At 39.9% G+C, this 490024-nt stretch overlaps 1 protein-coding gene, 3 long non-coding RNA genes, 1 other non-coding gene and 1 pseudogene across 13 annotated transcripts; 5 read left to right on the top strand and 1 right to left on the bottom strand.

Moving 5' to 3' along the window:
- Positions 1-8340: 8340 nt before the first annotated feature.
- On the bottom strand, positions 8341-405520 carry SIL1 (SIL1 nucleotide exchange factor). Of its 7 annotated transcripts, XM_077138604.1 has the most exons (11): positions 405389-405504; positions 357569-357685; positions 299613-299722; positions 293396-293534; positions 175360-175480; positions 161737-161836; positions 112034-112225; positions 99258-99379; positions 13259-13355; positions 12636-12800; positions 8341-8867 (listed from the first exon to the last, which is right to left on the bottom strand). In XM_077138604.1, the coding sequence occupies exons 3-11, from the start codon at positions 299685-299687 to the stop codon at positions 8511-8513; spliced, it is 1368 nt and encodes a 455-aa protein (XP_076994719.1). In that variant the 5' UTR covers positions 299688-299722; positions 357569-357685; positions 405389-405504; the 3' UTR covers positions 8341-8510. The 7 variants fall into 7 exon arrangements, with proteins under 7 accessions (XP_076994719.1, XP_076994722.1, XP_076994717.1 ...); XM_077138607.1 differs by lacking the exon at positions 357569-357685 and having other exon boundaries at positions 293396-293531; positions 405389-405520; XM_077138602.1 differs by lacking the exon at positions 357569-357685 and having other exon boundaries at positions 405389-405520.
- On the top strand, positions 93895-176849 carry LOC143665031 (uncharacterized). Its single transcript, XR_013166714.1, has 3 exons — positions 93895-94025; positions 98579-98714; positions 176648-176849. It is a non-coding gene; the product is annotated as an uncharacterized LOC143665031 (long non-coding RNA).
- On the top strand, positions 306459-309558 carry LOC143665032 (uncharacterized). The gene is made up of 3 exons (XR_013166715.1): positions 306459-306677; positions 308547-308625; positions 309418-309558. It is a non-coding gene; the product is annotated as an uncharacterized LOC143665032 (long non-coding RNA).
- A 36923-nt stretch (positions 405521-442443) lies between the features above and the next one.
- LOC143664464 (low molecular weight phosphotyrosine protein phosphatase pseudogene) lies at positions 442444-442914 on the top strand (annotated as a pseudogene).
- Positions 442915-469593: 26679 nt separating this feature from the next.
- On the top strand, positions 469594-488563 carry LOC143665033 (uncharacterized). 3 transcript variants are annotated; one of them, XR_013166717.1, is made up of 6 exons: positions 469594-469699; positions 470901-470937; positions 472228-472309; positions 473136-473216; positions 483005-483128; positions 488423-488563. It is a non-coding gene; the product is annotated as an uncharacterized LOC143665033 (long non-coding RNA). The 3 variants fall into 3 exon arrangements; XR_013166718.1 differs by lacking the exons at positions 483005-483128; positions 488423-488563 and adding an exon at positions 475714-476377 and having other exon boundaries at positions 469598-469699; XR_013166716.1 differs by lacking the exon at positions 483005-483128 and having other exon boundaries at positions 469599-469699; positions 488423-488562.
- On the top strand, positions 472863-473064 carry LOC143665057 (small nucleolar RNA SNORA74). The gene has a single exon (XR_013166732.1). It is a non-coding gene; the product is annotated as a small nucleolar RNA SNORA74 (small nucleolar RNA).
- Positions 488564-490024: the final 1461 nt, after the last annotated feature.

A 490024-nucleotide genomic window follows, 5' to 3' on the forward strand; every position in this document is an offset into this window, starting at 1 on the left:
CCCTCCTTCCTGAAACTCTGCACTTCAGATGCAGGACACCCATTGTGGCTTTCTTCCTTTTTTGGATGCTCTGTCTTGTCTCCTAAATGTTAAGCTGTGTTGCTCCAGGACATGGACGACCACTTGTGTTTTCTGTCTATACTCACTCCTGTCCTGATCTCAATCAGACTGCTGGTTTTAAGTACTGTCCAAATGCTGACTTCTTTTCTGAACTGAACTTGTGTTTCTGCCTGCCTCCTGGATTCTCCACTTGGATATCTAATAAACCTCTCAAACTTGACTTTCCAAACTATTCATCCTTTCTACCTTCCACCCCACAAAGCCTCCTCCCTTCTGTCTTCCTCACCTCCCTAGCTGGCATCATCAGTCACCTCATTTCTCAGACCAAATGCCTAAATATCAAACTCTCCCTTTAAAGTGTACCCAGCACCCAACTCCTTCTCACCACTTTTGTTTACTACCACCTGGTCTAAGCCATCATCTTTGTATTGGTTATCTGTTACAGTGTAACAAATTGCCCCAAAACTTACTCTAGCTAAAGCAACAAATATTATACAGTTTCTGAAGGTTAATCCAGGGGCGACTTAGTGAGTGGTTCTGATCTGGGGTCTCGTGTAGCTGCAGTCAAGATGTCAGGCACATCTGCAGTCCCTGAAGTCTCCCCTGATATTTGGATCTACTTCCGTGCTCCCTTACATGGAAGTTCCTTGCCACATGGGCTGTTCATAGAGCAGCTCACAACCTGGTAGGTGGCTTTCCCAGTGTGAATGATCCAAGAGAAAGCAGCAACTGAGAAGGAAGCTATGGTGTTGCTTTAAATCTTGTCTTGGAAATGAGAACCATCATTTCCGCCATATTCTCTTGGTCACACAGACCAACCCTGGTACAGGGTGGGAAGAGACAATACAAGGGTGCAAGTGCCAGGAGGTGTACCATCATAGGCCTCAACCACTGTGGGAACCTCTCCCCTAGTCTCCTTGTATCTTTGCTCCCTGACCTCTGTCTACACTCTACACAGCAGTCAGAATAATCTCTATAAAACGAAAGTCTGATCATATCATTCCCTTAGCTCAAAACTGCCATGGCTTCCATTTCCACTGGTAAAAGCCAAAATGATGAGAGTGGCCTCTTGTCCCCCTGTGGCCTCTTTTCTCACCTTCTCTTGTCATTGTGTCCCTAGTCTCCCTGAAATTTCTTGAATTCATGACTAAGCTTGCACCTGCACTGGCCTTTGCACTGTGGTTGTCACTGCCTGGGGTGCATATTCCCCAGAAATAGCCCTTTGCCTTCTAGAGGATTTCCTTAAAAGGTGTTTCATCAAACTCACCTTATCTCGTGGGTGAGTCTACCAAGTGATGGCATAAGACATTGATTCCAGGGTGCCATTCCCTCAAAGAATCTTTGAACAACTAGCAAAAACTGACAGAGCCAGCTTCATCCAAACTCAAAAAAAACAGTTTAAGGACTGCCATTCTGGGAAAGCAGTGAATTGAGAAAAATCACCCTGAAAAATGGTAGGTGATGCTTGTGGTGCCCTTGATGCCCCTCCCCAGATGAGTGTGGGGTCAGCCTGTGCTCTCATTATGGGTCACGGGCCCTATTCCAGAGGGAGCCGAGTGACCTCTGGGTGCGTATAGGGGCACCTGTACGTCAGTGCCAGTCTATCCAGTGGAAGCCTAAAGGCTGAACCAAGAAATTTGTCTCAGGCTCACCCTCCTAGAACTTGTTCTGAAGGCAGAGAAGCAGCTTGCAAACAGCTAAAGCAGTATAAGAAACAATTAAGTAGAAGTGGCCTGGGGCAATCAATTCATAAAACAAAACACCCAGGAGGGGTGAAAGTTTATTTCAAAGGGAGTATAGGGGCATCAGAACTCCTGTAAATGGGGGGGATTCTTAAGGCTACCTTAAGCACAAGCCCAGGAAAATAACCAGTCTCCATGAATCCACAAGGCTCAGACTGAGAACACCCTACAGGTCACATTCACTTCCAGCTGTTCTTATTGATGGGAGGGCTATTGAAGGAAACCACTAACCAAAATAGAGTCAATTTGCAAAGTCTGAAAGGTGCTTTATGCTTTGGTTTAACTGTTTTTGTTAGCTCCTGACACTCAAGGAAATCTCTGTCATATCATTATCTAGATACTCAAGGACCAGACAGCTCAGGGACTAAATCTCAGAGTTAATACTTTAAAATATACAGTGTGTAATGAAATATTGCAGGACAAACAACAAAACAAGGAAACTATAGCCATGCAAAGGAACAAAATAAAAATCCATAAACCATCAATGAAGAGGCCCACACTCAGGACATGCTAGGCAAAGACTTTAAAAATGTGATCCTATAAGCTAAGCCTTCTTAAAATTAGACTTAAGAATTCCCCAGAGAACTTCTTTTGTTGCTCAGATGTGGCCTCTCTCTCTCTCTCTCTAAGCCAACTCAGCAGGTGAATTCACTGCCCTCCCCACTACGTGGGACATGACTCCCAGAGGCGTAAATCTCCTTGGCAACATGGGACAGAGAGCCTGGGTAAAGTTGGGGCCTGGCATCAAAAGATTGAGAAAGCCTTCTTGACCAAAAGGGGGAAAAGAAATGAAACAAAATAACGTTTCAGTGGCTGAGAGATTTCAAAAGTTGAGAGGTTATCCTGGAGGTTATTCTTATGCACTATATAGATATCCCTTTTTAGTTTATGGTGTATTGGAATGGCTGGAGGGAAATACCTGAAACTGTTGAGTTGCGTTTCAGTAGCCTAGATTCTTGAAGACGATTATATAAATATATAATGTCTAGTGTGGCCATGTGATTGTGAAAACCTTATGTCTGATGCTCCTTATATCCAAAGAGTATGGACAGATGAGTAAAAACTATGGATAAAAAAAATGAGTAATAGGGGAGACAAAGGGTAAAATAACTTGGAAACACCAGTGGAAAATGAAAGGAAGGGGTAAGGTATATGGTATGTGAGTTTTTTCTTTTTCTGGAGTGATGCCTATGTTCTAAAAAATGATCATGGTGATGACTGCACAGGTATGTGATGATATGGTGAGCCATCAATTGTGCACCATGCATAGAATGTATGCGTGTGAAGATTTCTCAGTTAAAAAAATATGATCCTAATAGGCTCAAGGAAATAAAGGAAAACACAAACAACAACTAAAGGATACAAGGAAAACAATGACCGAACAATATGAGTCATTCATTCACAATGACTGACATGAAAAATTCCTTAGAGCAAAATGGAACTGGCAGAAGAATGAATCAGTAATCTTGACAAGAAAACTGAAATGATTCAGACTGAGGAGCAGAAAGAAAAAAAGAATTTTAAAATAAGTGAACACAGCTTAAAAGACCTGTGGGAGACCATTAATATACCAATATACAGGAAAAAGAAGGGAGCATAAGGAATATTTCAAGAAACAATGACAGAAAACTTCCCAATTTAATAAAATACATTAATGTGCATATTCAAGAAGCCAAATAAACCCCACAGAGGATAAAATCAAAGAAAACCATGCCTGACACAGTAATCAAACTGTCCAATGATAAGGAGAGAGTTCTGAAAGCTGTGAGAGAAAAGCAATGAATTAAGTACAAGGGAATTCCAATAAGTTCCAGTTTCTCATCAGAAACCATGGAAGCAAAAAGGCAGCAGGATGAAATGCTTACACTGCTGAAGGAAAACTGCCAACTACGGAGATGACAATAGTGGTGGGAAACTTGGATTCCCTTATGCAGAAGAATAAAGGTGGACCCCCTATGCACAATGTGAACAAAAGTCAACTCAAAATGGATCAAAGACCTAAATATAAAAACCAGAACCATAAACTTCATAGATCAAAACAAGGAAACATCTTTAGGGCCTTGTATTAGGCAATGGTTTCTAAGACATTACTCTAAAAGCTTAAGAAACAAGAAAAATTAGATAAATGAGGGACTTTAACCTAATGAAAAACTGTTGTACATCAATGTACTGCATTATGAAAGTAAAAAGACATCCTAAAGAATGGGAGTAACTAATTGGATGCACATATCCTATGAGGGTCTAACATCCAGAATTTATAAAGAAATGCTACAACTCAACAACAAAAAGATGAATATCTAATAAAAAATGGACAAAAGTCTTGAACAGACATTTCTCCAAAGAGGATATATGAATGCCCAGAAAAGCATTCTGAAAATGAATGTTCAACAAAAAGATGCTCAACATCATTCAGCCATTTTAGGAAGTATGTAAATCAAAACCAAAATGAGATACCACTTCACACCCACTACAATGGCTATTAAGAAATGAACATTTCCAAGTGCTAGAGAGGATGTGGAGAAATAGGAACACTCATTCATTGTTGGTGGAATATAAAATTATACAGCCTCATGAAAGATAACTCAGTGGTTCCTTAGAAAGTTTAAGTATAGAATTACTCTATGACCTGGCAATCCTGCTTCTAGATATACATCAAAATGTATTGAAAGCAGGCATTTAAACAGATATTTCCACACCTAAGAACACTGATGTTCTTAGGTGGCATTATTCACAATTGCAAAAGATGGAAGCAACCCCAGCGTCCATCACCTGACTAATGGATAGACAAAAGATGCTATATACATACAATAGTATATTATTTAACTATAAAAAGAAATGAGGTATTTGCTCATGCTATAACATGGATAAACCTTAAAGATATCATATTGAGTGGAAAATGCCAGAAACAAAAGGACAAATACTATAGGATCCCACTGCTATGAAATAATTAGAATAAGCATTTTCATAGGTATACTAGGGGCTGGGGTGGGGGTAGGGAATGTGGAGTTAACGCTTAAATCGTAGAGTTTCTATTCGGGTTGATGGAAAAGTTTTGCTCGTGGATGGTTGTGATGATAGCAAAACATTGTGACCATGATTAACAGCACTGATTTATATTTCTGAATATATGTTACTAGAATACAATTAAAAAAAAAAACCCACAGGACTGTACAACACAAACAGGAAACCCTGATAAAAACCATGGACTATATTTAATAGTATAATTATAATAATATTCTTTCATCAATTTTAACAAATGCATCACACTAATGCATGGTGTTAATAGGGATGGTATGTGGGAACTTTGTATTTCTGCATGATTTTTTGCATACTTACAACTTCTCAAATAACAATAAAAAGTCACCTTACCAGTGAATGTCAGCAAGATTTCAAAGGAAGATGGCTTTGGCTAATGGCTCCTTTAGAAAAGTGAAAAACAGGCAGAACCTGTCAGGATCAACTTTCCCCAAACTCTGGAAGGTTATCAAGGTTCGACCAAAAATCAGCATACCATGCTTTAGAAAAATAAAAACCTAAAAATGGCAAAGAGCCCAGGACAAGTTCACTTGTCCATATCCCTCCCTCAGGTGCACATGGCAGTTTGCTGGCCCTGTGCATTCAAGTGTAGGCCTCTGGTGCCTGCTACAGGGCACCTGCTACAGTGCACAGTCGTTGTACAATGACCTCAGCAGGCTTCATGATGTGCTGTCTGGGGATCTGTGTCTGGGTCCCCGACTGCAGAACATCCAGAAGTGGTGGTGTGCAGAAACGGGGAATGGAGCATGGACTGAACCGGTGGAAGGGAGATGAGTCTATTGCAGCTGCTGGGGTGAAAGACTGTGACTGGGACAGACAACAGAGCCCAGGACCCTGAGGGGAGAAGCTGGGGAGAGTCACACATGATGGGAATTTTTAAAATTCTTGCATGTGTCCAGGCTAAGAGGGATAGTCGGAGAGACCTGACAGGAACCAAACATTTCACCACAGGATGTTCTATAAGTTTAGTATAAACTGGGCTTAGCATTGACGAAGAGCCACAAAACAGATGCACTCTACACCAAAACCCTAGGTAAAAGGGAGAATCTGACTTCAAGAGTTAGTACATCATAATACTCAAATGACTAGACTTCAACAAAAGACTAAGACATACAAAGAAACAGGAGATAAGGCCCATTCAAAGGAACAAAAAAAAAACAGAACCACAGACATTGAAACAAAGATGTTAAGACAACTCTCTTAAGTTCAATGAGCTAAAGGAAAAAATATGGAACTTGAGTAAATCTGGAAGTCAAACATGAGCAGAAGGAGGAATAAAAAAATTTTTAAAGGAACCAAACAACTTTGGTAGATGAAGAACTCAATAGCAGAAGTAGAAAATACACAAGAGGTGTTCAAAAGCAGATTTGAACAGGCAGAAATCAGCAAACTAGAAGAGTGGATAGTTGAAATTATCCTCCACTAGAGGCCCCCACCCTGCCACACAAACACTTTCTTTGACTCCAGGGACTTCCCTAGAGCTTGTGGCCCAAAGACCAGCCTTCCTTCTGTTCTGACCACTTTCTGCAACATACATGGGGGCAGAGGAGACAATGAGGCCTCAATTAGGACTCTGCTAATGTCTCTCCTCTCATGGGGAGACTTACCCATACCCCAGTTTGGACCCTGGTGGTTAGAGACCTAAAGGTCCCTGGGGTTCCTCAGCCCCATTAGGATGGGGTTCCTCATCCTAATGCTACTCCAAAGCCCTCTCTTGGCCTCCATCTGCAACAAATCTCTCAAGGACTGCACCTGCTCCCACAATCTCAGTGTTCAACTCTGCAAGGACAAGGCCCAGACCAGACTTGTCCCCAAGGCCCAACCTCAAGCATCATCTCTCCCAGTGTGTGCCAGGTACAGCCCCACTCCCCCAAGCCTCACTTTCCCCCTTTCCCAATCCACCTGCATGGGCCACTGACACCACCTCAAAAAGTAAGTGTCTTCTTGACCTTGGCCTTAGCCAGGCCCCGGCACCTCCTTTCTGAACTCCTTCCACGTTCCACCATGGCCACAGCTGCGGTGACATCTCTCTCGGCCTGGCAGGTCTAGGACTCCCACCACACTGCCTGTCAGATTAAACTTCCTTCTCAGCCACACACTCAAGGCCTTCCACAGCATGGTCCAAATCCAGCTCTGCTGTCCACAAGCAGTGCAACCTCAGGGAGCCTTGATTTCCTCACCTGTAAAATGTCTACTTCAAAGGTTATTGAGTTAAAAATAAAAGGCAGCAGGTACCCCAACATGTCTGATCCCCACTGTGCCCTAGCCTTTGAGGCTTCCTAACCTGGAGAAACAGTTACTGCAAAGTGTCAGCCTGGGGGTCCTGCTCCCCTCCTCCCTTCTCTTTCTGGGAGGGGCTCTGTGCTGCCAAAAGGTCTTCTCCCACACCTGCTGAGTGCTGGGGTGTGAGTGGGCAGGAGAGAGACTGAGGCTAAGAAGGTGACTGTACAAAAGGGTTGGAGGGAAGGAGGCCACCAGTTCCCCGCATGTTTCTCTGGGCCTCAGTCTCCCCTCAGTTCAGTGAAGCTGGAATTTCTACATTCTAGGCCAGAGCCATGGAGAGGAAGGGACTCCACCAGCACTGGCCTTCCTGATTTTACCTCCTGGCAGCTGGGAGGGGCTGCCTATGCCAGCAGGAGCAAGCCTCTGATACACAGGGCAAGGCTAAAAAACAAATGCACCATAATCCAAATCAGGAAAGCCCAGAGCCGGGGTTGCTGTGGCAACCTGCAGCAGGTCCCCAGCCTGGTACTTGGCCTCTCTGGGGTGGGGGCCGAGACTTGGCAGGCTTGGCTGTCCCTACCCTCCACAGCGTCCTCCTCTAGCCTGGCCTAGCTCCAGCACCAGCATGGGGCAGGGCAAGGGTGCAGAGAGGCCAGTCACAGGGGCCAGTAGGCCTGAATTTGTTGTCTCTCCAGCTTCAGCAAGATCACTCCTTTCCCAGGGTGAGGCCCTCATTCAAAGACCTACAGGGGCCAGCAAACTGCCCAGTCCCAGCTCCAGTCACTCCATGGCTTAGCCTGTCCACTGCCTGGGCTGGCACAGCAGCCCTTGTGTAGAAATGCCCTCAAGCTTCCACTGGTACTGGTGGCCTCAAAGCCATTACTTGGGCACAGGGTAGAGGGGCAGTGACATGATCTCCCCGCCCTCCCCTCACAGCCAGGTGGGCAAGGCACCAGCCCGGTGCCTGAGGTGGGCACCGTGTTTTATGCACTCCCCTTTGACAGATAAGGAAACAGTTAGTGACTTCCCAAGGTCATGCTGCTACCGGGTGACGAAGAACTGGGCCTGAGTCAGGCGTTTCCAACGCCTAAGCCCAGACCCTTCCACGCGGCCTGTTACTGGGAGCCCTGGGCTGGACATCCAGAGTGTCACTGGGGGCTCTCAGGGTCTCATCACCCAATCGCTCACCCAACTACCCCCCAGGGACCTCCACCCACATCCCCCAGCCACAGTGTGGTGCCCAGTATGCCCTAAGGAACAGGCACAGAGCAGACAGAAATGACCTTCATGCCTCCATTTAATGACCCATCCAGCTCTTCCCAGAGGATCCCATGCCCTAGGAGACAGTCTTCCCTTCTGCCTGGTGGCCCCTGTAGAGTCGCACTCAAGCGGGCGCCCCTCCGCCTCGCCAGCAGCACCCCAGTGCAGTCTGGTGTTGGCGGGGCAGCCTCATCTCAGCTCCTGCAGCAAGCTGTTGATGGAGCCCAGCAGCTCCCGGAAATAGCCCTCGTCCTCGCCATCTTGGAGTTCCAGGGCCGCAAGCGCCTGGTACTCGGCCTGCAGACTGGCCAGTGTCCCGCTGAGCTGGAGGTTCTGACGGTAGTGGTCCCTGCAGGTGACCAGGAAGGCACCCAGCGTCTGTAGCACCTTCTCGCGGGCGTCGTGCTCAGGCAGGGCCAGGAGGCGGGCCGTGATCTCGCACCAGCCCTGTTCCCGTAGGCCTGGCAGGAGATGCACTTGACGATACTGCTGCAGCTTCTCAGGGGATGTCTCCTGAGTCAGCACAGCCTCTTCCTCAGCAAACATCTGCCATCCACAGAGTGGACCCCAGACAGGGAGGGTGGTTGGGGGGGAGAACAGAGAGAGAGCCATCAGCTCGCCCAAAGTTTTCTGCTCTACAGATAGAAAGGCATGTGACTGACCAGCACGTTGCCACCCACTCTTTCCATCCCCTTGGGCCTCAAAGGATCTACATGGCAGAAGCTAACGGGGTTCATGGCTCCACACATGCTCACCCACCCATCTGTATGTCCATCCATTTGTCTGTCCATCCATCCATTCATCAAAAACAACTGAGCACTGTGCCAGGTGATGGAGAAACCAAGATGAAGACATGATTGCTGCCTTCTAGGCGCTCAGCTTCTAGCAGGACCACACAAATGGTCTGAGTGATTATCCGACAGCATGGGAACTTTACTCCAACTGTGTGGTATAAGGACGGACAGTCTTGGTCCAATTCCTGCTTTCACCACTGACTAGCTGAGTGAGCCTGGACTGGTCACTTAACCTTCCTAAGAGCCAAAGTCATCATCTCTTAGCTGGGGATAACAGAACCCCTCCAGGAATGCCGGGAGGACTTGATGAGATAAGACTATGCATCCAGTGGGCCCATCTTCTCCATAAATGCCACCACAAGAGCAAGAACGATTACATTATACACCCTCGACAAACGCTGGCTGCAGCATCGCCATCGTCATCGTCACTGTCACGGTCATCACTGTGACCTCTGCAAACGCCTCCCTCAGAGGAGGGCATGACTGTTGCTCCTAGGTGGTGGGGACTGGAGGGAGGGTTTTAATTCCCCGAGTCTTAAGGGGTAAATGGGGAGGTGCCCAAAGGCGCAAGGGTGGAGGCTCAGTCCATACACAAGGAGAACCACAATGATAGGCCTGGCCCGCCTCATGCTGAAGGATCAGCGGGTTGTTGTGGCCAGTGGAACAAGGCACCTAAGGGCCAGGCTGGAGCCAGACACACAGGGCCCTGGGTGCCCCTCCAAGGAGGGTGGTCTTTGTGCCAAGGGCCTGGGGAGGTGAGGAAGGTTTGGACAGGGGAGTTGCGTGCTTGACCTCTATCTGTAAAGGGCCAGCTCCAAACAGCATGCTGTGGTGGGAACCAATTCTTCCTGGCTGCCGTGGGCAGGAAAGGAAAGACCTCAAGCTTGACAAGTAATCAGCTTCTTTCAAATATCAAAGAGGCTATACAGACATTAGGCATGGGAGGTGCCCCCCACCAGCTGTACTAAATGCACCTGTGGGAAGAAAGGAGGCAGAATTCCTGCCTTAATCCCAGGAGAGAATGAGATCTGCAGAACACCAAGAGGCAAGAGGAGAGCCCAGTAAGAGATCAAGGCCCACCTGAGCTTAGGGCCTTAGGGCTGACTGCAGCTGGCAGATGAAGCAGGAGAGAGGCAGGGTCCACATCCTGGGACAGGAAAGGCTGAAGGGGACCCCGTGTTCCCTTCCCTACCTTACCTCCAAGTTCTGCTAGCTCCACCCCAAAATCCTGATCTTCCCAGCCCTGTCTGTGTACCCTTTGTCCCTCCCTTACAGGACAATTGCAGCCCATGGCCTCCTGGACCCACCCTGCCTACCCCTGCACACCACGACTTAGCCTTTCTGATGATGAAGATGAAATCATTTCCAAGTGACTTCAAGGTTCACCAGGATCCAACCACATCCCTCAGACACCACACACACAGCTCCTGCCACATTCTCTCTCTCCCAAGGCCTCAGCACATGCCGTTCCCACTTCTAGGTGTGCCCCATACCCCACCCTCAGTCCACAGTTAACTCCTACTCCTCAAGTCTCAGGGACATGGGACCCACTTTCCTGGCCCCGTAGAAGTCAGGGCCCTTGGCACAGGCCTGGCCTTCCTGCTCAGGAGTAAGCTTCTGATGAGGGTCTGCCAGACAGTGCCAGGAAGGTAGGGGCCACAACAGCCTCCCCAGTGTCGAGCACAGCAGCTGGCAGGGCAGATGCCCAGGGAAGCTTGTAGGTGGCAGGCCAGCAGGTGGGGTCTCCCGGGTGGCCTGCCAGATCCACAGAGCCACAGGGGGGCAGGTGCCTACCCACAGCTCAGCAGCCTACCTCACAGGGCCCACAGGTGGTGGGGGTGCAGTCTCCCAGTGGAGGCCCTGCTGTAGACCAAGGGCCTGGCAGCCCACAGGAGGGGTGAGCAGGACCCAGCAACCTGAGAGGTGGGTGCACACTCTCCTCATGGAATTCTTCAGTTCAGCTGCCATGTCCCCATGCCAACAACAGCCTTACATGTGTACTACCCCAGAGGGCACCCCAACTTGCCTCTATGTGCAAACAGCTCTGATCTTGCCCCAACTGTAGCTTGTTCTTTGTTCTTTCTTAGGAAAACTGCAAGAACAGAGAAATCTCAGCTGCCTCGGCCATGGAACATGGTCTGACATCTGCCCTTAGCCTCCGGCTGAAACTCATCCACTGCCCCCCACCTGAAGTAGCGTGGCCGTCTCTGTACTGTCAGGAGCAGCAGGCTCCTAAGGCAGCTGGTGGGCAGCCTTGCTGAGCTTGGCAGTAGTGGTGGCACATGGCAGTAGACCAAGGCCACTGTGCCTGTGATGCCAGGGCTGGGGATAGCAAACCCAAGAAGCCACAAGAAAGAAATGAATTTCTCTTGGGAAATGCCAAGCCAACATACATGTCCTTCTCCAGGCTCAATGGCCCACTCCCAGGATGTCAAGTGTGTTCAAGCTTTATTAATTGGATCTGAGCACTACATGGCTGCCTGCTGTTCTAAAAAAGCAAGTTCCTGCAGCTTGGATTTGGGGTGTGGGGGCAGAGAAACACAGAAACAGAGAAGGGTAGAGAGAAAGAGGGAGTAAGTGACAGAGACAACCCTGGCCCTTGGCTCCAGGACAGAAAGGCATGGGGAGGGGAGCACAGAGCAGGGTGGGCAGACCCTCAGCGCCCACTTCACCAGCAGTGGCAGTGCTGCCCAGCCCTGCTCCACCACTCACAGCCTACTGTTCTGTCGAGTATGTGGCCCGAGAGAGGCAATTGAGAGCCCTGCCAAAGCACTCCGCAGCAGCTGAATTAAGAACCCAGGCCTGGCTGGTTTTACTCTTTTCTCCTTAATTAAGATACTTCTCAGTCTTACAAAAACCAATATGGGCTGGGCACCAAGTCTCCTGCCAGGCATCAAGCAATTGAGGGCCCTAGGGTTTGAAGAGCAGCTGAACTGAGCCTCTGCTCAGAGCCAAAGCTCCCAGGAGGCACCTCCAGGCTCTAGAATGGTACACTTAGCACCCTTCCAGCCTGGGTCTCCTTGGGCTCCTGGCTGCTGATGACCTAAAGCCCCTAAGTGACTCCCAGGCTCAGCTGATCCATCCCACCTGCTCCTCACCAGCCCACACTATGCTTCAACCAAGTGGCCATTCATTTCCACAAAGGGTCTGGCCCTGGCTATTACTGGCTTTCAGATCTGCTGCCCCTCCTGCCTGAACACTGTCCTGACTACTGTCCTCTGCCGTCTGGCCTGTCCTCTTCTCCTCACCAGCTACCAGGTTTCAGTTTAGCAATTACTTCCACAGGACATCCTGGGTTAGGAGACCCAAGGAGGACTTTCCACAGCAGCCAGCTGCCCAGCCCAGCGCTGGCCCATTCACTCAGGAACACTCAGAAGGAATACCTTCTGAAGGATGGACGGGTGGATGGACAGACGGGTGGACAGACAGACAGAAAAGACTTGGGAAGGGGCCAGGGTCAAATGGCCAGAAGCAAACAGAAAGCAAAATGAAGTGAGGAAGGGCAAGCCTGGGCACTCACCTTCTCAGTGACCAGGTCATAGAGCAGGGTGACCACACGCACAGCCAGCACCTCCGTGCCCTTCTCCTGCACCAGGCTTCTCAGAACCTGGAGCCCCCCCAGCTTTAGGAACTGCTGCTGGGCATAGGGGAAGTGCCGAAGCAGGGAGCACAGTGCAAACAGGACCTGGGGAGGTGCAGACAGGTGAGGCCCACACAGAGCTAGACACACCCCAAGGCCCTGAAAAGGCGGCTAGAGGTACCCCAACTTCCCCAGTCTCTATGCTTCTTGACCCCAACCAACACCCTCAGGTACAGCTATACCCAGGAACCCAGGAATGTTAGGGCCAGAAGGGACCTCAGACACTTTTAACCTCACCCACTGGTCAAAGAGTGGGTAGAAAGGCCAGGGCAGGAAGCAGGATGTGGGAGCTAAGGCTGCCCAGGGGAGTGACCCCAAGCCCCCAGGACCTCCTGCCCATGCCGCCATGTGGCCTTGGTTGAGCCTGCCTTCTCCCCTTCAGCACCCAACAGAGCACACTCAGGCCCCAGGGGACCACGCGCAGCTCTGAAAAGGGACCCCTCCCTTTTCATGCTCCACAGGCTTGCTGAGAGCTGGGCAGGAGGAAGTGGGGAGAAACACACCTTCTTCTTTGCAGCAAGAGGCTGCTCGGTGGCCAGGATGACCAGCAACTTCTGCAGGGCTCCCCCCTCAATGGCCTCCACCTGGACCTTCGGATTGCTGGAGGAGGAAGCACAGGAAAGTGTGATCTTGCATCTGTTCACAGACCTGGGGGCACTCCACTCCGGCCAGCCAGGGGCCCAGGTGCTTAGGGCAATGACACTATTCCAGCCGTCCCTGGGCCAACAACAAAGGGCAGGAGGGCACTGTCCTACTCCAGAAAAGCTAGAATTACGCTGGGGAACGAAGAAACAAAGACTAACTGATGTGCGCCAGAGCCAGCAGGGTGCCACAGCACAAGGCGCGCAGAGGTCAGAGCCGAGGGTGCCAGGCCAGAACCCCGCCTCCAGCAGCCAGTGCACAGGGCTGCTGCAGGCAGGCAAGTCACCGCTACTGCTCTAAGAGCTTCTGAGGCCAAAGGCCTCTGCAGTGACCCTCCTGTGAGAAGCCTGCCCCGATGCTTCCCAAGCCAGTGTCGGATGCTCCCTCTTTCAGGACTAGGCACATCACACCTGGGGGGCTCTTTCTCCATCCACCACCCTCCTGGATCGAGCACCCAGACAGTACTTAGTAAACATTTGTGGGAGGAGGGGAGGAAGACAGGTTCAGGGCGCCTCTGAATATCCCAGCAGATCTTACAGCAGGATCAAACCATCTGTCTCCCACTAGGCCATCCATTCAGGAGAGCAGCCTCTGCGACACTCCCTGACCTTGTATTCTCAGCGCCTGGCACAGAGCCAGCCTTGTGCGAGGGCTTGCACAATAGGGGATGAGTGGAGAAACACATGCAGACAACCACGAATGTGCCAACAAACAAAGGGGCAACACTGAAGCATTCGAAACACAGAGCTGCTTCCTAAACTCCTTCCCCATTCTCGCTGGAGAAATAGTGATGTGATTAAAACAAACATTTCAGTCCCAGCCTTCAAAATGACAAGGACCTGGAAAGTGAGACCTGCATTGGGGCAGGGTGTCAGGCAGGGGACATGGCTGGGAATCCAAGCAGGGGACCCCTTTTGCTGGTTTCTTGCTTCCAAAGATCGAATTAGCAATCAATTAAGGAGCAAGCGCTGCACACAGACCTGGGGGCCCTCGGCAAGGTCACTTTCCGCACTCTGCTGCCCACTAAAGAGGCCCTAGAGAAGAGCAGACCTGCAAAGGCGGCGGCCACTAGTCAGGGGGCCAGCCCAGGCCAGGGCACAGAAGGCAGTGGCTGCCACACACCCCCAGACATCCCCAGGGCACAGAAGGCAGTGGCTGCCACACACCCCCAGACATCCCCAAGGCACCCAGGTGTCTACCAGCTCTGGCTGCATTTCCTGAGCATGGCCACAAGTTCCTTGGAGACCAAAAAAACCCTACCTGTTCCTCCTGACCCCCAACCTGGGCAGGATGCCCTCACAGCACCCTGGAGAGTAAGGCAAAGACAAATTAGAGGGAATGGGCTCCTGGTCAGAAACCCAGGAAAACGGAGGTAAACAGAGAGATGGCCACTGCTCTGCTGCCCGCAGGCGAGGGCCTGACACACAGCAGGCATTCCACAGATGCTGGCCACATGGAAGAGAGAAGTAACTCATAGCAGTCCTACAAGATGGCCCACATCTTCTATCCCTACCAGGGACCAGCTTCCAGGTTCAGAGCTGACTCAGCTCCCTGAGCCCATTTCCTGCTGTCAGACGGGAGGCTCCCTCATCCCTCTGCATCCTCCTCTCAGCCCGGAAGGAAGTGCAGGGCTGGGGCCTGTCCCACCACAGCCCCATTCCATGCTCAGGAGCAACATGGAGATGCCGACAGCTCCTTTCCAGACAGCCAGGCAGGACGGTACCGACACAGGGGCCACAGAGCTGAGCCTCTCCTCTGCCACCCCGCTTTCAGCATGAGGAAAGCAGCTGCTTCATCCAAGTCTGGGCTAATTAGGGCCATCTTCACCATTGTGTGCCCGAGGAACGCTCACCCAAGACAGACAGGGTCTAGGAAAAGACGACAACCATGCTGGGAACTTCACACAAGCGTCAAGTGCTGCCTCTCAAAAGAAGGTGGGAGGAGAGGCCCGAAGTTGCATCCACCTCGGCAAGCACCACTCAAGGGCCCATAGAATGGAGAAGGCCCTCCAGAGACAGCACACAAGCACTATCCTTGTCTACAGAGCTGCAGAGAATAAGATCCAGAGAGGAGAAAATCACCAGCCAACCCTAGAAGACAAGATCAGAGCACAGGAATGGAGGGTGTGTCCCAGGAGACACTCGTCCCGAGCAGGCCGGGCCTTCAGGCCTCCCGGGGCCACTTGCTAGGGCACCAGACCTGTCACCAACATGAGGATGAGGTGGGCAGGGACAACACAGAGAAGATTTGGACTCTGCCCATCAAAATCTCCCCTGGTAGAAGGGGAGAGAAGACTCAAACTCCTGAGAGAAGCAAAGCACAAGCAACAAGAAATTAATGGGGATAGAAGAAGAGGGTATGCATTAGGGAGGCAAATCCCTGGGATTCTCCAGAGGAAGAATGAGTTGCTGGGGAATAAAGATGCCAAAAGCCTTCTAGAGATGTGGTGAATGGCTTCCTGATACTTCTTAGCCCATGTGAGGTCGCTAAGGAGGTAGAAAAGGTCAGACAGCACTATGCTCCAGGAAAGATCCAGAGGCCAGCTGCCCAGGTAGCTGCTCAGAGAAGCCCCACAAGGCAGGACAGATCCTTGGGGAAGCTCAGCACCTGACCTCTGCCACCCAACACTAAACAAGATGTGATCCATATGTGTGCAACCAACCACATCACAAGATTCTAATTACAGGTTTCAGAGTGAATGAATAGATGGATGGATGAACGAATGAATAAATGTCAATATAACTATAGGTCAGACCAGGTGGCTCTGAACTTAATGTCAGGGGGGTTCAAAGAAAGAAGAGCAAAGACTGGGCTGGATCAGCTGGAGGGCTGTGTGGGAAGGGGAGACAGCAGCAGCCTTGGAAGGCAGGCAGGGACAGCCTGGGGAAAAGCAGGGAGGGCAAGGGCTCAAGGAACAGCATGAGCACATGCACAGAGACAAGGAAACCGCTTTGCAGGAAGCTGCCCTGGGAAGTTGTGCTCGTTTGAAAGGATGTATGTCCCTAGAAAAGACATGTTTAATCCTAATCCCATTTTGAAAGGCAGCCGTTTTTTCTAATCCCTGTTCAGTACCATATGTTGGAAATTTAAATTAGATTATCTCCATGGAGATAATCAAGAGTGGGTATTAAATTGGATTCCAGGTGGGTCTTGATTACTTTACTGGAATCCTATAGAAGAGGAAAAATATTGGATAAAGCCGGAGATTTAGAGAGAGTAGAGAACAACAGAACCATGAAGCAGAGTCCGCCAGCCAGTGACTTTTGGAGATGAAGAAGGAAAACACCTCCCAGGGAACTGGAGAGGAAACCAGCAGATGACGCCGTGTTCGCTATGTGCCCTTCCAGCCGAATGAGAAACCCTGACGGTGTTCACCATATACCTTTCCACTTCAGAGAGAAACCCTGAACTTCCTTGGCCTTCTTGAATCAAGGTATCTTTCCCTGGATGCCTTAGATTGGACATTTCTACAGACTTGCTTTAACTGGGACATTTCTATGGCCTAAAAACTGTTAACTTGCAACTTATTAAACTCCTATTTTTAAAAGTCGTTCTGTTTCTGGTATAATCCACTCCAGCAGCAAGCAAACTAGAACAGGAGTCATGGCAATGAGGCCAAGAGGTACAGTTCTGGGCCAGACACCAGGACAGGTCAGGAGGCCAGGCTGGGCACGGTGCCAAGGAGGTCTGCTGGTTGGGACTGAGGAGGGGCAACACAGGACCAGTCCTTTTCCCCAGCAGACAGGCTGCTCCCTCTTCTCCTTCCTTAGCCCATACCCAGGCAAAGTGGGGAATGAAAACAAGAGCCCCCAAGGTACACAGACACCAGAGAGGGCTGAGTAGAGGGCCATGCCTCAGAACAGCAACCCCTAGGGCAGGAGATGAGCTGGGGGTGGGGTCAACATTCGGTATCAGGCAGAGTCCCCCACCCAGGTCAGCCCAGTATCCCTTCTTCCCTGCCTCCCGGTACTGACACCTCTTTTCTCCCTGCTTTTGAGAAATGACTTTCTCCATTCCTTGGGGTCCCAACCCCAGGCCACAGGAGAGGGTACAAGGCTGGCCCATCAGAGCCTGTCATCACGATGGCCATAGTGAATGGCCCAGGGCTGGCCTACTGGAGCCCTTCCATTATCTACACAAGGAACAGGACAGAGCAGTTCTATTCTGCAGAAAGAAGGAGCTAGCCAGGAGCTATAGCCATGCCAACAGCAGTCGGTCCCATCCTTCCTCAGGCGCATTCCCACCGTATTCCCAAGTAAAGCCCACAAGAGCAGGAGAGTACAGAGCTCACACACAGAGGTAAGCCAGAGGGAGAGTCTGATGACCTTTTTAAGTTGCTGAGGTCACTTTTCTAAGGCAATAGATCCACTTTTTCACCTGCAACAGAGAGTCCTGAAGGAGCTGGCTGCATAGAGCAGGATCATGGGCCACATGTGGGTCTGTGGGAGAGCGTGGCCTCGGCGGCCCTGGACCTGCCCCTGGGCTGGCCCATCTCAGCACCAGCTAAAAGGAGGGCACCAGCCTCCAGGGTCTCCTGGCTTCAGGGCTCCTCAGACATGCTGTCCTAAGACACGCTCCTGCACTCTGGACTGTTAGTGCTGCCCAGCAGGAACTGAAGAAACACGGAGGGGGAAGGGTGGGGAAATCAGGCGGAGGCCATGGAACCAGGAGCTTCCTGAGGCCTGCTTGGCACCCCTGCAGGGCAGACACCAACCTGCTCGGAAAAACCAGACCCTCTTGCTAAGCAAGCTCAGCTGTGGGCTCTCGATGTTCATCACTGTGTGCATTTGGGGGAAATGACCAAAACGGCTCAGAGTTTTGGTCATTTCCCCCAAATGCACACAGTGATGAGCCAAGGGAGGGTGGGAGGCTGCATGGTGGGAAGCCTGTGAACAATGGCTGCTGACCTTGAGCCAGTCCCTTCATGGTAGTCCCTGTACTTGTGGGGCAGGCAGGGCTAAAAACACCTGGTGATAAGGTTAGAATGCTGATGAATGCCCAAATGCTGGCTAATGGGTTACGGCTGAAAGATTATAATTATAGTGGGTTTGCTATAGAAAGAGGCCAGACCATATCCTTCAGAACACAAGTTTATTCGGCCAGCTGCCTAGAGCACACGTATGCTGGCCCCATTCCTTCCTGACTGATAGACTCCAGGCCAGGGCTGCAGCCCACACCCAGAGAGGCCAGTCATGCTGGCTGGTAGATGGGGGTCCTGACAGTTTGGGGATTAGAGTAGGCTAAAAGGGCAGGGGCTTGGTTTGCCTCTTAGTGACCTCAGGGGACTGGTGTGCTCAAAGTCAACAGAAGGATATTATGGGTGTAGCTCGTCTCCGAGGTGATAGATGAGGATAAACCTTGCTCAGGGCTGAGCCGGCTGGACTGAATAAATACCATTAGCACTTGGATTACTGGGATATTCACAATCAGCAGGCAAGTCAGCTGTCTGGGTGGAGAGGGACAGCAGCAGCTGCTACTCTGTAAATGTTGTGGGGTAGGGGAGAGATTGCAGAAATGGAAGTGATTGCATTTGCAAAAACCAAACAGTTTGGGTCAGGGTGACAGCGATGTGGGCAATCTGCCAAAGGTTAAAGGGCAGACTTTAGCTAACTGAGGCTGAGCAAGTGTCTGGGGTGGGGCTGGGGGATAGAAAGTGGGTAGGATATGGTGCAGCTGATCTCAGGGTGAACAGTCAAGCCTGACCAGAGACCTCACAAGAATGCTGCCTGCTACAGACCCAGGAGCTGCCCTTCTTCATCCCTGGCACCCAGGATCGGCTATATAATTTGTGAGGTCCACTGCAAAATGAAAGTGTGGGTCCCCTTGTTCAAAAATTATTAGGAATTTCAAGACAGCAAGAGCAGAGCATTAGACCAAGCATGGGGCTCTTGTGAGTATGGGTTGTGTGGCCATAAGGCCAGCCTTGCTGGCACTAAGGATGTGTGCAAGGCATCTGGGGGTGCACAGAGGCCCTGCTCAGGGGTGAATCAGAACAACAAGGGCTGAGGAGGGAACCTGAATCAATAGAAAAGGAGAGAAACTGGAAAAGTCAGAAGATTGAGATGGAAAATAAGGATTAGGTTGACCAGTTAGATGGGGACAAGGAAACACTAATGTGAACCCCCAGAAGCAGAGTCTGGGTCATCCAGATGTCCACTCCAGACCGAGACTGAGGCTTGTTCATGGGACAATCAAGACTCTCACGTGAGTCTTCACAGTATTTCTAAATAGGACAATTTCTTTTATCATTCTCTTAACAGAGAAAGGAGAAAACTCTGCCATAGTTATTCTGAAATGCCCCAAAAAGATGCTGTGCAAGTGGGGGAGAGATCTCGAGGCATCTGGGGTCAGGCCACATATTCACGATCCTGTCTGAATACAGGTGTGAGTGCATGCTGACCCAACCTTGCCCAGAGAGAGAGTTCTTCCCTGGAGGCCCCTTTTTGTCTGTGCCTGGTGTGTGGCCTTTCTTACAAGTGATCCTAAAACAGGAAGTTTCACTAGGGACCTACATTAGCCGGCTATCTCAGGATTAATGGGGTTAGGTAATCAATCAATCACTGAAGATATGGACAATTACCAATCTGAATAAATAGGAAATAGGTTCACCAGAAAATACATGCTACATGCAACTCACCTGATGAAGGTGAAGACCCCAAGAGAAACAAAACATCCAGCCTATACCATGGCCACAACTACATGCCTATGATGGGAATCACACAGGGCCCCTCAGAAATTCCATCTGGATACCCAGCGAGAGGTGAGTCTCACCTGACCCACTCATGTACAGTCCCCAAGCAGAAGCCAATGAAGTCAGCAAATGTGGGAAGCCCACAATTTACCGCGATGACAGTGCTCACAAGCAGGTCTCTGGGACCACTTTCAGCCACCCAGGGTGACAATCCACCTACTTATGGGGAGAGGAGAGGAGTCTCAGAGAGAGGGGCAGCAAGGATTTTCCTGGATGACATCTGGTGGCTCTCTAACAGCTCTGCATCACAATCACCCAGGTGACAGTTCATCACAATCACCCAGGTGACTTTTTTTTTTTAATCATTTCAGACTGGGCACTTAAAAAAAATTACAGAAAAATACTTAGACAGAAAAATAACACAGAAAAGTTGCAAGGATATTAAAAGAACTCCCATTGTGATTCATCAATTGTTATCATTTTACCCCCTTTGCCTTTTCATTTTCTCTCTCTCTCTCTCTCTCTATATATATATATATAAGCACACATTCTCTTCTCTGAAACATTTGAGAGTAAGTTACAAATGTGACATTCCTTTACCACAATATATTTCATAAGAACATAGCCAGAGCACAACCATCAAAATCAGGAAACTAACACTGATGCAATTATCTATAGATATTCAGATTTTGTCAACTGTCCCAATAATATCCTTTTCAGAAAATAGTTCTTAATGAAATTATTCAGAAATAATACATGGACCTTGGGCACACCTAGTAGCCTGTCTCTTGAGTCTCCTTTAATCTGAAATACTTCCGTTCTTAGTCTGTCTTTGTCTTTCATGACTGACATTTTTGAGGAGTGCAGGTCAGTTGCATAGTAGAATGCCCCTCAGTTTGGATTCTTGTTTGCCCATGAAAAGACTGAGGTTATTTATTTTAGCAGGAATACTGCAAAAGTGATATTGTGATATTGTGAGCCTCTCAGGGTGCCTCTGAGGAGGCACACATGTTGCTTAGTTCCACAACTAATCACGTTCACTTGATTACCGGGTGATGGTGTTATCTGCCAGATTTCTCCACTGTAAAGATACTATCTGTCCCTTTGAAATTAATAAACATTTTGCAAAGGGATACTCTGGCACTATAAAGACAGTCTATTTCTCATCAAACTTTCACCTGCTGGTTCCAGATTCACTGACTATTCTTGCTTAAATTATTACTATGATGTTTGTAAAATGATGCTGTTCTAACTCCATCATTGCATCTATATTTATTTGTTGGCACTCTACACGAAAAGAGATTTTTTTCCTTCTTTCTTGGATTCATTCATTCATTCACTTATATCAGTATAGATTCTTGGATTCTTTCTGAATCTATGGCCATCTCTAGCATAATTTATTTTGATGCTCAAATTATCCCTGATTAACTGCCAGAGAATTTTCATGCTGGCTCCTGTGTATTTGTGATGTTTTCATCATTCTCTGAGTACCTCCTTACTTTCTGGTACAAGATGTTCAAGTACAAGAGCTTGTACTTTTCCCACCTCAGCCTTGGAATCAGCTATTTTTCCAAGGAGCACCTGGAACACTTTATAAGAATAGTGATTCTAAGTCTAACTCTACACATACAGAATCAGAATCTCAGAGGATGGGGTTCAAAAATCTAATTTTTCATACATTTCCACATGATTCTTATCAGGAGTATGGAACTCTTCTGAGGATGAGAATTCGAGATGACCCAACCCAATGCCCAACTTTTTATCCACTACAACATTCCTGACCACCAACTGCCCAATAATTGAAACTAGAACAGTAAGGAGCTTACTATCAAACAAAGAGCTTTATGCTAATTTTAAACTACTCCAACTATCAAAAAAAAAAAAAATCTTCTGACACGATGAAACTTAAACTCACTGGTCCCTAGTCAAAGTAGTAAGGATCAGCCTGATTCTGCTATGACAGGTCAGCTCTTCTGAAGCTTAGGAGCAGCCACATGGAACCCATACAGAGCTCTCCTCTCGTCTGGTATTATGGGATCCTGCACTTATTCATATGACTCTTTTAACTTGTACTTTCCTGACAACTGTCTATGGGACATAGATCCATGTACTTTCCCTACAGAGGTATTACCTAAACCTATCCCCTAGGGCTCCAGTTTGGACAACCCCATCAAAGTCCACAGGCCTAGCCACCTCTGTCCAGGCTGCTGTGCTCTACATGCCATTGGTCACTTTTAGGCTTTGGGTGGTAGCATCACAAAATTCATTCACACTGGGCCTGCTGATGTCAAACCCCTGGAAGTCGTTCACATGTTCCTCTGATGAACCCTGAGTTCCCAAGCATGGTTCTGAACTCTAGCACAGGACTTCATATAAAAATGTCAACTTGCTACCTGGGTTCTTCACCCTAGCTTGTCACTATTTTTTTGGATTCTTCTTTCTGTCATGTATCTAACATGTTGGTTTTCCCTTCTAGATCTGTGTCACCTGTCCCCCATGTCTTTAGATAAGAACTAGAATGCAGATTGAACAGGACAGTGAATGACATGGAGCACTTCGGCACATCATGACAGTGAGGCCTCTGTTAACAACAAACCTTCCAAAATGAGGGAAAGTTTAAAATATTCACAGATAAACAGAAACTGAGGAAGTTAATCAACAAAAGTCCTTCTTTACAAGGATTACTAAAGAGAGTACTGCAAGTTGAAAGGAAAAGAAAGGAGAGTGGCTCTGAATAGAGTGAAGAAATTAACACCTTCGGTAAAGGTAACTAAAAGGGTAAATGCAAAACCCAATAGCACTGTATCTTCAGCATACAACTCTGCTCCTTAATTGCTAGAAGAGTCAGAACACAATTGAAAAAGAAAAAGGCACATTTCCTGATAATGGACATGCAAAACTAAAAGAGGTTAAGTAGGACAAAAACAACATGAAGAGGGGAAACAGAGGAATACTGGAGCAGAGAATGTGTATCTTACCAAAGTTGGCATCTTTTCAACTTAGTAGGTTAAAGATGTAGGTTGTATAATAAAAACCCTAGAATAGCCACAAAGAAAGCATTAAAAAAAAATACAGAAACAGAAATGAGAAAGGGATCAGTCAGACACATCATAATAGATCAACTATATGGAAAAGGGGGTTGCAATAAAGAAAAAGGCAGGAAAAAAAGGATATGACATATAAAAACCATAGGACAAAATGGCCAAAGTAAGAACTGCCTTTTCAGTAATAACACTGAATGTTAATGGATTAAATTTCCCAATCAAAATACAGATTGGCAAAATGGATTAAAAAAAATCGTGATCCATTATAGGTTGTTTACAAGAGACTCACCTTAGACCCAAAGATACAAATAGGTTGAAAGTAAAGAATAGAAAAAGATATCTATGCAAATAGTAACCCAAAATGAGCTGGGATACCATACTAATATGAGCCAAAATAGACTTTAAGTCAAAAACTGTTATAATAGACAAAGAAGAACACAATATAGCCACCAAGCCACCAAGAAGAAACAACAATCATGAACATTTACACATTTAACCACAGTGCCCCAAAAAACATGAGACAAACACTGGCAAAATCAAAGGGAGAGATGATGCCTCTAAATAATAGCTGGATACTTCAATACACCACACTCATTAATAGACAGGACATCTAGATCAATAATAGAACAGAGAACTTAAATCCTACAAGGCAACAATAAAAAGACAAACAACCCAATTAAAAAATAGACAACAGATGTGAATGGATATGTCTCAAAAAATATATATATACAAGTGGCTAAAAAGCACATGAAAAGGTGCTCAACATCATTAGCTATTAGGGAAATCCAAATCAAAACCACGAGGTACCATTTCACACTCAGAATGGCGGTTATTATGAAAAAGAAAGAAAATAACATATTAATCAGCCATAAAAAGGAATAAAGCCTTGATACATGCAACAATATAAACGAGCCTTGAAGATATCATACTCAGTGAAAATAAGTCAGACACAAAAGGACAAATATTGTGAGGTCTGTATGATCTCACGGACTTGAAACAATTAGAATAAATGAGCTCAGAGAGTTAGAATCTCGAATACAGCTAATGAGGGGATGGAGTGGGGACAGAAAATTGGAGGTTAAGGTTTATAATGTACAGGTTCCTTATTTGGAAGAATGGAAATGTTTTGATAATGAATAATGGTGATGTAGCACAATATTGTGAATGTAATTAACAGCACTGAATTATATATGAGAATGTGGTTAAAAGGGGAAATTTTAAGTCATATATGTTACTAGAATAAAAATTTAAAACATAGGATTTTATAACACAGTGAACCCTATTGTAAATGATGGACTATGGTTAATAGTACAAGTATAAAAACATTTTTTTCATGAATTATAACAAATGCACCAAAGTAATACAAGGTGTTAATAATAGGGTGGTATGGGAAAAATACATCTAATGTAAGCTATGGACTATGGTTAATAGTACAATTTTAATATTCTTTCATCATTTGTAACAAAGGTACTACACTAATGCAAAGTGCAAAGAATGAGGACATATGGGAACACTGTTTTTAATATGATTTTTCTGTAAACCTACAACTTCTTTAATTTAAAATAATGTTTTTTGTATGCTGTGTGGCAGGATCACATTTCATTATTTTTCTATGTGAGTATCCCATTATTGCAGTACCATTTGTTGAATTTTTGTTTGTTTTTCATTTGTTTGTTTTTGGGGGAAGTGCATGAACCGGTAAAAGAACCCAAGTCTCCCACACGGCAAAATAAATTTTTAAAAAGAGAAATCAGAAAAAAAATATTGGAGGAAAGAAAGGAGGGAAGGGAAAAAGAGAAGGAAGGGAAAATTAGGCTAGTTTGGAAAGATGTGTTCTGAGGGGACCTAGGCTAACTCTAAGAGATCCCCTCTTCTTTTTTGAAATGCTCACAAATCATGCGATTCAAAAACTTGCCAGGTCATTTTGAAAACTCATCATGTCTTCATATCCCTTTCTTAACCCCCACAATGCCACAAAGGTTCACACACTCACAGGGTCACGATGATGCCCCTAAGTTTCATTTGACATTTGATTCTGCAGACCCTAACTAATTAGGAGAAGCCAGCTGCTCTTTTACTTCCTCCTCACACTCTTGGGCTCAAATTCCTCTTACCTACTTTTGTTTCATTCTCTCCAGCAGGAAAGCCATTCTCCTTGAAAGAAAAGGTAGAGGAAAAATAGAAATAGTAGAGAGGCAGGCATGCCCTCTCTATTATCGGCTACACTGAATCTTCTGACTGAAGTTAGGCCTAAAGGCTTCCCTCTCTCTGCACATTAGTGGCTTCTCTACTCATTCTTAGTTATAGGCCCCTTTTCATCCCTTAGATAAAATCACAACTCTTACTGCTCCCCATGCCGCCATGTCGGTCTCTTTAGGCATCTGCTTTCTCATTCCTTGCAACAATCACTGGTGACTCTGTTAAGCACATTTCAGTTCTCAGATTGTAAGCCATACTTCCTTTAAAACTTCCTGCCCAGAGGTCACATCTACTTTTTCCTGGACCTTCTGAAATCTTCTATCTCAGCAATTCAGTCAGAGAGTTTTGCAAACGCAGTCACTTTCTGCTAAGTTTCCAACATTTCACTTCACCAAACAAACCCTTCTCTCAGTGAGCCCCTTTTCTTTATGGCCTCCTTAACTTTCTTGGTGAGGAAACTGTCAGAAAAGTAAGTTAGGAACTAAAGCAAGTCAAGAATTTATGAGATTCCTGTTTGTTGCAGGAGATTTCTAGCTGCCCAGATACATAAAGACCATACAGTGCCAAACCTGCTTGCTTCCGCACCAGTTTCACAATCTCAGAAAGGCTCTTCCACAATGAGAGTGAACAGATGACTTCTTTTTTTTTTTGTAGGCCAATGATCTGGACTTTTTTTTCACCAACAAATCCCGAACTTAGTAAGCAAACTAGTGAGTAAGAGCAGTCTTGGGTTCAAGTCCTAGTTCTAGTGTTTTCCAGCTGTGTGACTCGGATACATTACTAAACCTCTTTGGACCTCAGTGTATTCATCTGTAAAATGGGGATAAATAAAATTTTTCTCATGGGATTATTGTGGGGATGAAATGCAATAATACATATAAAGAGATTAGCATGGTTCCTGGCAAATACCTAAGCATTTTAAACAATAGTTGCTTTATTATATTACACTATTTAACAAACATTATTTTTTCTTTTTGGCTAAAAAAGACAGAATGCCTGGGTTTTCAGGGTGCTCAGAAGGTGGTTCCTTCTCTCCACCTCTAGCAGGTCCATCCCATGCAGCCAGAATCTAGCCCAGAGGGAGGAATGGTCCTATCCTTTGTTCTAGAAGAGTGGGGGGCATGGCTCAGCCCAGGCCAGCCAGGTGGGGAGTTCAGAAAGGGGGGTGAGGAGTCCTCAGGCCACCCCACAACACAGGGGAAAGCAACTCTCAGACAATCACAGTAGAAACAATAATATGCCCACTCGCAGCAACCTAACAGAACTTGTTTTACCAAAGGCCTCTGCTGTAGATTCTCTTACAACCATCTGTCCTGTGGTGGGGGACAAAGAAGAACTGACCACCTCCCACTGAGTAGCCCTACATTTTCACTCTCAGCTCCTCTGGCTGGATAGACAAAGATAGTACAGAAAGAATTCACGGGGGAGAAATGTAATTAACAAGGTAGAGGGAGAGACTGGGAGGAAGGATCAAAGAAGCTAATTAGAACTGGCTAAAGGGAGATCATAGGGTAGGAACATGGAAGAGAGAGGGCTAAGGAGAAGCTATCCGTGACCTATAATTATCCAAAGAATGTCTCCAAGTAATTGTCTCAGCCAATCTGAGGAAGGTTAAAATTTAAGCTAAAACATACAGGAAATTTATCACACAAGTGAGATTTATCAAGTCTATCAGAGAACACAGAGAGGGTGTTGTTTTAGGTTACGCATACCAGCTGGTGGTATAACTAGCCCACAGGGGCCAGTGGCTGGAGAGCACAGTAGGCTGGAGGGACCACCAGCCAATCCTTTGCTCCAAGTGACACACCTTCAAACAGGAACATTGTGGCTCAGGAAGGAGCTTCCTTACTCACACTTACCTTGCCTTCAAGAGTTCTAAGGCGGCGCTGGGAAATCAATTGTCTCCTCACATCATCCTCCTTATTCCCTCAGTCAAAGCCAATGGAATTCAGCAGGGCCTATTTTGCTTTTGCCACACAACTGTCAGAATGTTTTTGAGTGAGCCATCTCTCAATAGCCAAAGAAAAGGCAATGATCGTGGGATGGTCTACAGCTGAAAATGACAACACTGAAATGCCTCATTTGCAGGATTTGGAAGTCATATAGACTACAGATCTCTGCTGTGTAACATACATAACAAATCCCCCCAAATATCCTTTGTTTGCTGAGGTTTTTGCTCAGATATTTAAGCTTTGTTTTGCTCAGATATTTAAGGTTTCTGACAGTTTAAATATGGTGAACAATATGGTGAACCATCCAAATATTTTGCATTATTGGTATTTGGAACGATCTTTGTGAACAATTAGTTCTAGTTCTGAGAGGCATGTGTGACACCACGGCAGCCTGGTTTCCATGGGGGCAGGTTAACATGGCCTTCTTGGACAACTCCATTTCCTGTGGATGGGCTCACAACTCCAGCTAGCACAGTGTTCCTGCCCCTAGCCACTAGTGTAACAGAAGAGAAAACTGGGTGGAGTGGCTTTGCTGACTCCCCAGCCAGGCTCAGTATTTGCTCAGACAGGATTTTCTTCCAGGTTGAGATGGAGACAGAGCTTCCCCTGATGCAGGGACAAAAGTAGGAGGCCCAACCTTGCCCATGGCCCTTTGGCCTAACCAGATACTGGAATGGGGCCTAAAAGCAAAGCAAAGGCCTCTTAAGTATCTTTTAAAAATGGAGAAAGGCCCCAATTACTTATAGCTTCTGGAGGCAGAATGATGGATAGTTTTATTGGTGAACATGCTATTTGTCTGAGGCTCTTTGTCCAGTCAACTGGTCGACAAATTCTGATTGGGCCCAAAGTTCATGGGTCCTGAGTTAAGCATCTTGAGGCCAGAGAAAAGAATGAAAATAGCTCCTGCCCCTATTAGATGAAACTAAAAGCCAACAGATATATTCAGAGAGGTACTCTATTAGACAAGCCACTGTGTGAGAGGAGAGAGTTCAATATTAAGTACAGCGTGGAAATTGGGTGGTGAGACCAGGAGGGCTTCCTGAAAGAACGACTTTGGCAAGATCAAAAGTCATTACAATGGGAAGAGAAAGGCTAAAATTCTCTATATATTACCTAACCGAAGCCACATAAAAATCCACAGAATCACCTTCAATAGACTCATTTTAACTCTTTTTCTGATTAATCATAAAGGCCTTCTGTTGGAATCATTCTAATGCCAAAGAAAAAGTTACACTCATAGAATAGTTAATGTCAAAATTTAAATGGTTTGTTTAAGATTCAGCAATTGTTGCTGAATCAAATACAAAATCTCTATGGCTTTGAACAGCAAGGGAAACAAAAGGCTTGACGATTTAGTGCTCATTAAAGCCTGTCTGGCTGAATTTTAGATTGCAACTTAAAAGGAAAACATTAAAACAATTCAAGTGTGAACTGACATATGCACAGCAGTTCCCAGCTGCCTGCAAATGGGGCAAGGACACAGCCTGGACTGCAGTCTGCTCCTGCCATGGCTGAGGGTGGCACCTGGGTGCAGACCTCAACTCAGACCCCAGCCTAGGGAATCGGGGCAGGGTCTGAGGTGAGCAGAACTAGGGGCAAAGCAGAACTGGTACCCCCAGGGGTTGAGGGTGGACTTCAGAACTGTGTAGAGAGCTCATCTTTCCTGCTGGAAGGGTGGTGGTGGTAGGGGCTGGAGGATGGTCACTCCTGCCAGCTGGGAGGTGAGGAAGCTTCTTTCACCCCCTCCGCTTTTCTGGCCTTGCTTGCCAGAAACTTCTGGGAGGCCACATGGAACTCCTGCCTCAGTGAATCTGAATACAGGTCTGGTGATCCCCAAAGCCCTCAAGTCTGGTCTTAGAAATAGTTCTTGGCAACAAGTTGTGGGGTGCTGAGCAAAACATTTGCCTCAATTCTCTTATCTATTAAAGTGCTTAAAACGTTACCATTTGGGATTTATCTTTTCGATTATCTGTTGGGAGTTTCAGGCATGTGTACATACGGCCCAACTTGGGATACTTTTTTGTCCAAACTGGGACACTTTCAAAGGTGAAAGGCACAGTATTAATTATTGCACTGGGACAAGAAGCATGAATGGAACATATGGTCACCCTCTGTATAAGGATTTGTGTTAGGGTCTGTGGAAGATACAAAGATGAATAAGGTATTTTAATCATCGTGTAGACCCTGAATGCTGAGCTGAGGGGCAGGGGATCTTAGGATGGGAGCAAGGCTAGGAATCCATGGAAAGAAGAGGTATCAAAGAGGGAAATATCATGATTGAGTCCAAAGACAGCCAAGTAGTGGTAAAGACCAGGGGCTCTGGAGCCAGACAGGTCTGAGTCTGAATCCTGGGCTTCTTTTTTTCAAGACCTGAAGAAAGCTCATTGACTTGTCTACACCCAAGCTCCTTGTCTGTAAAATAAGAGTTAACTCATCATGTCATTGTGAGGATTAAAAAAAGGTATCAGATGCAACAGTGCCTGGCATGCTGCCAGTATTTGATGAATTCGATATTATTAGCATTATCAAGACTGGCCTAGAACTCAAAATCCCATTTATTTCTACAAAGGCCAAGGAGTCAGTAAGTGTTTCAAAGACAGGAAGAGAGAAAAACACCAACAGGGTAGACTTAGTCTCTCCTCCCTCCAAACTATCTCCTGAAGGCCACTCCAGGGCTGAGCCACAGAAGAATTTTGATGGCAGGAGATCTTAGGTGAGTAGACCAGATGACTCTGGGGACTTGCTTTTCTAGAGGCTCTTCTCTAAGACTTCACAGCTTGAGCCAGCCTGCAGGCTATAGCTCTAATTCTTAGAGACACCTATCTGCCTTCCTCTGCCCCATTTCCTACACCGCTCTGGGTGGACCATGAACAGAAGCATCTTGCCAGAGTGACTGAGCCCCATCCTGCTGAGTTCCAGATCACGCTGTCTGGTGAAAGGCGATATACTCTTCCGGGCCAATTTCACACAGAAATACAAAAATAAGGTAAGCCCCCCCATGGAGGCTAAGAGCATAGACTCAAAAATGCTACCACTTAAGAGCTCTTAAATACTTTGGAAATATTAATTCATGTACTCCTCAGGACATCTCTATGAGGTAGATACAATTATTAACTCCATTTTACTAATCAAGAAACTGAGTCACAGACAGCTAGGCAATTCTGACGAAAGTTAACAAAGCTAATAAGTGGCAGAGTCACGAAAGCTTTACAATGGGAGTTAGGAGACTTGGATTCCACTAGGGATACCACAAATTACCAGTTAAGTGGCCAGGAAGGCAGGAAGGAGCCTGTTTTAGTTTGCCAATGCTGCCGGAATGCAATATACCAGAAATGGGCTGGCTTTTATAAAGGGTATTTATAAACTTACAAGTTTATAGTTCCGAGGCCATAAAAATGTCCAAACTAAGGCCATCCAGAGAAAGATACCTTTTCTCTGAAGAAAGGCTGAATGGTGACCAAGATTCCCTGTCAGCTGGGAAGGCACATGGCTGGCGTCTGAGGTTCTTGTTCCCAGTTCATTGCTTTGTGCTTCTTATTCCAGTGGTTCTTGCTCCCAGTTCATTGCTTTGTGCTTCTTATTCCAGTGGCTTACACTCCAAGTTCTGGGGCCCTCACTTATCTTCTCTATATTGGCTCTATCCAGGTTCAGGCTTGCTTAGCATCTCATGGGAAGGCACATGGTAACCTGTGCTGGCACTCCAAGCATCTCTAAATGTCTGTGTCTGAGCTTTCTCCCAAATGTTTCCCCTTTTAAAGAACTCTAGTAAATGAAGTAAAAGCTACCTTGAATGGCCAGGGTCACATCTCCACGTATCAAAAGGTCACATTTCTATGGAAGCAACCTAATCAAGCGGTCCCACCCTATAATATTGGGTCAGAATCAAAAGAACATGGCTGCCCCCACAAGATTGGATTAGGATTAAAAGAACATGACTTTTCTGGGGCATGTAACAGTTTCAAACCAGTACAGAACTGTTCTAGTTTGCTAGCTGCCAGAATGCAATATACCAGAAATGGAATGGCTTTTTAAAAGGGGAATTTAGTAAGTTGCTAGTTTATAGTTTTAAGGCCGAGAAAATGTCCCAATTAAAACAAGTCTATAGAAATGTCCAGTCAAAGGCATCCAGATAAAGATGCCTTGGTTCAAGAAGGCCGATGAAGTTCAGGCTTTTTCTCTCAAGTGAGAAGGCACATGGCGAACATAGTCAGGGTTTGTCTCTCGGCTAGAAGGGCATATGGCGAGCACAGTGTCATCTGCTAGCTTTCTCTACTGGCTTCCTATTTCATGAAGCTTCCCTGGGAGGCGTTTTCCTTCTTCATCTCCAAAGCGTTGGCTAGTGGACTCTCTGCTTTGTGGTGCTGCAGCATCCTCTGCTCTCTCTGAATCTCTAGCTTTCTCTAAAATGTTTCCTCTTTTATAAGATTCCCGTAAACTAATCAAGACCCACCTGAGTGGGTGGAGACACATCTCCACCTAATCCAGTTTAACAACCACTTTTGATTGAGTCACATCTGTAAGGAGATGATCTAATTACAGATTCAAACATACAGTACTGAATAGGGATTAGAAGAAATAGCTGCCTTTACAAATGGGATTAGGATTAAAACGTGGCTTTTCTAGGGTACATACATCCTTTCAAACCAGCACAAGAACTCCTAAAGTATTTGAATTTTACTATGATTATTTTTCAACAAGCTACACCAATGGATCTGCTGCTCTGACGATCAAATGAGATAGGTCAAATGAAATCACAATGTCACTACCAAAGCCTCCATCACAGACTTTCAGTGAGCTGGGAAGTGGTCTTGGATCCAGTATAGATAAAAAAGAGCCTGGTTCCCTTCTATTCTCTCCTCCTTAGGCCCCTAGACACTTTGGTCAAGGTGAAGGAAGAATTGCAGTAGAGCAGTAGTTTTCAAAGTGTGGTCCCAGAACTAAGCAGCACTAGCATCTCCCAGGAGATAGTTAGAAATGCAAATTCTTGAGTTTACCAAACCAGGCTTACTGAATCAGAAACTCTAGGGGTGGGGCCTGGTGATCTATAGTTTAACAAGTCTTCTGATGCTTGTTCAAATAGGAGAACCACTGAGCTGGAATATCCCTGGGCAGATAACAAACTGGGCTCTCTCTTGCCCTGGCCTGCAAAGCCCTGCTCCAGGGGACTGAATCAGAGTCTAGCTTTTGCAAGAAGACCCAGACCCTAACCAATGCCAAGAAGATGAAACGCTCCCAATAAAACCCAAACGCACAAGGTTGCACTGATCAAAATACAATAAAGAAGAAAGTGAGAAATCTGGCAAAAGGAAAATGCAGTTTAGGTGGGGCACAAAATACAACAATCTTCTGTGGGAGATGAGAAGCATAAAAGGGATGTTAGATGTTCAAAGAACCAAATGTTGAAATGACATAAAAATACAAGAATAAAGACAAAGTGTAGACATCAGTGCCATAAGAGCCTCAGCCTAATGATGGCGATAGCAGGGAACAGCAGCCCCCCCCATGATTAAAATCCACTCCCCCCACCCCCAGCATGACAAACTATATAAATAGAGTCTTGAGGGAAAAATACCAGCAATTAGTCACTGAATCCTGCTTGTTGGAATGAGAGGAAACTTGTGGAAAGTCACCAGTCACCATGGGGGGAAAGCTTGGCTAAGGAGGCTGTGCAGACTGAAGGTGGGAGCGAGATCATTAAGGAAGAAGGCCTGTAGGTGTTCCTGGGAGTCTTTGATGCTTGTCAAGTCTTAACCTGGAAGGGAAAATGGAGGGCCTGGCCACAGGGTTAGAGTGAGCTCTAGGCTGGGCCCACAGTCAAGGCAGGGGTGGCGAGGAGAGAAGGGGGAGGGATGGAGGGGGGGAGGAGCAGCAGCGATAGAGGTAACAGAACACAGACCCACTGACCAAAACACCTCCACCACTCAAATCCTGCTGGCTACACACGGTCCTTCCTGGGCCTCTGTCATGCACACACTGGAAGATGTCCTGGCAGCAGCCTCAGCGCTTCCAGTCAGAAATTAGGGCTGAAAGTGACAACAAAAGAGAAACTTCCACTCTCCTACCTCATACCACCCCTGCAATTTTTCAAATATGCAGTGCTCTCTACCACCTCAGCACCTCACCCAACTCTGCCCTTCATTAGTTCTGCCTCCTTCCAGCTTCACCCCTCACCTTAAACGTCACTCCCCTAGACAAACATTTGCTGACCACCTGGCCAGCAAAGGGGTCCTGCCATGCCCTCCTAGGGCCTTCTTTCTCTTCATGACTCTCAACAGAGAGTCATTAATTAAACAATCAATTTCCAACAGCATTAGAATATCAGGAAGCAGGAGAAGAAAGAGACTTGGGGGTCAAGTACCTACATGTGTTCCCTGACATCATCCCCACCAGATAACTCTGTTTCCCTCAGTAAACCATAAACTCCTTCAAGGAAACAGACTGTGCCTTATAATCTCACTCTCCACAAGGTCTAACCCAGTGCCCAGCACCTACCTGGTGGGCACTCAATTCACAGGAGCTGCCTGAAGAAACAAGGCTAGCTCAGAGCCCCTTCCTTAGCTCGGCTCACATTTCCCTGCTGGGATCCCAAGGGCTGGACTGCCTCAGTCCATAACTACGTATGTGGGGGACTGAACACATGAACTCTACTTCCTAAGCATCTCACCCACTCCAAAAGCTCACACAGGGTAGGCCCCAGGCAATGCCCTGAAGTTTGTCTTCTCTTTCCCTCTCCCTCTAGTTTGATTCCCTTGTCCAACTCCCTCACGTGTCCCTATTTTCACCCATCCTCTGCCTCCTTGAGAAAAGGGATACAGCAGAGGTATTCAATGATCCTGTGGAGTACCCTTTCTGGGACTAGCTGCATTTGCCAACAAAGCAGGTGCCAGATGCATAAAACCAAGCAATTAATTTCCAACAGCATTAGAATATCAGGAAGCAGGAGAAGAAAGAGACTTGGGGGTCAAGTACCTGTGTTCCCTGACATCACCCCCACCAGATAACTCCAGCTTCTACCCGAAGTCTAAGATCAGTCCTGACTCATTCCTAAGGTGGGACATCACTTCCTGGCTATGGGGGGATAGACCAAAGACATGTCCACAGGAGGCCACTGTCATTTCCTTTCAATCTGACCTTATCTGGCTGGCCTCCTTGAAAAAGCCCTCAGGCTGATAGCCAGGAACTCCCAGCTAAAACATCAGCTTTCTTTCCTGGCTCTCTAATATGAACCCAAAATTTCAGACCCATGTCAGGTAGGCATCACATCAGGGATGGCTCCTTGGTCACTCTCCTCCTGCTACAATATCCCCAGCTCCACCAACCTTTACTCCATCTCAGAGTCACCTAGAGAGGCCCTGACAACCCCGAATGAGTGGTGCTGGGGATTCTTGAGGAGGTGGCACACAGACATGCAGAGACGCAAGAACTCTGAAGAGGGCAAGGTCAAGTTGACGAATGTCATACAGTGAGAAAGATTGCATGAACTGTAGTGGCATAGTATAGTATAACAGATGGATAATTAGATTTATTCCAAGAGCTGTAAAAGTAAGTAATTAAATAAAAATATGGAACAATGAATCTGCCAGAGAGAGACACCTAACAGCCTCACAAGGGCCCTGCAGCTGTCACAAGCAGCCTGGAAAAGAAGGAGTGAACCTCTAACACTGCCCTGATGTTTTAGGCACAATAAATTCAATACCAGCTCAAGTCAGGCACCAGGAGAAAGCCTGATTTCAGAGGGGGACAATCTGACCTGTGGCTGCAAATAGTGTCAAGCCATGGGGGGAAGGATTCCCATCTGTATCTTGAAGATGGCAGCCTGAGGTAGATTCGATAAATTCCCCACCACTAGCTGGCTGGCAAGGCCCCTGCAAAGCAAGACTGGCAGACTGTATTTATCTCTGTGCAAGAAAGCATATACCGACACCAGCAGAGGCAGGCTGGAGAGATCGAGATCACCTCCACTCTTCTCCCAAAGGTGTTGGCAGATGGTGAGGGTGCTGCTACTCACATAGGAAACATGAAGCAAGCACCCAACATGTATGAAACACAAAATTAGGCACAAAGTTTCACCAAGGAAGCAGCTTCCCTAATAGGACATTAGCTATCTGGAAGTCAATCAAAGCTAACAACAGACCAGCTGGGTATTAGGACTCTGGTTTTTAAGAGACTAAATCTGAATTCAGACTCATCACAAAATTTGTTAGGTTTTGAAGAAGAATGAGAAAGGTAAAAGCACAGCTGGGTCCAAAGGCTCAAGCAGTATGAGGCTCTGCTCCCCTCTCTGGCTGAGGCTGCTTTCTCCAGGGAGGCATGGGTCTGAAGGCCACTGGGAGCCTCTCTGAACACACCAACTCAGCAATCCCACCCTGCAGAGAGCTTCTTACTCCCAACGAGCATAACATCCCAGGGAAGGGCTCCCGTTGGCCCTGCTTGGCCACATGACTAACCCTGGACCAAAGCACTGTAAAGGTGGAAGAGGTATTTTGAGTGGTCTTCTAGGTCACATGACCAAGCCCAATCAGGAAAGGAACAGGCAGGATAAAAAAAGATTAAAACCTCACCTAATCTACAAAATTTATATTTTGACTAGGACATTTCCTAATATAACTTATGTGGACAGCTTAATTGAATACCATAAGTACATGGAACCTTGAGTAGGGCATGAGATTTTGTAGGTTTGTTCAGAGTGATGCCCCAATAAACCACAGAGTGATTTGAACAGTGAATAAAAAAGTATTTACAAAGTGCCCTTGAGGGAATGGTGAGAAAGGGGGAAAATTCAGCTTCCCCAAGTGGAGAATTTCTGATATTCTCACAAGCAGTAAGTTGTCTTGGCCACTGAGGCCACAAGGCTTTTGGCCTTGGCCAAAGCAATCGGCCAAGCCCTCAATCTTGGGGTTTGTTCATATGAAACTTAACCCCACAAAGGATAGGCTACACCTACTTAAAATTAGTCAACCCCAGAGAATCTCTTTTGTTGCTCAGATGTGGCCTCTCTCTGAGAGATGACAAGCAAACTCACTGCCTTCTCCTTCTCTACATGGGACACGCTCCCAGGGGTGTGGACCTTCCTGGCAACGTAGGGCAGAAATCCTAGAAGGAGCTGGGACTCAGCATCAACAGGTTGAGAAAACCTTCTTGACCAAAAGGGGGAAGAGCAAAACTTTAATTTTTTAAAATAAAGTGTCAATGGCTGAGAGATTCCAAACAGAGTCGAGAAGTTATCCTGGAAGTTATTCTTACGCATTATATAGATGTCACCTTTTTAGTTAAGGTGTAATGGAGAGGCTGGAGGGAACTGCCTGAAAATGCAGAGCTGTGTTCCAGTAGCCATGTTCCTTGAAGATGATTATATAATGATACAGCTTTCGCAATCTGACTGTGGCTTGTAAAAACCTCGTGTCTGATGCTCCTTTTTATCTGTCTACCTTATCGACAGATGAATAAAACATATAGGTTAAAAATAAATAAATAATAGGGGGAACAAATGTTAAAATAAATTTAATAGATCGAAATGCTGGTGATTGGTGAGGGGGAGGGGGTATTGCATGTATGAGTTTTTTTCTTTTTATTTCTTTTTCTGGATTGATGCAAATGTTCTGAGAGGTGATAGTGGTGATGAATATACAACTATGTGATGATACTGTGAGTTACTGCTTATATACCAAGAATGGAATGATCATATGGGAAGAATGTTCGTGTTTGTATGCTGTTAAGCTTTAAAAAAAAAATTAAAAAACAACAACAAAACACCTCACTTGATCAAGTGGTACTGGTGAAGAAATTCCTAAAGGAAAGGAAGTTTGTTTTCAAAAAGATGAGGATAGAATACACACAAAAAAAGAGAGAAAGATAGAAGAAAATGTTAGGAAACCAAAAACAATAACACCAAACAAGAGCCTTTACAACCCACTAAATTGTTTTATCACCTCAAGCCAAGGTATTGAATGATAATTGGCTGTTTGGGACTAAATTGAGTCCCAAAATTGAGGGACTCAATTGAGTATTTGACAGGCTGGCTGGGGCTTTGTGTGCAGAGATTCAGTTTGATCTTATCAATTTTAAATGCCCCAAAGATCCTGCTACTTGTCACTTTAACAGCAGCCCACCCTTTTAGACCTGTCCTGAGGGTCCAAGCTCGGCTGGACACCAAACAGCACATACTTAGGAAGCCTCTAAATTCTAAAGCCCAGGGAGGAGTGCTCCAGGCAGCCAACTCCTAGGCATCAGTAGGATTCAGCTCCTGAGTATGGCATACTCTTAAGTGATTCCAGCAACTTCATCACTGATATGGGGCCTGCCCTAAGCAGTGGCTCTGGCCAACAGGGGGGTTCCAAGTTCTTTCTGCCAACATTAACTGCCTACTAAGGCCTTCCCTAAAAATGCAGGAAAATGAAGCTCTCCTTCCATGTGGAGCAACTAAATGCTTTGGCTATGCCTGGTACTCTGGAGCCATGTTTGAAGGTCTGGTTCAGTGCAGCCATGCTGAGCCCAGATGTAAGAACATTGAGCCAGGTTGAAAAGCAGCTTGCTCGTGAATGGGCCCTCTGGCCCAGAGCTCTTTGAGTTGGCTCTGCTCCTGCTCCACACACACAATTTATTGCTACTGTCAAGCTCCAGAGACAAGAAAGCTCCCACCTCACACATTTCCCTGCCCTTCCTGAGCACAGGCCAGAACCAATCAACAGCCAAAATCTGGAATAAGCCTCAGTAACTGTGAACCCCAAACTGAGCTCAAACACTTTTCTTGAGCCACAAACTAAATGAAAGTAGAAGATTTTTTGCATGTTTTTGTGTTTTTTAATCCAGAAATTCAATTAAACAGCAACTAACCTTTCCCCACCTTTTGAACTATTGAACTTGACTTAAATTGCATACAACAAATAGTACCTGAGTCAAGAGTTTAATCCTTCTCCCCAGAGACAAAAAGGATCATGCTGATAACTTCAGGGTCACCTTGGGCCTACCAGCCCCAGGACAGATGGTTCCTGCTTCTCAGGGAAGAAGTGGGAAGGGTAATAAGAGCAGGAGGAATGACAGGAACCTCAGAGACTGGTGACTCAGGATAGGGAAGTGCTAGAGAAGCCCCAAGAAGGAGAACATGACTCTGAGATGAGCCGAGTAATGGTGTTCATGAGGAACACCTAATTGACCACCAGATTCTAAAGGAATCTGGGTAAACCTCAAGCCAATTAAAGGTTGTGTAAAGTTAGAGGAGCCCAGAGAGTGGTCAGAAGAGCTGAAAAACACAGTCCAAAGGGCTGAGGCCAGAAAATCCAACAGCAACTTCTCTATCTTAAGTTATTACTTTTGTTTCTTTTAACTAGAAAATAGTAAAAGCTTATGGTAAAAAAAATTTAAGCAGCATACATAGAAGGGTGCAAAATGTTTTCATACCCCCATTCCTCATATTCTTAGAGATAAGAACTGGTGTGTGTGTGTGTGTATCTAATACATGTATAATATAAATATATATATATATATGAATCTCTGCCTATTTAGTTTTTATATGAGTAGATCACTACAACACGTGTTTTTCAAAGTAAAGGCCCTAATGTACGCAAAAGGAGAATAAGGTCTCCTGGGGCAGTCCCCTGAAGCCAAAAGAAGCAGCATGTATGCAGGATGAGGGATGGTCAGACATATTTTTAAAGACACCACAAAGGTCTAACATTCCAGGATAAAATTCAGATCCAAAGAGCTTCTCACAGGCAGCGTGGCCCTTGGCTCTGACAGGGTCTCTCCTGCTGCCCAGAGGGAAGGGAAGGTAGACTTTGTAGACTGTCTCTCCCTGGCCCTCCTGCTCTGCAGTTGGCAGCTTTGCCTTTCTCTGCTCATCAATGCATAAGCTCTCATCATTTAACCTCATGCCTGTCACCACCTCTCTCTTGAGAGAGAAAGAACCTGGCTCTACAGCCTCCATGTTGCTCCGAAGCATCACCACTGGCAGGGCTGAGCAACTGAGAACAACAGGAAATGGTCTTGCAACCTCCACATTCTAATGCCAGCTCCTAATTACTCATACTGTTGAATAATTGAAAGAGGAGAATAATCCACTCAGCTGATTTGGGAAGCAAGCCAGGCGCACAGATTATCTCAGAGTGAATTATTCACACTAGGGATAATTGAGAGTTGCCCAAACTTCTATTTGTGGTTCTGGCATCACATGGAAGAAAATTCAAGATGGAAAGTATGAATGCTAGAAGAGGGAAGGAAACCTCATTCCTGGACCCAGATTTATTTTGGGTTGCTTGGCAAGTCACTGCCTCTTGCTCAGTTTGTTTGGAGCCATAAAGATGACGATGATGTGATGATGATGATGATGACGATGATATTGACATTAATAATACTATTAGTGACAGCCCTCATTATATTCCTTACCACATGCTGTGCTCTGTGCTAGAAGCTCTGTAATTACTATACCAACCAAATATCAATACATTTAATCCTCACAATGAATGTGTGAAGCACTACTGTCCTCTCCATTTCATAGCTAAGGAAGATGAGGCTTAGGGAGGTTACATAACTTAAGGATGCACAGTTGTAAGTGGAAGAGTCAAAAGTCAAACTTTTTTTGTCTAGAGATCAGTCTCTTTTCCCAAGAAGCTCTCTGACACTCTTACCTCTTCCACTTTGAAAGAAAGGGTCTTCCTTACAGAACAGATGACACTGTGAGCAATAAAAATAACTTTGTTTTTAGGATAATACCATCCACCCTCATCTTGAAAGGATGGGATTTCAAGGTACCAAAAATGACACCCTCCCCTGAAAAGTTAGCAAGAAGCCTGTAGGAAGAAGTTGGTCATCTGACAAGTACACTACAGGAAATCTAGAATCTAGATGAATATGTCAGTGGCCAACTTACAAGAAGTATACAGTCTTCTATCACTCACTTCATCTATCATCTTGGCCAAGACTCAAAAGAGAAATGACTGTCCTCCCCATGACATGCCAACCTTTCAACCCAGAGGCAGTTACTGAGCAGGGCAGCTCATTATTAGGTGGTCAGAACATGCGGGAGGCTCTGCAAGTCACAAGGACTAGTATCTTTGGGGTGACTGGACCCCTGTGTGTGGTTCCTTCCTACAGTACCTAGGACAAAGTTTGTAGACTCCTCCAAAATGCTCCCCAATCATCTTCACCTTCTGGTATTATGCCTTTGCATAGCTCCCTCCCATACTGAATCACAGCTGGCCTGTGATGGTATTGTCTTCTGAGATTAGGTCATAAAAGGCTCTAAAGTGCTTGTTTGCTTCTTACATCATTCACTCTAGAGGAAGTTAACCACCATGCCATGGGGATACATGAGCAGCCTTATGGAAAACCCTTTGTGGAGAGGAACTGAGGCCTGTCCGTAACAACCAGCTCAAACTGCCAGTCATGTGAGCTGGAATGAAATCTTCCACCCCAGCCTCAGTCAGCATCTTGACTGCAACCTCATGAGAGACTCCAAGCTAGAACCACCCACACAAGCCGCTTCCAAATTCCTGACCCACCAAATATAAACGATTAATGTTGCTTTAACCGACTAAATTTGAGAGTAACTTCTTATGCAGCAATAGATAGCAAATAAAACTGGCCTTATTCTTAGGCCAGATAAGTCTGGAAACCCAGAGAGGCCAGCCTTTCTAGAACATCGACTAGTTCCATCCCTCTATCCCATATTATTGTCAGCCCTTTCCAATATGAAAAAGTTAGAATGGGCATAGCGCAAATACCCCTAAAGATTGGGAGAAAGATCAAAGGAAAAGGTGGAGTTACAACAAAGAAAACAGGATTTAGCAAATGAGTATGACTGCTGAAGCATTATATTGATATTTCTTTTAGTCTCTAGTATCTTAGAGCAGCTAGAAGGAAAAACCTAAAACTGTGAAACTATAACCCATACCAAACTCTGAAATCTGTTTTATAACTAATTGTTGTGGTATACTTGGGAATTTATTGGGGTTTTTTTTTGTATATATGCTATTTTTCACATTAAAAAAAAAAAAAAAAAACCGAACAGGAAGGAAAGGAGACAGATGTTTTACGACATTCTGTTTCCAGTAAGTGACACATCAATGGGGTCTGGCAGCAGGTCCCCAAAAGCCCTCACTGAGCCCTTCAGGTCCAGAACATTATACAAGAGAGGACATGACCTTCCTGATTCTCCAGTCAAGAAAAAGCTTGCAGAAAATACACTGCCCACACTTCTGCCTCCAGTCAGGATGAAGATAACCACAATAATATAAGTTACCATTACTGAGCACTTACTTTGGGTCTGGCTTGGTCTCTTCTGACATTATTTCTCTTACTCTTCACAATCACCCTGTGAGGTAGCACACAATAAGCACTCAATAAATATTTTCTGCATAACTGAATAAATTACCATAGGCAGTTATTCCTACAACTGATTATATCCTTTTGAATTATTTTAACTTTCCATGTTACACATTACTTCAATGTTTGAAAAGCTTACCCTGAGCATGTATTAGTTTTATAGTCAGAGGAAACAATACATGTAAAATTTTAAAATAATGTTTGCAGAGCAAGCAAAGCTCTAATGACTATACCATCCAAAGGCTTCCCCAAATTACATCTCAGTCCTGAGTTTACTCTATGAGAAAACAAGAAGATAATAATAGCTAGTGGTAACAATCTACAGGCCCTACAACACCAGGCATTCTTCTATTAAATGTGTTTTAATACACTTAATACTCCACAACAACCAGCCTTGGGTAGGTGCTGTATCATCCTCACTTCACAGATAAGGAAAGTGCTAGAGAGATTAAATAATTTGTCCAAGGTTACACGTGAATGAGTAGTAAAGCGAGGGTTCAAAACCAGGCAATCAAGTCCCTGCTTTATGTTCTAATTCATAGTATCACCCAGCCTCTAAAGACCTACCTGGAGCCATAAAAGATCATTTCAAACTTGCACTGGGTCATGACACTTCTACATAGCACCCTGTGCTCCTACCCTGCAGATTGGCTTCACTCTCAGGAAAAGAAGGCAGCTTCCTGCCAGCTGGTAGGAGAAGCAGTATCTCCCTACTCACCCTAGGACCAGGGTACCATGGTCAGAGCCCTGGCATCGGAATACCAGTCAGATGCCATCGTCCTAACAAGCTCAATAATAGGTTCCCTTTTAAAAAGCTGTTCCATTAGCCATCCACAGAGAAACATGGAAGATTTTGACTCTGTTTATTCATCTGGAGAACAGTAATCTTCCCAGATATGAAGGACTGTGTTATGGCCATTAGCTCTACCACCCAGAATCTTAAAAAGTGGCAGGTGAATTGTACTAGAACTTTCTAACCTCAAAGCTGTAAGATAACAATATAGGAGGCTCTGTATTCATCACGAAGTTCCTTTCCATAAAGCAACCAGGGGAATCATTTTTAAAATGTAAACCAGATCTTGTACTCCCCTGATTAAAACCTGCCAAGGGCTTCTCACTGCCCTTTGAATAAAATCCAAGTATATCATACCTTGGCCTCCAAGCCTTTCACACTGTCAAATTTCCCAGTCTTTTCTCTTCTTTGTCTCCTTCTGGATCAACCAACTCTGACCACAGCGGTCTTCTGGCTATTTTGCCAACTGGCCAAGCCAGTCTGAATCTGTGGTGTACCCCAGAAAAGCCATGTCCTTTAATCCTCACTCAATATTGCTGGGTGGGAGCTTTTTGATTATTCACGAAGATGTGATTCACCCAATTGTCAGTAGTAATTTCTGATTAGATGGTGTCTATGGAGAGGCATCTCTGCCCATTCAAGGTGGGGTTGCTTATCGGAGCCCTTTAAGAGAGACCCATTTTGGAAAAAGCTTTAGAGCCCATGCAGCCAGAGACCACTGGACATAAAAAAGGAATATGCCCCCATGGGAGCTTCATGAAACAAGAAGCCTGGAGAGAAAGCTAGTAGACATCGCCATGTTCACCATGTGCCTTTCTGGTGAACTTCGGCCTTTCTTGAGTGAAGGTAACTACTTGAAGGCACCTTAATTTGGATGTTTTTATTGACTTGCTTTAATTTGGACATTTCAGAGCCTTAAAACATGTGACTTGGAACTTAATAAATTCTCCCTTTCAAAAGCCATTCTGTTTCTGGTATATCACATTTTGGCAACAAGCAAACTAGAACACTCAGCATAAATTTTTGTTTTACTCTTTAAAACATTTTATTGTGAACTATAACATGTATACAAAAAAGCAATAAATTGCAAAGTACACTGTAACAAGTGATTATAGAAAAGATTTCAGAGTTTTTGTTATGGGTTACAGTTCCTCACTTTTCCTTCTAGCTGCTCCAGGACACTGGAGACTAAAACAAACATCAATATGATTCAGCAGTCATACTCAATTGTTAAATCCTTTCATCTCTTTTATAACTTCTCTTCCTCTCTTTTTTTTCTTTTTTATGAAGAAATAACATATATACAAAAAAGCAATAAATTTCAAAGCACAGCGCAAACAATTAGCTGTAGAATAGAGTTAAGAGAGTTTGGTTATGAGCCACAATTCCACAATTTTAGGTTTTTCCTTCTAGCTGCTCTAAGATACTGGAGACTAAAAGAAATACCACTGTAATGATTCAGCAATCATACTCATCTGCTAAACTCTACCTTTTCTGTATAACTCCATTATCAACTCTGATCGTTCTCCCACTGTTTAGGGGTATTTGCGCTATGCCCATTCTAACTTTTGCATGTTGGGACTGTTGATAATAATATGGGATGGGGGATGGAACTAGTTGATGTTCTGAGAGGCTGGCCCTCTGCATCTCAGCACTCATCTGGTCCAGAGACCCATCTGGAGTTTGTAAGTTTCTGGAAAGTTACCCTAGTGCATGGAAACTTACAGGATCTTATATAACACCCTAGGCATCAGCATAAAGTTTTAAGGTTCATCTACACTGTAGTGTGTATCAATCTTTCATTCCTTACTGATGAATGATATTCCATTGTATCTTGTAGTAGTTTGTTAAAGCTGCTGGAATGCAATATACCAGAAATCGAACAGTTTCTTAAAAGGGAACTTATTATATAATAAGTTTATAGTTCTAAGCCCTTAAAAATGTCCAAACTACGGCATGTAGGGAAAAATACTTTGATTCAGGAAAGGCTGATGAGTTCAGAATACCTCTGTCAGCTGGGAAGGCACGTAGCTGGCATCTGCTAGGGTGTTTGGCTTCTTGTTCCAAACATCTTCCCCAGAGGCATTTTCTTTCTTCATCTCCAAAGGTCTCTGGCTGTGTGGGCTCTGAAGCTTTTTCCAAAATGGTTCACTCTTAAAGAACTCCAGTAAGCAACCCCACCTTGAATGGGTAGAGACATATCTCCATGGAAACTACCTAATCAAAATGTCCCATCCACAATTAGGTGTGTCACATCTCCATGGAAACAACTTAATCAAAAAGATCTCACCAACAATACTGAATGAGGTTGAAAGAACATGGCTTTTTGGGGTACACAACAGTTTCAAACCAGCACATATGTATATACCGCATATTGTTCATCAATTCACCAGTTGATGGACATGTGGTCTGTCTCCACTTTGGCTATTATGAATAATGCTGCTATGAACATCTGCGTGCAGATTTTCTTGTGGACATATATTTTCAATCCTCTTGGGTATATAACTACAAGTGGAATTGCTGGATCAAATGGTAACTCTATATTTAATCATTTGAGGAACTACCAGGTTGTTTTCCAAAGTGGAGGTAAAACTTTACAAGCACAATCCAACTTCTCCATATCCTTTCAACATTTATTATCTTTCTCTTTAAAAAGTCAACCAGTAACTAGTATTATGAAAAAAATAAAATGCAATCTTAGATGGCATGTGAAGTGGTATCTCATGGTTTTGGTTTGCATTTTCCTGATGGCTAATGATTGGCCATCTTTTCACATGCTCATTTGCCATTTGCATACCTTCTTTAGAGAACTGTCTAGTAGATTGTATGTTCATTTTTTAAATTGGGTAACTTGTGCTTTATTATTGATTTATAATAGCTCTTTATATTCTAGATACAAGTCCCTTATCAGATATATGATATGCAAATATTTTCTCCTATTCCCCAAACCGTCTTTTCACTTTTTTGATGGTGTCATTTGAAGCACAAAAGTTTTCTATTTTGATGAGGCACTGATTTTTTTCTTTTATTATGACTATGTAGTTCAACTGGTGTCTATTCATGCCTAGGTACATGTTCTACATGTTGCTCTTCTGTGAGACTTAAACTCAAATACACAGCTTGCTTACAGTTTTTTCATCACATAGTTGTGTATTCATTATCATGATCACTTTTAGAACATCTGCATCATTCCAGAAAACTAAATAAAAAGAAAAATCCCATACATCCCATACCCCTTACCCTTCATTGACCACTAGTACTACATCACCTAAATTTTTTTATTCCTTATCCCCCCTGCTATTACTCACTTTTTTTGTCCTTATTTTTTTTACTTATCTGTCCACACCCTGGATAAAGGGGGTGTCAACCACAAGGTTTTCACAATCACACGGTCACACTGTAAAAGTTATATAGTTATACAATTATCTTCAAGAATCAAGGCTGTTGGAATACAGTTCAACAGTTTCAGGTATTTCCTTCTAACTATTTGAATACACTAAAATCTAAAATAATATGATCGATATAATATGCCTGAGAATAACCTCCACAATAACCTCTCGACTCTATTTGAAATCTCTCAGTCACTGAAACTTCTTTTGTTACATTTCTCTCTTCCCCCTTTTGGTCAAGAAAGTTTTCTCAGTTCCATGATGCCGGGTCCCAGCTCATCCCTGGCAGTCACATCCCACATTGCCAGGGAGATTTACACCCCTGGGAGTCGTGTCCCATGTAGCGGGGAGGGCAGTGAGTTCAGCTAATTTGGTTTACAGAGCAAGGCCACATCTGAGCAACAAAAGAAGTTCTCAGAGGATGACTCTTGGGCATAATTATACATAGGCTTAGTTTCTCCTCTGTAGGAATAAGTTTCATAGGGGTGAGCCCCAAGATCGAGGGCTTGGCCTGCTAAATTAGCTGTCCCCAGTGCTTGTGAGAATGTCAGGAATTCCCCAGATGGGGAAGTTGAGTATTTCCTCCTTTCTCCCCAGTCCCCAAGGGGACTTTGCAAATAATTTTTTATTCTCTGCCCAAATTACTCTGGGATATATCATAGCATCACACTAACCTGGATAAACTAACAAGATCTCACACCCTAGTCAAGATTACATGTAATTATAGTGTTCAAATAAACTGCTCATACAAGTTAAATTAGTGCACTACCCAAAATATCAATTTTACACCAAATAAACATTTCTCCCTTTGGTCTCACACAGAAGTTGAAGTTTTAAAATATGGACCATATCATCCTTTACCCTGTATTCTGATTTAAATTAGTCCTATCCAAATGAGCTTCATTCATATCTCTAGTCAAAGTCTGATCGCTTTTTCAACTTTTTAAATGGTTGCTGTATAGGGTAATGCTCACTTTCATAGCTTCAATGCTCTAACAGAGTCTCAGGTGTCATGCCGAAGTTTCAGGGAACAACCAGCTCAGTATCTCAGAACTTAGAAATAACAACTACAACTCCTGAATATATGTGATTGCTGTAAGAGCTTACAACCTAGGACTCCTTACAATAGTCCTCAACCTGATAACCCATGCTTTCAACTTCAATTCTCCAAGTTTGCATATTATAGTTGGTCCATATATAGTTTGCTGATAATATTTGTCTTTCTGTTTCTGCTGTTGCATTCAACATACTGTCCTTAAGGTTCATTCACCTAGCTACATGTCTCACAACTTCATTTCTTCTTACTGCTGCTCAGTAGTCCCTTGTATGTATACACCATAGTTTCCACTTCCATCCTGGAGTCCTTGTACCTTTAGGCAACCTCCATCCATTGTGGGTCATGAACACTGCTGCCATGAACACCAGTGTACAAATGTCCATTCATGTCTCCATGCTCATTTCCTCCAGGTATACATCTATCAATGGGGTTGTAGGATCATATGGCAACTCCACCCTTAGCCTCCTGTGGAACCATCACGTTGCCCTCTGGCACCTCTCAGCTTCCATACCAACAGTGAACAAGTACATCTCCTTCTCCACATTTCCTCTAGCATTTGTTTCTCTCTGTTCAATTTCTTTCTTTCTTTTTTTTTTTTTTTTGCATGGGCAGGCACCAGGAATTGAACCCAGGTCTCTGGCATGGCAGGCAAAAACTCTGCCTGCTGAGCCACCGTGGCCTGCCCTCTCTGTTTATTTTTAAACAGTTTTACTGGAACTTCATCCAATCCAACCTAAGTAAACAGATGCCTTCGCCACCATAATCTATATGGAGACATTTCCTTTTCTTCTGCAAAGAATCCATACCCCTCTCCCATACCCACTCGCTTGCTGACATTTAGTTTTGACATAGGCCTTTGTTACACTCAGTGGAAACATGTTACGGTATTATTGTTGACTACAGACCCTAGCTTACATTGATTGTGCTTTTTCCTGTATACCATCCCATTTTCAATACCTTGCAATGCTAAAATTAATTTGTTCTCCCTCATGCAAAAATGTTTTTATATTTGTACATTTAATCACCCTCACTGTCCACTCTAGGCATTCCTAAGTTATACTGTCTCAGTCTTTATCCTCGGTCTTTCCTTCTGGTTTCATACATGCCCTCAGCCCTTCTACCTCAACCATACTCACATACCACAAGGTTTGTACTTATATTATTGTGCTACCATCAGATAGTACTTTGCTATCCATTTCTGAATTTTTATAATCAATCCTGTTGCACATTCTTTCTTTAGCACTAAATGCCCAATTTCTATCCTCTTTCCATCTCCTGACAATCTGTGTTCTTAACTTTAACTCTCAAAGTTCACTCGTTAATGTTAGTTCGTATTAGTGAAACCATACAGCATTTGTCCTTTCGTTTCTGGCTAATTTCAATCAGCATAATGTCCTCAAGGTCCACCCATGTTGTTACACGCTTCATGACTTCATTCTGTCTTATAGTTGCATAATATTCCATCGGATGTATATACCACAGCTTGTTTAGCCACTCACACACTGATGGATATTTAGGCTGTTTCCATCTATTGGCAATCGTGAATAATGCTGCTATAAACATCAGTGTAAAAATGTGTCCTTGCCCTCAGTTCCTCTGAATATATACCTAGTAATGGGAAACTTCTGGGTCCTATGGCAATTCTACACTTAGCTTCCTGAGGAACCACCAAACTGCCTTTCAGTGCAGTTGCACTATTGTACATCCCCACCAACAGTGAATAAGTGTGCCTCTTTCTCCAGCACTCGCTGTTTTGTTTTTTTGATAACAGCCATTCTGGTGGGTGTATAAGATGATATCTCATTGTAGTTTTGATTTGCATTGCCCTAATAGTCAGTGAAGTTGAGCATCTTTTCAAATGCCTTTTAGCCATTTGTATTTCCTCTTCTGAAAAGTATCTGTTCATGACTGACTCACTTCTAAATTTAATTTGTTTATTGTCTGTCTCCCCCAACTAAAAGGAAAGCTATGTAAGAAGAGAGGCCTGTCTTGTTCATCACTGTATCCCCAGTCTAGCAGAGTACCTGACACATAGTATATACTTGTTTTTTATTTGAAGGAACTTCTAAGGCCAGAAAAATTAAGTTTTGGCCTAAGCCATGAGAGAGGGCTTCCCTCCAGGAGGCTGCTTGTACAAGGTGCTTCCTGGAATCATTCTGGTCTAGAGGATTTATTAAGAGGGGAGGGAATGATCTTCCATAGCAGTGTAGGAAAAAGCACAAGGGGTGATAGATGTGTCATGCCTGAGAAGTGTATATCATCATCAATAATAAACTTCCTAATTTAAATGCTCAGTACATCAGCCTGTCTTTTCAGCTACCTTGGAGAGCAAAAGACAGAACAAGAGGTCAGGGATGGGGATGTTCCAGGCAGAGGGGCCCAGCTAGGAGCGGGAGGTCCTCAGCTCAGTACAACATCCCTGAGGCAAGCTCCAGGTTTCTCTATTTTTCAAAACTGCTAGGACTCATGTGCCAGTGTGGCTGACAAGCAGAGGCTTTACTGGGAAAACAGGAGGTGAAAGCTGGCTCCCCATTTTCCCCACCTAGGCTTCACCATGAACAAAAATAAAATCTTAAGAGTTGAATATCCAAACCAGGTGCCTTATCAAAGCTCCTCAAGGATCCTGGACTTGACTGCTTATGACAGCCGTCATTTTTTTTTTCTCGTTATTCTTATTTAAAAAAAAATTTTTTTAATTAATTTTTAAAAATTTTAAAAATATAACAACACAAGCATTCTTAACATATGATCACTCCATTCTACATATATAATCAGTAATTCAAAATATCATCAGACAGTTACATATTCATCATGATCATTTCTTAGAACATTTGCAACAATTTAGAAAAAGAAATTAAAAAAACAAAAAAATTCATACATACCTTACCCCTTACCCCTCCCTTTCATTGATCATTAATTAGCATTTCAATCTACTAAGTTTATTTTAACATTTCTCTCCCTATTATTTATTTTTATTCCGTATGTTTTAGTCGTCTGTTGATAATTTATCAAGGAGCATCAGACACAAGGTTTTCACAATCACACACTCACATTGTGAAAGCTATATCATTATATAATCATCTTCAAGAAACATGGCTACTGGAACACAGCTCTACATTTTCAGGCAGTTCCCTCCAGCCTCTCCACTACATCTTGACTAACAAGGTGATATCTATTTAACGCATAAGAGTAACCTCCAGGATAACCTCTGGACTCTGTTTGGAATCTCTCAGCCATTGATACTTTATTTTGTCTCATTTCGCTCTTCCCCCTTTTGGGCAAGAAGGTTTTCTCAATCCCTTGATGCTAAGTCCCAGTTCATTTTATTTCTGTTCCACGTTGCCAGGAAGGTCTACACCCCTGGGAGTCATGTCCCACATAGACTGGAGGAGGACGGTGAGTTTGCTTGTTGTGTTGGCTAGAGAGAGAGAGGCCACATCTGAGCAACAAAAGAGGTTCTCTTGGGAGTGACTCTTAGGCCTAATTTTAAGTAGGCTTGACCTATCCTTTGTGGGGTTAAGTTTCATATGAACAAACCCCAAGATTGAGGGCTCAGCATATCACTTTGGCTGTCCCTACTGCTTGTGAGAATATCAAGAATTCTCCACTTGGGGGAGTTGAATTTTCCCCCTTTCTCACCATTCCTCCAAGGGGACTTTGCAAATACTTTTTTACTCACTGTTCAAATCACTCTGGGCTTTGCTGGGGCATCACTGTGGACAAACCCACAAAATCTTATGTGACAGGCATCATTTCACTAGCCAGACAAAAAGGTTGGAGCAATGGTATGAGGGCTCAAGTTTGGCTGAGGTCCAAAAGAGGTAGTCAGTTTGCACAAGCAATCTACTATGAGTTCTAAGGCAGGGAGGAGAGGGAATCTTACCAACAAGCAGGGGTCTAGAATAGAAGTGTGAGAATTCATCAGTTTCAACATCAAAGAAGGGAGTTAAAAGACAAAGACCCCTGACTTTCCATTCCCTGCCTTCCACTGGGTCACCTTTTATGATAGGAAAGGAAGGAGGGGCAAAGTGAGTTTGAGAGACACACACACACTTATATATGCATGCACAGAGACACACACACTTATATATGCATGCACAGAGACACACACACACACACACACACACACACACATGGAGTTGCCTCTGGGAAGGCAAATAAATATTCATGAACAGTTCAATGTGTGAAAAGCAAGGACACAGGATGATAAATGGTGCCAATTAGAAAGAAAGGGTGGTATCTATTTTTAAAGGAGCTGAATAAACGATAAAGGATTGCTTGCTTAAAATAATGTACTTGACCCTCTCCCCAGTGGCAGGGACCCTCTCCTGTGCTTGGTGACAACAAACTGTGCCCACTGTGGTGGATCTAATACTGCCATGTTAGCCTCATGTTTACATCAGAGGCTCACCCTGGGTACCTGTCTCTGGTAATAACATAGTTTTGAGAAGCCCAGGACCACAAGCTGAAATGAGCCTTGCTCAAAGGGTACTCATGTTCTCTCAATGATCCCTAAAATTGCCCTCAGTGAGGAAGGGGCAAGTGAATGGAGGATCCCATTGAAGAATTCAACCTCAGAGGCACCACAACCCAATCTATCAAGAAATGAAGGAAGAAGCCCATGCAACCATTCCAGGACACAATCACAGGAGTGTTTGACAAGAGTCATTTCACGGGATTGATAAGCAGCAGAAATCAAGTTTCATAACCTCTGCCACTCCTGATGTGCATACCCTGGGACTGGAGCTGACCTATGACACATGGAAACAAAGACAAGAAATAGAGGCTGATAATCATTCACAGGCAGACCAGACTGCATGTAGGCCAGTGGTCAGCTGGGGCTGTGGTTCCCATCCTGTCTCAAACACCCAAATTCTCTTCTAAGTAGGTTTCTTCCTCACAGCATGTATCACATCTCAGCATGGTGTCAGGTTTCCTTGGTTCTTAACTTGGCTCTATCGCAGCCTAGTTGTGTGACCCTGGGCAAGTACTTGACCCTCCTAAGCCTTGCTTTCCTCATGGAAAATAATAATGTATTCACTTGGCCAGATTCAATGAGAAAATGTAAGTAAACCTTTTAGCTCAGCACCTGGCATACTGTAGGTACTCTTTGGTTATTTCTAAACAGTCTTCATGTCTTGGTCTAGACTCAACATTTTGAGAGTGGTAGCTCTGTCAACTTAATACATAGGTGAAACTGAGTGAACATTTGTCAAATGAACTGGCCTCTCTGAGCCTCCCGACCATTGGCAACAAGCTTGGCCGCCAAATACATCTGCCTGGTTCACAGGTCCCGTCTGTTACTCACTGCGCTGTGGTTAATCCTCGCAGCCATGAGGAAGGTGTGCAGGGTGCACAATGTCTGCCCCCTTCATTAGGAAAAGGTGAGATGAATTGAAAAAAAGCAGGCATGGGCAGTATTTGCAGCTCCTCAGAGCAAAGCCCTATTGATTTTCAAGTGTCACTATTAATAACAACAACTGGCAGAGAGAGATACAACATTTTTCTTCCAAGACAATCAGAGCATTGTATAGCGACAATTTCATCTATCTCTCCATGGTCCCAAGAGGTTTAGGAAAATATTCTATTCTTCCAGGTAAGGGCAATGAAAGGCTGAGGTCACTGTGGGGCCTCTGGGTTCTTCTGCATTTCTACATGGCACTGACATCTCTGCTTCCTATAGGGCTTCTTCAGGGTTCTCTGGCAATATTTAACAAAGCCACCTCTTTTTTTTTGGCATGGGCAGGCGAGAATTCTACCACCGAGCCACCACTGCACCACCCCAAAGCTAACACAAACTTAACACAAATTCATTGGGAATGGGGGTGGTGGTGGAAGCTGGCATCAGGCACTATTCCAAAAAGTGTCTCTCTTGGTGGGGGAAGTCCTTAGCTGACTGCTACCTGCCCTGGTCCTCTCCTTCTTGTTTGTCATCAAGTGTTACACTTGCCTAGTAGTCCAGAGGCTGGGCTGCTATTCAGGGGGAGCAGGGCAAGGACAGGACCTTCTTATGAGACCAAAAGGAAATATGTATCCAAGTAGATTCCTGTCCTGCCACCACTCTCTCTACCCTAATGGGTCTCCCACATTCCAGCCCTCCCCAACAGAGCTTGTCCATCTGCCAGTCACAACAGAGAATCCTCAAGAGGAGAAGAAACAGGAAGGCCTGGCAGAAATAGTGAATGTGCATGATTATGATAATCAGGCAGAGAAGGCTTCTGTGACACACAAGACTGGTTGGCATCCCTCCACCTAGAGACCAGAGATAGATACAAACCATCCCTGGATTAGAGCTTCCACCTCTGGGAACAGCTCCTCCAGCTGTCTCCCTGATATATACTATCCCCACAGCTCTGGCATTGGAGAGAGAGGTAGGACAGGCAGAGTCCAAAATAAAAGCTTCCCATCACATTGGGCTGTGTCAGGAGATTAGCTAAGGTGGCTAAAATGCTCCTGTGGCTCAGAGGACGAGTTCCATGAGCACAGCTGTCTTTTAACCAACCAAGCCTGGAGAACAGAAGGCTGAGAAAGATACTGCCAAGTTCCTCCTCCACCTTATATAACCAGCAGCATTAAACATCTAGTCTGTCCTCTTGTCACTGAATAGAGCAGCTGTATTTCTAGGACTCCAGGAGAAACAGCACTTTAGGCAGATGGGAGCTAAGATCCAGGCTCAAGCACAAAAAAGGAATGAGTTCCTTAGCCCATGGATGCCAAGGACTACTTAGTCTCAGGGAAGAAAGACATTGCCCAGCAGCTCCCTCCCTTCCCATGCATGCTCAAGGCCTTTCAGCTCCAGAGGATCAGGAATGACCCAAACTGGACAGTCACCCTGTACCCCATCTGTGCATGTTCACGCAAAAGCAGAAATGCAAATCTGCTGAGCACTACCCTTGGGGACTGAGCTAGGGTGAGGGCAAAGGGTCTACTGAGGCTAAGGTGGAAAGGGAGGAGATGCCTATGACCAGAACAAAGGCTGCACCAGACACAGGAGGATTAGTGCTTCTGGGCTCTCTTCTTCAGAAAGGGGACATCAACAAAACAGTCAAAGTAAACTCCTTTGTGCCTGACACAATGGCCACAGTGGAAGCCACAATGGAGCAGCGAGCAGGGTCAAGGCAATGGCAGGGTGGGCAGTCAGGAAAGGGGAGAAGAAGGGCAGGGTCAGTTCTTATCTCTACAGAGGCCTGAGGTTGTGTCTGGGGCCTTAGTTTCCCCATCCCTGATATGGAGCCAAGAGGCCTCATCACCTTCCCTTGGGGATACTGCCTTTTAAATATGTTCAATTTGCAGAGTGCCAAAGTTGAGAAATGGCATCAAGGTAGGACTTTTTTTTAACCTCCTCCTGAGACACTCTGTCATACTTGTTTCCATCTAGGGGTTAATGAGATCCCTTATGATTCCCTCTGACCTGTCTGGTTAGCAATTTAACAGGAAAACACCTCCCACAGCAAAATGAAGTAGACTTCAAGCCACTTTTCTTCTGGCTGACTCCCATGTAAATGAGCTGCCTGCAGTCTGACTCACAAGAGCTCAAAACGGAAAAAAGAAAAGAAAAAAGCATAGTTCAAAGGGTGAGGTCTGTCTACAGATGGGGTTTCTATTAGCCTGTCATCCTAAACCCACGTACAGCATGCTGCAGGGATCTGGCACAGGCACCAGCACTTGGAGGACCACTCAGGAAGAAAAGGGACAGTATCACACTTCTCAAGCCATAAAGAACCCCAGATATCTAGCCCTCTTGTTTCTAGAAGGAGGGACCTAAAGTTCCATAAAACAGTTAGCTGGCTATAGACCTGAGATTGTGACCCAAGTGTCCAGACTCTTGAGTTCAGGATTAGACCAGTCATCTTCAGGATCAGGGCTGCCTGGTCCACATCACACCCCAAGACCATGGCAAGAGTTTGTGGTGGTGGAGGGCTGGGGGTTGGACAAGGAGGGACTTTGGCTTTCTCTTGTGGCTCTAGGCCCCTGATGACTAGACCTTCCACAAAGGCAAATCTCGAATTCTCTTGCTCCATGGATGATGTTCTGTATAAACAGTCACCCTGGCAAGACACCAAGACACCCATCATCCTAAAGGACTTGGTCAATGTGACCGCAAGCCCTGCAACGCCAGGCTATCTCCCTCCCCTCTCCCTGGATTGCAGGATCACCACAAGCAGCAGTCGCCTGAGGTGACCGTTTGATCCAAACATTAAAAAAACACATGCATCTATTCACTGTGGAGAACAGGCAGTCATTTCAAACCTATACATTATGCATTCCTGCTGGAAAGAAAAAAGAGCGAAATTAAATTAAAATTCTCCCTGTTAGATATCTGCCTAAAAAATGAGAAAAGCACTCAAATACTCTGGAATTGGAGTTATAGCTAGTTACCAACCTTAAGCAGCTTGCTGTGTAACCCCTTCCCTGCTCTTCCCCTCCTGCTGGACAGCTCCAGGTGTGCCTCTGAGTTTCAATGATTCACCTTAATGACAATGCACCCTTACAACAAATCATGGACTCTGATTGATTCAGGAGGCAACTTGCATAAATACCTGTAATCTAGTTCTAATCTTGTTTGTTTCCATTCCAATTACCCTGCATCAATGGTTTAAAAATGGGAACCGTCTGGTGTGTACAACCAATTCATTTTAATAGAGGATAAATCTGGGTTATTGTGACCCTTTCTTCTCCCAGGCTTGGGACAGCACCAGCCATCTCGAGGCGCTGATTGGGCTGAATCACTCTAACATTATTCAAGTCTTCAAGGATTCAATTAATCATAAAGCCAATTCCATTCTGGGCTCCATCTGTCTTGCCTCCTTCGGGGACTAATAATCACTCACTGTGTGTTTTTACACACTAGTTGAACTGAAATTAAGACTGATTTCATCATGGAGCACTCAGGAAGAAAATGCATTTCTCAGAAGAAAATTTCAGAGCTATTCTAATGTTCAGTTTGCACAAAGATGCTATTAAACAAAAGAACATTTATTTAAAAACCTCAAAATTCTTAAGATTGTAAAATAATTCCTGCCACACAAATTCTAAGAACAGTGTGGCTTTTCAAGGGAACCAAAAACTGCCAATGTTGGATCACCTAATAGAAAGACTCAACTTGTCCCTGGATGCCAGCAAAGCAGGGGTACATTTAAAAAAACACGAGAAAAAATGGAATCAATTTGACATTTGATAAATTATTATTTTTTTTAAATCTAAGAAGTCATCACTGGACAAGTGAACTTAACTTAAAAATTCAAATTCTTTGTATTTTGAATTACCTATCTGTTTAGGGAGGGAGGGGGCAGACACCATATTCTTTTCAGTCTCTCCAGGACTGCTGGAGACCTTAAGCTAGACCTAAGGATTCTAAGTCCTCACACACTTCTCTAAAGGGTAGGAAATGTGGCTTCTGTCTCCTGTAGATAGCCTTGCTGTCCCAAGAAAGTGGCTGCCCCAGAAAACACTCAAGATGAGGCCCTCTACCACCCCCAACTCAGTATTCTCCCCATTCCTTCAAGGACAGCCTCTTTACTGGAAGCAGGACCATGAAAGGGGCATGGTCTTGTTCGTCAACCACCTGAGTCTAACTCGTCAGCAGGTCTTGGTGGAGAAACTGCAAATACCCAAGCTTTTTATTTTTACTTTTCTCAGTTGCAAAGACAAAGCATCTGGGTCTCTCCAGAGAGTCGAAAGCTCCTTGAGGCCATGGTACATCTATCAGAGCCTCTCTACAACTGATTGTTCAAAGCGGTCCCAACTCCGTGGAGGAGAAACACTGGAGCCAAGGAGACCCAATATGTGGCTTCTTTATTGCCTCAACTGTTTTTAAACTAAAAGTGCAAATTACATGAAATTTTCCAACAGAACTAATGACATATTCATTCCAAACTTAACATGAAAGATGTTTTGTGAGTCATGCTGGCTCTAAAAAACCATCAGTAATCACTTCTTAGGCACAACAATCAAATACCTCCTTCATTTAAATAATACAATTTTGTCCTAGTAATAAGTCTAATTAATTGGAGCACTCTGCCATTTTTAAATGAGTCCATGCACATGTTTTTCCAAAAGCTTCCACCCGAGTCATTCTACATTTATTTAAAAACAAACACTACCTCCTAAGAAACTCTTTATGCACTGATAAAGAATGATACCCAAGATATATTGTTAAATGGAAAAGGCAAATTGTAGAACCATGTATTTATAGTAAACGCTTATGTAAAAATGGGGAAAAAACTATGTATTTGCTTGAATATAACTAACTAGAAGAAACCAGGGCAGGAAGGAAGTGTCTTCTATCACGACCTTTTGTGTCCTTTGAACTTTGAACCATGTGAATATATTACCAAATCAAAAAAGAAGACAAATTTAAATTTAAATTCATCACTTCACAGATATTAATATGGACATTTACCAAAATACTTCAGAAGTCTTACCATGTTTTATGAGGAAAACAACTCTTGACCATACAGTTTAATGAACCCCCACGCTCAGATTTCAAGAACACCAGGCTAAGATTATTCATAGCAAGAAAGATGTGAGAATCCAAAGGTCACTATGCATACCTGAAGATAGGCTGTAGCATAAAAGGAAGGAGAAAATCGAGGCGGATAGAAAAGAAAGAGAGAGAGGGGGAGGGAGGGAGGAAGGACAGATGGTCAGTATGGGAATGAAGGCTGGACTCCTTTGCATAAGATATCCATTGCCCCATGTGGCACCATCTGGCTTGATAAGCCCCCAACAGTTTCTCATCTGCAAGACAGGAACACTGCCACTCATTTAAGGTAAAGTTAATAGAGAGTTACAGAGCTGGTGAGGGAGGGCTTTGTCTGAACATTGCAGGTGCACATCATTTCAGATCCCTGGGCAGGAAATGCCACCTAAAGGCTATATCTTTGCCGGAAAAGCCAGAATCCCCACATCTTCTCATCTTGGCTTCCAGCTGACTGTGTGGTCACGAACAGATCACTTCAAAAGAGGCGCTGAGTAGGCTTTGAGGCCTCTACAGGCAATCACTAATCACTGTCCACAGCTCCATGGCCAGGGCTTCTGTGCAGCAGGGATTTCCTGTGAAGTGCCACCGCTATGTACCAGACTTACCTGATTATATCTTTACTTTCTGGCTGAGAACCAAACAGCAAGTTTACTGCAGACTCATTTTCTGCTTGACTTTGGCTTCTCTTTGAATCTTAGCACTGATCTCAATGTGGCACTCCAAGAAAATGAAGGTTGTAGAAAAACAATTGCTCAGGATGAAGGCCCCAGTGTCATCACTGTTAAGGAAAATCCCTTCAGGATAGACCATTTGCCCCCAAAGGGGCAACCTTCAACCTCAACTCCTTGCTATTAGAACGTAATTGACAAGTAACCCTCACAAAAAGTAACTTGGGGAGTGTGCTAGTTTGAAACTTTTATGTACGCTAAAAAAGCCACATTTTAAATCCCATCTGTGGGGGCAGACCTATTGCTGGGTGAGATCTTCTGATTGGGTTGTTTTCATGGAGATGTAACCCCACCCATTCAAGTTGGGTCTTAATTAGCATACAGAAGTCCTTTAAAAGGAGAACATTTTGGAGGGAGCTCAGATACAAATGCTTGGAGATGCTTAGAGGGCTGACACAGAAAGCACTGGAATCAGAAGCTGAAAGTAATGCAACCCAGGAGCAAAAGAACCAGGAGATGCCAGCCATTTGCCTTTGCAGCCGGCAGAGAAACCCAGACATGATCAGCCTTTCTTGAGTGAAGGTATTCTCTTGTTGATGCCTTGGTTTGGAAATTTTTATGGCCTTAGAACTGTAAACTTGTAACTTAATAAATCCCCATTGTAAAAGTCAATCCATTTCTGGTAAAAGTCAATCCATTCCAGCAGCTTTAGCTAAAGGAAAAAGGGAGGACTCCAGGGATTGAGCAGGTGGCTTGCATTTTATTTTTCACACACTTTCCAATTAGATTATTTATTTATTTATTTATTTTTGCATGGGCAGGCACCAGGAATTGAACTCAGGTCTCTGACATGGCAGGCAAGAACTCTGTCTGCTGAGCCACCATGGCCTGCCCTCCAAATGGATTTTGAAAATAGTTTTTATTCCCCATTATTCTTTCCATTTGCTGGGTGCTGTGCAAAGGGAGGTTTCCATGTCAGGAGATTCTATACCCTAACCCATCCTGTGCTTGCCAGTCAGAGACAGTAGGAAGGCCTCAGAGACATTCTACATCTGACACTGGCCAGATGCAATGGATGGAGGCTGGGCACCAGTCCCAGCTATAATCCATTCCTGGCTGAAGTGGCAATGGGATCAAGGCAACTGATTAAATGCAGTATAAAACTTAAAGAAAATGAGATAGAAATAAATTAGCTTTAAACCTCAAGGTTGTGTGTACAAGTGAAATGCAATGGGGGCTGGGAGGCAGCCTGAGAAGCTAGTCTTAGAGATTTCCTTGAAACAAAGAGATTACGGATTGCCTGATACAAGGAAATCCTTCTGTTTCACAGCCACATGGCAGTCTCTTTTACTCAGTGCTGCTCATTAAACACTCTGCACCACTCTGAACTAATGGGATGCAGCCAACTTCCTGAAAAAGCCTGGAGACTGCCTGCCAGGTCTTCGACCCAGGCAGCACAGAGTTGCAAAGCATGACTGTTGTCATCAGGGACAGAGTCAAATATTTCCTGCCATCTTTCAATTATTGCCCTCTCCTCCCCTTTATGGATTCTCCTCTTTAAATAATGGACTACTGTTACCAGCATGAGAGAGACTGGGAGAGAAAACTTCTAACTGATTAGAATTCAATAAACAAAACACTCAGATGTGCTTGATAGGAGGGAGAAAAGAAAGGAAGTAAGATGGGAGAAGATTCCCCATCTATGACTTGTGATTTAAATTTCATATAGAAACCACTTAGAAAGGGCTTGATTGTCCAGGAAAATGAATTAGAGCAACAAAGTTTAGAAAGATGCTTGCCACAGTTTGACCAGGTGTTGTAGTTTGTAAGCTGTCACAATGTGATATACCAGAACTGGAATGACTTTTAAAAAGGGGAATTTTACTAAGTTTACCATTCTAAGCCTATAAAAATGTCCAAACTAGGGCATCCAGGGAAAGATACCTTAAGTCAAGGAAGGTCGATGGGTCAGGAAGACCTCTGGTAGTTGGGAAGTCACGTGGCTGGCATCTGCTAGTCTCCTGCTCCTGGGATCTGTTGCTTTCAGCCTCTGTTCCTTTGGGGATTCCTCACTTTGCTTCTCCAGGGCTGGCTTTCATCTCTTGGCTTCCCTTGGCTCTCTCCAGGTTCTGGCTTAACATCTAATGGTGACCTTTTGAGCTCTAATCATCTGTGTCAGCTCTCTCTCTCTGTTGGCCAGAATACTATTAGCCACCCCAGCAACTGTTACAAAGATTAAATGAGATGGCATATGTAAAGCCCATGTCCCTAGCTGGCTTCTATCCCATAACTTACCCTTCTCATATCCACACCATACCTGGGCCATATTAATCCAATCCTCTCTTGGGTACAGTGCTTTTCAAGTCGTGCCTATTCTATAGATAAGAAACTGGGTCATTTCTCATGTTATCTTCTAAAATCTCCAAGAAGTAGATGATGTTGTGGTAAAATATCCCAGAGCTAAAAGAAAAGAGAAACTTTTTCTTTTAAATTAAAAAAGCAAGGTGTGTCAGAAACTTCAAGTGGTTCTTTACCGTCTATTCTCCACTCTTCCACAGCTGCAGAATTTTTGCTGGGAAATAAAGACTACTCTTTTCAGCCTCCATTGCAGCTAGCCATGGTTATGGGACTAAGTTTTGGTCAATGCGATATAAGCAGAAGCAGTATTTGACAGCTTCTAGGATCTTCCTTAAAAGACTTCTGAGTGCCCTCTGCCTCTTCCTCTATGTCCCTTTTTTTCACCCTGCTCTCCGGAATGCAGATCTCCATCTGAGATGAGGAAGGCGTTATTCATTTGGGATGGCATGAGAACGTGATTGGAAGAACCAGAGACCCCGGGTCAATGTGGAGCAGAGTGGTCACACCAGCCCTAGGCTGCTGACCTGAAGACATTGTTTACATGAGAGAGAAATAAATATCTATGTTATTTATGTCATTTTCTGCCACAAGCAAACTCGTAATGTTTAGACCAAAACCTGATAAAAATATTCCACACAGATGATATAACCCATGAATAATATTACAAGCACAGTAAACAAATTATCAGCAAATAACAATTCATCAATACTTTAAAATAATAATACACTATAACTGCAGTGGGAAGACTCTAAGGTGACCCCATAACATCTGCTTCTTGGTATTCACATCCTTGTGTAATCTCCTCACACTGGACATAGGAGCATGGCATGCTTCTAGCCAACAAAATAAGGCAAAGATGGCAGGACATATGTTGTTATGTGTATGTAATAATAGTATAAAAGACTATAATATCTGTTCCACTGAGAAACTCTCTCTCTTGCTTGTTTTGAAGAGGCAAGTTGCCATGTTGTGAGCTGCCTATGAAGACCACCATGTGCTTCCAGTCAACAGCCAGCTAGAAACTGAGATCCTCAGCTGGACAGTCTGCAAGCAACTGAATTCTACCAACAACCATGTGCGCTTGGAAGGAGATCTTTCCTGAGTTGCCTCTAAGATTAGACCTCAGTCCTGCTGACACCCTGAATGCAACCTTGCAGAGGACCCAGTGAAGCCCTGCCTGCACTCCTGACACACAGAAACTGTCATATAATAAATCTGTGTTGTTTTAAGCTGCTAAGTTTGTGGTAACTTGTTACGCAGCCATAGATAACTAATACAATGACCAAGAGTGTTCATTCCAGAAAGGTAAAGATGATTCACTATTAAATAATATATAAATATAATTCACCAAAAAAGAAGTCACAGAAATATATCATACGGTCATCTTGGTAGATGGCAAAAAGGCATAAAATTGACCAGTATATGGATACATACTTAATCAAACAAATGCATATATAAAAATAAATAAAACACATAAACACACACAAACATCCACCAAATATAGCCAGCATCATGCAAAATCATAAAATACCAAAAGCACTCCTATTAAAAACACATACAAGAGAAGTTTTAGTAATGGATGGTGGTGATGGTAGTATAATATTGTGAGTATAATTAACACCACTGAATTGTATCCTTGACACTGTTTAAAATGATTAATTTTAGGTTGCATATATGTTACTAGAATTTAGAAAAAAAACAACCACAGAATCGTGCATCACAAAAGTGACCTTTAATGTGAACTATAAACTATAATTAATAATATATTTATAGTAATATTGCTTAATCAATTGTAACAATGGTACCAAACTAAAGCAAAGTATTAATAATAGGAAAACTGTATGTGTGGAGGGGGGTATATGGGAACTCTATACTTTCTGCAGAATTTCTCTGTAAAACTACAATTGCTCTAATAAAAAAAAAAAAACAACAAAACAGACACACAAAAAAGTACCTGTTACTACAACTATTATGAAAAGAGATAAAATTATCATTCCTTACAGGTATTATAATTGTAAAAATAAAAGAATCCACTGAAAAACCATTAGGAACAATAAGATGGTTCAATAAGATAGCAATATTTTAAAAAATCAATAGCCACTTCCATCTGCAATGATGGTGAGTTAGGTTATTGAGATGAACTCGTCCTCTGAAAATAACCAAAATAGTTGGATAAAATATTTAAAATATCTTCTTAAAAGCTTCAAAATGAACTACTAAGGCCAAAAGCTACAGAAGAGGGGGAACCCAAAGAAGTAACCAAAGCACTGAAGCCGCTCATGCTGAGGGCACTTGTTGATCAAGACAAACTTGGGTTTTGGTTGAGGCAGCCTTTCAGGAAAAGGGGACATAAGCCAAAGCCAAGAGTCACCCAAAGGGTCCTAGCTTAAATAGTCGCAATAAATGGAAAAAGACAAGGAAAAGAAAAAGAAAATACAGACCTGAAAAGTCGATGCCACAATACAGTTTTGCAAATGAGGTTTACATTCCTTGGTCCCTGCTGGTTAATTACCTGGAACATGGTAGAAGCAAAAACAAATCCTTTCCCAGAGAAAGCATCTTTATTCTAGGACCCAAATAACTTTTCTTTCTTTTTTTTTTTTTTTCACATGGGTAGGCACCGGGAATCGAACCCAGGTCTCTAGATTGGCAGGCAAGAACTCTGCCTGCTAAGTCACCGTCACACTACTCAGCTCAGAATAACTTTTAAAGGACAAAGAGTAGTACACAGTAAAAAATAACACAGCCTATAAGGAAATTAGACACCAATGTATGGGCTAGCAGAAAGAGACCTGGAATTATGGAACATAGATTATAAAATAACTACACGTAACAATGCTTGAAAAAATAAAGGACATTCTTAAAAATGCCTGCAGTGAACAGGAAACTATAAAAAGGAACATAACAGAGTTTGACAAAGAACCAAATACAACTTCTAAAAATTAGAAATGCAAAACCTGAAATTAAACATTTAATGAACAGATTCAATAGCAGATTAGATACAGCAGAAAGGAATGTACATTAACTGGAAGCTAGGTCACAAAAAATTATCCAGACCTTGGAAAAGAAGAGACATTCAGAGGAAAGATATGGAAAATATGTTAAGAAACATGAAATATCAAATAAAAAGATTTAATTTGTGTTTAATTGGAATCCCAAAATGTAAGAAACAGAAAAGCGGTAGAGGCAATATTTTAAGAGATAATGGCCGAAAATATTCTAAAATGGATGAAAGACACAAATCCAGATTGAATAAATTCAACCAACTCCAAGCAGAGTTACATGACAGACATATCATTATGAAAAAGTACAGAAAATTTCATAAAAGCAGAGAGAAGGGGAAAAAATGCAGGTTATTTTCAAAGGCGCAACAGACAACTAATTTCTCAACAGAATGGAATGATGTATTTAATGCACTGAAAGAAAACAACTGCCATCATAGAATTCTATGTCTAGAAATCTCTTTCAACAGTAAGAACAAAAATTAGACAGTTTTAGACACAATAACGAGAAAATCTGACACCAGTAGACACTCACTAAAGGAAATTCTGAAGTATATTACTTCTGACAGAAAATATTTGAAAAGCTAGAAAGAAAGTGGTAATTATTTTGTGGTAATTTAGAGTGTCTAAATGAATGTTTATAGTGTAAGATATTAAAAATATTATCTTTAGCATATTTTTTTAAATAACATATTTTTATGAAAAATAACTGTTTCCAAAAATGTGAAAAATTTAAGGAGAAAAGAGGCACACAAATATCCTTAATAATTTGGCTTAATAAAAGAGAGCTGGCTTCTCCTATATTTCTGCATTCAATCTGTTGCAGTATCATACACCACATAGTCTCTGGAAAACTCCTCTATACTATTTGGGAAAAACTGAGAGGAAAAAAGACAAACAGCATCTTAGTATTATGAAAATGATTTTGACCTCACTAACCCTTTGAAAGGATTGCTGGAACCACCCCCAGGGGGGTCCCTGGACCACAGTTTGAGAGCTGCTGCCTTAGAACATTGGTTTCTTGATGGTGAGGTCATTCCCTGATCATTCTGAAACCCAGGTTTTAAGCAGACTGTAGTCAGGATTTGGTCAGACTTGTGTGAATTACTTGAAAACATCTGATCAAACAGTCCTTTCCCAACCAGAGCAGTCACCCGGGAAATGCTCCATTTAGTACAGCGATGCTACTGCCACTGAAGATGTTTGTATTTTTCATGGAGGACAGCCTTTAGAGCCCTTGGAAGTTTTGTCAAATGACCTCAGTGGTCTCAAGTCTTTTCTCTTTGAAGAGCATTATGATTTTTGGAAATAGCTAGAGGCCATTCAGAGGGAAATCTGGTTAGTAATCTGGGTAGTCAAATTAGGTAACAGTGCATTTTGGATTTTTTAAAAGTAAGATGTCTTAAAATTTGGACTGCAAATCTACTTTAATGACCATCCCCTTTAGTCTACACATATATTCACACGCGTTCAAAATTATGTTTATGCAAGTTTAATAATTGTAACATAATTTGAAGCAAAAATTGGAAAAAACGTCCATTTCTAGGAGACCAGTTAAACTGTGGGCATCCATAAATAAATCCACACTCTCAGTTGACAAAAAGAATAAGAACATTCTCTATATAAGTTTATTCCAAGATATATCAAGTGAAAAAGCAAGAGACAGAATGATATATATATATCATTCCTATATATATATATATATATATATATAGGACGCTGCCAGCTATGGAAAAAAGAAAACTATATAACGTGTGCTTGTGTGCTTGCATCAGGTCTTTAGCATATTTTTAAAAAGTAGAATTAAGATATAAAATTTCATGTAAATCAGAAGATGGATAAATGAAGTTAGTGTTCTCAGTTCCTTGTCCTGTTGGATACTGATTAATGTTAAATATTGATAAGTTAAGAATGCATGTTATTATTTTCAGTTTAACTGTTAAAAGAATAAATGCAGAATTTATAACTTTCAAACTATTAGAAAGGAAAAGTGAAATAATGAAAAGTGAATTAATTCAAAAGAAGGAGTGAAAATGTAAAATATATAGGTAGAAAAATAAAGAACAAATAAGATTTAAGTCTAAATATATCAGTCATTAATTTAACTCTAAATGAACTAAATGTTTCCATTAAAAGAGAAAATTAGTTAGACAAGATTTTTTTAAAAAAATCTACCAATACCTAAAGAACACCTAGGGCAATATATAAGATTTCACAAGGGTTCCATGCACTAAAGTAACTTTCCAGAAACCTGTAACCTCCAGATGGTTCCTGGTCCACATAAGTCCTGAAACCTAGTCCCGCCTCTCCAGAACATCAGATAGTTCCATCTCCCTACTCCATATTAGTGACAGACCCTTCTGTTCTAGTTTGCTAGCTGCCAGAATGCAACACACCAGAGACGGATTGGCTTTTAATAAAAGGGGATTTATTTTGTTAGTTCTTCAGAGGAAAGGCAGCTAATTTTCCACTGAGGTTCTTTCTTCAGAGGAAAGGCAGCTAACTTTCCACAGAGAACTGTGACAGGATGGTCTCTGCTGGCCTTCTCTCCAGGTCTCTGGGTTCCAACAACTTTCCCTGGGGTGATTTCTTTCTGCACCTCCAAAGGCCTGGGCTGAGCTGCGAGTGCCAAGATGAGATATGCTGAGCTGCTTGGACTGTGCTACGTTGCGGTCTCTCATTTAAGAACCAGCCAATTAAGTCAAACGTCCTTCATTGCAGCAGGCACACCTCCTAGCCGACTGCAGATATAAATCAGCAACAGATGAGGTTCACATACCATTGGCTCATGTCCACAGCAACAGAACCAGGCACCTTCACCTGGCCAAGTTGACAACTGAATCTAACTACCACACCTTCCAATATGAAAAATTCAGAATTGCCATAGCCTAAACACCCCTAAAGAAAGGGATGGAAAGATCAAAGGTGATGGTGGAGTAACATAGAGAAGATAGGATTTAACAAACGAATATGAACGCTAAATCATTAAACTGATATCTCTTTTAGTCTCCAGTATTTTAGAGCAGCTAGAAGTAAAAAATCTAAAATTGTGGAATTGTAACTTATGTCAAACTCTGAAATATGTCCTACAACTAAATGTGGTGCTGTGCTTTGAAATTTATAGCTTTTTGTATATGTGTTATTTCCACAAAAAAAGAAGAAAAAGAGTTGATTGTGATAATAAAAAAGTATTTAAGCCTTCTAGCCTCCTATATTCTGGAGTAGCTAGAAGGAAAAATATCAGAGGACTGTATGGTAGCCCATGACATACTCTGGGATCTGTCCTGTAACTACTCGTTGAAAAGTGCTCTGAAAACTATTGCTTTTTTATTTCTTTGTTTTATATATATGTTATACTATACAATAAAAAGTTAAAAAAATCTACCAATATGCTCCACAAAAAGGTCATCTAAAACATAATGGCATAGAAAGACTGCAAGTGCATGGATGGAAAAAGATTCACCACATAAAACTAACCAAAAGAAAGCTAGTATAATTATTGTTAACATTAGACAAAATAGATAATACAATGAAAACCTTTTAAAGAAAAATACTCTATACCGATAAAAGATTCAACTCACCAGACATAAGGATTTACAATTTGTGTATGCTTTATAACTTAGCTTAAAACCACATACATGAAAAACAGATACCACTATACAGAGAAAAAGACAATCCATATTTAAAGTGTGAAATTTTAATATACTTTTCTCAGTAAGTATTAAACAAAGTGACAAAAAAAATCAGTAAGGATACAGAAGATTTGAACCAAATTACAGAATACACATTCTTTTCAAGCACATATGAAACATTTTTTTTTAAAAAAGGGAGAGGAACCATTCATATACTAGCCAAGCAGAAAGTCGCTACTAATTTCATTGCTTCAAACAATAATTAAGAACACTTCTCTGACCACAAGCAAGATATCAATAACAAAAAGATAACTAGAAATTTTCCATTTTATTTGGAAACTTTAAAACAGATTTATAAATAACAGATAAATCAAAGAAATCACAGCTGAAATTTTAAAATAGTTTGAACTGAGCAATAATGAACATTCTACATATCAAAACTATTAGGTTCAGCAAAAGTTAGAAAGAAACTCCTAATGAAATGAAAAATAAAGTAATTAAAATGGAAACCTCTATGGATGTGAAAAACAGATTAGACACAACTGAAAAATAATGAGTTAATTGGAAAATAAATTGGAGGAAATCATCCAGAAAGAAGGCACAGGAGATTAAGAAATGAATACCACGGAAGAACAGTTAAGTTAGGAGATGTTAGAAAGAAATAATTGATCTAATACACTACTGATAAAAGTTTAAAAGGAAAGGGCAGGCCACGGTGGCTCAGCAGGCAACAATGCTTGCCTGCCATGCCAGAGGACCCGGGTTTGATTCCTGGTGACTGCCCATGTAAAAAAAAAAAAAGAGTTTAAAAGGAAAGAATAGGGAATATGGGGGAAAGCCAATATTTGAAAAGGTAATAGCCAGGAAATTTCAATCAATAGCACACTGAGAGCCAAGTAGGATAAATAAAAATAAATCCTACTTAGACACATCACAGCAAAACTTGCTGATCACTAAATACAAATGAAAAGTAAAAAACAATTAAAGAAAAATGATTATCTCCAGAAGGAAAAGCAATTAGACTGGCAATATATTTCTCATCAATAATAACCAATACCAAAAGGATAATTAGATATGCTATCATTCAAAAGGAGAAATGATGACATTATGAGGAAAGACTAAAAAGCTTACCACTTCCAGATATGTGCTGAAAGAATTACTGTAGGAAATTAAACCCCAGAAGGAAAAAATGGGCCAAGAAATAAGTAAACATGTTGGTAAATACAAACAAGCATGAAATGTAAAATATTTATAATTATATTAATAATAATGATAATGACTAATTTAGGAAGGTGGTCAGAAACAAGACAAACAAAATATTAGTCAACAATATCATGGAAAATGGGGACTAGAGAAATAAGTGTTGAAGCATTTTTAGAGTTTTTGTACTGTTTGAGAGGAGACAGAAAACTTTATTCTAAACTCCATCAGGCCAATCAAACATGTTAAAACTTAAAACACAATCACTAAAACAGATGGTAAAAACTAGTCCAAAATATGTTAGTAAGTCACAATAAAAGGAAGTGGATTAAATTCACCCAATAAAAAAATCCATTTGAAGCTAGTATAATTATATTAACATTAGACAAAATAGATAATACAATGAAAGCCTTTTAAAGAAAGACACTCTATGCCAATAAAAGATTCAGCTCACCAGATATAAGGACTTACAATTTGTGTATGTTTTATACACATATCCATAATACTCCTGTGGTGGTATGAACATGAAAGTCTTATTCCCAGGAGGATACCATATCTCCTGGCTCCCCAAGATGTACTGGGAGGGGGGGGGTTGTGGTACCCCAACCTAGGAAGCGCAACTGTACAACGTCATACATCAGAAACTGACATTCCACTCAGGGTTGATTATCCACAGCAAGTGAGCAATTGAGATCCACCTGTATACTTATTTAGACTTTTGTCTTATTCTACAGAGGATTAGAGGTGACTGAAATTGGTAATTAAAAAATTAATCTGCACTTATGAGACAAAAGAAAAATGGATAAACCTGCATCTGCCAATGTTGACAATATTCATTAAAACATTTTCACTCTCCCCCCCCGCAAAAAAAAATTCACCCAATGAAAAGAAAAACACTCAATTGGGTTAATAAACCAAAATCTAGCTATATGCTGTTTTAAAAAGTTATAGCCAAAATATAATGAGAAAGGTTCAAAGGGGTGCAAGAAGAGATACCAAAAAAAACAAAAACAAAAACAAAAAAAAACTAACAGAAAGAAAGCTCTTAGCTATATTACTATCAAACAAAACAAACTTTAAGGCAAAAAAGCCGTATTCAGGGTAAAGAAGTTCAAAATGATATAAGGTACAATTCACCAGGAGGTTATAAGAACCTCACATTTGTATACATTTAACAACCTTAGCTCAAAATAAATAAAACAAAATACAATTGATTACGGGAAGAAATAGAAATGCATAATCATAGTAGGAGATTTTATTACTAATTTCTCAGACAACAAAGTATGAGGCTGGACATAAGTAAAAAAAATATAGAAGAAATTAGTATCTTATACACACATGTACAAAATTTATATATCTACATGTATCCAACAAATTAAAAAATACTCGTTCTTTAGAAACAACCACAGGACTATATCACAAAAGCAAACTAGTTTTCTGAAAGCCTCCACAAATACTAAGGAATCTATCATGCTTGTAATAAACACCACATTAAAAGAATGAAGGAGAAACACTACGTGATCATCTCAACTGATGCAGAAAAGGTATCTGACCAAATCCAGCACCATTTCTTGATAAAAATACTTAGAACACGGAATAGAAGGATACTACCTCAATATGATAAAGGGCAAATATAAAAACCCACAGCTAACATCCTAAATAATGATAAAGATTAAAAAAAGCTTTCCCTCCAAGATAAGGAACAAGAAAAGGGTGTCTACTGTTACCACTTTATTCAACATTGGACTGGAAGATCTAGCCAGAACAATTAGGCCAGAAAAAGAAATTAAAAGCCTCTACATTGGAAAGGAGGAAGTAAATCTTTCCCTACTTACAGATGACATGATCCTATATACAGAAAATCCTGAAAAATCCATGACAAAGCTCCTAGAGCTAATAAATCAATTAAGCAAAGCATAAGGATACAAAATTAATACCCAAAACTCAGTAGTGTTTCTATACACAGCAGTGAAGAATAAGAAGAAATCAGTGAAAATTTTCCATTAACAATAGCAACTAAATAAACAAATATCCAGGAACAAATTTAAACAAGTATGTAAAAGACTTACGCACAGAAAACTACAAAATATTGCTAAAAGAAATCAAAGAAGACCTAAATAAATGGAAGGACATCCCATGTTCATTGATTAGAAAACTAAATATCATTAATATCTATTCTACCCAAAGCAACTTACAAATTCAATGCAATCCCAATCAAGATTCCAACAACCTTCTTTGTGGAAATGGCAGAATAAATTATCAAATTTATATAGCAGGATTAAGAGGCCCCAAATAGCCAAAGCCACCTTGAAAGAGAAGAACAAAGGTGGAAGACACACGTTCCAATTTTGAAACTAATTACAAAGCCACAGTAATCAACACAGCATGGTACTGGTACAAAGATTGAATATATAGAGCACTGGATTCAAATTGACAGTTCAGCTATCAATCCTCACATTAATAGCCAACTGATTTTTCACAATGGGGCAGAGACCACTCAATTGGGGAGAACAAACTCTTCAATAACTGGTGCTGGGAAAACTAGATCTCTATATGCCCAAATAAATAAATAAATAAATAAGGGAAGAGGACCCCTACCTCACATCTTACACAAAATCAACTCAAAATGGATAAAAGAACTAAATATAAGAGCCAGAACTATCAACTTACTAGAAGAAAATAGAGAGAAGCATCTTCAGGATCTTGTGTTAGGCAATGATTCCTTAAACCTTACACCCAAAGCACAAGCAACAAAAAATTAAATTATAAATAAATAGGACCTCGTCAAAATTAAAAACTTTGGGTATCAAAGAATTTTATCATGAAAGTAAAATGACAACCTATACAATGAGAAAAAATATTTGGAAATCAAATATCTTATAAGGATTTAATATCCAGAATATATAAAGAAATCCTACAACATATTAAAAAGACAAAAACACAATATAAAAATAGGCAAAAGATTTGAATAAACATTTCTTTTCAAAGAAGATACACAAATGACCAGAGAGCACATGAAAAACTGTTCAACATCATTAGCTATTAGGGAAATGCAAATCAAAACCACAAGAAGATACCATTTCACACCCATTAGCATGGCAGCTATTTAAAAAAATGGAGAATTACAAGTGTCAGAGAAAAGGTGGAGAAATAGGGACACTCATTCATTCCTGGTAGCAATGCAAAATGCTGCAGCTACTGTAAAAGAAAATTTGGTGGTTCCTCAGAAAGTTAAGCTTGGAATTACAATCTGACTTGCCTGGCAATCCCACTACTAGATAAACACCAAAAAATTGAAAGCAGGAACTCAAACAGGTATTTGCATATTGCTGTTCATAGTGGCATTATTCACAATTTCAAAAGATGGACACAACTCAAGGGTCTGCCAATCAATGAACAGATTTTTAAAAATGTGGTCATATATATGATAGAATATTATGCAGCCATAAAAAGGAACGAAGTCCTGATATAGGTGATAACATGGATGAACTTTGAAGACAGGTTGAGTGAAACAGCCAGACACAAAAGGACAAATATTGTTCTCACTAATTTGAAACAGTCAGAATAAGCAAACTCAAAGAGTTAGGCTCTAGAATGTAGATTTACTAGGGGACAGGATAGGGATAAGAAATAGGAAGTTAAAGCTTAAAATGTATACAGGGTTCCTATTGGGATGATGAAAAAGTTCTGGTAAAGGACGATGGTGATGGAAGCACAACATTGTGAACATGAACAATAATGGCACTGAAATATGTATCTGAATGTGGCTAAAAGGGGAATGTTAAGCTGTACATAAAACAAAATAACAATTTTTAAAGATCAACGGAACTATACTACACAGACAGTGAACCCTAAGTTAAACCACGGACCACAGTTAATAATACAATTATAAAAATGTGCATTCATCAACTGTAAGAAATGTCCACACCAATACAAGGTAGGGTTTATGGGCATCCTGTATTTTATGTATGATTATTCTGTAAACCCACATAAAAAATTATATTTATTTCTCACCGCATACAGAAAATAAAATTTAGAATCAAAACTTAAGTGTCAAAATTTTATACTCTGAAAATACAGAATATCTTTATTCTCTCAAGGAAGGGGAGGATTTCTTAAAATACAAAGTACAAACTATGGCAACAAGGGACTTGGAACCCAGGGATGAGCCTGGCCTTGGCACTGTAGGATCTATAATGCCTTCCTGATCAAAAAGGGGAAAAGAAATGGCACAAAATAAAGTATCAGTGGCTAAGAGAGTTCAAATAGATTCAAGAGGCTACTCTGGAGGATACTCTTAGGCAAGTTTGAGCTAGATATTGCTAACTGCCAAAGTTCGTCAAACTCCAACCAACATCATTTGTGTTAACCCTAAAGAACACCTAGGGTCTATCTGAAATTTTACAACAGTTTCACACACTAAGTTTACTACCCAAAAACCTACAACCTTCAGATGGTTCCTAGGCCAGATAAGTCCTGAAACCCAGCCTCTCTAGAACATCAACTAGTTTCATCCCCCTATCCTACACTGTTGCCACCCGTTTTCAACATAAAAAAGTTAGAATGGTCATAGTCCAAGTATCCTAAAGACTGGGAGAAGGATCAAAGAAGGAGGCGTTATAATAGAGAAGATAGGATTTAACAAATGAGTATGACTGAGGAATCATTATATTGAGATTTCTTTCAGTCTCCAGTATCTTGGAGCAGCTAGAAGGAAAACCCTGAAATTGTGGAACTGTAATGCATACCAAACTTTTAAATCTGTCCTATAACTACTTGTTAAAATGTATTGTTTTTTGTATATATGTTATATTTCACAATAAAAAAATATTTAAAAAAAAGAAATAAAGGCAGTATGAACAATATTAAACGACCAGCCACACACTAGAAGATATTTGCTGTATATATTATTGACAAAAATTAGCATCCAGAATATATAATATACTTAAGATATATTATATAATATATAATAGTATCCAAAATATGTATGATTAAGCAAATTTATATAAAGAATACCTACCAAATAATTAAAACTCAATTGAAAAATGGGTACAATATATGAATCAGCAATTCAAAAAAAGGAGTTGAGCTCACAAAAACCTATAGAAAGTGACTTAGCCTTTACAATAATGAGGGAAGAACAAATTTAAAAAAACAAGACACCATATGATACCAGTCAGATTAGCAAAAACTAAAAAAGTCTGACATATCAAGGGTTGGTAAGGACATGGGATAAAAGGAATTTTCAAACACTATAAAAGTTATTTCTATCAGCAACCACTTTGGAAAACAATATGGTATTGTCTAATTGTGTGGAAGATATGCACAGCATATGACTGAGCAATTTTACTTGTAGTTCTGTGCCCTAGAGAAACACTTGCACACATACCTAGGGAATCATTACCTAAGATACTCACTGCAAAACTGTCTGTAACAGCAAAAAAAAAGTAAATGTTCACTAACAAGGGAATGGATATGTAAATTAAGCATATTTAAATAATGAGATGGTACACAATAACTGTACACAGAGCTACATGTAATAAAGTGGAAAACCATGCAAAAATTTTTTTGAGTAAAATCAACCAAGCTGTGGACCATGAAGACAGACACATATGATAAACTATGAAAATACAGACATGATACACAACAACTTCAGAACAGTGGTTACCTTGGGGAGAGAAGGAAGGAATATGGAATTAGAAAGGGTTATAAAAGGTTCTCCAACTCTATCTACCATTTTATTTCTTTAAAAAATCTGAAGCAATTACAGCAACTTTTAGTTCATGAAATCTGAGTAGTAGGTACAAGATTTTCAGAATTCCCCTTTAAGTTTGAAATATTTCATAATGCTGAAATAATATGAAAAACATTCATACAGTGTAGAAAATGCTTTACTAAACATGTTTAAAAGAACAGAAAACCTAAAATATTAATAATTCTGTCTGCACATTTTATACTTATATATAAAGAAAAGAACGATAAATAAAGTTGAAGGAAAAATGACAAACTTGAAAAAAAATTTGCAATATAAAAGGTTAATCCCTAAAATATAAAGAACAATTACAATCCATTTTGTAAAAACTGAACACTAAAAAATTGACAAAGAACTGAAACAGAAAAATTCATGCACAAATACAAATGGCCAATTAAGAGAGGAAAAAGATATTTACCTTGACAAATAATGAAAGTAAAATTAAAGGAATATGATTTTTCACGTTTCTGATTGGCAAAAATAAAAAAAGTTGAGCAAAAAGCCTGTGGTGGTGATGGTATGGGAACACTCCATTTCCACTATTGTATGGAAAAAAAATTTTTCTGGGGGGGTGCATGGTCCAGGAATTAAACCCGGGTCTCCCGCATGAAAGGTGGGCATTCTAACCACTGAACTTCCACTACAGGTGACAGGCTAAACTGGTGGGCAGGGGGATTGGCGGCACGACCCAAAATGAAAATACATAACAAGAAAAAGGAATGAATTATTAATAAACAAAACGAGTGATTCTTGGAAACACCATATCATTCCATTTATATGAGTTCTAGAATGGGAAAAAAATCAGAAAAAAGGTTGCCCTTTGGAGTATGGGGGAAATAATCAACTGAGAAGGGTATGAGAGAAATTTCTGGGGAAATGGTAATTAATATTCTTGATAGAGGTTTGGTTACACAGGAGTGTGCCTTTGTCAACACCCAGTGAATGTACACTTAAGATTTGTGAATTTCACTGTATGTAAATTTCATATCTGAAGAAAAAACTATAAACATTGAATTTTAGTTAATGATTCACTGCCTAAGTATTTTTTAACTTTTTATTAATAAAAAAAAATTAACAAGCAAAACATTAAGAAATCATTCCATTCTACATATACAATCAGTATTTCTTAATATCATCACATAGTTGCATATTCATCATTTCTTAATACATTTGCATCGATTTAGAAAAAGAAATAAAAGGACAACAGAAAAAGAAATAAAAGGATAATAGAGGAAAAAAAAGATTATACATACCATACCCCTTACCCCTCGCTTTCATTTACCACTACCATTTCAAACTTAATTTCTTTTAACATTTGTTTCCCCTATTATTTATTTTTATTCCATATGTTCTACTCTTCTGTTGATATAGTAGCTAAAAGGAGTATCGGACATAAGGTTTTCACATTCACAGAGTCTCATTGTGAAAGCTATATCATGGTTCAGTCATCATCAAGAAACATGGCTAGACTTTCGGAGAAGATGGCGGCTTAGTAAGACGTGCGGATCTTAGTTTCTCCTCCAGGACAGCTACTAGGGGAGTAGAAACGATACAAAACAGCTCGCAAAGGCACGACAGAGATAAAAAAGACAGCATACCCCATTCTGGAACGGCTGGCTGGCTGAGAGAACCCGCTCTGGTGAGATCGCCGAGGGGCGCGGGCTTCACCGGGCGGGGCGGCAAGCGGCCGGAGTCACTCCCTTTCCCTTTCCCGGGCCGGCTGGGAGAATTGGACAGGCGGTCCCCTAAAACCGCGGCAGCTGGCGCCCACACCACGCGCGGCCCCCCGGACCAACTGAGAGAATTGGATCGGAAATCCCCAGGCCACGGAGAACGGTGACGGGGTGGGGGGGCCCTTCCAAACTCGTGACTCCCCGGGAACGGTGAACTCTCCCGGGCGGGCCGCTGCGGTTGGCGCCCTCCCGCCACGCTTGGCGCCCCGGGCCGACTAGGAAATTCGGACGGGCGCTTTCCCGGGCTGCGGCGGCCAGTGACCCTCACCGCGTTCGGACCCCGGGCCGGCTGGCACTCTTCCAAGCCGCTTCGGCTAGCGAACCTCCCGGACGGCGAGAGTTTTCCAAAGTTAAAGGACCCACAGCACCTTTTACTGGTGGGACCCGCAGACAAAGGTGTGCCACGAGCGCCACCTACTGGGAAGGATAAGAAAAACAGAACCCAGAGATTTCACAGAAAAATCTTCCAAACTTTTGGATCCAATACCCAGGGAAATCTGTCTAAATGCGCACACACCAGCAGAAGATAACGGATCACGCTCAAAAAGTTGAAAATATGGCCCAGTCAAAGGAACAAACCAATAGTTCAAATGAGATACAGGAGCTGAGACAACCAATGCTGAATATACGAACAGAAATGGAAAACCTCTTCAAAAACGAAATCGATAAATTGAGAGAGGACATGAAGAAGACATGGGCTGAACATAAAGAAGAAATAGAAAAACTGAAAAAACAAATCACAGAACTTATGGAAGTGAAGGATAAAGTAGAAAAGATGGAAAAAACAATGGATACCTACAATGATAGATTCAAAGAGACAGAAGATAGAATTAGTGATTTGGAGGATGGAACATCTGAATTCCAAAAACAAACAGAAACTATTGGGAAAAGAATGGAAAAATCTGAACAGGGTATCAGGGAACTCAAGGACAATATGAAGAGCACAAATATACGTGTTGTGGGTGTCCCAGAAGGAGAAGAGAAGAGAAAAGGAGGAGAAAAACTAATGGAAGAAATTATCACTGAAAATTTCCCAACTCTTATGAAAGACCTAAAATTACAGATCCAAGAAGTGCAGCGCACCCCAAAGAGATTAGACCCAAATAGGCGTTCTCCAAGACACTTACTAGTTAGAATGTCAGAGGTCAAAGAGAAAGAGAGGATCTTGAAAGCAGCAAGAGAAAAACAATCCATCACATACAAGGGAAACCCAATAAGACTATGTGTAGATTTCTCAGCAGAAACCATGGAGGCTAGAAGACAGTGGGATGATATATTTAAATTACTAAAAGAGAAAAACTGCCAACCAAGATTTCTATATCCAGCAAAATTGTCCTTCAAAAATGAGGGAGAAATTAAAACATTCTCAGACAAAAAGTCACTGAGAGAATTTGTGACCAAGAGACCAGCTCTGCAAGAAATACTAAAGGAAGCACTAGAGTCAGAAACAAAAAGACAGAAGAGAGAGGTATGGAGAAGAGTGTAGAAAGAAGGAAAGTCAGATATGATATATATAATACAAAAGGCAAAATGTTAGAGGAAAATATTATCCAAACAGTAATAACTCTAAATGTTAATGGACTGAATTCCCCAATCAAAAGACATAGATTGGCAGAATGGATTAAAAAAACAGGATCCTTCTATATGCTGTCTACAGGAAACACATCTTAGACCCAAAGATAAACATAGGTTGAAAGTGAAAGGTTGGGAAAAGATATTTCATGCAAATAACAACCAGAAAAGAGCAGGAGTGGCTATACTAATATCCAACAAGTTAGACTTCAAATGTAAAACAGTTAAAAGAGACAAAGAAGGACACTATATACTAATAAAAGGAACAATTAAACAAGAAGACATAACAATCATAAATATTTACGCACCAAACCAGAATGCCCCAAAATACGTGAGGAATACACTGCAAACACTGAAAAGGGAAATAGACACAAATACCATAATAGTTGGAGACTTCAATTCCCCACTCTCATCAATGGACAGAACATCTAGACAGAGGATCAATAAAGAAATAGAGAACCTGAATATTACTATAAATGAGCTAGACTTAACAGACATTTATAGGACATTATATCCCACAACAGCAGGATACACCTTTTTCTCAAGTGCTCATGGATCATTCTCAAAGATAGACCATATGCTGGGTCACAAAGCAAGTCTTAACAAATTTAAAAAGACTGAAATCATACACAACACTTTCATGGATCATAAAGGAATGAAGTTGGAAATAATAATAGACAGACTGCCAGAAAATTCACAAATATGTGGAGGCTCAACAACACACTCTTAAACAACGAGTGGGTCAAAGAAGAAATTGCAAGAGAAATTAGTAAATACCTCGAGGCGAATGAAAATGAAAACACAACATATCAAAACTTATGGGATGCAGCAAAGGCAGTGCTAAGAGGGAAATTTATTGCCCTAAATGCCTATATCAGAAAAGAAGAAAAGGCAAAAATGCAGGAATTAACTGTTCACTTGGAAGAACTGGAGAAAGAACAGCAAACTAATCCCAAAGCAAGCAAAGGGAAGAAATAACAAAGATCAGAGCAGAAATAAATGAAATTGAAAACATGAAAACAATAGAGAAAATCAATAAGACCAGAAGTTGGTTCTATGAGAAAATCAATAAGATTGATGGGCCCTTATCAAGATTGACAAAAAGAAGAAGAGAGAGGATGCAAATAAATAAGGTCAGAAATGGAAGAGGAGACATAACTACTGACCTCACAGAAATAAAGGAGGTAATAACAGGATACTATGAACAACTTTACGCTAATAAATACAAAAATTTAGATGAAATGGACGGGTTCCTGGAAAGACATGAACAACAACTTTGACTCAAGAAGAAATAGATGACCTCAACAAACCAATCACAAGTAAAGAAATTGAATTAGTCATTCAAAAGCTTCCTAAAAAGAAAAGTCCAGGACCAGATGGCTTCACATGTGAATTCTACCAAACATTCCAGAAAGAAATAGTACCAACTCTCCTCAAACTCTTCAAAAAAATCGAAGTGGAGGGAAAACTACCTAATTCATTCTATGAAGCCAACATCACCCTCATACCAAAACCAGGCAAAGATATTACAAAAAAAGAAAACTACAGACCAATCTCTCTAATGAATATAGATGCAAAAATCCTCAATAAAATTCTAGCAAATCGTATCCAACAACACATTAAAAGAATTATACATCATGACCAAGTAGGATTCATCCCAGGTATGCAAGGATGGTTCAACATAAGAAAATCAATTAATGTAATACACCACATCAACGAATCAAAGCAGAAAAATCACATGATCATCTCAATTGATGCAGAGAAGGCATTTGACAAGATTCAACATTCTTTCCTGTTGAAAACACTTCAAAAGATAGGAATACAAGGGAACTTCCTCAAAATGATAGAGGGAATATATGAAGAACCCACAGCTAATATCATCCTCAATGGGGAAAAATTGAAAACTTTCCCCCTAAGATCAGGAACAAGACAAGGATGTCCACTATCACCACTATTATTCAACATTGTGTTGGAGGTTCTAGCCAGAGCAATTAGACAAGAAAAAGAAATACAAGGCATCAAAATTGGAAAGGAAGAAGTAAAACTATCACTGTTTGCAGACGATATGATACTATATGTCGAAAACCTGGAAAAATCCACAACAAAACTACTACAACTAATAAATGAGTACAGCAAAGTAGCAGGTTACAAGATCAACATTCAAAAATCTGTAGCATTTCTATACACTAGCAATGAACAAGCGGACGGGGAAATCAAGAAACAAATCCCATTTACAATTGCAACTAAAAGAATAAAATACCTAGGAATAAATTTAACTAAAGAGACAAAACACCTATATAAAGAAAACTACAAAAAACTGCTAAAAGAAATCACAGAAGACCTAAATAGATGGAAGGGCATACCGTGTTCATGGATTGGAAGACTAAATATAGTTAAGATGTCAATCCTACCTAAATTGATTTACAGATTCAATGCAATACCAATCAAAATCCCAACAACCTATTTTTCAGAAATAGAAAAACCAATAAGCAAATTTATCTGGAAGGGCAGGGTGCCCCGAATTGCTAAAAACATCTTGAGGAAAAAAAATGAAGCTGGAGGTCTCGCGCTACCTGACTTTAAGGCATATTATGAAGCCACAGTGGTCAAAACAGCATGGTATTGGAATAAAGATAGATATATCGATCAATGGAATCGAATAGAGTGCTCAGATATAGACCCTCTCATCTATGGACATTTGATCTTTGATAAGGCAGTCAAGCCAACTCACCTGGGACAGAACAGTCTCTTCAATAAATGCTGCCTAGAAAACTGGATATCCATATGCAAAAGAATGAAAGAAGACCCATCTCTCACACCCTATACAAAAATTAACTCAAAATGGATCAAAGATCTAAACATTAGGTCTAAGACCATAAAACAGTCAGAGGAAAATGTTGGGAGATATCTTATGAATCTTACAACTGGAGGCAGTTTTATGGACCTTAAACCTAAAGCAAGAACACTGAAGAAGGAAATAAATAAATGGGAGCTCCTCAAAATTAAACACTTTTGTGCATCAAAGAACTTCATCAAGAAAGTAGAAAGACAGCCTACACAATGGGAGACAATATTTGGAAATGACATATCAGATAAAGGTCTAGTATCCAGAATTTATAAAGAGATTGTTCAACTCAGCAACAAAAAGACAGCCAACCCAATTACAAAATGGGAAAAAGACTTGAACAGACACCTATCAGAAGAGGAAATACAAATGGCCAAAAGGCACATGAAGAGATGCTCAATGTCCCTGGCCATTAGAGAAATGCAAATCAAAACCACAATGAGATATCATCTCACACCCACCAGAATGGCCATTATCAACAAAACAGAAAATGACAAGTGCTGGAGAGGATGCAGAGAAAGAGGCACACTTATCCACTGTTGGTGGGAATGTCAAATGGTGCAACCACTGTGAAAGGCAGTTTGGCCATTCCTCAAAAAGCTGAATATAGAATTGCCATACGACCCAGTAATACCATTGCTGGGAATCTACTCAAAGGACTTAAGGGCAAAGACACAAACGGACATTTGCACACCAATGTTTATAGCAGCGTTATTTACAATTGCAAACAGATGGAAACAGCCAAAATCTCCATCAACAGAAGAGTGGCTAAACAAACTCTGGTATATACATACGATGGAATATTATGCAGCTTTAAGACAGGATAAACTTATGAAGCATGTAATAACATGGATGGACCTAGAGAACATTATGCTGAGTGAGTCTAGCCAAAAACTAAAGGACAAATACTGTATGGTCCCACTGATGTGAACCGACATTCGAGAATAAATGTGGAATATGTCATTGGTAACAGAGTCCAGCAGGAGGTAGAAACAGGGTAAGATAATGGGCAATTGGAGCTGAAGGGATACAGACTGTGCAACAGGACTAGATACAAAAACTCAAAAATAGACAGCACAATAATACCTAATTGTAAAGTAATCATGTTAAAACACTGAATGAAGCTGCATCTGAGCTACAGGTTTTTGTTTTGTTTTGTTTTGTTTTTACTATTATGACTTTTATTTTTTTCTCTATATTAACATTCTATATCTTTTTCGGTTGTGTTGCTAGTTCTTCTAAACCGATGCAAATGTACTAAGAAACGATGATCATGCATCTATGTGATGATGTTAAGAATTACCTATTGCATATGTAGAATGGTATGATTTCTAAATGTTGGGTTAATTTCTTTTTTTCCGTTAATTAAAAAAAAAAGAGAGAAGGGGTAATTGGAGCTGAAGGGATACAAACTGTGCAACAGGACTGGATATAAAAACTCAGAAATGGACAGCAGAATACTACCTAATTGTAATGCAATTATGTTAAAACATTGAATGAAGCTGCATGTGAGGTATAGGTTTTTTTTTTTCTCTCTATTATCGTTTTAATTCTTATTCTGTTGTCTTTTTATTTCTTTTTCTAAATTGATGCAAATGTACTAAGAAATGATGAATATGCAACTATGTGATGATATTAAGAATTACTGATTGTACATGTAGAATGGAATGATTTCTAAATGTTTTGTTAATTTTTTTTTAATTAATAAAAAAAAAAAAAAAAGAAAGAAACATGGCTACTGGAACACAGCTCTACATTTTCAGGCAGTTCCCTCCAGTCTCTCCGCTACATCTTGAACAACAAGGTGATATCTACTTAATATATAAGAATAAGCTCCAGGATAACCTCTCGATTCTGTTTGGAGTCTCTCAGCCATTGACACTTAGTCTCATTTCACTCTTTCCCCTTTGGTCAAGAAGGTTCTCTCAATCCCTTGATGTTAATTCTAGGCTCATTCTAGGGTTTTTCTCAGTCCTTTGATGCTGAGTCTCAGCTCATTCCAGGATCTCTGTCTCACGTTGCCAGGAAGGTCCACACCCCTGGTAGTCATGTCCCACGCAGAGAGGGGGAGGGTGGTGAGACTGCTCGCCATGTTAGCTGGAGAGAGAGGCCACATCTGAGCAACAAAAGAGGCTCTCTTGGGGGTTACTCTTAGGCCTAAATTTTAAGTAGACTTGACCTATCTTTTGTGGGGTTAAGTTTCATATGAACAAACCCCAAGACTTGGGGCTCAGCCTATAGCTTTGGTTGTCCACACTGCTTGTGAGAATATCAAGAATTCAACTCGGGGAAGTTGAATTTCTTCCCGCTCTCACCACTCCCCAAAGGGGGCTTGCAAATACTTTTCCAGTCACTGATCAAATCATTCTGGGATTCATCGGGGCATCACTCTGGACAAATCAACAAAATCTCATGTGCTACCTGAGATTCCAAGTACTTATGACATTCAATCAAACTATCTACATGAGTTATATTAGGAAATGCTCTAGTCAAAATATAAATTTTGGGCTGGAGGGAACTGCCTGAAAGTGTAGAGCTGTGTTCCAGTAGCCATGTTTCTTGATGATGATTGTATAACGATATAGCTTTCACAATGTAACTGTGTGATTTTTATCTACCTTGATGCTCCTTTTATCTACCTTGTCAACAGATGAGTAGAACATATGGAATAAAAATAAATAATAGTGGGAACAAATTTAAAATAAATTTAGTTTGAAATGCTAGTGATCAATGAAAGGGAGGGGTAAGGGGTATTGTATGTGTAATTTTTTTTCTGTTTTCATTTTATTTTTCTGTTGTCTTTCTATTTCTTTTTCTGAATTGATGCAAATGTTCTAAGAAATGATCATGATGATGAATATGCAACTATGTGATGATATTGTGAATTACTGATTATATATGTAGAACAGAAAAAAATATATATATAAATTTTGTAACAAATAAACATTTTTTGCTTTAGTCTCACACATAAGGTGACATTTTAAAGTATTAATTATCATCTATTTTTAGCACCCTGCAATGACATTCCTTTGTTCTTCCTCATGCAAAAACATTTTTAAATTTTGTACATTGTACATTTCACTATTATTATACACTCTAGGCATTCCTAGATTATACCATCTCGATCTTTAACATCTATCTTTCTTTCTGATTTCATTTATGTCCCCAGCCCTCCTCCCTCTATCATTCTCAGATGTAGCTTCATTCAGTGTTTTAACATAATTATATTACAGTTAGGTAGTTTGTGCTGTCCATTTCTGAGTTTTTGTATCCAGTCCTGTTGCACAGTCTGTATCCCTTCAGCTCCAATTACCCACTATCTTACCCTATTTCTATCTCCTGATGGTCTCTGTTACCAACGACATATTCCAAGTTTATTCACTAATGTCAGTTCATATCAATGAGACCATACAGTATTTGTCCTTTAGTTTTTGGCTATCTCACTCAGCATAATGTTCTCAAGGTCCATCCATGTTGTTACATACTTCATAAGTTTATTCTGTTTTAAAGCTGCATAATATTCCATCATATGTATGTACCATAGTTTGTTTAGCCACTCTTCTGTTGATGGACATTTTGGCTGTTTCCATCTCCTTGCAATTGTAAATAATGCTGCTATAAACATTGGTGTGCAAATGTCCGTTTGTGTCTTTGCCCTTATGTCCTTTGAGTAGATACCTAGCAATGGTATTGCTGGGTCATATGGCAATTCTATATTCAGCTCTATGAGGAAACGCCAAACTGCCTTCCACAGTGGTTGTACCATTTGACATTCCCACCAACAGTGAATAAGTGTGCCTCTTTCTCCGCATCCTCTCCAGCACTTGTCATTTTCTGTTTTGTTGATAATGGCCATTCTGGTGGGTGTGAGGTGATATCTCATTGTGGTTTTGATTTGCATTTCTCTAATGGCCAGGGACATTGAGCATCTCTTCATGTGCCTTTTGGCCATTTGTATTTCCTCTTCTGAGAAGTGTCTGTTCAGGTCTTTTTCCCATTTTGTAATTGGATTGGTTGTCTTTTTGTTGTTGAGTTGAACAATCTCTTTATAAATTCTGGATACTAGACCTTTATCTGATATGTCGTTTCCAAATATTGTCTCCCATTGTGTAGGCTGTCTTTCTACTTTCTTTGATGCACAAAAGTGTTTAATTTTGAGGAGCTCCCATTTATTTATTTATTTCTTCAGTGCTCTTGCTTTAGGTGTAAGGTCCATAAAACCGCCTCCAATTATAAGTTTTATAAGATATCTCCCTACAGTTTCCTCTAACTGTTTTATGGTCTTTGACCTAATGTTTAGATCTTTGATCCATTTTGAGTTAACTTTTGTATAGGGTGTGAGATATGGGTCCTCTTTCATTCTTTTGCATATGGATATCCAGTTCTCTAGGCACCATTTATTGAAGAGACTGTTCTGTCCCAAATGAGTTGGCTTGACTGCCTTATCAAAGATCAAATGTCCATAGATGAGATGGTCTATATTGGAGCACTCTATTCGATTCTACTGGTCAATATATCTATCTTTATGCCAGTATCATGCTGTTTTGACCACTGTGGCTTTATAATATGCCTTAAAGTCAGGCAGCGTGAGACCTCCAGCTTCACTTTTTTTCCTCAAGATACTTTTAGTAATTCGGGGCACCCTGCCCTTCCAGATAAATTTGCTTATTGGTTTTTCTATTTCTGAAAAGTAAGTTGTTGGGATTTTGATTGGTATTGCGTTGAATCTGTAAATCAATTTAGGTAGAATTGACATCTTAACTATATTTAGTCTTCCAATCCATGAACATGGTCTGCCCTTCCATCTATTTAGGTCTTCTGTGATTTCTTTGAACAGTTTCTTGCAGTTTTCTTTGTATAGGTCTTTTGTCTCTTTAGTTAAATTTATTCCTAAGTATCTTATTCTTTTAGTTGCAATTGTAAATAGAATTCGTTTCTTGATTTCCCCCTCAGCTTGTTCATTACTAGTGTATAGAAACACTACAGATTTTTGAATGTTGATCTTGTAACCTGCCACTTTGCTGCCTAAGTATCTAAAGGGAAGTTTCTGATATCTACATTTTACTTTGAGATGCATCTAAAGAAAAATTAAGATGGATTTGATAAAGCATGTATAGTAGAACATCTATGGTAGAATCTAGGTGATGGGTATATGAGTGATATTGTGAAATTCTTTCACATTGTTGTATGTTAGAAATTCTTCATAACAAATTATTGGGAAAATGTAAATGTATATAACCTTTGCTACAGCACTTCTACTTCTAGAAATTTATCCTAAGAACATAATCACCCAAGTGAGAAAAAAAGTGTGCAAAAGATACATGAATAAGTGCTTGTAATAAGGAAAAAATTGGAATGACCTAATATTTATCAATAGGCAAATGACAAAGTGTGGTGCACCCAACCAAGAGGACCATTACATAACATTAATAACGGAAATGGCAATCTATATTTATTGATATATGAAGACATCACTGACATAGTATTAGGTGACAAACAGTTTATGTACAGCAGGTGTAGTATGCAAAACTAATATATTCTCTGCAAAACTAATAAAATTAAAAAAAAAAAAACAGAGAGAAGGAGAAACTGGGGCCTAGTGGAAAGAATAAAAAAGTAGAAATGAAACAGTAAAGCCATGCTGCCTGCCTCCCTATCAGATTCAATAGTTTACTTTCTCTTTGCAAAAGAGATGAATTATTCTCTTTCCAATAACCCAGCCCATGAACAGGCATTTAACGAGAAACTGAAGACCTGAAGTGCCTTCAAGTTTGCAGAACTTGGTGGCTTCTTTCTTAAAGTCTTAACAGTGTACACATGGAATTAGGAGAAAAATGGCAGGCAAGGGAACCACAATGGGAAACTACTGCTTAGAACTAATGAAGAGGAACACCAGAGCCTACTCCCCATGTCAAACAACTGGCAAAAAAAATACCAATGGTAAAACTGCTTTCCTTCTTTTAGCCAAGTACCAAACCTGGTACTTTGTAGCTAATCCGGCTTTTCTCTGGCTGTTTTTATGATCCTATCTTGGGAATCAAGGGGCTTCCTGAATCAGAATTTATGTCCTTCATCAATTTTGGAAAATTTTCAACCAAATCTCTGTAAATATAGCCTCTTCGACATTCTCTTTGCTTTATCAACCCCCTGGAACTCTGGTTAGAATGTTAGACCTTCTCATTCTATCCTTCCATGCCTCAATCTCTTTATTTGCTTTTCATTCTTCCATTTCTGTCTCTGTTGAACTCTGGATAATTTCTTCAATTCTATATCCCAGTGTGCTAAATCACTCATCAACTGTGCCTGACCAGCTGCTTACATTGTTTACTGCATTTCTACTTGCAACTATTATATTTTCCTTTTTCACAAGTTCTATTTTGACTTTAAAAATCTTTCTGGTCATTGTCATTTTCATAGGATTTTGTTCTTTGCTTTTTCTTTTGATAAAAACTTTTATTTAAAAAAATATATTAAATTAATTACTTTATATTCTGCACCCTCAGAATTTTACTGCCTGCAGTTTTTGCAGGTCTGATTATCATGTTTCTGCTGACTTTCATTCATGGTACCTTATTTCTTGGTGTGTTTGTGAACTCATGATCAAGTGAAATTTTTGGGGGGTGGGGAAATGTTTTGAGTCATGGCTCTAAGATATGTTCCTACAAAGAGGGTTTATATACACTTCTGCTAGTAACCTGAAAACACTACCAACTTAGACTTGCATTACAAAGCCAATTTATTATGGACATTTCAGTAAATATACAAGTAGAGAATTGTACAATAATCCTCTACAGACTCTCACTCAGCTTTAAAATTTACAAAGTTATGGTCATCTTATTTCACCTATAACCCCACTTACTCACACAACCCCCTCCAGAGAAGTAAAAAGAAAAACTCAGATATGCTATCATTTTCTTCATAAAATTTAAAAAACATAACCACCATACCATTATCACATTAAAAATTGTTAATACAAATTCTCTAACATTATTAAATATTTAATATGTACTTAAATGTTTAAAGTTCTCCTATTATCTCATATATGTCCTATTATCTCATATATGTGTGTATGTATACATATTATACACAGGTTGCTGTTTTGATCAGAATTCAAATACATTGTAATTGGTAGATATTTAACCTACATATCTTTTTTCTTTTTTAACCTAAATATCTCTTAATGTATGGGCTTCATTCCCTCTATTTTTTCTTGAAACTTATTTGTCGCAAAAATCAAACACTTTGTCCTACAGTTTCCCACAGTTGGGATTTCACTGATTGCATGTCTGCTATGTTTAACATATCCCCTGTTCCAAATACTTCCTTCTAATTGCTAGTCAGATCTAGAAGCTTGGTCACATTCACATTTGATTTTCTATCTATCAAGACTACTTCATGGATGGTAGAGTGTTGTATATCTTTATCAACAAGCCTGTCAGAGTCTGGTTCTCCAGAAAACAGACTTTGAGAAATGCAGGCAGGAGGTTTACTGGGAAGTGCTCTTGAGAACAATATCTATGAGGGATAAGGGAAGCAGAATCAGGCAGTTGTAACACAGGTCTCAAATGATCCCACAGGGAGCTCTAGAGTGGGGATGGTTCTTCAGAATTATCTTTGAGGCTAGGATGGATGTCCTTTGAACCCCCGCACTGCATCACTTTGTACAGCAGCCCCCAGGAAGGGGGCATAACTTTGGCAAGGCAGCTTCCTTCTGGATTAATTCTTGGAGGAATTCAGCCATGAGCCCTAAGTAGTGAGAACTAAGGGAATAAATGCCTTGGTCCTAAATGGGTATCTCGAAACGCACCACATCATCCACTACAGGTACATAATGTTTCATTGCCTTTCTTTTTGTAATATTAGCAGCACCGATGATGAACGTCTGGATTCACTAACTCATTAGGGAAATGGTTATATTTTAATAAATTCACTCTTTTTTAGAAGCAATATATCTGTAAAGATAAGCTTCTCTTCATCAACTATTTGGTTGTTCTGAAGTTCATTATATATTGGAAAGGTAAGATAAATGCTAGATTGTTTTCATTTATTTATTCCTTTTGATTATAATGAGTTGCTTCCGTAATATCCTCCAAAGCTGACCAATGAGATTTTTTCCCCCTCTTTTTAAAGTATCATGATGAATCAGGGATGTATTTTGATTCATTGCAGTTAGTATCCTTGAAGCACAAACTGTTCCATATTGGGTCAATGGGTACCTCTTCAAGTTGATTCCCAAGTTCTTTTCACAAGACCCTAGTATTCTTTGATAGCTTCCTTGATTTCTATTATGGCAAGATATTCCAGGATCACCTTGTACATTTCTAACTCCAAACTTGTAATCAGCCATTTCTCTTAGAAATCACAATTCCTTTTAGTGGAAAATGCTATTTTAGAAGGAAATGTTATTTAGAAAATATAATCTGGATTGCTTATTGTTATTGGCTTGGTCTTTTTTCCTAGAACTTTTCGATGGACAGAGTTCAAAACTATACTTTTTAAAAGATAAAATTCATCATGAATTTATACTAATACTTGTAACTTAAATTCGGGACTATGAGAGATTTTTCAAAATCTCTGATTTTACATCAGTATCTCCCTTCTCTCATGCTGAAAATCCTCGTTCTCAGAGACACCAGAATAATTACTCATTTGTGTTACCCACAATATCCCAACAATACCCAATATTCTGGGAAATAGTCTCAGAATAACAATACCAACACATGACCAACAGTAAAACTCCTAAAAAGTTAGGTTTTTGTCCTTAGGATATATCCAACTAGGGATGTATAGTCAAATTACTAGATTTTATAATCACTTGAAATAGTTTCTCTCTTTATGATTATACCACCAATTCTATAGACCATTAGATTCAATTGTATCACTTTGCTTTTGATTTTTATGGATATTTTAAATGGATTTTTAATTTTTAATTTTGTTCTTAAATTATGTAAAATATTTGCATGGTTTCTAAGTCACATCACAATAGTAACCTTTTCCTTTCAATTTTTTAAAAAAATAGAAACACATACACATGATTTTATCCATACTTTTCCCCACCTTCCATTTCATTTACCAATATGTCCTGCAACATATCACTTTGGAAATATACAATTAGCATATAGAAATCACTATTTAATCCTTTCTATAGCCATACAGAAGTCCATGGAATAGATTACATACTTTATATAATCAGTTCTCTACTGATGGATATTTGGATGGTTTCTTGACTTTTTTTTTTTTTTAAGGAAAGACAGAGAGAAGGAAGGAAGGATAGAAGGAAGGAAGGAAGGAAGAAAGGGAAACATCTTTTAAACATTTTCTTGTTTTATTGTATTTTGTTTTTCCGTTTTTTGTTACATGGGCTGGGGCCGGGAATCGAACCGAGGTCCTCCGGCATAGCAGGCAAGCACTTTGCCCGCTGAGCCACCGCGGCCCGCCGGTTTCTTGACTTTTGCTACTATAAATAGTGGTATACCAAATAACTTTGGGCATACATATGTCTTCTCATATTTTTGCCAATGTATTTTATAGGTAGAATTCTTGATATGGGAATATTATTTCAAAGGGTTAAATATATAGCTAATTTTACCAAATTTCCTCCCATAAGGGCTATACCATTTTATAGTACTATCAGCAATGTATGACAGCCTGTTTTTCCACAGCTTGACCAACAGGATATGCTGTCAACTTTTGGACTTCTGCCAACCTGATAGGTGAGAAACAGTATCTCAGTGTAGTTTTAATTGGACTTTCTCTTCTTATAAGGGGAGCTGAGCATCTTTTCATATAGTTAAGCCACCTGCATTTCTTTTATTCTGTGAACTGTGTGTGTCCAAACCCATTTTTCTATAGGGCTGTTTGTGTTTAGTCTCTATTTTTAGATACTCTTTCTACATATTAGGAATATCAATGCTCCATGATATAAGTTGCAAATTTTCTTTTCCTATTTAGTATTTGTTCAGACCATTTTAAACTAAATTTTCAGCTTGGAGAGTTTCAATTCACAAAAGGAATGTGATTTCTAGCCCAAACATACTCGAGGGCTAGCCTAGGTGAGGAATTTTCTGGGGAATTTCTCTCCCTTTAACTTAAAGCCATGTTATCTTTTCTTTTACAATTCTACAATTTTAGGTTTTTATTTCTAGCTGCTCTAAGGTACCAAGGCTAAAAGAAATATCAGCATAATGATTCAGCACTCATACTCATTAGTTAAACCTGACCTTCTCTGTATAACTCCACCATCACCTTTGATCTTTCTCCCACTCTTTATGGGTATTTGGGCTATGGTCATTCTAACTTTTTCATGTTGGAAGGGGCTGTCAATAATATAGGATAGGGGGATGTAACTAGTTTATGTTCTAGAGAAGCTGCCCCCTCTGCATTTCAGGATTTATCTGGTACAGGGACTTATCTGGAGGTAGTAGGTTTTGGAAAGTTACCCTTATGCATGAAACTTTTATAGAATCTCATATAATGCCCTAGGTGTTCTTTAGGATTGGCAGGAATGGCCCTGGTTGGGGTCCAGCAAGTTATGATAGGCAGCAATGCCTAACTGAAGCGTGTATAAGAGTGACCTCCAGTGCAGCCTCTCTACTCTATTTGAAATCTCTCAGTGACTGACACTTTATCTGTCACACTTCTTTTCCCCCTTATTGTCAGGATGGCATTGTTGATCCAGTGCCAGGTCAGAATCATCCCTGGGAGTTATCTTCCACATCTCCAGGGAGAGTTTCATACCGGGATGTCATGTCCCATATAGTGAGGAGGGCAATGGTTTTACTTGCAGAGTTGGACTTAGACAGAGACAGGCCACATCTGAGCAACAAAAGAGGTCCTCCGGAGGTGACTCTTAGACATACCTATAGGTAGGCTAAACTTCTCCACTACATACATACGCCTCACAAGAGCAAGCCTCAGGATCAAGGGCTTGGCCTATTGGTTTGGGTGTCCCTAATGTTTGGTACAGTACCAGCATATCCCCCATGGTAAAAGTTTAATAGTTCTGTAATTTTTCTCCCATCCCTCAAGGGACTTTGCCAATACTTTTTGATTTTCTGCTTAATATACTCTGGGACATACCCAGGCATTACATTAAACTATTCAGGATTAAAGGCTATCATTCTTATTCTGGGCTCCCTGTGTTTGGATTGTTCAAATGATCTATCCAGATAGGTTGAGTTAGAATATGTACGACAGAAAATTTGGGTTCTGGACAAAATAAAACTTTCTTCCTTTGGTCTCAAAGAGTAGGTGAAATTCTAAAACACAGGCAAAGTCTTCCTTAACCCTGTATTCTGAATTACCTTAATCCCGACCTGATTGGTAAAGCCATGTTTTCTTAGCATCTCCTTTTTAGGGGCAGATTTTCATTTTTCTAAATCCCCCTAGGCTTTGCCTTCTGGTTCCCAAATTATGAAGCCTGTTGAAATCAAAAGCTCTTAGTCACTAGGGAATGACAAATAGCCCTAGGACAGCTGTCAGTTTCAGTATTCTGTATCTCTTAGGATTTGTGCTTTCCATTGTATTTGGCTTCAGGATTTCCCTCACTTTCTTGCAGGACCACTACATTAAGAATCTCACTTGGAGTTATGCAAAGCAGTGAGCTACTAGCTTCCTGCCAACTGAACTGAGTATTTAAGGAGATGTTTAAATATTTAATTCAGCATCTTCAGGTATTCTGAACCAAGAGAGTTTCTTGGGAAATGTAAACCACAATATGCTAGATACAGAAGTCTCTGCTCTGTTTTTAATTTGTTGTTACCTATTGCTTAAATTTTAAAATCACAAAAACTATACAAACTCACCGGAAGAAAAAAATCAAACAAAATTGAAGTATAAAAAATAAAAAAACTCCCTTGTTCTGTGTGGGTTCCTTCCTCCCAAATATTTTTGGTGATTTCAGCTTTTGTGTTAGACCATTATGTTTGTACTGTGAAATGCTCAAAGCAGTCCCATGAAATCTACCCTCTATAAAGCGCTGGGAGTACCACCGACTTGTACACAAACTTACACTCTCAAGAAGCTTCCAATTTTGTTGGGGACACAGAGGAAAGAATTGAAGTACAGCAGAAACATAGATGTAATAAACAGTCAGTTCAGGAGTCCAGATAACAGATGCTAATGAAGTTGAAGATAAAGGAACAACTTTGTAAGCTGGGGTTACGCAGGAAAGAAATTAAGAAGGGGGAGTCAAAAAGAAAAATCCAAAGGCAGCCAACACAGAAGATGTGGAAGAGGAAGGTTAATGTCACAGAGAAAGATTCAAATAAATGATGAAGGGAAAAATTCCTTAAGCAAAGTGGTCTCTCCCTCCCCAGAATGAAGTCTTGGTTCCTGCAGTACTCAGGGTAGCTAGTCATGCTTAGAGCTCATTTTCCCCTTGTTGTTAATTGCCATTTGAAAAAGTAATCAGACTTTGAATGCAGTTTAAGAGCTATGGCCTATCCAATCGCCTGGGCCAGTTTTGGTTAATATGCTAATCAATTTATCAGCTACAAAATGGTTTGAGCACCTCCCCTGTTACCATGGGAGTACAGGAGAAAAATCAGCTACTGCAGTCAGGAGAGCAGAACTAGTCCTAAGGGTCACATTTGAACTTTTATTCAAATGCTGGCATCTCCAACATCTAACCTTATCCTAATCTCTAATCTACTTTCGGGGCCAACAGTCAATGGGGCTACACACTCATTTCCATCACCTCAAATTTATAGGGTCAAGGTACAGTATCTGAATCATCCACTATTGCAACATTAATAATAAAGACAGAATTCTCCATGCAGCCACCACATGCTATCAGAAAAACATTTTATTTCCTCGCTACAAGTTTATTCCTTTGTTTCTTCATTTATTTATTCAACAGTTATTTCCTAAACAGCCTCTCACTATTAGCTTCTATGCTATATACTAGGGAGACAGCAAGACTAACAGAGAGAAAGTATCCTGTCCTCTTAGCACTAATAGGGGACAGAACAATAAGCAAGTCATCAACCAAATACATAATCACACATTAAGATGAATCCTACAAAGAAAGGGAAATATCAAAGGAGATTAAAAGATCCCAGAGAGATTTTGGAAATGTTATCAATATGGATGTTTATAGTAGCAAGTAACAGAATAATGACTAACACTGGTTTAGAAAAAACAAGTACATATCATTATCTCTCACAACAAGAAGTCTGGAAATAGTTTGAGAATCAGTACAATGGTGAAACTACACCACAAAGAGCCAAGCATCCTATCTTTCCCCTCTATTATCCTTGTCAGTTGGTTGGCTCTTTCTTCTCAGGTTTCTTACCTCACTGGTCCAAGACTGCTGCTGCAGTTCCAAAACAAGTGCAGCCAAGGCAGGAAGAAGTGAGTATGGTATCCTTGCTATCTCTCTTTTTAAAAGGAGAAAAAATATTTCCCAGAAACTCCTTCAGCAAACATCTCTATGTCTCATTGGTCAGAACTGGATCACATGCCTATCTCTAAACCAATCTTTAGCTACGGAGAATGGGATTATCATGCTTGACTTAGACAAATCATGGCTCATCTCCTAGAACTGGCAGAGGGAACTCTCCCTGAACATGCTGTTGCCCTCAAACTATTCAGGTTCATTAAAGTGGAGAATAAAGGAGAATGATCGTTTAGTAGACAACAATAGTGGGGGGAAAAATCCACAAGACTCATTCACCAACTGAACAAGAAAGTGAAGGGAGAAAGAAGACTTGAATATCACAAGAGTTTTAAGCTTGGATGACTATTACAATCACAGAGCCAAGAATAGATAAAAATAGAATGTGGAGAGAGGGGATCTAATTGTGAGACAGACAAAAATGAGTTCCTTTTTCTTTCTCTTGAGTTTGAGGTACAATTGGAAAGTCTGGTAGAAATGGAAGACAGGACTTTCAGAAAAAAGCTGAACTTAAATGTAGATACTGGAGTCAACCACAATGAGGTAGGATTTGAAGCCATAGGAATAGATAGGACCATTGGGGGAAAACTGAAAAGAGAGATGAGGTAAAAGGCCAGAAGAATCTTGCTGAATAGTTACAACTAGAAAATAGTAAGAAAATGATGTTGTCATAAAAGGAAAAAGAGAGAGAATAATCACTTAGAGATAGCTGAGAACCAAGAGACAATAATGACATGGCAACTGAGAGGCAGTTTCCAAAGGAAAGGAGTGGTAAACACTGTTGATTGCTACAGAGATGTCAGTGATGCCAAAGAACTCTTGAAAAATTTCAGGAATGGCAGGACAAAAACCAGATTAGAGGGATAATGGTTTTGAGAAGATTAAAATAATGCTCATGTGCCATCATTGTACTCACCACTCACTCCATTTTTTGTTTTTTGTCTTTTCTTTAATACTCTTCCAAGAAGTATGGAAGTAAAGGGAAGGCAAAATACAAGTGGATGGCGTGACTGGGTTCAGTGACTGGGCAACCTGAGTATATCTGTGAGCTCAGAGGAAGGAATCTAGAGAAAGGAAAGAGTGAGAAGCACTGAGGTGATGGGGAAAATGGGAAGGTATACACAGACTGAAGGGCACCATAAGGTCAAACAGCACATTTAAGAGGAAAGATGAATATGTGAAGACATAATGGAAGTGGTCAGAAAATACGAGATCTTGGAAAAAATGGAGAATAGTTTTGAGGTATAAAGTGTATAACAGAAGTAAAGACAAAGGTGAATGTAGTTGAGAATATTGGTCCCCAGCAAGCTCACAAAAGCCAACAGGAAAACAGAGAGGAGAAGATGCAGATGAACACTATAATTCACTGAGGACAGCTATAATACATTATGAAAGTATCCTGGAAATTGGAGGCAACATCAGAGATGGGACATAGTGATGTGACACTGGTCAAATGGTTAAAAGTAAATTGGTAAGACCCCAGTAGGGAGAGCACATAGAGGAAACTAGAGAACCAAGAAACATGGGGTATGGGGATAATAGGAATGGAACATTCATTTTAAAAAGGGATGTGTGCAACTCAAAATTTTCTAAGGAGATACAGGAAGATGCCAAGGAGAGAGAGAGGATAGAACAGAACCTCGTCCCAAGGATCCATCATAATGGAAAATAATTTCACCATGATTGATGACATATGACATGTGTACATCCCTTGTTGTACAGGACTTAGCCCCTGCAAACTGTGTTACAAATGTACTGCATACAATGAATAAGTCAAGTCCAGGCAACTGCAGAATAAGTTGTACATATATAGATGAAAATATGAGTTATCTAAGATGGGTGTAGGAGACCAAAAGTTACTGAAGCAGAGGCACAATAATAGCAAAAGCCAGTGCTACTTAGGGTGGGTACACTGGTTTCTTGATTGTGAAAAGGTAAAGTCTATGGACAAAGAGATGAAAGGGGAAAAGAAAAACAGACAGTCAGGTAAACCTGTGACAGATAAAACCAAACCAGATTACAGTAGGCTGCATGGCCTCTGAAATTCACATGGCCTTGCTAAGACTGCCCTTATAAAAAAAAACAAAAGTGACTTGTCTGGGACTCCATAGACTCCTGGTAGATCAGACTGCAGACAGACATACACAGGTACTACTGTGAGATGAAATCAGGTCATAGAAAGGCCAACAAAAATAACCTACTTGAAAAAGGAGAAAGAAGGTTTAAAAAAACTAAGTGATACCATGAGACAATGAAGTTGCTAAAAACATTAGCGCCCACCCCCAAATCTCCTTAAGCAAGGGCTTGGTCTGCCTTGTACACGGGCAAAAAACTGCAGAAACTGTGTATGAGAGACCCATCAATAAGTGTGAATAATATTTAAATAAGAGAACAAACTTTGTATCAGTGGCCATGTAACATGCAGTGGCCATGTCAGTTACAGTTATGTCAACACATTCTTCTTAAACTTAGAATAACTGCTTCATATTTGATGCCAGGGAAGAAATTCACCCTTAGAAATATGTGTAGAGGCCTTATTAAACAATTAACCCAGGAAGGCAAATAAACGCCCACATGAAGTGGCAAGATTAGCACCAAAAAACATGTGTTAGAACAAAAGTACCTTAGCAGGAGAGAAAATGAGGATAAAAATTTACAGTGTAGAAAAGATTAAGGTTCAACTTCAGAAAGAAGTTCCCTGCAGTGAAAAGTCTCAGTAAAAAGGAGACACCATGATGATGCTGTACCATTTTATAGTTGGCAGGTGCTTTATAACCTTTTTCACAGTACTTGTATATTATGTTACTTGATGCCCACTCAATCTTATGAAATGCACAGGATACCTATTATTAGAAAGGTGAAAGCACTTGCCCATGTGTACATGGCCAGGAAAAGATAGGATGTGATTCAGATTTTCTGACTCCAGGTTCAGTGGTCTGCCTAGTCCTCTCAAATACTCAAACATCTGGATGGACTGGGCAGCATTCTTGTTCAGAAGCATAAAGCTAGAAGGAAGGACCTCTAGATAACACCACAGCACTGGGACTCCATGGTTCCAAGGTGCTCACTATCCCTTGAATGTCCTCTTGACAAAGAGGCAGCTCATTCAACCACTATGTATGTGTGCAAGTATGTGTGTGTGTGTGTGTGTGTGTGTGTGTGTGTGTGTGTGTTTACACATGCATTTGTTGGGGGAGGGTAGAGAGGTAAAGAGCAAATATGTAAGGAATCAAGGGTGAATAACAAATATAAGACTAGAGCACTCAAATCTGTCACTCTGCATAGAAATATTCTTACCTTGAATCAAGTTCCTCTTTGCATAAAATCTTGACATTTTCATGATGTTCAGGAGCCTGCTGTTGGCTTCTAAAAGCTCTGGCACCATACCATGCTGTCGCTGTAACAGCCCTCCAGTGAGCCATCAAAAGCCCAGCTAGAACATTTTGAATATAGCAGTTTGCCTGCTACCAAAATACTAAATTGCAATATTTTATATTTATCTCTATTTAAATTTAAGTGATGCTACATAAATGTTAACATGGTCTTACACTAATACAATCACAGAAAAGTCTTTATAATGCCATGTATTGGCACAGCCCCTGGGTGAGTCATGGCTTAATAAGCAGGCCCAATATGTGCACATCAAATCATCTAGTTTGGCCCCCTTAACTAGGATGTGAGATCAAGATGCTAAACCATTTCCTCTAAGAAATGTATTTCCAGAAGCAATGGCAAGGGATAAGTAGGATAATTTGTTCAGAATGAAGGCAGAAAGAAGATACTTGTAATTATGGAAAAAATTTCCAGAAGAGTCTGAAGAGAGATGATAATGTTTGATTCAGTTCTTTTCTGGCTTGAGAAACAAAAAGCAAGCCTCAGTACGTTCTCAAGCCTCTAAAGCCTCATGAGGATAAGACCCTGGACTTCCCCAGGGCTGGAACTGCAGCCACCAACAACAAATTCTCAGATCTATCTTTTAAATAGCAGCAGAGGAGGAGATTTCTCTGGACTTCCTGAGCAATGCTCTGGCACTGGAAGGTGATACCAAGGAAGGTGGAGACACCCTAGAGGCTCCAACCTTTTCTGTCAATAATACAACCACAGGACAGCCAAGGCTTGATGATCAAGGCAGGTTAGTGTTCACGGAAAGAAGCAAAGAAGAGAAAGGTCTGCAGTGTTCTTAGCCTCTCCTCATGGAACAATTCTTCTAGGCTCCCCAGCTCTGTCTCTCAATTTGCTAAGAAAAGCTGGAGACCCAGGTTTGATTCCTGGTGCCTGCCTATGCAAATAATAATAATAATAATAATTTGCTAAGAAAAGTTGCTGGAGTGTTTCAGAAAAAGAGGGCACTGGAGCTTCTGATTAAGTAAAGATAAACATGGATGAAAGGCAAAGAGATCTTTTCAAGCAAAGCCTCCATCAGTGAACACATTCAGAATAGCCCTTCTCTGCAACATTATGGTCACTGCAGCCAAACAAGGCAAACCCTAATAGCTATCACCCATGTTCTAGAAGCAGGAATCAAAATACTGGTTCCCATTTTAGAGGCACAAATGATCCAAGGAGCAAATTTGTTTTTTAACTGGATGTATCAGAGCTCCAATAAACCAACTGTGGCATGAAGACATCCTGACCTTTTCAGTCTGAGTGTAATGATATGGGGCCCACATATCTTTCTGCATTTATTCTTTGGAGATACTATCTCCCCACTCCCCTTGCCTGATCAGTCTTCTAGTACAACCATGCTAACTGAAATTCTAAAGAACTTTCAACACCGATAGCACGATAACCAGACTGCATGTCAATTGGTTCCAGACAACCAGGGTGTGGTAACATGGAGCTGTTATGTATCCCAGAAAAGGCCATGTTCTTTTTTTTCACATGGGCAGGCACCAGGAATCGAACCCAGGTCTCCAGCATGGCAGGTAGAACTTTGCCACTGAGCTACCGTGGCCTGCCCAAGGCCATGTTCTTTTAATCCTATCCTGTGGGTACAGACCTATTGCGGGTAGAACCTTTTAGTTAGGCTGTTTTTCAACTGAGATGTGACCAACCCAATTCACGGTAGGTCTTAATCTTTTACTGTACTCTTTTAGGAGAGCATAAAAAACAGAAACACAGAGAAAGAACCATTGCAACCAGAACCCAGGAGAGAAGGATCAACAGCCATCACTACAGGTCTTGCCATGTGACAGAGGAACCCTGGATGCTGGCAGCCTTTCCTCAGAGAAGGTATCTTCCTCTCAATGCCTTAATTTGGACATTTTCATGACTTTGGAACTGTAAATATGTAAACTAATAAATCCCCTTGAAAAAGCCAACCCACTTCTGGTATATTGCATTCTGGCAGCTTTAGCAAACCAAAACAGGGGAAGACACAGTCACCCCAATGGGCCCTATTTGGTCAGATTTATCATTTATTCATCAACAGATGCAGATTCACTGTCACAAGGATCAACTCCTAGAGTTTATTCCCCTCCTTCCCCACTATCTATTTGGTCTATTTTATTAGTTTTGAATAAAACAGACTGTAACTTAAAATGTATTATTAAGTGCCCATATAGAACGTGAGTAAAAAGGTCATATACACTTTGAATAAGGGAAGAATAAAATTCTTACTCTAGTTCTCTTGGGATTACCCTGAAATGTGGGGAGAGATATGCAGGAGTTCAACTGTAATCTGATTCCCAGCCAATCAGGCCAAAGATAGAGGCTAGATTTCACCAGAACGACCCAAACTGTCCTGGTCAATGGGACATCCACTATGCTGCTCACCTGGAAAAAGCAGCCCCCAGCACAAATGCAGCATACTCCTTCACCAGGGGTTCTGTGCTGTTCAGCCCATTGATCACCACTTGAAGGCCACCAAAGGAAAGCAGGTCCTGTGCATTATCCATCTGCAACAAAGTTAGTATAATACAATCATCAAGGAAAGGAGAGGTCTTCCTACATACTTTCTTTTGGTGATTGTCCAAAAATAAATTAAAAATCAAAGCTAAAAGCAGTGGTGGACTTTCTGAATAACCAGAAAAGAGCCTACAAAAACAAACTAAATTTTTAAATAAGCTTAAATTTTAGAGCTTCTAATTCCTCTAACCCGATATGAGCACCTGCGTGGGAATCAATGGGAATGGCACCTAGCTATTGCTGATGCTAAACATGTTTTGGAAAATTCCAATACTATAATGAGTCACAAAGCATAAAAAGTACAAGCTGTTAATACAAAGACTCTGACATCATCAGCATCACTAAACGGTGCCATGCTTCCTGTCAACATCCAGTTCTGATGGGGGCAGAAGAGGTAGCAGAAACTTAAAAAGGAAAAAAAAGCTGATTTTTAAATGAAAGCCAGGAACTATAAAAGGGGCCCTGTTATAGGGGGCTGGAACAGTGCTGTGAAGAATAACAAAAGTACTCTTTATTCCCTTATCCTCACCTCATTCATTTTCAGGTTAGCTGAATCTGAGAACGTTCGTGACAAGATCTTCAGAAAAGCCTCTTTCTCGAAGGCTTTTGACAAGTAGATAGTGGCTACTGTGATGGACAGTGCCATCATCACAGAAAGTTCTACTGAATAGCACTGGTCTAAGGTATCATTTAAGGTCCAAAGTCTTCAGTCTAGACTCTCTCGCTCTTTTATTCTCTAGAAGATGGCATTCCCCAAGCTTCATGAGTATCCTAGAATGAAAAGAGCCTAACTTCCTCAAAAAGGACACTGGATTCCGTTTTACCCACATGGTGAACACAGGCTCCCTCAAAAATACCCTTGTTGCTACAAAGGTGCCTCTTACCAGCATGTTGATCCACTCTACAAATACCAGGATATCTCAAGAAGTTAGAGCTCAGTAACAGTGTGACTTCTACCTACCTTTTCCCTCCAAATTCCACAGAGAAGTTTCCTATCTAACTGTATCCCTGCCTCTGCCTCCAAACTGAAAGGGGACTCTCACAGAATAAATGAGTTTGAGATGACACCATTGTATATGACAACTAATATATTTGGGTGGATTTAGCCTGTTTTTACTATTTGGAAAATCATTTTTATACATTTTGATATAAACTGCACAAAGCAGGGGTTTAGGTCTGCTGCCAGCTGCTGAAGCCCAGCAACTAGAACAGTGCTGAGCACATAGTTAAGTGCTCAATAATTAATCACTGAATGAATGAATGAATCTGATCAGAAAGAGTACTCCTGAAATAAATTCCACTGTGAGTCAAAAAGGCAATGTGAGATGTCTTTGCCAACAAAATGGAAGGACCCTGGCACCACAGACCCATTGAGATGACCAGTCCAGGTTTGTAAAGGCAGTATGGAGTCTGCTATGCCATGGGGCCTTAGCCCAAGGTTGTGAATTTTCTGTCCTAATCAGTCCTTATGAAGAAGATTGAAAATTGGGCCACAACCTAGCTAACTAGGAGATTTCGAATTGGGTACTTTGCTGACTATAATCACAGGCAATACTTATGGAGCCTTCCTTACTCATATGCTCCAATTTTAAAAATCTAAGAATTCACTGCCTTTCCTTTAATAGCCTTTCCTCTAGGTTTTCCAGATACAAAACCATAGCTGAGAATGCTGTCAATCCATACCTGAGACAGCCACTAATCAAAGCTGGTATGAATTCCAAGCAGAGCAATTGCCATTATGTCAGCCCCAAAACAACACAACCCAGAGCCACAGAGATTCTATTCTAGACTTGGTTTATTACTACAACAATAATTCAGTGTAATATAAATGCTGGCATTTATATAAGCACTTCAGCCCTTTCAACATGTTTACTCGTTTTTTATCTGACTGGAGGTGAGAAAGAAAAGAATTCTTCTGTTCACTGCACAAACTTAGCTTAGCTCCAAAAGTTGGGCCCTGCCCAGTATCACATGGGAGAAAGTGTGACCAGAGCCAGGTCCACAGCAACCCATCTAAGACTGGGTCTAAAACTTTTTCTAGGCTGCTTTCACAATGGGGTGGGGAAGGCACAGAGGAATTCAAGGCAGAGAGAGCATATTAAGAAGGGGACAGAAAGGGACCTGTGCCAATTAATGCACAGGAAGAAAAGAAAGGACCAGCACACCACAAGACAGTGAAAGAATGGGAACCAGAAAGGATAAATGGTTGTAAATAATTGAAGAGTCATGTGAAGGAAGGCAAATACACTGCTCCAGGGTAGATCAGGCAGACTGAGGCAGCTCCTCATAAATAACTCACAAACTGTTTTCCATACGCAAGGTTTTGCTTTTCACAAATCCTGTTTAATAATTCAAACGTGGCTGTTAGGAATCTTAGGGCAGACCTAGTTCTGGTCCTTGAAACCCAACGCTCCTCAAAATCTCCATCCAGTCTGGAATGGGAAAGACAAAGCTACTAGCTAAAAATGTCCTATCTTTCTTAAAACCAGCACATCATCATCCCAATTCCTTATCATAACTGGAACTCAAGGTTGAGCTGCGTCCTCTTCAATCCCCCTATGAAGTCACAATTTAACACTGCTGCATGACAGCCTGACAGACCAGCCAAAGTCAAGGGACTTGCAATTCCAAACAAAAGGCTAATGACACAGAACACTTATGACCCGTCTGCCAACAGAGCAAGCTTGGTCTCTACCAGGGGACTGGCTCCTGGGCTGATCTCAGGCTGAGCCTGGTGCTGTTCAAGAAACTGTTTACCCCACCCAGTATCTATGAAAGCAGAATGGGACATCATCTTAGAGATGACCCTGCTAGGTGACTAGAGAGCATGTAGAGGAAAAAACGTATTTTGTTGGAGGCACTTTCAGTCTAAGCCTCCTGTGTACTCACTCCCTTATGGGTATGACAGGCTTTTGGGTTATATTCACCTTTCATGTTGCAACTAAAGCAAGATCCTACAGAAACCTGATAACTGAAGATCCATTCCAAGTATGTTAAGATGGGAAAAAATTAAAATAAAAGCTAAGATCAGAGCAGACTGAGTTGGCCAATAACCACTGTGCTCCTTAATTCTTTAAATACCTAGAATGGAAAAGCTGTTTTCCTTTTCACCCTGGAAAGAAAGACTGGAAAGGGAATAAGAACCTAGATCCATTTTTTCCCTTAAAGGATCACAGTCCTGCTATTTGAGTCTGAGCAAGAGTAATAAGCAGAGAGAGAAGATGAAGAGGTTGCCCCATAATTCCTGCAGATACAGTACATACTCAACCTCCATCACAACAAAAACTGGCAAAATCCTAAAGAAAGAAAGCTGTCTTCTAGCCTCATTTATAGAGAACAAGGACGCTGTTGTGCATGAGAGGATGCTGAGGATATACATGTCCTGATAAGGATCTCAAACAAGCCTTTGATTATGGTTACATAGCCTTCCTGGGCTGCCATCGTCTCTAGTCTGTATTACTGTAATAGCCTCCTATCTGGTTTCCCTGCTGCTATCCATGCTCACCACCCCCCACTCTAATTCTCAGCACAGTAGCCAGAAGGATCCTTTTAAAGTAAGTCAGATCATATCATTTTTCTCAACATACTCCAATAATATCCAATTTCACTCTTTGCCATGTCATATAAGGCCCTCCATGATTTTCTCTTATTATCTCTCTGAGCTGCATTCTATTTCTCCTCTAAGCTCCAACATGGACCAACTTAGAATTTTTCAAATACACTACAGATGAAGTCCCATCTTCAGGCTTTTGTACTCGCTGTTCCTTCTCCTCCCCAAGACAGCCAATCTTTAACCGGCTCAAACCCTACCTTGTTTTTCCATAGGAATTATCACCTTCAAATATATTCATAATTTACTTATTTGTTATGTTGTCCGTCTATCTCTGCTCCAAAGTAAGCTCTAATTCTGTTCAGAGATGTATTTCAAGAGTCTGGAACACTGTATAAGACTCAGCAAGCACTCAAATTTATTCACTGAATAAATGGCTTATCTTGGTAATTTCTACTTGGCTCCACCTATTCCCTTTAGACCTTCATTTGAAAGGCATCAGGGTTCTGACCAAATGTTTAAGAGCACAGGATTTATGGCCAGACAGATTGTGCTGCATATCATAGCTCTACCACTCACTAGCTGCGTGACATTAGGCAGTCATATAATCTATCTGTGCCTCATTTTCCTCAGTTATAAAATGGGATTAATAGACATCAGCCCCCAATCCATGAAGACATAACACCAACTTGCTGCCACAGCTCTACGCATGTGCACAAAGGACCCCATGCCTGAGACCAGCGCACACCAGAGTTACGCCCCCCCCAGACCCGTGCACCCGCTCAGCTACATCCTCTCTGGCCACTGGGAACCCACATTCACAAGCATCAGCGTAACATTTCCAACCTGTACTTATATCTGCCACAAAACAAATCAACGCACTGAGTGCTGCACCTCGTACCCTACTCGCTGCTGTATAACCATCTGCAGATACAAGGCCTTAGATTACTGAAAGAAATCAACTGCCAAAGTAAATCAATCAAGATATTTACATGCCACTGAAGAAAGCAGAAGATCACTAAGCATATCAAAATGCAGACAGATATAGCCCTGCCTAATGACCAAATTAAAACACCAGAGGAGACACAGACGTTGGAACAACTAATCAAAGATGCTCATACAACTCTACTTAATAAAATAAGTGGAACAGCAAATGACATAAAAGAGATCAAGAAGGCAATAGAAGAGCATAAAGAGGAACTTGAAAGAATAAATTTTAAAATAGCAGATATCACAGAGATTAAAGACTCTGTTGACCAAATAAAAAACATACTAGAGGGACACCACACCAGATTTGAAGAGACAGAAGAAAGAATAAGTGATGTTAGGGGACAGGATTACTGACTTCGAAGACTCAAAACAGCAAATGGCAAAAGATGAAAAAATCTGAATTGGATCTCAAGGAAATGATAGACAAAACAAAGCATACAAAATAAGAATCACTGGTGTCTCAGAAGGAGAAGAGAGTCCAAGAAGAAGAGAGGAGTAAAGGGCTAGAAAGAGTAGTTGAGGATATAATGGGGGAAAACTTCCCAATCCTCATAAAGGTCATAAATATACAAGTCAAGAAGCCCAATGAATTCCAAACAGAATAAATCCAAATAGGCTTTCCCCAAGACACATACTAATCAGTCTGTCAAATGTTGAACAAAAGTAGAAAATCCTGAAAGCAGCAAGAAAAAAACAATCTACTACATACAACGGAAACCAAATAAGACTGAGTTCAGACTACTCAACTAGCATCCTGGAGGTGAGAAGGCAGTGGTATGATATATTCAAGATCCTGAAAGAGACTTCCAGCCAAGAATTTTGTATCCCACCAAATTGTCCTTCAAAACTGAGGGAGAGATTAAAGTTTTCACAGACAAAGAAGTCCTGAAAGAATCTGTCAACAAGAGACCGGCCCTACAAGAAATACAAAAAGGATTTCTGCTGACTGAAAAAGAAAAAGACACGAGAAGGAAGTCTGAGAAAAAGACACGAGAAGGAAGTCTGGAGGAGGGCACAGAATTGAAGAGTACCACTAAGGGTAATTTAATGTTCTTTGGGGGGGGGGGGGCGTGCATGGTCCAGGAATCACTAACGGTAATTCAAAGAATACAAAAAGAAAGAGGGAAAAGAATGTAGGATATGACAAGTAAAATAAAAAGATAAGATGGTGGATTCAAGAAACCCCTTTTCAGTAATAATTTTTAATGTCAACAGACTAAATATATAAATTAAAAGATACAGATTAGCAGAATGGATTAAGAAACATAATCCAACTATATGCTGCTCATTTTAGACAAAAGGATACAAATAGATTGAAAATGAAAGGATGGAAAACAATTTTCCATGCAAGTTTGTAACCAAAGGAAGCAGGAATAGCTATACTACTATTGGATAAAATAGAATTTAAGTGTAAAGACATCATAAGAGACAAAGAAGGACACTATATCCTAATTAAAGGGTCAATTCACCAAGAAGATATAACAATCATAAATCTTTATGCTCCCAATCAAGGCGCTCCAAAGTACATGAAACAGACATTGGCAAAACTGAAGGGAACGATAGATGCTTCAACAACAATAGTAAGAGACTTCAATACACCACTCTCTTCTATAGATAGAACACACAGAAGATCAACAAGGAAATAGAGAAGTTAAATAACTTGATAAATGAATTAGACCTAACAGACATATTCACAAGGACATTCTTCTCTAGTGCTTTTGGAACATTCTCCAAGATAGAACACATCTGGAACACAAAACAGGTCTTTATGAATTTAAAAACACTGAAATTATTCAAAGCACTTTCTCTCATCACCATGGGATGAAGCTGGATCTCAATAACCACCAAAGAAGAACATTCACAAATATATGGAGATTAAATAACACAATCGTAAACAACCAGTGGGTTAAAGAACAAATTGTTAGAGACAGGGCTATCTGGAGACGAATGAAAATGAGGATACAACTTATAAGAACTTATGAGATGTGGCAAAGGCTGTGCTGAGGGGGAAATTTAATGCCTTAAATGCCTATATTAAAAAACAAGAAAGAGAAAAACTTGAGGACTTAACAGCACACCTGGAGGAAATTGAAAAGAACAGCAAACTAACCCCAAAGCAAATAGAAGAAGAGAAATGAAAAAGATCGAAGCAGAGATAAACGAATGGGAGAACAAAAGAAAAATCGAAAGCATCAATAAAACCAAAAGTTGGTCCTTTGAGAAAATCAATAAAATTGATTGGACACTAGCAAGGCTGACAAAGAAAAAGAGAGAGAGGATGCAAATAAATAAAATCAGAAATGAGAAGTGGTGCATTACCACAGACCCTGAAGAAATAAAAGAAATCAGAAGAGGATACTACGAATAACTATATGCCAACAAACCAGACAACTTAGACGAAATGGACAAATTCCTGGAAACACACAAACAAGCCACACTGATTCAGAAAGAAATAGAAGATCTCAACAAACCAATCACATGTAAAGACATTCAATCAGTCATCAAAAATCTTTCTACAAAGAAAAAAAAAGCCAGGGCCACACGGCTTCACAGGTGAATTTTATCAAACATTCCAAAAAGAACTAACACAAATCCTGCTCAAACTTTTCCAAAATATTAAGGAAAAAGGAAGTCTACCTAACTCATTTTATGAAGCTAATATCATTTTAACACCAAAACTAGGTACAGATGCTATACGAAGGGAAAACTACAGGTCAATTACCCTAAAGAACATAGATGCAAAAATTTTCAATAAAATATTAGCAAATCAAATCCAACAACACATTAAAAGAATTATATACCACGACCAAGTGGAGTTTATACCAGGGATGCAAGGATGGTTCAACACAAGAAAATCAATTAATGTAATATAGCACATAAACAAACCAAAAGGGAAAAATCATATGATCATCTCAATTGATGCTGAAAAAGCATTTGGCAAAATTCAGCATCCTTTTCTGATTAAAAAAAAAACACTCCAAAAGATAGGAATCAAAGATAGCTACCTCAATATGATAAAGGGAATATATGAAAAACTGATAGCCAGCATCGTACTCAATGGAGAGAGACTGAAAGCTTTCCCTCTAAGATCAGGAACAAGACAAGGATGCCCACTGTCACCACTACTATTCGATGTTGTACTAGAAGTTCTAGCTAGAGCAGTCAGGCAGGACAAAGAAATAAAAGGTATCCAAATTGCAAAGGCAGAAGTAAAACTCTCATTATTTGCAGATGATATGATATTATACTTGGAAGATACTGAGAGATCTACAGCAAAGTTACTTGAGCTAATAAACAAATTCAGCAAAGGACATAAAATTAATGTGCAAAAATCAGTAACATTTCTATACACATGGTCAAAACAGGATGGTACTGGCACAAAAATAGAAGCACTGACCAATGGAATCGAATCAAGAGTGCAGAAATGGACTACCAAATCTATAGTCAACTGATTCTTGACAAGGCCCCCATATCCTCTGAACTGGGACAAAATAGTCTTTTCAATAACTGGGCATGGAAGAACTGGATATTGATAGCCAAAAGAATGAAAGAGGACTCCTATCTTACACCCTACCCAAAAACTAAGTCAAAGTGGATCAAACACTTAAATATAAGAACTAGCACCATAAAGCTTCTAGAAGAAAATGTAGGGAAACATCTTCAACACCTAGTAATAGGAGGCAGCTTTCTAAAGTTTACACTCAAAGCACAAGCAACAAAAGAAAAAAATAGATAAACGGAAACTCCACAAAATCAAATGCTTCTGCACCTCAAAAGACTTTGTCAAAAAGGTGAAGAGACAGCCAACTAAATAGGAGAAAATATTTGGAAATCACATATCAGACAAAGGTTTGATTTCCGTATATACAAAGAAATCACAAAACTCAACAACAAAAGAACAAACACCCCAATTATAAAAAGGGCTAAAGATATGAATAGGCATTTTTCTGAAAAGCAAATACAGATGGCTCAAAAGCACATGAAGAGATGCTCATTTTCACTGGCTATAAGGGAAATACAGATAAAGACTACAATGAGATACCACTTCACACCTATAAGAATGGCTGCTATTAAACAAACAGGAAACTATACATGGTGGAGAGGGTGTGGAGAAACTGGGACACTTATGCACTGCTGGTAGAAATGCATAATGGTGCAGCCATTATGGAAGACTGTTTGGCAGTTCCTTAGGAAACTAAATATCAAGTTGCCCTATGATCCAGCAATAGCACTACTTGGTATATACCCAGAAGAGCTGAAAGCAATGACAGAAACAAACATTTGCATACTGATGTTCATAGCAGCATTATTCACAATCGTCAAAAGATGGAAACAAACCAAATGCCCATATAACAGAGGAGTGAATCAACAAAATGTGGGATACACATGCGATGAAATATCATGCAGCAGTAAGACAAAACGACGTCCTGAAGCACATGACAAGATGGATGAGTCTTGAGGACATAATGCTGAGTGAAATTAGCCAGACACAAAAGGATAGATACTGTATGATTCCATTTTTATGACCAGCACAAAGGCATCAGCAGAGGCTTTTATTACAAAATATAGGGGACTTAGAGATATATAAAAGCTAGAGATGGGGGGACCATTAGCTAATGAGGTTGAACTCCAATGTAAGGGAGTAGATAGAAGTGAAGGTGGTTCTTTAGTGGGTCTATAAGTAATATTACCATATCAAAGATGAACAAGATTGAATGGGATTGTATAGACCTACGTGCCTCACTGATTAACACTGGAAATATGAATTAGTTCTCACAAGAATTACTTCAAAGACATGATTCTTGTACAAAAAGTGTTTAAGTCCAGGGTACAGGGGGAAAACTGCTATTGCATACTATGAGCGAACATAGCTCATGACGTTAAAAGGAAACCATCAGCACTAACACAGGAACAGCAGAGGTAAATAATGGGGTGAGGGACAATAGTTAAGAGGTTGTTTAGATTTTCTATTTGGCGAGGGTGTGTTTATTGGTTTTCTTTCTCTTGGGAACAAAGAAATTATCTAAAATTGAGAATGTTGATTGACTGTGGACTTTGGGCCCTCTACATGATGCCCAATGAATGCAGGTGGCTGAAAATGCACTGACAAGAGAAGTAGGTTTGCAAACGATGGTGTATACTCATGAATGAAGATTGTGCTACTACAAAAAGGAACAAAGCCATGAGGCATGCAAAGATGTGAATGAACATGTGGGACATTTGGTGAGACAAAATAAACCAGAAACAAAAGAACAAGAATGGGGCAAGCCATGGTGGCTCAGCAGGCAGATTTCTCACCGGCCACGCCAGAGAACTGGGTTCAATTTTGGGTGCTTGCCCATGAGAAAAAAAAAATCGAATAGAATGGTATGGTCACCTTCAGAAAATGTGTATAACAAAACAGGGGCGTAGATTATAAACTTTTAGAGCAGACCCTTTAAGTCCAGAGTGGTGATTATTATTTCTGGATTTTGAGAGGCTGTTTTATATATATAACCTGGTATTTAGCGATAAAAACGAAGCTGAACAGGTTGGGGTTAAAGTAATTCAGAACACTGAGGTAAGGAAGACAGTGTCTGTATTTTAGAACCACACATACTCTTTGAGTCCAATGGAAGACAGGTTTATTTGGTCTGGAATTGAAATTTTCTGTAGTGCATAATCTAATTCAACCTATCTGTATAGATCATTTGAACAACTGAAATACAGGGAGCACAAAATAAGAAAGAAATCCTTTAATCCTGCATAGATTATCATAGTGCCTGGTTATATCCTTGAGTATATTAAGCAGATAATCAAAAACTATTGGCAAAGTCCTCTGAGGGATGTGAGAAAGAATATGGAACTATTAAACCTTACCATCAGGGAATCCCCAGATACCATGTCAAACTTTAGGGACACCCAAATCAATAGGCCATGCCCTTAATCATGAGGCTTACTCTTATGAAGCTTACGTAGGTAACTGAGAAGCTCAGACTACCTATAGGTATGCCTAAAAGTTACTTCTGGGGGACCTCTGTTGTTGCTCAGAAGTGGCCTTAGTCTCTCTAAGCCCAACTCTGCAAGTGAAATCATTGCCCTCCCCTCTACGTGGGACATAATGTTCAGGGGTGAAAGTAGCCCTGGTGACATGGGAGAGGACTCCCAGGGATGAATACAGACCTGGTACTGTGGAATCAACAATTCCATCCTGACCAAAAAGGGGAAAAGAAGTATAATTCATAAAGTACCAGTGGCAGAGAAGAGTTCAAATAGAGTCGAGAGGCTACTTGGGAGGTTACTCGCAAGCTTCAATTAGACCTTCCTACCTATCATAACCTGCCAACCCCCAACCAGGACCACTCTAGCCAATCCTAAAGAACACCTAGGGCAATATATAAGATTACACAAGGGTTCTGTGCACTAGAGTAACTTTCCAGAAACCTACAAACTCCAGATGAGTCCCTGGTCCAGATAAGTCCTGAAACCTAGCCTAGCCTCTCCAGAACATCAGATAGTTCCATCTCCCTACCCCATATTAGTGACAGACCCTTTCAATATCAAAAATTTCAAATTGCCATAGTCCAAACATCCCTAAAGAAAGGGATGGAAAGATCAAAGCTGATAGTGGAGTTATACAAAGAAGATAAGATTTAACACATGAACATGAATGCTGAATCATTAAATTGCTATTTCTTTTAGTCTCCAGTATTTTAGAACAGCGGAAGCAAACACCTAAAATTGTGGAATTGTAACCAATGTCAAACTCCGAAATACATTCTATAACCAATTGTGGTGCTGTGCTTTGAAATTTATAGCTTTTTTGTATATATGCTATTTTTTCACAAAAAGGGAAGGAAAAAAGTCAATTGTGATGATGGAAAAAATATTTAAGCCCTCTATCCTCCTATATTATGGAGCAGATAGAAGGAAAAATATGAGAGGATCATATGGTAGCCCATGACAAACTCTGAGATCTGTTCTGTAACTACTTGTTGAAGTGTGCTTTGAAAACTATTGCCTTCTTATTTTTTTGCTTTGTATATATGTTATACTATACAATAAAAAAAGTTAAAATTAAAAAAAAAATGGAATTAATAGTGTAGTGTCTATTCATAGGACCGTTGTAGGAGTCAATGAAATAATGTTACAAAGCACTTGCACTGATAGCCAACAGTGCTCAATAAATATGAGCTATAAAGATTATATCATAAATCTGATCAGTCACCTCGCTACTACACACTCTCCAACGGTTCTTAGGATCAAAACTAAAATCACAAACAGCATGATCTCTACAATCCCAAATCTCTGACTCTAATTTTTTCTCTTTATCCATGCTACCCCACCCACTGTCACTGTGCTCCAGTTACTCAAATCTATTCCAGGTCTTCAATCTCATGCAATTCTTCTCTGGCTCAGAATTTTTACACATGTTATTTCCTCTGTCTAAAATGTTCTAATCTAAGGGTTGGAAAAGTTTTTCTAAAGGGCCTGATTAATTTTTTTTTCTTTTTGCCTTTTTGCTGTATGGTCTCTGTCTCAACTACTTAACTGCCAGTGTAGCAGGAAAACAGCCATTAAATATATGTAAACAAATGGGCATGGCTGTGTTCTAAAAAAACTTTACTTATGAAGGCAGGTAGTAGTAGGCTACACCTAGCTCATAGACCACAGCTTGCCATCCCCTGCCACAAACCTCCTTCTTCACCTAGTGAATACCAAATCTTCCTTTAATGCTCAGCCTAAGCGTCACATTCTCAGAGAAGCCTTCCTTAATGCCCCTGACCAGCATAATTTCCCCTCTTATATATTCCTACTTCACCCTCTGAAACCCTTACCACCACCTTAAATTATCTCATAATATAGTTATTCACGTGTCTGTTTCTCCATGCAGAATATTAGCTCTGTTCAAAAAATAAAGCAGGTAACACAACAGAAAGGGGATGGCTCTGGGCTCTAAGAATGTATCTGACTACAATAGATATTTACCTAGACTATCAATACCCTATGCTCTGAAAAGTTAAGTAAAGATGCTAATTCATTTTCTTAGGGCTTGGGGTGGGGCAGATATATTTTGGGAACTGTTATTAAAAGTCAGAGTGATGGACAAAAAGAAATACAGTACCTGATGGACATAATATTCAAGATCAAAGAGTGCAGCAATCTTTTCTTCCAGGCTAGAACTGGAACTATTGAACTTGTTGATCAGCCGTACCATAATCTGCATGTCAGTCTCAATGACGACATTCAGCTCATCAAAGTCCTTCTTCAGCTCCTCAATGGGGCGGAAAAGGCGCTTTACCTCCGCCTGCCTTGCCTAAGGAGAGTAATACAGATCATTAAACAAATCAACTGGACACATCTTGCGAGACTTCTGTGGTCTACCATGGTTGCCTATACTCAAAGAACTGCTGCTCTCCAGCCAACACAATAAGCAAACTCACTGCCCTCCCTCTGTCTATGTGGGACATGACACCAAGGGGTGTGGACCTTCCTGGCAACGCAGGACAGAAATCATAGAATGAACTGAGATTCAACATTAAGGGGTTGAGAAAAGCTTCTCCACCAAAAGGGGGAAGAGCGAAATGAGACAAAATAAAGTGTCAATGGCTGAGAGATTCTAAACAGAGCCGAGAGGTTATCCTGGAGGTTATTCTTACGCATTAAAAAGATATCACCAGACTGTGCAACAGGACTAGATACAAAAACTCAAAAATGGACAGCACAATACTACCTAATTGCAATGTAATTATGTTAAAACACTGAATGAAGCTGCATCTGAGCTATAGTTTTTTTTTGTTTGTGTGTTCTGTTTTTTATATATATTTTTTTTATTTTTTATTTTTATTTTTTTCTCTATATTATCATTTTATTTCTTTTTCTGTTGTCTTGCTATTTCTTTTTTTAAATCGATGCAAATGTACTAAGAAATGATGATCATACATCTATGTGATGATATTAAGAATTACTGATTGCATATGTAGAATGGAATGATTTCTAAATGTTGTGTTAGTTAATTTTTTTTTAATTAAAAAAAAAAAAGATATCACCTTGCTAGTCAAGATGTAATGGAGAGGCTGGAAGGAACTGCCTGAAAATGTAGAGCTGTGTTCTAGTAGGCACGTTTCTTGAAGATGATTGTATAATGATATAGCTTTTACAATGTGACTGTGTGATTGCAAAAACCTTATGTCTGATGCTCCTTTTATCTACCTTATCAACAGATGAGTAAAACATATGGAATAAAAATAAATAATAAGAAGATGGCGGCTTAGTAAGACGCGTGGATCTTAGTTTCTTCTCCAGGACACCTACTAGGGGAGTAGAAACGATACAGAAAGCGCCCAAAGCCACAACAGAGATAAAAAAGACAGCGTACCCCATCCTGGAACGGCTGGCTGGCTGAGAGAAGCAGCTCGGGTGAGATCGCCGAGGCGCGCGGGCCTTACCGGGCGGGGCGGGAAGCGGCCGGAGTTACTCCCTTCCCCCTTCCCGGGCCGGCTGGGAGAATTGGAGAGGCGGTCCCCTGAAACCAAGGCGACTGGCGCCCACACCACGCGCAGCCCCCGGACCAACTGAGAGAATTGGATAGGAAATCCCCAGCCCGCGGAGAACGGTGACGGGTGGGGGAGGCCCCTTCCAAACCCGTGACTCCCGGGGAACGTGCACTCTTTCGGGCGGGCCGCTGCCGCTGGCGCCCTCCCGCCACGCTTGTTGCCCAGGGCCGACTAGGAAATTCGGACGGGCTCTTTCCCTGGCTGCAGCGACCAGCAACCCTCCCTGCGTTCAGACCGCGGGCCGGCTCAAGCCGCTTTGGCTAGCGAACCCCCAGGACGGCAAGAGTTTTCCAAAGTTTAAGGTCCCACAGCACCGTTTACTGGTGGGACCCGCAGACAAACGTGTGCCACGAGCGCCACCTACTGGGCAGGATAAGAAAAACAGAACCCAGAGATTTCACAGAAAAATATTACAACCTTGCTGGGTCCAACACCAAGAGAAATCTGAATAAATGCCCAGACGCCAGCAGCAGAAGATAACTGTCCACGCTCAAAAGATTGAGAATATGGCTCAGTCAAAGGAACAAACCAATAGCTCAAATGAGACACAAGAGCTGAGACAACTAATGCTGAATATACGAACAGAAATGGAAAACCTCTTCAAAAATGAAATCGTAAATTGAGGGAGGACATGAAGAGGACATGGGCTGAACATAAAGAAGAAATAGAAAAACTGAAAAAACAAATCGCAGAACTTATGGAAGTGAAGGATAAAGTAGCAAACATAGAAAAAATAATGGATAGCTACAATGATAGATTTAAAGAGACAGAAGATAGAATTAGTGATTTGGAGGATGGAACATCTGAATTCCAAAAAGAAACAGAAACTATAGGGAAAAGAATGGAAAAATTTGAACAGGGTATCAGGGAACTCAAGGACAATATGAACCGCACAAATATACGTGTTGTGGATGTCCCAGAAGGAGAAGAGAAGGGAAAAGGAGGAGAAAAACTAATGGAAGAAATTTTCACTGAAAATTTCCCAACTCTTATGAAAGACCTAAAATTACAGATCCAAGAAGTGCAGTGCACCCCAAAGAGATTAGACCCAAATAGGCGTTCTCCAAGACACTTACTAGTTAGAATGTCAGAGGTCAAAGAGAAAGAGAAGATCTTGAAAGCAGCAAGAGAAAAACAATCCATTACATACAAGGGAAACCCAATAAGACTATGTGTAGATTTCTCAGCAGAAACCATGGAGGCTAGAAGACAGTGGGATGATATATTTAAAATACTAAAAGAGAAAAACTGCCAACCAAGACTCCTATATCCAGCAAAATTATCCTTCAAAAATGAGGGAGAAATTAAAACATTCTCAGACAAAAAGTCACTGAAAGAATTTGTGACCAAGAGACCAGCTCTGCAAGAAATACTAAAGGGAGCACTAGAGTGAGATACAAAAAGACAGAAGAGAGAGATATGGAAAAGAGTGTAGAAAGAAGGAAAATCAGATATGATATATATAATACAAAAGGCAAAATGGCAGAGGAAAATATTATCCAAACAGTAATAACACTAAATGTCAATGGACTGAATTCCCCAATCAAAAGACATAGATTGGCAGAATGGATTAAAAAACAGGATCCTTCTATATGCTGTCTACAGGAAACACATCTTAGACCCAAAGATAAACATAGGTTGAAAGTGAAAGGTTGGGAAAAGATATTTCATGCAAATAACAACCAGAAAAGAGCAGGAGTGGCTATACTAATATCCAACAAGTTAGACTTCAAATGTAAAACAGTTAAAAGAGACAAAGAAGGACACTATATACTAATAAAAGGAACAATTAAACAAGAAGACATAACAATCATAAATATTTACGCACCGAATCAGAATGCCCCAAAATACGTGAGGAATATACTGCAAACACTGAAAAGGGAAATAGACTCATATACCATAATAGTTGGAGACTTCAACTCACCACTCTCATCAAGGGACAGAACATCTAGACAGAGGATCAACAAAGAAATAGAGAATCTGAATATTACTATAAATGAACTAGACTTAATAGACATTTATAGGACATTACATCCCACAACAGCAGGATACACCTTTTTCTCAAGTGCTCATGGATCATTCTCAAAGATAGACCATATGCTGGGTCACAAAGCAAGTCTTAACAAATTTAAAAAGATTGAAATCTTACACAACACTTTCTCGGACCATAAAGGAATGATGTTGGAAATCAATAATAGGCAGAGTGCCAGAAAATTCACAAATACGTGGAGGCTCAACAACACACTCCTAAACAACGACTGGGTCAAAGAAGAAATTGCAAGAGAAATTAGCAAATACCTCGAGGCGAATGAAAATGAAAACACAACATATCAAAACTTATGGGACGCAGCAAAGGCAGTGCTAAGAGGGAAATTTATTGCTCTAAATGCCTATATCAGAAAAGAAGAAAAGGCAAAATTCAGGAATTAACTATCCATTTGGAAGAACTGGAGAAAGAACAGCAAGCTAACCCCAAAGCAAGCAAAAGGAAAGAAATAACAAAGATTAGAGCACAAATAAATGAAATTGAAAACATGAAAACAATAGAGAAAATCAATAAGGCCAGAAGTTGGTTCTATGAGAAAATCAATAAGATTGATGGGCCCTTAGCAAGATTGACAAAAAGAAGAAGAGAGAGGATGCAAATAAATAAGATCAGAAATGGAAGAGGAGACATAACTACTGACCTCACAGAAATAAAGGAGGTAATAACAGGATACTATGAACAACTTTACACTAATAAATACAACAATTTAGAGGAAATGGACGGGTTCCTGGAAAGACATGAACAACCAACTTTGACTCAAGAAGACATAGATGACCTCAACAAACCAATCACGAGTAAAGAAATTGAATTAGTCATTCAAAAGCTTCCTAAAAAGAAAAGTCCAGGACCAGATGGCTTCACATGTGAATTCTACCACACGTTCCAGAAAGAATTAGTACCAATTCTCCTCAAACTCTTCAAAAAAATCGAAATGGAGGGAAAACTACCTAATTCATTCTATGAAGCCAACATCACCCTCATACCAAAACCAGGCAAAGATATTACAAAAAAAGAAAACTACAGACCAATCTCTCTAATGAATACAGATGCAAAAATCCTCAATAAAATTCTAGCAAATCGTATCCAACAACACATTAAAAGAATTATACATCATGACCAAGTAGGATTCATCCCAGGTATGCAAGGATGGTTCAACATAAGAAAATCAATTAATGTAATACACCATATCAACAAATCAAAGCAGAAAAATCACATGATCATCTCAATTGATGCAGAGAAGGCATTCGACAAGATTCAACATCCTTTCCTGTTGAAAACACTTCAAAAGATAGGAATACAAGGGAACTTCCTTAAAATGATAGAGGGAATATATGAAAAACCCACAGCTAATATCATCCTCAATGGGGAAAAATTGAAAACTTTCCCCCTAAGATCAGGAACAAGACAAGGATGTCCACTATCACCACTATTATTCAACATTGTGTTGGAGGTTCTAGCCAGAGCAATTAGACAAGAAAAAGAAATACAAGGCATCAAAATTGGAAAGGAAGAAGTAAAACTATCACTGTTTGCAGACGATATGATACTATACGTCGAAAACCCGGAAAAATCCACAACAAAACTACTAGAGCTAATAAATGAGTACAGCAAAGTAGCAGGTTACAAGATCAACATTCAAAAATCTGTAGCATTTCTATACACTAGTAAGGAACAAGCTGAGGGGGAAATCAAGAAACGAATCTCATTTACAATTGCAACTAAAAGAATAAAATACCTAGGAATAAATTTAACTAAAGAGACAAAAAACCTATATAAAGAAAACTACAAAAAACTGCTAAAAGAAATCACAGAAGACCTAAATAGATGGAAGGGCATACCGTGTTCATGGATTGGAAGACTAAATATAGTTAAGATGTCAATCCTACCTAAATTGATTTACAGATTCAATGCAATACCAATCAAAATCCCAACAACTTATTTTTCAGAAATAGAAAAACCAATAAGCAAATTTATCTGGAAGGGCAGGGTGCCCCGAATTGCTAAAAACATCTTGAGGAAAAAAAACGAAGCTGGAGGCCTCGCGCTGCCTGACTTTAAGGCATATTATGAAGCCACAGTGGTCAAAACAGCATGGTATTGGCATAAAGATAGATATATCGACCAATGGAATAGAATAGAGTGCTCAGATATAGACCCTCTCATCTATGGACATTTGATCTTTGATAAGGCAGTCAAGCCAACTCTCCTGGGACAGAGCAGTCTCTTCAATAAATGGTGCCTAGAGAACTGGATATCCATATGCAAAAGAATGAAAGAAGACCCATCTCTCACACCCTATACAAAAGTTAACTCAAAATGGATCAAAGATCTAAACATTAGGTCTAAGACCATAAAACAGTTAGAGGAAAATGTTGGGAGATATCTTATGGATCTTACAACTGGAGGCGGTTTTATGGACCTTAAACCTAAAGCAAGAGCACTGAAGAAGGAAATAAATAAATGGGAACTCCTCAAAATTAAACACTTTTGTGCATCAAAGAACTTCATCAAGAAAGTAGAAAGACAGCCTTCACAATGGGAGACAATATTTGGAAATGATATATCAGATAAAAGTCTAGTATCCAGAATTTATAAAGAGATTGTTCATCTCAACAACAAAAAGACAGCCAACCCAATTACAAAATGGGAAAAAGACTTGAACAGACACCTCTCAGAAGAGGAAATACGGATGGCCAAGAGGCACATGAAGAGATGCTCAATGTCCCTGGCCATTAGAGAAATGCAAATCAAAACCACAATGAGATATCATCTCACACCCACCAGAATGGCCATTATCAACAAAACAGAAAATGACAAGTGCTGGAGAGGATGCGGAGAAAGAGGCACACTTATCCACTGTTGGTGGGAATGTCAAAGGGTGCAACCACTGTGGAAGGCAGTTTGGCGGTTCCTCAAAAAGCTGAATATAGAATTGCCATACGACCCAGCAATACCATTGCTAGGTATCTACTCAAAGGACTTAAGGGCAAAGACACAAACGGACATTTGCACACCAATGTTTATAGCAGCATTATTTACAATTGCAAAGAGATGGAAACAGCCAAAATCTCCATCAACAGAAGAGTGGCTAAACAAACTGTGGTATATACATACGATGGAATATTATGCAGCTTTAAGACAAGATAAACTTATGAACCATGTAATAACATGGATGGACCTAGAGAATATTATGCTGAGTGAATCCAGCCAAAAACTAAAGGACAAATACTGTATGGTCCCACTGATGTGAACGGACATTCGAGAATAAACTTGAAATATGTCATTGGTAACAGAGTTCAGCAGGAGTTAGAAACAGGGTAAGACAATGGGTAATTGAAGCTGAAGGGATACAGACTGTGCAACAGGACTAGATACAAAAACTCAAAAATAGACAGCACAATAATACCTAATTGTAAAGTAATCATGTTAAAACACTGAATGAAGCTGCATCTGAGCTATAGGTTTTTGTTTTGTTTTGTGTTGTTTTGTTTTGATTTTACTATTATTACTTTTATTTTTTTCTCTATATTAACATTCTATATCTTTTTCGGTTATGTTGCTAGTTCTTCTAAACCAATGCAAATGTACTAAGAAATGATGATCATGCAGCTATGTGATGATCTTAAGAATTAATGATTGCATGTGTAGAATGGTATGATCTCTAAATGTTGGGTTAATTTCTTTTTTTCCGTTAATTAAAAAAAAAAAAAAGAGAAGGGATAATTGGAGATGAAGGGATACAGACTGTGCAACGGGACTGGATGTGGAGACTCAGAAATGGACAGCACAATACTACCCAATTGTAATGCAATTATGTTGGAACACTGAATGAAGCTGCATGTGAGGTATAGGTTTTTTGTCTTTGTTTTTTTTGTTTTTTTTTCTTTCTATTATTGTTTTAATTCTTATTCTGTTGTCTTTTTGTTTCTTTTTCTGAATCGATGCAAATGTACTAAGAAATGATGAATATGCAACTATGTGATGTTATTAAGAATTACTGATTGTACATGTAGATTGGAATGATTTCTAATTGTTTTGTTAATTCTTTTTTTAATTAATAAAAAAAAAATAAATAAATAAATAATAAGGGGAACAAATGTTAAAATAAACTTAGATTGAAATGCTAGTGATCAATGAAAGGGAGGGGTAAGGGTATGGTATGTATGAATTTTTTCTGTTGTCTTTTTATTTCTTTTTCTGAATTGATGCAAATGTTCTAAGAAAAGATCATGATGATGAATATGCAACTATGCGATGATATTGGGAATTACTGATTATATATGTATAACAGAATGATCATATGTTAAGAATGTTTGTGCTTCTTTCTTGTCGTATTTTTTTTAATTTTTTAATTAATAGTAAAAAAAATTAAAAAAAAGAACTGCTGCTCCCAGACTTATAGCCTTGTTTAGTATGTACTATCAAAATCCTGACACCTTCTAAAATGTCCAGAGAAGACAGCCATCACAGTCTACCTAAATAATCCTGTTCTCCAAAAACACACTCAAATTTTCCAAACTTTACTTATTCAAGTATGACTTCTGATATTCAGGAAGAATGAAAAGTCTTCCTGTTACAATCACTGAAGACAGGGAAAGAAACACAAATCCACCTTCAATCTCTAATCTCACATGGGACAGTAGTAGAGGTCTGAGACGCAATAAGCCACATCCTGGTTTCCTACCTTTCACAATCATAGAATATCTTAACCTTGCCCTGTCCAACCCAGCATATTCTACAGAAACCAAGACATAGAAAACTAAAAGTAAAGAGCTACAGATAGGGAGCAAAAATTGCTGATAAAAATTAATTCGCTATTATCACTGTCAATCTAACCACAGGTGTATAATTTGTACAACTGTATGAAATGGGTAAAACTTAGGTAATTTCCTCTGAATCCCTCCTCACTCCATAAAAACAGACTTGTGTTGGAGGTGATTAAAGGTCTTTAATTGGATATATCATGCATGTGACATTCCCTTTTTTCCCAACTTTAGAAGATAGTGCTTAAAATAAGTGTGAAAGGTCACAGTGGTTTGTGCCTCTATCATCTAAGAAAAATTAAAAGACACAAATATTTATAAAAAGCAAAATTCTATCCAACGTTCCAACCACTCCACAAAAATACCAACCAAAGATAAATCCCAGAGTGATTTGATCAGTGAATGAAAAAGTCCCCTTGAGGGTATGATGAAAAGGGAAAAATTCAACTTACCCATTTAGGGAAAGGCTGATATTCTCACAAGAAGTGAGGACAACCAAATCAACAGGCCAACCCCTCAATCTTGGGGTTTGCTCATATGAAAGTTACCCCCACAAAAAGCAGGCTAAGCCTACTTAAAATTAGGCCTAAGGAGCAGGCAATGGTGGCTCAGTGGCAGAGCTCTGCCTGCCAGGTCAGAGACTCGGGTTCAATTCCGGGAGCCTGTCTGTGCCAAAAAAAAAATCAGGAGTCATCCCCAGAAAATGTCTTTTGTTGCTCAGATGTGGCCTATTTCTTAGCGAACATGGCAAGCAAATTCAGTGCCCTCCCCCTCTCTAGATGTGTAACTCCCCCTGGCAATGTGGGATAGAAATCCTAGAATGAGCTGGGATTCAGCATCAAAGGATTGAGAACACCTTCTCAACTGAAAGGGGGGAAGAGAGAAATGTGACAAAATAAAGTATCAGTGGCTGAGAGATTTCAAACAGAGCCAAGAGGTTACTCTGGAGGTTATTTTTATGGATTATATAAATATCCCCTATTTAGTTTAAGCAGTATTAGAGAGGCTAGAAGGAAGTGCCTGAAACTTTAGAGCTGTGTTCCAGTAGCCATGTTTCTTGAAGATGATTGTATAATGATATACCTTTCGTAGTGTGACTGTGTGATTGTGAAAACCTTGTTCTGATGCTCCTTTTATCTACAGTATGGACAGATGAGTAAAAATATGGATTAAAAATAAACAAATATTAGGGAGAACAAATGTTTAAATAAATTGGGTAAAGGGAAATAATAGTGGTCAATGAGAGGGAAGAGTAAGGGGTATGGTACATATGAGTTTTTTCCTTTTTCTTTTTATTTCCTTTTTTGGAGTGGAGTGATGCAAATGTTCTAAAAAATGATCATGGTGATGAATATATACAACTATGTGATGATATTGTGAGCCATTGATTGCACACCAAGTATGGAATGTTCATATGTTAAGAATGTTCAAATTTGTATGTTGTTTGGTTTTATCAACAAAAATTTAAAAAAAAGAAAGAAAGAAATGAATCAGCCTCTTTTAAAAAAGACTAAGCTCCATATTAGAGTGGACATAAGTAAAATAGAGAATAAAAAAACATTAGACGAAGGTGGGGCAAGATGGCAGCGTACTGAGGTATGGAATTTAGTTCATCCTCTAGGGCAGCTTACTAGCTAGGAACTGCATGGAACAACTATTGAGGGAACTTCAGAGATTGGTACACAAAGTACACCAGTCTGGAGCAGTGGAACAGTTAAGATCCCACAAAGAACTGTTACTCTCCAAAGTCACTGAGGCTGGGGCTCCTCCCCACTGGCATGGCAGGCAAGTTCTCTGAGGGAACGAAAAGACCCCCTCAACCCTCCGGGACCAGCCACCTTGCCGGCACCCCCACTCTTCTCTCTGCCCCACACCATCTTGTTCAGCCAGCCACCACAGCTGGGGAAAGGCGGGACTGAGGGGGAAGAGGCGGCTCAAGAGCATCATCTGTCAGGAAGCCTCAAGTAGACTATCATTCCCTCCATGAGATCAGGGCCTTGGTTTCCTGAGCAATTATTGATAAACCAAGAACAAAAGAGGACCTTCAGTGCAAACTCAAGCAAATACAAAACCTTCGACAAGTCAAGGAAATCACCTTGCAAAACAAACTCATCGAGATAAACAAATTCCCCAAATGCAATAGGAACTCACAAAGTATCTGAACATTCAGACTGATATGGCCCAGACAAATAATCAAATTAAAACAGTGGACACAGAATTTGAAACTAATCAAGAATGTACATAATGACATAAAGGATATCAAGGAAACACTGGAGACACATAAAGAAGAATTTCTTAAAATAAATTAAAATAGCAAATTTCAAAGAAATGAAAAATACTGTAGACCAAATATACGAGAGACACACAACAACAAATTTGAAGAGAAAGAAGAAAGAGTAAGTGAGCTAGAAGATAGGATGACTGAACTAGAATGTACAAAAAACAAATGGCGAGAAAGATGGGAAAAATGGATTTTGGGGAAAATGATAGACAACACGAAGAACACAAATTTAAGAATCACTGATTTCCTAGAAGGTGAAAAGAAAGTCCTGAAAGCAGCAAGAAAAAAGCGATTTACTACATACAAAGGAAACCATATAAGACTGAGTTCACACTATTCAGCAGGCACCATGGAGGCAAGAAGGCAAGGGGATGATATATTTAAGATCCTAAAAGAGAAAGACTTCCAGCCAAGAACTTTTTATTTAACCAAACTGTCCTTCAAAATTGAGAGAGATATTGAAATATTCTGAGACAAACAAAGGCTGAGAGAATTTGTTAACAAGAGACTTGCCCTATAAGAAATTCTAAAGGGAGTTCTATCAGCTGAAAAAAAGAAAAAAAAGGCAGGGGAGAGATATGGATGAAGGCACAGAATTGAAGAGTATCAATAAGGGTAAATTAAAGAATAAAAAGATAGAGGGAAAAGAATATATAGATCTAACAAACAAAAACTTAGAGAATGAGATGTTAGATTCAAGAACTGCCTTTACATTAATAACCGAATGTTAATGGACTAAACTCACCAGTTAAAAGATATCAATTGGGATTTATGGGCCAAGATGGTGGTTTAGCAATGTGCGCATTTTAGTTCGTCCTTCAGAACAACTACTAAATAACCAGAAACAGTACAGAACAGCTCCTGGGGCCACATCAGTGACTGGACACACAGCGTACCCCAGTCTGGATCAGCTGCAAGCCTCCCCAGAACTGTGAGTACCCCAAGCCACAGTGGCGGGCGCCCCTCCCCCACAAGCTGCTTCCAAGAGGGGAAAGGAAAGAGACTTTAACAGCAGCAGGGGCTGAACTCAACTGAACACCAATTGTGGCATTAATTAACAAATCTGACTACTAAAAATAGGACCCCAGCTCAGGTGAACCTGGTCAAAGCAGAGGTCGCTCATTGGGCTGACCGAAAAAGAAAGAAGGAAAAGAAACAGAGGTTTTTGTGGCTGTGTTTCTATAAAGGCTAGACTGCCTTTAGATACAGCAGTAGGACTTATCAGGCTGCAACTGCCCCAGATAGGCAGAAGCAAGCTCGTTTGAGGGATTGTCTGGAGCCTGTGCCTTCTCCAGGGGAGGGATGAAGACGAACTAAGGTGGAATCCCTCCCTCAAGGAATTCAAACACCAGAGCTTAGTAATTTGAAGCCATTAAAACCAGCCTATAATCTTCCCTCTGTCTTCACGACGCCCCCAGCAGGGAGAGTCTGCCAAAGTTAAATGTACCACATCATCTTACACTGATGGGACCCGCAGGCAGACAAGCACCACATACTGGGCAGGATAAGAAAAACAGACCCCAGAGACTTCATAGGAAACTTTTTCAACCTGCTGGGTCTCACCCTCAGGGAAAACAGACGCAGGAGACTCTTTCCACCGATAGGAGGCCAGTTTGGTCTGAGAAAATCCAACTGGGGTATATAATACCTATGTAGACCCTCCAAAGGGTGGGGGGCGGGGAAAGGCACCATACAAGCAGGCAAGAAACAAGAAAACAAGAACTGAAAAATTCTCCTCTGTTAAACAAAACCTAAGCTAGAGGTCCAGAAAAAGCTGAATTGAATGTCAAAGAACAGATACACAACAAATTCATCCAACAAGAAAATCCTACGTAAAAGAAGTGAAAGCAATCTCCAGAATAAATTAGTTAAGGTAATTAAATGTCTAACGCCAGCAAAAAATAAAAAATCACACTAGGAAAATTGAAGATATGGCCCAGTCAAAGAAATAAACCAACAATTCAAATGAAATACAGGAGCTGAAATAATTAACTCAGAATATACGAACAGAAATGGAAAATCTCATTAAAAACCAAATCAATGAATTAAGGGAGGATATAAAGAAGGCAAGGAATGAACAAAAAGAAGAAATGGAAAGTCTGAAAAAACAAATTACAGAACTTATGGGAATGAAAGGCACAGTAGAAGAGATGAAAAAAACAACGGAAACCTACAATGGTAGACTTCGAGAGGCAGAAGATAGCATTAATGAACTGGAGGACGGATCATCTGAAATCCAACAAAAAATAGAAACTATAGGGAAAAAAATGGAAAAATATGAGCAGGGACTCAGGGAACTGAATGATAATATGAAGCGCATGAATATACGTACTGTGGGTGTCCCAGAAGGAGAAGAGAAGGGAAAAGGAGGAGAAAAACTAAAGGAGGAAATTATCACTGAAAATTTCCAACTCTTATGAAAGACTTAAAATTACAGATCCAAGAAGTGCAGCATATCCCAAAGAGAATAGATCCAAACAGATGTACTCCAAGACACTTACTAATGTCAGAGGTCAAAGACAAAGAGAGAATTTTGAAAGCAGCAAGAGAAAAGCAATTCATCACATACAAGGGAAACCCAGTAAGATTATGCATATATTTCTAAGCAGAAACCATGGAGGCAAGAAGACAGTGGGATGATATATTTAAATTACTAACAGAGAAACACTGCCAACCAAGAATTCTATACCCAGCAAAACTGTCCTTCAAAAATGAGGGAGAAATTAAAACATTTTTCAGACAAAAAATCACTGAGAGAATTTGTGACCAAGAGATCAACTCTACAAGAAATACTAAAGGGAGCACTAGAGACAGATATGAAAAGACAAAAAAAAAAAGACAAAAGGAAGACTCGTAGTCTTCCTTTCTACATTTAGAAAGGAAGACTACGAGTAAAGGTAAAAAGAAGGAAAATTAGATATGGCATGTAAAATTCAAAAGACAAAATGGTAGAAGAAAGTACTACCCATACAATAATAACACTGAATGTTAATGGATTAAACACCCTAATCAAAAGACACAGACTGGCGGAATGGATTAAAAAACAGGACCCATTATATGCTGTCTACAGGAAACACATCTTAGACCCAAAGATAAACATAGGTTGAAAGCGAAAGCTTGGGAAAAGATAGTTCATGCAAATAACAATCAGAAAAGAGCAGCAGTAGCTATACTAATATCCAACAAATTAGACTTCAAATGTAAAACAGTTAAAAGAGACAAAGAAGGATACTACGTACTAATAAAAGGAACAATTCAGCACGAAGACATAATAATCATAAATATTTATGCACTGAACCAGAATGCTCCAAAATACATGTGGCAAACACTGAAAAGAGAAATAAACACATCTAACATAATAGTTGGAGACTTCAATTCCCCACTCTCATCAATGGACAGAACATCTAGACAGAGGATCAATAAAGAAACAGAGAATTTAAATAATACAATAAATGAGCTAGACTTAACAGACATTTATAGAACATTACACCTCACAACAGCAAGATACACTTTTTTCTCAAGTACTCATGGATCATTCTCAAGGTAGACCATATGCTGGGTCACAAAGCAAGTCTCAATGGATTAAAAAAGACTGAAATCATACAAAACACTTTCTCAGATTATAAAGGAATGAAGTTGGAAATCAATAATGGGCAGAGTGCCAGAAAATTCACAAATAAGTGAAAGCTCAACAACATACTCTTAAACAACCAGTGGGTCAAGGAAGAAATTACAACAGATTGAGTAAATATCTCGAAGCAAATGAAAATGAAGATACAACATATCAAAACTTATGGGACGCAGTAAAGGCAGTGCTAAGAGGGAAATTTATTGACCTAAATGCCTATATCAAAAAAGAAGAAAGGGCAAAAATCGAGGAATTAACTGTCTACTTGGAAGAACAACAGAAAGAACAGCAAACTAACCCCAAAACAAGCAAAAGGAAAGAAATATCAAAGATTAGAGCAGAAATAAATGAAACTGAGAACATGAAAACAATCAAGAAAATCAATAAAACCAGAAGCTGGTCCTATGAGAAAATCAATAAGAATAAGATTGATAGACCCTTAGCAAAACTGACAAAAAGAAGAAGAGAGAGGATGCAAATAAATAAGATCAGAAATGGGAGAGAAGAGATAACCACTGACCCCACAGAAATAAAGGAAGTAATGACAGGATATTGTGAACAACTTTATGCTAATAATACAACAATGTAGATGAAATGGACAACTTCCTAGAAAGGCATGAACAACCAACTTTGACTTGAGAAGAAATAGACAACCTCAACAAACCACTCACAAGTAAATAAATTCAATCAGTCATTAAAAAGCTCCCCAAAAAGAAAAGTCTAGGACCAGATGACTTCACATGTGAATTTACCAAACATTCCTGAAAGAATTAGTACCAATCCTGCTCAAACCCTTCCAAAAAATTGAAGAGGAGGGAAAGCTACCTAATTCATTCTACAAAACCAACATTACGCTTATACCAAAGCCAGAAAAAGATATTACAAAAAAAGAAAACTACAGACCAATCTCTCTAATGAATATAGATGCAAAACTCCTCAACAAAATTATAGCAAATAGAATCCAGCAACACATTAAAAGAATTATACATCATGACCAAGTAGGATTCATCCCAGTTATGCAAGGATGGTTCAACATAAGAAAATCAATTAATGTAATACACCATATCAACAAATCAAAGCAGAAAAATCACATGATCATCTTGATTGATGCAGAAAAGCCATTTGACAAAATTCAACATCCTTTCCTGTTGAAAACACTTCAAAGGATAGGGATAGAAAGGAACTTCCTTAAAATGATAAAGGGAATATATGAACATATAAAGGGAATATAATATCATCCTAAATGGGGAAAAACTGAAAACTTTCCCCCTAAGATCAGGAACAAGACAAGGATGTCCACCATCACCACTGTTATTCAACATTGTGTTGGAAGTTCTAGCCAGAGCAATTAGACAAGAAAAAGAAATACAAGGCATCAAAATTGGAAAGGAAGAAGTAAAACTCTCACTGTTTGCAGATGATATGATACTATTCGTCGAAAACCCTGAAAAATCCACAACAAAACTACTGGAGCTAATAAATGAGTACAGCAAAGTGGCAGGTTACAAGATCAACACTCAAAAATCTGTAGTGTTTCTATACACTAGTAATGAATAATCTGAGGGGGAATCAAGAAATGAATTTCATTTACAATTGCAACCAAAAGAATGAAATATTTAGGAATAAATTTAACTAAAGAGACAAAAGACCTATACAAAGAGAACTACAAGAAATTGTTCAAAGAAATCACAGAAGACCTAAATAGATGGAAGGGCATACCGTGTTCATGGATTAGAAGACTAAATATAGTTAAGATGTCAATTCTACCTAAATTGATTTACAGATTCAATGTAATTCCAATCAAAATCCCAACAACTTACTTTTCAGAAACAGAAAAACCAATAAGCAAATTTATCTGGAAGGGCAGGGTGCCCCAAATAGCTAAAAGTATTCTGAGGAAAAAAAATGAAGTTGGATTCATGCTGTCTGACTTGAAGGCATATTATGAAGCTACACTGGTCAAAACAGCATGGTACAGGCATAAAGATAGATATATTGACCAATGGAATTGAATAGAGTGTTCGTATATAAACCCTCTCATCTATGGACAATCTATCTTTGATAAGGCAGTGAAGCCAACTCAACTGGGACAGAACAGTCTCTTCAATAAATGGTGCCTAGAGAACTTGATATCCATATGCAAAAGAATGAAAGAGGACCCATATTTCACACCCTATACAAAAGTTAACTCAAAATGGATCAAAGACCTAAACATTAGGTCTAAGACCATAAAACTATTAGAAGAAAACATAGGGAAATATCTTATAAATCTTATACTTGGAGGCAGTTTTATAGACCTTACACCCAAAGCAAGAGCACTGAAGAAAGAAAGAAAAAGAAATGGGAACTCCAAAAATTAAACACTTTTGCGTATCAAAGAACTTTATCAAGAAAGTAAAAAGAAAGCCTACACAATGGGAGACAATATTTGGAAACAACATATCAGATAAAGGTCTAGTATTCAGAATTTATAAAGAGATTGTTCAACTCAACAACAAAAAGACAGCCAATCCAATTACAAAATGGGAAAAAGTTGAACAGACACTTCTCGGAAGAGGAAATACAAATGGCCAAAAGGCACACGAAGAGATGCTCAAATTCTATGACCATTACAGAAGTGCAAATCAAAACCACAATGAGGTTTCATCTCACACCCACCAGAAGGGCCATTTTCAACAAAACAGAAAATGACAAGTGCTGGAGAGGATGTGGAGAAAGAGGCACACTTATTCACTGTTGGTAGGAACGTCAAATGATGCAACCGCTGTGGAAGGCAGTTTGGCGGTTCCTCAAAAAGCTGAATATAAAATTGTCATATGACCTGGCAATACCTTTGCTAGGTATCTACTCAAAGGACATAAAGGCAAGGACACAAACGGACATTTGCACACCAATGTTTATAGCAGCATTATTTACAATTGCAAAGAGATGGAAACAGCCAAAATGTCCATCAACAGAGAGTTGGCTAAACAAACTGTGGTATATACATACAATGGAATATTATGCAGCTGTAAGGCAGAATAAAATTATGAAGTATGTAACAACATGAATGGACCTTTAGGACATTATGCTGAGTGAGATTAGCCAAAAACAAAAGGACAAATACTGTATGGTCTCACTGATATGAACTGACATTAGTGAATAAACTTGGAATATTTCACTGGTAATGGAGACCATCAGGAGATAGAAATAGGGTAAGATATTGGGTAACTGGAGCTGAAGGGATACAGATTGTGCAACAGGACTGACTATAAAAACTCAGAAATGGACAGCACAATACTACCTAACTCTAATCCAATTATGTTAAAACACTGAATGAAGGTGCATGTGAGAATGATAGAGAGAGGAGAGCTGGGGGGCATAAATGAAATCAGAAAGAAAGACAATAAAGATTGAGATGGTATATTCTAGGAATGCCTAGAGTGTATAATAATAGTGATTAAGTGCACAATTTTTTTTGTTTTTGTTTTTGTCCCAATATTTTATTATGAACAATTTCAAGCATTCAGCCAAGTTGAAATAATTTTACAGTGAACATACCTATATCCACGCCCTCATCTCTACCCTTAGTATTTCACCATATCTGGTTTATCAGCCATCCAGTCATCTAGCCAGCATTCATTAATTCATCTTACTTTTTATACGGTGCAAAGAAAATTGCAGCTATCAGTACACGTCAGCACATACATTATTAACTAGAGTTCAATATTTATTTATAATTTTTACTTCTGAGGTAAAATTTGCATATAATGAAATTTGCAAATCTTAACTGTACCTGCACTGAGTTTTGGCAAATGCACACACTTGTGTAAACCCAAGCCTCTTATGATTTAGAACATTCCTATCAGTCCAGAAAATTACCTCATGCCCCTTTCTGGTTGATCCTTGTTCTCACCCCCCAGCAATCACTGTTGGGTTTCTTTCCACTGCAAATTAATTTTTCTGCCCCAGAATTTCATATATATGGAATTGTACCACATGAAATTTATTATGCAAGGCTCCTTTCCCTCGGCCTGATGTTTTTGTGAATCTTATACCTTGTTGCATGTATCAGTAGGTCCTTCTTTGTATGGCTGAGAAGTATTCCATAGTATTACTATAACACAAGTTTTTATCCATCCTTCTGTAGATGGACACCTGGGCTATTTTCAGCATTTGAAAATTATGAATAAAGCTGCTACAAATATTCTTGTTCAAGTCTTTTTGTGCACTTTAATATCATTTTGCTGCTTTAATCCATATGTGGTGTTATGTTTAATTGTTCTAATTTCCATATCTTTAATTGCCAGTAATACCATGCATTTTTCTCCTCCGATGGTAATAATAACTCCCTAAGTGTACAAATTTTTTAAATGTTTGTGCATGAGGAAGAACAAGGGAATGTAATTATTGCAGGGTGCTGAAAATAGACGGTAATTAATATTTTAAAATTTCACCTTATGTGTGAGACTAAAGCAAAAAAATGTTTATTTGGTACAAAATTTATATTTTGACTAGTACATTTCCTAATATAACTTATGTAGATAGCTTGATTGAACACCATAAGAACCTGGAATCTTGGGTAGGACAGGAGATTTTGTTGGTTTGTCCAGAGTGATGCCCCGATGAATCCCTGAGTGATTCAATCAGTCACTGGAAAAGTATTTGCAAAATCCCCTTCAGGGAATGGTGAGAATGGGGAGAAATTCAACTTCCCCAAGTTGAATTCTTGATATTCTCACAAGCAGTATGGACAACCAAAGCTACAGGCTGAGCCCCCAGTCTTGGGGTTTGTTCATCTGAACCTTAACTCCACAAAGGATAGGTACGTCTACTTAAAATTTAGGCCTAAGAGTCACCCCCAAGAGAAACTCTTTTGTTGCTCAGATGTGGCCTCTCTGTCCAGCCAATACAACAAACAAACTCACCACCCTCCCCCTGTCTACATGGGACATGACTCCCAGGGGTGTGGACCTTTCTGGCATCGTGGGACAAAAACCCTAGAATGAGCTGAGACTCAGCATCAAGGGATTGAGAAAACCTTCTCAATCAAAAGGGGGAAGAGTGAAATGAGACAAACTGTCAATGGCTGAGAGATTCCAAACAGAGTCCAGAGGTTATCCTGGAGGTTATTCTTACGCATTAAGTAGACATCACCTTGTTATTCAAGAAGTAATGGAGAGGCTGGAGGGAACTGCCTGAAAATGTAGAGCTGTGTTCCAGTAGCCATGTTTCTTGATGATGATTGAATAATGATATAGCTTTCACAATGTGCCTGTGTGATTGTGAAAACCTTGTGTCTGATGCTCCTTTTATCTACCATGTCAACAGATGAATAGAACATATGGAATAAAAATAAATAATAGGGGGAATAAATGTTAAAATAAATCTAGTTTGAAATGCTAGTGATCAATGAACGTGAGGGTAAGGGGTATGGTATGTATAATCCTTTTTTTTCTGTTTTTGTTTTATTTCTTTTTCTGTTGTCTTTTTATTTCTTTTTCTGAATCGATGCAAATGTTCTAAGAAATGATAAATATGCAACTAAGTGATGATATTGTGAACTACCAATTATATATGTAGAACGGAATGATCACATGTTAATGTTTTAGTTCGTTTGTGTTAAATTTTTTTAAATTAATAAATAAATTTTAAAAAGATACTAATTGGAAGAATGAATTAAGAAATATGATCCATCTATAAGCTGCTTACAAGAGACATATCTTGGATCCAATGATACAAATAGACTGAAACTGAAAGGAAAGAAAAAAGTCTTCTATGCAAGCTGAAACCAAAAGTAAACAGGAGTACCTACATTAATATCAGATAAAAAAGACTTTAAATGTAAAGATGTCATCAGAGACACAAAGGATACTACATATTAATAAAAGGGACAATTCATCGAGAAGAAATAACAACCATAAATGTTTAGGCTCCCAATCAAGGAGCTCCGAAGCACATGAGTCAAATGGTGACAAAATTGAAGGAAGCAATAGATGTTTCAACAATAATAGTGGGAGACTTGAATAAACCACTCTCCTCTACGGATAGAATAACCAGAGAGAGGATCAACAAGAAAATAGAGAACTTAAACGATGTGGTAAAAGAATTATATCCAACAAACATATAGCTCGCTACACATCAAAACACCAAGATATACATTCTCTAGTGTTCATGGAACATTCTCCAGGATAGATCATATGCTGAGACACAAAACAGGTCTTTATAAATTTAATAAGACAGAAATTTTCCAAAGCACTTCCTCTGACCACAATGGAGTTAAGCTGAAAATCAGTAAGCACTAAAGAGCCAGAACTTTCACAAATGCATAGATTAAAGACCATACTATTAAACAATCTGTAGATCAAAAAAGAAATTGCTAGAGAAATAAGTAAACATCTGGAGAGGAAAGAAAATGAAAATACAACATAATAACTTATAGGATGCAGGAAAGACAGTGCTGAGGGCAAAATTTATTACCCTAAATGCCCATGTTAAAGAAGAATGAGCAGAAATCAAGGACTTAAATACTCACCTGAAGAAACTAGAGAAAGGACAGCAAACTAACCTCAAAGTAAATAGAAGAAGAGAAATAACAAAGATTAAAGCAGAAATAAATGAACTAGAGAACAAAACAATAGAAAGAATCAAGAAAACCAAAGTTGGATCTCTGAGAAAATAAATAAATAAGCTAGCTAGGCTGACAAAGAAAAAAAGACAGAGGATGCAAATAAAATCAGAAACGAGAGAGGAACTTTACCACGCACCCTAATGAAATTTTTAAAATTGTAAGAGGATTCTATTAACAACTATACACCAAAAACTAGACAACTTATGGACACATTCCTAGAAATGGACAAATTCCTAGAAATGGACAAATTTCTAGAAACATACTAACTACACAGACTAGAGAGGAAATAGAAGATCTCAACAAACCACTTACAGTACAGAGATTCAATTAGTCATCAAAAATCTTCATACAAAGAAAAGCCGAGAACCAGATGGCTTCACAGTGGCATTTTAACAAACATTCCAGCAAGAACTAACATCAATCCTGCTCAAACTCTTAAAAAATACTGGGGAAAAAGGAACACTATCTGAGATAGCTAGGTTCAGGTGTCAACTTGGCCAGGTGATGATGTCCCATTGTTCCGTTGTTGTGGACTTAAATCATCAGCTTATGAAATTCATCTATGGATGATTACGTCTACAGTCAGCTCAGGGGAGTAACTTCAGCAATGAGTGATGTTTAATTTAATTAGCTGCAGACTTAAAAGAGAGGTCAAAAGAGAGTTCAGCAGCTCAGCATACCTCATCTCAGCACTGGTAGCTCAAACCCAGATATTTGGAGATGCAGAAAGGAATTGCCCTGCGGAAAGCCATTTGAACCCACAAGGTGGGAGAAAATCCCAGCAGATGGCCACCCTGTGGCTTCCCAGGAGACAGAGAGAGACAGAGAAAGCCAGAGGAAAGCCAGCTGTCTTTCCTCTGAAGAACTATAAAATTGTAACTAAATAAATCCCCTTATCTCTGGTGTGTTACATTCTGGCAGCTTTAACAAATAAAACACTACCTGACTCATTTTATGGAGCTAACATTACTGTAATACCAAAACTGGATAAAGATGCCACAATATAGGAAAACTACAGCTCAATCTCCCTAAGGAACATAGATGTAAAAATTCTCAAAAAAATATTACAACTGAATCCAGTGACATGGATTCAGAATAATACATCATGACCAAGTGGGGTTTATACCAGGCACGCAAGGGTGGTTCAACTAAAGAAAATCAATGTAACACATCAAAAGAACAAAGGAAAAAAGCACAGATCATCTCAACTGACACAGAAAAGACATTCGACAAAATCAAGAATCCCTTCTTGATAAAAACACCTTGAAACCTAGGAATAGAAGGAACTTCCTCAACATAATAAAGAGAACATATGAAAAATGCACAGCTAACATCCTAGTAAATGGTGAAAAGACTGAAAGTTCTCCTTCTAAGATCAGGAAGAAGACAAGGATGCCCACTATGATCACTGTTATTCAACTTCTATTGGGAAGTTCTAGCTAGAGGAAATTAGGAAAAAGAAAGTAATAAAAGGCATTTTAGTTGGAAAGGAAGAAGTAAAACTTTTCCTAATTTTAGATGACATGATACTATATACAGAAAATCTTGAAAAATCCACAAAAAAGTTCCTAGAGCTAATTAAAAAATTCAGCAAAGTGGCAGCATACAAGATGAACACCCCCAAATCAGTAGTGTTTCTAAATACTAGTAATGAACAATAAGGAGAAGAAATCAATGAAAAAATTTTCATTTACAATAGCAGATTAAAGACACAAATATCTAGGAATAAACCTAGCCAAGGAGGTAAAGGACTTATACACAGAAAACTACAAAACATTGCTAAAACACATCAAAGAAGATCTAAATAAATTGAAGTATATTCCATGTTCATGAATTGTAAGAATAAATATCATTATGATGTCAATTCTATCCCGAGCAATTTACAGATTCAGCCCAACCCCAATCAAATAATGCTGCTGGAATGCAATATACCACAAATTGATTGGCTTTATTAAAGGGGATTTATTAAGTTATAAGTAACAATTCTAAGACCATGAAAATGTCCAAATTAAGGCATCACCAAGAGGATACCATTGCTTGGGTTGGTCGCGTCTGGAGGAAGGCACATGGCAATGTCTGCCGGCCCTTTGCTTCCAAGGTTTCATTGCTTTCAGCATCTGGTTCCAGTGGCTTTTGTTTGTGTCCAAACAAAACATGAGAACTCTCTGCTCTTTGTATCGGCTCTCCAAGCATCTGCATGTTTTCTATCTTTTATTTTCTTTATAGAGGACCCCACAAAAAGGGTTAAGACCCACTGTTTCAGTTTGTTAAAGCTGCCAGAGAGAAATATTACAGAAATGGAACAGCTTTTAAAAGAGAATTCATTAAGTTGTAAGTTCACAGTTCTAAGGCTGTGAAAATGTCCAAATTAAGGCACCAACAAGAGGCTACCTTCACTCAGAAAAGGCTAATGCCATCTAAAAAGAATACTTCTGTCAGTTGGGAAAGTATGTAGCTGTCAAATGCTAGGGTCTCTGGCTTCTACACATCTTCTCTCAGCTGGGAAAGCACATTGGTGACATCTGTTTGCTTTTTCTCTTCATTTCACAAGGCTTCCCCAGGCGGCATTTTCCTTCTTTATCTCCAAAGGTCTATGGCTGTGTGGGCCCTACTGGCCCTGAAGCATTTTTCAAAATGGTTCTCCTCTTTAAGGACTTCAGTAAGCAACCCCACCTTGAATGGAAACCACTTAATAAAAAGTTTCCAACCACAATTGGGTGGGTCACACCTCCATGGAAAGAATTTAATCAAAAGGATCCTACCCAGCAATAATGAATGTGGATTAAAGAACACAGCATTTCTGGGGTACACAACAGTTTCAAACCAGCATGCCCACCTTCAATAGGCAGGGTCACATCTCAGTGGAAACAATCTAATCAAAAGGTCCCAATCATAATTAACTCTGGACACCCACCAGACCTGTACACCTATACAGCTACATCCTTTCCTGGCCACTGGGCACCTATGTTCACAAGCACCAGCATAACATCCCCAACCTGCGCCTATACCTATATTCAAATGCATCGCCACACTGTTGTGCCCCACCCTGTGCCCTGCAGCCTGCAGAACACAAGGCTTTAGACTGTGAACACAAGGCTTCACACTACTGAAGAAAATAAACTCCCAAAGTAAATCAATCAAGATATTTACACGTGATGAAGGCAACATGAAGATCACTAAGCGTATCACAATGCAGACACATAAAGCCTAGCCTTACAATCAAAATGAAACACCAGAGGAGACATATGTGCTAGAACAATTATTCAGAAATGTTCATATAACTCTACTAAATAAAATAAGTGGGATGGTTAATGACATAAAGGAGATCAAGAAAACAGAAGAGCATACAGAGGAATTTGAAAGAATAAACAGAAAAATAGCAGATATCACAGAGATTAAAGATTCTGCTGACCAAATAAAAAACACACTACAGGCACACAACACCAGATGTGAAGAGAGAGAAGAAAGAATAAGTGATATAGAGGAAAGGATAACTGATTTCGAAGACTCAAAACAGCAAATGGCCAAAAATAAAAGATGGAAAAGTTTGAATTGGATCTCAGGGAAATGACACACAAAACAAAGCATGCAAATATAAGAATCATTGGTGTCCCAGAAGGAGAATAGAGGAGTAAAGGGCAAGGAAGAGTAGTTGAGGATACAATGGGGGAAAACTTCCCAAACCTCATAGAGGACATAAACATACAAGCCAAAGAAACCAAACGAACTCCAAACAGAATAAATCCAAATAGGCCTTACCCAAGACACATACTAATCACTCCGTCAAATATTAAAGAGAAGAAAATTCTGAAAGTAGCAAGAAAAATCTACTACATACAAGGAAAACCACATAAAACTGAGTTCAGACTACTCAACTGGCACCATGGAGGCAAGAAGGCAATGGTATGATATATTTAGATAGACTTAGCCTATCATTATCAAAGAACTTTACAGCTATATTCCTCCTTCCAGTATCCCTTCTGTCCCTATCTCCTGACAACCATTAATTTGTTCTCTATTGCTATAATTCTGACATGTTATATAAATGGAATCACACAAAATGTTATCTTCTGAGATTCGCTGCTCAGAGATTCACTTTTCCTCTGAGATTTATTTCTTTCACTGTGCATAATGCCCTTGAGAGCCATCCGAGTTACTGCACATATCAATAGTTCATTTCTTATCATTGCTGAGTAGAATTCCATCATGTAGATGTACCACAGTTTGTTTAACCATTCATCTTCTGAAGAACGTCTCTGTTGTTTCCTGGTTTTGACTATGTTTTAGTCTACCAAAGCTACCCAAGTCCAATATACTATAAATGGACTGTTTTTTATTGAATGGGATTTATTTAGTTATACATTTACAGTTCTTCAGAGGAGAGGAAGCTGGCTTTCCACTGCCTTTCTCTGTCACACGGGAAGGAACACGGAGATGTCCTTCCCTCCTGACTTCTGGGTTCAAACTGCTTTCCCCAGAGTGATTTCTTTCTGCATCTCCAAATATCTGGGTCTGTGTCAGCTCTGAGCTCTGAGCTGAGTTGTGCTGTGCTATACTGAGCTCTCTTCTGACTTCTCTTTTAAGTCTCCAGGTAATTAAATTAAGCGTCACTCAGTCCGGAAGACACTCCTCCCAGCCAACTGCAGATGTAATGAACTGTAGATGAATTTCACATGCTGATGATTTAAGTCTACTGCAAATGAACAACTGGAAATTATTTACGTGGCCAAGCTGGCACCTGGACTTACTACAGGGTATTAAAAATAAAGCTACCAAAGTATTTGCAAAGTCCCCTTTGGGGAATAATGAGAAAGGGGAAAATTCAACTTTCCCAAGTTGAATTCTTGATATTCTCACAAGCAGTGCAGACAATCAAAGCTATAGGCTAAGCCCCCAACCTTGGGGTTTCTTCATATGAAACTTAACCCCACAAAGGATAGGTCAAGCCTACTTAAAATTAGGCCTAAGAGTCACCCGAAGAGAACCTTTTTTGTTGCTTAGATGTGGCCTCTCTCTTCAGCCAACACAACAAGCAAACTCACCACCCACCCCCTGTCTATGTGGGACATGACTCCCAGGGGTGTGTGCCTTTCTGGCAACGTGGGACAGAAATCCTAGAATGAGCCGAGACTCAGCATCATGGGATTGAGAAAAGCTTCTCCACCAAAAGGGGGAAGAGTGAAATGAGACAAAATAAAGTATCAATAGCTGAGTGATTCCAAACAGAGTCCAGAGGTTATCCTGGAGGTTATTCTTATGCATTACATAGATATCACCTTGTTAGTCAAGATGTAGTGGAGAGGCTGGAGGAAAATGCCTGAAAATGTAGAGCTGTATTCCAGTAGCCATGTTTCTTGAAGATGATTGCAAAATGATATAGCTTTCACAATGTGACTGTGTGATTGTGAAAACCTTGTGTCTGGAGTCACTTCCTGGAAGATGGCGGCTTAGTAATACGCGCGGATCTTAGTTTCTTCCCCAGGACAGCTACTAGGGGAGTAGAAACGATACAGAAAGCACCCAAAGCCACAACAGAGATAAAAAAGACAGCGTACCCCATCCTGGAACGGCTGGCTGGCTGAGAGAAGCAGCTCAGGTGAGATCGCCGAGGCACGCGGGCCTCACCGGGCGGGGCGGCAAGCGGCCGGAGTTACTCCTTTCCCCCTTCCCGGGCCGGCTGGTGAATTGGAGAGGCGGTCCCCTGAAACCAAGGCGGCTGGCGCCCACACCACGCGCAGCCCCCCGGACTAACTGAGAGAATTGGATCGGAAATCCCCAGGCCGCGGAGAACGGTGACGGGTGGGGGAGGCCCCTTCCAAACCCGTGACTCCCGGGGAACGGGCACTCTCTCGGGCGGGCCGCTGCCGCTGGTGCCCTCCCACCACGCTTGTCGCCCAGGGCCGACTAGGAAATTCGGACGGGCTCTTTCCCGGGCTGCGGCGACCAGCAACCCTCCCTGCGTTCAGACCCCGGGCCGGCTCAAGCCGCTTCGGCTAGCGAACCCCCCGGACGGCGAGAGTTTTCCAAAGTTTAAGGTCCCACAGCACCTTTTACTGGTGGGACCCGCTGACAAACGTGTGCCACGAGCGCCACCTACTGGGCAGGATAAGAAAAACAGAACCCAGAGATTTCACAGAAAAATCTTCCAAACTTTTGGATCCAATACCCAGGGAAATCTGTATGAATTCGCAGACGCCAACAGAAGATAACGGATCACGCTCAAATAATTGAAAATATGGCCCAGTCAAAGGAACAAACCAATAGTTCAAATGAGATACAGGAGCTGAGACAACTAATGCTGAATATACGAACAGAAATGTAAAACCTCTTCAAAAACGAAATCGATAAATTGAGGGAGGACATGAAGAAGACATGGCCTGAACAAAAAGAAGAAATAGAAAAACTGAAAAAACAAATCACAGAACTTATGGAAGTGAAGGACAAAGTAGAAAGGATAGAAAAAACAATGGATACCTACAATGATAGATTCAAAGAGACAGAAAATAGAATTAGTGATTTGGAGGATGGAACATCTGAATTCCAAAAACAAACAGAAACTATTGGGAAAAGAATGGAAAAATTTGAACAGGGTATCAGGGAACTCAAGGACAATATGAACCGCACAAATATACGTGTTGTGGGTGTCCCAGAAGGAGAAGAGAAGGGAAAAGGAGGAGAAAAACTAATGGAAGAAATTTTCACTGAAAATTTCCCAACTCTTATGAAAGACCTAAAATTACAGATCCAAGAAGTGCAGCGCACCCCAAAGAGATTAGACCCAAATAGGCGTTCTCCAAGACACTTACTAGTTAGAATGTCAGAGGTCAAGGAGAAAGAGAGGATCTTGAAAGCAGCAAGAGAAAAACAATCCATCACATACAAGGGAAACCCAATAAGACTATGTGTAGATTTCTCAGCAGAAACCATGGAGGCTAGAAGACAGTGGGATGATATATTTAAATTACTAAAAGAGAAAAACTGCCAACCAAGACTCCTATATCCAGCAAAATTGCCCTTCAAAAATGAGGGAGAAATTAAAACATTCTCAGACAAAAAGTCACTGAGAGAATTTGTGACCAAGAGACCAGCTCTGCAAGAAATACTAAAGGAAGCACTAGAGTCAGAAACGAAAAGACAGAAGAGAGAGGTATGGAGAAGAGTGTAGAAAGAAGGAAAATCAGATATGATATATATAATACAAAAGGCAAAATGGCAGAGGAAAATATTATCCAAACAGTAATAACACTAAAAGTTAATGGACTGAATTCCCCAATCAAAAGACATAGATTGGCAGAATGGATTAAAAAACAGGATCCTTCTATATGCTGTCTACAGGAAACACATCTTAGACCCAAAGATAAACATAGGTTGAAAGTGAAAGGTTGGGAAAAGATATTTCATGCAAATAACAACCAGAAAAGAGCAGGAGTGGCTATACTAATATCCAACAAGTTAGACTTCAAATGTAAAACAGTTAAAAGAGACAAAGAAGGACACTATATACTAATAAAAGGAACAATTAAACAAGAAGACATAACAATCATAAATATTTACGCACCAAACCAGAATGCCCCAAAATACGTGAGGAATACACTGCAAACACTGAAAAGGGAAATAGACACAAATACCATAATAGTTGGAGACTTCAATTCCCCACTCTCATCAATGGACAGAACATCTAGACAGAGGATCAATAAAGAAATAGAGAATCTGAATATTACTATAAAGGAGCTAGACTTAACAGACATTTATAGGACATTACATCCCACAACAGCAGGATACACCTTTTTCTCAAGTGCTCATGGATCATTCTCAAAGATAGACCATATGCTGGGTCACAAAGCAAGTCTTAACAAATTTAAAAAGATTGAAATCATACACAACACTTTCTCGGATCATAAAGGAATGAAGTTGGAAATCAATAATAGGCAGAATGCCAGAAAATTCACAAATATGTGGAGGCTCAACAACACACTCTTAAACAACAAGTGGGTCAAAGAAGAAATTGCAAGAGAAATTAGTAAATACCTCGAGGCAAATGAAAATGAAAACACAACATATCAAAACTTATGGGACGCAGCAAAGGCAGTGCTAAGAGGGAAATTTATTGCCCTAAATGCCTATATCAGAAAAGAAGAAAAGGCAAAAATGCAGGAATTAACTGTTCAATTGGAAGAACTGGAGAAAGAACAGCAAACTAATCCCAAAGCAAGCAAAAGGAAAGAAATAACAAAGATCAGAGCAGAAATAAATGAAATTGAAAATATGAAAACAGTAGAGAAAATCAATAAGACCAGAAGTTGGTTCTATGAGAAAATCAATAAGATTGATGGGCCCCTATCAAGATTGACAAAAAGAAGAAGAGAGAGGATGCAAATAAATAAGATCAGAAATGGAAGAGGAGACATAACTACTGACCTCACAGAAATAAAGGAGGTAATAACAGGATACTATGAACAACTTTACGCTAATAAATACAACAATTTAGATGAAATGGACGGGTTCCTGGAAAGACATGAACAACCAACTTTGACTCAAGAAGACAAAGATGACCTCAACAAACCAATCATAAGTAAAGAAATTGAATCAGTCATTCAAAAGCTTCCTAAAAAGAAAAGTCCAGGACCAGATGGCTTCACATGTGAATTCTACCACACGTTCCAGAAAGAATTAGTACCAATTCTCCTCAAACTCTTCAAAAAAATCGAAGTGGAGGGAAAACTGCCTAATTCATTCTATGAAGCCAACATCACCCTCATACTAAAACCAGGCAAAGATATTACAAAAAAAGAAAACTACAGACCAATCTCTCTAATGAATATAGATACAAAAATCCTCAATAAAATTCTAGCAAATCGTATCCAACAACACATTAAAAGAATTATACATCATGACCAAGTAGGATTCATCCCAGGTATGCAAGGATGGTTCAACATAAGAAAATCAATTAATGTAATACACCATATCAACAAATCAAAGCAGAAAAATCACATGATCATCTCAATTGATGCAGAGAAGGCATTCGACAAGATTCAACATCCTTTCCTGTTGAAAACACTTCAAAAGATAGGAATACAAGGGAACTTCCTTAAAATGATAGAGGGAATATATGAAAAACCCACAGCTAATATCATCCTCAATGGGGAAAAATTGAAAACTTTCCCCCTAAGATCAGGAACAAGACAAGGATGTCCACTATCACCACTATTATTCAACATTGTGTTGGAGGTTCTAGCCAGAGCAATTAGACAAGAAAAAGAAATACAAGGCATCAAAATTGGAAAGGAAGAAGTAAAACTATCACTGTTTGCAGACGATATGATACTATACGTCGAAAACCCGGAAAAATCCACAACAAAACTACTAGAGCTAATAAATGAGTACAGCAAAGTAGCAGGTTACAAGATCAACATTCAAAAATCTGTAGCATTTCTATACACTAGTAATGAACAAGCTGAGGGGGAAATCAAGAAACGAATCCCATTTACAATTGCAACTAAAAGAATAAAATACCTAGGAATAAATTTAACTAAAGAGACAAAAAACCTATACAAAGAAAACTACAAAAAACCGTTAAAAGAAATCACAGAAGACCTAAATAGATGGAAGGGCATACCGTGTTCATGGATTGGAAGACTAAATATAGTTAAGATGTCAATCCTACCTAAATTGATTTACAGATTCAATGCAATACCAATCAAAATCCCAACAACTTATTTTTCAGAAATAGAAAAACCAATAAGCAAATTTATCTGGAAGGGCAGGGTGCCCCGAATTGCTAAAAACATCTTGAGGAAAAAAAACGAAGCTGGAGGTCTCGCGCTGCCTGACTTTAAGGCATATTATGAAGCCACAGTGGTCAAAACAGCATGGTATTGGCATAAAGATAGATATATCGACCAATGGAATCGAATAGAGTGCTCAGATATAGACCCTCTCATCTATGGACATTTGATCTTTGATAAGGCAGTCAAGCCAACTCACCTGGGACAGAACAGTCTCTTCAATAAATGGTGCCTAGAGAACTGGATATCCATATGCAAAAGAATGAAAGAAGACCCCTCTCTCACATCCTATACAAAAGTTAACTCAAAATGGATCAAAGATCTAAACATTAGGTCTAAGACCATAAAACAGTTAGAGGAAAATGTAGGGAGATATCTTATGGATCTTACAATTGGAGGCGGTTTTATGGACTTTAAACCTAAAGCAAGAGCACTGAAGAAGGAAATAAATAAATGGGAACTCATCAAAATTAAACACTTTTGTGCATCAAAGAACTTCATCAAGATAGTAGAAAGACAGCCTTCACAATGGGAGACAATATTTGGAAATGATATATCAGATAAAGGTCTAGTATCCAGAATTTATAAAGAGATTGTTCAACTCAGCAACAAAAAGACAGCCAACCCAATTACAAAATGGGAAAAAGACTTGAACAGACACCTATCAGAAGAGGAAATACAAATGGCCAAAAGGCACATGAAGAGATGCTCAATGTCCCTGGCCATTAGAGAAATGCAAATCAAAACCACAATGAGATATCATCTCACACCCACCAGAATGGCCATTATCAACAAAACAGAAAATGACAAGTGCTGGAGAGGATGCGGAGAAAGAGGCACACTTATCCACTGTTGGTGGGAATGTCAAATGGTGCAACCACTGTGGAAGGCAGTTTGGCGGTTCCTCAAAAAGCTGAATATAGAATTGCCATACGACCCAGCAATACCATTGCTGGGAATCTACTCAAAGGACTTAAGGGCAAAGACACAAACGGACATTTGCACACCAATGTTTATAGCAGCGTTATTTACAATTGCAAAGAGATGGAAACAGCCGAAATCTCCATCAACAGAAGAGTGGCTAAACAAACTGTGGTATATACATACGATGGAATACTATGCAGCTTTAAGACAGGATAAACTTATGAAGCATGTAATAACATGGATGGACCTAGAGAACATTATGCTGAGTGAGTCTAGCCAAAAACTAAAGGACAAATACTGTATGGTCCCACTGATGTGAACAGATATTCGAGAATAAATTTGGAATATGTTCTTGATAACAGAGTCCAGCAGGATGTAGAAACAGGGTAAGATAATGGCCAATTGGAGTTGAAGGGATACAGACGGTGTAACAGGACTAGATACAAAAACTCAAAAATGGACAGCACAATAATACCTAATTGTAAAGTAATCATGTTAAAACACTGAATGAAGCTGTATCTGAGCTATAGGTTTTTGTTTTGTTTTGTTTTGTTTTGTTTTGATTTTACTATTATTACTTTTATTTTTTCTCTATATTAACATTCTATATCTTTTTCAGTTATGTTGCTAGTTCTTCTAAACCAATGCATATGTACTAAGAAATGATGATCATGCATCTATGTGATGATGTTAAGAATTAATGATTGCATATGTAGAATGGTATGATCTCTAAATGTTGGGTTAATTTCTTTTTTTCCGTTAATTAAAAAAAAAAAAAAGAGAAGGGATAATTGGAGCTGAAGGGATACAGACTGTACAACGGGACTGGATATAAAAACTCAGAAATGGACAGCACAATACTACCCAATTGTAATGCAATTATGTTAAAACACTGAATGAAGCTGCATGTGAGGTATAGGTTTTTTGTTTTTGTTTTTGTTTTGTTTGTTTGTTTTTTCTTTCTATTATTGTTTTAATTCTTATTCTGTTGTCTTTTTATTTCTTTTTCTAAATCGATGCAAATGTACTAAGAAATGATGAATATGCAACTATGTGATGTTATTAAGAATTACTGATTGTACATGTAGATTGGAATGATTTCTAATTGTTTTGTTAATTCTTTTTTTTAATTAATAAAAAAAAAAAACCTTGTGTCTGATGCTCCTTTTATCTACCTTATCAACATATGAGTAAAACATATGGAATACAGATGAATAATAGGGGGAACAAATGTTAAAATAAATTTAGAGTAAAATGCTGGTGATCAGTGAGGGGGAGGAGTGGGGGTATGGTGTATATGAATTTTTTTGGTTTCTTTTTATTTCTTTTTCTGAATAGATGCAAATGTTCCAAGAAATGATCATGATAATGAATATGCAAAAAAATAATAATAAAGCTACCACAAAGTTCACATATAAGTTTTGTATGATAAGATATATTTCTCTGGAATAAATGCCACAGAGTTCAACTTTTGGGCTATATCATATGTGTATGTTTAATTTTAAAAGAAATTGCTTAACTATTTTCCAGAGAAGCTGTACAATTTTACATTTCCACCAGCAATGTATGAAAAATTCATTTTCTCCACATCCTCACCAGCACTTAAAATTACCACCATTTTTAAACTATTCTAATGGATAAGACAAGAGATGAACAAAGAGAAGAAATCAAAAAGTCTGACAAAGCAAATCAGAGAACTTATGGGAATGAAAAGTACAGTAGAAGAGATGAAAAAATGGAAACCTACAATGTTAGATTTCAAGAGGCAGAAGAAAGGATTAGTGAACTGGCGGACAGGACATCTGAAATGTGACAAGCAAAAGAAAATACAGGGAAAAGAATGGAAAAACATGATCAGGGACTCAGGGAATTGAATGACAACATGAAGCACACAAATATACATGTTGTGGGTGTCCCAGAAAAAGAAGAGACGGGAAAAGGAGTAGAAAGACTAATCGAGGAAATTATCACTGAAAATTTCCAAACTCTTATGAAAGACTTAAAATTACAGATCCAAGAAGTGCCACATACCCCAAACAGAATAGATAAAGATAGATGTACTCCAAGATACTCACTAATCAGAATGTCAGATGTCAAAGAGAAAGAGAGAATTCTGAAAGCAGCAAGAGAAAAAGCAATCCATCATATATAAAGGAAGCCCAAAAAGACTATGCATAGATTTCTCAGCAAAAACCATGGAGGTGAGAAGAGAGTGGGATGATATAGTTAAGGTACTAAAAGACAAAAACTGCCAACCAAGAATTCTATATCCAGGAAAATTGTCCTTCAAAAATGAGGGGGAAATTAAAACATTTTCAGACAAAAAAAAAAAACTGAATTTGTGACTAAGAGACCGGCTCTGTAAGAAATGCTAAAGGGAGCACTAGGGACAGAAAGGAAAAGACAGCACAGAGAGGTGTGGAGAAGAGTGTAGATACAAAGACTATCTGTAAAAGTAAAAAGAGGAAACATAAGATATGACATATAAAATCCAAAAGGCAAAATGGTAGAAGAAAGTACTGTCCTTACAGTAATAACACTAAATGTTAATGAATTAAACTCCCCAATCAAAAGACATACACTGGCAGAATGGATTAAAAAACAGGACCCATCTATATGCTGTCTACAGTAAACACATTTTAGACCCAAGGACAAACACAGATTGAAAGTGAAAAGATATTTCATGCAAATAACAATCAGAAAAAGCAGGAGTAGCCAAACTAATATCCAACAAATTAGACTTCAAATGTAAAACAATTAAGAGACAAAGAAGGACACTATGTATTAATAAAAGGAACAATTCAAAAAGAAGACATAACAATCATAATTATTATGCACTGAGCCAGAATGCTCCAAAACACTGAGCATGAGGCAAACACTGAAAAGAGAAATAGACACACTATCATAAGAGTTGGGGACATCAATTCCCCACATTCATCAATGGACAGAACACCTAGACAGAGGATCCATAAAGACACAGAGAATTTGAATAATACAATAAACAAACTAGATTTAACAGACATTTATAGAACATTATAGAACATTTATAGAACATTATATCCCACAACAGCAGGATACACCTTTTTCTCAAGTGCTCATGGATCATATAGACCATATGCTGGGTCACAAAGCAAATCTCAATGAATTTTAAAAGACTGAAATCATACAAAACACTTTCTCAGAGCATAAAGGAATGAAGTTGGAAATCAATAATAGGCAGAGGGCCAGGAAGTTCAGAAATATATGGAGGCTCAACAACATACTCTTAAACAACCAGTGGGTCAAAGAAGAAGTTACAAGAGAGATCAGTAAAAATCTAGAGGGAAATGAAAATGGAAATACAACATATCAAAACTTATGGGATGCAGCAAAGGCAGTGCCCTAAGTGCCTATATCAAAAAAGAAAAAAGAGCAAAAATGGAGGAATTAACTGTTCACTTGAAAGAACTAGAGAAAGGACAGCAAACTAACCCCAAACCAAGCAAAAGGAAAGAAATAAAGATTAGAGCAGAAATAAATGAAATTGAGAACATGAAAGCAATCAAGAAAATCAACAAAACCAGAAGTTGGTTCTATGAGAAAATCAGTAAGACTGATGGACCCTTAGCAAGGTTGGCAAAAAGAAGAAGAGAGAGGATGCAAATAAATAAAATCAGAAATGGAAGAGGAGACATAACCTAATCCTGCAGAAATAAAGGAGGTAATGAGAGGATACTGAATACTTTATGCTACTAAACTAGACAATGTAGATGAAATGGACAACTTCAGAGAAAGGCATGAACAACCAACATTGACTCAAGAAGAAATAGACGACCTCAACAAACCAATCACAAGTAAAGAAACTGAATTGTCATTAAGAAGCTCCCAAAAAAGAAAAGTCCAGGACCAGATAGCTTCACATGTGAATTCTACCAAACATTCAAGAAAGAATTAGTACCAGTTCTGCCAAAACTCTTCAAAAAAACGGAAGAGGAGGGAAGGCTACCTAACTCATTCTATGAAAAAAACATCACCCTCATACCAAAGCCAGACAAAGATATTACAAGAAAATAAAATTACAGACCAATCTCTCTAATGAATATAGATGCAAAATCCTCAACAAAATTCTTGCAAATCAAATCCAGCAGCACAGTAGGATTCATCCTAGGTATGCAAGGATGGTTCAACATAAGAAAATCAGTTAATGTAATACACCATATCAACAAATCAAAGCAGAAAAAACACATGATCATCTCAATTGATGCAGAAAAGGCATTTGACAAAATTCAACATCCTTTCTTGTTGAAAACACTTCAAAGGATAGAAATAAAAGGGAATTTCCTCAACATGATAAAGGGAATGTATGAAAAACCCACGGCTAACATCATCCTCAATGGGGGAAAAATAAAAACTTTCTTCCTAAGATCAGGAACAAGACAAGGATGTCCACTATCACCACTGTTATTCAATACTGTGTTCGAAGTTCTAGCCAGAACAATTAGACAAGACAAAGAAATACAAGGCAGAGAATCAAAACTCTCACTGTTTGCAGATGATAAGATACTATATGTTGAAAACCCTGAAAAATTCACGGCAAAACTACTAGAGCTAATAAATGAGTAGAGCAAAGGAGCAGGTTACAAGATCAACACTCAAAAATCTCTAGTGTTTCTATACACTAGCAATGACAATCTGAGGGGGAAATCAAGAAAAAAAAATCCATTTACAATTGCAACTAAACGTATAAAATATTTAGGAATAAATTTAACTAAGGATGCTAAAGACCTATACAAAGAAAACTACAAGAAATTGCTAAAAGAAATCACAGAAGACCTAAATAAATGGAAGGGCATACCATGTTCATGGATTGGAAGACTAAATATAGTTAAGATGTCAATTCTACCTAAATTAATTTATAGATTCAATGCAATACCAATTAAAATCCTAAAAACTTACTTTGCAGAAATAGAAAAACCAATAACCAAATTCATCTGGAAGGACAGTTTGCTCTGAATAGCTAAATATATCCTGAGAAAGAAAAATGAAGTCAGAGGTCTCGCACTACCTGACTTTAAGACATATTATGAAGCTACAGTGGTCAAAACAACATGGTACTGGCATAAAGATAGATATACTGACCAATGGAATCAAATAGAGTGTTCATATATAGACCCTCTCATCCACGGATAGTTGATCTTTGATAAGGCAGTCAGGCCAACTCACCTGGGACAGAACAGTCTCTTCCATATATGGTGCCTAGAGAGCTGGATAGCCACATGCAAAAGAATGAAAGAGGATCCATATCTCACACCCTATACAAAAACTAACTCAAAATAGATCAAAGACCTAAACATTAGATCTAAGACCATAAAACTTTTAGAAGAAAATGGAGGTAAATATCTTATAAATCTTATAATAGGAGGCAGTTTCCTAGATCTTACCCCTATAGCACCAGCATTGAAGAAAGAATGAAATGGGAACTCCTCAAAATTAAACACTTTTGTACATCAAAGAACTTTGTCAAGAAAGTAAAAGGACAGCCTACACAATGGGAGACAATATTTGGAAAGGATATATCAGATAAAGGTCTAGGTATCCAGAATATATGAAGAGACTCTTCAACTCAACAACAAAAAGACGAACAACCAAATTACAAAATGGGAAAAAGACTTGAACAAACACTTCTCAGAAGAGGAAATACAAATGGCCTAAAGGCACATGAAAAGATGCTCAACTTCCCTGGCTATTAGGGAAATGCAAATCAAAACCACAATAGATATCATCTCACACCCACCAGAATGGCCATTATCAATAAAACAGAAAATGACAAGTACTAGAGAGGATGTGGAGAAAGAGGCACACTTATCCACTGTTGGTGGGAATGTAAAATGATATAACCACTGTGGAAGGTAGTTTGGCAGGTCCTCAGGAAGCTAAGTATAGATCTACTGTCACATGATTCAGCTATACCATAGCTAGGTATCTACTCAGAGGACATGAGGGCAAGGACACAAACTGACATTTGCACACCAGTGTTTATAGCAGCATTATTTACAATTGCCAAGAGATGGAAACAGCCCAAATACCCATCAAGAGATGAGTAGCTAAACAAGCTGTGGTATATACATAGGATGGAGTATCATGCAGCTGTAAGACAGAATAAAGTGATGAAGTATGTAACAACATGGATGGACCTTTAGGACATTATGCTCAGCAAGATTAGCCAGAAACAAAAGGACAAATACTGTATGGTCTCATTGATATGAACTGACATTAGTGAATGAACTTGGAGAATTTCAGTTAAGAACAGACTATCAGGAGATAGAAACGGGGTAGATTTTGGGTAATTGGAGCTGACGGGATATAGATTGTGCAACACGACTGATAGTAAAAATTCAGAAATGGATGGCACAGTACTATCTAACTGTAATACAATAATGTTAGTACACTGAATGAAACTGAATGTGAGATTGATAGAGGGAGGAGGGCGGGGGACACAGACAATAACGACTGCGATGGTATAATCTAGGAATGCCCAGAGAGTACAAGGATAGTGAGTAAATGTACAAATTAAAAAATGTTTTTGCATGAAGAAGAACAAAGGAATGTCAATATTGCAGGGTGTTGAAAATAGATGGCCATTCATATTTTAAAACTTCAACTTCTGTGTGAGACTATAGCAAAAAATGTTTATTTGGTACAAAAATTTTAAAAGAAAAAGAAATACATATATGCAGGGAGAAATAGAAAAAATTGAACATGAACGGAGTTATAGATAAAAGGGCTGACCATGAAAATGCTGGCACAATTGCCATTTGATATATTCTAGATATGCAGGCAAAAGAATTTAGTGGAGGCAGATTTATCAATATAAAGTAGGAAGGTAATGAAAAGGATGAAGTGAAACCAGTAAAAATCTTCACTTTAAAAGAAATCTCAGCATATGTTCATTCCATATCCTAAAGCACATGATAAGAAGGTACACGCTGTTCAGACCTCTCAGTAATTTTTTACAAAAAATAAACACTTTAATTCTCAAGACTTTTAATGGTTTAAATTAGACCTAATAAATATTAGCATTACAATTTTTCATTTCCCTATACATTTGCAGCTGACATTAATGTTTTGATGAAAATTTTAAAGATCATGGAACAATTATATCTTTTCCCAGTGATTACTGTCTTTTTTTTTTGTTTTAGTCTTTTAAAAAAAAATTTTGTGCATCTAGTTTCTTGTTTATTTATTTATTTCCCTATTGATTAAGATTGCTTTGCACAGTTGAGCCTGCACAGTCATTTTTATAGTCCCACGTATCTTGTAAAGGGAACACTGCAGATATGTAATAGCAAATACTTTATCCCAGTTTTCAGTTTTTCTTGACATTTTCTTCACAGGTCATTCACAGAGAAAAGGTTTTAATTTTGATGAAATCCTATTAATAATTTTTTTTTATGGACTGTGCATTTGATGTGATATCTTACGAACTCTCTACCTAGCCCTAGTTCCTTACGTTTTCTTCTACAAGTTTTTTTTGTTTGTTTGTTTATATTTTACATTTCACTCCATGATCCTTTTATAAAAAATATTTTTATTGAGAAATATCCACACACGTACAGTCCAACTGTATTACAGAATCAATGGCTCAGAATACTATCACATAGTTGTGTATTCTTCACCATGATCATTTTTAGAACATTTGCATTACTCCAGAAAAAGAAAGAAAAAGAAAAAAAAAGAACTCAAATATCCGATATCCCCCCAGTGACCTACAGTATTTCAATCTACCCAGTTTTTACCCTTATCTCCTCCTATTATTTATTTTTTATCTTTTTTTTTTTTTACTTATCTGTCCATACTCTGGATAAAAGGAGCATCAGACATAAAGTTTTCACAATCACACAGTCACACTGCAAAAGCTATATAGTCGTACAGTCTTCTTCAAGAATCAGTGCCAGTGGAACCCAGTACAACAATTCCAGGTACTTCCCTCTAGCTACTCCAATATACCATCAACTCATATCTGTATAATGTAATGCATAAGAATAACCTCCAGAATAACCTCCCAACTCTGCTTGAAATCTCTCAGCCACTGAGACTTTTTTGGTCTCATTTCTCTCCTTCCCCCTTTTGGTCAAGAAGGCTTTCTCATTCCCATGATGTCAGGTCCCACATTGCCAGGGAAGTTTACACCCCTGGGAGTCACGTCCCATGTAGGCAGGAGGGTAGTGAGTTCACCTACCAAGCTGGCTTAGTGAGAAAGGCCACATCTGAGAAACAAAAGAGGTTCTCCAGGGGTGACCCTTAGGCATAATTTTCACTAGGCTTAGCCTCTCCTTTGCAGGAATACACTTCATTGGGGGGGGGGGGGGGCAAGCCCCAAGATTGAGGGCTCAGCCTATTGAATTGTTTGTCCCCACTTCCTGCAAGAATACTAGGAGCTCCCCATATGGGCAAGTTGAGAATTTCCTTCTTTCTCCCCAGTCCCCCAAGGGGACTTTGCAAATACCATTGTATTGTCTGCCCAAATTACTCTGGGATATACTGGGGCATTACTAACCTGTACATACCAACAGGATCTCATGCCCTATTCAAGATTCCATGTAATTATGGTGTTTAAGTAAACTGACCATACAAGTTAAATTAGATAATGTGCTACCCAAAATATAAATTTTGCACCAAATAAACATCTCTACCTTTGATCTCGCACAGAGGCTGAAGTTTGAAAATATGAGCCATATCATCCTTTATGCAGTATTCTGATTTACCTTACTCCTATCCAGATCAGCTTCATTCATATCTCTAGATGAAGTCAGATCACTTTTTCAGCTTTTTAAACAGTTGTTAAATGGAGTAATGCTGACTTTCATAGCTTCAGAGCTCTAATTTTGAGTTTCAGGTGTCACATAAATACCTGAAGTTTTTAGGAAAGACCAGGTAATATACAAATAGCTCAGAACCTCAGAATTTAGAAAAGCAGTTGCAAATCCTAAATATATGTGACTGCTATAAAAGCTTACAATCTAGGAACCTTTATAATAGGTCCCAACCTGATAGTCAGTTGTATGTAAACACCACAGCTCCGCCTTCCATTCCTTAGTCATTGTGCCCTTAGGCCACCTCCATCCATTGCGAATCACAAGCACTGCTGTCAGAAACACCAGTGTGCAAATGTCCATTTGTGTCCCCACTCTCAGTTTCTCCAGGTATATACCAAGCAATGGGGTTGCAGGATCATATGGCAACCCCACCCCTAGCCTCCTGTGAAACCACCACACTGCCCTCCAGAGGGGCTGCACCTCTCAGTTTTCCTACCAACAGTGAATAGGTACATCTCTTTCTCCATATTTTCTCTAGCACGTGTTTCTTTCTATTCATTTTAAAACAATTTTATTTGCACATCTTACAATCCATCCTAAGTAAACAGAATGACTTTGCCACCATAATCTACATGAAGACATTTTCTTTTCTTCTGCAAAGAATCCATTCCCCTATCCCATGCCTCCCACTTGTTGACATTTAGCTTTTCCCTTTTGAATTAGTTTTGAATAAGGAGTGAAGTTTAGATCAGGTTCATTTCCTTGTCTATAGGTTTAGCACTATTTGTTGATAAGACTCTTCATTAAATTATTTTTGAACCTATGTCAAAAATTAATTGGTTGTATTGATGTACATCTGTTCTAGTTTGCTAGCTACCGGAATGCAACACACCAGAGACGGATTGGCTTTTAATAAAAGGGGATTTATTTTGTTGGTTCTTCAGAGGAAAGGCAGCTAACTTTCCACTGAGGTTCTTTCTTACATGGAAGGCACAGGATGGTCTCTGCTGGTCTTCTCTCCAGGCCCCTGGGTTCCAACAACTTTCCCCGGGGTGATTTCTTTCTCCATCTCCAAGGGCCCGGGCTGAGCTGCAAGTGCTGAGATGAGGAATGCCAAGCTGCTAGGCTGTGCTACGTTGCGATCTCTCATTTAAGCACCAGCCAATTAAGTCAAACGTCACTCATTGCAGCAGACACACCTCCTAGCCGACTGCAGATGTAATTGGCAACAGATGAGGTTCACATACCGTTGGCTTATGTCCGCAGCAACAAGATTAGGTATGCTCACCTGGCCAAGTTGACAACTGAATCTAACTAACACAACATCTATTTCAGCTATTTCTATTCTGTTCCACTGATCTGTGTGTCTACTAGTACTATACAGTCTTGATTATTGTAGTTACAAAGTAAGTCTTAAGAGCAGTTTGAATGATTTTTCCCACTTTATTATACCTTTTCAAAAATATTCTAGTTGTCTTTTCATATAAATATTAAAATATGTTTATGATAGCTACAAAAATTTTGATGGGATTTTGATAGGAATTGCATTAAACCTATAGATCAATTTGGGAAGCACTGATTTTTACCATGGTGATTTCTTCTAGTTAAATTTTCCTTGACTTCTTTTATCCACATGTTGTCACTTTCAGCATACAGGTCCTGTACATATTATTAGATTTATTCCTAAGTATTTCACTATTTGAGAAGCAACTATAAATGGCGTTTTGTTTTTAATTTCAATTGCCATATGTCTGTTGCTAGGACACAGAGATACAACTGACATGTGTTGGTGTTGTACCATGTACTCTTGCTAAACTCACTTATGAATTATAGGAGTTTCTTGGCAGGTTCTTTGGGATTTCTACATAGATAATCATAGCATCTGAAAATAATGATAGATTTATTTCTTCCTTTCCAGTGTGCCTTTTATTTCCTTTTCTTGCTTACTGAATTGGATAAGATTATTTTAAAGACGAGAGATGAGAATGGACATCTGTGTCTTACTTCTGATCTTTGTCAAAATTTTTTCTCAACTGATATGATCATGTGATTCTTCAGTCTGCTGTTATGGTGGGTTACACTGACTGATTTTTGTACAGTGAACCAATCTTGGTTGCAGTGTATAATTCTTTTTTTTTTTTTTAATTCTTTTTATATGTTACTGGACTCAATATGCTAATTTTTGTTGGGGATTTTTGCACCTATGTTCATGAAGGATATTGAATATGGAGATTTCTTTTGGGAGAGATTTTTCACTACAAGTTAAATTTCTTTAGTAGTTATAGGACTATTCAGATTATCTACTTCATACTGGGTATGATTGGGTAGTGCAGGTTTTTAAAAGAACTGATCTATCTGTGTAAAAATGATCATAGTATTCTCTTTTTAACTTTCTAGTGTCTGCAGGATTTGTAATGCACAATTTTCCATTGTCTGACAATATTTTGATTCATCTTTTACTCCTTGAGGATATTTCCATTGGTTATAAAATTCTGAGTGTACACTTTAGTTCTTCAGCACTTAAAAGATGTTGTGCCACATACTTCTGGCCTCCACAGTTTCAGATGAGAAAATCACTGAAAGTCAATCTCATTGTTCCCATATAATGTGTTGTTTCTTTTTAGTTACTTTCAAGATTTTTTTCCTCTCTGTAGCATTCAGAAGTTAGATTCTGATGTGTTTTGGTGTTGATTTCTTTGGGTTTACCTTATTTGTTAGACTCAACTTCTTGAATCTGTACACCTTCACCAAATTCAGAAATTTTTGCCCATTATTTCTTTGAATATTTTTTCAGCCCCATATATTTTTTTAATCCTCTCCTCCTGGGATGCCAATGAAAAATGATATTTCCTTATAATTTCACAAGTCTCTGAGGCTCTGTTCATCTTTTTTTCAGTTTTCTCTCTGTTATTCAGGTCGTGCAATTTTTATTTACCTGTCTTCAAGTTCACTAATTCTCATCTCTGCCATCTTTATTATGCTATTAAGCCTATTGTGGTGGTTTGAAGCTGTGTCTACCCTAGAAAAACATATTCTTGGTTTTAATTCATTCCTGTGGTTGTGGACCCATTGTGGGTGGAAACTTTCTTTTAAATGCAATTTTATTGAGATATATTCACACAGCATAGAAACCATGCAAAGTATATATAAACACGAGTTCACAGTGATTTTTTTCATTCAGACAGTCTTTTAATCAGCTGTGTACAGCCAAAGAAAACTGTATACAAGAATTCCTTAACCACTTCAAATATAACATCAATGGAATATGTTAGGTGGGACCTTTTAATGAGGCTATTTCAATTAAGGTGTGACCCACCTCAATCTGAATGGGTCTCAATACTCTTACTGGAGAGTCCTTTATAAGAGAATGAGATTCAGACAGAGGGAGAGAGAGAAAGCCACAGGTAGTAAGAAGCTGAATTCAACAAAATCCAGAAAAGAAAGGAGACTAGAAGACCTTGCCATGTGCCTGTCCATGTAGTAGAGGAGCCAAGGATCACAAGTAGCCAGGCTTCAGAAAGAAAACATTGCTTTGATATACCTTAATTTGGTTATTTTCATGGCTTGAAACTGTACGCTAATAAATTCCCATTATTAAATCCAACCCATTTAATGGTATTTGCTTTGTGCAGCCTAGGAAACTTAAACACCTATCCAGTGAGTTTATTTTTCAATCCTATAATTTCTATTTGGTCATTTCTTACATCTTTTTCTTTGCTGAGGTTTTCATTTGTTTCAAGAGTGTTCATAATTGCTTGTTGAAGTATTTTATGATGGCTGCTTTAAAATCCTTGTTAGATAATTCTAATTTCTGAGTCATTTCAGTGTTTGCTCTGCTGCGTATCTTTTCTAATTGAAGTGGTTTTCTTGAGTTTTGGTATAATGAGTAATTTTCTATTATATCTTGGACATTTGGGATATTAAGTTTTGAGACTCTGGGGATATTAAGTTTTGAGACTCTGGGTCCTATTTAACCCTCTTTTTAAAATATACAGTCATTCTTTCTGGGGTTTAGCACACTGGTTCTGACGTACTTTTGTGGCCTATATATAACACCAATAACAATTTCGTTTTCAGAGACTTTGCAGTGCTATTATGGTCTGCTTCCTTTGTATGCTATTCAGAGGTCAATCTGAAAACCTAGGCACTATTCCACATTGTGGCTCAGTTGTTGGTTATTGTGTTAATTCTGGTCAGTTTCTTATGTGGGTCACTAGGGATTCTACCCAGGACTTCATATTCAACATCTGTTTCTCCATTTCCCTCCTCTTAAAAATCCTCCTCCCATTCTGTAGTAGGGAGGGGAAAGAGCATTGCTGGCACCGTGGGTAATGGGAGTGGAAATCTAGGCTCCTTTCTTAGACTCTACTAATACCACTTTGGTGGCAGAAGTGAAGCACTGCCTCACTGCCACTAGTATGGAGGTAGAAGTTCAGAATCCTCACTCACCCCTGCTGACATTATGCCAGTGAGGAGACAGAGTGTTGCCTCACACCACCTTGTTGCACTAGATAGGGGTAAGAGTACAGGCTTCCTATTCGTGTTCACTGACACCATCTCATCAGGGGAAAGCAAAACACTACCTTGGTGCTTTCAAGGCAGGGTATAAAATTTTAAGTTCCCTGCTTCACCTCTGCTCAAACCACCCCAGTGGGTAAGGCAGGCTGCTACCCACATATTGGGGGTGGAAGTTCAGGCTCCACCCTCAGTCTCTGCTGGCACCAGTGGGGGAAGCCTAAAGTAGGCTCTTACCACTAGGCAGGGGCTGGAAGTCTAGGCTCTCCCACTTGTAACCTGCAACCACTAGGCAAGAGGTGGAAATTGAGGCCTCCTACTTGTCCTTCACTGACACCACCTTGGGTGAGAAAGCAGAACACTGCCAAACACCACTAAGTTGCAAGTGGGAGATGGTACAAGTCCAGACTCACAACCTGGCTTCTGCTGACACTACCCTGATGGAAGAACAGGCTTTTTACCACAAGGAGAGAGATGGAAGTCCAGACTCCCCACTCAACTTCTACTGGCACCATGGGTAGAGGGGGTAGTCTCTGACTCCAGCAGGGGGTTTTATCAAAAAAGTTTTTGCGTGTTAGGTCATACTTTTCCTGGTCTTTTGTCTAGAAAGACCAAGCTTTTGTTAGTTTTATTTTTGTTTTTTATTGTACCTGTTGGCAAGCCAGTTTATAGGCTTCTCCACTGCCTAGTCTAGAAACACAGAGAGCAGAAAGAAAGCTCAGGAAACTAAGTGTCATATCATTCCTCAAGCCTCAAGGTTCCAAGCCAATCTGTCTTCTTCTTTCCACCTTTCAAGTATTCCTAGGTTTGCTTTTGGTATTACACCTAGGGAAAATTACATCCATAAGGAAAAATGAGTCTATTCCATCTTGTCCAGAATTAAAAGCTCAGGATGGCCATATTTTTAAAGGTTGGCTTCTTTTTTTTTTTCCCATGGGCAGGCACCAGGAATCAAACCCAAGTCTCTGGCATGGCAGGCAAGAATTCTGCCACTGAGCCACTGTCGCACTACCCCCTATTTTTAAATGGAGCAATCTGTAAGATAGGGGTGAACAACAGCTGACACAATAAAAGATAAAGCACCTAGCAATTTGTATGGCAACAGAGGATAAATGGATCAGACTCAACAATGAAATCCCAAATCCTTTGGGGGACACAAATCTTTGCCTAAGAAGCAAGGAGCTCTGGGGAGGTACTCAGGTGCCATTGGATTCAAGAGAATTGAAGCTCTTCCTCAAAAAGACAAATCCAAAAAGCCCCACAATTGATAGGATGTGGCCCAATATCTAACAGTATTGTCTTTATAAATAGCAAAAGCACCATCCTGTACTTGCAAGCCACTACACAGGCTGGGTTTAAATATTGATAACCAAAAAATATGATGGCGTCTGCAGCCAGGAGCTCCAGACATGTAAGAAACTACCACACTTGCTTCAAGTCCATGGATTTGCCATTCCCAGAGCTAATTCTGAAAGCAAACTGGCATTGAGCTGAGTCAGTCCGGATGAACTCCAAATGAAGATAGAAGTATCCCAAGACCCAGCACTCAATAAAGGAACAAACAATCTAAGCTCTATGAAAGAGGGTACAAAGCCATACCTCAGAATTAGGAAGCTAACTCAAGTCAGCTGGTGCTGGCATCTTGCATTTGCATACTGGTACTGAGATCTCTCCTTGCAAGGGGAGGGACTTATCTATCTACATAATCTATCTTTATTTATCTATCTATCCATCTATCTATCCTATATTTATTTTGGCCTAAACAATAAGAATTTAATGGCTTATTGTTTTGAGGTTAGGAAAACTACAAAATTGAGGCATCATCAAGGCAATATTTTCTCCCTGAAGACTGGCGTTCTGGGGATGCCTGTGAACAATCCTTGGTCCTTGGCTGGCAATGCACATGGTGACCTCTCCTGACTTTTTCTAGGTTTCTTTCTAGGTTCTTTCTTTTCTAGGTTCTGTTGACTTCCAGCTTCTAGCTACTTCCCTCCCTTCTCTTTCTGTGGTCTTCTCTAAGATCTCCAGTAATAGGATTAAGAACCATCTTGATTCAGGTGGGCCAATAGGGTTATTTTAATTGCAAAAAAAAAAAAAGCAACTGAAAGCTTTAAAATAATCTCGTGTTTTTTCACTTTTTTCTTATCTTTTCATAAATATTCATTCTTTTATATGCTTACTAAATAATGGGGGAAAATAAATAAAAATATCATTTCTAAACATTTCCAAACAATAGAAACACAGGGAGCCCAGAATAAAAATGAGGACCTTTAATCCCATATAGCTTAATGTAATGTCTGGATATATACCAGAATATATTAAACAGAAAATCAAAAATATTGGTAAAGCTCCTTGAGGGATGGGAGAAAAAATATGGAACTATTAAACTTTACCACCAGGGAAACCCCTGATACTGTGTCAAACATTAGGGACACCCAAATCAATAGGTCAAGTCCTTGAAATTGAGGCTTACTCTTGTGAAGCTTATGTATGTAGTGGAGAAACTTAACCTACTTATAGATGTGCCTAAAAGTCACCTCCAGAGGACCTCTTTTGTTGCTCTTATGTGGCCTCTCTCTCTCTAAGCCCAACTCTGCAAGTGAAATCATTGCCCTCTCCCCTACATGGGACATGACATCCAGGGGTGAAAGTCTCCCTGGCAATGTGGGAGATGACTCCCAGGGATGAGTTTGGCCCTGGCACTGTGGGATCAACAATACCATCCTGAAAAAAAAGGTGGAAAAGAAGTGTAACAAATGAGGTATCAGTGGCTGAGAGTTCAAATAGAATAGAGAGGCTACTCTGGAGGCTGCTCTTACACAAACATCAGTTAGACATTGCTATCTATCATAACTTGCCAAACCCCAACCAAAACGATTCCAGCCAATCCTAAAGAACACCTAGGGCAATACATAAGGTTCTACAAAGGTTCCATGCACTAGGGTAACTTTCCAGAAACCTACAACCTCCAGATGTGTCCCTGGACCAGATAAGTCCTGAAACCCAGAGAGAGGGGCCAGCCTTTCCAGGACAACAGCTAGTTCCATTTCCCAACACTTTATTACTGAAAGCCCTTCCAACATGAAAAAGGTAGAATAGGCATAGCCCAAATAGCCCTAAAGAGTGGGAGAAAGATCAAAGGTGACGGTGGAGTTATATGGAGAAGGTAGGGTTTAGCAAACAAGTACAACTGCTGAATCATGATATTGATATTTCCTTTACTCTCCAGTATCTTAGAGCAGCTAGAAGTAAAAGCCTAAAATTGTGGAACTGTAACCATCCAAACTCTGAAATATGTTCTACAACTAATTGTCATGTTATGTTTTGAAATTTATTGTTTTTTTGTATATACGTTATTTTCCTAAAAAAGAAAAAAAGTGATGATAAAAAAATATATATTCTGGCACCTTTCCTATAACTACTTGTTGAGGGGTCCTTTGGGAACTATTGCTTTTTTATTTCTTTGCTTTGTATATATGATATATTATGCAATAAAAAAGCTATTTTTCTTTTTTGGTTTACCAAACCCCTGGCCACAGGAATACCTATCTCTGCCCCAGGCACCTGGCATTTTGTGCTCTCCTCTTCTTCGTAAAGTAGGGGATTTGCTTTTCTTCAGCTGCCTCAGCTAATGCACCATTGGAAGAATGGAACTTCCAGCATCACCTTCCTTTATCCATTGCTATCTCCCTTCCCACACCACATATACTCTCCTTGCCAAAACGAATGAATTTGGCAAGATGAGTAAAGATATGGAGATAACGTTTGCTAATTAACACATCTCAATTAGGTCAACAGTAGCCCCCGTCCAAGAAAAAAAAAGGTTCATTTGTTTCAGAAATACTTAGCTCTGTAGGATCTGAAGGACCTAAGGCTTTCTCCCCCAACACACAAACTGTAAAGACTTGACACTGCCCCTCCAAGATAGTGCTAGAATTGTGGGGAAAGGGTAGAGAGGCAGACAAAGGCCAAGGGCACTATGAAGAGGAAAAGGGGAAGGAAGAACTCAGAGAAAGTTCTCCAAGGTGGCTATTGGAAAAGCCACCTTTCAAAGACTGACAGGACTCAATTGAAACATTAAGGAATTATTTGTGACATTTCTGCTCATTACATGAACTAATGATCCATCTAAGAGTAACATTTCTTTCTGGTATGGGTCTGTACCTACAAGCATGCCCAGATTATAAGAGCATAGCCGAGGGTTATATATTGCTGTGATGCTACAGCTTTTCCCTTTCAATTCCCTAGGCTTATAGAGAACTTTAAAGCTAGAACAAACCTCAGCCAACCTTTCGTCTCAGCCCCATGTTCTACATTTCAGTAACCAGAGGCCCAGAGAAAGAAATTAATTTGCTTCAGGTACAAAGAACTAGGATGAGAACCAAGGCCTCTTCATCCTGGCCAAGCAACTCTGTACTTTTGGAACAAGCAGTTCTGTTCTTATCTAATCTAAGATAAATAAGGAGATACGAGTTTTAATCTCTATTCTTCTCCTCATCTCTATAATAGAAAGTATGGGCATCTCTGCTCTGTATCTCAATTACAGCAAACATATAATGGAAAGTTGGATCCTACCTTAACTATGACAGAAATTCTCTCAGCATTTTTTTGTTTTTCACATGGGCAGGCACCGGGAACCGAACCTGGGTCTACCACATGGCAGGTGAGAACTCTGACACTGAGCCACCGTTGCCCAGAATTAGTTTTTTGATGCTGTGTTTTTTTTTTTACTAGCAGTTTTTAAAATAGTCTATAAAGGGCTTATTCGGTATTAACTGTTCTTTAAATTATCTTATATTAGTCTTGTTATTATTATTCTATGTTTACTGCAAAAGCTTCAGGAAAAAGTGATTACCTTATCTGCCAAAACACCACAACCATCCTACAGGTTTATATTAACTCTCTGAAAGGAACATCACACACCTGGTCTTCCTTTGAACTGTCCATCTCTGCTCCCTCCTTGAATTTTGCCAGCGCACTTTTGAGGTCCTGAGATGTGTAGGTGTTGCTCTTGATGTCCAGCCTGTCCAAAAAGAAGCTGAGAGTCAGGAAGGAGGCACTACTTTCCCCAAGGAAGAAAAGACCTCTAGTTTGCTGCCATCCCAAGACAAGTGTGCTGGTTTGAAAGTGTTGCATACCACTGAAAAGTCACATCAATTAATCCTGATTTAAAACTGTAGGGTGGAAACCTTTGATTAGATTGTTTCCATGGAGACTGACCCACTCAATTGTGGATGTGATCTTCTGATTTTATTACTTCCATGGAGATGTGACATACTCAACTGTGGGTATGGCCTTTTGATTAGATGGAGATGTATGCTGCCCATTCAAGGTGGGTCTTATTAGTTTACTAGACACCTTTAAAAGGGGGGTAGACATTTTGGAGAAAACACAGTTGCTTTGGAGCCAACAAAGATGCAGACATTTGGAGATGCCTGGCATGTTGACAGAGAGAGCAGATGCCTAGACATGGATGTTTGGAGATGCAGAGCCCAGAAGACATTGCCATGTGTCTTCCCATGAGATTCTAAGCAAGCGAGAACCCAGAGTTGTGTCCCAGAAAAGCTAAGTGAAGGCCCACAAATGCTGAGAGAGGAAACTACCAACATCAGAAAGCAACCGAAGCAGGAACAAGGATCAGCAGATCCCAGCCTCAAGCCTCCACATGTCATGTATATCAGCCTTTCTTGAGTTGAGGAATCTATCTCTGAATGCCTTAGTTTGGATATTTTTATGGCCTTAGAACTGCAAACTTTTAACTTAATAAATCCCTTTTTTAAAAGCTGTTTCATCTCTGGTATATTGCATTCTGGCAGCATTTAGCAAACCAAAACAAGGAACTAGGCCAGCCAGCTCTAACCCTGAGTGCACTCTCCTGTCTTAGCCTTTGATTAGACAGAAGTCCAAAAGGAAGACCTTAACTTGAAGCTGGGATGAGGGGAGGAGACACAGTTGAAGATGGGGTCATTTCATGAGAGAGGAAGAAAAGGCATGGGACAAACAGAAGCTCACACTGTCAGAGCCAGCTGCTCAGGCAGAAACAAGCTTGGAACGTCTATGCTATGCTGCTGCCTCAGCACAGACCAGGGCAGGACTTTCAGGAGGACAGTGGATACAGAAACAGGGAGTAACAAGCACCCTATTTAACTATTCTTCTAGGAAAGGGAACAACAGGGTCCTGAAGTTCCCCAGCATGGGCCTGATCTGGTTTGACAAGATAGCTTGTCTTCACAAAACTGCAATGGACTAAATTCGCACTTTAAGGCCAACCCCTGGACACAGAGCAAATACAGGAGGTTTGTGTTAACCTGCCATGGGAATGGGTTTGAGAAACTGAGGACTAGACTCAAGTTCAGTCACTTCTCACAGTCAACTTCCAAGGGGCGAATCGATAGGAAAGGAAGCAACATGGCTGTAATCTCAGACACGTGCCAAAGGCTAAAAAATGGTATCCCCACAAGACCTGTGGAACTGATCCAAGCCCCAGCTATTCATCTTGACAGGAGAGAAAGCAGCATTGGTGGCAAGGTTTTGCCACAAATACTCATTTCAGTTCGGTTATACAGATAAGAATGAAGGTGATACAAAGGAAAGTGCTGAGTATGTACTGTGTATGTTTGGTAGGACTTTTTACCTATGGGTGAGCTAAAAATAACCCAAGAGATTTTAGAGGTATAGAAGAGGATGCTGAGGCCTGCTCTTGAAGCAAGATGAACATAACAGATTCATAGTCCAAGACTCCAGCAGGCTTCAACACTCAAAAGTGACAAACTCTCCAGGCATTTCTCATTTAGTCATTAACTCATTGTAGAGACCCTTTAGAACCCTGGGGAAAACAGTGTCTTCTCTAAAACTGAGTCCTTCTAAATCTAATTATTAACAGAAAAATATTCACACTGATTACACACTTAGCCATATGTTGGGCTCTGTGTTAATCCTCTAAAAATAATATTTCATTAAAATCATCACCACAATCCTATAAGGCAAGAGAAGTCTTCCTCTCCCCAAAGAGCATCAACCACTGCAAGCTGCATAAAGACACCACTGCCTGGCCCCCACTCCTAACAGGGAGATAAGTAATCAGAGCCATACCCTAAATAGATTATCTTCTCCCACATCAAAAAAGAAGAAAAATCTCAAACCAAAGACCTCACCTCACCTCAAAACTGGAAAATTGGAAAAAAAGGATGAACTAAATCCAAAGTGTACAGAAGAAAGGAAATAACAAAGATTAGAGCAGAGAAAAACAAAATAGAGATTAAAAAAAAGTAATAACAAAAAACAAGATGGGCTGCAAGGGTAGTTCAGTGGTAGAATTCTCGACTGCCATGTCGGAGACCCGGGTTTCATTCCTGGTCCATGCACTTCCCCCCAAACAAACAAACAAACAAACAAACAAAACAAACAACAACAACAACAAAATACCCTGAGGGTGCAAGGGGAGTTCAGTGGTAGAATTCTTGCCTGCCATGCGGGAGACCCAGGTTTGCTAACTAGCCCACGTACTTCCCAAACAAAGAACCAACAAAAATAAATAAACAAAAAATTTAACAAACAGTGCTGCAATAACGGGATACTCACATGGAAAACGAATGAAATGTGACCCACCATACAGCACACACACACACACACACACACACACAAAAGACAGAACCAACAAAACCGAAAGTTGGGTCTTTGAAAAGATCAGTAAAACTGACAAACCCTTAGCTAGACTGACAAAGAAAAAATGAAAGAAGACATAAATAACTAAAATCGGACATGAAAGGGGGCATTACTACCAATCCCATTGAAATACAAAGGAAAATAAGAGGATAATATAATCAACTGTATGTCAACAAATTAGATAACTTAGATGAAATAAGCAAATTCATAGACATATACAACTTATATATACCAACTCAAGAAGATATAGAAGGTCTCAACAAACTAATAACTAGTAAAGAGATTGAATCAGAATTCCAAAACCTCCCATCAAAGAAAAGTCAGGACCAGATAAGTTAAGGCAATTTTACCAAATATTTCAAAAAGAATTAACACCTATCCTGCTCAAAGTTTTCAAAAAAAACTTAAAAGGAGGAAACACTCCCTGGATCATTCTATAAGGTAAACATCACCCTCACAGCAAAGCCAGATAAAGATATCACAAGAAAATAAAACTACAATATTCCTTATGAATACAGATTTAAGAATCCCCAACAAAATACAACCAAATCAAACCCAACAACACATCAAAAGATCATACACCATGATCAATTGGAATTTATTCTAAGTATGCAGGTGGCTAAACACAAGAAAATCAGTTAATGCAATATACCATATTAACAGCAGATAGGAGAAAAAAACAACATGATGATCAACCACACTGATCATTTCAATTAACATAGAAAAGACATTTGACAAAATCCAGCACCCTTCTTGATAAAAATACTTAGAACACTAAGAATAGGAGGAAATTGCCTCAACATGATAAAGGGCACATATGAAAAACCCACAGGAACATCATAATAAATAGTGGAAGCTTACCCTCTATGATTAGGATCAAGACAAGGATGCCCACTATAACCACTGTAATTCAACATTGTACTGAAAGATCTAATCAGAGAAATTAGAAAGAAAAAGAAATAAAGGGCATCCTAATTGGAAAGGAAAATGTAAAACGTTGCTTACTTGCAGATGACATGATCCTATATACAGAAAATCCAGAAAAAACACAAAAAGGCTCCTAGAGCTAATAAATGAATTCAGCAAAGGGTTGAAGTACAAGATCAACATGCAAAAAACCAGCAGTGTTTCTAAAAACTAGTAATGAATACAGAGAAGAAATCAATGGAAAAAATTCTATTTACAACAACCAAAGGATAGACATTCTAGGAATAAATCTACCAAGGAGGAAAAGGACTTGTACATGGAAAACCATAAAACACTGCTAAAAGAAATCAAAGAAGACCTAAATAAATGGAAGGATATCCTATGTTCATGGATTGGAAGAAAAATATCGTTATGATGTCAATTCTATCTAAAGCGATTTACAGATTTAAACAATCCCAATCAAATTCCAACAGCCTTCTTTGCAGAAATGGAAAAGTCAACCATCAGATTTACATGGAAGGGTAAAAGACCAAGAAGAGCCAAAACCATCTTGAAAAAGAACAAAGTTGTAGTGCTCATGCTTCTCGATCTTAAAGCTTATTACAAAGCCACAGTAATCAAAACTGCATGGTACTGGCACACAAACAGGCATGTAGACCAGTGGAACAGAAGTGAGAGCTCAGAAATCAATCCTCACATTTATGGTCAACTGATTTTTGACAATCTGGCAAAGACCACTCAACTGGGAAAGAACAATTCATCAACAAATGGTAGTAGGTAAACTGGATCTCCATTTACAAAAGAATGAAGGTGGATCCCTGACTCACACCTTATACAAAAGTCAACTCAAAATGGATCAAAACCCTATGAGCCTGGCCCTGGCATTGTAGGATTAAGAAAGCCTTCTTGACCAAAAGGGGGAAAAGAAATGAAACAAAATAAAGTTTCAGTAACTAAGAGACTTCAAATAGAGTCAGGAGATCATTCTGGAGGCTATTCTGATGCATTATTGTCATGGTCAGCTTCATGTGTCAACTTGGCCAAGTGGTGGTACCTGTTTGTGTGGTTTGGCAAGTGCTGGCCTGTCTGTTGCAATGAGGACATTTCATAGAATTAGATCATGATCATGTCAGCTGTATCCACAGCTGATTCCATTTGTAATCAGCCAAGGGGAGTTTCTGCAACCAGTGATGCTCAATCTAATCACTGGGAGCCTTTTAAGGAGGATTCAGAAGAGACAGGCTCTCTTCCTGCTTCGGCCAGCAAGCCTCTCCTGTGGAGTTCGTCCAGACCCTCCATTGGAATCGTCAGCTTCACAGCCTGACCTGCGGATTTTGGACTCTGCGTTCCCACAGTCACATGAGACACTTTTATAAATTTTATATTTGCAAGTGTTCCATGTTGATTCTGTTTCTCTAGAGAACCCTAACTAACACAATTATATATATTACTTTTTAGTTTCTACTGTATTAGAATAGGTAGAAGAAAATAACTGAAACTGCTGAACTCTAATACAGTAGCCTTGATTCTCTTTTTAAAATATTTTTATTGAGAAATCTTCAAACACAGGCAGTCCATACATCGTGTACATCAATGGCTCACAATATAAGCAAATAGTTGTGTATTTATTACCTTGGTCTTTTTTTCAAACATTTGTATCACTCCAGAAAAAAAAAAGAAAAAATTCATACATACCATACATCTAACCCCCTACTAACCACCAGTATTTCCAGCTACCTAATTTATTTTAAATATTATGTATTTATTTATTTTACCATGTTTTTTACTCATCTGTCCATACCCTGGATAAAAGGAGCATCAGACGCAAGGTTTTCACAATCACACAATCACATTGTAAAAGCTATATAGTTACAAAGTCATCTTCAAGAATCAAGGCTACTGGAACACAGTTCAACAATTTAGGTACTTCCCTCCAATCACTTCAATACACCATAAATTGAAAAGGTATATCAATATAGTGCATAAGAATGCCCTCCAAGATAAAAGATAACCTCTCTACTCTGTTTGAACTCTCTCAGCCACTGAAACTTTATTTTGTCTCATTTCTCTCTTCCCCCATTTGGTCAAGAAGCCCTTCTCAATTCCTTGTGTAGCCTTGATTCTTGATGATGATTGTATAACTATATAACCTTTATGGTGTGACAGTGTGACTGTGAAAATCTTGTGACTGACACTCTCTTTATCCTGTATATGGGTAGATGAGTAAACAAATAAAGACTAAATAAATAAATAAACAAATACTGGGGGTGATAAGGGCTATGGAATGTTTTGGGTATTCTTTTAAGTTATTTTAATTTTTTATTTTTGAGTAACAAAAATGTTCTAAAATTGACTGTGGCGATGAATGCACAACTATATGATGATACTATGAGCCATTGATTATATACTTTGGATGATTACATGGTATGTGAATATATCTCAATAAAACTGTATTAAAAATTGCTCCTTTTAGATTAAAAAAAAAAGGATCAAAGACCTAAATACAAAAGCCAGCACCATCAAACTCCTAGAAGAAAACAGAGAAATATCTTCAAAACCTTGTGTTAGGCAATGGTTTCATAGATTTTACACCCAAAGCACAAGCAAGAAAAGATAAAACAGATAAATAGGACTTCACCAAAATTTAAAACTTCTGTGCATTAAAGAACTTTAACATGAAAGTAAAAAACAACCTATTCAATGGGAGAAAATATTTGGAAACCACATATTTACTGAAGGCTTAGTATCTAGAATACATAAAGAAATCTTACAACTCAACAATTAAAAAAAACAAACAAAGCAATTTAAAAATGGGCAAAAATCTTGAAGAGACACTTCTCCAAAGAGCATATAAAAAATGACTAGAAAGCACATGAAAAGAAGCTCAACATCATTAGCTATTAGGGAAATGTAAATCAAAGCCACAACCAGATACCATTTCACACCCATTAGAATGGGGACTAATAAAAAACAAAAACAGAAAATTACAAAGTGTTGGAAAGGATATGGAGAAATAGGAAAACTCATTTATTGCTGGTGGCAATGTAGAATGGCAAAGCCACTATGGAAGACAATTTGGCAGTTCCTCAGAAAGTTAAGCATAGAATTACCTAATAATCTAGCAATCCCATTTCTAATTATACACCCCAGAGAACTGAAAGCAAGGACTCAGAGGTTATTTACACACTGATTTTTCATAGCACCACTAGTCACAATTGCCAAAAAACAGAAGCAACCCAAGTTTCCATCAATTGATCAATATTATTCAGCCATAAAAAGGAATGAAGTTCTGACATGGCTGGACCTGGAAGACATCATGCTGAGTGAAATATACCAGATACAATAGGACAAATATTGTATTATCTCACTGATAGGAAGTAATTACAATAAGCAAATAGAGTCAGAATCTAGAATACAGCTTACCAAGGATGGTGTGAGGGTAGGGAGCAGGGAAGATAAGGCTTAATATATAAAGAGTTTCTCTTTGGGACAATGGAAAAGTTTTGGTAATGGATGATGGTTATGGTAGCACAACGTTGTAAACCAAATTAACAGCACTGAATTACATATTGGCATGTAGGTAAAAGGAGAGGTTTTAGGTTGTATATAGGTTCTAGATTAAAAACATTTTTAAATTCATGGAACTACACAACACAGTGAAACTTAAGTTAAACCATGCACTAAAGTTAATAATACAATTATAAAAATGTGCTTTCATCAATTTAACAAATGCACCACATCAACAGAAATTGTTAATAATAGGGGGTTATACAGGAATCCTGTATTTTATTTATGGTTGTTCTATAAAATCACAATATCTCTTGTAAAAAAAAATGAAATAAAAAATATTAAATCAATACTCAACACATTCCTCAAAACCCTATTAGAGTGAAAAAAAAATCCCTTTACAATAACCAAAGGAATCAAATATTTAAGGATAAATTAACTAAGGACACAAAATACCTGTACACAGAAAACTGAAAGAAATTGCTAAAAAACATCAAAGAAGACCTAAATAAATGGAAGGGCATGCTGAATTTATGGACTGGAAGACTAAATATAGTTAAGATGTCAATTCTGCCCAAATTGATCTAAAGATTCAATGCAATACCTATTAAAACCCCAACAAATTACTTTGCAGAAATAGAAAAACCAATAACCAAAATTATTTAGAAGGGTGGGGTGCCCCAATTAGCTAAAAATATCTTAAAGAAAAGTGAAGTGGGAGGTCTCATATTACCTAACTATAAAGCATAATACAAGGCTATGGTGGTCAAAACAGCATGGTACTGGCATGAAGATAGATATACTGACCAGTGGAATCTAATTGAGTGTTCAGAAATAGACCTCTCATATACAGACAATTGATCTTTGATAAAGTGGTCAAGCCAACACAACTGGGACAGAGCAGCCTCTTCAATAAACGTGTTTGGAGAACTGATATCTTTATGCAAAAGAAAGAACGAGGATCCTATCTCATACCCTATACAAAAACTAACTCAAAATGGACCAAAGACCTAAACATGAGAGTTAATACCATAAATCTTTTAGAAGAAAATGTAAGGAAATATAAATCTTGTAATAGGAGATGATTTCCTAGACCTTATAACCAAAACATGAACAATGAAAAAGAGATAAATGGGATCTCCTCAAAATTAAACCTTTTTGTGTATCAAAGAACTCTGTCAGGAAAGTAAAAAAGCAGCTTACACAAAATGAGAGACAATATTTGGAAATGACCTATCACATAAGGGTTTAATATCCAAATATATAAAGAGATTCTACAACTCAACAACAAAAAGACAAACAATCCAGTTTAAAAAATGGGCAAAAGACATTTCTCAGACACTTCTCAGAAGAGGAAATACAAATGGCTAAAAGGCAACTGAAAAGATGCTCAACTTCCTGGCTATCAGGGAAATGCAAATCAAAACTAAAATGAAGTATCATCTGACACCCACTAGAATAACCATTATCATAAAAACAGAAAATGACAAGCACTAAAGAGGATGTGGAGAAAGAGGCACACTTATCCACTGTTGGTGGGAATGTAAAATGGTGCAACTGCATTGGAAGGCAGTTTGGTGGTTTCTCAGGAAGCTAAGTATAGAATTGCCATATGATCCAACAATACCATTATTAGGTATATATTCAGAGGAACTAAAGGCAAGTACACAGATGGACATCTGCACACCAATGTTTATAACAGCATCATTTACAATTGCCAAGAGATGGAAACAGTACAAGTGTCCATCAACAGATGGGTGGCTAAACAAGCTAAGGTATATACATATGATGGAATATTATGCAGCTGTAAGATAAAATAAATTCATGAAACATGTAACAACGTGGATGAAACTTGACAATATTATGCTGAGTGAAATTAGCCAGAAACAAAAGGACAAAAATACTCTATGGTCTCACTAACATGAACACTAACATTAGTAAGTGAACTCTGAGAGTTAAAGTTCAGAACACAGGTTATCAGGAGATAGAAAGAAGGTAGAGATTGGGCATTTGGTGCTGAAGGAGTATAGAATGTACAACAAGACTGGCTGTAAAAATGCAGAAATGGATAGCACAATACTATTTGATGGTAGCACAATAATATAAATACACTGGATGAAGCTAAACATGAACATGCATGGGAGAAAAGCTAGGGGCATGTGTGACACCAGAAGGAAAGATAGGGGATATAGACTGAGACAGTATAACTTAGGAATGCCTAGAGTGGACCATGATGGTGACCAAATGTACAAATATAAGAAAGTTTTTGCATGAGGGAGAACAAATGAATATCAACATTGCAAGGTGTTGAAAATGCGATAATATACATGAAAAATCACCATCAATGCAAGCGAGGGTCTATACTCAACAGTAACATTGTAATATGTGTATACTATATGTAACAAAGCCATATGCCAAAACTAAACTTCAATAAGCAGAGGATATGGGGAAGGGGTATGGGATTCTTTACAGAAGAAAAGGAAATGTCTACATTTAGAATGTGGTGGCAAAGGCATGGCTAGGTGATTATACCAGGAACCACTGATTTTTTACTGAGATTGGATTGTATGAATTGCATATAAAACTGGTTAAAAATGAACAGAGATACAAGTGTTGGAGAAAATGTGGAGAAAGAGATTAACTGTTTACTGTTGGAAGGGAAACTAAGAGTGCAGCTCCTCTGGAGGGCAGTGTGGTGGTTCCTCAGTAGGCTAGGGGTGGGGTTGCCATATGATCCTGCAACTCCACTGCTAGGTACATACCTGAAAGAGCTGATAAATAGCCTTGATTCTTGAAGACAATTATATAACTAACTAGCTTTTAGAAAGTGACCGTGTAATTGTGAAAATCTTGTGTCTGATGCTCCTTTCATCCAAGATATGAACAGATGAGTAAAAAAAAAAAAAAAGGACAAAAAAATAAATAGGGGGGCATAAGGGGTAAAAAAGAAAATTGGATACATTGTAATACTAGTGCTGAATGAGAGGGAGGAATAAGGGGTATGGGATACATGGGTTTTTTCTTGTCTCTTTTTTCTGGAGTCAGGCAAATGTTCTAAAAATGACCATGGTGATGGATACACATCTATGGTTTGGTATTGTGAGCCAGTGATTGTATGCTTTGGATGGACTGTATGTGTGTGAAGGTAGCTCAATAAAAATGTTTTTTAGTTTAAATTCTATTAGGTGTGGCCACTGCCTACCTCTCCACACTCATTTTCTATCAGTCTCATTCCTTTGCCCTACTCTCCATTCACCCTGATCATTTTTCTGTTTCTCAAACTTGACAACAGCTTTTCCTTGACAAAGTCAGGGACTCTTCTTACTATTCCCTCTGCTTGAAATGCTCTAACTCTAAACCTATAAGCCCATCTCTTTGCATGGTTATAGCCTTCTCATTCCTCATGTCTCGGCTCAAGTATCAGCTTTATGAAGCCTTCCAAAACCATCCTATCTAAAATGGCCTCCCCCAGGAATTCATCACCTTGTTTATTTCTTCCCTAGCAGTTATCACAATCTGTAATTAACTTATTTGTGTATTTATTAACCTGTTTCTGCCTGCCAGCTTCCATGAGACTGTTATCTTGTCTATTTTTTACTACAATATCCCCAGTATCTGGAACAAGAGCCTCTTATGAAGTGAAATGGACAAATGAAGCAAGTCAGTGGTCCTGTCCTTGGCCCACCCCTTTAACCATTATACCATACTGTACTCTGGTAAGCGTTCAACCCAAGATGGGACACCTTGGACAGAGTTCATTCCTCAGATCCCTAAGCACAGGGGGATGATTCCAAGAAGTTGGCTGTTCAAGGGCAGAAAGAGATGTGCTGGGGAGATGATGACAAGGATATTTAAATGTATAATGTGGGTTTATATGTACTAAAACCCACATTATACTGCAAAGCATAAATAGCAAGTAGGAAGCCTGCTGCTAGGAGGCAATCATGCACTGACTTCAGGCAGTGCCAGAAGGACTCTCTAGGACAAGCCAGAGTCAAGGATCCCATTTCAGGTCTTAGAGACCATAAGCGTTATAGTCCTAGGCACACAGCCAGAAACACATCTGGCAGGACTAGTAGAGAGACTGAAATAGGTTAGGCTTAACAGACCTATTTAGGCTTAACAGAGCTCATTTCGCTCTAGGATAGTGGTTCTTCTTACAGAAAGATCATCAGCTTCTTTGACAATCTGATGGAATCTTTGAGTCTTTTTCCCCCAAGCAAAATAAACAGGTAAACAAAATACTTTAACAATGGTTGCCTCGCCCTTACGCTGCTGTTTTCATTCTAGTGCTAAAGAGTTAGGAAGGTGCTATTGAATCAAATTGGGGGAGTACAAGATGAGGTCCACCCCAGGAGAAGGAAGTCACTGCCAGAAGCAGCCAAACACTCACTGAGCCCACAGCACCCAAATCACTTTGTCAACGTCATTGGGATTCTGTTCAGACAGGTCTGCTACTAGCTAAAAAACATTGAGAAAGCAGAGGACCTGTCCAGCACATTCCAGAGGTCCTTCCAGTGCCCTGGCCTCAGAAAATTTCCAAAGGAGAAAAGAGGCAGGAATAGGGACAAATATTTCTTCCTTATGCTGTGTCTACCACATATCAAATAGATGGCTCGGCTTTCTAATCTAAAAAAGATATGAGCAACAGAGAAAACAATAAGAGCTCCTACTGATGCTCTATAGTCAGGTATTAGAGAAGTAACTTCACATGGAATAGAAACCAACAAATAAAAAAACTCTAACTCAATCAAGTTTATAACCCACCCCCCCACCCCACCCCACCCCCCACACACAAATAGGCTTTTTTCTTTAGAAAGGACGATGTGGCTTAGATATGAGAAAAGACTACCTGAAAGTAGTTTGAGGCACTGAAATACATCTATATGTATGTGCTAGGGATCAGGGAAAGTTAGCAGAGGCTACAACAATGACATCTGATTATTTCTTAGACAGTATGAGAAAGAAATAATCCTGTATCCTGGGCCACTCCAAATAGTGCCTTTGTATAATAGAAAAGGTGCTTTTTCCTCCTGGCAATCCCCCCAGGATGGCACAAGGTGGGGCAAGTGGAATTGGTTTCAATCTCCTGTTCACTCCCTCAGTTGCTCAGGGCACAGTCTGCATAACCATAGGACATGGTCCTGCCAAAGACAAACTTCCCTTTCTCTTTCTCTTGTTTGCCTCATTGGTGTCAGAAAGGCAGGCCAGATTGAGCAACAATATCTCTCATTCTACATGTTCTTCCGGAAACTTGTCACTGCAAGGTCCCTTTCTAATTTTAGGATGCCTCATAAATAGCTGCAAAGTGTTGTTAAAATAATAAAAATCAAAGGGTTGAGTAACACTAAACAACTCAATCCATGGCTGATTCCCAATACTTGCTTCTATTAGAATAGGAAATGGCAAACTATCAGTTAAAAGCCAGATAATAATTTAGGCTTTTTTTGGATTTGTGGTCTCAATCCTGACTACTCAGCTCTGATGCTGTAGCAAGAAAGCAGCCACAAACAATACATAATTGAATGAACGTGGCTGTGCTCCAATAAAACTTTATTTATGGGCTTCGATATCTGAAATTTCATATAGTTTTCATAAAAGTCATGAAATACTATTCTTATTTTGATTTTTTCCAATTATTAAAAACTGAAAAAACAACTTAGTTTGCAGGCCATACAAAAACAAGCAGCACAGACCCAATGTGGCCCACAGGCCATAGTTTGCTGGACCCAGTGTTAGAAACTTCATGGCTGGTATACCAACCTTTCCAATTGCACAAGTCCAGCAGCCCCTACAACCCCATACCTCAAACTCCTTTCCCCTCATGCAGGAAATACAAAGCAGAAAAGATGCTTTAATTCAAGGCGAAGAACAGGAAAATAGAGAATTCTCCAAAATCAAATACTCCAAAGTTGTTATTACAAATTAAGGGAACCTCTAACCATTGGAGTACTGCAGTTGCTTCCACTTTTACATTATAAGAAAGCCTGTTTTAATATGGACTAACAAGAGGAAAAGTTAGTCTGAATTAAAGACTTTAAAATGCAATTTTATTGTTCACCAAGGAAGTATTACTGCAAAGCAGAAGGCCTAACAGGCCTGTTTTAATGAATAGATGACTCATCTGTAATCAGCACATTTATTGTTGGGATTCAAATGGGTGCTCTTAAAGTACTGGGAAAACAGCTTCATTTTTAAAGCAGGTTAAACATTCCCCATACAGTCTTCTTTAAAGTATCAATTTGCTTTGCAAACTGTTTCTTTCCAAGGACTGTAGAAGTAAACTTTCATAAAACCCTGACAGATTTATCACAAATTCTAGGGGATTAAATTTCAAAATAAAATAAAGTTGCATTAATTTGGGTAAGAAACATCACATCATTACTTTCAGTATTACAAAATCAATGCCTTCACTTAGTCTCCCAGTTCTTAGGGTTGACCATATACCTTTTGCCTTTTTTCAACTCTTTCAAATTATTTCGGAATTTATCCTCATTTTGAAGTTTCACTTCTCTTGCACCAGTCTGGAGATGCAGCCTCACATGGGATCCGGCAGGGACTGCCTGACCTAAAAGCCAAGAAGAGAGAAGGATCATGAGGTGTGGGGTCCTCAGAGGGTTACGGGATTGGAATGTTGGAATGGTTGGCTAACGAGCCAACAGAATTTATTAGTTTATGAATAAATCACACACACACACACACACACCATTCACATATATTCCTTTTCTAATACATATCTAGTAAGATGGGCAATTGGATCATAAGCTGACTCCAGAAACCAACACCCTCCCTGTCAGAACTTGACTATTTAAAGCCATTTTATGTTTTCTTTAAATTGAGTTAATAAGCTTTTTTGTTACGTACCTACTGCACTAGGTGAATACCTACTTATCCCTTAGTACACAGCTACATTACTGCCTCCCCCATGACCCTCTTTCACTCCTCGCCTGGGTCCCACAGAACACCAGATAGCTTGCCATTCCAGCACGCTAATGCCTCACCACCCCCATCTGTTTAATGAGGTTCCTTCTGTAAGGCTTCCTCCTCCCAGGGACTGTGTCTTCTTCCTTTCTATTTCCCCAGGCACTAGGGCAGAGCTTCGCACATAAAATTTGTGGCACTTAACATTTATGAGAAGGAAAAAGGAAGAGACTGGAAAGCAGGAGGACATAGCAAGCTAAGGAGGCAGGGAATGGATCCAAGAGTAACTGAAAACCCACACCCACCTCTGTCAGAGGAGCTAATCCACCAGCTGGGAAAGCAAGTGTTGTGAATGGATGGGATATTCATACACATTGCACAAAGTTACCCAAGGATAGTTAAAAAGCAAAATCACATACTACAAATGGAATGTTATACTCATTCATTCATTCATGCAACTGATATTTGCAGAGCAACTGTGAAATACCAGTCACTGTGGCAGGCACTAGGAATACAAAGAAGAATTTTAGTAGCCTCTGGGATACAGAATTTCAGGGGAAAAGGATTTTCAGATTAGAAATCTAGAAGCAGAGATTTGGCTCTGATTCCTGGGCACTGACTCTGCTTTCTCCCTCCAGAGGATGACAGAACCTTGCTGAGTTTGATTTAAGAATCAAAAAAAGCTGACAATCAGAAAAAAAAAAATTGCTTCCAGGGAAGCACATAGCATAAGTTCTCAGAATAATCAGGTAAATCCTACATATATAAGGGCTTTGGTACAGTAAGAATGCAACACTTTTCTCAATTCTGACAGGACTCTGCTGAATTCTGAGTTTTACCAGTGACTATGCCCCCCATCAGAGAACCAAGGAGTCAGGGAAGCATCACGCCAAAATATGCTGCTTTTGTTCCTGCTGCCTGCTTCAACTGCAGTCTCTGTCATCTTTGACTACATAAAATTGGAGCTTACAGTGCAAATGGAATCTTCCTTCCAACTCAAAACCCATCCAAAATGCTGCAAGAATAAAATATACATTCAGAGTAGAGTGCAGAAATTCTTCTCTGGGGAGGATTCCTAAATAAGGTGAGCTAGGGGTTAAATGAGGCAGAAAGTGAGACCTAGTCTAAGAAAAAAGGGAATCCCAAATAGAGGGAGCCCATGCGCAAAGGCTCAGAAACTGACAAGCTGCATCCCAGAGGCAATGAGCAGAAGAGGCTGATGGAACAGGAAGCGCTGGGGGGAAGCTGTTAGGGTAGTAGGCCATCAGGAGTGCCAGGTTGGGGTTTCAAAATAATGCTATTAGTTGCTAATGACTGAGGGAGGTGGTCCTGGGAGGAGAGGAGACTGAAAACTAACCAGTAAGGACAACAAAGAGTTAGCAACTCCTATCCTATTCCTATGATCTAGGGGGTGAGGGAACTACTACAGCATTACCCTCATCTCTGAACTTGTGAAGAGGAGAGATTGCCTCACCTGGAAGGACCCAAAACCTAATAAACAACAAGTCCCTTCCTGGTTGGATACTAAGCAGGTTATCCTTGGTTTTTCTTCTTTTCTTCTCCTCCCCTCATACCCAATTTATCTTCAAAAACTGTTGATGCTCTATATCTCTTGAATTCCTACCCTTTTCTCCATGTTTCTCACCTTTGCTATTGCTCAGGCCATCACCACCTCTATTCCCGATACTGCAATAGCCTCCTGGCTAGCCTTCCCTATTCACTCTTACCTCCCAGTCCAACTATTCTTTACAATTAATGAACTGTTTTCTCCAAAACACAAACCTCACCATGTCATTCTCCTGCTTCAAATGGTTTCCTACTATTCTAAGGTTAAAGAACACCCTGCTCAGTGTGGGTCTGCGGTATTCTCCAGCCTTGTGTGCCTTTCATTCCCCACACTCCCTCCTACTATGGGGCCATTTTTACCTGCTGTTCTCTTTGTCTGGAACACTTTTTGCAACCCCAGACTCCATCTCCTCAAATTCTACTCCCAGCTAAGAGTCACCTCCTCTGAGAGGAATCCTCCGTTCTCCCAGAGCAGATCCAGTTGCCCTCTAAAGGCTTTTCACAAAACTTTTCCTCATAGCCTTTACCACAAACGGTAGTTATATTTTAGTTATTGTATTTATGTGGTTAATGTAAATGCTCACCATTTTATCCCTAGGGCCTAGCAAATACTAAACCCTAAATAATCATTTATTGAGTGAAAAACTGAAAATGAGAAAAAAGTCCAGCTAATCCAGGGGTACATGGAAAGGACAACAAAGATTTTCACTAGGGCACGTAGATTCATAATAATTAGCAGTTATGGTAATACTTACATTTTTAGTAGTAATAATGCTAATATATTAGTAATAATAATAATAATAGTTTCTTGACTTTTAGGACTTTTTAACAAAGAAAGAAATTGAAAAGAAGAAAGCACGTGAATTTATAAGCTTCAGAACCTAACAGGTTAGACTGCGCTAAGTCGGCCAAGAAAGAGTCTAGGATATTATGGGAATCGATTCATTTCATTTGAAGAAAATTCTAAAATTACCCTCTTCACATAAGACACCACAGGGGGCAAGAGCAACCACAATAGCATTAACTTAAAATACAGGTTACACTCACTTAAAATATACAAACCAGCCACCATGGAAGCAGCAGTGGCAGAGGCAGCAGAAAATACAGTGTCAAATGTCTCCACCCCGTTGGGAAAAGGGCCAAGTTAAAGAGAGCATATGATCTGACCTGTATCCTTCTAGGGCCTCTGTGAACACAGGGGAAGAAGAGTGGCAAAGAGGAATCACAAGATACATGTAGCTAAAGGTAAAGAGTTAAGGATTGGAGGATAGAAGACAAGGAGAAAGCCAGGAAATGAGATAGGGACACAGAAAGGCACATAGACCTGCAAGGCCTGTAATGTCAGTCTCCCTCCCTACCCCTGGATTCCTGGAGGCAGATCCCAAGGCTGAGAGTACCCCAGCATAAGGTGGCCTGTCTGACTGACTAAGACCTATTAGGAAATTGCATTATTGACTTCAATCACTACCAAAGATCCAGGTAACAACCTCCTGTTCTTCCCAAGAAAAAGAAAATCTGTAGTAGATCTCATCCTTCTTACCCATTTTCTTCCCCCCTCCTTAAGGCTTTGCAGTTCCTTCCACTAGAGGTGGTCTTTACTTTGCCATCTTCTGACTTTAGATGAGGCTTGTGACATGCTTTAGCCAATGGGGATGTTTGCATATGTGACACAACCAGAGGTTTAAAATCTGTTTGCGTGACTGGCTTGTGTCTTGTGTTTCTGTGATCTCATGAGAAGAACATGCTAATGTTAGCCTTCTGAACCAAGATGGATGAGTGATTCATGGGGCAGACCTGGACCCAAACCATAGACTGGAGCCAAGCCCAGCTGAACCCATCCATCTTCATCCAAGTCCAACTGATCTGCAAACATGTGAATGAAAACAAATAACTATTGCCGTTGTTTAACGTTTTACTTTGAACTACCTTTAAACTAACACAAAACATATACACACATGACTTCCGGAGAAGATGGCGGCTTAGTAAGACGCGCAGATCTTAGTTTCTTCCCCAGGACAGCTACTAGGGGAGTAGAAACGATACAGAACAGCGCCCAAAGCCACAACAGAGATAAAAAAGACAGCGTACCCCATCCTGGAAAGGCGGGCTGGCTGAGAGAAGTCGCTCAGGTGAGATCGCCAAGGCGCACGGGCTTCACCGGGCGGGGCGGCAAGCGGCCGGAGTCACTCCCTTCCCCCTTCCCGGGCCAGCTGGGAGAATTGGACAGGCGGTTCCCTGAAACCGCGGCGGCTGGCGCCCACACCACACGCGGCCCCCCGGACCAACTGAGAGAATTGGATCGGAAATCCCCAGGCAGCGGAGAACGGTGACGGGTGGGGGAGGCCCCTTCCAAACCCGTGACTCCCCGAAACGTGCACTCACCCGGGCGGGCGGCTGCTGCTGGCACCCTCCCGCCACGCTTGTCGCCCGGGCAACTAGGAAATTCAGACGGGCGCTTTCCTGGGCTGTGGCGGCCAGCAACCCTCCCCGCATTTGGACCCCGGGCCGGCTCGAACCCTTCCAAGCCGCTTCGGCTAGCGAACCTCCCGGACGGCGAGAGTTTTCCAAAGTTAAAGGTCCCACAGCACCTTTTACTGGTGGGACCCACAGACAAACGTGTGCCACGAGCGCCACCTACTGGGCAGGATAAGAAAAACAGAACCCAGAGATTTCACAGAAAAATCTTCCAAACTTTTGGATCCAATACCCAGGGAAATCTGTCTAAATGCGCAGACGCCAACAGAAGATATCGGATCACGCTCAAATAATTGAAAATATGGCCCAGTCAAAGGAACAAACCAATAGTTCAAATGAGATACAGGAGCTGAGACAACTAATGCTGAATATACGAACAGAAATGGAAAACCTCTTCAAAAACCAAATCGATAAATTGAGGGAGGACATGAAGAAGACATGGGCTGAACATAAAGAAGAAATAGAAAAACTGAAAAAACAAATCACAGAACTTATGGAAGTGAAGGACAAAGTAGAAAAGATAGAAAAAACAATGGATACCTACAATGATAGATTCAAAGAGACAGAAGATAGAATTACTGATTTGGAGGATGGAACATCTGAATTCCAAAAACAAACAGAAACTATTGGGAAAAGAATGGAAAATTTTGAACAGGGTATCAGGGAACTCAAGGACAATATGAACCGCACAAATATACATGCGGAGAAGAGAAGGGAAAAGGAGGAGAAAAACTAATGGAAGAAATTTTCACTGAAAATTTCCCAACTCTTATGAAAGACCTAAAATTACAGATCCAAGAAGTGCAGCGCACCCCAAAGAGAATAGACCCAAATAGGCGTTCTCCAAGACACTTACTACTTAGAATGTCAGAGGTCAAGGAGAAAGAGAGGATCTTGAAAGCAGCAAGAGAAAAACAATCCATCACATACAAGGGAAACCCAATAAGACTATGTGTAGATTTCTCAGCAGAAACCATGGAGGCTAGAAGACAGTGGGATGATATATTTAAATTACTAAAAGAGAAAAACTGCCAACCAAGACTCCTATATCCAGCAAAATTGTCCTTCAAAAATGAGGGAGAAATTAAAACATTCTCAGACAAAAAGTCACTGAGAGAATTTGTGACCAAGAGACCAGCTCTGCAAGAAATACTAAAGGGAGCACTAGAGTCAGAACCGAAAAGACAGAAGAGAGAGGTATGGAGAAGAGTGTAGAAAGAAGGAAAGTCAGATATGATATATATAATACAAAAGGCAAAATGGTAGAGGAAAATATTATCCAAACAATAATAACACTAAATGTTAATGGACTGAATTCCCCAATCAAAAGACATAGACTGGCAGAATGGATTAAAAAACAGGATCCTTCTATATGCTGTCTACAGGAAACACATCTTAGACCCAAAGATAAACATAGGTTGAAAGTGAAAGGTTGGGAAAAGATATTTCATGCAAATAACAACCAGAAAAGAGCAGGAGTGGCTATACTAATATCCAGCAAGTTAGACTTCAAATGTAAAAAAGTTAAAAGAGACAAAGAAGGACACTATATACTAATAAAAGGAACAATTAAACAAGAAGACATAACAATCATAAATATTTACGCACCGAACCAGAATGCCCCAAAATACATGAGGAATACACTGCAAACACTGAAAAGGGAAATAGACACAAATACCATAATAGTTGGAGACTTCAATTCCCCACTCTCATCAATGGACAGAACATCTAGACAGAGGATCAATAAAGAAATGAGAATCTGAATATTACTATAAAGGAGCTAGACTTAACAGACATTTATAGGACATTAAATCTCACAACAGCAGGATACACCTTTTTCTCAAGTGCTCATGGATCATTCTCAAAGATAGACCATATGCTGGGTCACAAAGCAAGTCTTAACAAATTTAAAAAGATTGAAATCATACACAACACTTTCTCGGATCATAAAGGATGAAGTTGGAAATCAATAATAGGCGGAATGCCAGAAAGTTCACAAATACGTGCAGGCTCAACAACACACTCTTAAACAACGAGTGGGTCAAAGAAGAAATTGCAAGAGAAATTAGTAAATACCTCGAGGCAAATGAAAACGAAAACACAACATATCAAAACTTATGGGATGCAGCAAAGGCAGTGCTAAGAGGGAAATTTATTGCCCTAAATGCCTATATCAGAAAAGAAGAAAAGGCAAAAATGCAGGAATTAACTGTTCAATTGGAAGAACTGGAGAAAGAACAGCAAACTAATTCCAAAGCAAGCAAAAGGAAAGAAATAACAAAGATCAGAGCAGAAATAAATGAAATTGAAAACATGAAAACAATAGAGAAAATCAATAAGACCAGAAGTTGGTTCTATGAGAAAATCAATAAGATTGATGGGCCCTTATCAAGATTGACAAAAAGAAGAAGAGAGAGGATGCAAATAAATATCAGAAATGGAAGAGGAGACATAACTACTGACCTCACAGAAATAAAGGAGGTAATAACAGGATACTATGAACAACTTTATGCTAATAAATACAACAATTTAGATGAAATGGACGGGTTCCTGGAAAGACATGAACAAACAACTTTGACTCAAGAAGAAATAGATGACCTCAACAAATCAATCACAAGTAAAGAAATTGAATTAGTCATTCAAAAGCTTCCTAAAAAGAAAAGTCCAGGACCAGATGGCTTCACATGTGAATTCTACCTAACGTTCCAGAAAGAATTAGTACCAATTCTCCTCAAACTCTTCAAAAAAATCGAAGTGGAGGGAAAACTACCTAATTCATTCTATGAAGCCAACATCACCCTCATACCAAAACCAGACAAAGATATTACAAAAAAAGAAAACCACAGACCAATCTCTCTAATGAATATAGATGCAAAAATCCTCAATAAAATTCTAGCAAATCGTATCCAACAACACATTAAAAGAATTATACATCATGACCAAGTAGGATTCATCCCAGGTATGCAAGGATGGTTCAACATAAGAAAATCAATTAATGTAATACGCCATATCAACAAATCAAAGCACAAAAATCACATGATCATCTCAATTGATGCAGAGAAGGCATTTGACAAGATTCAACATCCTTTCCTGTTGAAAACACTTCAAAAGATAGGAATACAAGGGAACTTCCTTAAAATGATAGAGGGAATATATGAAAAACCCACAGCTAATATCATCCTCAATGGGGAAAAATTGAAAACTTTCCCCCTAAGATCAGGAACAAGACAAGGATGTCCACTATCACCACTATTATTCAACATCGTGTTGGAGGTTCTAGCCAGAGCAATTAGACAAGAAAAAGAAATACAAGGCATCAAAATTGGAAAGGAAGAAGTAAAACTATCACTGTTTGCAGACGATATGATACTATATGTCGAAAACCTGGAAAAATCCACAACAAAACTACTACAACTAATAAATGAGTACAGCAAAGTAGCAGGTTACAAGATCAACATTCAAAAATCTGTAGCATTTCTATACACTAGCAATGAACAAGCGGACGGGGAAATCAAGAAACAAATCCCATTTACAATTGCAACTAAAAGAATAAAATACCTAGGAATAAATTTAACTAAAGAGACAAAAAACCTATATAAAGAAAACTACAAAAAACTGTTAAAAGAAATAACAGAAGACCTAAATAGATGGAAGGGCATACCGTGTTCATGGATTGGAAGACTAAATATAGTTAAGATGTCAATCCTACCTAAATTGATTTACAGATTCAATGCAATACCAATCAAAATCCCAACAACTTATTTTTCAGAAATAGAAAAACCAATAAGCAAATTTATCTGGAAGGGCAGGGTGCCCCGAATTGCTAAAAACATCTTGAGGAAAAAAAACGAAGCTGGAGGTCTCGCGCTGCCTGACTTTAAGGCATATTATGAAGCCACAGTGGTCAAAACAGCATGGTATTGGCATAAAGATAGATATATCGACCAATGGAATCGAATAGAGTGCTCAGATATAGACCCTCTCATCTATGGACATTTGATCTTTGGTAAGGCAGTCAAGCCAACTCACCTGGGACAGAACAGTCTCTTCAATAAATGGTGCCTAGAGAACTGGATATCCATATGCAAAAGAATGAAAGAAGACCCATCTCTCACACCCTATACAAAAGTTAACTCAAAATGGATCAAAGATCTAAACATTAGGTCTAAGACCATAAAACAGTTAGAGGAAAATGTTGGGAGATATCTTATGGATCTTACAATTGGAGGCGGTTTTATGGACCTTAAACCTAAAGCAAGAACACTGAAGAAGGAAATAAATAAATGGGAGCTCCTCAAAATTAAACACTTTTGTGCATCAAAGAACTTCATCAAGAAAGTAGAAAGACAGCCTACACAATGGGAGACAATATTTGGAAATGATATATCAGATAAAGGTCTAGTATCCAGAATTTATAAAGAGATTGTTCATCTCAACAACAAAAAGACAGCCAACCCAATTACAAAATGGGAAAAAGACTTGAACAGACACCTATCAGAAGAGGAAATACAAATGGCCAAAAGGCACATGAAGAGATGCTCAATGTCCCTGGCCATTAGAGAAATGCAAATCAAAACCACAATGAGATATCATCTCACACCCACCAGAATGGCCATTATCAACAAAACAGAAAATGACAAGTGCTGGAGAGGATGCGGAGAAAGAGGCACACTTATCCACTGTTGGTGGGAATGTCAAATGGTGCAACCACTGTGGAAGGCAGTTTGGCGGTTCCTCAAAAAGCTGAATATAGAATTGCCATACGACCCAGCAATACCATTGCTGGGAATCTACTCAAAGGACTTAAGGGCAAAGACACAAACGGACATTTGCACACCAATGTTTATAGCAGCGTTATTTACAATTGCAAAGAGATGGAAACAGCCAAAATCTCCATCAACAGAAGAGTGGCTAAACAAACTGTGGTATATACATACGATGGAATACTATGCAGCTTTAAGACAGGATAAACTTATGAAGCATGTAATAACATGGATGGACCTAGAGAACATTATGCTGAGTGAGTCTAGCCAAAAACTAAAGGACAAATACTGTATGGTCCCATTGATGTGAACAGACATTCGAGAATAAATTTGGAATATGTCATTGGTAACAGAGTCCAGCAGGAGGTAGAAACAGGGTAAGATAATGGACAATTGCAGTTGAAGGGATACAGACTGTGCAACAGGACTAGATACAAAAACTCAAAAATGGACAACACAATAATACCTAATTGTAAAGTAATCTTGTTAAAACACTGAATGAAGCTGCATCTGAGCTATAGGTTTTTGTTTTGTTTTGTTTTGTTTTGACTTTACTATTATGACTTTTATTTTTGTCTCTATATTAACATTCTATATCTTTTTCGGTTATGTTGCCAGTTTTTCTAAACCGATGCAAATGTACTAAGAAATGATGATCATGCATCTATGTGATGATGTTAAGAATTACTGATTGCATATGTAGAATGGTATGATTTCTAAATGTTGGGTTAATTTCTTTTTTTGCGTTAATTAAAAAAAAAAAAAGAGAAGGGGTAATTGGAGCTGAAGGGATACAGACTGTACAACGGGACTGGATATAAAAACTCAGAAATGGACAGCACAATACTACCCAATTGTAATGCAATTATGTTAAAACACTGAATGAAGCTGCATGTGAGGTATAGGTTTTTTGTTTTTGTTTTTTTTCTTTCTATTAATGTTTTAATTCTTATTCTGTTGTCTTTTTATTTCTTTTTCTAAATCGATGCAAATGTACTAAGAAATGATGAATATGCAACTATGTGATGTTATTAAGAATTACTGATTGTACATGTAGAATGGAATGATTTCTAATTGTTTTGTTAATTCTTTTTTTAATTAATAAAAAAAGGTAAAAAAAAAGACATATACACACATAAAAAAAAAAAAACTTACACAAAAGTTGCAAAAATAGCAGTTTCCATATATCCCTCATATAGCCTTCCCCGATGTTAACATCTTACACAACCATAGCACCATCATCAAAACAGAGAAACTAACAATACTATTAACCAAACTAAAGATCCTTTTCAAACCTTACCATTGTCCACTATTGTCCTTTTTTTGTCCCAGGATCCCACACGGCCTTTGGATATTATTTCTCCCTAGTCTCCTGAGTATGCAACAAGTTCTCAGTCTTTCCTTATCTTTCACAGCCATGAAAGATTAAAAATATTGATCAGTTATTTGAGCCTTTTTGATATACTCTCATGATGAGATGAGGTCATGCATCCCTGTCAGAAACATTGTACCACAGAAGTACCACAGAAACAATACCATGTCCCACTTACTGAATCATATGACATGGTACATGATGTCAACATGTCGCAACCAGTGATACTGACCTTGATCAATCAATAAAGGTAACTTCCACTAAGTTTTCTCACTTTAGTAAAGAAAAATCATGGAAGAAACTACCACAAAAACAAGTTTGGCAGTTTCTCAAAAGTTAAAAATAATTACCATATGATCCAACAATTCCACTACCATGTACACACCCAAGAGAAATAAAAATACATGTTCACAACAAAACTTGTACATGAATATTCACAGAAACATTATTTATAATAGTCAAAATATAGAAACAATTCAAAGGCCCATCATCTCACAAATGAATAAATAAAATGAGGCATATCCATACCATGGAATATTATTCCATCATAAAAAGGAAGGATGTTCTCACACTTGTGACAACATGGATGAACCTTGAAAACAGTATGAATGCACCGGACACAAAGAACCATATATTATATGATACTGTTTATACGAAATGCTCAGAATAGGCAAATCCATAGAGACAGAAAACAGATTGTTACCAGGGGAGGTACGGAGGAAGAGAATTAGGACTGACTGCTAAGGAGTACGAGATTTCCTTTTGGGTGGTGAAATATTTTGGATATTTCCAAAATCCAGAGTGGTGATAGCTGCACAACCCTGTGAATATACTATATATCACTATGAATTGTAAATGAAAAAAAATTATAGGAAAAATACTTCAGTATTATGCAAATTCCTTTTTACCTCAAAGTTTTGCTCACCATCAGAGGAATCCATCTGCAACATCACTGTGATGTTTGCTCAACACTGATTTATATCAATATGGACTTAATAATTAAACCTATTTAATTATCCATTTATATCAATACAGACTTAGGGATATTTATTTTACTCTATGGCTTATAATCCAACACAATAACTATTTATTTTGTTGCTCAAATTGTTTGGCCATTAGGAGCAATATATATATATATATATATTTGAAATTTGTATTTAGAAACTAAGATGTGGGTGCTCAGTGTGCTCATTACTGCTGGAATAGCATTGTTTCTGGGCTATCTTAGTGGCAGAGCTAGAAAGTTTATGTATGCATACTGTTTCACCCACATATAAACATCTATATGTCTATATCTATTTATCTGTTAAATGTTAAAAACTTCAAGTTTATACATATAGCTTGATTCAAATCCAACAGTACAGGGTTCATTTCAGTCATCTCTCATCCCTTATTTGTACCTTCTTTCAACAGTGAAAAACAGGGCTTTCATTATCTAAAATATATTTACTTATTGGCCAATCTAGTATAAAAATGAAGTAATTTCAGAATTGCTAACTCATACCCTTGTGAAAATTACCTTTACCAACTAGATTACAGCACTGATGTACAGTTCTTTCATCTTTAGCCTTAGCTAAAGACGCGGTTTTTCGGATTAGTTCTTTCCTTCCCTACCCTCTTTAGCATGATTATATTATTTATTTGTAATAAAGTCAGACTCATTTGTGTCTGTATTCTATTTTGTGGTCTCCTCCCCATCCCCATCCTGCTTGATTTAATTGTTTATCGAGGAGCATATGAAAGGTACGTAAACTATTACTATGGTTCTACAAATCAGAGCTATACAAAAAGAAACTACTATTTTTTTAAGCCATTAGGTTTTGAGTTGGTTTGTTTATTGTGGCTATCTATTCTAACGGTCCTGAAACAAGGACTTTAATAGTAACAAATATAAATAAGTAATTTTTTTTCTGATTACATAGTTTCTATCTTTTTAGTGATAAAATGTCCTTTTATAAAGTGAGATAATTAAGATGATAAATGGTAGTGGGTTGTTTCTATGATAAGGTCCTTAAATCACCAAACTAAAAACTTGGCCTTTGGTCTCCCAACTTTTCTTCTAAAGTTTTTCTGGTCCATGAAACACCATATTCTAGAAACCACTTATCTATTCTACTAATCTTCCCTAAGATGCTTGATACTTTTTCCTATTGTATATACTTAAAATAAGTGAATTTTATGACATGTAAATTATATCTCAAGAAAGTGATTTTTAAAAATGTCCATCCTTTGGATATAAAGCAGTACCCTCCCCCCTTCTGAATTACTGAAAAACAATTAATTTATCAGATGCAGTTTGATGTAGCCCCAAGTCTTGCTAGGGGCCAGGACAGAGAGCTGAGCTCAGAGCTGGGACACAGTCCTAAGAGGGCAGATCTGGGTATGGTAGGAACAGGAAAAGAGACCCAGGAAGCTTCAGGCCTTGAAGCACCTGGGCAAAAGGAGCTTTGAAAGGAGAGCAGGTGAGAAATAGAGACCCAAGAGGAAGGAGCCCACTCAAACGCCCATGGGAGACAGGTAGATAAGAGAGGTAAGGAGGACCATCTGTAAGACAAGGGGAACTTGTGAGGGCTATGAACAATGCCCCTTCTAAAAGCATTCAAATGAAAAAATTTAAAAGTCAAACAAAACCTATCTATAAATGGAATGAACCTCATCACAGCTAATTCGTGACTGCTAGAAAAGCAATCACCTATTAATAAGCTCAGTCTTTGTTCCAATCCATTCCAGTACCCAACAGTGAATAGAAACTTGCCCCTGTTGGACCCGAGGTGACAGGGCCCTCCTTGGGTAGTACCTGCAGCAAGGTTCAGCTCACCCTGCTTCGGTGGAAAAAGGACAAACTGAGATGCCTCAGTGCTCTTCCTATCTGCATCAGAAGTTTCAGTAGTGGCTTTGACAGGGGTGAAGGGTATGGAGTGTCATCTACAGACTCCTGCCTGGAAACTGCCCACTCCAGAGATTTCTAAGATCCTTCAAGTCATTCCTGGATGCAATGGCAGAAAATCAAGGGCTGCCTTGGCATTGTCTTCTCAGAACAGAGCTGGCCATGCCACTATGATCCTGGGACTCTGCTATCCACTAGCTCTGTCTTTAATGGGTGCATTTAGCCAAATCCCTTTTTCTCCCTGAATCGTAATGCCCTTAAGTGTCAAATGAGAAGAATCTGTTATATATGTTCTCCCTTATGTGCTAGGTTGTTATAAGAACATGTGAGAAAACAACTGTGTCTGTGCTCAAAAGTTAAAAGTGCTTCTGGAAATACAGCCCCAAAGAGACAAATGTCAACAGGCTAAAATAAAGACATTTTATTTATCAAGTCCTGTAGGTATGTGTTAACAAGAGTAAAAACATCTGATTATGCTAAGTCTCTGAAGGGCAGGGACCACAGTTCTGGCTCAGTTCCAGGCACAGAGTAGGCCTCCAGAAAGGTCAGGCTGAATGCCAATCCCCCACCAGCCTCCTGCCATCCCAGGCCAGAAGGAACAGGAGGAATATGAAATACGAAGGAAAGCCACTCACCTCACTGGGGCCTCCAAGCTGCTAACCAGGGCTGTTCAGAGCCAAGGCTTTATAAGCCTGGTTGTCATGACTACAACAGCCCTCTCCTCCTGCTTTTTTAATTCAAAACCCCCAATCAAGTCCTGGCAAAATCCTCGCCTCTAAAATGATATCTATCCTGTCTCTAAGGCAGGGACTTGAACTGAACCAGTAACAAGAAAATGTGCACAAACCTCTCCAGCATGCTGAATCTTGAACTAATGTTTCATGTTATTTTTAAGGTAACCACAAATGGACTCCTTTTTTAAAACAGCAAGACATACAGTGGTCCAGTCTAAACTGTAACTATATTTATGCATTCTTTAAAAGGACAAAACAATGACAAAATAAGAAAAATAAAAATATTCTCTGAATTGATTTTTAACTCTGCATCATAGAATCCTGAATTTGGGCAGGGCCTTAGAAGAGTTGTCTGGTATAAGGTCTCATCACAGGCAGAACTACCTTCCCTGCATTAAAGACCCTGAGAATAGCAGACACCACAGTTTTTCTTAGGGAATAGCTACTCTGACAGCAAACACCACTCCACAATACCACCCTCAAATCTCATCTGGTTCACCCTAACCAATTTCTCTTTCCCAACTGTCAAGGAGGAAAGACAACAGGTAGTCACTTGTCTCTATGCACAGAATTCACAAAAGCAATGCTTTCTAAGGACACCAACTATCAATGCATCTTAGAAGATTTCCTGTGTACCCTCCACAGCCATTAGGACAAGGGCTCAAAGTAACCACATCTTTGACACAGTGAGCCTCTTTCAAAGGGCATTTACTGAGAATTGGGCAACAGTCTGATTTTTACTAGGCATTCCTTATATCAATAGAGAATGGTACAACTGAGACAATAAGGGATGATAGCATTTTGACCAGAAAAACTAAGAATCCCATCATTGATCTGTCAGCCCTCCTTTACCAGACTTTAAACATGTACAGTGATTCTTCTCATCAGCCCAGAGAGCCCCCCAATATAATAAACTCAGAGGTGGAATAAAGGAGAGCAGAGGAGAAAGGGAGTAAAGCTGTTTTCACATAGACACTCCTGATGCCTACTTCCAGAACCAATAATTTCTTTGCTTCCCTTTTATCTCTACCCACAAAGTGTCCCATGCTCCTCTTTAGCAGAGACCACCCAGTGAGACTAACAAGTGTAGCACAGCCTCTTAAGCAGAGCATTTGGGCTTTTACAACTATGTTCAATAACCCTGAAAACTATGTTTCACTAGCGCCATTTCTCTTTTGGTAATTTTCCCTATAAAATTTTAAACATAAACAAACAAAAAAAATCTTAAATATGTTCAGATTTCACTCTATTTTCAATTGTATATGCATGCATGTGTGTGTTGGGGGGTGGAGAGATGGAGAAAAGGCTCAAGAAAACAAAAAGAAGACTCTTTTGAGGGTTCTAGAGTGCCTCCATTTCCCACCCAGGCACAATTTCATTAGCAGCTCATTAGCAGGAGTGGTGCAACCATTTCTGATTCTTATTTTTCATGATATTTATTGGTTAATTGACACTGGGAATACAGGTTGACTGAGAACCAAATGAAAGTGCTAAAACCACTCATTAGCTAAATTTAAAACACAAAGACAGTATTCTAAACACACCCTTTGTTCTTATGTATTTTCTTCAAACAGAAGTCATAATTTAATATGAGGGTTAAAAAAGCAAAGTGCCAAAGTATTGTGCTTTAATTCGTAATCCTTTCTTCCCACCCCATCAGTCTCCCGGGATCCTGACATCAAAATTGGCTCCATTTGTTCTCTTTTACAGCACCTGTTACCTCCACGGCCAAATAGGGTGCTCTGAGTTCTTTCAAACACAGCATCAGTTACTCTGGAACTCTACATGTTTCCTAGTGTCTGCCACAAAAGCCCCTTGGCTAGGATGCACCCTGCAGTGAGAAGAGAGGAAATCCATAAGTATTATGGGAACAGAATTCCTAGAGCAGAATTTCTCTCTGGACTAGCTCTAACGGATGGGACTTTGCAATCTCTTTGGCGGGGGGGGGGGGGGGGGGGGCTTTTTGGGAGATGAGGGGACAGAATGCAAATCAGAGTGGGAGAAGAAGCAGACAGAGAAACAGGTACAGTGTAGGGAAGGCAGTAATAAAAGCAACTGGTTCCAAGTCCTTGTACCCCAACCCTTGCATTGTGGGAGGGTCTTCCTTAAACATGGCAACTTGAACAACAAAGCAGAGGTCAGTCACCTGAGCCTTCTTTCATCTATCAAAGTGTGATGAGGATCCCAATTTGCATGCGCTTAGCTTAAAATTTGGGGTCATCTGCAAAAGGAGACCTACTAAGTTGTGCTATTCTTTGTTTTCCTCACCTGCACTGCTAGTTTCACCTAGAAGGAGCTGCAGCCTCTAGCATTTGGGTGACCCAGACAGTGGCTGATCCCAGTGGTGGAGGACAAAGGCTCAGGAAGACCCAGGTTGCAGGCTTGGTTCCACTGCTTAGTAAGTTCTAAGACCTTGTACAAATAACCTCTGTGACCCCATCTACAGAATGGGGCTCAGAGTACCCAGTTCATAGAGTCCACAAAATTTACAGTGAGAACTGAAAGAGAATGCATGCGAGATTCTTAGGACTGATACCAGAGAGCTCTCAATAATGGTGTTTGCCTGGGTCTTTTTTCCTGTGACCTGCACAGTTTTCCTAGTCCAGAGAGGGCCCAGTGACATGCCAGGTGGTCAAACTGAGTGTAATAGCTCTCAGTACATTCCAGGTTGAGTTCTGTAGAGGAGAGGTGAATATATTGTTTTTGTAGAATTTTCATGTCAGACTGTCTTATTAAGTCTACAAAATGTTCAATAACAATGAAGGCCAAAAGGCATCCAAATTGAGAAGAAAGCAAACGAGCTAGTTAAAACAGGCCTGTACCACACAGAAAACACCCAGTACAGCCTTCCTTGGCTCAGGCCATCTGCCGGCTAATGAAATCCATTTAAGATGTGGCAGCCTCTGTCCTACTCCCCAGATATTAGATCAGAAATCTAAAAGGCTTATATCCAGTAGCACAGCTTAGGCAAATATAGCAAGGATTTAAATGAGAACAACTGCCAAGCAGCTACAAGAGAGAGAGGTTTCAGGTTTCCAGATAAACTTAACTCAGTCATAGGCTTAAGCCAATTTTGCAACAATTCACCAAAGAGTTTATAAAAGCAACTGCCCTGCTCTGGCTTTCTACTCCTCAGGGGGCTGTCCTGGCAGGTGTTGAACCAAGCATGGGCAAGGAGGCCTGGATGTTCTGAGCTACTGAGCACAAGGCTAGTTCTCTAACAAACATGCTGATGTAGGTATTTACCACAGGCACCAGACCTCCACCCCATCTCCACAACAGCTAATGCTACCCCCAGTTGTGCCTTCCCCCAGTGATACCAAATCCTGAGCACCTAATGTGAATTTAGCAACTGTCACTTAATGATATACACTTCTACCCATTACACACTCTCAAGTCCCCTACAGGTATTCAGGCAGTGCTTGGATGCTCAGGTGTTGGTGCTCCCTCCCACTCATAAGTGGTGGATTCAGTTCCTACCTAGTACTACTGGTCTGGATCTCTCTTGATAGAAGTCAAATTTCAATGAGCCATCTTCATAACACCTCCCCATTTCAAATTTATAAAAGAGAAGGCAAACCCCTCATAAGTCCAGGTACCCCAGCATACTGAGCTAGAAAGAACCTTAAGAGATCATGAACAAAAAAAAACCCCACTATAAACATAAATGTTCCCTTCTTGTGCCAATACATAATCCATTACAGCCAGGCGAAACAACCCCAAAGGCAGCCCTGTTGGCACCTCCCTTCTTAAAAGTCTTCAGTGCTTCATTTCTATTCTTCAAAGTACCAAAATCCCAAGTGGTGATCAAGGCCTACCAAACCCAGTGAAGTCCTTTCCTGATACTCTCCACCTTATTTCCCTTATCCATAGGTAACCCATGCTCTGGCCAAACCCACCCCCATGCTTTCCCTGGTTCTTTATTTTTCTTAATGGGTCTCCCTATATACATTCATTTCTACATCTATATATACACATAGAGAGATAGATATGCGATATGTATATCATAGGGAATTCTATTCACAAAGGTTTTTTTGTTTTGTTTTGCTTTTGTTCTTGGGTGCATAGGCCAGGAATCGAACCCAAGTCTCCTGCATTTTCCTTGGTTCTCAATACTACCTCTTTTCTTGCTTTAGCCCATCAAATTCAACCCATTTCTAATGGCTTAGCTCAAACACCAAGCCCACAATGCAACTCTATACATTGTGTTTCCTTCTTTTAATCTCCAGCATATCATACTTATCTCTATTTACTGGAACTTCCTATATTCATTTTCTCTTAGTTATTTGGGTTCTTGTTACATATTAAATGGACATTTTCTTACCACCTACTATGTGCCAGGTTTTAGGGAAAGCCAGGATGAGACATAATCTCGTTACTCTTTTTTTTTTTAACTCTAAATTTTAAAATAATTTCACACTTGCAGGACAACCATAAAAATAAGATATAATTGATACAGAGAACTCCAACATACTCACCACCCAGATACTGAGTTCCACTAATTTTAAACATTTTTCCATATTTACAAAGTCATCTTATCTATCCATCTATCTGTATTACAGAAAAACAGAACTGATAAGATATGGAGATAGAATATCTCTCTATATATAAGTAAATAAGTAAATATTAAGAGACTTATTACAGGAATTGGCTCATGTGACTAAAGGGATTGGTAAGCACAAATTCCATAGAGGAGGCCGCAAGTTGAGAACTCAGATGAAGGTTTCAATGAGGTCCTCAGGAGAAGGTGGTTGGCTGAAGTAGAGATAGAAATTCTCTCTGACTGAGGAAATCATCAGTTTTCCCTTCAACTTATCAGATAAGATTTCTTTCACTGCACACAGCAATCTGCTGATTGTACATGTAATCAGTCATAGATGCAATCAACTGACTGAAATACCCTCACAGTAACAATCAGGCCAGTGCTTGTTTGGCCAAACAATTGGACACCATAACATGACCAAGTTTCACATGAACTTAACCATCATACCTCTCATCTATCTATTCATTCATCCATCCATTCATCCATATATCTTCTAAACCTCTGACAGTAGGTTGTATACATCATGTTCTTTAAACACTTAATATATTTCCTAAGAACAAGGATGTTCATTTATATTACCACGTTAAGTACAATTATCAAGTTCAAGAAACTTTTATTGCTATAAAGTTTACAGTCTATACTTCAATTTTTACATCTGTCCCAATAACATCCTTCTGGGCATTTATTCCTCCATTATTAAACTCAATCCAGGATCATGTATTCCATTTCTCTTTAGTCGCTCTTTTTTTTTTTTTTAATCGAGAAATCTTCACACACATGCAGTCCATATATGGGTTAAAATCAATGGCTCACAATATGATCATAAGTTGTATATCCACCATCATCATTTTTAGAATATTTGCACCACTCCAGAAAAAGAAACATGTATTAGTTAGGGTTCTCTAGAGAAACAGAATCAATAGGGAACACTTGCAAATATAAAATTTATGAAAGTGTCTCACATGACCGTAGGAATGCAGAGTCCAAAATCCACAGGGCAGGATGCGAAGCCGATGACTCCGATGGATGGCCTGGATGAACTCCACAGGAGAGGCTCACCAGCCAAAGCAGGAATGGAACCTGTCTCCTCTGAGTCCTCCTTAAAAGGCTTCCCATGATTACATTTAGCATCACTAATGCAGAAGACACTCCCCTTTGGCTGCTTACAAATGGAATCAGCTGTGGATGTAGCTGACGTGATCATGACCTAATCCTATGAAATGTCCTCATTGCAAAAGACAGGCCAGCACTTGCCCAATCAGATAAACAGGTACCACAACTTGGCCAAGGTGATACCTGTCCCTAACCATGACAGTCCACCCCTTGTCAACTTGGCACCTATATAGATATATCACCTTAGACCATACTTAATTTCCAAATGAAAACAAATAAGCACACATTTTTTTCTTTTACCTGACAATACTCAACTGTCCTGCATATAACTGGAGACACATTAAATCTCTCCAGAATAGGGTGCAAATCCTTGGGCAACATTCATTCTTAAACTTGATATCTTACAACTTAAACAGTATAACATAAACAAAACAGCATTACAGTCCTCGTTTCTGTAACTGATCACATGGTCGAAGTTCATATTTATCACTGCCTTCTTCCACTACCCATTCCATGTTCCCTTTCCCCTCAGCAAGCACTTCAGCTGGCCGTGGTTCTTTGCCTGGTGGGGTGACCCAAACCTTCATTCCTGAAGTTTCAGCGCCATTAGTAGTCCTGCCTGGATTGTGTTGTTGCAGTGTTCCATTGATTTTAATCACAGGGCATGGTAGTACTAATAGACGCCCCAGGGGATCTCCTATATTCCAAGAAAACTCTTCTTTACCTCCATTACGTAGTTGCAGTCCTACTTCCTTCTGATAGTCAGGGTCAATTACCCCAGACAATAATGTAATCCCCTTCTTGGTGTGTTGATCCAGAGGCATAAGTAGCCCAAAGTGACCAGGTGGCAATCTTAACTTCCAGTTCAGTGGTATCACTGTTGTTTCTCCTGGAGGAAGCACACCCCGTTTTGGAACTAAAACCTGTAGACCAGCAGAACTCAGGGTAGCAGGGACAGGAAGCAAAAATTTTCCTAGTGGATCACTAGGGGTAATAGTGAGTGGCACCACACCCATTTCCACCCCTTGGTTCCTGGACCCATGGATCCTGGCTATGGGAGAAACAGCACCATACAGCGGACACTGATTCAGAGCATACACAGCTTCCTGGAGAACATTACCCCAGCCTTTCAAGTTTTTGCCACCTAGTTGGCACCGTAATTGAGTTTTCAAAAGGCCATTCCACCGTTCTATCAATCCAGCTGCTTCTGGATGATGGGGAACATGGTAAGACCAGAGAATTCCATGAGTATGTGCCAATTCCCGCACTTCATTTGCTGTGAAGTGTGTTCCTTGATCAAAAGCAATGCTATGTGGAATACCATGATGATGGATAAGGCATTCTGTAAGCCCACGGATAGTAGTTTTGGCAGAAGCATTGCATGCAGGGAAAGCAAACCCATATTCAGAGTATGTGTCTATTCCAGTTAGAAAAAATTGCTGCCCCTTCCATGAAGGGAGTGGTCCAATGTAATCAACCAGCCAAAACGTGCAGCTGGCTAGTCACCTCGGGGAATGGTGCCATATCGGGGGCTGAGTGTGGGTCTCTGCTGCTGGCAGATTGGGCACTCAGCAGTGGCTGTAGCCAGGTCAGCCTTGGTGAGTGGAAGTCCATGTTGCTGAGCCCATGCATAACCTCCATCCCTACCACCATGACCACTTTGTTCATGAGCCCATTGGGCAATAACAGGAGTTGCTGGGGAAAGAGGTTGACTGGTATCCACAGAACGGGTCATCTTATCCACTTGATTATTAAAATCTTCCTCTGCTGAAGTCACCCTCTGGTGTGCATTCACATGGGACGCAAATATCTTCATGTTTTTAGCCCACTCAGAAAGGTCTAGCCACATACTTCTTCCCCAGAACTCTTTGTCACCAATTTTCCAATTATGGTCTTTCCAAGTCCCTGACCATCCAGCCAAACCATTAGCAACAGCCCATGAGTCAGTATACAAATGCACCTCTGGCCAGTTTTCCTCCCAAGCAAAATGAATAACCAGGTGCACTGCTCAAAGTTCTGCCCACTGGGAGGATTTCCCCTCACCACTGTCCTTCAAGGACACCCCAGAAAGGGGTTGTAATGCTGCAGCTGTCCACTTTCGGGTGGTACCTGAATATCGTGCTGAACCATCTGTAAACCAGGCCCGAGTTTCTCTTCCTCAGTCAATTCACTGTAAGGAACTCCCCAAGAGGCCATAGCTCTGGTCTGGGAAAGAGAAGTAATGTGGCAGCAGGAGTGGAAACCATGGGCATTTGTGCCACTTCTTCATGTAACTTACTTGTGCCTTCAGGACGTGCTCTGGCTCTATCTCGTATATACCATTTCCATTTTACAATAGAGTGCTGCTGTGCACGTCCAACTTTATGGCTTGGTGGGTCAGACAACACCCAACTCATGATAGGCAACTCAGGTCTCATGGTAACTTGGTGGCCCATGGTTAAGCGTTCAGTCTCTACTAAGCCCCAGTAGCAGGCCAAAAGCTGTTTCTCAAAAGGAGAGTAGTTATCTGAAGCAGATGGTAAGACTTTGCTTCAAAATCCTAAGGGTCTGCGTTGTGATTCTCCTATAGGGGCCTGCCAAAGGCTCCAGACAGCATCTCTATTTGCCACTGACAGTTCCAGAACCATAGGATCTGCTGGATCATACGGCCCAAGTGGCAGAGCAGCTTGCACAGCAGCCTGGACCTGTCGCAGAGCCTCCTCTTGTTCAGGTCCCCACTCAAAATTAGCAGCTTTTCTGGTCACTCGATAAATGGGCCGGAGTAGCACACCCGAATGAGGAATATGTTGTCACCAAAATCCAAAAAGACCAACTAGGCATTGTGCCTCTTTTTTGGTTGTGGGAGGGGCCAGATACAGCAATTTCTCCTTCACCTTAGAAGGGATTCTCGATATGCCCCACACCACTGGACACCTAGAAATTTCACTGAGGTGGAAGGCCCCTGTATTTTTGTTGGATTTATCTCCCATCCTCTGGCACGCAAATGCCTTACCAGTAAATCTAGAGTAGTTGCTACTTCTTGCTCACTAGGTCCAATCAACATGATATCATCAATATAATGGACCAGTGTGATGTCTTGTGGGAGGGAGAAACGATCAAGGTCTCTGCGAACAAGATTATGACATAGGGCTGGAGAGCTGATATACCCCTGAGGTAGGACAGTGAAAGTATATTGCTGACCTTGCCAGCTGAAAGCAAACTGTTTCCAGTGTTCCTTACTAATAGCTATTGAGAAAAAAGCATTTGCCAGATCAATAGCTGCATACCAGGTACCAGGGGATGTACTGATTTGCTCAAGCAATGATACTACATCTGGAACAGCAGCTGCAATTGGAGTTACCACCTGGTTGAGTTTACAATAATCCACTGTCATTCTCCAAGACCCATCTGTTTTCTGCACAGGCCAAATAGGAGAGTTGAACGGGGATGTGGTGGGAATCACCACCCCTGCACCTTTCAAGTCCTTAAGAGTGGCAGTAATCTCTGCAATCCCTCCAGGGATACGGTATTGCTTCTGATTTACTATTTTGCTTGGTAGGGGCAGTTCTAGTGGCTTCCACTTGGCCTTTCCCACCATAATAGCCCTCACTGCATGAGTTAGAGAACCAACGTGGGGATTCTGTCAGTTGCTCAGTATGTCTATGCCAATTACACATTCCGGAACTGGGCAAATAACTACAGGATGGGTCCCGGGGCCCACTGGACCCACTGTGAGATGGATCTGAGCTAAAACTCCATTGATCACCTGGCCTCCATAAGCCCCCACTCTGACTGGTGGTCCAGAGTGACGTTTTGGGTCCCCTGGAATTAATATCACTTCTGAACCAGTGTCTAATAATCCCTGAAATATCTGATCATTTCCTTTTCCCCAATGCACAGTTACCCTGGTAAAAGGCCGTCAGTCTCCTTGGGGAAGACTTAGAGGAAGGTTACCAGTATAAATATGTGGCAGTGTAATAGGTTTCTCCCCATAGGGACCTGGCCTCCCCTTCATTCAAGGGGCTCAGGGTCTGTAAACTGTTTCAAGTCTGGAAATTGGTTAAGGGGCCATGACTCTGTGTTTTTATAATTCAGGTTAGACTTCTGTTCCCTTGACCTAGAACTCTTTTGTTTATACAGCTCCAACAAGAATTTAGTAGGCTGCCCTTCTATTGTATTTCTAGGCACCCCATGATTTACTAGCCAATGCCACAAATCTCTGCGTGTCATATAATTTTGATGCCTCCTTTGAGTTTGTTGTCTATTATAATAGCCGCATCTACCCTGTCTTTGGTGATTGAGTGCTGCCACCTGGCTTCTGCCAACTCGGGATCCTGTCATTCCCGCTGTGTTTAAGGATTCCAGCTCAGTGACAGCAGTTCCTACAGTAATATCTGATCTACAGAGAAGTGCAACCACAGAGCTCTTGAGGGATGATGGTGCTAGTCTCACAAACTTATTTCTCACTGTTCTGGTAAAAGGTGCATCCTCTGGACATTCCTGGGGTGTAAGAGCAGGCTTTGCATGATAAATCCACTCTAACATTCCAATCTCTCTAAGACTCTGGATCCCCTCATCTACATTATACCAGGGCAGTTCTGGCATTTCAACCTCAGGTAATGTTGCCCACCTTTTGATCCATGTTTCAACCAACCACCCAAACAAGCTGTTAACACCTTTTCTAACCGCTCGAGCTATAACATTGAATGCAGAATCTCTGCTTAGTGGGCCCATATCAATAAATTCAGCCTGATCCAGCCTTATATTCCTCCCACCATTATCCCACACTCTTAAAATCCATCGCCACACATATTCCCCTGATTTCTGTCTATATAAATTGGAAAACTCACACAGTTCTTTTGGAGTATAACATACCTCCTCATGTGTGATACTTTGTACCTCACCTTCAGGGGCCTGTTGGGACTTTAGTCTAGTTATAGGTCTAGAAGAAATGAGGGGTGGTGGGGGTGGGTCACGAAAAGAATTAGAAATATCTTCCAAACCATTTGCTTCAGGGCCTTCAATTGCAGTTTCATCTGGTGAAACAGGATTAATAACTCTAGGGCTAATCCCTTCAGGAGGAGGTTGGGTGGCCAATTCCTCAAGGCAGGCTGAAGGTGGGACGGCTATGTCCTCAGGGCAGACTATTACAGGGTTATCTAGAGAAGGCTCAGCATGGTCTAGGGTTTCAACCTCACCCCCAACATCATTATCCATATGTCACCATCCCATTTTTCAGGGTCCCACTCCTTTCCAATCAATGCCCTCACTTTAACGGCAGACACCATGCAAGACTGAGATTTCAGTTTACATTGTAAAGTTGCTACTCTTACAATAAGATTCTGAGTCTGATTTTCAGAGATCTCAAGTCTACGGCTACAGGAAAATACAAAGAAAACACTCATACATACTGTTCTAGTTTGCTAGCTGCCAGAATGCAATATACCAGAAACAGAATGACTTTTTAAAAGGGGAATTTAATAGTTGCTAGTTTACAGTTCTAAGACCAAGAAAACGTCCCAATTAAAATAAGTCTCTAGAAATGTCTAATCTAAGACTTCCAGGGAAAGATACCTTGGCTCAAGAAGGTCAATGAAGTTCAGGGTTTCTCTCTCAAGTGGAAAGGCACATGGCAAACATGGTCAGGCTTCTCTCTCACCCGGAAAGGAATGTGGTGAACATAACGTCATCTGCTAGCTTTCTCTCCTGGCTTCCTGTTTCATGAAGCTCCCTGGAGGCATTTTCTTTTTTCATTTCCAAAGGTCGCTGGCTGGTAGACTCTCTGCTTCTCGTGGCTATGTCATTCAGCTCTGAATCTCCGGCTTTTTCCAAAATGTTTCCTCTTTTATAGGATTCCAGTAAACTAATCAAGACCCACCCAAACAGGTGGAGACATATTTCCACCTAATCCAACTTAACAACCACTCTTGATTGAATTACATCTCCAGGGAGATGACCTAATCATAGTTGCAAACATACAGTACTGCATAGGGATTAGAAGAAACAGCTGCCTTTACAAAACAGAATTAGGATTAAAACATGGCTTTTCTAGTGTACATACATCCTTTCAAACCAGCACACATCCCAAACCTCTTACCTTTCCCTCTCATTGACCATTAGTACTGCAAACTACCCAATTTTTTACTGTTTATCAACATTATTTTATTTATTATCCTTATTTCTTTTTACTCATCTGTCCATAACCCAGATAAAAGGAGCAACAGATACAAGCTTTTCACAATCACAAAGTCACATTGTAAGAGCTATATAATTATACAGTTGTCTTCAAGAATCAAATCTACTGGAACACAGCTCAACAGTTTTAGGTGTTCCCTCTAGCCACTCAATACACCATAAATTTAAAAAAGATATCTATGTAATGTGTAAGAATAACCTCCAGGATAACTTCTTGACTCTCATTTGAAACCTCTCAACAACTGAGAATTTATTTTGTCTCATTTCTCTCTTCCCCCTTTTGGTCAAGAAGTCTTTCTCATTCCCATGATGCCAGGTCCCAGCACATCCCAGGAGTCAGGTCCCACGTTGCCAAAGAGATTTACACCCCTGGGAGTCATGTCTCATGTAGAGAGGAGGGCAGTAAATTCACCTGCCAAGTTGGCTTACAGAGAGAAGCCACATCTGAGTAATAAAAGAGGTTCTCTAGAGGTGACTCTTAGTTGTAATTATAAGTAGGCTTTGCTTCTCCTTTGCAGGAATAAGGTTTATAGAGGTGAGCCCCAAGATTGAAGGCTCAAACTATTGAATTGGTTGTCCTCACTGTTTGTGAGACTATCAGGAATTCCCAAGATGGGGAAGTAGAATATTTCCTCCTTTCTCCCCAGTCCCTCAAGGGGACATTGCCAATAATTTTCTACTCTCTTCCCAAATTACTCTGGGATTATCAAGGCATCACATTAACTTGCACAAACCAACAGGACCTCATGCCTTACTCAAGATTCCATGTAATTGGAGTTCTGGAGAAGATGGCGGCTTAGTAAGACGCGCGGATCTTAGTCGCTCCTCCAGAACAGCTACTAGGGGAGTAGAAACTATACAGAACAGCTCCCGGAGCGACGAATGAGATAAAAAAGACAGCGTACCCCATCCTGGAATGGCTGACTGGCTGAGAGAACCCGCTCCGGTGAGATCACCAAGGGGTGCAGGCTTCCCCGGGCGGGGCGGCAAGCAGCCGGAGTCCCTCCCTTCCTTCTTCCCGGGCCAGCTGGCAGAAATGGGCAGGCGGTCCCCTCAAGCCGCGGCGGCTGGCGCCCCTACCACGCGCAGTCCCCGGACCAACTGAGAGAATTGAATCAGAAATCCCCAGGCTGCGGAGAACGGTGATCGGGGGGGTCCCTTCCAAACAAGTGACTACCCGGTCTGGCTGGGAACGGTGCACTCTCCTGGACCGTGGTGGCTGGCGCCTTCCCGCCACACTTGGCGCCTCGGGCCAACTAGGAAATTCGGACGGGCGATCTCCCAGGCTGCGGTGGCCGGCGACCCTCCACACGTTCGGAACCCCAGGCCGGCTGGCACTCTTCCAAGCCGCTTCGGCTGGCGAACCTCCCCCACGGTAAAAGTTTTCCAAAGTTAAAGGACCCACAGCACCTTTTACTGGTGGGACCCGCAGACAAACGTGTGCCACGAGCGCCACCTACTGGACAGGATAAGAAAAACAGAACCCAGAGATTTCACAGAAAAATCTTTCAACCTATTCGGTCCAACACCCAGGGAAATCTGACTAAATGCCCAGATGCCAGCAGAAGATAATGGATCACGCTCAGAAAACTGAAAATATGGCCCAGTCAAAGGAACAAACCAATAGTTCAAATGAGATACAGGAGCTGAGACAACAAATGCTGAATATACGAACAGAAATGGAAAACCTCTTCAAAAACGAAATCGATAAATTGAGGGAGGACATGAAGAAGACATGGGCTGAACAAAAAGAAGAAATAGAAAAACTGAAATAACAAATCACAGAACTTATGGGAGTGAAGGACAAAACAGAAAAGTTGGAAAAAACAATGCATACCTACAATGGTAGAATTAAAGAGACAGAAGCTACAATTAGTGAATTGGAGGACGGAACATCTGAATTCCAAAAAGAAACAGAAACTATCGGGAAAAGAATGGAAAAATTTGAACAGGGGATCAGGGAACTCAAGGACAATATGAACTGCACAAATATACGTGTTGTGGGTGACCCAGAAGGAGAAGAGAAGGGAAGAGGAGGAGAAAAACTAATGGAAGAAATTATCACTGAAAATTTCCCAACTCTTATGAAAGACCTAAAATTACAGATCCAAGAAGTGCAGCGCATCCCAAAGAGATTAGACCCAAATAGGCGTTCCCCAAGACACTTATTAGGTAGAATGTCAGAGGTCAAAGAGAAAGAGAGGATCTTGAAAGCAGCAAGAGAAAAACAATCCATCACATACAAGGGAAACCCAATAAGACTATGTGTAGATTTCTCAGCAGAAACCATGGAAGCTAGAAGACAGTGGGATGATATATTTAAGTTACTAAAAGAGAAAAACTGCCAACCAAGACTCCTATATCCAGCAAAATTGTCCTTCAAAAATGAGGGAGAAATTAAAACATTCTCAGACAAAAAGTCACTGAGAGAATTTGTGACCAAGAGACCAGCTCTGCAAGAAATACTAAAGGGAGCACTAGAGTCAGATACAAAAAGACAGAAGAGAGAGACATGGAGAAGAGTGTAGAAAGAAGGAAAGTCAGATATGATACACATATAATACAAAAGGCAAAATGGTAGAGGAAAATATTATCCAAACAGTAATAACTCTAAGTGTTAATGGACTGAATTTCCCAATCAGAAGACATAGAGTGGCAGAATGGATTAAAAAACAGGATCCTTCTATATGCTGTCTACAGGAAACACATCTTAGACCCAAAGATAAACATAGGTTAAAAATGAGAGGTTGGGAAAAGATATTTCATGCAAATAACAACCAAAAAAGAGCAGGAGTGGCTATACTAATATCCAACAAATTAGACTTCAAATGTAAAACAGTTAAAAGAGACAAAGAAGGACACTATATACTAATAAAAGGAACAATTAAACAAGAAGACATAACAATCATAAATATTTACGCACCGAACCAGAATGCCCCAAAATACGTGAGGAATACACTGCAAACACTGAAAAGGGAAATAGACACATATACCATAATAGTGGGAGACTTCAACTCACCACTCTCATCAAGGGACAGAACATCTAGACAGAGGATCAATAAAGAAATGAGAATCTGAATATTACTATAAATGAGCTAGACTTAACAGACATTTATAGGACATTACATCCCACAACAGCAGGATACACCTTTTTCTCAAGTGCTCATGGATCATTCTCAAAGATAGACCATATGCTGGGTCACAAAGCAAGTCTTAACAAATTTAAAAAGATTGAAATCATACACAACACTTTCTCGGATCATAAAGGAATGAAGTTGGAAATCAATAATAGGCAGAGTGCCACAAAATTCACAAATACATGGAGGCTCAACAACACACTCTTAAACAACAAGTGGGTCAAAGAAGAAATTGCAAGATAAATTAGTAAATGCCTAGAGGCGAATGAAAATGAAAACACAACATATCAAAACTTATGGGATGCAGCAAAGGCAGTGCTAAGAGGGAAATTTATTGCCCAAAATGCCTTTATCAGAAAAGAAGAAAAGGCAAAAACGCAGGAATTAACTGTCCATTTGGAAGAACTGGAGAAAGAACAGCAAACAAATCCCAAAGCAAGCAAAAGGAAAGAAATAACAAAGATCAGAACAGAAATAAATGAAATTGAAAATATGAAAACAGTAGAGAAAATCAATAAGACCAGAAGTTGGTTCTATGAGAAAATCAATAAGATTGATGGGCCCCTATCAAGACTGACAAAAAGAAGAAGAGAGAGGATGCAAACAAATAAGATCAGAAATGGAAGAGGAGACATAACTACTGACCTCACAGAAATAAAGGAGGTAATAACAGGATACTATGAACAACTTTATGCTAATAAATACAACAATTTAGATGAAATGGACGGGTTCCTGGAAAGACATGAACAAACAACTTTGACTCAAGAAGAAATAGATGACCTCAACAAACCAATCACAAGTAAAGAAATTGAATTAGTCATTCAAAAGCTTCCTAAAAAGAAAAGTCCAGGACCAGATGGCTTCACAGGTGAATTCTATCAAACATTCCAGAAAGAATTAGTACCAACTCTCCTCAAACTCTTCAAAAAAATCGAAGTGGAGGGAAAACTACCTAATTCATTCTTTGAAGGCAACATCACCCTCATACTAAAACCAGGCAAAGATATTACAAAAAAAGAAAACTACAGACCAATCTCTCTAATGAATATAGATGCAAAAATCCTCAATAAAATTCTAGCAAATCGTATCCAACAACACATTAAAAGAATTATACATCATGACCAAGTAGGATTCATCCCAGGTATGCAAGGATGGTTCAACATAAGAAAATCAATTAATGTAATACACCACATCAACGAATCAAAGCAGAAAAATCACATGATCATCTCAATTGATGCAGAGAAGGCATTTGACAAGATTCAACATCCTTTCCTGTTGAAAACACTTCAAAAGATAGGAATACAAGGGAACTTCCTTAAAATGATAGAGGGAATATATGAAAAACCCACAGCTAATATCATCCTCAATGGGGAAAAATTGAAAACTTTCCCCCTAAGATCAGGAACAAGACAAGGATGTCCACTATCACCACTATTATTCAACATTGTGTTGGAAGTTCTAGCCAAAGCAATTAGACAAGAAAAAGAAATACAAGGCATCAAAATTGGAAAGTGTGGTAGTTAGATTCAGTTGTCAACTTGGCCAGGTGAAAGCACCTAGTTCTGTTGCTGTGGACATGAGCCAATGGTAGGTGCATCTCATCTGTTGCTAATTACATCCGCAGTTGGCTAGGAGGCGTGTCTGCTGGAATGAGTGACGTTTAACTTAATTGGCTTGTGCTTTAATGAGAGAACGCAATGTAGCACAGTCTAGCAGCTCAGCATTCCTCATCACAGCACTTGCAGCTCAGCCCAGGCCTTTGGAGAAGTCACCCCGGGGAAAGTTGTTGGAACCCAGGGGCCTGGAGAGAAGACCAGCAGAGACCATCCTGTGCCTTCCACGTAAGAAAAGAGCCTCAGTGGAAAGTTAGCTGCCTTTCCTCTGAAGAACCAACAAAATAAATCCCCTTTTATTAAAAGACAGTCCGTCTCTGATGTGTTGCATCCCAGCAGCTAGCAAACCAGAACAGAAAGGAGGAAGTAAAATTATCACTATTTGCAGACGATATGATACTATATGTCGAAAACCCGGAAAAATCCACAACAAAACTACTAGAGCTAATAAATGAGTACAGCAAAGTAGCAGGCTACAAGATCAACATTCAAAAATCTGTAGCTTTTCATACACTAGTAATGAACAAGCTGAGGGGGAAATCAAGAAACGAATCCCATTTACAATCGCAACTAAAAGAATAAAATACCTAGGAATAAATTTAACCAAAGAGACAAAAAACCTATATAAAGAAAACTACAAAAAACTGCTAAAAGAAATCACAGAAGACCTAAATAGATGGAAGGGCATACCGTGTTCATGGATTGGAAGACTAAATATAATTAAGATGTCAATCATACCTAAACTGATCTACAGATTCAATGGAATACCAATCAAAATCCCAACAACTTATTTTTCAGAATTAGAAAAACCAATAAGCAAATTTATCTGGAAGGGCAGGTTGCCCCGAATTGCTAAAAACATCTTGAGGAAAAAAAACGAAGCTGGAGGTCTCGCGATGCCGGACTTTAAGGCATATTATGAAGCCACAGTGGTCAAAACAGCATGGTATTGGCATAAAGATAGATATATCGACCAATGGAATAGAATAGATTGCTCAGATATAGACCCTCTCATCTATGGACATTTGATCTTTGATAACGCTCAAGCCAACTCACCTGGAACAGAACAGTCTCTTCAATAAATGGTGCCTAGAGAACTGGATACCCATATGTAAAAGAATGAAAGAAGACCCGCATCTCACACCTTATACAAAAGTTAACTCAAAATGGATCAAAGATCTAAACATTAGGTCTAAGACCATAAAACAGTTACAGGAAAATGTAGGGAGATATCTTATGAATCTTACAACTGAAGATGGTTTTATGGACCTTAAACCTAAAGCAAGAGCACTGAAGAAAGAAATAAATAAATGGGAGCTCCTCAAAATTAAACACTTCTGTGCATCAAAGAACTTCATCAAGAAAGTAGAAAGACAGCCTACACAATGGGAGATAATATTTGGAAACGACATATCAGATAAAGGTCTAGTATCCAGAATATATAAAGCAATTTTCAACTCAACAACAAAAAGACAGCCAACCCAATTACAAAATGGGAAAAAGACTTGAACAGACACCTACCAGAAGAGGAAATACGGATGGCCAAAAAGCACATGAAGAGATGCTCAATGTCCCTGGCCATTAGAGAAATGCAAATCAAAACCACAATGAGATATCATCTCACACCCACCAGAATGGCCATTATCAACAAAACAGAAAATGACAAGTGCTGGAGAGGATGCGGAGAAAGAGGCACACTTATCCACTGTTGGTGGGAATGTCAAATGGTACAACCACTGTGGAAGGCAGTTTGGCGGTTCCTCAAAAAACTGAATATAGAATTGCCATACGACCCAGCAATACCATTGCTAGGTATCTACTCAAAGGACTTAAGGGCAAAGACACAAACGGACATTTGCACACCAATGTTTATAGCAGCATTATTTACAATTGCAAAGAGATGGAAACAGCCAAAATGTCCATCAACAGACGAGTGGCTAAACAAACTGTGGTATATACATATGAGGGAATATTATGCAGCTTTAAGACAGAATAAACTTATGAAGCATGTAATAACATGGATGGACCTAGAGAACATTATGCTGAGTGAGTCTAGCCAAAAACTAAAGGACAAATACTGTATGGTCCCACTGATGTGAACCGACATTCGAGAATAAACTTGGAATATGTCATTGGTAACAGAGACCAACAGGACTTAGAAACAGGGTAAGATAATGGGTAATTGGAGCTGAAGGGATACAGACTGTGCAACAGGACTAGATACAAAAACTCAAAAATGGACAACACAATAATACCTAATTGTAAAGTAATCATGTTAAAACACTGAATGAAGCTGCATCTGAGCTATAGGTTTTTGTTTGTTTGTTTGTTTTTTGTTTTTGTTTTTGTCTGTCTGGTTGTTTGTTTGTCTTTTTTTTTACTATTATTATTACTTTTATTTTTTTTCTCTATATTAACATTCTATATCTTTTTCTGTTGTGTTGCTAGTTCTTCTAAACCGATGCAAATGTACTGAGAAACGATGATCATGCATCTATGTGATGATGTTAAGAATTACTGATTGCATATGTAGAATGGTATGATTTCTAAATGATGGGTTAATTCCTTTTTTTCCGTTAATTAATAAAAATAAAAAAAAAAGATTCCATGTAATTATGGTACACAAATAAAATGAACATACAAGTTAAATTAGATAACGTGCTACCCAAAATATAAATTTTGCACCAAATAGTCGCTCTTTTTAATTGTGGACACATATATATAACATAAACTTTCCTAACTCAATCACTGTCAACCCTGCTATTCAGTGGAATTAATCACATTTACGATTGTTGCAGTACTCTCACTATCATCCGTTATCAGAACTTTCCCATTGCCCCTTTGGTAGTTAGATTCAGTTGTCAACTTGGCCAGGTCAAGGTGCCTAGTTCTGTTGCTGTGGACATGAGCCAATGGCATGTGAACCTCATCTGTTGTTGATTACATCAGCAGTTGGCTAAGGAGGCGTGCCTGTTGCAATGAATGATGTTTGATTTAATTGGCTGATGCTTAAATGAGAGAGCTCAATGTAGCACACCCCAACCAGCTCAGTATACCTCATCTCAGCATTTGCAGCTCAGCCCAGTCCCTTGGAGATGGAGAAAGAAATCATCACCCCAGGGAAAGTGTTGGAACCCATAGACCTGGAGAGAAGGCCAGCAGAGATCACCCTGTGCCTTCCCATGTAAGAAAGAACCTCAGTTGAAAGTTGCCAATTTCCTCTGAAAAATTAACTAAACAAATCCCCTTTTATTGAAAGCCAATCCTTCTCTGGTGTGTTGCACTCCAGCAGCTAGCAAACTAGAATAACCCCAAACAGGAACCCTATACCTATTATGCACGAATTCCCCCACTCCTGCCCTTAGTATGTGTACTCTACTTTCTCTGTCTCTATGCATTTGTATATTGTAGCTTTTTCATGTAAGTGGAATCATACAATATTTGCCCCTTTGTATCTGACTTATTTCAATATGATATCTTCAAGGGTCATCCATGCAGTGGGATGTATCAGAACTTTGTTCTTTTTTAAGGCTGAGTACTATTCCATCATACATATATACATTCTGCTTATTCATTCATCTGCTGATGGACATTTGGATTGCTTCCACCCTTTGTCTATTGTGAATAATGCTGCTATGAATATTATGTACAAATCTCTTTGAGTCCTTGATTTCAATTCTTTGGAGGTATATACCTAGAAGGAGAATTGATGGGTCATACAGTCGTTCTATGTTTAACTTTTTGAGGAACTGCCAAACTATTTTCCACAGCCGCTGCTCCATTTTACAAGGCCACCAACAATGTATGAAGGTTTCTATTCCTCTGCATCCTTACTAGCACTCATTTCCCATTTTAGAAACAATAACTTATAGTGGTAGCCACTCTACTCTTGGGGAAATCACTTGTATAGTGAGAGAAACAAATCCATAAAAATTATGATACTTGTCAAATTTTCCCTACTAAACTATATCTCCTTGAAGTCAGAACATCTTTATATTCCCAACATTGCTAAACAGAGTGCCAAGTACACAGCAAATGTCTACAGTGTATATGTTACAAAGCAAACAGAAGTAAGCTTTATGGGGGAAAAAAGTAAACATTCCTTTTTCTGAAATGTGGGATAGCAGGATGTTTCATTAAAAAGACTGCAACAGTCTTGCAAGAAAAACTTGAAGCCAGGGGACGTTAAAACAACATAATAAATGCAATACCTATTTTCACATGAAAATCTTCTCAACCAAAAGGGGCAACAGAGAAATGAGACAAAATAAAGTGCCAGTGGCTGAGAGATTTCAAACAGAGTTCAGAGATTATCCTGGAGGTTATGCTTACGCGTTACATAGATATCCCCTTTTTAGTTTATGGTGTATTAGGCTAAAGGGCAGTGCCTGAGGCTGTGGAGCTGTGTTCCAGGAGCCATGTTTCTTTAAGATGATTATGTGGTGATGTAGGTTCACAATGTGACTGTGTGGTTGTGAAGGCATTGTGTCTGATGCTCCTTTTTCTAAGGTATGGACAGATGAGTGTAACATATGGATTAAAAATAAATAAATAACAGGGGGAACAAATATTAAAATTAAAATATATATATACTGGATAGATGGAAGTACTGGTGGTCAATGAGAGGGAGGGGTATGGGGTGTGGTATGTATGAGTTTTTTTCTTTTTTACTTTTTGTGTCTTTTCTGAAGGGTGATCATGGTGATGAATGTACAACTGTGTGGTGATGTTGTGAGCCATAGATTGTACACCATATATGGAATGTCTGTATGTTAGGAATGTATGTGCTTGTACATTGCTGTATCAAGAAAGATTTTTTAAAAAAAAGAAATGAGACACCAGAATTCAATGGAGAATTAGAAATATAAGGAAAAAATACTAGAACAAATGAAAGAACAAATAATCACTACTGAAAATGCCTGGAGATAAACAGAAGGTGAAAAAGAAGATAATTTAAAAAACCAAAGACATGAAGAAGAAAAAAGACTTGAAAGAAACTGTCAAACACTGAAGACAGACCAAGAAGCTCCAGCATATGAACAAACAAGAAAGCACAGACAAGGGAACAAAATAAATACCAAAAACTGTAATTCAAGAAAAACTTCCTAAAATTAAAAAATTGCTTAACTATATTAAAAGAGTACACTGCAAACATGAAGATATTAGCCAGGTGTTCCAGTTTGCTAGTTGCCAGAATGCAACACACCAGAGAAGGACTGGCTTTCAATAAAAGGGCATTTATTTCATTAGTTCTTCAGAGGATAGGCAGCTAACTTTCAACTGAGGTTCTTTCGTAAGTGTGAAGGCACAGGGTGGTCTCTACCAGCCTTCTCTCCAGGCCTCTGAGTTCCAACAACTTTCCCCGGGGTAATTTCTTTCTACACCTCCAAAGACCTGGGCTGAGCTGCAAGTGCTGAGAGGAGGTATGCTGAGCTGCCTGGGCTGTGCTACATTGCACTCTCTCATTTAAGCACCAGCCAATCCATAATGAATGAGCATCATTCATTGCAACAGGCACGCCTCCTAGCCAACCGCAGATATAATCAGCAACAGATGAGGTTCACGTACCATTGGCTCATGTCCACAGTAACAGAACTAGGTGCCTTCACCTGGCCAAATTGATAACTGAATCTAACTACCACACCAGGAATGGCCAACAGCAAGGCATATTCTAGTAAAATTATTGGATGTTAAAGAAAAAGAAAATATTATTTTGACATGTAAGCAAAAACAAGAAGTGACTTAAAAGGGGAAAAAAAATGTCATCAATGTTTTTGGCATAAACTTGCTGCCAGAAGATAAACATACTTAAAAATATTCAAAGAAAGAAGAGGTGAACCAAGGATTTTATTTCCTACCAAACTGACATCCAGGTGTAAAGATCACAGACAAATCGTTATAAACACACAAGAATTCAGAGAATAATGTTTCAATGAGGCCTCATGAAAAACCTAGAGAAACCACATTTCAGAAAACAAAAATAACTGGAGACATTATCATAAGGATTTGTGGTATTAAATACCTAGTTACTTGCAGAAATAAGACTAAATAAAGGGTAAAAGGAAGAAAGTATATTAAATAATGGCTATATGCTCGATCTTGTAGATATAGTGCAATGCTTTTAAAAATAGGGGGAGAATGTTGACAGTACACACACAAAAATGTTTAAACTGTTTTATGTCATTATATTAGCAGCGGTAACATTGCCATTCTGAGATTGTTATATGTGTAATGTAAGGTAGAGCAAATGAGCAATTACGAGATACTCTAATTCTATTATCCATTGTTCAAGAACAGGATTTTCCACATAGAAGAGATGCAGATGTAACACTGAACAGGTTAAATAAGAACCCTAAAATACAAAGATGCATAGATCAATGGATTAAAAGACTGATAACAGCAAATCTTAATTTTTGGTGTATCTGGGTACCTGGGTGGAGGTATATACTTGAGTTCTCTGTATGGGTTTTGGATTATTTATGCAACTGTCTTATAAGTTTGAACTTTTATCAAAATAAAAAGTTTTTTTTAAATCCTATAGTTCTGAATACGATTAGGAAGTATACATTAGAACTCATGAGGCATATTATCATATATATTTCCTAACTCTTGTCCATGGAAAATGCTTAGAAACAATGAACAGCAGTAATAAGCATTCTTTTTTGCTTTGTTTTGTTTTGTTTTTGTCTTTTTTTTTTTACATGGGCAGGCACCAGGAATTGAACCCGGGTCCTCGGGCATGGCAGGCAAGCATTCTTACCTGCTGAGCCACTGTGGCCCGCCCGTAATAAGCATTCTTAATGGCCAGAATATAATCTTAAAATACTATTTCTTACTAAAAGAAACCAGTGTTTCTTAAGAGAAATGGATTATCCCAGTTCTGGGTAAGGAAATGTACAAAATAAGTATAGAATCCCTTGTCACAACAAATATCAAGAAAGCTATCAGAGACGACAAGGGTAGCATAAAAAAGGCTTATTGCAGAACCTTTAAATGACCAAAGAAGATGGGACAATATGAGCGCCAATAAAGGTAATAATTGCAATAGATTGAAGCCCTTCAAATGTGCTTAAATCCATGAGTTCATAGAAAGGAAAAAAGAACTTAATTGGTCACCTTCAGGGGATGAGTGGAAACCAACTCATTATCTTCAATATTGATAAATAAAGGAAAAGAATCAAGCTTTTTTTTTTTTACATAGGCAGGCACTGGGAATCAAACCCCGGCCTCCAGCATGGCAGGTGAGAACTCTGACTGCTGAGCCACTGTGGCCTCCCAAGAACCAAGCTTTTATCATGTCTTTTCCTTTATGAATTATATAGCTAAGTTACCAAATAGTATATGAAGAGAAATGTCTCTTTATGAAAGTGATAAAGCTAAAAAATTAAAAAGAAATGAGAGAGGCAAGCAGACATTATGAACTTTCTAATGAAAGAACAAAATACCACCTAAAGTCTTGACAAAGGGAAGGAACCTGAATCTGATCAAGCCCCAGGACCTAGCTGGAAATTTGCAAAAAATAGTGTGAGAAACATGCTGAACTGCACCAGTAATGTGAAATCAGTAAAATTTATTCTGGGAAATAGCATGAGTTCTAAGACAGATGAATTATAAATGATGAATATACAACTGTGTGATGATAGTGTGAGTTATTGATTATACAACAAGAACAGAATGATCATATGATAAGAATGTTTGTGTCTGTATGTGGTTATGTATCATAAATAAAAAATAAATTAAAAAATAAAGAAAAAAAAATAAAGGGATGATTCAAAGAGACTTAAAAACCTATAAACATAAAAAAAATTTAATGGACATTAGACTATAGAATCTTGGGAGCACAGCTGGTGATAAAAACTATTTTAAAATGCAAAGAAGCAATTAGTGGGAAAATCAGTTTAGTGGTTACATTTATGATTGGGATGGGACATGGGAAGGGCTTCTGAGGTGAGTAACAGTTTTATTTCTTGATCTGGCTGTAATTTCAAGGGCATTCACATTATAATAATTCATTAAACAAATACGTTCTGTAATTTTCTGTAACTGTGCTTAATTTTCCAATAAAAAGGTTTAGAAAGAGGATAGTAAAAACATGGCAGAGTAGGAAGCTTCAGGAATTCGTCCCTCCACCAGAACAATTGAATTGGCAGGAACTATGTGAATCAGCTATTTTGGAACTCTGCAAGTGGAACACTTGCAGCATCCAGAGAAAAGTTGAAGAGGCTAGTAAACTGCAGCAAATATTGGTCAATTTTATCTTCTGTTTTAGTTTGTTAAAACTGTCAGAATGCAATATACCAGAAATGGATTGGCTTTTATGAAGGGGATTTATTAACTTACCAGTTTACAGTTCTAAGGCCATAAAAATGCCCAAACTAAGGCAACTAGAGAAAGATAACTTGACTCCAAAGAAAGGCCAATGTCTGTCATGTGGGAAGGCATGTGGCTGGCGTCTGCTGATCCTTATTCCCAGTTCTGTTACCTTTACTTCTGATTCCATTGGCTTTCTCTTTAGGTGTCTGTGGTCCTGACTTAGCTGCTCCAGGGCAAAACTCTGGGTTTCATCTCTTAGCTTATCATTTCATGGAAATACACATGGAGACATATACTGGGCTCTGGTTCCTGTCTAGCTTCTGTTGGCAATTTCAGCTCCTGGCATCTCATGAGCCTTCTACATTTCCAAATGTGTGCATCTAAGCTTTCTCTGTACTGGCTATCAAAGTATCTCTGTCAGCACTCCAAGCAACTCCAAATGTCTGCATCTATGTCAGTTCTGAACTGTCTCTCGTTCTCGGCATCTATGTTAGTTCTGAACTATCTCTTTCTCTCCGTGAGCTCTTTGAAGGACTCCAGTAAACTGCAACTCACCTTGAATGGGCAGAGTCATATGTCCATCCAATAAAAAAGTCACACCCCTAAGTGGGTAGGTCACATCTCCATGGAAGTAATCTAATCAAAAGGCCATAGCCACAACTGGGTGTGTCACATCTCCATTGAGACAACTGAATCAAAGGTTCCACCCTAAACAATAGGTCTGCCCCCATAAGATTGAATTAGGAAAAACATGGCTTTTCTGAGGTACAAAACAGTTTCAAACCAGCACGTCTTCCATGTAGCTGCTACCATCCCTCATCCCTCATCCCTCATCCCACAGTTCTGTGGCAGGCAGCTATGGGGACTGCCATCCCAGTTCCGGGTGCTGCTTGCTGGTGCCTGGGTGGGCAATAAGGATCCTATGCAACAAAAAATGAAGAACTGTGATCTGCTTGCTGTTGCTATCTGTGCTTTTAAAGGCTGACTCCTTCTCCTACCCCCACATGGAGGGCGAGCATTGTTCAAACCCCTTGCAGGCAAAGCAGCAGAGACTCTTTAATAGATAGTTCCTTGTTTTCTTTTGCCCTCTTTCCTTTCCCTGTTTGGTAGCAAAACTAGGGTAGAAGATTCACAAACAAATAGCTCCAACCCTCAAAAGGAAAAACGAACAATCTCAGAGAAGAAAGAAAATTAGATTTCCAAAGCAACAGAAACCTAATACTCAGAATGTCCAGTTCTCAACAAAAAAAATTATAAAATACACATACATACGCACACATGTATTGAGAAAATGTATGCCAGAAGCAATTCCTGAGGAAGCTCACACACTGAAACTATTAGTAGAAGATATTAAATCAACTGTCTTAAATATGTTCAATAAGCTAAAGGAAACCACAGATGAGGATTTAAAGGAAATTAGGAAACCACTGTCTGGATAAAACAAATTATAAAAAGGAATCAGACAAAAATACTGGAGCTAAAAAGTATAATAATTTGAATGAAAAACTTACTAGAGGGTAAAAAGAAGAAAAGATAAACAAACTCAAAGGGAATTGAAATTATTTTGTGTGAGGAACAGAAAGAAAGAAGAATAAAGAAAAATGAACATGGTCTAAAGGATCTGTGAAATACCATCAAGCATAGCAACATATGCATCATAGGAGTGCCAGACACAAGAGAAAGAGACAGAAAAAGAATGTGGAGAATTAATGGATAAAACCTTTCCAAATCTAATGAAAGACACAAATATACACATCCACAAAGCTCAACAAACTCCAAGCAGGAAAAAACTCAAAAAGATCCACACAAAAACACATTATAGTGAAACCATCAAAATCCAAAGATAAAGAGAGACATTTGAAAGCAGCAAGAGAGAAGTGATTTGACACATACAAGAATTTTCAATATGATTAAGAGCAGATTTCTCATCAGAAACCATGGAACCTGAAGGCAATGTTTAAAGTCCTTAAAGAAAAAAACTGTCAACCAAAAATTCTACATCCAACACAACAAGCAAACTCACTTCCCTCCCCCTGTCTACATGGGACATGACTCCTAGGGGTGTGGACCCTCCTGGCAACATGGGACAGAAATCCTCAAGGGATTGAGAAAAATCCTAGAATGAGCTGAGACTCAGCATCAAGGGATTGAGAAAACCTTCTCCACCAAAAGGGGAGAAGAGTCAAATGAGACAAAGTATCAATGGCTGAGAGATTCCAAACAGAGTCCAGAGGTTATCCTGGAGGTTACTCTTACGCATTAAGTAGATATCACCTTGTTATTCAAGATGTAGTGGAGAGGCTGGAGGGAACTGCCTGAAAATGTAGAGCTGTGTTACAGTAGCCATGTCTCTTGATGATGACTGAATAACGATATAGCTTTCACAATGTGACTGTGTGATTGTGAAAACCTTGTGTCTGATGTTCCTTTTATCTACCATGTCAACAGATGAGTAGAACATATGGAATAAAAATAAGGAATAGGGGGAACAAATGTTAAAGTAAATTTAGTTTGAAATGCTAGTGATAAATGAAAGTGAGGGGTAAGGGGTATGGTATATATAATCTTTTTTTTCTGTTATCGTTTTATTTCTTTTTTGGTTGTCTTTTTGTCTCTTTTTCTGAATTGATGCAAATGTTCTTGTGATGATATTGAGAATTACTGATTATATATGTAGAACGGAATGATACGTTAATGTTTTTGTTTGTTTGTTCTTAATTTTTTTAATTAATAATTTTTTTTTAATTCTACATCCAGCAAATTTATCTTCCAACAATGAAGGAGAATTTAAGACATTTACAATAAACAAAAGCTGAAGGAGTTCATTACCAGAAGACCAGCCCTAAAAGAAATGCTAAAGGAAGTCCTTTCGGTTGAAATAAAAGGCACTAGATAGTAGGTTGAATCCATAAGAAGAAATAAAGAACATTCATTAAAGTAACTATGTAGGTAAACATAAAATTCTATATTATTTACTTTGGGTTTGTCACTGCTTTTTCTGCCTATATAGCTTAGGCAAAGGTGTAAAACAATAATTGAAATATAAGTCAATGAACAGGCAATGCATAAAGATGTAATATGAGCCAATACCATTATAAAAGGGGAGAGATGGAGCTCTATAGGAGTAGAGCACATGTATACTACTGAAATTAAATCAGTACTAATCAAACTAGATTGTTGTTAGTTTAAGATGTTCACTGTAATACAAAGGTAACTACTAAGATAATAATTTTAAAATATAGAGAAAAGTAAAGAAGGGGGAAAAAATCACACATGATACATCAGTGTGATGGTAGCTTAGTGGCAGAATTCTTGCCTGCCATGCTGGAGACCCAGGTTCGATTCCTGGTGCCTGCCCACGTGAAAACAAAAAAATCATACACGGTAAAATAATAATAATAATACAAAAAGCAGTAATGGAGTAATTAAGGAACAAAACATATAAAAAGACATACAGAAAACAAATAGCTAAATGGCTGAATTAAATCCTTACTTATCAGTTATTAGCTTAAATGTAAATTCCCTAAAATCTCCTATAAAAAGGTATGGATTAGCAGCTTGAATGAACAAACATGAACCATCCATATGCTGTCTACATGAGATTCACTTTAGATACAAAGACACAAAAAGGTTGAAGGTAAAAGGATGGAAAAATACGTTCCGTGATAATAGTAACTAAAAAAGAGCCAGCATGACTATATTACTGCCAGACTAAATAGACTTTGAGATAAAAAGCTTACAAAAAAACCAAAGGATATTATATATTGATAAAAGGTTCAATTCAGCAAGAAAATATAAGAATTATAAACATATAAGCATTGAACCACAGAGCCCTAAAATATGTGAAGCAAAAACTGACAGAACTGAAGGGAGAAATAGATTGTTCTATAATAACTAATAATATTATTAATAGCTGAGGACTTCAATACACCACTTTCAATAACTAATAGGACATATAAACAGAAGATCAATTATTGTATGACTTCTTTTATGTGAAACATTTAGAATAAGCAAATTCATAGAGAGAAAGCAGAATAGTGATTACCATGGACTATGGGAATGTGGAGTTACTGTTTAATGGGTAATAAATCACACTGTTAGCAAAAACTATCTAGCATGGTCCAAGGTCTCAGGTTAGGCAGGATATTCCAAGGGTTCAAAGGTTATCTCTCAGGAGCCAGGTCAAGGACCAGTCCTTTCTTTGACATGTACAGGATTTGAGCTCCCTAAGCCTGGGGAAGTAACCCACTACTGCACATTTTAATAGGAAATTAAATAAAGGTTCATATATTTTAATGAAAAAAAAAGAGGGGGCTAGAAAGAATAAATGAACCAACAGTTTGGAGTCTAGCTTACTATAGGATGGGTTCATTTGGAATAGTTAAAATACACTGTTATAATGTGGGGTTTCTCTGCAAATTTATATGCTTAGAATGTATACACAATTCTAAAATCAGAAATAAAGAATTAGAATACCACAGTCATAATCACCATATACCACTTAGACACATTCTAACATATTCTACTAAGTAGCAATGAACTTTGCTGGGGTTACGGTTTTACAAGAAAGTGGTCCAGATCTCTCTCTCTCTCTCTAGGCCCAACTCTGCAAGTAAAATGATTACCTTCCCCCCTTCGTGGGACATGACATCCAGGGACAAAAGTCTTCCTGGCAACATGGGACATGACACCCAGAGATGAGCCTGGGCCTGATGCTGTGGGATTGACAATGCCTTCCTGACCAAAAAGGAGGAAAGAAATGTAAAAAAAAAAAAATAAGGTATCTGTGGCTATGAGATTTCAAATAGAGTCAAAAGGCTATTCTGGAGTCTACTCTTTTTTTTTTTTTTAACTTTTTAAAAAATAACGACATACAAACACGAACATTCTTACCATATGATCATTCCATTCTTGATATATAATCAATAACTCACAATATCATCACATAGTTGTATATTCATCATCATGATCATTTCTTAGAACATCTGCATGAATTCAGAAAAAGAAATAAAAAGAAAACAAAAAAATTCATACATACCATACCCCTTACTCCTCCCTTTCATTGATCACTAGCATTTCAATCTATTAAATTTATTTTAACATTTGTTTCCCCTATTATTTATTTATTTTTAATCCATATGTTTTACTCATCTGTCAATAAGGTAGATAAAAGGAGCATAAGACACAAGGTATTCACAATCACACAGTCACACTGCAAAAGCTATATCATTATACAATCATTCTCAAGAAACATGGCTACTGGAACACAGCTCTACATTTTCAGGCACTTCCTCCCAGCCTCTCCACTACACCTTAACTAAAAAGGTGATATCTATATAATGCATAAGAATAACCTCCAGGATAATCTCTCGACTCTGTTTGGAATCTCTCAGCCATTGACACTAGTCTCATTTCTCTCTTTCCCCTTTTGGTCGAGAAGGTTTTTTCAATCCCTTGATGCTGAGTCCCAGTTCATTCTAGGATTTCTGTCCCACATTGCCAAGAAGGTTTACACCCCTGGGAGTCATGTCCCACACAGAGAGGGGGAGGGCAATGAGTTTGCTTGTTGTGTTGGCTAAGAGAGAGAGGCCACATCTGAACAACAAAAGAGCTTCTCTGGGGGTGACTCTTAGACCTAATTTTAAGTAGGCTTAGCCTATCCTTTGTGGGGTTACATTTCATATGACCAAACCCCAAGACTGAGAGCTCAGCCTATTGCTTTGGTTATCCCCACTGCTTGTGAGAATATCAGGAATTCTCCACATCGGGAAGTTGAATTTTCCCCCTTTCTTGCCATTCCCCCAAGGGCACTCTGCAATACTTTTTTATTCACTGTTCAAATCACTCTGGGATTTATCGGGGTATCACTCTAGACAAACTTACAAAATCTCATGCCCTACTCAAGGTTCCATGTACTTATGGTGTTCAATTAAACTGTCCACATAAGTTATGTTAGGAAATGCGCTAGTCAAACTATAAATTTTGTACCAAATAGACATTTTTTGCTTTAGTCTCACACATAAGTTAAAGTTTTAAAATATGGATGACCATCTATTTTCAACATCCTGCAACACTGATATTCCTTTGTTCTTCCTCATGCAAGAACATTTTTAAATTTGTATATTTAGTCACTGTCATCGTACACTCTAGGCATTCCTAGATTATACTGTCTCAGTCTTTATCATCTATCTTTCCTTCTGATTTCATTTGTGCCCCCAGTCCTCCTCCCTCTATCATTCTCACATTCAGCTTCATTCAGTGTAATAACATTATTGTATTATAGTTAGATAGTATTGTACTATCCATTTCTGAATTTTTACAATTAGTCCTGTTGCACAATCTGTATCCCTTCAGCTCCAATTACCCAGTATCTACCCTATTTTTATCTTCTGATGGTCTCTGTTCTTAACTGGAATTTTCCAAGTTCATTCACTAATGTCAGTTCATATCAGTGAGACCATACAGTATTTGTCCTTTCGTTTCGGCTAATCTGACTCAGCATAATGTCCTCGAAGTCCATCCATGTTGTTACATACTTCAACACTTTATTCTGTCTTACAGCTGCATAATATTCCATCGTATGTATATACCACAGCTCGTTTAGCCATTCGTCTTTTGATGGACATTTGGGCTGTTTCCATCTCTTGGGAATTGTAAATAATGCTGCTATAAACACTGGTGTGCAAATGTCCATTTGTGTCCTTGCTCTCATGTCCTCTGAGTAGACACCTAGCAATGGTTTTGCTGGATCATATGGCAATTCTATACTTAGCTTCCTAAGGAACCACCAAACTGCTCTAGAGGCTACTCTCATGTTAACTTCAGCTAGATACTGCTAATTATCATGGTTTGCCAAATCCCAATCAAAACCATTCCTGTCAACCCTAAAGACATTATTTGATATTCTACAAAAGTTTCATGCACAAAGATCGCTTTCCAGAAACCTACAACCTACAGAAGGATTCTTAGGCCATATTAGTCCTGAAATCCAGAGAGGGCAGCCTCTCTAAAAACATCAACTAGTTCTATCCCCCTATCCCATATTATAACACCCCTTTCCAACACCAAAAAGTTAGAATGGGTATAGGCCAAACATCCCTAAAGAATGGGAGAAGGAACAAAGGAAAAGGAAGAGCTTACCGGAGAAGACAGGACTTAACAAATGAGTATGACTGCTGAATCATTATATGAATATCTCTTTGTAGTCTCTAGTGTCTTGGAGCAGATAGAAGGAAAAATCTAAAATTGTGGAATCCCAACCAAACTCTGAAATCTGTTCTACAACTACTTGTTACAATGTACTGTGAAATTTATTGTTCTTTTTTATATATGTACGTTATATTGTACAAATGTTAAAAAAAGAAAAGAAAAAGAGAAAGGGAGCTTGTTCACACACAACTTGTCAAGTTGCCAGGTTCAACCTCAATGCTTTTACCACTTTTACCCCAAATGACCTTAAATAGAACCCTTACCTAAACAGCCAATCTACCCCTCAAGGCTTATACAAGAAGTCAAAGGGGAAGAAGATGGGCATTTGAGGGGGATTTGTACCCATACAGGCAATGGTACGTGAGATAGGAGGAGAGATTAAAGAGTTCTTGAAATAAGAACCATTTCCGTTAATTCACACGTACCTCCAGAGCTAAATATCTCCAAGCTATGTACAATGCTAATGGCCCATAATGACTGACAAGCACAAACCACCAGCCAGAGTCTGAAAGCATTAGAGTATTATCCACAGAAACCTCTGAAAGGGAGGTGTTCTGACCAACATAAATAGGATTCAGGGCAATTCTGCCTTGAGGCAGATGGATAGGAAAGCATGACTTTTTAAAAATTTCCATCCCCTAGAATTTTATTTTTCCTTTACAGAGACATCTCAAAACAAGTACATCCATCCAAACTGCTCTACAGAGGAAAAGCAATACTCAAATAATTTTTCTGAGTGTTGTGGTAACTACTGAGAGGCATGAAGATGATACATGCGCTTAGTTTTTATGTCCATTCCTACTAATTATGCAAAACTGCAACTAATGCAGTTTCCTGAAAAACAACTGCTCCTGGATGCCCTAAGCAGTCCCTACTATTTCCCCTGGCTCCACAGACACTAACAAAAGAGCATGTCACAGGGAATAAAACACAACCACAAGATAGTGCTACATAAATGCTAGTGCATTTATGGGGAATAAATGTCAAGATAAAGAGGAATATTTATTTTCAGTGTGGGAGATGGTGATCCTATGTGTCAATGCCCCATTATGCTGAAATGATTTCAGTTTTGCCAAATCACTAAAATACTTCACAAGCATCATTTTAGATAGCTATGCCTATCACAGTGACAGAATCCTTAATGACCTTCCACAAGGTCTAGTTTCCAGAAGCTTGGACTTCACAATTTCCTCCATTTACCCAGGACAGAGAAAGGCACAGTGGGGTACAGAAAGCTGGCAGGCTATGATTCCCAATAGGACTTGCCACAGGCAGGCCCCATCTACTTTCTTGGCCTTTTGGCATTCCAGAGAAGCTGGACCTCAGGTCCTTTCTAGAACCTTAAAGTCCTGTCATTAAGTCCCTTTGAAAGTTTCTTAAAGTGGCATAAAGGAAGGAGCTAATTTACAGCTCTATTGTTTTAATCTTGCTCAGCCAGACTTTCACAGACATCAGTTTATTTCACCTTATAATATATTAAACAAAACAACAGCGCTAGAGTCAGTTCCAAGGCAGCAACTCACTCTCTGCGGTTCAGCTGACATTTATAAACTGATCCTATTTCTCTCCTGTGTTTTATGTTATCAGCTAAACTTGTCAACTTAAATGATTGCCTTGTAACCAAATCAGAGTTATCTATTACTCTGGTGTGTATACATTTCTGAAGCTTTGTACCTATATCAAGTTTTGCAAGGGCAGAAAACAAGACTATAAACAAATAAATGAAAAACAGAGTATGTTACCATCACTTTAGCAACAGAAGCTAAAAGTCAAATGTATTATATGGAAAGCCACTAAAATGGCTAAATATATAGACCTTGGGAACAGCAAAAGCTTGATACTAATACAGTCATCTGTACATTGCCCCATCCTGCAATCAATCTCTGGGCTGCAGTACCTCAGGAAGAGCAAATGATTATTCCTTGGGACTTGACATATGGGTGGAGATTGAAAAAACAGGGGCCGCATGTCAAAAAGGACAGATTCACAGCCACCCCATTATTTCACCAATGCAGTGCCTAAGAAACCAGTTTTCCTTCAGTTGTTATAGCTATTGGCCACTCTTATTCAAAGATCACTGTGATCCAAACTAAGCAATAAAACAGCCACCCAAAAAAATATTTTTAAAAAGCTATTCATCCATCAGGGTTAATTCTGGCTCTTTAACCATCCCCTTCTCCATACTCAATCTCAAAATAAGCCATTTCCCAAATTTTTCTGGGATTTCATGTTTCTTAATACATAATTTTATGTATATGTTTATATGTTACACATAATTCCTTCTTTGGTTATAAAATGAACAAAATTACTTCAAAAGTATAACACTGTGACATATTAAATTTTCCCCAAATTTCTACTATCCAATCTCCACAACTTCCTCATTATTTCACATTTTTTAGATATTTTACATATCTAGTCATAGGCACAGTTAAATGTTTCCATAACTTTCAATTACAAGCTCACAGTGGCCAGAGACAATGATTTTTTAACTACAATTTCTGCACAGTTTCCAGCATAGCAGCACGTCCCCAGAAAGGACAGCTGCTGACTACAGGCTCAATGGAATGGAGGGGACATTCTATGATCTATAAAGAAATCACTGAGAACAGTGTTTCTCTGAGCTTTCATCAGCTTTTCATAACTAAAATCCCAAAAGGTGCAACTCCAGGAAAAGAAGGCCAGAGTCCCAACCTACAACAAAACCCCATTTCCCCTAACTGTTTCAGCCTGGACTATGATTTCAATCTAGCAACCTTTTTATTTCTCTCTGGGATTTATTCTTTAATAAATAGCTTTTACTAATAGCTACCACCATACCTCCTGAGTCCAGATACTGAGGCCTCACAACAACACAGTAGAAAGAATTTTCCCTAAACCCTCCTCTCTGAAGAAACCTGCAATCAGCCTAAAAGCGGAGCAGGAGGCACAGTCCCATCAAGATGCAACAAAATATCCTCCTGTCTTTGCTCGAGTCAAATGTACAAGTTAAAAAGCAGAGACAGAAAATTCATGCACAAACAAACTGAGTAGGTAGGTGGTCTCTGATGTGCTGGGATTTGAGAGATATCAGCAAAACGCTCCAACCCTAAGATGCACCCCACTCTCCTGCCAATCATACTAATCAAATCTCATTGTTAGAGAGTAATCCCTTTGGATCAAATCTTCAACTTCCCCTAGGAGAAGTGTACCCTGGGGGAGGGGATGGTAAGGTGGAAAGAATGCTATGAATGTGCTTCCCCTTTGTCCTTATTCTCTCTAAGGCACCCCATGCAAACCAAAGAACAGAGCAAGAAGGTACATACCTAGAGGGGATCCTGGGAGAGGGAAGGATTTGGTATGAGCCCAGGGACTCTTCAAGCAGCAAAGATGTCCTCCAGGGCCACTAGGGCAACGAGGCTATATTTTTCCATACAAAATCTCACACTCACACTTCTGGGTGCCAAAACAAACAATATCTTTTTTCTATACACACTTGTGTCTCTAACTGATGAACCCTACCTTCCCTGAAAAAAATTATAACTGCTCAAAAGACAAAAAAGCTTCCAATCCCTCACTGAAGTTTCTAGGAAATAAAGACTTCCCTTCATGTCTAGATTCATTTTAACTCTTCTGGAATCTTTTACTCCTTCCTGATTTTCTAGATCCTGAAATAGGAGCATCTTCCCAGCTGAGCCTCTAGATTTCAACAAACATATTTTCTCCATCCCTCCTTGTTGGGGAGAGTCAGAGTAGCAGGAGAAGGCAGCAAAACCCAAACAGTAGAGAACAATTATGTGGTCAGGGACCACTTCGCAGCTGAGAAGTTCGGTCTCATGTCAACTCCTCACCATTCCTAGCAGTCATATGGTACACATACAAAATGCCAGGCAACAAGGCAGAGGAACTAGGCACTGAGGTCCTCAGCTAGAAATATCTAGCACTTTTCACTTGATAATTTTAAATTAATAAAAGAACAAAATAATAATGATGATGACTAAGTAGTTATTTAAGAGACAGTGTAGGAAAAGAGGTTGTGTTTCCACATCAGCAACCAATCAAGGCAGACTAGTATCAGCCTCCCACTTTCTGGACCTGTGCTGTGCAACAGAATTTTCTGATGATAGAAATGTTCTCTATCTGCACTTCTATTATAGAAACTCCTTGTCACATGCAGCTAGTGAAACTAAGGAACTGAATTTCTAAATTGTATTTAATTTTATTTAATTTAAATAGTTATATATAACTAGCAATTATCACATGAGACAGCGCTCCATTCCACAAATGGCGCATACATGGAGTACTGTGAGGACAGCGAAACATCTGATGGAAAAGTGCTTGGAGAAAAATGATGGCAGCACAAACATAAGCTGGAATCATGAGGCCTTGCAGCAGAGACTCAAATTTGGTTTATAACACTCAGCGCCTCCTGCCATGTCCCATTCAGGAGATCCCAAGCCAAGGAATAAACAAGAGCAGTGGCTCTCCAGAGGAGTAAGATAGGAGGCCAGGGATCCACTAGTACTACATTTCTTCTGAGGACAAGAATCATGGGTAATTCCCCTCACTCCAGAGCTAACTGTTATAAAACACACTCATCCTCTGAAACAAAAACGCTCAAGAGCCATCTCTATAATTGAAAGGAAGTCTGAATATAATTGAATGCAAACATAAATAATGGATAAAAACAAGTACAGAATGCCTGTTCTCCCAAACAAATGGGATAATACTTTCAGAGATGGAAGGATGGGATGAGAAATGGCCTACTAATGAGGGGCAAAGGTATAATGGACTGTCCTGGATTTTTTTAGCTCAGGTGATGGCAAAAAGAACTGAATGGAAAATTCAAGTCCACTGAATAGCTTCTTATGAGCTATCTGAAAAGAAAAGGTTCAACAAAGCAAGAAAATCACTTCATGATCACCTTATTCATATACAGCTTTCTGGTTTTCCCTCATTTCTTAGGTCTGAAGGAATGGTCTCCATTAGCAAATGTGCAGCTGCCACAATAATAATTTCCAAAGACTCTTTTCTTCCCCACCTGTGACTTCAAAGCCAGAGAGTAAACCAAAAGGAACAGATAGGAAAACTTAGAATTTCTACTCTCTCTCATGTAGCCACAACTAACATCTCTCAGCAAGTCTCCAATGTCTGTATTTATACTTCTGATCTCAAAGAAAAAAAAATTCTTATGTAACTGAAGGCTACCATCTTCAGTGAGATGGCTGATACATTATTGTACTTGACAGAAAATTATATATCAGTGTATTCTCCAAAAAGGTTATGTACAAACACACTAAACAAGACAGCTAACCAAAACATTAGGTTTAAAAAAATCAGTATGTGTCCATTCATTTTCGCATTGCCACCATGCATACCATGTGAACACAAATGGATCATTCCAGACAAAAAGCAGTGATCTAAGGTTGTTTTGAAAAATAAAACACTGGCTAGCCGGACTGTGCCAAATCCTGGCTAGAGAGTTTAATCTTAATCTACTATCAGCTCTGCCAAAAATAAACCTGGCAGAGCAGATATTTGAGGAAGACAGTCTAAAGCACAGGCTCTTTATTCTTCTAAGGGGTTTCTATATTATATTCTTATATATAGGATTTTAAGCAAGTTAAAATAGAAATTTGCTTACTGGACTGATCCCCTAAAAAACAAACTCACTGGACCCTGCCTACTTACATGCTCCCAGATTTTGTTCAGGGTTTATTTAAAAGAAAGACTGCAGAAAAACCATTTCTGCATTTTCTAAAGAAAAAAAAAAACTTATTGAACACATTGTCCAGTAAATAGTTTAATATCTATTATAAAAATGCTTTTAAAGTTTGAAATTATTTCAAAATGAAAAGTTAAAACAAAATGCTTTTCGATAAATTCTTGTTAATACCAGAAAAAAAGCTCATTCCTCAGCAGACAAGTGATATAACTACTGGGTTTTTTATTGGATGATATTATGTAATTCATCATCATGTTTCCCTTTTCCTCTTAGATGCCAGGACATTCAGAACTGCATTTAATGTTTAGATCCTGTAACCAAAGGAGCCAAAATGGTTATAATATTTGTTTTCGCCACCCCCACCCCCACAGAGTTTTTTTGAAAAGCAATTACTTTCCACTTATTTTATTTTATATCCCATAAAAATTCATTTACACATAATTTTCAAGATTAAGGAATTTGGCGATTTGTTTTAACTAATTACACATTAAATGAAGTACAGGAGAGTAAAATACAGTATAGTACTAGAAAGTCAAACTCACATGTATAATCAGTAAGCATAATAATCATAAAGTTTATGTTTTTACAGGGTTTCCACAAAGAAAGAAACAAGATTATTTATTTGTTGTTTAAATGTTAGCATTTCTGTAAACCTGGGACCATGCTTTGTGTTTTAAATAAGCGCACCCATACTTACAAAGTTTCTACACTCAAAGGGGTAAAAATTGAGGTTTTTGAACCACAGCAAATTTCTTGGGCTGTTCTGCTGAAGCAATGGGATAAATAACTGCGCTCAAAGACTTTTCCTGACATGGCCTAAGCTGGGTGGATGTGAGCCACCAAGAGGTTGCATTGCATTCCTATGCGGTGCAGGGACTACGTGGCCCCATGTGGGGTATTAACATGTTGCAGCTACGTGAAGAGCAGGGTTGATTTCCCCCCAACTCCAAACATTAAACATTGTTCCTTGGTGGCTTGACCTCTGAGTCCCTCCTGGAGCACAGGGAGGTCAGTGTGTAGCCTCCAACCATCAGCACACCTTGTGGCAGCACAAGATCAACACTCGGGCAGGTGGTTACACTGAAGTTCTGCATTCTTGGCGCCCCACAGGAGTACAAGCCTCTCCAAGTGCTCCACTAGCACCTGCACAAATGGGGCCCTGATAGCCCCAACCAAGTTGACCTGACAGGAGCTCTGAAGGGTCTGTTGGCCAGGGCCTGTGACAACCATCCCCAGGAACCCAAAATGCACCCCAACTGAGCTGGGTCTAGGGCCTCCTGCAAGGAGACCAGTTTAAATTATTTTAAATTCATATTTAAGCAATCTTCCAAATACCTGTCTTTTTTTTAAAAAGTTATTTAAAATCCTTTTCATTAGCAGGTAGCCTCATAGAAGAGTTAGACTACCACACTATGAGCGCAACATTAACCACTATTACCACAATATGGTGTCAGTGATGGTTTGCTTGATTGATTCTTGTCCAACGACAGACATTCAAGGAAAGTGAAGTGAGTACAGGCAGGGCAACATGAAGGGAAGCATGCTACAGGGATACTGCATCCCGTAGGAACAATGGGGGAGAGGATTCTCAGGAAGGATATTTGGACTGAAATATAACTTCAAGACAGGCAAATATTACTCTTTTACATTTAAGAAAATAGATGACAAAGAGCTCAAGTAACCTGTCCTAGTCTCTAATTTTCTCCAAAGTACCACACCACTGTGAATAGAGCCACCTGTAGAGCATATGGACGGCTGCAAGGACCACAGAAGACAACCCTAGTGGGGGAGAAAGGCCACATCTGCTAAGAAATGACATCAACCCACAAGCCATTCTCATTGCAGCCTAGTAAGTACTTAAAGAGTAGATCATATAACTCCTAATATTTAAGGTTGGAAGGGGGAAGGGGAAAGAAAAATGAAACTAGCAGGTACCAATTACCTCTTAGGCACAAGAATAGCTGCTATACACATATTATCATATTTAATCTTCATAACAATTCAGGAGAGCAGATGTAATCCTCATTTTTTAGTTGAGAGTACTTCAGTTACAGGCTTTTAGATCCTGCCACCCACAGTAGTCCCTGCATAGGACAGACGTCAGGCTGGTGGCAGAATTCGTCTGTAATCAAAAGCAGGTCTTCCACCACCTAATACTGCCTCTCCCAGCATCTGAGCCAGGCTGAGGATATGCTGAGCCTGACAGTCCTTTAGGAACAACCAAATCCTAACTAGCCATCAACACCATCCAGCCCACCTCAAGAAAACTGATTGAAGCCAAACAGAAAGGTCTCTCACTATGTGGCTGTAAGTCCTTTGATGCAAAGACCAGATTCTGTGTTCCAATCTGGGAGAGATTAGTGGGCTGGAAGAATAATGGATTCCCTAGTGGCTGTTCAGCTCAGCCCCTTTGGCCAAAAACCCCTCCATCATTTTCTCCTGGCAGGCATTAATCCACATTTCAATTAACTTACCTTGTGATTGATTGCTGAATTGAATTTTTCTAAAACTAGGTTAGGGCCCAGATTGCTACATGGAAACAGACTCCTCCAAGGATCAAGAGGAACACGGATGAGATTTCCAATCACATCCTTATCAGTCACAATCAATGGAATCCTAGTCAGGAAGCTGGTAATGAATTAAAGGCCAATTGATCAACCCCAGTAATCACAGATCTCGTCATGGAAGGAGCAGGGCCTTCAGTCCAGCCTGAGCCACATAAGCAATAAGGCCCCAGGGTGCCCAGAGATGCCTGCGGTATGGCAGCCCAACTCAGCAAACACTGATGCAGCAGCAACCACTGAGCATGGGTATTGGGGCCAGGCCTCCAGGGTTCAAGGATTCAGTAATACCAACTGCTCCTGATTCATGAGCAAAAAGGGGAGAATAAGACAAATCTTTAAATTACTACACTAAGAGGCTTCATGTGAGCACCATGTGGGAGGGGGGGTTAGAAGAGGAGGATATAAGGACGAGGGACTGCTACTGGAAGAAACTAGGGAGGAAAAAGTTCATATGGGTTAGGGAGAACTTTTTTTGTCCCTGCTTTTTGCTTTTTGTTTGTTTGTTTTTGCATGGGTAGGCACCGGGAATCGAACCCAGGTCTCTGGCATGGCAGGCGAGAACTCTGCCTGCTGAGCCCCGTGACCAGCCCTGTTCCTGCTTTATGTTTTCTGACAATTACTATACAAATATGCAACCATTATTTTTTAAACATTACAAGAATGTATAATTACCCTATTTTTCACCAACTGTTCTCTATATGCATTCATTTAAAGTTATTACTAACAATAATTTAAAGAGTGGATCATACCATACAAAATTTTTTTCATCTAGCAGTATGCCCTGAGTCTCATTCCCTGTCAGTGCATGTACATTTACCTCATTTCTCCAAAGTTTCATAATATCCCATTGCAATGGATATAAATCGATACGATTTTCTGGCATTTTTTAATGTGAAATTTCACATTAAATTTCAAAGTACATTTTAACAAGTAGTTATAGAAAAGATTTCAAAGTTTGATATGGGTTATAGTTCCACGATTTCAAGTTTTTCCATCTAGCTGCTTCAAGACACTGGAGACTAAAAAGAAATATCAATATAATCATTCAGTAGTCATAGTCATTTCTTAAATGCTAACTTCTCTGTTATAACTCTTTCTTCTCCCAATCTTTAGGGATATTTGGGTTATGCCCATTCTAACATTCTTCATGTTGAAAGGGGCATCAAAAATTGGGATGGGGGATGGAACTGGTTGATGTACTTTAAGAGACTGGCAACTCTAGGTTTCAGGAATTATCTGGCCTAGGAACCCATCCGGAGAGTGTAGACTTCTGAAAAGTAAACTTATTATGCACAATTTCTGTGAATCTCAGATAGAGTCCTGGGTGTTCTTTAGAGTTAACAGGAATAATATTGGTGACGTTTGGCAAATCATGGCAATTAGTAATATCTAGCTGAAGCTTGCATATGAAATACCTCCACAATAGCCTCTCAACTCTATCTGAACTCACTCAGCCACTGATAACCTTAAATTGTTCCATTTCTTTGCCCCCTTTTGGTCAGGAAGGCATTGTCAATCCCATATTGTGCCAAGAGAGCCAAGGCCAGGCTCATCCCTGGGAGTCATGTCCCACATTGCCAGGAAGATTCACACCCCTAGACATCAAGTCCCTCATAGTTGGGAAGGTTATGATTTTACTTGCAGAGTTGGGCTTAAAGAGAGAAAGGCCACATCTGAACAACAAAAGAGGTTCTCTGGAAGTAACTCCCATGCATAATTATAGGTAGGCTTTGCTTCTCTGCTACAGAAGGAAGTGTCATACGAGCGAACTTCAAGATCTAGGGTGTGGCCTATTAATTTGGGAGTACCTAGGGCTTGAAAGAGTATTGGGGGTTCCCAGGTGGGAAAGTATAATAGTTCCATATTTTTACTCCAGTCCCTCAAGGGACTCTGTCAATACTTTTTAATTATCTGTCCAACATACTCCAGGATATATCCAGATATTACATTAAGCTATACTGAATTACAAGCCCTCTTTTCCCATTCTGTGCTCCACATGTTGAGGTTGTCTAAATGAACTATCCAGACAGACTGGGTTAGATTGTGTGTTACAGAAAATTTAGGTTTTAGACAAAATAAAGCTCTCTTCTTTTGGTCTCCCACAACAGCTTAAGTTCTAAAATACAGACACTGTCATCCTTTACCCTGTATTCTGATTTACACCTTAGGCTCAACTAGATCGACCTTGTTGTTATCCCTAATTGAAGAGTGATCTCTTTTTCTGCTTCTTAAACAGTTGCTGTATGTAGGAATCTTGACTTTCAGAGCTGCAGAACTCCAGCTCTGAGTCTTAGGTATCATACAGGTACCCAAAGTTCCAGGGAAATACCTGGTTATACACATATAGCATAGCATCTCAGAATCTAGAAATAACATTTAAAGCTAAAGAATAAATGTGACTGCTATAAGAGCTTATAATCTAGGTCCCAATTTTCTTAACAGTGTTTTCTAAAAGTAAATTGGTATAATTTTTTTATTGTAAACAACAAACATACAAACACTCTTGACATACAAACATTCTTGACATGGTTACAATCAATGGCTTACAGTATCATCACGTAGTTGTGCATTCATCACCGTGATCAATTTTTTAAAACATTTGCATTTTTCCAGCAAAATAGAGAAAAAAACTCATACATGCCAAACCCCTTACTTCTCCCTCTCACTAACCACTAGTATTTCAATCTACTCAATTTCTTTGCCCCCTATTATTTCTTATCAATATTTTTTACTTATCTGTCCATACCATAGATAAAAGGAGCATCAGACACAAGGTTTTCACGATCACACAGTCACATTGCAAAAGCTGTATTATTATATAATGATCTTTAAGAAACATGGCTACTGGAACACAGCTCTACACTTTCACATATTTTCTGCTAGCCATTACAATACACCATAAACTAAAAAGGAGATGTCTATATAATGGATAATAACCTCCAGGATAATCTCTCAACTCTGCTTGAAATCTATTCAATCATTAGTTTAGTAGAACCCATCCCTTTGAACCTCTGACTCCCCACTCTCAGTAGAGGCCTGGGCCTCTATCTCACAGAGCAAACATAAGCTATCAGATGGGCTCTCCCCAACTACCCTCTTCCAAATGGAGTAAGTTTACTTCTCCCAAGAACCCTACCTCTAACCCACCCTCTTTAACAGGCCACAAAGAGGAAGGTCTTTCTCTTTAGCTCAGTTCCTCTTCATTTTCCTGAGAAACTTGAGCACTAGAGAAGAATGCATATCTTGGTGTTTTGGGGTGTAATGACCTACATATGTCTGTTAGGTCGAATTCATTTATCAAGTTGTTTAACTCCGCTATATACTGAAGCCTTTCAAACAGCATTTATACATAGTCTCCAGTTTCTTTGTTAAAAAAGACATAAACTCTCTCCAGCCAACACAACAAGCAAACTCACTGCCCTCCCCCGTCTATGTGGGACATGACTCCCAGGGGTGTGGACCTTCCTGGCGATGTGGGACAGAAATCCTAGAATGAGCTGGGACTCAGCATCAAGGGATTGAGAAAACATTCTCGACAAAAAGGGGGAAGAGTGAAATGAGACAAAATAAAGTGTCAATGGCTGAGAGATTCCAAACAGAGTCAAGAGGTTCTCCTGGAGGTTATTCTTACACATTAAATGGATATCACCTTGTTAGTCAAAATGTAATGGAGAGGCTAGAGGGAACTGCCTGAAAATGTAGAGCTGTGTTCCAGTAGCCATGTTTCTTGAAGATGATTGTATAAAGATACAGCTTCCACAATGTGACTGTGTGATTGTGAAAACCTTGTGTCTGATGCTCCTTTTATCTACCTTATCAACAGATGAGTAAAGCATATGGCATAAAAATAAATAATGAGGGGAACAAATGTTAAAATAAATTTAGTAGACTGAAATGCTAATGATCAAGGAAAGGGAGGGGTAAGGGGTATGGTATGTATGAATTTTTTTCTATTGTCTTTTTATTTCCTTTTTCTGAATTGATGCAAATGTTCTAAAAAATGATCATGATGATGGATATGCAACTATGTGATGATATTGTGAATTACTGATTATATCTGTAGAACGGAATGATCATATGTTAAGAATGTTTGAGTTTGTTTGTTGTTATATTTTTTTAATTTAAAAATTAATTTAAAAAAAGATATAAAGAGTCCACCAATGGAACAAACAGATAAATAAATTGTGATGTATACATACAATGAAATATTCATCCATAAAAGGAACGAAGTACTGATGCATGCTACAACACAGACGAATCTAGAAAATGTTACGCTAAGCGAAAGAAGGCATACACAGGGCGGGCCGCGGTGGCTCAGCGGGCAAAGTGCTTGCCTGCTATGCCGGAGGACCTCGGTTCGATTCCCGGCCCCAGCCCATGTAACGAAAACGGAGAAACAAAATACAATAAAACAAGAAAATGTTTAAAAAAAAAAAAAAAAAAAAGAAGGCATACACAAAAAGTTGTACGTTATATGATTGCATATACACAGACTATCTAGGATAGGTAAATCTGTAGTGACAGAAAGTATCTTGGTCGTTATTAAGGGCTGGAAAGAAGGGTACTTAATAGGTACAGTGTTACCTTTTAGAGTGATGAAATGCTTTGGAACTAGACAGAGGTAGTAGCTGTACAACACTGTGAATGTACTAAATGCCACTGAACTGTTTCATTTTAAAATGGTCTAATTTTATGTTATGAAATTTTTTTCTCAATGGTTAAAAAAAAAAAGGACATAAAGAAAAGGGAACAGAGAAACCTTCCCAGATCCCATATTCCTTTCTAGGTACAACTATCTCTTGTTTTTCCTCTTATTTCCATTAATTGACTAACTCCTCAATGATTGTCTACACCCTCATTCATTCCACAGCCCAAGATATTCTACTCCCATCCAGTGACAACCACTGATTCTTCTTACTCCTTATCACACAGGTTCTCTTGGCAGCCTCAGACAGGAGACCGGTATCTCAATCTTTTTTTAATTTTTAACTGTGGTAGAATATACATAACATAAAAATAATTTTAACCATTTTAAGTTGACACTAATGTGACATCAATCACATTGACAATACTGTGTAACTTTCACCACTCTTTCCAGACTATTTTCATCATCCCAAGTCAAAATTCATACTCTTTTAGCAACAGCTCACCATTACTCCCTCTACCCATTCCTGATAATCAATATTCTGCTTTCTTTCTTTATGATTTTGCTTATTTAAGTATTTCATATAAAACAAAGAATACAACATTTGTAGTTTGTGTCTGGCTTACTTCATTCAACATGATGTCTTCAAGGTTCATCCATATTGTCGCATGTACAATATTTCCTTTCTTTTTATAGCTGAATAATATTCCATTATATGGACATATCACATTTTATATATCCATCCATCGGTTGATGAACTCTTGGGTTGCTTCCACCTTTTGGCTATTGTAAATGATGCCACAAAGTACAATAGTGTACAAGTACCTATTCTTAATAAATTGTCTTAATAAATTTTAAAAGATTGAAATTATATAACATACTTTCTCGGATCATAACGGAATGATGCTGGGAATCATTAACAGACAGAGAAGTGGAAAATTCACAAATAAATGGAAGTTAAACAATACACTCCTAAATAATCAGTGTTTCAAAGAAGAAACTACAAGAACAAATAGTAAATATCTCGAGACAAATAATAACAAGGACACAACATATCAAAATGTATGGGATGCAAAGGCAGTGCTGAGAGGGAAATTTAAAGCCCTAAATGCCTACATTAAAAAGAAAGAAAGAACTAAAATCAAAGACCTAACTGAACACCTGGGGAAAGGAAAGAAAGAATAGCAAATTAATCCCTAAGCAAGCAAAAGGAAAGAAATAAACAAAGATTAGAATGGGAAATAATGAAAATGAAAAAGAAAAACAAAAAATGAGAACAAAACCAATACAACCAAAAGTAGAATCTTTGAGCTCAATAAAATTGACAACTCTTTAGATAGACTAACAAACACAAAAAGAAATAAGATACAAAATAAATAAAATTAGAAATGGGAGGGAGGTATTACAATGGAACGCATAGAAGAAAAAAGTCATAAGAGGATATTATGGACAACTGTATGCCAACAAACTAAACAACTTAGATAAAATAGAAACCTTCCTAGAAACACATGAACAACCTACACTGACTTGAGAAGAAATAGAAGACATCAAGAAAGAAACCACAGAGATTGACTCAGTCATCAAAAACCTCCCAACAAAGAAAAGCCCAAGACCATCATTCTTTCTTCACAGGTGAATTCTACCAATCATTCCAAGAAGAATTAATACCAATCTTTCTCAAACTCTTCAAAATAACCGAAGAACAGGGTACACAACCTAACTCATTCTATGAAGCCAACAACACCCAAATACCAAAGCCTGACAAAGATACTACGATAAAACTGTAGACCAATCTCTCTAATGAATATAGAAGCAAAAATCCCCAATAAAATACATGCAAATCAAATCCAGCCACACATTAAAAGAATTACACACCATGACTAAGTAGGTTTATTACAGTATGCAAGGGTGGTTCAATACAAGAAAATCAGTCAACGTAATATACCACATAAACAGATCAAAAGGGATGATCACCATATGATCATCTCAACTAACTCAGAAAAGGCATTTAATAAAATCCATCATTCTTTTTTTCTTTCTTTTTTTGGGGGGTGGGGTGGGGTGCATGGTCCAGGAATCAAACCTAGGTCTCCCGCATGAAACATCATTCTTTCTTGATAACAACACTTCAAGAACTGGAAGCAGGGACATGAACAGACATTTGCATACTGATGTATACAGTGGCATTATTCATAATTGACAATGGATGGAGGCGGCCTAAGGGTCCATCAATTTGTGAGTGGCAGGACAAACTGTGGTGTATACAAATAATGGAATATTGGGTGGCTGCAGAAAGGAATAAAATGGTGAGGCATGCAACAAATGAAGGAACCCTGAGGACATTATGTTGAGCAAAATAAGCCAGAAATAAAAGGACAAATCTTGTATAGTCTCATAAACATTAATTAACCATACTGAGCAAATTCTGAGAGTTAAAGTCAAAGCACAGGTTATCAGGAGATAAAGAGGGCAGAGATTGGGCAATCAATGCTTGAGAAGTACAGAATGTTCAATAAAGTTGATTTAAAGGTTCAGAAATAGATAACACAATACTGTGTGATGTAGCACAATACTTTAAGTGTACTTAACAAAGTTGAATTTGAGTATGGTTGAAAGAGGATGGCTTGAGTCGTGTATGTCACCAGAAGGAAAGCTAGAGGATAAAAACTGATACTGTATAATTCAGTGAAACTAAAGTGGACAATGATGGTGGCTGATTGTATAAATATAAGAAAGTTCTTACATGAACTAGAACAAATGTATGTCACTATTACAAGGTGTTAATAATAGGATGGTATATGGGAAAAATACGATTAATATAAATTAAGGTCTACAGTTAACAGTAACATTGTAATATTCTTGCATTAAATATAAATAGGCACTATACCAAAATTAATGGCAATAATAGGGGGATATAAGAGGTATGGGATTTTTTTCATAAGGAGAAATAAGAATGGTCGCATATTGACTGTAGTGGTAAATGTATAACTATCTGATTACACCAAGAGGCATTGACTGTACACTTAGGATCGACTGTATGGTGTGTGAATAAAACTGTTACACACTCACATACACACACGCACACTTGAAAAGGTAGGAATCAAAGGAAACTTCCTCAAGATAATAAGACATATATGAAAAACCCACACTAACATCATATTCAATGGGGAAAAACTGAAAGTTTTCCCTCTAGAATTAGGAACAAGTTAAGGATGCCTACTGTCACCACTATTCAACATTGTGTTGGAAGTTCTAGTTAGGGCAGTTAGCCAAGAAAGAGAAATAAAAGGCACCCAAATTGCAAAGAAAAGAAGTAAAACTTTCACTATTTACAGATGACATGATCCTATATTTATAAAGTCCCAAAACAAACTATAGCAAAGCTACAAGAACAAAGCAAAGTAGTTCAGCAAAGTAGCTGGATAAAAGATTAACACCCAAAAATTATTACTGTTTCTATACACTAGTAATGAGCAATATGAGGAGGAAATCAAGAAAAAAAAAAATCCATTTATAATAGCAACTAAAATAATCAAATATCTAGGAATAAATTTAACGAAGGATGTAAAGGACCTATACACAAAAGACTACAAAACATTGCTAAAAGAGATGAAAGAAGACCTAAGCAAATGGAAGAGCCTTCTGTATTCATGGATTGGAAGGCTAAATGTCACTAGACGTCAATTCTACCCAAATTGATCTACAGATTCAATGCAATACAAATCAAAATCCCATTAGCCATCTTTGAAGAAATGGAAAAGCTAATCATCAAATTTCTTTGGAAGGAATAGGGGCCCCAAATAGCCAAAAATATCTTGCAAAAGAAGAATGAAATAGGAGGACTCACACTTCCTGACTTTAAAGCTATAGTAGTCAAAACAGCATGGTACTGGCATAAAGATATATGTATTCATCAATGGAATCAAATTGAAAGTTCAGAAACAGACCCTCAGATCTATGGTCAAGTGATTTTTGACAAGGACGCCAAGTCCACTCAACTGGAACTGAACAGTTTCTTCAACAAATGGTGCTGGGAAAACTGGATATTCATATTCAAAAGAATGAAAGAGGACCCCTATCTTACACCCTATACAAAAATTAACTCCAATTTTTTCTTTTTATTTCTTTTCCTAGGGTGATGAAAATGTTCCAAAAACTGATCATGGTGTTGAATACACTATATATACTATGTGAAGCCACTGATTGTACACCAAATATGGAATGTTTATATGTGAAGAATGTTCATGTTTGTATGTTGTTTTGGTTTGTCAATTAAAAAAAAATACCAAAAAAATTAACTCCAAATAGATCAAAGACCTAAATATAACAGTTAGAATGATGAAAATCCTAGAAGAAAATATAGGGAAACATCTTTAAGATCTAATGATAGGTGATAGTTTCTTAGACCTTACACCCAAAACACAAGCAATGAAAGAAAAAAATAGATAAATGGGAACTCCTTAAAACTGAATACTTCTGTGCTTCAAAGGACTTTACTAAAAGGGTGAAAAGGCAGATGACTCAATGGAAGAAAATATTTGGAAACCACATATCTGATAAGGGCTTAACATCTAAAATATATAAACTAATTCTATAACTCAACAATAAAAAGACAAACAACCCAATTAAAAAATGGGGAAAAGACAGGAATAAACATTTTATCAAAGAGGAAATATGAATGGCTAAAATCCACATGAAAAGATGTTCAGCTTCACTAGCTACTAGGGAAATGCAAATCAAAACCATAATGAGATATCATTTCACACCTACTAAAATGGCCACTATTAAAACAAACAGGAAACTACAAGTGTTGGAGAGGATATGGAGAAACACGAATACTTATTCTCTGCTGGTGGGAATGTAAAATGGTATAGACACTGTGAAAGATGGTTTGATGGTCCCTCAGAAAGTTAACTATAGAGTTGCCTTACAATCCGACAATCCCCCTACTCAGTTTATACCCAAAAGACCTGAAACCAAGGACGCAAACAGACATTGGCACATGATGTTCAAAGCATCATTATTCACAACTGCCAAAAGATGGAAACAAGTCAAGTGTCCATCAACCAATGAATGGATAAACAAAATGTGGTGTATACATACAATGAAACATTATTCAGCAGTAAGAAGGAATGAAGTCTTGAAGTACACGATAACATGGAAGAACCCTGAGGACAGTATGTTTAGTGAAATAAGTCAGATACAAAAGGACAAATATTGTATAATCTTACCACTATGAGCTAATTATGATGTGTACACTCACAGACATAAAACTCAGAATATAGCAAGAGAAGGAATGAGTCTAGAGAATGGGAGCAGTTGCTCACTATGTGTAGATTTTTTTTAACCGTGATGAATTTAAATGTTCAGAAATGGATAGAGGTGACAGCAGCACTTATTGTGAGTATAATTAACTGTGCTGAATTGGGTGTGAAAAGTGGTAGAAAGGGGAAATTTAGTCATCTGTGTCACTAGAAGGAAAACCAAAGGTTAAAACATGGTTTACATAATACAATGAATCTTGTAGTGGATGATGACTGTGATCAACAGTACAAATATTAAACAGTTCATGACCTAGAACAGATGCATATCACTATTACAAGGAGTTAATATAGTGGTATATGGGGTGAAATGCACCTATTGTAAACGATGAACTATAGTTAACAGTATTATTTTAATATTCTTTCATCAACAGTAACAAATGCTAGGGGTCAATAATGGAGGGATAAGGGATATTGGGATGCTTGGGGGTTTTTTTTGGTTGTTTGTTTGTTTTTGATTAATAAACATGTTCTATAATTGATTGTGGTGATAGGAGCACAATATGTGATGATACTGTGAGACATTGTTCATATACTTCGGAAGGCTTGTATGCTTTGTGAATATATCTTAATAAAATTGCATTTAAGAAAAAAGCAATGGTGGGTAAAACAGCTGATTCTTTAGCACAAATAAAGGAAGTGTCACATGAAAAAAAATACATAGCCTATAAGTTTCCCTACATTTCCTATAAGAGTTTTATAGTAAGCTCTTATATTTAGGTCACTAATTCATTTGAATTAATTTTTATATACAGTAGGAGGTAAGGATCCACATTTATTCTTTTGCATGTGATTTTCCAGTGTCCCAGCACCATTTATTGAAAAGATTATTCTTCTCCCATTGAATGGACTTGGCACCTTTGTCAAAATCAACTATCCATAGATGGGTGGATTTATCTCTGGGTTCTCAATTCTATTCCACTTGTCTTTATGACTATCCTTATGTCAGTATCACACTGTTTAAATCACTGAGGTTTTGTAGTAAGTTTTGAAATGAGGAAGTGTAAATACTCCTATTTTGTTGTTCTTTTTCAAGACTCATGTCTATTTGAGGCCCTATGTAATTCCATATGAATTTGAGGATTAGCTTTTCCATTTCTGCAAAAGCACTGCTGGAATCTTTATAAGGACTGCATCAAGCTTGAAGACTGCTTTAGGCAGTATTGCCATTAAATCTTCCAATCCATGAACATGGGATATCTTTCCATTTATATACTTTCATTTCTTTCAGCAATGTTTTATAGTTTTCAATGTACAAGTCTTTCACCTCCTTGGTTAAATTTATTTAAATTTTTAAATGATATTGTAAATGGAATTGTTTTCCTTCAGTTGTTTTTGGATTGTCCACTACCAGTGTATAGAAACCCAAACGATTCTATGTATTTAATTTGTATGCTGCAATTTTGCTGAATTTGCTTATTAGTTCTGGTAGCTTTCTTGAATATTCTTTGGGGGGGAGGAGGAGAGAGAGCGTGAGAGAGCAAGAGCGTAAGAGAGCATGGGAGAGTGAGAGCGAGAGAATCCTTAAGAATGCTTTCATGTCATCTGCAAACAGGAATAGTATGACTTCCTACTTTCCAATTTAAATGCCTTTTGGTTCTTTCTCTTGCCTAACTGCTCTAACTAGAACTTTCAGTACAACGCTGAAAAACGTCAGAGGATTTTTGCATCTATATTCACAAAGAATTTTGATCTATACTTTTTTTCACTTATATTGTCTCTAAATGGCTTTAGTTTCAGAGTAATACTGGCCTCATAGAATGAATTAGAAAGTAGTCCCTCCTCTTCTGTTTGTTGTTGTTGTTCTTGCTGCTGTTTTTAAGAGTTTGAGAAGGACTGATGTTAAATTTTCTTTAAATGCTTGGTAGAATTCATCAATGAAACCACTGGCCCTGTAATTTTCTTTGTGGGTCTTTTTTTTTTTTTAATTTCTGATCAATCCCTTTACTTGTTATAGATCTGTTAAGATTTTCTATTTCTTCTTGTATCAGATTAGGTAATTTGTATGTTTCTAGAAATTTGTCCATATCTTCTAGTCTTCTAATTTGTTGGCATATAATTGTTCATAGTACACTCTCTATATTCCTTTAGGTTGGTAATAATGGCCCACTTTCATTCCTGATTTAGTTATTTGTGTCTTCTCTAACCTTTCCTTTGTCACTCTGGCTAAAGGTTTGTGAATTTTCTTGATCTTAGAAAAAAGAAATGCAAATTTTGTTTGTGTTGATTCTATTGTTTTTCTAATTTCTGTTTCATTTTTCTCTTCTCTAAACTTTATTATGTCTTTCCTTCTATTAGCTTTGGATTTAGTTTGTTCTTCTTGCTCTAGTTTTTTCAGGTGTGAAGTTAAGGTTATTGACGTCTGATCTTTCTTCTTTTTTTTAATGTGAACATTTAGAGCTATAAATTTCTCTCTGAGTACTGCCTATGCTGCATCCCATAAGTTTTAGTATATTATATTTTCATTTTCATTAATCTTACAATGTTTCCTAATTTCCCTTGTGATTTCTTCTTTGATTCATTGGTTAGTTAATATCCATTAATCTGTAAATTTTCCAGTTTTCCTTTGTTGTTGACTTTTAGCTTTATTCCATTGTGGTATAAAACATATTTTGTATGTTTCCGTATGTTTAAATATACATTTTATGTTTTATCTAACATATGGTCTATCCTTGAAAATGTTCTATGTACACTTGAAAAGAATGTGTATTCTACTGTTGTTGGGTGGAGTATTCTCTATATTTCCATTAGGTCTAATTGGATAATAATGTTGTTAAGTCCTCTATTTCCTTACTGATCTTCTGTTTAAATGTTCTATCCATAGTTGAAAGTGGCATATCAAAGTCTCCAAGTATTTTTGTAGATATATTTATTTCTTCTTTCAAATCCAACAATTCTTACTTCATACTTTGGGGCTACATTGTGAAGTGCATATATGTTTATACTGCTATTACTTCTTGCTAGATTGAATCATTTATCAATATATAATGTCCTTCTTTGTCTCAGTTATTTTCTTAGTAGTTACTTTGTAATTACAATGAACATCTCGAACAAATAATAACCTAGTTTGACTGACAGCAAACTAATTTCAGTGGTACACAAACTCTGTACTCCTATATATGTCTCTGCCACTCTCTTTATAATGTTATTGTCTAAGATTATATCTTTATACCTTTAACATAGATTTTAAATATTATTTTATACATTAACCTGATAAGTGATATGGAGAAGGGGGGAAGCAGTCACAAACCAAAAGTACATGTGCCAGTTTGAATCTGTGATGTACCCCAGAAAAGCCAAGTTCTTTAATCTTCATTCAATATTGCTGGATGGAAGCTTTTTGATTGTGTCCATGGAGATATAACCCACCCAATTGTGGGTGGTAATTTTTTATTAGGGGGTTTCCATGGAGATCTGTCCCCACCCAATCATAGTGGGGTTGCTTACTGGAGTCCTTTAAGAGGGAATCATTTTGGATAGAGCCCAAGAGATCCCAGAAAGCCAGAGGCCCTTGGAGATAAAGAAGGAAAATGTCCCTGAGGGAACGCCATGAAACAGGAAGCCAGGAGAGAAAACTAGCAGCCTTTGCCATGTGCCCTTCCAACTGAGAGAGAAACCATGAACTTCATCCCTTTCTTGAGTGAAGCTGGTGCCTTAATTTGGAAATTTCTATAGCCTTGCTTTAATTTGGACATTTTCATGGCCTTAGAACATATAAACTTGCAACTCAATAAATTCCTTTTTATAAAAGACATTCTGTTTCTGGTATATCACAGCTTTCAAACTAAAACAGTACAATGCAGGGTTTTATAGTTAACTATACTGTTAACTTTACCAATGTTCTCTATTTCTTCTTAAAGCTTCAAGTATCCTTTTATTTTAGCCTGAAGAACTTCTTTTACCATTTCCTGTAGGACAGATTGTTCTAGTTTGCTAGCTGCCAGAAAGCAATATACCAGAAATGGGATGGTTTTTAAAAGGGGGAATTTAATAAGTTGCTAGTTTACAGTTCTTACGCTGAGAAAATGTCCCAATTAAAACAAGTCTATAGAAATGTCCAATCTAAGGCATCCAAGGAAAGATACCTTGGTTCAAGAAGGCCAATGAAGTTCAGGGTTTCTCTCTCAAGTGGAAAGGCACATGGCGAACACAGCATCATCTGCTAGCTTTCTCTCCTGGCTTCCTGTTTCATGAAGCTCCATGGGAAGCGTTTTCCTTCTTCATCTCTAAAGGTTGCTGGCTGATAGAGACTCTCTGCTTCTCATACCTGTGTCATTCTCTGCTCTCTCAGAAATCTCTCGCATTCTCCAAAATGTCTCCTCTTTCATAGGCTTCCAGTAAACTAATCAAGATCCACCCAAATGGGTGGAGAGACGTCTCCACCTAATCCAGCTTAACAACCACTCTTGATTGAGTTGCATCTCCAGGGAGATGATCTAATTATAGATTCAAACACATAGAATTGAATTAAGATTATTCTGCCTTTATGAAATGGGATTTTGGTTAAAACATGGCTTTTCTAGGGTACATACATCCTTTCAAACAGACACACAGGTTTTCTGGTAATTAACTCTCACAGTTTTTCTCTATTTGTGAATGTCTTAAATTCTCCTACATTTTTAAATGATAGTTTTGCCAGATATAGAATACTTGGTTGACAATTTTTTTAAATTTTTTTCTTTAGATATGTTCTGGCTCACTGCCTTCTGGCTTCCCTGATTTCTCATGATAAATCCACTGTTAATCTTATTGAGGATCCCTTGTAGGTGACAAGCTGTTTCTCTCTTGCTGCTCTCAAAATCCTCCCCTTTTCTTTGGATTCTGACAACTTCACTATGATGTGTCTTGATTCTGAACTCCTGCTTAGAGTTCATTGAGCTTCCTTCAAGTCTTTCATCAGATTTGGAAGTTTTGGGCCGTTATTTGTTAAAATACTTTTTTCTCCCCTTTTACCTCACTCTCTCTTATCCTTCTGGGATAAGACTCCAATAATGCTTGCTTGATGGTGTCCCATAGGCCCCTCAGACTCTTTTCACCTTTCTTCATTATTTTTCCCTTCTGCCCTAACAAGATTTTCAATTGCCTTGTCTTCAAAGTTGTTGATCCTTTTTTCTGTCAGTTCAAATTTTCTGTTGAATCTGTCGAGTTTTTCATGTCAATCACTGTATTTTTCAGCTCCAAAATTTGTTTGGTAGCTTTTATAATTTCCATCTCTTTATTTTATTCAGACAGCATTTTCCTAATTTCTTTTAGAACTTTGTGTATGGATTCCTTTAGATCACCGAACATATTTAAGACAGTTGATTTAAAGTCTTTAACTAATAGTTCCAATGTATGAGCTTCCTCAGGGAAGGTTTCTAGCACATTCTTTTTCTCCTGTGAATGGGCCATACTTCCTGTTTCTTCATATGTTTTGCAATTTTTTGGGTAGAGAACTGGCCATTCTGAGTATTATTTTTTTATAACTCTGAAAATCTATTTTCCTACTCTTCTGGGATTGCTAAGTGTTTTTTGTTATTTTTGTCACTGTTGAGGGTTGGAGCTGTCAATCTACGACTTTTCTCAACTATTTTTGCTCCCAAACAGGGAATGGAAAGTGGAAGGGAGGGAGAGGAGGGAAGGGAAGGAAGGGAAGGAAGGGAAGGAAGGGAAGGAAGGAAGGAAGGAAGGAAGGAAGGAAGGAAGGAAGGAAGGAAGGAAGGAAGGTGGGAAGGTAGGAAGGAAGGAAGGAAGGAAGGAAGGAAGGAAGGAAGGAAGGAAAAGAAGAAGAAGAAGGGGAAAAAAAGGTACTGCCTCTTTAAGTCTCCTCTGCCACTTTTGCCCAAGAGAGGCTGGAACAATGGCCTATCTCACAGTGAGTCCCCCAGCAATCTGAACTAGCAGATCCAAAGCAGTGTTCACTGATCAAATCTCATACACCCTGGATTTTGGAGGCTTAGGTCTATATAGTCCACCCTGCACCAGCTAGCTATACTAGAATCCAGGGTGCAGTCCCCATTGCTGCCGGCCACACAGCTGGGGGATGGAGGGTGATAAGCCACTTCACAGAGGGTGAAATTCACTGCATTCACTGATATTTACTGCAGGTTACCAGTCACTTCACCCAGCTCTTCCCTGTATGCTACAAGTGTTCTGCTAGATTCCAGAGTTCCAAAATAGCTAATTCAGACAGTACTTGCCCGTATAATAATTATTTTGGTGGAGGGACTGATTCCTGGGTTGTTTTATTGCATCATCTTCCAGTCCTCTCCCAGCACCCTAATCTTTAGGTACTCTGCCCCAATTCCTTGACATTGAACTCCTCCGATCCTCTGCTATCTCTAGTGTCTCCTTCCCCAAGTTCCTTTGCCAGCTCACTGACTTCTATCTGCCTTTAAATATTCAGTCCTTAGCTCTCTGCTGGAGCTCATAAGTTCCCATGAATCCAGCTGCCATCTATACAAACACACACACACAGGAACACACAAAAATAAAACTAGAAGGACTCACCAGATAATAAAACATATTGCCAAGTCTCTATAATTAAAATGGCTTGGGCAGGTCATGGTGGCTCAGCAGGCAGAGTCCTCACCTGCCATGCCGGAGACCTGGGTTCGATTCCCAGTGCCTGCCCGTGCAAGAAAAAAAAACAAAATGGCTTGACTGGTATATAGATAAACAGACTGACCAATGGAACCAAAAAGAAAATTCAGAAATAAATCTGACTGCATACTGAAATTTAGTATACAATAAGGGTGGTATCTCAAATCTGTGGGAAAATGATAAACTTTTAAATAATTGGTATTGGGATAACCTAACAAAAATATGAAAAAAGAAAAAATTAAATCTGTTACTTAAGCCTACATATCAGGAAAAATTCCAAACAAATGAGATATTTAAATGTAAAAAATGTAGCCATGCAAAATACCATAAGAAAACATGGGTGAATTCCTCCATAACCTGGGAGTAGAGGATATTTTCCTAATTATGACTCAAAATCCAGAAGCAGTAACAAAAATATTAATAAATTTGATTAGGTAAAATAGTAATTTTATAAAAATTAAAAATGCATGAAAAATATCACAAGCAAAATAAAAAGGTAAATGAAAACTGGGAAAAAAAAACCGCAACTTACATCACAGAAAAATGGCTAATATCCCTAAAATATAAAGAGCTATTTAAAATAAAGAAGGAAAAGATCAACAACTCAGTAGGGCAAAGGGCTAAAGACAATGAACAGGCAGTTCACAGGAAAAGAATTGAAATGCTCTTTAACCATATGAAAACATGTTCAACTTTATTCATAATATGAGAAAGGTAAAATAAAACTGCAGTAGGATATGATTTCTCAAGTATCAGATTGGCAAATATATACTCTACAGGTGAGACTGCAGGGAGACAGATACTTGCAAATACTGCTGTTCGAAATGCAAAACGGTGCAACCCAGCCAATCTGTGCCCAGTTGTCTGACCTGTAAAAACTGTGAAATAATAAGTGGGTGTTGCTTTAAGCCACTAAATTTGTGGTAATTTGTTAATAGAGCCCTGCAGATGGAAGAAAGGGTTCAAACCAAGGCCTGGAGATAAAAACAGATCACCTGTGTGAGTCCTTGGGCCATCAAGTTGGCTGGAGCAGCAGCTACGCAAAAGCTGGTAATTTAGAACAGCTCAGGTTCTCAAGGCCAGGTTTCCCGGCCCAACCATTCAAAAGGGGAACATTAGTGGGAAGGGGAAGATGAGAAAGAAGGCCAGAGAGGGGAATCCTCTGGCAGGCTATGATCACTGAAACTTCAGAATCTGTAGTTTAGTTTATTTTCCTTTCTTTCATTTTTTTAAATTCTTTCCTGAATACTAAGACTTTAAATTAGATGGCCTTGAACAAAGAAAAATATATTTAACAAAAAGGTACCCCATTATTTGTTACAATTTTTTTCTTTGAATGTTTTTCCTTTTATATAAATCTATTTCTGCAAATGATTGAACCCAACTGTGATATCTGAATAGTTTAAGAAAGTACATTCTGTTCAACTTGCAAAGGGAAGGGAGGACCCTTGCCCTCTTCCTTAAGACACGCAAAATGGAAGGGGATGCAAGATCCCCTGCTTATTTGTCTCTAAAAGGAATCTAGCCCCAAGCCCAGGCTCAGTTCCTGTACCCAGCATGGCACAGGTCTTTGTTCAGGAAGCACCACAGGTGTGATGAGCACAGTATCAAAAAGAGACAGCAAAACTGCTATAGTCTTTGGGCTCAAGATAAGGAGACCTTAAAAACAACAGGAGATGGAGAGTGTCAAACGCAAGGGAAATATCTTTTATCTTTCTGTTTTGTTATTCCTAATAACTTTGTTTAGGCCTCAAATCAGTGTGACTCCATTCTTTGGGAAGTATGTTCTATGAAGGCTTTAAACTATATTATCAGATGACTCAAGTTCCAAGGCAGGAAAAAACATTGGACAGGCACTACCCACAACCTCCAGAGTGCAGTCAGCCACATCTTTCTTCCAATTCTCCTCCACTTCTTGCAGCTGAAAAAAATGCCAACAATCTAATGTCTAAGTAACACCAGTTCCAGAAACTATCATCCATGCATTTTTCTACAGTATTTTTTAATCCATTTTCAACTGGTGTATTTACAACTCCCTGTGTAAGGTAGATTTTTTGCTGATTTTCCTAAATTTAGCCCCCTTGAGGTCAAGCAGTATTGTCAAGTTCTACTGAACAGGATTTGCTGAAACAGTCCACATTCCACTATCCTCACTGTACAAGTTTTCAATATGTGGCACAGAGAAACTCAATACATATTTGTGATTAAAGGAACTTCCCTTCTCTAGCTTTACTTTTCCAAATCAAAAAGTCCCATGTTTCTCCTCTGCCCTTATATACACAATATGCAATATCCGTCATGATTGAACCAGATTCAGAGAAATTATTCCCCCTCTCACAAAACCTGAATCACAGGTATAAAGGATGCTGGGGGTGGGGGGTGTAGTGCAGAGAGTGGGTTGGGGGGAAGGGGAGAGATCTCATAAACCTGCCCTCATCTGTGAGAGGAACATTTTCTGCCAGGAGAATAGTAAATGATGCTATTTACTTGTTCTTCCTGCCAGTGGGGTGAACACATTGGAAATGTTTCTGTATAACCCACTTCAGCATGACCCTCATTGCCATGCTGAGCAAAAGCAGAAAAGAAACAAACTGTAATAGGAAATCACTGGAAATATCGAAAGAGAAAGGAAGGTTCAAACACAAGACCCACATGCTGCTTAAAGATAAAAGGGTGATATAGAGATGCTCATTCTTTCATTTACTAATAAATATTTATTGATTATTTGCTATGAGCCAAGCACAGTTCTGGGCCCTAAAGATCTAAACATGGACAAGACAGAGCGGGCCACAGTGGCTCAACAGGCAGAGTTCTCACCTGCCATGCCGGAGACTCGAGTTCGATTACCGGTGCCTGTCCATGCAAAAAATAAAATAAAGAGACCAAAATCCTTGGCCTCTCAGAGCTTATATTCTAATATGGAAACAGACAATAAGCAACATAAGTAAACATACAATATGCTAGATAAGGGCTAAGGAATAAAATGATGCAAGGAAAAAGAATATGAAATGTGAAGGAGGGATAAAACTTTTTTGAGAAGGTGGCCAGGGAAGACCTAGCTGAAAAGTCACTTTTTAAAATAAAGTTTTTACTTTTTAATAATTTCAGAGGTACAGAGAAGTCACTATGATTAAGAGAGTCCCTGCTACTCCTCTCATCTAGTTCCTATTCCCCTAATGTTATCATTTACATTTATACATTTGTCAAAAGTGACCAACTTTGGCACATTACTATTAACTAAATTCCAGACTCCATTCCGGTTTCACCAATTTTTCTATTAATATCATCTTTCTGTTTCGCATCTAATTCAGGTACCAAGTCGCATTTAGATGCCATAGCTTCTCTCCGGTCTGTGACAATTTCTCAGTCTCTCCTTGTTTACCATGATCTTGACAGTTCAAGGAACACTGGCCAGTATTATGCAATGTCCCTCAAATTGGGGTTCTCTGATGTTTTTCTTGTTATTAAACACTAGTTATTGGTTTTGAGGAAGAATATCATACAAGTGAAGCACTCTTCTCATCATCACATTATATTAGGGGTACATTATAGCCACATGACAGTACAGGTGGTATTATCCTAGATCACAAGGCAGTGCTTGCCAGGTTTCTGTACTGTACAGTTACTTTTTTCCCCATTTCCATACTCTATCCTTTGGAAGCAATTCACTAGATCCAGTACTCACTCAAGGGGGTTGGGGGATAGGGGACTGAGGCCCACCTTCTGGAGGGAAGAGTATCCACATATATTATTGGAATTCTGTAAGAAATATTTGTCTTTACTCCCCTATTTATTTATTCAATCATTTATATCAGTTGAGACTCAGGTATATATTTATTTTATACATTGAGTTATAATCCAATATTATAGTATTTGTTTTGTTGTTTAAATCATTCTAGCTTTGCCCATAGAGAGAGAAGGTTACTTCTGGGTAAAGACCTAAGGAAATTAAGGGAACTCTAGCCACAAAGATATCTAGAAAAACATTCTAGGTCCCAAAGTATGATAGGCCTGGCATGTTCAGGGGACATGAGGGAAGCTAGAACAGAGAGAATACGAAGAAGATTAGTGGAAGATGAAATAAGCAATGATGACCTACATTAAACAGGGTTACATTAAACAGAGGAATTATGACTCTTTGTGTGAGAAGAAAAGCCAAAGGAGATTTCAGAGCACAGGTAAACATAATAACAGGATCACTCTGCTGTACCAAGAACTGACTACAGGCATTAGGAGGGAAGTCAATGAGGAGCCATACTACAGTAATCCAGGTGAGAGATGATGGTGGCAGTAGGGGTGATAAGAAATCGTCAAATGCTGGATATATTTTTAAGATAGAGCTGTTAGGATGTGCTGTCAGATAGAATGCGGGGTGTAAAAGAAAGAAAGGAGTCAAAGGCTGCAAGGATAGAAATGTCATTAATAGAGGTGGGGAAGGTTACAAGAGCTCAATTTTACACACGTTAAGTTTGAGATGCCTAGTAAACACTCAAGTAGGTGTCTATGAGGCAGATGGATACATGGTCTGGAGATCAGAAAAGAAGTCTGGACTGGAGAAATAAATCTGAAACTCAACATACAGATGAAACGTAAAGCCATTAAGTTAAATGAGATCACCAAGAGCATAAATACAGATAGAGAAGAGCAAAGATCCCAGGACTAAGTCTGGGGGCACTCTGGCACTGAGAGAAATTAAGACCTTTTTGCCTGCCCCTTCATGAAGAGACAAATATAACAAGTTGTTGTTTCCCATCCACTAGAATTTCACTGGATCCCTTAGATTTCCTTTAGCTTTCAGGACTCTCAGTATACAATCTTAACTCACACTCCCCTCTCTACAATCTCCTACCCCCAATCTGTTCTTGTAGTTGTGCTGCACCTGATCTCCATCATAAGACAGTCATTATTGCCACCTTTGCAAGCTATTTCTTCAATCTGGAAAACCCTTCCCATCCATCTCTTCAAATGACAGCTCCTCTTCAAGCCCCAATTAACGTTATATTCCCTCTGAGCTTTATCTGACTACTTTACTTCACAATGAATGATCTTCCTCTTCAAAGCAGCCCTGACACTCCAATGCCTACCAACCTTAAGCCTCTGTAATGCTCGCTGTCTACAGGACTGGATATTTAACATTTATTGACCTGTGTGGCTAACTTTCCCTATACATCCTCTTATTATATGTACTGTAGCTTCCTTTAAGAAGGAAAACAGTGTCCCAGTCATTTCTGACCCCTCCACAATAACCTGGCACAAGTACTTGCCATAGAGAAGGTGCTCGATAAGTATATATAAATTGTTTCATGTCAATTCTGTTATCTAATCATTCAGTAAGCTTCCTGAAGATAGGAACTTGTTTTTTTATCTCTCCTCCATCTGGTACAGGGCTGACAGCACTCAATAACTACCTACTATCAAAACGATAACAACCAAAAAAAAAAAAAAAAAGGATAACAACCACCCCTTCCCTGGAATTCTTACAGTCTTGGCACAAAACAATGAATCTGTGTGTTCTGTGCTTGCTGCCCTGTCTCACTCAAAGGCAGCTACCAGATTTCCTGATCAAGAGAGAAGTACCAGATACCCCATGGAGGGAAATCCCAGGGCATCTAATGTGTGGTGAGGATCAGGAATGAGAGACACTCAAAACTACAGTGTTATTTAAACAGCCCAGACAAGAGGGTGCCCCAGCTGAGGTGCTGGGCAAAAGAATAAGAGACACTCTTTTACCTTGGGGAATCCTACCTTCTAAGAACAGTCAGAGGACACATAAACACATATATGAAGATGTTCACTGAAGAATTATTCAAACAGTGAAAAATTAGAAACCACCTAAATGCCCAACGATAATAACCAAGTATAACCTGGTATAGTCATGCAATTGAATATATTAAAGATCAGTATCTGGGAAATCTTCACTGTGTGTCTAATTATATGTTAGAGATAACTTTGAAAACCCTACAAAATTTAGATCCCTATTTCTAAATGGAAGGTATCAGTCTCAAAATAGTATATACAATATGACAGCACTTTTATAAAAACAACTGGAAGGACACAAGCCATGGTGTTAATTTTATATTGGATAGTTAGATTTGGGTGAATTTTTTTTTTTTTTAGCTGGTGTTCTTTTTCCCTTTGTGGTTTTCTATGTCTTTCAAGTTTTCTGCTATGAAAAGATAGTACCTTATGAGTAGGCAAAAAAAAAAAAAGAGACTTCCGGAGAAGATGGCGGCTTAGTAAGACGCACGGATCTTAGTTTCTTCTCCAGGACAGCTACTAGGGGAGTAGAAACGACACAGAACAGCTCCCAAGCCACAACAGAGATAAAAAAGACAGCGTACCCCATCCTGGAACGGCTGGCTGGCTGAGAGAAGCCGCTCGGGTGAGATGGCCAAGGCGCGCGGGCTTCACCGGGCGGGGCGGCAAGCGGCCAGAGTCACTCCCTTCCCCCTTCCCGGGCTGGCTGGGAGAATTGGACAGGTGGTCCCCTGAAACCGCGGCAGCTGGCGCCCACACCACACGCGGCCCCCCGGACCAACTGAGAGAATTGGATCGGAAATCCCCAGGCCGCGGAGAACGGTGACGGGTGGGGGAGGCCCCTTCCAAACCCATGACTCCCCGGGAACGTGCACTCTCCCAGGAGGGCCGCTGCGGTTGGCGCCCTCCCGCCACGCTTGGCACCCCGGGCCGACTAGGAAATTCGGACGGGCGCTTTCCCGGGCTGCAGCGGCCAGCGACCCTCCCTGCGTTAGGACCCCGGGCTGGTTCAAGCCGCTTCGGCTAGCGAACCTCCCGGACGGCGAGAGTTTTCCAAAGTTAAAGTTCCCACAGCACCTTTTACTAGTGGGACCCACAGACAAACGTGTGCCACGAGCGCCACCTACTGGGCAGGATAAGAAAAACAGAACCCAGAGATTTCACAGAAAAATCTTCCAAACCTTTGGATCCAATACCCAGGGAAATCTGTCTAAATGCGCAGACGCCAACACAAGATAACGGATCACGCTCAAATAATTGAAAATATGGCCCAGTCAAAGGAACAAACCAATAGTTCAAATGAGATACAGGAGCTGAGACAACTAATGCTGAATATACGAACAGAAATGGAAAACCTCTTCAAAAACCAAATCGATAAATTGAGGGAGGACATGAAGAAGACATGGGCTGAACATAAAGAAGAAATAGAAAAACTGAAAAAACAAATCACAGAACTTATGGAAGTGAAGGACAAAGTAGAAAAGATAGAAAAAACAATGGATACCTACAATGATAGATTCAAAGAGACAGAAGATAGAATTACTGATTTGGAGGATGGAACATCTGAATTCCAAAAACAAACAGAAACTATTGGGAAAAGAATGGAAAATTTTGAACAGGGTATCAGGGAACTCAAGGACAATATGAACCGCACAAATATACATGCGGAGAAGAGAAGGGAAAAGGAGGAGAAAAACTAATGGAAGAAATTTTCACTGAAAATTTCCCAACTCTTATGAAAGACCTAAAATTACAGATCCAAGAAGTGCAGCGCACCCCAAAGAGATTAGACCCAAATAGGCGTTCTCCAAGACACTTACTAGTTAGAATGTCAGAGGTCAAGGAGAAAGAGAGGATCTTGAAAGCAGCAAGAGAAAAACAATCCATCACATACAAGGGAAACCCAATAAGACTATGTGTAGATTTCTCAGCAGAAACCATGGAGGCTAGAAGACAGTGGGATGATATATTTAAATTACTAAAAGAGAAAAACTGCCAACCAAGACTCCTATATCCAGCAAAATTGTCCTTCAAAAATGAGGGAGAAATTAAAACATTCTCAGACAAAAAGTCACTGAGAGAATTTATGACCAAGAGACCAGCTCTGCAAGAAATACTAAAGGGAGCACTAGAGTCAGAACCGAAAAGACAGAAGAGAGAGGTATGGAGAAGAGTGTAGAAAGAAGGAAAGTCAGATATGATATATATAATACAAAAGGCAAAATGGTAGAGGAAAATATTATCCAAACAATAATAACACTAAATGTTAATGGACTGAATTCCCCAATCAAAAGACATAGACTGGCAGAATGGATTAAAAAACAGGATCCTTCTATATGCTGTCTACAGGAAACACATCTTAGACCCAAAGATAAACATAGGTTGAAAGTGAAAGGTTGGGAAAAGATAGTTCATGCAAATAACAACCAGAAAAGAGCAGGAGTGGCTATACTAATATCCAGCAAGTTAGACTTCAAATGTAAAACAGTTAAAAGAGACAAAGAAGGACACTATATACTAATAAAAGGAACAATTAAACAAGAAGACATAACAATCATAAATATTTACGCACCGAACCAGAATGCCCCAAAATACATGAGGAATACACTGCAAACACTGAAAAGGGAAATAGACACAAATACCATAATAGTTGGAGACTTCAATTCCCCACTCTCATCAATGGACAGAACATCTAGACAGAGGATCAATAAAGAAATGAGAATCTGAATATTACTATAAAGGAGCTAGACTTAACAGACATTTATAGGACATTAAATCTCACAACAGCAGGATACACCTTTTTCTCAAGTGCTCATGGATCATTCTCAAAGATAGACCATATGCTGGGTCACAAAGCAAGTCTTAACAAATTTAAAAAGATTGAAATCATACACAACACTTTCTCGGATCATAAAGGATGAAGTTGGAAATCAATAATAGGCGGAATGCCAGAAAGTTCACAAATACGTGCAGGCTCAACAACACACTCTTAAACAACGAGTGGGTCAAAGAAGAAATTGCAAGAGAAATTAGTAAATACCTCGAGGCAAATGAAAACGAAAACACAACATATCAAAACTTATGGGATGCAGCAAAGGCAGTGCTAAGAGGGAAATTTATTGCCCTAAATGCCTATATCAGAAAAGAAGAAAAGGCAAAAATGCAGGAATTAACTGTTCAATTGGAAGAACTGGAGAAAGAACAGCAAACTAATACCAAAGCAAGCAAAAGGAAAGAAATAACAAAGATCAGAGCAGAAATAAATGAAATTGAAAACATGAAAACAATAGAGAAAATCAATAAGACCAGAAGTTGGTTCTATGAGAAAATCAATAAGATTGATGGGCCCTTATCAAGATTGACAAAAAGAAGAAGAGAGAGGATGCAAATAAATAAGATCAGAAATGGAAGAGGAGACATAACTACTGACCTCACAGAAATAAAGGAGGTAATAACAGGATACTATGAACAACTTTATGCTAATAAATACAACAATTTAGATGAAATGGACGGGTTCCTGGAAAGACATGAACAAACAACTTTGACTCAAGAAGAAATAGATGACCTCAACAAATCAATCACAAGTAAAGAAATTGAATTAGTCATTCAAAAGCTTCCTAAAAAGAAAAGTCCAGGACCAGATGGCTTCACATGTGAATTCTACCAAACGTTCCAGAAAGAATTAGTACCAATTCTCCTCAAACTCTTCAAAAAAATCGAAGTGGAGGGAAAACTACCTAATTCATTCTATGAAGCCAACATCACCCTCATACCAAAACCAGACAAAGATATTACAAAAAAAGAAAACTACAGACCAATCTCTCTAATGAATATAGATGCAAAAATCCTCAATAAAATTCTAGCAAATCGTATCCAACAACACATTAAAAGAATTATACATCATGACCAAGTAGGATTCATCCCAGGTATGCAAGGATGGTTCAACATAAGAAAATCAATTAATGTAATACGCCATATCAACAAATCAAAGCACAAAAATCACATGATCATCTCAATTGATGCAGAGAAGGCATTTGACAAGATTCAACATCCTTTCCTGTTGAAAACACTTCAAAAGATAGGAATACAAGGGAACTTCCTTAAAATGATAGAGGGAACATATGAAAAACCCACAGCTAATATCATCCTCAATGGGGAAAAATTGAAAACTTTCCCCCTAAGATCAGGAACAAGACAAGGATGTCCACTATCACCACTATTATTCAACATCGTGTTGGAGGTTCTAGCCAGAGCAACTAGACAAGAAAAAGAAATACAAGGCATCAAAATTGGAAAGGAAGAAGTAAAACTATCACTGTTTGCAGACGATATGATACTATATGTCGAAAACCTGGAAAAATCCACAACAAAACTACTACAATTAATAAATGAGTACAGCAAAGTAGCAGGTTACAAGATCAACATTCAAAAATCTGTAGCATTTCTATACACTAGCAATGAACAAGCGGACGGGGAAATCAAGAAACGAATCCCATTTACAATTGCAACTAAAAGAATAAAATACCTAGGAATAAATTTAACTAAAGAGACAAAAAACCTATATAAAGAAAACTACAAAAAACTGTTAAAAGAAATAACAGAAGACCTAAATAGATGGAAGGGCATACCGTGTTCATGGATTGGAAGACTAAATATAGTTAAGATGTCAATCCTACCTAAATTAATTTACAGATTCAATGCAATACCAATCAAAATCCCAACAACTTATTTTTCAGAAATAGAAAAACCAATAAGCAAATTTATCTGGAAGGGCAGGGTGCCCCGAATTGCTAAAAACATCTTGAGGAAAAAAAACGAAGCTGGAGGTCTCGCGCTGCCTGACTTTAAGGCATATTATGAAGCCACAGTGGTCAAAACAGCATGGTATTGGCATAAAGATAGATATATCGACCAATGGAATCGAATAGAGTGCTCAGATATAGACCCTCTCATCTATGGACATTTGATCTTTGGTAAGGCAGTCAAGCCAACTCACCTGGGACAGAACAGTCTCTTCAATAAATGGTGCCTAGAGAACTGGATATCCATATGCAAAAGAATGAAAGAAGACCCATCTCTCACACCCTATACAAAAGTTAACTCAAAATGGATCAAAGATCTAAACATTAGGTCTAAGACCATAAAACAGTTAGAGGAAAATGTTGGGAGATATCTTATGGATCTTACAATTGGAGGCGGTTTTATGGACCTTAAACCTAAAGCAAGAACACTGAAGAAGGAAATAAATAAATGGGAGCTCCTCAAAATTAAACACTTTTGTGCATCAAAGAACTTCATCAAGAAAGTAGAAAGACAGCCTACACAATGGGAGACAATATTTGGAAATGATATATCAGATAAAGGTCTAGTATCCAGAATTTATAAAGAGATTGTTCATCTCAACAACAAAAAGACAGCCAACCCAATTACAAAATGGGAAAAAGACTTGAACAGACACCTATCAGAAGAGGAAATACAAATGGCCAAAAAGCACATGAAGAGATGCTCAATGTCCCTGGCCATTAGAGAAATGCAAATCAAAACCACAATGAGATATCATCTCACACCCACCAGAATGGCCATTATCAACAAAACAGAAAATGATAAGTGCTGGAGAGGATGTGGAGAAAGAGGCACACTTATCCACTGTTGGTGGGAATGTCAAATGGTGCAACCACTGTGGAAGGCAGTTTGGCGGTTCCTCAAAAAGCTGAATATAGAATTGCCATACGACCCAGCAATACCATTGCTGGGAATCTACTCAAAGGACTTAAGGGCAAAGACACAAACGGACATTTGCACACCGATGTTTATAGCAGCGTTATTTACAATTGCAAAGAGATGGAAACAGCCAAAATCTCCATCAACAGAAGAGTGGCTAAACAAACTGTGGTATATACATATGATGGAATACTATGCAGCTTTAAGACAGGATAAACTTATGAAGCATGTAATAACGTGGATGGACCTAGAGAACATTATGCTGAGTGAGTCTAGCCAAAAACTAAAGGACAAATACTGTATGGTCCCACTGATGTGAACCGACATTCGAGAATAAATGTGGAATATGTCATTGGTAACAGAGTCCAGCAGGAGGTAGAAACAGGGTAAGATAATGGGCAATTGGAGCTGAAGGGATACAGACTGTGCAACAGGACTAGATACAAAAACTCAAAAATAGACAGCACAATAATACCTAATTGTAAAGTAATCATGTTAAAACACTGAATGAAACTGCATCTGAGCTACAGGTTTTTGTTTTGTTTTGTTTTGTTTTGTTTTTACTATTATGACTTTTATTTTTTTCTCTATATTAACATTCTATATCTTTTTCGGTTGTGTTGCTAGTTCTTCTAAACCGATGCAAATGTACTAAGAAACGATGATCATGCATCTATGTGATGATGTTAAGAATTACTGATTGCATATGTAGAATGGTATGATTTCTAAATGTTGGGTTAATTTCTTTTTTTCCGTTAATTAAAAAAAAAAAAGAGAGAGAAGGGGTAATTGGAGCTGAAGGGATACAGACTGTACAATGGGACTGGATATAAAAACTCAGAAATGGACAACACAATACTACCCAATTGTAATGCAATTATGTTAAAACACTGAATGAAGCTGCATGTGAGGTATAGGTTTTTTGCTTTTTTTTTTTCTTTCTATTATTGTTTTAATTCTTATTCTGTTGTCTTTTTATTTCTTTTTCTAAATCGATGCAAATGTACTAAGAAATGATGAATATGCAACTATGTGATGTTATTAAGAATTACTGATTGTACATGTAGAATGGAATGATTTCTAATTGTTTTGTTAATTCTTTTTTAATTAATAAAAGAAAAAAGAAAAAGTCCATTTTAAAAACAAATGTCAGAGTCAAATTCTCAACTATCTCAGCAATTGGAATGCTAGAAGCTCTACTTTTTTTTTTTACATGGGCAGGCACCGGGAATCGAACCCAGGTCCTTGGGCATGGCAGGCAAGCACTCTTACCTGCTGAGCCACCATGGCCCACCCTAGAAGCTTCTACTTCTAACATAACATGTAAGAATCCCAAGGTTCGACCTTATCACTCTCACACATACCCAAAACAAAGGAAAAACCAGTAAAACTACAAGACTAAGAGCTTTTTGAGGGAAAAAATCCTGTCTCGATCTTTGGTCTCCCACCCAAGTTCTCCGCAGTGTGTTAGGCACTTGTGTGCATTTACTACTCATTGAACACAAAAGGGAAAGACAGTGCAGGCCACAGTGGCTCAGCAGGTCGAGTTTTTGCCTACTGTGCTGGAGACCCAGGTTCAATTCCCAGTGCCTGCCCATGCCAAAAAAAAAAGGGAAAGAGGATGATGGGGTGAACTTATAAGGCACAGATGGGCACTAATGTAATGACATTGCCCCATCCAATGCCACCCCTTCCACCCTCTCCTAGTCTGTTCCCATCCTCTCCTATCTCTGGGCAGCACAAGACTGCCAAGTAGCTCTTAGAACAGGCAAACTGCTGACTCTTTGTACCACAGCATTCATCTTTAGATATTCTTTTTTTCTTTCCTTTCTCTCATTTCTTAAAAGGTGAGCTTGGCTTTCAGCTAGTAAAATGCACCACAATGAACTAGCGTGTCAGTCAGTCTGCAGAGAATCATTGAGAGAATGAATTTGAATAATAAAAGCCAGAACAAGGCGATACCTTGGAGAGAGACTTGGTATAGTACCTTCAATTTAGAACCTCATTTCAGTAGCTAATGCAGTCGTCGGAGACAGTAGCCTAATTTTTGCCAGGAGAGTCCAGGAACACAGCAGTACTAAACATGGCACAGAGGACCCTGCTCATCTCAGAGACAGAGTGCAGAGAATGAAATTAGAGGCATTGCACCTGTGGTGTTAAGGGAAGCAAATCCCCATTCCCACCTCCCAATTCATCACTAACCATGTTTAAAATGAAAAACACAGGGGCAGGCAACGGTGGCTCAGTGGCAGAGTTCTTTCCTGCCATGCCGGAGACCCAGGTTCATTTCCCGGTGCCTGCCCATGCTAAATGAATAAATAAGTAATTTTTAAAAATAAATAAATATAATGAAAAACACAGGAATGTGTATGGGAATTGGCACAAGCATGAAGTTTATGGGAAGTCAAGACACCTGAAGAGGCTCCCTTTAGCACTCATGATCTACAGAAAAGTTAAACTCAAGGGACATCCAATAAATGGAGCCTTACACACAGATATCTTGCCATTAATGGGCCCTATAAGCTGTAGGCCTGGGAAGTCTCTAGAAAATGCCAGCAGGTCAGTGTATTAAAGCCAGATATGAGCAGAAGAGCCCACCAAGGTCAAGCTAGAAAGGAGAGATTAGCTCTAGACACATCCACACAAACTTGGAGTGGGGTGGTAGCTTGGGTACAGAGCTTCCTAGAACAAGAGCTCCCCACTGGCTGGGCTAAAAAGAAGCCACATCAACTGATCTGGTCCAGATTTGCCCTTAGTCACTTCCCTGTGTGGTAAATCACCTTACTATAGGAGCCAAGGAAATCAGGACTCTTTGTTTACTAAGCTGTGTGACCGTGTGGTGAGGGGAACATGAAGCTCAAAGGTAGTGATATCTATCCCATGAGAGTAGATGTAGGAGCCTCACAGATCTCTCCTAGACTGGCTAGGCTGAGGAAGGCACTCCTTTCTCCTGTTCTAATAGATTGGTGGGCCAGCAGCTCTCTTTCTTAGCCCTACCCTCTCACCCACCCACCCCACCCCAAGGTTTCTTGTTGCCTCTGGTCCCTCTAAATCCCATTCTGCCTCCCACTCTGTCCTCATGGATTCTTTTGACTTATCTCAGGAGGACTGAGAAGACAACATTTAACTAAGCCTTCACAGCAAAGGATTTTCTAGAACCTTATACTCCTTTTCCCTCAGAAGGCAAAGGAAAGCCCAGCATCAGCAGCAACTCACCTTCAACAACATTATGGCCTCACCAGCACTAGCCTGGAAGCCTCAATGACCTTGACAGGGCAACATTGTAATGACAAATACAAAGATACCTGTACATCCAGACCCAGTGAGTAGAGGGTAGGACTGCCAACCTTCTTGTTTAAATAGATTCCCAGGTGGGCTCTGGTGCTTAAGGCTAAGCTATACGATATGCCCTCACTGTACCTAACACAGTGGTAGCCACAGAAGCAAGCACTCAAACACCTCAGGGTTGAACTCTTTTCACAGGTCTCTCTACAAAGTCTCTCTGGGATGTAGAGACTTTCCTATACCTCGTAGACACTAAAGGAGAAGGAAGATTTGCTTGGGAGGAAAAGCAGAAGAAATGGGGGGCTAGACATCCTAGACTCCACCCAAGAGGCATACCCAACAAGGTGGCAGTGCAGGAATAGGGAGGCAGGACCTGCTTTCCATTCTCAACGCCTGTCTGCCAGAACTTACTGGATGGCAGGAATCCTAGATTCGTGGGCGAACTGAGTCATGTTATGAATCTTTTTCTAACCAGCATGTGCAAAAACTCCTCCATCTCAGGAAGGGAAGGGGGGTGATGCGTGATGTGCAGGGTGGCAGTCTACAATTGGCAATCCAGCAGAGCACAAATTTCCTCTCAATGCTAGAGCAGAGCAGCTTCCTCAAAAAAAAAAAAAGGTCCATTCCAAAAGCCGATAAGGCAGTTTGGGGACAGGAGGTTGGGGGTGGGGTGGAGGTGAAGGGACCTAGGCTGCAGCTTTGGATGAAGTAAAAATACCAATATCATGAAAACATATCATTGTAGGGTTGATAATTTCCCCATAAGAAGCAAATCTTCCCATAACGATAAATCAGTCGTTCACTGCAATTTTAGAAATCTATTCAGAAAAAAAAACGCTATTACCAGAAACTCTCAAATGTTTTGCACTGGAAGCTGAGCTCTAGCATAATTAGGGGAGATTCTGAATGGTGCCCTGAGGCAGGCCATACAAGAATAGGGTAGAACGGAGTTATATACACATAGAAAGCTCATTTAGGGAATGAGCTGTGCATAATGTATGCAGGCCCAGAAGTGCAGACACTCCCTCCCAGTGGCCTGCTCAGAGGCAGGCTTCGAGCCACAGCATTGGCAGATGGCTGTCCCGGTGGCAATTGTGCATGCTCCAACAGCCACCTCCTACAGTCCACCCTTGAGCACATGCTTATGTTCCCATGAGGGGTGAGGAGCACCAGCCGACACTACCCTCAAAGAATAATATCCTTCTCTAGGGAAAGTAAACATTTCTTTCAGAAGGCAAAAGTCAGCACAAGGCAATTTCTCCACGCGCAGGGAAAAGGAGTCGCAAGCATAGTTGCTCATTCAAAAGAGACAGATGATCTCCGTGAGCCAAGCAGTGCTAAACCGTCTGTAAAGGGTTTGCACATCCATCAGCATGAGTGGTTGTTTTGGGGAGGGGAGAGGCAGGAGCACAGAGGACCCACTTAGGAGGCAGGACTCTCTGGCTCCAGCCATGTATTACTTGAATGAACACAAGAGCGAAAATCAGTCATCTTTCTACAGGGCTCTAACCTGAGCGAAAGTGTAGCAGAAGCGCAAGATTTGATTTTAGGCAGATTCTCTCTCCTCTATCCTAGGCATTTCCTGTTCTCCCAATCCATACCCAAATTCAGTCCACTTCAAGCCTCTGAATTCGCAAGCTTTGAGTGTTGCTTTACTGTTCAATCTCGAGCCAGACACTTCTCCCTCCCTTCACCATTCCCCATCTTTTTTTTTTCAGTCACATGTGAGTAAAAGAAATGACAGTTCACTAGTCTTATGCCTAAAATAACCTATAAAGAAATGTGGCTATGAACTCCCCCATAGAAATACATAATTCAGAGCCCAGCCATTTGTTGCACTATTGAATAATCTGCAAGCATCCCAAAGGCCTGACAATAAAATTTGTAAATCAATAACAAAAAGCACTACACCTCAACTACTGAGTTAAGATACAAAGAATATTTTTTAGCATTGATTTTTTTTTTAACTTAGAAAATATGAGCTTCTGAGGGTAAATACTTCTGAGGGAGTTGTGCTGGAATAGAAGACTATACTTTCCAGAACCCCCTGACAGCTGACTTCATTGCAAAAATAAGAACCGTAAGACATTCTCCAATGAAAATAACAGCCTTCTTCCACAAATCCTGCTATTAGCATGACAGGGATGGCCACATCAGTCATAAGAAAAGCACATGTACCTTTTGTGCTCAAGAAAAGCAAACAAAATACCTGACTTTGTACAAGAGTCAGGCACTTAAAACAGGAAAGAAAATAATAAATTATTACAAAGCTGGATTTGAACTTATTTTTCTTTCCTCTGGATGGTAAAACAGTGAGCGTAGGGGGTAGGCATTGCAATTTGCAAACATATTGCCATAGTGATTGGTGCTTAGATAAGAGGGATAAAAAGAACAGAATGTCATTTCTATTCCAAAGAACAGAGACAGAGGCCCTGATCACTCAGCTCTGCAGCCTGTCCGAACTTCAAACGAGTGGCTTCCTTCCCAGTCTCTCTGTGACAGGCTGCAGTATCAGATCTGGGGTGTGTGTCTACATTGTTATCTGACCAATTATCTGCCTATAGCAGATTTCTCAGGATGCAGCAGGTGTGCCTGGACTAAAGGGGCAGGCAGTGGGATTTCTTAGCAAGAGCCCTCGCTCTGATGTGAGCAGTAAGGCTGCAATGGGGACACCTGCCGCACTGGAAGCATGGCTCCATCCAGGTCAATTTCTCCTTTACCTAGCAGGTCACTTGGACACTCTCTTTTTGTATGTGTGTGTGGAAGAAATATTTATTGAATAGATTTTTTTTAACACAAACATTCCTATTTTGATCATATCGTTCTACATATATAATCAGTAATTCACAAAACCATCACATAGTTGAATATTCATCATCATGATCATTTCTTAGAACATTTGCATCAGTTCCGAGAAAGAAATAAAAAGACAATAGAAAAAGAAATAAAATGAAAACTGAAAAAAAAAAATATATATATATATACCATACCCCTTACCCCTGCCTTTAGACACTTACTTATTTTAACCTTTTATTTTGAAGTAAATTTTAGACTTGTATAAAAGTTGCAAAAAGAGTACACAGAGACTTCCGGAGAAGATGGCGGCTTAGTAAGACGCGCGGGTCTTAGTTCCTCCTCCAGAAAAGCAACTAAAGAAACAGAAACAATACAAAACACCTCCCGGAGTCACAACAGAGACCAAAAAGACAGCGTACCCCATTCTGGAACGGCTGAACGGGCAGGGAGAATCCGCTGCGGTGAGATACCCGAGGGGCGCACGTTTTCCCGGCTGGGGCGGTTGGCGACTGGGGTCCCCTCCACGCACGTGGCTCCCCGGTCTGACTGGGAACATTGGATAGCGGGGCCCTCCCGCCACACTTGGCGTCTCGGGCCAGCTGGGCAATTTGGACCGGCACTCCCCAAAGCCGTGGCCAGCGACCCCCGCCTCCACGCGCGGTTTCCCAGGCCGACTGCCCCGCAGACAAACGACCGCCATGAGCGCCACCTACTGGGCAGGAAAAGAAAAACAGAGCCCAGAGATTCCACAGAAAAACCTTTCAACCAGCTGGGTCCCACACCCAGGGAAATCTGATCAAATGCCCAGACACCAGCAGAAAATAATGGATGACGCTCGGAAAATTGAAGATATGGCCCAATCAAAGGAACAAACCAATAGTTCAAATGAGATACAGGAGCTGAGACAACTAATGCTGAATATACGAACAGAAATGGAAAAACTCTTCAAAAACCAAATCAATAAATTGAGGGAGGACATGAAGAAGACATGGGCTGAACAAAAAGAAGAAATAGAAAATCTGAAAAAACAAATCACAGAACTTGTGGGAGTGAAGGACAAAGAAGAAAAAATGGAAAAAACAATGGATACCTACAATGGTAGATCTAAAGAGACAGAAGCTACAATTAGTGAACTGGAGGATGGAATATCTGAATTCCAAAAAGAAACAGAAACTATAGGGAAAAGAATGGAAAAACTTGAGCAGGGAATCAGGGAACTGAATGACAATATGAAGCGCACAAATATACGTGTTGTGGGTGTCCCAGAAAGAGAAGAGAAGGGAAAAGGAGGAGAAAAACTAATGGAAGAAATTATCACTGAAAATTTCCCAACTCTTATGAAAGACCTAAATTTGCAGATCCAAGAAGTGCAGCGCACCCCAAAGAGAATAGACCCAAATAGGCGTTCTCCAAGACATTTACTAGTTAGAATGTCAGAGGTCAAAGAGAAAGAGAGGATCTTGAAAGCAGCAAGAGAAAAACAATCTGTCACATACAAGGGAAACCCAATAAGACTATGTGTAGATTTCTCAGCAGAAACCATGGAAGCTAGAAGACAGTGGGATGATATATTTAAATTACTAAAAGAGAAAAACTGCCAACCAAGACTCCTATATCCAGCAAAATTGTCCTTCAAAAATGAAGGAGAAATTAAAACATTCTCAGACAAAAAGTCACTGAGAGAATTTGTGACCAAGAGACCAGCTCTGCAAGAAATACTAAAGGGAGCACTAGAGTCAGATACGAAAAGACAGAAGAGAGAGGTATGGAGTAAAGTGTAGAAAGAAGGAAAATCAGATATGATATATATAATACAAAAGCCAAAATGGTAGAGGAAAATATTATCCAAACAGTAATAACACTGAAAGTTAATGGACTGGATTTCCCAATCAAAAGACATAGAATGGCAGAATGGATTACGACCCAGCAATACCACTGCTAGGTATCTACTCAAAGGACTTAAGGGCAAAGACACAGACGGACATTTGCACACCAGTGTTTATAGCAGCATTATCTACAATTGCAAAGAGATGGAAACAGCCAAAATGTCCATCAACAGACGAGTGGCTAAACAAACTGTGGCGTATGCCTACAATGGAATATTATGCAGCTTTAAGACAGACTAAACTTATGAAGCATGTAATAACATGGATGGACCTAGAGAACATTATGCTGAGTGAGTCTAGGCCAAAACTAAAGGACAAATACTGTATGGTCCCACTGATGTGAATCGACATTCGAGAATCAGCTTGGAATATATCATTGGTAACAGAGACCAGCAGGAGTTAGAAACAGGGTAAGATAATGGGTAATTGGAGCTGAAGGGATACAGACTGTGCAACAGGACTAGATACAAAAACTCAAAAATGGACAGCACAATAATACCTAAGTGTAATGTAACTAGGTTGGAACACTGAATGAAGCTGCACCTGAAATATGGTTTTTTGTTTGTTTGTTTGTGTGTTTGTATCTTTTGTTTTTGTTTTTGTTTTTTTCTTTTTCCTTTTTATATATATATATATTTTATTAGTATTATTATTTTAATTCTCTTCTCTATATTAACATTCTATATCTTTTTCTGCTGTTTTGCTAGTTCTTTTCCTAAATCGATGCAAATGTACTAAGAAATGATGATCATACATCTATGTGATGATACTAAGAATTACTGAGTGCATGTGTAGAATGGAATGATTTCTAAATGTTGTGTTAATTTCTTTTCTTTTTTTTGATTAATAAAAAAATTAAAAAAATATATATTGGATAGATGGAAATACTAGTAATCAATGAGAAAGAGGGGTAAGGGATATGGGATGTATGAGTTTTTTCTTTTCATTTTATTTTTCTGAATTGATACAAATGTTCTAAGAAATGATCATGGTGATGAATATACAACTATGTGATGATATTGTGAGTTATTGATTATATGCCAAGAATGGAATGATCATACGGTAAGAATGTTCATATTTGTATGTTGTTATGTTTAAAAAAATACATTTTTTTTAAGTTGAAAAAATAACAATGAGAGGGAGGGGTAAGGGGTATATGTTTAAAAAATAAATTAATTAAAATTAAAATTAAAAAAAAAAAGAGTACACAGAGTTCCCATATACCCCTTACTCAGCTTCTCCTAATATTATCATGCAAACCACACAGTACAATTATCAAAACTGAGAAATTAACATTGGTACAATACCATTAACTATAGGCTGTATTTGGATTTCACCAGCTTTTCCACTAGTGTCCTTTCTCTGTCCCAGGATCTAATCTAGGATACTAATACCACGTTGTATTTTGTCACATGTCCTTAGTCTCCTCCAATCTGTGACAGCTCCTCAGTCTCTCCCTGTCTAAAACATCCCTCTAAAATACAAATTACCTTCCTCATTTACCAACATGGATATTCCATTAAACCTTAGTAGAATTAAGTAATTTCCCCAGGACCGTATGGCTGTAAAAGGCAGAGCTGAGGTGTGAACCCAGGCAGATTGACTCTACACACTATACTGTCTTCTATATTCAAGACACTGCAATACAATCAGTGCTAAAATTTAGCCTGAGCTCTATAGCTTGAGCTCTGCCCTCTGCCCCTTCCCTCTCTGAAGGAATTATCTCTTGAAAGAAGGGCTTCTAGGTTTTTTTGTCTTTTTCCAAAAGAGACAAACTATCCACTTTAATTTCTAAGTTCTGCCATATAATCAGAAGATTTCTTTCTCTTGACAAAAAAGCATCTTCCTGGCCTAAGGACAGAGAAGGTCATAGATCTCCTGAAACCTCACTGTGGACTGGGACGAGGCAGAGGGGCAATATATGAGCATGTGGGTATGACTACCACAGTAGAATACTCTTTCCAGTGTCTTTGCAAGTGCATGGAAACACGGGGATTCCAAAGTAAAAAAAAAAAAAAGTCATGCTCAGAAATACCCAATGATGGACACACAAACCAGTACTTCTTCTTTAGCATTAGCTCTTTAAAAAGCTGAGGCACAAACCATTCATGAAGCACAGATATGTGAGTCAAGGGACAGGATTGTGGGAAAGAGCATGTGAAGAACTCCAGGATTTATTTTGAATGCTTATGACTTTAGATCACTCAATTCCGGAGACTTGATTTTTCCCAAATCTCCTCTCAAGCAATGCTAATGTGTTTTTCTCCTCTTGTTCTGACTGATCAGCAGAATACCTGGCTAGAAGGATTGGCTTGTAAGTTATTTCTTTGATGCTGGCAGAACTGAGAAAATATTCCCCAGCTACATACACCCATATTGATCTATCCCTGGCACTTGGCTACAGGTAGAGGGGCATTATAGCAAGGGAGGAAAGGAGGTAGAAAGGGCAGGTAGTGAGGGAGGGAGAGGGGCTGGGCACATGAAAACAAGGAAGAGAGAGCAAAAGAGAATATTTTGTTCAAGTGAGCCACAATAGAGCCTAAACTTTCAATGACATATATAAGCAGGGCAGCAAATAGATGAAAAAGACTCAGTTTTACTTCATCTTCATCTTCCTCTTCTCCACTTCACCTCACCCTCAAAGGTGCTTCCCCCAGCCCCACCATTAGGATGGACTCCTGTAAATCAAAATTTTATCTAGCTATGCCTATAACTGACAGCTCTGTGCAAGAAAGAGCCCCTCCCCTTTGAAATGTACCATTTTATTCCTAACTCCAAGGTATCATCAACTACCTATTTTGATAAAATACTGCAAGTTGAAATGCTAAATATCTTTTGAGAACAATTCCTTTAGCCTCTCTAATTGCTATCGAACCCAGTGTGAACCTATAGACAGTTAATAGCCCTCAAATCATACTGCACAGGGGGTCACTTACTCCACTGCGTTTAGGGACATCTGGATCTGCCCCTAAGATCCCTAAGATCTCACCCAGGAAACCAAGATAAGGCAGCACTAAGCTGTATCTTCTTGAATAATTCCCCCTGCTCATTGACAGTGGTCTCCAAAATTTCTATTATAGAGTTCATTTTGTTCCCACATAAACCTCAAGTAGTTCTGCTTTCAGGCAATGGACCCACAGTTTCTACTTTCGAAGAAATAAAGGAAATCCTGGAAAACGCAATGGGATTTGAAGCTCCTTCACTGACTGACCACGGGCTCCAAAAGGAACTAAGAAAATGTAACCATTCCCTTATTGTGCACCTTGAGGACTCTCTGAAATAATGTACAAAAGCACTTAATATGAGAGGGTTCAGGGGACATGTTAGTTTTCTTCCCTCCCCCCAACATCTAGACTAGAATTCCTGGCTTCTATTCCTCCTCAGCCATTCTTGGCCTTGAGACTCTAAACAACATCCTCATCCGCTCTTCAAAAGCCTGATTTGGCAAAACCAGGTTGATGGAATGGAAATTAACAAGATGATGTCTATTAATATTTGGAGTGCTGCGGGAGCGGAGTGCGGAAACAGTCCCCCCCCCTTTTATTTTTCAAGGCAAAAATAACCTTACAAGTATACTATTACTGTTACATAAAAACTCACCTCTGTCAAGATACACTAATTATGACCACAGGAAATGACGTTTTTAACCTTTTTTTTTAATTTCCTAAAATACATAACAATCTAAAATTTCCCCTTTTAACACCATTCACAATGGTGAATTCACCACCATGCATTACCAAAATTTTATCGTCATTTCAAATAGAAATTCTGTACCAATTAAGAAGTAATTCCCCATTTCCTACCACCACATCCAACCCCTGGTAACTTGTATTCTAGTTTCTGACTCCATGCATTTACTTATTATAATTATTTCATATAAGTGGGTCATTCTATATTTGTCTTTTTACGTATGGCTTATTTCATTCATAATGTTTCAAGAGTCATTCACGTTATCGTACGTATTAGAACGTCATTCTTTCTACAGCTGTATAATACTCCACTGTTTACATATGCCACATTTTGTTTATCCTTTCATTTGCTGAAGGACAGCTGGTTTCCATCTTTTCGCAATTGTGAACAATGCCACTATGAACACTGGTGTGCAAATATCCATTTGAGTACCTGCTTTCAATTCTTTGGGTATACATAGGCATACCTCATTTTATTGTACTTTACTTTATTGCACTTCACAGATACTATGTTTTTTACAAATGAAGGTTTGTAGCAACACTACATCGATCAAATCTATTGCACCATTTTTCCAAAAGCACGTGCTCATGTCTCCGCCACATTTTGGTAATTCTCATAAGATTTCAAACTTTTTCGTTATTATTATATCTATTATGGTGGCCAGTGATCTTTGATGTTACTATTTTAAGTGTGTGGAAAGCCACCAACCATGTCCACATAAGACAGCAAATATAATCAACAAATGTATCTGTTCTGATGGTTCCAAGGACTAGCTGTTTCCCATCTCTCTCCCTCTTCTCAGGCCTTCCTATTCCCTGAGACAATATTAAAATTACACTAATTAATAACCCTATAATGGTATCTAAGTGTTCAAGTAAAAAGAAGAGTCATACATATCTCATTTTAAATCAAAAGCTAGAAATTATTAAACCTAGTGAGGACAACATATTGAAAGCTGAGACAGGCCGAAAGCTAGGCCACTTGCACTAAAGAGTTGCCAAGCTATGAATGTAAAGGAAAAATTCTTGAAGGCAATTAAAAGTGCTACTCCAATGAAAACAGATGAACACAGTGTGCTTCTTATCAGTGCTGACATGAAGAAAGTTTTAGTAGTCTGGATAGAAGATCAAACCAGCCACTAACCCTCTTCAAATCCTATGAAGGCTGAGAGAGGTAAGGAAGCAGCAGAAGAAAAGTCTGAAGCTACCAGATTTTGGTTCATGAGGTTTAAGGAAGGAAGCTATCTCTAAAAGTGCACAGTGGAGCAGCAAGTGCTGAATTAGAAGCTGCAGCAAGATCCAGAAGATCTAGCTAAGATCACTGATGAAAGTGGCTACACTAAACAACACATTTTCAATGAAGAAGAAACAGCCTTAGAGTGGAAGAAAATGCCATTTAGAACTTTCCTAGCTAGAGAGAAGTCAATGCTTGACTTCAAAGCTTCACAGGACAAGTAGACGCTGTTAACAGGGGCTAATGCAGCTGGTGACTTGAAATGCTCATTTACTATTCTGAAAATCCTAAGGCTCTTAAGACTTACGTTAAATCTGTGCCTATAAATGGCACAACAAAACCTGGATAACAACACATCTGTTTACAACATGGTCTACTGAATATTTTAATCCCACTTTTAAAACCTACTGCTCAGGAAAAAAAGATTCCTTTCAAAATATTACTGCTCATTGACAATGCACCTGGTTACCCAAGGGCTCTGATGGAGATGTTCAATGAGATTAATGTGTTGCTTTCGTGCCTGCTAACACAACATCCACCCTGCAGCCCATGGATCAAGAAGTCATTCTGACGTTCAAGCTTTATTATCTAAGAAATACATTTTGAAAGGCTATAGCTGCCATAGATAGTGATCTATCTGAAGGATCTGGGCAAAGTCACTTGAAAACCTTCTGGAAAGGATTCACCATTCCAGATACCATTAAGGACATTCATGATTCATGGGAGGAGGTCGCAATATCAACATTAACAGGAGATTGGAAGAAGTGGATTCCAACCCTCACAGACGGGCTTGAGGAGCAAGTAACTGCAGATGTAATGGAAATAGCAAAAGAACTAGAATTAGATGTAGAGACTGAATTGCTTCAATCTCATGATAAAACTTGAAATGGATGAGGAGTTGCTTTTTATGGCTGAACAAAGAAAGTAGTTTCTTGAGATGGAATCTACTCCTGGGAAACATGCTGTGAACATTGTTGAAATGATAAATGATTTAGAATATTATACAAATTTAATTGATAAAGCAGTAGCAGGTTTGAAAGGACTAACACCAATTCTGAAAGAAGTTCTTCTATCGGTAAAATGCTATTAAACAGCATCGCCTGCTACAGAGAATCTTTCATGAAATGAAAAGTCAATTGATGGGCGGGCCATGGTGGCTCAGTGGTAGCATTCTTTTCTTGCCTGCCATGCTGTAGGCGTGGGTTCAATTCCCGATGCCTGCCTATGAAAAAAAAAAAGTCAACTGATGTGACAAACTTCCTCACTGTCTTATTTCAGGAAATTGCTATAGCCACTCCAACCTTCAACAATCACCACTCTGATGAGTCAGGAGCCACCAATATCAAGGCAAGACCCTCTACCAGCAAAAAGATTACAATTCACTGAAGACTCAGATAGTATATTTTGAGCAGTAAAGTATCTTTTAATTAAGGCATGTACATCGTTTTGCTAGACATTAATGCTACTGCACACTTAACAGACTACAGTATAGTATAAACATAACTTTTATATACACTGGAAAACCAAGAAGTCTGTGGGACTCAATTGCAATATTTGCTTTATTGCATTGGTCTGTGTTCCAGTTTGCTAGCTGCTGGAATGCAATACACCAAAAATGGAATGGCTTTTAAAAGGGGAAATTTAATGAGTTGCTGGTTTATAGTTCTAAGGCCAAGAAAATGTCCCAATTAAAATAAGTCTATAGAAATGTCCAATCAAAGGCATCCAGGGAAAGATACCTTGATTCAAGAAGGCCGATGAAGTTCAGGGTCTCTCTCTCAAGTGAGAAGGCACCTGGTGAACATAATCAGGGCTTGTCTCTTGGCTGGAAGGGCACATGGAGAATACAGCGTCATCTGCTAGCTTTCTCTCCTGGCTTCCGGTTTCATGAAGCTCCCCAGGAGGCGTTTTCCTTCTTCATCTCCAAAGGTCACTGGCTGGTGGACTCTCTGCTTCATGGTGCTGCAGCAGTCTCTGCTCTCTCTGAATCTCTCATTCTCCAAAATATTTCCTCTTTTATAGGACTTCAGAAACTAATCAAGACCCACTCAAATGGGTGGAGACATGTCATCCCCTAATCCAGTTTAACAACATTCTTGAATAAATCACATCATCCAGGGAAATGATCTCATTACAGTTTCAAACATACAGTATTGAATAGAGATTATTCTACCTTTATGAAATGGGATTTATATTAAAACATGGCTTTTCTTAGGGGGCATACTTCCTTTCAAACCAGCACAGTCTGGAACCAAATTTGCAATATCTTCAATGTATTCCTGTACAATAATACTGGCATTTATAATTACCTATATGGCTCTAATAGAGGTCTTTATTTCTTCATGCTGTTTCAATCCACTCCCTGTATTATTCCTTGTAAAACTTGTCTAATGGTGATAAACTCCCTCAGCTTTTATCTGGGAATGTCTTAATCTTGCCCTCATTTTCAAATGACAATCTCAATGGATACAAAATTCTTTGTAGGTATACTGGTACACTTGATGGCGTCTCATAGGTGTTTTAGGCCCTGTCTGTTTTTATTTATTATTTTTCTTCTGCTCCTAGTCTGAATTATCTCAATTGTCTTCACTTTGAGTTCACTGATTCCTGCTTCTGCCAGATCTAATCTGCTACTGAAACCCCGTAAGGAATTTTTCATTTCAGTCTTTTGGTCTTCAATTTCAGGAATTCTATTTAGTTCCTTTTTAACATTTCTCTCTCTTTAGTGAGATTCTCATATTATTCATTCATTGTTTTCCTGATATCCTTTAGTTCTTTCACTCTGTTTTCCTTTATCACCTCAAAGATCATTTTTTTAAAGTCTCTGTTCAGTATACTCAAAGTCTGATCTTCTTTGATGGTTTCTTCTAGGATGGTTTCTTTGGATAAACTGTCATTTACCATTTCTTTGTCTTGTAATCTTTTGTTGCACACTATACATTTCAATATTTTAAGGTGCTAACTCTTGGATTTAGTCCCTGAGCTGTCTGTTCCTTACATTCATACCCAGCCATTAATAAAACATAGATTTTCATGAGTGCCAAGAGCTAACAAAAACAAATAAATGCAAAAAAAAAAATTTTTCACCACCTTTGTAAACTGGTTTTCATGTTGGCTGGTGCTCTCCTTCTGAGTTTAGCCCTCCTATCAAGATGGCCAGAGGCAAATGTGAATTACAGGGTCCTCTCCATCTTTTCTGAGCTTGTCTCTCATCTGTGGCTTGTGCTTGCTAGTGGCTTTAGGGACCCTCTGTTTAGGAGAATTTTAATGTCCCCCTCTACTCCCTAAGAAATAGACTTTCTCCCGCTTCCAAGTACTAAGGCATGTAATCTTTTGCCCCAAGGCTGCTTTGACTAATCATGTTTTAGCTGCTTTAACCATCCACAAGCTGTTTCTGCCCGTAGGGCAAATTCTGGAAAGGATGAGTTTCCTGATTCAATCTTTTAGGCTGCCACTCACCAGACTGGCACCGACATACAGGCACCTCAGCATTCACATAGAGGTTACTTTGCTTCCTCAGGAACAAGACTAGGGACCTACAATGGGAACACAGGCTGGCTCCACACCACACTGGGGAGAAGGTAAAAGCTGGGCCATCAAGGGCACCACTAGTTTCTTTTATAGTTTTTAAGACTGCCTTTGCTTGATCGGCCCTCATCTAGTTACTGCAACTCCTTAACTGTTTTCTGGAGTTCTGAGGAAGACGACTTTGCCAGGTTTTGCCAGGTGTTCAAAACTTCTGTGGGGAAACAGCACCCTAGAACATCTTACACCACCATCTTGACTGACCAGAACTCCCTTAATTTCTGTAAATTTTTTAATCCAAAGAAATGCCTCTGCTTTCAAACAACTGCATTATGCAAATAGAATAAATAGAATGCTCTAGGAGCTAAAGAAATTAAAACACAACTCAATCTTTGCTGAAATAAACATATTGTGAGAAAATAAAGCAAGACTAACAACATATTAGTTTATGAATAATAACAAAACAAATCCACCAACATGAACAGAAATACAATCAGCCTGATTACAGTGCAACCAAGGTTTCCAGAGCCCCCTGCACGCAAAGCACTGTTCCATCCAGGTTCTTTTCAGATCAGGAGCTAGGTTTTCCACACCCTGACCTTTGACATTGTCAAGGGCCATGTGCTGGTTTGAAAGGATTATATACCCTAGAAAAGCCATGTTTTAACCCTGATGCATTTCATGGAGGCAGCCGTTTCTTTTAAACCCTACTTAGGACTGTACATTGGAAATTTGATTTGACTGTCTTCAGGGAGATGTGGCTGGTTCAGTTGTGGGCATTAAGTTTTTCTTATTCTTTTTTTTTACAAGGGCAGGCACTGGTAATCGAACCCAGGTCTCTGCCATGGCAGGCAAGAGCTCTGTCTTGCCACTGTCACACTGCTCATGGGTATTAACTTTTGCATAGTGGGAGATGTGACTCCACCCATTCCAGGTGGGTCTTCATTAGTTTACCGGAATCCTTTAAAAGAGGAAACAGAACTTCCGGCCGCCGAACTCGCAGCGCTGGGCTGTCCGGAGCCTTGACGCAGAGGAGTGGCCGCGGTGATTCCCGCCCAGAGACAGAGACCAAGAAGACAGCGTACCCCATTCGGGAATGGCTGACTGGCTGGGAGAACCCGCTCCGGTGAGATCGTCGAGGGGCGCGGGCTTCCCTGGGCCAGGGCGGCAGGCGGCCGGAGTCCCTCCCTCCCTCCTTCCCGGGCCGGCTGGGAGAATTCGACAGGTGTTCCCCTCAAGCCGCGGCAGCTGACGCCCCCCACCCCACGCGCGGCCCCCCGGACCAGCTGGGAGAATTGGATCAGAGATCCCCAAGCCACGGAGAACGGCGACGATCAGAGATCCCCAAGCCACGGAGAACGGCGACCGAGGTCCCTTCCAAACATGTGGCTCCCCGGTCCGGCTGGGAACGGTGGATAGACACTCCCCCAAGCCGTGGCGGCTGGCGCCCCCCCCGCCACGCTTGGTGCCCCAGGCCGGCTGGGAGATTCGGATTGGCACTCCCCCAAGCCACCTCGGCTGGCGACCCCCCCCCCCCCCACTTCAGCGAGAGTTTTCCAAAGTTAAAGGAGCTACAGCATCTTTTACTGGTGGGAGCCGCAGACAGATGAGCACCACGAGCGCCACCTACTGGGCAGGATAAGAAAAACAGAGCCCAGAGATTTCACAGAAAAATCTTTCAACCTACGGGGTCTTAACCCAGGGAAATCTGATTAAATGCCCCAATGCCAGCAGAAGATAACGGATCACACTCAGAAAATTGAAAACATTGCCCAATCAAAGGAACAAACAAACAGTTCAAATGAGATACAGGAGCTGAGACAACTAATGCTGAATATACGAACAGAAATGGAAAAACTCTTCAAAAACCAAATCGATAAATTGAGGGAGGACATGAAGAAGACATGGGCTGAACAAAAAGAAGAAATAGAAAAACTGAAATAACAAATCACAGAACTTATGGGAGTGAAGGACAAAACAGAAAAGCTGGAAAAAACAATGCATACCTACAATGGTAGAATTAAAGAGACAGAAGCTACAATTAGTGAATTGGAGGACGGAACATCTGAATTCCAAAAAGAAACAGAAACTATCGGGAAAAGAATGGAAAAATTTGAACACGGGATCAGGGAACTCAAGGACAATATGAACCGCACAAATATACGTGTTGTGGGTGTCCCAGAAGGAGAAGAGAAGGGAAGAGGAGGAGAAAAACTAATGGAAGAAATTATCACTGTAAATTTCCCAACTCTTATGAAAGACCTAAAATTACAGATCCAAGAAGTGCAGCGCACCCCAAAGAGAATAGACCCAAATAGGCGTTCTCCAAGACATTTACTAGTTAGAATGTCAGAGGTCAAAGAGAAAGAGAGGATCTTGAAAGCAGCAAGAGAAAAACAATCTGTCACATACAAGGGAAACCCAATAAGACTATGTGTAGATTTCTCAGCAGAAACCATGGAAGCTAGAAGACAGTGGGATGACATATTTAAATTACTAAAAGAGAAAAACTGCCAACCAAGACTCCTATATCCAGCAAAATTGTCCTTCAAAAATGAAGGAGAAATTAAAACATTCTCAGACAAAAAGTCACTGAGAGAATTTGTGACCAAGAGACCAGCTCTGCAAGAAATACTAAAGGGAACACTAGAGTCAGATACGAAAAGACACAAGAGAGAGGTATGGAGAAGAGTGTAGAAAGAAGGAATATCAGATATGATGTACATAATACAAAAGGCAAAATGGTAGAGGAAAATATTATCCAAACAGTAATAACACTAAATGTTAATGGACTGAATTCCCCAATCAAAAGACATAGACTGGCAGAATGGATTAAAAAACAGGATCCTTCTATATGCTGTCTACAGGAAACACATCTTAGACCCAAAGATAAACATAGGTTGAAAGTGAAAGGTTGGGAAAAGATAGTTCATGCAAATAACAACCAGAAAAGAGCAGGAGTAGCTATACTAATATCCAACAAGTTAGACTTCAAATGTAAAACAGTTAAAAGAGACAAAGAAGGACACTATATACTAATAAAAGGAACAATTAAACAAGAAGACATAACAATCATAAATATTTACGCACCCACCCGGAATGCCCCAAAATACGTGAGGAATACACTGCAAACACTGAAAAGGGAAATAGACACAAATACCATAATAGTTGGAGACTTCAATTCCCCACTCTCATCAATGGACAGAACATCTAGACAGAGGATCAATAAAGAAATAGAGAATCTGAATATTACTATAAAGGAGCTAGACTTAACAGACATTTATAGGACATTACATCCCACAACAGCAGGATACACCTTTTTCTCAAGTGCTCATGGATCATTCTCAAAGACAGACCATATGCTGGGTCACAAAGCAAGTCTTAACAAATTTAAAAAGATTGAAATCATACACAACACTTTCTCGGATCATAAAGGAATGAAGTAGGAAATCAATAATAGACAGAGTGCCAGAAAATTCACAGATACATGGAGGCTCAACAACACACTCTTAAACAACGAGTGGGTCAAAGAAGAAATTGCAAGAGAAATTAGTAAATACCTCGAGGCAAATGAAAACGAAAACACAACATATCAAAACCTATGGGACGCAGCAAAGGCAGTGCTAAGAGGGAAATTTATTGCCCTAAATGCCTTTATCAGAAAAGAAGAAAAGGCAAAAATTCAGGAATTAACGGTCCACTTGGAAGAACTGGAGAAAGAACAGCAAACTAATCCCAAAGCAAGCAAAAGGAAAGAAATAACAAAGATCAGAGCAGAAATAAATGAAATTGAAAACATGAAAACAATAGAGAAAATCAATAAGACCAGAAGTTGGTTCTATGAGAAAATCAATAAGATTGATGGCCCCTTGCAAGATTGACAAAAAGAAGAAAAGAGAGGATGCAAATAAATAAGATCAGAAATGGAAGAGGAGACATAACCACTGACCTCACAGAAATAAAGGAGGTAATAACAGGATACTATGAACAACTTAACGCTAATAAATACAACAATTTAGATGAAATGGACAGGTTCCTGGAAAGACATGAACAACCAACTTTGACTCAAGAAGAAATAGATGACCTCAACAAACCAATCACAAGTAAAGAAATTGAATTAGTCATTCAAAAGCTTCCTAAAAAGAAAAGTCCAGGACCAGACGGCTTCACAGGTGAATTCTATCAAACATTCCAGAAAGAATTAGTACCAACTCTCCTCAAACTCTTCAAAAAAATTGAAGTGGAGGGAAAGCTACCTAATTCATTCTATGAAGCCAACATCACCCTCATACCAAAACCAGACAAAGATATTACAAAAAAAGAAAACTACAGACCAATCTCTCTAATGAATATAGATGCAAAAATCCTCAACAAAATTCTAGCAAATCGAATCCAACAATACATTAAAAGAATTATACATCATGACCAAGTAGGATTCATCCCAGGTATGCAAGGATGGTTCAACATAAGAAAATCAATTAATGTAATACGCCATATCAACAAATCAAAGCAGAAAAATCACATGATCATCTCAATTGATGCAGAGAAGGCATTTGACAAGATTCAACATCCTTTCCTGTTGAAAACACTTCAAAAGATAGGAATACAAGGGAACTTCCTTAAAATGATAGAGGGAATATATGAAAAACCCACAGCTAATATCATCCTCAATGGGGAAAAATTGAAAACTTTCCCCCTAAGATCAGGAACAAGACAAGGATGTCCATTATCACCACTATTATTCAACATTGTGTTGGAGGTTCTAGCCAGAGCAATTAGACAAGAAAAAGAAATACAAGGCATCAAAATTGGAAAGGAAGAAGTAAAACTATCACTGTTTGCAGACGATATGATACTATACGTCGAAAACCTGGAAAAATTCACAACAAAACTACTAGAGCTAATAAATGAGTACAGCAAAGTAGCAGGTTACAAGATCAACATTCAAAAATCTGTAGCATTTCTATACACTAGTAATGAACAAGCGGAGGGGGAAATCAAGAAACAAATCCCATTTACTATTGCAACTAAAAGAATAAAATACCTAGGAATAAATTTAACTAAAGAGACAAAAAAACCTATACAAAGAAAACTACAAAAAACTGTTAAAAGAAATCACAGAAGACCTAAATAGATGGAAGGGCATACCGTGTTCATGGATTGGAAGACTAAATATAGTTAAGATGTCAATCCTACCTAAATTGATTTACAGATTCAATGCAATACCAATCAAAATCCCAACAACTTATTTTTCAGAAGTAGAAAAACCAATAGGCAAATTTATCTGGAAGGGGAGGGTGCCCCAAATTGCTAAAAGTATCTTGAGGTAAAAAAACGAAGCTGGAGGTCTCACGCTGCTGGACTTTAAGGCATATTATGAAGCCACAGTGGTCAAAACAGCATGGTATTGGCATAAAGATAGATATATCAACCAAAGGAATCGAATAGAGTGCTCAGATATAGACCCTCTCATCTATGGACATTTGATCTTTGATAAGGCAGTCAAGCCAACTCACCTGGGGCAGAACAGTCTCTTCAATAAATGGTGCCTAGAGAACTGGATATCCATATGCAAAAGAATGAAAGAAGACCTGTATCTCACACCCTATACAAAAGTTAACTCAAAATGGATCAAAGATCTAAACATTAGGTCTAAGACCATAAAACAGTTAGAGGAAAATGTAGGGAGATATCTTATGAAAATTACAATTGGAGGCGGCTTTATGGACCTTAAACCTAAAGCAAGAGCACTGAAGAAATAAATAAATAAATGGGAGCTCCTCAAAATTAAACACTTTTGTGCATCAAAGAACTTCATCAAGAAAGTAGAAAGACAGCCTACACAATGGGAGACAATATTGGAAACGACATATCAGATAAAGGTCTAGTATCCAGAATTTATAAAGAGATTGTCCAACTCAACAACAAAAAGACAGCCAACCCAATTACAAAATGGGAAAAAGACTTGAACAGACACCTCTCAGAAGAGGAAATACAAATGGCCAAAAGGCACATGAAGAGATGCTCAATGTCCCTGGCCATTAGAGAAACGCAAATCAAAACCACAATGAGATATCATCTCACACCCACCAGAATGGCCATTATCAACAAAACAGAAAATGACAAGTGCTGGAGAGGATGCGGAGAAAGAGGCACACTTATCCACTGTTGGTGGGAATGTCAAATGGTGCAACCACTGTGGAAGGCAGTTTGGCGGTTCCTCAAAAAACTGAATATAGAATTGCCATATGACCCAGCAATACCATTGCTAGGTATCTACTCAAAGGACTTAAGGGCAAAGACACAAACGGACATTTGCACACCAATGTTTATAGCAGCATTATTTACAATTGCAAAGAGATGGAAACAGCCAAAATGTCCATCAACAGACGAGTGGCTAAACAAACTGTGGTATATACATACGAGGGAATATTATGCAGCTTTAAGACAGAATAAACTTATGAAGCATGTAATAACATGGATGGACCTAGAGAACATTATGCTGAGTGAGTCTAGCCAAAAACTAAAGGACAAATACTGTATGGTCCCACTGATGTGAACCGACATTCGAGAATAAACTTGGAATATGTCATTGGTAACAGAGACCAACAGGACTTAGAAACAGGGTAAGATAATGGGTAATTGGAGCTGAAGGGATACAGACTGTGCAACAGGACTAGATACAAAAACTCAAAAATGGACATCACAATAATACCTAATTGTAAAGTAATCATGTTAAAACACTGAATGAAGCTGCATCTGAGCTATAGCTTTTTGTTTGTTTGTTTGTCTGTTTGTTTGTGTCTTTTTTTACTACTATTATTTTTATTTTTTCTCTATATTAACATTCTATATCTTTTTCTGCTGTTTTGCTAGTTCTTTTCCTAAATCGATGCAAATGTACTAAGAAATGATGATCATGCATCTATGTGATGATGTTAAGAATTACTGATTGCATATGTAGAATGGAATGATTTCTAAATGTTGTTAATTTTTTTCTTTAATTAATAAAAAAAAAAAAAAAAAAAAGAGGAAACATTCTGGAGAGAGTACCCTTTCAGAATGGTGAGAAGCAACAAGAAATACCAGGGTCCATGTAGCCAGAGACCTTTGGAGACAAAGAAGGAAAATGCCCCCGGGGAGTTTCATGAAAGAAGCCTGAAAGGAAAGTCAGCAGACGTCACCATGTTTGCCATGTGCCTTTCCAGTTGAGAGAAGAAACCCTGAACATCATCAGCCTTTCTGAATCAAGGTATCTTTCCTTGGATGCCTTAGATTGGACATTTCTATAGCCTTGCTTTAATTGGGACATTTTCTCGGTCTTAGAACTGTGAACTAACAACTAATTAAATTCCCCATTCCATTTCTGGTATATTGCATTAAGGCAACTAGCAAACTAGAACAAGCCTCACAGAGTTCTGATGCTCCCTGTCTTCAGAAGAGGGAATGTTGGAGCGGGCTGAGAGGAACTTCTCAGAAAGACTCCAGCTTACCGGAACACCCACTCTTCTTTCTCACAAAGCTCTATATGCCTGTTCTAGTTTGCTAGCTGCTGGAATGCAATATACCAGAAACGGAATGGCTTTTAACAAGGGGAATTTAATGAGTTGCTAGTTTACAGTTCTAAGGCTGAGAAAATGTCCCAATTAAAGCTAGTCTGTAGAAATGTCCAATCAAAGGCATCCAGGGAAAGATACCTTGGTTCGAGAAGGCCGATGAAGTTCAGGGTTTCTTTCTCATCTGGAAAGGCACATGGGTGAACACGGTCAGGGTTCCTCTCTCATCTGGAAGGGCATACAGCGAACACAGAGTCATCTGCTAGCTTCTTCTCCTGGCTTCCTGTTTCATGACACTCCCCGGGAGGCATTTTCCTTCTTCATCTCCAGAGGTCACTGGCTGGTGAACTCTGTTTCTTGTGGCTATGTCGTTCTTCTCTGCTCTCTCTGAATCTCTCATTCTCCAAAACACTTCCTCTTTTATAGGATTCCAATAAACCAATCAAGACCCACCCAAATGGGTGGAGACATGTCATCCCCTAATCCAGTTTAACAACCACTCTTGACTAAATCACGTCATCCACGGAGATGATCTGATTACAGTTTCAAACATACAGTATTGAATAGGAATTATTCTACCTTTATGAAATGAGATTTATATCAAAACATGGCTTTTCTTAGGGGGCATACTTCCTTTCAAACCAGCACAATGCCAGACAAAGATCTCCCTCACTAAGCCCATAACAAGCCAACCGTCCCCTGAATTATCCATTCATCATTCGTCATATAGCAACTATCCTACTGTACATCCTTCTACTGTCCAGGGTTCAGATTGTTCAAGAAAGTCACTAAACCCACAGTTCTTAGCCCACTATAAAGTCAGGTTGTCAGATGTCAACTTGGCCCTTCACGATGCTAGGTGCTTATTGCTCTCCTCTTTTTGAGTGTCCAGGCATTTTCTTCACAGTGGATCTTCCTAAACTTCTCCCCATTCTTCAAGTACTCAATTGGGTCCTTCTCTTTCATTACTCATGATAGAAGCCCCGCTGTTATAGGTTGAATTGTGTCCCCCCAAAAAAGATATGTTGAAGTTTTGATCCCTAGTACTTCAAATGTGTAGTTGCAGATGTAATTAGTCAAGATGAGGTCATACTGGAGGAGGATGAACTCATAATCCAGTATAACTGATGTCTTTACAAAAAATAGAGAAGAAACATTGGAGAGACACAGGGAGAGGACAGTCATGTGGTAACAGAGGCAAAGGTTGGAACAAGGCATCTATGAGCCAGGGAATGCTGAGGATTGCCAGCAAACACTAGAAGCTAAGAGGCAAGAAGGGATTCTCCCCTACAGGTTTCAGAGGGAGCATGGCTCTGCTAACACCTTGATTTCAGATGTCTCATCTCCAGAACTGAGAGACAATACATTTCTTTTGTTTTAAGCTACCCAGTTTGTTATAGTGGCCTTAGGAAACAAACATACCCATCCTCAATTGTTGAGAAAACATAAGATTTCTAATGAAAGCATCCTCAATTTTCCTATATATTGCTCCCACCTTTGTTTCTTTCTAGCCTTGTTTAGTTTGCTAGCTGCCAGAATGCATTATACCAGAAACAGAATGGCTTTTAAAAAGGGGAATTTAATAAGTTGCTAGCCCTAAGGCCGAGAAAATGTCCCAATTCAAACAAGTCTATAGAAACGTCCAATCAAAGGCATCCATCCGGGAAAGACACCTTGATTCAAGAAGGCCGATGAAGTTCAGAGTTCCTCTCTCACCTGGAAGGGGCATATGGTGAACACAGCATCATCTGCTAGCTTCTTCTCCTGGCTTCCTGTTTCATGAAGTTCCCTGGGAGGTGCTTTCCTTCTTCATCTCCAAAGGTCACTGGCTGGCAGACTCTGCTTCTCGTGGCTATATCATTCTGCTTTGCTCTCTCTGAATCTCCCATTCTCCAAAATGTTTCCTCTTTTATAGGACTCCAGTAAACCAGTCAAGACCCACCCAAATGGGTGAAGACATGTCGTCACCTAATCCAGTTTAACAACCACTCTTGACTAAATCACATCACCCAGGCAGATGATCCGATTACAGTTTCAAACATACAGTACTGAATAGGGATTATTCTGCCTTTATGAAATGAGATTTAGATTAAAACATGGCTTTTCTAGGGGATATACATCCTTTCAAACCAGCACAAACCTCTATTTTTTTTTTTTTTTACAAGATTCATTATATGCATGAGGCCAAAACTTTCCATCTCCACCTAAATGACTTTGCCCCATCAATGATATCTCTGGGATTTTAAACCTCTCTGTTAACCCTGGCTCCTTTCTCCTCTGCTTTTCAACATACACAAAAGTCTCTCTACCCAGCTTCAGAGACTCTGCCTTTGGGATACCTTTCCTCTAGGATCTCTCCTCTGTGCTCTCATAGAACTATACAGTCTGTTCTAGTTTGCTAGCTGCTGGAATGCAATATATAAGAAACAGAATGGCTTTTAAAAAGGGAATTTAATAAGTTGCTAGTTTACAGTTCTAAGGCTGAGAAAATGTCCCAATTAAACAAGTCTATAGAAATGTCCAATCACAGGCATCCAGGGAAAGATCCCTTGATTCAAGAAGGCCAATGAAGTTCAGGGTTTCTCTCTCAGCTGGAAGGGCACATAGCAAACATGGCGGCGTCTGTTGGCTCTACCAAAAAAGGACTCTCTCCAAAATGTTTCCTCTTTTAAAGGATTCCAGAAAGCAGTTCTACCTTCAGTGGGTGGAGACACACTTCCATGGAAATCATCTAATCAAAAGTTACCACTCACAACTGGGCGGTTCACATCTTCATGGAAACAATCAAAATGCTCCCACCCAGCAATACTGAATGAGGATTAAAGGGCATGACTTTTCTGGGGTCCACCACAGATTCAGACTGGCACACAGTCTCTTCCTGTTACCTGTCTGGGGTTCCTCCTACATCATATGCCCAAGCAGGCAAGCCTCTGACAAGCCCACTATGGTAACCCCAGCATTAAGCAATATGCCTGGAACATTGTAGGAGGACAACAAATTAGTTTTTGATCTGCTTATCTCTGAAATAACCGTTTTAATTCTCTTCTTCCATTTACTCCTAAACAACTCAAACTCAGGAGTTCACATAATCTTTTCTTCATTTTTTTCTCCCAGTCATAGCGTAGCCCTAGCTTGGTCTCAACTGCACATTCATAGGTAACATTTACTTTTTTTTTCCCTTTGTTAGATTATGGGATTACAGAACAATCATCTATACAATACAGGATTACCACATACCACTCTCTTACTAACCCCTTACTTTGGTGTGGAACATTTCTTACAACTGATAATAGAACATTTTTTATAACTGTCTTATTAACTTTAGTCCATGGTTTAACTTAGGGTTTGTGTAGTATAGTTCCATGGACTTTTAAAAAATTTTATTCTCTTATATATATACAATTGTTTCCCCTTTTAATCACATACAGACATATGTTTCAATGTTGTTAATTACATTCACAATATTGGGCTATCATCACCACCATACATTATCAAAACATTTCCATTTCCATTACTCCAAATTGGAACCCTGTACATTTTAAGCCTTAACTTCACATTCCCTATCCCTACCCCAAAACCTGGTAACTTATTCTGATCCCATGAGTTTGTTTATTTTAATTATTTCATATCAGTGAGATAATACAGTATTTGCCCTTTTGGGTCTAGCTTATTTTGCTGAATGTGATTTCTTCAAGGTTCATCCATGTTGTTGCATGTATCAGGACTTCATTCTTTTTAAGGCTGAATAATATTGCATTGTATGTATACACCACATCTCATTTATCCATTTATCAGTTAATGGGCTTGGGTTGCTTACGTATTTTAGCAACTGTGAATAATGTCACTATGGACATCAGTGTGAAAATATCTATTTGAGTTCCTGCTTTCAGTTCTTTGGGGTACATATCTAGTAGTGAAATTGATAGGTCATAAGGTCATTCTATAACTTAGCTTTCTGAGGAACCACAAAGTGTTTTTCACAGTGACTGCACAATTTTACATTGCCACCGGCAATGAATGAGTGCTCCTATTCATCCACATCTGCTCCAATATTTATTTTCCATTCTTATAATAGTAGCTATTCTAATAGGTCTGAAATGATATCTTGTTGTGGTTTCAACTTGCATTTCCCTGATGGCTAATGATGTCGAACACCTTTTCATGTGCTTTTAGAATACACTTAACTTTTATATCTTTAAACCTACTGGTCTTTATCAGTTTTCCTCCCCTTCCCTTCATCGCTTCTACCCATCCATCTCCCACAGAGTAGATGCTGCCCACTACCACATCTCATTGTTTCTCTACACATACTTGCCTCTTCAGCCAGGCAGATATACTAATCATGTCATCTCCCTCTCCACACTCATGCTTCCTATCCTGCCCTCTTCTCTACCTGGGCAAATATTACCTCCCTTTAAGGAACAGATCAATTCCTACCTCCAGCATTGTGACAAAACTAAGACCGAAGTAAGTTCTGTAACAGGGCCTCTTGTTTCAGCTCCTGTACAGCTCTTGAGAGCTATTCCTAACCTCAGAGAGGCCTGCACTGTCTTAGCCAGTGGAGTGATGCTAATATTAGAAGAAGGGAGTTACGGCAACACAGGTACTCTGAACTAAAGCCAAGCTCTTGGCATAGTCTGGGACTAGTTTGGCAGCTAGTTTTCCATCATCCCTACTCCAGCCTGTTTTTCACCCCAGTTTGGGTACCCAGGTCTTCAAGAGCTGGAGCTGTGCCCCTGTGCTAAACACTCCCAATTAAACCTCAGAGAGAACAGGTGGTTGGAAGCAGAGGAAGGGGAGGAGAAGAGCTCGGGATGCTTGTTAGAAAGAGGATGGCCAACAGCTGCTCTCCATCATCACCCAAGTCCACAGATTGCAAACTGAACCCTGGCCTGCCCCATCCTGGTAATGAAGGCCAAAGCCCAAGCAGAGAGCTCTGTGCCAGCAGGGAGCTTGGCCAGTGACTTCAAAGTGGCTTCAGTCTTGGCAGAGGCTGCCAAGGAGGTCACAGATCCTCCTGCTCTGGCCTCCACTTGCTCCTTCGGGGGGTTCCTTCAGATTTGGCTTGGCCAGCCATATTAAGAGGCTAGAAAGAGACCTCCACACATGGGAAATGAAGTCTCCCTGAAATGAAAAGATCTAAACTGGCCTCATGGAGCTTTTGGGGCCTTCATATATTCCAGCCCATCATCCTTTTCTCTCCCAGTAAAAGGTAATTTGAAGCTTCAGAAACTGTTCTTATAAAATCGTCAAAAGACCAGGTGTCCTGCCGCCCCCCAAGTGCTTCCCCCTGACAAACTTGTATTTCCAAGGAACAAAGGAGATACCCAGAGTGGAAAATGCTTAACAAAGACTGCATAACAGGGAGATAGTCTAGAAGTACAGGGAAAAGAAAAAATGAAGTTCTCAGGGAATCTCCAGGAGACTTGAAAAGACTCAAAGTAGGAAAGAAAAGGCACTGCAGAAGGAGACAGCTAGCATTACCAAAAGAAGCTCTGATCAGCACCTCACCTAGAAATAAGCAGTCGTTGACGCTGGAAGCAGCAACTTGCGTTAAAGATAGGAGACAAACTGCCCCAACACCCACACAAAAAGCTTGCTCTTTCCTCTATCTAGTCCCTGCTCTACCTTTAGAGCACTTTGCTCGAGCTAGGGTAGAAGAAGCATTCAACAAGACCCAGGGCTATATTCTTCCCCTGGGTCATTATATCGTGGACGCAACCAAGAATCCCCAAGGCCTGGTTTTGATGAGACATAGGGAACTTGGGTATGAACTGCCCTTAACTAAGCCTCCCCAGCTGCTCACAGGATATGTGTGCAAGTCTGGGCCATCCTGGGAAATGAGATGACCCGTAAGGTCTCCCTTCAGGCTTAGAAGTGAGAGTCACCTGCCTTTCAGGAGCAGAAGGCACTGAGAGCTTTGTACCTTAGTCCCACCTGAACTGTAGCTCCTTCCAAGCTGCAAGGGGCCACAGCCTCACAGAGTCAATCCTACAATCAATCAGACCAGGGTCAGGGGCTCCTTCAGACAGATGTCCAGGGCCTGCAGGAAATCAGATTCATCCCTTAAATACTTGAAGCCAAAGTAGTTGGTCTACTATAAATGAGGTTTTTAAAATTCAATTCCCTCCTATTGCTTGTACAGATCTGAAATGATCTGACCAGATGGCTGGTGCTCTATAATTCTTGGATTGCTCTCATCAGTTGTTGATGATGATCTCATCAGTTGTTGATGATTTGGACATTTTTTCCTTTTTTTTTTTTCCCTCCTCAATGAACGTGTGCCTGCATGGGCTTCCTGCATGCTCCCATCAAGTGGGCTCTCTGTGCTAACATCAATATTTCAGAGAGTCTCAGTTGCCTGCCTAGAAGTCAGCTCAGGCCAATAAGGAGCCCCAAGTTTGTGCCTGGGTGTGTTGCCCTGGGGGACCAGCATGCAGGCACTAGTTAACAGGCAAGACAAAGGGGGCCCTCTGCCCAGTCTGCCTCCTCACTCCCACTTCTCCTTACCTAATGAAAGACAGACAAGTCACTTCAGAGGCAAGGTACATTTTTTTAAATGACAACTACAACCACTTATAAAATATTTCCTATATACCAGGCCCTGTGAAAAACATTTTACATATGTTAATCTTGTTTAATTCTCATACTATCTCTGTGAAGTAGATACCTTCATCCCTATTTTCAGATCAGCAAATTAAGGTTCAGAGATTCTAAGCAACCTGTGCAAAGCTACACAGCTCAAATGGAGCTGAAGGAGGGTTGAAGGGTCAGCATCAGTAAAATCTGACTAATCTCACCCCACCCTCCCCACCCACAAGATCTTAGGGGTAGAGAAAGACGGTCCTGGCCTTCCAACAACATCCTCCTTTGTGCCCTCACTGAGCCCAAGACATTTCCATTGGTGCTTTTTACTCTCTGCGTATCTTCTATGAGACAGTAAGCTGCTGGAGGGTAGGGGTCATGTTCTATTTGCTACCCAGAACAGTATGACATTGTCTGCAGTTAGGCTCTCAGGCCTTAAATCCAGACAAAGCTAGGTTTGAATCACAACTCTACCACTTACTGGTTGTTTGGTTAAGTCACTTCTTTCTAAGACACAGTTTTGTCTGTAAAAATGAGAAGAGTTATAGCAACTGCCTTCAAAGAATGCCTGGCAGAGTTAATATTCAGTAAACATGAGCTATTATCTGGATCTCTGGCTACCAGGGCAGTGCTTCACACTAAGCAGGGTCTCAGAATACGCCCAGGGAGCAGATGCCTACTAAATCTGGTATGACCAGCTTTCTGTGATAAGTGCATGGGCACAAAGTCCTTGTCTTCAGGGGTCCTCAGCCCCAGGACAAATTCCTGAGTGCCTTGCCTAGAACTCACAGGACTGCCAGCAAATAGCTTTCCTCTGTTTGCTTGTGAACAGTTGAATCCACACTCCAAGTGCTTGCTATGCCTCCGTTAAGGTGAAGCAGATTCCAAAATAAATCAGAAGAAAGAGAGACAGGGAAATCACTTCCAGGAATAAGCAGCTCACAGTGAGAATGCTGACAGTAATAATAGAGGCAGGCAAACTTTAGGAGAGTGACCTGCAGCTGTTCCAGGTCTGAATGGCTTCAGTCCAAGTCTCACCATGAATCATGGGTTGGTCCCCTAGTATTCCAGGCCATGGCAGGCAGTCTGGAAATCTGCCTTCAAATGAACCCACCCACAACTAAAACAGTCCATGTACTCACTCCACTACCCCCTTCTTGAAGGCCCAAGGACAACAGAGCTGTGGCTCTCTCCAGAGACCTGAGGGGAAAGAAGGTACTGAACTAGAGTCAGTAACTGTCAACATAAACAGCCAATTTGCTATTTTCTTAAAAATTCCCCAAAGAGTTTTCACCATCTTTCTGTGTCATGTCCCTGACTCTAAGGCAGGAATTGCTGAGTTAACCCCTTCTGCTCATGCTTAACCTTACTCCCTCACCATAGTCTCTAGAGTCACTTTATGACCACGTAAGTCTCTCCTTCACATTATAAGTTCCCTTCTCCATCTTAAAACTGAAGAGGACAAGAAGACTACACGCTCACATACCTTCACTAGTAGACAATTCCACAATCAAGCTGAAGAAATGATGCATGTGAAGAATGTACAATTTAAAATCAGAACTTCTGTAGACTGAATATCTTCACGCCAGGAGTTGGGGAGGGGGTTTCACAGCTAGCATGTCATTTATTCTCACCAAAGCCTCTATAGCAGGTAGGGCAGGACATTTCCCCTACATTACCAATGGGGAAACCATACAGCAGTAAGATTCAGTGACTTGCCCAAGATCCCCTAAGGAGCAAAGCTAGGATTTAAACCCAGAACTGGCTGAATCTAAAGTCTGTCCTTTTTACCATAAATTATATTACCTTACCAAAGAAGGCCCCAGGACAGGCTATATTCCTTTTTACTTTTAAACAGCAGTGTTAGAAACCCCCAGGCAACATTCAACAGGTAGTAAATTAAATGTTATACTAAAGGCTCAAGGCAAATGCCAGCCATCCACACAGATCACTGAGATACATATATACATACATATAAAATCTTTTCAATGTACATAGAAAACACCTCAAACCTGGACAAGGGCCTAATAATGGTGCCAGATTCTCAATCACCCCACATCAGATGCAAAAGCCAGAACAAGCCTTCCATCTTTCTTCCCCTTACCAGTCCTGCTTTGGGGATGAGGGGTAAGTGAAGACCATTATTGGGATGGGGCAGGCTTAAATGGAACGAGAGCTGCTTTACCCTCTTAGCTTCAGGGCCCGAGTGTGCTCAAACACAACACGCCAACTGTTGGGGTAGCTTCAAGGGAAATTTAGGCAGATGGGTTTATGAGGAGCCCTTGAGAAACCAGAAGGCAGAGAGTGTAATGCCAATGGGGCATCAGGCCCCAGAGTAAATGTAAAATATCAGTGCTCTACTCCAATTCTCCAGGGGGCTCTAATAGTCCACAGCTCACCATGTCACACAGACTCTGGCTCCCTCTCCCCAAGGATAAAGAGAAGGGTTTTTGCTTCACCATTAAGAGAGTCCCACTGCCTAGAGGGCTGAGAAAAGTCCCAGTTAGACCCTTCAATCTTGTTCTGCAATGTGGAATCAGGGCCTTAAAGGATGCTGCTGACTCAGCCACAGGATAGATCAAAGTTGAGTTGGGTGACTGGATGCTGACCTTCAATTGCCCCAGGCACTCTATTTAGTCAAAGTGGTACAAGCTACATCACATAAAACTAGTGGAAACATTCACTGGACCTCTTTTGTTGCTCAGATGTGGCCTCTCTCTAAGCCCAACTTAGCAAGTAAAATTATTGCCCTCCCCAAGCATGGGTCAGGACATACAGGTTTGAAAGTCTCCCTGGTGGCATGGGATCAGCAATGCCATCCTGACAAAAAGGAGGTAAAGAAGTGTAACAAATAAGGTATCAATGGCTAAGAGAGTTCAAATAGAATAGAGAGGCTATTCTGGAGCTCACTCTTAGACAACCTTCAGCTAGACATTGCTACGTATCACAGCTTGCCAAACCGCAACCAAAACCATTCCTACCAATCCTAAAGAACACCTAGGGTGGTATATAAAATTCTGCAAAGGTTCCATAGACTAGGGTAACTTTCCCAAAACCTACAACCTCCAGATGGGTGCCTGAACCAGAAATGCAGAGGCACCAGCCTCTCCAGAACATCAACTAGTTCCATCCCCCTATCCCATATCATCCACAGTCCCTTCCAACATGAAAAAGTTAGAATGGGCATACCCCAAATAGCCCTAAGGAATGGGAGAATGATCAAAGGAGATGGTGGAGTTATATAGAGAAGGTAGGGTTTAACAAATGAGTATAACTGTGGAATCATTAAATTGTAACTCTCTTAGTCTCCAGTATCTTAGAGCAGCTAGAAGCAAAAACCTGAAATTGTGAATTGTGACCCATACAAAACTCTGAAATCTGTTCTACAACTAATTGTTGCAAAGTGCTTTAAAATTTATTGTTTTTTTATTCATGTTATTTTTTACAAAAAAGAAAAAAAAAGTCCATTGTGATGATAAATGCACAGTATATGATAATATTGTGACCACTGACTGTATACTTTGGATGATTACATGGTATGTGAATATATAATATATATTAATAAAAATAAATAATTTTAAAAATCATTTAAAATTTTTTAAAATTATTTTGAAAAAAAAAAGACTAGTAGATACAGCCTAATTTTCCCTTCCCAATTCTAAAAGCCCCTCGACGAACAGGGGTCTAGTTCACAAGGTAACTGGGAAAGGACAGCCAGGAGTTAGATCTGCTGAACCTAGAACCTCCATTCTAAAACCTCCCTCTGCCCAACACCATCAGCTCCCACTTGGCTTCCTTGGTGCCTCATCACACCTCTGTGCAGCAACTATCTGTATGCAAGCCCTGCAGGAACAAAATCGCTACCATAAAATTGGCTGGCACAACAAATGGCACCCTTGCCAACACAGCAGCAATGGGAGGCAGTGAGGACATGGCAATGAATACCAGTAAGAAGCTAATAACACTACATTATGGTAGTTGTCAAGGCTTGCCATCCACCTTGCCATGATGCAGAATACAAGCAGCCTACTTCTGAGAACAGGTCCAGGTCTCAGCATGGTAGCAGTGACTAGAAGGGGAAGTGGGAGAAGGGTGACTCCAGGTTCTGCAGTCAACCAATCTGGGTGGCTGAATGACATAGGACAAGTTATCTAACCCGTCTGAGCCTCAACGTTTTCATCTGAAAATAAAAATAATAGTAATTCCTATTATCATAAGGATTGAAAAAGATTATGCACATCAAACACTTAGACAGGCCATGTATATGGTAAACATTCCATGACTGCTAGCTATTTTAATTATTTTAACCCCTGAGCTCAGGCTAATGAAAGAGTTAGGAAGTCATTTCTTCTGAGAATGCCCCATTTAAAAACCAGGCCAGGGCCAGTCCCTGTTTCTTGGCACAGGCTCCTTTAACAACAAAATACTCCTACCCCATGCCAGTGCTCAGGACTCTCCTGTGAACAATATTTCAGCAGCACTGAGCTGAGCAGCAGAACCCAAAATAGCATTTGCAGAACGAGGCACATGTCACTGACTCTCCTGTGCTTCAGAAGTGCAAGGAAAGAAAGTTTTCAATCACTTGCTCAGGAAGCATGGCCACCCACCACCTGCCTTCCTTCCAGGGCACTCAGATGCTACAATCTCTTCTATGCTGGAAAATGGAGGTTCCTGAGCCCTGCAGTGGCAGCCACCACTCTGATGAACCATACTGTTTTCCTCCAGCAGGCCAGAGAGTGCCTGCTCCTTCAAGGTAGCCTTGTGAGGACAAAGGATGTATGCAGAATGTGTTTTGTGAGGACAGGGCTGAGGGTACCTGGTCGAAGGGCCTGCCACTCATGGGTCGGGTGAAATACTTCTAGGACCTCAGTGTCCAGCTTCTCCTCTGCTTTGGTTTCCTTTCTCTCTGTTTCTTTGGTACTGCTCTTCTCTGGGTTGGTCAGCGCAAACTCCTTCTGAGAAAAGAAAACACAGGGCTGACCAAAGTCAACTAGGCAGCAAGAAGCAGAAAGGAAGCAGCCTCGTGGTACACTCTCCCTTACCCCATTCCTTGTCCCTCCTCCCCTTCTCAGATATGTTTTGATGCCTGTAATTCCCTTTACAAGGTTAACTTCAGAATCAACATATGTGAGGCGACATAGTTAAATAAACATAGTATAGCATGCTGTTATGTGTATATGGTACTTTGGCATATGCATGAGGAAAAAGTCCCAAAAGTTCCCATACTATCTTGAGGGAGTCAAAAGGAACATTCTGGAGAGAGGTGACAAGGGAACCTTTTACTTTTTACTTGATACGCTACTATACCGTTTGATGTTTAAAATTTATACCTATTACATTTACAATAAAAAAAAGAAAAATACTTATAAAATAAAAAACACACCTATGAAGGGAAGAGTAAAGCCTCAAATGGTGACCACAGCTGTGCGAAAGCTGGCAACTGAGGCCCATTAATTCCCAAGCAACTGAACAGGAAAGGAAGGGCCCTGACAATTCCTCAGGGCACGTGAAGGACAAAGTGACTTCTTGGGAGGAAGGGGTGCAAGTGAGAAGGCAGAGTCCAGCTGGATTGAGGGAAGAAACCACTTCCTAAAACCTGTTTCCTTCCACACCAAAGAGAGCATAAAGGATTAATGAGATGGTGTCCGTAGAGCATTTTGAACTCAGGAGAAAGAGATGCAAGATAAATATAAAGTATTATTTATTTTGTTCCTTCCCAACCTCCCATCCTTCCTGTCCAATTTTTAAACCTGTTCTCACATAAAAGCAGTAAGGCCTTAGGAAATTGGGACCACAGGGTTCCAGAGCTCTGGAAATTACTTTTTGGAGAGAAAGGTGGAACCTACACAAGCACACCAGGAGATTATTTCAGCCCTCCTACTTCCCTGTAAACACTTTTCCTCTACATCCCAATTCCTGCCCTAATAATAATAGGCATACTTCTTGAATTCCTACTATGAGCCCAAACAGTGCTAGGTACTCTACATAGGTCTCATTTTGGTCTCCCAAAGAGTCTAGCCCTGCAAGGCAGCTAACAAAGAATCTCTTTCAAGCAGTGCCCCAGTCCCAGGTAGGGTCCCTCACCTGCCCTCATCCTCTAGAGTCTGATCTTGAATTAGCTGTCAGAGGGAAGGTTAAGGTATTAAGGATTTGGTGATGACAATGTAAAGCCCCTCCAAGAACTTCTGCCTTTTTACAAGAAATAAAGGCATGATATTCAGATGACAGAATTTCAGACCTTGTTAAAGACCAGTAAGGAAAATATCTTGGGTAAGAAGTGGCCCTCAAATCACATCACAAGTAATGACAGGTACTGACTAAGGAAGAGTGGTTAAGAACGCAAACTCAGAGAACCCAAAGTTTGAATCCCAGTTTTTGTGACTCTGGAAAAAGTACTAAACTTTCTAAGCCTCAGTTTTTACATTTGAAGGATGGAAATAACATTATCTAGATTGTACATTAGAAAGGTACTTTTTGTAAAACACTAACCCTGGGTACATGGGAGCCACTGCTATTACTACTTGTAAAGGCAGTTCTAGGTTCTGGGTGAGATGAGTCTGTGACATCCAACAATGACTGCACAATATGATATCATTCAGGCCAGTCAGGTTGCAGATGTGTAGCTTAACCCACAAACCCCCCTCGCACCTCCAACTTGAAGTTTGCACAAATCTGAGCTCAAAAGAAAAAAATAAGAACAGAAGAGTTGTTGTGCCCGTAGGGCTAAACAGAAGACACACTGGCAGGAGGCATCCTACATTCTGAGGACATGGGCATCAAGGACTTCCAACATCCAAGTTCCCTGAGGACACACACTGTGTCAGTCTCTTTCATCATGTATTCCCCATACCTAGCACAGGGCTTACTTTATAGTGGCTGGGAAAAAAAAAAATGAATGAATGCGCCCTCCCTACAAACCAAACCTTAAGAATCACTATCATAGAGAGCTGGGTCTTTTGGAAGCCTTAGAATGAGGAAGGCCAAGGTACCTGAGTCAACTAAAAGCTAGGCATGAGCCCCACATCCCAGAATAAGGCCCACCTTAATATGATAAGTACCCAGAGCTTCTGTACTCCACAGCCCAGCCACGCTGGTGAGCGAGCCCCTGCCTGAACCACGTGAAGCACAATACAAGACCAAGGGACAGGGAGAAGGTTAATAGAATATACTTCAGAGGTATGTCAATCAAATGCCTCCAGGAGGCAGGCAAAGAAGGATGTAAATGAGAAAAATGGGCCAGGTGTAAAGCAACAGGGAGAGTAAGGACTGTGGGACCGAAGCCCTCCTGCCTTGACTAAAGGAAACAGCTGCTACTCAGCTGGTCCATCACTGCCACGCAGGCACTCAACTTAAAGAGAAAACAGAAATTGAGATTTTTATATGAAATTTTCTTATTTCTAGAACACTCTGAGGGCCAAACTAAACATATCTGAGCTCCAAAATGTAACTCTTGCTTTAGGGTATCTATTAGCTAAGTAACTATTGGCAGGTATGGCAAGCACCCAAATTCACATCACCAAGAGAAGCAGAAAGAGAAGAGGGGAAAGGTTGGTGTTGAGAAGTGCTGGAGATCATTTTGAGAAGTGATGACAGGGACTAGGGACAGGAAAGCCTTTTTTCCTAGATTTCTTTGACAAGGTTAACAGAGTAGGTTTAAGAAAAAGGATTAGAACAAGGAGACTGATGAACCACTGAGGCACATGCTTCAAGCTCTGGGGAGGCCAAACACTTTTGCAACAATCCTGTTGCTGATCAAAATGTTTGAACCAGAATATTTTGAATCAGAACCAGAATCTTTGAACAGATTTTTAAGCCACAAAAAAAGAAGTCATTATTTCATAATATACTTAGTTTTTAGTGGGGTTGATATGAAATCAGTGCTCCCCTATCTGGTCAGTTCACACTGTTAACCAGATCTGGCTCTGGGTGACTTTGGACTGTTTTCCCAAATCACATCTAACCATCCTCAAAGGCCAAGGACTCAGAAGCACCAGTGAAGTTCAGTCATACAAACATATCACAGATTGGGCAGTTAGTTCAAAAAAAGTTTCAGAAAAGTTTTGAGGAAAAGCAGCCTCACTGGGATGAGGATGTAATAATAACAGCAGCTACCATTCACTTGAGCCCTTACCACATGCCATGCACTGACTAAAGTGTTTTCCATGCCTCAACTGACCTGAGACTGGCCTCTGCAGTATTTACTCTTATTATTTCCATTTTAAAGATGAGGATGAATATGAGCCTGCTCAAAATCACACTGCTAAAGAGAGTAGAACAGAGATTTAAATCCAGGCCCCCTTGACTCCAAAGCCCATGCAAGAATTTGAACTCACCTCTATGTTTCTGTTCTGTAATATGTACTAATATTTGTGCTCTGGATGTAAAGAAATGAAGCCAGGGCCATGAGATCACTTTAGCACATCTAGCATCACATCTCCCATTGCAAGGAAAGATTTCTTTGGGTCAGGTAAGAAACCACAGTCCCAGAGAAAGGGCAAGCAAGACCAGCATCTCTCTGCCTGGGCAAGGTCCTGAACAGGAGGGAAAGACCCAGAGGTGAGAAAGGCAGACCAATCCATGCTTAGCTTTGAAGTAAAACTCCATGCTCTGTGCCTAACCAGATGGTTTCTCAGGGCTCCCTTCCTGGAGCCCCAACACTCCCCCACCCCCACCCCACTATCACTCCAAGTACCAATTTTCCACTCAACTGACTGACAAGAAATCTCAGCTAAGGTGTTAGCTGACAACAGCTTACCACATCACACTTCCCTGTGCTTGAATGTGAATTAAGAGATTCTAAAAGACCATGGCCTTTAAGATCCTAGCAAGTGAATGAATTTCTAATGGTGGGCTGATAGGCACTGTGACACAGACAGATTGCCAGGGTAACATTCCATGACAGGAGTCTAATACTGTCCCAAATTAAACATTAGAAGAAGCTACCTTCTCACTAAAAACAGCAGACATTTATTGACCATCCATTGACCATACTGTGCTAGGTGTTCTCTATATCTAAATATAGTCTATAATTAATACACACTAAAACCTCAAGAGGAAGGTACCAATCCTGTTTTACAGATAAAGAAAGAAAAGCATAGAAATGGTCAAAAACTTGCCAAATGAGGAGGAAACCCCTGGTTTACCCAGGATTTGTGTTCCTCCCAATGGACTCCACTACCTCCCTCCTCACTCAGTGAGGAGGCCAGTACCACACAACCCCTTAGGAAGGGCCACACTCCTCCTAAGATGTGGCATCCCAGGAAAGTGCCATGGCAGGAGCACATTTGTAAGCACAGCCAGCCTTTCCTGGGTGTCCCTCAACCTGCATAAACAGGTAACTTCAGGTCACCAGGAGCATCAACCTGGGACCCAGGCTCTGAAGAACAGAATAGCCCTTTTACTCCCACCCCAGTTTTTGCTATTGTTGAGGTTGCTGGCTACATAATTTGGATTTTAAATGCCATCAGGCAGCAACTTTTATGGTAGGAGAAAAAAGATGCTTTAACTCCTACTTGTGCTTAGCACATGATGAAAGATTATGACAAATGGATACAGCTTAAAAACAGACATAAGGATAAAAGCAGCTTCTGTTGATGAAAGTCAGTATTAACATTTTTCTGAGACTAGACTCAATAGAGCTAATATAAATGGGCCAGAATAATTATGGCTCTGAAAGCTCATCTATTTGGTTGGACTATTATCCAAAAGGGACTTACTAACACACGGTCCTTAAGTAAATTCATCAGCATACTTTTGTTAATTGTACATCTGCTAAAGCTCACAATAGGGAGCACAGGGATCCTCACGCACTAGAGGCTGGGGAGGGGAAAGAACCCTGATTCTCCCTTGAGATTCCTGGGTGCTTTTCTGGGCCATTTCACAGCCAGTTCATGCCAGAGACAGTCTCTCGACCTCATGTTACACCCAGTCCCATTCTTATTAGCCACTAGGATCCCATTCCTATTGCCCTTGAAGAGAACAAAAAAGAGCACCAACAGGATCTTAGAGAACTTTAAAAGCTCAAAAGGATTCGTGACTCCTTACCGTATGTTCTCTCCTGCTCCACAAAGTAAGGAGAAAGGCAGAGAGAAAACAAATGATTTCAGAGGGAAGGTGGAAGCTTGCCATGAGCCAGAGGTGAACCTTAGATGAGCTGGATTGTTAATAAATTCATCACAATTGTCATTTGCACTTCAAGGGCCTCCTGCTCCAAAGCTTTCAGCGTTTTACCCAACATTTACAGGGAGCCCTTGGAGGGCTGGGGAAGGTGGCCAGGGGAGGATAAAACTGTCAGGGACCTGGCAGTGAGGCTTCTCAAGGGAGAGGAAAGGGAGGGCATCGAGAGCTGGTCAAGGGCAGACTGTTGCTGGGGAAGGCTGGGAAACAGGTCCAAAAGTCTCAGCATGCTGTAGTTAGGCCAAGTTCAGGGCTTTCTCCAGCATTCTGTTCCTACCTGTTGCAATGAAAATAGCCCTGAGCAATGAAGTCTAGGTTAATGAAAAGAAGCATGGAAAGACCAGGGAGAAAAGGGCAGAGGGAGAGAGGAGACAGATACAGACAGAATGAGAAAGCTAAAGGAGAAGGAGAGCAGCTCTGCCACAAACTGGCTGTGTGATTTTGGCCAAGTTACTTAATGTCTCTGAGCCCTAGTCTCTTCCTTTTCAAAATGAGGATAACAACTGTAGTTGCCTACTTATTAGGAAGATTACATAAGAAAATATATAAAGCACTTAATACAGTGCTTGGTACATGATAAGCTGCAGCAGCAGTGGTGGTATATGGTAAGCTTCTACTGCTGCTACTGATTATGATCATTATCATCTTTTCACCATAGGAAACCATGTCACAAGCTTTAAACAGAGGCCAGAGGACTCAGGGATGAGAAGGAAGAAGTATGCATACTCCATGATTCACCACTGGCCACATGTACATAGGAAAGAAAAAAGCCCACCCCACTTCCACAGCAGCTCTAGTGACCTCAATCCATAGTGATCCCCATCGGGGATCCCTCCCACTTGCAATAAGACACTTACCGGGTTCTGGTGGCTGAGACAGAATGTGAAGCAGGAGGCTATTAGCAGCCCAAGCAGCATGCTCAGAGGAGCCATCTTGATGGGGACAGACTGTGGGGAGTCTTAGAGACCTGAGGAGTGGGAACCCAGTAAACAGAAGGTCAGTGGAGGCTAGAATCTGATACCCCAGCATCATGATTTTCATGATGTCACTCTTCAACAGATATCAGACAATTCCTCTGTGGAGGTATCACAGGTCTGCTACCACAGGGGTTGACAAACCTGAAATAAGCCTCCACATTCTCTAAGGAGTCAAGCCACTCAAAGGGAGACATGCCCTGATTGGAACTGCATTGCCAACCAACCTTTGGTGAGCTATAACAGTCCCAGTCCCTTCTCTCCTCTTTATCAACTTGTTATCAGGTTGTAGATAGTGTTGCTGGCTCTGCTGGGGAGAGAGGAAAACTGACTACCTGATTGGTGTGTGAATGGACATGGGTCTAATTCCACTTAAGCCTTTATAACCATCCACTTCTGAACCAAACCCACTGTCATTCCTGACAAAATATGCCACCAGCATCCATCCCTTAAACCAGCAAAGTTCAAAATTTCCAAGTCACAAAACCCTTCCCATCATCTTTCAATCTGCCCCATGTATCTGGAACCATGCAAGAAGTTTCCTGGAGGGGAGATAACTTTAGTAATCACTCTAAGACATGATGCATTCCAAGAGTGATGCCAGACCCTGGGTCCAGTAGAGACTCTACTTGTCCTAGTCGCTTTTAAAACCAAAGTACAGACCTAGTAGCTATTAAAATTAAAATGAGACAAGGACGCTCTGTTTAAGCAACTCTGCTCATTAAAGCCACTGCTAAGACACAAACCACTAAGTTTAAGCTTGCTCTGAGCTTTATGATCTATGCTAAAGATAACATGGTAGTCACCATTTATTTGAGACCTTACAGAGATCTAATCTACAATACTCTTCAGACCTGGGAACCTGAATGTGTAGGTGAGTTTGGGGCAAGAAAGGACAGACCAAAGAGGAGGGAGAAGAATGGTATAATGGAAGTCACCTAGAACTAGGAGTTAGGACACCTGAGCCATGATTCCAACTTTTCCAGTGACCTAGGGTGTGACCTTGGCCTGGGCATATCATAACTCTGAGGAGCAGTCACCGCAATGTGTTTAGAGAATGGGTTTTATATTTGAGTTACATTTGAGTCCTCTAGATGGGTGACTTTCAGCAAGTAACTTAACCTCTTTAGGTCTCAGTTTTTCATCTGTTTAAAAAATAAGGGGGAGGGTGGTGCAATAGTGGCTCAATGGCAGAATTCTCACCTGCCATGCTAGAGACCTAGATTCAATTCCTGAAGCCTGCCCATGCCTAAATAAATAAATAAATAAATAAATAAATAAATAAATAAGGGGGAATGGTAATTTTGTTTATAGGTTATAAGGATTACACGATAATGTTTATGAAGTCCCATACCATGTATAGAATAATACCTGCCACTTAGGGCTCATTATCACATTCACAGTTTAATCATCTGTAGAATGGGGAGTCCAATACCTAAAGAGCTACTGTTAAGTGCAAACATGATCACTCAACCCAACCAAACATACAAAGGCCTGCACTAGCAACAGGTCATTATTGGTAGCTATTAAATTGAGGATGGGAGCTTGGCTCTACCCACCTTCTATTCCTCTATTCCCAAAGAAAGCTACAATACCCACCAGAATGAGAAAAGGTAGGAAATATTAACCCCAAGCAAGAACAAATGATCATCTCCAGGATTCTCCAAGTCAGAAAGGAAAAGGAATGGCCCCTGCCCCTACAGGATACCCACATATATGAGGAAGTCCAACCACATTCAAGTTCAGACCAAAAGGCCTAGGAGATCAGAAAAGCTAGGAGTGGAGGGGTAGCCTATGCCAAACCAAGAGGGTGGGCAAAGCAAAACAATCCAGTTCCCCAGACTCCTGTGTATGGTCCTCTGTGCCTCAGTTCAACTCTGGTCTCCTTGGACATATCCAACCAGAGGGTTCCTCCTCAGGAGACACTTTCTCATTCCCAGGAGAGCCAATTTCTCTTAAGACTGCAGCCACCATATCTACCTTAATTCACCTGACATATTCAATGGAAGTTCACTGACCATCTACTATGGTCAGACACTAGGTGAATAAAACCGATACAGGCCCTGCTATCACAGAAGCTCACTGTCTGGCAGGGAGACAGACAACAAACCACATAGAATACATAAATCACAGTTGTGGGAAGGAACAAGGTACAAGGACAGAGAATCAGGGGAAGTAGGGCAGGGGAAGAGTCTGCCATGCTGGGTGCTCAGGGAAGGCCTGGCTGAGGAAATGTGTTTAGACTGAGACCTGAAGGATGAGAAGGGCCAACCATAGGAAAAGCAGGGGAAAATCTGGCCCATGCAGAGGGAACAACATATGGAAAAGCAATAAGGCAGGATGAAGCATTAAGTTTTTGAGAAATTAGGAAAAAAAAATTAAAAGACCTGCAATGAAAATGTTGAAGGAGTAGGAAAGGGCCTGGTAGCGTCTGGAAAGGAATTTGCATTTTATTCACAAGGTCAGAGGAAACCTCTGGAAAATGTTAGGCAGACAAATCCTATGTTGCTTGGGTTCCCCAAAGAGAGAACCTGCCTTTCCACTCATCAGAGATCAGAGCCCCCTGTCCTGCCCCATAAGTCACGAGATACCTCTCTCCACTTGCCGAATCTGGAGCTACTCTTTAGCCAGATTGTACCCCAAAACTGATGTTCTGTGTTTGGTCATTAAACTGAAATGAAAATCAAGAGAACTTAATCCAAACTGGCAAATGATCTAGGAAGAAAAGGCAAAAAGAAAAACAAAATTAAAACAAAAACTTAGAGAAATACAGATCATGTCAGTATTAAACCAGATCCTTATAAAAAGGTTTGTGTGCTTATTCCTCAGCCCCAGTACACCTCATTAGGGCAGTTTACCTAATAGAGGCTTGTCAGAGTTAATCATGGGGGAACATTTTTGAAGAATATGATATTTACCTTTTCTCCTTCCCACCCCTGCCACACTCCAATCTGTTCTACCTCAGGGTTTTGGTCCTGTGACATGATGCAGTGAGACCCAAAGCTCTGCCCAAATCCCCTCTCAGTTAGTAAGTCTCTGTCCAGCCCAAACCTCAGGGCCAGACAGAAACTTTCCCTAAGTACAGCTGTAGCCATGAAGGAAAACAGGCCTGCTGGACCCGCACTGAGCTAAAAAAGTACAGCCAAATGGAAAAGCAAAGGCTTGGGAACCAAAAATAGCTGCTACACTCACCCAGCAGCAAAAGCCTTTGCTTTCTGCCAGTTTACCCCTTTTTTTCTGTCGACAAAATGGAATGACTGAGCACCACATGAGCTTTCCCCAGCAACCTGGCTCCCTGGGGCCCCAATCACACTGACAGACAGTGAGTGAGTTCACAGCCTCACACCAGATTTTGGACAGGTGCCTGGGCATGCCTAGGCGTGAAAGGGAGAGAGAAGAGACTGGGTGAGGAGGAACAAATGGTAGGGGTAGCCACATCAGAAAGGAGAAGGCTCAGGAGATCCAGGGAGAAGAATCCCAAGAGGGCACAACCCTGGAGCTTCCTCTAATGCACTCATACCTTTCTTAACCCTGCAGCCCTAGCTGTGGAGAAAAAAAGGAATAAAGGAAGGAAATAAGGGGCTCACAGCATTATCAGGACAGAAAACAAAAAAAGGGAACAAAGATTTCCTAAACGCCATAAATATCACTTTGCTTACACGAGAGTGTTCACGTGTATATGCATGCACACACACACAGAGTTAGCTGGTCCCTTCTTAAAGCCGGGGATAAATGCTGAAACTGGTGCCAGGCAAAGACACAAGAAGGAAGTGATAAATGAGAAGGAAGAAGTCAAGGGCAAAGAAGACAAATGAGCAGGAGGAGGAGGCAGCCCGGGAGGGACTGAGGAAGAAGTGGGGGACAGCTAATGCACAAACAGCAGCCTCCCCAGCTAACTAGAGTGGGAAGGGGTAGAACCGGGGACGAAAGAAATGGCAGCTCCCACAGGGATCCCAGCCGCCTCCACCTCCTGCACACACACCAACACCCTCAGAAGCATTTCTGCCAATACTCAGGATGAGAGATTGATTCGCAAGTGGATCCTTCATCTCCCCCCAATAATTCCACATGGATTGCACACCTGACCTATTTATTGCTTCTATATATTTTCCCACAAAACAAGAAGAGAAGGGGAGAGAATGTGGAGGGGGCAGTGGAGACTGGGGAGAGACGTAGAAGAAGTGAGACTGGGAAAAGATGTGAAATGGTTTCCCAGGCCTGGAAGGGGCACAGAGGCAGGCGCAAATTCTGTGGTATGTAGGCATGGGTAACAGCGTTCTCTTAAGGTATGGCCTGCAGCCATTTCCCCTGGTCTTGATCCTTTTACTCAGGCAGTGGCAGGTGGAGAGAAAGCAAGTATAGATGTTCCTGGGCTTCATGCTGAAGCTGGGGAAAGGGGAGGAAAGGGAATAGGGGAAGTGGCACATAGCTATGTCCTGACAGGATGGCTCATCATCATAGGTGCAGGGACCTAGGCAGAAGCAGCAACAGCAGCAAAAGGGAACCTCAATCCCTGACATAAGCAAATTCAAAGTTATGGTTGAGACAGTCTGGCACTCTTGGCCTGAGGAGAGTATAATCCCAAGACCACTTACCACTCACTAGCCCTGGGTTCACATGGTCACCTGTCCCTGCATGCCCTGCAGCACAAATTTCCCATCATTGTTGGCCCTCAATGGAAGAAAGACCTACATCTTTACATTTACGGTCTTCTTCCAACTTAAAACACCATCACTCAGTCCGGGAAAGGAGAATATATTTCAGTGTTCCACCAGTATATCTTTCCTTAAGTACCCCTGGGCTTCAGAACAAAGAGGAAAAGTACTTGAGATGTCCATTTTTCTAGCAAAACTGGCCGTTTGTAGGCTGTAACCCTACTGAAAAAGAGGCTGAATGCTCTCAGCAATCTGTATTGCCAGCTTACAGCCTGGAGCAAATGCTTGGGGAGCAAGTGGAAGGAGGTCCATGAACTCTCTAGCCTTCACCTCCATTGGTACCTCATGTCCTCCTCTTAATTCAGACAAGACTGGGGGAAGGGATCAGGCCCTGTATAAATAAGACATATCCTCCCATAACTTTTTTTTTCCGTAGGCAGACATCAGGAATTGAACCTGGGTCTTGGGCATGACAGGGAAGAACTCTATCTGCTGAGCCACTGTGGCCCGCCCCTCCCATAACTTTTGTATTCTTTCAAGACAGAAAAACAAAAGAATCAGATGAGGATGGTAAGACGCCAATAGAGGAAGGTGGAGTGGGACTGCTGGATCCCTGGCAGCATCTGACATGAGCGGCAGGCCCCACAGTGGCTGACCTGGTCTCAGGACCAGAGAACAGAGAGGACAAGGAAAGGCCCCAAGCATCCTGGGCAGGCAGAGCCACTACAGCAGCCTGCCTCAGAGTCCTTGGAGCTCCATCTTCAAAAATGTTCATATGCTTAATCTACAGTGTACATCTATATATTTGTCTTCCCTAATCTTCTGGGGAAAAAATGAAAGGGCGAGAATTTCAGCTTCTATTTTATCAGGAGGAAACTGAGATAAAGAGACAAAAACATTAGTTATGAAGTATAGGACATGAATTTATAGTCAGAAAGATATAGGGTCAATTCTTGGCTGTGCCAGTTCCTCCCTATATGATCTTGGACGCAACTTCAATAGGTCTCAGTGTCTTCATCTATTAAATGGGGATAATACAAGTTCTTCAAACGCTGATAAGGAGGATTAACTAAAACAATGCACAGGATGGGCTTGTACAGCACCTGGCACTTAGGTATCACTCCATCATTGGAGCTGGGAGGCTGACTGGGACTCCTGGACCCACAGCCATCCAGGGCAAGGCCTCTGGGACCACCCTCCAGAGTGTAACTCCCACCCCCACTGACCCCACTCCTCAAACTTACAGTCAAAGCCTTCACTCCCAGGAGATGAACCAAAAAGATTAAATTTAAAGGAAGACTGTCTTCTCCTAGCCCCACCCAACAGCTGAAAATGGAGAAACCCAAGCCCATTTTCTGCTGAGCCCAAAGCAGACCCAGCCCATTTACTGCTTTTTCCCAATGTTCTTGTGTCCAGAAGCCAGTCAAGAGAGTCAGGCTACCACAAAACTACCAGTTACAAAAACAGCTGTAAGACAATACCCTGCTTTACAAACAGAAGATTAGGGGATGCGCCCATCCTCTAGACGCACATTCATTATTTATGGGCTACACACTCATACACACACACAATCACTCACCTCTTCACAAACAGAAACTCACCACCTAATCTGAGCAAATATGAAGCTGAAGAAAGCACGTGAAGAGGACACTGAAAGGTCAGCCCTGGCAAGAGAGAACAATGTACACAGGCTTAAGAAAATAAATGGATTTTTAAAGAATAATTTGAAGGACAAAAAGAAACAAGTTTGGAGTTGTCAGGCAAAGAGACATTTCTCCCCTAAAACATAAAATAAACAGTCGTATGGGGGACAGCAATTAAACCCTTGAATTGCAAAAGAAATGTAGTTTTGAAACCTAGTCCTGCTCCTAATTGGCTAGGAAGCTGGGCTTGGAACATTCCAGAGTCACTGGCCATTAGGGCAAAGGGACAGTATCTGTCCAGAATACTGAAGGTATGCGTAGGGCCAAGCAAATGGAAATTGCTCTCAACAAACCCAAAATACCCAAAAAAGGAAAGTGATTAGAGGAAGCTGTTGGATCATAATGGACTCACAATCCTCTTCCTAGCCTGAGAGCTACAAGGCCAAAATACACTCAGTCCTCATGCTGCTTGCAAGGGAGAGCCCAAGATAGGCCTTTCCATTAGCAGTACAGAGACAGCTGCTGGCTCTACCTGAGAACACATGGAGCCAAGAAGGGATCCAGTGGCCCAGCCACATGGGATGGGAGGAAATGAGAAGGGCAGTGAAGAGCCAATCCTGATCTTTTCTCTATACCTTGAACTCTAAGAGGTAAGGGTTATGGCCAACCTCCTCCATTCTAGTAGAGAAGAGAACAGATATTCAAGAAGGTAGCCAAGTACATTAGCAAACACTGAAATCTCAAGTACAAAAAGCTACTGGCTCCATCTAAAAGAAATCAAGTGATCAGCAGAATGACTGACTAAAAGGGAGCCCAAATTGGCCTTCTCCAGACCTATCCTGCTCAGCTACAACCTTCAGATAATCTGTACTGGAAGGGAGCTTAAGACTCAATCTTCATTTGAGCTGCCAAGGACCCAGAAGACATAGCAGTTGCTCAAAATCTGCATGTGGAATAATCAGAGTTCAGTGTTACATACAAAGTTTGTCAGTGGATTTAGGAAGGCTCTGGTAACTATATAACTGTTCAAGACAGAGGCAGAGAGGGCAGGGGCAGGGGAGAAGTATTGGTTCCACCAGCACAAAAGTGATAACCAAAGCAAAGTAAAAGTAGAGTCTCTGCCTTAGAGAAATTGCATAGAGAGAAAAGAAAAACAGGCCAAGAACAGAGCATTCAACTCAGCTGGAAGTTAGGAAGAGAAAGAGAAACAATCAAGGAAATCAGAGAACAGAATGGTTAGGGTGTAAGAACAACAAAAATAATGCAGAATCACAGAGGAGAGAATCCTGAGATAATCAAGTTGTGGACAACAATGTGAAGAGATCAGTCACAGAGATGAGAAAATCCACTGGATCAGGTTATGAGGTAGATGGGATCTCTTGAAAAGAAGTCCACATGTGAAGAAATGGAGGTATGAGAGTAGGATACTATACAAAGTTGAAGACATCCATTGAAATTTGGAGATTTGGGGCCACTTGTCTAAATGCAATTTTCACTACAATCTTCTAGAGAACAGAAAAAAATCACTATAGAGGGATTCCTACACATGCTATAGGTTCCTAAGACGGTAGACAGCTATCTTACCTACCCCACAACACATATGCCTCCTCGGGAAAGTGATGAGAACAGCCACACCAGCAAAGCAAGGGGGAAGCAAGGCAAAAACACTCCAAGAAGAAACGACCATCAGACACAACTCTGCCTTCACTGAGCTCTCAGCCACGCCTCAGACATCTCAGTAGCTTTAGTCCCTACACTCTGAAAAGCTGTAACAATCACACTTGTAGCACTTGGGGTGGGGGAGGGCGAGGAATACCCCTGTGACACCCCTTCCCCTAGTAGTCAAATGCAATATCTGGGTATCACAGAAGAAAATAAAGTATATCAAATAATAATTATAGTCAACATTTATGGAGCATTTTCTATGTGCCAAACATAGTACTGAGCTCATTTACTCTTCACAACAACTCTCTGAGATGGTTCTAATATCCTGCTCATTTTACCTACAAGGTGACTGAAATTTAGAGAGGTTAAGTAACTTGCCAGAGTTCACATAACCAGAGAATGGTAAAGTTGGATTCAAAGCCAGTTTGGCCCCAGAACCTGCGCTGTTTTCACAGGCCATGTTGCCTCTCCAGTGCTCTATGAAATCAACCACAGAAAGCAGGCAAATCATTTTATTTGTTCTGCAACAAAATAAAAAGGTACACAATTTGTGTCCAGACATGAACTTTTTAATGAGCCTACTAGGGCTCTCTTGTGGAAAAATCCACATCAACCATGTCCAAATTGTCCACGTATCTCATACACACACACACACACACACTTTAATTACTGAATGTGGTTGGCCTAGCTCAGCCCCCAGCAGAGGCATAGACATTCAGAAAGAAGAAAACCCCCGACTCAGATTGCAGCCAGGTCACTTGCATCCTGTGTAGCTTGACACGTGCTATTGAACACCCACATTCAAGCTTCCCAGTTATACAAGAAGTAATAATGTCCCTGCTCCTCTATCACAGAGCCCAGCACCAAGAACTCTCCTTATAAGTACCGAACTATCTCACAGGAGTTCAGCAGAGGGAGAAGAGTTTATACTGGGTAAGAGTTGTTCTAAAAAAATATATAAGCTCATTTCCAACTAGTCTATGATCCTCATGCCTCACTCCCCATCCAAGAAATACATAGGACAGGCATGTCCTACATGGCAGCTAAAGAAAATGGAGCCCACAAATGTGAAGGGGCTTGCTGAACCATATCAGCAAGGGATCAGGTGAATTAGAGACTACTCCAGACTTGGTCAGTGATTCTTCCACAAGATGGTAGAGTGAAAGCTCTTGGTGGGGTGGGGGGAGGGGACCTACTCTTTACACTTGCTTGCTGACCCTGCCTGAGGTCCTCAAAGTAATAAGTCTGTATCTAATTAGCTCCACTCCCATAGAATAGAAAGAGTGTAGGCTCTGGAGTTCTACAGAGTTCCGCCTGACTAGTTGTGTGACTTTGGCCTAAACACTTAAGAAGCTTCAATTTCTTAATGTGTAGAAGGCACATGATAGTAACTATTTTGTAGGATGGTTGTCAGGATTAAATGAGATGATATAAATAAAGCATCTAGTACAATGTCTGACACAGGCAAAAGCAGTGAGCCCTTTACCCCATACAGACTTGTTTTCTGTTCTGACAACCAAACCCCTCCTTGGGGCCAAACTTCGGAGCTACAGGTCTATCCACACACCCAGACTGCACTCTTAGTGGTTACAAAAGCATTTCCATTGAAAGCTTTAAGCGATGTTGGCTGGCTCCACGTCTGTGTCCACAGAAGAGTTGACTAAGAGCAGCCACTTCAGAGCCCAGCTACCCAATGACACATCTCCAAATTCTGCTGCTTTCCAGCCTCTAAGGGGAAGTAAGAGAGGGCAGGAGCCACCAGGACAAATTCAGCAGACCCATTTGACTACTGGGACCAGCCTGCATCCAGTGAGTGAAAGCCCCAGCGCCTCCTTCTTCCCTTTCCTTTGAAAATAATAACTAGATCTCCTGACAGTAAACACAATGGACTTTCTCTACAGTCATACACTCAACTGCACACCATAGCTTGGGACTAAAGAGGGAAACCAGAGTTCATCCTCTTTTCCTCCTTCTCTCTCCAACCTTCTGGAGAGGGTTGGGGCTCTTAGTGGAAATAAGATATGGAGATATGACTAGCAGTCCATTGCTACAAACGGACTGTCTGCTAATCAGAAAGTATACCAATCTTTATTCTGCATCAGCTGCTCTGGTACACCACACAAAGATAGGTTAGCATTAGCCTCAATCCCCAACATTAGCCTCAGCTGCTATTCTTGGAATAGAACATACAAAAGATAACCCTCACTGCCTTCAGGTGCTGATATCTTATCTATCAATGGATGGCGTGTCTTCCACACCTAAGTCTCAGAACAGCATCACTATTATAGGTAAACTTCTATTAAGGAATATGCCATGAAAAAAAAAAAGGCAACTGTTCTGGGCAACTTGAGACACAAATTACAACTTTGAAATCATGAGAGAGGCAACAACTGGGTGCTCCTCAAACTAATTCAGGAGCCCCAGGAAAACAGCATTTACTCACAGAAACAGTGGCAGCACAAGGATGGGTCACCAAGCCAGGAACTCACTACCACCATGTTGGCATCAACTATGTCTTCTAGGTAAGTCAGTAACTGAAACACTGTATTTTATTTTAAACCTGCCTGAGAGCCCAAGACTATTTATAAACTCAGATCCTTAAAAACTTGAAAGGGAGATGAATTTTAAAGTATATACATTTACATATGTGGGCAGAAACAAAAAAATCAGATGCCTCTCAACCTAGCTGAGGAAACCATCTCACAGCTTTCACATTCCCACCCAAGGCCCAGAGAAAATCCAGGCGCCTACTGCAAGAGATGGTGGGAGGGTGGGTAGGTAGCCAAGAAACAACGAAACCTAAACCCGGCATTTGGCAGGACAATTAAGGAGCAGAGGATTTTAAATGCATTGTTTTTTATTCTAAATATGTCTACATTTATTACCAATTTGGGATCAGAAACCATATTTAGTTCTGCCATGACCACGTACTAAAAATATTAAGCAGACTATTGCCTAGGAAACAGCAGTTTTCTCCCTGCTGCAGCAGCCCCATTTCAGACCTGCCTCTACCATGGTCCCAGGGCTCCCCATCCTGGGCTTTGCCGAGAACCAAGCTATGAGCAGAACTGCCACTGTCCTGCCAAGGCCTCGCTTGCATTTTCAAAAGCAGCACTAGGGGCCAGGACTAGGAATGCACAACCTCCTCATCTTCTCCAGGTGGTCAGTGAGGTTCCAGCGCAAGGGCCTGTAACAATTAGAACCCACCTGACTGGAAGCTTCATAAGGGGAGGGACAATTATCTGCTTAACCCACTGCTCTATCCTCATTGCCCAGTACTGTACCTGACATTCCAAAAATATCTATTGGTTAAACAAAATCAATATTCTAAAAGAGAGGTTATCTGGAAAAGCCACAATGGAAAGTGATATTGCCATTAAAATGGGCAAAAATATGGACTGTGGTGATATGTGAGAACAGGTACATAAAATATTGTTCAGTGGAAGCAGCAGAAGTTAGCATGTGTATATGAATCACTTCTTTGAAGAAAAGGGTATGGCCACCTCTATGATCTCATGTGATCTTAGAAATGGAGAAAGCTGTGCTCAGTGGAATATATATATATATAAATATATATATATATTTCAGGAAATAAATATATATATATGTTAAAATATATCATTTTCAACACAGAACCCATACCCTTGTCAGTTGACTTGATCTGGTCCTGTAACAACTCAAAGTCTTCCTCTTGTTCCCCAGACCATCCATCCATGTCCAAGGAAACAGAGAGCTCATGGGGGGAAAAACCTGTAATCTAAAATTCCAACTTATCAACTTAACCCTGTTTCCCAGGGCAGCTTCCAGTCTGCATCATTAATATGATTTGCTCTCTAGATAGGTGGCCAAGATGGAGATGCCTAGACAAAAAAAGCTTACCTAGCCCAGCTTCAAGGCCAGAGCTCCAAGTAGGTATCCCTGGATCTGACAGCCCAGGGCCAGCTAACTAGCAAATTGTTAGGAAGAACAATAGTGGACCAAACCTCAAACCATGCAAGAAGTATCTCCCACTAGTGCTCCCACTCCAATTTGACTGTCTCCAGTTAGGCATCCTGTGCCCTTGCACAGTCCTCTAGCTGACATGAGCTTGTGAAAGCTCTCCTGCAATTAGGTAAGGTTTCCCATTCTTAGAGAGTAGCCCCATCAACATCATCAACTCCTGGGAACTTGTTAGAAATGCAAATTTTGGGCCCCAATCCAAATCAGAAAATTTAGAAACAGAGGTCAGCAACCTGTTTTAACAAGCCCAGTGGCTGACTCTGACAAATGTTAAAGTCTGAAAAGCATTGCTCATCATGCCCAGGTCTCCGGCATGGCAGGCGAGAACTCTGCCTTCCTCAAAACTAGTGTTCTGCAGGAGGACAGCTGATAATTAATTCAATATACCTGCACAGATTCAGGCAGCATACCTCTCCCAGCCTTCTGCAGGCCAAGTTTTCCTGACCCTCATCATCCTGGCTCTTCTGGTCCTCTAACCATCCTCATCTTCTTATGGATTTCTTCTTCCTCCAGCTGCCATTTATTAAACTGAGAGGTTTCCCTGGGGTTTGTCCTCAGTCTACCACTCTTCTCACTCTTTGCCCCTGGGTGATCCCATCCTCTCTCATGGTTGCAGTTACAGTCTCAATGCTGATGACTCTCAAATGTCTATTTCCAGCCAGACCTTTCCCCTAAATTGCAATGTAGCCCATTCTACTGACTCTCCTCCTCTGTATAGCAAACCTCCTGTTTCTACCGTCTCATGCCCCAGCCACTTGCAGGTCAGTTTACACCGTGATTCCAACCTGTTTCACCACTTTATGCAGTGCTTCTCAAACATTAATGTGCATATCAATCACCTGGAAATCTCGTTAAAATGTACATTTTAGGAAGAAAACTTTCAGAACTTTGGAGTAAAGACTTCTAAAAATCTGCTCTTCCTCAAATGCAGTAAGAGCAAAAATTGTTACAATCAAGTTTTTCAGAATTCTGGAATTAGCCAAAGGTTTGTAATAATCCAAGGAGCATTTATTCAAGAGAAATAGCTGAATTCTGGTTAAAAAAAAAAAAGACAGTGAGCTTTGTACCATTTTAACTTCACCTATCCCCATCCCTGTACTAAATCTTGAAAACTAACAGCCTTGCAACTATGGCACCATGAAAACCAGCATTTTCTCAGCAGAGATAGACAAAATGGATTTTTAGAAAAATGGCCCAACTATATGCTATCTACAAAGGACATATTTATATTCAAAGACCAAATAGGTTGAAAGTAATAGGATGGAAAGTGATATACCACATAAACAGTAATCAAAAGAGGGCAGGGGCAGGCGACGCTGGCTCAGCAGGCAGAGTTCTACCCTGCCATGCTGGAGACCTCAGTTCGATTCCCAGTGCCTGCCCAAGAGAAAAAAAAAACAAAATGACCTGATCACAGACCCTGCACTTTAAAAAAAAAAAAACAACCTCCTTCCCAGCCTCTCTCAAACATTAGTTCTATCTCCCTACCCTATATTATTGACAGCCCCTTCCAACATGAAAAAGTTATAAAGGCCATAGACCAAATACCCCTAAAGAGTAGGATAGCAAGATCAAAGGTGATGGTGGAGTTATACAGAGAAGGCAGGATTTAATAAACAAATATGACTGCTGAATCATTAAACTGATATTTCTTTTAGTCTCTAGTATCTTAGAGCAGCCAGAAGTAAAAACCTAAAATTGAGGAACTGTAACCCATACTGTTCTAGTTTGCTAGCTGCCAGAATGTAATATACCAGAAACGGAAGGCTTTTAAAAAGGGTAACTTAATAAGTTGCAAGTAAACAGTTTTTAGGCCATGGAAATTTCCCAATTAAAGTATACAGAAATGTCCAACTAAGGCATCCAGGGAAAGATACCTTGATTTCTAGAAGGCCGAGGAAGTTCAGGATCTTTCTCTCAAGTGGAAAGGGACATGGTGAACATGGTCAGGATTTCTCTCCCGGCTGGAAGGGCACCTGGCGAACACAGTGTCATCTCCTAGCTTCCTCTCCAGCTCCCCAAGAGTTATTTTCCTACTTCATCTCCAAAAGTCGCTGGCTGGTAGACTCTCTGCTTCGCGGTACTGAAGTGTTCTCTGCTCTCTCAGATTCTCGTGGCTTTCTCTCTTGTTCTTCTCCAGCTTTTGCCAAAGAGCTTCTTCTTTTAAAGGCTTCAAGTAAAACCAATCAAGACCCACCTAGAATGGGTGGAGACATGTCTCCACCTAATCCAGTTTAACAATCACTCTTGATTGAGTCACATCTCCAGGGAGATAGAAAGTTTCAAACATACAATTCTGAATAAGGATTAGAAGAAATGGCTGCCTTTACAAAGTGGGAATTATGATTAAAACATGGCTTTTCAAAGTACATATATCGTTTCAAACCTACATACCATATCAAACTCTGAAATCTGTTCTATAACTAATTGTTGCAATGTACTGTGAAATTTATTGCTTTTTAGTACTTTTCTTTTTCACAAAAAAGAAAAAGTTGATTGTGATGATAAAAAATATTTATTCCTTCTAGTCTCCCATATTCTGGAACAGCTAGAAGGAAAAATCTGAGATGATGGTATCGTAGCCTATGACAAACTATGGGATCTGTCCTGTAACTACTTGTTGAAGAGTGCTTTGAAAACTATTGCTTTTTTCTTTCTTTGCTTTATATATATATATATTATATTATACAATTTTAAAAAGTTAAAAAAAAAAGAGGGCCTGAAGTGGTTATACTAGTATCAGACAAAACAGGCTTTAAGATAAAAATTATTACTAAAGACAAAGAACGGCATTTTATAATGTTAAGAAGGTCAGTTCACCAGTAGACATAACAATTACAAACATATATGAATCTGTACTAATTTGCTAAAGCTGCCGGGATACAATATACCAGAAACAAAACGACTTTTAAAAAGGGAATTTAATAAGTTACAAGTTTACAGTTCTAAGACCATAAATATGTCCAAACTAAGGTATCCAGAGAAAGATACCTTGACCCAAGGAAGGCCGATCTGGGAAGGCATGTGGCTGGCATCTGCTGGTCCTGCTCCCAGTTCAATTGCTTCCAGCTTCTGATGCCAGTGGTTTCTATTCTAAGCACTTGTGGGCCTTCACTTAGCCTTTCAGGACACAAATCTGGGTTCTGATTTGCTTAGCATCTCATGGGAAGGCACATGGTGAGGTGTCTCTCTCTCTCTCTCTGCCCATGTCTAGGCATCTGCTCTGTCAGCACTCCAAACCTCTCCAAACATTCGTGTCTCTGTCAACTCTGAAGCTACTATTCTCCAAGCATCTTCATCTGAGTTTTCTTCAAAATGTTTCCCCTTTTAAAAGGACTCTAGTAAACTAATCAAGACCCACCCCAAATGGGTGGAGTCCCATCTCCATCTAATCAAAATTATACCCATAATTGGGCATGCCATATCACTATGGGGATAATTTAATTAAAATTTTGCACCCTACAGTACTGAATCAAGATTAAAAGAAATGGCTGTCCCCATAAAATCATATCAGGATTAAAACATGGCTTTTGGGGGGTTCATAATAGTTTCAAACTGGAACAGTAACCACAGAGTCCCAAAACATATGAAGGAAAGACTGGCAAAACTGAAGGAAGAAATGGATATTTCAACAGTATTAGTAGAGACATCAATACCCTACCTTCAATAATGCCTAGAACTATGCAGATCAACAAGGAAATAAAAGACTTTAACAACACTATAAACCAAGCAGTCACCTATGGAAATAGAACACTCTGCCCGAGTGATACCCCGATAAATCCCAGAGTGATCTGAACAGTGAATAAAAAAATATTTGCAAAGTCCCCTTCGGGGAATGGTGAGAACGGGAGAAAATTCAACTTCCCCAAGTTGAATTCCTGATATTCTCACAAGCAGTGTGGACAACCAAAGCTATAGGCTAAACCCCCAGTCTTGGGGTTTGTTCATATGAAAATTAACCCCACAAAGGATAGGTCAAGCCTACTTAAAATTAGGCCTAAGAGTCACCCCCAAGAGAACCTCTTCTGTTGCTCAGACGTGGCCTCTCTCTCCAGCCAACACAACAAGCAAACTCACCACCCTCCCCCTGTTCATGTGAGACATGACTCCCAGGGGTGTGGACCTTCCTGGCAACGTGGGACAGAAATCCTAGAATGAGCTGAGACTCAGCATCAAGGGATTGAGAAAACCCCTAGAATGAGCTGAGACCCAGCATCAAGGGACTGAGAAAACCTTCTCGCCCAAAAGGGGGAAGAGCAAAATGAGACAAAATAAAGTGTCAATGACTGAGAAATTCCAAACAGAGTTGAGAGGTTATCCTGGAGGTTATTCTTATGCATTAAGTAGATATCACCTTGTTATTCAGGAAGTAATGGAGAGGCTGGAGGGAACTACCTGAAAATGTAGAGCTGTGTTCCAGTAGCCATGTTTCTTGCTGATGATTGTATAATGATATAGCTTTCACAATGTGACTGTGTGATTGTGAAACCTTGTGTCTGATGCTCTTCTATCTACCTTGTCAACGGACGAGTAGAACATATGGAATAAAAATAAATAATAGGGGGAACAAATGTTAAAATAAATTTAGTTTGAAATGCTAGTGATCAATAAAAGGGAGGGGTAAGGGGTATGGTGTGTATAAATTTTTTTTCTGTTTTCATTTTATTTCTTTTTCCGAATAGATGCAAATGTTCCAAGAAATGATCATGATGAATATACAACTATGTGATGATACTGTGAATCACTGATTATATATGTAGAACAGAATGATCAAAATAGGAATGTTTGCATTTGTTTGGTGTTTCTTGGTATTTAAAAAAATTAAATTAAATTAAAAATTAAAAAAAAAGAACACTCTGCCCAACAGCAGCAGAATACACACTCTTCTCAAGTACAGATTCCCCAGGATGTTAGGCCATAACACAAGCCTCAATAAATTTAAAGAGGTTAAAATCATACAAAGTATGTTCTCCAACCACAATGGAATTTTGAAATTAATAACAAATTTAGAAAACTGACTAACATGTGGGAATTAAACAACACATTCATAATAATAAATGGGTCAAAGAAGATATCTCATGGGAAATTAGAAAATGCATTAAGATGCTTGAAAAAAAAACAATGTACCAAAATTTATGAGGTAAAGCTAAAGCAATACTTAGAGAGAAATTTATAGCTGTAACAGCCTATATTTTAATAAATCATCTCAAATCAACAATCCTAATCTCCAATCCTAAAAAATTATTAAAAAAAAAAAAGAGTGGGGTACAAGGATAGCTTAGTGGTAGAATTCTCGTCTGCCATGTGAAAGGTTCAGGTTCGATTCCCAGCCCATTCACTTCCCAAAAACAAAACAAACAAGCAAACAAAAATTCAACAAATGGTGCTGCAATAACAGAATATTCACATGAAAAAAGAATGAAATGTGACCCCTGATGTACAGCATACAAAAAAAAAGGGAGACAAACTAAACCCAAAGTAAGCAGAAGGAAAGAAATAAAGACTAGAGTAGAAATAAATGAAAAAAAGAATAGACAAACAATGAGGGGGTCAAGAAAACCAATAGATGGCTCACTGTAAAGATCAATAAAACTGACAAACCTTTAGTTAGAATGACCAAGAAAAAAGAGATAAGACTCAAATTACTAAAATAAAGAACAAAAGAGGGGACATCATCACCAACTTTATAGAAATTAAAAGGATTTTTTAAAAAAACTCTATGAAAAATTATATGTCAACAAATTAAAAAACCTAGGTGAAGATGAAATGGACAATTCCTAGAAAGACACAAACTATAAAAGTGACTCAAGAAGTAACAAAAAATCTGAATAGATCTACAAGTAAAGAGACTGAATTAATAACCAAAAAACTTCCCACATAGAGAAGCCCAGGCCAAAGTGGCATCACTTGTAAATTTTACCAAACTCCTGTAGAAGAATTAACAACAATCTTACAAAACTCTTCAAAAACTCTTCTAAAATAGAGGGGTGAAGAGAACACTTCCCAGTTCACTCTAGGTCAGAATTATCTTGATGCCTAAACCAGACAAGAGCATTATCTGAAAAGAAAACTACAAGCCAATACTCTTTATGAATATAGATGCAAAAACTCTCAACTAAATATTATCACACCAAATCTAGCAACAAATAAAAAGGATTATACACCATAACCAAGTGGGATTTACCCAAGGATTTATCCAAGATTGGTGTAATTAACCAAGGTTGATTTAACATACAAATATCAATGTAATACACCATATTAAAGGAAAAAAACGCATCACCTCAATACACACAGAAAAAGCATTTGGCACAATCCAATAACCTTTTGTGAAAAAAACACTTAAATTACTAGGAATTGAAGGAAACCTCCTCAAATCCGATAAAGGACACGTATGGAAAATCCACAGGTGATATACTAAATGGTGAAAGATTGGATGCTATCCCCCTAAGATCTGGAACAAGACCAGAATGCTGCTCTTGCCATTTCTCTTACAAAAGCAATAAATACTGATACATGCTACAACATGATGAACCTTGAAAACATTATAAGTGAATGAAGTCAGTTACAAAAGGCCACATATTGAATGATTCTATTTATATGAAACAGAATAAGCAAAACCAAAGAGACAGATAGTAGATTAGTGGTTGCCAAGGACTAGAGGGAGTGAGAATGGGGACTATTTAAGTTTGCAAAAGCTGCCAGAGTTTACAATGTGACTGTGTAATTGTGAAGATCTTGTGTGTGGTGCTCCTTATATCCAGAGTATGAACACATGAGTACGAAATACGGATAAAAAATAAATAATATGGGGGACAAAGAGTAAAATAAATTGGGTACATGGAAACACTAGTGGTCAACAAAAGGGAGAGTCAAGGTGTATGGTATGTATGAGATTTTTTTTTTCTTTTTACTTCCTTTTCTGGAGTGATGCAAATGTTCTAAAAAACAATCATGGTAATAAATACACAACTATGTGATGATATTGTGAGCCACTGACTGTATACCATGTATGGAATATATATATGAAGATTTATCAATTAAAATATATTTTTTAAAGCTGCCAGAATGCAATATACCAGAAATGGTATATTAAAAGAAAATGGTCATTTTCTGGGGTACACAACAGCTTCAAACCAGCACAGGGAAGGACTGCTAAAGGACAGAGGGGAGGGTGAGGGATTAAAGTACCATAAAATTAAATAGTGGTAATGGTGGTACAATTTTGCCAATACTTACAATCCACTGAATTGTACAAAATAAATTGGTGACTATTATGATAGGTGTTCTAGTTTGCTAGTTGCCGGAATGCAATTTACCAGAAACAGAATGGCTTTTTAAAAGGGGAATTTAATAAGTTGCTAGTTTATAGTTCTAAGGCCGAGAAAATGTCCAATTAAAACAAGTCTACAGAAATGTCCAATCAAAGGCATCCAGGGAAATATACCTTGGTTCCAAAAGGCTGATGAAGTTCAGGGTTTCACTCTGAAGTGAGAAGGCACAGTCACGGCTTCTCTCTCAGCTGAAGGGGCACATGGCGAACATGGCATCATCTGCTAGTTTTCTCTCCTGGCTTCCTGTTTCATGAAACTCCCTGGGAGGCATTTTCCTTCTTCATCTCTAAAGGTCGCTGGCTCGTGGACTCTTTGCTTCATGGTGCTGCAGCGTTCTCTGCTCTGAATCTTGTTCATTCTCTAAAATGTTTCCTCTTTTATAGGACTCCAGAAACTTATCAAGACCCACCCAAATGGGTGGAGACATGTCATCACCTAATCCAGCTTAACAACCACGACTGATTAGATCACATCTCCAGGGACATGATCTGATTACAGTTTCAAACATACAATATTGAATAGGGATTATTCTGCCTTTACGAAACGGGATTTAAATTAAAACATGGCTTTTCTGGGTACATACATTCTTTCAAAACAGCACAGTAGGTGAATCAAATCTCAAATAAAGATGTTTGCTTTTTTTAATATATATTCTATAGTTTGGTAGGTCTGGCTTGTGGCCTGAGATTGATTCTGAATATCTAACAAGTTCCAGTGTGACTGGTGCTGCAGATCCATGGACCATACTGGGGGAATAAGGATCTAGAGATTATTCTTGAAGCCACTCTTCTTAAAACAGCTCTCCAGCTTCCCACTAGACACCTCCAACTAGACAGCCAGTATTCAACATACCTCGCATTAAGCTCACTATCTTCTCTTGTAATCATTTTATATCACCTTTGATATATGACTATAAGATTGCCCATGAGTTGGGAATGCTGAAGGTATTACATTATTCTCTTTTCTTAAAATTTAAGAAACAAAAAAATGATGTTTTCTGTAGGTTTTCATAGATATTCTTCATCAAGGTAAAGAAGTCCCCTTTTATTTCCAAACTGCTAAGAGGTTTTATCATGAATGGGTATTAAATTGTATCAAGTATGTACTAAGATGATCATATAGTTTTTCCTTTAATCTATTAATGTGGCAAATTATATGTACAGATTTTCTAATGTCAAACCAATCTTGCATTCTTTTTTAAAGATGATGGGCAATTGGAGCTGAAGGGATACAGACTGTGCAACAGGACTAGATACAAAAACTCAAAAATGGACAGCACAATAATACCTAATTGTAAAGTAATCAGGTTAAAACACTGAATGAAGCTGCATCTGAGCTATAGGTTTTTGTTTTGTTTTGTTTTTACTATTATTACTTTTATTTTTTTCTCTATATTAACATTCTATATCTTTTTCGGTTGTGTTGCTAGTTCTACTAAACCGATGCAAATGTACTAAGAAACGATGATCATGCATCTATGTGATGATGTTAAGAATTACTGATTGCATATGTAGAATGGTATGATTTCTAAATGTTGGGTTAATTTCATTTTTTCCATTAATTAAAAAAAAAAAGAGAGAAGGGGTAATTGGAGCTGAAGGGATACAGACTGTGCAACAGGACTGGATATAAAAACTCAGAAATGCACAGCACAATACTACCTAATCGTAATGCAATTATGTTAAAACATTGAATGAAGCTGCATGTGAGGTATAGGTTTTTATTTCTCTCTATTATCGTTTTAATTCTTATTCTGTTGTCTTTTTATTTCTTTTTCTAAATCGATGCAAATGTACTAAGAAATGATGAATATGCAACTACATGATGATATTAAGAATTACTGATTGTACATGTAGAATGGAATGATTTCTAAATGTTTTGTTAATTTTTTTTAATTAATTAAAAAAATTTTTAATAATGTCTTTTATTTAACCTAGTAATCCAAAATATTATCATTTCACCATGTGGCACTAGCCATATTTCAAGCACTCAGTGGCTTGTGGCTACTGTGTCAGACAGCTCAGCTGTCGGCACCCCTTGTGTCTGAGCTTCAAGGAGCCATCCCAGCAGCCTATTTAGGATCAGCTACAGGTGTCCTTGGTGGGACATTAAATCCTGAGTGTGTGATTTTATATTCTGAGCCCATCAGCCCAACACACTCAAGATCGACTCTTGCATATGTCATGGTTCCAGGAAAAAAGTAACAACAGACCCTGCAGTCCGTTGAGCAAATACAGTTATCCCCTATACATTGCAGGGACTAGAGGTGCAGTGCCCCACAATCTGGAAAACCCAGTAAAATTTTTTGGCCCTCCCTTTGGACCAGAGACAAAGTCTTTGTCAGGGTTTTCTTTAATAGTCTCTATGATCTTCTCCATTGAGTAGCATGTGTAGTGTGCCCTAAATGTCTGTATTAAACCCTTGTGCTGGTTTAAAAGGATTCTGTGCCCTAGACAAGCCATGTTTTAACCCTAATCCATCTAGCTGAGGGAACCACTTCTTTTAATCCCTATTCAGCACTGTAGATTGGAAACTTGATTAGATTAACTCCAAAGACCCAACTGTGGGTATTAACCTTTTATTAGGGGGAGATGGGGCTCTACCCATTCCAGGTGAGTCTTGATTAGTTTACTGGAATGCTTTAAAAGAGGAAACATTTTGGAAAAAGACTGAAAGCCATGAAAGCCAAGAGAGCCCATGCAGCCAGAGACCTTTGGAGGTGAAGAAGGAAAAAGCCCTCCGGGGAGCTTCATGACACAAGAAGGCTGGAGAGAAAGCTAGCAGACATCACCATGTTCACCATGTGCCTTCCTATTTGGAAGATAAATCCTGAATGTCATCAGCCTTCTCGCACCAAAGTATCTTTCCCTGGATGTCTTAGAATGGGCATTTCTATAGCCTTGCTTTAATTTGGACATTTTCATGGCCTTAGGACTATGAACTTGCAACTTAATAAATTCCCCTTTTAAAAACCGTTCTATTTCTGGTATATCGCATTCCAGCAGCTTGCAAACTAGAACACCACTGCTTAAGAGGCTGAATGTGAGACACTGTGTTCAGTGGCATGTAGAGGACTTCAACTCCTTCGCTGTGGAATTCATGGAGTTCTGGGTGGCCGGGTACATTGTTCAGAAGCAATAACACCTTAAAGGGTAATTCCTTTAAGGAAAAGGTATTTTCTAACCTCCAGCACAAAACACTGATGAAACCAGTCAAGGTAAAATGCATTAGTTGTACATGATTTCTTTCCTTTTTTTCTTTAATTCATGCAAATTTTATTGAATAGTAAATTAAAATGCTTTTGCTTTTTCACTGTTACAAGTGCATACTTTGATTGCCAATATTTCAGAAGTCAAGTTATAAAGACAAGGCTTTAGGCTGTAGTGAATTACTTGGGCACTTACACAATTGTTTAAAAAGATGAATGGGCTTCTTTTGTTGCTGTTTTCAGAATGAAACAGGTGTAACCGATAACAAAGGGAAAAAAGCAGAAAAAAGTACATATTTTGTGATACATGACAGAACAAAGTAACTAAATCATTATGACATTAACAGTTACCATGCACTTAGAGTTCCACATGTAACTGTAAATTTATTTAAATTTCATAAGGTTTGCTAAACATGCTAACCGTCTATACATGCACTGACGACAAACTTATGTTGAAAACTTTTAAGAAGTAACAAATGTACCACACCAACACTATGGGTCAATAATATGGGGAGTTAGAGTATAAGAGGACTTGGGTTTTATTTTTATTTTTATTTCTTTTCTAGAGTAATAAAAATGTTCTAAATTTGATCATGGGGCTGTATGCCCAACTAGGTAATGATAGTGTGAACCAGTGATTGTTTACATGGATGGCTTGTATGCTGTGCAAATGTGTCTCAATAAAAATGCATTAAAAAATACTTTTAAGAATATTCCCCTTTAGATTTTTTCAGTTTTTTTATTACAAAATTTCAAAGACACTAAGCATTTCAGAGAATATAAAATACGCCAGCATACATACATTTCCAGTCTATGTCAGACCACTAGGCACCTTACAGTCCCATATAGGCAGACAAAGCCATTTTTTTTTCTTAAAACACATGCATAAACGGATTTTTTTAAATCAGAATGTAGATACTTTATCACTGTGTATTCTTGAGATAAGCCCAACTTGGTCATATTTTTATATCCCACTGGATGTAACTTGCCATATTTTGTTGATCCTCAACATGATCTCATAATTCTCTGTGCAACCCTCTATCATAAGATTCACCGAGCTGCACTATAAATATGAAGTCCCTGATACTAAGGACCCTTTCTCGTCCACTGTTCTTTCACTAGCTAGTGCAGGGTCTAACACACAGGAGGCACTCCATCAAAGTATGGCTTATGAACAAGAAAGTGAATAAATGGGTAGGTGGAGAGATCCACCAGTGAACAGATGAACACCTTGATCCAGAACAGTGACGTTCACCTTGCAGCCATGTAGAGCAGCTGTTTTCAGGTCAGGAGACCTTCCAAGGGCTCACCAGCTAATCTATACAAGTGTGTATTCCATCTTTGGGCAACTTAGTTTGCTGCTCTGTAAGCTGAACTCTACCCCTAGACTCTCATCTCCCCACTTTCCTTCATTGCCTAGTCAGCAACATTCCAAAGTTCTGGGCCTGCATTAACTCAGAAGTTCACAGCCCTCTCACCATAGCATACAACAAAGCTTAAATTCTGTGCTGGGGTTGAAGGGGAATGTGGTTTTAATTTCAAATTTAAGTGTCCCTCCCAATCTCAGAGTGCATTCCCAACAATCAAAATGGCCACATCCCAAGCTCCACTGGCACAAGAGCCCATCTCATTAACAATTCACTACATCAGCAGTACAAAGGATGAAAGCAATCAGCAAGAGAAAGAGCTGAATTACTTCAGCAGCTATAAATTATGTGTTCTCGCTTTCCCTCCTTTTCTAAGTCCATGTTCAACTGTGCCCAATGCTTGCATGCTGAACTTGGGTTTGTTAAGCTATCTATGTCAACTACAGTAACCGAAGCTGAGTTCAAGTACAATATTAAAAAGCACTAATTAACTATTTATCAACTTTTTTTAATTTAATTTATTTTGTATTATCAAACCAAAACAACATACAAACATGAACATTCTTAGCAAACAAACATTTCGTGTATGATGTACAATCAATGGCTCATAATATTATTACAAAGTATTATATTCATCACCATGATCATTTTTTAGAACATTTGCATCACTCCAGAAAGAGAAAATAAAGGAAGAAAGTCAACATACCATACCCCTTACCCTCCCTCTCATTGACTAGTATTTCCCTCTACTCAATAGATTTTAACCTTTGCTCCCCCTATTTTTTTTTCCATACCCCTTACCACACCCTTTCATTGTTCACTACTATTTCAGTCCACTCAATTTAACATTTGTTCCCCCTATTATTTATTTTTAATCCATATTTTGTACTTATCTGTCAATATTGTAGACAAAAGGAACATCAGATACAAGGTTTTCACAATCACCTAGTCACACTAAGAAACCTATATCATTATACATTCATCTTCAAGAAACATGGCTACTGGAACATAGCTCTACAGTTTCAGGCACTTCCCTCTAGTCTCTCTAATACACCTTAAACTAAAAAGGTGATATCTGTACAATGCGTAAGAATAACCTCCAGGATAACCTCTCAAATCTGTTTGAAATCTCTCAGCCACTGATAATTTATTTTGTCTCATTTCTCTCTTCCCCCTTGCAGTCAAGAAGATTTTCTCAATCCCTTGATGCTGAGTCCCAACTCATTCTAGGATTTCTGTCCCACATTGCCAGGGAGGTTTACACCCCCGGAAGTCATGTCCCATGTAGAGAGGGGGAAGGTGGTGAGTTTGCTTGCCGTGTTGGCTGAGACAGTGATAGGCCACACCTGAACAACAAAAGAGGTTCTCTGGGGGTGACTCTTAGACCTAATTTTAAGTAGGCTTAGCCTATCCTTTGCGGGGATGTTTCATAAGAACAAACACCAAGATTGAGGGCTTGACTTATTGATTTGATTGTCCCAACTGCTTGCGAGAATATCAGGAATTCTCCAAATGCTAATTAACTGATATTTAAATAGTTGTATTTAATGTCAACAAAACCACACTTTAACTTTAAACATCCCCTAGTCTATCAGTTGCTTAATTAAATTCCTTAAGAGTCTTGGACACTGGTACAGAGCACACTGCCCTGGGGAGCCATTCCCAGCTCCAGCCTTGGCAAACTGCAAGGGGGAAAGCCCATATCCCTAGAGAGGTCCCAGGAGAGCCCCAAGAGTTCTTCTAGAGTCTCCTAATGAGGTGGTTTCTCTTCACAGCTCTGCTGGTCTCCATAGGGCAGCAAGAACGTGACAAACAAAAAAATTTGATGTTTGGAAAATCACCAAACCAGGCTACAATTTACTGTCTTAAGTGTATTTAAACACACACACACACACACAAACCCAGGAGAGATACTTTTCCCATCTGGTGTCTGTTCTTCCTAAGAGTGGTATAACATGAAACATTCAGATATGTGCTCAAGGGGGCCACAATAGGATTTGTGACAGAAGGTGGGGTCAGGGAGCCCAGCAAGATGCCACCAACCAAATCCCAGCCTGCCAGGAGTCATCAGCCTGCAACTGACAAGGGTGCAGCCTAGCCAACAGCAGTATCATAGACTGCAACTCACAAAGGGACTCTGGGTTCCAGTAAATGAGTTGTGATAGGGATGTCAGTGGAGTCCCAGGAAGTCTCTCCTGTCACAGCAGGTTCCATTGGGAATTCTTGCCAGCTAGCCTTCTTACCACCCAGAAATGCTGAAAAGGAATGACACATGGCAGCTACCTGCCCAGGTAAAAATATCCAGGAAACAGTCTAACACACTACTTCCAAGCAGAGCACATTTGGCTAAGGATGAGTAAATTCATAGTCAACATTTTTGGGCAACAGATGCTCTGCTGCCAACCCCACTGGGTCATAAGTAAGGCAACATCATTTGATTAGCATCAAGGGTATAAGAAATGCCAGCTGGGCCTCCCTTGTCTCACCCTTAAGAGCAGGATTTCCAGTTCTTTTTAGTTTCTTTTTTAGTTAGCAGAATCAACTCCTCACCTCTTGCTTGGCATTACTTTTTTTCTGTCACTCAGTCCCTCCCTACTCCTTCCCTTTTGCCTAAAAGGGTCTGCCCTCCCACAAAGAAGGAGGTAATCCTTTCCAATTATTTCATCCTATATTTCACTGCTCAGGGATTCCTCTTGTGGCAGCTCTTCTTAAAACACCTACTGCAGCCCCTGATACTGCCAATAGGAAACGCTATGTAGAGGAAGCTTGATAAATGTTACAGACTTTCATTCTGAAAGGCAACTAGGCCCACAGACAACTAGGCACAAACCCTGTCTTCAGAGAAGCCAGATGCATGAGCTATAGCTCAGAAAAATATGGAAAGCATCCAGAAAAACACAGGGGCACTGTGCCCACGCACCCGGACATGCTGCTCACTTACTACCTGTGGTTCCATGCCCACACCAAAGTCATTCAGCCTTACATGAAAGCTAACAGCCACACCAATCCAGAAAAATATTTTTCAAAGACCTTGCTAGCTCTCCCATTTTCTGTTCACTATAAAAAGATAAAGAAACCCTTAATGCCTACATGGGTATATCCAGTCGCTATCACCTCCAACATATCCATCTGGCAGATTATTCATCCTTCAACACATTCAACACAGCACAGAGTTTGGTGTGTGCTACAGTTCTGCAATTTTAGGTTTTTACTTCTAGCTCCACTGAGATACTGGAGACCAAGAGAAATATCAGTTTAAGGATTCAGAAATCATATTCATTTGATGTTTGGAAAATCACCAAATCAGGCTACAACTTATTATCTTAAGCATATTTAAACACACACACACACACACCCGGGAGAGATACTTTTCCCATTTATTTATTAAGTCCTGTTACATCACAGGCATGTGTCTGGTGCTGGATACAAACACTAGGCAAACAGGGGTCCTGACTTCCATGAGATTCCAGTCAGGCAAAGAAGATAGGCAGTTAATCAGCAGTTACAATAAGTCCTAGGTTTTAAGAATCCTCACAGAGATGACTCAGGGGGCAGGAGATAGACAAGAGACTGGATCAGGGAGGACTTCCTAGAAGAGGTGAGCTTTAAAGATTAAAAGACAAAAAGGAGTTAAACAATGACACTGAGAAAGATATCCCAGGTATTTCAGGCCTGGAGGCACGACATGCATTTATTTAACAAAACTGGAACAAAGGGCTTATGGGGAGTGGCACCATGATATTCAAGGACCTCTTCTGTTGCTCAGATGTGGCCTCACTCTCTCTAAGCCCAACTCTGCAAGTGAAATCATTGCCCTTCCCCCTACGTGGGACAAGACATCCAGGGATGAAAGTCTCTCTAACAGCGTGGGAGATGACTCCTAGGGATGAGTCTGGCACTGGCACCATGGGATCAACAATGCCATCCTGACCAAAAGGGGGAAAAGAAGTGTAACTAATGAAGTATCAGTGGCTAAGAGACTTCAAGTAGAGCAGAAAGCGTACTCTGGAGGTCACCCTTACACAAGCTTCAGATTTAGACATTGCTACATTATCATAACCTGCCAAACCGCAACCAAAAACATTCCAGCCAATCTTAAAGAAGACCTAGGGCAACATATAAGATTCTACAAAAGTTCCATGCACTAGGGTAACTTTCCAGAAACTTACAACCTCCAGATGAGTCCCTGAACCAGATAAGTCCTGAAACCTAAAGGGTCCAGCCTCTCCAGAACATCAGCTAGTGTCATCTCCCTACCCCATATTACTGACAGTCCCTTCAGTAATTGGGCATAGCCCAAATACCCCTAAAAAGTGTGGTAGAAAGATTAAAAGTGAGGTGGAGTTATACAGAGAAGGTAGGGTTTAACAAACGAATATGATTGCTGAATCATTAAACTGATATTTCTCTTGGTCTCCAGTATCTTAGTGGAGCTAGAAGTAAAAACCTAAAATTGCAGAACTGTAGCACATGCCAAACTCTGAAATCTGTTCTACAGCGTAATTGTTGTGCTATGCTTTGAAATTTGTTGCTTTATGTATAAATGTTATTTGCACACACAAAAAAAAACAAAAGTCGATTGTGATGATAAAAAAATATTTATGCCTTCTAGACTCCTATGTTCTGGAGCAGCTAGAAGGAAAAATCTGAGATGATGGTATGGTAGCCCATGACAAACTCTGGAATCTATCCTATAACTACTTATTGAAGAGTGCTTTGAAAATTATTGCTTTTTTCTTTCTTTGCTTTGTATATATGTTATATTATATAATTTTAAAAAGTTGAAGAAGAAGAAGAAGAAGAAGAACTCCTTTGCCAAACAGATCAGATAGGTTTCAAACACAGGGCTTATTGTGCTGTCTTAGCAAACCTCTAGAATCTCTCTAAGAACTTCTCCATGATGAAGGGGGGATGAGGAAGGAGAGAAGGAAGCTTGCTATATGCCTGCTAACTGGATAAGAAACTCACTATTGTTGGTGAACTCTGCTTATGAATTCATTACTCTGCCTCGCAGTTCAGGGGTTTATTACTGCTGGCAAATTTTCAACATCTATTAATAGAAGGATCCAGTAAACAAAAGTTTAGAATTGCCCTAAAACCCCAATGGATCACTTGAACAGGAGAGTAGCCTGAGATTCTGGGCATAGTCTGCATGTCACCTCTCTGGAGGATATGCTGGCTCTATCATCTCGTACATTCCACACTCAGTTCCAAAGATGAGCTCATGTTCTTCCCCCCACAAGCCTGATCCTCCTCTCCAGCAGGTTAGCTCCCACACTCAAGCCAGGAACCCAGGACCTCAACACTTCCTTCTCCCTTCAATATCTACCCATCATCAGGTACAATCAGTTTTATTTACTAAATATCCACCTCCCCTTCTGTTCACATACCTAAATTGCTGAATGAGGCCAGACCCAAGCAGAGCAGCACAGTGAGGAAGCAGAAAAACATAGCTTTAAGGAATCTCTTATTTACTCTGCCCAGAGTTTCTGAGCTATCCAACATCTAGTCTCCTGAGCCCCTCTAAAAGGCTCTCAAACCAAGTCACTTTCTTCCTCAGATGAAGGGAAACACTCAGGAAACCCATTCAATTAAAATAGCAAGCTGAAATATGGGCTGGGAGGAACACTTGGTGCCTTCTGCAAGTCCTCTAAAAATGAAATGCCTTGGAAGCCCACAGACCAAAAACAGACCTATGATTAAGGGAATCAAATGCAGGGCAAGGCAAGCTCAGCTCTATACAGCCCCACCCATTCCAGCCCATACAGGCATACTAGACTTCATCCCTCTTCTATCCTACACCACTTCCTTCCCCATATGGGAAACCATTTAGTAGAAACATTTGCTTCCATCAAAACAAGAACTGAGAATTATGCTAGAATACTTTGCTTACGTTATCTCATTTAATTCTCACAATTAGTGTACAAAGTTGGTACTATTACTTTTTCTCACTGCACAGATGAAGGAACTGAAGTTTCAAGATAGAATGTTTGGTCAAGGGGAAAAGTCAGTACTCAAACCAGATCCATTGGTCATTGTGCTAAATTGCCTAGAAGCATCTCCATTCTTTGGCAAATTCCCACAGCACTTCACCTATTCTTCTTATTGTTCTTTTTAATTTCTTCCTTGTTTAACTTAATTACTTGTACTATTTAATTTCTACCATATATTATTTATACATGCCTTTTTGCTTTTCAATTCATGCTTATAAACTCCTTGAAGGGGGAAATTCGTTTTTCCCATAACAGCAAGAACAGTGTCTTGTATATAACAGGTTATATTTTAAATTTTATTAAGCGAAAGAGAAATAAATAACAAGAGGAAGAAGGCAATTTTCTGGAGGATGAGATTGAGCTTGATAGTAACATGAAAGCCTACTTCCCCAAATAAAGGACAAAATTGATAATGAGGAAGGAGCCATCAGGCCATGCCTCTGAGCCTCACCTCACTGGAAATCTTCCCTTCACCCCATCCTCTACCACTGGCCCTAACCAGCCAAGGAAGAATAATTGTTGGTTGGATGAATGAACAAATGAACTAAAAAATGAACAAACGAACTAAAAAATGAACAAACAGCAGGCTGAGTTGTTGGAGGAAAGGGACAACAGGAAAGACAGAAGGCCCTGTTTAAAACCATCCTTTCATTTATTCAGACATCTCCAAGCACCTACTATGTACAATGTACCTGTGCAAGGTGCTGGGGACACACAGGTATGCACAAACCATGAAAGAGAAGGAGGACAGAAAGAGAAGCATTCTCCTTTATCTCCCTGGCAAGGCATCTTTCCAAATAACTGTAACAACACTTCCTAGTTTACTAACATAAAAGCCAAGCCTAATCGCACACATGCAAATAAAAACTTCACTTTTTATTGTATCCAGGAGTTTGGAGATCTTGTGGTTTCTTATTTATTTTTTTGTATGCCGTGTGGTGGGGGGGTACACTTCATTATTTTTTCATGTGAATATCCCATTATTGCAACACCATTGGTTGAATGGTTTTGTTTTGGTTTTGGGGGGAGTGCACTGGTTGGCAATTGAACCCTCGTCTCTCACATGGCAGGTAAGAATTCTATCACTGAACTACCTGTGCACCCCCATGGTTTCTTTTCTAAGGGAAAACCCATCATTCATCTATTTGATTAAAAAGTGATTTAATTTAGCCTTCATTAGGTAAGTACGAGGGAAAAACTCACAGATTCACAGAAAAAACTCACAGAGATAAATAACAGGACAGTGACGAGCTCGGTGACTGCACGGTTGGGTCTCAACCCACTGCCAATGAAAGAAAATGTAAAAATTTACAATGTGGAGCTTAAGCTCCAGCCGAAAGGAATTATCTTCCCACAAGTGTCTCTGTCGGATTTTTGGTTAATGGAAAAGAAATTTTCAAAGGTAAGGAAAGGAAAGCCCAAGGATATTTAATATGTAACTTAGAATTTCTATATTTTTCAAATTCCCTTGCAGGGAAAAAAGACAGAGAGAGATCTTTATTTCTCAATTCTACTTTTCAAAACTTCCAACACTGATATGACATTGTCATAAAATTTTTCAATCTGTAGAGCACACAGAGCAGAAGAAAGCACAGTGACTGAGAAATTTTAAACTGCAGCGAAAGGGCTTTAAAGTGAAAGTAGGAAGAGCTGCAGAAGGGGTGGGAGCTGCAGTCCTAAACCCCACATATTCACCAACACAGCTTCGGGCTCTGGCAAATGGACAGACTTTGTTGCAGTATCAAAGGATCAAAAGAGATGAGCAAATAATCAATACACACCTTGACTAAATGTTAGAGAAATTATTTTATAGCTAGAACATGAATTTGATCCAATCCTTCTCTGCCTGAAACTATTCAGTGGCATTCCAGGGCCTTCAGAATAAAAGCTGAATTTCATAACCATGTCCACCATCTATCCCCAGCTAATTTCACAACTTCATCTCTTTCTACTTCCTGTCTATAGCTAGCCTTGTGCAACCGATGCTCTAAGACAACTTGAATCCTATCTCCAGGTCTCTGCACATGTCATTCCTTCCACTTGGAATGCCATTTCCTCTCTCTCCTTTTTTTTTACATGGGAAGGCACTGGGAATCAAACCCAGGTCTCTGGCACGGCAGGCGAGAATTCTGCCGCTGAACCACCATCTCATTTCCTCTCTTTTTTATCCAGAAAATTTCTATTCATCCTAAAGGTTTTAGTTTAAGATACTTCCTCTAGGAGGCTCTCTCTAACCCTCCCCACTTGACCAGAGTAAATGCTGCCACAGTATCCTGTACATCCCCGAACATAGGGCTTATTATGTTTTCTTACATAGTTTGTCCTTCTTCCTTGCTAGACCATAAACATCATAAGGAAAGGGACCATGTCTAGTCTGCCCAGCTAGCTCAATGCTTGACACAGAAGAGATGATAAATAAATTCTTAAGGAATGATTTAAGAGTCAAGTTTAATTCTCAATTCTACCCTAACTCACCCCCCGAGCCAGTTCTGCACTCTGCCCCCAATAACCCTTCACAATCCTTCCAGATGGCTCACCAGGTATTAACCTCAAGCATGTGCATTATTCACCTGTGCAGCACCTGCTATGTAATAGGTATGGTATCAAAAAACCAAGATATGGGGATGACCTAGCCCTCTCTCCCACCTTCTAGACAAGAAATGCACATATAAATGTTTGTTATACTTGATGAAAGAATATTACTATAACTGTACTATTAACTATGATCCATGGTTTCATTAGGGAGGGCATATAATCACCACATGGAATGGCAAATGTCATAAGGGGAGGGATACATGGATGGGGTGGGGGCAGAGAAATGAACCTCCCAATTAAGCCATTCTCCCAAGTTTCCCTTTCCCAGTATCTCAAAATAAACTGTTCAATGTCCCACTGCATTCTCTCACAGAAATCCCTCTAGTGCTCTCTCTCTGGATGTCCAGCCCAGTCAGATGTATCTAAGCTGGGCACCCATTCCTTTCTAGATTAATTCAAATCCTTTCCAGTTTCTGCTACTCTGTTTCCTCACCAAATATCTCGCTCACATGCATCTCTGCTCCTGCTCTATCCTGAGCCAACCTGTGCAAACCACTATTTTTCCATCTCCTTCCTCAACTGTCTTAAATAATTACTTTGCATTTATAAGACATCTGCATTTATACTGAATATGCATAACAGTCGCTGGCTACAATAAAAAGGGGTGGGGGGGAACCTGTGCCAAGATGGTGGCTTAGTGAGGTGTGGGATTTAGTTCGTCCTCCACAGCAGCTAATGAATAGGCAAAAACGGTACAGAACAACTACTAGGGCCACGTCAGTGACCAGACACACAGTGTATCCCAGTATGGACCAGCTGGACCGGCTGCGAGCCCCCCCAGAACCGTTAGTTCCCCAAGCCGCGATTATGGCGCCCCTCCCCCACAGGCTGCTTCCCAGAGGGGAAAGGAAAGGGACTTTACTAGCAGCAGGGACTGAGCCCAACCAAACGCCAATTGTGGAATTAATTAACAAATTCTGACTACTAAAAATAGGCCCCCAGCTCAGCCGAATCTCGAGTCAAAGTGAAGGTTACTGATTTTGCCCCCACACCAAGGGGGCAAGGCTGACAGAAGAAGAAAAAAGAAAAAAAGAACCTTAAGTTTTTTTGATCGGATAGCACAAAATACTTGAAAGGGTCTGGGCCCTGAAGGAAAGGAGGGAGCACACAGAATCTGAAGGTACACAAAGCAACATACCAACTTATGCTCTTGATGGCAAATTCGAGGAATGGGGGTCCTGCCCTGAGAAGGATTTTTCTCTCTCTTTTTTGTAGCTGTGTTTCTATGGCTTGACTACCTTTGGATACAGTGGCAGGGTTTCTAAGGCTGCAATTGCCCCAAGCATCGGCAGAAACAAGTTGTTTGAGAGCCTGTCTGGAGCCCCTGCCTTCCCCAGGAGAGGGGTGGGGCCCAGCCCAGGTGATTCCCTCCCCCAAGAAACTCAGACCCCAGGGTTTGGAAAATTGAAGGAATTAAAGCCAGACTACAACATCTCCTCTATCTCAACCATGCCCCCAGCAGGGAGACTCTGCTAAAGTTAAAGGTACCACATCACCTTATGCTGGTGGGACCTGCAGGCAGAAAAACACCACATACTGAGCAGGATAGGAAAAATACAGAATCCAGAGACTTCATAGGAAAGTCTTTCAATCTCCCGGTTCTCACCCTCAGGGAAAACTGATGCAGATGACTCACTCCTCCTGACAGGAGACCAGTTTGATCTGGGAAAATCTGGCTGGGGTCTATAATACCTAAGTAGATTCTCCTAAGGGTGGGGAGGAAAGGCACCATACAAGCAGGGCAAGAAACAAGAACTGAAAAAATCTGCTCTGTTAAACAAAACATAAGCTAGTGGTCCAGGATAAGCTGAACTGAATGTCAAAGAACAGATAGACAACAAAGTCCTCCAGCAAGAAAATTCTAGGAAAAAACTGAATACAATTTCCAAAATAAACTAATTAAGGTAATTAAATGTCTAGACACCAGCAAAAAATAACAAATCCCACTAGGAAAATTAAAGATATGACCCAGTCAAAGGAACACACCAACAATTCAAATGAGATACAGGAGTTGAAACAATTAGTTCAGAATGTTCGAACAGACATGGAAAACCTCATCAAAAATCAAATCAATGAATTGAGGGAGGATATAAAGAAGGCAAGGAATGAACAAAAAGAAGAAATCGAAAGTCTGAAAAAACAAATCACAGAACTTATGGGAATATAAAGGCACAATAGAAGAGATGAAAGAAACAATGGAAACCTACGATGTCAGATTTCAAGAGTCAGAAGATAGGATTAGTCAACTGGAGGATGGAACATCTGAAATCCGACAAGCAAAAGAAAATACAGGGAAAAGAACAGAAAAATACAAGCAGGGACTTGGGGGACTGAATGACAACATGCAGGACACGAATATACGTTCTGTGGGTGTCCCAGAAGGAGAGGAGAGGGAAAAGGAGGAGAAAAACTAATGGAGGAAATTATCACTGAAAATTTCCCAACTCTTATGAAAGACTTAAAATTACAGATCCAAGAAGTGCAACATACCCTGTTCTAGGTTGCTAGCTGCCAAAACGCAATATACCAGAAACAGAATGGCTTTTAAAAAGGGGAATTTAATAAGTTGCTAGTTTACAGTTCTAAGGCCAAGAAAATGTCCCAATTACAACAAGCCTATAGAAATGTCCAATCAAAGTCATCCAGGGAAAGATACCTTGGTTCAAGAAGGCCGATGAAGCTCAGGGTTTCTCTCTAGTGAGAAGGCACATGGTGAACACAGAGTTTCTCTCTCATCTGGAAAGGCACATGGTGAACACAGTCAGGATTCCTCTCTCATCTGGAAGGGCACATGGTGAACACGGCGTCATCTGCTAGCTTATTCTCCTGGCTTCCTGTTTCATGAAGGTCCCTGGGAGACACTGGCTAATGGACTCTGCTTCTCGTGGCTGCATTGTTCTCTGCTCTCTCAGAATCTCTTTTTTTCTCCAAAATGTTTCCTCTTTTATAGGACTCCAGAAACTTATCAAGATCCACCCAAATGGGTGGAGACTGTCATTACCTAATCCAGTTTAACAACCAATCTTGATTAAATCACATCTTCAGGGAGATGATCTGATTACAGTTTCAAAAACAGTATTGAATAGGGATTATTACAAAATGGGATTTTGTTTAAGACATGGTTTTTCTAGGGTCCAAACATTCTTTCAAACCAGCACATACTCCAAACATAATAGATCCAAATAGACATACTCCAAGACATTTACTAATCAGAATGTCAGAGATCAAAGAGAAAGAGAGAATCTTGAAAGCAGCAAGAGAAAAGCAATCCATCACATACAAGGGAAGCCCAATAAGACCACGCACAGATCTCTCAACAGAAACCATGGAGGCAAGAAGACAGTGGGATGATATATTTAAATTACTAAAAGAGAAAAACTGCCAACCAAGAATTCTATATCCAACAAAACTATACTTCAAAGATGAGGGAGAAATTAAAACATTTTCAGACAAAAAATCACTGAGAGAATTTGTGACCAAGAGACCAGCTCTGTAAGAAATACTAACGGGAGAACTAGAGACAGATAAGAAAAGACAGAAGAGAATGGTGTGCAGAAGAGTGTAGAAAGGAAGACTATCAGTAAAGGTAAAAAGAAGGAAAATTAGATATAACATATAAAATCCAGAAGGCAAAACAGCAGAAGAAAGTACTACCCGTGCAGTAATAACACTAAATGTTAATGGATTAAACTCCCCAATCAAAGACATAGTCTGGCAGAATGGATTAAAAAACAGGACCCATCTATATGCTGTCTCTACTCAAAGGACATGAGGGCAAGGACACAAACCGACATTTGCACACCAATGTTTATAGCAGCATTATTTACAATTACCAAGAGATGGAAACAGCCAAAATGTCCATCAACAGACCGTTGACTAAACAAACTGTGGCATATACATACAAAGGAATATTATGCAGCTGTAAGACAGAATAAAGTTATGAAGTATGTAACAACATGAATGGACCTTAAGCACATCATGCTGAGTGTGATTAGCCAGAAACAAAAGGACAAATACTGTATGGTCTCACTGGTATGAACTGACATTAGTGAATAAACTTGGAATATTTCCTTGGTAACAGAGACCATCAGGAGATAGAAACAGGGTAAGATATTGGGTAACTGGAGCTGAAGAGATACAGATTGTGCAACAGGACTGAATATAAAAACTCAGAAATGGACAGCACAATATTGCCTAACTGTAATACAATTATGTTAAAACACTTAATGAAGCTGCATATGAGAATGATAGAGGGAGAAGGGCTGGGGCATAAATGAAATCACCAGGAAAGACGATAAAGACTGAGACGGTATAATCTAGAAACGTCTAGAGTGTATAACAATAGTGACTAAATGTACAAATTTAAAAAAATTTTTGCATGAGGAAGAACAAAAGAATGTCATTACTGCAGTGTGCTGAAAACAGATGGTAATTAATATTTTAAAATTTCAACTTATGTGTGTGACTAAAGCAAAAAATCTTTATTTGGTACAGAATTTATACTTTGACTAGAGCATCTCCTAATATAACTTATGTAGATAGTTGGTTGAAAACCTTAAGTACATGGAACATTGTATAGGACATGAGATTTTGTTGGTTTGTCCAGGTGCTGGCCTGATGAATCCCAGAGTGATTTGATCAGTGAGTGGGAAAGTATTTGCAAAGTCCCCTTTGGGGAATGGTGAGAACGAGGGAAAACTCAACTTCCCCAAGTTGAATTTTTGATATTCTCACAAGCAGTGTGGGCAATCAAAGCTATAGGCTGAGCCCCCAGTCTTGGGGTTTGTTCATATGAAACTTAACCCCGCAAAGGATAGGCTAAGCCTACTTAAAATTAGGCCTAAAAGTCACCCCCAAGCGAACCTCTTTTGTTGCTCAGAGGTGGCCTTACTCTCCAGCCAGCACAAACAAACTCATCGCCCTCCCCCTGTCTACATGGGACATGAATCCCAGGGGTGTGGAACTTCCTTGCTACATGGGACAGAAATCCTAGAATAAACTGGAACTCAGCATCAAGGGATTGAGAAAACCTTTTCGACCAAAAGGGGGAAGAGTGAAATGAGACAAAATAAAGTGTCATGGCTGAGAGATTTTAAAGTCCAGAGGTTATCCTGGAGGTTAATCTTACGCATTAAATAGATATCACCTTGGTAGTCAAAATGTAAAGGAGAGGCTGGAGGAATGGCCTGAAAATGTAGAGCTCTGTTCCAGTAGCCATGTCACTTGAAGATGATTGTATTATCTTATAGCTTTCACAATGTGACTGTGCGATTGTGAAAACCTTGTGTCTGATGCTCCTTTCATCTACTTTATCAACAGATGAGTAAAACATGCAATAAAAATAAATAATAGGGGGAACAAAGGTTAAAATAAATTTAGTAGACTGAAACGCTAGTGATCAATGAAAGGGAGCAGTAAGAGTATGGTATGTATGAATTTTTTTCTGTTGTCTTTTTATTTCTTTCTCTGAATTGACGCAAATGTTCTAAGAAATGATCATGATGATGAATATGCAACTATGTGATGATATTGTGAATTACTGATTATATATGAAGAATGGAATGATCATACGTTAAGAATGTTTTTGTTTGTTTGTTGTTATATTTTTTTAAAAATTTAATTAAAAATTTAAAAAAAGAAGAAGAGGTGACTAGAGGCAAAATGTTAAAAGTTGGTAAATCTGATATCTGGGTAGGGGTATTTTGGAATTCTCTGTATTATTTTTCAGTGTTCTCTTAAGTTTGAAATTATTTCAAAATGAAAAGTTTTAAAATAAAATAAAAAATAACCATCATCACTGGTATGGACAAACTCTGGGACCTGTCCTGAAACTACTTGTTGAAGAGTGCTTTGGAAACTATTGCTTTTTTCTTTCTTTGCTTTGTATATACGTTATATTATACAATAAAAAAGTTTTAAAATAAATAAATAAATAACCATCATCCACACAGCCCTCCTCCCCTACTGTGTTCTCTTGCAGATCAGAGTGCTGTGGAATCATGGCCCTCAAGAGGTTGTTCCCAATTCTGTTATATTTCCAGAGAGTGTCCCTCATCATTAGCCCCAGGCACTGGTCCACAGGCCCTCCCACTCTATCCAGCCACACACTCATTTAACTAACGTGTACTGAGCATCCCTGTGAGCCAGAAACTACGTCATCCACGATGCTGGTGTACACAGCACAGGCTTGAATAAGTCTGTGATTGAATACTGATAGGAAGAAAATCACATGAGCCTCTCCTGTCCCTTGCCCAGGAATACCTGCAAAAAATATCTGCAGTGTAGCCTGAGGTCAAAGTCCCACCCCTGCCCCAAGCCTCTTACTTATTTGAGCCCAGACCAGGGATATCTTCACCCCAGCTAAAGAGATGCTGACACAGACCTCCCATCACCATGCCAAGGGAGCCAGAAAAAATAGTATTGTAAAACACTCCTTTAATCAACTCACTTGTCTTCTGTTAGTGTAGATATAAGGAAAAATTTTCTCAAGGAATCAGTAATAAATGAAGAGGAAGAAAAGAACAGAAATTAATGAACATGGTAATTATCCCCAAAGTTGCAAATCAGAACAATTCCTCACTTGAAGAATGGAAAACAAAATTAAAATGCTTCAGGGATGTGTTCATGGAAACAGTAGATAATAGGGAACAGATAAAATGTATTTGTGGTACTTCACTGGGAACATGAACCTTTTGGCTAATAGCTATCACACACTAAATAATACTGTAAAAATAATGTTCTTCCATCCTTCATTATGGAGTTACAATTATCCATGGGGAAGCAGCAACACAGCAAACTTCCTTACATGGGAATTATGAAAAATTCCAAAATCCAAGCCTCTTTCTAAGTGTCAGACTAAAAGTGGGCATGAGCTAATTTATACTCTCCAAACAGCAAGGACTGTTCCCAAAGACCAGCCCATGTACTGAAAAAGGAAAAAGGAGGACTGGGTAAGAGGGTTGCCTTGGAGATATCTGCTGACCATGAAGGGCATGGCCAAAAATTCCAGAGTTAAAGGGGCTATGGTGAGAGAAGGAGAGACTTTCCCAAGCCAAATTCTTAAGAAACTATTTACTTTCCTTTCACAGAAGATGGCTAAATAAACAAAAATAGTTTTCCATGCAAGATTTCATTAACGCCTCATGGCAATTCAGTGCAAAAGATGTGATTAATATTTTTATTTTACAGCTCAGAAAACAAACTTAGATTAGTGAAAGTAGCTTGCCCAAGGCCACCCAATGTGGTGGGGCAATACAAGGGCCTCCCAAAGATATCATCAGGTCCTAATTCCAAAAAGTGTAAGTACTACCTTATAAGGAAAAATGGGGTTGGCAGATACAATTAAGTTAAGGATCTTGAGATGATTAACCTGGATTATCCAACAGCCCTAAATCTAATTACAAGTGTTCTTCTAAGAGAGAAGCCAACAGAAATAAAAGAACAAATATTGTATGGTCTCTTTTAGAAAATACTTACAGGAAAATTGGGACCTAGATTGTAAGCTCTTATAGTAGTCACATTTAGTTTGGAGCTTTATATGTTATTTCCAGATTTTGAGATACTAGGTTATATACGTACATGTATGTACGTACGTATGTATGTATGTATATATATATATGTATAACCTAGTATCTCCCTCAAATTTTGGCTCCCTGTTTGACACATTATACTCAGAATTGGAGTCCTGCAGCTCTGAAAATCAGCATTGCTATATACAATAACTGTTAGAAAAAACAAAAAGAAATTAAGCCTCAATTAGAGATAAGAAGTAGATCTAGCTGGGAACAACGTAAATAAGAATACAGGGTAAGCATATTTTCAAACTTCAACCTCTGCGTGACCAAAGGGAGAGATGTTTATTTAGTGCAAAATATATATTTTGGGTATTAACTAATTTAACTTGTATGGCCAGTTTATACTTGAACACCATAATTACATGGAATCTTAACTAGGGCATGCCACCTTGTTGGTTTGTACAGGTTAGTGTGATTCCCCAATATATCACAGAGTAATCTGTGCAGAGAATAAAAAAGTATTTGCAAAGTTCCCTTGAGGGACTGGGGGAAAGGAAGAAATATTCAACTTTCCCATCTCGGGAATTTCTGATAGTCTCAAAAGCAGCAAGGTCAACCAATTCAATAGGCTGAGCCATCAATCTTGGGGCTTGCCCCTATGAAGCTTATTCCTAAGAGTCACCCTCAGAGAACCTCTTTTGTTGCTCATATGTGTCCTCTCTAAGCCAACTTGGAAGCTGAACTCACTGCCCTCCTCACTATGTAAGACATGACTCCCAGGGGTGTAAATCTCCCTGGCAACATGGGACCTGACTCACTGGATGAGCTGGGACCCAGCATCATGGAATTGAGAAAGACTTCTTGACCAAAAGAGGAAAGAGAGAAATGAGGCAAAATAAAGTCTCAGTCGCTGAGAGATTTCAAACAGAGTTGAGAGGTTATACTGGAGGTTATTCTTACGCATTATACAGATATCCCTTTTGAGTTTATGGTATATTGGAATGGCTAGAGGGAAGTACCTGAATACTGTTGAACTGTGTTCCAATAGCCTTGATTCTTAAGAAGACTGTATAACTATATAGCTTTTATAATATGACTGTGTGATTGTGAAAACCTTGTGTTTGATGTTCCTTTTATCCAGGGCATGGACAGATGAGTAAAAGGATAAAAATAAATAATAGGGGGGAAATAAAGGGTAAAAATTGGCTAGACTGAAATACTATGGGTCAATGAGAAGGAGAGGTAAGTGGTATGGGATGTATGAGTTTTGTTTTGCTTTTTTATTTCTTTTTCTGGAGAGATGTAAATGTTCTAAAAATGATCGTGGTGAAGAATTCACAACTACGTGATGAAATTATGAGCCAATGGTTGTATAGTATGGTTGGACTGTATATGTATGGATATTTCTCAATAAAAATATTTAAAAAGAATACAGGGTAGGGTGGGCAATGGTGGCTCAGTGGCAGAGTTCTCACATGCCATACTGGAGACCTGGGTTTGCTTCCCGGTGCCTGCCCATGTAAAAGGAAAAAAAAAAAGAATACAGGGTAAAGGATGACAATATGTGTATTTTAGAACCTCACCTATTCATGACACCAAAGGAAGAGAAATTTATGCTGTCCATAATCGAAATTTTTTGTCTCACATAATTTAACTTAACCTGTCTGATTGGCTCATATAAGCAACCCAAACACATGGAGCCTAGAATGGGAATGAGGGATTGTAATTCTATACAGCTTAATGTAATACCCAGCTATATCCCAGAGTACGTCAGGCAGATAATTAAAAAGTATTGGCAAAGTCCCTTGAGGAAATGGAGAAAAAGTATGGAACTATTAAACTTTCCTATTGAGGAAACTTCTGATACTGTCATAGTCAAGTTCATGTGTCAACTTGGCCAGGTGGTAGTACCTGTTTGTCTGGTTGGGCAAGTGCTGGCCTGTCTATTGCTATGAGGACATTTCATAGAATTAAATCATGATCATGTTGGTTGCATCCACAGCTGATTCCATCTGTAATCAGTCAAGGGGAGTGTCTTCTGCAATGAGTGATGTTTAATCTAATCAATGGAAGGCTTTCAAGGAGGATTCAGAAGAGACAGCTCGCTTGTCTTCCTGTTTCAACTGACGAGCTCTCCTGTGGAGTTCGTCCAGACCCTCCATCGGAGTTATCAGCTTCACAGCCTGCCCTACAGATTTTGAACTCTATGTTTCCATGGTCACATGAGACACTTTCATAAATTTTATATTTAAGGATATTTCTTGTTGATTCTGTTTCTCTAGAGAACCCTAACTAATACCTGTCTCAAACATTAGGGACATTAGGGACTCCCAAGTAAATAGGACAATCCCTTGATCTTGAGGCTTGCTCTTATAAACTTATTTTTGTAGCAGAGAAGCTAAACTTACCTATAGTTATGCCTAAGCGTTACTTCAGAAAACCTCTTTTATTGCTCATCTGTGGCCTCTCTCTCTCCAAGCCCAACTCTACAAGTGAAATCATTACCCTCCCCACTATACGGGACATGACATCCAGGGGTGAATGTGGTATATGACTCCCAGGACAAGCCTGGCCCTGACACCTTAGGATTGACAATGCTTTCCTGACCAAAAAGGGGGAAAGAAATCTAACAAAATAAGTGTCAGTGGCTATGAGATTTCAAATAGAGTCCAGAGGCTATTCGGGAGGCTATTCTTATGCAAATTTAAGCTTGCTATTCCCACTAATACTAAAGAACACCTAGGGCTCTATCTGAGATTCTACAAAAGTTTCATGCACTAAGATTACTTTGCAGAAACCTACAACGTTCAGGTGGGTTCCTAGGCCAGATAAGTCCTGAAACCCAGAGGGGCCAGCCTCTCCAAAAATATCAACTAGTCCCATCCCCATCCCATATTATGGACACATCTTCCCAACATGAAAAAGTTGGAATGGGCAGAACCCAAATATCCCTAAAGACTAAGAGAAACATCAAAGGAGAAGGAGGAGTTATAAGAGAGAAGACAGGATTTAACAGATGATTATGACTCTTGAATCATTACATTGGTATTTCTTTTAGTCTCCAGTGTCTTAGAGCAACTAGAAGAAAAAACATGAAATGGTGGAACTGTAACCCAAACCAAAATCTGAAACCTATTCTATAATTACTTGTTGCAATGTACTTTGAAATTTATTGCTTTTTTGTATATGCTTTATATTTCACAATAAAAAGAATTTTAAATATATATAGATAGATATACATGTTTCCACCATTAGAAAAGAACAATGGAGAGTCACCAATTCTGCAGGAAAATATAAATAAATAATGCAAAAGTGGAAGGAATAAGTGAGAAGAGAAAAAAAAACTCAAGCTCCCATTTATTATGTATCAGCAGGTTATGATTTTTTTAAGCTTCTTATTAAAATATTTCACTTCCAAATTAGTTTTCTTTGCTTAGTCCTAATTATTGCTTTATCTCTCTTCAAATGAGCCCCCAAAGATCTTGGAAAAATATAACTGAAAGGTCATCTTGTTCCATGGGAGCTGCAGAGAGACTTTCTGACATCTTGCTTTGAAATGCTATTTTGTAACTTCATAAGACAATATCCCAGAATTAATCATGGTAAAGAATTCTCCTTTTCCCCCAGCAACACAGCTCACTGGGGCTGGGTCTGACAGGAAAGGGAAAGAAAGATTGTACCAAGAAGAGAAAAAAAAAAAGTCCCTATCTCCTGATCCAGCAGTACAAGCACAAAACAGACTCCAAATTTCTCCCCAAATCACTAAACTAGTCCTGACAACACCAAATTTTAAAGCTACATGTCACTCCAGTGACAGTGTTCATTCTAATAGGGGCGAGGCCAGCAGGATACTAGGAGATGAGAAACCGGCAACAGAGAGAAGGAATGAAGAAGAAATGTAAGCCATAAATTAGGGCCAGAAGTCCTGCTGCTTCTCCTGCCATGAGCCAGCAAGGAAAGCCTGAATTGACTTTCTAGAAAGGTAAGACCATGAAAGGGGATGTTAAAATAAATTGAGAGGAAAAAAAGAAAAGTAAAAGAAAAAGATCAGAGGAGAGTCTTACTGCACCAGGTTTGCAATTTACTTTCATAGCTGAAGCTCTGAGCACCAGATATTTTCAGATTTATTTTAAGAGCTTTGCAACCTCTTAGAAAAAGAAAAAAGGGGGTGGGGGGGCTCACTAATTCTACCTCTTTCAATGTCTCTCAAATTTTGCTGCAATGAAGGCCATATGCATGAAACAGGATGAATTCCTCTTAGAGCAATATCCATTCCTTAAAATAATGCCGTGCATGCAGGTACATGTATGTGCACACCTGTGTGTCTAAGAGAAGAAAGACATTTGAGATCTGTTTCCATAGTGGACTGTCATTCTAGCAGAGGACAGATGAACAATAGGGGGGGAGGGGGGAGGGTTGGGAGGCCTACACCTCCAAATCCTTGAAGACACAAAGGTTGGCAACTGGTTTTGAAGAAGTCCTTGAGCAGGATTTAAGGAAAGAAGAGGAAATCAATGCAAATCAAAATAAAAACAGATGCAAGATTAACTTTTCAACCCAAAAAAAAAAAAGAGTCTAAAAAACAAACAGAACTTGAGAAGTGACAGAAAAATGACCGAGACAGCGGTTCCACAGTACAAGTGACCAGAGAGGGACTCCTCCATTAGATAGGACAGGCAGACCTGAATGAAAAAGCGGAGAAATTAGGATTGGGAGGACAGGGTGTGTTTGCCCACACCTGGGGCAGGCTGCAACGTGCAGGCAGTGAGCGGGAGCCGAAGCAGTGCCACGCTCCCTCCCACACTCCTGCCGCCATGTCAACTTCAGAGATCTTCCCTCTCCGCTCCGCAGGTGGAAGCTCCCTTGGGGAACTCAGAAGCCAGCAAGAAACCTTGCTGCTGGGGACACTGCCTACCCCCCACCACTGAGGCAGGCTGCTGGGGGTACTTGGTTTTTGCAGACTGCGGGTCCCTTCCGTAGGGAGGAAGGGGGATACACAGCTAAGCTGAGCTGACAACTGGCCAGCAAAACAGAATCCCTGGGTTACCCTGCTTTCATCCTTTCTCCACGGAGGCCCGGAGCACTCATGGTGGCATGCATGAGCAGAGAAGCAGGAAGATGGGAGAGAGCCATATCACACTACCTGGCACTCCAGGGCTGGCTGTTAGCAAGGGTAAGTTGAAATACTGGGTCCCACAGCCCAAGATCATTCTACACAGGAGCTTGGGGACCACCAGACGCATCGGGGCCACAAGCAGATTCTCCAACGAGGTGCACACTGCCCACCCTCTACCCCTGGGGTTGGCAGCTTTCAGCATGCATGGGGACCTGTGGCCTGGACTGGCTTTGCACCTGGTCGGTCCCAACCCAGCCAGCTGTCACAATCAGGAAGAGGCAGGCCTGAGGGAAAGAGGTGGCCCAAGAGCACCACCTGCTGGGATGACATGGAAAGTGCTGTCTGGCAAACTGCCTTTCTGCCTAGCTTTTAACAGATCTTCGACTTGCACCTCAGCATGTGGTTCCCACCTTAGTTTCGCAGGAAATTACTGACAAACTAAATGCAAAAGGAGACCTTCAACACAAATCCAAGCAACTACAAAATCTCATACAAGTGAAGGAAATCAACTTTCAAAATAATCTTACCAAGATAATCAAATGCCTCGAAGGCAGCAGAAAATCACAAAGCATATGAAGATGCAAGAAAATATGGCCCGGCCAAATGACCAAATTAAAACATTGGAGGAGACACAGAATTTGGAACAACTAATCAAAGATGTTCAAACAAATCTAATAAGTTCAATGTGTTGGCGAAAGACAGAGGATATCAATAAGAACACCAGAAGAGCATAAAGAAGAATTCGAAGGAATAAGTAAAAAATAGATCCTATGGAAATGAAAGATGCTGTAGATCAAATTAAAAATATACTAGAGACACAAAACAGTAGATTTGAAGAGGCAGACGAAAGAATAAATGAACTAGAGGATAGGATGGTTGAATTCCAATACATAAAAGAACAAATGAAAAATTTTGAATTGGATCTGAGGGAAATGATGGGCAACACAAACCACACAAATACAAGAATCATTGGTGTCCCAGAAGGAGAAGAGAGGAATAAAGAGCTAGGAAGATTATTTGAGGACATAATGGGAAAAGTCCCACCCTTATAAAAGACATAAATATGCAAATCAAAGAAGTCCAACAAACTCCAAATAGAATAAATTTTAATAGATCCCTTCAAGACACATACTAGTCGAACTGTCAAATGCTAAAACAAGCAGAAAGTTCTGAAAGCAGCAAAAGAAAAGTAATTCACCACATACAGGGGAAGCCACATAAGATTAAGTTCATATTACTCAACAGGCACCACAGAGGTGAAAAGGCAGTGGTATGATATATTTAAGATTCTGAAAGAGAAAAATTTCCAGCCAAGAACTGTTTATCCATCAAAGTTGTCCTTCAAAAATGACGCAGAGATTAAAATTTTCACAAACAAATGCTGAGAGAATTTGTTAACAAGAGAATGGCCCTGCAAGAAATACTAAAAGGAGTTCTATCAGCTGAGGTCACTCCTGTTCCATTGGACAAGATAGAGGACAAGGACTGTGTGATTGTGAAAACCTTGTGTCTGATCCTCCTTTTATCTACCTTATCAACAGACGAGTAAAACATATGGAATAAAAATAAATAATAGGGGGAACAAAGGTTAAAATAAATTTAAATTAAAATGCTAGTGATCAATAAAAGGGAGGGGTAAAGGATATGGTATGTATGAATTTTTTTTCTGTTGTCTTTTTATTTCTTTTCTGAATTGATGCAAATGTTCTAAGAAATGATCATGATGATGAATATACAACTATGTGATGATACTGTGAGTTACTGATTATATATCAAGAATGGAATGATCATATGACAAAAATATACATATATATTATGGACAGAAATACAAGAAGTAGTCAATGACAGAGGGGGTAAGAGGTATGGTATGTGAGTTTTTTCTATTTTCTTTTTATTTCCTTTTCTGAAGGGATGCAAATGTTCTAAGAAACAGTCATGGTGATGAATATTACAATTATGTGATGATATTGTGAGTCACTGATTATATACGAAGAATAGATTGTTCATATGTTAAGGATGTTCGTGTTTGTATATTGTTATGTTTATCAATTAAAAAAAAATTTTTTTTAAATCTTTCCACAAAGAAAAGCCCAGGAACAGACGGCTTCACAGGGGAATTTTATTAAACATTCTAAAAATAACTAAAACCAATACTGCTCAAACTCCTCCAAAAAGTTGAGGAAAAAGGAATGCCACCCAACTCATTTTATGAAAATAACATCACTCTAATACAAATAAAGATGCTACAAGAAAGGAAAACTACAGATCAGTCTACTTAATGAACACAGATGCAAAAATTCTACACAAAATATTAGCAAGTTGTATGTGGGCAGCTTAATCGAACACCATAGTACTTGGAACCTTGCATAGAGCATGAGATTTTGTAGGTTTGTCCAGAGTGATGCCCAGATAAATCCCAGAGTGATTTGAACAATGAATAGGGAAGTGTTTGCAGAGTCCCCTAGGGGGAATGGTGAGAAAGGGGGAAAATTCAACTTCCCCAAGTGGAGAATTCTTGATACTCTCACAGGCAGTGGGGACAGCCAAAGCAATAGACCGAGCCTCCAATCTTGGGGTTTGTTCATAAGAAACGTAATCCCACAAAGGATAGGCTAAACCTACTTAAAATTAGGCCTAAGAGTCACCCCCTAGAGAACCTCTTTTGTTGCTCAGATGTGGCCTCTCTCTCTCGGCCAACACAGCAAGCAAACTCACTGCCCTCCCCCTATGTGCAACATGACTTCCAGGGGTGTGGACCTTCCTGGCAACGTGGGACAGAAATCCTAGAATAAGCTGGAACTCAGCATCAAGGGACTCAGAAAATCTTCTCGACAAAAGGGGGAAGAGCAAAATTAGACAAAATAAAGTGGCAGTGGCTAAGAGATTCCAACAGAGTCAAGAGGTTATCCTGGAAGTTATTCTTACATATTAAATAGATATCACCTTGTTAGTTAAGATGTAATGGAGAGGCTGGAGGGAACTGCCTGAAAATGTGAAGCTGTGCTCTGGTGACCATGTCTCTTGAAGATAATTGTATGATGATATGGCTGTCGCAGTGTGACTTTGTGGTTGTGAGAGCCTTGTGTCTGATGCTCCTTTTGTCTACCTTATTGACGGACAAGTAAAACATATGGATTAAAAATAAACAAACAATAGGGGGAACAAATGTTAAAATAAATTTAGTAGATTGAAATGCTGGTGATCGGTGAAGGGGAGGGATAAGAGGTATGGTATATATTAATTTTTTTCTGTCTTTTTCTTTTTCTGAATTGATGTAAATGTTCTAAGAACTGATCATGATGATGAACATGCAACTATGTGATGATATTAATTATATATGTAGAAGAGAATGATCATATGTTAAGAATGTTTGTGTTTGTTGTCATATTTTTTTTATTTTAATTAATAAAAAAATTTTTTTAAGTCAAATGTATAATTTCACCTACATGCAATAATTAAAATAAGCAAATTCATAGGAACAAAAGGTAGAGTCAGGATACCAGGGGGCAGGGGTGGGGAATGAGGAGTTAATGCTTAATTTGTACAGAATATCTGTTTGAGGTAATAAAGAAGTTTTGGAAATAGATGTTTTTGACGTTTCATTAATAGTAGCACAACATTGTGAATATAATTAATACCACGGAATTTGTATACTTGAAAATGGTTAAAACGGAAAATGTTACGTTGTATGCATGTTACCATAATAATTTTTTTTATGCCTTCACTAAAAGCAGACTTCTAGATAAGTTTAAACAGTTAAGGAAAATCCCAGAGGGACAGAGCATAGTCAGTAACAACAGCAAGTTAAGACACTGGCTTTAAGTAGTTGCAACAGTGACCAAGCACTCTTAGTTAGCCACAAGGCTAAGCCCTTAAAAGAAGGAAAATAAAGAGGAAATGAACAAGGAGGCTGTCCAACGTCCTGCATTTGAGAGCTTTATAGTGAAGAGTCAACAATACTGAAGGCAGATGTATAGGTTTGGAGCTGTTATGCACCCCAGAAAATGCCACGTTCTTTTAATCCATAGGGCCGGATCTATTGTGGGTAGGATCTTTTGGTTCAATTGAGATGGCAATCCCTTTACTGGGGTCCTTTATGAGCATAAGTGAAAGAAAAAACCCAGAGACATTTGGAGAGAGCCATTTAAACCAGAACCCAAGAGAGAAAGACTAGCAGAAGTCGCCATGTGCCTTCCCATATGACAGAGCAACCTCAGATGCCAGCAGTCTTTCCTCAGGGAAGCTTTAGCAAACCAAAACAGCAGGTTAAGGTGACCTGTGTTACCTTAGAAGGTTACCTTAGAAAGCTGTGTTTCCTATGCTTAGAAGGAAGGAAAAGTAGTAGTCAGCTTTGGGTGGAAGAAGGGCATCTTAAGAACCAATGGAGATCAGTACCTGTCCTCAATAAATACAGCACCTTTTTAAAAATACAAACCCATATCTGTTACTAACCCTGATCCAGACATCCTCTCCTTTTCATATCCATCCCCAAGATTTTATACTCTAAATCTAGGTCCAGGATTTAGGGAACATTTGCAAAAGTAGCTAGAGTCCCACCTCCTCCTTACTCCAGGAAGCTTGAAACACTTCCCTAACAAAGCAAAGGTACTGCCAGATGAGAACATCAGCACTAAGCAGTCTTGTTACAGTTTATGCAGGTCTCCAAGTTACAGGCCCAGGACCTAACTCATTCCACCAACATCTGCCCTAAAAACCTGGTCACTGCCAGAAAGAGAAGCACTGTCCTTATTGACCTCTGACCTCTCCATGTCTCGTCCTGCTACCCACTCATAGTCTGTGAATTTGTTTCTATTTGGCCTTAGCTAATTCTGTCTAAAGCCCTTGTACAAGCACTTGGGCAGTATTACAAAAAGTGCCAAGAGAAAATTAGAGTGAGATAAATTTGTCATGTCCTGGTAAGATTTGTATTTGTTTTATGCCAAGCAAATGCACTAAAGTTTGATTCCTTATAATAGAAAACCTAAAAATCAATGTCCAAAGCCCAGCAATCACAAACTCCCCTTCCCAATAACAAAATGCCAGGAAGAAAGTCATATAAAATGAAACAAGGGGAAGACAATCTTTCCTCAGAAGGTTTCAATTAATGGGGGGGGGGGGGGTCATATTATAAGGAATGACGAAAAAATTACATTGGTTCCATTGATTTAGGAAACAAAACAGGGTAGGAACATGAATACCTATGTACCTGGGTTCTGAGAGATAAGAAAACAGAACACATTCTCAGTTTCAAGTCCATTCACTCAACAAATGTTTGGCATGTATTTGTGCCTAGCACTGGAAAACAGTTGTGAACAGTACAGACATGATCCCTCTCCTGGAACTTACATTCTGATAGAGGGAAAATATAGTCAACAAGAAGCCAACAAGAAAAATATCAGATGGCTACATTATGATGACGTAAGTAATTACTTTACACCAGAGAAAAGGAAGGGCTTCTCTTCTAAATAAGAGCAGAGCTGAGATCTGAATCAAGTAAAGATGAGGCAAGAATATTCCATGCAGAGATACAGTTGGAACAAAGACCCTCTATTCAAAGAAGAGAAAGAAGGCCACTGTGACCAAAGCACAGAAGGCAGAGAGTAGAGTACAGGAAATGAGGCTGCTCAAGCCAGGAAAGCAGGGATTAGATCATGAAAGGCCCTGTAACCAGGGTAAGGAGCTTGGACTTTAAGTATGGTAAGCCATCAGAGGGTGTGAGGCAGGGGAGTGATGTGTTCCTTAGGAACTTATTGAGGGAAATTGATAACTGGGTCCAAGATGTAGACCAACTCCTCAAACACTTTCTCTGGCCACAGAGGTTCTGAACAGTTTACTTCTCCAAATAAATGCTTAATTGATTTTTCATCTACCAGTTATTGAATACATATTATATGAAGGGCACAGTGCTAATGACAAACAAGGTAATCAAGGCAGAAAGAAGAAGTGAAGTGACTTGCCCATGGTCACACAGCAAGAACATGGCCAAGCCAGAGCTGGAACCCAGGATCTGACTCAAGAGAGCAGGGCTCCCAACCACTTTTTGCTCTAATGATTTCATCCACTTCCCTGAAGGGTAAAAGAGACAACAGTTATTTGAGGTTACATTCAAGGCTTCTGCCCATGGCTCTCCCTCTACTTTAAGCAGCCATTCAACTTCCCGAGTGAGCAGCACAGATTTTTGGAGCTTAACTCCAAACACCTTCTCTAAGAAACCTCTAAATTGTCAAACCCAGCCTCACTGCTCCCTGCCCTTGACTCACCTCTCTCAGCACCTATGGTCCCATCCGTGGCTTTTCTCCCTGATGGGGTTTAAATTCTTTGAAGGCATTATAATCCTCACCATTCACTAAGAAACTATCATCTGCCAGGCCCATCAAGACACATGATATGCAGTATCTCATCCTAACTTCTCCAGGAGATAGGTATTCATATACCCTTATTCTCATGTGACCTAAAGCCAAACTATTCTCCCCCCACACACAACTCTACCGAATTTCTTACAGAAGTTACTCTGTATGTCCTGCATTCTTCAGGCTGGTGGTAGCCATAGTGATCAACTGGCCTACAGCCAAAAATAGTCTCAGAAGATATCACCTTGTTTGAGTGTTCCAAGTCTTTGAAATAAAAGTCCTCAGCAAAGCTCAGACAAATAGAAACACAAAAACCTCTAATGGGTAAAGCCACTGAGCCAAACAACTGCACCCCCTGCAAGAAACAACTGCTCTCCAGGGGAAGTTGTGCAACCCACAAAAAAAGGGGAGGGGGCAAAGCCACAGAGGCTAAGGAAGGAATCTGAATTCTATCTTTTATCCCTTGGATAAAGCAGAGATGTACCCAAACATTAAATATCGAAGTCTCCCGATGAGGCAGCTTTGGAGAAGTTCTATAACTGTGGCTCCAAGAAGCAACACCAGCACCTGAAGAAGGTCCCACAAAGCTCTAGTTGAAGCCCAAATCTCCCCCCTCCCACTGCACACACATACACACACAAGCAGCAGGGTTTGCTCCCTGCCCTTCTACCATTTAGGGTGGATGGGAAGAGGAGGAGGAAAGGCAGAAGGCTTTCCTGGGCACTGCTTTGTGCCAGGCCTAGTGAACTTTAGACAGGGTTTTATCAGTGAAAAACAAATGAGCAATGTATGAGCAGAAACACAGATGGGTAGCCAATACTCAGAAGGACTGAGCAACTTGCCAACAGCCAGTAGGCAAGGTCAGGGGTCAAACCGAGGTCTACCTGATTGCAGAGACTCTTTCTTCTACTCCAGAGCTGCCTCCATGGGTCATCTATGAGCCCAGTCCAGCTCCTCACCCCTTCACCATGACCTTCCTAACCAGAAAGGGAATGCAGCCCCTGGCAAGCTCCTAGGAACAGAAAGCCTGCCTGACATAGGCACAGCCCACCACAACTGGTATGTGCACAACTGAGATTCACCACTCTCATCCCAGACATGGAACACAGTTCGCTGTAGAGATTGGAGTTCATCATCTGTTGCAATGGGGATGAGGCTGGATTTTGTGAAAACCCCATATGAGCCCATGGATGAAGTGTCTGCCTTTCCTAGAACTGCCTGGTACTGGGTGTTGGAACAGCAATCATGAAACCCAGAGCACCTTAAACCAAAGGTCAGTGTGCTCCATTCACACCATCAGGAAGACTACCCCAGCTGAAGCCTCCATAGCTCATCTGGTGAGAGGGGAGCAAGCAACTCCACACCCAAATCATTTGCAGCCACAGGGCATTTCCTGTAAGGGTAAGCACCCATTCACTGTGCTAGAGTTCAATGTTAACCCTTCTCCCTGCACTCATTTCAGGATCTGCCTCTTATCAAAAGCTATGCCAGCTGATATTATAATGATAACTATTATGCCATTACAATAACATTATTGTACTTTTTCCCTGCACTTGACATCTGTTGGCTAATAGGTTTAACTAGCACATAAGCAATAATTATGGCACTGTGCTTTCCTTTCTAACCAAACTTCTGTGTGACTCTTAAAGCAAAATCCAACTCAGCAAATGCCCAGTCCCAGCAGTAGTGAGAAGCATGGCTTATCCGGGTGCCTCCACCATACCTCCAGTGGTCACAGTGCCAGAAACAGAGGCTCAACTAAGTCCTTAATTGTTAAGACTCCCACCTGCCCTCCTGGGAGAGTGATAGAATTGGGGGGAAATACTACCCACCAAGGAATTTATTCTTGAAAACCCCAACAGGGCTGGAGGAGTGAGTCGTACATGGGCTTCGGTATTACAGAGGGACAAGCCGTACCAAATCACAATGCCACACACCACAGCAAGAGAAAGAGAGGAAAATGCATATCTCCTCTAGGAGTTCTCAAATAAATGGTCCCCAGTGAACTATTCTGCCTGCTTTCCCACACACACCTCTTGGCAACGGCTGGTGAAACTGGCAACAGGGAGAGGTGGAGGGTACAGAGGGCCATCTTCAAGCACCTATTTCGAAGCTGAGAAATCCATCATCTGGAATGCTGGGTCTTCCTCACCAGGGTCCACTGGGAGCCAGGATGGAATATGGAGCCCAAAGCAGAGAAGCAAGTCCTACTTCCTGTGAACCAAGGCCCCCGAATCCAGCTGTCACACTATTTATGACAAACAAGGTAGAGAAAGATGTGAGAGTCAATGACTACAGAATATCAATATGCCTGAATTACACACTAGTCCTACTAGAACAAAGGCAACCTATAGCGAGGCTACACAAAAAAACACACATGATAAAACAAACCCTGAGAGGAGACCTGCTCTGGCCTACTTTGTTCTCTACCCTGTAATACACAGGGCTTTTTTTTTTTTTTTAAGTAGAGAAGGGGCGGAAGGTTACTTGAATTTAAATTACCAGTGAACACTATAATCTGTGTACAAGGAGAAAAAGAACATTCAGGAGTGTCAAGCTCAGGCTCTCGGGACATGTGTGGCCAAGGGAACAGTAGCCCACAGGGCTTTCTCCTTCAGCCTCAGCACGGTGCTCTCACCACCTGGGAGCAGGCAAGCCAGCAGGTAAGGCCCAAGCAGCACAAAGGTGCACTGTCCCCTAGGTCTAAAGAGAAGATCACCCTCTCAGAAGGAAATTAATATTAAGTAACACAGAAAGAACAAAGTCAGTCACCCAAGAAGTAACCCACCAAGGAGAGGATTTGGAGAGGTGTTATTAAGGGTAGAGACCATGTCTGTCTTGTTCCCCACTATATTCTCAGGACTGAGCAGTACCTGGCATGTAGTGGCTGCTCAACAAGTAACTGTGAACTAAATGGTGACCAGAAAGAATCCTTGGGTTGGAAATGACTGATGAGGACTAGAATCTAGTCGTTCTTAACCGTAACTTATGGTAGCAGAAGGGCCATGGTCTGCAAAGACTACATAAAATGGAACCTAAAGAATAAAAATGAGTGTATCTCCAACACATTCCAGGGCACTATAATAGACTCACAGGTGTATTTTGGTCAGACTACAGATATAGCCCTAGAATGGTGGGGTGGGGATAAGGGGTAGGAGAAAAGAGAGGGAAGGAGAGAGGAGAGCAAAGGGGATAAAATATTTACTGAGTGTTTACTGTATGCATATCTGAAACCCCCAGGAAGTTTTACAGATGAGAAAGTAGGATCAGCAAGGTTAAATATTTCATCTGAAGAATCACAGCTAGTACATGGTTTAAATTGTGGTGTATCTGACATTATAGCCCAAGAATATACTTCATTTTGATTTCCTTCAAGGGTGACCTGGCTCCCCAGCTAACCTTTCCTAAATGGGAGAGTGTATTCTTATGGGTCCACACAAATCTTGTTGTTCGGTTTCACAGAGTTAATTAATTAACTGGATCCGTGGCTTGATGGTCTCATGAATTTTACATGCCTAAGACAGCCCCCTGGAAACTTGAACAAAACAGGCTGAATTATGAAAGCTGAGTTTCTGATCCTGCAAAGGTGCTCATCAATGAGGTCCTGACTAAGCCATCAGTTGGAAATCCTCTCTAGGACAACTCCATTTGCACAGTACATATCAAGGCTGGATGAAGAAAAGACAATCCAAAAATGATCTCTACAAGTTCCCAGTGAACTCTCTTCAGAGATACCAGAAGAGAGTATCTCTGGTACTCCAAGATACTCTTGCTACTCCAAGCTGTTTCAGTAATGCACAGAATTCTCTTTGGAGATAGCCTAATTTTGATTTAAGTAGGAAGAGGCCAGGGTGAAATACGAAGGATTTCTGCTTGGTCCTTAGAAGCAAATGAGCCTTCCCTGTATGATGCTCACTGCTTCCCTGGAGCTTCCAGAGACCCCCCAAACCAATGACATCAGGGGTATCAAACAAGAAAGGGCAAGGTGATATTCACTGTCGAATTCTGAAGGAACTGGTGGTGAGGATCGGCCAGTATTTCTAAGGAGAGTGAATACACTGGACAAGTCCAGGGCAAGCTAAGTCATACATAAAACACATTGTTTCTTAGATTTGCCTGTTTATTTTGTCTCCTCCGAGGGCTTTCATGTTTAAAATTGTTTTTTTTTAAAAGCTTAGGGAAGCTGATGGTTCACCCAGGTACATGACAGCTGCCAGGAAGACTTGCTGGGAGAGGCCACCCAGCAAAGGCAGGCTGTACACGGTGTGAAGGTTCTCCAAGGAATGCCCTACATGCCAAGCTATATGTTGTTAGGATATTAATCCAAACCCATCTTGCATACTTTACAATGTTTACTCTCTCTGGGATATGGAGCATTAAATTATATCCAAGGACTACAGGAAGCCTTCCAATTCTATTCCACACTTATTTCTTTTTCTTTTTTTTTTTTTTTTAACATGGGCAGGCACCGGGAATCAAACCCAGGTCCTCGGGCATGGCAGGCAAGCACTCTTACCTGCTAAGCCACCGTGGCCCACCCTCCACACTTATTTCTTTGCTAAAAAGATTTGTAACCTGGAAACAAAGCCCTCTGCTTAATAGCAACAATAACACTCAGCAAAGAATAGGAAAACAGCCTGTCAATTCATATTTCCCTATATCAACCTGATGAAGCTTTAGTTTACACCATTTAGAAAATGGAGAAATCTACTACTAACCCCTTTTTCCACAGAAGACTGAGTATCCTGAAGAAAGAGGCAAGAGGGAACACCACAGTTCAACTCCTGCCCCAATTAAACAGCTCTGGAAACCAATATGGAAATTCAAGAGAGAGAGGACTCTGCCACTGTCAAAAGAACTAAGAGTAAGGAGTATGAATGAGGTAGGGCTACCTAGCTGCCCTGACTGGTGGTATGACTCCAGGTAAGTCACTTAGACTCCCTGACCTAAATTTCTTCCCTCCATAAAATGGGGACTTTATAAGTAAGGATCAGATAAAATAATGAATTTGAAAATGTTTTTGCATGAGGAAGAACAAAGGAATGTCAATATTGCAGGGTGTTGAAAATAGATGGTCATTCATATTTTAAAACTTTAACTTATGTTGAAACTAAAGCAAAAAATGTTTATTTGGTACAAAATTTATATTTTGACTACTGCATTTCCTAATATAACTTATATGGACAGTTTAACTGAACACCATAAGTACACGGAACCTTGAATAGGGCATGAAATTTTGTAGGTTTGTCCAGAGTGATGCCCCGATAAATCCCAGAGTGATTTGAACAGTGAATAAAAAAGTATTTGCAAAATTCCCTTGGGGGAATGGCGAGAAAGGAGGAAAATTCAACTTCCCCATTTGGAGAATTCCTGATATTCTCACAGGCAGTGGGGACAATCAAATCAATACGTCAAGCCCGCAATCTTGGAGTTTGTTCATATGAAACTTATCCCCACAAAGGATAGGCTAAGCCTACTTAAAATTAGGCCTAAAAGTCACCCACAGAGAACCTCTTTTGTTGCTCAGATGTGGCCTATCTCTCTCTCAGCCAGCACAGCAAGCAAACTCACCACTCTCTCCCCCTCTACGTGGGAAATGACTCCCAGAGATGTCAATCTCCCTGGCAACGTGGAACAGAAATCCTAGAATAAGCTGGGACTCGGCATCAAGGAATTGGGAAAGCCTTCTTGACCAAAAAGGGGAATGGAGAAATGAGACAAAACAAAGCATCAGCGGCTGAGAAATTTCAGAGTCGAGAGGTTATACTGGAGGTTTTACGCATTGTAGAGAGAACCACTTTTTAGATTAAGGTGTATTAGGCTAAAGGAAGTGCCTGAAACTGTAGAGCTGTGTTCCAGTAGCCATGTTTACTGCAGATGATTGTAGAATGACATAACTTTCACAATGTGACTGGCTGAGTGTGAAAACTTTGTGTCTGATGCTCCTTTTATCAACGGTATAGACAGATGAGTAAAACATATGGATTAAAAATAAAATAATAGGGAGAATAAATGTTAAAATTAAAAATAAATACTAGTGTTCAATGAGAAGGAGGAGTAAGGGGTATGGTATATATGAATTTTTTCTTTTTATTTCTTATTCTGGAGTGATGCAAATGTTCTAAAAAAATGATCATGGTGATGAATATACAACTATGTAATGATATTGTGAGCCACTGATTATACACCATGTATGAAATGTTTGTATGTTAAGAATGTATATGCTTGTACATTATTGTGTCAATAAAAATTGAAAAAAAAAAAGACAGAAAAAAAATAATGATTTTGAAAGCCCCTTAAAAAAAGTAAAATGTTGAACCTATACTAGGCCTGATTGTTATTCCAAAGACCCTTGGATAAGAACCACTAAGACACCTCTGGAGCAGAGAAATAAGGCTGTCACCTCTCCCAGGCAGTTTACAGTCACTCTTCTTTTGTAGAGAAACCCACACATCAGGAGTAAAGTGAAGACAGTGTGGAATCTGAAGAATAGACCATGCATGGGATCTGCTCACATACACTGAAAAAACAAAAATAAGATAGTACACACACAGTTCAAATTTGAAAAGGCACACAAATATATACAGTGAAAAGTAATTCTCCCTTCTCCCCTATTCTGCAGTCAATCAGAGCAATCAGTTTCTCATGTATCCTTCCAAAGACATTCCAAATAGCTACATTCTACCTCAAATAGGGATACCGTTGGTGGCAACATTCTCACATCTAGATGGTAAATCCAAGTAAATAAGCACTGCCAGGGGCACTGAGGGACTGTGAAAAAAATGAGGCAGCCAAAGAATATTATCCTGTTAAAGGTTCACAGAGGTGCTGATTTCCCTCTGGCTATTATACTGCTTTGCCTCTTGACTGACCACATTTAGGCAATGATTTTGTACACTATATTTTCCTTCCTTTTATGTTTGTTCATCCAGCATCCATCTTAAAGAGGTCATTAACACAAGCGGTCTCTGGAGCCTAGCCTGGCCCTAAATCCTCATGGTACACCAGTCTGACCACTTTGTCCTTTAAGTAGCCAGAAGCAGGGACAACCATCAAACCTACCCCAAAAAATCACAGAGTCCCTGGATTGCCATCTTTCTAAGGACAAAACTGTCTTTTCACAGCCCAAAGAATCAGAAGACAAGGGAGGATAAAGCCAAAAATCACAGATGATGCTCTGTAAGATCTAGCACAAGAGACTAAATTAGTCCCATAGAAAAATCACAGGACACTCTCAGTCAAAGCTAGATTCAACAAAACTGTCCCAAAGCTTTCATGTTATACCCGCTCCTCCATTTTTTAAGTTCCATAAGAACTTAAAATTCCAGCCTCTACTCAGAAGTCATAAATGGGTAGCCTATACATCAAATCTGGACCATATGTATGTGCTTTAGGAGTCCCTGGGGATTTCACATAAAAAGGTGGATTTTTGGTTTCTCTTGTAATATGAGATTATCAGGTCACAGAAGAGCCACACTCACTCATGACAAGAATGGGTTGAGAAAGAGTACAAGCTCTCCAGTTTGACACAGGCCCATCATTCCATTGTTTCACACTGACTGTTCCCTGCCTATCCCTGAAAACATCTGAGTTGGAGACCCCTGGCTAATGAGTGACAGAGAAGGCTGATCAACTAGCAGGCATATCAGGTGACTAAAAAGCAAAACTCTTGTATTCACAAGCATTTATTAAATATCCTCTATGTGCCTGGAACTGTGCTGGGAGCTGAGAACACAAAGAGGAACAAGGGATGCAGTCTCTTGCTTCAGAAACTCATAACCCAGTTAAAAGGTAACACTTACTTTAAGGACTAAGACTGGTTCAGACACAAAGGGCTCTGGGAGTCTACCATGTCACTGTGGCTGGGGGCAGTCAAGAAATCTTTCAGAGAAGAAGAAGGATTTGAGGAGGACTGTTATTTCTCAGCCCTTCAAGAATTAATTCATTCAATAAGCATATATGATGTCCACATTACACTCAGCATTGTGCTAGGGATGCAAATAAAGCACAGCCCACATCCTTGAGAGGCTTATATAAAAAGAGACAAACAACAAAGATAAGCAAAATATTGCTATGGGGATACAGAAAAGGGGGTGTCAGACAAGGCTCACAGAAGAAGGTGGCTCTGAAGCATAAAGTAGGGTACATAGGAGAGGGTATTCTGGGCAAAAGGAATTGACAGTGGTACAAATATGAGGCATGCTTAGAGGACCACATGAAACTGTAGTTTAGCAACAACAGAAGGTATCTGTGGGTGATGGTAGAAAATACAATTAAAGCTACAGTACAAGGTTACACTGCAATAAGCTTGGAATACCAGAACAATTAATACATTTGGAATTTATTCAGCAGCCAGTAAGCTCAGATCAGCATAGTGTATAGAAAGACCAACATGGCAGTAGTATATAATGACCTGGAAAAAGATGAAATGAGAGATAGTAGGAGGCCCCTGTAATAACTCGGGAGAACAGTAATAGGAAAAAGGGAAAGCAAAAAGACTAGGTGAGGAACTTCCAGGAAGACAGTAGAATAGCTTAGGCTGAGTTCACTCCTTCTACAAGGAACAGCCAGAGAAATGAGAGAAAAAATACTAGGAGAGCGATTCCAGGGTACAAATGACCTGAGAGGGTTTCTACACTACCTAGGGAGGCCCTGGATGAAAAAGCTGTAGAATTGAGATGCAAATAACCAGAGTCCGTTGAGCTAGTGCAAACAGCCTAATGGATCCCTTTCCAAACAGAGGCCCTGAGCCTTATAAGCCAAACTGTGATCACAGAATGCCTCCCCCCTGACCCAACCTCACCCCAGCACTCCACCTCACACACAGAACCAACCCCACCCTCTACCTGGCAACCTGGCAATCAGCAACCCACCCAGGCCCCACCACATTGAGCATGTCCCCACCCTGGACCCTGACCACCATGCACACATGCACTTGCACCCTGCACCCCACACACACCCCACAATGTGTCCCACCCCCATGCCAGCATCCCCAAAACCAAACCCCCATGCACGGGCACACTTCGTCCCTCCTGCTCCCTGACCTCTGCATCCCAAACCCTGTGTCCCAATTCCCACGAACCCTGCACTCCAAATTCGCACCCATGTACCCACCACCATGCATCCACACCATGCCCTCCCATTCCCACCATCCCACCCCTCGATGTACCACACCCCCACATCCTGTGCACCCACATAGCCTGCCTGATCTGCCTCCCACCGTGCCCTGCCTCCATGTTCCCCATGCCTTGTCCTGCCCCTGCACTTCCAGGTGTGCCCAAGCTGAACACACACAACCCATTCACAGCCCCATGAATCATACCACACACTCCCAGGCACCACAGTGTACCCACGCTGTGCCTAGCCCTGTGCAGCACCATCACTGCATCGCCGTGCCCGCTCCACACCCGACATACTGCCACACACCCATCCCACAAACACAAAACCTTAGACTACTGAAGGAAATCAACTCCCAAAGTAATCACATCAAGATAATTAAATGACTAATAGACAACAGAAATTCATAAAGCATATGGAGATGTAGACAGATATAGCCCAGCCTAATGATCAAATTAAAACACCAAGGAGAAACAACTAATCAAAGCTGTGATACAATTCTACTAAATAAATTCAGTGGGTTGGCTAATGACATAAAGAAGATCAAGAAGACACTACAAGAGCATAAAGAAGAATTTGAAAGAATAAATAGAAAGTCAGCACATATTACAGAGATGAAAAGTACTGTGGAACAAAAAATATTTATACTAGAGACACACAGCAGAACATTAGAAGAAGTAGAAGAAAAAATAAGTGAACTAGAGGACAGGACAAATGATTTCAAATGCACAAAAGGACAAATGGCAAAACAGATGAAAAAATGTGAATTGGATATCAAGGAAATGACAAACAACACAAAGTACACAAACACAAGAACCATCAGTGTCCCAAAAGAAGAGTAAACAGTTAGAAAGATTGGCTGAGGATATAATGGGAGAAAACTTCCCAACCCTTATAGAAGACACAAATATCTAAATCAAAGAAATACAACAAACCTCAAATAGAATAAATGCAAATAGGCTTACTCTAAGACACATACTAATAAGTATGTTAAATGTTGAAGAGAAGCAGAAAATCCTGAAAGTGACAAGAGAAAAGCATCTATTACATACAAGGGAAAACTCATAAGACTGGGTTCGCACTAATACCACTGGGCAGTGGTATTATATATTTAAGATACTGAAAGACAAAGACTTCCAGCCAATTCTTTGACTGAAAGACAAAGAATTCCAGAGTTCTGTATCCAGCCAAACTGCCCTTCAAAGTGAAGGAGACAGATAACACCAGCAGTCAAAGGGGTAAAATGTTTTGTGATATTATTCTGTCCAGAGCTTGGAGAGGCACAAGTGACAAAGGAGAAATTTACACTGACACAGTTGCTACACCAGTAAAAATGAGTCCCTGCATCCCCTTAGGAGAATGGGGAGAAAGGAGCAATATTCAACTTCCCCATGCAGAGAATTCCTGATATTCTCACAAGCAGTGGGGACAAACAAATCAATAGGCCAAGCCCCCAATCTTGGGGTTCACCCCTATAAAATTTATTCCTGCAAAGGATAGGCTAAACCTACTCAAAATTAGGTCTATGAGTCACCCCCAAAGAAGCTCTTTTGTTGCTCAGATGTGGACTCTCTCTCTAAGTTGACACTGCAATTGAACTCACAGCTCTCCTCCCCTACATGGGACATGACTCCCAGGGGTGTACACTCCCTGGCAACATGGGACATAAAGCCTGGGATGAGCCAGAACCCAGCATTAAGGAAATAAGAAAACCTTCTTGACCAATGGGGGAAGAGAGAAATAAGAAAAAATAAAATGTCAATGGCTGAAAGATTTCAGAGTCGAGAGGTTATCCTGGAGCTGGAGGTTATTCTTACGCATTACATAGATATCCCTTTTTAGTTTATGGTGTATTGGAGTGGCTAGAGGGAAGCACCTGAAATTGTAGACCTGTGTTCCAGCAGCCTTGTTTCTTGATGATGACTGTATAATAATACAGTTTTTACAGTGTGACTGTGATTGTGAAAACCTTGTGTCTGATGCTCCTTTTGTCTAAGGTATGAATAGATAATTGAAAAATATGGATAAAAAGTAAACAAATAATGGGGGGACAAAGATTACAATAAATTGGGTAGATGGAAATCCTAGTGGTCAATGAGAGGGAGTGGTAAGTGGTATAGTATGCATGAGTTTTTTTCTTTTTTCTTTTTTCTTTCTTTTTCTGGAGTAATGCAAATGTTCAAAAAAATGATCTTGGTGATGAATTCACAACTATGTGATATTGTGAACCACTGATTGTACATCATATATGAAATGTTTGTATGTTAAGAATGCTTGTATGTTAAGTTTTATCAACAAAAATATATATTCTTTTAATGCCAGAGGGGAAAAAATGCCAGAGGAGCAAACACATATCATGGGTGACCCAGTGACATATGCCTCCAGAGTCTGTTTTCATATTAATTTGCACACCCACTGTCTGGGTTGGACATGTGTATTGTGCTTCAGTATGAGGCATTTAATACATACATTCTGTTTATCCATAAAAACTATCAAAGTGGCTGGAAAAAAATAAGGCTTTGCAAGCTTGCAACTACTATATAATAAATGCTCCACTGATAGCCACATATCTTCAGATCTTACTTACAAATATGTGCACACATTTCTTTGAGTGCATATACTTTAGGAATAAAATCCCATGCTTAGATGAAAACACCAGAATATGAGAAAAATAACCACAAAAGAAAAGTTCAGTCTTAACAATGTGTTAGTCCCACTAATACATCAGATGTGGTTTCCTTGCTCTTTTATGTTCTTTGGATGTGGTTATAGTATTTGTAGGTTTGGTAGTGAAGAACTGAAGATAACTGGTGTTGGATAAAGGAGCCTTATTTTTAATTATGGCAGCTCGCTATTTTTTTAAACATGGTGACTGACATAAACACAACTGAAGTGCAACGACTGATCTCCCTTCTTCCTAGATAAGCAAGCTGATGATTAAATATTGATGTCAGCATCCTTGAATATCTCCAAATGGGCAGTGTTTGGCTACAGCTTCTGTTTGAAGCACTGTGTTTTGGTTGTGGCCTGAAGCTTTGAGTACTACCTGGCCTACCCTTTCTTCCATAGAGCTCTCACCATTGAAACATGAAGATGTGGCAAAATACTATTTAGGTTGAGTCCTGCTTGGCCCCACTCCATCATCTTTGTATGAATCAAATGTTTTTTTGTTTGTTTGTTTTTTTAATGAGTTTTACAGTGAATAAAAAAAGTTTGCAAAGTCCTCTTTGGGGAAAGGTGAGAAAAGGGGAAAATTCAACTTCCCCAAGTTGAATTCCTGATATTCTCACAAGCAGTACAATCAAAGCTATAGGCTGAGCCCCCAATCTTGGGGTTTGTTCATATGAAACTTAACCTCACAAAGGATAGGTCAAGCCTACTTAAAATTAGGACTAAGATTCACCCCGAAGAGAACTTCTTTTGTTGCTCAGATGTGGCCTCTCTCAACCAATACGACAAGCAAACTCACCACCTTTCCCCTCTCTATGTGGGACATGACTCCCAGGGGTGTGGACCTTCCTGGCAACGTGGGGCAGAAATCCTAGAATGAGCTGTGGCTCAGCATGAAGGGATTGAGAAAACTTTCTCAACCAAAAGGGGGAAGAGTGAAATGAGACAAAATAAAGTGTCAATGGCTGAGAGATTTCAAAGAGTCAAGAGCTTATCCTGGAGGTTATTCTTACACATTAAGTAGATATCACCTTGTTATTCAAGATGTAAAGGAGAGGCTGGAGGGAACTGCCTGAAAATGTAGAGCTGTGTTCCAGTAGCCATGTTTCTTGATGATGATTGAATAATGATAAAGCTTTCACAATGTGACTGTGTGATTGTGAAAACCTTGTGTCTGATGCTCCTTTTATCTACCTTGTCAACAGACGGGTAGAACATATGGAATAAAAATAAATAGTAGGGGGAACAAATATTAAAATAAATTTAGTTTGAAATGCTAGTGATCAGTGAAAGCGAGGGGTAAGGGGTATGATATGTATAATCTTTTATTTTGTCTGTTTTCGTTTTATTTCTTTTTCTGTTGTCTTTTTATTTCTTTTTCTGAATTGATGCAAATGTTATAAGAAATGAATATGCAACTATGTGATGACATTGAGAATTACTGATTAAATATGTAGAATGGAATGATCATATGTTAATGTTTTTGTTTGTTAATTTTTTTAATTAATAAATTAATTAATTTTTTTAAAAAACTGTAATGGAGAGGGTGGAGGGAACTGCCTGAAAATGTAGAGCTGTGTTCCAGTAGACACGTTTCTTGAAGATGATTATATAATGATACAGTTTTCATAATGTGATTGTGTGATTGTGAAAACCTTGTGTCTGATGCTCCTTTTATCTACCTTATCAACAGACAAGTAAAACATATGGAATAAAGATGAATAACAGGGGGAACAAATGTTGAAATAAATTTCAATTGAAATGCTGGTGATCGGTGAGAGGGAGGGGTGGGGGTTATGGTAGTATGAATTTTTTTATGTTTTCTTTTTATTTCTTTTTCTGAATAGATGCAAATATTCCAAGAAATGATCATGATGATGAATATGCAACTATGTGATGATATTGTGAATTACTGATTATATATGTAGAACGGAATGATCAAAAGTTAAGAATGTTTATGTTTGGTGTTTCTTGGTATTTTAAAAAAAATTAGTTTTAGCTGATGCTCATGAGGAGAAATGATCTTAATAACTGTGCCACTAATTACAGAAAATACTTTATGGAGGAAAATTCAACTTCCCCATGTGGAGAATTCCTGACATTCTCACAAACAGTAGGAACAACAAAAGCAAGAGGCTGAGCCCTCAATCTTGGGGTTTGTTCATATGAAACATATCCCCACAAAAGATAGGCTAAGTCTACTTAAAATTAGGCCTAAGACTCACCCCCAGAGAACCTCTTTTGCTGCTCAGATGTGGCCTCTCTCAGCCAACAACGACAAGCAACTCACTGCCCTCCCCCTATCTACATGGGATATAACTCCCAGGGTGTAAACTTTCCTGTCAATGTGGGACAGAAATCCTAGAATGAGCTGGGACTCAGCATCAAGGGATTGAGAAAAGCTTTTCGACCAAAAGGGGGAAGAGAGAAATAAGACAAAATAAAGTGTCATGGCTGAGAGATTCCAAGCAGAGTCAAAAGATTATCCTGTGGGTTATTCTTATGCATTATACAGGTATCATCTTTTTAGTTAAGGCATATTGGAGAGACTGGAAAAGTGCCTGAAAATGAAGAGCAGTGTTCCAGTAGCTATGTTTCTTGGAGATGATTGTATAATGATATAGCTTTTGCAATGTGCCTATATGATTGTGAAAACCTTGTGTCTGATGCTCCTTTCATCTATGGTACAGACAGATGAGTAAAACATAGGAATCAAATAAATATTAAGGGGAACAAATGTTAAAATAAAAAATAATAATACTTAAAACTGAGGGAGAAATTAAAATTTTCACAGACAATCAAATCCTGAATGTGCCAACAAGAGACCGGCCCTACGAGAAATACTAAAAGGAGTTCTGCCAGTTGAAAAATAAAGACAGGAGAAGGAGATCTAGAGGAGGGCACAGAATGGAAAAGTACCAGGGAGAGTAACATAAAGGATAAAAAAGAGAAAGAAGGAAAAGAATACATAGACCAGACAAAGTAAAAAAGATAAGATGGTGAATTCACGAAACACCTTTTCCGTCTTACAAAGCTACAGTGGTCAAAAGTGCATGGTACTGGCATAAAGATAGATACACTGACCAATGGAATCAAATAGAAGGTTCAGATATAGACCCTCTGTATCTATGGACAATTGATCTTTGATAAGGCAGTCAAGCCAATTCACCTGGGACAGAACAGTCTCTTCAATAAATGGTGCCTAGAGAACTGGATATCCACCTGCAAAAGAATGAAAGAGGAGCCATATCTCACATCTATACAAAAATTAACTCAAAATGGGTCAAAGACCTAAACATTAGATCTAAGACCATAAAACCATTAGAAGAAAATGTAGGGAAATATCTTATAAATCTTCTAATAGGAGACTGGACCTTATACCCGAAGCACGAGCACTGAAGAAAGAAACAAATGTGAATTTTGCAAAATTAAAGAATTTTGTCAAGAAAGTAAAAAGACAGCCTACACAACTGGAGACAATATTTGGAAATGACATAGCAGATAAAGGTCTAGTATCCAGAATATACAAAGAGATTGTTCAATTCAACAACAAAAAGACAAACAACTCAATTACAAAATGGACAAAAGACATGAACAGACACTTCTCAGAAGAGGAAATACAAATGGCCAAAAGGCACATGAAAAGATGATCAACTTCCCTGGCTATTAGGGAAATGCAAATCAAAACCACAATGAGCTATCATCTCACACCCACCAGAATAGCCATTATCAATAAAACAGAAAACGACAAGTGCTGGACAGGATGTGGAGAAAGAGGCACACTTATCTACTGTTGGTAGGAATGTAAAATGGTACAACCGCTGTGAAAGTCAGTTTGGCAATTCCTCAGGAAGCTAAGTATAGAATTAACATATAACCTGGCAATACCATTGCTAGGTACTACTCAGAGAACATGAGGGCAAGGACACAAACGGACATTTGCACACCAGTGTTTATAGCAGCATTATTTACAATTGCCAAGAGATGGAAACAGCCAAAATGTTCATCAACAGACAAGTGGCTAAACAAACCGTTGGTATATACATGCGATGGAATATTATGGAGCTATAAGACAGAATAAAGTTATCAAATATGTAACAACATGGATAGACCTTAAGGACATTAGGCTGAATGAGATTAGCCAGAAACAAAAGGATAAATACTGCATGGTCTCATTGATATGAACTGACATTAGTGAATGAGCTTGGAGAATTTCAGTCAGTAAAAGAGACCATAACGAGATAGAAATAGGGTAGATAATGGGTAATTGGAGCTGAGGGGATGCAGCTTGTGCAATAGGACTGATTGTAAAAATTCAGAAATGGATAGCACAATACTACCTAACTGTAATACAACAGTGTTAGAACATTAAATGAAGCTGAATGTGAGAATGAAAGATGGAGGAGCCCTAGGGGCACAAATGAAATCTGAAGGAAAGACAGACAATAAAGACTGAGATGGTATAACCTAGGAATGCCTAAAGTGTATAATGATAGTGACTAAATGTGCAAATTTAAAACTGTTTTTGCATGAGGAAGAACAAAGGAATGTCAATACTACAGGGTGTTGAAAATAGATGGCAATTAATATTTTAAAACAAACTTATGCGTGAGACTAAAGCAAAAAAATGTTTATTTGGTACAAAATTTATATTTTGACTACTGCATTTCCTAATATAACTTATATGGACAGTTTAACTGAACACCATAAGTACACGGAACCTTGAATAGGGCATGAAATTTTGTAAGTTTGTCCAGAGTGAAGCCCCGATAAATCCCAGGGTGATTTGAACAGTGAATAAAAAAGTATTTGCAAAATTCCCTTGGGGGAATGGCAAGAAAGGAGGAAAATTCAACTTCCCCATTTGGAGAATTCCTGATATTCTCACAGGCAGTGGGGACAACCAAACCAATATGTCAAGCCCGCAATCTTGGACTTTGTTCATATGAAACTTAACCCCACAAAGGATAGGCTAAGCCAACTTAAAATTAGGTCTAAGAGTCATCCCCAATAGAACCTCTTCTGTTGCTCAGATGTGGCCTCTCTCTTTCAAGCAAACTCACTGCCCTCCCCCTGTCTACCTGGGACATGACTCCCAGGGGTGTGGACCTTCCTGGCAACATGGGACAAAAATCCTAGAATGAGTTGGAACTCAGCATCAAAGGACTCAGAAAATCTTCTCGACCAAAAGGGGGAAGAGCAAAATGAAACAAAACTAAGTGTCAGTGGCTGAGAGATTCTAAACAGAGTTGAGAGGTTATCCTAGAGGTCATTCTTACGCATTAAATAGATACCAACTTTTTAGTTAAGGTGTTATGGAGAGGCTAGAGGGAACTGCCTGAAAATGTAGAGCTGTGTTCCAGGAGCCACGTTTCTTAAAGATGATTGTATAATGATATAGCTTTCACAATATGATTGTGTGATTGTGAAAACTTTGTGTCTGATGCTCCTTTTATCTACCTTATTGACAGACGAGTAAAGCATAGGGGTTAAAAATAAATAAATAATAGGGGGAACAAATGTTAAAATAAATTTAGTAGATTGAAATGCTAGTGATCAATGAAAGGGAGGAGTAAGGGGTATGTATGGATGAATTTTTTTGTTTTCTTTTTCTTTCTTTTTCTGAATTGATGCAAATGTTCTAAGAAATTATCATGATGATGAATATACAACTATGTGATGATATTCTGAGTTACTGATTATATATCAAGAATGGAATGATCATATGGTAAGAATGTCTGTGTTTGTATGTGGTTATGTTTAATAAATAAAAAGAAATGCCTTTTCAATAATAACTTTGAATGTTAATGGACTAAATTTACCAATTGAAAAATAGATTGGCAGAATGGATTAAGAAATATAATCCAGCTATATGCTGTTTACAAGAGATTCATCTTAGATCCAAAAATACAAATAGATTGAAAGTGAAAGAATGGAAAAAGATTTTCCATGCAAGTTGTAACCAAAAGAAAGAAGGAGTAGCTATACTAATATTGGATAAAACAGACTTTAAATGTAAAGACATCATAAGAGACAAAGGACACTATATATTAATTAAAGGGACAAGTCACCAAGAAGATACAACAATCATAAATGTAAATGCTCCCAATCAAGGAGCTCCAAAGTACACAGGAGACAGGCACTGGCAAAACTGAAGGGATCACACCCACCAGAATGGCCATTATCAACAAAACAGAAAATGACAAGTGCTGGAGAGGATGCGGAGAAAGAGGCACACTTATCCACTGTTGGTGGGAATGTCAAATGGTGCAACCACTGTGGAAGGCAGTTTGGCGGTTCCTCAAAAAGCTGAAAATAGGGTGGGCCGCGGTGGCTCAGCGGGCAAAGTGCTTGCCTGCTATGCCGGAGGACCTCGGTTCGATTCCCGGCCCCAGCCCATGTAACAAAAAAACGGAAAAACAAAATACAATAAAGCAAGAAAATGTTTGGAAATGTTTCCCTTTCTTCCTTCCTTCCTTCCTTCTATCCTTCCTTCCTTCTCTCTGTCTTTCCTTTAAAAAAAAAAAGCTGAAAATAGAATTGCCATACGACCCAGCAATACCATTGCTGGGAATATACTCAAAGGACTTAAGGGCAAAGACACAAACGGACATTTGCACACCAATGTTTATAGCAGCGTTATTTACAATTGCAAAGAGATGGAAACAGCCGAAATCTCCATCAACAGAAGAGTGGCTAAACAAACTGTGGTATATACATACGATGGAATACTATGCAGCTTTAAGACAGGATAAACTTATGAAGCATGTAATAACATGGATGGACCTAGAGAACATTATGCTGAGTGAGTCTAGCCAAAAACTAAAGGACAAATACTGTATGGTCCCACTGATGTGAACAGACATTCGAGAATAAATTTGGAATATGTCCTTGATAACAGAGTCCAGCAGGAGGTAGAAACAGGGTAAGATAATGGCCAATTGGAGTTGAAGGGATACAGACGGTGTAACAGGACTAGATACAAAAACTCAAAAATGGACAGCACAATAATACCTAATTGTAAACTAATCATGTTAAAACACTGAATGAAGCTGCATCTGAGCTACAGGTTTTTGTTTTGTTTTGTTTTGTTTTGTTTTGATTTTACTATTATCACTTTTATTTTTTTCTCTATATTAACATTCTATATCTTTTTCGGTTATGTTGCTAGTTCTTCTAAACCAATGCATATGTACTAAGAAATGATGATCATGCATCTATGTGATGATGTTAAGAATTAATGAATGCATATGTAGAATGGTATGATCTTTAAATGTTGGGTTAATTCCTTTTTTTCCGTTAATTAAAAAAAAAAAAAAAAAGAGAAGGGATAATTGGAGCTGAAGGGATACAGACTGTACAACGGGACTGGATATAAAAACTCAGAAATGGACAGCACAATACTACCCAATTGTAATGCAATTATGTTAAAACACTGAATGAAGCTGCATGTGAGTTATAGGTTTTTTTTTTTCTTCTCTTTCTATTATTGTTTTAATTCTTATTCTGTTGTCTTTTTATTTCCTTTTCTAAATCGATGCAAATGTACTAAGAAATGATGAATATGCAACTATGTGATGTTATTAAGAATTACTGATTGTACATGTAGATTGGAATGATTTCTAATTGTTTTGTTAATTCTTTTTTTAATTAATAAAAAAAAATAAAATAAAATAAAATAAAAAAAACTGAAGGGAGCAAGAGATGTTTCAACAGTAGTAATAGTAGAAGACTTCAATACACTCTATAGATTGAACAACCAGACAGAAGATCAATAAGGAAACAGAGAAGTTTACCAACTTGATAAGTGAATTAGACCTAACAGATATATATAGGCCATTGCACCCCAAAACACAAGGATATACATTCTTCTCTAGTGCTCAAGGAACATTCTCCAGGATAAATCATATGCTGGGGCAGAAAACAGGCCTTTATAAATTTTAAAACACTGAAATTATTCAAAGCACATTCTCTGATCACAATGGAGTGAAGCTGGATCTAAACAACCACCGAAGATTATATATTAATTAAAGGGACAAGAACATTCACACATATATAGAGATTAAATAACACACTCTTAAACAACCAATGGGTCAAAGAAGAAATTACTAGAGAAATCAGTAACTATTTAGAGACGAGTGAAAATGAGAATACAACTTATCAGAACTTATGGAATGTAGCAAAGACTGTGCTGAGAGGGAAATTTACTGCCCTAAATACTTATATTAAAAAACAAGAAAGAGCAAAAATCAAGGACTTTAACTGCTCACCTGGAGGAACTTGAGAAAGAACAGCAAACTAACCCCAAAGCAAATAGAAGAAAAGAAATAACAAAGATTAAAGCAGAGTTAAATGAATGGGAGTACAAAAGAGCAATAGAAGGAATTGATAAAATCAAAAGTTGGTTCTTTGAGAAAATCAATAAAATTGATGGAACACTAGCAAGACTGACAAAGAAAAAAAGAGAGAATGCAAAAAAAAAATCAGAATTGAGAAGGGGTGCATTATTACAGACCTTGAATAAATCATAAAAGGATGCTAGGAACAACTATATGTCATCAAATGAGACAACTTTGATGAAATGGACAAATTCCTAGAAACACACAAATAAGCTACACTGACTCAAGAAGAAATAGAAGATCTCAACAAACCAATCGCAAGTAAAGACATTCAATCACTCGTCAAAAATTTTCCTACAAAGAAAAGCCCAGGGCCAGATGGCTTCAGAGAGGAATTTTAACAACATTCCATAGAGAACTAACGCCAATCCTGCTCAAATTTTTCCAAAAAAAATGAGGAAAAAGGAATTCTAACTCATTTTATGAAGCTAATATCATTTTAATACCAAAACCAGGTAAAGATGCTATAGGAAAGGAAAATAATAGGCCAATTTCCCTAATGAACACAGATGCAAAAATTCTGAACAAAATATTAGCAAATCGAATCCAACAACACATTAAAGGAACTATACATCATGACCAAGTGGGGTTTATACCAGGAATGCAAGGATGGTTCAACACAAGAACACCAATTCATGTAACACAGCATATTACCAAACTGAAAGGGAAAAATCACATGATCATCTCAATTGACACCGAAAAAGTATTCAACAAAATTCAACATTCTTTTCCGATAAAAACACTTCAAAGATAGGAATCAAAGGTAACTACTTCAATATGTGTTCTAGTTTGCTAGCTGCCGGAATGCAATATACCAGGAACAGAATGGCTTATAAAAAGGGGAATTAAATAGGTTGCTAGTTTACAGTTCTAAGGATGAGAAAATGTCCCAATTACAAAAAGTCTACAGAAATGTCCAATCAAAGGCATCTAGGGAGAGATACCTTGGTTCAAGAAGGCCGATAAAGTTCAGGGTTTCTCTCTCAAGTGAGAAGGCACATGGCAAACACAGTCACAGTTTCTCTCTCAGCTGGAAGGGCACATGGCGAGCAAGGCGTCATCCGCTAGCTTTCTCTCCTGGCTTCCTGTTTCATGAAGCTCCACAGGAGGCATTTTCCTTCTTTATCTCCAAAAGTCACTGGCTGCTTCTCACGGCTATGTCATTCTTCTCTGCTCTCTCTGAATTTCCCATTCTCCAAAATGTTTCCTCTTTTTGGAAACATTTGGACTTCAGTAAACCAATCAAGACACTCCCAGATGGGTGGAGACACATCTCCCCTAATCCAGCTTAACAACCACTCTTGATTTGGTTACATCTCCAGTGAGATGATCTAATTATACAGTATTGAACAGGGACTATTCTGCCTTAACGAAATGGGATTTTGATTAAAACATGGCTTTTCAATGGCATACACATCCTTTAACCAGAACAATTTGATAAAGGGAATATATGGAAAAAGAGTAGCCAGCATTGTACTCAACGATGAGAGACTGAAAGCTTTCCCTCTAAGATCAGGAATAAAACTAACACAAAGATAGAAGCATTAACCAATGGAATCAAATTGAGAGTGCAGAAATAGACCACCAAATCTATGCTCAACTGATTTTTGAAAAGGCCCCCAAAGCCTCTGAACTGGGACAAAACAGTCTTTTCAATAAATCTGCATGGCCTCAATTATGAGGCTTACTCTTGTGAAGTTTATGAAGATAATAGAGAAATTAGACTATCTATAGGCATGCCTAAGAGTTACTTCTGGAGGACCTCTGTTGTCGCTCAGATGTGACCTCAGTCTCTCTAAGCCCAACTCTGCAAGTGAAATCATTGCCTTCCCCACCATGTGGGACATGACATCCAGGGATGAAGATCTCCCTGGCAACGTGGGAGCTGACTCCCAGGGATGGATCCAGACCTGGCACTGTGGGATTAACAATTATCAAAAGGGGGAAAAGAATTATAATTAATAAAGCATCAGCGGCAGAGAGACTTCAAATAGAGTCGAGAGGCTACTCTGGAGGTTGCTCTTAAGCAAGCTTCAAGTAGACCTTGATACCTATCATAACCTGCCACCCCAACCAGAACCATTCCAGCCAATCCTAAAGAACACTAGGGCAATATATAAGATTCAACAAGGGTTCCAGGCACTGAGAACCTACAACGTCCAGAATCGTCCCTGGTCCAGATAAGTCCTGAAACATAGCCCAGCCTCTCCAGAACATCAGATAGTTTCATCTCCCTACCCCATATTAGTGACAGACCCTTTCAATATCAAAAATTTAGAATTGCCATAGCCCAAAAAACCCTAATGAGAGGTATGGAAAGACCAAAGGTGATGGTAGAATTATACACAGAAGATAGGACTTAACAAATGAATATGAATGCTGAATCATTAAATTGATATCTCTTTTAGTCTCCAGTATTTTGGAGCAGTTAGAAGTAAAAACCTAAAGTTGTGAAAATGTAACCCATGTCAAAGTCTGAAATATGTTTTACAACTAATTGTGGTCCTGCGCTTTGAAATTTATAGCTTTTTTGTATATACATTATTTTTCACAAAAAAAAAGACAGATAAAAAGTCGTTTGAAATGATAAAAAAGTATTCACGCACTCTAGCTTCCTATATTCTGGAGTAGCTAAAAGGAAAAACATGATAGGATTGTTTGGCAGCCCATGACAAACTCTTGGATCTGTCCTGTAACTACTTGTTGAAGAGTGCTTTGAAAACTATTGCTTTTTATTTTTTTGCTTTGTATATATGTTATACTATACAATTTAAAAAGTTAAAGAATAAACAAAATAAATAAATAAATGGGCATGGAAGAACTGAATATCAATAGCCAAAAGAATGAAAGAGGACCCCTTGGGCAGGTCACGATGGCTCAGTAGGCAAGAATGCTCGCCTGCCATGCCAGAGGATCCAGATTCAAATCCCAGTGCCTGCCCATGTAAAAAAAAAAAGAAAGAAAGAAAAGAAAGAGGACCCCCATCATATACCCTATACAAAAATTAATTCAGACTACTTCCGGGCCAAGATGGCGGCTTAACAATGTGTGCATTTTAGTCCGTCCCCCAGAACAAGTACTAAATAACCAGGAACAGTACAGAACAGCTCCTGGGGCCAGGTCAGTGACCAAACACACAGCGTACCCCACTCTGGACCACCTGGACCGGCAGTGAGCCCCCCCCAGAACCGTGAGTTCCCCAAGCTATGGTGGCCGGTGCCCCTCCCCCGCAAGCTGCTTCCCAGAGGGGAAAGGAAAGAGACTTTACCAGCAGCAGGGGCTGAGCCCAACCAAACGCCAATTGTGGAATTAATTAACAAATTCTGACTACTAAAAATAGGCCGCCAGCTCAGGTGAATCTGGTCAAAGCAGAGGTTGCTCATTTTTGCCCTGGTGCCAAGGGGGCAGGGCTGACAGAAAAAAAGAAAGAAAAAAAAAAGGAAACAGAGGTTTTTGTGGCTATGTTTCTACAAAGGCTTGACTCTCTTTGGATACAGCAGCAGGACTTCCCAGGCTGCAAGTGCACCAGACATAGGCAGAAACAAGCTCGTTTGAGGGCCTGTCTGGAGCCTGTACCTTCCCCAGGGGAGGGGTGAAGCCCAACTCAGGTGGGCTCCCTCCCTCAAGGAATTCAGATACCAGGGCTTGGTAATTTGAAGCCATTAAAACCAGCCTACAACCACTCCTCTGTCTCCACCACGCCCCCAGCAGGGAGAGTCTGCCAAAGTTAAAGGTGCCACATCATGCTATGCTGGTGGGACTTGCAGGGAGACAGGCACCACATAATGGGCAGGATAAGAAAAACAGAGTCCAGAGACTTCACAGGAACGTCTTTCAACCTGCTGGGTCTCACCCTCAGGGAAAACTGACACAGCTGACTCTTTCCTCCTGATAGGAGGCCAGTTTGGTATGGGAAAATCTGGCTGGAGTCTATAATACCTAAGCAAACCCTCCTAAGTGTGTGTGTGTGTGGCGGGGGGGAGGCACCATACAAACAGGGCAAGACACAAGAAAACAAGAACTGAAAAATTCTCCTGTGTTAAACAAAACATAAGCTAGTGGCCCAGGATAAGCTGAACTGAATGTCAAAGAACAGGCAGACAACAAATTCATCCAGCAAGAAAACCCCAGTAAAGGAAGTGAAAGCAATCTCCAGAATAAACTAATTAAGGTAATCAAATGTCTAGATGCCACCAAAAAATGACAAATAACACCAGGAAAATTGAAGATATGGCCCAGTCAAAGGAAAAAACCAACAATTCAAATGACATACAGGAGCTGAAACAATTAATTCAGAATGTACGAACAGACATGAAAACCTCATCAAAAACCAAATCAATGAATTGAGGGAGGATATAAAGAAGGCAAGGAGGGCGGGCCGCGGTGGCTCAGCGGGCAAAGTGCTTGCCTGCTATGCCGGAGGACCTCGGTTCGATTCCCGGCCCCAGCCCATGTAACGAAAACGGAGAAACAAAATACAATAAAACAAGAAAATGTTTAAAAGATGTTTCCCTTTCTTCCTCTCTTCCTTCCTTCTATCCTTCCTTCCTTCTCTCTGTCTTTCCTTTAAAAAAAAAAAAAAAAAAAAAAAAAGAAGGCAAGGAATGAACAAAAAGAAGAAACTGAAAGTCTAAAAAAAACAAATCACAGAACTTGCGGGAATGAAAGGCATAGTAGAAGAGATGAAAAAAACAATGGAAACCTACAGTGGTAGATTTCAAGAGGCAGAACATAGGATTAGTGAACTGGAGGACGGAACATCTGAAATCCGACTAGAAAAAGAAATTATAGGGAAAAATATGAGCAGTGAATTGAAGGACAATATGAAGCACACAAATATACATGTTGTGGGTGTCCCAGAAGGAGAAGAGAAGGGAAAAGGAGGAGAAAAACTAATGGAGGAAATTATCACTGAAAATTTCCAAACTCTTATGAAAGACTTAAAATTACAGATCCAAGAAGTGCAGCATAACCCAAAGAGAACAGACAAACAGACATACTCCAAGATATTTAATAATCAGAATGTCAGAGGTCAAAGAGAAAGAGAGGATCTTGAAAGCAGCAAGAGAAAAGCAATCCATCACATACAAGGGGAACCCAATAATACTATGCATAGATTTCTCAGCAGAAACCATGGAGGCGAGAAGACAGTGGGATGATATATTTAAATTATTAAAAGAGAAAAACTGCCAACCAAGAATTCTATATCCAGCAAAAGTGTCCTTCAAAGATGAGGGAGAAATTAAAACATTTTCACACAAAAAACCACTAAGGGAATTTGTGACGAAGGCACCAGCTCTGCAAGAAATACTAAAGGGAGAACTAGAGACAGATATGAAGAGAGAAGACAGAGGTGTGCAGAAGAGTGTAGAAAGGAAGACTATGAGTAAAGGTAAAAAGAAGGAAAATTAGATATGACATATAAAATCCAGAAGGCAAAACAGCAGAAGAAAGTACTACCCGTGCAGTAATAACACTAAATGTTAATGGATTAAACTCCCCAATCAAAGACATAGTCTGGCAGAATGGATTAAAAAACAGGACCCATCTATATGCTGTCTCTACTCAAAGGACATGAGGGCAAGGACACAAACCGACATTTGCACACCAATGTTTATAGCAGCACTATTTACAATTACCAAGACATGGAAAGAGCCAAAATGTCCATCAACAGACAGGGAGCTAAACAAACTGTGGCATATACATACAAAGGAATATTATGCAGCTTTAAGACAGAATAAAGTTATCAAGTATGTAACAACATGGATGGACTTTAAGGACATCATGCTGAGTGTGATTAGCCAGAAACAAAAGGACAAATACTGTATGATCTCACTGATATGAACTGACATTAGTGAATAAACTTGGAATATTTCGTTAGTAACAGAGAACATCAGAGATAGAAATAGGGTAAGATATTGGGTAACTGGAGATGAAGGGATACAGATTGTGCAACAGGACTGAATATAAAACTCAGAAATGGACAGCACAATACTACCTAACTGTAATACAATTATGTTAAAACACTGAATGAAGCCGAATGTGAGAATGATAGAGGGAGGAGGGCTGGGGGCATAAATGAAATCACAAAGAAAGATAGACGATAAAGATTGAGATGGTGTAATCTAGGAATGCCTAGAGTGTATAACAATAGTGACTAAGTGTACAAATTTTAAAAATGTTTTTGCATGAGGAAGAACAAAGGAATGTCATTATTGCAGTGTGCTGAAAACAGATGGTAATTAATATTTTAAAATTTCAACTTATGTGTGAGACTAAAGCAAAAAATGTTTATTTGGTAAAAAATTTATATTTTGACTAATGCATCTCCTAATATAACTTATGTAGATAGTTGGTTGAACAACATAAGTACATGGAACCTTCGGTAGGACATGAGATTTTGTTGGTTTGTCCAGAGTCATGCACCAGTGAATCCCAGAGTGATTTGATCAGTGAGTGGAAAAGTATTTGCAAAGTCCCCTTCGGGGAATGGTGAGAACAGAGGAAAATTCAACCTCCCCAAGTTGAATTCTTGATATTCTCACAAGCAGTGTGGACAGCCAAAGCTATAGGCTGAGCCCCCAGTCCAGGGGTTTGTTCATATGAAACTTAACCCCACAAAGGATAGGTCAAGCCTACTTAAAATTAGGCCTAAGAGTCACCCCCAAGAGAACCTCTTTTGTTGCTCAGATGTGGCCTCTCTCCAACCACCACAACAAGCAAACTTACCACCCTCCCCCTATCTACGTGGGACATGACTCCCAGGGGTGTGGACCTTCCTGGCAACGTGGGACAGAAATCCTAGAATGAGTCGAGACTCAGCATCAAGGGATTGAGAAAAACCCTAGAATGAGCAGAGACCCAGCATCAAGGGATTGAGAAAATATTCTCGACCAAAAGGGGGAAGAGTGAAATGAGACAAAATGTCAATGGCTGAGAGATTCCAAATAGAGTTGAGAGGTTATCCTGGAGGTTATTCTTATTCATTAAGTAGATATCACCTTGTTATTCATGAAGTAATGGAGAGGCTGGAGGGAACTGCCTGAAAACATAGAGCTGTGTTCTAGTAGCCATGTTTCTTGCTGATGACTGTATGATGATATAGCTTTCACAATGTAACTGTGTGATTGTGAAAACCTTGTATCTGATGTTCCTTTTATCTACCTTGTCAACAGATGAGAGGAACATATGGAATAAAAATAAATAATAGGGGGAACAAATGTTAAATTTAGTTTGAAATCCTAGTGATCAATGAAAGTGAGGGATAAGGGGTATGGTATGCATAACTTTTTCTTTTTTTTTTTTGTTTTATTTTTCTGTTGTCTTTTTGTTTCTTTTTCTGAATTGATGCAAATGTTCCAAGAAATGATCATGATGATGAATATGCAACTGCGTGATGATATTGTGAATTACTGATTATATATGTAGAACGGAATGAGCAAATGTTAAGAATGTTTGCCTTTCTTTCCATTTTTTTAATTAATAAAAATTTTTAAAAATTAATTCAAAGTGGATCAAACACCTAAATGCAAGAATTAAGACAATAAAGCTTCTAGAAGAAAACGTAGATAAACATCTTCAAGACCTAGTAATAGGTGGTATCTTCCTAAATGTTACACCCAAAGCCCAAGCAACAAAAGAAAAAATAGATAAATGGGAATTCCTCAAAATCAAATGCTTCTGCACTTCAAAAGTCTTTGTCAGAAAGGTTAAGGGGCAGCCAACTGGATGGGAGAAAATATTTGGAAATCACATATCGGACAAAGGTTTGCTATCCTGTTTACACAAAGAAATCATACAACTCAACAACAAAAGAACAGACAACCAAATTATAAAATGGGTTGAAGCTATAAATAGGTACTTTTCTGAAAAGCAAATACAGATGCCTCAAAAACACATGAATAGATGTCCTGTAACTTCTTGTTGAGGAATGCTTTGAAAACCACAGCTTTTTTATTTCTTTGCTTTGTTTGCATGTTATACTACACAATAAAAACGTCATTAAAAAAAAACTTTTGGGATGTGGCAAAGGCAGTGCTGAGAGGGAAATTTATTACCCTAAATGTACAAATTTTAAAAAATAAAGTGCAAAAATCATGGACTTAAGAGCTCCACCTGGAGGAACTAGCAAAAGAAGAGAAATAACAAAGATAAAAGCAGAATTAAATTAATTGGATAACAAAAGGATAATAGAAAGACTCAATAAACCACAAGTTGGTTCTTTGAGAAAATCAATCAAATTGATACACCCATAGCTAGGCTGACAAAGGAAAAAGAGAGAGGGTACAAATAAACAAAATCAGAAATGAAAGGGGGGTCGATATCACTTACCCTGAAGAAATAAAAATAATCATAAGAGGATATTATGAACAACTATATCCCAACAAACTAGACAACTTAGATAAATGGACAAATTCCTAGACACACACAAACCACCTACACTGACTCAAGAAGAATACAAGAATTCAACAAACCAATCACAAGTGAAGAAATTCAATCACTCATCAAAAATCTTCCTACAAAGAAAAGCGCAGGGCCAGATGACTTCACAGGGGAATTTTATCAAATATTCCAAAGAGAACACCATCCCTGCTCAAACTCTTCCAAAAAATTGAGGAAAAAGGAACACTACCTAACTCATTTAATAAAGCTAACATCACTCTAAAACCCAAACCAGGTAAAAAGGCTATACTACAGACCAATCTCCCTAATGAATCTAGATGCAAAAAATTCTCAATAAGATATTAGCAAATCAAATCCAGTGACAAAAGTATTACACACCACAACTAAGTGGGGTTTATACCAGGAATGTAAGGGTGGGTCAACACAAGAAAATCAATCAATGTAATACAGCACATTAACAAATAGAATGGGAAAAATCTCAAGATTTTTGGGATGTAGTGATGCTGAAAAAAGCATTCGATAAAATTCAGCATCCTTTTCTGATAAAAAACACTTCAAAAAGAGAAATCAAAGGAAATTTCCTCAACATGATAAAGGGCATAGATGAAAAACCACAACCAGCATCATACTCAATGGTGAGAGACTGAAAGCTTTCCCCCTAACATCAAGAATGAGCCAGGAGACCTCAACAAACCAATCACAAGTAAAGAAATTGAATTAGTCATTCAAAAGCTTCCTAAAAAGAAAAGTCCAGGACCAGACGGCTTCACAGGTGAATTCTATCAAACATTCCAGAAAGAATTAGTACCAACTCTCCTCAAACTCTTCAAAAAAATCGAAGTGGAGGGAAAACTACCTAATTCATTCTATGAAGCCAACATCACCCTCATACCAAAACCAGGCAAAGATATTACAAAAAAAGAAAACTACAGGCCAATCTCTCTAATGAATATAGATGCAAAAATCCTCAATAAAATTCTAGCAAATCGTATCCAACAACACATTAAAAGAATTATACATCATGACCAAGTAGGATTCATCCCAGGTATGCAAGGATGGTTCAACATAAGAAAATCAATTAATGTAATACGCCATATCAACAAATCAAAGCAGAAAAATCACATGATCATCTCAATTGATGCAGAGAAGGCATTTGACAAGATTCAACATCCTTTCCTGTTGAAAACACTTCAAAAGATAGGAATACAAGGGAACTTCCTTAAAATGATAGAGGGAATATATGAAAAACCCACAGCTAATATCATCCTCAATGGGGAAAAATTGAAAACTTTCCCCCTAAGATCAGGAACAAGACAAGGATATCCACTATCACCACTATTATTCAACATTGTGTTGGAGGTTCTAGCCAGAGCAATTAGACAAGAAAAAGAAATACAAGGCATCAAAATTGGAAAGGAAGAAGTAAAACTATCACTGTTTGCAGACGATATGATACTATACGTCGAAAACCCGGAAAAATCCACAACAAAACTACTAGAGCTAATAAATGAGTACAGCAAAGTAGCAGGTTACAAGATCAACATTCAAAAATCTGTAGCATTTCTATACACTAGTAATGAACAAGCAGAGGGGGAAATCAAGAAACGAATCCCATTTACTATTGCAACTAAAAGAATAAAATACCTAGGAATAAATTTAACTAAAGAGACAAAAAACCTATACAAAGAAAACTACAAAAAACTGTTAAAAGAAATCACAGAAGACCTAAATAGATGGAAGGGCATACTGTGTTCATGGATTGGAAGACTAAATATAGTTAAGATGTCAATCCTACCTAAATTGATTTACAGATTCAATGCAATACCAATCAAAATCCCAACAACTTATTTTTCAGAATTAGAAAAACCAATAAGCAAATTTATCTGGAAGGGCAGGGTGCCACGAATTGCTAAAAACATCTTGAGGAAAAAAAACGAAGCTGGAGGTCTCGCACTGCCTGACTTTAAGGCATATTATGAAGCCACAGTGGTCAAAACAGCATGGTATTGGCATAAAGATAGATATATCGACCAATGGAATCGAATAGAGTGCTCAGATATAGACCCTCTCATCTATGGACATTTGATCTTTGATAAGGCAGTCAAGCCAACTCACTTGGGACAGAACAGTCTCTTCAATAAATGGTGCCTAGAGATCTGGATATCCATATGCAAAAGAATGAAAGAAGACCCATCTCTCACACCCTATACAAAAGTTAACTCAAAATGGATCAAAGATCTAAACATTAGGTCTAAGACCATAAAACAGTTAGAGGAAAATGTAGGGAGATATCTTATGAATCTTACAATTGGAGGCGGCTTTATGGACCTTAAACCTAAAACAAGAGCACTGAAGAAGGAAATAAATAAATGGGAACTCCTCAAAATTAAACACTTTTGTGCATCAAAGAACTTCATCAAGAAAGTAGAAAGACAGCCTACACAATGGGAGACAATATTTGGAAATGACATATCAGATAAAGGTCTAGTATCCAGAATTTATAAAGAGATTGTTCAACTCAACAACAAAAAGACAGCCAACCCAATTACAAAATGGGAAAAAGACTTGAACAGACACCTATCAGAAGAGGAAATACAAATGGCCAAAAGGCACATGAAGAGATGCTCAATGTCCCTGGTCATTACAGAAATGCAAATCAAAACCACAATGAGATATCATCTCACACCCACCAGAATGGCCATTATCAACAAAACAGAAAATGACAAGTGCTGGAGAGGATGCGGTGAAAGAGGCACACTTATCCACTGTTGGTGGGAATGTCAAATGGTGCAACCACTGTGGAAGGCAGTTTGGTGGTTCCTCAAAAAGCTGAATATAGAATTGCCATAGGACCCAGCAATACCATTGCTGGGAATCTACTCAAAGGAATTAAGGGCAAAAACTCAAACGGACATTTGCACACCAATGTTTATAGCAGCGTTATTTACAATTGCAAAGAGATGGAAACAGCCAAAATGTCCATCAACAGACAAGTGGCTAAACAAACTGTGATATATACATACGATGAAATATTATGCAGCTTTAAGACAGGATAAACTTATGAAGCATGTAATAACATGGATGGACCTAGAGAACATTATGCTGAGTGAGTCTAGCCAAAAACTAAAAGACAAATACTGTATGGTCCCAATGATGTGAATCGACATTTGAGAATAAACTTGGAATATGTCATTGGTAACAGAGTCCAGCAGGAGTTAGAAACAGGGTAAGATACTGGGTAATTGGAGCTGAAGGGATACAGACTGTGCAACAGGACTAGATACAAAAACTCAAAAATGGACAGCACAATAATACCTAATTGTAAAGTAATCACGTTAAAACACTGAATGAAGCTGCATCCAAGCTAAAAAAAAAAAAAAAAAAGAATGAGCCAGGATGCCCTCTCTCATAACTATTATTCAATACAGTACTAGAACTTCTAGCTAGAGCAATCAGGCTGAAGAATAAATAAAAGGCATCCAAATCAGAAAAGAAGAAGTAAAATTTTCATTATTTGAAGATGACATGATACTATACTTGGAAAATCCTAGGAAATAAACAACAAAAGTTTCTTGAACTAATAAACAAATTCAGCTAAGTGGTAATATGCGTGTTTGAAACTGTTGTGTACCCCAGAAAAGCCATGTACTTTAATCCTCATTCAACATTGCTGGGTGGGGTCTTTTTTATTGTTTCCACAGAGATGTGGCCCATCCTATTGTGGGTGGTAACTTTTGACTAGGTGGTTTCCATGGAGATTTGTCTCCACCCATTCAAGGTGGGGTTGCTTATCAGAGCCCGTTAAGAGGGAACCATTTGGAAAAAGACAGTACCATGGTCTCAGTACCATAAACTTGCAACTTAATAAATTTCCTTTTTTTTTTTTTTGACATTTGCACACTGATGTTTATAGTAACATTCTTTACAATTGTCAAAAGTTGGATACAATCCAAATATCCATCAATGGATGAATGGGTAAACAAGGTGTTGTATATACATACATGGAATACTATGCAGCCGTTAGACAGAATAAAATCATGAAGCATGTAAATGTAGCGCGAAAACCAGGAACGAGGCCACAGGCCTCCAGGAACATTCCACAAAGTTAGAACAGGCTGAGACTAAGGATCCATAGTTTCGGGAAGCAGGCTTTATTTGCTATGGCCATAGGGCTCATTGAGTAACCTCTGAAAGTCTGAGCCCTGAACAAAGGGCAACCTTAGCTTTTATAGACTTTTTGACATGTTAAAGACAAGGTAAACAATTGGCTGATTTAAGTTGAGAATGGCCCAAAGCTGAACCATTAAGGGAGGGGTCCCCACCCCAGAATGTCTTATCTTGCCTACTTTCAGCTTCACCAGTTCCTGAAGGCTAGGGGAGTGGGTTTCTATCCCAGGAATGTGTCTTATCTCGCTTTCCTGCAGTTTTACCCATTCCTGAAGGTCAGGAGAGGGGGTTTGAGGATTTTCCACAGAAAGCACAGCTGAACTAGGAAGAGGGGAAGGTCTGCCTGCTACATTTCCCCCCTTTGATGCTTACCCCGACTTTTAGGGAGGGTAAGGGCATCACTTATATTTCATTTTTATTTATTTGCTGCAGGTGTTGATATGTTCTGATCTGAGCTGGGCATGGGAAACAATGTAGCCATGCAGGGTTTAGGCCCCTGTGAAGTTGTGGTGGGGGGGGTAAAGGTCTGTGTCTTCCCTCTGTTACCCTCAAGTTTTCTCCTGATGGCCCCTTCGTGACTGTGCCTGTCTTAGGTTGTTCCTCCCCTGAAGAATCTTACCTGTCTTTGGCTAACCAGCCATCTTCCGGGGCCAAGCAGGGTGATATGAGGTGTACAAGTGAGGGAGCAGTAATAACCCCTGAGAGGGTTTGATCTGTTTCTTTGACAGCCTATGCCCCCTAGCCTTTATGCCCAGTACCTGCTTTGGGGTTTTTTTTTTTCACCTGCTGGTGGGGCATTAGCTTTGGTTACATGCTTTTGGGAGCCCATGTTTTTGTTTTGGTTTTTTTTTTGGTTTTTTTTTTTCAGTGAAGTCTTAGCTCATAACTTTTGGGCAAGAGATAAAGTTAGCACCAGTTCCCAGGAGGCTTTTCAGTTTTTGCCATCCTAGAGTAATGAAAACAGCATTATTGAACCTGGTAAGGTGGGATTATAGTATACAGGGGCATATTTTCAGCCAAGTACAAAATTATTTACTAGCAAGAAAGATGATAAAGGTTGTTTGCAAGCATAAGCTATACAATGCAAAAACAAATTCTAGGAAGTAAATACTTTTAAGGCTAGGATGTTAATTTCCCTTAAGCAAGTCTCTTCCACACTTCATTGTGCTTTATTTGCATATCTCAGCTTCTATTGTAGTTTCAGATCCTAAAAGCTCAAGTCTGCATTTCTTCATAGACTTGTATCTGCAAGCTTTGGGTTAAACATCAACCTTTTAACTCCTACAAACAGTATTTTTTTTTTACCCTAAAAACCTTTTTATAATATTAGTGTAGACACACACACTGAACAGCAGCTAGGAAGGGGGAAGTAACCCAGGTAAAGAGGGATTCCATCAAATTAGAGTAAAGTTGGTTTTCAGGAAGAACTCCAGGAGACCTATTTTCAGGAGGGCTGAAACTGCTAAACAAAAGACAAATACAAAGAACAAGAAAAGACAGTCCACAGACCCAGCAGGCCAGGATGTCCATGTGTTGATTTTCTAATTTTCGGCCCTGCGTAGATCAGTCAGCTTCCGGGGTGACAGAGGCAGGGCTTGGAGGTCTCTTCAGGCTTCAGTTTCAGCCATGCATTGACTAGCTGCTTCCAGTGAGCTAGAGCAGGGCAATGACAGCCACTCTGGCCTCAGTCGTGGGCTGGTCAGCTCATTTCAGTTGCAATGGAGAAGGGCACAGTGGCTCCCGGAGGATGGTGCATCTCAGGTGTTCAGGATCAGGGGAGGTTTGCAGTGGCCCTTTTGACCTGAGAGTGCTGAATTTATAGGATGCTCCTCATGGCTTTGATAGCAGACAGACAGGCGGTGCTCCCAGAAACCTGGTTCCAGAAACTCTCCCAGATCCATTGCCGCTCTGGTGGAGACAGGCGCCCCATCCAAAGAGTTCAGGAATCCGAGAGATGGGGAAATGCCCTGCTGCTGGCACTGGATTCCATTGGGTCTTAAGTTAGGGCTCTGCCACTACCATGGGCGAGGGAGGTGACAATACACCTGCCTCATATTCTGGACGAGCCCCAGAAATGTAGCGCGAAAACCAGGAACGAGGCCACAGGCCTCCAGGAACATTCCGCGAAGTTAGAACAGGCTGAGACTAAGGATCTGCAGTTTCGGGAAGCAGGTTTTATTTGCTATGGCCATAGGGCTCAGTGAGTAACCTCTGAAAGTCTGAGCCAAATTCCCATTTTAAAAAGCCATTTCATTTCCAGTATATTACATTACAGCAGCTTTAACAAACTAAAACAGGCAAGATAGAAGATTAATGTGCAATAATCAGTTATGTTTCTATACGCAAGTAATGATAAAACTGAGGAGACAATTAAGGAAAAATTCCATTCAAAACAGCAACTAAAAGAATCAAGTATCTAGGAATAAACTTAACTAGGGATATAAAGGACCTTTACACAGAAAACTACATAACATTGCTAACAGAAATCAAAGAAGATCTAAATAGGTAGAAAGTCATTCCCTGCTCCCAAACAGGAAGATTAAATGTAGTTAAAATGTCAATTCTACCCAAAATGATCTACAGATTCAGCACAATACCAATCAAAATTCCAACAACCAACTCTGAAGCCTTGGAAATGCTCATTATCAAATTCATCTGGAAGGAAAAGAGCTCTTAAACAGCTAAAAATATCCTTAAAAAGAAGAAAATGGGAGGATTAACAGTTCCTGATTTTGAAGCTTATCATAAAGCCACAGAGGTCAAAACAGCATGCAACTGGCACAAAGACAGACACATTGATCAATGGAATCTAATCAAGAGTATGGAGATAAACCACCAAATCCATAGTCAAATGATCTTCAACAAGGTCCCCAAATCCACTAAACTGAGACAAAATAGTCTCTTCAGCGAATGGGCCTGGGAGAACTGGATATCAATACCCAAAAGAATGAAAGATGACCCTTACCTTACACCCCATACAAAAATTAACTCAAAGTGGATCAAGACCTAAATATAAGAACCCATACCGTAAAAGTCCTAGAGAAAAATATAGGGAAACATCTTCAAGACCTAATAATAGGAGGTAGCCTCCTAAACTTTACACCCAAAGCACAAACAATGAAGAAAAAAAAAAAGATAAATGGGAACTCCTCAAAATCAAATGCTTTTGTTCTTCAAAAGACTGTCAAAAAGGTGAAGAGGGAGCCAACTCAATGGGAAAACATATTTGGAAATCACATATCAGATAAAGATCTGATATCCTGTATACATGAAGAAATCATACAACTCAACAACAAAAGAACAAACAACCCAATTATAAAATGGGCTAAAGATAACAATCGAAATTTTTCCAAAGAGCAAAGACAGGTGGCTAAAAAGGACATGAAGAGATGCTCACTTTCATTAGCTATACGGGAAATGCAGATCAAGACTACAGTGAGATATCACCTCGCACCCATAAGAATGGTTGCTATTAATATATAAGATTCCACAAGGGTTCCATGCACTAGAGTAAGTTTCCAGAAACCTACAACCTCCAGATGGGTCCCTGGACCAGACAAGTCCTGAAACCTAGAGGGCCCAGCCTCTCCAGAACATCAGATAGTTTCATCTCTCTACCCCATATTATTGACAGACCCTTCCAACATGAAAAGTTAAAATGGCCATAGCCCAAACATCCCTAAAGAGAGGGATCAAAAGATCAAAGATAATGGTAGAGCTGTACAGAGAAGATAGGATTTAACAAACGAATATGATTGCTGAATCATTAAATTAATATCTCTTTTAGTTTCCAGTATCTTAGAGCAGCTAGAAGTGAAATTGTAACCCATGTCAAACTCTGAAATCTGTTCTATAACTAATTGTGGTATTATGCTTTGAAATTTATTGCTTTTTAGTATATACGTTACTTTTCACAAAAAAGAAAAAAAGTCATTGTAATGATTAAAAAAATTTACGTCTTCTAGCCTCCTATATTCTGGAGCAGCTAGAAGGAAAAATCTGAGAGGATCGTATGGTAGCCCATGACAAACTCTGGGATCTGTCCTGTAACTACCTGTTAAACGGTGCTTTGAAAACTATTGCTTCTTTCTTTGTTTACCTTATATATATGTTATATTATACAATAAAAAGCTTGAAAAAGTTTCAAAGATTAAAAAAAAAAGAGGGCGGGCCATGGAGGCTCAGCAGGCAAGAAGGCTTGCCTGCTATGCCAGAGGACCAGGGTTTGATTCCCGGTGCCTGCCCATGTAAAAAACAAACAAAAAAAGAATGGCTGCTATTAAACAAACAAGAACTATAAATGTTGGAGAGGGTGTGAAGAAATTGGAACACTTATTCACTGTTGGTGGGAACATATAATGGTACAGCCACTGTGGAAAACAGTTTGACCGTTCCTTAGAAAACTAAATATAGAGTTGCCCTATGACCCAGCAATACCTCTACATGGTATATACCCAGAAGAGCTGAAAGCAATGACACAGACATTTGTACACTAATATTCAAAGGAGCATTATTCACAATTGCCAAAAGATGGAAACAATCCAGGGGCGAGTGGATAGACAAAATGTGTTATATACATACAATGGAACATTATGCAGTATTAAGATGAAATGACTTCCTGAAGCATATGACAAGGACGAACCTTGAGGACACAATGCTGAGTGAAATAAGCCAGACAAAGGATAGATTCTGTATGACCGCTTTTATGGCCTTGTGTGCCGATTTGAAAGTATTATTATGTACCCTAGAAAAGCCATGTTTTAATCCTGATTCAATCCTATGGGAGGAGCTGTTTTTTTTAATCCCTATTCAGTACTGTAGGTTGGAAAATTATCTTCAAGGAAAAACTGGGATTTTAACCCACGTCAAACTCTGAAATATGTTCTACAACTAATTGTGGTGCTGTGCTTTGAAATGTATTGCTTTTTTGTATGTATGTTACTTTTCACAAAAAAAAGAAAAGAAAAAGGCCGATTGCGATGATAAGAAAATATTTAAGCCTTCTAGCCTCCTCTATTCTGGAGCAGCTAGAAGGAAAAATCTTAGAGGATCATATGGTAGCCCATGACAAACTCTGGGATCTGTCTACTTGTTGAAGAGTGCTTTGAAAACTATTGCTTTTTTATTTCTTTGCTCTGCATCTGTGTTATATTATACAGTAAAAAAGCTTTAAAAAAATTATCTCCAAGGAGATGTGACACACCCAATTGTGGGTATTAACCTTTGATTAAGATGGAGATGTGATTCCATCTATTCCAGGTGGGTCTTGATTAGTTTACTGGAATCCTTTAAAAGGGGAAACATTTTGGAGAGTCAGAAACGACATAGGTGACAGGAACAACAGAGAGAGCCAACAGAAACTTCAGAGCTGAGCCTAGAGAAATGACAGAAGCCTCAGAGCCGAAAGAAACTTCACAGTGGAGCTGACACAGATGCGAACATGTGGAGAAAAGAGACACGGATGTTTGGAGATTGCTTGGAGCCCAGCAGATGTTGCCATGAGATGCTAAGAAAGCCAGAACCTGGAGAGAGCCAAAGGAAGCCAAGAGATGAAAGCCAGTCCTGGAAACCAAAAGTGAGGAACCTTCACAAGAACAGAGGCTGAAAGAAATGGAGTCCAAAAGCAACAGGCCATTGTAACTTCCCAGTTGACAGAGGTATTGTAGACATTATCAGCCTTCCTTGAATTAAGGTATCTTTCCTTGGATGCCTTAGTTTGGACATTTCCACATGCTTAGAACTATAAAACTGTAACATTAAATTTCCCTTCTTAAAAGCCGTTCCAGCTGCCAGAATGATATATCGCATTCTGGCAGCTTACGAACTAAAACACCTTGGTAAAGGAAAACTTAGAGGCTTATAGTATAGAATGTAGGGGACCAAGAGATCCATGGACTAGAGATGGGTGAATGGTTAGCTAATGAGGTTGAACTTAAATGTAAGGGAATAGACAGAAGAGAAGGCAGTTCATTAGTGGGTTTATAAGCAATATTGCCATGCTGAAGGTGAACATGATTGAAAGGGGTTATATCCCACCAAATAACACTATAAGTATAACTAAGTTCTTGCATGAACTACTTCAAAGGTAGGAATCTTGGAAAAAGAATAAATAACAGAGGTGGAAATGAGAAAAACTACTATTGCATGTTATGGGCTATATTTAGCAGGAAGACATCAATAGTAGCACAGCAATACCAGGGGTAAATAATCAGGGGGTAAGGACAAGAGTTAAGGGGAGGTTTGGATTTTCGATTTAGTGAGGGTGTGCTTACTGGTTATTTTTCTCTTGAGAGCAATGTATATTGTCTAATATTAAGAGTGCTGATGATTATACCACTAAGAGAGGATAATGTGAGACATGGACTGTTGACTGTGGATAGTATTCATGATGCCCAATACATGGAGATAACTGAAGGATACACTGCCTGAGTAGAATGGTGAACTGTGGTGTGTGTGTGTGTGTGTGTGTGTGTGTGTGTGTATATAATCAATATTGTGCTGCTAAAGAAAGGAACAAAGTCGTGAGGCATGAAACAACATGAATGAACCTTGGAGACATTATGTGATGCAAAATAAGCCAGAAACAAAACAACAAATATTGTATGGTTTCATTTAGAAAATACATGTAAGAAAATTGGGGCCTAGATTGCAAGCTCTTATAGCGGTAACACTTAGTCCAGAGCTGTAATTGTTATTTCTAGATTTTGAGAGGCTGTGCTACATATGCATAATCTGGTATTTTCCTGGAACTTTGGCTACCTGTGTGACACCTACGACTCAGAGCAAGAGTTCTGCAGGTCTGAAAGTCAACATGCCCACATATAACAACTGTAAAAGAAACTGAGAAAGAGATTAGGCTTCAAGTAGAGATAAGAATGAAGCTGATGGGATGGGGATTAAGGTAAATCAGAATACAGGGGGGTAAGAAAGACACAGTGGTATTTTAGAACTTCACCTACTCTCTGAGACCAAAGGAAGAGAGGTTTATTTTGTCTAAAATCTAAATTCTCTGTAGCATAGAATCTAACTCAAACCTGTCGGAAAAAAAAATAAAAACCTATTCGGATAGATCATTTAAACAATCCAAAAACTATTCCATGCTATGGGCTATATATTCCCAGAATGGGAATGAGGGCTTGTAATTCTGTATGGTTTAATGTAATGCCTGAAACATCCCAGAGTATTTGGGGCAGATAACTAAAAAGTATTGGCAAAGTCACTTGAGGGATGGAAGAAAAATATGGAACTACTAAATTTTACCACTGGGGAAACCCCTAATACTGTCTCAAACATTAAGGACTCCCAAATCAATAGACCAAGCTCTTGATCTTGAGGCTTGCTCTTGTGAAGCTTATTTCTACAGCAGAGAAGTTAAGCCTACCTATATTATGCCTAAGAATTACTTCCAGAGGACGTCTTTACTTGCTCAGTTATGGCCTCTCTCTCTCTCCCTAAACCCAACTCTGCAAGTAAAATCATCACCCTCCCCACTTCATGGGACATGACATCCAGGAGTGAAAGTCTCCCTGGCAACAAGGGGTATGCCTCCCAGGGATGAGCATGGCCCTGGCACCATGGGATCGACAACGCCTTCTTGACCAAAGTGGGGGAAAGAATTATAACAAATAAGGAATCAGTGGCTGAGAGTTCAAATAAAGTCCAGAGGCTATTCTGGAGGCTACTCTTATGCAAGCTTCAGCTAGATATTGCTATTTATCATGGTTTGCCAAACTCCAACCAAAACCGTTTCTGCCAACCCTAAAGAACACCTAGAGCTTTATCTAAGATTCTACAAAGGTTCCATGCACTATGATTACTTCCCAGAAACCTATAACCCCCAAATGGGTTCCTAGGCCAGATAATTCTGGAAACCAAGAGGAGCCAGCCTCTCTAAGCACATCAACTAGTTCCACCCCCCTGTCCCATATTATCAACAGCCCTTTCCAACATGGAAAATTAAAATGGGCATACCCAAATACCCCTAAAGATTGGGAGAAAGATCAAAGGAGAAGGAGGACTTAGAGAATATAGGATTTAACAAATGAGTATGACTGCTGAATCATTATATTGATATTTCTTTTAGTCTCCAGTGTCTTAGGACAGCTAGCAGGAAAAGTGTAAAACTGTGGAACTATAACTCATTCCAATCTCTGAAATCTGTTCTATAACTAATTGTTGTGGTGTGCTTTGAAAGTTATCGCTTTTTCATATATGTTATTTTCCACAATAAAAAAAAAAGACTAAGTGAGAATGATACTACAGGGGGTTGCCGAAAAATCCAAGACACTTTCCTTAAAAGACTCTTTAATTCTTTTTTCTTTTCTTTTAATCATTTGGCCTTTCTCCAAAGCAATAAGGTTTTACACTATTTGCTTCGCTCAGAGAAGGCAAAGGCTATGGTGATGGTGCTGGATTTTTTGAAAGCTCGGCTTGAGATCAATATAATAGAGGTGGTTTCAAGAGTTCTTTCCCACAAGTACCCTCATTCCCATTGCTACAATGAACCAATTGTAAATCTCAAAGGTACAGAGCATCAACTTGTGCAAAAACGCCAGTCAATTTATTTGACTGAGCTTCCCTGACCTTGTACAAGTACCAAAAATGGGCATATAAATCAGAGAAAAGCCATGACAGAAGTCAAAGTTCCTTTAATGAGCTAATTGCTTCGTGTCTGGCTGAAGAGCAAAAAAGCAAAAGAAAATAAGAATGTACTCTCAGAGGCCCCCAGGCAAGCTCTGAATCAGCCAATCCTCCTCCAATAAAATCCCCATGTCAAGACATTGCTCAGGAAACAGGGCCCACTGGCTGAGGCTCCCGTTTAGAAGGAACCTCCTCTGAAGATGAGAACTGCATTGAGGGAGAGAGCAGGAAGGCTATGAACTTCCTTGTACTCCCAACTATTAGTTATCCAACATCAACTAGCTGTGACTACTGACAGGAATAATGAACCAGTCAACAAAGAAGACAAACAATGATGCAATGGTTAAGATAAAACTTACTTGGCCAGCATAATTTAGCCTCAAACCAAGACTTGGATTAGGAACTGGAATCTGCTGGTGTTGTCATTGATGATGATAATATAGAGTACCTAATCTGTGCCAGAGGAAGCACTTTCCATATATTTGCTCAATTAATTTTCAAGACAGCTACGAAAGTAACTACTACTATTTCCATTTTACAGATCAGGAAACCAAGACTTAGAGGAAAGAAATAACTTGCCCAAAATCTCACAACTAGTAAGTAGAGAGTAGAAAATGAATCCAAGTAAGTCTCATTCCAAAGTATTCTTAAAACCATTTATGCTGTCCATCCCTTTTTCCATCTCTCTTTTCCTTTTAGGGATATATTAAAGATTTGCTTAGGTCACCATATATGGTCCATTGGTGTATCCAATCCCATTCTTTACAGAAAACACTGCATTCTATCTTGAGCACTATGTTTCTGTTCCTAATACAAGGGAAAAACTCAATATTTTTCCTCTGAGATAGGAACAAGAGAAAACACACTTTGACATGAGCAAGAGAAAAAACTAGCCTGACACCAGAATCCCACCAATGGACCATATATGGTGACCTAAGCAAATCTTTAATATATCTCTAAAAGGAAAAGAGAGATGGAAAAAAGGATGGACAGTATAAATGGTTTTAAGAACACTTTGGAATGAGACTTACTTGGATTCATTTTCTACTCTCTACTTACTAGCTGTGAGATTTTGGGCAAGTTATTTCTTTCCTCTAAGTTTTGGTTTCCTAAATGGGAGCCTCAGCCAGTGGGCCCTGTTTCCACAACCAGTAAGTGGGCCTCAGAAACATATACTCTCCATTTCTCTGTGGATGTGAAAATTTGACACTGGCTAAACATCAGACACTATACAAAAGCTCTAGCACCCAGTGCCCAACACTGGAACCAACATAGCAGATTCGACTCCAAAATGGGAAAGTCCAATAAAATAATGGACAGGAAAGCCCAAAGGAGGTGGGGTTTTCTTTCCTGGAGATTTTTAACTACAATAGTATCTTGCTTCTTTATAACACTTTAAACAATTTAGCAACTTCTATGACATGCTGCTATGAGATCTCTGGCTTGAGCTCCAGCTCTGTCATTCATGTAATGATGACCAAAAAAAGGTATGTGGCCCACTTCACTTCTCTGTGGCTCCTTTTTTTTTTTTTTTTTTATTGACAAATCTTCACACTCATACAGTTCATACATGGGATACAATCAATGGCTCACAATATCATCACATAGTTGTGTATTCATCACCATGATCATTTTTAGAACATTTGCATCACTCCAGAAAAAGAAATAAAAAAGAAAAAAACTCATACATCTCATACCCCTTACTCCTCCCTTTCAACCTACCCAATTTATTTTATCCCTAATCCTCCCTATATTTATTTTTTATCCATATTTTTTATCCATATTTACTCATCTGTCCATACCCTAGATAAAAGGAGCATCAGACACAAGGTTTTCACAATCACATAGTTACACTGTAAAAGCTATTATCATTATATAATCATCTTCAAGAATCAAGGCTACTGGAATCCAGCTGAATTTCAGGTACTTCCCTCTAGCTACTCTAATATACCATAAATTTAAAAGGACTATCTATATAAAGCATAAGGACTCTGAAATCTCTCAGCCATTGAAACTTTATTTTATCTCATTTCTCTCTTCCCCCTTTTGGTCAAGAAGGCTTTCTCAATTTCATGCCAGGTCCTGGTTCATCCCAGGAGTTCTGTCCCACATTGCCAGGGAGATTTAAATTCCTAGGAGTCATGTCCCACATAGCGCGGAGGGCAGTGAGTTCACCTGTCAAGTTGGCTTGGCCTGGCAATCTATTTTGTCACCAGAACCCACCAAATGCTAAGCTATTTTACAAAACAGAGCCATTGGACAGTGGGAGAAGCAGAACTAGAACATTACTTGAGTTTTCAATCACCCATGAAAGGCCATATCTTGCAGCTGAAATAAATCCAATCCTAGTGATTACAAAGAAATAGATTTAAAAATCCTAGGATGATTTCTTCCAGCCCTGAAACATCATGATTTTAGACTCCAATAACAGAGGCCAAGGATGAAAACTTGTCTTGAGAATCGGTGGGGGCTGGGGGTAGAAGGGTGACATGAAATTGACTTCAAATACCTTGCTTAGGAGCTGGTCCTTTAAGTTTCCAATTCCTGCTACCCATTGGACTCAAAGAGTGAGTGATCAATGTCATCTGTTTCGATTGCCCTACTTCATGTTACTTCCACTGGACTGAAGCCTGCCCATTTTCTAGAGCTTGGTTAGAGAGCTGCTGTCCCCCAAGGAGCCTCACAGAAATGAGAGACAGAAAAGCATGAGATGATTCTCAGCAGTAGAGAAATGACCATTGATAATCCCATAGGCTTTAGCCTTTCTCATCATACCTCTAAGAGCATTCTCAGACTTGTCTTCCAGTTTCTAGAACTCCTATCCCTCATAATACAGAGGGATAGATTATTGCAGAAAGAGAAGGGACTAGAAATGGTTATAAGTTCACTAATAGTTGTGATGTTCCTCTGCCTGTGATGATAATAAGTGGTAATAAAAAGACATAAACATCAGTTCCAGGTCAAGGTGGCGGCTTAACAACGTGTGCATTTTAGTTCGTCCTCCAGAACAACTACTAAATAACCAGAAACAGTACAGAACAGCTCCTGGAGCCACATCAGTGACCAGATGCATAGCATATCCCAGTCTGGACCAGCTGGACCAGCTGCAAGCACCCCCCAGAACCATGAGTTCCCAAAGCTGCGGCGACCAGCGCCCCTCCCCCACAGGCCACTTCCCAGAGGGGAAAGGAAAGGACTTTACCAGCAGCAGGGGCTGGGCACAATCAAACGCCAATTGTGGAACTAATTAACAAATTCTGACTACTAAAAATAGGCCCCCAGCTTAGGTGAACCTGATCAAAGGGGAGGTTGCTCATTTTGGCCCTGGCGCCAAGGGGGCAGGGCTGACAGAAAAAGGGGGGAAAAAAAAGAAGGAAACAGAGGTTTTTGTGGCTGTGTATCTACAAAGGCTTGACTGCCTCTGGATACAGTGGTAGGACTTTTCAGGCTGCAAATGCCCCAGGCATAGGTAGAAGTGAGCTCTTTTGGGGGCTTCTCTGGAACTTGTGCCTTCCCCGGGGGAGGGGTGAAGCCCCACCCAGGTGCAATCCCTCCATCAAGGAATTCAGACACCAGGGCTTGGTAATTTGAAGCCATTAAAACTAGCCTACAACCTCTCCTCTGTCTCCACCACGCCCCCAGCAGGGAGAGTCTGCCAAAGTTAAAGGTACTGCATCATCTTATGCTGGTGGGACCTGCAGTCAGACAAGCGCCACATACTGGGCAGGACAAGAAAAACAGAGTCCAGAGACTTCACAGGAAAATCTTTCAACCTGCTGGGTCTCACCCTCAGGGAAAACCGACACAGGTGACTCTTTCCTCCTGATAGGAGGCCAGTTTGGTCTGGGAAAATCTGGCTGGGGTCTATAATATTTAAGTAGACCCTCCTAAGTTTGTGGGGGGGAAAGGCACCACAGAAGCAGGGCAAGACACAAGAAAACAAGAACTGAAAAATTCTCCTCTGTTAAACAAAACATAAGCTAAAGGTCCAGATAAAGCTGAACGGAATGTCAAAGAACAGATAGACAACAAATTCATCCAGCAAGAAACCCTAGATAAAAGAAGTGAAAGCAATCTCCGGAATAAACTAATAAGGTAATTAAATGCCTAGATGCCAGCAAAAAATAACAAATCACACTAGGAAAATTGAAGATATGGCCCAGTCAAAGGAAAAAAACAACAATTCAAATGTCATACAGGAGCTGAAACAATTAATTCAGAATGTACGAACAGACATGAAAACCTCATCAAAAACCAAATCAATGAACTGAGGGAGGATATAAAGAAGGCAAGGAAAGAACAAAAAGAAGAAACTGAAAGTCTGAAAAAACAAATCACAGAACTTATGGGAATGAAAGACACAGTAGAAAAGATGAAAAAAACAATGGAACCCTACAATGGTAGATTTCGAGAGACAGAACATAGGATTTCTGAACTGGAGGACGGAACATCTGAAATCCAACAAGAAACAGAAACTATAGGGAAAAAAATGGAAAAATATGAGCAGGGACTCAGGGAATTGAAAGACAATATGAAGTGCACTAATATACATGTTGTGGGTGTCCTAGAAGGAGAAGAGAAGGGAAAAGGAGGAGAAAAACTAATGGAGGAAATTATCACTGAAAATTTCCCAACTCTTATGAAAGAGTTAAAATTACAGATCCAAGAAGTGCAGTGTACCCCAAAGAGAATAGATCCAAATAGACATACTCCAAGATATTTAATAATCAGAATGTCAGAGGTCAAAGAGAAAGAGAGGATCTTGAAAGCAGCAAGAGAAAAGCAATCCATCACATACAAGGGAAGCCCAATAAGACTATGTGCAGATCTCTCAGCAGAAACCATGGAGGCGAGAAGACAGTGGGACGATATATTTAAATTATTAAAAGAGAAAAACTGCCAACCAAGAATTCTATATCCAGCAAAACTGTCCTTCAAAGATGAGGGAGAAATTAAAACATTTTCAGACAAAAAATCACTGAGAGAATTTGTGACCAAGAGACCAGCTCTGCAAGAAATACTAAAGGGAACACTAGAGACAGATAAGAAAAGACAGAAGAGAGAGGTGTGCAGAAGAGTGTAGAAAGGAAGATTATGAGTAAAGGTAAAAAGAAGGAAAATTAGATATGACATATAAAATCCAGAAGGCAAAGCAGCAGAAGAAAGTACAACCCATGCAGTAATAACACTGAATGTTAATGGATTAAACTCTCCAATCAAAAGACATAGTTTGGCAGAATGGATTAAAAAACAGGACCCATCTATATGCTGTCTCTACTCAAAGGACACGAGGCCAAGGACACAAATGGACATTTACACACCAATGTTTATAGCAGTATTGTTAACAATTACCAAGAGATGGAAACAGCCAAAATGTCCATCAACAAACAGTTGACTAAACAAACTGTGAGATTCACATAAGATGGAATATTATGCAGCTGTAAGACAGAATAAAGTTATGAAGTATGTAACAACATGAATGAACCTTAAGAACATTATGCTGAGTGTGATTAACCAGAAACAAAAGGACAAATACTGTATAGTCTCACTGATATGAACTGACATAAGTGAATAAACTTAGAATATTTCGTTAGTAACAGAGGCCATCAGGAGATAGAAACAGGGTAAGATACTGGGTAATTGGAGCTGAAGGGATACAGATTGTGCAACAGGACTGAATATAAAAACTCAGAAATGGACAGCACAATATTACCTACCTAATACAATTATGTTAAAACACTGAATGAAGCTGTATATGAGAATGATAGAGGGAGGAGGGCTGGGGCATAAATGAAATCACAAAGAAAGACAGACAATAAAGATGGAGATGTGTAATCCAGGAATGCCTAGAGTGTATAACGATAGTGACTAAGTGTACAAATTTTAAAAATGTTTTTGCATGAGGAAGAACAAAAGAATGTCATTACTACAGTGTGTTGAAAATAGATGGTACTTAATACTTTAAAATTTCAACTAATGTGTGAGACTAAAGCAAAAAGTGTTTATTTGGCACAAATCTATACTTTGACTAGTGCATCTCCTAATATAACTTATGTAGATAGTTGGTTGGACAACATAAGTACATCGAACTTAGTATAGGACATGAGATTTTGTTGGTTTGTCCAGGTGATGCCCTGATGAATCCCAGACTGATTTGATCAGTGAGTGGAAAAGTATTCGCAAAGTCCCCTTCGGGGAATGGTGAGAATGGGGTAAAACTCAACTTCCCCAAGTTGAATTCTTGATATTCTCACAAGCAGTGTGGACAACCAAAGCTATAGGCTGAGCCCCCAGTCTTGGGGTTAGTTCATATGAAACTTCACCCCACAGGGAATAGGTCAAGCCTACTTAAAATTAAGCCTAAGAATCACCCCCAAGAGAACCTCTTTTGTTGCTCAGATGTGGCCTCTCTCTCCAGCCAACACAGCAAGCAGACTCACCACCCTCCCTCGTCTACGTGGGACATGACTACCACGGGTGTGGATCTTCCTGGCAGCATGGGACAGAAATTCCAGAATGAGCTGAGACCCAGCATCAAGGGATTGAGAAAACCTTCTCAACCAAAAGGGGGAAGAGTGAAATGAGACAGAGTGTCAATGGCTGAGAGATTCCAAACAGAGTCGAGAGGTTATCTTGGAGGTTATTCTTATGCATTAAGTAGATATCACCTTGTTATCCAAGATGTAATGGAGAGGCTGGAGGGAACTGCCTGAAAATGTAGAGCTGTGTTCCAGTAGCCATGTTTCTTGAGGATGATCGTATAATGATATAGCTTTCACAATGTGACTGTGTGATTGTGAAAACCTTGTGTCTGATGCTCCTTTTATCTACCTTGTCAACAGATGAGAGGAACATATGGAATAAAAATAAATAATAGGGGGAACAAATGTTAAAATAGATTTAGTTTGAAATGCTAGTGATCAATGAAAGGGATCAGTAAGGGGTATGGCCTGTAAAATTTTTTTTTTCTGTTTGTTATATTTTTCTGTTGTCTTTTTATTTCTTTTTCTGAATTGATGCTAATGTTCTGGGAAATGATCATGATGATGATGAATATGCAACTATGTGATGATATTGTGAATTGCTGAGTGTATGTGTTGGGAATGTTTGTGTTTCTTGTAATTTTCTTTAATTAATAAAAAATTTAAAACAAACAAACAAAAAAGACATAATCAAGAACTTCTGCCTGAAACTGTAGGGCTGTGTGCCAGTAGCCATGTTCTTGAAAATGATTGTATAATGAATGATACAGCTTTCGCAAGGTGACTGTGTGATTGTGAAAACCTTGTGTCTGATGCTTCTTTTATCTACAGTATGGACAGATGGATAAGAAATAAACACGTAATAGTGGGAACAAAGGTTAAATTAAAATGAGTAAATTAAAATACTAGTGGTCAATGAAAGGGAGTGGTAAGGGGTATGGCATGAGTTTTTTCTTTTTTCTTTCTTTTGCTGGAGAGATGCAAATGTTAAAAAAAATGATCATCCTGATGAGTACACAACTATGTGATGATACTGTGAGCCACTGACTGCACACCAAATATGGAATATTCATATGTTAAGAATGTTCATGTGTGTATGTTGTTTGGTGGTTTTATCAATAAAAATTTTTTAAAAAAAGAATGCATCAAAAAAAGGAACATTTGTATGCCAAGAATGTTTGTATGTTTGTTCGTTATTTATAATAAAAATATATTTTTTTTAAAAAAAAAGCCTCAGTTCTTGACACAACCAGTAAGTGGGCCTCAGAAACATATACTCTCCATTTCTCTATGGATGTGAAAATGTGACACTGGCTAAACATCAGACACTATACAAAAGCTCTAGCACCCAGTGCTCGACACTGGAACCAACATAGCAGATTCGACTCCAAAATGCGAAAGTCCAAAACACACCAGGGAAGCAAATGGTAAACAGAACACCTCAAAATTCCATGGTTTGGAGGAAAATAAAAACAATAAAGAATAAACTCAATTCCAGCCTCTTTGGTAAAAAGCACCCCTCCCATATCCATCTCTACCCCCATACCATTTCTTCTCTGATTCTCTTAACAGAATTCAGCTTTAAAACCTACAATCAACAATAACTTCAGAAAAAGACAACTTCTGCCCTGAATTATTAAAAATATTGATGCAAAGCAAAAATGTCACTGATACCGATCCTCATGCTACAAACATCTTACAGCCAAGTTTACTGGACCTGCTACACCATTTTGGTTATACCTTGTGGGCAACACACTCAGCTGAATAGGAACAGTTTGGCTGATTGGAAAATTGAACTAGTAAGGTCAAATTCACAATTCTGACCCTCCTAAAGGCCAAGCAGCTTAATTCTTTCCATGACAGCCTTTAACTACTGCCAGCCAACTCACAAGGGTCCCAATCTGACACTGACCCTAAGGCATTCCCACTCTGGAAAAAACAACTCACTTAGCACGCAGCAGCAGGAACCGTGTTTTCCACTTTAGTGTCCACAACGTCTTACACAGGGCCTGGCACCTAGAAGGGTCCTCAGAAAAGTAAGTTGAATGGTTGATATTCTACTGGTGACTACAAACTCATCAAGGAGGCAGCACAGTTCAACTCTGGGGTCAGCTCTCAACAAAAGCACTTCAGAGTCAAATACAGCTAGATTAAATACAACACCACCAAACTTTTTGATCCTGGTCAAATTATTAAACGTTAGTGATTCAGTTTCTTCATTTATAGAACGGGGATAATACCAGCTATCTTATAGGACTGAAGTGAGGAATGGATGAGAGAATTCCCCTGCTTTTACTAGTATTTAAGGCACTAAAAAAGTCTGTGGTAAAAGGGGCATCTTCTAGAAAGAAAAGATCTAGATGATGCTATCAAAAAAAAATTATAGAATTAGATCATGTATTCTCAATGGGGAAATACTGCCACCAGGGGAGTGGAAATTTAATGAAATTGATATGAAAAAAACCTTAGCTATTACATGGTGTTTAGCCTTCTACAGAGCAACGTTACAAAAAGAGACACATAGTCTATCTGTGGAATTCAAATTTCAGGAAGAAGGGGCAATTAGGAAAAAAATGTCTAAACTGAAGATAATGAACAAAAGATGTAGAAATACTTGATTAAATGAACCAAAGAGCTGATTCAGATACCATAAGGACAGCATATTCATTAATTTGCATAACGTGCATGGGTGACCTGCTTGGGTCCAGTTTACTCAGGACTTCTTGGTTTCTACACTAAAAGTCCCATGTCTAGGAAATGTCTCAGTCCTGGGCAAACCAGAATGACTCTTCCCCCTTCTCCTGAGAAAGATCAACAAAGTCATTTCCATTTCACAGATGAAGTAAAACCAAGACACATGTGGCTGTCATGAAGGCTTCACAGCACAACAGCAGCATTCCTGAAACCACACTGACATTTGCCATTTGCCCAACCCTTGCTCAGATCTCTCTCCAACCTCTAGGCAGAGGCCTTGGCAGAGAATGTTACACATGCCTTGTCTATGCCACTTCCTTTTCCATGCCTCAAACACCAAAGTCAAGGGCAGTTTTAGGAGGATGAGAGGGCAGACCCAATAAGCCAGCACAACCACAGCCTTGTTATAACCCCTACCCCCATCTGCCTGATGCAAACTAAAAGAACTATGGGACCAGGCTGAACACAGTTCTGTTGCTAGTAGATTCTCACTGTCTCCAGGGTAAGAAATTGAACAAGTGAAGAAGCCATGTGTGAACTACTCACAAGTCAAGTATTTTTCAGGAAAATTCCATGAGGTTCTCCACATATGTCCTGACAAGCTTGAACCTTTTACAGGAAGGTTTTGTCCCAAAGACATAGTTACTGTTGATGCTAGGAATCAGGGATTATTCCAAAACCCAACTGAATGACAACAGGCTATTCTTATCCCCTACTCAACAGTAATGCCTTGGTGAAAGTAAATGAAGAAAAGAAAAGGGCATTCCCTCTCTAGACCACATATTAAAATACAAAGCTCTCTACTGTGGAAGACTAAGGCTTGCAGCTTAAGGGAGACTCAGAAAAGGATAAAGTATTCATATTTGCTCAGAAAGAGAAAAGATTAGCTTCACAAGGACGGGTAGACAAATTGACACCAAATCAGGAGTTAGAGATGCCTGTGCTACAGAGCATGATCTAAGTACCAGCTGGAGCCCCAGAGAAAAATCTCCAGGAATATACAACCAAGGGGCTGGCATTGTAAGAATGCTCAGATTAGCTCTCCTGAAAAAAGAGGCTTATTCCAAGAGACTGGCAGACAGCCTTGACAGCACAGCTTCACTTAAGCAAGAATGGAAAATTGATGAAGGAAAAAAACAGGTGACAGGTTAGCATATGAATCCACAAACCTAGCGATATAAGAATTCAAAGGCATTCACCTATTTGGAAAAAGGTACCACTGCTCATGTTTGTGTGTGTGTGTGTGTGTGTGTGTGTGTGTGTGTGTGTGTGTGTGTGTGTGTGTATGCTGTATATCCAGGGTCACATTTCACTTTTTTTCCATGTGAGTATCCCGTTACTGCAGCACCATTTGTTGAATTTGCTTGCTTGTTTGTTTTGTGGAAGTGCATGGGCTGGAAATCGAACCCAGGTCTCCAATATGGCAGGCAAGAATTCTACCACTGTACTACACTTGCACCACTACCCACCCCCCATCATGTTCTTTTGAATATTCTCATTAAAAACAAATTTTCATTGTTTCAGTGAAAACAAACATTCCTGTTTTATCCCAAGAGCTTCCATGTGTATTGCCTCATTTAACCACTCTTTAAAGCATTGTTCCCATTTTAATGGAGTGGAAAACTGAACCTTGTCCAAGGTCATATGGCTAATAAATGGTAAACTCAATCAAAACTGACACTCACTAGACTCCAAAAGCCTGTTATGTCCAGTTCAAAAGAACTGTTAATTCATCAGAAGACCAGCCCTTTGGGAAAATATGCACACGCGCATACACACTGTATGGTACCATGTATAAACGAGAAGTACGCGGTTCAAAAATGTCTCTGAAGACAATCCCAGAGATGGAATTTCAAAATTCTTAGGATAATGGCCATATCTCTAATACGATGCCACACTCAAGCCCCACTTCCACACTCACATACACCATTCTAAAGGAAAGCAACACTTAACTGAAAAATTAAGTTCTGGCATGTTCTTATTACTTTAATGTGCATCTTGTTACTTTTCAGTTTCACTTAATTAGCCTTTTTTTCCTGCCAATGAAGGATACTGGGGCTCAAAATAGGCCTCTCTGGAAAAACAAGTAATAATAGGCCTTCAGAAGACAGCAGGTAAGGGGAAGAGAACAGATATTAGAGCACCAGGTAACTTTTCCTCCTTAGTTTGACACATCTCTACCAACATGATATTTCCCATTTCCATAAACTGTAAAATGGGGCTGTAAATCTTCACAGTCAATTTCATCAGAATAGCATATGTATTAAATAGCAGATTAAATACAGCAGACACCCTAAAGAAAGGCTAAAATAAATCTAGTGCAGCAACAGCATCTTAAGAACCCAAGGGGTTCTCAACTGAAGCCACAGACCAAGTTCTGACCCTTGTTATACAAACATCAATTCTAGTATCATCATGCCCCAACTCTCACCAAAATCCTATCAAATCCTTATCAGAAAAGAAAAAAGCTTGGTTGGGGCAAGAACAAAAAATGACACACACATACAACAACAAAATAAAACATCTTTCACACTGTCAAAATAAACATTAATGTTTATAAACACATCAGTTTCTTCTCTCAGCAAACATGAAGGATTCATTCTCCTCAGGATCTGCCTATTTAGTCTGGGTTAATCTAGTCTGCTCCATTTCCCACAGCAGTTTGTATTTTGTTTTTATTGAGGCAAGAAAGCCAGCAGGACTTGAATCAAAGCCCGGCATTCAAAAAATATGTATTGGCATACTGACTTTATATATCTGTTATGAATAAAAAATTTTAAAAAAAGGCATCTAAATGGCCCACTAGCTCCTACAAGGCAAAAAAGACAACTGGCCTGTCATGATTAGGTATTTCCTGATTCCTGGACTTTCCCAGGCTCATACGTCAGGTCATTCTCTCCTGCCCCCTGAAGCAGATTGTCCAAGAGGATCCCGGGACCATCTGAATCAGAATCACCTTCGGGCACTGCAGATTCTTATGCCCCACCTTATTGAAATTCCTGGGGGTGAAGCACAGGGCTGTGTACAAACTCCCTAGGTGATTTGAAGCACACCAGCCTGTAACCCCTACTATAAAGGTAAGTCTTCCACGTACCAGGACACGAGTGAGAGGCAGTACGAATGGAAGGGGAGGAGGCGCAATTCCGTATGGTGAAGAAAAGACACAGAGGTGTCTGTCGAGAACCAGAATGTCAACACTGGATGGGTCTCAGAGATTACCTCATCCACCCCTTCTCTGGACAGATGCGGAAACCGAAACTGGGAGAAGGGAACAGGGAAGGAAACTAGATAGCACAGAGGCGAAGCCAGAACCTGCATCCCCCACCCCACCCCACTCCACTCCACCCCCAACGTTGGTTGGTTTCTCTCCTAGCGCTGAAGAAGGGTTACTGGAGAGACTGTAAGAGAGAAGTGTACAGATAGCGGCCCTTGACCCTTAGGTTGAGGGGCCAGATCTGCCGACACTACTGAGAAGCCCAGGATTCACCTGTACGTCCCGCTTTGGAGACACTAGCGCGGGGAGAGACGGGAAATTTGTGGGGTCCCCGGTATATGACTGGGAAGGCATCAGGGCCGCTGAGGGAAGAGGTCTGGGCAGAGCCCTGACACCCCCAGCTCAGCTTCGGGATCGGGTGGTCATCACGCCCCTACCTTCGGCTTCCCGCACGGCAGCCGAGGGCCAGACACAAGCCCCACAATTCCAAGCGGCAGCACCGACAACCAGCTTCCAGCTGCGCAGACGCGGAGGCGACCGTCTAGGCCGGCGAGCGCGCGGCTATTACGTCTATCGCCGCCTCGCCCAATTGCAGCCTGCCAGAACCGCGCGGCCGCCTCGCGCTCCTTCCCGCCCTCGGAGTTATTAGCCCGCCTCTCTTCCCTCTGCCGAGTCCCACCCCTAGCCTTTTTTTTCCCGTGTCCTTCCGCGGTGGTCAGAGACGTCTGAAGAATACCCCCGGGCTTGTTTTTACTTCAAAGCTAAACCAAAACTGAATTTCGAAGTTTCTTTTCTCATTTCCCACAGCCTACTTTCTTAGTAGCGGAAGGACCTTCAGAAAGAAACCAGAATAGGTGGAAGATAGGTTTCAGAGCTTCAAGAAGCCGTCCTTCCAACAATCGTGCAAAATAAGCCACCCACTTGTGAATTGTGTGAATTTTTTACAACGATCAATTGTTTTTAAAATAAAAGTCACCTGCAGTTCTAATTCTGCTCTACAACTGAATGTCATTTTATGTTTGTCAGGTGCTACACATATATCTGTGTTTCCTAAGAACTTCCTAAAATCGGAACTGTCATCCCCCTATAGATGGGGAAGCTGAGGGTCAAAGAGGTTAAAGGACTTACACAAGGTCATACGGATAGGAAGTGGTAGAAATGCGAGCCCCGATTTGGTGTCTCCAAAATCCTGATGTCTTTCCACTATTTCAACCTGTTAGACCTTACCCTTGACTAGACATATAAAATGACCTGACCAATAAAATGAGGTATTCCCTAAGGCCCTCAGAGCCCTGTCAGGGATGATTCCTGGTCATTCATGAGTGGAGAAAAGAATAATCCAAACAAGCAGTGATCTCCCCTAAATGACAGATATTTCCCAGGAGCAAACAATCAACCCATCTCTGGAATTATTTCTCTTTTGGATGTGAGCTTCTAACATTCAATTTACCCTTTGATTACATATATTTCAATCAGGTGGAAAATTGACTCCACAGTCCCTGAGCAAACCTTGATTGATGGCTGGGGAATGGAGAGGACAAGCCCCTGCACAATGGTTGAGTGGATAATGTCAGTTTATAAGAAGGTTCTAGATGGGACACTTCTCTGGGGACTAGGTAGAAAAGGACAGAAAGCAGCTCACTTTCTCATGGAACATCCAGGAGAGTGATGAGGTTAGTTGGACCCAGGTATAATTCAAATTTGTGCCACTTTCTAGTACCACGAGGACAGATAATAAATGTTCAACAAAGGTCTATTGCCTGAGTGATAAATTTCAGAATGAAAATATCAATTACAATTGAGCCTGGCACATGCTATAATAAAGATATTAATAAAGTGCTACAGGAATAAGATGCTTAAAATAGAATAAGCTCAAATCTTATAATGAATGAATAAATGAATGCCTGTACCGAGAGGAGAATCCAGCTAGATACTGAGCTGCCAGCATTCACAAGGCCCTGGTGTTCTCTTTGGGACAGATCTAACCAGCTCAAGTGGGTAGGAAGGGGGGTCCTGTGCCCCTCAGGTCCCAAACCTTGGAAAGCCCTGACTGAGAACCACTTTCTCAGGATAGCTAGCTCTGAACTCAAGCTTCCTGAGCTGCTGAGGTCAGTATTGGGGCCAGGATAGGCAGACATCCTCTATTTACATGGCCCCCAAGCCAGGAGGACCACTGTAAAGACAGGAAGTCTGAAGTCCAGGGATCAGAGTGAATAGTGGGACCTTAAGAGTTTGAGTCCCTTCTCCTTGTTTCTCTGTATTACTCTTGTAATTGAACAAAAATAAATTTTTAATTTCCTTTTAATTAAGTAAACAACAACCAAAAAGTAACCTCTCCCTTCCAGCCCTGTTGCAGCTTCTAGCTTCCCTTATCTACTGCCCAGAAAGGCAGAAGCCTGGAAGGATAGGAAATCACCTTCAACCTGGCCACCATCAATCAAATCAGAAAACCACAGCACCCACCCCCAGAGTGGGTGGCTAGGCAGAAATTTAAATGATCAGTCTGAACTTCCTCAACAAGCAGAATGTGCTGAGTAAATCACTTCTCCTCTGATCATCTTAATTCATCTCCCAAAGGCCTGATATCTCATTGTATGGAAGCAATCTCTACATCAGAAATTGGTCCCCTGCCCTCTCAGGATGAACATAGAATGTTGAATATGGGGAGCAGAAGGCTTAACTGTGTCTCACCACATATGGTCCTGCCTCCTCCTCTCTGCCAACCAGTTTTCACCATCTAGGTCAAATCCTGCTGCCATCAATCTCTTCTGGACTCCAGACATTCATTCACTTGAACATAAGCACCCAGCTACATGCCAGCCACTGGCTGTGGGGTACCACTGTGAAACAGACCCACCAAGTTCTTATCCTCAAAAAGTTCAGGATCAGATGAGAGACCAGAATGTAAACAGATCAAATCAAAACAGCCTGGCAAAGACCACTAACAGAAATACTAACAAAGAGCTATAAGAATAAACTCACTCAGTTCACACTGCTGCCTTTCCTTCCAAATCCCATATGTGAGTAAAGTCCTTTCATATTTATCATCTCATTTGCCTGGACAACCCTATGAGGTAGGAAAGTATTTTTCAGATAAAACAAAACTCTTCTTTTTGAAATCTTCAGACCGGTGACATCCAACATGGTAGCCAAAAGCTACATGTAGCTATTAAAATTTTAATTAATTACTGTTAAATAAAGGTTAAAATTCAAGTCCTTAGTTGCACTAGCCACAATCCAAGTGCTCAATTAGTTTATAAGACATTTCTATCTGTCGCACAACAATGCTTTAGAGGTCCTGACAGGCAGTGCAAGGACAAGAATGTGAAGCCAGAGCCATCAGTATCCCCAGGAAAAGCTAAATCCAGTTGCTGACAGACATGGAAGAAGCAGGAAGCCAAAGGGTCCTGCAGGGGAGACAATTGGGCATCTTAGAACAAGGAGCCTCCACTTTCTGGGTTGCACAGATGGAGTGGGCTGCAGCAGGCAATGCAGAGTGAAGACCAGAGTTCTCTACTCTGGGACCAGGATACACTTGGGCCTGTATCAGCAGCTTCTTGATAGGAGTCAAGAATTCTAGGCCACTCTACACTCAAGAGATCTCAGGGATCCTAGTGGTTATACGTTGCTCTGTCTCTGGTTTAATTTTAAAGGCCTCAACAGAAGAAAACGAAACTGAGAAAAACAGCATTTCCAACACCTGCAAGGGCCCTAGATGACAGCTTCCCAGCTGTTGGAAGGCCTTTGCAGCTCCAGGACGTTTTAGGCCAGCTACAGGTCAGTAGATAGCTGCATTTGCTCTCAGATAAATAGAAATTTCTGGTTCAAAGGAAAAAACACATAAAAGAAGAGACCCAGAAGACTGACAGGATTTCGCCATACAGCATCCCACTGTGGCCAAAGCAGAACTCCAAAAACCCATGATTCTGTTTCCAGAAGCACCTTCAACCACACACCTACTCGTGTGCACAGACATCTGACAAATGTACTGCTTGCTGCAGGTACCCACATGACCGCAAAGACACTGAACCATAGGAATACACATAGAGCAGACAGCTGCAGCCCTGCTCTAAGTATCTACTGCTGCATAGCCAGGCACCCCAAACCTTAGTGGCTTAAAACAACAATCATTTAGCAATTTGGGTAGCTTTGGCAGGAAAGAATCCACTTTGCTCCATGCACTGTCAGTTGGGGTGGCTTGACTAAGGCAAAATGCTCACTCACATGGCTGGCAGTTAATGTTAGCTGTTGTTTGGGACCTCCGTTGGTACTGTCATCCAGGACACAGACAAGTGGCCTCTCCAAGTAGCTGCTTGGCCTCTTCACAGCTTGGTGGCTGATTTCCCAGAGTGACCATCCCAAGAAAACAAGACATAAAAGTTCATGGCATTTTTATGACCTACCCTCAGAAGTCACTTAGGCATCACTTCTGCCCTATTCTGTTAGTTGAGAGACTCTTACAAGAATCTGTCCACATTCAAGGGGAGGGAAAGAAATCCCACCTCTCAATGGGAGAAATGTCAACATCACATTGTACAAAGAACATGTGGGATGGGATATATTATGGCAGCCACACGTGGGAAATATAGTCTGCCCCAAGCCCCCATACAATAGTATATACATCTTGGCACAAACACCTACACTGATTGTGCTGGCTTGAAAGGATGTACGTACCCTAGAAAAGCCATGTTTTAATCCTAATCCCATTTTGTAAAGGCAACCATTTCTTCTAATCCCTATTCAGTACTATATGTTTGAAACTGTAATTAGATCATCTCCCTGGAGAGATGACTCTATCAAGAATGGGTGTTAAACTGAATTAGGTAGAGACGTGTCTCCATCCATTCAGGTGGGTCTTGATTAGTTTATTGGAATCCTATAAAAGAGGAGACATTTTGGAGAAAGTGGGAGATTCAGAGAGAGCAGAGAATGCTGCAACACCACGAAACAGAGTCCACCAGCCAGTGCTTTGGAAATGAAGAAGGAAAATGCCTCCCAGGGAGCTTCATGAAACAGGAAGCCAGGAGAGAAAGCTAGCAGATGACGCTGTGCTCGCCATGTGCCCTTCCAGCCAAAAGAGGAACCCTGACTGTGTTTGCCATGTGCTATCTCACTTAAGAGAGAAACCCTGAACTTCATCAGCCTTCTTGTACCAAGGTATCTTTCCCTGGATGCCTTAGATTGGACATTTCTATAGACTTACTTTAATTGGGACATTTTCTTGGCCTTAGAACTATAAACTAGCAACTTAATAAATTCCCTCTTTTTTTTCACGTGGGCAGGCACTGGGAGTCGAACCCGGGTCCTCTGGCATGGTAAGCAAGCATTCTTGCCTGCTGAGCCACCGTGGCCCACCCAGTAAATTCCCCTTTTTAAAAGCCATTCCGTGGAATGATTTCTAAATGTTGTGTTAATTTCTTTTTTTTCTTTAATTAATAAAAAAAAAAAAAAAAGCCATTCCGTTTCTGGTATATCGCATTCTGGCAGATAGCAAACTAGAACACTGATGCATACAACTTATATATTCAGATTCATATATACAGCACATAGACATGTTTACATGTACAGATAAATTGAAACAGCCTGCATTCACATGTGTGAATGTTGTCACACCACATGCACATTCCCACAGATGTAATAATGACACAATTAGACATATATAGTCATACATGCAAACATATACATACAGAGTAGTCTTGAAAACCTATCAGAGACCCTAAGGAAACCAGACTGGGGACAGATGGAGTAATACCTAGCTGTCAACTGTCTCTCTCCTTTCTCTACTTCCCATCAAGAACCCAGGCCCACAAAAGCATCCGTGTGAAGTGCAAAACTTGCTGAAGGTATTTTAGGGATGGGGAGGAGAAAGTTGACACCACAGACCCCACAGCAAACAATTTGAAAGCCTACTTAAGCAATCCTTTTCTTCCAAGCCCCTCTCTCTCCTATGTCACTTCCATGGATCACTTTTTAATCTTATCTCTCCCTTATACACCACCCAGTCAAACAGCTCACATCTCCCTCTTCTGCATTCTACTTCTTCAGTCAATGTATCCTTCAGACATCTCCTTCCATTGGGTATCATGTATAATGTCCACAATCAAGTACATGTCTCACATTATCCTCTCTTAGTTATTCAATCCTCAGCACTCTCAATTTTAGACAATCTTCATTGCCCCAAAGAGAAAAATAACCATTAAGCACACCCTCACCAAACAGAAAATCCAAACCTCCCCTAACTCTTCTCCTTCTCATCCAATTATTTACCCCTGGCATTGCTGCAGTACTGTTGATGTCTTCCTGGTAAATATATACCATAATATGCAATAGTAGTTCCCCCCATACCCCGCTATTATTTATTCCTTGTATAATATTCCTACCTTTGAAGTAGTTCATGTAAGAACTTAGTTATATTTGTAGTGTTGATCAGTGGGTTACAACCCCTTTCAATCATGTTCACCTTCAATATGGCATTCCTTATAGACCTACTAATGAACTGCCTTCACTTCTGTCCATTATCCCACATTTAAGTTCAATCTCATTAGCTAACCATTCACCCATCTCTAGCTTCTGTGTATCTCTGGGTTCCCTCTATTCCATATTATAAGCCTCAGAGTTTATCTTTACTAAGGTCATAACAGTGAAATCATACAGTAAGTATGAATTTGTTTATTAGTTCAAGAAGCTTTGTCATGGATTTCTCAGGATTTTCCAAATATAGTATCTGTCATCTGCAATAACAAAAGATTTACTTCTTTGTTTAGGATTTGGATGCCTTTTATTTCTTCTTCCTGTCTGATTGCTCTAGTTAGAACTTCTAGCACAATGTTGAATAATAGTGATGACAGAAGGCATCCTTGTCTCATTCCTAATCTTAGGGGGAAGACTTGCAGTCTCTCACCATTGAGTACAAGGCTGGCTATGGGTTTTTATATTTACCCTTTATCATATCAAAATGTTTTTGTCAGAAAAGGATGCTGAACTTTGTCGCGCGCTTTCTCAGCATTAATATAATGATCATGTGATTTTTCCCTTTTGATTTGCAATATATTGTATTAAATTGATTGATTTTAATACAATCACCCTTGCATTCTTGGTTTAACCCCCATTTATTTGTGGTGCACAGTTTTTTTTATGTGTCCTTGGATTCAATTTGCCGGTATTTTACTGAGAATTTTTGTATCTATATTCATTAGGGAAATTGACCTGTAGTTTTTCTTTTCTGTAGCATCTTTTCCCAGTTTGGGTATTAGAGTGATGTTAGCTTCATAAAATGAGTTGGATAGTGTTCCTTTTTCCTCAGTTTTTTGGAAGAGTTTGAGCAGGAATGGTGTTAGTTCTTTTTGGAATTTTTGATAAAATTTGCCTGTGAAGACATCTGGCTCTGGGCCTTTCTTTGTAGGAAGATTTTTGCTGAGTGATTATTGAATCTCTTTACTTGTGATTGGTTTATTGAGATCTTCTATTTCTTCTTGAGTCAGTATAGGTTGTTTGTGTGTGTCTAGGAATGTGTCCATTTCATCTACGTTGTCTAGTTTGTTGGGTTATAGTTCTTCATAGTATGCTCTTACGATTTTTTTTTAATTTCTTCAGGGTCCAGGGTAACAACCCCCCACCCACCCATTTCTGATTTTGTTTATTTGCATCCTCTCTCTTTTTTTTCTTTGTCAGTCCAGCTAGGGGCTCCATCAATTTTATTAATTTTCTCAAAGAACCAACTTTTGGTTTTATTGTTTTTTTGTTCTTCCATTCTTTTCTTTCTATTTTAATCTTTGTTATTTCTCTTCTTCTATTTGCTTTGGGGTTAGTTTGCTGTTCTTTCTCTAGTTCCCCCAGGTGAGTCACAAAGTCCCTAATTTTGCTCTTTCTTTTTTTTTTTTAATATAGACATTTAGGGCATAAATTTCCCTCTCAGCACTGCCTTTGTTATATCCCCTAAGTTCTGATATGTTGTATTCTCATTTTCATTCATCTCCAGATGTTAACAGATTCCTCTAGCAATTTTTTCTTTGACCCACTGTTTGTTTATGAATGTATTATTTAATCCGCATTTATTTGTGAAAGTTCTGGTTCTTGGCGATTATTGGTTTCCAGCTTCAATCCATTGTGATCAGAAAAAGTGCTTTAAATAACTTCAAGCTTTTTAAATTTATAAAGATCTGTTTTCTGCCCCATCATATCCTGGAGAACGTTCCATGGGCGCTAGAGAGAAATGTATATCCTAGTGTTTTGGGGTATAATGATTTTGTATAAGTCTATTAGGTCTAATTCATTTATCAAAGGGTTTAAGTCCTCTGTTTCCTTGTTGATCTCTGTCTGGTTGATCAATTTTTAGGAGAATGGTGTAATGAAATCTCCCACTATTATTAGAAATGTCCATTGCTCCCTTCAGTTTTGCCAGTGTTTGCCTCATGTATTTTGGAGCTCCTTGATTGGAAGCATAAACATTTATGGTTGTTATTTCTTCTGGGGAATTGTCCCTTTTATTGATAGGTAGAGTCCTTCCTTGTTTATTATGATGTCTTTACATTTAAAGTCTATTTTGTCTGATAATAGTATAGCTACTCCTGCTTTCTTTTGGTTATAGCCTACATGAAATATCTTTTTCCATCCTTTCACTTTCAGTTTATTTGTTTCCTTGTGTCTAAGATGAGTCTCTTGTAAGCAGCATATAGGTGGATCATATTTCTGAGTCTTTTCTGCCAATCTGCATCTTTTAATTGGTGAGTTTAGTCTGCTAAAATTCAAAGTTATTACTATAAAGGCATTTCTTGAATCCACCGTCTTATCCTTTGGTTTTTATTTGTCAGATCTATATATTCTTTTCCTTTTTCTCTTTATCTTTAAAGTTACCCTTACCGATACTCTTCAATTCTCTGTCCTCCTCCAGACCTCCCTCTCTTGTGTGTGTGTGTGTTTTTTTTTCAGCTGACAGAATTCCTTTTAGTGTTTCTTTATAGGGCCAGTCTCGTGTTGACAAATTCTCTCAGCCTTTGCTTATCTGTGAAAATTTTGATCTCTCCCTCACTTTTTTTTAATCACATAGCTGTGTATTCATCACTGTGATCATTTTTAGAACATTTGCATCACTCCAGAAAAAGAGATAAAAGGAAAAACTCATACATGACATACACCTTACCCCCTCTCATTGACCACTAGTATTTCAATCTATCCATTTTTTTTACCCCTTAAACTCCCCATTATTTATTTATTTATTAGCCTTATTTTTTTACTCATCTGTCCATTCCCTGGATAAAAGGAGCATCAGACACAAGTTTTCACAATCACACAGTTACATTGTAAAAGCTATATTGTTGTCTTCAAGAATCACGGCTACTATACGACCCAGCAATACCATTGCTAGGTATCTACTCAAAGGACTTAAGGGCAAAGACACAAACGGACATTTGCACACCAATGTTTATAGCAGCGTTATTTACAATTGCAAAGAGATGGAAACAGCCAAAATGTCCATCAACAGACGAGTGGCTAAACAAACTGTGGTATATACATACGATGGAATATTATGCAGCTTTAAGACAGGATAAACTTATGAAGCATGTAATAACGTGGATGGACCTAGAGAACATTATGCTGAGTGAGTCTAGCCAAAAACTAAAGGACAAATACTGTATGGTCCCACTGATGTGAACCGACATTCGAGAATAAACTTGGAATATGTCATTGGTAACAGAGTCCAGCAGGAGTTAGAAACAGGGTAAGATAATGGGCAATTGGAGCTGAAGGGATACAGACTGTGCAACAGGACTAGATACAAAAACTCAAAAATGGACAGCACAATAATACCTAATTGTAAAGTAATCATGTTAAAACACTGAATGAAGCTGCATCTGAGCTATAGGTTTTTGTTTTTTTTTTGTCTGTCTGGTTGTTTGTTTGTCTTTTTTTTTTTTTTTTTTACTATTGTTATTACTTTTATTTTTTTTCTCTATATTAACATTCTATAGCTTTTTCTGTTGTGTTGCTAGTTCTTCTAAACCGATGCAAATGTACTAAGAAACGATGATCATGCATCTATGTGATGATGTTAAGAATTAGTGATTGCATATGTAGAATGGTATGATTTCTAAATGTTGGGTTAATTTCTTTTTTTAATTTTTTTTCCGTTAATTAATTAAAAAAAAAAAAAAGAATCACGGCTACTGAAATACCGTTCAGTGATTTCAGATACTTCCCTCCTGCCTCTCCAGTACACCATAAACTAAAAAGGGATATCTATATAATGCATAGGAATAACCTCTAGGATAACCTCTCAACTCTGTTTGAAATCTCTCAACTACTGAAATTTTCTTTTGTCTCATTTCTCTCTTACCCCTTTTGGTTAAGAAGGCTTTCTCAATTCCATGATGCCAGGTCCCGGCTCATCTCGGGAGTCCTGCCCCACGTTGCCAGGGAGATTTACACCCCTGGATGTCATGTGCCACGTAGGGGGACGGCAGTGAGTTCACTTGCCAAGCTGTTTTAGAGACAGAGACCACATCTGAGCAATGAAAGAGGTTCTCTGAGGATGACTCTCAAGCATAATTATAAGCAGGCTTAGCTTCTCCTTTGCAGGAATAAGTTTCATAGGGGCAGACCCCAGGATCATCTCCCTCACTTTTGAGGGACAATTTGGCTGGACAAAGAATTCTTGGTTGGAAGTCTTCCTTTTTCAGGATCTGAAATATATCATACCACTACCTTCTCACCTCCATGGTGCTGGTTGAATAATATGAATTCAGCCCTATGTGGTTTCCCTTGTATGTGGTGAGTTGCTTTTATGTTATTTTTGCAACTGTCCTATAGATTTGAAATATTTCAAAATTAAAGTTAAAAAATATAGAGAGACAAGCAAAACCTGAGGCTGGAACCATGATAGTTTGAAGACAGGCTATTCTGTAATCTCACTTTTATACGACTCTTCACATCCTCATCATTATGTGAACCTCACTGGCCAGTACCCTTTAAATTTATAGTCCAGCTTTGGAGCCAACCAGATTGCCTGGACTAGCTGATTTCAATCTCTATGCCCTCACCTGGAAGAGTCCTAAGAACCAGGCCTTTGCAAGACTGCTATAGGGTAACTTATGCCCTACCGTTGGTCCACTTCCACACAACAGCCATATAAGGAGCTGCTAAAGAGATGTATCCACTGCAAGGGACTCCTGGGCATGGTGGGTACAGTGACTGGCAGACTAGCACAGTGCTGGGTCAGTTAGTCAATAATGGGAGAATCCTTCCCTTCTCTGACACTGTCCCTATAAATATTCCCAAGTGCCTAAACTTTGGGAGACCATATGTGGAGAAGAAGGTTGCCATGTGATGTGTCTTAAAGCATTAGATCATATAGCCAAATATCATTGTCAGCAGAGAGCCTGGATATGGATTTAGAGCAGTTAAGAAAAAGCTTTAGAATCAGATAGGCCTGAGTTCAAGTCTTGGCTCAATCCCTCATTAGCTAAGCAAGTACTTTAACCCTTACTAGTCTTACAGAGGAGTTTCCTTATCCCTAAAGTGGAGACAATATTAGAACTGATTCCAAGAAATGTTAGGAAGATTAAATGATATAAGTGTAAAGTATTCAGTCCAGAGCCTGCCATACAGTAACTGCTGAATATATCTTAGCTTTTAGTACTTTTCCTTTTCATGCCTGTTTACTACACAAACATTGAGCTAGTGGCTAGTCCAAGTTAAATCACACACAAATACACATGTGAGTACTTAAACACACAGAGGAGACCCTGATTTCTGTCCCCTATTAATATTCCCCAATAATTATCCCACTCCCAGATCTATACATAAAATGTACACATTATGCATCATGCCTAGGCTATGTGGAGACTTGAATGGAAAGGTTAGAAAAAGAAGTATCAGTCAGGTAGACAAACCCTCCCTCCAGTCAAAATAACACAGGAAAGGAGAGGTACAGGAGTATCTCTGGGACACAGGGATTCAGGGGCTTTTCTGAATAAAAGAATATTCTGCTCCCTGAGCTGGTTGAGAATGACAAGTTGGATGTTGTTTTTCTCAGCAGTGTCTTTATTACTCCATATGTTGGAACATGCAATAGGTAAGCTCAGGCAGCAAGGAGCTGGCCACATGCAACTAATCATTCTTATTTGTTTAGCTACTCTGGCTTCCCACCTCCCCAAGGCCTCTGCAAAGACATCCAGGGCATGAGGCACTGGCACCAAAATCATTATGGAATTATGAGACCCATTGAACCATCATTAGAGACACTATGGGGAAGTAAATCTTTCCTGGCTGGGCCTGGATTGCACAGCTCCTTAGGAACTGCAGGGTTGAGAGATGAAGAGTAAGGCTGAGGGGCTATCCCTGAGTAGGGTCAAAGTGTTCTGGCCCTGTCTACTCCCACCCTGGGAAATAATGACAGTAATAATAATAGCCTAATGTTAAACAGAACTTTGCAGTTTATAAAGCTTTCTCACATTTGCTGTATCATTTAATTCTCACAACAATCCTGTGAGATGCAGGCTTTATTGCCCCTCATTAACCAAAAAGGAACTAAGTCCAAACACACTGAGAGACCCAGCACAATGCTAAGCATATGGTAGCCCCAAAATGGACCGTGTATAATGGAGTGCTCCTAAGGGTCCAAGTAGACCTCAGCTTTGCTCGAGCTCCAAATACAATACTTTTTTTTCAAATATAATACTTTTTATATTACAAGTAGGGCAAATTCCACCTACCTGAGCGTGTCCATTCATACTATGTTGAATTCATGTGCCAGGTGCTGAGCTCAGAACCGGTAACATAGTCATAGCACAGATACAGTCCTGAGGTACATTAAAGATGGCCCTAATTCATCCCCAGTTAGCATGATGTTTCCAAGGTTTGTCATGTTTTAACATGAATCAACACCCACTCCTTTTAATGAATGAATAATATTCCATTATTCCACATTTGTTTGTCCATTTATCAGCTAATGTACATTTGGATTATTTCCACTTTGGGGCCGTATGAATACTGTTGCTATGAACATTCATGTACAAGTTGTTGTGTGAACATGTTTTCAATTCTCTTGAGTACATACCGAAGAGTGGAATTGGTGGGTCCTATAGTAAGTACACATGTGCCCATTCTTGAACCATTCACTAGGGCCTAGAGGATGGGATAGTCTGATTGGTTTAAACTAAGTTATGTATTATCTTCCTGGTGCTGAGGATGTAGTTAGCTTCACCAAAACCACATGGACTGAGGAAAGGATGATGGTTCACCTAAAAGGAAATAGGGTACAGTATACAAGGGGGCAAATGGACATTAGGTGGTGTTCTAGTTTGATAGCTGCTGGAATGCAATATACCAGAATCAGAATGGCTTTTTAAAAGGGATATTTAATAAGTTGCTAGTTTACAGCTCTAAGGCCTAGAAAATGTCCAATTAAAACAAGTCTATAGAAATGTCCAATCAAAGGCATCCAGGGAAAGGTACCTTGGTTCAAGAAGGCCGATGACATTCAGGATTTCTCTCTCATCTGGAAAGGCACATGGTGAACATGGTCACAGTTTCTCTCTCAGCTGGAAGGGCACCTGGTGAGCAAGGTATCATCTGCTACTTTCTCTCCTGGCTTTCTGTTTCATGAAGCTCCCCAGGAGGCGTTTTCCTTCTTCATCTCCAAAGATCATTGGCTTGTGGGCTCTCTGCTTTCATGTCTATGTCGTTCTTCTCTGCTCTCTCTGAATCTCCTTCTTTCTCCAAAATGTTTCCTCTTTCATAGGACTCTAGAAATTTATCAAGACCCACCCGAATGGGTGGAGACATGTCATCACCTAATCCAGTTTAACAACCACTCTCGATTACATCACATCTCCAGGGAGATGATCTAATTACAGTTTCAAACATACAATGCTGAATAGGGATTAGAAGAAATGGCTGCCATTACAAAATGGGATTAGGATTAAAACATGGCTTTTCTAGGGGACACACATCCTTTCAAATCAGCACAGGTGGTAAACCATTGCAAACAGCTACATTTATTGAAGTCTTGCTATGAGCCAGGCACTGTGCTCAGCATATACATTATCTCATTTAACGCCCATAGCAACCTCACCAGGATTCTATTTTTTCCTATTTTACATATGAGGAAACTGAATCGCAGAGAAGTTGGAAAAGTTGCCCACGTTTATGTAGCTGGGAAGTGGGCATTTGAACCCAGGTCTGATGGCAAAGCAGAGTGTCAGAGTGAAAAACAGATGTTGAGTTATATTTAAAATATATCTGCTAGAGATTTTTTATTTCATTTGCCCAATATTTTTATAATCACTGAGGAGAAAGTCTGTGTAACCAAAAATTTCTTTTCACACCAGAGACAGGCAGAACAGGTTTTGATAATGAAAAGAGTCACAGTTAACACTTTTTTTCCTTTCTATTTCCAAGTAAGCTTCCAATTTTGTCAGATACTGCATCACTGGTATTGAGATTAAGCAGCTATATTTCTCAGAAAGGCCCCCTGCTTCTTATAATCACCCATCTTTTTCTAACAGGCCTAGCAGAAATTCAGCTAAATTCTGCTTGTCACGCGATTAGGAAATGCAGAACTCCACACCATGCTTTTAACCTGTTCCATATATGACTTGCAAGAGCTCTTAATTAGGGCTCTTCCGCTGGTCCTTATGGTGAGGATCTGGGGCCATGGATCTCTGACTTCCTACATTTTACTCCAGTCAGTAGACCAAAGCCCTGATGTGTGAGATGAGTGAATCAAGAGGTGTGCAATGATCAAAGAGTTGAATGGGGCATAGGGAGTAGAATTTCATTGACCTCCCCACTCCTAGCCCCAAAACCCAAAGGAATATCATAGTAGAGTAACTTCATATATATTAAACGGCCAGCTTACAGGGCCACAGTGACTGCTCCTTGAAAAACCTTTTCAGGCCACCCCTCCTCCTCAGTACACACATTCCCACCAAAGCAACTTGCATCCTAAACCTTTGAAAGATTTACTGCCAGAACTGCAGACAAATTAGTGAAAACCCTGGCAGTTGATTCCAAAGACAGGATGCTCATTTGCATGAGGAGTTGCTTGTCATTTGCATTGTATTTGCAAGTCAATTGCATATCTCGTCTGCCTTGTCAAAATGCACATAAATCCTTTTATACTTTCACTTTTCTACTTTCTAAAGAGGACTACACCCCCACATCCTGTCCAGACAGTCTATTAAAATTGCTGGTTGAGTATTCCTAGCTAATAACTTGGTTGTCAAGAGCCTCAGTTGCCATGCTGAGGAGTTTCAAACTGGAGAAGATCTCTAAGGATCTGTCCACAGAACCCAGTTTGAGAAACGTCATTTATTCATTTAATCGGCAAAGATTTTGTTGAATGTCTACAGTGTGCTAAGCGCTGTTCTAGGTGCTGCAGATATATCCGTGGACAGTGAGATAAAAAATAATTACAGTATTAAAAATTAAATGCTGTCATTTCAGCAGATCTTTTGGCACCAACTCAACTGATAAATACAAGTACAAATCGAGGTGCTAAAATCTCCTAAACCTGCTTGTTTATAAGGAAGTTACCTGGGTATTACACATTATGCTTACATTATTATTAATTTTTAAGATTAATACTGAAATTAAAACAAATACTCAAGACCCCTGAGAATGTGTCCCCAGAGATCCATGAACCTCCGGTTTAAGAAACACTGATTGGGAAACCATTAAAGGAGGTAAGCAGGGAAATGAGTTGGGTTTTTGACTTCGAAAGATCCCTCTGGCAGCCATGTGGAGGGGAGACTGGAAAGGGCACAAGGCCAGAGGCATGGAGATAAGTAAGAGGCTTCAGTAGCCTGGGTATGACTCAGATGTGGGGCTGTCCACACTGCCATAAAACCTGTGGTCTCTTCACTAGTGTCCATGTAAAGGTGAGTCACACAACATGCTTCAGACATGCTTCAATCTCATCCAGATTCTCTTATGTAGCCATAAATAGTGGGTCCTCAGCTCTTCCATCATCCAACTTTTAAATGACTCTAGTCTTTCCCTTCTTGATTTTTTAAGCTCTGGGACACCAAATCCATCATCTCTTTATTATGCAGAACAATTCAACTTCTATTCTAAAATCCCAGGTGTGTTGGAAAATAAAGGGCCCTTCAGTTCCAGTATCCATCCTATGGGAAGCTATAAATACTTTTGTAAAAGTCTGTACTTAAGAAAAATCTGGTAAGAACCTTATCAAGAGCAATAGCTCTGTAATGCAGAGAATAGGCCGAGACATGGCTAAGGGAGAATCAGGATTGTAGTTGGGGAAGTAAGCTCATGGCCAAATACAAAGGTTTAAGGGGAGGCCACATAAATGGCTCTCATTAGGTACTAGTCCATGGTTAGGATGGACTGCGAGGTTTGAATCCTCAGAATTGCCCAGACAAGGTCTGATTCAAAACCCAGCATGATACCAAATATAAAGAGAAGAGTACAGGAGGGGAGCCCAAGGAGAAGGCTGAGAGTGAGCAGAGAGGTGAAGAGAATGTGTTAACAGAAACCAAGAGAAGCGATTCAAGTAAAAGGGAGCCAGCAAAGTTAAACACCACAGAGAGGCCAAGTACAAGGAAAACTGGACAGTAGAAGACATTGAATCTTGGTCTTTGGCGACATCTAAGAGCAATTTTAACGAGGTCATGTGGGAGACGCTTTTGATTACCTACCCAAAACTCATTTTCCCATCCTTCTTCCTCACTGGCAGGGACTAGCTCCCATTATAGTGGGTCAAAAATGCCAGATACTGTCTCAAACATCTCTTCCTTTCTTAAATCTAGGGTTGGATAGGGACCCAATTCTGGACAATGAGACTTGGGAAGAAGTCTTGTGGAAGCTTCTGGAGAAGATCTACCTCCCTAACACAAGAGATATATTCAGGGGGAAATCTTCAACTCATTTCCTTCCTGCCTTGGAAGTTGTCATTAACGCTTATAATGTTCAGAGCTGTAGCAGCCCTCATAGGACTATGAGGGGAAAAGATCAAGAATGAGCAAATGCCCTGCAGATGGCAAAGGAGCAAATGACAAGAGCCTTGATCCTTGACGACATTACTGAATAGTTGAATTAACCAAACCTGGTGTATTAGTTAGGGTTCTCTAGAGAAACAGAATCAACAGGGAACACTTGCAAATATAAAATTTATGAAAGTGTCTCACGTGACCATAGGAACGCAGAGTCCAAAATCCACAGGGCAGGCTGTGAAGCCAATGACTCCAATGGATGGCCTGGATGAACTCCACAGGAGAGGCTCACCAGCCAAAGCAGGAATGGACCTTCCACCTCATTGCAGTGGAAGAGTCATGCCGCCTCAAGCCTTGGAGAGGGTGAAGCACGTTTCTTGGGGTTGGGGGAGAGCCTGGCTGCCACCACATGGAGTGGCTGAGCGTGTGCCCCGGAGATGGCAGAGAGCCTGGGTGCGGCCCCAATGCTTGGAGAGGGTGAAGCTGAGAGAAAGGTGGTCTCCCCAATATCCCCCAAGGTTGCATTCAGAGAGAGGCAGGCGTAGGCATTTGGAAAGGGTGGGACTGCCACTTTCTAAAGCCCTGAGGATAAATGAGTCTCAGACTTTGAAATCTAATGGACTTTGCCCTGCGGGTTTTCGAAACTGTATCGGTCTGGTGACCCCTGTGTTCCTTCATCCCTATGGAAATGTGTATATGTATCCTACGAATGTTCCTCCTTTATATGTTGGCAGCAAATAACTTGGTTATGAGTTTTCAAAGGTCCAGAGCAAATGCAGAGAATTTTACCTTAGGACAGATCATGCCTGTAATGACTTGATGAGATTTTATACTGTCTCTAATTTTGTACTTCATTGTACTGCTACTGAAAGGTTTAAGGTTTCTGATATTGTTATGAAATTAATGTATTTTGTATATGGGAAAAACATGCCTTTTTTAGGAGCCAGAGGGTGGAATGTGCTGGTTTGAAAGGAAGTATGCCCCCTAAGAAAAGCCATGTTTTGATATAAATCCCATTTCTTAAAGGTAGAATACTCCCTATTCAATACTGTATATTTGAAACTGTAATGAGATCATCTCCCTGGTTGATGTCATTTAGTTAAGAATGGTTGTTAAACTGGATTAGGGGATGACATGTCTCCACCCATGTGAGTGGGTCTTGATTAGTTTCTGAAGTCCTATAAAAGAGGAAACATTTTGGAGATTCAGAGAGACTCAGAGAGAGCAGAGAATGCTGCAGCACCATGAAGCAGAGAGTCCACCAGCCAGCGACCTTTGGAGATGAAGAAGGAAAACGCCTCCCGGGGAGCTTCATGAAACAGGAAGCCAGGAGACCAAGCTAGCAGATGACACCGTATTCGCCATGTGCCTGTCCAGCCGAGAGAGAAGCCCTGACTGTGTTCGCCATGTGCCTGCTCACTTGAGAGAGAAACCCTTAACTTCATCAGCCTTCTTGAACCAAGGTATCTTTCCCTAGATGTCTTAGATTGGACATTTCTTTAGACTTGTGTAATTGGGACATTTTCTCGGCCTTAGAACTGCAAACTTGCAACTTATTAAATTCCCCTTGTTAAAAGCCATTCCGTTTTTGGTATATTGCATTCCAGCAGCTAGCAAACTAGAACACCTGGAGACACCTACTTCTGGGTATCTTGTTACTTGAGATAAATAAATGTTCTTATCGCTTAAATAACTTTTCATCAATTATTCCATATATGCAACCATGAGACATGGTGGACGTGGAGTTCAGAATTACATTTATTGATGAGAAAATGAAAAACAAGAAGGCAAACATAACAATTGTAGTCCAGTGGTTTATAAAGGCCAATCAATGAAACAACTGCAACAAAATCATGTGGAGAGTGTTTTAAAAAGACAGCTTTCCAGCCTTTATCCCCCAAATATTCTGATTTGGGAAATCTAGCATGATGCCCAGAGATCTTTCTTTTTAAAAACTGCCCCAAGTTGATTGGTTTTATTAATAAATTTTTTTTTAAAAAGTGCCCCAAGCCATCCAATCATTTTGGAAAATTGTTTGGCATTTTTTTTATCAAGTTAAACATATACCTTCCTATGACCTGGAATTCCACAGATATTTACCCAAGAAAAAGAAAAACATATGTTCACAAAAAGACAAGAATGTTCAAAGCAACTTAATTCTTATTAGCTAAAACTGGAAACAATCCCAAATTCCTATAACAGGAGAATGAGAGAGCCTGGGGACTGGGAATAATTATAAGGATTACCAAGGGGCACTGTAAACCAAATCATGACTGGAAATCAGACATTGGAGCCAGCGAGCATGGGTCTGTGGTTTTCTTAGGCAGCCTGGAGGCAGGCACAGAGGACATGAACCTTGTCTTATACATGCGAGAGAACTGGAGGTGGAGGAGTGAAATGACAGGAGGAAAAAGAACTAGAGTTAGTGGTAAGAATGGAAGAAAAATGATCTTAGGCTGATTCCTTATTCTCCCCTCCCCACCCGCCCCTGCCTTTTAGCTCCTGTGCTTCCACGTTTCATGCCTTCTCTTCCACCTTAGAGCCAAAGGAAGGAAGATCAGCCAACACCCTTCGCACACTGGGCTTGAGGCCTCAGCAAGGAATGGTAGGAGAAGTTGTATTGAGTGGTACAACAGCTTCAGGGTAAGGCAGGGATACCCCCTAAATGTTCACCTGCCCTGCAGAGCCCTGAGTTTGTGTGGCTGTGAGGAGGACACCCCTGTTCACACAGAGGGTCTGAGAAGCTGTCATCTATGAGATGTGGTAACTAGTGGCCTGAAAATTAATTGGGCTGTTCCAGATGGGAGATAAAATGAAAATTCTGTCCAAGCAGGTGTTATGGAACTCAGCAGGAGACTGGGTGCTAATTTGCATGTGCCAGCATGCTCTTCCCTTGACTGTCTGTCTCCCTCAGACACGGCTGGTTTCCAGCTGCTCCCTGGGGAAGAGCATCAGAGAAGTGCAGCCATGCAGGGATGAGAAGGATGAGGAGGCTCTCTAAGAAGACAGGAATTCCAGAAAAGGAGAGCAAAGACTATAACAGCACCCTTTGTTTCTTCTCTGTACCTGCAGGCTCCATTGAAAAGAAATAAACTCATCAAAACCTACTTTGTACCCATCTCTGTGCTGAAAGCTTTCACATTAACCTGCCCAAACAGCCCTGCAAATCCAAGAACATCCCCATTTTTAAAAGTAAGGAAAGTGGAGCCAACCTGGGGCCACAGCATTGGTCAGTTCAACTCAAATCCTGAGTTTTTCCTACTAGAATGAGCTGAGCAATGCCTTCTCTGTGTGTCAAAGATTAAACAGCCCTATGGTCAGCGTAGACACTGATCTGTAGAGCACTGACTTGTGGGGGAAGGAGGATTCTGTTTCCCCAGTTCCTGGGGCGCCTAGTTACAGACAGAAAAACCACAGAAACTGCCATCAGCCAATAACAACAATGATAACCTCCATTTCTTGAGAACTTACTAAATTCTAAGCACTGTTTTAAGTGTTTAATGTGTATAATCTAATGTTTGTACTCACACTAACACTGTGAGGCAGCCAACAATTATCTTTTCAAACACCCATGGAATATCTACAAAAACTGATCACATTATGTTGTATATCTACTCCTGCAATTAAAAAGAAAGAAAGAAAGATTAGCTCTAGAGACAAAAACAATTAAATGCAATACATGATCCTGGATGGGATCTAGCAAGGGAGAAAAAAAGGCTCAAATGGGACATTATTGGGATATATTAAAAACAACTGGAATATTCCTGTAAGTTTTATAACAATGTTAATTTCTTACACTTGATGACTGCACTTAGGTGGACATATAATTGAATATCCTTGTTCTCAGGAAATGTACAAGGCAGTATTAAGTGTTAAAGAAGCATGATACATACCACATATACTCAAGTGTTCAGGAAATGGATTGATAAGTAGATAGATAGATAAAGAAAGAAAGAGAGAAAGCAAGAAAGCAAGCAAGAAAGAAAGAAAGAAAGAGGAAGGAACAGCAAGTGGCAAATGTGGCAAAATGTTAAAATTAGTACTTCTGGGTATCTGGAGGTAGGGAGGAATTAGGGGTATGTTGGAGTTTTCTGTTTGGGATTTCTGTTATGTTTGTAATTGACCTGTAAGTTTGAAAGTATTTCAAAATAAAAAGTAAAAAAAAACCAAAAAACTGATCACATCTCATCAGATACGAAAAAATCAATAGACTACTTTCTCTAATCAGAATAGGACTCAACAACAGAAAGATACAAAGGGCCCCATCTATTTGGAAGCACTTCTAAATTCATAGGACAAAAAAAAGAGTCAAAATGGAGATATTTAGAAATGAAAGATACCTGTAGAGTACAGCTAAAGTGGTTCTTAAAGGACAATGTATGAATTTAAGTACTTACATTTAAAAAAAAAAAGCTGAAAACAGGATCAATTCAAGAAGTTTAAAAAAAAAACTAATCAAAAAGAGACTAGAAGGAAGAAATCACAACACAAAGGCAGAAATTAATGAATTTAGAAAATAGAGATACTTTAGAGGATCAACAAAATTTTGACAAATTTGGTCAAAGGAAAGAGAAAGCATAAATAATATGAAAAATGTTAAAGGGATGTAACTGCAGAGATAGTAAAAAATTTTAAGTCATAAAAGAACTTTGTAAAGAATTTTAAGTGAATAAATTTGAAATTTTTAATGAAAAGGATATTATCTCTTAAAATAGAAAAATATCCTATAACCGAGATATTGTTATTATCTCTTTTCCACAGATGAGGAACTGAGGCACAGAGAAGTAAGTTGGTCAGACTCCCACAGCTATTAAGAGATAGAGTCCAGAATTGAGGGCCCCGGCAGTGAACCTCTAATTCATCCGTACTTGTTCTCTTCCACAAACATTTACTGAGAACCTACCAGGCACCAGTAATTGTGTTAGGGATTACAGGAATAAAAGACAATGTTCTTGTCCTCAGGAAGCTCCCAATCGAGCAGAAGATTCAAGGGACAGTACTAGGGTAAGGGAATTGAAGCACCTAGAGCTCAAAATTTAGGAATGTACTCACTTTCACTTGTACAACACTCCTTAAATTTTGCACCCTAGTGATGGCCCTACTAATAAGCATAATTACAGTTGCAAAAGAACATTATTTCAACAACTTAGAGCAGGTAAAAATTCTGAGCTATGAAGGTGAGGAAAGGGCTTTCCAGATAACAGGACAAGTATGAGCAAAGGATACGGTGGGGAGGCAGCACGATCCATGGTGGAAACTATAAGCAGTTTGGTATTTCTGAGGCATGCACGGTAGAGAGTTGCAGTAGAGGCTGGAGAGATAGCTAAGGTCCAGTTCTTCATGGGTGCTTTATTCCATGCTAAGCCTAAAGGTTTCAGCAGGGCAGTAACACAGGCATAGTTGTATTTTAGAATGATCCCTTTGGCAAAAAAATATCATGTTAGTGGGGGTAGGGACAAGGTTGAAGGCAGTGAGATGAATTAGGAGGCTTTAGCGCCATCCAAGGAAGAGATAAAGAGAAACTGCAGTAGGGCAATAGCAGTCAAAATGAAGACCAGGAAATGGATTTGAGAAATAATTAAGATGAAAATTTGGCAGGATTAGTGTTTGGTTGAATGTGGGAGGTGAAAGTGTAGAAGGTATCAAGAATGAAGCCCATCTCACCCAGCTTTTCTCTTGTGCAACGGGAGTGGATCGTGGTGGCACCAACTTCCAGCCATCTGCTCCTCGATTCATTCATATATCCAATAATATCCATCTGTTAAGTCATGCATCCATTCATCTGTCCATCCATACATCCATGTATCCATATATACATACATCTGTATTTCCATCAGATTCTCATGACTTTCAAAGCACCACAAGGAATGCACATATAAAAAAAGCACAACAGTTGGTCTTATTCATTCATTACCAAATGTCTTCCTATGTGCTAGATAGGTAATGGAGATACAGCAGTGAACAAGCAAAAAAGGTCCTATTTTAAGGACCTAATGTTCTACTGGGGGATAGAGATGAAAAATAATAATAATATAATATCAATAATGAAAATTATTTCAAATAAAAGACACGAGGGTTCCTTGTAGAAGTAATTGATTCTAGGGCTAGGGCAGGAAACACATATTTTTTTTGTTCTGGCTTCTTTAATCCATGCCATATACATATGTATATATTCATAGTCCATTATTTCTCATTGCTGTGTAGTATTCCATTGAATGAATAGATTATAATTTATTTATCCATTCTCCTATTGGTACACATTTGGGTTATTTCCAGTTTGGAGCTATAATGAATAAATTTGCTGTGAACATTCTTGTACATGTCTTTTTATGGACATATGCTCTAATTTTTCTTGGTACATTCTGAGTGGACTTATTGGATAACAGGAATGTATATATTTAGCTTTAATAGAAACCGTCACTTTTTCTAAGTGATTTTACCAGTTTACATGCCCATAAGCAGTGAATGAGAGTTCTAGTTGCTCCAGATCCTCACCTGCCCTTCATATTGTCAGAATATTGGCCAGGTAATTACTGTAGGGTAATTTGATTTTTTTTTCGTATTTAAACTAGATTATCTATTGATTTAAAATACCCCTCCTTTATTGAATAATCTGCAAATGCTGAGTGCAATGATTTTAACAAAATTACTTCTGTTAAATTTGTTAGTTAACAAACTTATGAAGAAAACTTAAATTTTCTATCACATTTTACAGTTAGAGAAACTAAGGCCCAGTACTAGGGAAAGGCAAGTGAAGCACCTAGAGCTCAAAATTTAGGAATGTACTCACTTTCCTACTGGAACTGATTTACTTGGGGCCAGACAATGACTAGAAAAATTTCTTCCTTCCATTATGCTGCCTACCAAAATGAAAAGGACTTGCTATCTAATTCAATGTTGAACAAGAGAAATGCACTGCCAGCACATTAAATAATTTTACATTTTTTTCTTTGTAAACTTTTTAAATGTTCATAAAAAGGTTTATCAATTTACTTTTGAAATAGGGAGCTACTGGTAGAGATGAAGAGGAACCTCTCTGAATGTAAAATATGCTGAAGTCATTTGCAATTAAAGTTTTAAATGAATCACATGGACGAGCAGTGTCTAATAAAAACTATAAGTATGTAGGACATTTTAGGAGGATCATATGAAACAATATGTGGGGTCAGAGGCCTTTAGAGGAAATTTCCAGAGTGAGGGGATTTTTTTCTTTTTGCTTTCGCTTTTGTTGTTGTTGTTGTTATTCTTTATTTTTGTGTTTTTTTTAATTGATATATATTATAATTCACATATCACACAATCATCCAAAGTTTACAATCAATAGTTCACAATATCATCATATAGCTGCGCATTTATCAACACAATAGACTTTTTCTTTTTTGTGAAAAACAATACTTATATAAAAAAGCAATAAATTTGAAAGCACATCACAACATTTAGTTGTAGAACAGATTTCAGAGTTTGGTATGGGTTGTAATTCCACAGTTTTAGGCTTTTACTTCTAGCTGCTCTAAGACACTGGAGATTAAAAGAAATATTAATATAATGATTCAGTAATCATACTCATTTGTTAAACTCTATCTTCTCTGTATAACTCCACCATCACCTTTGATCTTTTTCTCACTGTTTAGGGGTTTTTGGGCTATGCCCATTCTAACTTTTTCATGTTGAAAGGGCTGTCGATAATATGGGATAAGGGGATGGAGCTAATTGATGTTCTGGAGAGGCTGGCCCCTCTGCATTTCATGACTTATCTAGTCCAGGGACCAATCTGGAGGTTGTAGGTTTCTGGAAAGTCATCCTAGTGCTTGGAACCTTGGTAGACACTTATATAACAACCAAGGTGTTCTTTGGGATTGGCAGGAATGGTTTTGATTGAGGTTTGGCAAGCTATGATAGGTAGCAATATCTGACTGAAGCTTGTGTAAGAGTGAACTCCAGTGTAGCCTCTCAACTCTATTTGAATTCTCTCAGCCACCGATACCTTATTTGTTACTTTTCTTTTTGGCCAGGATGGCATTATTGATTCCATGGTACCAGGGCCAGGTGCATCCCTGGGAGTCATCTCCCACACTGCCAGGGAGACTTTCACCCCTGGATGTCATGTACCATGTAGCGGGGAAGGCCATGACCTCACTTGCAGAGTTGGGCTTAGAGAGAGAGAGAGGCCACATATGAGCAACCAAAGAGGTCCTCTGGAAATAACTCTTAGGCATACATATAGGTAGGCTAAGCCTCATTGCTACATTACATACATAAGCTTCACAAGAACAAGCCTCAAGATCAAGGGCTTGGCCTATTGATTTGGGTGTCCCTACTGTTTGACACCTTATCAGGGGTTTCCCCAGTGGTAAAATTCAATAGTTTCATATTTTTCTTCCATCCCTCAAGGGGCTTTGCTAATACTTTTTTATTATCTGCTTAATATACTCAGGTATTTATTCAGGCATTACATTAAACTATACAGGATTAAAGGCCCTCATTCTTATTCTGGGCTCCCTGTGTTTGGATTGTCTATCCAGACAGGTTAAATTAGATTATGTTCTACAGAAAATTTAGGTTCTAGACAAATTAAACCTTTCTTCATTTGGTCTCAAAGAGTAGATGACGTTATAAAATACAGACGATGACTTCCTTACCCCTGTATTCTGAATTACCTTAATCCCGACCAGATTGACTATGTTCTTAACTCTATATACCAGGTTATACATATATAAAATAGCCTCTCAAAATCCAGAAATAACAAATCCCAGAGTGATTTGAACAGTGAATAAAAAAGTATTTTCAAAGTCCCCTTAGGGGAATGGGGGGAAGAGGGGAAAAATTCAACTTCCCCAAGTGGAGAATTCCTGAAATTCTCGCAAGCAGTGGGGACAACCAAAGCAATAGGCCGAGCCCTCAATCTTAGGGTTTGCTTCTGTTCTAGTTTGCTAGCTGCCGGAATGCAACACACCAGAGACAGATTGGCTTTTAATAAAAGGGGATTTATTTTGTTAGTTCTTCAGAGGAAAGGCAGCTAACTTTCCACTGAGGTTCTTTCTTACGCAGGAAGGCACAGGATGGTCTCTGCTGGCCTTCTCTCCAGGCCTTTGGATTCTAATCAACTTTCCCCAGGGTGATTCCTTTCTGCATCTCCAAAGGCCTGGGCTGAGCTGCGAGGGCTGAGATGAGGAATGCCGAGCTGCTTGGGCTGTGCTACGTTGAGCTCTCTCATTTAAGGACCAGCCAATTAAGTCAAATGTCATTCACTGCAGCAGGCACAACTCCTAGCCGACTGCAGATGTAATCAGCAACAGATGAGGTTCACGTACCATTGGCTCATGTTCACAGCAACAGAATGAGATGCCTTCACCTGGCCAAGTAGACAACTGAATCTAACTACCACAGCTCCTATGAAACTTATCCCAGCAAAGGAGAGTCTAAGCCTACTTAAAATTAGGCCTAAGATTCACCCCCAAGAGAACCTCTTTTGTTGCTCAGATGAGGCCTCACTCTCTCAACCAATACAACAAGCAAACTCACCGCCCTCCCCCTCTCTATGTGGGACATGACTCCCAGGGGTGTGGACCTTCCTGGCAACGTGGGGCAGAAATCCTAGAATGAGCTGTGACTTAGCATGAAGGGATTGAGAAAACTTTCTCAACCAAAAGAGGGAAGAGTGAAATGAGACAAAATAAAGTGTCAATGACTGAGAGATTCCAAACAGAGTTGAGAGCTTATCCTGGAGGTTATTCTTACGCATTAAATAGATATCACCTTGTTATTCAAGATGTAATGGAGAGGCTGGAGGGAACTGCCTGAAAATGTAGAGCTGTGTTCCAGTAGCCATGTTTCTTGAGGATGATCGTATAATGATATAGCTTTCACAATGTGACTGTGTGATTGTGAAAACCTTGTGTCTGATGCTCCTTTTATCTACCTTGTCAACAGATGAGTAGAACATATGGAATAAAAATAAATAATAGGGGGAACAAATGTTAAAATAAATTTAGTTTGAAATGCTAGTGATCAATGAAAGCGAGGGATAAGAGGTATGATATGTATAATCTTTTTTTTCTATTTTCGTTTTATTTATTTTTCTGTTGTCTTTTTATTTCTTTTCCTGAATTGATGCAAAGTTCTAAGAAATGATGAATATGCAACTATGTGATGATATTGTGAATTACTGATTATATATGTAGAACGGAATGATCATATTTTAATGTTTATGTTCGTTTGTTGTTAATTTTTGTTTAATTAATAAATAAATAAATTTTAAAAAATAGATATCACTTTTTTAGTTAAGGCATAATGGAGAGGCTGGAGGGAATGCCTAAAAATGTAGAGCTGTGTTCCAGTAGCCACGTTTCTTGAAGATGATTGTACAGTGACAGAGCTTTCACAATGTGACTATGTGATTGTGAAGACTTTATGTCTGATGCTCCTTCTATCTATGGTATAGACAGATGACTAAAACATATAGATAAAAAAATAAATAAATAATAGGGGGAACAAATGTTAAAATAAATTTAGTAGATTGAAATGCTGGTGATTGATGAAGGGGAGGGGTAAGGGGCATGGTATATACGAATTTCTTTCTGTCTTCTTTTTATTTCTTTTTCTGAATTGATGCAGATGTTATAAGAAATGATCATAATGATGAACATACAACTATGTGATGATAGTGTGAGTTATTGATTATATAACAAGAACGGAATGATCATATGGTAAGAATTTTTGTGTTTGTATGTGGCTATGTATCATAAATAAAAAATAAATAAATTTTTAAAAAAAGAAAGGAAGGGGTAAGAGGTATGGTATGTATGAATTTTCTTTTTATTTCTTTTTCTGAATTGATGCAAATGTTCTAAGACATGATCATGATGATGAATATGCAACTATGTGATATCGTGAATTACTGATTATGTTTGTAGAATGGAATGATCATATGTTAAGAATGTTTGTGTTTCTTTGTTGTCACATTTTTAAAAGAAATTTTAAAATTAATTTTAAAAATTTAAAAGAAAAGAATGTATGTGCTTGTACGTTGTTGTATCAATAACATTTTTTTTTAATCCAGTAATAACAATTACTGCTCCAGACTAAATGTGACTGCTATAAGAGCTCATAATCTTGGCCCCTGTTTTTCTTGTACATTTTTTTAAATGAGACCATACAATATTTGCTCTTTTGTTTCGGCTTATTTCGTCACACCCAGTGTCCCACAGGATCATGCACAATGTTGCATGCCTCAGAACTGTGTTCCTTTTGCTGCAACACAATATTCGACTATTTGTGTACACCATCATTTGCCAATATACTTCTCAGTCAGTGCACCCTTTAGGCACTCCATCAATTGGGCATCAGGTATAACGCCCAAAGTCAACTGTTCATCAACACTCTCAATTTTAGATAATTTCACTATTCCCCAGAGAAAGATAACCAATAAACATACCCTCACGAAATAGAAAATCCAAACCTCCCCTTAGCTTTTATCCCTACTTCCATTATTTACCCATGGTGTTGCCTTGGTACTGTTGATATTTTCCTGTTAAACATAGCCCATAGCATGCTTGCAGTTTCCCCCCATACACTGAATTTATACACTCAGCGTACAAGACTCATACCTTTGCAGTAGTTCATGCAAAACTATTTATATTTGTAATGTTAATCAGTGGGACACATGGGTCTATACAACCCCTTTCAATCATGTTCACCTCCAATATGGTAATATTATTTATAGACCCACTAGTACCCACCTTCACGTCTATCTATTCCCTTACATTTGAGTTCAACCTCATTAGCTAACCAACCGTTCACCCATCTGTAGCTTCCATGTATCTATAGGTCCCCTATAGTCTGTATTATAAGCCTCTGATTTTACCTTTAACATGGCCAAAGAAGTGCAATCATACAGTATCTATGTTTTTGTGTCTAGCTTATTTCACTCAGAATTATGTCTTCAAGGCTCATCCATCTTGCCATGTGCTTCAGGGTATCATTTCGTCTGACAGCTGCAAATATTCCATTATATGCAAACATACCACGTTTTGTTAATCCACTCATTTGTTGGTGGGCTCTTGATTCTTTCCATCTTTTGGCGATTGTGAATAATGCTGCTGTGGACATCGGTGTGCAAATGTCTGTTTGTGTCACTGCTTTCATCTCTTCTGGGTATATATCAAGTAGTGCTATTGCTGGGTCATAGTGCAACTGAATATTTAGTTTCCTAAGAAACCACCAAACTATTTTCCATAGCAGCTCTACCATTATACATTCCCACCAGCAATGCATAAGTGTACCAGGGTAATTTGATTTTGATATGCATTTGCCTGATGAATAATAATGTGAAGCACCTTTTCATTGGACAACTTTGAGCCGGAGAAAGTCATGATTTGACAACATTCTTGAAAGATCACTCAGAATGCTGGGTTGAAAATAGACTCTAAGGTGAGGAGGAAAGGTGGAAGTAGGAACCTAGTTATTACACTAATTTGGTGAAAGATGATGATAGCTTGAACTAGTAATGATTAAAGTTGGTGTGATGCAGTCAAATGCAGAACATGTCTTGAAAATATAGCTTGCAGGCTTTGCTGATAAATATAGGAGTTGAGGGAAAGAGGAGAGTGAAGAGTGACCCCTAGGTATCTGACTTGAGCAGCCAGGTAAATGGAGATGTTCAGAGCAGCATTATTCACAATAACAAAAACTGGAAGTAACCTAAGTGTCCATCAGTGGATAAACGGATAAACAAAACATTGCAAATATGTACATAATGGAGTATTATTCAGCAATAAAAACGAATGAAGTTCTGATACATGCTACAACATGGATTAACCTTGAAGATATCATGTTAAATGGGATAAGCCAGACGCCAAAGAACAGACACTATATGATTTCACTTACACAAAATAACTAAAATATGCAAATTCATAGAGATAGAAAGTCTAGTACAGGGTATGGGGAGGAGTATAGTGGAATGGGGAGTCAATAGTTAATCGTACAGAATTTCTTTTTGGGGTGATGGAGAAGTTTGGGAAACGGATGGTGGTAACGGTAGCACAATATTGTGAATGTATGTAATTCCACTAAATTGTATGCCTGAAAATGGTTAAAATAGGAAATTTTATGTTGTAACTATGTTGCCACAATTTTTTAAAGTCCATGTAATCTATAAATTAAAAAAAAAAAAAGAGGAAGTGTTTGATCAACTGGTCAAATGCTGCTGAGATTAAATAAATTAAATTACAACTGAAAATTGACAGGTGAATTTGGCAAGTGGCTTCAGGTTGTTTCTTATCCAAGCGATTAGCTAAGAAAATGAGGAAAAGGGACCACCTGGGTTGCTCTGAAAAAAGCCAGAATATCATCCTTAACCAGGCTATCTGGGGGTGTGGGAATGGGAGAGGAGTTGAGAGAGAGAGAAGATTAATTCCTCCAGATTGTCAACATCAAATATTTGTGCCTCAACCCACTAGCCCAAACAGAACAATTATTATTATTATTATCATTATTTTAAATATTTTTATTGAGATATTATAACTGAGAAATCGGGATTTAAGAGATTATTTTGATTACTTACTCATTATATAGATATTCCTTTTTGCTTTCTGGCACATTGGAGGAGAGAGTGGGAAATTCCTGAAATCTCTAAATTGTAATCCAGCTGCCTTGATTTCTGATAATGATTGTATAGCCTTTATCTTCTGCCCCTGTGATTGTAAAAACCTTGTGCCTAACCTTCATTTGTACCCAGTTATCCAGTTTTTCAACTTTAGAGTCTTGTAATCACTAAAGACAGCCCTAATGTTTTTTAATGAAGGGTCTTGGCTCAGCCAAGAACTGATCCACCCCAAGTCCAAAGTTATCTTGACAACCAAGACTGTATCGAACCAAAGTAGGCCGGCCCTGATATTGCAGTAGCTTAGACTTTAACCTACACATCAGCTATATCTTATTATGCCATTTTCTTTCATACATTCTGTGACTAAGCATGAAATCAATCTGCACATGCTTAATAATCGGATCACCTCTAATTACATCATCTGGGGCCACTGTGCTCATTATCCTAAACCCTGCCCATCTTCTCTCTAATAAAACTATCCAAATTACTGCAGTTTAGGGAGACAAATTGTGGGTCGCTAGGCCATCTAGAGCTCTCCTAATTTGCACCCATAATAAACTCTTCCTCTCTTTAAAACCCTGGTGTCTCAGGAATTGGTTATTGAGTATGTCAGGCAAAAGAATCCACAGCCCTTGTCCAGTAACAATAACTTCACACACCATACAGTCCAACCAAAGTATAAAATCAGTGGCTCACAATATCATCACGTAGTTGTGTATTTATCACTGTAATCATTTTTAGAACATTTGTATCACTCCAGGAAAAGAAATAAAAAGAAAGAACCCAAACATCCCATACCCCTTACCGTTCCCTCTCATTGACCATTAATCTACCCAATTTTTTTTACCCTTTATACCCCCCATTATTTATTTATTGTCCTTTTGTTGTTGTTGTATGCTGTATGGTGGGGTCACATTTCATTATTTTTCCATATGAGTATCCCATTATTGCAGCACCATTTGTTAAATTTTTGTTTGTTTTGCTTGTTTGTTTCTGGGGAAGTGATGAACCAGGAATCAAACCCAGGTCTCCCACATGGCAGGCGAGAATTCTACCAGCGAACTACCCTTGCACCCCGACCCTTATTTTTTTACTCATTTGTCCATACTCTGGATACAGGAAGTGTCAGCCACAAGGTTTGCACAATCACATGGTCACATTTGTTGGCCCTGGCCTGCTGGAAGTCCCGGTCCTTGACTCGCTGAGACAAAGAATTGAAACTTGAGTTGAAGTTGGGAGAGCAAGATGATTTGTTAAAAGCAGTGAGTAAAGAGAGGAAGAAATACGTCAATTAAAAAAGGTGGGCTGGGTGGGCCACAGTGGCTCAGCAGGCAAGAATGCTTGCCTGCCATGCCAGAGTTCCCGGTTCAATTTCCGGTGTCTGCCCATGTGAAAAAAAAAGAAGAAAGGGCGGGCTCAGTTGGTGAAAACCAGACTGGCCCCGATTACAGTTTAGTTCAGGGTTTTATGGGGCCAGCTGATGGTAGTACTATGGATACATTACCAGGGGGGTTTCTTGGGGTTTTTTTTTTTCTTCGTTGTTTTGTTTCTTGTTTTAGCAGGGTGTTCTGACCACACTTAGCTCAATTTAACCATTTAACCACCCGTTAAAGGTGAAATGTTCTGACTGAAGTTTGCTCAAGTTAACCATCTGTTAAAAGTGGTTCTAGCCTCCTGGGGTAGCCTTGCGGTGCTCCTCTTTTCCCATGAGGTGGGCTCATGACTTCCTAACTACGTAACACATGGTAAAAGCTATATAGTTATACAATTCTTCAAGAATCAAGGCTACAGGAATACAGTTCAACAGTTCAGGTACTTCTCTCTAGCTACTTCAATGTACCATAAACTAAAAAGGAATATCTACATAATGTATAAGAATAACCTCTAGGATAACCCCTCTGCTCTGTATGAAATCTCTCAGCCACAAGGACTTTATTTTGTCTCATTTCTCTCTTCTCCCTTTTGGTCAAGAAGTCTTTCTCTATCCTGCAACCGAGAAATTAGGATTTAAGGGATGATTTTGAGTACTGAATCATTATATAGATTTTCCGTTTTGCTTTCTAATATATTGGAGTAGACAGAGGGAGATACCTGAAATCTCTAAACTATCATTCAGCTGCCCTGATATCTGAATTGATTGTAAAAGCCCTTATCTTCTGCCTTTGTGATTGTAAGAGCTATTACTCCCTTTATCCAATCATTTTCTTAAAGCAACTTGTAGGGCAAAGACCCTAACACTAATGAAGAATTTGAAGTCAGCCATTAACCAGTTTCAGCCCCTTACATTTGTAAATTATATTCACTAGATTCTGCTATTAAAAAGATAACTCGTCTCCCTACTTTTTCACTTATGCCTTTAGTATTGAAATAACACTGGCTCCTTTTCATCTTAGAGCTTGCTATTGGAAATTACAATGACCTCATCTTCCCTTGCTAAAATCCTTAAAACCTTGAACTCCCTAAACTCAGAGAGACAGATTTTGGACCGATAGGCCATCTGCTTTCCTGGCTATGTGTCTAGTAATAAACCTTTTCTCTCTTTGAGACCCTGGTGTCTCAAGTATTGGTTATTGAGTGCATTGGGCAAATTAATCCACCACCCTATCCAGTAACAACCCCATGATGCCAGGTCCCAGCTCATCCCTGGGAGTCATGTCCCATGTTGCCAGGGAGATTTACACCACTGGGAGTCAAGTCTCTCGTGGGGGGAGGGCAGTGAGTTCCCCTGCCAAAGTGGCTTAGAGAGAGAGACCAAACAGGGCAATTACTGAATTTTCATTCTAGAAGAATCATCACAAAACACAAAAGTAGTTCCTTCTTTTCCAGGGACTTACACCTAAATTAACCACAGGTCTAAAAACCTATCTTTTAGTCTCCAGCACTTACTCTCTTCAGATTCTACCAAGTCTCCCCTGGCGATGTGGGGGGTGTTAGGTCAGGAGAACTAGGAAGGGCATTGCAACTGGAGCTGCGGAGGCTGTGTTACCCCTCCCAACCTGACTTCCAGAACTAATGAACTGCCCCTTCCGACATCACCTCACCTCCATCCTTAAAAGCTGCCTGCACGGAAGCCCGCGTGCGCACTCACTTCCCTCCATCTTGGGTTTGGTGAGTTCTGCCCGGGAGCGCAGAAATACCCCCTCCCCCCATTTTAAATTTCCTGGTGTGCGTTTCTTCTTTCTCACCCTTTCGCCTCCTAAACCTTTCAGAGGGAATGGGGGAAGGACTTGCAAAGAGAAGGGCTTGGTACTGCCAGAAGGAACATCCTCAGATTCTATTCCTTCATTCATTCAGTATCTGTGGAGCCTCTACTATGTGCCAAGTGTTGTTTAGGCACTATACGAACAGCAGAGAAATCATGCAAACCCCCCTGCCCTTAAGGAGCTGATATTTTCCTTTGTCTTTGCACTCTCTAGGTCCATCATCTTTCTTCCATGCCCAGAGGTCTTGAGGCTATAGAACAGAACTGGGCAGGTCACCCATCATGCCCTGAGAACTGAATGGACATATATAACTCCCCTTTTCAGAGATCAGCCCCCCTGGGCAGAGGATGAATTTTCCCCAGGATCAAACCCAGGCTAGGAGCAGAGGCCCCACATCTGGAGTACAATTAGCTTGGATGCCACTACAATTATCACCTTAGCATCAGACAAAGAGTCACAACTGAGGACAGGAGTGTTTTTTATATATATATTTATTTTATTGTGAAATATAACATATACAAAAAAGCAATAAATGTTAAAGTACATTATATCAAACAGTTATAGAAGAGATTTCAAAGTTTGGTATAGGCTACAGTTCTACAATTTCAGGTTTTTCCTTCTAGCTGCTCCACAACACTAGAAACTAAAAGAAATATCAATATAATGATTCAGTAGTCATACTTATTTGCTAAATCCTAACTTCTCTGTTATAACTCCTTCTCCTTTGATCCTTCTCCCAGTCTTTAGGGATATTTGGGTTATGCCCATTCTAAATTTTTTCATGTTGAAAAGGGGTGACAACAATATGGGATAGGAGGATAGAATTGGCTGATGTTTAAGGAGAGACTGGTACCTCTGGGTTTCAGGACTTATCTGGCCTAGAAACCATACGAAGGTTCTAGGTTTCTGAAAAGTAAACTTAGTGCATGCAGTTTTTGTAGGATCTCAGATAAAGCCCTGGATGTTCTTTAGGTTTAACAGGAATGGTGTGGCTTGGGGTTTCTCAAACCATAGCAATTTTAGCAATATCTAGCTGATGTTTTCCTAAGAGTAGCCTCCAGAGTAGCCTCTTGACTCTCTTTGAACTCTCTTAGTGACTGATAACTTATTTTGTTTCATTTCTTTTCCCTCTTTTGGTCAGGAAGGCATTGTCCATCCCACAGTGCCAAGTCCAGGCTCATCTCTAGCAGTCATGTCCCACATTGCCATGGGGAGGGCAGGATTTTCAATCACAGCTTTCCAGAGTCTCATTGGGTAACTGATGCTGATCACACTGCTTAATGGGGACCCATAAAAGGCTTACTATTTATATGACAATAGGCTGAAAAAAAGGCCCAATTAACCAGGTAATTGACAGACATTTAAGATACTTGAATGAAGCAATGGGAAGAGGCAGGGAAAACTGGTGAAGTTTTAACTGCTGTCAGCTTTTAGTTTCATATTGGTGATGATTGTTTGGCCAGATTTAGATGAAATTATGCTCTGGTCTTCACAAAGCCCAGAGCTGCTCTTCCCAGGAGCCAGGGACGGAGATAAGAATTGTCATTTAATAGAATTTTCTACAGCTGGCTAAATCATTTGCCAAATAAGCAATTTCATTCATCCTTTCCCCCATCCTCTTGAGGAAATTAAGCTTACTTCTCCTCCAATCTGTTCCCCCACCTCCCACATCCTCCCTCCCTCCCCAGGTAGTTCTTAGTCAGGAAGATGGTCTGGGTGAGCAAGAAACTTTGGGCCCAGTTGAGTTCACTGGACCATGAGGCTGTCAGAGAGTCACAGCCTTAGTGCCCATCCTGTACACACCCCAAAGCACCCTCTGACACCCACACACACCCTCCATATTCCAGTCTTCCCAGAACAAAGTCCCCAAGACAGGCCAACTTGCCTATACTCACCAAGAAGGGTCTGCACAGTTTCACTGTGGAAAATAGATGGGGATGAGATTTATTTCTGTCCTTTACTGAGACAAGGAGCTTTTCAACAGGAGCTTTAATTAAATCCTACAAATCTACACAGATAAGGCATCCCTATAATCTTCAGGTATTTGGAAGAGATCCCAGGGAAAAGTGGAAAATGATCTTGGTGTGGAAGGAGACAGGCCATCTATCCACATGTGACTTGAAAGTGGGATAAATGGAAGATATGTCTGGTGAGGAAGAATTCTGTATTCCCAAGATTCTGCCTCTTGACTGGTCTGGGATTTCCACATGCCTGAATTCATTTCTGCTTGCTCTATATTGATGACTACCCTTCTTCCTTTATTCTCCTCTTCCCCTCCCCTCTTCTTCTCCTTCTTTTTTCTTCTGTCTCTCCTCTTGTTTGCTTTCCTTCTCTTTTTCATTGGGATTGATAGATGGCATGGTGTCTTGGTTAAGAGTTAGGACTTTCTCCCTAAATTGGCCTACAGATTCAGCACAATCCCTATGAAAATCCTAGCTGGCTTCTTTTCAGAAATTGACAAGCTGATTCTAAAATTTATATGGAAATTCAAGGGGCCCAGAAGAGCCAAAACAACCTTTAAAAAGAAGAATAAAGTTGGAAGATTCACACTTACCAATTTCAAAACTTACTACAAAGCTATTGTAAGGAAAACAGGGTGATAGTGGCATAAGGATAAATATAGATCAGTGGAATAGTTATGCGAGTCTACAAGTAAATCCTGATATTTATGATCAATTGATTTTCAACAAGGTACCAACACAATTCAATGGAACAGAACAGTTTTTCCCCAGTGATAGTGGGACAACCAGATATCTGCATGCAAAATAATAAAATTGGACCCCTTCCTCATACCATATACAAAAATTAACTCAAAATATGTCATAATGATGCCTATAGATGAAGGAGCTGAAGGGTACAATGGCAAGCAGAATAGTGAACTGTGATACATTTAGATGATGAAATATTGGGTAGCTACAGAAAGGAAGGATATCAAGTGGCATGCAATTAACTGAATAAACCTTGGGCACAATGTATTTTGCAAAATAAGCCAGAAACTAAATAACAAATAAGATAAGGTCTCTTTCAGAAAATACTTAAAAGAAAATTGGAAGCTAGATTATAAGCTCTCATGGTAGCCACACTTAGTTTGAAGATGTAACTGTGCTTCTAGATTCTGAGACACTGAGCTATATGTATATCGGCTGGTATTTCCCTGGAACTTTGAGTAATTCTGTTACACCTGTGGGAGTCAGGGTTCTCTTGAGAAACGTAACCAACAAGAGAGATCTGTAAATATGAGATTTATAAAGGTGTCTCACACAACAGTGGGAATGGAAGAGTCCAAAATCCGTAGGGTAGGCTGTGAAGCTGGTGACTCCAATGAAGGTTCTGGACAAACTCTAAGGAGAGGCTAGCTGGCTGAAGAAGCCGTGAAAGAGTCTCTCTTCTCCCTTAAAAGCCTTCAGCTGATTGGATTATCTCATTGTGGGGGCCATGCCTTAGTTGCTTGCAGATGGAATCAGTCACAGAGGGAATCAACTGACTGATGATTTACATCAACCAGCCACAAAATCTCCTTGCAGGAATGGTGAGGCCAGTGCCTGCATAATCATAAAGCCAAGTTAACACCAGAACCTAACCATCACAATACCTAAGGCCCAGAAATGGTGTGCTGCAGCCCTGAGAGTTAGCATGGTTATATATAATAACACTTAAACTAACCAAAAAAGAGATCAGGTCTCAATCAGAGATAAAAATAAAGCCACTCTGTGCCTCTCTTTGTGCCTGAGAAGATGAAGGTGGACTCACCCAAATTAGTCCTGTTTGTATGTCTGGGTAATATTTGTTGTTCACCCATTGCAGAAGCAGTTTTCAGAACACTTGTAACTGATTAAACTATTTCAGATAAAATTGGAGTGCCGCAACATCCAATTATGAGATAGGAAACCCTCCTGATTATCAATGGCTAAATTGCATGAAGAAGCATGATATTCCTATGAAACAAGTCACCTGGCAGTTTACCAAAGAAGACTTTGCCACATTTGATTATATATTGTGTATGGATGAAATCAATCTGAGAGATTTGAATAGAAGAGGTAGTGAAGTTAAAAACTGCAAGGCAAAAATTGAACTACTTGGGAGCTATGATCCACAAAAATAACTTATTATCCAAGATTCAATCAATTATGGGAATGACTCCAACTTTGAGACTGTACCAGCACTGTGTTAGGTGCTGTAAAGCATTTTTGGAGAAATCACAGTAAAGCTAGATCCGTTCATCGCTGAAGGTCAACAATGATTAACATCTTTATAGTGATGGTCTATGTTTTTCAGTCAATTTGTGTGTTAAAAATATAATGTTTCATTGCTCAAGGCCACAACTTTTTTATCAAAAAAAATTGACTTACTGTTTCTTAAAAAATAACTGTACATAGAAATCAATGTTGTTTTTGCAGAATAATTAATAAAAATCTTTGATTCAGTTTATTGGGTACATTAAATGTTCTTAAACAAATTGTACCTTTATGTTGCCCCAATTACGAAAATAGTGGAACAAACAAAATAGAAGGACCACAAAATATAATGTTTTGTGTGTATTTAGCAATCATTTCTTTTCAGTGTTTAAACTTAAGGTACTATCCAGTGAAGGCTAGCCTTCTAATTTGCTTACTTGTGAGCTTAATAAATAATTAAAACATCACTTTCAGTACCTGAACTCATTGAGGCTTTTAAATAATCTACCTCTTTTTTTAGCTGATATGTATAACTGATGGACAAATGTCCTCTATTCACCTATACTATCTCTCTTTTTACCCCAAGGCCTTTTATTGAATTACATACCCCTTTGCCAGTTTGAAACCATGTGTCCCCAAGAAAATCCATGTTCTTTGATCTTCCTTCAATATTGTAGGGAAGGATCTTTTTTATTAAGTTGTTTCCATGGAGCTGTGACACACCTAATTGTGGGTGGGAACTTTTGATTAGGTGGTTTCCATGGAGATGCCTCTCTACTCATTTAAGGTGGGTCACTTACTGGAGCCCTTTAAGAGGGAACCATTTTGTGTACTGGAGTGGCTAGAGGGAAGTACCTGAAACTGTAGAGCTGTGCTCCAGTAGCCTTATTTCTTGAAGATGATCTTCTAATGATACAGCTTTTACATTGTGACTGTGTGGTTGTGAAAACTTTGTGTCTGATGCTCCTTTTATCTAGGGTATGGACAGATAAATAAAAAATATGGGTAAAAAATAAACAAATAATAGGGGAGACAAAAGTTAAAATAAATTGGGTAGTTGGAAATGCTAGTGGTCAATGAGAGAGAGGGGCAAGGGGTATAGTATATATGAGTTTTTTATTTTTTCTTTTTTATTTCTTTTTCTGGAGTGATCATAGTGATGAATATACAACTATGTGATGATATTGTGAGTCAATGATTGTATACCATGTATGGAATGTTTGTATGTTAAGAATGTATGTTTATATGTTTAAGTTTTATCAATAAAAATATTTTTTAAAAAAAGAGGGAACCATTTTGAAAAAAGCTTTAGTGCTTTCTTTTAAGCCCACACAGCCAGAGACATTTGGAGATGCAGAAAGAAAATGCCCATAGGGAAGTACTTTGAAGCAAGAAGCCAGGAAAGGAAGCTAGCAGATGTCCCAATGTGCCTTCCCAGCCGACAGAGGTTTCCAGACCCACTGGCCTTTCTACCGTCAAGGTATCATCCAGATGACTTACTTTGGACATTTTTCTGACCTGAGAATCGTAAACTTGCAACTTGATAAATTCTCCTTTTAAAAGACGTTCCATTTCTGGTATATCATCTTACAGCAGCTTTAGCAAGCCAAAACACCTCCCTGGTCGCAAGAGTTCCCAATCTTGATTAGAAGTATTTTGATTCACACATACCCAGGGTGCATACTTCCATGTTAAAAGGATAGGAAAGAGAATGATGTGTGGTATACATCTTAAGCATCATTCTTAATTTTTGTTTAGGTAGTTTATTTCATGGGAAAGTCAACTTTTTGCTCCCATTTGAACCGCTTTGCCTCTGAAATTTAATTCTATCCAGAAAGGACACTGGATGCTGTTTCATCTTAGGCTACTTTGACAAATGTGTCTGCTTTATATGCACATATAACCCAAATGTCAAATATTATATATTGGTTTAGATGGAAAAAATAGTTTAAAGAGCTGAAAAAAGAGAATTCAATTATGTTGAAGTCCTTAAATAACATGTTGTTCTTTTATCAGTGTTTCATTTATAGGTAATTACTGTGTACTTTGAGATAACTGCAATTTCAAATTCATTTGGATATATATCAGCAAAGGTTGTTTTCAAAATAAACTGGGAGTATAAAAATACAATTGAGATATTTAAAAAAAAGCAACAACAAAAAAACAAACAAAGCCAATCTGACTGGGACTAAGGTAAATCAGAATACAGGGTAAAAGGTGATAGTGTATATGCTCAGACCTTCACCTACTATATGAGACCAAAGGCAGAGAGGTTTATCATATCTAGAACCTACATTTTCTGTAACACACAATCTAAATCAACCTGTCTGGATAGCTCATTTAAACAACCCAAACTCCTGGAGTTCAGAACAGAAATGTGACCTTGTAATTCTGTATAGCTTAATGTAATATCTGGACACATCTCAGACAATGGTGGGCTGATAATTATGAAGTATTTGTATTGTTCAACCCTAGCATAAAATAAGTTATCTACAAATAGCATTTTTCTACCACTTAGGACTTTTCCTCAGTCTTTATAACTGAAATGCCTTTTTTCAATTAGAATTCAGTTCTTGCCTTTCTGTTTGCCATTTCCCCTAATACCATCAGGAGCTCTTGAAAAATAAGTTGTTTATTAACTCAAAACTGTCCATGATTTTATTTTAAAGGGTTTGGTTAATAAGTGGGACCTAAGACACTGATAAGGCCTTCTTCAGAGCATATTCTTAAAAAGTGTTGCAAGATTGAATAAAAGAAAATACTTAAAAAAAAAAATTTGTAAAGTCCCTTGAGGGTCCAAAGGGAGAAAATATATATTTTTTCTAATAGTTCATATATATATGAAACTATTAAACTTTCCCATCTAGGAAACCCCAGGTACCCTTTCAACCATTGGGGACTCCCAAGAAAACAGACCAAGCCCTTGATTTTTAGGCTTGCCATTATGAAACTTATTTCTGCAGTGAAGAAGCTAAGACTGTCTATAAAGATGAGGCTTAAGAGTTGCTTCCAGGAAACCTCTTTTGTGGCTCAGATGTGGACTCTCTCTCTCAATCCAAATCTGCAAGGAAAATCATTATCCTACTCCCTACGTGGGATATGACATTTGGGGTGAAAGTCTGATAACATGGGGCATAACTCCCAGGGATGAGTCTGGCCCTGGCACTGTAGGATTGACAATGCCTTCCTACCAAAAAAGGGGGAAAGAAGTGTAAAAATATATATATCAGTGGCTAAGAGAGATCAAATAGAGACAAGAGGCTATTCTGGAGGCTAATCTTATGCAAGCTTCAGTCAGATAGTGCTGATTGCCACTATTTGCTAAACCAACTTCACGCCTATTAGCTCCTAAGAACACCTAGGGCTCCAACTGATGCTCTATAAAAGTTTCGTGCCCTAAGTTAGCTTTCCTGGAACCTATAATTTCCAGAGGGTCCATAGGCAAGATAAGTCCTGAAACCCAGAGGGACCAGCTTCTCCAAGATTATCAAACAAGTACATAACCTTATCCTTTAGCATCAACACTCCTTCTCAGCATGAAATAGTCAGAACTGGCATTACCTAAAGATCCCAGTAGATTGGGAGACAGATCAAAGGAGAAGGAGGAGGTATAATAGAGAAAATAGGATTTAACAAACAAGTATGACTATTGAATCACTATACTGCTTTTCCTTCTAGCCTCTAGTGTTTTGGAGTAGCTAGAAGGAAAAATTTGAAATAGTGGAATGGTAACCCATAGCAAACTCTGAAATCTGTTCTGTAACTACTTGTTGAAGCGTACTCTGAAAATTATTGCTTTTTCTTTATTTTCTTTGTATATGTTATATTTCACAACAACAACAAAAAAACATTCAAAAAATGTATCATAGGGTGCGTGGGTAGTTCGGTGATAGAATGCTCACCTTCCAAGTGGGAGACCCGGGTTCGATTCCTGGACCATGCACCCCCCCCAAAAAAAACAAAAGAGTATCCTAGGCTTAAATGTAAAAGCAGGAACTATAAAACCTAGAAAAAAATACAGAAGAAAGTCTTTAAGATCTTGGGTTAAGCAAAGCCTTCTTAAATATGATACCAAAAGCACAAGTGACCAAAAAAGAAAAAAAAAAGTTAAGATAGATTTCATCAAAATTTCAAAATGTTGTGCTACAAAGGATACCATCAAGAAAGTGAGAAGATAACCCACAGAATGGGAGAAAATATTTGGAAGTCATATATCTAACAAAGGACTTGTACCTGGAATAAAGAACTATTACAATTCAATAATAAAAAGACAAGCAACCTACTTAAAATTGGAAAAGGATCTACACATTTCTATAAAGATATGCAAATGGCCAATCAGTACATGAAAAGATGCCCAATATCATTAATCATCAGGGAAATGCAAACCAAAACCACAATGAGATACCATTTCATACTTCTAGGATGGTTATTATCTTGGTTTGCTAAAACTGCTGGGATGCAATATACCAGACATGGATTGGCTTTTACAAAGGGAATTCAATAAGTTACAAGTTACAATTCTAAGGCTATGAAAATGTCCAAATTAACCACCAACAAGAGGATACCTCCTTGGAGGAAAGGCTTCTGGCATCTGGAGTTCCTCTGTCACATGGGAAGACACATAGCCATGTCTACTGGTCCTTTGAACCAAAATGTCTCCATAGGTGTTTTCTCCCTCTCTTAGCTTCTCTTGGCTCTGAGCTCTCTACAAAGTATCTCTCCTTTAAAGGACTCCAGCAAGCATATTAAGACCCACACTGAATGGGCAGGAAAACATCTCCATGGAAATAACCTAATCAAAGGGTCCCATTCACAATAGGTCTACTCCAACAAGACTGGATTAAAAGAAGTTATGTTTTTCTGGGGGTACACAACAGATTCAAACCAGCCCGGTTATAATAAAAAAGATAATAATAAGTGTTGGTGAGGATGTGAAGAAATTGGAATCCTCATATACTGCTAGTGGGAAAGTAAAATAGTGCAGCCACTTTGGAAAACAGTCTGGTAGTTCCTCGAAAGGTTAAACACAGTTATTTTACAGAAACCTAAAACCTCCAATTGTTCCTATGCTAGAGAAGCCCTGAAACCCAGAGGTTCCAGGCTCTCCAAGAACATCAACCAGTCTCATCTCCCTACTCCAAAAGGTCAATACCCCTTCTCAACATGAAGGAGTTAGAATGGTCATTGCCCAAATATCCCTAAAGATTGAGAAAAGGATCAAATGAGAAGGCAGAGTTGTAATAGAGAAGATAGGTTGTAACAAACGAGTATGACTATTGAATCACAATATTGATATTTCTTTTTAGTCTCTGTTCTAGTTTGCTAGCTGCCGGAACGCAACACACCAGAGACAGATTGGCTTTTAATAAAAGGGGATTTATTTTGTTGGTTCTTCAGAGGAAAGGCAGCTAACTTTCCACTGAGGCTCTTTCTTACGTGGAAGGCACAGGGTGGTCTCTGCTGGTCTTCTCTCCAGGCCCCTGGGTTCCAACAACTTTCCCCGGGGTGATTTCTTTCTCCATCTCCAAAGGCCTGGGCTGAGCTGCTAGTGCTGAGATGAGGAATGCTGAGCTGCTAGGCTGTGCTATGTTGCGATCTCTCATTTAAGCACCAGCCAATTAAGTCAAACGTCACTCATTGCAGCAGACACGCCTCCTAGCCGACTGCAGATGTAATTGGCAACAGATGAGGTTCACGTACCATTGGCTTATGTCTGCAGCAACAAGACTAGGTATGCTCACCTGGCCAAGTTGACAACTGAATCTAACTGACACAGTCTCCAATGTATTGGAGCAGTAGAAAAAAATACCTGAAATTGTAGAACTGTAACCTATACCATACTTTGAAGTTTGTCTTATAATTGTTTTTAAAATGTGTTTTGAAATATATAACTTTTCAGTATTACGGTATATTTTACAATAAAAAAAATGTTTAAAAAATGTATTTAAAAAAAGGTTTAACATAGAATTGCCATATGACCCAGCAATTCCACTCCTAAAATTACTGAAACCATATACCCCTACAAAAACTTGTATATACATGGACAGCATTATTCATAATAGCCAAAAGGTACAAACTACCCAAATATCCATCAACTGATGAATGCTAAATAAAATGTGGTATATCCATACAGTGGAAAATTGTTCTTTAATAAAAAGGAATTAAGTTTTGATACATGCACAGCAAGAATGAACCTTGAAAATACTATGCAAAGTAAAAGAAGCCAGTAACAAAAGCCCACATATTATATGATTCCATTGATATGAAATGTCCAGAATAGGTAAATATAGAGTCAGAAAATAGATTAGTGCTTGCCTAGGGCTGGGGAAGTTGGAGGAAAATGGGGAGTGATTCCTAATGGATACAGTGTTTCTTCATATGGTGATGAAAATATTCTAGGATTGACTGTGGTGATGGTTGCACAATTCTGTGAATATACTAAAAAACATCAAATTGTAGACTTTAAATGAGTGAATTATAGGGTATATGGATTATCTCTTGTTTTAGTTTCTTTTAGCTGCTAAAACAAATACCATATAATGGGTTGGCTTAACAACAGGAATTTTTAAAAACAAATATTGTTATATATTATATATTCACATACCATGTTTTCTAGTTTGATAGCTGCCAGAATGTAATGTACCAGAAATTGAACAGCTTTTAAAAAGGGGAATTTAATAAGTTATAAGTTTGTAGTTCTAAGGCCATGGAAATGTCCAAAAGCAAGTCTATAGAAATGTCCAATTTAAGGCATCCAGGGAAAAATACCTCGGTTCAAGAAGGCCGATGAAGTTCAGGGTTCCTCTCTCCACTGGACAGGCATATGATGAGCAGGGCGACGTCTACTAGCTTCCTCTCCAGGTCTCTTGCTTCCTGAAGCTCCCTGGCATCCTTCTCCTTCTTCATCTCCAAAGGTCGCTGGCTGATAGACTCTGTGGTTAGCTCGTCATTCTGTCTCTCCTTATTCTCAAAAAGGAAGTCTCTCCAAAATGTCTCCTCTTTTATAGGATTCCAGTAAATCAAGACCCCCATAGAATGGGTGGAGACACGTCTCCATCTAATAAAGTTTAATACCCCCAATTGATTGAGTCACATCTCCCTGGAGATAACCTAATCAACTTTCCAGCCTATAGCACTGAATAGGGATTAGAAGAAACCATTGCTCCCACAAGATTGATTAGGATTAAAACATGGCTTTTCTAGGATACATAAATGCTTTTAAACCGGCACACCATGTAATTATCCAAAGCGTACAATCAATCGTTCACAATATCATCATATAGCTGTGCGTTAATCATCACAATTGACTTTTCTTTTCCTTTTTTAAGAACAGGAATTTATTGGCTCATGTTTTCAGAGGCTAGAAGGCTTGCTTCCTCCTGGAGTCGGTGTCTTCTGGCTGGCTGACAATCTTTGGAGTTCCTTTGCTTTACCATTAGGTGACAATGTTTGTGGCCGTGTCTTCTCCTTTTTCCTCCTGCTTCCATTGACTTCCATCTTCTGGCTGCTCCCTGTGGCTTCTCCCTCTGTCTTTCACTCTGCTTATAAAGGACTCCAGTAACCTAGATCAACCCAATCTGTTTCAGTTGGGTCACACCTTAATTGAAGAAACATGTTGAAGAGATCATATTTAGAATGAGTCCACACCCACCAGAGTGTAGATCAAAACCAAGAACATGTCCAAGCTGGAGTGTACAGTTCAATCCACCAGATAACTCAATAAAGCTCTCTCTCTCCATATATATACAGTATATAATATATATATATATATAATATTTCAAAAAAGCTGATTTTATCTATGTATGTCACCATTACTAGGGGCAATAATGGGGGGTAAGAGTTATGGGATGTTTTGGGGTTTTTTGTTTGTCTGTTTTTGAGTAATGAAAACATTCTACAACTGATTTTGGTGATGAATAAACAACTATGTAACAATACTGTGAACCATTGATTGTATATTCTGGATGGACTGTAAGGTGTGAACATATCTCAAAAAATTGCACTAAAAAAATGACCCCTGGCATATAGTAGGTACCCATCACATGGGAACTATAAAGAAGAGTCAAGAAACAGCAGCAAGAGAAGGAGAAAAGAGGAAAAAGCAGTATTTGTGGGCCAAGACCAAATCATACTTTTATACCTGACCTTCGGCTGGGCTGTAGGGACGCAAAGAAGGCTGGAAGTTGGATGTGAGCTAAAAGTCTGAGGGATCAGTCATTCTTAAAAAAAAAAAAGAAAGAAAGAAAAAAGAAAAGAAAGTGTGCAGTGCACCCAAGTGCTGCAACAGAATCATGCACAGGTTGCTCAGGGGTGGAAAGAAAGGCTTTTAAAAGTAGGAGAACTTAAAGGATTGGCCAAATGGAAAAGGAATGTGAAGTCCCTCGTCCTCCCATTACTGTGGTGACCAGAGGATATAAAGCATCTCCTCTGGAGAAAACTAGATAGAGCCTATAGGCTGGCAACCTGGTCTGGAACTGGCAGAGTCAGAAGTCAATCAATTGCAGATTGATTACACATAGCCAGAAGGGCTATGAAGCTGGCAAAGAAGGTAGAGGATGGGGCCTGCCTCCTTGGCCTTGTAATAACTGAAGGGAGCCTGAGGAGCTCCTTCTCTCTCCCCTCTTTCCCAGCTCCTTTCGGCCGCGGAGTTCTGGATCCCCTGCCATCTCCCACCATCCCTTTTCTGGAGAGCAGAGCCCATTGCTCTGTGGGCAGAGAGTGACGCCTCCCCCACTCCTGCCTCTGGTGACTCATTCCCAAGACTGGGGGTGGCAGGAAGTGCCAGGGCCCCAGAGCTACATCCCCATCCGGATTCTGGCAGCCTAGAAACATCCTATCTTCTTCCCTCCACCCTCCACCCCCGCTACCTCCCTCACTTCCAGTTCTGACTCTTGACATTTCTACATAGGAGACACCCACCTCCCCCAAATCTCTTCTTGATTTTTCCATTTCCTCCTTCAGTCTTTCAGCTCCAGACCCTAGGAACTGCTAGGTTAAAACAGCCTGACCCCAAGGGAAGCAAGGGGCCCTTTTCTGGAGAGGAGGTTCAGGCAAGGTCTGAGTCCCCATGGCCAGGTCTTTCAGGGGCAGGGTTCACAATCTAGAAAGCACTCTGATCAACGCTTGAAACAACAACAAAATTGTTTTACTATATGCTAACTAATTCTCAAGCCTTTGTCTCATTTATTTCTCACAAGAACTCTATGAAGCAGATACTATTATCATTGCCTTTTTGCAAATGAGAAAAGTGAAAGGGAAAGCAGCAGAGCTGGGGTTCAAACCCAGGGTTCACATCTTGGGCTCTTAACCACCAGGCTGTCCTGCCTGTTCTGGGAACGGAGGGCAAAGCAAGGCCCTTTGAGCTTGGCCCCTGAGTAAGCTGGGTTGGCAAAGGCAGCACATGCAATCCTGAGGCCCTCGGTACAGCTGCGCTGGGGTTGGGATTGGGCTAACGTTTTCCACTCCAGCCTCCCTCCTCGTCCCCCACTGCCTGTGGACCTGCCCCACTCTCCAGTCCTGTGGGGTAGGAATGAAGAGAGCTGCTTAGAGGATTCTGTTCCCCTTAAGAATGTATCTTCCCATCAAAGTTCGAGGGCATCACTGTGATTCTGGGGTGCCCAAGAGCTACCTAGAAAGAAGAGGGGGCATTGCTTATAGGTGCAGCTAGGCAGAAAAAGGTTGCAGACACCCAAGCTTGGGGTTAGTACAGGCTTGCAGACAGAGCAGCCACCTGTCAAACCAAAAAGGCCCAGAGACAGTCCACGTGACAATGGGAATAACAATACCCTTGAATTATGTAACATTTTATAATTTTTCAGGCACTTTACAAACATTTGATCCTCCAGGTGACCTCCAAGGGCCCAAGGAGGCAGGAAGTACCATTAATAAGCTGTCACCATCTGTCAAGTTTTCCCCCCAGAGGGAGCGAGGCAGGAGGGAGGCAAGGCAATGAGTAAGTTTGCCAAACCCAAACCCCAGAGGGTAATTGATAGTTTTTATGGTGACTTTATCCTCAGACTCCTCGGATATCATATTTCCACTGGATTACCACATTTACATAACAGTATAGGATGAGAGACCCTGATAAATCTTTTCTGCATGGGGATGAATACAGTGGAAATGTACTTCTGTTGACAGCGATTTGTTTTACTACACTACTGCCCTTCAGTTTAGGGAGAAAAGAGCAAGCCTACTGCTTTATGAAGGGAGGAAAGAAAGGAAGGAAAGCAGTAGAAGGGGAGGGAGGAAGATCAGAGATCTGGAAGGGAAAAATGAATAAGGGGCGATGAAACAGGGAAAAAAGAAGAGCTTCAGGCAGATGGGCAAAAGGAAGAGATAGAGAAAGAACTAAAAAGGAAAGCTGTCTCAGTAGCCAAGGATTTAGTGGTGAGAAGGAATGGAAATGATTCTGCAGGAAGGGTGGCTGGCTGCTGGGGAACAGCCCACAGCAGCAGGGGAGATGATTCAAAGGTCACTGGGGGGATGCCAAGCTCTGGTTTTTGGAGATGGTCAGCAGAGTTTGGGTGAATAAGGAGAGTCACGGGACCAGGGCTGCCTTGAAGTCTACTTTGAAGGTGGCATCAAGGCCACTAGAGACCTCTCCCCATCACATCCCACCACTCTTCATCGGCCTTTATCCAGAGAACAGGTGGGCTCTAGGGGCACCAGGACTGAGTTCTAAGAATCTTTGGGCCTGAAATCCTTCTGATCCAGAGCCTTGGGTTCCAATCCCTGCTTGGCATTAACTTAGTTGGATGACTTTAGACAAAACCCCCTAAATCTCTCAGCCTTGGCTTGCTCATTGTCGAACTGGGAATTTATTCATTCATCCAACAAATATTTACTGATTATATGCCAGACAGTGTGTAAAACAAATAGATAATAGTCCTTGCCTTCAAAGAGCACACAATTCAATGAAGATAACACAACTTCCTTAGTGGCACAGGCCCTGACTGCACTAGAATAGTGGTCATGACAGCCCACCCCATGCCAGGCTGTGCTAAGCGCTTACTTGGATCAACTTCTATAATCCTCACAGCAAGCCAGTGAGGAAGGTCCCGGTATTCTCTCCATGGGACAGATGAAAACACCCTCCCTAAGGCAGGCCCCCCTCCAACCCCCTCCTATGACCCTGTTTTATTTTCTTCATAGCACATACTGCTCTCTAAAATGGCCTTACTGCCTTGTTCACAGCTATATGCCCAGCTTCTTGAACCGTTTCTGACTCATACCAAAGTCTTAATAAATATTTGCTGTGTGAATGAGACACTCATGGGAGTGAAGGTCGGACCTGCCTCCCACGCAGGATGCTGGTGAAGGCGAACTGAGGGCAGGCTCTGAGGGTGCTCTATCACTCCGCAGACATGGAGGCGACTATTATCACTGACATTTATTTAGTGAAGAAAAAGCGCATTTTCTCCTCCCTCTTCTTTAGCTGTTTTCTCTCTTTTAATGTCCCTCAGACATTCTGCCTCTTCCTGTTCCACGTTTAATTCTGCATCCTCTAATTGTGCCCCCTTCGATTTCTGTCTCACTCTCATTCTTGTTCTTTCAGCTTCCCTGTTCCTTTGTTTTTCTTTTCTGTGGCTCTCCTGAGAGAAAGCTCATCCAAATGAATTGCAAATAGTGATTTCAGAGGCTAAGTGGAAGTTCAGTGTCAGGCTAAAGTCTTCTCCCTGTGCAAGGCACTTTTCTCCTTCTGTAAAATGGACAGAGCCTCCCTGTCCAGCCCTCCAACAGGATTTGTGTGTGAGTGTGTGGTAACATATATGTATATCATAAACTTCCCATTTTAACCATTTTAAAGTGTACAATTCAGTAGCACTAATTACATCCATGTTGTTAGGCTACCATCATCACCATCCGTTACCAAAACTTTTCCATCACCCCGAACAAAAAGCCTGCCCTTAATAATCCTGCAGGGTTTTTTTCAATAATTGGTGGCAGGCCTGGGAAGGGAGAGGGTTTCAGGGCCAAAGCACTGCTCTTTCCACAGTCTCATCCAGAGAAGCTTCATCAAAGCCTTGGCCACAGGAGTCCCACACTGACAGAGAGGTATTTTCTCTCCCTCTGTAGGTGCTATTTAATGTTACTTATTGTAAATACAATCAGGGGATAATAAGCCTGGCCTTCCCTCTTTCTTCAGGGCTTTGAAAACAGAAGCATAGCAGGGTCTGCTGAGGGTATAAGTGGAAAGACCATGGGTTAAGTGCAGGAGTGCCATGACCCCACAGGGCTGGCAGTATGGCAGAGTGGTTTGGAACAGGAGTCTTGACATTCAGATACCTGAGTTTGAAGACTGAATCAGCCACCTCTTCTGGGCTTCACAGAAGGATGATTGGTATGAAAGTGGGCACAGACACACACTGCTCCCCTTGGGACCTCTGGGCCTTTGCACATTATCCTTTCTGCCCAGACGTCCCTTTCCTTCTTCTCCATCTTGCTAAAAATCTCCTCTTTGGTACTTTCCCCAAATCCCAGATTTGGCCATTCCTCTCAGGACTTTCAGGGCCTCCTGTGCCTAACCAGTCATAGTATTGGCCGGTTGTTTTGGAATTCCTTTTTTACAGGAATGTCCAACCCAATCGGCTCTGAGCAACTCATGTCAAAAATGGAGTTTTCTCTTCTTTGTATCCCCAGAACCAGGCCAAATCCTGGGTGTTGGATTTCAGAAAAAGAATTCTAAGAGCAAAAGGAACTTTTGAGGCAGAGCTCCCTCAGCTCTCTCCTCAGCGTCCTTGGCAGGTCCAAGGACCCAGATATGAACCGATTACCATACCAGCTAGCATTGCATCCTCCAGACGGCGCTGCTTGATAACACGCTCCCCTGCCTGATACTGGTACCTGCACATCAAAGGAGAATACCTCAGCAATCTATCATACCCCAAGTCAACAAGCCCCCTTCCAATCAAGGGACAGCACACCACCTAGTAGGCACCCTCCCCTCCTGGCGTCACTTTCCCTTTAAAACACAGCTCCCAGAACAAAGAACTGGAGCCATTTTCTTTTTCTTCCTGCTGGCTCCCCAGGCAGGAGCCAATTTCAGGCTCCTACCTGCTTTCTTCTTTTTCCTCTTCCACTTACTTCCTCCCTACTTTATTCTATCAGTTAATCTATTAATCTTTGACTTGCCGTCTCATGTGGAATCCTTAACAACCCTGTGCCTGACACTGGGCATAAAACAAGAACATTGGGCGGGCCACGGTGGCTCAGCAGTTAAGAGTGCTTGCCTGCCATGCCCGAGGACCCGGGTTCAATTCCCGGTGCCTGCCCATGTTTAAAAAAAAAACACAAGAACATTGTCCAGGCCCACAGACACTCATAGTCCTCCTTCAGATGTGCTGCACCATGAGGCTTTGCTTATTGAGCACCTACTAGGTGCCAGGCACCCTGTTCTCTGTGGAATGCGACAATGAGCATTATCTCTCACCTAGGCTGTGGAAAAGAGCCTCCTTCTAGAAGGGCCCTGAGTTTTTCCTCATCTGACACCCACCTTCCACCCTTGCCTCCTAGTTCAGCCACATAGCAGCCAGAGAGATATTTTTGAAAATATCGTCACTCCTCTGCTTAAAACCCTTCAATGGCTCTCCATGTCACTCAGTAATAAAAACCAGAATCCAAAATCTCTACCATGTCCTACATTACCTCCTCTAATATTCAATGATTCTAAGGATGGGCTAGGAGAAGGGGAAGCAAGAAGAGCTCAATTCTGGAGAAGGAGAAAAGAAGAGGGAGTGAAAATACACACTTCTGTCTTCCCTGGGACCAGGCGGAACCTCCTTCATTCATGCTGACATCCCTCTATCTCTTTTGCCCCACTCAAAAAAAGCCATTCCGGGCTGCTCTGGGCAGGGTTAGCTACACCCACTTCCAGGTCCACTTAGTCCTCTGCACTTGTCTTTATAAGGCACTTCCCACATTGTATTATAATTGGACCTTGGTATCCCCGGGCCTGAGCTGAGGCTCCTAAGAGGAACAAATGAGCCCCCCCAGCAACACTTCCAGGCTTGCAATTCACTCTCAGGGGATTTAAACCCTCAAGGAAGGAAGGTGGTACTGAAGAGTGGAGAGGCTCCCTGACACTTTTTCTCTTTCCTTCCTCTCCTCCAGTCTTAGCCTCACTGCCAAGGAAGGCATCCCCATCTGCCTTCCTGCCCCTCAGTCTCACCTAAGCACTCTTTCCAAATGTCATTTATTTGGCCCATATTAACTTTCTCCTGTTGCCCCCTCTCATTAGTGCCCCATTCTCCTCTCCTAATACATACACTGTAGGTTTCTTACTAATACCTACTCCAGTTCTCTAGAAGCTTCCTGGCATTTGCTACGAAGATAGGTTTAGGAGCCATTTTTTCTACAGAACAGCTCAGGCAAAAGCTTGAAGAATCTGGCATGGAAAGTGGTGGTGTTACATTTAGTCTGTAAAGTGAGACGTGGGAGCAGTGGGGATAAGGGAGGACACGTAGGCAGGAGCCAGCCTTAGTGGAGGATTTTGTCCCTCCGATCATGGAAGTCAGTGGAGAATTCTGAGCAGGTTGAAACTTACTTCTCTTCCATTCAATCCTCCTGACTTACATCCCTTCTCTTTCTGTTCCCCCCACCTCCATTCCCAGCTGCCCCTTGTCCCAAGTGGCTCATACCAAAATCTTAATAATAACACCAAAGACTTATTGAGACCATTTACTGTACTTTTTGTCCACATTACCTCATTTCAACCTTTTAGCACCGATAAGGTAGGCAGTATTAGTATCCTCATTTTACAGGTGAAGAAATTGACTGCCTTATTTGCCCTAAGTCACAAATCAAGGAAAAAGCAGAGTTTGATTTCTTAACCATTACTCTAATTAGTCCATTCTCTCTACCCTTTTTCAAATCTCTTCTCTGGGGAAAAAAAATTATAACTGTCTCTATGAGGCCTATGAATAGAGAGGAGTCAGGGGCTGGATAATTCTGAAAGAGGGATTCCAAGGCACCAATGGGGCTGAACTCACCAAGCCTTGCTCACCTCCCTGTGCTTGGCAGCCAGCCCTCTCATCTCACTCTTCCCACTCCCTTTCTCCGTCCACCTGTTTACACTAATTCCCATCCCCTCCTTTCTGCTGCTTGGATGCTGTCTGCCCTTGGCTTCTGGGTCCTGAGTAATGGGTTTGTTTTGCAAATGCCTTGGGTTGACCAGAAGCAGGTATCTGGAGAGCACAGTCATACTTCTCTTTTATCCTCCCAGTTCTAACAACAGGGTCTGGTCCTACCTTGGACTTCCAAATCTTTTCAGTAAAACTTAGTTCTTCCCTTCCTCCCTCATTTCCCTACCCCTGCTCCACTTTACAGGCTAAAAATATATAACCACACACGCTTTCCAGAACATGCCAGGCTCTTGAAACCTTTGAATGTGCATTTTCTCTCTCTGGAAGCCAGCATCCTCCCTATTCCAAGTTTTTCACCAGGAAAATTCCTAGTTATCTTATCTGAACTTAAACATAACCTCTACCCCCACTGACATCACCATCATCATTCAGATCATCATTTCTTGCCTGGACTACTCCTTAACTAGTCTCTAGAATGCCTCTCTGGCCCCATCACATCCATTTTCCACACTGCACCCGGAGTCTTTCTAATATGCAAATTTGATCGTATCACTTTCCTTCTTAAAACTCTTAAATGATTTCCATGCCCTTAAGGGGAAGTAAATTAAGAAAAAATTCCTTAATCCAGCCATCCCCTCTCCCCCCACCTTCACAGCCCCCCACCCCACTCTCACCCACTTCCCCTGCATACTCTAGCCAGAGTTCATGATACATTTGCTTAGTTACTGGAAACTTGCCTCTTTTCTTTTGCCCTACATGATGCTCCCTTGGCCTGGAATTCTCTTTCCCTCTTCTTCCCCCAGCTAACCTCTACTAAGTCCTTAAACAGGTCTCAGCCTGAACTCACTTCACCAGGAAGCCCCACTGCCCAGCCTTCTCCCAGTACAGGATTTACTCTATTTTGTAACAACTTATTAATTTACTTATACATCTCCCACACCCAAGGTGTTAGGAAAAATGGGTGCACACCGGGATGCAGAGACTGATTATTGCAAGTGGGAAGTTTATTAAGAATTTATCTCAGAAAAAAAAAAAGGAATTTATCTCAGTAGAGGGGGTCTGAAGAACAGACTTCAGCCCACCCCTAGGAGGGTCGTACAGCATTATATACACTGTGTTACATGGGGCAAGGAGGGATCAGTATAATTTATGGGTTATTTTATGATTGGTGGGGAATTAGGGTAAGGAGAGGTGGTATCTTTGGATAGGTAGTGGGGTATGCTTGTTTGAAAGGATTATGTACCCTAGAAAAGCCATGTTTTAACCCTGCTCCATCTGGTGGAGGCAGCAGTTTCTTTTAATCCCTATTCAGTACCGTAGGTTGGAAATTCGATTAGGTAACCGCCATAGAGGTGTGACACACCCAACTGTGGGTATTAACCTTTGGTTAGAGGGAGATGTGACTCCACCCATTCCAGATGGGTCTTGGTTAGTTTACTGGGGTCCATTAAAAGAAGAAACATTATGGAGAGAGAGCCTCAGAGCCACGAGAAGAGAACCATAAGAACCATGAGAGCCCACGGAGCCAGAGACTTTTGGAGATGAAGAAGAAAAATGCCCCTGGGGGGAGCTTTATGAAACAAGAAGCCTGGAGAGAAAGCTAGCACAAGTCATCGTGTTTCGCCACTTGCCTTTCCAGCTAAGAGAGAAACCCTGAACTTCATCGGCCTTTCTTGAGTGTAGGTAACCTCTTACTGGTGCCTTAATTGGAACATTTTTATAGAATTGCTTTAATTTAGACATTCTCATGGCCTTAGAACTGTAAATTTGCAACTTAATAAATTCCCCCTTTTAAAAGCCATTCCGTTTCGGGTATATTGCTTTCCAGCAGCTAGCAATTAGAACACAGGGCTTGGTTGTAGGTGAGAGGTGTAAGGGCCAATAAGGAGCTGTTAGGTTTCTTTGCTGGCCGTGGGAGGAATTGGTAGGTTGCATTCCAGCACGTAGGCTATGATCTGCTGCACCAGTCATGCAGGCCACAGATGGGGGGTGTTGTTATGGGGAGATAAGACACAGCTGGTTAGTAATCGCCAACTTTGTGAGGGGTGATCTCTAACACAAGGCTCATTCTCTGCTGTAAGACCAGCGTCTAGTACTGGTAGGCTTTCCGTGAATAATTGTTGACTTGGTGAGTGAATAAAGAATTCTGTCTTCCCAATGCAGACTGAGGTACCAATTGCAGCTTCTACCACCATCGTTCTCCTAGTCACCACTCTGGATTATAGGTGAACGCCGTTTGAGTGTTCCCTTCTCTTTATGGCACCTATGGTGATTTCATCCCCAGTGCCTAATACAGAGTTTAGTATTCAGCCTTTCATCCATCCACTCACTATATTTAACAAATTATTAGAGTAACTATTTAGTGCTAGATACTGTGGCTATAGCCATCATAAGGTAGACAGGGCCCTGCCCTCGAGCTCATGTTCCAGTGGCATATAATGGGTGCCTAGTGTACAGGAGATTCAGTGGATCTCAGTCCTCCTGTGAAGCCCCTGGGGGCTTTCCTGTCCAGAGCTTCAAATCAGGGAGCTCAGGCTCTGGAGGTGGAACAAATTATTCCAGAGCTAGAGGTCCCGAGGATATCCTCTTAGTGGCCTCTGGACCTCTCTTTATCCAGGTTTCCTTAGAACCAACCATCAAGCAACAGCAGGCAGGGAGGGAGGGAGAGAGGGACAGAGAGAAGGAGGGAAGGAGTGGAGAGAGTCTTAGTCCCTAAAGGCAGGCCATGGAAAGACAGACACAGCACCCACCACCTCTTTGCCAAGACAGTTTGAAAACCGGTTTTCTTCCCTACCCTGGAGCACAGGAAAAAAATAGATCCGCAGAGGAAAAGACATAAAGGGATAAAGATTTCAGAGGAAAAAGAAAGGAGAGAAAAAAAAATGGAGCAGAAAGTAAGAGGAGGAGTCAGAAACAGAAAGAGAGGGAAGGAGACCGAGGCTCAGTACTGGAGACACCCGGGACTGATCCCTGCCTGTGCTGCTGGAGGGCAGCTCTGGGGTGTATCTCCTCATTTCGGTCATGGCGGGGGGGGGGGGGGGGGGGGAGATTTATATTTAAACCCTTGGGACTCCCTAGATGCTTTCCAGAGTGAATTGACCCCTCAAGTTATCTCAGGCCCTGCTGCCCATCCCAGGAGCCTTCTGCCAGGGATTGGCCAGCCTCCAAACCAAGATACACTCCATGCAGAACCTTACAAGCAAGAGACAGGCAGTGATGGAAAAAAACATAGTTGCTCTGGGAATAGCAACCCCTGATTTTCTTCTTCCTCAGGAAAAATAAATAAATAAATAAAATAACAGGAAAGACCTCATTTTCACCATCTGTTTTCTAACCAGGGGCTCCAGGCTCTGTTCTCTGAGATACCTTCCTGGGAGCATCCTTATCTGTGTGATGAGAGCAGAAACTTCCCTGAGCCAGGAGCTGCGGAGGCAGGGCTGGGTCCCAGGAGCCCCTGATGCCATGCCAGGAGCCTGAGTTCCTTATAGCGCCATTGATCGTGCCAGCTGCCTCAGCTGCTCGCTTCTGAGGCTGTGATGCCATCTGCTGCTCAGCTTAGGAAACTGGCAGAATCTGGCAGCACAGCCAAGGCCAAGCCCCGTCTTTGTTTCTGGTTAAATCCACTACTGGCCCTTAGGAATGGAGCAAGCATTCTATTCTCTGTCGCCATCCTTCTTGTTCTCTGCAGGATGCTTCTGTTCCACAGGAAGGTCCCTAGGGATTCTAGGGGGATGGATGGGTCTGCTATGCCCTTCATAAAAGTCTAGTGTCATCTCAAGGTCAAATTATCCAGACAGGTTTCAGCCTGTCTTTGGAGCAGCTCTGCTCAAAGCAATTTATTTATTTTTTTTGCAGGTTTAACTAAGATTATTTCAAGTCCTATTAATTGGTTGAATTAAATAATGAGGCTAGGCCTAGAGGAAATGGGATTTTGAAGAAGCAAACATATTCATGTGGAATTGAAATAAAACCTTCAGACTCTCAGCAGGTTTCTGAAGCTCCAGCTGTCTGTGTTATGTGTGTTTGTTCACACCTCTACCCAGATAGGACGGTGAGCTCCAGACTTTTAAGGGCCACGCCATAAATATTTCCTTCCTACGCCAATATCTGGGACAGAGTTGGTATCTGATATTTGCTGAAGAAATGGTTAGTTTGAGGACGTTTTCTGCAAATCAGTCGAGTTGTGGTAGCCAGCATCCAAGACAACCCCCAAGATCCTCATCTCCTGGTAGCCACACCCTTGTGAGGTCCCTTCCCACATTACATTGTACTAGGGTTGCCTGTGTGCCCAGAAGAACGTGACAGAAGTAATGCTATGTCACTTCTGAGATAAGGTTTAAAAGATATTTCCTTCTTGATAACATTCTCTCTCTCTCTCTCTCTCTGGATCTCTTTCTGTCTTGGATCACGTACTGTGGGGGAAGCCAGCTGTCCCGTCCTGAACAGCTCTGTGGAGAGGCTCATAGCAACCAAAGGAACAGAAGGAACTGAGGCCTTCTGTCAATAACCATGTGAATGTGAGTGAGCTTATAAGCAGGTCCTCAGGCCTCTGAAGCCTTCAGATGGCTGCAGTCCTACCAGACAGCTTAACTGCAACCTCACTGGAGACCCTGAACCTTGAGCCAGAACCACCCAGTTAAGCTGCTCCCAGTTCCTGACCCCCGGAAACCATGTGAGCTATAAATATTCGTTACTTTAAGCTCCTAAAGTTTTAGGATAGTTTGATATGCAGCGACATAATACAGCTGTCCTCCTTGACCCTCCCACTCTTTAAATTGCAACCCCCACATACTTTCCAGCTTCTTTTGTTTTTAAGCCCTTATAATTATATAGCACACACCACAAAATATATTTTACGTATTAATCTCCCCCAGTAGAATGTAAGTTCCAAGAGGGAAGGAATTTGTAAGTGCTTTTGTCTGTTTGGGTCACTGCTCTATCCCCAGGAGCTGGAACAGTGACTAGCACGTAGTGGATACACAGTATCCATTAAGACAATGGGAAAAAAAAGTATGTCATAATTTACCAATTACATTGTATCTTCTTCTAGATTCCATATTATTGTCACATGCCATTGTTATGCTATGTCACATATGTTATATTTAAATGCAATGCAAGACAGTGCAGGGAGACTAGGATCATAAATCAGAAGATCTGGTTTGAGCGCTCATTGGCTAACTATGTGTATATGTGCCAGGAAGTAACCTCTTTGAGTGTCAGTTTGATGCATCTGTAAAGCCAGGCTATTATAATTTCCCTTTCTTATCATAGGGAGGGTATAAAATCGATAACTGAATAGATAGGGAAAAAAACCTCAATATAGTCCTTTAACTAAAATGCTTGGTATAGTCTCCAGTAGCTAGGAAAAAATGTATTTTTTTAATGTTCACTCAAGCAGCCTTGAAGTTATTTTAAGCATAAAAAGCTCTTGTTGAAATAACTTCAAAAACTTACTCTCTGTTCCCAGAAACCCTCCCTTGCTGTACTTGCAGGAATAAAACATCATATGAACTAATATCAGCACCTTCCTCCCTTTTGAAGGACAAGATCAAAAGCACAAATAGTCAAATAACAAGAGGGGTCTACAAGATAACAGGACATGTTGATCTAACAGTTTTTCCTCTTTTTTTTTTTTTTTAATATCTTTTGCTTTCTTCTAGCTCTTGGCCATTTCTTTGTCTGCTTGGGGTTATAAAATCCCAAACCAACCGTCCCACTCCAAAACTGAGGAAAAACTCCAGTTCCTTGATGATGCATCTTTCTCACCAAGATAAAGAAACTTGTTTCTCTGTTTGATGCATGATCAGGTGGGACTGACTATTTAGGGCCATGTTTTCTGACAGTAACAAAATCAAATGAGACAGTGAATTACACCGTTAAAAAAATCCAACATTATAAGTTTTTCTGAAATGCATTTCAATAAACACCTGTTTCAGGAAATGCTTGGGGACAAGGGGTTGGAGGATCCCCAGTCAAAGAGGTTTGGGAAATGTGGGCTCCAACATCCCTCCCCAATAGATTCACAATTCACAATATATGAAAAGCTCTGAAAGGTCATCCTGCTCTGAAAGGTCTTCCTCCCACACAACTGACTACACTCTGGGAAACCCTTCTTTAAACAAACACAGCATTACCTTTGTTGGCATTTGTATTTGATAATATTTCTATTTGATAGTATTGTTACTTTTAGGTCAAGGAAGAATTCTAAAGTTCTTGGGGCAGGAGTGGTGGCGAGGGAAGAAAAGAACTAAACTAAGTCCCTTTGCAAAGGACTCTGCTGAACAAAGTAGAGTCACATGCCATTATTATGCCATGATACCTTGATTTGTACATTTTCCTGGCCTTAAAACCATGAGCAAATAAATTCCCATTGTTTAAACCAAACCATTTCATGGAATTTGCTTGAGCAGCCCAGGGCACCGCAACACTGGGTTAGAGGATAAACCACATATCTCACAAGGATTTTATAAAGATGGGGAGTAGGTGTGGAAATCCAAAAATCCTAGCCCCAAATATTCCTTTGAGTTTTGCCTTTGCCAGTTTCCACAGTTGGAACTCAGGCTTCTTTTTAAGGAAGCAGCAGCTTTAAGGAACCTGATTAAAGAGACTTCTTCTTTATCAGGGAGGCAGAATCAGGTAAAACAAATACACAAAATTAATTTGATGTATTTATTAAGTTCCTGAAATGGCAGCTGCCATTTTTTTTTTCTTTTTATTGTGTGAACAATAAGCATTCCTTAGCAGTATTCATCTCCCCAGAGCATGCCTGGCTTGGGAAAGGAAGAGAAACAGCAATTTCTCCTGCAAGGATTCCTTCCGTTAAATGGGGGCATGAAGAGGTCAGCAGGTTCACCCTCTATTTGCACATAGACCTAGCCAGGCCCAGCTCAAACAGATTTTCTTAGAAAAGGAAGGCCTCTTCCAGGCACCTACTCATATTTCCAGCCCTCACAGTGAGGAAGTCCTTTGTTTTCTCACTTTAGCTTATCAGTTTTTTTTCCTATAATTTCATTTTTACTTCCTCTCCCTTACTCCAGAAGGGAGTGAATGATCTTACTGCCAAAAGTAGCAGGCATAGTGCAACTTATGGTAACCAATATAGTAACAACCCATCTCTCTGGGCCTATGATTGGTGAGTACTATTTGAAGAACCTCATCTCTAACCAATTAGGAGATGAGGCATTACTTTGTTGTGTGAGTGCTTAAATTATGGATTTCAAGGGTGGATTAAGAAGGTGATGGAAAAGAAGTGACATATAGCACCTGGTCCCTTATATACAATATCTTATTCACTCCTGACAACAACCCTAAAATGTGGAGATTACAATTCTTATTTTATAGGTAAAAGAACTGAGTTCCAGAGGTTAAGTCAAATCCCACAGCTGATATGTAAGTGGCAGAGTTGGGATCAGATCAACATCTGCTCCCAAATTCATGCTCTCTTTCCACAAGGGGCTTGTATATATCACACAGAAAACTGTGTCTTGGATTTCTTTGCATTCCTTGTGAGATATGTGGTTTATCCTCCAACCCAGTGTTGTGGTGCCCTAGGCTGCTCAAGCAAATTCCATGAAATGGTTTGGCTTAAACAATGGGAATTTATTTGCTCATGGTTTTAGGGCCAGGAAAATGTACAAATCAAGGTATCATCAAGGCAAAGCTTTCTTCCCGAAAACTGTGGCGTTCTGGGGCTGGCTGCCAGCAATCCTTGGTTCCTCTGTCACATGGCAAAGCACACAATGGTGTCACCTGGTCTCTCCCTTCTCTTCCGGATTCCTTGATTTTCAGCTTCTGGCTGCTTCCTCTGTTGCTTTCTATCTCTGTCTGAATGTCATTCTTTTACAAAGGAGTCTGGTAATAGATTAAGACCCATCCTGATTGAAGTACTACACCTACTTTCGATCGGTTTATTCCCACAGGAATGGATGAAATTTAAGAAAGCATTTTTTTAGGGTACATACAGTTCCAAACTATCACACCCACTAAACATGCTGGGATTCTGGTTAAATTTACTGGGGGGTAAACTTAGTATCAGAAACATGCAAGTAATTCCCTCAAGGCGTTCTTGTGGCCAAATCTGAACTCACTCTACAGAATGTCTACCTCTCTCATTAGACTGTAAACTGACGACTATGTCTGTCGTTCATTATTGTATCCCTACTAGTGCTTAGAAGAGGTTCTGTTACAGGATAGATACTCAATACTTGTCGCAAGAATGAATGACAAAGACAGAAGATAAGAGAAACTGGGATAAAGAATAAAGAGTCCATTTAGTCTAAAGAAGCAAAGGATAGAGGTAGCCAAGAAGAGAATGAGAGGCAGTAAGATAAGAAAACAGTACAAACAAGCAAGATAAAAATAGCCTCTCACCACTGTCCTTGCAAAATTACTTTCTATATTTGAGCCTAAGTGACAAGCGAAATCTCCTCTGTAATTTCCCATGTGTTTAGCTTAATGAATTTCCGGCAAATGGTTTTAGTATTGGAGGGCCAATTTGGACATTGTGGGGGTGACGGTGGTGAGCAGCTGAGGGGTATAGAAATAGACTAACAAATTGAGTCTAGAAACAAAATGAAGGGGGGAGTTGGAGGTATATGAGGAGGGAGCCAAATCCTGGGAATTGTTCATCTCCAAGAAGGACTGAGAACTGGTCTTGCTCTGGCTGATGTCACCGTGATGTTTCCCTACATGCTGTAGCGGGAACCCAGAATCCCAGGCTGCCTTGCAACTGTTCTTTGCATCACATTACCTATTGTCTAAAGAATTTTACTTATAATTAGGGTATTCTATTAATAATTTAATTTCAGCCAGTGGAGAGGATAAAGATACTGGCTCTTTTAGGTCCTACATGCCTACATGTAGGTATGCAAATGTTGAGTTGGAATCATTATGAGGGATTCAAGTGAGGGAGGGGGACGCATGTGAGTACAAACCCTTTGCATCTGTTTGTGCTGCCCACCCAAATGCCCTAAGTCTTTCTTTAGGCTGAGGAAGGCACTCTGAAAGCAACCAGGATTAAAAGTCCTTTCTAGCCTTTATTTTGTAGATCTTTCAGGCCCTCAACTGTGCTTTTGAGAATTAAATAACAAGGATAACTGCAGGGCACCCACTCTAACTTGGGTAACTCTAAATTACATGGCAGCAGCAAGATGAGTGTTGGGATGATAAAGGGATCTCTCCTCCACACTAAACCCTTAAGATCAGCTAGAGCTAATGTAGCTATATCAATTGCTTTCCCTGACGTCCCAGGCTAGGTTAACTGCCCCTTACAAAGGGCCCATGGAATGCCTATAGAACTTGTCCTTTCCTCCCACTAGACTGTAGGCTTCAGGCAAGCCCGAGCTCTATTGCTCATACTTTATCTGTGGCATCCAAACAGGGTGTGGCACATAGTAGCTTCTTAGTTAATGTTGATTGATTGACTGAACAAAATGATTAAATATTCCTCTACTGAAAATGATCAAATATTTCTCTTTTGGAGGTTCTGGCCCAGGGAGGAGAGGAAATGGGCAGACTCAGGGGCAAAAAGCATCAAGAAGGAGAGGTTAGATGGAAGAGAAACAGAAAGGCAAGCAGGAAGTTTGGGGACCTGGTATCACTTGGAGCCAGCCTTTCAGTTATGAGGATAATTTCAGAGCTAATGGACCTCCTCTAATCCTCTGCCTTTCTTCTGGCTGTATGTTTTTCCCATTTCTTTTTCATTATTATCCCTGACAATTTTGTCTTTGTAAGAATAAGAAATAAACAAAAAAGTAGAAAAGTAGTTGCTATTACAGGTAAAATACAACATAAAACAACTCACCAAATGTATTCAGAATTTAAAAGGGTGGAGGTTCAAGAAATTTGGATATGAAGGTTTTTTTTTTCTTTTAGCCAGGAAAGAAGAAACTATAATCCAGGTTTTCCTCTGAAGAACACTGAATGATCTGTACTCAACAAAGGTAGCTGCATTTTCCATAAAATATGAGTCCACAGCCTACTACACAGATTTACTTATAATGGCTGTCATTCTCGCCTCACAAATCCTGTCCTCTCCCTGGATTAATCTGTGAATCCAATCATCGCCAGGTCATTGGTCCTTCTCTCCTCAAAGGCCCTAATACCTCCCTATCCTCAATTACTTCCTTTCTCTTCTCTGAAAGCACACATGCATATGATACACACACAGACCTTATTTTTCCTTTTCATGAATCCTCAGGGTAGCTCTGCAATCTGTGAGTTTGGAAGGTAAGAAAGCAAAATATACAAGGTGCCAGTTCAATTTCTCCTTTAGCAGAATTCCGCAGTTATCCACCCAATCTGCCTGGTTTTATAGCTCTCATAACCCTCCTTTATGAACACATTGTGACAGCCGGATGTGGGCATTGATTACGGCAGCAATTCTCAGCCACATTCCTGTTTAACTACAAAGTAGAGCTCTGCCTGCCAGGCCAGCAGCAGTCATGTGACTTTAAATTACTGTATTTATGTAAGCCTTTTTCAACTACAGCTTGTGTCCAATTCATCAAAACTGGGGAGGATTTGTGCTCGCCACTTCTCCTCTGGTGGCTCCCTTGTCCCCAGAGCCTAGGGTCTCTTGTTAGAATCAATTTAGGGCACCAGGCTTTCTTAGGAGAAGTCTGCCAGGATTGGGCTGCTCAGGAAGCACATTTTTTTTTTTACTATGAAAGAGCTGGAAATAGATAACAAAACATGTTGGCAGATACCAGTGGCAGTGGCTGATTTCCAGGGGCTTGCCTGGCAGTGATGCCAGGTGCAATGGATCAGAAGAACTGGTAGGATGCTGGGGATTGGGGAGACTCAGAGGATCGGGAAGGGAAGGCCTGTAGAATTTGGAGAATTATGGGAATGGATTTAGGAATTACTGTTACTAGGGCCTTGCCCCACTGGGCCCCAACTTCACCATCTGCCCAGCAGAACAGAACCAAACTGACTCCAGTTAGAGGGGGAAGAAAGTTTTAATGTTCAAAAGAAATGCTGGGTACCTGGTAGGCAGTCTGTTCTGATGAAGGTTGTAGCTTTCTAGCTGATTGTGCCACCTTGCAAGGCAAATCTGACAGACAAAGCCAGTGTTCATTAACTTGTGCAGCTCAGCTAAAGATCCCTGTGCAGGGAACCCCTGCAAGGTTACATTAACTTCTGCAGCTCAGCTAAAGATCCCTGTGCAGGGAACCCCTGCAAGGTTAATCGGTAAGAGTGACCGGCTTAATCTATCCGAAAAACCTCCCGGAGGTCCGTCCAAGGTGACCCGTATGACTAGGAGATCCATTAACCGACTTTCAGAGCTGCCGCAGAAAGCCAGAAGGAGGATCTGCGTGGGAAGTGGAAGAGCTAAGGCTGGGCCTGTAGAAATCGAAAGGCACCACACACGTCAGAGGCCGGCGTCCCTGGGGCACTGGGTATGGACAGGATGGAAGCCTGGTCCCAAAGTATACACCAGGTCCCCTCCAAAACCAGCGCCCCTTCAGCCCGCAAGGAAGAAATGGGACTGTGCTCAAGCAAATGCAGCCCCTTTTTTCTGGGGTCCCGCCTTAAAAGGAGCAGGCTTACCTCCACCACCACACTTACAAATTTTTTTTTAAGGCGGCTTTTCCTGGGCGGGGCTCCAGGGCCCTGCCCACCAAAGCCCCGCCCAGCAGCGGCTCTGGGGCGGGGCTCTCCTCGGCTCCCGGCTGCCCTTTCCCCTGCGGCCTCCGCCCAGGCTGGATCTCCTCGCAGAGCTCCGGACACGTGCGGTGAGTAAGGAAGAACCAGGCGGGCAGAGAGACTTTGGAAATATATCAGCCCGATGCGAAAGGCAGGTGTGGGGAGGTTGTTGCCGGGGCACGGAATAAAATTGAGATTCGTTCCCACGTGCTCCCAGGCTTGGAGGGTCTGTTGAAGAGACACTGGGAGACCGTAACTCTAGAGTCACACCATCCCCCCTTCACCGCCGCATTTTTGCTATTCTTTCAGACCCCTAAGAGGCAGCTGGAACCGTACACCGGGAGCCTCGCTCCTCAGGCAGCAGGGCCAGGAACTTAGGAAGGTTTGTGAGGAACCACGTGTCAGGGTAGCTGGGTCAGATCCTTCAACCCAAGTTCCTCAAAAGAACAGGCTATTTTTAGGATCGTCTTTATACCCGGACCAGGAACCCGGTTTATTCAGTTTCCTTTTCCTCCAGATTATTTGGGGGGGACAGTTAGGAGTCAGATTAGGGGATGGCTAGAAAAAGGTGTGGTCTTAGACAGCCTAACCCTACATATGTAAGGTAAATTATAGGGATGGGGGAGAGAGTAGAATTTTTGTTAAAATTCTTGCAGCATTTTGATTGTTGCTTTCAACCCATAATTGAGGTCCTTAGCAGGAATGGCAACCTAATTGTGTCCAGTTGCCCTCACACCATTCCTGCATCCACTGCTGCTTTGATTGTCCCGAAGACATCCCACATTCAAGGGCCTTCTCAGTTTAGTTTAAACCAGCCTTTCCATTTTCACTTCATATTGCTCTCCCAGGGTAACTTTTCCCCTTCTACTTACCCAGATTCATCATCTTGCCTGGAATGTGGCACCTGATGTCAAGTACTGAATGTCTACACAACTCCAGATAGCCTGGCTTCCATCCTATGTAGAGTAGTATTATTAATACCTCCATTTTACAAATATGAAAACTGAGGCTCAGAGTTAAGTTACTTGCCCATTATTACTTGACTGGGGGAGTCAAGCTTACTGACACTTGTGGACTAGATCATGAATTTGCTACAGTCGAAGCAGTGTGGTATATAAATAACATATTAGACATGTGAATACAAAACAAACCAAGGGTAAGCTAGTTGTTTTACTGTCAGCCATTATTTCTTGTGTCTCACCAAGATACGGGCTTTTGAAGGCAGGGTACCTGAACTACATGCACATGTTCACCATTAAGTGCCTCTAACCTGGAATATTTTGATTGCAGAGGGACCACTATGGATTTCGGCCAGATGCAATCCCTGGTGAGTGGAACCACCACAGCCTACTTTGACTCCAGCTGTAGGCAGCTGCCTAGGTTGCCTTGTACCTAGGCAAGTGTTACACTGCTGGGAGAACAGCAGCTCATAGCTGGTTGGCATTCTGGGCTTGGTTTATGCCGACTCTGTATTAACTATGCCAGGATGTCAGCATAGTCCCTTATCCATTAAGGTTAAACTTAAAGAGCATGACTTGTAGGGAGAAGCCTAAGAGTACAGATTTTTCCCTTAGTGGTTCTGGTCCAACCAGTTTAGCTAGTATGAATCACACTCTGGAAAATGAGCAAAGTAAATCAAGCCAGGGAGGGATGTACAAGGGAAAAAGTCGGGCTTATGTCTGCAGCAGCAGTTTTTGTTTGAGCAAATACCCAAAAGGGGCTTGACCCAGAGAGGAAGTACATGGGGGGTTTGCTGATTTCATTGAAATCGAAGTACATGGCTCTCGTCCCACCGTACAAAGCCAATCACCACAATCCTTTGTGTTGAGGGTTTCATAACTATAGTTATCTGTGAGAATGCTCTATTCCGGAATTGTTGTATTTGCTCTAAAGTTATGATCACTCTTTTCAAGTTCTATCATAAACTATAAAAATAGGATCGTTGAGGGACTTGAGAAAGGTTACTAGGCCTAGCGACAATCTTACAGATGGTATAGACCTTACTGATTTCTTCTGACAGTATATTTGTGTTGGCTTCTTAGTGATTTTGGGGAGTGAGCAGAGTTGTTGCTCCTTTGGAGCAGTAAGTATTAAGACCCCTTTGTAATGATTTTGTTTGGGAATGCTAATTTTCTGAGAAGAGATGACTCTCAGTTCTAGTCAAACATCACTCGGGCTGATGCTGGAGTTCATCCAGTAGGGCTGACTTAGTTGCTGCTTCCACAAAAAGCAATATCCTAGTTTCCAAAGGAGGAATTGGTATGGATGGTGGGGGGCAGGTTATTTATCAAAGCATGTTCTGTTCCATCAGTTGGCTTTCCCTTAAAAGGATTCTCTTAGCCAAATGTTGAGTGCTTTATGTGAATGCCTCAGATGTTCTTTGTGAATAGCCTATTACATATGGGATTTAAGACTAGTGATATCTAGAAGCCTCAGGGGATGTTTGGCTTTATCATCTCCTAGGCAGGGAAAAAGGGAAATAATTACTGAGGGTATAGAAACAGTGGTAAATTATAAATGGTAGACAGCATCCTGTTTCCATTTCTACAGAAAGGCAGCAGTAGATGATTCTGAGGTGCTAAACAGGGAAATATACCACTTCTGCTTTTCTTTTCAGGATGATTTGAAAGGAGGGCATCCTTGGCCTCCTGAAAAGAGGAAATAATGACAGGCAGGCAGCCTTCATGTGGAGTTATCAGGTAACTATCCGTATTCCTTCAAACATTGAGTACTTCCTATGTTCCGGCCTGTTGGCTGGTTGGTGTCCATTTGGAAATAACTGGGAGGCAAAATCACATATTTACTCCCAACACATCCAGCCTCTGGGTAGGATTTCAGTGGCTATGAACTGTATAATCTGTTGAGATTATCGAGATCATTCAGTTTTAGGAATTTATAGGGAAAGAGGAAAGGCCTTACTTTGAATAATACAAACTGCTGGAATCTGCTAGCAATTGGACTTTGGTTTGAAACTACAGTAGTGTTTTTTGGCAATTTAAGTCGTAAGAGTAAACATGCTCACTGCTAGACCCCCTGGCACATGGCAGGAACTCCCTGAATGTTGAATGAAATGACTGAAGTAATTGGAAAATGTGGAACTAGTGCTTCCATGCCCCCCTTTTTTTACAGTACCATTTAACATTAATTAAAGTAAAATTAACATTAATTCATAGTGATACCTTTGTCCAGTCTTCTGCCTATGGTGCCTGGGTATCTGAAACAAAAAGAATGGGAAAGCAGTTTCAGGGATTATCCAGCAGTTGTCAGCTATCCAGGCCAATGTGGTGCCTGTGATGGTGTTACACTGTTGGAAGAGAAAGCGCTACCTTTATTGAGGTCTGGCCCCAAGCACTGTTTTGGTGATGACGGCAAGTACCTTTGGGGCAGCGTTTTGCACCTCTGAGAGTGGAGTGGCTCCTCTTGTGGGGTTGTTCCTAGTCTGGGTGCAAACAGTTTTTTTCATGACATGCTAAAAGAGGACCTGTCTTAGGGACAGCCTGTCATTCCTTTCCTCCTTGATACTAGGTTCCCTGACCTGAGCAAGAAATCTGCCTTCATTGGAATCTCAGATGTCTGGCAGACCTGTGTGGTACCAAGATAAGTCAAGTATGTAGTCCTTTTGTTATAGGTCCTAAGTAACTTGTTTCAGCCCAGATGGGTAGAAAAAATTGTTTTACCAAAATTATGTAAATTGTCAACTTTGAGGATAATACTTAGAATCTAAAGACTTAAACTAACCTCATTTTCTAGAGCTTCACTGTGCTTAAGCTCCATGTTACTATTTATTGATTCAAACTAAATAAGAATTAAAAATTTAGTTTCTCAAAATCTTCTATAGGCTAGTGAATACCATACTAAACAGCTCAGGGACATTTATGTTCATGCAGAAAGCTTGCACTAGAACATTGCATTGTTCTGCAAGCTTTCTTTAGAGTCAGGAAATGAATATTTTAGGCCATATGGTCTCTGTTGCAATTACTCCACTCTGTTTTATTGGAACACAGCCATAGATGATATGTCAACAAATGAGCATGGCTGTGTTCCAATAAAGCTTTATTTATGGGTACTGAAATAGGAATTTCATAAAACTTTCAGTGCTATGAAATAGCCCTTTGATATTTATTTTTCTCCAACATCTAAAAACGTAAAAAACATTCCTAGCTTGAGGGCTGATCAAAAACAGGTGACAGGCTTGACTTGCCCTGTAGTCTACAGTTTGCCAATTCCTGTTCTAGAGAATATAAATCCATGCTTTGAGAGTTCAACAGCTCATTAGTGACAAATTCAGAGCCAGATAAGTCCTTGTAATACCAGCATGTCACCTGAAAAGTTCTGTGGTGTTACTAATGCCATTGCCTTATAGTCTTAAACCCTAAATCTTTTAGAGGGCTTAAATGACTTAGTAAATTATCTGGAAGTAGAATAGTACCTATTGGCTTGCATTTGAGGTTTGTTTGTTTGTACTTTTGCATAGTGATTTTCCATTTTTTATGAGGAAAAGGTACAAAGGAACAATAGTTTTCAGCAGTGGTCAACTCTTAATCCTAGATAGTAAAACAGAAATGGCCCCTAAGGAAAGAGGGATTTTTTATGTATCATGAATAAAGGTTTAAAATCTCTGGTGTCAGAGATCAGCATGCAGGTTGCCTGGACTACCTGTGTGCAGAGAGGGACTCCTGCACTGCTACTTGAAAGGGGTAATTCATTTGCTGTGTGCAAGTATTGGGTGCCCCAAGAGGTTTCAGTGGCTTAATCGTGCAATTAAAATAATTTTAATGGAATTTCCTACTTGATAAGTGAAGTTAATTAGTCACCTACTTATCCCTGTTGATTTGATTTTTTTTTTAAGCAAAGAAATTTATTTCCTAGTGAGTCTTAAGTAGACATGAGGTAAAACATTTCAGGATGGCTTTGTTTTCATTCCTTCCCTTTCTCATCCTTTTCTCACTTCTGTAATGGAAGCTGGGATTAGACTGGCTGGATTATATGTCTGTAAATACCCCAAATAACCTCCTGCCGTAAGTATTAGTAAAAACAAGTACCTCTTAAGTGCTTTGGCCACTTTCAGTTTCCTGGGCCTGTACCATATTAAGAGGAAAAAAATTGTAAAGAAGGGCAGGGAATCCCAGTTATTGAAAGCTATCCTAGGCATGTTATGATTTACTTTCCTTGTATGTCAATGGCCATTTTGTGTTGGAATTTGGAATCATATCTCAGATTTTAATCAGGAAAATAAAACCCAGTGGAATAAATTCTACAGGCCTCAAGGGAACACAAAAAGGTGTTTAAGCGCCTAGGAATTCACACAAAGGAAAACAACCTGCTAAGAGGAACTAATTAAGAACTAAAAAGTGACAACTCCTCTGAATCTTACTCCTTAATTAGGGCTTTATGAACCGCTCCAGTTAAGGGACCTGTCAATATTCTCTTGGAAAACAATTTCAGTGAGTTAACAAATCAACTGTAATGCTCAGAATCTCTGCTTTGCAGCATCTTTTCCTTTACTGCTATTTATGAACACTTAATGGGCTAACTTGTTGGGTCATGCATTTGTCTGTTTAATAATCTACAGGAGCCCGTATTGTTTGGCCTTCCCTGTCCTCTAGAAGAGGCCCTTGAGGTGGTATAAAGGCTGGGGTGGGAAAAGGCCCTGCTGCTTGTGGGTGGCTTACTACCACCTTTACCACCTGAGAAAGGTGTAATAAAATGGAGCATATAAGTTACTGTTATTTTGTATGTTGTATGGCAGGGTCACATTTCATTCTTTTTACATGTGACTATCTAGTTATTGCAGGGCCACTTGCTGAATTTTTTGTTTGTTTTTGTTGGTTTCTTTGTTTTGTTTTGGGAAGTGCATGGACTGGGAATTGAACCCGGGTCTCCCACATGGCAGGCGAGAATTCTACCACTGAACTACCCTCACATCCCCTTATTTATTTTTTAAAGTAACCTTTTTGGGGGAATACTTTCGGTTTAAAAAAAAAAAACTGTGAAAATAGTACATAGACTTCTCATTTATAATATCTGACATTGGTACCTTAACATTTTTCACAATAAATGAGTTAATACTAACATTCCTTAATTTTTCCTTTCTATATTCCAGGATACCATGATACATTTAGTTGTACTGTGTCTTTGTATTCCTCTTGGCTACGACAGTTTCGAGAAGGAGTGGTCCATTAGGCTGGGGTTATGGGTTTGTTGAAAGACTAACAGATGTACAGTGCCATTCTGATCACATATCAGGAGTATGTTGATGTTAACCTTGATCAACCTGCTGAGGTCATGTTTGCCAGATTTCTCCACTCTAAAATTACTACCTCCCTTTCTATGTTTAACACTTTTGAGTATGGGAAGTTCTGCTAAACACTTCCTTGAAGATAGTGTCCACATAAATTATTTGGAATTCTTCTGCACAGATTTGACTCTCCCCCATTTATTGTATTTGCTATGAGTATGGACTCATGGACATTTATACTATGTTTTGTTCCAGTTTTGTCCATTGGAAGCTCTATTACTTGGCTGCATGCCCTTCTAACATACCCTATTATTGTGGTTGTTTTTTCTTAAGCACTTCCTCACTTTATGAAACTACAGGGTGCCCAAGGTCCACCTTGTCTGTTTCTGCACCAGGCCCAGAATCAGCCATTTCTTCAAGGATCCCGATTCATTTTATTGGAGAATAGGATAGGAAATGAGTACCATTCTAATCCATGATCTTTTGTTCATGGTCCCTTATGTTCTATAAATAAATATTTAAATAAAAATTTTTCTCTTTCTAGGACTCTTATACTGTTAACATTTCTACTACTATCCTTAATAGTTTTTATATTTTTTGTTCCTTAGGCCTTTGATTTTATCTCCTAATTCACTATTCTGTTTTTTAATGCCATCTTATTAATGTATGATGTATATTCACATTCTATATAATCATCCAAAGTGTACAATCAATGGTTCACAGTATCATATAGCTGCACATTCATTACAATTGATTTTTTTTGTTCCACCTATTTGTTTACTTTTTTTTTGTATTTTTTTTATTAATTAACAGAAAAAAAATTAACCCAACATTTAGAAATCATACCATTCTATATATGCAATCAGTAATTCTTAACATCATCACATAGATGTATGATCATCGTTTCTTAGTACATTTGCATTGGTTTAGAAGAACTAGCAATATAACCGAAAAAGATATAGAATGTTAATATAGAGAAAAAAATAAAAGTAATAGTAGTAAAAACAAAACAAAACAAAACAAAACAAAAACCTATAGCTCGGTATTTGTTTACTTTTAATCCATATGTTTTGCTCATCTGTCGATAAGGTAAATAAAAGGAGCATCAGATGCATGGTTTTCACAATCACACAGTCACATTGTGAAAGCTATATCATTATACAATCATCTTCAAGAAATATGGCTACTGGAACACAGCTCTACATTTTCAGGCACTTCCCTCCAGCCTCTCCATTACACCTTAACTAAAAAGGTGATGTCTATATAATGCGTAAGATTAACCTCCAGGGTAACCTCTGGACTGTTTGGAATCTCTCAGCCATTGACACTTTGTCTCATTTTGCTTTTCCCCTTTTTGTTCGAGAAGGTTTTCTCAATCTTTTGATGCTGAGTCCCAGCTCATTTTAGGGTTTCTGTCCCATGTTGCCAGGAAGGTCTACACCTTCATGTCCCACGTAGAGATGGGGAGGGCAGTGAGTTTTCTTGTCGTATTGGCTGAGAGAGAGCCTACATGTGAGCAACAGAAGAGGTTCTCTTAGTGACTCTTAGGCCTAATTTTAAGTAGTCTTAACCTATCCTTTGCAGGGTTAAGTTTCATATAAGCAAACTCCAAGATTGGGGGCTCAGCCTATTGCTTTGGTTGTCCCCACTGCTTGTGAGAATATCAAGAATTCTCCACTTGGGGAAGTTGAATTTTTTCCCCCTTTCTCCCCATTCCCCCAAGGGGACTTTCAAATACTTTTTTATTCACTGTTCAAATCACTCTGGGATTTATGGGGGCATCGCTCTGGACAAACCTACAAAATCTCATGCCCTACTCAAGGTTCCATGTACTTATGGTGCTCAATTAAGCTGTCCACATAAGTTATGTTTGGAAATACACTAGTCAAAATATAAATTTTGTACCAAATAAACATTTTTTGCTTTATTTTCACATAAGTTTTAAAATATTAATTACCATCTATTTTTAAAACCCTGCATTATTGACATTCTTTTGTTCCTCATGCAAAAACATTTTTAAATTTGTATATTTAGTCCCTATCATTATACATTCTAGGCATTCCTAATTTATCCCATCTCAGTCTTTATTGTGTATCTTCTGTTTTCATTTGTGCCCCCAGGACTGTACAAGTCCCATTGTACAGTCTGAATCCCTTCATCTCCAATTACCCAGTATCTACCCTATTTCTGTCTCCTGATGAGCTCTGTTCTTTTTTTTTTTTTTTTTTTTTGAGAGGGAGGAAAGGAAGGAAAGACAGAGAGAAGGAAGGAAGGATGGAAGAAAGGGAAACATCTTTAAACATTTTCTTGTTTTATTGTATTTTGTTTGTTTGTTTGTTTTTTACATGGGCTGGGGCCGGGAATCGAACCGAGGTCCTCCGGCATGGCAGGCAAGCACTTTGCCCGCTGAGCCACCGCGGCCCGCCCATGAGCTCTGTTCTTAACTGAAATTCTTCAAGTTCATTCATTAATGTTCATATCAATGAGACCATACAGTATTTGTCCTTTTGTTTCTGGCTACTCTTACTCAGCATAATTTCCTTAAGGTCCATCCATGTTGTTACAAACTTCATAACTTTATTCTGTCTTACAGCCACATAATATTCCATCGTATATTTACAATGTTTAACCATTCATCTATCAGTGGACATTTTGGCTGTTTCCATCTCTTGGTAATTGTAAATAGTGCTGGCAGAAACATTGGTATGCAAATGTCCATTTGTGTCCTTGCCCTCAGGTCCTCTGAGTAGATACCTATCGATGGTATTGCCAGGTCATATGGCAATTCTATACTTAGCTTCCTGAGGAACCGTCAAACTGCCTTCCACAGTGGTTGTACCATTTTACATTCCCACCAACAGTGGATAAGTATGCCTCTTTCGCCTCATCCTCTCCAGCACTATTACAATTGATTTTTAAATGTTTTCATTATTCCAAAAAAATAAAAAGAATAAAAAGAACACTGAAAACATCCCATGTCTCCTATTATTTTTTGTCTTACTCATCTGTCCATACACTGGATAAAGGGAGTGTGAAAGGTTTTCACAATGACACAGTCATGCCTTGAAAGCTATTGAATTAATAATAACCTCTCAAACTCTACTTCAAATCTCTCAGCCGCTGAAACATTTTATTTCTCTTCCCCCTTTTGGTCAAGAAGGCTTTCTCAATCCCATGATACCAGGGCCAGGTTTATCCCCTGGGAGTCATGTCCCATGTAGGGGAAAGACAGTTCACCTGTGGGGTTGGTTTAGAGGCCACATCTTAGCAACAAAAGATGTTCTTTTAGCCATAATTGTAAGTCGGCTTAGCTTCTCCTTTGCAAGAATAAGTTTCATAGGGGTAGACCCCAAGATCGATGGCTTAGCTTATTGAATTGGTTGTCCCACTGCCTATGAGAATATCAGGAATTCTCCAGATGGGGAAACGTAGTCCCCCAAAGGGACTACAAACACCCTTTTATTGTCCGCCCAAATTACTCTGGGATGTATCAAGGCATCACACACCAATCTGTACAAGCCAGCTCTATTCAAGATTCCATGTAATTATGGGGTTTGAATAAACTGACCATACAGTTAAGTGAGATAATTTGCTGCCCAAAATATAAATTTTGCACCAAATAAACATCTCTCCTTTTGGTCTCACAGAAGTTGAAATTTTAAAATGTACCATAACATCCTTTACCCTGTGTTCTGATTTACCTTAGTCCTATCCAGATAAGCTTCATTTATATCACTAGTCGAAGTCTGATCACTTCAACTTTTTAAACAGTTGTATTAAGTAAGTCTGACTTTCATAACTTCAGAGCTCTTGAGTCTCAGGTGTCATATAAATACTGACATTTCACGGAATGGCCAAGTTACACACAAATAGCTCAGCATTACAGAATTTAGAAATAACAGTTATAACTCTGGAATAGCTGTGACTGCTGTAAGAGCTTACAATCTAAGACCCTTTAAATAGGCCCCAACCCATGCTCTTGACTTCAGTTCTCCAAGTTTGTATGTTATAGTTCAGGAGTGAGGCATGATATTTGACTTTGTTTTTTGAACATACTGTCCTCAAAGTTCATCGACCTAATTGTATGCCTCACAGCTTCATTCCTTGCAGCTGCTCAGTAGTCCGATGTATGCATACACCATAGTTCCAACTTCCATTCCTCAGTCGTTGTACCCTTAGGCCACCTCCATCCATTGCCGCCATAAACCAGTGTGCAAGTGTCCATTTGAGTCCCACTCTCAGTTCCTCCAGGTGTATGCCTACCAATAGGGTTGCAGGATCTTGAGGCAACCCCAGCTCTAACCTCTTGTGGAACCACTATACCGCCCTCCAGAGGTTGTGCTTTTCAGCTTCCTTAACAGTAAATAGGTACATCTTTTTCCACATTTTCTCTAGAACTTATTTTTCTCTGTTCATTTTTGAAGTTTTATTTGCACATCATACAATCCAACCTCAGTAAATAGCCATCCATGTCTTTGCCACCATAATCTGTACGAAGACATTTACTTTTCTTCCACAAAGAATCCATCTCCCTACCCCCATATCCTCCGCTTGTTGACGTTTCATTTTGGCATAATGCCTTGTTATGGTCAGTGGAAGCATATCACAACATTACTGTTGACTATAGACCCTAGCTTGCATTTATTGTATTTTTTTCCTATATACCATCCATTTTCAACACTTGCAAATGTTGACATTCCTTTGTTCTCCCTCATGCAAGAATGTTTTTATATTTGTACACTTAAGTACTATCATTGTCCACTCTAGCCACTCTAGGCATTGCTAAGTTATTCTGTCTTTTCTCTGTCCTTCTGGTGTCATACATGCTCCCCACCCTCCTCCCTCAACCACATCCACACTCAGCTTTGTTCAGTGTATTTATATTATTGTGGTACATCAGATAATGTGCTATCCATCTCTGGATCTTTATAATCAGTCTTGTTGAATATTCAGTACTCCTTCACCATCAAATACCCAATCTCTACTCTCTATCACCTGATAACCTATGTTCTTCAACTCAAATTTCGCTCATTAGTGTTAGTTCAGATTAGTGAGCTAATATGAAATACATATAGTATTTGTTCTTTTCTTTCTGATTTTCACTCAGCATAATGTCTTCAAGGTTCATCCATGTTGTGGCATGGGTCATGACTTTATTCTGTCTTACAACTGTGTAATATTCCTTCCTATGTAGATATCACAGTTGGTTTAACCACTTGGCAATCATGAATAATGCTGCTATAAACATCGGTGTGCAAATGTCCGTTCATGTCCCTTCCTTCAGTTCCTCTGAATACATACCTAGTATTGGGATTGCTGGATCCTATGGCAGGTCTATGCTTAGCTTCCTCAGGAACCGCCAAACTGCCTTCCAGAGTGATTATGTTAATCAACCCATCCTCACTGCATTTCTTAAATATATTTTTTCTTATTTAATTTGTTCTTACATATGTTTTCAATATATTTCTTCACCTCTTTAAGGATATTTAATATGCAAGTTTAAGATTTTATTCTTTGGGCTTCGTTTATTCTGTTTAATTTGAAATGATAGTTGAAACTATTGTCTTTTATAGTGAGTGTTGTTTTTCTTAGATGGCTGATTATTTTTACCCTGTGACCACAGGGGATGGGGATTTTGTATTGGCTGCTTTTAGAAGGGAGGAGCCAAACCCAGGCCCTAGCTTGCACACTGTTGAGTTGAAGAGTGGAGATGTCCCTTAAGGCAGGGAGCCTCTGAGTTAGAATCTGGGCTCTACTAGAGTTGTGGATGGTAGAACATCTCCTTCTTTTCAGCTCAGTGTGTAAGAAATCCCAAGGGCCAGGTAGTGCTGTCTAAATCTGTTGCAATATTCTGGCCACCCCAGGCAGTGATGAGTCAGTCCTCTTCAGTGAAGTGGAGAATAAAAGTACATAACAGAAGTCTTCTGTCCCAGCATATATCACCTCTCCTCCCATGGTACTCTGTTCTTTTCCACAATGGCCTTCTATTTCTTACCCCTCAATACTAGGGGACATGATCTGTCCTTCTAGGAGTTCTCAAATTTCCTAGACCCCCAACCTCTTATTTGTATATCTCCAGGGCTGAGATTGAGGAAGCGCCAACAACCTATGGTAATTACTTGTCATAACTCCTTCCTTATTTACTGGTTTATAGTTTTCATTAAATGAATTCTATGTTAGACAACTGGGGTAAGTGGTGAATTGGACACAATTCCTGCTCATGATAACTTTGCCTTTCAGGCTCTTAATAATCTAGTCCTTCTGCCACCTCCTCATCTTCACTACCCTTAGATTCTTTTCTGGCCACACGATTTTGTTCCCCCCCACCCCCTGAGTCCTTGATACTGCTTTTTGTTACTAGGTTTCTGCACATGTTTTCTTTTTCTGGTTCAGTATTCATTCTCCACTTGATTATCTACTTTAAGATCTCAGTTCAGTCAGAAGTTACACATAAGTGTTCATGCCTGTGTTAAAGCCCCACATACCTGTGTGTTGCATTTACTATAGAATCAGACACAGTCGGATGCCATGTAAGAGTGCTTTGAAAAGATATTATTCACCAGCTTCTGTGGGTTTACCACACTCTCCCACACCAAGCAGCCGAATTCTACTGACAGCTGACTAAAGTACCTCAGCTGGTGAATATTAATATCTATGTGTCATAATGTACCCAAAATAGAGTAAAGTAAGGTCATAAAAATACTGTGCTTTTCAATAATAGCCCAGTAAGTGAGGATTACAAATGTGCTGGGTTGGTTTTTTTTCCCATTTTTTTGACCTATAAAGGGGTGTAAGAAAAATTGTTTGCCAGGAGACCCTAAATATATAACCTCATGGACAACTATTCAAATCTAAGTTTAGCTTCAAAAAATATTAAATGAAAGTAATGGATTAGCTGTTCAGATTGAGAAATAATGTGTGGGCTTTTACTTTTTTTATAATCTGTAAATATCATTATAGTTTAAGAGATCTGTGTGACATCTTTGTGTAAATTATAACTTGCAGAACCTCTATTACTAGAAGGCCTAGCACTGGCAAGTAGGTGCCAGGATAAAGCTTATGTTAGAACCACATTTCAAAGGATAATTTTAACATGTTTACTGTAGGGCTCAACAAAAATGAATAATCCCTTGAATCTGTGATTTTGTCATTTTAGGGTGTTCATGTAAAAATACCACAGGAGTCATGTGGTGTAGAATATTGGTGACATTTGCAGCATGTTGACCATGTGCCAGATCTGTACTCAATTTTTAAATTAATCCTCCAGTCAGCCCTACCAGGTAAAAGTTATTACTTGCTCAAGGTCACATAGCCAATGAGTCCAAAGCCAGTGTTTGGTTTGGCAGCTTTCATGTATAGTGCCCCAACTCTTTCTAACATTCTCATAAACATCCACTTTCGCCTTTGATCAAAAACTTTGTTCAACTAACATCATGCAGGAGGTACTGAAATTTTGATCTTTCTACCTCTGGGCTGTTATCCCTATTCAAACAGCAAATGCCTTGTTTCAGGCCATCAGCATCTTAGCCACTTTTGGTGCAGCATCTTGACTGGTCTTAATTCACTCGTTTCCCTTTGCTCATTTTTTTTTTTCCAATATGCAAACTTTCTTTTTTTAATTAAAGTAAATCTCACTTAATTAAAAGAAAATTTAAAAGGAATCTGCCTGATCTTGACCCATGCACCAAACATCTCTTCTGAGGTTATGCACCAAACATTTCTTCTGAGGTTTCTGACTTGGCTTCCATTGCTAATTTCATCCCTTCTAGTTCTTTTCTTTTCTACATTGTACTCTGTGTCTTCAGCCTTTAGATGGTAGGTGCAACATGGCAATGACTGCTAATGTGTTCACCCAAAACCCATTATTCTCTCCTTATTGGCCACACAGCTAGGGTTAATTTCCCAGCCTCACAGCTGAGGCCAATGTGGCTAATGGCATGTTAGCCAGGGCCTGTGAACACCACCCATGAGGTTCTCTTAATTCTCTTCTCTCATCAATCAAACATATACAGAAAATACAAAAAGGATTCTGGTAGCCCCAGGGAAGGAAGGATCACAATATGGAAGTGACCTGCACTCCTGAATGACCTCATGGAATGCCACCCACCGACTAGGAATATCCATGCTGATTTTTATTGAAAAATAAATTTTCTATGGTATTAAGCCTATGAGATTTCAGGGTCTATCTGCCACAGCTTTGTCCTGGCTGATAGACTTCATTATGGTAGAGACCATGCCTATCTTTTTCTTTGGTACCAAATAGTGTCCAGCATGTGGTAGGCATATGGCCTCAGTTCATAAATATTTATGTAAACTTCCATCACTTATATCTCTTCAGTCTCAAAGTGAAAGTTTCCCTTCTACTTAAAATTATTCTCCTCCTAATAGGAAAGTCCCTGAAGTATCTACCTTCTAGGACCAATATTCCCCCAAATTTAATATGCTTATGAATCACCTGCATTTAAAAAAAATTTATTAATTTTTTAAAAAATATAACATCAAACAAAAACATTCTTAACATGTGATCATTCCATTCTACATATATAATCAGTAATTCACAATATCATCACATAGTTGCATATTCATCATCATGATCATTTCTTAGAACATTTGCATCAATTCAGAAAAAAAAGACAACAGAAAAAAATTCATACATACCATGCCCCTTACCCCTCCCTTTCATTAATCACTAGCATTCTTTTTATTTATTTTTTATTATTTTTTTTAAATACAAAAAAACACCAATTAAATGCAAACATTCCTCTTTTGATTGTTCCGTTCTACATATATAATCAGTAATTCACAATATTATCACATAGTTGCATATTCATCTTCATGATCATTTCTTAGAACATTTGCATCAATTCAGAAAAAGAAATCAAAAGACAACAGAAAAAGAAATAAAATGAAAACAGAAAAAAATATATATATATACATATCATACCCCTTACCCCTCCCTTTCATTGATTACTAGCATTTCAAACTAAATTTATTTTAGCATTTGTTCCCCCTATTATTTATTTTTATTCCATATGTTCTACTCATCTGTTGACAAAGTAGATAAAAGGAGCATCAGACACAAGGTTTTCACAATCACACAGACACATTGTGAAAGCTGTATCATTATACAATCATCATCAAGAAGCATGGCTACTGGAACACAGCTCTACATTTTCAGGCAGTTCCCTCCAGCCTCTCTATTACATCTTGACTAACAAGGTGATATCTACTTAATGCGTAAGAATAACCTCCAGGATAACCTCCCAACTCTGTTTGGAATCTCTCAGCCATTGACACTTTATTTTGTCTCATTTCACTCTTCCCCTTTTGGTTGAGGTTTTCTCAATCCCCTGATGCTGAGTCTCAGCTCATTCTAGGATTTCTGTCCCACGTTGCCAAGAAGGTCCACACCCTGGGAGTCATGTCCCACATAGATAGGCATAGATTGGTGCTTTTTGTGAAAATGCAGATTCTGGTTCAGTATGTCTGGGTTGGAACCTGACATTCTGCATTTCTAACAAGCTTCCAGGTGCTACTGATGCTGCTTGGTCCTGCGCCACAGGGCTCTAGACAAATAGTTCTTAAACTGTTTCAAAACCACCTAGGTTGTTTATTGAAATGCAACCTCCTGGACACCCCACACCTTATTTCCCTTTGCTCTTAACATACAGACATATCTTTTAGACTTTTAGACTTGCTTTCAAAGTAGATCCCATCTATTTCTCCATTCTCTCTCACACAAACTTAGCCTTTCAGTCTTTCAATTTCTTTAAAAGGAAATTGGAACACCAATCCTATTTGGAATAATCCCTATAACACCTTCATTCTTGTCTAACTTTCTTAAGATTTCTAACTATGTTCCCATACCTTGACCTCCTCTCTCCCCTCTATGTTTTTGTCATAAATTACACTTGTATACATTATGTGAAAATCACCACAGATTTATCATTACTTTTTATGCATTTACATTTTGGCTCCTGTATGATATAAAAAGTGGAGTTACAAACCAAAAATACAATAGTATTTGGCATTTCTGTTACACATGTAGTTACCTTTACTGAAGGTCTTTATTCATGTAGCTTCAATTCACTGCTTTCGGCCAGCAAGAAGTCCACAAGGTTTACCTATTTTTTAAGTTGCTTTTTTCTTGATTTGATACCCACCCAGTTACTGCAACCCTTTAACTGTTTTCCAGAATTCTAAGAAAAGTGGTTCTTCCAGTTTTTGCTTGCTCAAAAATTCTTTGGGTTTGGGGTTGGAACCCTAGAGTGTCTCAATCCTCTGTTTTGGTGATGCCACTCATGATTCACTCACTTGGGCTGACAGTTGGTGCTGGCTGTCACCTGGAAGCTCAGTTGGGGATGCTGACTGGAAGGAACACCTTGGCTTCTTCCCACAGCTTGAGATCCCCACAGGATGATAATTGGGTTCCAAGTGGGTAAAAGTAGATCCTAATAGTTGGGTGCATGGGTGGTTCAGTGTAGAATACTCATTTTCCATGAGAGAGACCTGGGTTTGATTTCCAGACCATGCACCCCCACCCCCCAAAAAAGAGATGCATAAAAAAAAAAAAGTTAGCCAGCATCAAATCTGTATTCTCTTGGTCAAAACCAGGCACAGGGTCTTCCCAGATGCAAGGAGAAGGGAAAAGGATTTCACCATTTCATGAGATGAGTGGCAAAGAATTTGGCCATCTTTAATTCACCACAAATACATATATATATATATATATATATATATATATATATATATATATATATATATATATATATATATATATATATATATATATATATATATATATATATATATATACACACACACACACATATACATATAAACATATAAATGGCTATATGTATATTGTAAATCCTTAGAATATACAAGAAGCATTTGATAGTGATTGAATTTATATAGTTTCCTAGGCTTTGCAGCAAATACCATGAAATGGGTTGGTTTAAACCATAGAAATTTATTAGCTTACAATTTTGAGGCTGGGAAATTGTCCAAATCAAGGTGATGCTTTCTTCCTGAAGACCATCTGCTGGTGGTCCTTGCCTGTGCCACATAGCAAGGCACACGGCAGTGTTTGTTGGTCTCTCTTCTCTTCTAGGTTACCTTGATTTCAGCTATTTGCTTCAATGGCTTTATCGGTCTGAATTTCATTCTTTTTTTAAAGAACTCAGTAATAGGATTAAGACCCATTGTGATTGAAGTGGGTCACACCTTAACTGAAGTAATTTCATCAAAAGAGCCTACTTACAATGGGTTCATGCCCAGGAATAGATTATACTTAAGAACATGTTTTTTTCTGAGGTACATACAACTGCAAACTACCGTAGGAATTATCTATTCAAAAACTCCTTTTTAGCTGCCCCACCCTTTCTTGCCAAGGCTGAATCAGTGCCTAAAGGTTTTCTACTTTTTTTTTTTTTTACTTTTCTGTTTGTAGGTTTGTTTGTTTTTAGCATGGGCAGGCTCCAGGAATCAAACCTGGGTCTCTGGCATGGCAGGTGAAAATTCTGCCACTGAGCCACCGTTGTACCACCCTCTACCTATTTTTAAATAGACTAAATCTAGTCTAAATCAGATATAATAGCATTAAATCTTTTAAATAGAAAATGGATACCCAGGGGATTCTGAGACCATTGCTCTCTACTGGAGGCAGTATAACATAATACTGAAAAACTCTGCATTACAACCCTGACTTTAGGGCTAGTTAGTGGCATGACCTTAGGCAAGTTTCTTAATCACATGTAAAACTGGGATAATACCCTCAAGGTTATCCTAATTATAATGTACTATCTGCTTAGTAGAGTACATAGATAGTTCAATTCTACTAGACCCCTGAGCTCCATGGGAGCCAGAATCCCTTTATTTTGTTCATTATTGTATAATGGCATTTGCCTGGAACATAGTAGTCTCTCAAATACTGGCTGCTCAATATTAAATGATTGACTTCAGATTTTGCAATCTTTTGCTAAACATTTCTCAAGTTTAATGCTTTCATTCTCCTAGTAAAGAAAAAGAATGATATTAATGGCATGATTCCCCATATTAATATGGCGAATCTGTTTTAATGGGTTAGGTGGGGTCAGAAATAAAATTTCAATCTCTTGTTTGACTCCTGCTCAAAACTATGAAAGTTCCCCATTACCAGCTTAAAGCATTTAAAGCCTCCCACCATCTAGCGGTACCTTATCTCTCAGTTATACCTGCCAAAGTCTCAACAGCAATTCTTGCTTTGAGGCCAGATTCTTTACCATTCCTGGTACACATCGCATCCATTCTCAAGTCAGCAAAATGTAAATGTAAGGTTCTTGATCTTGGGGCCACATTGAAACTAGTCTTTGATGTTTCTTTGTCCATCTCCCTCACCAGACCAAGATTCTTAATAGCTTGTATATCCTTGTATCCCCACTGTCCAGTACAGTGTCTTGCATAGAAGACGTGTTTGATGAATGAATGAAATTTTGTATTCTTAATTAGGGTTTCTCATGTGCCTTTTCAATGATAAACCAAATCTCTAAGCACCTGTAATATTTCCTTTCTTTTTCACATGGGCACACTCTAGGAATCGAACCCGGGTCTCCAGCACAGCAGGCGAGAATTCTGCCACTGAGCCACCGGTGCACCGCCCGTAATATTTTGAACCCCCCGCAACATCACTAAGCAGACCCTCAATAAAAGATTATCCTATCGAAAAAGCTTCTGACTTTTCTTCTCCGTGTGATCACCAGATGGCATTACAGCCTTATAGAAAAGCATGGATAGGTACATATCTGAAATGAGATTTGACATGCAGGCATGTTTCTGGCTTCCAGAGGGCCTAAACCTCTTGTTTCAACTAAGAATTGATGACAACAGAAGGGGGAATCTTAGTCTAGATCAGTTGGAATCAGTGATGCAGAGAGTAGGACACATATCAAAGATCTGAGTGGAAAGAAGACAGAAGACCCCAGATTCTCTGAAAAATTAGGATCCTAATTATTTTTCCAAAGCTATACAGTGGTTTTAAACATTACTTCTTCAAGGGAGTCCTGGCCCTTAATCCTACAAAATGCCTTCTCCAAGGCTAGAAAAGCATACAACATGAGAGAGTACTTCCAAAAGAAATTCCTTGATCATTGAATTCACTTGGATGCTAAACCTGCAATCCCAGTTTTCACACAGCTATTTCAAAATATCCCCACTTTTTTACCACAACCCTTTCAGTAGATTATCTTTACATAATAATGACTATAATGCCCAGGTCTTCCATCATCCCTCCTCCAGATCTCATTCTCTGATCCTTTAAGAACCTCCATTATGATTATCTTCATTTTTCTATCTTTTCAATCACCTCATTTCTGTGTTCTTCCCATATCAATTTTTTAAATCAAGTCTCTCACATTAAAGCCTTCCTCAACCCTGTTTCCTCCAGTCTCTCCATAGGCAGGATTTTTCTGTGTTGGTTAATTTCCACATGTCTACTTATCATTACACTGAGACCCACCAGTATGACTTCCTCTCCTACGTTACCGGAAAGATCTCGTTACCAAGATTTCCATGTTCCTAAATATGGCAGGTGTTTTGGCCCTCATATTGGTAGTATTTAACTCTTGCTTGAAATACTGTGGCTTTCAGAATTTCTGTGCTTCCCTGTCCCCCATATTTTTTTCCTCCTTTTTCTACTCCTGTTTTCCAAACGGAACTTGCCCTCCTGCTTCCCTGGCTGATCCCCTTCAAGGCTCCATATCTTAATAGCACTGTCAACCATCCAATTGTCATTCTTCCATGACACGGCTCCCTCATCTCCCTTTCCAATTAAAAAAAAAAGATTTTCTTTTAAATAGCCCTTGAATTTCTCTACTGGTCTTCTCCATCTTTGACCTCTCCATTGTCTTCACAGGGAAGCCAGAATGGTTTTTTAAAAATTCAAGTCTAATCTAGCACTATTTTAAAATCCTTCAATACTCTTTAGTCAAAGATTGTTTGGGGGGCAGGGGTAGCTTGCTAATTGGCCAACACAATGCTTTAAAATTCTTTGAATTTGCTTTTAAGCAGGGCTTGTATTCAGTTTACCTCAGACTTCAAGTGCCTGCCTATCCTGCATTTGAATTAGTAACTCCACTGAAGGGCAGTTTCTGACTTCTGCAGCCTTAGCTATGCAACTCCCAAAGCGTACATTTACGGA

Source organism: Tamandua tetradactyla, chromosome 20 (genome assembly GCF_023851605.1).
Source record: "Tamandua tetradactyla isolate mTamTet1 chromosome 20, mTamTet1.pri, whole genome shotgun sequence".
In the NCBI taxonomy this organism is placed as follows: Eukaryota; Metazoa; Chordata; class Mammalia; order Pilosa; family Myrmecophagidae; genus Tamandua; species Tamandua tetradactyla.

Coding starts and splice junctions, on each gene's coding strand:
- SIL1 (XM_077138602.1), bottom strand. CDS start 299,687: ATGGCTCCTCTGAGCATGCTGCTTGGGCTGCTAATAGCCTCCTGCTTC. Junction 293,535..299,612: donor GTCTCAGCCACCAGAACCCG/GTAAGTGTCTTA, acceptor TTCTTTTCTCAG/AAGGAGTTTGCGCTGACCAA. Junction 175,481..293,395: donor GTGGCAGGCCCTTCGACCAG/GTACCCTCAGCC, acceptor CTTGGCTTTTAG/GTCAGGCAGTCCCTGCCGGA.